Source organism: Diabrotica undecimpunctata, chromosome 3 (genome assembly GCF_040954645.1).
Source record: "Diabrotica undecimpunctata isolate CICGRU chromosome 3, icDiaUnde3, whole genome shotgun sequence".
In the NCBI taxonomy this organism is placed as follows: domain Eukaryota; kingdom Metazoa; phylum Arthropoda; class Insecta; order Coleoptera; family Chrysomelidae; genus Diabrotica; species Diabrotica undecimpunctata.
The window spans coordinates 109597464-110050867 of record NC_092805.1 but is presented as its reverse complement, the minus strand read 5'-3'; the positions used below and the strand labels follow the sequence as shown (position 1 = coordinate 110050867).

The 453404-nt window shown below is 33.1% G+C and overlaps 6 protein-coding genes and 1 pseudogene across 9 annotated transcripts; 6 read left to right on the top strand and 1 right to left on the bottom strand.

Annotated features, from left to right (window-relative positions):
- Positions 1-22329: 22329 nt before the first annotated feature.
- Positions 22330-24510, top strand: LOC140436033 (uncharacterized). Of its 2 annotated transcripts, XM_072524746.1 has the most exons (7): positions 22330-22686; positions 22895-23127; positions 23191-23357; positions 23407-23514; positions 23566-23637; positions 23695-23941; positions 24010-24510. In XM_072524746.1, the coding sequence occupies exons 2-7, from the start codon at positions 22895-22897 to the stop codon at positions 24014-24016; spliced, it is 834 nt and encodes a 277-aa protein (XP_072380847.1). In that variant the 5' UTR covers positions 22330-22686; the 3' UTR covers positions 24017-24510. The 2 variants fall into 2 exon arrangements, with proteins under 2 accessions (XP_072380847.1, XP_072380846.1); XM_072524745.1 differs by having other exon boundaries at positions 23407-23637.
- A 13636-nt stretch (positions 24511-38146) lies between these two features.
- On the top strand, positions 38147-69643 carry LOC140437221 (myrosinase 1-like). The gene is made up of 9 exons (XM_072526598.1): positions 38147-38279; positions 45116-45195; positions 47136-47336; positions 50169-50525; positions 59848-59942; positions 60002-60298; positions 63170-63307; positions 67696-67802; positions 69451-69643. The coding sequence occupies exons 1-9, from the start codon at positions 38233-38235 to the stop codon at positions 69575-69577; spliced, it is 1449 nt and encodes a 482-aa protein (XP_072382699.1). The 5' UTR covers positions 38147-38232; the 3' UTR covers positions 69578-69643.
- A 10883-nt stretch (positions 69644-80526) lies between these two features.
- On the top strand, positions 80527-121827 carry LOC140437222 (myrosinase 1-like). The gene is made up of 9 exons (XM_072526599.1): positions 80527-80682; positions 94896-94975; positions 99400-99600; positions 100977-101333; positions 105177-105271; positions 105331-105627; positions 111826-111963; positions 113363-113469; positions 121627-121827. Exons 1-9 carry the CDS (start codon positions 80636-80638, stop codon positions 121751-121753), a joined length of 1449 nt encoding a protein of 482 aa, XP_072382700.1. The 5' UTR covers positions 80527-80635; the 3' UTR covers positions 121754-121827.
- Positions 121828-155001: 33174 nt separating this feature from the next.
- Positions 155002-450263, top strand: Dhc93AB (Dynein heavy chain at 93AB). The gene is made up of 50 exons (XM_072526597.1): positions 155002-155155; positions 158253-158371; positions 173295-173631; positions 173696-174057; positions 176080-176595; positions 178544-178654; positions 179157-179311; positions 187266-187461; positions 188741-188996; positions 194130-194490; positions 205854-206534; positions 209367-209895; positions 214755-215027; positions 217403-217432; positions 219733-220085; positions 228251-228740; positions 239010-239280; positions 239396-239673; positions 242098-242232; positions 244711-244973; positions 249791-249992; positions 250053-250277; positions 254002-254212; positions 254669-254945; positions 285712-285994; positions 294820-294993; positions 299662-300032; positions 308957-309305; positions 319905-320066; positions 328350-328549; positions 330245-330476; positions 331153-331506; positions 341494-342028; positions 346159-346378; positions 352036-352201; positions 354583-354752; positions 358103-358241; positions 359630-359794; positions 366808-367001; positions 368968-369172; positions 369538-369843; positions 371922-372092; positions 419999-420315; positions 423453-423655; positions 429216-429427; positions 429530-429931; positions 437964-438206; positions 438955-439311; positions 439366-439514; positions 446149-450263. The coding sequence occupies exons 1-50, from the start codon at positions 155014-155016 to the stop codon at positions 446441-446443; spliced, it is 13347 nt and encodes a 4448-aa protein (XP_072382698.1). The 5' UTR covers positions 155002-155013; the 3' UTR covers positions 446444-450263.
- Positions 164989-165107, top strand: LOC140437932 (5S ribosomal RNA; annotated as a pseudogene).
- Positions 261339-278037, top strand: Gas8 (Growth arrest specific protein 8). Its single transcript, XM_072526596.1, has 2 exons — positions 261339-262461; positions 277607-278037. Exons 1-2 carry the CDS (start codon positions 261399-261401, stop codon positions 277954-277956), a joined length of 1413 nt encoding a protein of 470 aa, XP_072382697.1. The 5' UTR covers positions 261339-261398; the 3' UTR covers positions 277957-278037.
- On the bottom strand, positions 379107-414173 carry LOC140437218 (luc7-like protein 3). Of its 3 annotated transcripts, XM_072526594.1 has the most exons (3): positions 412865-414173; positions 408975-409113; positions 379117-379244 (listed from the first exon to the last, which is right to left on the bottom strand). In XM_072526594.1, exon 1 carries the CDS (start codon positions 414010-414012, stop codon positions 412936-412938), a length of 1077 nt encoding a protein of 358 aa, XP_072382695.1. In that variant the 5' UTR covers positions 414013-414173; the 3' UTR covers positions 379117-379244; positions 408975-409113; positions 412865-412935. The 3 variants fall into 3 exon arrangements, with proteins under 3 accessions (XP_072382696.1, XP_072382695.1, XP_072382694.1); XM_072526595.1 differs by lacking the exon at positions 408975-409113 and having other exon boundaries at positions 379107-379244; XM_072526593.1 differs by lacking the exon at positions 379117-379244 and having other exon boundaries at positions 402214-409113.
- Positions 450264-453404: the final 3141 nt, after the last annotated feature.

Below are 453404 nucleotides of genomic sequence, written 5' to 3'. Positions count from 1 at the left end.
ACTTCATTACTGTAATGCGGTGGAGCGCCATCTTGTAGAAACCACATATTTTACCTTATTTCAATATTCACTTCTTCCGAATACTCTTGTAAATCGTTTGCCAAGAACTGCAAATAATTATCACCATTTAAATTGTTGGGAAGAAATACTGGGCCTATTAGATTGTTATCCACAATTCCTGCCCAAACATTAACTTTGAAAGTCCTTTGGTGATGAGTCGTTTTTTTGGCGTGAGGATTTTCGTTGGCCCAAATGTGCTCTTTATGATGGTTTGTTATTCCATTTCTACTGAAAGTTTTAAACAAAATATTTCTAATAAAATTAACATTTCTTTAACCTTCTATAATAATAACCAATCTTTAATCAATAACTCTTGAACCGTTGTTGAGTGATAGGGTTTAGGCAGCTGATCCTTCAAACGCCTTCAAACCCTTACGTGAGGAACATTTAGTTGAGCAGCTATTGCCCTTGTACTTGTTCCAGGGACTTCTTCAATGATTTTTAAAATGTCTTCATCAGTTGCATCCATTATTGGACGACCACTATTGCCAGCAACTTGCGGTTGGAATGTACCCGTTTCCCGTAAACGACGATCAATGGTCAGAAATAATCGTCTATCGGGTGTATTTCGATTGGGGTATTTTACTGCATAACGTCTTGTGGCTGCTGCACTATTTCCTTGACATTCGCCTACGATATTCCCGATAGTTTATTCCAGAAGTTAAATGCATATTAAATAATAAATATATTAAAATTTTTAATATTAATCTTATTCACACGATAAATGATAGCTTTAAATTATTGACTATTATTGATGGAACTGTTTGTAATTATTGTATCCGTAGAAACTAATTGTAATTTTATGGCCAACTAGGAAAAAACTAGTTTTTCAAAAAAGTGATGAGGCAAAAAAGTTTTAAAAATAATGTGTTAAACTAATGATGCCACAAAATTCATTTGATTTGAACGTACTCAAAAGTTTGGAGGGATTTAGGGCTGTACACCCCGTTAAAATTTTTCTGTGCGCTTAGATTTTATTGTTTCTTTTGTATGAAAAATGCTTTCAGAACAAGGAAGTACTGTGTCAATTTTTATTACAAAATGTCAAGTAGTTTAGGAGATAATGCAAAAAAAACAATTTTTATTTTGTAAATTCAAAGGGCTGTAACTTTTTTTGTCTACACTTTTGTACTAAGGTAAGTTGGATTATATCAATTTATTTTTGTCTCCGGAATGCGTGATTTAATTTATATACCTTTTTGAAACACCCTGTATATTGGGGTCAATATGATTTTATTCATTTGTAATAAAGAAACTACAATAGAGTCTCTAGTTAGACAAATATGAGGACTGATTTTTTGATTATATAGGTTTAAAGTCTAAAAATTACGCAGACTAATAAATCATCGTTCACTATTCACATGTCCAAGTGTATCACGAAATTTAAAGGTAAAACTTGAATGCTAATTATCACATCTGTCCTGTTTCTCCACTATACAGATACTTCTACCTCGTAACAGATGTATTGAAAGAGTCGTTTCATTGTTTTTAAGTAAGGTAGATTCCTAACGCACAAGTGGTACGCATTTGGGAATAAATAAAATTGAGATTTAGCGGTTTGATGATTTATTATATTTACCATATTTTAATTTAGACCAGACTTAGAACAATTGCCGTTTATGGTTACAATCGAGTCAATAACATGCTCAATACATTTCTTCCAGTTCTCTTTACCCATGTGAGCTCTGGCACTTTGGTTAGTTAATATGATCATTTTGAAACTAGTATTTTTTTGGGTAACTTCCATCTTAACTTGATCCCAAACTAATTCTGTTGGATTTGAAGTCGGGGTACAATATACAACGTTTCTTTTAATATATTTTTGTACCTCTTTTCATAAAGAATCTTTTGCTATGTTTATATTTTGGAAATAAAGCCAAAATTTACTCCTACTATAAGTGTTGGCAATGTTTTTTGTAACCTAGAATGCTAACTTTTATTGTTCATAACAGTGATGTCATTATCATATCTAACATTTTAACAAACCATTCTTTATAAACATTTCCATTCATGTCTTCCTAATAGCCACTCGTACTTTTTGAACCAGAAGTTAATAATCCATCTTCCACAAAACCTTCAGAACTTCCAATACGCACAAATAATAAAGTCTTTTTCCTTTATCCGGATTCAGACCTGTCGACATCCTTCCAAGAATGACTGCCTTTCTCATTTAATCTTTACGTCTTGACGGTGTTTAGAAACTATTCTTCATTTATTCATCTTTCGTCTAGGTAACAGATTTGCCAATTTACTCCCTGGCTTCTCTAATCTATTATTTTTATAATCAAAAGATATTTTTTATTAATGAAATTCCGTTCTTTTAAAAGTTTCTATATCATTCTAAATAATTTGGGAACTTTGTATCTTCTTCAACACATTTAATCAATTTTATCATTAATAGGGGATTGAACGGGTCAAGATTTGCGTTCTTTATTAATCTATAAATTGTGGCAATACACATCATACTACTAGTTAATGTTAAAGTATCATCAACATTTGCACTGGATGCTTGTTTTTAAGTGTTAAAATTCATTGGAGGGGGGGGGGGTTGCAATGTCAGATAATTCACCCATCAGATTCTTCTTGTTCAGTCTCCATATTCTTTATTGTATTTACAATTATTAATCTAATAAAGTAATGAGAGAACTTTACTCACAATAAATTTCGGTACTACTGATGAGATTTATTTTAAAATAATATTTCCTACACAAGTTCTACGAACAATGAGCTGGTTTGAATGATTAAACAAGAAATATTTTGTGCACGAAACGATCTATACAATATATAATATAGGTACCTAAAATGTACATATTTTGGTACGGCTATGTGATTGATTTATTACTCTGCATATTTCTTTTAGACACGAGATAATATTTTTCAAATAGTCATAAATATTCTGACACGTAACAGCAAATCTCAAAACTATCACGACCAATCATCATATGCCTCTCCAACACAAGGTTTTACAGCTCTCGGAAACCATTTACAGCAATTCATAACTCATATTTTATGAACATCCTAGAATTTAGACCATATAATCATGGACAAGACATAATTGTGCGTACATAAGAGATTTTTCTTTTAGGAGGTTCTATTTTGTGAAAAGCGTTTTGATTGTCTACAATCTGCCTTCTTTGTCTTTCATATTTGCAATTTTGTTAATTTTGTTTATATGAATTCACTTCTTCAAACTAATGAGACACGTTTTCTAATGTTTTGATTGATTATAAACACGTAAGTTTAAAAATGATTAAATCCTAGTATTTTAATTAAGATTAAATCATTTTTCCAATGTATGCAACCTTCTGGTACTTACGTCATGGTTTTGATCAAAATCTGTGTATATAAAACTCTTTCCTAAAGTAGCATTTAAAGCAAAATGTATATTGCTCTCGTATAGGAATCAAGCTAATTTCGAACTTTACCGCCTGTCTGACAAACCTGATATTATTAGGTCCATCAAAATAAACCGGCTACGGTGGTTAGGTCACATAGAGAGAATGAATGAGATGGAGCCGCCAAAACATATTTATAACCAAAGAATAGATGGAGTGAGAAGGAGAGGCAGACCTAGAGCGCGATTTAAGGATCAGGTGGAAGAAGAATGTTGGGAGTACGAAACTGGAAAGCCAAGGCGAAGAATAGGAGAGAATGGATACTTATCCTTGAGCAGGCCAAGACCCACCATGGGTTGTGGAGCCAATGATGATGATGATAGGAATCAAGCAAACAAAACTTCTTGATTTAAATGTTTATTATGGGTGTTTATCACATCTTTGTCGCTGCTCAAATTATACAAAATACGCTACAAAATATGTTTTCTAACCTCCTTGTATAAATGATTGACTGTTTCAGGTTATTTTCTACAAAGTCTTCCCCTTTTGCATGTGCATGTCCAGTAAGGAAACCTCTTATGATTATGAGCTGGTTACTGCGTCTTTTCCGTAGTACGTCAGTCATTCTAGCGCATGTCCGTCCAATATGCATTTTATCATGTGCTTGACTAGGTATACTTTCTAGGTCTAAATAGTCCTAGAATCTGTTGAGAAAAAACCCTGTCCTTTTATTAAACTCCATAAAGTCAGCAGCTTTCTTATGAAGACTTTAAGAATTCTTTTAGCTTTATACTATGGTCCATTTATTTGACTTTGCTGTATAGGTTTTTCTCATGTAGTAATCCAGTCATAAGCTTTGTAACTGTCTTCAGTTTCAGATTTCCATTTTTCCTTTTGAATTTTGTTTCTTACATCCACTGTAGTGCCACAGTACATGGTTGGGCCAAAGTGGCTCTTCTCTAGAGCCTTGCTTTTCCAACGAGTCCGCTAGTTTGTTCCTTTGGGCTCCTTCAATCACCGTCACCCATACATGGAGCTAAATTTAAGATCACTAATTGTATTGAATAATATTATAAACAATATGATGCTGTTGTTTATTTAATCATTTTATTAATCGTTGTATATGTCGGCTGAACTTATTTGGTTTGTAAATTGTCAAATAACAGAGATTCTCTTGTGAGTACCGTTTAAAATTTAAAACACGGTGATAATCGTTTTATACCATATATATTTTATACAGAAAATATTCCTCTTTATCGGGTTTATATAATTTAAAAAAAATTATGCATTTCTGCATTTGTAAATTGTCTTTAAATATCATAAAAATTGATAGGAAGTCTTACATAAAATAACAGTTACGCTAACTAAAAATAAATTTAACATTCGATGTTTTAATCGATCTAGCGTTCTTTGTGTTGATATTTTTATAAAATGTGGACATTTCATTTCCGAATAAAAAAGCAAGTTGTATACTTTGCTATAACAATTTTAAACTTTGACATAATTCTTACTAGGTGACTCGAGTAAGTAGTTTAATATTGATGTGTAACTGTGTAGTTCGCTAAACTATGTAAAAATGTATAAAGTTGTCAATTTAAAAAAAATTAGTGAGAGTAATGTTGAAAATAAATATTTTAAGCAATCTAAAACAAAATCTCTAATATCATTTTGTTGATATGGCTCTTTTTAAAATATGTTTTAAGATATTTTTATCTCTACTTTTTTGACACTCAAAAGTAGTTCCAATGTCCACGTACATTATTAACTTTTGACAAAGTTCAAAATTTGTAACCAATCAGATAGTTTAATTACATCTACCGAATATTACATAGTTGCAGAGTGTTTAAGTTTGGTTTTTTTTAACCTTTACCATAATAATTTGTGCACCTACCTTTATTTGCATTTGCATAAAAGTCAATGTCTGAATGTAATTATAGACTAAAACGCATATATTTATTTTAAACGGTCTAAATAAATAAACAACAAAAAAACTGTTTTATAATATCGATTGGCCTACCGTCGTAAATAATCAGTGATATGAAAAGGAAGGCTAGCAGGCATTGCATTAGTCAGAAGTACAAAATATATCAACTTGATATATTTGATTCAGAAGAAGACATCAATAAAATATGTGTTATTAAGTATATCTTACAATGCAAGGTGGAAATTCGGCCGTTCAAATCATTTAAAATGTTACCCCAATGTAAAAAATTTTACTCTTATGGACACACACACAAAAATATTGTTCCAAAGAAGCCAGGTGTGTAAAATGCACATACTAAAGACTTCATTAAACCGAATAATGCTAAACCAAAAGGTGTACATTGCGGAAAAGAGCATCCTGCAAATTATCGAGGTTGTAAGAGCTATAGAGCTACCAAAAACTAATAAACAACTCACCAAATAAAATCAAATCAGCTAGAAATCACACTTCCATTAATAAACAAAATTAATGATGATTTAACATTTTTCAACGCTGTATAAAATGAAATAAGGGCTGAAACGAGAGATACTTAGCATACTAGCATTGAACACACACAAAAACTCATTCCAACTAAACTGGAGAACCAAGGAAAATTTATATCCTCTTATAACCTATGACGATAGTGGAATACATCGATCGGGGAGCGACATACAAAATCGAGACAATTCAACACCATTAAGGACTCCTTACTTACCAACAGGAGCTTCACTTATTACTTCAAACAGAAAATATTGATATGTCTTATCTCAGAGGCACCTTTTATGAAATATTCATTTATTAAATTGCATCGCTACAAAGTATATCATGCTATCCATCCTGACAATGAAACGAAAGGAGGAAAGCCGCTGATAATGAAAGAGAATCTGTAGCGCCACGAAGAAGGTCCAGTTATCATCAGTGTCAATCAAAACAAACAGATATTCGCTGGTGGAAAAGCTACTGGAAACGGCAGAGATGAGAGTACTGAGAAGAATTACAGGAAATACGCTGAGAGATCGAAAGAGAAGTGAAGACGTTAGAAGATAATGTAACGTACAGTGTAATAAACGAATGGAAACTAAACAGCAAGACCCGCTTTCATCCATGACATTTAAAAATTTTAAAAATAAATAAAATAGGCGAGGCCTGGATGTGGAGGTCCCTTAAGTGGGCTGTCTCTTAAGGTAAGTATCTGTACTAATATGTTTGTATCAAATACATATAATATATACTAATATCAATATACTAATGTATAGGATATTCCACGAATATACGACTGTTTGGGATTATTGCGACAACGAATATTTTACTGTGCAAGTAGAAGTATGAAAGTAAATTGGTCTAATTATTATTCCAATAAAAAGGGTCTACTGTTGGTATGACATCTGAACTAAAATTATTTCAGTTAATAGATGTTCAGATAGGCGCAAAATTTATTGTGAAATTTAATCCGAAAATAACAAAAATTTTTACGCAAACGCTCATTTTTACGCAAATGTGTTCATCAGTCATTTGGGTTGGATTTCGGTGAAATGTATACACCAAAGAGGCGTGCCGGGTTTCTTTGATATTACACTATTTTATTACTTTGTTAGGTACTACAACTGTAATAAAAATAAATGTACTATTTTTAATATAAATGAAAAGAAATTGGCAGAACGATGGTTCAGAAACCAGAAAAAGAATTTATATAATATTTCACTTTATTAGTTTTAAATATTTGTTTGCTTTGAGTGGATGTACTCTTAAAAGTTCCGAAAGTAACGGGTATAACAACCGGCTATTGATAGTTAAAGTACCGAGTCGTTACAGATATTAAAAAGTAACGAAAATTTACATACAGTTTCATATATCGCCGACTGATTTTAGTTTTAAAAACCGTCCGTATAGAGGTTTCCGGTGAAGAGAGGTGTCCGTTAAGAGAGAGTTTAGTGTAGTGTATTTGTTTATTGAAGCCAAAAATGCCGAGACGTGTTTTAGATGTAGACAACTTTATATTTAATGTACTTTCTTATTTTACTGCTGAGAAAACAAACGGGGGCCCTTTGCGACCTGTTCAGTCCGTACATAACCGACTGTGTGATGCACTCTGTATTAGTGAAACAAAAATAAAGTCGGTTTTGCAAAAAGCAAAAAAAAGTGGACAAAGTGAACAAAATGTCGCACAATATAAATCTCGCCGACAACCAAAGACTATAGATCTTCCCGAAGGCTGCAAATTTGAAATCCGTGAGACAATATATAAAATGCGCGAAAAGAAAGAACATGTTTCTTTAGATTCAGTGCTACAAAAATTAAAAAACAGAAATATATTTGAAATTTCCAGAACAAGTCTCTAAAGAGTTTTAAGACAGATTGGCTTTAAGTTCCAAAAGGAAGACAATAGAAAGGTTTTGTGTGAAAGAGCTAGTGTCGTTCACAAAAGAATAGAATTTTTAAGAAATTATAACAAATTTAAAAAAGAATGTTCTTCCTTCGTTTATTTATATGTAACATGGATTTTTGCTAAAGGCGGTATCAAACGAATTTGGCAGGACGAGAGCATAAAATCCATAAAACACATCGATAACGAGGGAAAGAGATATATTATAATGCATGCAGGTGGAAAACATGGTTTTATTGAGGGAGCAGATCTTGTATTTTCATCAAAATCAAAATCAGCCGATTATCATGACAATATGAATACGGAGATGTTTGTGAAATGGTTGAAAGAAAAACTGTTGCCAAGTTTACATGTCCGTTATAGTACTGGATAATGCTGCGTACCATTCGGAAATTTTAAATAAGCAACCAACAAACACCTGGACCGTAGATAAAATAAACGAATGGTTAACGAATAAAAATATTACATTTCCTCAATACTGTTTTAAGCCTCAATTACTAACGTTAGCTAAAAGTCATGCACAACCAAACATATATATAGTAGACGAAATTATACATAGCTTTGTACATAGCTTTATTTATAGCTTTGGACATCGTGTGTTAAGACTACCGCCCTATCATTGCCAATTCAATCCAATTGAATATATTTGGGGGATATGGAAAACATATTATGATAACCATATTGGATACAAGGGTTACAGTGACGAGGCAGTCTTGGAAACATGGCAACAAGCATTGGATATTGCCACTCCTGAAATTTGGGGAAAAAGTGTAAAAAAATGTGAAGACTTAATTGAAGGATGGTGGATCCGTGAAGGTCGCATTGAAGCAGTTAATCCTGTTATAATTTACCATCCCAATGAGGATAGCGACGAAAGTCATTATGGCTGTGAATCTGATGGTTGATGATAGTTTTAGGAGATTGGGAGAATAAGAGAATAAGTAAGTTTTTTTGTTTTTTTTTAATACTAATTGAATATTCGACTAAATAAAGTTCACTATTTAATCACTTAAGTATTGTTACACTTCGTTTAAATCATTTAATTCAAAAACTAACTTGTTTACAATACTAAACTCAATGATAGTAATTATATAATTCAAAATCTGAATTACAACTATTCTATAAACTAACAACTCTATATTTATATCATGACTTCATATTTAAACCTAAGGTTTATATCTGCCATAACAGTATTTTAAAAATGGGGAGAATTTACTATTGTACAATTCAGCACATTGGACCATTTAAGTCGATACCTTAAACCGAATTTAAAACAGTCGTATATTCGTGGAATGGAGTATATCATACCTGACACAAAATTACTTTGGTCCATTCATATACGTTACCTAATAAGCAAACGCGAGAAAGGTTTTAATTTACTTAGGTGCATAACAAATCGGATTTGGGGCGCAACCCTTAGTATAGCTTTAATCTTCTATAGAGCCTATATACGATTCATAATTGACTACGGATGTTGTTGATACGGATCTTCAAGTAATACCAACCTTTAAAAAATAGATGTCTTAGAACTTGCATCGGTGGGATGATATCCTCGCCGGTGAATGCAATACTGGCAGAATGTAATCAATTTCTTTTGGATTTACCCCGTCAGTTATTATCGCAGAAATATTTGTTAAAATTAAAAACCCGGAGTCAAAAAAAATTCTTCCTTGCTCGCAGAACCATTTACTGAGACCAATGGAGTCCAAAATTTGTTTGGAAGTAACAAATTACAATACATGTACACCATACCTTTTAAATCTTTAATAAAAACACAAAATTATAATTAACTATACTGAATCTCATCAAATAAATCACATCCTCCTAAAATCCATACTATGTGATTTCTATAACAAAACTCTTATATTTACAGATGGATCTAAGACGAAGGAAGGTGTTGCATGTGGTGTATTTATACAAAATACAAACCAATCATTAATATATAAATACCACCTGTTTGTAGCATTTATGTTGCCGAGATTTTTGCAATTATAAAAGTTGTTACCTGGTTAACATCCAATCACATACTCTAAGGAGTAATATTAACAGATTTTAAATCTGCATTAGACTCTATAAAAAATACAAAATTTGAAGGAATGAAGTGTCCTATGTTATGTTGTTTAAGCAGATTTAAATATAACATTTGTTTGGCTGAGAGGGTATGTAGGTATGCCAGGGAATGAAAAAGCTGATACTCTAGCTAAGGAAGCAGTAGAGAATGGAGTCTTTTGCAATATTTATACAGTAAGGGATATATTTAACCCAATAAAAAAATAAAATAAGGCTAAAATGGAAACAGCAATATGAGAATATTGTTGAAAACTCACAAAATACGTATTTCCCGATACACCCCACTTTACCACTCCCACTCCAATACATATTCAATTACTCGACTACCATATTTTCTTGGGCAAGTGTATTTCACCTAAAAACGAATCATGGTCGATTCCAGGCGCATTTATTTTAGCTTGGCATATTACCTGCACCATCCTGTAGTTACGATATAAGTTCTTACGGAGATCTTAACCATATTTTCTTTGGATGCAACAAATATTTAGATAAATCTAATAAATTAATTCAAACTCATATTGAAATGAAATATTTGCTTCCGTTAAGCCTATCACACATTTTGTCAACTGCTAATAGAGAAACCTTAGAATTGCTAATACATTTTATTAAAGATGTACAATTAGAAATGTAAATTAGTATAACTTCAGTGATTTATTTAAAAAATAAAAACAAACAAGAACAAAAAATATCTTTAAACATAAATAAAACATTATGTGGTCGATGGACTCGTTTCCGTGCCATATCTTTCACACACACAATATATTTGTCTAATCTGACCAGACCACGATAGATCCTTTTTGTCAGTTCCAAAAACCGCCCAGACCCTTATCCACTACACAACATGCTGTTTATGGTGAATCGACCCAACCTTGACAAAGGCCATAGCACCTTATCACGATGGATCCTCCGGTTTAAGCTAATCCTCGATTTTTTAAAGCTTATTCTTCTATTCAGTCTTATTTCTTGCAGCTTGATGCCAGTTGGCAACACTCATCCTCCTGTCATCGCTATCTACACCAGTCCTCCATCTCAACCTAGATAAACCTCTTTCTTCAGTTTGCCTGGGTTTCGCAGTCTATGTTTATGTGAGTTAAACAACACTCACGTCTCACTCCCGTACATCAGAACTGTAAGTAATAACGTTCTGTATAGCATAAGCTTTGCTTTTCTTTTTAGACAGTGGTTTCTAAGGTAATAATTTTCATAATTCATTTTCATAATTTTCTATTTACAAGCATAAATTTAAATGAAATCGTAGGCTTCCACGGCCAGAGTCAGATATAGTTTATTCGTCTTCCGGGTTTGGACCGTGTCATTTGTGAGTGACCCAAAAGTGGGTTCATCTCACCAAACCAACCAACCAACCAAACCCGGAAGACGAATAAACTATAAAGCATAAATTTTTTTATATGCCGTGACGGGTAGCTCTTTTAGACCACAGACTCAGTAAAACACAGGTTTAAATTAAATAAAAATATATTCGAAATAAATAAATAAAATAAAATTAGATCCTAGGGATCTCATTTTATTTTGAACCTAATATATACAATAAATAAAAATTAAAACGTCAATCCTGGCGATGACGGCATCCACGGCGGATTGACCCATTGTTTAATATCTGCGAAAAATAATTATTTACAATTACGCTGTAATTAATACACAAGACACAGACGGTAGGAAATGGGTCAAAGGAATAGAGATAGTATGGGCCAATCAACACTCGACCCGGAGAGAAATGGACGGTGTCCAATCAGTACTTGGATACAGGAGAGAATAGGTATGTCTCAGATTAATAGACCGGGTACGGAACTGCCACTAGATCAATACTCCAGCAGAAGCGGTTGGAGTTCACTCAATACCCTTGAGCCAGTGGAGTTGTTATCAGATCAATATTCCGAGAGAACTCTGATTTCCCTTGCGGCGGCTGCTCTTTTATACAGTCAAAGGCCTTCCATCTCCTCTAGCGCACATGGATAGAGGGACTTCTGGTAGGGAAGCGTGACTACGAAGCGCTGACGGTATTGAGGCTATGCAAATCGTTACAATGCATGTTTTAATATCGTCATCTTTTACAATGTGATTAGTTTACCGAGGATATATCTTGTTTCGTATGATACTGTTTTGAAATCTACAAAGAAGTGAAAGGTGTCTATAACAAAAAAAACCAAATAATTTGCTAATTATTTCTAACAAAAATTATTCCATTCTTCCTCCTTAAAATATCTTGGTCTCCAAATATAACTTGAATTTTCTAAAAAGTTCAACCTTGCCAAGAAAGTGCAAACCAGAGTCCCCAACAGAGATAACTAAGCCAAATAAGACACATACCTTTTTCCATATAGCGTGCGTACCTTACTTTGATTTTTTCTACTGTACTTTGCATTCTTTCAGGCTACCCAAATAGTCCAATCACTGGTTCTGGTCCCACAAGCGCTAGACACATTGATTGCTGAAAACCTCTCTTTACCCAGAATTCTTTTATGACTATGTCATTCTTAAATTTCTCAGCTTTTGTCGTACCCAAGGACATCGTTATAGAGCTCCTTTTTGGGACTCCACAGACATCTCAATTTTCATGCCTAGATTCTATTTGAAAACCATATACACCGAGGTACAGATTCCCGTAATTGGTTATACAAAAATTTTGACGCAGTATGGAATCTCTATGAAGTTAAATAACCATTTATAAAAAGACTCACGATTCCACATCTAAAAAATATAAATCATTCTATATTGTCCTCTTCGAAGTACTCCAGTTAGCAACGTTGCCCGCAACTCGTTTTCAGTGTTGGAAGAATCCTGAAAACTGTTTTTGTGAAATACTGATGCTCTTCCAGCATATTAAAATATGCCCCTAAAACTTTCGGAAAATTTTAGCCGTTGGAAACCAAAGGTAGTAAACAACTTAAACCATAGATAATTAAACGATATAAACAATGTCAGTTTTGGCAAATACAAATAGTTAAGATGTAATACAAACTTAATATTCGTCAAAGTACGAGTATTTATCGTTTAGTTGGACATGTGCCAAAACGCGATATTGTAAGAATTTTTAGTGCTCAAAATATTTCTGTGCCAACGATTTACCAGTCAATTTAAGAGTGGGAAAATGGTATACCATTCCTTAACTTGTCCAAAAGTGGAAGACCAAGAGTTTTAACTCCTGCTCGGGAACAGAGATTAATTCAGTGTATGGAGAACCAATTAGGAAAGTCTTTGCGAAATGTTGGCCTAAGATAATTATAATGTTTCACAAATGACTAAGTAGAACAATTTCTAGAAATAATTTAAAACGATATAAAAGAAAAAAAGCTAAGTAGATACCAGCCCAGTTAGAAAACGTTCTTAGATGTTTCCGTGCATTGAGACGTATTCATTTTCCCGGTAAAATTCTCAGTATTGATGATGAAAAGTATTTTACTTTATCCAATTCCGAAATGAAGGACAACGACGGACTTTATACATTCAATGTACAAGATGCACCGGACGAAGTTGGGTTTAAAGGAAAAGTAAAATGTGCCTATAAAATTTTGGTATGGTGTGCCATCTCAGAAGCTGGTGTTTCACAGTCGTTTGTTGGGCGTGTTCGCGGTGAAGCTCTCAATGCTGACAATGACGTTGACAGGTGTCTTACAAAGCTTGTTCAATTTATAAGTTTTTATCAACCCCAATGATGAAATCATATTTTGGCCCGATCTAGCGTCGTGCCACTACGCCAGGAGAACGACAGATTGGTTAACCGCTCAAAATATAAATTTTGTTCCCAAATAATGGCTGGGAAACCCAAAATGAAGATCAGATAAGGCGAAGAAATTTGCAAAAATTTCGTGAGATCGACTTAGAAACAGTCCAAAGGCTTATTGCACATGCAAGACCAAATTTACGTGTCATCGAAGATCGCGAACCTCTTTTTGTTCTATAAAAATACATTATAAACCTTTAAATAAAAACCTTTTAAAATCATAATGATAGTGTTCAGGGATATTTATACATTTTTGAGGGTGATAATTATCAGTTGCAATAAGATCAACAATTGATTTTGAGACAGCGAGAATATTTTAAGAAAATAGCAAATTCAAGAGAACACCTCTCGCGTTAACTTTTTGATAACACATCAATTGCATCAGTTTTAAGAGTATTAGCTTGTCCATTAGATGTTTCTTCAGATACTAGATTATTCCTTTGCCACTTAAAATTAGGTATATTAAAATCACCAAATATATGAAAACAAGCTTTGGGATATGCTTCGCAAGAGTATCTACATCTTGACTAAATATTTCGTATATTATCTAATTATGCCTTTGGTTACCTATAATTTGAGGACAATTTTTACAAACTACAGCAAACAAGTTTGCAATAATCGGGGAAGTATTTAACTGAAGACTAGAGAGGGGTTTATGAACTGCAATTAAAATTCCACCCCCTGTTTAGAAAGCGCTTGTATCTGCAGAGCGATCTCTTCGATATACATTATAGTTATTAAAACCTAACTCACAGTATTGAGCATAACTGTGAATGTTTCTGAAGCACTTAAATTATATGGCTTTAAACTCAGAAATAGCCGAAATCTTTTCTTCTTCTTCACGTGTTCAGAGTTATCCGAAGTTGGCGATCACCATTGCGAAGGCTTCATGGTCTCTACGGCCTTCTATTTTGCCTTTAACGATCAGTTGTCATATTCTATATCGATTTTTCCTCACTATATATCCCAGATAAGACATTTTACGAAATCTTACTAACATAAAACTGTTGTCATCCCTCCACACATATTTTTCTCTCAGTATTTTATTTATCATTCCTTTTCATATTTAGTCTTACTTAACCTATGTGTGTGTCTTTACGTAGAGATACTTAGGAATCTATTCACTTTCCACAGCCACAACAGTAATTCGTATAACCAAAGTCAGAGTAACACTATATAATCCGCCATCCGCAATCCGCCGCCACACTGCAACACAATGGTAGCTTAACACATAATTTTCATATGTGCACACAATTCAAATAATTGATTTTACATTTGATTTTATTCCGTCATAAAGTCTACAACTGGCACCTTTAAATAAATATTTGACAGGTGTAAATCCTATTGTTGATTAAATACATTTGTACAACTATCAAATTGCTTTATGTCTTTTATGTAGGTACGTTGCAAGGTACAATATGTTGCCATAATTTGATTTCCGTTTTATGAAGCTCCTATTCAGTTTATTGAAAAAGATTTAAGTCTGGGATCGCAGGCCTATTTTCACCATTTATTACTAACAAGCTAACTTTTCGTGAGTAGCTTCATTTTGATGAGACGCCTAAGGTCGCCTTTTGGTCCTTACAACAATTTTCGTTTGTGGTAGCTAACGGGGGTAGCAGTAATGAAATATTAGGATTTGACGATTCTTAAAAATTGATTGCTAACTGGAGTTTCTATTTATTTATAATAACTTTATTTATAGCTAATATTTATATAATTTAACACTCACATTATCCTACAAATTGCGTGGTACGTTATCCTGGTCCTACGTTGAGACGTTGTAGTAAAAATATCTGATAAAAAATAATTACTATCAAGCTGAATCTTCCCCTGACCCTTAACATCTACTATTCTTCTTCTTATCCTTCCTCAGATTTTCCCTTTTCAGGGGTCGATATTTCTAACTCTTTTTCGCCACTCATTTCTATCCATCCTGTCTTCCTCACATAAACATTTCTCTCTCAAGACCTCTGCCAAACAGTCCTTTCATCTTCTTCTCGATTTTCCTCTACCTTCCTTTTGAACTTATAACAGCTCTATCTTTCATCTAATCTAATTCAATCTAATCAATTCTATCCTGATCCCGTCCCTTCTAGTCTTACCCAACATCTACCGTATTATAATAACATTTTCATTTCAGCTACCTTCATCTTATTTTATCATTAAGGGCATATACAGTGCGGTTGTCAGACATAATAATAAATAAAATAGAAATATGCTTCATTGTCATAGAAAATTGTACAATTTTATGGACAAAACTTACAAAAAATTCAGACAATAACAATAATTAAAATTTACTGAAATTACAAAAATCGCCAATATCACAAAATAAAAGATAATAAAATAAACAATTAATTGCAACATTTAAATAAATTGCAAATTGTAAAACTAAAAACTTTTAGTTTTACAAAAAAAACTACTATACAGTATAATAAACTAAACAGTAACTAAACACCACAGGTACTTTTTAAGACACTATAATGCTTTAACTGAAGAAAAAACGCGGTAAATTGATACAATCTCAAAAAAGCTCATTAACTATCATTACAAATAATGGGTTCGAGCGTTCTTGACTACGTCACACGCCTGGATGAGCTGTCAAATGTCATGCGCAATATCATACCTTGTGTTCTCAAGTTCTCTGGTACCATGGTGATGGTGTTTGCTCTCGGACCAGTCGCCACCCTCCCCTAATCTATGCCAGTCGCCAACGATCGACGCTAGCGGCTCCAGCGATAGACGCTTCAGTCAAAACGGCGCCGTAACAGATCACACGATCGCTCAGCGATGATCGCAACCATGGACGTATATCGCAACAGACGTTCCAGTAAACGTACTTATCAGTAAGTCTGAGAATATGCCGTAATATATTTTTCATACACCTATGGGGTAAGACAGGTTCACCCCAAAGATTTTTCTTTTATGTTTTGGACATTTTTTATTTTTATTTTTTTATGATGTGGCATTAAAAATTCATACATCCCTTAGTTTCCACCGCTCTATTAGACAGTGGCGGATCCAGACATTTTTGTCAGGGGGGGGGTCATGGGTCTTAAGGGTGATTTTGATATAGGATTTAGATTTTTGCACCTTTACGATTGATATGATTTGTGCTTCATCTAAGGGAATCATTTTCTCAATAATTATTTTATGCGATATATTAAATCAATGAGAAGTTATTAAAACACAAATACCTTACGGGTGCAAAGAAGGGTACAACATTAAGGGGTCTTAAATTTAACAAAAAAAAAATAATTTAAACCCACATACTCTATGACAGTAAAATCAAGTGCACAAGACTATTAAACCAAAGGAAAGTTATTAAAATATAAATACTGAAAAATCAAGGACGGTCAATTTAAACTAGGTATTTTAAAGAGAATTAATTTAAACCCACCTATCCTATAGCTACAAAATTAAGAACAAACCAAGGATAAATAAGTATAAACCAAAGTTAAGTAATTTAAATGCAATAATTCAATGTAAGTGTAAACATTAATGAATGTATTTAACATTCCTAATAAACTCTATCTTATCGTTGGATATCCGATATCAATTTGTAAAAACATTCATTTATTTCTTATTGTTATAAGAAGTGGAAACATGGACTCTCGGAATTACAAGTATGAGGACTATAGAAGACTTTGAAATGTGTGTTTTTCGAAGAATGCTGAAGATTTCGGAAACAGAGCACGTGACCAGTAACGAAGTGCTGAGAAGAATGAGGACTGAGACAGAACTCCTAAATATTGTAAACAACAGAAAAACGAGTTATCTAGGACATATTTACAGAGAAGAAAAATATAACTTTCTATGACTCATAATGGAAGGGAAAGTAGAAGAAAGAGGAAAGGAAAATTCAGGAAAAAAATTCTCCTGGCCGAAGAATGTAAGAGACTGGACAGGCATGGACACACATTCGACACTAAGAACAGCTCAAGATAGAGAGCAATTTGCTGTAGTTATAGCCACCCTTTAGCCATTTCTACTTGGTTTTTTGGTTTTATATTCTGTTAATTTTTCAGACACATTATTTAATAACAGGCGGTACGAAGTTCGCTGGGTCAGCTAGTGTAATATATAAAAACACCACGCCATGAGTTTAATACAAGCACGTGCACGTTAAGTGGATTGAAGATTTTTATCTTTATTTGGTGATTTTGATTTCAATTTTATTATACTCTCAAAATATTTCCATATTTTGAGAGTCGAAATATTTTGAGAGTCGTTATAAAGTCCTCCAAACAAAAATGTTAGACATCTGTTACTACGAGAAAAAATCGCTTACATTAAATCATATAGTCAGAAAAAAAGAAATAAATTTTTATAGAGAGTGTATCGGGAGATTTTTGTCTGAAATTCAAAGATTCAAAGATTTTAGATTCATTCTCTTAAATCTACCCAAGAATATTACGAGGCGTTCCGGATGGATAGGCAGAACTTAACAAAATTACACGGCAAAAGAAATAAAGCGGCCGGTGAGGACAAAATACTGGCGGAACTGCTAAAAGAAGGAGACACGATAAAAAAATGCTAAAAATACTGTTCAACAAATGTCTGTTTGAAGGTAAAATACCTAAACAATGGAGAAATGCCAACACAATCTTAATACATAAGAAAGGCGACCAAACAGACCTAAACAACTACCGTCCTATTTCCCTTTTGTCACAACTATATAAAACCTTCACAAGAATAATAAACAACCGACTAACCTATAAACTTGATAACTACCAACCAGTGGAACAGGCCGGATTCAGGAAAGGATACAGTACAATCGACCATCTACATGCGCTTAAAATCTTAATTAAGAAAACCAATGAATACAACCTTCCGCTGTACTTAGCATTCGTAGATTATGAAAAGGCTTTCGACAGCATTGAACACTGGGCGGTGGAAGAAGCTCTGGTCAATAGTAGCATAGATTCAAGATACCGACAATTGATACATGATATTTACCAAAACGCAACCATGACCGCATGGGCGCCCATATATCAAAATCCAGGGGGGGGCAAGTTAACTTAAATTTTTATTTTGATCCATACAACTTAATAAAAACTAAAATAGCCGATTGCAAAAATGCAAAAATATAAACATGATTTACAAACAGTAAAGAAATACCAGAAAAGTAAAAGTAATCTTAAACAAAAAATTATTAACAACATATTTTATGGTATGACTTTATACATACAAATTTTATTATACAAAATTTTTTATGTAGGAATAAAAAAATCAATTTTAAGCAAGGATGTTAAAAAATAGTAATAAAAAAAGCAGGTACTCTGAGATACGAAATGCAACACAAGCAATAGTGTAGTTTAAATAATATGTAAGTAACATAATATATAATATCTGAATTGAAAAATTTCTTTTACTATGAAATTAAAACAAATATTCAAAACTGTACTACGTTGAAAGGGTTAGGGTAGGGTGTACAGTACACCCTTCTACTACCATGCTTAGCCGAAATTGCATAAATAGTCAAATGTGTGCAATCTTCAAATACTTCTCTGGGTGCCAACTTATTTATATTTGACATTAAAAATTTGTACTATGTTGTAAACAATTGAAGAAATTTAATTAAAAATTTATTTGTTATAATTTATTATAAAAAAATTAACATTTTTTTTCAGTTAGTATTGTATGTATTATAATTTATTGAAACGAATAATCTCCCAATAGAATCTAAAATGGTAAAATGTTAAACCCAACAAAACGTAAAAAGTAAACTTGATATTGAAGGCTAGTGCTCTGTATCTTGTGAAAATAAAAACTGAAGGTTTCTGGGCTTTTGTCCAAACTCATCTATTACTTTTTTAATAAAATTATTTCGATTGTTTTCTATTTTATTTCTATGAACGCTCATCATACATAGTCCATCTAATTTTTGTTCACTTATAGTGGACCTAATCCAGGTTTTAACCCTTCGAAGAGTTGAAAATGATCTTTCAATCGTGCATGTAGTGGGAGGAAGGCACAGAGAAATTTCTATAGCTTGGGCTATAGCTGGGTAAAATAAGCAATGGTCTAGTAGCTCTATCATTGAAATATCTTTTACATCTAAAGTGGTTTGATTTTTCCAATAATAGAGCCACAATGATGCTTGTTCTTTTAGATTAGTAATTTTGTATAAATTATTTATGATTTCTATTATTTTGGCGAGGTCTTCTTCAGTTAATTTTATTATGTTTTTGGGATGCAAGTTATACAATAACATACCAGGATCATTGTCTTCTGAAAATATGACACCAAGAGAACTAATTAAAGAGTCTAGGTACGGAATAAATAATGACACTCTAAAAAAGTCTTCAGCGGAATTAACCGCATGGTTTGACCGTTGTGTTTGCTTTCTAGGAGCAATTCGTGGTTTTTCAAGGGTAATACTTAGAGATTCGGCATCATTTGTACTCTTTTCAAAAATTGTTTTAAAAGTTGTTTCCGCTTCTTGTCTGTGCTTTGTTATTATATCAAGAAATAACTGTATATGATTTTTAACTGCCAGCATATCTATTGATTTAGTTTGTAAAATGTTTACTATGGGTTCTAAGAAAGAAGAATATTGGGAAATCAAATTTAGGGAAATTATAAAAGTGGAATCAGATGTAGCACATGAAAGCTGCTGTGCTCTTGATCTTGTTGAGCAATTAAATTTGTTATCTGCTATTATTGTTTCTAAAACATTTTTGATTTCAATAAAATTTACTAGGCCACTATACCAAATATTTAAGTCAAACAAGTAAAAACGTGTAGCATTTATTAAGCGGATATTTTTTTGTGAGAGTAAATTTTGCATTTGACATGGGACGAAATAAAGTTTAAAATTGTTGGTACAGGTACACTTTCTACCAATTAAGGCTTAATACCTACGACATCTCAAAATCCCTCTTTGTATTGTACAATATTATTATGGTAGGTAGCTACATTCGAGGCATTGTTAAGGAAGTACCTACCGCATTTCTCGGTATTTCGCTAGATTAGTTTCCGGTTGTTTGCTGTTTTGAGGTATTGTTGCAAGTTTCTCGCCACAATATGCGTAAATAATGTATTTTTTTTAAATATACTTACATACATACTGATTTTTTAAATAATATTACTAATGATAGGGGGGGGGGGCAACTGCCCCGTCTTGCCCCCCCCCCTATGGGCGCCCATGCATGACCGTAATTTTGGACGACAAATTAATAACGGATCATATAAAAGTTAAACGAGGAGTTCGACAAGGAAAACAGAGGAATATGTATTAACGGAAAGTACCTAAATCACCTTAGATATGCGGATGATATACTCCTGATCTCCTCGGAACGACAAGAACTAGAATTAATGCTGAATGAACTTCATGAAAAATCACTGCAAAAAGGCCTAAAAATTAACTCCAACAAAACAAAAGTAATGACAAACACGGAAGACCAAGAGGCAATAAAAATACAAACAGAAAAAATAGAACAGGTAAATGAGTATATCTATCTAGGACAAGCAATCAGAGCTAACAGAGAAAATCAAACAGCCGAAATATCGAGACGAGTAAGAATGGGATGGGCAGCGTTCGGCAAACTTTCTTACGTTCTAAAAAATCAAACAATTCCTCTATACTTACAAAGCAAGGTATATAACTCCTATATAATACCGGTGCTCACCTACGGAGCACAGACATGGACATTTACACAGGCCAAATTTGATAGGACAAGGAAGGCACAAAGAGCGATGGAGAGACAAAACGTAACCAGTGGATCAGAACCAGAACAATGAACGTCTCCAAGACGGACGATGGAACAATGACATCGGAAAGTGGCGTCCATACAATGCAAAGAGATCAAGAGGCAGACCACAGATGAGGTGGAAAGATGACATCAGGAAACAAGGAGGTCCCACATGGCAGAGAACAGCTCAAGATAGGGAAAGATGGAGAGAACTGGGGGAGACCTACATCCAACAATGGAAGGATAGAGAATAGGTTAAAAAAAAAATCTATAACAAACCTAAACATAACTACAAAATACATCCTACTGATTAATACTAACAGATGTAAAGACACACACATCGGTTTTAACCGAAGCGTTAAACGCATCGGTGCCCGAGTCGTTGCATCATGCATTGAATTATAATGGTGTAAAACATACACAGCGATTCTGACTGCATCTTTTTCCAAAGCGGTTTTAAAACAGGGTCGGTTGGTGCTACATGTCTAGAATCGCATCTGTTTTAAAAACGGGAGGCTTGGGGTGTTTATTGTGTTTTGATGAAGCTACCGACGCGTTAAACGCTTCGGTTAAAACAGCTGTGTGTGTCTTTACCCTTAATAACAACTCAACTTAACTTAGATGACGATTTAAAATCTATTGGAGTTATAGCATTTAGAAGAGTTGCCAGAGACAGGGGTGAATGAAGGATTGTTCTGAAGAAGGTTTTGGCTCATAACGAGCTGTGATGCCACTGATGATGACGACATACCATCTGCACAATTTACACGAACTATCTCGCAGTTCTAGACTCTCAAAATTATTACATTTTACGTATATTTTTCTTTTCTTTGTAATCGAAAAATCGGAGAAGGGCTGAAAGGAAAGATATACAAGAGTGTGGTGAGACCTGCGTTGGTATACGGCGGTGAAGTGTGGGCTGTAAAGAAGATCCAGGAAAAGAAAAAATTGAGGTAGCTGAAATAAAAATGTTACGGTGGATGATGGGTAAGACTAAAATGAAAAGGATGAGAAACGGGTTGATTAGGGAAGAACAAAGACTGCAATGTTTTGGTTATGTCAGACGTAGAGATTAAGCCCCGTATTTATAGTCGGTACTCAAGCCCGTGCTTGAGCATGTGCTCCGCCAAGTCGAACTTACGTCAAAGTCATGCTCAAGTATTTGTTGTGTTCTATAAACGATACTTCGGGTATTCTCGTACAAGGTTGATCTCAAGCACGAAAAATTAGTACAGTAAAAGTAAGTTTCGAATAAATATCGAATAAAAAGAAGATTCTGTCAATTATATCATAATTGTGACTAAACTTTTAGCGCCAAATTTAGTTTATGCTTTAGCCCGCGCAAAGTTGGTTTATAGTATAGTATACTTACTGAAATTTTGTGTTTGGTATTAATATTTTGTGTTTGAAATTAATATTGGATTAACTATTTTAAGGTATGTAATATATTATAAAAAATATTTATTCTAGAGAATTAATTTCCATTTTGTTACTGTGTCTGAGGCATAATTTTAGATGTTCAATATATGCTTACATGTATATTTGTTTTTGGATATATTTATATGTGTGTAATGCGTTACAATCATTATAATTATATTGTCTGTATAAGCCGTACGCTAAATAAATTGGTTATCTAAATTTTAGATGAGTGGAAATGGCATGAAATATGCACCTTACTCAACAAAGGAAAAAGTTCTCCTAATCCAGCTGGTAACTGAAAACGGTGTGGTAGAGAATAAAAGGACAGACGGTGCTTCGACAATGGAGAAAAAGATGGCTTGGGAGTTAATAACAAGAAATTATAACTGCCAGCCTGAGATCAACAACATCAGGACCAGCGACCAGCTTCGAAAATTGTGGAACAACCTAAAACAAAGGTAGAATACTTTTATTAGTTTAAGCAAATGCTTAAGTATTGACCAATAATTTTTTTATCATAGGAAACGCAAAGAAACAACAGCACTGCGTCACAGCATGTTAGCTACAGGTGGTGGTCCCCCGATGAAGCCAGAGTGTGATGCAGTGCTGGAGTTAGTTGAAGAGGCTGGTCTCAATATAGACGTCAGCATCGACTGTTCTTTTGATAGCACAGCAGTCTTTGAAAAAGGTAAATGTACTAAATTTGTAACTGTGCTTTACTCATAGTATAATTGTAGGCCAAAAACAGTTCAACCAGCTAGGAAGCTCAATAGCAGGACCATCAGTAGCCTCTGACCCCCCTCACTTCTTTCCCACTACAGAGTACAAAGAAATGGACTTGTTATGTAAGTATGATGTAATAATTTTGAGCAGTCTTCCTGTACACTTAATAATAGTTTCAGGTAATACTTGTAGTGTGACACCTGCTGTTCATACAGAAGAGGATGATGATGATGTGCTTCAAAGTGGTAAGTGTTTTAAATGTAGTTAAAGCCATATGTACTTAACAATAATATCAATTTTAGCAAACACTCCTACTTCTAGTAGGGCACTGGGTGCTATACCACAAATATTGTCTGAAAATAAACAACGGTCCAAGAAAATGAGGGATACCATCAGACAGCAAGACGAGATTCACAGGATGAAAATGAAGATTTTGGAAGAAGATATGCTGAGGGCAAAAGCCTTAAGAGAAGCAGCTGAGAAGGAGAGGCAGAGAGCTACTGATGAAGCTGAATTAGCTTCATTGAAGTTAATAGACTATAAAAAAGGGTAATTATAGATTTTATCATGTTTGACTTGTTACTAGAATTTGGCTATAATTAATTGTATATTTTCAGGCGCTAGAAGATCTTTTTCCTTTGTTGGGTACTCTGCATTTTTAGAGAGAATGTTAGGAATAAGCCACAATATATTTATTTACATATTTTATTTACTGATTTTTTTCAATCTATATGACCAGAGGGCTGTTATCATAGATACAAAATTGTGATTTATTTTCAGAAAATAAATCACAATTTTGTATTTTTGGTAACAATATCTGGTCATAGACATCAAAACATCAGTAACTATAACATATAAATAAACATTGTGGCTTATTCCCAACTGAAGATAGTGTTAACTCAGTCCTACAGTGGCCTTTTCACTTTCGGAGCACTGAATGTCAGAGGAGGGTCTGTTTTAGCAGGTAGGCATTTGACGTAGAATCAGCGACGAGAGGGCGTTTTAAAGTACCTCGGGAACTATCGCTGGGACTACGAAGAATGAATCCTGCACTAAGGTCAGTCAGGCGGCGTCCTGGACTGAGATGTCTTTTGAAGATTTCAGACCCCCCCTCTATAAAGACGAAAATAAAATAAAAAAAAAAAAATATACTTTGTGTTGTAAAATCATGGTTATTTTCTTTCTATTATCCTTCCTGTTTATTTTATTTCTAGATAGTATTTAATGTAGATTTAAGGTTCTTAATATTTTAATTTCAGCTGGTAAGATATGGTTTTACCTTTTTATTTGTTGTATAGTCTTTTGTTTTTAGAATATGTATGTTTCTCTTTCAGTTTTTTTAAGTATTGATTGCTACATAGATCATATTTTTATGTTGTTTACTGAAAATTATTAAAATACTGAGTTTGCATAATTTTTAGTAAATTGCTGCCACTGCAATATATACATGTATATATACATATGTATATATACATATGTATATATATATATATATATATATATATATATATATATATATAAGAAATACTGGATATTATTGACTGTCTATATAAACAAAGAAAGCAGTTTATTAGGGAAATTATTTATATGTGTGTTTTCAATGTTGAGTGTCGTAGCTTTACACAGATAATCTCAACGACTAGTAAGTTGTAATGATAATTTGAGATATGTTGTAAATATTTACACTTTCTTCTAATTACAGTGTCCTGAAGAAGGAATAAAGTAATTCCGAAAGCTCGACCAAAAGTCAAAAGAGTGTTTCTATAACATCCTGGCCAAACCTACTGACTGCATCCCTAATAAACTGTTTTCTTTGTTTATATATATATATATATATATATATATATATATACATATATATATATATATATATATATATATATATATATATATATATATATATATATATATATATATATATATATATATATATATAATTACATCATTTTTTTGTAATGTTCTAATTGTTTTACAGTTTACTCCTGATGAAGCTATAAAATAAAATAAAATAATCTATTTTATATTGTATTTAATTATAACTGTATAATTTTTTAAATAAAGAATATTAATATTCTAAATTTGTATAATTTTTATTTGGTAAGGAAAGGTTTTATGAAAGGAATAAACACTTAATTAAAAGGAGGGAAACTCCTTGTACTCAGTAAAGACATACTTGCTTAAGTTGTCTGAGCATAGTGAGTGAAAAACCCTCATTTATTTTAAATTAAAACATAAAAAAATACATTTTTATAAATAAGACAAAAACATACTATATTTAACATAATATAAGTATTCAATAATGTATTCTTAAAATAAACAACTTTGAATTGAACTGAACAAAGATTAGATATAAGAAAGAAATAAAATAAAATATTGAAATTTTAAATGATAATCATTCTGACATTTTGAGAAATAAGATAAAACATACTACATCTAACATAATACAACTATTCAATAATGTATTATCAAACTAAACAAACAAATGCCAATTGAAAAAAGCTTGTGTATAAGGAAGCAATGAAATAAACTATTGAAATTTTAAAAATAAAAAATTGGAAGAACAAATCATGAACAAGAAGTGTAATCAAGCTAATTATAATGATGCTGATATTTTGAGAAATAAGATAAAACATACTACAGCTAACATAATGCAAGTATTCAATAATGTATTCTCAAACTAAACAAACAAATGCCAATTGAACAAAGGTTAGATATAAGGAATACAATTAAATATTGAAATTTTAAAAATTAAAAGAACAAATCATGAATAAAAAGTGTTATCAAGCTAATGATGATGCTAACATATATCTACCTATAATAAGATAAGTATTCAATAATGTATTTTAATTCTTATGCAAAATATTGGTGAATAAAATGTCTCCTAAAATTTAAACCTCGTTCCACATCATTAACATTTCTATTTACTGGCACATCAATATTTTCTACAAAATCATCATCATCATTATTATTTTCTCGTAAACCTATATTATAAAGTACTGCTGTAGCACATATTATTGCAAGAGATGTATTTAATTTAGTTTGTAGACCTCGTTGAAGACAAGGAAACCGTCTTTTCCAGGTTCCAAATAGCCTTTCAACAACATTTCTTGTTCTTATATGTGCACTATTATACCTATTTTCTTGATCATTACCTAAAAAGAGATATCCATCAAATAACCTATTTTTTAGCCAATTATCAATAAATACCTGGCTGTAATACTGGAGTAAGTAGATAGTGTCTGCATGCATATCCACTGTCACCTATTAATAATCCTGGAATTTCACCTCTTTCCATTCTAACTCGTAATGCACTTCGATCAAATATCAAGCTGTCATGACTTGATCCGGGATGTCGAACAACAATATCCATAATCTCTCTTCTAGGACCTGAAACAACCTGCAATTTATTTATATAATGAGGGCCTGGATAAGAAAGATCAATCTATACCTGCACATTTAATGAAAAAAAGCCTTTTCTATTACGAAATACTTCCCCATTATTACCACCTGGATTAGATATCTTGATGTGGGTGCAATCAATACACCCAGAAACATTTGGAAAATAGGCAACCTCATAAAAACTTGTTATATTCCTCCTAAATCCTTGTCCAGTACGGGGAAACCCTACAAAATCATTTAAACGTTGAGCTATTAATATTGATACCTTTTTAATGGTGTTGCTTATTGTCGATTGACTAATACCCCGCAAATCACCAGATACAACCTGAAAATTAGATGTAGCATAAAATCTTAAACAAATTAACAATTGTAATATTGGAGGTATTGGTAAACCACGATTGTCTGCTTTTCGTAGACCTTCAAATACCAGAGGCAGAATGGTATCTGCAACGGTATCTTTGTTGAAACGATACCGTTGACGAAATTCAACATCGCGGTAAAACTCCATGGGATTTTCCATATCACGAATATATCGTTTTGGTATACGTTCCGGCTGATTTCCTTCTTCAATATGATCAATAAACTCTAAAAATTCTTCAACTTCGTCATACATTTTTTATTGTAATGAGAAAAACAAAAAAAATATATTGGAAGCGAATCGGAAAACAAATTTAACAAATATAAACAACAAAAGTTAGGTTAGGATCCCGTGCTCAAGGCAGGTCGATCCGATGCTTGAGTACGAGCTGTCATTTCTGCGTACTCAAGCTCGATTTCGTACTTGAGAACGGTTTATAGAACACAAATTTCATTCAAGGTCGACCTCAAGCATCGACCGATACTTGAGCATCGACTATAAATATGGGCCTTAAACAAATTAACAATTGTAATATTGGAGGTATTGGTAAACCACGATTGTCTGCTTTTCGTAGACCTTCAAATACCAGAGGCAGAATGGTATCTGCAACGGTATCTTTGTTGAAACGATACCGTTGACGAAATTCAACATCGCGGTAAAACTCCATGGGATTTTCCATATCACGAATATATCGTTTTGGTATACGTTCCGGCTGATTTCCTTCTTCAATATGATCAATAAACTCTAAAAATTCTTCAACTTCGTCATACATTTTTTATTGTAATGAGAAAAACAAAAAAAATATATTGGAAGCGAATCGGAAAACAAATTTAACAAATATAAACAACAAAAGTTAGGTTAGGATCCCGTGCTCAAGGCAGGTCGATCCGATGCTTGAGTACGAGCTGTCATTTCTGCGTACTCAAGCTCGATTTCGTACTTGAGAACGGTTTATAGAACACAAATTTCATTCAAGGTCGACCTCAAGCATCGACCGATACTTGAGCATCGACTATAAATATGGGCCTAAAACTATGTAGGACGAAGGATAGAAATGTTAGAAGTTGATTAAAAAAGAGGTAGAGGAAAACCGAGGAGAAGATGGAAGGACTGTGTGAAAGAGGACTTAAGAGAGAACGATTTAGGTGAAGAAGACCCGATAAACAGAAATGAGTAACGACGAAGAGTAAGGAACAGCTACCCCTGAAAAGGGAAACTCTGAGGAAGAAAAAAAAATATTTAAAAATTCTGAGATCACGCCTGTTATATGACGTTTTTTATTCTTTGGAAAATATTTATTATTATAATGGCTGAATGTATTTTTTTATAAGTTCATCATCATCATCACGTAGCGCTACAACCCTGGGTGGGTCTTGGCTGACTGTACAACTTTTTTCCAATTTGTTCGGTCTTCCATCAACCTAGGGTCTAATGGAATGTTCATTTTCCGGAGATCTGCTTGGATGTTATCTCTCCATCGCATTCTGGGACGTCTGAGTGGTCTTTTGCCTGTGGGAATCTCTTCCCATACCAGTTTTACAAGTCTATCGTTATGCAGTCTGTGCACGTGGCCTGCCCATTTTAGCCTCTGTGATTTAATCTCTTGGACAATATCGGCGTCATTGTAGAGTGCTTTTAATTCGATATTCGTTCTGATCTTATATTGGTTTGTGGTGATGTCATGGCGAGGTCCGAAAATTTTTCTAAGTATTTTTCGTTCAAAGCGTCTGAGCTTTTCTTCGTTTGCTTTGGTCATGGTCCACGTTTCGCATCCGTATGTTATTACAGTTCTGACGATGGATTTATAGATTTTGATCTTTGAATTTCTTGTAAGATTTTTTGATTTTATGAGCTTATCCAGTGCGAATAGACAGCGGTTTGCAGATTGGATCCTGTCTTTTATTTCCTCAGTAACATCTGTCTCTTCGTGTCGTTCTATTTATACACATATATTTCGTCTTCTCTTCATTAATCTTCAGCCCTACTTCACTTGTTGCTCCTTCCACCTTGTTGAAGATGTCTTTCGTGGATAGGATGGAGTCTCCAAGAGATCTATGTCATCTGCATATGCGAGTAATAGCTTGGGACCTTGAACCGGTAGCAATTCTGTTTTTATTTCGGCCGACCTCATGGCTTTCTCTAATACAAGGTTAAAAAGTAGTGAAGATAACGCATATTTTTTTTTATAAGTTCCTTGGATATTTACAAAATAAACATTTTAATCTTATTGATAGTTTTTTTCTAACCAGATCATCTGAGTAGCCATATCGATAAGATTAGAGAATGAGAGAATATCAATATTGTACAGCGGTTTGAAGTTTTTTATACCTTATATTCTTTAGCGAGTTTATATGCTGTATTCACAACTTCTTTTGCTTTGTTATAAGGAAGAATAATTTTAGGTTTATAGGCTCTTTTTCGTCAAATTGACCAGCCACTTTTTCGTCAATTTTTTTCGGATTAAATATTTTTATCTTTTTTCAGCACCTTTGTATCTTTCTTAGGATCCTTCTGAATCTGTTGTAGATTTCCTTCCTCTTTATTTCTTTTATCTTTTTCGTCTTCTGAGACGTCTTCATCGAATTCAATGGGCATGGTTAGTATATACTTTCTAATTTCTTGATCTAGATCTTCTTCTTTGTTTTCTTTAGAGTCATCACAGTATCTTCACTCTCCAAAAAATGTGCAATTATATCTTGTAGTTCTTTGTGGTCGGGAAACATCCTAGATAATTTATTACTTGCGTTCGATATAATTTCATCCTCATTTTCAATGACGATAATTCTTCCTAAAAATTTTTTAAAAAACTATTGTTACCCTGGAGACATAATAATCTCGGTATTATACCAGTCACATACACACGTACTCTTACTAAAAGGTATGCGCAAACGCTTCGCTGCAAAATTCAACTGTATCTACTGTGTATATAGAGGTGTATCACATTGTCTACAAAGGTTACAAATGGCAACTTACTTTACACTCTCTGTATTTAAGTTTAACGTTTAAAGGTAGATGTATGCAGGGTGTCACAAAAGATTGGTCATAAATTATACCACAATTTTTAGGGATGAAAATAAGTCGAAAATAAGTAGCGAAAACATTTTTTCTCGATTTTTCTAGATTTTAAGGGGTCTCCAAACCTTTCCCCCCCCCCCCCCCAACTTTTTTGTACTATAATTGTGGATTAAAAATGCGAATTATAGACGTCAATAGAATAAAATACCTATTTTACAACTTTTTTTATCTCTTGGTATTTGTTTGTAAAATCAATAATTTAGAAGATACAGACATCATCTCTCCAAAAATAAAACTCAAGTGGTTTATACTTAGATTTTTGGTGGCGCTTCTAAATCACTTTATCTGACAATCTATCGTTGAGGAAATGTGCCAGGAAACCAGATTTCTAATAGTTAATAAGGTGTAATAATATAACTCCAACTAACGTTGGGAGCCAAATGTTTTGAGCTTCGACTAGCTCTAATCTCTCAAGTGTAAGTCTGAACAAAGAAAAAAGGTAGGGACAAATAAAAGATGATATTAACTAACTACATTTATTATACATTAAAAATGAAATAACATCTTGTTATAGTCATAAAAAAATAAATCCTGCCTAAAACTGTACAAAATATGTAAATGATACTTATGGCAATAATGCTTATGGCTTTATGTAATTATTTAATGTAGGCTTCATGCAGTTGAAAAAAAAAATAGCTTGTTGCTGTAGTTGTAGTGTGGTTGTAGATGAATGTTGGATATGTTTCAGGTAGGTCTTGAGTCCTCCATAATATCAGACATTTTATTACCTCCTAAAGTCCTACCTAAAAAACAGACACGAAAAAGTTTAAATAATACAAAAAAACTAAAATAAGAAACCCTGTGTTAGCAACAGCATACATTTAAAATATTTAACACTTTATAAAAGCGTTATCAAAAACTGATAACGATGTCCGAAGTGGAAATTGATACGCCAATAAACTTTTTTTTTAATTTCAATTGTGGCTTATTCCCATTAAAATAGTAATTACTTTAAGATGTCACAAAAAATAGCTTTAGAACAGTAGATTTTAAGTAACCAACACAGAGCCTCAAACATTTATTCTTTTATTACAATTTTATTAAGATATTCTGTTGACGCGGGCCCATATAAATGACAGCTATAGTCGAAAATTGGTCGAATCATTGAGCTGTAGAATAGCAATGCAATATTCGGGGCAGCTCCCCAACCATTTCTACAAAATACTCTAAGGATATGGAGTTTTCCGATTTTTTTATAATATAATAAATTTGATTCTTCCATAACAGTTTATGATACAAATATGTGCTAAAATATTTTACACAATTTTTGATTGGAAATTCTATTTTTCCTAATTTGAAGTTTCCTTAAGTTTGGTAATAATTTTTTATAAAATCGAGTGTAAATTCGATTAGACTTCTACAAATATCTAGGGCAGCATGGGAGGTATACAACCGAACATCATCTGCAAACTGTAATATATTAGAGTGTGGAGGTACTATCTACTCTAGGTCTACATTATACAATGAAAAGAGAAGTGGTATCAAAATCCTACCCTGTGGTATACTATATTCGTTAGCCTTGGTAGTAAGAGATGGCAGCCTCGGTAAGGCAGAGGGTTGAAAGTCTTTGGTGGTTCGTGTGGCTGTGATTTTCCCGATGAATTTGTGGGAGAAAGAATGGGAATCGAGTGATAGCAGGGCATCAGGAGAGATGTTTTGCCTTAACTAGCCCTTCCATCCTGATGTTTGGAGCGACAGAGGAGATATTTTTAGTTAGACGCTGACCGTCTCGGAGTGTGACGGGACGAAGTGTTAAAGGTCTAACTCTCTCGGGCATCTCGGCACAACCTGGGTGAGTCACAGGTGTCTATGTAGATTTTCCTTCTTATCTTTAAAGATGTAAAAAAAGTCTTGGTGGTAAAAGCTTCTCATTTATTTTTAAGTAACTCCATCTCTTCGTCTACAAGAATATACTGAAATTTGACATTTTAACTGACATTCCCAGATATTTATAACAATTTCTTGTAAAGAATATCTAAATTTATGTTATTAAACAAACGCAGAGCTATGAATGCTTCAGCTATTGACGATTGATTTGTGAAATTGACTCGACAGAAGAAACTAGTGAAGTGAGAGCATCTTGTGTAGACGTAAATTTCTTGAAGCTGTATTGAGATTTGGGTAGGATATATTCAGACTCGGTAAGACTAAACGTCCAAGACCAAGAGATCCGGGTACGAATAGAAATGGCAAGGGCAGCGTTCTTAAAATTCAAGCAATTGTTCTGTGACAAAAATCTGAATACTGCACTGAGACTGAGGTTTGTTGAATGTTACGTCTGGTCGCAACTATTGTACGGGGTAGAAACATGGACACTAAAAGCGCAAAGAGTTAAGAAGATTGAAGCCTTTGAACTTTGGATATACCGGAGAATGTTGAGAATTCCATGGACTGCCAGGGTCACCAATGAGGAAGTGCTGAGAAGGATGGGTCGAGACAAAAAATTGTTGAGAACGATAAAAGTACGCAAGACTGCATACCTTGGACACATACTGAGAAATAATAAATATAGTCTTCTGCAGGTCATCATGCAGGGTAGAGTCAAAAAGGGAATAGGTAGAAAGAGGAAGTCATGGCTGCGAAATATTCGAGACTGAACAAACATGACTGTAGACGAATTATTCCACGTTGCAAAAGACAGAGAAGCTTTTAAAAATGTGGTCGCCAACCTCCGTTAATGGGGACGGCATAGGAAGAAGAAGAAGACTAAACGTTGTTTTCTGGTTTTCCTGACTTCTTTATAGGCAATACAATATAGTCCTTCTATGTTTTAGGAATTAAATTATCATTTTGCCATATATTGTTAAAAATTTGTAATAATAATGATTTGTATTCTGTAGGCAAAAAATATAGCATAGAGTATGGTGTACAGTCCATCCCTGGAGATGAATTATTATTTTGTTGGATTCCATGATTTAATTCCCACAAATGGGTTTTCTAGATTGAAGTATTCATATACATTAGACAATATAAATTATGTGTTGTCTATTTGGCCTCATAGACCAGAAACGATAAAAAATACCTTTTCTGGATGTCGTAATCACAAATGTAGATACAGAGTATGCAACCAAAGTATACAGGAAACCTCCAACAGATATTTAAATTATCACTCTAACCACAACATAAATATCAAAAAGGGAATGATCAAATAATGATGATACATTATAAAGGCTTAAACCCCTTCTATAATGAAAATACATTTCAGGAAGAAAAATACCTGCTAACAAAGGTTTTAACAACAAAAAAGGTGGAATTTTACATCATTGAAGAAAGGAAACAACAATACCATAAGCAATCTAGAAATGCTCACAAGAAGGGGATTTAAAGATGACAACAATACTATATGTAAAGGGTTTATTAGAAAACACTGTGAGGATTAACGAGTATGAATCATGCACTTACAATAGAGACTTCGACAGATCCCAGATATGCCAACATACCTAAGACAATGAGCCCAGAGTAGAATGGAAAAATGCATCAATAGTCATGAAAGAAACAGACAGTAAAGAGATAAAATCAAAGAAGCAGCCTTCATCTTACTCATACACAAACATCAGAAGATGATATCATTCTCAGAATTTTCAACTCAAAGCATGGCTATTTGCTTACAAGATCGAGGCCAAGTATAATAATCTTGTATATTCGTATAATTTTTATGGGATTGCTTTCATCAAGAGTTCCAGATAGTAGAACTCTAGGGGTAGTTTATCTCCTGCATGGGGTTGATTAACTCGAACTCACTGGATACTCGTAATTACTTTATTGGTTCTCTAAGTACAATAAGAGGGAGAGTACCATCGAGTTAGAATCTATGGAGAGGGCATCACGTGACTAAAAACGACCTCACTTCGGCCATATTGTTTTGCCACTTTTGACAGATCGTATATATTTATTTACGTTTGTTGTTTTTCGAATATTTTTAGTTTTATAATACTTTTATAGAAACTGTAATAATATATTGTGATAGTGCATAATAATGGTTTCTTGTTCTCAACGTAGTTGCAGTGACAGAAGCAATGTTAATAAAAAATCTTCAGGAATAACGTTCTACAGGTTAGTATACAAATATGTAAACAAAGTAATGGCCCGTACTTCAGAGAATAAATTAATAGTATTTGACTGTATTAATTTATCTTTATGTATAATATATCGTGCTTTTAGTGTTTACCGCGGGATAAATAAATCATAGTTTATTAAAAATGTATTGCACTTTTTTAGATTATGATTAAATCTTCTGAATAACTAGTCATATTTTTATAGTAGTTTTAATATTATTGAGTCCGGCCATGATCCCACCGCCATATTGATATCACAGTTAGCCACGCCTACCTACGCCGTTTTTAGTACATACGTTAATATGCTCATAGCTTCTCTATAGATTCTAACTCGATGGAGAGTACCCAGTTGACGGATGACAACACTAGCTTCGACTGTTCACTCTTGATTCTTAATTCTGAATGATAATGATCTACCCCTGTTATTTTTGTGCTATTTAACTCACGTGTGTTTGTTTATATAATAATATGTTACTAATATAATTTGTACACATTATTTAATAAAATTTTAATTACATTGCACATTTCATTAGGTCAGCACGTGTTCTAGTTACACCGATATTTTCAATGTCATAAACAAACAATCGCATTTAGCAATAAGCAATGAATAATATTATTGAAAGGATTTTAAATTTTAAACTGAATTGAGTTACTGAACTATTTCTGGATGTTTAATTAAATCCCGCTACATCCCTATCCCTCAGAAGAAAAATTTTCTGAGTACTATTCGTTTTCAATCAATTTACATAAACTGTTTTTACTGTTCCCTTCCTAAAAGAAGAAAATTTTTCGTGTTATTATCAACGGATTACTGTAGATATATACATTATTTACATTCACTATTTACATATATATATATATATATATATATATATATATATATATATATATATATATATATATATATATATATATATATATATATATTTATAGAATTATGTACAATTTTTTGGTACATATTTCCTTATATTTAGTAACAAAAAAAAATTTCAATATCAATATTATTGTTCCCGTTTTCACATATCACTAATTCACTGTGTATCTAGGCTGTAAGCGTATAGCCTATTTTTATGCACCTCCTTGATGTTACCGTTATCTATCTTAATTTTACAGTTAACGTTATTTACCTCTGTTATTATGAAAGGACCTGCATAAAGACTGTCAAACTTACAATTCTATTCTCTTTTGACCAGGACTAGGTCTCCTATCTCGAAGTGTTGTGGCGCCGCTTTTGACTTATTTCTTTCCTGTCGCCCTTTATTACTTTCATTACTTCTAGGGAATTCACATATCGTGTCTATGTACACTATGACCCATGGTTTTGAAGAAGTGTCCGATATCACGAATTCCTCGACATATAGTCTTTTCGGTTTGTTAATTTGACATTTATGACATTGTTTAATGTATTTTCTTACCTCTTTTGAAGTTATACTTCTACACGCGCACTCCACGTTGGAAATTTGTATGGGAGTGAATCTATGAAATCATTACATATGTAAGATAATGTCACGCGGAAGACCAGGGTTCGATTCCCAGTCGGGGAGGACTTTTTTATTAATATTATTACATTATTGTCATTTTTAAATACTTATGGAGATTGCATTTTTATTTGTATTGTATTATTATATGGAATTATGTTGCATTGTATTGTAGTGTATTTTTTATGTACATTATTGTCATTTTTAAATACTTACGAATATTGCAGTTTAATTTGTATTGTATTATTATATTAATAACAAAATAAACAATGAATTTTACTGCAGAGTATGTGTAAAAAAATTGCATTCAACTCCTTTCATACATATATGAAAATAAAAATATATATTTTCATCAAAATATTGATTCAATCCTTCATTGTTAGTAAGTTGTTATTAATTATGTTTCTCTTTCTGCTATGTCTTACCTATAGAATTACATATGTAATGATTGTGCAGATTGACTCCCAAATAAATTTGTAACGGCGAATGCGTGTATAGAAATGTAACTTCCACCGGCAGTCCCACTGGACTGTCACACCCGTTTTTTTCATGTTTCTCCATTTAAATCTTGCCTTTAGTTTCTTTATTAACCTATTATTTTCTACATGACCCCCAAACATCGGGTGGCTATGATATTCCTTCTACGTTTTTCTTTGTCGTCCTCTATCGTTTCTGGTACTTCGCATATGTATATTTCTATATTTTTTAATAATTTGTTTCCTTCTTTTATAAATTCGTCAATTGTGCACAATTCAAAAATAATATCATTTACGTATATCTTTTTTTTACGTACTGCATTCTCTACCAGCCAATCAAGCTGTGCCAAGATCTAGTTTGATGCTCGTAAGTTTTGAAGTAGGTTCCTTTATTGAAAATAGGTGTGTTAAGGATTTATGATCCGTTTTTACCAAAAATATTGGTGCTCCGTATAAATAACATTTGAAATGGTTGATTCCCCAATGAATTGCTAGTAATTCCTTGATGATTATAGCTTTATTACATTCTCCTTTACTAAAACTTCTTGATGCGTATGCTATCGGTAGGTCTATTCCGTTATAGTTTTGACTTAAAATTGCTGACCAACTCTCGTTGGATGCGTCTGTTGTCAAAATGAATTGTTTACTGAAATCCGGATATTTTAAGATTGGTAGTTTCATCATAGATGATTTGAGCTTATTGAATGATTATTCACATTCCTTAGACCAAAAAAATTTTACTCCTTTCCTCGATAATCTGTGGTATGCATATTTCAGCAAAATTTTGATTTCAAACGTCTATATTAGTTACAAAATGCTACGAATCTTTTTGTCTCTTCTACTGTCTTAGGATATTCTTGGGATTCTATCCTCTGTAGTTATAAGGTTTCTGGCCTTATTGGTTAATCTTGTTTTGATTAATGTTATCGCTGTTTAGATAAATAAATAGATTAAAACCATGTCAATAACATGAATATCCTGAGGTAAATATATATAAAATGGAGGTCATATAGTCTTATTAAAAATTAGTGACCTAATCGTATTAAAAAAAATATGTATTATATTATTCATTCATAAAAATGTGCAATAAATCGTGCAAGGAAGTATCATAAAAACAGATAATACAGACTTACTACTTTAAACGTCTGGATTTGCCGTTGATCTTGCTACTATGCCTCGATGGATGTCCCTTTTCAAATTCCTCCTGTGTGCCTTCCATAATGACCAATTCAACTTTAATATTACAACTGCCGTGATTATGTATAGCAGTACTTTCAGCTCCATATCTGGTTTGACATCTTTGTTCTTTATTCTCTATTCTTTATTCTTACTATGTTCTTTGTTCTGTTCCATTTCCGTCTGGTCTAGGATCGCCATATAATAATGTATATTCTTATAATGTTTATGGGATTGCTTCCATCAAGAGTTCCATATACTAGAACTCTAGGGGTAGTTAACCTCATACATGGGGTTGATTAACTCGAACTCACTGGATACTCATAATTACTTTATTGGTTCTCTAAGTACAATAAAAGAGAGAGTACCCAGTTGCCAGATGACAATACTAGCTTCGGCTGTTTACTCTTAATTCTTAATAATAATGATCTACTCCCGTTATTTTGTTTGTCCCGTGTTTGTTTATATAATAATATTTTACTAATATAATTTGTACACATTATTTAATAAACTTTTAAGTACATTGCAAATTTCACTAGGTCAGCGCGTGTTCTAGTTACACCCATATTTTCAATGTCATAAAAAACAATCGCATTTAGCAATAAGCAATGAATACTATTATTTTATTATTAAATAACAAATACTTCAAAAAATAAATTTATCAGGAATATTTAAGCAAAATTAAGATAATCAAGTACCCTTTTTTATTTATTAATCTAGATCATAAGAGTTTTACCAATTGTATATAAATATGATAATCTTATAATTATGCTCTTATAAATTGTGTGAATTAATATTATTATAATTTAGATGAAAACTAGATATGTTGTGTATAAAAATTATTGCGACGATATTTATCCTTAATTTAGGGTGAGTTATAAATAAAACCTAATACAAATGTTTAAAAAATAAATTCAAATAGGATAAATAATTATGTTTCGGATAAACAAGATTATAGGTTCGATTAGTTTTTCAGATGCAAATATTATAATCTCTCTCTTAATAGAATTACTCATTCTACATTTTTTGCTATTAGACCACGTCATTTTTAAATAAACTAAGTATACTGTTTATTCTACTTCAAATTATATTTCTATTTCTTTGTTTGTTTCTGTTTTAATTAAAATTTAATTTGTTTAAATTTAAACATTCTATATTGACCACTTTGATATTTCCAATTTTACATATGCGATTCTCCATTTTTTATGTTTAGTATCCACTAGTTTATACCTTGTACCCCATTGCCTCCTGACGTTTTCACTTTTTTTCTCAATTTTCTGTAATTCTTCTCAGTGTTATCATCTCCGCCGTTTCTAAAAGCCTTTGTGTTATGGCACGCGAGCAATTTGATTAAACTCAGCCTGTGAGACTTATTCACCCCTTAGAATAACGTTCGGGTGTAACAATTCATTGGAGCAGGTGTATTAGTTCGTGTTTAAGACAGGAATCACTTCACCGTGCTTCAATTCTTCAGACCATCCCTTTCCCCCCTATAGCATCTGATGTGCGATAGGGGCACACTATCAGCGAAATGCTCTTCATGTGGGACTCCTGGGTAATATAACTTTATCATCTATCGTTATCCTTTACTATTTGTAACATCTTGTACATAAATTATTATTGATTTTATGTGTTAATATGTTGGTTTCGCAATATAGTGTTATAAAGTCATCCTGTCAGTTTATTTGTATTTGGTATTTAATATCTCTCTTCTCTCTCCAGCTTTCCATGGTTGGAAAATGTAGTCCCAGAATATTACGGATTACTATTGTTTTGGTTTTCTGAGATCGTCGTAATAGATTATTTTGCTCTTGTGTGTTGAATCTGTAGATAACACTTTATAGATCTTCATCTTGGACTATCAATATTGCGATATCGGCCTAACGGAGTATGTTGACTTCTTTATTTACCATTCTGTATCCGCTTCCTTTGTTGGGAGTTCTGATGACTTTATCCATGATTAAATTGAAGAGCAGAGGGGCCAATGAGTTCCGATGTCCATTTCTATAGATTCTGTAAGTTATTCATCTATTCTGACGTTTATCTAGTTTTGGTATTTGGTGTTTTCAATCTCCTCCTTATTTCTTGAGCCCTCGTCAGGGCGTGGTGACATTCTTAATATTGTTAGATTGCTGTCTCCATTGGCTGCGATCCTATGCCAGGAGGACGGCTTCATGTAGGGATTTTTCCATCAGAGTTTTCATCTGGTCTGCCCATTGTATTGAAGATCTTTTTTTTGGTCTTCCGTCTTCTACCTTTCCCCTCCTACTACCAATAGATCTATGGTCCTCGTTCCTCTAGCTATGTATTCTTGTATATTAAACTCTTCCAGAATTGATAGGTTGGTTCTGTTCCAGGACACGCGTAGAATTCTTTTATATACGCATATTTCGAAGGCTTCATTCTTACTTTTATCGATTTTTTTGAGAGTCCAAGTTTCAGCTGCGTCTGTAGAAATGAGAATAAGTTGAGCTTAGTATTCCTTTATCGTTAAATCTTTCCGACAAACTTAGACTAGCCATTGATAGTCTACGCTTGATTTCCGAGGAACAATCGCCATCGTTAGTTATGAGGGAGCTTAAGTATACAAATATGTCTACTACTTCGAAATTTGGCACTTGGTGTATGTGCGGAAGATTATTATTTGTTCTGTCTACGAATTATTATTGTTTCTCCAGTGTTGATCTGAAGTCTGAATTCTTTGCTTATCCGGGTTTGCCGTTCGGTGATGATGAACATTTCGACTTCATTAAGCTAGTATAAGTTTGTCATCTGCGTATCGCAGGTTACTGATCTTTCTGCCTTCTATAGTGATTCCTCCATCCCATTCGTCTAGTACTTTTCTCATTATATATTTAGAATATATTTTGTACAATAATGGTGATAGTATGCAGCCCGATCTAGTTCGTTTCTTTGTTTTGAACGCATTTGAATATACTCCGTGTATTTTAACTTTGGCTAACTTTTTATTATACAGATTTCTAATTAGGGTAACTAGGTGGTATTTCCATATTTTTCATTATACTTCAGAGGGGATCCCATTTTACTGAATCGAAAGCCTTTATATAGTCTACGAAACAGAGCAGCATTGGTATATGGTGTTCAATATCTGCTCACGCTTGCCTTTTCATGGCATTAGTCCGCATTGTTCTTTCACTATCCTAGCATGAGGAATATAGTCCAGGATAATAAGGTAAAAAATATACCATGTTCGTGACACTCAAAAAGCCAGGGTATTGAAAGGGTTTTTTATGTATAATACTTACATAAATATATTCTAACCATTTCCTATGTGAGATTTGTTGATAATTTTTATTTATAAACAAATTAGTGTAAAAAATGTAATTTTTGGCGTTTTTATTTTATCATTGAAAAACAAGGTTTTGAAGGTTGATTTGCATAACCATCTTTTAGAACATACAAAAGTCTTAAAAATGATGATTTGCAAAAAAATATATACGTATTTGTTGTTTAAATAAATGCAAAAAGAGCAAAATTTGAAAAAAAATAATTTATCTATATCTCTTGAAAAAATTGTTTAATGCTTTAAAATTTTCCTCAAAGTTGAAAATTGTTTAAATTTTATACTATTTGTTTGTTTTAGAAAGTTGTTTTTTACAATAACATAAGTCAGAAAAAAATGCAGTTAGAACAATTTTTCAATTTTTAAATTAAACAGTGGGTCTTCGTCTTTAAAAATATTAAAAAAAATTTGAAAAAATTTATTTATTATCGAAAAATAATTCTACAAAAATATGCTATTTTTTTACTTATAAACAAATCGAATAACTTTTTTGTTATTGCTCGTAAAATAAATATTTTTACATATTTAGAAAGCGTATGAATATATTTTCACAATTATATAAAGAAAAAAATTTACCCTAGGTCAATTCGGGCCAAAGTTAGCCAAATTTTTTGATAAATTCACAGCTTATTTGTTTATAACAACTAATGGTTGAAATTTACGCCATTTTAATTATGAAATATTAAAGTTTATGTAACAAAAATTTTGGATTCAGGAGAGTCGTCGGTAAAGCTTTAAAAATGAAGTACAGCTGACCTCTTTTAGTCCAGTCATCAGAGATTTGACCTCTAAAAATCATACAAACAAGCTGAATTTTGTGAGAATGTCAGTTTTGGGGCCACAAAAAAGAAGCAAACAAGTTTACCACTTTTACCGCAAGGCTTCTTCCTAATACCCCCTCGTAGGTGGGGAAAAACGAAAAAAATCGATTTTCCAAGAATCTTTACTCCGTAGAAAAAAGTGTTTCAGATAAACAATGTAGCCGAGATAATTTTAAACAAAAATGTTTATTGGCATTTTTTTTGTAGAATGAATTGTTCTCCCAGAAACAACGCTTGAAGCGACTGGTGATTTTCAATGTCAGGTACGGGCGCCAAATTAATTTTAAATAAAATATGTATCAACTTGACAGTAAAAATTCGATATCTTTTGATAATCTTGTTCTATCGGCAAAAATCAAAATGAGTTTTAAAGTCGAAAACTGCAATTTTTTTATAAAATTTTTATATATTACTGCTAATGAAGTCAGTTCCTAGAAAGGTGTTAAATAAATAAACATTTAGCGATTTTTACCATTATTTACGATTCTCATGAGATCAATAATATTTATCAGTTCCATTGAACTGTCATTATAGAGTTTTCATTATTAGAGTTGAGTCTTCAAAACCTCTGAAATTTCGAATTTGAGTTTTGGCAACAAATGTGAGACATTTGAAATATGCCGAAAAAAAACGCTAAATTTAAACATTCACGTCACAAACGATCGCACGTCACGGGAAATGCTTCCTCGAAAAGGGTATTAGGTGGAAGTTGTGTCGTTTCAAAAAATGTACTTGTGTAATCAAAAGAAGCAGTTTTAAACGTTTTAGATTGTTTGTAATGTGAAAGTTTAAATTAAGCGTTTTTAGGCATATTTCAAATGCCTCATATTTGTTGCCAAAAGTCAAAGCCTAATTTTCGGGCTACATGTTTTGAAGAATGGCATCTAATATTGAAAATTCCATAGTGACTGATCAATAGAAGTAATAAATATTATTAATCTCGTGGGAATCGTAAAAAATGGTTTCATCTTTAAAATGGAATTTAATTTTTGTCAATAAGACACTCTGATCAAAAGATATTGAATTTTTACCGTCGAGTTGATATAAATTTGATTTAAAATTAATTTCGCCCCCGTACCTGACATTGAAATCACCTGTAGATTCAAGCGCTGTTTCTAAGAGAACAGTTCATTCTACAGAAAAAGTGCTTGTAAACATTTTTGTTTAAAAATGTTTTTTTTTATTTTTTCCCTAGTTGATGTTAGTGTTGCTATAACAACTGTTTTGAGTAGATAAAGTATCACTTTAAGCGCAAGGGTAGATAAAGTGACACTTTAACAGCAAGAGTAGATAAAATGTTTTAACTTTTTTTTATTCAATAAAATTTACAAATTCAAACATATTAAGTATTAAAAACAACTGAAATTTTACAATTAACATTATTAGAAATATCTATTTTTGGAGCATCACAACTTGTACTCGTTTGCTTAAACACTTGATTCGAGGTACTGGATTGATTTTCTGGTCCGCCAATACACTTGGATACAGCAATCTTATTGTTTATTGACTCTTCAATGTAAGATTCTGCAACAGATGACGATTTCCACCCACCTAAATGTTTAACTTTTACTAGATCAGCTCCAGAATTTGCGAACATAGTAGCTGAAGAACGACGGAAACAATGCCCCGTGTACATTTCTGAATTTGCAAGTTTCAAAAAATCTGCAATCTTCTTGGGGATATTATTATATAGTATTAATACCCACTGGTTGAGTAGTACACTTTTGCTGTCGGTAATTTACAAAAAACTTACTGTGAGGTACGTTTTTGGGGCGCAAGGCAATATACTTTCTCACAATTTCCAAGAAACTCAGTCCACTTTTCTTGTCAGTAATACAAAACGACCTTTCCAGCTTGGTTTTAGTATCAGATAATGAAACGATTATCACCGATTTTCTGTCGTCCACGGTAAACACTTCTAACTTGCACAATTTATCGGACCTAGTCGCTCCATGCACACCAAAAATAGCAATAACCTTCATCAACAAATAGACGTCATCAGAAGCTTCTGTCAGAAATTTAATAATGTTATCTGACTCCAGGATTTTGGACTTTTTAGCTTTGTATCCTCCACTCAGGTTTTTTAGTAAGGTGGTTAACTTGCTGAATTTAGAAATGTCACAATTTTCATTCACCCACAACGTACGCTTCAGCATTAAATAATACGACCATAATGACGATGGTATCTCTTTCTTCGACTTTTCAGAAAAATACGCCAGAAGTATTTTTTCACTCACGTCATTGATATTCATAATGCTGTTCCACTTTTTAAAAGACTGGTATTCTTTCTCATACATCATCCTAGATTTTTGTGGCAACAATAAATTTTCTGCTTCCAACGCTGCATTTTCTACATCTGATGACAGGTTTTCCTTTTCTTGTGTCAATTCTTTTCCGTCCATTTCGTATTTATTCACTTTGTACACAAAACGCAACAATATTCTCCGCAAAAACCAAAACGTAACATTTGTTTGACATTTGTTGACAGAGTAATTCATATCCCTAGCAACGGAGCAACACAATTGCGATTTTTGTGCTAAAAATTACAATTTTCTTTGAAATTCTATTTTTCACCTCAACTTGAAGTCTTGCTATAGAAAAAAATGTTGTATTGCACACGACGATAAAATCGCATTATCTTCTCGAGCATAATTAGCGTCTCGACTGACGTCTCGACGCTAAAAAACGCTCTCGAAGATAAAGTACAATTTTATCGTCTTGTACAATAAATAACTATTAATTCATTTTTTATTTAAACCATTTTTCTCTACGGCATACAGATTCTTGGTAAAAAGATTTTTTCCGTTTCTCCTCCCCTACGGAGGGGGTTTTTAAGGGAAGCCGTTTAGGGGGAAGCCGGGGGGTAAAAGTGGTAAACTTTTTGCGTTTTTTTTGGATTCCCAAAATTGACATTTTCAGCAAAATTGCTTCAAAAAATACAGATCGTTTGTATTTTGAGAACGATTGCCGAAGTGGAAATTGAAACGTCAATAAACTTACTTTAACCTTTAATTGTGGCCTATTCCCATTTAAATAGTAATTACTTTAAAATGCCACAAGAAAAAAGCTTTAGAACAATATCAGTGAACTTGATTTATTTTATAAATACAATTTTTTGTTCCTTCGAGTTCCAGGTTCGATGTTTAATCATTTACACCATTCAATTTAGAGCACAAGTTGCCTGGCAAAAAATTGATCTTGCTGTATTGTTTCCTCAAATACCCTAGCAATGTTGTTTTCTTTTAGTACTTTTTTTTTAGTTTTTCTGGCAATCGCTTTACTATGCGAATCATTTCTTAAAATTTTTCTGGATCTTGTTTTTAGTTTCCTATTATTTTTTTCTCTTTCGCTAATATTTTAATAAATCTTTTTTAAAAAAGGCACGTAATTTTGGCTCTGTTATTTCTAGCAATATTATTAGGCTCTATTATTTTATATGTAATGATTTAATAATCCGCTTTTTAATTGTAATTTAAATATTTGTTGACGTATTCTACCATTTTAATAAGAATTAAGAATTTTTTAATGTTTTAAATTTATTGTGCATTCCGAGAGATTACTATCTATTATGTTGTTTTCAGATTTTTAGATGCACTTAATAACAAAAGTTTTCCACCCGATTTTATGTTTGGATGTGCAACTGCTGCATTTCAAATAGAAGGTAAGATACACACAGATTTATACACACACACACACACACACAACACACACACACACACACACACACGCACGCGCACACACAAAGCAAGAAATCTAATGCGTGGAGACAAAGTGTTATTAAAGGTCATGGCAACGCTAGACGTCGTCTTGCTTAACAGTGGTGATGCACCTACATTTACTAGAGGAGAAGCTAGTTCCATTGTGGATCTTACTTTCATCAGCATCTGCCTCGTTAAGTGAACAGTTCTTGGAAGGTAGTGGATACTTACACAGCCAGTGACCATAATGCGTTATATGGGAAGTATTTATTGAAAGGAGTATCGGAAGGAGATATACTCGAATTTATGCAGTTGGTTGGAGGGTAAAATCTTTAGATTCAATTGCTTTCACACTAGTTCTAGATGGTGACCCAATCGTCGCTGGAGACGCTGAAAATAAGACCGAGGGGCTAATGAAAAGAATCGTAAAGGCTGGCGACGGAAGTATGCCTCGAAAACGCGACACAAACTAATGTTTACCGGTACGCTAGTGAAATGATTACAGAAGTACTCTACGTGAAGAGTACCCGAAAACGAAAACAGCATCTTAGCGTGGCTGGAGATGGCAAAACTCTGCAGATCTGGTGACAGAGTACAATAGCGCACGCAGAAGACTAAATAAGGCAATCAAAAACAGCAAAAGACAATGTTGGATGGAGCTTATCAATGAGATGGAGAATGATCCATGGGGCAGGCGATATAAGGTAGTCATGATTCACCTGTAAAATCATCCAATGTCGACGCCTACATGCTCTCAGACCCTAGAGAAGATCGTTACCAGGCTATTCCCCCAACAAAACTTTTCTCATTCAATCAAGAAGTCTGAAGATCCACTGATCTTGTAGTAACTTGTGACTAAGGCATGTAATAGAGTGGGAAATAATAAAGCAATTATTTGTAAACAGGTTTATGTATTTTACAATAAATATTTAATATCTCTCTCTTTTATTCTAATTTGCATTATTAAAATTGAAATGAAAGGAAGTTGTTTTACTGTCAATAGAACTCTGACGTCAAGATCTTTCTACGATTCTGTACATGTCTACTATTTTGACTTGTTTGTGCTGCCAAGCACATGGCGTAAAATCCAGCGAATGGGCATTCCTATTTTAACCGTACTGCACTCTCAGTGTAAATTTCAGTATAATTCAGACAACAACTTGTCAGAATCTTCTCTCTATTTACTTGCCCTATTTATTCTCTTAAATTCCCGATATTTATGAATAATGCGACGTATTATAGTTAGCTTCGTTTGTAGTCTATATGATTTCTGTTGCAATTTTTTTATTGTCTTGTGGCGATATCCGCGTGCTACAAGCTGGTAGTTTAAACCATGTATTCATAACAACCATGTTCTGTTCTTGGCAGAATTGAAGTAGTCTGTCGCCTCTTTCATTCTGTAGTTCCAGTTCATTTTCACCAATGATGTTTTTAACTCTACCTTTTTAAACTTTTGCATTAAGATCTCCGATTACCATCATTATTTCTTGTTTTTTTGGTGCACTGAATTAAAACTTTTACATCTCCATAGAACTGTTCAATTGCAGTATCGGTTTATTGGTTTTTGGAGCATATACTTGTATAATATTGATGTTGATTGGGTTTCCTTGCAATTGTAGAACTAGAATACGTAAAAATAAGTAAAAAGTAAAATAAGCATAAAACCACTGCCTCTTTGGTATATTTTGGTTTTGATTTAAATCAATATTTTGGTTATTTACTATTTAATATTTAGAAAAAGCATAATGACTGAAAATCCGCAATCTAGTTATATATTAACGATGGTTAGATATAAATTTTTACTAATTCTAATTAGTTTTTTATTACTATTTCTGTTTATTAATAATTACTCTTTAAATAAATTGTATATTACAATTATATTTTAATCTACAAATAATTATAGGAGCATGGAACGAAGATGGAAAGACTCCCAGTGTATGGGATACGAACAACCACAAAATCCCATCTGTAATAGCAGATAATAGCACAGCAGATGTGGCTTGTGATTCCTACCATAAATACAAAGAAGACGTCGCTCTCCTTAAGGAACTTGGCGCTTCCCATTATCGATTTTCTATATCATGGCCAAGGATTTTACCAAATGGTAACTATTTCTTCAATATTTTTTCTTTTTCCATTTTATAATACAGGGTGGCTGGACGAAAACGAAATAGAGGCATTATTAGGAACTGTGACAACATTTTTGAGAAAACTAGCCGGACGTCGATTTTTAATTAAGGGGGACGCACTTTTCCGATACTATCGATGATTTTATTTTAACACCTAAGTTGCAATAAGAATCACCCAAACATTTTTTAATGGTAAAGGGGATCAAATTAGATCCCCTTTACCTTTAATCGTTTTAAAGGCCTTGCAATTCACTATATATTAGTCTTTAAATTTTTAAATCTTGTCCAATACTTGACTAAATTTATTTAAAAAAAGCATACAGTTTAAAATTAATATTTTTAGCTGCATATCTGTTCCTTCTTCTTCGTTTTCTTCTTCTTCTTCTTCTTCCTCTTTATAAGCAATTCTATTTGTTCATTGGCAAATAAATACATCTATAGAAGGTTGTGATTCCATCTTTTGCGCGGTCGTCCGGTACTTCTTCTGCCGATTGCTGACTTATCTCTTGTTATTTTGACGACACGGCTTTCCTTCCTTCTGCTTATCTGGTTATTCCATTCTTTTTTTCTATTTATTTTGTGTCTATTCATTTATATATTGTACGTTGCATTATCTTCTAATGTCTTCACTTCTCTTTCGATCTCTTAGCGTATTTCCTGTAATTCTTCTCAGTACTCTAATCTCTGCCGTTTTCAGTAGCCTTTGCGTTATGGCTGTGTCGGGTCTTGTTTCTAAGGCATATACCATTATTGGTCTTATACTGGCTTTAAAATTCTTGATTTCATCTCAGTGTTAATGTGTCTGTTTCGCCATATAGTGTTATTAAGACATCCTGCCAGTATATTTGCTTTTTGTAATTGATCTATCACTTCGTTGTGCAGGTCTCCATAGCTAGACTGTAATTTCCAGGTATTTTATTTCCATTAGTTGTTCAACACTGATGCAATCAATTTCTATTTTACATCTGGTTGGTTCTTTGTTGACTACTATTGTTTTAGTTTTTTGAGATGAGATTGTCATATTAAATTCTTCTGCTCTTATGTTAAATCTGTGGACCAGTCTTTGTAGACTATCTTCATCTTGGTCTATCAATATTGCGTCGTCTACGTAACAGAGAATTTTTATTTCTTTGTTTCCCATTCTGTATCCTCTTCCTTTGTTAACACTTTTGATGATTTCATCTATGATCAAATTGAAGAGCATGGGGTTCAATGAATCTCCTTGTCTTATTCCGTTGCCTATTTCTATAGGATCTGTAAGAACCCTGTTGTTCATCTGCTAAACATATTATCTGATTTATTAGAACTTTTATTACATTTTGGGTGAGGAACTGCGGAGTAATTCGTCGACATTCGTTGACAATAAATTACGTCGTTGACGTAAATCTACTTAAGATGCGGATGGTGTTCTATAAACTTTACTTTTTACGTGTCCCTACAAAAAGAAGTTCAGTGGAGTTAAATCTGGTAATCGAGAATAAAGAAGGCCATTCGATGCTATCTTTTTCCCCAATCCAATGCCGTGGAAAATGTTGGTCTAAATATTGATGAACAATTAAAGCATAATGTGGATGAGTACCGTCATTTTGAACAGTCAAATGATCTTAATAATATTGTTAATCATTTTTAACATTCTGAGTGAAGGTAGGATTAATCAGGTTTTCAAGTATTCTTAAATACATTTCGCCAGTCAAATTAATAAGTAAAAAGATGGTCCCACTACTTGGTTACCATGGTTTTTGGAAGTGAAAATCAAAACGTTTTTATAATTATTTCCCATTAATATAGTAGGTAAAACAGCTCTTATTGTTGCAAAATTTATGATTTGAACGTTTCATTGGTTTTCAAGCTTCTCATCGTCTTACAGTAGTAATGAGTAATATTGAGCCGTAAGTTTAAATCTCTTACCGTAATACTCATCCTTCTGTCGACATGATCCGCAGGGGTACTACAATTCTAGTCAAAGATCCATTTTATATTTTAACCCTTTATAGGGCAGAATTATATTGCGGTGTTCCATTTTACTGCAAAAGATACGTACATTGTTGTATACAAATACTTGAAAAATTTAATTACTTGATCTACCGCACAGCAATTTAATTCTTGGAAATATTATTCAAGTAAGTCAGATTTACGTAAAAAAAGAATATAATTGTATAGATTTAAAATAAACAAGAGTGAAAATACATTTCAATAGAACAATTGTAAAATCAGCATGTGCTACTTTGAGGTTATGTTTAGTAAATCAAGATATATCATCTTAGCGCCAATAAAATCTGAATAGATAATAAAAGACCATAATACTGTGATGTGTTACCTTGAATTTGATGTATAAATCTTTTGTAAATTATTTTTCTAACTTTTACAAACGGCAAAAACCTGTGATCACGTTCAACGGTAACTTACAGAGTATGATGGGTTGTGGTTGGCGAATCGACCACATTGCTGCCACGTTGCCGTATTTTGTTCTGTGGTGTTCATTTTGGGTACAATTCATTTACAAACACTGAATTTGCACTTCGCTAACTTTTCATGTCAATTACTAGCTCATAAGTATTAATAAGAGCAGTAGTCGAAATATCGACCACAGACCTATAAAGGGTTAAACTACATATTATTATTTTAAACTTTTTGTTTTTGTGGCCTATGTCGAGATTTGAACCAAGAATCCTTTACACCACTTACATTCAAAGTGAGTACGTTGACCGACCTGGCCATTTGATTTATACATTTAAGATTAGGTTTATATTTAAGATGTATATAAACATTCTTGGACAAAAAATAAAATAAATAAACTTTTATTTAAGGTTTCAATGATTACATCAATCCCCTTGGAGTAGCTTATTACAAGAACCTTATAGCTGAACTGAGGGCTAACAATATTCAACCTCTCGTAACAATTGCTCATGGAGATCTTCCTCAAGTACTTGGTGATCTAGGTGGGTATTACAGTGTCTCTTTTCCTGATTGGATTAGGGATTTTGCGAGAGTTCTTTTTGATGAATTTGGAGACGATGTGAAATACTGGTTTACTATAAATGAACCATACGAAGTTTGTATATATGACGGTGCAGAAAAGGCGTACGATTGTGCTGCAAACTTACTTAAAGCTCATGCTAAAATTTGGCATTTGTATGATGAGGAATATAGATCTAGACAACATGGTAAGTACTAAAATGTTTTGTTTATGTTTATATTTAAATTATCTGTAGAGGGAATCTGTCATACGTAACAATTAAAGTGCGGAAGCTGTATAAAATTTTCATTACATTTAGAATGTAAGATTCTCTGGTTTGAGACCATAACGTAGTTAATACAGTTCGATTTTAACGTTATAAGCGAGCAGTTCTCCGAGTATTGTGAGACCTTGTGTTAATTAGTGTACTTATTTGATAATTTGCTTCTATGTTTAAATATAAATACATACATACAGTGTGTAAAAGCCAAATGGAATAAATTCATTATTTAGGTTATTGTACATATTTATAAAAAATCCCGAAACACGTCAAATTTAAATTATAACTTGACATTCTTTAACGTGAAAATGCAACCCCTACCTTCACCCCCTTAGAATGACAGGTACAACCCCCAATTTTTAAAATAGGAAGTATAGGCTTGTGATATATCGTTTGAAAGGTCTTTTCATTCTCCATTCAAAAATGTTGTCGCTTTCAAGTTTATTAAGATTAATTAAGATAAAATAAATTAAAATCATGTGGTTACATGTGGGTAATCATTAAAAATCTTTAAAGAATTTCCGTGGCAACGTTATTTTAACACGCATTAGTAAATTGTTTTATGTAAGTTGTCAGTATTTTAATTTAAGTAAAAAGTTCGTTCAATTCAATTCTGAAAAATGGTTAGATTAACGGAAATGCATAAAATAACAGTTTTACAAATGATTGGTTACGAAGATAACACCAGAACACAACAGGAAGTAACTCGCCTATTTCATAAGAAATTTCCTAATTTACCGCCTATATCCCAAGGAACGATAAGTAAAATAGAGAAGCAGTTTCGCGAGTTTGGTCATGTAAGGCAGATAAAAAAAGCAGCTGCCAATGCACTGAGTGATGAACTCAAATTAGATGTGTTGCTTGAGTTTCAGGAAAATCCACATACATCGAGTAGACAGGCATCCACTACATTCAATGCTAGCCATACATCGATAGTAAACATATTAAAAGAAAATAAATTGCATCCCTATAAGATGATACCTACTCAGGAGCTCATAGAAGACGATTTTGATAGGAGAACTTTTTTTTGTGAGCAAATGATGGACATGTTGGATAACAATATTATCCAATTAGAACACGTTATGTTTTCTGATGAGTGTACTTTTTCACTTAACGGTTATGCTGATCGGCAAAATTGCCGCTACTGGGCCACGGAAAATCCTCACTGGATGAGAGAAGAACACACTCAATGCCCTCAAAAGGTTAATGTTTGGGCAGGGATTGTAGGAAACAATATCATTGGTCCCTTTTTCATTGAGGGCAACTTGAATGGCAACAATTATTTGGCACTACTTCAAAATGATGTCATTCCAACGTTGGCTAATTTATATCCTGATCCAGGAAACCCTTAAGTTCCAGCGAATACGATATGGTTTCAGCAGGATGGAGCACCACCACATTAGCAACTTAATGTCCGGCAGTACCTCGATACAATATTTCCCAATCGGTGGATAGGGAGGCGAGGATCGATTGAATGGCCAGCGCGATCACCTGATCTTACATTATTAGATTTCTTTTTATGGGGATATGTGAAGACCCATGTGTACAAAACTAAACCTTCTGATTTAAATGACTTAAAAGAACGATTAACGCTTGCGATTAGGTCGATCACGCCTGTTATGTTAAATAATGTTAGAAGACAGTTTTATTTGAGATTAAGATTTTGCCAAGACGTTCGCGGTGAACATTTTGAACATCTACTTCATTAACATTCATAGTTCTTTTTCGTGTTCTACATTTTATTACGTTTTGCATTACATTTTAGTTTTTGATTCTATTGTAGCGAATTTCGGTAACCACATGATTTTAATTTATTTTATCTTAATTAATCTTAATAAATTTGGTTTTACACACTGTATATTTGTAAGTTTAAAAAATTAGCATGGATGATACCTACCTCAGGTGGCAGTGTGTCATCCGAAAATACGGACGTAGGTAGGGAAGAATAGGTATGCAAATAATTTGATAGATTTGAATAAAAGGTATAGATTTGATTATAACGGCCTATATTATGTATACATAGAATATACTGATAAGAACTTTTTGCACTCAGAATTGGTCATATCTTGTTATCAGACAACAATATAAAAACCGATGTTATTGAAATAAAATCAGTTGGTTTAAATCGCCAATCACCTTAAAGATATTTTTAAATCATACGATAAAGCTAATTATCTAGTTAATAATAAAAAAATTATTTCCGATAACAATTTAAAAGCGTATACCGAAATTTTTTACTCACAAAAAAGGTGTATTATGGAATGTAGATACATATTTTTTGAAGAATATTTAAAAAAACCTATATTTTCTAAGAAAGAGATTATTAAACTGCAACATTATGACACGAAAATTAATAGATAAAGACAGTCATATTTAATAATAATCAAAACAAAGTCAAATAAAGTAAAACAAAATCCTCCCATTGTCTAAATTACTGAAAAACCAATAAACACAGCTCTACATCTAGAGATTGTCCAATATATAAGAAACAACAAAATATTAAACAAATCATGGTCAGAGAAAACATTACATTTAGAGAAGCTGAAATAGTTCATGATAATCCATCTTACGCAAAGGCTTCTACAAATAAATAGGTTCTCAGTTCTTTAATTTTTAAAAAACTTCTTTAACTTTTAAAAAACTAAAGCATTCTTTTAAACTTAAAGGGTATACGATTATCCGACAGGACCGCGCAGATGGCTTAGGAGGAGTAGCCATTGCAGCTCGCCGAGGCATTAAATCTATAAATTTTCCAATTACTTTTGCATATAAAAAAGGTTAGAACTTTGCGCAGTTAAATTTCCATCCATAAATATCATATTAGTTTTAGTGTATAACCTACACACATTAAATGTTTCTAAATTAGATTGGCTAAATATCTTTCGGCAATTTAACTCTTCTGCGATTTTGCGGCGATTTCAATAGTCACCACACAATTTGGGGATCTCATATTAATAAAGCCTGTGGAAATAAATGAGTGGAAGCCTTAGATGATAGTAATTATGTTGTTCTCAATAATGGTAAACCAACTAGAATTTCTCGCCCAGGACTTCGGCGGTAGTTGTTAAATTTTGCTCTGTCAGTTTGGCTAATGACTGTTGTGTATGGGGTATCCTACCAGAGGCATTAGGTTTAGATCAATATTTAATTTTGGTCTTCAATAAGTCACAACTACTGCACGTATCTTTTCGTGGAAATCCAAAAGGGATATTGAAATTTCCTTGACAGATGTCATGAAACGTTGAATAGCTTACTTTGTTCGTATTATTGGAATCGATAATGTATGTATGTACATTCGATGGAGCTTGGCAATATCGAGTTCTGCCGGAAAATACATTTTGGATGTATCTTTGAAGGAACAATGAGACTTTCTACCCCTAAGTGCTTGTATAAAAGCTATCACTTTTGATTTTGTTTTAGGAAACAAGTTATGCGGTCGACTGCAATACTGTCCTCTGCCATCCACCTTAGAAGTACCAAGTTCACATAGATTTTACTTTATAGTTTTCACATGACGGTTTGTGATGCGGTGCAAAGACAAAAAAGCCTTAAAGCAAACAGCTACATTTTCCATTTGTTCATTATTTTTAGGGCGAATTCGGTAACGATAAGATGAAGTATGATATTTTGCCTCTTCATCTTTGCCTTTGATGTTCATCTTTCCGGCTGCGCCGTTGCAGTACAGGTATTACACTTACAAGTCCGCTGAGGTATTCACTTTATGCGTTATAGACTCGCAATTAATTCAAATGCGAAATTATGCGTCGTCGCTGGTAGACCTTAGTATTCCTTTTTTTAATAGTCTTATGCATCATCAAGAAGCCCCATGTTGGGGAAGCATATAATAGTGAAATTTTTAGTATTAAATGTTTATTGATGATGTAATTTTTTAGGAAATACTAAAAAAAAAAGAAAATAAAAAATGAAACAGCGAAGACAAGTTCTCGAACAAATAGGCTTAAAACTTAGTAGGATAAAAATAGAGTATTTAGAATGATGGAGCTCCACTATAAATAAAATGATGTATCTGAATAGGAAAATGATTATAAACAGTGATCATTTCATAAATTAAAACTGGAATATTCATTTCCTCTTTTTCGTAATGAAATATAGTGAGATGTAAGCCGTAAAATTAGAGCTTGGTGTGTCAAAAACAAGAAAGCAAGCAAATTCTGAAAAAACTGTTATAGAGTCAGCTATTATATATGACCACCAAACGAAGAGAGTGGATGAATAGAGTGACAAAAAAAAAAATAAAAATAAGAATGAATGGGTATATAGGGGGAAGGTTAGGTAGGACAACTAATGCCAAAATGCGAGAGCGCTTAAGCCATATTATACGAAAAAAGGATGATCACTTAATAAAAAAATCTGTGTGTTTACATCTTAACATACCATTCTTTCTGGTACAATTAATAACTTAACATACGCCTTCATATCATGTTTGTGTCCGATGTACTTCGTCCTCAAATAAAACCAGTCAAAAATTTCCGTTATCCTCGTTTATTCTTGTTTGTAACCTAAAACCTGGTCGCAAAGTTTTATTTCTCGGATTTGACCCAGTGTATAAAACACTGGAAAGAACTGAGTGAGACCTATGTCCAGTAGTAGACGCGATTGGCTGATTAATGATGACGGATGAACTGACAGAGAAGGTAAGAGAGGGGGCGTCTTGGTCAATGCTCTTTGCGGATGATATCGTGTTTGTGGAGGAGAGCAAAGAAATGTTAGAGAAGAAGTTCTAAGGTTAGAGAAGGGATATTAAAAAGGGAGGACTTAAGAACAGCTGGTCAAAAACGGAGTGTATGCGGTTGGGAGGAACATGATCTGGGAAATCGAATTACTTGGGGAAACACTAGGACGGGTAGGAGAATTTAAATACCTTGAGTCCTACATAACGGAAAATGGAACACATTTTGAAAATAATTTAAAAATTAGGACTACAACAGGTCGTTGCTATTTTAAATTTAAAATAAAATATAGAGTGTTACATTAAAAAAACCTGTCTTTAATGCAGTATAGTGTTAAGAAGGACTGTGTATATTTGTAACTAATTTTAAAATGTAAAGCTTACAGCTACCTCCTATTTTTGTAAATAACTTTTTTCAATTTCTTTTGTAATAACATTATCATCATAATCATAATCATCCAGCCTTCTGCGCCCAAAGTTGAACATAGACCTCTCCTAATTTCTTCCCGTTCTGTCAGTCTTGAGCTTCCTGCAACCAATTTACAGCGATTCTTTGGACGTGGTATGTCCATCGTGTAGGTGGTCTACCTTTCCTTCTTCTATCAGCTCGTGGTCCCCACACTGTAATTTTTGGGGTCCACATCCCGTCATTCATTCTGGCCACATGGTCCCCCATTTCCATTTTATCCATGCTATGTGCTCTACGACATCTCTGACGGCTGTCTTTCTTCATATTTTTTTGTTTCTAACTCTGTCTCTGAGAATCAGTCCAAGTAACGAGAGTTTCATTCGTCTTTGGGCTACTCTGAGTTTGGTTGCTGTAGTCTGAATTAAGGAAAGGGTTTCCGCACCGTAAGCTATGACTGGAAGCACACATTAGCAGAACGTCTTCTTTTTTCAATAATTTGGCACGTTGCTCTTGAAGATGTCTGATAGAGCTCCATATGCGGCACATGCTAAAGTGATTCTTCTTTGCAGTTCAGCAGTTTGGATGTCCCTAGTAATTTGTATTTCATGACCTAAGTATTTATATTTATTAACTAATCTTATTTCGTAACAGTCGACTTTTGGATTTTTACTTGGTACCAGATTTATCATGTATTGTGTCTTATCAAAATTGGTGTTCAATCCAACTTCATTACAGGCAGCATCTAAGTCAGTAAGCATAGTTCCAATATCTTTGAAGTTACTTGTTATCAAAACGACGTCATTGGCAAATCGTAGGTGGGAGAGCATTTCGCAGTCGACATTGATTTCTTTGTCCAATTTTTTTGAAAGCATGTTCCAGAACTGCCGTAAAGAGTATGGGAGATAACGTGTCTTCTTACCTGATACCAGTTTGTATCTTTGTGTAGTCTTACGGTCATGCGATATTTTTCCAATGCTTTGTGAAAGTTTACGAAAGCAGGACCAATGTATTTGATGAATTTTTGTATAGTAATTTTTATGTAACGGAGGTGGTCTTTGGTGCCAAAGTTTTTCCTAAAACCTGCCTGTTGCCTAATTGGTAAAAATATACTTTTGTGTCTAGTCTATTTGTTATTATTCTTATGAATAACCTGTAGCGGTGGTTTAAAAGACTTATGGGTCGGTAATTATCGAGGTCTATTGAATCGCCCTTTTTGTGTAATAAAATACTTAGTGCACTGTGCCATCATGTAGGTGTTTCACTTTGATCCAGACATAAGTTGAACAATTTCATTATATTCTCTAAAACTCTGTCTCCTCCAATCGTGACGGCTCCTATAACGATATTATCTTCTCCCGGCGCTTTCTTCTTCTTCTTTAAGTTCCATCTTCTATCGAAGGTTGGAAATCATCATGGCTATGAGGACTCTGTTGACTGCCGCTCTAAAAAGTTCTGCACTACTGCATTCAAACCATTCCCTTAACTTTTTAAGCCAGGATATATTTCTTTTTCCCACATTTCGCTTTCCTCGGATTTTGCCTTGCATAATAAGTTGTAATAATGCGTATTTTTGCCCTCTCATCATATGTCCTAAGTACTCAAGTTTTCGTCTTTTGATAGTTAATATTATTTCCGCCCCATTTCCTATCATTCTAGTTACTTCCACGTTTCACATTCTTTAAATCCATAATGTTCGTAGGATTCTTCTGTAACACCAAAATTCAAAGGCTGCCAACTTACTCAGATGGACTTATTTTAGTGTCCACGCTTCCAAGCCATAAAGAAGAGTAGAGAACACGTAACATAGAAGCATTCTCAGGCGTAGTTCCAACCTTATATCCCGACAACAAAGAAACTTTTTAAGTTTAAAAAATGATGCACGTGCTATTTCAATGCGTGTCCTAATTTCTTTGGTTTGGTCTACATCTGATGTTATCCATGTTCCTAAGTATTTATAGTTATTAACACTCTCAATTGCAGTATCTTCAATAGTCAATTGGATATTTGCATGTGCAGATTTAGTCATGATCATGCATTTATTTTTCTTTAAATTTATCTTCAGTCCGTACTCATGACAGCGTTCATTAAGGCGTTGCATTACGTTCTGTAAATCATTGTTGTTACCCGTCATTATTACTGTATCGTCTGCAAAACGTAAGTTATTCAAAACTTCTCCATTGATAGATATACCTTCTATTGAGTCTGAGAGCGCTTTTTGAAATACCGCTTCACTGTAGACACCTCTTACCTTGGCAGTTTGATTCCAATATAAGTTAGATATAATTTTTATATCACGACTGTCAATATTTTTGCTTTTTAATATATCTACAAGCTTTTTATGTTGAACCTTATCAAATGTCTTTTCAAAGTCTACAAAACATAAGTACATGTCCTGATTCATGTCCATGCATCTCTGAGCCAGCACATTCAAGCCGAACAAAACATCTCTTGTACTCATACCATTTCTAAAGCCAAATTGTGTGTCACTTATTTCATATTCAAGAGTTTTAACAATTCTGCTGTGAATTATTTTCAAAAATGTTTTAAGTGTGTGACTCATTAAAGCTATTGTTCTGCGATCTGAGCAAGTTGTTGCACTTGGCTTTTTGGGAATTGCTACAAAGGTCGATTGCAGCCATTGTCTGGGGATTGTGGCAGTCTGATATATTAGATTAAAGAGTTCAACCATCACATCAATAACATCTTCATCGATGAGTTTTAATAATTTGATTGGCACATCATCTGTTGCAGTAGCTTTACCCTCTTTTGTGTTTTGGATGGCATAGCTGACTTCTTCTCTAAATATTGGTGGTCCGGTATCCTCGGTGATTTCTAATGACAGTTCTTCTCTTTCATCATTAAATAGTTGTTGGATGTAATTGGTCCAGTGACATAATCTCTCCTTCATATCAGTAATAATATCCCCTTTATCATTTTTAAGGATATTCGTTCTTGTACGTTTTCTAGAACCTGTCATTTCTTCGATTTTTTTGTGTAAATTAAAGCTATCATACTTTTTATCCAGATCTTCTATTTCCTTGCATCTGTCGGAGAGAGACCTCTCTTTTGCCTCTCGAATTTTCTTTCTTATGTTTCTCTGAATTTCTTTGTATTTATTCAGGTCTTTTTCTTTATGTTTTCTTCGTTCTTCCATAAGTTCAAGAAGTTCTACTGTCATCCAAGGTTTTGTTTTTTTCTCCAAGTGGTTTGAGGGTTTCTTTTCCAACTGACACAAGGGCATGTTGAATTTTTCCCCATTTTTGGTCAATAGTGAGAGTTTCCGCATTATCTTCTTTGACTTTCCTTAAGTTCTCGTTTATTTTAAATACCCTTTGTAATTCATCTCTGTTGGTGATGATATTTCTATCTTTATTCTTTAATTTCATTATTTCTTTTTTGCCATTTGTCAATTTTCTTCTTAGAACTTGTTATTTTCAATCGTTTGTTGGTATAAATTCAAATATGGTTGTGTAAATTAATCGATACATTTTCTACTTTCCATTTCCTACGATTCCTAAAGCATTGATCAGAGAATGGATCTCGCGATAGATGACGCGAAAGTCGATAAGACGAATAGACGCAACTCGAAAGTCGACCAATACACACATCTTCAAATTAATTATTCGTGGTTTCGTAAAATAGTGTAAAACACCATTGGAGTTACCGATAAGTCTATCGCTAGTTTTACCTTAACCTATACATTGTTTTGATTGTTTACTGCAACCATTTAAACTTTGATGATTGTTTGAATTTACGAGTTAAAGTTCATTTATCTCACCAGGGCTATTGAAGGAAATATAGTTGACATCTATTTAATTAATATTAATTATCTCGTGATAGACCATAGTTTGTTTAATTCGCCACAGTTCGATTTGTTTACTTTTATGCTTTCGGTTGTCTATCCTAATAGATTTTTATATTCTTTTACTTATCTCTCTAAGTTTATGATGTTCTCTACTTCTATTACTTTTCTCCTCTCTTCCATTAATGCTTGTGTTTGTGGACTGATTCTTTCGTTATACGTTTTCTTTATAATAAAATATATAACGTAATTTGTCACAATAGTTGATCACACTTTATATCGCAATTTTGCAAAATTTTGCTTATTTTTAGCACTCTATTTTGAATTCAATATTACAACTGTTTTGTAGGAAAAGTTGCAATGGTGCTTAATTTAAACTGGTACGAACCGGAAACAAATAAAACTGATGATATTATTGCAGCTGAAACAAAGATGCAATTTTCAGTAAGTTTCCAATACATATCCAGTAAAATTTAATTAATGTATTAATTTATATATTTTAGTGGGGATTTTTTGGACATGCTCTCTATCATGGTGACTGGCCAGCAATTATGAAATCTCGTATAGATTTAAGAAGCAAATTAGAAGGTTATGCTAAATCACGTCTTCCTGAATTTACACAAGAAGAAATAAACTATATCAAGGGAACAAATGATTTTTTCGCTTTCAATACATATACGACAAGTGTGGTTAGAGCTATTGACGAACCAGAAATTGGAGATCCTACTCCTGAAAAAGACGTCGGCGTGTATGAGTATCAACCCGATGACTGGATTTCTGGTGCTTCACCTTGGTTAAAGGTTTGTTTTTAATTATATTTTATTTATCATGCGATTCGATCAGTAAAAAAATAAACTTTAAGATATTCATTTAGTATTCAAACAAATACTTACTCGTAAATATGTAACTAATGAAATATTGGAAATATCTACAAAGAATCATTTTTATGTTTTTTTTTGCATTACATTATTTGGAATAGCTTATGAATATTAGCTAGAATATGTTAATCGACAAACGATCTATACTCAAATTGAAACATACCTCAATGTGCGTTATAAATTTTGATGTCGTCAATAATCAATGGTACCAATATGATTTATTTATTCTAAATTACTAGAGATTTGCAGTAAAGGGATGTGGTCAAATTAAAAAGATCTTTAATAAAAAATTTGCATCGTTTCGCTTCGTCTTTTTAAGTGTACAACAAAGACAACTATTAAAGCGGTTCTGGAAGTGTTTTCTTGTAGCCTCTATAAATTATATATTGTATTTTTTGGGATTAAACCACAAGTGATTGTAATGAAAATTACATTTTACATGTATTACAAAAATAGTAACTTTCCATTCAAATGGACCCTGGTCCGATGAAGGTTAGACATATATCTGGAAATCATTATCTTATATTAATAGTTAGTTTTATATATAGTATGCTGAGTTTTAAATTAGATATACCCCCTTTAAATGGCAACACTGCGCGAACCTCTGTTGACCCCTCGCCAATAATTTGTCAATATACCGAGGTTGTATAAAGCAATAACAGCGTAGATTTCAAATTTATTTTTGTACGCAACATGTCTGTTTATATACGCCCGCAGAAAAGGTTAAAATAATAAATTGGTTTTATAGTGGTAATTCTGGACAGCAGTGTGTAGATTTATTTTCTGTGTTTTTTGAGGGGAGACTGTTTCCTTGCGTACAGTCATTTCATAATTAACAAATTTTAAAAGTCGATAAAAACCGATACAAATACACATATTATAAAGGTCAGTGTATTTTTATCGAGTTTATATTATAAGAAATGGACCGGGCATACGTATCTAAACAAAAATCGACGGATGGAGATGTATATCCCATACATTGTTATGTATTACTAAATGGTTTTCGTTTTCTCGCTTTCTGTCTAGGTTGTAACAAAAATGTGGATGTGGGCGTAGGACGCCAATGTATCAAAAAACAAATAACTTAAGGTTGGTTAGCGGAATGTGCCGAAAAGTGACTACTTGACACTCAAAAGAGGATTGGGCCAATTGCCATGCCTTACAGAGACCGTAAAATGAATGATAAAGTAACCAAAAAAGAAATATTTATGAATAATGTAAATGAAAGTGATAAACTATGGAAGTTGCTCTAAGATGTGATTGGACGCCAAGAAAGTATTAACATATACCTTTTAAGGTATCTTGTAAAGCTGTATATCCTTTTTGCTGAAATGAAAAGGAAAACAGGTATTAATTGAAATATTTAGTCTACACAACAAATTTAATACCTATCCAAATATATACAGTAATTTATATGCTACCCACCACTATTTATGTACAGTTAACCTAGTTACTTATATACTGAAAAAAAAATTCCCTGGTTTTACACAATTGGTCCCTGATTATCTGAATTTACAAATAATAAAATATAAAAAAAAGTTAATGACTCTACAAGGTAATTTACTTGCCTACTAGAGATGTAACTCTGTACTTCGGCTTTCAATAAAATGTCCTAATAAAGTAATAAGGACACTATCCTGACGGGATAGATGTCCAATGTTTAAATATATAATAATGAAATATCAATAGCGAACTCTCTGATTAAATGTGTACACATAAAACCGTACAACAGAGTTGATAGGGAGGATTTAAAACCTCAACCTGTAGTTGACAATTAGTTCTTAAATATGATTCAGTATTATTTTGGAAAAAATGACGGGTTTATATTATTAGATAAAATAGTACGATTTATAGTTCAAAAAGATATTAAAAAAAATTAAAATTAATGAATAAACTTAATACAGATTGACAATGTTCCAAACTCTAAATGAGGGAGGTATTTCCGGCTGGTTTCCAGGAATGGTATGATAAGATCTGGACCTCTGAGGGAACAGCTAAGACAGAGGAGAATCAACCCTGGAATCAGCTGTAAATCCGACTAGGGAATAACTTAACCCTTCTTCTTAAAAAAATATCCAAAAAAACAAAATAAAAAATTATTCCCTTGACTCCAGCTTGACTCCTTCAGTAGGTGGCTCATTGTGGCTACAAACCAAACGGGACACTAAAAAAAGCAAACCAAAACTTTCTGCAACTTCTTCTTCCCCAAAAAAACTTTAATATTGCAAAAAACAACTTCTAAGCCATCCCTAGTCACCTACTTTTTAAACCCAACTTTCCTTCTCCGGAGTCAAAACAAGAGTCAGCACTAATTGCTAGTCGTATAAGCATGTTTGCCAAAACTGCCGCTTGGAGTCGCTACTTAATACCAACTTGGAAATTAAAAATTAAGAAATACTAAGAAATAAGGATTTAAAAATTTTATTTAAAAGTGATGAAATAATTATTGAAGTGACGGACTCGTTACAAGGTGTCGGACGGGATCGGAAAATTAACATTAAGTAGATCGGAGAGGCAATGTTGCAAATTTTAGCGCTGTATGTAGTGTGTAATGTCTAATCCAGAACTTAATGTACTGTATCAATTTTTCCTAAATTTTTGAGATAGCAATTCAATAATTATATAGTTTTTTTATTTTAATTATTTTAACTCCAACAAAAGGTTACCTTATTAAATTCTTATCGACAATTTCGAATACTCGATAGTGGTAAGCTTTAAATGAAAACTACAATCATTGCCATTATCCTAAATAAGTTGTTCTAAAAGTTTATTAATCAACCTAAAATATTGTAGGTAGTTCCTTGGGGAATGCGTAAATTGCTAAGATGGTTTAAACAGGAATATTTTAATCCAGAAATATTTATAACGGAAAATGGATATTCTGATTTCACTGGTCAACTAAATGATCCCAACAGAACAGATTATATAAGAGTAAGTAACTTAGTTTATTAATGTCCTAGAAGAAAAACAACATCCTTTAAGAAAAATAAATAAAATTTTGGACAACTGTTTGTGATATTTATAATACGTCTCTTCGTCTTCTTTTCATGTAGACATGAATGTCTGTTTTTCTATGTGCTTTCAATAAGTTGTCGTTCCATCGTTTTCTTGGTCTTCATACTGATCGTCTTGCTATTGAGAAACCGTCCCTTACCGTCTTTACTACTCTATTTGTTGTTATTTGTCTTATATGATCGTTCCATTCCACTTTTCTATTTCTTACCCAGTCCTTGATGTTCTCCACCTTGCATCTATGTTGTATATCTGCACTGTCGTATATCAATTTTTATGTTTTCATCTCTGCTGTTTCTAATATCCTTTTTTTCCTGGCTGTGTCAGGTTGTGTTTCTGCCGAGTATGTCATTATTGGTCTAATAACTGTTTTGTAAATTCTGCCTTTAATTTTTTTCCCGATAGTTTTATTTCTCCATATTTTTTCATTCAGGCAATCTGCGGCTCTGTTTGATCTATTCACTTGATCTTTCACTTTTGTTTCGAGCTTTCCATAGATAGATAATATGATGCCTAGATATTTAAACTCCATCACTTGTTCTATTATCTGACCATCCAGCTCCAATTTACATCGTAGTAAATTTGCTGTTATAACCATGCATTTTGCCTTTTTTTGGGAAAATTAACGTGTTAAATTTTCTAGCGGTTATATTGAGTAGTATTGCGTCGTTTGCATAGCAGATTATTTTCTTCCTCTTTATAAGCAATTCTGCTTGTTCATTGGCGGATTAATGGAAGGTTGTCACTCCATCTTTTGCGGGTTGTCCGATACTTCTTCTGCCGATTGGTGACTTATCTCTTGCTATTTTGATGACACGGGTCTCCTTCATTCTGCTTATGTGGTTATTCCCTTGTTTTTTCTGTACCCATTCATTTATACACTGTATGTTACATTTTCTTATGTCTAATGTCTTCACTTCTCTTTCTTGTAATCATTTTTTTTCCTTTTTTAGTTCTTACTTTTTTTATTATTTTATACATAATCATATTGAACAATAGCGGACTCAGGGAATCTCCCTGTTTTATTCCATTGGCAGCTTCAATAGGGTCAGTTAGTTCTTCTTCTACTTATAATATGTCAATATTATTATTTTCTCTAGGGTGATAGTCTTGTGAAAATAAAACGAAATAATTGCTTGAATTAAAAAATCATTAGTGTGTTTACAACCAATTATGTTGTCAGAGTCCATACTAGTTTGAGTGTATGCCGGGGAGCCGTATAATGAGTTTACTGAAATGCTGAGAGAAAGTGGAAGTGCTTTCTCTATTGGTATGCTCTATAGAATGTGATAACAATGATCTACAGGTTTTACCTATATATGTAGCATCACAACCGTTGAGCTTCTCCGTCGTATAAGACTGACTTTGGCAGCCTTTGGCAAGCTGAACCATATTTTCAAATCGTCTAATATACCAATATGCCTTAAAAGAAAACGTTTAATCAGTGTGTTTTGCCAGTGTTAACTTACGGTGCAGAAACGTTGACCATGACAAGGAGAACAGTTCAAAAGATCCGTGTGTGTCAAAGGGCGATGTGGCGTGCTATGTTGGGCGTTTAACTACGAGATAAGATCCCAAATCGCCAGCTACGACAAAGAACAGGAGTGGCTGATGCAGTAGAGAGAGTAGCAAGACTGAAATGGAACTGGGCAGGTCACGTGGCTCGAATGACAGATAATAGATGGACAAAGCGGATACTGGAATGGAGACCAAGAGATGATGCCTACCGAAGCAGAGGTCGTCCACCAAGAGGCACAAGATCGAAATAGATGGAAAATTATGAGGGAGATCTATGTCCAGCAGTGGATAAGCGAAGATTGAATGATGATGTAGCATCACAGTTAGAATATTTAAGTTTATTAACAATACTACGTTTCATGTAGTCGACGGGGTCTTTCGAGTTAGTAAGACACTGGCCTAAGTTGTAGGGTACTTTGAAATAAATTTGGATGTTATCTAATGATTTTTTGTTAACTGATCTTTTGATGAGATTTCTAATATCTTATGACGATATCGTAAAGAAGTGTAAGTGGGTGTAGTGGTTGGATTTCTGGGGAAGGCAGTCTCTTGTAGTATTTTGAGTTATTTTTTGTGAATCAATTTACTGATGATGTTCGAATCATATCTATTGTTGACTGCTATCTGTCTGAGGATGTTAAATTATTTGGTGTAATTGTATTGAGATAGAGGGGTGTTCTCTGGATAATGAATGTAACTAAGCTGCATGTTTATGTGACATTGGATGATTGAAAGAATAGGGTATGATGTGATCAGTTTGTGTAGGTTTTCTGAAGATACTGAAGTCCAATTGGTCATTTAATCTAGTTATGGTAAGGTCCAGGAAGTTAATTGAATGAAATGATTCAAGTTCCATGGTGAACTTAATGTTGAGGGGAATTTGGTTGATTTTAAAAAGTAATTGATCTGCTGAATTGAAGTTACCTGAAATAAAGACTAAACAGTCGTCAACATATCAAAACCAATTGAGTATTTTAAGATTTTTCGTGATGTATGTGATTTCTAGATGATCCATAAATATATCGGCTAGAAGAGGAGAGAGACAGCTACCCATGGCTAAGTCATCAAGTTGTCTGTAATATTCATTATTAAATACAAAAAAAATATTGAGCTAAGCAAAACTGTAATAATTGGATAATGGAGTTAGTAGTAGATGAGGTTATTGAGTTGACTCTTAAAAGAGATTGAATCAGATTATTCGTTTCTTGTTTGAGGACATAAGTGAAAAGATTGCTGAAATCGAACGAAAGCATTGTAATGTTGGGACGAATATGTACTTTTTGGAGGCTGTTGAGTAGGTGAGCAGTTTTAGACTGAAAAACGAGGGGTAAAATTCGTTATTTTTGTCATGTTGTTAATGAGATTAAGTATAAAATTTGATAGAGTGGAAACAGAGGTGTTGATGAAGCTAACAACTGTAAGAATGGGAATGTCCCCCTTCTGTATCTTACACCAGGTAAACCATACTGGGTGTTAATGGATTACTTGGTAGCTTGTAATATGGGGCAAAATATTGGGAGATAAAATCTGAAAATAGTTTGATTTTATCTTTTAATTTAGTTATGAACTTTTTTGAAGAATCTTTCGGAAGTAGAGTGAAATTATTATTAGAAAGAAAAGTAGTGACTTTTTCATTAAATGAAATTTGGTCTAAAATCACTGGACAGTTTCGTTTATCAGCTTTGCTGATAATTAAGTTGTGAGTTTTAACTTTATGTTTGATGGATTTAAGAGTATTTAGTTGATCATTCTGTTTTTTTTTATATAAGAAAATTGGGGAAAAGAAGGTGTGAATTGTGTGTTTTGTAGAGTAAAAGGTTAATTAAAGGATGATTAGTTGTTGTTGTTATTTAGTTACAAAGAATTGGAAGAAGAAGTATTTTTATTTTGTAATTTATTGATGGTGTTGAAGCATGAGTCCTAATTGAAGTTTTTTGATTTAATGGAAGAGAAAGATTTTGAATGATATTATCTAGCTCAATAGAGAAGCTCTGAAGGTCTTTTTCAGATACTTTTCTCGAGATAAAATATTTAATACCTAGATTTAATAGATCCAGTTAATTTTTAACAAAGATACTGAAGATATATTTTTAAGTCTAGCATTGAATACAAGATTAGAGAATTTAGACTACTTTGATTAAAAGTTTTTGATTTATGTTTAATGAGGTTATTTAGTTTGGATTTAAATCCATTGAATTTAATAGAGGTTATATTGTCAAGTGTGTCCTGAACATCATTCAAAAAGGTTGTTTAAGTTATCAAAGCCTATTAAATTAAGCAGAGAGTCATACGTTACCTTGAGTTTACAAATCTCTTTTTTTAATTTTTATTTGGAAGGCGTTCTTTGGGTTAACTAAAACATTTCCTGGAGTTTTAACCCTACAAGAAGTAGAAAATACATTATTCTTGATACATTGAGAGATAAACCAAATATGCAGCTTCAAAGTGCACCTTTTAGTGACCAAGCGCAGGGAGCCAAGTTGACCATCCCGTCAATTTAAAATCCACTGTTCAAAACAGCAAATTGGTCAAAATTTAATATTTATGTTGGCTTTCATCAAAAGTGTTGACATTTATTTTAGGTAACTGCACTGACGATGAACTTATTAGTCCGAAAAAGTTCTGTGATGTTACCCGAAAGGGCATTTTTAGAATATATACCTTTTATAAAGGTGTTTAAAAAAAAGTTTTTATGATTCATAGTACAGAATCTACAGGAATTTCATTTTCCTTGTGGATTTTGAATCTACTTTTACTTCTTTTTATCTATCAACAGTTTTTCTTTTTAGGAGTATTTAAGTGCTGTTAAAGATGCAATGGATTATGATGGTGTCAATGTCATTGGTTACAATGTTTGGAGTATAATTGATAATTTTGAGTGGAATGCTGGGTATACGTAAGTATAAACTATATATTTTATTGGAAGATCTTAAAATATAAAATTTCATACTATCCATATCCATAAAAGTTTAATATTTTTTCCTAAGACTGTTTAGAAATTTGATATATACCTAGGAATAATAATATATGTAAATAATAAAATTAGATTTTTTAAGGAATTATAAATACATTTATAAAAGTCCAAAGAGTCCACCACATAATATTCTTTCTGTACCACTTCCGTCATGAACTTGCAACTTAACAACTCTTTTTTTTATTGGGTAATTAGCATTTCGACATTAAACCTGCCTTAATTATCTCAATCTATACTTTCCCATATTGGCATCAATGCCTATAGACTTTTTCCAATATAATATCCAATTTGTTTTAATGTTTTTTTGACACTTCACTCATATATCTGTCATTTTTATTTTCTCACATACATTCGCTGTTCTTCTTTCTTTTTAACTGTCCAACACTCAGTCTTGTACATCATAACTAGTTTTAGGACAGTTTTATAGAACTTGTCAGTCATTGGAATCTTCCGTTTAATCCATCTCACCCCAATTCTTCTGCATGAATTTTGACTTACTTACACTTACTACTACTACACTTACACTTAAAACTATTATTTTTCGCAATCATTTTTATCAGAGTTATCCGACGTTGGAGATCACTATTGCGAAGGCTTCTCGATCTTCTGTCACATTGAATAATTGTCCTGCATTAGATATCTGAGTACATTCACGAATGTTGTTTAACCAAGAAACCTGTTTTCTTTCTACACCTCTACGGCCTTTTATTTTGACTTTAAGATCAGTTGGGCCGCGTTATGTAATAGCGGTTTTGAGAAAAATGGGTTTAAAGATTTTAAATTTGTTTTTCGTGCTATTTCTAAGTTATAGTACTGACAAGTTTTATATTTTGATAGAGTATTGCAAATATAAAAAACTCTAACATGTTTTTAAATAAAAAAAAATTGTTATTTTAAAAGTTATTCGATCAAATGTCGCTTAATTCGTTAATCCTTTTTTAAGATATGTATGATTTAAGATCGAAATACCGGATTAAAAGACATATTTGGTGATTAATATGATATTTCAAAATAAAAAGTACGTGTTATAATAACGTTTTATTAAATTCTTAACTTTAATACATATAAAAAGTTATATCGTTTACAGAAAATACTATGATGGGTTTTCAATATCGAAGTCTAATGATCCATTAAAGCTGTCAATATCATCTTGAATGCCTTCATTCCCTACGATATTTTCGTAGAATTGTTTGGCATCCAATGGAATAAGCTCCATTAACGACTTTATATCATTAAGCTTTGGAATAGAGACAGGTTTTCCATTAGGCCACAAAATTCCCAATCCAAAATGACCCAATCGTCTTAATCTAATTTAAATTGAAGCCACAAAGTTGTGTTCATAATACATCACATTAAGCACCGCATATATGTGTGTACGTCATTGCTCTTGCCCTCTTACTGCCCAGAAATTTTTCTTAACATCATTATTTACCTATAAATGATTTTTCACTTCATAAAATATTTTAACATTTTATAATAAAAATTACCTACTATTTATTTACTGCATATAAACACTGCTTTAAACTTGTTTTAATTAAGAATTTTTCATGTTTAATGTGTTTATTTTTAGGGTGAAATTTGGTTTGGTAAATGTAGATATGAACGACCCTAACAGAACAAGAACGAAAAAAGACTCATTTTACTATTATCAAAAAGTATGCCAGACGCATTGTATTGTGGATCAGTGTATCGACTGATATTCAAAACGCTGTCTTAAAACAGTGTATTAATCTGTAATAAATAAAAATAATTAAAATATAAAAGTAGTTTTTATGTTATTGCAAAATTTCATTATGTAATTCAGTAACGGAAGATCAACAAAACAAAAAACAAGAACGTTCAAAGAAATAAATCTTCCTGTACAATATCCTTCCCAATCTCTTAAATTTGACTCTATTGTCTTGAAACACTTCATTTACACTAAGGAACTCTTAAATATTCTTCAAACTAGCAAAAATTCAACTGCAGGTGCCGATAACATCATCTTCATGTTCCTCAAAAATCTTCCCATATCTGCCATACGAAATTGCCTATACTGTACAACATAATCTGAACCAATCAAAAATTTCCAATATTATGGACGTAATCTATTGTTATACCAATCAAGAAGCAGGATAAATCCCCAAATAATCCAAATTCTTACCATCCTATTTCACTGATATTCACCTTCTGTAAGCTGCTAGAAAAACTAATAAACAAAAGATTTATGGGGTATCTAGAAAACACAAAATTTTAGATTCAGCTCAATATGGATTCCGTCCATCCCGAAGCACGGCTAACAAATTAGTAATGTTACAAACAGAAACAACAACCGCCTTTCAAAATAAACAAGATTTAATAGCAACATCATTTGACATCGAGAGACATCGATTCTACTGTATTGAATCAATTAAAATAATACAATATTACAGGAAATACATTATCTTTTATCGAACAGTTTCTTTCTAATCGTCGCTTCAAAAAATTAGTTACCGGAAGCTTTCTCAACCTACGTTCAAAATGGGGTACCCCATCAGTTCTAAGTTCCACTTTATTTATAATAACTATTATTGATATTTGCAAGAATATTCACAACCCAGTGAAGTACAACTTATATGCTGACTACCTGATTTTATATTGCCGCAGTAAAGATACGTTAACAACTACAAACTTAATCCAAAAAGCAGTAAATGAACTAACATCTTGGTCTATAAGCTTTGGTATTAATTTCTCTGCTGAAAAATCAAAAGTACTCAAATTCAGTCGAAGAATACGTAGCATATTATTACCTCAAATTACATTAAATGGTACTCCGCTCAAAGTAACTAATGAACACAAGATACTAGGTTTAATTTTTGATAGTCGACTAACATGAAAACCACAGATTACAAACGTCAAAGCTAATTGCTTAACTGATTAAATCTATTAAAATCTCTAGCAAAACCATCACTGGGGAGCTGATGAAGATATCCTAATTAAGGTATACAGATCTCTCATTCGCTGTCGACTGAATTATGGATGCTTTGTATACATGTCAGCATCAAAGACTTATTCAAGGACTCTTGACATTATTCAGAATACCACATTACGAATATCTCTCGGAGCTTTCAGATCCAGTCCCGCCGAAAGTCTTCGCTGTGAAACAGGTGAACTTTCCCTTTCGCTTCGCAGACAAAAACTTCTTCTGACATACTTTGCTAGAGTGTCTTCGAATCAAAACAACCCTATATCTAAGCTAATATACAAACCTTATAATTGTGAGCCTAACAATAAATACCAGACATCATTTCAAATGTTACTCCCACTTTCACGACTTGTTCATTTTTCAATAATAGATACTCATATACTGTCAACTCCTCATTGGATTAATAACTGTACGCCATCCTACAAGTATTAAAATTATAAGGCTTATGTAATCAAACTAAAGCCAAGAACACTGCAATATGTACAGATTCGATGTCCTCCATCGACTCGATTAAAACTATATATTCCGAACATCCATTAGTTCATGAAACACATGAAGCAACAAACTGTCTCACTTCTTCTGGAATAAACATAACATTAATCTGGATTCCATCATACGTTGGCATTGCAGATAATGAGACTGCTGATACTGCTGCAAAAGAAGCACTTACAATCAAATCAAACATCAAATCTGTTCAACTAACATCAGATCTAAAACCACTTTTCAGATCTCAAATCAAAAAGTCCTGACAAAACCAATACATAATTTACATAATCATTATTTACTATGGAATCACTAACAGGAGTTTACTGTCATCATGACATGTGTTTGTCTTTTTAAAGACGAATTACATTACATTAAAGTTGATTTCATGTAATCGAATGAACTATCTCATAAAAAAAGTCGTCCCAGGAGCGCAACTCAACAATATTGGCTATATCATTTTAAAGTCGTCTACTTTAAAATGTATAATGTATGTCTGAATTGTCAATATAAATGAGTCAGATAAAATTAAATTATTAGAAGAATTTTTCACCAAGTAACAAAAAAACAAAATTTTTTTAATTTACTAATGTTTGTACGAACTATTTCCGAAGTGGAAATTGAAACGTCAATAAACGTACTTTAACCTTTAAAAAAAAAGCCAATATAAGAATTCAACCTCGAAATTACACAAAATACAACCTACCATCGATACCTATCAGCTACCTAACTTAAGTAGAAGAGACAAATTAACCGTTCGCAGGCTAAGAATTGGTCACATACAGCTGACACATGGACACCTGATGTCTTTTAAGAAATCACCTGTTTGTGAAAAGTGTAATGAATCATTAACCGTTCAACATATTCTTACACAGTGTGTCAAATACGAGCAAGAACAAAAAAATACTCTATACAAGGTATAACAAATGTTATCCTAATTTGTTATCCACATTATCACCTATTTGGGCGCCAATGTTAACGATAACTGGCATATAAGCACATAATTAAGAATACGCATTGAAAAAGCCAGAGCCGCCTTCTATAAACTAAAGAAAATTTTCATTAATAGAGGTATAACATTAAACCTTAACATCAGAATATTATACATCCACTAATATGTTTCGAGTTGCCATAAACATAGTTATTATTGCTAATATGATCGCCAACATCCGATAATCGGACAGTGTACTAAAAGAAGAAGAATTAATACAAGTCTTTTGAATGTCTATGTACGCTATTGTCCATTCAAGTAACTATAACGAAGATCCTGAATGTGAAGATGTGGCAACCACGCCAAAGGCTACCGAGAGAACTATGCGAAAACTTATAAAACTTACTAGTTTACACAAAAAAGGGCACTACTCACTTATAATTATTGCTGCTCTTATAGCAAATGCAGGACAAATCTTAGACAGATTTGGAGAGCACTGCTCAGTGCTCTAGCACTGCACTAGCACAATGCTCTCCAAATCTAACTCACATCAACAGATATTTAAATTCTCACTCAAATCGCAACATATATATATATATATATATATATATATATATATATATATATATATATATATAAATCAAAATTATCAAATAATTCTATGATAGAGTCTGAATCACCTGCCTTAATAAACTGCTTTAAGATGTTTAAAAATAATAATTGTATTTTTATAAAATTATTTTAAAACGAAAAGTATCATAAAAATTTAAATAGATGATTCAATATTGATATTATTTGGATGATATTGATGACTTTTAAATTTTGACAATTGTTATGAATCGAATCATTTATTGACAGATATCCTTTTAGTTTTTTACTTCTTATCCTTTGCAGCGCGTCTTTGAAACGAATTCCGATTGGCTAGTCTCTTTGACTGATACGAGGGGTGAGACGCGACAGAGGAAGCCGGTACGACGGAGATCGAGGTCAAGTTTTGTTGCTACACCCAAGCGAGAAAAGTTTTATCCTGTGTTGAATTGTCTTTCCTATACTAACTGTCTGGCCCAAGAAAAAGAAGTTTCAGCATAGTGTTCATTCAATATCAAATAATTTCAATTTAGTTTTATATGGGGACATTCGATTGTCTAGAGCAAGTTGAGAATATCCCCCCTGAATTAGCTGGGCAAATTATCCCCTGGGATATTACCCAATAAAGGAAGAAGAAGAAGAAGAAGTTGGGTTTGAGATCTTGACGCGGAAAGAGGTTATATGTAATCTTCAAAAACAACCGGTAATTTTGTTTGTGAAAAAAGTGAATTATACTCGAATCGTTATGTAATGTGTCGATTTAAATAAGAGTAATCACTGTTTTGTCTGGTGCCGTCTCTCACCTAAGGGATTAGAAGAACAGCGTTTCAAACAACTTTTAAAGTTATCCACATGGTTCCAGGCAAAGACTTGAGTGTTCTAAAAGCCGAGTTGTGAGGTTTGCGTCCCAGTGCCCAGCTTCCACCCTCATATTGTTTGTCCCAGGTCATTTCAGACTATCTTTGCAGTTTGGAGATGCATTTGTTTGTGTTGCAGTGAATCTGAGTCCAGTTCCAACCCCAGAAATTTCAAAGGAAAAAAATAACATTTAGTGAAATTAAGGTAACTTTTTTGTTGAACTTTTAAAGTAACAATAGACATTTTCCATCAATAATTGCTTTCATGACAAGTTGAGAAATTGTAATAAGTGAAATCATAAATATTAGGGAGTGGCTAAGCTATCATATTAATTATTCTCAAAGTTTAGAATTTAGTATTAACATTTGACAGTTATCTTTATTTTTTTGACATGTGGTACATACCCAACCATAAATTTAGAACTTGTTTTCCTTTGTTTTTTTAAAGGTTAACCTTTGCCATCGACATTATTGCAAGAAGAAAGGCGAACGTGGTCGAATCATTCAAGGCGCTTGATGCAGCAACAAAAAGAATGGGACTAGATGTTAACACTAGTAAGACGAAGTATATGAAAGTATCAAATTATATACAAGCAGCACAACCCGAAGATCTAACGATGGAAACATACTTTCGAAGGAGTAATAGAGTTTATATACCTAGGCTCACAAATTAATCAGAATAATGCAGTAAGTGCAGATATTAACAGACGGATATATCTGGCAAATAGAGCCTATTATGGATTAAAAATTTTTTTAACAACAAGCCTAGTTACAAAAAGAACGAAACTAGTGATATATAGAACTCTTATCAAGCCCATCCTCACCTACGCGTCGGAAACATGGCCGATGACAAAGAGCGATGAAGAACGTTTAAGATGCTTTGAACGTAAAATCCTCCGGCATATCTATGAAGGAGTACAGGAGGGCGGATTATGGCGTAGACGCTATAATTTCGAACTTTACCGCCTGTATGACAGACCTGATATTATTAGGCCTATCAAAATAAACCGGCTGCGGTGGTTAGGTTACATAGAGAGAATGAATGATATGGAGCCGCCAAAACATATTTATAACCAAAGAATAGATGGAGTGAGAAGAAGAAGCAGACTCAGAGCACGATTTAAGGATCAGGTGGAGGAAGACTTGAGAATGTTGGGAGTACGAAACTGGAAAGCCAAGGCAGAGAATAGGAGAGAATGGAGACTTATCCTTGAGCAGGCCAAGACCTACCATGGGTTGTGGAGCCAATGATGAGAAACCTTTGTGCATAGTTCCATTTAAAAAGATTTTTTTCATTTTTAATCATTTATTTCTGCTACAAAATATCGCCCATTAACAAATTGTAAGTTATTATAGTATCTCCAACTTCTAGAGTTTGTAAACCGGTAGTAACATAGTAACTTTTTTTTTTGTTATTTTGTATTACTATTTATATTTGTAACTGATTGTGATCAGACAACAATAAATATGTAATCTTTTTTCTCTAAAAACGAGTATTACTTCCTTTAAAAAATCTTTCCACCCAGCAGGAAGATTCTTGTAAACGGCGTCCTTACTTTAAATAGCTTAAGAACCTTCTTGTGTTTTGTTTGTCCAGGAGACTCATGTAAGTGCCCCTTTTGTTTCATTTTTGTAGTTACCCCAGTCCAATGCCGTTGTTTCATTTACTTATCTACGACCCAGCTCTCAAAAAAAACCCTGAGTAGCCGTTCGCAAACGTTTCGGTTTATTTTGCTTACCCTATCTCTAGCTCCGTAATTTCTGTCCCCAATTTTCAACCCTCTATAATGATCCCAATGTGGTACGCAAAAATAATCGTTACAAAGTAATACAACGCCAGTCTAGAAGCTTGGCTTCAAAATATGATTACATACTGCCATTTTTATAAACATATAATTTTCCATTAAAGAAAAGAAACAACATAACCCCATAAGCAATACAGAAATGATCACAAAAATAGATTTAAATATGTCAACAATACCGTATGTAAAGGACTTAACAAAAAAAAAAGAAAGTGTGAGAAATAAGTAAAATTTTTTTTCATCCAAAATTAGACAAAACAACATACAGAAAAATCAAAGAACTGCATCTATAAAACATCTTGTGAATGTCACATTTTTTATGTTGGAGGAAACGCAAGCTCACTGTCAGGATAAACGAGCATGAATCATATATCAAAAACAGAGACTTCTACAAATCCCACATATGTAAACATACCTGGGACAATAAGCACAGAGTAGAATGGAAAACCAATCAACAGAATGTGGCAGGCCCTTGTTATCAATACTAAAACAAGAATTCGACAACAAGAATATACCAATATTAATGGATTAATAGAAAGCCAGATACATATCATCTACAATTATACATATCACATGAGCACATAACACGTAAATACAGAAAAATTAGAATTTGATATCATTCTCAGAATTTTCAACTTAACTAGCTACTCTATAAGATTGATATAAGTAAGTCATCTGCTTCAATATGGTTTTAAAAAGATTTCCGGATGGAAAATGTCAAAAAGAATATAAAAAACGTAATTTTCATTACAATCGATTGTGGTCTAATCCCGTATAAATTTAATTAGTTAGAGTATCCGAGCTCAGAAAATACAAAATAAAACTAGCATCAATGCAAGAAACTAAATAGCTAGGACATGGGATAAAAGCCACAAAAATGCATACAATACTATACAGCGGAAAAAATAGCGGACAAAAAGAGTTCGGAGTAGCCTTCATAGTTGACAATAAGATGAAACATGCCATATTAGATTTTGAAGCAGTGAATGAGACAATATGTAAACTAAGAATAAAAACAAAACTTATTAACCTCTCAATCATACATTGCCCAATACAAGAACATAGCATGGAATTAAAAGAAGATTTTTCATCAAGATCGTAATAGGAGATATGAATAGGCAAAGAAGAACTTTTCTTAGGAACCATTGGTCAATATTCACTTCATCAAAACACCAATGAAAATGGAGAATTACTTATTAATTTGCCAGTAGAAAAAACATGATCATAAACTTGACTTTTTTCCCACACCACGACATATACAAAGCGACATGGATTATGCCTTGTGGAACAACTGCCAACCAAATTGATCATGTCTTGATAGACAAAAGGGCCGCAACAGGCATACAAGATGTAAAGAGCCGAAGAAGATCATGCTGCGGATCTGACCATCTGCTAGTATAGATTAAAATACAGATGCATAATTCAAAGAAACAGTAGAGACAGACAGAAACAAACAGCAGAACAACTAGATATACAAAAATTGAGACAATGAGATATCAAACAGAACTATGAGACAGAAATAACACAAACACTTACAAATCCAGGCAGTCTAGACACCGAAAAACATTGAGATGAAAATAAAACAAAAGTAATTGACGCAGAAAGAAACATCATAGGCAAAAAAAAGAAACAATCAAAAAGAGAATGATTCAATGACGAGTGTAAAAAGGCAATACAAAAAAGAAATGTAGAAAACAAGAAATATATGGATAGAAGAACCAGAGAAAGAAGAGCAAGCTACGAAGATGCAAGAGGGAGGGCCGATAGAATATACAGAACAGAGGAAAGAAAATACGAAAACAGTAATACACAGAAAATGGAAGAAAATCCCCAAAGCAACGATATAAGGGACGCAATTTAAGAGAAGGATATAAACCCCGAACAAATCTATGTAGAAATAAAGAAGCGCAAATAACCAGTGATCCGAAAGAAATAAAATCAGTTTGAAAATCCTATTTCCAATCTCTCCTAGGAACGCAAGAAAATGAAGAGCATATGGACATGCATCACATTGAGGGAGACACAGAAAATATAGAAACCCAACGATGGAAGAGGTAAAACAAGTATTACAAGCACAGAAGAATAACAAGGCTTCAGGTATTATTGACAACGTCCCCTCTGAGCCATGCCATTTGGTGGCGAACACCTAGTAAGACAAATGCATATGCTTATGAACAAGATTTGGAATGATGAAAAGATCCTAGCGACTGGAAAACCGAGATTATATGCCAAATCTATAAAAAAGAGGATACACCGAAATGTGAAAATTATTGCAACATAACCCTCTTGTGCACAAGTTTTTTACTTATATACTAAATAAACGACTCCAACAACTAACTAAAAATATTGTAACTAAAAATATTGTTTGCGACAAGGAAGACCTACCGCTGATCAACTATTTAGAGTGAAACAAATTCTAAACAAATCGTGGGAATACGATATTGATCTTCACAACACATTCATTGATAGATTTCAAACAGGCCTATGGCTCAATTAAAAGACAAAAGTTATATCAAATATTGCATAGTTTAAACATCCCCCAAACATACATCCGATTAGTAAAAGCAACAATGGACTTGCCAACAGCAACTGTCAGAGTACAAAATGAGCTCACTAAAAAAATTTTAATAGTTAAAGGATTAAAATAAGGAGACGGGCTGTCACCGACTCTATTCAACCTGTCTAACAAATAAAATAATACAGATTGCAGCCTATACCGATGACAATAGCATTATTTCTCGCAGAACAGAAGAGGCGACAGAAATATATTCCCAATTAAAAACAAGGGCAGAAGAGACTGGAATAGAAAAAAAAATCAAAAGACAAAAAAACTAACACAGGCAAGAGCTGGGGGACACAGACGCACATTTGAACTAGAGGACGATATTAAAACTGCCGAATGTTTCACATATCTGGGAGTAACATTAAACACACACTAGAGATCGAAAATCAGTGTCTACAAGACTATTATCAGACCAATAGTATGTTATGGATACGAGACATGAGTGATGACAGAAGACACAAAACGAAAGCGGGAAGTCTTTAAACGAAAAGTCCTAAGGAAGATATTTGGACCTATTAACGAAAATGGAGTATGGAGATCCATTTACAACCATGAACTCTACCAATTCTTCAAAGAGGCACCGATCTTAGAATTCGTTAAACTTCACAGACTGCGATGGGCTGGTCATATAGTGAGAATGGAGACCAGAAGATTGCCAAAAAGAACCCTAGATAGTAAAATGCAGGGCGCAAGACCAAAAGGAAGGTCACGGAAAAGGTGAGAGGATAAAGTGGCAGTGGACGTGCAAAATTTACTAGACGTGAGAACCTGGAGAAGAACGGCGAGGGGCCGGCAAGGTTGGAGGCATAGTTTGGAGAAGGCCAAGACTCTATTTGGTCTGTAGCGTCATTGGAGAGAGAGAGTATCTTTTGAAAACTATGTATAAGGACTAATGAAAAATATGTATAATGAAACTTGTATTTGTATGTAACCTAACACCTACTAATAATTTAAATTGCAATTTCTTAAGAAGAATACTTGTGATAGATATTCTCTATAAACTTTGGGTATCACTTCATTCGGTCTAGTCTGACACTATTTCCCTTTACTACTTTTTGAAGTGAAGCTTTTATACTGACGTTGTATTACTTTTTTCTCTGTAGTAAAATGCTGAGACGAGCGTCATGGAACTAGCACCACGAGGAGAATTCACGGGTAGCATAATGGAATACCGGTTCTTGCCATCGATTCACTACTCTCGATCAATTCGTTTCTACATATTATTTAGTTTATATAATAATTATATTTAATATACAATAATATTTATTTATATTTTCCAAATTTTATATAAATATAATTTCATATAATTATACTGTTAGATTTTTGCAATTATCAGTTTGACTCTTATATTAAAGGGCGATAAAAAGAGTATTGAAACATTTTCATATATATACAGTCACAACGGAAGAGTCCATTTATGTACCTAACGAGGGAATGGCCGTTAGGTATACAAAATGTTAAAACTGACCATAATTTGTTATTTTGAGTTTTGAAATGTTTTATATAATTTTTTGATATAACAAATATTACATTAAACCATGGTTTTTGGTGCAGTAAATGTAAGAAGATGCATCGGTACATTGTTTAAAGGACTTCAAATACCCGTGAGAACTGTTTTGTATATAATGTAGTTTTGGGCAGATCGGCCAGTTAACAGTGTCGCAGAAATAATTAAAAATAATAATAAATAAATAATAAAATTATTTTATTTAATTTTAAAAATACTGTTTATACAGAAACCATAGTACGAAGCTTCGCACTAGTCTATGGTAGGTACTGCCTACTGTACCACTTTTTTGGTTCTGGGGCTTTTTCCTTCTAATTTTCCAGAAAATTTTCCCCCATCAGACAGGAAAATTGGAAAACAAGTTCCATCAGACAATATATTCGTTTGATTAAGTAGCTTAAAAATTATAAGAAAAATACGAAAATCAAATTATGACGAAATTAATAGATAACAAAATTTTTTCAGGATACTTTCATCAATAGAAGTAAAAAACTTTTAATATTGTCTGACGGAACTTGTTTCAGATTTTTTTGTCAGACGTGTGAAAATTATTGGGAAAATTAGAGAAAAAACGCCCCAGAACCAAAAAAAGTCGCAGATAGAAACCGTGTCAGAGTCGGCCTAATGAAGCGATACTCAAAGTTTGGAGAGAGTATCTCTCATAACCCTTTTTGCAGACGGACAAAGGACACTCTAACTAAATGTACATTTTTCATAGAATTTGCAATGCAATTTGAATTAGTAGTAAGTGTTAGGTTTTATACAAATACAAGGTTCCTTATACATATTTTTTAAAAGATATTTTAAATATATCGGTATTACCAAAACAAAACACTTATTATTATATTATAACAAATATCGGTTATAATTATTGTTGTAGATTCATCTTCAAACTGACAGTATAAATAAAATTATCAGGCAGATCTTGGCAAAATTAAGATAGACAAGTACCCTTTTCTATTTGTTAATCTGATTATAAGAGTTCTGCCAATGATGTATAAAATATGATAATCGTAATGATTATACTCTTATAAATTGTGTGAATTGATTTATTATAATTTATATAAGAACTAAGTAGATATGTTGTGCATAAAGTTTATTGCGGTTATATTTATCCTTAATTTAGGGTGAGTTATAAACATAACCTAATACAAATTTTTAACAAATAAATTCAAAGAGTCTAAATTATCTTTCGTCAAAGATTTGCAAAAATTAGTTATATATTAATCTTTTCCCTTTTAGTCGCCTTACTGATTCTACATTCTTTTTTATTTTGACCAGGTTATTTTTAAATAAATTATATTATTTATTCCACTTTAAGAAGTTATATTAACTTGAACTTTTTTTCTTTTCTGCTTTAATTTAATTAAAATCTAATTTATTTACCTTTCTCTCAAATGAGTTTCTTCTCTTTCTTTTTCTTCTAATACTTTTCACTTTACCTCGCCTTTTCAATTCTAGATTTAATCTCTGTTATCAGATTCCATTGATTGTGAACGATGACAATCAATAGAACATGATAAACAAATATGCAGACAAAAACTAATAGAACCGGAAACACAGTTAGAAATTATAGTAGAAAAATTAGGAATCATAGTCGTTAAAAAAATCAAGAGAAGCAATAGAGTTATACAAATTTTCGTATAGATAAAGAATGTTTATTTTTTTGGGGATCGTGAAAATGAATTAATTTAAGCAATAACAGAGACACAAAAGTCCAAGGAGAAGCGGGACCAAAGGATAAATGAAAAAGACTAGAGGGTGAAGAAAATAGACTAGAGAACTTGTTTAAAACATAAACAAATAGTCTCAGATTCCACTGCAAGATCACTGTGTTCATTACGTAGTTAATAAAACTCACATTTTTACATACATTTAAAATTAGGAGAATACATTGATAGTAGGTTGCCAGTCAAAAAGTGTCCGGAAATGTTTTTAATTCAATTAATCGTAATTAATTTTTGATCAAAAATTTTATTTATGTATTTATTTTTTAAATAAAATGCATTGCTGATGATGTAAATGCATGTTTTTTATATCAGGTTAAAGCTCATTTTTTTCTTAATGTGATGATATAAGGTAGCCTATGAAAAAATGGTCGCAAATTAGGGTTGCCAGCTGTTAAAAACGCGAATTATCAAAGGGATAGTACAAAACAGCTAGCGTGCAACGTTACTAGTTGTATGAATTTTTAAAGCGTGCGTCGATAGATATCTAATAATAAACATATTATCACTTGTCAAATCAGTGTCGTTGCGCACTAACTCTTTCAAACTAATTGTCTTTAAATATTCTTTTGTTGTTTGAGAGAAAATAGTCTATTTCGTTTTTGGTAGTTTCGTTAGGTGTGATCTATGTCCACTTTCTGTTAGGTTTCTCTCTGTAGAAGGTATTTATTGCATACATTTCTTGTTCCAGCTATTCCGTAAGTTCCTCTCCTCTTGTGTTTCTTAATTATTAAATAATCTAAAATTAAAATTATTATTAATTTTAATAAAAATTATTAAATCTTTCATTATTATTATTTTAGATTCTTTGTTGTCGTCTATAGCATTTTTAAGGTATTAGTAAAAAGTATGTATTTCATCATCATTTGCTTTTTTTAGTTAAAACATGTAAATGTAAAACGGGTAGCTCTTTTATATATATATAATATATATAAATATATTCGAATATATTCGAAATAAATAAATAATAAAATAAAATCAGATCCTAGGTAATATATACAATAAATAAATGACTCACTGTTTAATATCTGTGAACAATAAAATACAATTAATGACATAAAATCTAAATGACATTTACGGTGTGTTAATACACACTCGGCGGAGACGGAAAGGGACGGTTTGAAGGAATAGGAATGGAACGGGCGAATCAATACTCGGTCCGGTGAGGAACTGGCGGTGACTGATCAGTACTGAGTCACAGGAAATAATAGGTCTATCTCAGATCAATACTCCAAGACCGGGTACGAAACTGCTGCTAGATCAATACTCTAGCAGAAGCGGTTGGCCTTTAGTCAATACCCAAGGGTCAGTGTAGTTGTTATTAGATCAATACTCTGACGAAACTCTCTTTTCTGGTGCAGCGGCTGCAGTTTTATACGGTCGAAGGCCTTCCATCTTCTATTGCGCACATCTTTGGAAGAGGAACTTGTGGTGGAAATGCGTGTGAGGCGATGCTTATCGTTACAAGCATAAACCTGCACAATCTTCATTCTGGTTTTTAAATTTATTTTTAAGATCATGCATATAACCCTATCCGAGATGCTATTAATTATCTGAATTTGATATTTCCTCTTTTTATTGATTAAGAAACCTTCTCCACTGTAGTCTTCCTTACCTCTATAGTAGAGCCTATTGCTTGAATGTAAATCCATATACCATTCTCCTCTTCTTTGAATTTCTGATAGCCCCATTATGTCCCAATTCATGTTCCCCAATTTTTCTTCTGGTTCGTAGAAATTTTCTTTTTTTGGCCATGAAACGCATGTTATATGTTGCTATACGGAATTTTGCTGTTTTTTTTCTTCTTCATTATCGATAATATTTTAGCCACATCCCACCACGCTGGCCAGACGGGTTAATGGGGTAGAAGAATATGTTATGTCGACCATTGCAACCAAGGTTAAGCGGCCTACTCAGTTTAGACAACACCCCTAGGAAAGACAGATCGGCACCACTCACTCATAATGGAAACATATTTTCGTAATTCCAGGTGTTACAGTTATTTCACTCATACTCGGTTGTCAAAGCCTCATTTATTTACCTTAAGATTTATCTAAAAATATATATTACTGATTTATGTTTATCACAATGTTAATGATAAACGAACTAGGAGTCTGAGACACAAAATCAGCTTAGTTCGCTACCATATCTTCTCTATATTTGTGGATGGGGTAAAAAACTGGGTGAATCGAATAAGAAACTAGAAAATTAGTTTTGCTCTAAATCAAAATAGCACAGAAATAACTGTAACAATAAAGATTCTGAAGCTGAAATATTTCGAGCAAGTGTTCAGAGGTCCAGAAAAGTATAACCTTCTGTATCTCATAATACAGGACAAGATAGTCGGAAGAAGATTTCAAGGTCGAAAATAGCATCCTTTCTCAGAATTCTCCGAGAGTGGTACCATAAACATCTGTTGATGTATTTTAAGCGGCTGCAAACAAAATCATTATAGCCAATATAATAAACATCTCAAAATTTTCTTATCAGCACTCCACATTTAAGTAGCAGGATGATAAAAATCTGCCTAGATACTAAACTGAATAACTAATATCAAGTCTACTTATTATATTTCTACTCTATAGTGGAAACATTTTTCCCCTGATGTGTTCTTACGTTTGCATTATTGTACATATTAAAGATTATGAATAGCATTTCTATAAATTTGTCTTGATTTATTTTCATCATAATATATATCATTTGTACTAACAATATTCGCGCATAAGACATTTTTGATTTCTCCTTAATATTTTGATTGGAAATCATTTTTAGTAACTATTACATTTCGATCTTATCCTAATAATGATATCTATTTATATATATATATATATATATATATATATATATATATATATATATATATATATATATATATATACATGTCCAAAAGTTTGGAATATGTACAAATAATATATCTACGCCTATGGTGGTTTTAAAACTGTTGTTGATATTCATTCTAGAGGGTTATTAAATGAAAATGATAAAAAATTTGAATCGTTTTTGTATGATTTTGGTCACATTCAACTGATTAGCGTATTTACACATTATTTCAGTCTTTGTTTAAATTTGAATTGAGCCGTTTAAAAATGCCTAAAAACGTGATATCTCATTTTGACAGATCCAGAGTAATTGCTTTTTTACAACAGGACTTTAGTCAAAGTTATATCGCGAATATTGCTAATGTTACTCAGAGTGCTGTATCGAAAATTAAAAAAAAATCCAAGATACAAATGACGTCAAGGATCGTCCCCAAGTGGTAGAAATCGATGTACAACAGCAGCACAAGACCGGTAAATAACATTTATAGCTCGTAAAAATCGTCTGGAATCTACAAGTGGTATATCCAGAGAAATTTCTAGGCTTCAAGGACTGAATATTTCACGGCAAACAATAACACGCAGACTAAATGCGGTAAATTTGTATAGTAGAAGACCGCTACATGTTCCTAAACTAACCTACCAACACAAAATAGTAAGGTTGCAATGGGCTAGAGAAATGGTACATCATGATCCTAACTGGAATAACGTGATGTTCTCTGATGAGTCAAAAATTGCCTTGGTATCTGATTCGCGAAGAACACTGGTTTGGAGGGCCCCAGGACGACAAGCCCCACTAGAAACAGCTAAACTGCGTGTCCCATTTGGAGGTGGCAGTATTATGGTTGGGGGTGGTATTATGAGTGGTACACGGACGTCACTGCTGGTTCTGGAGAGAAGAGTCACTGGTGCTGTATACATCAAGGAAGTTTTAAATCCTGTCGTACGTCTATTCCGAGGGGCAGTAGGTGATAAATTTGTGTTTATGCATGACAACGCACCTCCTCATCGAACATCAGCAGAACAAAATTTTCTTGAAGAAGAAGGAATATCTACATTACAGTAGCCCTCGAATTCCCCCGACATTAACATTATTGAACATGCTTGGGACATTCTCAAAACACGCATCAAGAAGCGAAACAATCCCCCTATTACACTTCGAGAACTTAAAGATGCTGCTCGTGAAGAGTGGGATAGAATTCCCCAAGCCCAGCTCGACCAGTTAATCGGCAGCATTCCAAATCGCCTACAGGCTTGCATACAGGCCAATGGAGGAAATACTTATTATTAGTTTTATTAAAAATTATTTTTTTCTATACTAATTTATTTTTAAATGTAAGTTCTACATTGTAAGTTTTTCACTCCAAGAAAATAAATATTTTTTCGCATATCGTTTATCTGGTTTTGAGATTTATTTAGTATTGTTGAGAATTGAAACAAAATGATGTTTAACTATTCAGAAGATTTTATATATAAAAATCAATAAAAAGATGAAATATTCCAATATTCCAAACTTTTGGACATATGTGTATATATATATATATATATATATGTATATATATATATATATATATATATATATATATATATATATATATATATATATATATATTATTTAGATAAACAGGGTTGGGATAAAGTATGGAACCAAGTAAATAGCTTTGAAACGAGAAAGACGATATTCACAAAACTGTACATGAGAGTATAATGACACATGACGCATCTAATGCCGTATTTGGTTTAACAAAATCTAACGCTAGAGTCAAGATAGTGGAATTTAGTATGGCCTCACACAACCTAAATCTGTTAAACGATGGTAGATGGTAGATGGTAGATTTAGAATTCAAACGGGTAGTCAGTCGGCCATTTATATATCGTTATTCAAATAAAGATTACTATTCACCGGACCGGAGCTTAAGAAACAAAGTTCAGAAAAAACAAAGTTGGAGTAACTCTCACGAGTATAACATGCTGAATGTATCGATTACAATGCAAGACTTTAGAGATGCCCTAATGTCAACTAAAAAATCTGCTCCAGGTCCAGACGGTATACCATTATTTTTTTGTTAAACCTACCACAAAGTAAAATGTCTTGGCTGTTAAAATTGTATAATTATATTTGGACAAATCAGGTCTTTCCATCTGAATGGCCAGACAGCATTATAATTCCTCTGCTCAAACCCAACAAAGACAGAACTAACATCGACTCGTACCATCCTATATCACTCACTAATATATCATGTAAAGTTCTAGAAAAAAATATAAACAAAGGACTATTAATCCTTTCTTCTTAAGGTGCCTTCTCCATTACTGAAGGTTGGCTATAACTACAACAAATTGCTCTCTATCTTCAGCTGTTCTTGGTATCGAATGTGTGTCCATGCCTGTCCAGTCTCTTACATTCTTCAACCAGGAGCATTTTCTTCTTCCTGGACCTCTTCTTCCTTCCACTTTCCCTTCCATTATTAATCCTTTGCAAACAAGAAATATATTTTATTCCCCTCCAAAGTGGGTTCCGTCAAAATAGATCATGCGTAGACAACTTACTAGATTTAGAGTTAGAGATACACGAAGGTTTTGCAACTAATCAAGAGACAACAAAAAAAATGAGAAAAACGGAACACCTCAGAGATCAGTTTTAGCCCAACTCTTTTTCTTGTGGCTATCAACCGATATACTGGATCACTGTTCCCCGCTAGTTAAGGGAAGCCTATTTGCTGACGATTTGGTTCTATTTGCAAAGGACAAGAATGTAAAATGATTCAAACATACTTACAAGAATCTATTTATAAACTAGAGATATGGTCCACACGTCAGCAGGCGTGCAATTCTCTCCACTAAAAACAAGATGTATCCTTTTCTCAAGAAGACACCGGCTCCAAAGAACACCTTTAAAACTGTATGGCGAGCCGCTCACATTTTCAGACAAAATTAATTTTCTCGGAATGATATTCGACCAAAAACTAACATAGAAACAACATATTTCAGAAATTAAAGTCTTGCTAAAATGAATTGAAATGAAATGAAAACATTATTAAATAAAAAATGCGGAACTGACGAAACCACAATAATAAATATTTATAAGTTACTCGTTAGATAAAAAAATAGAGTATGGTATATGCTAAAAAATATGTTACCAAGCAAATTAAAATCATTTAAAACACAGTACTTCGCATTGCTACAGTTTAGAATAACATCAGTTACAAATTTCCAACGCCTTCCAGGAGAACCACCTCTTATCGTGCAAAGGAAGTATTTATGCCTCTTGTTTGCATCACCAGTCGCCAGTACCAAATGCCACCCAGTGCTTCGAAATACACTTACGCACTGTTACCTAGAAACTTATAAAAAAAAGTTAGTTCGATTTACCATTCTATGAAAGAGTGTGAAGAAATTTAAACAATCTGCAACTCCAATTCACAGTGAAACGTGGCGCCTAGTAAATCTAAAAAGAGCTTACCAAGTCAAAATTGCTCGACTTCGATTAGGTCATACCAATATAACGCGTAATCACCTAATGACTAAGGAAGACATTCCAGTGTTTGAATATTGTCAAGAACACATTATTGTTAAACACCTCCTAAAATGTTGTGGAAAATAGTTACAATATTTTCAGTGATTTAAAAACAGTATTAGGTGAACCTTTAAATACCAAAAACTTAATTAGCTTTCTTAAAGATACATCTTTGTATAATTTAATATAATGTAATAACTAATGTCACTAATGACCCAAGTGATTAAAGCGATTATTGTTTGTAAAAAAACATATATCACAAAATTTTTGGTTTCAACCAGACAAAGCACTTCCCACTATTATCGACGGGTTGAAAATTTTTTGTAAGTGAATATTCCAAATTGATGTATTCTACATAGAGGATCTATAGAGTCACCTACTCGTTCTCCGGATCTTAACTAGTTAGATTTTTTTCTTTGGTGTGACGGGGTTCTTTGAGGTGAAATGACGTTTGCAATATTTAAAATAAAGAATTATTGATGAATGTGAACTAATACGTAGATATGTATTGGAACGAGTGACTCACGAATTTAATAATAGGCTTGCACACTGTCAGGAGGTGAACGGCGTGGATTTTATCATTTGAAGCGATTTAAAAAAAAAATTAGGAATAACAAGTTATTTTAAAATATGTAAAAACATACGTTGTGTCTGATTTAAATTAAATAGGTTATATCGGAAGTAGAGTAGTAACCAAAAACATAGTGTCAGATGGGTTATGTATCATCAATAGCGTCTTTCTTGTTTCGAAGATATTTAGTTGCTTCCATACTTTATCCCAATCATATATAGGTATCCATACTTTTTTATTCTAATATAACCATATACACTACTGGTCAAAAAAATGTGTGTATGTTTTTTTAATTTTGTCAGTATAGTGGTTTTATTCGGGAGGAAGAAAACATTAATCATAAAAAAAAGGGCGTGGCAGTCCGGTGGGACTGCCGGTAGAAGTTACACTTCTATACACGCATTCGCCGTTACAAATTTATTCGGTAGTCAATCTGCATCATCATGTTATTTAACACACATTTCATAAATATATCTCCAGAATAAATATAAATAACTTTAAAGAACTTAATGGTATAGAACATTACTTTCATCAAATAAACAATTACATTTCACATATCTCTACTTCATTGGATAAAATCTGTCTCCTCAAGAACTTCCCTGTTTACTGTTAAATAATTACAATAGTTGACTCGAGTTCTCCAATCAACAATACAAGATAGTTTGAACCATGTTCTTTCAACCATCAATTAATAGAGTACCGGCATGTAAGTAATGTTTTATTTATTTGTTTATTTATTAATTCATTACAGTTTAATAGACTATTTTACCAATTTGTGGGTCTTACCTTGTCTGCTTAAACATCTTATTCATTTTGAAAAACCACAGACATGTAATATTGGCATAATTACTGTAATTTATATAATTTATATCATCTATCTTTATTTTATCTTTAATAGACAACACCCTAATATGGGTTTATTATTTTCAGCATTTATTTAACTTTGTATCGTGACCTGAAGATGCTTTGCATATTGTAGAAAGCGAAACCGGTCGTCTGATTAGTTAAATTAAATTGATTGTGAGTAAGTCTAATTTATTATTTCTTTTACCTTATAGATTTTACTATTTAAAAACCCATATGAAAACAGTTTCGGTAAAGTAAAGTCCAAAAATATTATTTTCAAAGTATAGGGTGTCAGAGGCTACATTGTATCACCAGTTCTCAACTTTATTCTCTTTGCCCTCATCTCTATGCGAGGTTGGTTTCCCTAATTACATTTATCCATAAGTTCCTATTTTGGACCATACCAATTTTAGTCCCTTCACGGACATCTCCTGCATAAGCGTCTCCCCCAGATTTCTTTTGTTCATCCTCACCCTCCAGAAACTTGTAATTCAGCAATTTGTTGTTTCGGGCCCGAATTAGATTAGCGTCCCGACTTTGAACATGCCCAAACCATCATAACTTATGCTCTCTCATTTTGTAATTATTTAGTGGCACCCCTAGACTTTTACTACTTAATTTTATCCTCTTTTGTCCTTCCACTTATCTATTTAAGCATTCTCATGCAATCTTTTTCCTCTTTATTTTACCCAACTTTATTTTAACTACCAAACATTCAGTTATATACATCATAGCTGATCTTACGTCAGTGTCATAGAATTTTCCTTTCTGTTTCATTGGGATTCTTCTGTCCCACAACACACTCTCTTCTTTCCACTTCATCCATCCTAGCCTAATTATACTGCATGCATTTCCATCTATGTACCCATTAGTCTTTAATATCGAATATTGAAACAAAAGTTTTCACAATAAATTCACAATCCAAAGTTGTCATTTTATTTAAAGTAACTCTAGCTTTAAACGGACATTCCAAATACTCTGTTTGGTCATACTATCTTTTAAACATTTTTTCGTAATAGCTCGTTTTTAATAGTTCCTAACAAAGGAAAATATTCAATGCTGTAATTCCTTTCAAATACCTTTTTTACAAATTGTATGTCTCAGAGTATTTTTAAATTTATGGAAAAATGTTTTTGTTAATTAAAGATATTATAAGGTCGTAATATTTAAATGTGTTGCACATTATGTTAGCTTGTATAAGTTAAGCGCATTTCATAATTAAATAGAAAAAAAATGTATATTTTTGCATTAAATAAAAATATATATTAAGTATATTAATTACATATTATATCCACTACAATTGCTTACATTAATCATATTGGTTTTATCAATCAATGTCACGGGAACTTGAAATATGGCGTAGTTGTATACTTTGACAGTTACATTACAGAGTCTATCAAAAATAAAAACATTAAATAAAATTAACAACCAAAGAATAGTTTTTATTATAGGGTAGAAGAAATTCTGTAAATCAATATAGATGACCAAATTTGGTCCACAATTGGCACAATGGAATATTATTACCCATCTTCAAGAAAAACATAAAACCTTAGACTTTTAAAAACTTTTACTAGTCGCATGAAGTTCTTCAAGTTATATACTATAGTACCGTTTTTAAATAAAACGAGCGGTTTTTAATTTATATAAATATATTTATTTAGAAATTTACAGCACGAAAATATCTTATCAACTAACTTTAACTCATAAAAGGTCTACTTATACAGTGTGGCGCACCGAAAACGAAACAGAGGCATTTACTGGCAGATAATTCCTTTTTTGAAAAAACGCTCGGACCCGTCGATTTTGTTTTCGAGGGGGACACAAAATTGGCAAAAAATCACTTTAACATTTGCAGCCCCTTAAGCGGGGGTGGCATCATCCCTAAAATCTTAAATGAAAAGGGGGGTCGAATGATCCATTATTTGAAAGGTCTTTCAACTCCCTTTATAATGATGTAAAATTCATGTATTCAATTCAGTAGTTTTGGAGATTTATTGATTTAAAGTTTAAAGTAGACTTTAATAGGTACATCAAATTAGTTTGTACTTATTTCAGAAGAAATTTGAGTAAAAGCATTTTCTTGATAAGTAAATGCTTTTATTTACTACGCCCATGGTTTATTAATAATAAAAATAGCAACTGAAGTGTCCTTTGTGACAAAAAAAGTTGTTTCTTGAAGAAAGATAAGTAGAGAATGCCACGTACTTATTTTAAATAGGAAATAGTACATTAGTTTGCGATTGATTTGACCAATCTTTGTTGTTAAAATATCATTTATTGCTTTATACATAAATTACCCATGGTATATTCCACGGCAGAAAGGGTTGAAATGATTGAAATAAATAGAACAGCACAAATTTTTAATGGGCGACATGAGAACAATAATGTGCACCGAAAATATGTTCTAGAACTTGTAGCTAAATTTCGGGAAACTGAATCAGTCGCCAATAAAAAACGTAATATTGAAAATCCTATAAGGAACGAAGCAACAGAAGTGGGGGTTTTAGGGCAAGTTATTGTAGATCCTACATTAAGTACCGGCAAATTGCAAACTTCGTGTGGTGTTAGTCGACGTACTATCCAACGGATTCTAAAGGCCCATAATTTTCATCCGTATAAAATTCACCTTGTACAAGAACTTAATGAAGACGATTTTGATAAGCGATTAGAATTTTGTGAAGTTATGAGTAAACGAATTACAAACGATGAACAATTTTTATTTAACGTTTGCTTTTTTTTAAATGGCGAGTAAATCGTCATAATTGTCGATATTGGTCGGACTCTAATCCCAGAATTTACCATGAGGTACACACACAGCAACCACAAAAATTAAATGTTTGGGCTGGCATTTTTGGCGATCATTTGGTTGGTACTTTTTTCTTACCTGGAAATTTGACTGGTGAAATGCCATAGATCCTGCGCTAACAGATATAATTGAAAATCAGAATGATGGTCGATACGTTGAGAATATGTTGATGTTCCAACAGGATGGTGCCCCACCACATTACGCATTAAGAGTTCGGCATTATTTAGATCAGACCTTTCCAGGTCAATGGATTGGTAGAAGAGGTGCCGTTGAATGGCCCCCAAGATCGCTAGATTTATCACCTTTGGATTTCTTTTTGTGGGGTTACTTAAAAAGCAAAATCTATGCTACTCAGCCAACATCCTTAGAAGATTTACGACAAAGAATTGTGAATGAGTGCCATCAAATTACTCCTCAAATATTGCAAAATGTCCGGCAACGTTTTCAGCAAAATCTTTATTATTGCATGGAAAGTAATGGTGGTCATTTTCAAAATTTACTCGGCTGACAGGTCAGTTCATTCTTTATTTTTTTACAACTTTGCTGCTATGTATTGATCTCCTCTTACGATGATGTATTTAAACTTTAAATCAATAAATCTCCAAAACTACTGAATTGAAGTACATGAATTTTACATCATTATAAAGGGAGTTGAAAGACCTTTTAAATGATGGATCATTCGACCCCCCTTTCTATTTAAGATTTTAGGGATGGTGCCACCCCCGCTTAGGGGACTGCAAATGTTAATGTGATTTTATGCCAATTTTGTTTCCCCCTCGATAACAAAATCGACGGGTCCAAGCGTTTTTTTTTTAAAGGAATCATCTGCCAGTAAATGCATCTGTTTCGTTTTCGGTGCGCCACCCTGTATATAAAAGTTGTTATTGTCGTCTCCGGTGTAATTAATAAACGTATGAAAAGCTGATTGCAACTTGGTGCAAGTTTCCATGTTTATTAATTTATCCAACTATTGCGCAATATGGTGTTATATTGCGTAGTTGGCCGGTACGCTCTTATTGTGGCATTATCTTGAAGAGACAATGCCATTGTGGTTTTATTAGGTGGTTGAAATAAAACACATTCTTTCTAAGAAGAAAAAAACTCAGCTTCAGAGTCTTAGAAAGAAACAGAGCCCTTCGAGCAAAGTGCTCTAGGGAGCTACCCTACACGGGTAAAACCATGAGTTAGACACTACTATCACAACTGACTTGAGATCCGAAAATGTCCCATATTTAAAGATAAATTAACTTTTATATGAAACTTTTTCATTTCTCAACCAATTAAATTTAATTATATGTTCCAGAAGAAAGGGCGATGAACATCGAAGTGCGTGATTGGTGGCACTTGATGACATTATGTACTAGAATTAGTCCACCTCTTTGACGGGTCGGTCTCTCCCGCGCTCGATACATCCGGAAGCTTCTCGTCGTCCCGAGATGTAACCGTTATATGGGCTACGTCGAATGCATGTTCGTAACACTATGTCTACATGCAACTGAAATAAAAAGAGTAGAACAGATCGCATTTAAAAAATGCCGTTAATTGCGTTTACAACCATAAAAAAGGTAAAAACTCTAGTATTGGACATACGTCTGGTTTGCTGTGAACGAGACTACAATCTTTGTGAAAGGTAAAATTCATAACATGCATTAAGGAATACAGAAAAAATATCGTTGTCATTTTCCCGGGCTTTAACTGCGTTTTTATACAAGAGAAAAAAACAAAAACTCATTGTTGCAACAAAAGAACTGAAAATCTAAATTATTTACCAACGCCTTAGTTCAAAACTTAGTTCAAAACGCACAAAAACCTAAGACTTAAAAATCAAAATGTTTGCCAATAATTTATATCAACGAAAATTGGACGTGCCTACTGCTCCCATAAACATTGAGTGTCTATTTTAAAATTATTATAAAATATTTTTAAGAATTAAAATTGGATCTGACGACAAATTAAGCATGTTACATTCATTGTAAAACACTCCCAAAACCTCGGAAAAAAATTTTGGAGCTCCCAAAAAAAAATTCTATAAAACTTTGACTTCTCTTACTCATTACAATTCCTAAATTTAATAATAGGTTAAAAAATATGGCAATATCCAAGTTACGCAAAACCCAAATTAAAATTTAAAAACAAACCAACATAAATAATAATTCAGTCATGTAAGAGTGGATAAAGTGATCTTTACAGCTTACTCTGCAAACGAACGGCCTACGTCCAAATTTGTCATGACATCACAAGAACAAGAAAATTGATCTTGCTGAGAGAGATTACCGTTATTTAAACCTCGTTTAGGTGGAGCGTCTCTTCAAAGAGAAATTGGCCAAGCGCAGACATCACTCTACGAATGTAATTTTTGTGTTTTTGAAAGGAGTGATTGGGAAGACGAGTGGTTTGCTAAGAAGAAGTAATCAGTAGTCAGAGTGGGCGAGGAAGGTTGTTAGTCATGCCGTATTGAGGAGTACCTTTGCATGTTATCAGCTATACATGTGGGAACGGTTCTTTTGATTGAGTATTTTTGATTTGCAGATGGATAATATCTGCGATATCTTAGTGACGTCACTAGGGTGTTGAAATACTCCGCAGGAAGTTCGTTTCCAGCCAAGTTGAGAAGTTAAGCCGGGTGGAAAGGAACTTTCTTTGCGGGATGCTATATATCATTTTTCTTAAATATTGTAGCAAGGTATTATTTTTCTACGTTTTTTAGCATTTTTTCTGGCAATTGCTTGACTTTTCTATGTTTTATGAACCATGTCTTAAAGGTTCTCTGTATCTAGCTTTTAGTTTTGTTTTATTTTTCCTCTATTTCTTAAAGATTTTATTAAATCTTTTTCAAATGAGGTGCTTAATTTTGGCTCTATTATTGTGAGCTCTATTATTTGGCTCTATTATTTTATATGTATTCATTTAATAATCCCCTTTTAAACGTTCATTTTGTAATTCCAAATATAATTTAATTACTTCTTAGCGTGTTCCCTATATTTTACTACTAATTACATTTAATATTTTACTTTGGTTTGGATTCCGAGTCAGGTAACTAATATCTATTGTCGTTTTTAGATTTTCAGATGCACTGAATAATAAACGTTTTCCACCCGATTTTATGTTTGGATGTGCAACTGCTGCATTTCAAATTGAAGGTAAGATGCATAGGTACATTTATAAATTTACACACACACACACACACATACACACATACATACTTGTACTATACCTCAGTAGAGACAGTAATTCTTTTTATTTGAACATAGTTTTTAGGTTATTATAATTGTTACACTCTCTTCGCCATTTTTCTTATCTGCATATATCATCATCTTACTTACATCACCTACCCAATTGTTTCTTTATATCTCCGGTTTATCTGTAGATCTTTTACTTAGTATCTAGATTGTCATCGCTATTAAGTGATTTCTGTTTTATTCTGTCAATATATACTCACAGCTTCATATACTAAATGTTTTGATTAATACTTCTCGCATTTCATGATTCATCCATATCTTTGTTATCTTAGGTATATATTTAGCTTCAAAGTATTTGTTTAGGTGATTGCTTACAGGTTACAGGGTGGTTGACAGTGAAGCATACTAATGTGTTTCTTGTTGTGCAGTTAAATTTTCATCATGATCAACGTTCTAATAAATTTTAAATACATACACCAATATCTAATAATTTTTCTTTCCAATTTATAAAAATTTTGTTATAATAATGTTGTTGTAAGTCCTCCAATGTAAATATGGGAATATAGAGTCCAACATGGGTCGCATCTTTAGCAAGCTGATCAACCAGTTCATTTCCCTCGATACCTATATGACTTTTAACCCAAATAACTGTAATAAAGATATAACAGTTATTTGGGTTAAAAGTCATATAGGTATCGAGGGAAATGAACTGGTTGATCAGCTTGCTAAAGATGCGACCCATGTTGGACTCTATATTCCCATATTTACATTGGAGGACTTACAACAACATTATTATAACAAAATTTTTATAAATTGGAAAGAAAAATGGAAAAACATAGCAACGAATTCAAATAATCAATATTATACTATCCACCCTACCCTACCACAAGATGTTGACTATATTTTCAAATATGCAATGCCAAAGAAGTTGACAGCCACAATTACTCGACTGAAAACTAATCACGGTGCATTCCCAGCTCACTTGGCTAAGTTAAATATTATCCCTTCTGGGGTATGCTCATGCGATAATATATCACAATGTGACATCAACCATATTCTTTTTAAGTGCGATAAACATAGGTATGAAACAGATCAGCTGTATTCAAAACTATCAGAACTTAAAATTCAGACTCCCATAAACATCACCCATTTACTCTCCTTAGATAGTAGAGAAGTATACGAACTAATATTTAACTTTTTATTTAAAGTTGGTTACATTATTTAAAAACTAATATCTTACATTACAATTCTGTGGCTAAAGGACTAGTTTCCAAGCCAACTCACCAAACACACACACACACACAACATCTAATAATAATATACACCAATATATAATATTATTTTTGTAAACCATTCGTACTGCCTGAGATATGGTTGACCCTATCAAGTCCTTTGTTACAGAGTTTGCAGCTAAGTCTTTATAAGACAGTTACATTATATGCAGGTGTCCATTAACTGGTGCATGTCCAGTAAGGGACTATTATAACTCTAAGCTGATTCCTACTTGTTTTCTGCATGTCCGTTCAATATCCATTTTGCTATGTATTTGACCGGATATGTTTTCCCAGTGAGAGTTATGTTGCCTTCGGATCCAGACTTTTTTTAATCGCGGACGATGCTTATTGAAATTCACACAGCTGGTTCTGGACCAAAGTATTTTGTAGATGATGTTCTTCTAGCAAGTTTATTAGCTCTTGCATTACCGTGTATACTTCGGTGACGTACACCCCATATAAGCTGTACTAATGTTTGATCAGTGACACTGATATTTTTTGGCCAGTTTGTCCAGTTCCTCTCGGCATTTCCACGCTAACTTAAAATCCACCTTAGTTGTCCTATACAGTGCAAGATTGCATTAATATCTTCCTGAAATATAGAGATATATTTTTTCCCAATGAAATAGAAATGAATTTTCTCCACTACTGAATATTCGTGCACCAGACTCTTTTGCACCTGTTTATGCATCAGGTATAATCCAGCAGTTTAGGTCGAGTATTTTCTCTGCTACATCCCTCTCGTGAGCAAATGTCTACTAGAAAGGTACTATAGGCCTATATCTGGGTACTATATGGTTAGGTATTATCATCCATTCGGCACTCTAATTTAATTTATGACGTAACTATGTAATGATTTAACAGTAACGTTGCTCAGATTTCCTCGAAGTCTTATCCCAAAAATTCCATTCTCGCCTACCCGCTTATAACTATGTGTAAAGGTACAGTCGGACCTCTATAGTTACCGTTAGTGTGACCCTTCTCATAGCTCCTGTGATTACAAGACAATAAAGTATTGGTACCTTTCTAAGTTTGAGGACGACACTTTTTTGCTGCACCTTTGGCCCCCATACCACTGATGCATATGTATTTATTGGTTTTAATGCCATGTTATAAATCCAATATAACGTATCTGGTTTTAGATTTCTCGTTCTTCTATGAGTGTATTTGACTATCATTAATGAAGTTACCGCTGTCTTGGTTCTTCGTGTAATCTGCTGATTCCAAGTAAGCCTCAAGTCTAATATCCAAGATACCTTACATCACTCACCACATTTAGATGTGTACCATGAGGACCACTAAGAGGACCCAATGCCTTTAAATACCCACTAGTAAATTTTATGATTTTAAAGTCTATACTGTAACTACAGTCAGAGCTGTAATATTCCAATAAGTATGAGTGGCCCTGATTTTATGTCATACAATATTACGCATAAATTGGTTAAGTTGAACATCACATGGTTGATTATTAGAGCTGTTGATTCACACCGGTGCGTAGTATTGAGCGACGGAGTATATCTGGCCTAGTACTGCCAATTAAAATGTTAAACGCTAAATAACCTAATGTAGTGCTAGATATAGCTTTTGAAAAACGTTAATACAAGTTTTGTGATTTGCAGTTGTCTTCGTAATATGTTTTTTAAATCTAGTTCTGTAGTGTGAGAGTCTTTCTCCAAAGTGTATTTTAACTTGGTAGTTCGTATTGGGACCTATTTTCTGGGATCTAACAGTTTGTCCGAATCGGTTTTTCAATATTTTATGAGTCTGATGAGAGGTGTTGAGATCCATATTCTGTTTAAATACAGACCCTGTTTTTTCCGAGTTAATCAGGTGTTTTTAAATTTCTATAGGTTTTTTAAATATCCTTAGATGGTAGTATGATCAAGTACTAAGTACCTGTATTTCTTCAAATAAAATTTGATAGTTGTCTCATTGCGTTATATATTAACTACAACTGGATTGTAACTAAATTATTAGAAATGTTAATTATTTTTTAGTACTATTGCTGGTTACTACTTGGTACTGTTTAAATAAATTATATATACTGATGGCCAAAAAAATGCAACACTTTCTATACCATTATTTATTTGGATCAAAAGTATTTCTTTGTAAGTCTTATCTAAAAATATATGTGATAAAGTTTTTACCTCGATATCTTGCCTTGGTGGACTTAAGTGGACGAGCAAAACTACAAATTGGAGGCCAAGAGTAGACAAATGTAGTAGAGGAAGACCACCTACACGTTGGGTTGACGACATCAGGCGTATCACTACAAATTGGTAACACAGAGCACAAAATCGCAAAGAATGGAGGAGTTTAAGGGAGGTCTATGTCCAGCAGTGAACGTGATAAATGAAGGCTGGATGATAATGATGATGATGATTTTGTCTTTACATGAAGTTTTTTCTTCTTTTTTTTCTTTTTTTTTTCAAAACCAAAAAAAGAAAGTTTATCTAACTAACTAGCTTATTTGTAATTTTTATTCATTTTGGATTGTTTTTGATTTACTCAAAAAATTTAAAATGCCAAGAGTTCGCGCGCCTGTCGCCAATTTCCATTTAAATGACTTTAAAAAAGGACGCATTGTAGGCATGAAAGTGGTTGGTTTTGGTTTACAGGAAATTTCACGAAGAGTTGAAGCTAATCCATCAACGATGTTAAGACTTTGGAGGAGGTGGATCAATTATGAGACTTATCGGCGTCATGGAGGGTCTAGACGTCCTAGAATATTGCAAGGCTGTGATTTGCGCCATCTTAGACTTCTTCATCTCTCAAAAATAGACAAACAAGAGATGATTTAGTTGCAGCAACAGGAAGGGTAGTCTCAAGAAGAACAGTAAATCAAAGATTTTTTGGAATGGGACAGAGCTTACCGTCCGCTTATGGTGTTACCTTTGACACCACAGCATAAGGCTCGACGCTGAGAATGATGCAAAGCTCGGGAAAACTGGAATGGCCAATGAAATTTTGTCTCTTTCAGTGAAGAATCTAGGTTTTGTTTGGGTGGCTCTAATGGTCGCCTAAGAATAAGAAGTTTGTCCCTCTAGGTGTTACATTTTTATTTGGCCATCAGTGTACTACAATTATACTCTAATCTGCAGATAATTCTAGGAGCATGGAACGAAGATGGAAAAAGTCCCAGTGTATGGGATACGGCCACCCACATGGTACCTTCTATAATAGCAGATAATAGTACAGCAGATGTGTCTTGTGATTCCTATCACAAATACAAAGAAGATGTCGCTCTCCTTAAAGAACTAGGCGCGACTCATTATCGATTTTCAATATCCTGGCCAAGAATTTTACCAAATGGTAAGTATTTCTTTAATGTTCTTTCCTTTCTCATTTTATAATACAGTGAGGCGGCACAAAAACAAAAAAAAGACATTATCAAGACCTGCAAAAACATTTTTGAAAAATTCCAGCTACATGTAGATTTTTGATTAGAGGGACACGTATTTTCTATACATTTTAAATTATGACCCCTAAGCTAGGGTAAGAATGACCGCAACATTTTTTGATGACAATAGGGGTCAAATAGGATATCATTTTAAAGCTCCTGCCATTCTCTATACATTAATCTTTAATATTTTTGAATTTTAAAGATGAATGTTTAGGGAATAAATAAAGATTAATTTTAAAATTTTTAAATACTGTATTAGATTTATTAAAAAAAGTACGTTTTAACTCCTTAACAAACCATTTATTTTTCCAAAAACGGTCCCAAAAAACCGATTTTTTTATTAATGTAGTTACTTCTTCACTTTTTGCAAAATTGAAAAATGTTAAACAATATTTATATTTTTTTTTGAACGGTTGAAGATAAGTGTAATAACTATCCCGAGATATCTCGTTGACGGGTTTTTGGTTGGATAAATAAAACCTGCGAGCAAAAGGTTTTGTTGTATACTTTACCCAGAGCATTGTATGTTCGTTTTTCATCTAAAATTTGGGCTCGCAGGTGGCTCTTACGAAGAAATAGTGGACGGGGCATATCAAATTTAGTGTTTATATTATACGAAATTAAAAATAATTAATAAAGAAACTGAACTAAAATTATGACTAAGAAGACTATAAAACACTATTCTAACAATAAAATAAACTAAATAAATAATAAAAGAAAAATACGACAGCTAATAAACGACATAATATATATATATATATATATATATATATATATATATATATATATATATAATATGTATATATATATATATATATGTATATATGTATATATATATATATATATATATATATATATATATATATATATATATATATATATATATATATATATATATATATATATATATTGCACAGAGTTAGAGCGTTAATTAAATTTAGAATAGATTCAATGGTTGACTTGCAAAGGTTTGATCGGTCAATAATTCAATAATTGGCAAATGAAAGTCGTCAACCACTTTATTGATTTACTAGAATACGTTTCATTCATGACATGATCCCCAAGGGTATTATAATTCAATTAAAAAACCCGTTTTTTATTTTGAACTACATATTACGAGAAACTTTTAGTTTTTGTGGCTCCTTTCAAGATTTGAACCAAGAAATCTCTAGACCACTCATATCAACGTGAGAACGTTGAACAGCCTCGCCATCGAATTGATACATTTAAGAAGGTTTATATAAAAATTTAGCAACAAATAAAACTAACAAAACTTTTATTTAAGGTTTCAATGATTACATCAATCCCCTTGGAGTAGCTTACTACAAGAACCTTATAGCTGAACTAAAAGCTAACAATATCCAACCTCTTGTAACAATTATTCATGGAGATCTGCCTCAAGTACTTTATGATTTAGGTGGGTACTACAATGCTTCCTTTCCTGATTGGCTTAGAGATTTTGCGAGAGTTGCTTTTGATGAGTTTGGAGACGATGTAAAATACTGGTTTACTATAAATGAACCACACGAATCTTGCATATATGACGGTGTAGTGAAGGCATATGACTGTGTTGCAAACTTACTTAGAGCTCATGCTAAAGTCTGGCATTTGTATGATGAGGAATATAGATCTAGACAACATGGTAAGTAATTAAATGTTTAGTTTATCTTTATATGTAAATGATCTTTGATTAATGATGAATTTTAGACTATAACGTAGTTAAGATATTTTATGATAAGCTAAAGAGAAAATAGATAGAGTTAAGGTTTGGCTCAGAGATGAAAGATATGGTTGGATGTTTCAGATTCACTGCTACAGAGTCTGAAGCTTAAGTCCATATAAAACAACTCAACTGATTCCTGGTTATTTTTCGCAGTAGTTCAGTCCTATTAGCAGTATATCCATTAACTGCAATTTACAATTTACCATGTATTTGACTACAAATACAGATACTTAAGTCGCTATGTGACTTTAAGTCCACATAGCGACTTAAGTATCTTTCCATATATTGATCCTCTTTAAGTTCTTAAGCCTTTGTGTTAATTTCTCTTGCACAATGCAACATTGTTTAAATCTCTACATGGAATACAGAGATATATTCTGCTGGTGGAATAAATGTTTACATTTACACCATTACTGTATATTCCTACACCCGACCCTTTTGCAGATTATGAGCCATTTGTATAACAGGTATAATCTTGGATTGTATGGATTTATCCCATTTTTTTTAGTAAGCATACGTCTGGCTGGAAACAAAATAAATTTATCATTCATACGGTATTTCCAATTTAATTTATGATGTCACTGTCTTCTGATTCAACCTTTACGTTGTTCAGGTTTTCTCGTAGTCTATAATATCTTATTTTCGCCTCCCCTTTATAAATCCTTGATGAGGATGAAGGTTAAAAGGACCCCATACCTGCTGTTTGTTTTCTTTTCAGAGCCCATGTAATTCCAAGAAAGTGTTTGTACCTTGCTTAATTTTGAGAATCACACTTTTGGCTGTATCTTTGGTTACTTATGCATATTTTATTACTATTTTGACCCTATATGCTTCCATGAGGCAGCTAATTTTAAACCCGATATGCTTTCATGAGGCATTTTTTCTCTATATATATATACAAGGATTTCCACAGGTTTCACTGTATTCCTTCACTCAACCGTTTTCTCCAATTTTTCCTGTTTAGCCAGTCCCCTTCCTGTAGGGGAAGGGGACTGGGGAACGGGACTGGGGATTTTTTCTCTCTGCTGATTAAAAGTAAGCCTTGAGTCTAATATCGCCTCAGGTACTTTATTTAACTTGAGATTTAGATTTGTTCTATTTAGGTTTAGAGGACTTATTCTCAAATCTTTCGGAACTTTCGTAACACTCTACTAGTCGTATAGTTATTCGCTTGGAATAACTAGTCTATCAGGGAGCGGTTGAAGCCAACAGGGTGGATCAGTTACATGGTATAAGCTAGGGTTTACTATTTTTTACACTATATATTTACCTATACCTATATATAGGGTTTACTTCTATCTGAAAACTGGATGCAGTAGATTAGATCGTTTATTTTTTGCTGGATGGTGTACAAGTCTTAGCAGTTTGGTTGAAGTGTCGGACAAAGTCCTTTCTTACGTGTGAAATTGTATAATTATACTGGGTTACCTCTTGTACCTGTAGTATGCATGTCGAGCCTGACTATGGCTTTATCACGTTGAAGCTTCAAACTTTTACGAGCAAATTCGAAGACTTTTTTGAATGTTTCTTTCAAATTTTAGATTTACGTCAGGGATGAACATTCTTCTTTAAGGGAGGCAGTCGTCCAAAAATAAGATCCTAAGGAAGCTTCATTTCTGTTTCGGTGATCATCATCGATGAAGAATAACTGGTTGCTTTATATTCGGTATTTCTATTTGTAGGCTAACAAAAATAGAGAAAGCTATTGACAAACAGTTCTATTATGTCTTTCGACCATTTAATCTGATTGGATGTGGAGAGGCTTGGTGCGGGTTTTCTTAATAACCAAGATTGTCTTTTACTTCCTGCCATAATTTTAATTCAAAATTTCGTCCTTGATTAGAATGTAACTTCAAACAAACTTCATGTCTTAATACGACGTGTGTGAAGAATGCTTCTACTACAAGGGGTGCAATTTTAGGCATTTTTAAATAATAATCGATTACGACCATTAAGTACTTGGTTTCTCTCTCTGTAACCGAAAGTGGACCGAGAAAGTCCACTGCAAGTGATTCAAAAGGCTCCTTGGAAAGATATTGTGCCATTTTACCATGACTTCTTGTTCTAGGATGTTCTACCGTTACATAAATCGCATTTTTTACACCAATCTTTTACATATAGGCGACAATTGATCCAGTGAAATCTATCTCTAACTGTGACTAGTGTTCTTTTGACACCAAAATGTCCTCCAGAAAGGCTGCTATGAAGTTCTTGCAACACACTTTTAATGTGTGATTTTGTAGTACTTGTTGAACTGTACATAGTCCATCGGGACTTTCCCACTTCTGATATAATAGACCATTGGAAAGATACAGAGATTCCCATTGAGGCCAGTACGCCTTAGTTCCACTATATTTGGGTATTTCCTGCCAAATAGGTCTAACTCCATTTTTAAGCCATTCTAGTATGACTTTTAACTCATTATATTTCTTTTGACTATTTTTAAGGTTTTCTAGGGAAGCTTGATCATTATCTTCTTCCTGTTTAACTGTGGTCAGCCGTACTTCTTCGGTTACATTATTTTTTTTCTTCAAGCTGAAACACGCTTTTTAATCTGTAATTCGTTTAAAAAGCATTTTTGTTTCCATTCTGCAAAATTGACACCTGTTCTCTTAACTTTTCTATTTCATTTTAACTAATCGCTAGTTGCCATAAGTAGCTATAAGCTTTAAATTTTAGATTTAGTTACAAATTCTTCAGTTAGAGTCTAGTTAAGAGTATTGCATCAAAGATATGTTTCTTTACCGAATCAATCTATATTTTACTCCTTTTTTCTCTACAATTTAAAATATATCAAAAACTATTTAATTAATACCTAATATTGAGTATAAGCATAAAAAATACTTGCGACAAATAAAACTACATTTACTTTAGTTTATGATGGTATTATAAAATACAGGGTGATGCATTTAAAAATCCTGAGCAAATAATAAATCTGTAATTTGACTTACCTGATATTAGATTTTAAATGTACCGTAAAATGGGGTGTAGTTCATCTGCCGAAATGCCTGAAGAGAAAAGCATTTGATCAATGCGTTCTCCCAGTGTTCACATATGGAGCAGAAACATTTATGGAAGATAGACGGAGTTGGAAATACGAGGAAGAGGACTATGTTCATAAGTGGACTTTTAAGGCTTCGAGGCTGGATGATTTTTTACTACTAAAATTAAAGTTAAGTACACATATTATGCAAAAATGTATGATACATTTTATTTTGTTATCTAATTAATATCTTTAGTTAAAATTGAAAAACGGTAAACTATACCCCATTTTACTGAATTGCAAAGTCAATAATTTTTATAAATTTTAAAAAGCATTTAAAAACTGTGGCTACAAAACAGGACGTTGCTTTTTTACCTTTGTTCAATTATACAGGGTGTTCAACTTTTTCGATTTTTATTGAAATTTGGTTGTACCGTTTTAAATACCTTATACAACACAAAACAATAATTTTGTATTTCTGTAACGAGGAAGTGAAGCGGATTTTAAATTTAAAATAAAATATGAGTGTTTCGTTTAAAAAACATATCCTTGATCAGGTACACTGTTGTTATGGAAGGCCATGTATATTTGAAACTAATTTTAAAATATAAAGCTTACAGCTACCTACTATTTCTATTAATAACTTTTTTTGGTACCTTTTATAATAACAGATATAACGGACTTTGTCACAAAAGTTGATCACCCGGTACCGCAATTTTTCCAAATTTAGCTAATTTTGAGAACTGTACTTTAAATTTAATATTACAATATTTTTGTAGGTAAAATTTCAATGGTGCTTAATTTAAACTGGTACGAACCGGAAACAAATAAAACTGATGATATTATTGCAGCTGAAACAAAGATGCAATTTTCAGTAAGTTTCTAATTCATGTCTCAGAAAATTTAATTAATGCATTAATTTATGTATTTCAGTGGGGATTATTTGGACACGCTCTATATCACGGTGACTGGCCACCAATTATGAAATCACGTATAGGTTTACGAAGCAAATTAGAAGGTTATGCTAAATCACGTCTTCCTGAATTTACCCAAGAAGAAATAAACTACATTAAGGGAACAAATGATTTTTTCGCTTTCAATTCATATACTACAAGTATAGTTAGAGCTATTGACGAACCAGAAATTGGAGAACCTACATCTGAGACAGACATCGGCGTGTATGAGTATCAACCCGACGAATGGATTTCGTCTGCTTCACCTTGGTTAAAGGTTTGTTTTAAAATTTTATTTATCATTCGATTAAATCAGTTTATCACTAGGTGATAAAGTTTAAGGTAATCATTCCCTATTCAAACAAATATTCGTAAATCTGCAGCTAATGAAATATTGGATATATCTTCTTAAAATTTTTTCATTCACGTTTTCTGTCATGATTTCGAGTTTCCTGGCGACCCCGTATAAAAGAAAGATAAATAAATATTTTTTGATAATTTATTTATTACGTAACAATATTATACTAACGAAAATACAAAGTTTTAGAATTCGTTCAGATACATATAAAAATCTAAACTTAAAAATTGTACAAACAGTAAAAGTATATTTGAACTGCTGACTTCAAAAAGGGGACATCTACGTACAAGTAAATTTTACAGGAGAAGGTAAAAACTAAATAATTATGTAACCAAATCACTTAAAATCGGGAAACTTGGTATACATTTTCAATATAACTTTATATACAATGATGTAAAGAAGTGGTAAATAATTTTAATTATATTTGTATAATCTTCACATTTTATTGTTGTGTAGAAGTCCCGTTTCCGCAGTTAACTGAAATTCAAATAAAAATTATGAGGAATAATTCAATAATATAAACACTACTTGCCAGAAAACACCTTTATTTGGCATAATCAACTAGTAATATAAAGTACCAGTTCTATAAGTAAAAAAACTAGGAGTAGAAAATAGTCGATAGTATTAATTGTCAACTTGGTGGACAGTGTGCCATTCTCCCCCCTCCAAAATGGGATATTGTCATCGTCGATGAGTCTTAGCATGTTTCTAATGTCTTTAACCTTGGATGCCATTAACGGGCGTTTTTCAGAGTAAGCTCGCGTTGAATGCAAAACCACTTTTTATAATAACATGGCCTCTAATTACTGAAGTCGAGAAAAGTATCGTGTCTCAGCAGGTGTACTCGAAATTTTGACGGGTTTTTAGAAGCACTCATTATCACATTAAGAATTTCTTCTATCAGATACAGCCTGTCAATTTTCTTTAGCTTCCTCTTAATCAGGGCAAAATCTCGATCACACAGCATGTATGAGTTGTCAACGCTGTCAAATTTACCTAGTTCAACAAGTGTTATGATAAACCTTGCAATAGGATGGTTTTTATTTTGAACAGCGCAGTTATCATCAAAAATTTTCAACTTTTTTACGTAAGGGTCTCCACAAAATGTATACCTCAATATAATTACTCAAAAGACTTAAAACCTCGTTCGGGTCTTTGCCCCCTCTCCTTCGTGGTAAACATAGCAGACCATCGTTACATCTTTGAAATTATGAATTCCGAAAATACTAACTGACAATATTCTGTAATAGTAGAGATATTGCACAGATATAATAGGTAAAGATATGTTGGCCATGAAATCTATTGCAATTGCGGCAGCTGTTTAATCTTTATCCTCCTGTTCTGCTCTGAGGTAATTATAACATTTTTTGCTCCTTCGCTTATGAACTAGCAACTCAGCAACAGCCACTCTTTTTGCGTTGTCACTTAAAAATTTATTTTTGATTTTTAGTCCTTTAACTCTTTACAAGTTACACATGTGCCTTGCTGAGGTGGGCCGAATTTGAGATCAAAATTTTCTTTAAAGTATCTCCACAGATTCGTAACTAATTTTATGATCAGCGTGTTTAACTTTGTACATTTCGTAAATTTTCTGCACATTAAGTGTGGGGTACGAAGCAATGTGTTTATGTACTTCTGAAAATATTTTAGTTGGTATTTTATTATTACTACTGCTACTTTTCCCGCGTCGATCACGAGGAGTTTGCTGTTTTTGAAGCAGATTGTGATTTCAAAGCTAGCCAAAAATCCTTTTTTATAAATAGCAACTCTACTGTCATTGAGAAGTAAATTGTACGTTACTGTCTTGGATTTAGGTTTTTTGTTTTTATTAGCGGGTAATCGCCGCTTAGGGACAGCGCAAGCCTTGGGGCCTTGCCTAAGGCCTTGCAAGAAAACATTCTGTTCATCTTTATTGGATAAGTTGTTGAATATGGAGAGAAGCGTGGTCTTTTCATCGGCATTCCAGTGAGACAAACCCTTCAACTTGCATCTGACACAAATGAGGCAGATATTAAAACAACTTAAAATAATTGACAGATTAACATAACTTAAATAATCTTAGTAAATTGTATTAGAATATCAGCAAAATGCAATGCGAATGATTATTACATTAAGTTACAAAATAAAAGCACAATAAATTGAAGAGTAATATGGCTAAAACTGCTACTTACCCACATTCTAAGGCGGGAACACGAGCTAGTATCTCTTTTCCTGCTGCATTCACAAAAGAAACGCCGCGAACTCTTGCATCACGATATTTATTCCGTGCATGTTTATAGGAATTCACAACACCCTTTTTTCTTATGCAAGGTGTATCTGCAATGCAAACAAAGAGATGATACAACAAAACCTCTCTTATAAATATTGTTCTGAAGCTATTTTCTTGTGGCATTTTAAATTAATTACTATTTAAATGGGAATAAGCCACAATTAAAGGTTAAAATACGTTTATTGACGTTTCAATTTCCACTTCGGAAATCGTTCTCAAAATACAAACATATTTATTTTGTTATCTAATTAATATCTTTAGTTAAAATTGAAAAACGGTAAACTATACCCCATTTTAAGGAATTGCAAAGTCAATAATTTTTATAAATTTTAACAAGCATTTAAAAATAAATATCAATGTTTATATTTTGAGAACGATTTCTGAAGTGGAAATTGAAACGTCAATAAACCTAATTTAACCTTTAATTGTGGTTTATTCCCATTTAAATAGTAATTAACTCTCTTATAAACAATTCAAGTCGAACTACCGCGGACACCGTTGTTGTCTACTGGTATTCGTGCTGGTATTGAAGAGAAAACATGCGCCCACACGAGCACAGCACTACACTGCCGGCTATGTGTTAACTGCAAAAAGGAAACTTCTGCTGTAAAAGTCCCCTTTTTGCAGTTAGAGAAATTTCAGCAGCCATTTTTAATATACTTAGAATAGACACCTGTTTGAAGACATTAATAGAAGTCCCCTGTTTGTTGAAAACGATGTGTTTACGTGTAAAGAACGCAATAATAACAAAAAGTGAATTTATCAAAATTTGTAGGAAGTCACCTTTTTGCAGTTGGCAGTTCATTTATTACAGTTACAAAAATTATATGCACTAGTTTTAATCAAAATTGCATTTTTTACAATAACATAAATAACAGGGAATTCTGACCACCTTAGATCGCTCGAATATATTTGAACGCAGTCATTGATTTAAAAGGAAAAAGACAGTTAAGATTTGATTTCACGTACAGTGCATCTGTGTATCCGCTTATACGTATTTCACCCTAATAGAGATTATCAGAGACGGATATTCACAGTCGTTTTGAAAGTGAAAATAAATCTTTTCTGTCTTAGGAAGCAACTTTAACATGGCTTCGTACAGACGCAAATAGTGACATCTGATTAAAGCAAAAATCTGAATTTGGTTTTGACGGATTTTAATATCAGATGTCGCTATTTGCGTCTATACGAAGCCATGTTAGAGTTGCTCCCTAAGACAGAAAAGATTTATTTTCACTTTCAGAGCGACTGTGAATATCTGACTCTGATGATCCCTATTAAGGTGAAATACGTATAAGATGATATACAGACGCACTGTACGTGAAATCAAATCTTAACTGTCTTTTTCCTTTTTATTCCGATATACTCTGTACGAGTACTAGAAACCAAATTCGCTAAGGATTTTTACTTAGTTGAGGAGACATGTCGTGGAATGCAATTTTTAGATTCCTCATGTCTCTATTAACATCTTTATTAACGTCTGTTTTGCCTTGAAATTCTTAGAAGGCACAGATTAAAGCAAAAATCTGAATTTGGTTTCGAAAATTAATTTACGGATTTCATTGATTTAAATTTAAATTTAAGGAAATTTAAAAAAAAATTAATGAAATGGATGTCCCTGCTTTTTATTTTTTTATTGCATAATTAATAATTAAATCTTGGTGAAATGTTTGACACTGCTGGACATAAGATCTTCTTTAAGTGCTTTGACGTAATTGGCTTTACTGATCATTGTTCTGAATTTATTTTCCTGCATTAAGCTATAGAGCTCTCTCACCTTTGTTGTTATTAGTCTTTATCTCCAGTATGTGTGTTTACTATTAAAGTCACCAGCTGCGATAAAGTTTGGGCATTGCTTATTAAAGAAAAATCCGAAATCTGTTTTTTTTTAATATTGTGCTTTGGAGGGCAATATACTGCTGCGATTGTTATTTGGTAAGGTAGTGAGCACACTTTAATTACTGTAGCTTGGATATAGTCTTTTACATAACTTTGCGTCATAAAATGTTAATTGATTGTTTGATTAAAACTGCTGTATCTCCATGGGCAGTGTTGTCTTTGTGGTTAGTATGGTACGTTAGATAATGCGATATTTTAAAATACGACTTGCCTGTAAAATGTGTCTCATTTATTAATAATATATCTCTTAAATTTCGTTGTAGAAATATTATTACTTCATCCTTATGATTCATTAGGCTATTGGCGTTCCATTCATCTATTCATAGAAAGAATTTTATTTGCATACGAGTTTGCTTAGCATATTTATTACCATGCTGTTTTGTTGCAAGATTTGAATAAACATGACTTTGAATTCTTCTAAAAACTTTAGAAGTATAGAGTTTGAATCTTGGTTATCTGAAGGAGCAGCAGGAGGTTGTCTATTATTTGCTATGTTAGCATAGCTTATGTAATGTTTTGAATCTGCATAAGTGGGTAATATTTTTTTTGGTTTGGTGGATACTGGATTGGCATTGGCTGGCTGTTATGATTTGGCATTTGTTGGCTAACTAAATAGTCAACTCCTGGTCCGTTCCCCGTTGGAATTCGTTCAATTCGAGAAACCATTCGATAAGGAAACATTTTAATCGTCCACTCGGTTTGGAGTCTCGATATGAACTATAGAATACATATATGACGACTAGAAACGAATTAATCGAGAGCAGTAAATCGATATGAAGAACCGCTACTTCGTGACGCTATCCGTGACGGTTTCTCGACGCTAGTTCCGTGACGTTCGCCCTAGCATTTTACTATAAGTAGAGAAAAAAGTAATACAACGCCAGTATAGAAACTTCACTCATAAAAAAACTGATTAAATTTAATCTTACCGGTAAATATTCTTATATAGGCTGGTTTCATAAATCAAGTTTTCCTAAATTTTTGAGACAGAAATTAAAAAATTGTATAGTCACCATCTAGTAGCTATTTATGTTGAATTTTAATTATTGTTAAAGCGAAGCTTCTATAATGGTGTTGTACTACTTTTTGCTCTATAGTAAAATGATAAGACGAGCGTCACGGAACTAGCACTACGAGAAGAAGGCGTCATGGCTAGAGTCACAAAATCGTGGTTCTTCACATCGATTTACTAGTCTCGATCAATCTGTTTCTACTTATCATATATTTATTCTAAGTAGGTCTAAATTAAAATCTGCATGAAAAATAACTGACAATATACATACATTAAATGAGAAGTAAACAATTAAAACAATATATATCAATGAAATATTCGATTCCTAACGATTTTTAAAATTTAAAAGTCATAAATGTCATCCAATTAATAGCAATATTGAATCATCTGTTTAAATTTTTATGACACTTCTCGTTTTACAATAATTTCATATAAATATAATTATTATTTTTAAACATTTGATTTAGTTTATATATTAATTAAATTTAGTATCAAATTATATTTATTTATATTTTATTATTAATTTAATGTCTCGTCTGAATTTGCCATGCCTGTCGGAGGTAAACAGGGTATGCTTTGTTAATACATTAGCAGGTAGATTTAGGAGCAAACATAATAATTTCTTGAAATATTTTAACACATTTTAATTTGTTTAAAAAATAAATAATTAAATAAATAATAAAGTTACTTTATTTAATTTTAAAAATATTATTTAAATTTTAAAAATACATAAAACATTGTATGAAGCTTAGCGATAGTTTACTGTACCGCCTACTGTATCATATTTTTTTAACTCTAATAAAATATTTACTTATTAAATTCTTATGGACAATTTCGAATAGTCGACAATGGTAAGTTTTAAATGAAAACTACTTTTATTGCATTTATTCTAAATAAGTTGTTCTACAATTTTATTAATCAATCTAAAATCTTATAGGTAGTTCCCTGGGGAATGCGTAAATTGCTAAGATGGTTTAAACAGGAATATTTTAACCCAGAATTGTTAATAACGGAAAATGGATATTCTGATTCAACTGGCCAACTAGATGATCCCATCAGAACTAATTATATAAAGGTAAGCAACTTAGTTTTCGGATGGACATTTACTATCAATATATATCTTCTACTAACTTATAGTGTCAATATTATTTTCTCTATGGTGATAGTTTTCTAAAAATAAAACGAAGTAGTTGGTTTAAAATCATCACTTCTTCCTGATACCATAGATCGTCCTGGTCTGAAAGTATGCGGAGGAGCCCTATATACTTATTGCATTTCTTATCCCCGAGCTCGTCACAATGACTAATATGGAACGTCCTATGGATATACAGGATAATGTGACAGGTGTACATGAGGTATAATCAAATGAATATCTAGGAACAGAACATATTATAGGGAGAACAGCTATATCATTAACTGTAGATTTGTTGATTGTGCATGATACACCTACAAGACACATACACACATATATATATATATATATATATATATATATATATATATATATATATATATATATATATATATATATATATATCAACACCATGCTTAATCCTAAAACACCAGACAGCCGCGGTTCCGAAGTGAATATTATCGTGCCTATGATATTTATAGCACCAGAAGTTTTGGTTTAGAAGAAGGAGAAGTTTTGCGTTTAAAGATGTCCCAGAGAGCTAGCGAACTCTGGGAGTTTATTGCATTGACATAACAATGGCGCGATGCCGTGCTTGACACGTAGACAATGAATAAACCAATAAAAAATGAGCTAATTTTTAAGGCTGGTCCAGATAATTTGACTGAATGTATCTCAATAATCCGGAGCATATTTTCTTTTTTAAGACGTATATTAATAACCTATGGAAAAAAAGTTTAAAAAATTATATGTATGTACACAAAATGATTTAATAATCAACAGAACTTTTTAAACCATATGTCATGATAGGGTCGTATGCAAGTCTTTTGTTAGTAGAACGGTTGGTTGACGAAACTAATGGCATAGAAGTGCGCGAAGAAACTAACAAAACGAAACAGATTTTAAGGGTTGTCGAAATGAAAAACCCTAAGAACAATAGTGGGCAAAACAAGAAGAGACAGGGTGAGAAATACAAACGTCAGAGAGTAGTGCAAAATTCAAGATATTGTAAGATGGGGAAGGCAGCGTAAGAGGAAGTGGTACAATCATGTAAGACGAATGGATTAGAATGGACTCCCAAAAATTGCCCTAGAAATTTTTTCATGTTTACATTTTGAGATTTTTGTTGAGTTTCAATTCCTTTTTTATATTTATATATATATTTATATATATATATATTTTTATATTAGTTTTGGACTACTTTTAGTATATATCATTTCTTTGGTCATGAATATATTATTTGATCAGTTGTTGAGTCACCTTGTTTACATACAATAAGATAATACAGTATCTAGTTATATATATTTTTATATTTTTTTACTATTAACAGTTTTCTTTTTAGGAATATTTAAGTGCTATAAAAGATGCGATGGATTATGATGGTGTCAATGTTATTGGTTATAATGTTTGGAGTTTAATAGACAACTTTGAGTGGGTTTCTGGATATACGTAAGTATAAAGTATAAACTATATATTTTATTGGATGTCTCTAAAATAATAAATATTATCCCTATACCTAAAATATTCAGTTATTGATTATATATATATATATATATATATATATATATATATATATATATATATATATATATATATATATATATATATATATAATATCTACAATCTATATTGATAGATTGTAGATAGAAAGTGTCAGTCAATAATACCCAACTGATGATTCTTGTAAACTAATAACAGGGTGACCGACAGAACACAGGTGTCGGTCACTCTGTTTATAAGTCGTTGCAACTCTTTTTCATTGGAGGCAATATGTACTTTTTCCACGTTTTTCACTTATCGACAACGACAACTAACTGAAGGCATATTGAAAAATAGACAGCTGTGTCTACATAAAAAGAAGAAGAATATATAGCTTCTAAATAAGACAGACCTTTTTTGAGGTTTTTGCGGTTTTAAACAAAAATACACTACAGGTCTATATTGTGAATACACCTACAGAAGGTTGTAAACCACAAAATCATATTTTGGCAGGAAACGTTTTTTTCATTTGTAATCAAATTTAAGATCAATGATTTAATTTTTATTACTGCATAAGGAAAACAAAGAGATTTATGAGAGATAATATAGCATAAACTTTTATACATAAAAAACTTAAGGTTATTACGGCGATAGAAAATCGGTTTAGTTGAACAAGGTTGTAACATCACTGAAATTCATTAAAATGCGTTGGTTACAAAGTTTTAACATATTGTGTGAAAACGTAAGGAAATAAGACAAATATGACTGCTTGTTAAGAACATGATATTTGTTTTTTAAAGAACACCTATACCTATATTTATTTATATAAACCTATATTATTAACAAAGATAAAAAAATATTTTTAATTTTCCGTTAAAGTAAGGTTTAAATAAAATTCCCTATATTCTGGATTAGGAATATAAGCACACATATCCACTAAGTTCTTTTTTTTTTCTTTCTTTACTGGCAAATGATTTTTATACAACACAGGAAGACTTTCAATTGGAATGGCAACTGGTGGCAAAAAACGATTTTTAACTCCTCTGTCTTTTTTAGCTAAGAGATGGGAAGTCCAAGGTTGCAATACATTCTGGCTTTCTTGACATAATAGATTTGTAGGATCATCACTGGTAATTTTGTACTATACCGCTTCAGTTATTTTAGTCTTGTTTTTCAGTAAAGCTGACTCGACTATAGTTAAGTCTTTAAAATCGGTCCTCTCAAGAAAACACACAATAAATGGCTTAGAGGGTCTTGCATTGGCTATAACTTCAATCCAATCTTTTGGATGATACACTATTGCTGATTTTTATGCTTAATAGGAGCGAAATTACCATCGCAGGTCAATAAGCTGTGTCCGCTAATTAAAAACTTTTGCTCCACAGATGTAAAATATCTCATAGTGACCAGGTACTGATATAATGCAATACTACGCCAATTATTATTTTGTCTTATACATCGGTCTGACTAAACAATTAATTTTCTTTCTATTTTTTATATGGGCTTAAAGTTAGTGGTAATATACTTCAGTAGGCAGGATGTTGTTTCAGCTGAACTTTTTTTTTGCTACAATATCATGCCACTGCCACAGACACATAAATCCCTCATTTGTACCCATATTGTGGATTGCTTAATTATAACATGAATATTGACTTTGGTAGAATATGTTAGAATGTTTTAGCGTCGGTCAAAACAGTACCTGCTATAGATCTGTAGATAGAACAATAATATTGGGATTATTTTGTGCTAATTCTATATCCTCGTTTAAGGTAGCATATGCTTGTTCTGCTTTTGCGTGGTGTAGCTTGTTTTCGATTTGAAGTCTATACATTTCGGCCTCAGATTTGGCATATACAAGCTCAACATAAAACTTATCGCATCGAGCGTAGTTGTCCGATCTAGGTGTGCCAAATTTTAAGTTTATTTCGGAATTAAATATGTATCGGTAGAGATTTTCACTGCAACGAAAATTGGAAAATTTTGCCATAAAAAGTAGATCCATTTTGATGGATTCGACCGTTACTTGATGGAAATTCATTTTATGTAACAATAAAACACTGAAAACTTTGTTTTCAAAACTCCCACAACATTTATTTTAAATTCTTATCACTACAGCTGTTTCGGCTGATTGCCTTTCTCAAGTGATCTGTTTTTGGCATGGGTTTACACTTTATAGTCTCTAATGAAATAGGCTGAGGAGGGAAGAACTGTTTGTCTCAAGCTGGTCATTCAGAATTATATCTGTGTTTTTTAATTTGTTGATTTCCATAGATTCTAACATGATAGTTTAAGGCCTTTATTTTGAATGTGAAGAATTTTAAATTCGTCATTAAAAGAATGATTATGATTTAGAAGGTGAAGTGAATTAAACACTATGTTGTTACAAAAGCAGACAAAGGTAACACTACTATTGCTATAGATAAAATAGAATATAATAACAAAACAATAGAATTTTTAAATAATCAAAACATTGAAACGTTACACAAAGATCCAACAGAAAAGTATCAAAAACAAATTAAGCTAGCGTTAGAAAATTTAAAATCAATATTAAATCCAATAGAAGAGAAATACCTTAGTATCATGAACCCACAGCCTCCTAAATTATACTCTTTCATTAAACTACACAAACTGGATCACCCAATAAGACCCGTAGTTTCTTTTTATACAGCCCCGCCATATAAACTTTCAAAAAAACTGTTAGAGATTATTTTAGAACCCACTAAATTTTCACCTAAATTTACCATAAAAAATACAATAGAACTACATAGTTAATAAAATACAACATTTTCAGTTACCTAACAACTCCAGATTAATTTCATTTGACGTAAAAAATCTTTTTCCTAGTATATCTCCTACAGAAACTTTTATTCTAGTAAAAAACCTTTTAGACCAAAATAGTACAAATCCAATCATTACATCTGAAATTTTACATCTTCTTGAAGTTTGCATAAACCAGGACTACTTTGAATTTAATAATGAAATCTATACAAATAACAGTGCAGGACTTATAATGGGCAATCCTCTAAGCCCATTGCTATCAGATATTTTTATGGATCATCTAGAGACAAAGATATCAAAACATCCCATATTCAAACAGTTTTTATATTGGTGGAGATACGTAGACGACGTACTGGTATGTTTCACAGGAACTAACAGGCAACTTGACCAATTTTTATCGTATATTAATTCACTTCATAGTCATATTGAATTTACAATAGAAACAGAACAAAATCAATCCATAAATTTTTTTCAATTTTAAAATTATCAGACTGAAAAACAAACATGACTTCTCCATATTTCATAAACCTACCCATACTGACACGACTATTCACAATTCATCATCCCATCCCACACAACATAAACTGGCAGCTTATCATAGTATGTTACATAGATTAACAGAAATTCCGATGTCAAAATACAATTTTGAGACACAATTAAATATCATTAAGCAAATAGCAGTAAATAATGGATACAACGAACAAACAATTAATAAAACGTTAAATCAAAAACTACACAAGAAAGCCCTGAACTTAGTATTTCCACCACCAGAGAAAAAACCCAGTACCTTCTGCTCGATTACATATACAGGCAAAATATCAACAAAAATAGCCAAACACATAAAAAAGAAAGGAATAACACCAGCTTTCAGAACAAATAACAACCTAGGCAAATATATTAAAAACAACAAGAGCCAACATAAAAAACACTTACACAGTGGTGTATACAAACTTTAATGTGGCGACTGCCCAAAAACTTACATTGGTCAAACTGGTAGAAATTTTAATAAACGAATAGCAGAACATAAAAGGGCTTTTAATAATAGAAAAACAGATTCTACATACGCACTTCACCTTCTAGATCATAATCATTCTTTTAATGACGAATTTAAAATTCTCCACATTCAAAATAAAGGCCTTAAGCTATCTTTGTTAGAATCTATGAAAATCAACAAATTAAAAAACACAGATATAATTCTGAATTACCAGCTTGAGACAAACAGTTCTCCCCTCCTCAATATATTTCATTAGAGACTATAAAGTGTAAACCCATGCCAAAAACAGATCACTTGAGAAAGGCAATCAGCCGAAACAGCTGTAGTGGTAAGAATTTAAAATAAATTTTGTGGAAGTTTTGAAAACAAAGTTTTCAGCGTTTTATTGTTAGATACATTTTGTTTATGGATAGGTCTGAATGCAAAATAAGCTTTTGAGTGTTAATTCTGGACTAAAAAAAAAAAAAAATTGTAGCTCACTTCTTTTGGAAAAGATTTAATGTGCTCTCTTACAGCTACTTTTACTTCATCGGAGATCGCTGTGGTCTATTTTTATGTTTTCATTTTTGATCAGACAATGTTTGATTAAACTAAATTTTTTCTTGCACAATTTGGATATGTATGGACGTAATTTTTAATATAAAGCATAGAGTTTTTTGATATACACGTATATTTGTGCTTGCAACAGTATAAGTAAACGAACAGTTTCGTCACAATTCACCTTCAGGAACATATCGTCTTTTCACATCTACTAAATCCATATATTGTCGTAACAACATTGTTTGTCTATCGTAGCTAGCACTGTAGAATTGTTTAAAAAGCAATTGTTTTTGCTCCAAATTAATTTAGTCACACCCATACCCCATACTTACAGCGAGAAGTTCTAGCCTCCAACAATAAAAAACTCGTTGAAGCAAAACACCGTTGCCAACAAAATTTCAGTTTACTTATTTATTATTATTATTTATTATTATTTACTTATGAAATTATTTTTTTTTATAGTTAATTAAAATTTAAAAGTTGCTTTCAATTAGGATTAAACACATTTTTATACAAGCGTTTTAAAAATGTATAGTTTGACACGCTCCAGTAGTGTTAAACATATTTAAAAAATGACCTACATTAACTTTGCTAACCTAATTTATACAGTGTGTAAAAGCCAAATGGAATAAATTCATTATTTAGGTTATTGTACATATTTATAAAAAATCCCGAAACACGTCAAATTTAAATTATAACTTGACATTCTTTAACGTGAAAATGCAACCCCTACCTTCAACACCCTTAGAATGACAGGTACAACCCCAAATTTTTAAAATAGGAAGTATAGGCTTGTGATATATCGTTTGAAAGGTCTTTTCATTCTCCATTCAAAAATGTTGTCGCTTTCAAGTTTATTAAGATTAATTAAGATAAAATAAATTAAAATCATGTGGTTACCGAAATTCGCTACAATACAATCAAAAATTAAAATGTAATGCAAAACGTAATAAAATGTAGAACACGAAAAAGAACTGTGAATGTTAATGAAGTAGATGTTCAAAATGTTCACCGCGAACGTCTTGGCAAAATCCTAATCTCAAATAAAACTGTCTTCTAACATTATTTAACATAACAGGCGTGATCGACCTAATCGTGTTGCCGAGAGGGGGCATTTGGGCCTGTAGGACCCATCGCCGGCTCTTCGGGCTTCTTCCTATCCCCGGAATTGGATCGGGTATTCACCATCTTTGGTTTGTCGCTGGTAGAAAGGTTAAATACTACCGCTGTTATAAATAACAGTTCCAGTGACAAATATCTGTTATAGGTAACGGTTCCAAGGAACAGTTACAAAGTAACAGAGCAAAAATGGAAAACAGATAGGTAAAATGATCTAAGTATTCCTTGACTTACGGAAGGAATAACTTAGTAAACAATTAAATTAAATGGTATAAAAATATAATGCAAAGAAAAAAATGTTTCTAAGTGTTTCTTGACTTACGGAAGAAACAACTTAGGACAGAAATATAGATAAATGAAATATGTAAATGTGAGAGTAAAATATGGAAATATTTCTAAGTGTTAACTTACGGAAGAAACAACTTAGAGTGGGAAAATAAAATACTCAAAATATAAAACGAGAAATGCAAAAATGAAACAGATTATAGAAATATGTCTAAGTGTTTCTTGACTTACGGAAGAAACAACTTAGAATAGAAAATAAACAAGAGAATCAAATATAGTAAAATAAATGCACAAATATTTATAAGTGTTTCTTGACTTACGGAAGAAACGACTTATAAAAGAAAATAAGAAAAATCAAATATAGAAAAGATGTGAAAATATTGCTAAGTGTTTCTTGACTTACGGAAGAAACAACTTAGCATAAAAATGGAAAATGAAAGAAACAAATGTATTAAGTATTTTCTTAACTTAAGAAAAATATCTTAGATAACATATCGGAAATAATAATGCAACAATGATTATGAAAATATTTCTAAGAGTTCTTTGACTTACCGGAAAAGAACGGCTTAGACAAACAATTAAAATAACAAGTCAAATATTCAGAGAAATATTTCTAAGAGTTCTTTGACTTACCGGAAAGAACTACTTAGACAAAGTACAAATCAAAATATAAAATATAAAAAGCAAGATAAATATTTTTAAGTGTTCTTAACTTACGGAAGAACAACTTAGACACAAAATACAAGAAAAATAAACAATCAAAATAACCAATTAAAATATCAAACAATCAGTATATGAACAAATATAGATCAAAGTAATATTCTAACCTGAAAAGGTCTGAATATACAATAATGCTAAAATAAAAATGGTATATAAGAAATCAGAAATAAAACAATAACTTAGTAGGAACAATAATAGCACCGACTAGGTCTACAGTAGAAGAGGCAAGCTCGACTGACCGATGAGAGAAAATCCACCTGCTTTTATGTAAAACAAATCCTTTGTTTTACGTAGCGAAAGTGGAATTTCCCTGCATCGAATTAATTAGAAATTTGGATTTGGCCAACCTTGGAATTCCCAAGTATTTTAACCGATATCCAAATTCCTTGATGCGTCGAGGACAATCGCAAGCGTTATTCGTTTTTTTAAGTCATTTAAATCAGAAGGTTTAGTTTTGTACACATGGCTCTTCACATATCTCCATAAAAAGAAATCTAATAATGTAAGATCAGGTGATCGCGCTGGCCATTCAATCGATCCTCGCCTCCCTATCCACCGATTGGGAAATATTGTATCAAGGTACTGCCGGACATTAAGTTGGTAATGTGGTGGTGCTTCGGGATTTTTTATAAATATGTACAGTAACCTAAATAATGAATTTATTCCATTTGGCTTTTACACACTGTATATCTAAAGCTATCTAGTTACTTAAACATCAGGAAATAAATACAATTTTCTGTACTTACGTTTACTGGAGGTAATTTTTCAGGAACAAGTACCTTTTCTGGAAACATATTGGTTCCCAGTGTCTAGTAGGGTTTTTTTATTGTCCTTTCACTCACTAAGTCTAATTAGTCTTTTTCGAGACTTATTTAATTGTTTTTCTGCGGCCACACTCATATTAACACATGCTTCATCCGCCATGTCTAATATTTCTAATGATGTTACAACCTTATTCGCCATGGCTCGACTTGAATGCTCTCATAAACATGAAATGAGGTGACTTTCTGCGACCAATTATATACCAGTATAACAGAATTGATGATTATAACCTTATTCCGCTAATAGCTCCGATTCACATATATTGAGGGTTAAAAACTTATTCGGGGCGGACATTCATTTAAAAATTAAGATTTATTACACCCATAGACATATAATACAAGATAAACTGACTGTTGCAATACAGTCGTGTTCCCCCAGTGCGACAGAGAAAACTGTCGTAAAGCAGTCCCTGCATCTGTGGCTAATAGGCCGGGTTTATCGACCACGTAACCTTCTCATTGGTCATTTAGGACACTTGGTCGATAAACTTTTCAAATTAGAAGGAGATGCAGGGATTGCTTTGCGTCAGTTTTCTCTGTCGCACTGGGGGTTGGTATTGCAACAATCAGTCTATCAGTGTTATATGTCTACGATTACACCCAATTCTGTTTAACCTTGTTTATCGAGACTTCTAGAATGACTTACGATTTGAAAAAAATCTTCTGAAAAAGAAGATAACATATTACATATTCGCATACTTCATTACATATTTTTTTTAATATCAGATAAGCGTATATTAAATTGTTTAAACTATTTTTCACTTTAATGGTTAGTTTTTTAAAATAAAAATTATAATTTTTTACTTCGTAAAAACACTACTTTAGACGAATAGATAAGAAAATTTGCATTTTTAATGTTTTTCTTTTTAGGGTGAAATTTGGTTTAGTAAATGTGGATTTCAATGACCCCAACAGAACAAGAACGAAAAAAGATTCATTCAACTATTATCAAAAAGTATGTAAGACGCGTTGTATTGTGGATGAGTGTATCGACTGATACTTCTTCTATTATGATATAATAATATTAAAACGGTGTATTAATATTTAATAAAATAATAATTAAAACCTAAAGCTGCTTTTTATTTTAGAGCAAAATTTTATTACTAAATACATAAGGTAACTTGTGTTCAGCTCAGTAAATATTAGGGTAGGCCGATTTGTATACGAAATTCAAAAATATTTTAATTTCAGATTTTGCAATCCAAATAAACATGTGGAGTAGGAGAACAATTTTTTTTGTAAAAATAAGTTTTTTTATATTTTGCTGTTTTGAACTGCCACAAGGTCACTAAAATTTTGAATTTGAAATTTTACTAGTGTTACAACTTGCATATCCGAAAATGTTATAATACATAGAATGAAATAAATGCTGTTAATTATGAAATCATTAAAAATAAATTTTATGCTTAAATTAAACAAACAAACAACTGTTCTTACAACTTATCTTTTTTTTTTGACCTAAAAGAAGGCATAATTCGGTGTGATTCCAGTTTGGTTCTGATCAAACCATCAGTACTATCAACACCACAAACTTTTGCTGAATCTTCTGTCACAAGTTTAATCATGCGTTCAACGGCTTGCGTGTGAGATGGATATAACTTAAGCTCCGATAACAGTGCTGATGTCTCCGGATTAACCACAATTTCCTGTAAAGTTTCATTCGAACTTCCAATTGTTAATGGTGGTTCAGTTAAGGGTACTGTACTCCAATTTATGATATCGATATAATCCATAGCGTTCATATTAAGCACAGGTGGTACCTCAAATTTTCGTAGTCGCTGGTTTATATAACTTGTTCGAGCTTTAAAAATACGGCGCACAGCAAGCTCTCTAATATGTTTTCTTGGATCTCCTAACATTCCAAGTAGCATATTTTCTGGATGTGCAAAAAAACTATTTCGCAATAGAACTGGATCCATTACATCCTTTAGGGGTTATGGTAAATACCTAGATAACTGAATCATTTTCCAAAAATTAAAGGCTCCATGTAGGCAGGACGGTCTGGTTTTTATAAGGAACCATACTGAAGCATACACTTTTAAAATAAAGGTTGCTAAGGTAATAAAATTATCTGATGGAACCACAGTGGAACATATAAACGTAATATACGGTTAGCCAATGTTAACCAGTGGGAATGCACTATTTTACCTGGGCACCGTTTAGAAAGTTTGTTGTCAATACTTCCCTCTGAGATTGCAACACACATGTCAAGAAGATATTGTTGATCTGTACTTAAATCACTGAACATAACAACAGGTAGATTTTTACATCCAATGTGTGCTTGTCCTATAGGTCCGTTGAAGACGAGGTCCAGTTGAACTACCATCAAGGAAATTCATAAGGTGTCGCAAAGGTAATTCATTACAGTGCAGCTGGCAAATAAGCCACTGCAACGGGCGATTTAAATCTTTTTCTAATTGCACAATAACACCGTTAAACTTTCCAACATTAACATTCGTCCCATCACACCCTATTACTCTTAAGACATCTGTGGATACGTCAGAGTCATCAAAATATTTTAAAATGCTTTTTAAAATGTTCACAGCAGTACCAGAATCAGGAGTAACATGCGCCAGATAACTCGACTCAGGCATTTTTAAGATTGTAATATGTTCTTCTCGAATTAACTTTCGACGATTATCTTCCATTTTGAACGTATTATCCTTGCGACCATCGAAAAAAAAGCCACGTAAATGTGAAGAATCGTCCATTTGAAGAAGGGCACGTTTTTTTGTTCTAGCACGACGAATTTTGTTCTTATCTATAATGTTGCTATTATCTTCCACATTTATAATACCGACGTCTTGTAGTACTGCTGAAGCGACTGCAGCACGAGCTCGATCAGAAATACCAAAACGATCGAGTGTTCTTGCAAGCACAGGTAATTGTAACACATTATAGGAAGCTAATGATTTTTGCTGAACAGTAGAAGTTTCTGCAGAACTGATCGATTCATGTGTAAGTGTTTCCGTCGCTATTCTTTTCTGCCGAGATCGATTTTTCGGTAAGTGAACAACATTCTCATTTAACTGTTTTTGAATTTGCAATAAATTTCTCTCCTCTCGGTTCTGTAACTTTTTGGTCTTTGGTCTTGGTAAAAAGATCAAGAGATACGACGACTAATACGACTGTATTCCGTGGTTGTTAGTCGAAAACTGATTCATTCCCAAATTAAAGAATACCTCTTTGTCTCAAATCGATAAAACATACGATCGGTCTGAAAACATCGGACAGCCAAGTCAGTGGCGTCGCTTCACGTAATGATCGCCTAATTTAGTTTTAACATAATGTCCTTGTGGCAGTTGAAATATTAAAAATATACAAAAACTTTATTGTAAAAAAACTTTTAGTTTTAATTATTTAACAATGTGGTAAAATGCAAAATTTAATATTTTTAATATAAAAATTTAGATTTTTGACATTTATGTGGCAGTTCAAAATAATTTTTTTTTATTAATATTTAATATCAAAAATTTTGTTTTTATACACTTCAACTTTTTTTTAATTGCATTTTACCATTTTAGTAATTTCGAAAAATCGGCCCAGTCTAGTAAATATTGCAATACGATAATGTTTTTTTCTGTTCTACAAAAAGTTCTTTATTTCTATATTTTACCTACGACTTGGCGTCTGAGGATAATTTATTATGAATGTGGTTAATTAATTACAAATGAAAATTTGAAGTATTTTTAACTAAAGACACTTCTTCTTTGTGTGTCATGAATTTTTTTCAAGTGTTGGCTACCGTCATGTTAACAAGCTGTTGGAATGCTTCTTGGTCGGTAGCTACATAAAACAGTTCCTTGACCGTTTGACCTGTCCATTATCTATTTCTACGTAGCCAGGACAGTTATTTTCTTTCGACCTAGCGTTTTTCTTCTGTTTTACCCTGAATGATCAACCGAAGTCAGCTACATTTAGGTCCCCTGCAGTTTTTAGCACACTTTCGTCGGATAAAACCTGAAATCTGGGCCTGAAAATTGACATTTAGGTAAACACAGTTACCAATGTAAAGGAAACTTTCAATAAATTAGAAATTTCCTCCGATAGTTGCGGTTACAGAGCACTGACTATTACTAGGTATAATCGTCCAAGTTCAGCTCGTGGTGAAACCCTAATTCTTTCTACAAATAATGATTTCTCTCCTATAACCAAATATGATTTTCTGTTGAATGAAGCCTTTTTTGAGTTTTCATTGGTTTATAAATTTTAATCTATACATTCTTTGCATTTATAGATCACCTGATTCTTATACGAAACTATTTTTTCAGAACCTGCTAAGTTTGTTAGCGGAACTGACCAATAAAAGCAGAAAAATTCTATGCGGTGACTTGACTATTATTTACGCTATTGCTTGTGCTACCCAATTATCGTTGGTCAATAACTTCGAATCGTTTGGTTTTACAATGCACGTTAATTCTCCTACGAGAATTACTAAAACAACATCTACCATAATTGATTATATTGTTTCAGATTTCTCACCCCATGATGTACGCTCTATAATTATTAATGCAGGACTATTTGATCATGAAGAACTATATACCAAGTTTAGCACTATACTCTATACTCGAAAACCCAACGTTTAGGTAGGATTTTTTCCGTTCAGAACTTTTATAAATTCCAAAATTTGTGCTTGACTTCTGAATTTCCCCTCTATGAATGTGGACTATAATTTCAATAATTTTTTAGATAGGCTTGTCTGTCTTTTCAATAAGGCATTCCTTTTAATTACAATTAAGTCAAAACATCACAAACCCTGGACTACCAAAGGTATCCGCATATCAGCCAAGAATATGCGTTCAGTACTGTACATCACGAAATTTACTACCAACGTTTTTTTCACTGAATTTATCACCAAGTACAGAGGAACCTATCTAAAACTTATCAAAATAGCTAAAAAATGTATTATCAAAATCGCCGGGGAAGTTCTTAAAATGTTTCAAAAGAAACCTGGTCCATAATAAACGATCTTAGTTATAAAACTAACACAGCTCAAACATTTTCTCTTCCAAACCCTGAAAATCTAAATAAATACTTCGTTAATATGGGTAAAAATATAACAACTATTTTGATACAACAAGATCTTATTTCCTATCTCTCCAATTAAAAAAAGGTTTCGAATTCATTCTTTGTAAGACCAGTTGATAAATCTGAACTGATCCAAACAATCAATAGTATTAACACCAAATTTTTCTGTAGTACTGATGGACTATCCATAAAAAATTTCTTAAATCTCCCAAAAAATTTTTTGGAAGTCCTGGTCTCATTAATTAATGACTTTTTTCAAAAAGATATATTTCCAGAGTACCTTAAGACAGCCATTATTACTTCTCTTCATAAGGGTGGTGAAAAATCGAATGTCTGCGTCCTATTGCCTTACTACCGGTCATTTTCAAAATGATTGAGAGACTTGCCCGACTTATGTCCGTTGAAAACAACATTTTATAACAAAGTCCGTTTGGCTTTTCATCTAATAAAAGTACCAGTGATTCTATGTTTTCTGTACTACATGAGGTCTATCCAGCACTAAACAATAATCTTTACACTGTCACTGTTTTTTGTGACTATGTCAAAGCTTTTGATTATGTAAATTACGAAATTTTGATAAAAAAACTTAATTTTTACGGAATTCGAGGTATTCCTTTGAAGTGGTTCCAATCTTACTTGGAGAATAGGAAACAACGACTAGTCACAAAAGCATTGTATGTGGAGTACTCCAAGGTTCAGTGTCAATAACTTTAAAATTGATAGAAGTTTTTTTCTTTTTGCTGATAATAACAGTATCACCTGGAGGAATTCTAATATTGCAACTCTTCATATAACTATCACTTCTGATCTACTTAAAATAAAAACCTGGTTCGACTCTAATTTACTCTCTTTTAACGTGGATAAGACAGTAGCATTATCCTATAAAGGGGCACTTCAACCCTTGCTTTTTAATAACAGCTAGATTAGTATCGTTGATTCTGTAAAATTTCTTGGTAATTTTATAGACAGCAACCTTAAATCGTAGCTTCATATGGATTTGTTAAGTAAGAAAGTAGCCTCGGCGTGCTATGCAACAAGATGTGTTTCGAAGGAAATCAATTAAGCATCTTCCAAAATAACATATTTTTTTTTTGATACGAGTCTTATCTTCGATATGATCTCCTTTTTGGGGTTCTAGTACAGCTGCCCAACTTAATGTAATTTTTAAATTACAAAAAAGAGCAATACGGTATCTTTATGGCCTCAGTAGAATGACACATTGCAGAAGCTACTTTAAAAATCACGGGATTTGAACACTTCCCTCTTTATATATCTTAGAAACTGTTTGCTTAATTCGTAAACACCTAAATGTTTTTCCAGCAAGACCTAGTCATGAACCACTGAGTTAGTAAAGAAATCTATGTTATATTCGACAAAAAGAAATTATATAACTATCTCCCTTTGCAACTTAAATCTGCAACTTCTTTCCTTAAAATTCGTAAAATGACAAAAGCCTATCTATCTAAAAGGCCATATTATTTAGTAGAAGAGTTTCTTAACACATAACTAAGAAATTACAGAGCCTTTATGTTCTTCTTCTTCTTGTGCCACTCCTATCGGAGATTGGAAATCATCAAGGCTATCCTGATCTTGTTTACAGCTGACCTAAAGAGTTCATTAATGGTACAGCCAAACCACTCTCTCAAATTATGCAACCATGACATTCTTCTACGGTCTGGATTCCGTTTTCCTTCTATTTTTCCTTGCATTATATTTTAAAGGAATACGTATTTATGTCATCTCATCAGGTGACCCAAATATTCGAGTTTTCTTCGTTTGATCGTTGACAAAATTTCTGGGTCTTTTCCTATCCTTAGCATTACTTCAAAGTTTGTGACTCTTTCAACCCAACTTATCTTCAGCATTCGACGGTAGCACCACATCTCGAAACTTTCAATATTTTTTATGTTGTTCTGTTTGAGAGTCCAGACCTCTACACCGTATAATAGCGTGTTAAATACGTAGCCCCTTAGCATTCTAAATTGTAGATTGATACTTATATCTCTGTTGCAGAAGAATTTTCTCATCTTTATGAAGGTGGCCCTGGCAATTCCGATATGTCTTTTTATTTCATTGTTTTGGTCTCCAGTTTCGTTTATTGAAGTCCCCAAGTATTTGTAACTTGATACTTTTTTAATTTGAATGCCATGTTGTGTCATGTTCTTACTGAAGACCATATACTTGGTTTTTTTGATATTGATACTTATGCCATAATTGTTGCAGGCAATATTTATATTTGTAGGTAATCGATGTAATTCTTCTACTGTTCTTGCAACTAGTACAGTGTCGTCTGCGTATCGAATATTATTTACAACCCCTCCATTGATTACGATTCCTTCGTTTGCTTGCAAAAGGGTTTCCTGGCAGATGCTTTCACTATAAACATTAAATAGCAGCGGTGACAAAATGCATCCCTGTCGTACTCCTCTACGTATTTCTATTGCTTGTGATATCTCATTTTGTATTTTGATGTTAGCTTTTTGATTCCATTATAGATTGAGAATTATTCGCATTTATTATCTATGTCCTTTCTTTCAAGAATGTCTCTTAGCTTATCATGGCGTACTTCTTATGAGCTTATCATGGCGTATACATGTACTTCCTGATTAACGTCTAGGCATCTTTGTGTAAGAACATTCAAACCGAAGAGAGCTTCTTGAGTACCCAGTCCCTTTCTGAACCCCATCTGTGTATCACTAATATCTAAATCCAACTTTTGATAAACTCGGTTGTGGATGACTTTTAGAAATATCTTTAGTAGATGGCTCATTAAAGATATTGTTCGATGTTCTCAACATTCTTTTGCATTGGATTTCTTTGGCAGTGTAACGAATGTAGACAACAGCCACTCTTGAGGTATAATACCAGTTTTGTATATTGTGTTAAATAAGTACAATCTTGTACCTATTGAGTCATCATTCAAGAGCTTTAGCAATTTAGTAGGAACCTCATCAGGTCCATTTGCCTTTACAGTTTTGGAATTTCTAAGTGCCACTTCTACTTCACATTTTAGGATTTCAGGTCCCGTTTCACCATTTACCTGAACAATGTTATTTCTGTTGTCCTCAAACAATTCTCTTCTTATGTATTCACTACATCTATTAATTTTCTCTGTTAAATCTATAATAATCTTTCCGTCTTTGTTATACAGCAAACTTATTTGATGTCTTCTTTGTGTTCCTGTAATTTCTTTTACTTTTTTATGTACATTGAATGTGTCATATTTTCTTTCATAGTTCACGGAATATATCTCGGATATCCCGGAAGAGATAAAAGGGAAAATTCAGGCAGAAAATAGATATATGTATAGCCTCCACTTCGTAAACATCAAAAATCAGGATATGTAAAACAGTGATTAGACCGGTGCTTATGTATGGGTGCTAGAAACGACGACAAAAGCAATGGAAGAAAACTCAATGGAATTTTTGAGAGAAAAGTCTTTGCAATCCATCGCGATCCGAATACTAGACAATATCGAACGAGAATAAATATTGCGGTCAAACAGATGTATAGGGCTAGCGATGTAGTCCAAGAGATTAAATCCCAACGTCTAAGATGGGCTGGCCTTGTCTTACACATTTAAGCGCCCATAACTAATGAATGTGTGTCAAAAATAAAAGAAACCAATGAAACTTCATATGTATACAAGGATTTCCACAGTTTTCACTGTATTCCTTCACTCAACCGTTTTCTCCAATTTTTCCTGTTTAACCAGTCCCCTTCCTGTAGGATTCTTCTACTCATTGCTTCGTCCACTTCATCTCTGAAAGATCTTCGGGGTCTGCCTCTCTTTCTTCTTCCTATCGGGCTCCACTCTGTTATTCTATTTATCCACCGATTTTGGTCTGCTCTTCTGACATGTCCGTACCAGGTTAACCTCTTCTGTTCGATATATATATATATACACAAGGATTTCCACAGTTTTCACTGTATTCCTTCACTCAACCGTTTTCTCCAATTTTTCCTGTTTAGTCAGTCCCCTTCCTGTAGGTTTCTTCTACTCATTGCTTCGTCCACTTCATCTCTGAAAGATCTTCGGGGTCTGCCTCTCTTTCTTCTTCCTATCGGGCTCCACTCTGTTATTCTATTTATCCACCGATTTTGGTCTGTTCTTCTGACATGCCCGTACCAGGTTAACCTCTTCTGTTCGATGTAGTCTATTATGTCGAAGTTCATTCCCATTCTCCTCTTAATCTCCATGTTATTTATTCTATCTCTTCTTGTTACTCTGCAGCTTCTCCTTAGAAATTCCATCTCTGTTGCTCTTATTTTGTTTTTGGTTTTCTTATTTATTGTCCAATTTTCACACCCATAAGTGAGGATACTTCTTGTCATGGTATTATATATTTTTTTCTTTGTTTTCATGCTGATGTTCTTATCCCATAGTACCGGGTTCGATTTTCGTATGCACTCTCTTGTTTGTCCTAGTCTATTTTTTATATCTTCCTCCGTTGTTCCTTTATTTGATATTATGAAGCCTAAATACTTATACTTGTCTGTTCCTTTAATTTGTTTACCTTCGTCTATTTCCAGCTGTTTTATTTCTGTATTTTTCGTGTTCGTATGTTTGTTCTAATGATTCATACCGAAACTCTTCTAGCTTTTGGTCCAATCTTCGCTTATATAGGTCTTTTATTGAGTCTTCTTCTAATAAATTGATTTTGAATTTCTTTTCTTGTGTTGAGCACGTATGGACAGGTGTAGCCGGAGCCGTTACTTGGTCAAACTCTCCCTGGGTCGGTTTCTGTTGGGTCCATATGAAGGGGAATTCCATCCAAGCGATTACTAGTTTGTGATCTGTGCCGCATTCTGCGCCTCGCTTTACTCTCACGTCTTTTATTTTTATCGAGCTTTCGTGGTTTACTATAACATAATCAATAATAGACTTCAATTTTCTTGTTTCTTGTGTCCAAGTGTATTTGTGTATGTCTTTATGTTTGTAGAAGCCGTTTGTGATCTTTAAGTGGTTTATTTCGCATAGCTCAATCAATCTCTCCCCGTTATCGTTCATTATATCTTCTCCAAATCTACCAACTGTTCTGTCGTTTTCTTTTCTTCCTGTTTTTCCATTTAGGTCACCGGCGATAATTATTTCTTGGTTCTTCTTTCTCTTTTCGATTTCTTCTTGCAGTTGTTCTATGAATTGTTCTTTTTCTGCAATTGAGCTGTCTTTTGTTGGACCGTATACTGCTAGTAAGATAATTTGTCTTCCGTATACTTTTAAGTTAAGCTTGGCAATTCTTTCGTTTTTGGTTCCCAGTTTTCGATTGCGTGTTCCCATTTCTTTTTCAGTATAATTGCAATTCCTGCTTTTGCCCTTTCTTTCTTATCTATTCCGCTCCAACAGTCAATGACTTCTCCCATTTTTTCGGTACCGTTTCCTTTCTTTTTCGTCTCAGTCATTATCAGTATATCTAGTTTCATTCTTTCGAATTCCGCTATTACCTCTTTGTCCTTTGTTCGCCATCCTTGTACGTTCCATGTGCCGAGTGCGAGTTTTCTCTGGCTTTTCTTTCTTGTTGTTGTTGTTTGGTTGAGTTTTGAAACTGGGCTTCTTTCACTTAAAGCAAAACTGCCCCCCGTATCCGATGGGGCTCCCTCCTTTAGAGGAGTGGGTTACCACCCGGGGATTAATCTTTGTTTTTTTCATTTTGCCCTTTGTTTTTCAGCCCTTGAGGTTTTTTCTATGTGCCAGGTTGCTAACGCCTGACGCCAGGACCCCCTTTTGGAGGACCTAGTATTCAGCCGCCTACTCTGGGTCAGACGCTGTTCGTAGCCGTCCACTCTGGATCAGCCGCTACTGTTGATTTTATACAATCCCTAAAATCCAGGGATGCCACTTCCGCCATCCACGCCGTACCGAAGATCTTCTTCTCCGCCGTGCCTACTGTTGTGGTCTTCACCTGTATCCCTAGGCAGGGGTCCGTGTTATACCCCACAGAACTGGGTCCCAACCTGAACTTAGTCATCTATTCACTCCGGCCTACTGAAGTGATAGATGTCCACCCCCGCGGCTTGGACGCGCCAGGTTGGAGTTACCCACGTTAGCGACAGAGAAGATGACTCTGTGCTTCGTGAGCCGAGTTAGTGGGCATGTATGATTCCATACCCAAAGGCATGAAACTTCAATTATAGATAAAAATGTCAGATATTGGACAGGCATGCATACATATTCACTAATAAGAATCGCACAAGGTAGAGATCAGATTGGGTTAATGGCGAACGTTCAGTAATAGAGAGGGCACCTAAAGAAGAAAAAGAAGCTCTCCGATATTTTCTGTTCAGTATTGAAGGGAAAGACGTACATTTAACTATCCAATTTATTATAATTTTTGAATTGTGATAATATTGTTTTCCACGAAACTATATTCCGTACTATGACTTATTATTGCTGCCACATAAATCAAAATATAATAGCAGAATTAATAGAAAATAATTACCTAAATAACCATTAACGAATTGTATTCGAAACAATGTGTTTTCTGTTGCCTCTAGTATTATTCCTGTGACATCCTTTATAATCTTATTTATACTTTTGTCATTTGATGCAAGGAAGATCGTGTCTTGGTACGGTTCGGCGGATTAGTTAGGGTTATGAATATTTCACGAGCGGATATATGGGGTAAAAGGGGATATTAGATTAATAGCAATATTAAATTACTATTTTAATAATTATTGGCACGTTTCCTTCAAATAGCCATTGATTGCATTAAAAATTAAAATTATATTTGAATGACTCTTCTAGCTATGTAATATTCTTGCTTAGTAAAAAATTCATATGGTTAGATTTATATGTCGATTCCTATATAAAAAAAAGATAATAGTTACAGTGCAGTTATATAAAAAAGATCATAAATATTTAAAGTTAAAGACTCTTTTTTAACGATATGAATAATATTTTGACAATTTTAAGAGAGTAATGAAAAATGAATAAATTAATAAATTTAAGGAATAACCAGAAAGCAATATAAATACTACATAAAATAAAGGAATGGAAAGTAGTCGGAAAATCTAAGATTAAGGAAACGTTTTAATAACATTGGAGACACTAGAAATTTCAATACGTTTAAATTCTATAAAGTTCTATAAATTATAATTCTTATAAATTCTAGTTTTGCTAATTAGAATGGAAGTTGGAAGAATTATAGTTTAACACGGGTATAGAAATATGAAGTATAGATATGAAATCATGATCTGACATTAAAAGAAAAGGAAATACAGAAAGAAATAGTTAAAATTGCAAAAAAAGAAAAGGGTAAATGACAACGGACAAAAATATGCTGTTATAAGAAGTTGATTGTGAACGGAAAGGAATGAATATAGGATGAGTAACAAGAGAAATTAACAGAAAATACCAGAGGAAAGAAACAAAAAACTAATAAAAGAAAAGAAACGAAGAAAATATGATACATAAACGGCAAGAAAAAGGAATACGATCCTGGACAACGAAAAAAAATGCCCACAAAAGTATATTATTATTAATAATATAGGAAATATAGGAAAGATCACCCTGTTCAAGAGAAGGGGGCACCAAGAAATATTTTACAGTGGGATTCGTGGTGTCTGAGAGCAGTTGTAGATTTTCAAGAAATATCAGATCCAATATGTTACTTGAAAGTTAGGGGCAAGAGTAGAAAGATAAGTATGTATCATTAACATACATGTGAACGAGGACTGTATTCGAAATACGACTGTATACGAGGAGTAGAAAGGCGAAGAATTTCCTGGTTGAAAAATATATATACGTGGTTTAACGCAACAACCACAAATCTTTTCAGAACAGCAGTTTGCAAAATACAGATTGCCATGATCCATGCCAACATGCCAACATCCGAAACGGATAGCCACTAAAAGAAGAAGAAGAACGTACATGCGCCTACTAAAGATAAAGATTTGGAAACTAACCATACGAAAAGCTATATGATATAATAATAACCATTGGAGATACGAATGTGAAAGTCGGAAAAAAATTTTCTTTTAGAAGAATACGAAGTTTGCATAAAGAATCAAATGAAAATGTGAAAAAACTAATCCAATTCGCTACACAGAACAACACAAAAATAGATATTATGTTTATACGGGATTAAGTCGCAATTTATTGATTGTAATTAAAATTACATTTTCAACTAACTTATGTTTGACATAGGTTATGTTTTTCTAAAATCGATGGTTGACTTACTTGTTCTAGATCTTGTAGATAATAGCATGCTTATGGTTGAAAAAAAATCTGACGGTGGTGTTTTTACCCTGGAAATATCAAATTCTGACTGTTTTGTGTGTTGTTTTGTATTATATGTTTGTATAATGTCTGTTTACAAAACGCACGGAACTCAAGCACTGAGTTATACCAAGCCTTTATAGACTTAGAAAAGGCATTTGATAGTACTCCAAGGAAGGTGATTGACATATGTTTAAAAAATAAAGGTGTGAAAATCAAACACAGGCAAGCTATTATGAGTATATATAGACATACAAGGAATAGAATCAGAACCGATTATATGGAATCCGAAGAAAATGAGGGTCTACGTCAAGGAGGAGTCCTAGACCCCATACTGTTTAACATTGTCTTGGATGACATAATTAAAGAAACTAGAGCAGAAATATTGAAATTATATGCCGGACATAGAAATCAGAAGCAGTGTGGATCTCAGAGTGTGCGTACGCACAATCAGAAGCAGTGTGGATCTCAGAGTGTGCGTACGCAGACGATCTAGTGATATTTGGGATAAATGAAGAAGCACTTAATCGAAATTTACAAGTATGGAACGCTGCACTAACTAACGAAATTTGAGGATCAATAGTGAGAAGACGAAAGTAATGGTATTTGGAAAAAATAGAAAACAAACGAAGATAACACATAACGAAAATACAGTTGAATAAGTCGATACTTACAAATACTTGGGAGTACAAATAGAGAACAGAGGAACTGAAGAAACTGAAATAAGTTCCAGAATAGAAAGTGCTGCTCGGATGTACCACGCAATTAAAAGTACGTTTTTGTTGAAAAAAGAAGTATCCCAAAAAGCCAAAGTGACCATATAGAAGACGGTGTTTGTGCCGATTTTAACTTTTGGTAGTGACAGTGGGACGTTTACTTATAAATTAAAATCAAATCGAAAATACAGAGCATAGAAATGAAGTTTCTTAGAAGAATGGGTACAACCAGGTTATACAGGATTAGAAATGAGGCAGTCAAAAAACATCTTAAGGTCCAACCAATTATTAAGAAAATTGAAGAGGCCCAACTGAGATGGTATGGACACATGGTTAGAATGAATCTAGAAAGACTAGTTAAAAAAGTATGGAAAGCCAGAAGACAAACCAAAGAACCAAGGGGCAGGCCAATAAAGACATGGGATGGTAATGTAACCTCAATCCTAGAGACACGAGGAATCAGCAAAGAACAAGCAAGAAACCAAGCAAAGAATAAGAAGCAATGGAGAAAAATTGTACATGCAACTAACTAAAGACATTACACCCGACATTTTAAGGTAAAAGGGTTTAGGATTATATATATATATATATATATATATATATATATATATATATATATATATATATATATATATATATATATATATATATATATATAGGTAGGATATATATATATATATATATATATATATATATATATATATAATGTCTGTTTACGTAGATTATATGTTTGTGTATTGTGTGTTGCATATGTATTGTGCATGTCTCCGACTTCCTATTAATTCGCTATTGTAGGAATATTGTTGATATTGACTTCTTTTAATATTGGCAACCAGAGCCTGCTATATTCTGCTGATGGGTTTGCTAAACATTTTTCTTCATTAAGTAGGATAAGAGCTGCTTCTTGGTCTTTTCTCTTTTCGTGTATGTTTCATAATTATTGATGCATCTTTTCATTGCACTCTGTGCTCGTTGTCCCAGGCATATTTACATATCTGAGATTTGTCCTAGTTTCTTTTTTTGATATATATTTATCTGGTTTATATGCTCATTTATGCTGGTCTTAGTGGTCTTGCTCTTTCTCCCACATAGAAATTGCATTAACAGGCTATTTTATAGATGCATTTGATCTTTCTTGTATGTTGTTGAGTTTGGTTTTGGACAGGATAGATTTCAATGTATTAGTTGTTTTGAATATTGTTGTCATGTTGGAACTTAACGCCAGCTTTCAGAACAAACAACAACTTAAGCAAATATATTAAGAACAACAAAAGAATAAAGAAAATGCACTTACAGAGTGGTGTATACAAACTTACATGTGGTGACTGCTCAAAAACTTACATCGGTCAAACGGGTAGAACCTTTAATAAACGTATAGCAGATCACAAAAGGCTTTCAATACAAGAAAAACAGATTCTACGTACGCACTTCACCTTCTAGATCATAATCATTTTTTTAATAACCAATTTTAAATTCTTCACATTAAAAATACAGGCATTAGTCTATCATTATTAAAATATATGGAAATTAACAAATTAAAAAATAAAGATACATAACTCTGAATGATGAACTTGAGACAAACAGTTCTCCCCTCCTCAACTTATCAACACATAACAAAAATAGCCCACTTTAGAAAAACACTGCCGAAACAGCTGTAGCGATAATAAATTATAATAAATTTTTGGAAGTGTTGACAACAAAAGTTTTCAGTGTTTTACTGCTTGATAAAATTGAATTGAATGAACTTCTTACTTGTACTTACTTTCTATCCTTTTAAATATTTCTAAAAAGCCATTTACATTTGGTATTGTTGTCATCTTTGAATCATTTCTTGTGTGTGTTTCTGGAATGCTTGTGGTGTTTTGTTATTTCTTGTCTTCAATCTTGTGAAATTTCTTATTCATAAATGACAATTGGTAGTTTTTTTTTATCAAAACAATGTTTTGATAACAAATACATTCATAAGGTCATACGTGGACCTCTCCCTATGAAAAGTAAAAAAACAGATGGCCATCTCCTATAGAAAGCAGAGATGATAAGGTAATAGTCTGCCAATAATTCCAAAACCTGTTAGAGACGGACTAAATTTTACCAATTAGAGCGCCTTCAAGAGCTACAGGAAAAATCTATAGGAAGAGTACATCTTACGAGACGTCAAGACTGATACGACGAAGAATGTAGAAATGCCTGGGCAATAAGGAACATGGCAAAAGTAGAAAGATTCAGAAGAAATACCCAAAATACAATCGAAAACTATGTGACTTGAGGAAAAAAAGTTAAAACAATTTGCAGAATGAAAAAAAGAGGACAGCTAGACAAAGCAATTTAAAAACATAGAAGAAGCCTAAACATACACAAAGAGGTTAAATATTTTCACCAAGAAGTCAAGAAGTCCAGAGAAACTAAAAAGAGTAATACAAAGCATTAAGTATTGCAGAAACAAAGGAGGTTTACTTCTAGGAGAAACTACAGAAAACTTAAACAGATGGGCGAAATATTTCGAATATCTCTTATATACAGACCCACAAGAGGAACTAGAGGGAAATGAAAATTGGTAAGAAGATGAGGAGACAGGTGTGAATGCAGTTAAAGAGGTAATAAGAAACTTAAAAAATAAGAGGGCAGGAGAAAGTGGGATCCCAGATGAGATTTTTAAGGAAGGTGACGAAAGACTGCAAGAAATAATCTTCCCCTCAACATTAACAGTTTGACAAAACAAGAAAATGCCGAAACAATGGAACTGCAGTTTTATTTGTCGCATCTAGAAAAATGGCGACAAAACAGAGTGCGAAAACTATACAGAAAACTATAGCACGGTTAGAAGTGATCTATAAAATACTTGTTAAAAGTATTAGGAAAATATCAATGAAATATACAAACAAAGTTGCCGGAGAAGAACAGGGAGGGTTTAGACAAGAATTAACAACTAGTGATAAAAAGTATGTTAAAATTAATTCAAAAAAATAGCTACGAACAAAACATAGGAGTTCATATGTTCATATACAAAACCCATAATTACGGCAAAAATATCAGCCCTAAAAGAAGAAATAGGGAAAAAAGAAAAAGACGTCCACAGAAGAAATGGTTGGAAGCAATAAAGCAAGATTTGGCAGAATTTGGCTTTAAGAGATTGGAGATTGGAGTTAAATAACCAATGTTTCGTAGCGTCTATGGTAAAATGCTTTACTTTAAGGTACCTCTAAACGAGCAATATTTTTACTGCAATATGCCACTGCAACACAATAGCTGGTAATATTGCCAACAATAACAGCCAGACTATGCAATATAGGGGAATGTTTTTGATATGTCTTGGCCATATAGCTAGTAATAGGAAAGAAAAAAAAAAGAATAAAAGTGGTAGTGCCAGTGGTAACCAGTGAAATGGTTTGCTTTGGATGCAATATCGTTTATTTTTTATTTGGCATTCTTGAAAAGTTTTTAAATAAGTGATTATCAAGATTTATTTCTAGAGTTTCACGTCAAGGTCGATCAATTTTGTCATAAATGGCTGAGCCATCGTTGCTAGTATTGGAGCCACCTATTGCAGTAAAAATTATGCTCGCTTAGAAGCACTTTTAATTTATGTTCGGAGGAAGCTCATTTTACAGTTAAAAACAAGTTGACAATATTCTAAGAATATTAAAAAAAAGTATTATGTTTTTATATTTTGTTTTAATCTTTAACGTTGGACATGTAATTCGGGTGGGCAAAGATAACCAGACATGTGAGCTCCCACGTCGCATAGGATTAGCCTGGGCAGCGTTTGGTAAATTAAATTATGTATTTAAATCGGATCTACCCATATGTCTCAAAAGAAAAATCTTTGACCAATGTGTGTTACCTGTACTCACTTATGGAGCAAAAACAATAACACTCACACAAAAGGTAGTTAATAAGATTCGCGTGACTTAGATGGCTATGGAGCGCCAGATGTTGGGTGTCTCTCTGAGAGACCGAATCCCAAACGAAGAAATAAGTCGTAGAACGTAAACAAGAGACACCATCGAAAAAATCGCGTCGTTAAAGTGGAATTGGGCAGAACACGTCGCTAGATTATCAGATTATATCAGACATCCGATGGACAAAATGTATTTTAGAGTGCAGATTAAGGCAAGAAGCAATGCGGAGCAGAGAACGCCCACCAACTAGATAGACTAACCTGAAGCGTGTTAGCAATAACTGGATGCAAGCCGCACAAGACAGAGACAGATAGAAAGAGCTGAGGGAGACCTATGTCCAGCAGTGGACGCATACAAGTTAATGATGATGATGATAATTCTATGGTTTAATTCGAGTCCTGACCTATCTCAGCAAACTTCTCCATTCGTTACTGCCTGTAGCCATTCTTCTTCTCAATCGACTGCCAAGGAAATTTCTTGCGTCCTTATCTCTACATCATCGTCCCATCGCTTTCTCAGTCTATCAATAGGTCACTTTTATCAACAAGCCTATTCTTTTTCATTCTAAATACATGGCCTGCCCATTGAAGACGCCGTAGGTGAACATACTGAGATAAATGTGGATAACACCTACATAAGAACAACGTGAAACATATTATTTCATATAATATTATTATTTTCGTGTTTCATATTATGCACAATATATAGTAAATATTACTGATATTCTTCAGCGCAATCATGATAATTCGCACTTTCAATACCGCTGATCTAAAGAGATCAGCAGACAACAGAAGTGTATTTAAACAAAGCTTTCAAATTGTTTAACTAGGAAATGCGTTTTCTTCCATGACTTCTACTTAATATTACACTTATCCAAGAAATTAACCCACCACTTCAATAAATTAATTTGATTTGTAAACTGCCAAAGAATAAAAAATAAAACTTCACCAGATTTATTCTACATTTTATTAGTAATTATAACAATTTGTCTAATCATCAGAAAATGTTGAAGTACAGGAGAAAAAAAAATAAAACGGAAAATTCTAAAAGAATAATGATAAGAAAAGTAAACTAAAATGTGAAAAAAGTCTTAATAACGAGTGTTTCTAACTGTATAACAGCCTCATATCGTTGACCCATTCTTAAAATTAATTGCCTTATTTCATTTTGGTCTAGTTCTCTGGATCCAAATCTGGATTTCTGAATCAGCCTCTCTTCCACTTCCTGTAAGTTGTTTCGTTGGATCGGTGTCGCTCTTAATCGCCTACCAAGAATATCCCAGAGATTTTCAATCGGATTTAAATCCGGGCTATCTGCTGGCCATTCCATAGTGTTAATTTCTACCTCTTCTAGATAATTTCTGACGATCTGTACAGCGTGAAGTCTGGCATTATCTTGCATTAGTAAAACATTTTCACCGATATAAGGAGCGAATAGTACTATTTACATATTGTTCCAGGATCTCCAATATGTACCTTTCAGCTGTAACAGTTCCATTTTGTATGACGACTAGATCCGTACATGCGGTCAAAGAAATACCACCTCAGACCATAACGGATCCTCCACCAAAAAATGTGGTGTGTGAGAAGTTACATTGAGCATATCGTTCATTGGGTCATCGCAACACACGAACACGTCTGTCGTTATTGTACAAACAAAATCGGGATTCATCAGTAAATAGCACTCGTTCCCAGTCAGCCTCTAACCAATTAACGTGTTCTCTGGCAAAATGTAGCCTCCCCCTTCGATGCTCTGCAGGTAATAGAGGACCTCGGGCGGCAATCCTAGGTATTAAGTTGTATTCCCTAAGTCGCTGGCGAACAGTTTCAGTACTAATTTGTATAGCAAGCACGTCTCGAAGCTGAATTTGTAAACTTCGATGTGTTACAAAACGTTGTCGAAGAGCAGAAATTCTTAAAAATCGATCTTAAATAGGGGTAGTTACACGGTTTCGTCCTTGCCCTGGTCTGCGAGTATGATCTCCTGTTTCGAGGAATCTTTCTAACACCCGTGAGACGGATGTGTGGGACACATTAAACCGACGCGATGACCAATTCTTCGCTAACTCCAATCTTCTTCCGACAGTATCACTGCTTGGGCACATTCATCTCGGGTTAAATTACGTGATTGACGCTCCATAATAAACACAATTAACAATAATCAACAATTAAACAGTAGCGAATAAAATTCGCGAACTCTTGGAAATTAGTATATTTATAGAATTAGTACATTTTTTGCTTCTTTTTCTTTTGTTACAAAAAAAACTATAGCGATAAAACACAGTCAATAAATATAGAGTGTACGAATAGCATATACAAGGGACTTGCAAAATATAACATTACAATGGAAATTTTTATTAACGCTAATAAAATATTTTAATATTTCAAAGTAGTGCGTTAACTTCTTGGAGAAGTCTATTTCTTGTATAATTAATGGCAGCAAGTTACATTGATCGCTTCTTATGACATGTCCTAGATATTACAATTTTCCAATTTTAATAGTATTTATAATCTCTTTTTTGTTTCCCATCCTTCTCAATATCTTGACATTTCACTTGACTTTATTCACTTAACTTATTCGTAATATTTTTCTGTAGGTTCGTAATTCGAAGGATTATAATCTGTCTGAAATGTTTTTCTTTAATTTTTAAGTCTCCAACACATAAAATAGAACCCGGTATATAAAAGGCGTAGCATTTATAGAAGAACAATCTGTGTTCTTTGTAGCCTTTTACCACCCTGTCAATTATTTGTCAATTCACAAGATCTTCCGTTATTTGAATAGTGTCTGCGATCCGTATATTATTGATTGGTCAACCATCTGCTTTTATTCCCGTAGTTAAATCTTCATCTGCTTCCTGGATTATTTCCTCTGAATATACATTAAACAGAGTCGAAGATAGGACATAGCCCTGCCTGACACCCCTTTCAATTACTATTTCTTCTGAAAAAAGGTTGTTTTATTTTACCACAAAAAATTGGTTATAGTAGAAAGCGCTAATGATTCTTATGTCTCTTATGTCTAAGTTTTTGTTTTTAAGTAATTCAATAAGGCAATTATGTCGCATTTGTATGTAGGCAGTATTGATTTTGTTATTGAATATGGACATGGAGGAGAAAGTGCGAAGGAATGGGCATACCAGTAAGAGACGAATACCCATACACCTTAAGTTTTGCCTTCGATCAAGTAGTCATCGCACAAGATGAAGAAGATCTCAGCTTTATGCTCAGAAAACTAGAAGAAAAATATAAAAACAACGGAATGGAAATAAACTTAGAGAAAACCCGAATACCTAACAACAGAAAACAAGGATATGAGAAACCTAGAGATAGACAAGGGAAGACAAATAAATGGAACAGATAAATTCAAGTATTTAGGAACCATAATATTGAACCAGGGAACAACAGAAGAAGATATAAACAACAGACTGAGACAAACAAGAAACTGTATAAGACAACTAAACTCAGTGTTGTGGGATAAGAATATTACGATAAAGACAAAAAAGAGAATATATAATACCCTGACAAGAAGTATCCTGACATATAGGTCCGAAAACTGGACAATAAACAAGAGAAATAGAGGTAGAATAAGAGCAGTAGAAATGGAGTTCCTGAGGAGAAGCTGTAGACTTACAAAAAGAGACAGAATTGAAAACGCAGAGATTAAGCGGAGAATGGGAGTGCAATCAGACATAATCGACTATATAGAGGAGAAGAGACTTTCCTGGTACGGCCACGTCAGAAGAGCGGACAGAGGACGCTGGATAAATAAAATCACAGAATGGAGCCCGATTGGAAAAAGAAAGAGAGGAAGACCCCGAAGGTCATTCAGAGATGAAATCGACGAGGCTATGGAGAAAAGAACCCTGCGAGATGGAGACTGGAATGACAGGGAAAATTGGAGAAAACGGTTGAGTGAAGGAAGACAGTGAAAACTGTGGAAATCCTTAGTAGTAGTAATATGGACATAACCAATAACAAAATCTTTGGTTATACAGATTTTTGCATAATTTGTACAAAAAACATTTTTTAAAACGATTTCTTTAGTGGAAATCGAAACGTCAAATAAAGTCAATTAAAAATGTGATTTGCATCACAATCAAACCAATAATTGTGGCTTAATCCCATAAAAACATAATATTAAACTTAACAATACCACAAGAAATTAATTTTAGAACCTTGCTATACAAATCCAAACAACAATGTTAAAAAATCGAAAAATTTCGAAAGTTTTTTAAAGGACCAGACACTTTTCTTGCTACCAGCATTGGTCATGCTAATCAAAAGTTATCATTGCGCCAAGACTCATAAATCAAATATTTCTGAGTTACAGAGAGTTCAAAGTGTCGGTTTGTAGTCCTTTTAAATAATTCATATTTCTTTTTGTAAAATATAGAGAGTTATAGTAAATATGTGCAATTAACTTCAGGAAGTGATTCTGCATGAAAAATAATGACAGTTTTCTATATAAACATATATCCGAGATACGGGTTGTTGAATTTTTTCTTACAACCTAAAGATTTATTTATTACCTTAAAATCGGTTAAGATATGCAAATAAAATGTTGTGGATAAAATTATGTTAATTAATCAATTATGTTATTATTAACACGTAAGTTTTAACCCGTTACCCGTAAGGTGCAATTTCAGTTATATTGAGCGTGATGTGAAGTCCCACGGACTCCTTTTTAAAAAATAAAAAAAAAGATTTAGGTATTTGAAAAAATTTCACTGGAATAAGTTACAATTGGATGAACTTTATTCGTTCATAAGTATATAAATATTATATAAAATATGTTATTAAAATACCTTTATTTTACAATAGTACTACTGAAATTTCTCCTTATTATAACAAGCCTCCACAGTTTCATCAATTAAAAAAAGTGTTTTTTTGCTTTTTGCAAAGTTTAGAATATATATATATATATATATATATATATATATATATATATATATATATATATATATATATATATATATATATATATATATATATATATATATATATATATATTTATGGGGTTTAAGGAAATACTAATCATTAATTTTTATGCTAAAAATAAATAAATTTATTCAATAAAAAATTCATCAACGACATTTTGTATTTTGAAGCACATTTTGTGCATATTTTTTCACTACATGATAAACATAGAGAGGCTTTTTACAATAATATCAGGTATAGTAATTAAGAAAATTGCGTCTCAGATTGCACTCAGACACCACTTGCTCACATTGTAAATGCTTCTTTCAATATTGGTGTTTTCCCAGTATGCTGAAAACTTCTATCATTTCACCGGTATTAAAACAAGGTGATCCTGAATTAATGTCAAATTTTTGTCTGTTCCATCTGTGATATCTAAGATTATTGAATATGCAATGCTAAAACAACTTTTATTATTTTTAGATATCAACCACATTATCACAAAGCATTAACATGGATTTTGAAATAAATTTTATACTTCCAGCCATTAACAGTTTTTATGAGGAAGTCTTAATCTTAATTGAAAACAGTGAAAATTCAACTGCCATTTTTTGTGACCTCAGTCGTGCTTTTGATCGTGTGCAGCACAATGTACTTCTCGATAGATTGTACAGATATGGTGTAAGAGGAGTTGCCCATAGTGGGATTGGTTTCTATCTGAAAGACCGGCACCAAATAGAGTGAAAAATAACTTCAAGATTTTAATGTCTGATCCAATTGTTAATAAGAATGGAGTACCACAGGGCTCCATATTGGACCCGATATGATTTATTTTGTACATTAATGAACTACCATATGTAATGTCTGATGCATTTGTAGCAGTTTATGCGGATGACTGAACAATGCTATATCGCGATAAAAACATAATTTTTTTACAAAATAAAATAACAAACTCACTGAAGACCTTCTCGGATTTGTCCAGTAATCAGTCGCTCTTGTTTAAAATTCACAAAACTAAATTTTTATCATTTACATCCCGTTCAAATTCTACTAAACCTGATTTAAGTATTTCCATCAATGGTGAGGGTATTTTGAGTTGTAGTGATGTGAAGTTTTTAGGAGTGACTTTCGACTCTTATTTATCTTTTAAGACTCATTGTTGGAATGTATGTAAAAAACTCAATTCTAAATGTTATCATTTGAGAAATGTGGGTAGAATACTTAGTCTGCAAAACCTTCGTCTTTTTTATTTTGCTGAGGTACAATCGACAATGAGTTACGGTATAACTGTCTGGGGTGGCTCTTCTAGTATAAAGGACGTTTTCAAGGCCCAAAAGCGTATTATCAGATGAATTGCAGGTGTTCCGTATGGTTGGTCTTGTAAATACCTATTTAGAGATTTAGATATATATATTAACAGTGTATGGAACTTACACTTTGGAATTAAAGATACTAATTCATAGAAATAAAAGAACTTTTTTATGTAACAGTAATATTCACTCACACAACACAAGAAATAGACAGTCTGTAGTACCCTATCGACATTTAGAAATACTGTCTGTGGTTTACTACTGTATAATCAACTTCCTCAAAAATTTAAAAACATTAATTCAACTACAGCTTTTAAAAACCAAGTAAAAGAGTACCTAGTGACCATGTGTCCTTATACATTAGGTGAATATTACGAGAGTGTATCTGTGAATATGGGTGTATAGAAGAATCCTGAAGATATCATGGACCGAGCATGTAACAAACAACGAAGTCATGAGAAGAATCAACAAAAGAATGGAAGTATTGGAAACCATCAAGACACGAAAGCTGCAATACCTGGGGCATGTTATGCGTAATGAGAGATACAACCTACTTCAATTGATTATACAAGGGAAAATCCAGGGCAAGAGAAGTGTAGGAAGAAGAAGAATCTCATGGTTGCGTAACTTGAGGGAATGGTATGGATGCACATCAATTGAACTATTCAGAGCAGCAGCATCTAAGATCAGAATAGCCATGATGATTGCCAACCTCCGTCGCGGAGATGGCACGTGAAGAAGAAGATCTGTGAATGCCCAAGCTGCACCATAACCAAATTTAATATTATTTTAATTATATGTCTATATTGTACGTTTTTATGTATTTTAATGTTTTAAATATTTTTAATGTATTGTTTCCATTTTTTTTGTAATGTTTAATATTTATAATTTTAGTTTTGACTTACTGTAAACCTTGTTGTAAACATCTCATCAATGCATGCATTTTTCTTAATGGTAAAAACATATTGAAAATTTTCAAAAATGCCAATTAAATGAACCGCTGGTGTTTCTTTCAGTCTTTCTTTTCTAGATGTGGCATCATCAAACCTCAAGCAATTTATCAAATCACTAAATTGTTTTCCGCTCATAACAGTCCTAAAAATCTCTCTTCCTATTCCATCTGCAGTAAACATGGTGATACTATCTTCATCATTAAATTTATAGATCGCGGTATATATTAGTATGCCCATCAAAGCTCGTATTTCAGTACTATCCGTATCTTTTCAGAGATAAGAAGATTCCATATATCTTCTAGAGTGGCTTCATCTCCTAGAGTACGAGCAGGACCTTTTAATATTGGTAGGGTTATGACTATATTATGTTGTGGAGTTCGCACATTCTTTATAAGTTCATTTATCGCCCACTTTTGTCGATCTTTTCCATAATAGTACTTTTTTCCAATCTCATTCTCATTCTCTTGGTCTAATTCTTCATCAATCTTTTCATAATTTGAAAAAGATTGTTCGTTATCATTACTTTCACTTGAAGGTCGATATTCATGTTGTTTTTCGATATCATATCCATCTTCTATATCAGACAAGTCAGATTCTTCCATATTATACCATCTTAAAACATCTTAAAACAGTACTTTCAAACTTATTGTCTAATGGATTAACTTTTTTTGATGTACCTACTAGGAACCAAATCCATCTAAAAATACCAGGTTTTAGACAAAAATCTTAAATTTTATAACAATTACAAAACTTACTTTAACGGTGAGGTGGAGTCACTGAGACTCTGATTTCTAATTTGAATGTGTTCAAAAGGTTAGAAAGATTCAAGGTCCCCGGAAAAACATTACAATAACTTTTAAATTACTAGGAATCTGCGTGACTCCAGCTCACCGGTTACAGATTAATTTTATTAATGTCTTGTTTAGCAATTTTTATGCATTCAAGAACTTAAATATCCTTGGCAAGCTGCCCCAAATAAGAATTTCAAAGTTCGACCACCTCCTTTTAATTACGTTTTTTTGCGTAATGCATAATATTGATGTGCTAGTGCTAGTTTGCATGGCATGTTAAAATTGTGAGGCGCTATTTTTATATTTTTAGCTGTTAGTTTGATTTTGAAAAATAGTATATATCTACACCTATTTGTTCCATCCCTGCCTTTTTAGCGGTATTGCAGTGTTTCTTATAAAATAAATAAGCAACAAGGTAATAAAAGTAAAAAAACATCCACCGCCTATGGAACGTCTGGAAGAGACCACGCGAATATTATAACGTGATTGTGGCATGATATATGTCACTGTTCCATAAATTCCAAAGACGTTGAATCGTTAGTTGTTAACCTACTTTATTAAGGAAGATGAGATAATTTTTGGCAGTTGTTTGATGTGATTTTACAACTAAAAAAAAACAATCATAATCTTTACTGTAAATGCACTTTAAAAATGTAATGCAATTTACGCAATATTAGGTGGTAAGTGAGACAATATATATTTTATTATTGTTTGTTATTTACGAAAATCATTAATAAAGCCTCTCCTTATTAAATTTAATAAATTTATTACCTTATTGCTTTTTAATCTATAATACTTAATAATAAGAATTTCCGCAAACCAATAAATTATTAAATTAAAGACTAAATTGGATAAATAGCTTCCTAGCTTTAATTTTATATTACTCTAGTAAAACAAAGTATTTAAATCATTTACTGATCACATAATTAAAACGATTAATATATAGGGTAGACTGGGGCTAGTTGTGCCACTTTAGACAAAATAATTTTTAACATTTTTTTCGTAATTTTTAGGGCTGTTAGATTACTTTAATGAGGTACTATTTTTAATTGGGAATCATTATTTAGGAACATCAGCAATTTTTAAGCAATACCTTACAGTATGTAAATAGTTTTACAAAATGCACATATTGTCACAATTTGCCCCAATATGGGGTAAGTTGTGACGAACTTGGGACAGGTTGTGACAGTAAATATTTTTAAATATAATAAACTTTAGTTGGAGAATAATAACAAAGTTTCCATAATAAATTTAGTTTATAGTTAAGTATAGATACATAAATGTTTGATAAATGTTTATGTAAGAAACAAATGTGTAGAAAAACATCTAGTGAATTTAAAGTAAAATAAAAAACTTAATCGCTATCGTCAATTTGTGCTGATTCTACTTGTAGTTCTGAAGAGTGGCAGTTTATACAAACATAATAAAGATCATCTTTTGTGCACTTTACATGAGCCCACCTCTTGCATTCCATACATTGCACCCAGTCTTCTCCTAACCTAGACTTTTTATATGGTCCCATACAAACTAAGCAAAAGTAATCTTCTTCCTCTTCTTCTGAGCTGTCTTCTCTTTTTCTTGTTGCGGTCTCTTTCTTTGGCGCTGCTTTTTTCTTAGGCAACAGTTGTTTTGAGTCAAATAATTTTTTCTTTATTTTATCCTCTTTGCACTTTATTGTTTCCTTCCTCTTTAACTCTTCACTGCGAATTGTCTCCTTGACAGGTGTGCTAGTCAAAATTGCAGATGTTAAGCTCTTGCGTTTTTTATTTTTTCGAGGACCAGCTTTTGGCAGAGGTCTTATATCCATAGGGCTGACAGGCAGAACTTCGGCATGGAATGATCCTGGTAGGTTGGCCTGCGATGATCCTTGTTGATATGGTCCTGGTTGATAGGTATGGGAGGGTCCTGGCTGGTTAGCATAATATGACGACGGTTCAGGTTCATCGAGATGCTGAAACTCTTTAAGCTGCCCAGCACTGGCTTCCTCATTACCATCTACGATGTCAATAGGCCTATTCAAAGGTCGGTCGGTCACCGAAGAACACAGAAAGTCTTCTTCATTAAAAATGTTTCTATTGAATTCCCATATTCCTGTAGAACGAAATCCTGCCTGAACATTTGTTGGTGTTACAGCTTTAGGTAATGCTGTTTTCACTATACTTGGGATGTCATAAATTGAGACTGTGTTTCCAGGATGAGATTTCATCCATCCACACATGGCGTCGTTTAAAAACTTCTTAAATGGACCAAAAACGGAAACATCCAGTGGTTGAAGTCTATTTGTTGTATGGAGAGGGAACGATAAGAGAGTAATACCGTGCTCTGTACAATAGTCAAGGACTTCGATATATAGGTGAGCACTGTGGTTGTCTAACAGAACTAAAACCGGTGATTTCTTTGAGCACCTTACTTTTTTTACAAAATGCTTCATAAAAAACAAAAAGTCCGGGCCTGTTATCCAGCCACTTGGGTTAGCAGTACCACAACAACCTACTGGCCCATCACGTACAAAATGCTCCTTGTAAAACTTGGAAAAACGAACATAGGAGGAACTGAGTTACCCTCTGCGTTAATAGCAAGAACCATAGTAACATTGGTCCCCCTCTCAGCTGAAGTGACACCACCAACTCTTTTCTCGCCTTTCTTCGCTATGATTTTTACCGGTTTTTGGACAGTCCCAGTCCCTGTCTCGTCTATATTCCAAATATCATTAGCTGTAAAATGGTTTTGACTTAATACTAATTCGAGGTTATCAAAAAAGAGTCCGACATTGTGCTTGTTGAAACTTGTACTCCGACTTAAGCTGGCAGCCTCAGGAACACGAATAGACACATTATTGTTACGTTGCATGAACTTTGTAAACCAATCATTACTGGCGTGTTTTGTTGCTACCCAATTCTCAGGCACAAGAACTTTGTTCGCTATAGCAAATTCAAAAGCTAAACTTTTCATTTCTTTTGGGCTAATACCATAAAATATTTTCGCTGCCTGAACAGCATATTCACAGAGCTCTTCTTCTTGTTGTTGTGAAAATATCATTCGAGGTCTTTTGTAACCCATTTCTACCACTCCATCTGGATTGGTTTGTTGTTTTTTTATATATCTAAGTAAGGACATCCGGTTAACGCCATATTTTTCAGCTGCTTGCCTTAAACTACACGATCCAGACTTAAAATCTAACGAAGCCGACTCGTAACTGTTTATATTACTCCGACCACGTTCCGTTTTCCTTTTATAATTTCTCACCATTATCTGTAACAAACCCATAAACATGCATTAAAATTAGTAGGGGCATGTTGTGACACTGTCACAATCTGCCCCAAGCCTTTCGTCACAACTAGCCCCACCGTACGCCATTTTACATAAAGCCACTTGCACAGACCTTGACACGTCGTATAGAAACCAAACTGTGTCTTACTAGAGAGAAATAAACAAACTATCTACTACAACTAGAATAAGTTTCTTACCTTGTGGTTTGAAAGTGAAATAACAATTCAAAGACAACAGCAAAATTTTACTTCGTTACAACGAAATGACATATAATTTTATAAAGCGACAGAAACGCATAGCATCACAACCAAACTACACAAACAGACTGAGGACATGCGGACGTGGAATTCTGGGTAACCGGGCGACGCTGCTACCTATGGTTAGTCTATAAAACTATTTGTCACAACATGCCCCTGTCACAACTAGCCCCGATCTACCCTACTAATTTTTCTCTGATCTTTATAAGTGTCCAAATGACTTTGTTTTGATAATTATTTGCTTCTCACTAGGTATACTCTAGGAGCCAGGGGAGTGTTGATTATGCACTTTTATGTCCCCTCGTTACGTTGACGTTTTTGTATGTTTTTTAGTGCGTAAAATCGATTTTTTGAAGTTGCCAGGCTGAAAACTCGTCAGATAATTTGTTATTAACAATTTAATTGTTAAAATAATTGTATCTCCTAAACTATTAAAGATATATAATTTTACCAAAATGACAGTTGTTTCTTAAAAAAATGAACAAAACGGCGTTTGGTAAACTAAGATCCCATTTTTAGAACCGGAGTTATAACAAATTTCGTAAAAAACAATTGCAAAATAGGCATTCAATGGTGCTTTTCCAAATATAACTCAGCTTTACTACGTGCGAATAACTTTCGCACGGAAATTTTGGAAAACTATTTTATCTTTATTAATAAAAAGGTTTTAACATTAAAAATATCACTAGAAAGTTGCAAACTAATTTGTTTATAACAGATTTAAACAAAATTAAGCTCAAAATTCTGAAAATTTGACTAATGGAAGTTATAGAACAACCCAAAACGAACATTTTAAGCTTTGTTTAGCGTTTCTATGTTAATTTTTGACAAAGATATGTAACTTTTACTAACTCGGTTAGTTCACAGCGAATAAAACCAATACATACGTAGAATCCATGTGGATTTAGAGATTCATATTACTTTAACATTATAAGTAAGAAAGTTATAGCAATTTATAGTTAAAATTTTCGTTAAAAAGTGGTGAAATAATTTGTTAACTGGTGAATAAAGAGATTGAAACACAATTGAGCCATAAACGTTGGCAGTTTGGTTAATTGAAATTATGGAACAGCTCAAAACAAAAATTTTAAGCTGTGGTAAATTTTTCTGTGTTAATTTTTTGCCGAGATATTCAAAATTGATTTACGTGAGGGGTTTACGCGCACCCGCTTCACCGCAAGCTGACCGTCCGCCTCAGAGCTCGTGAATAAAAGCTCCATATCTTGGTCAAAAATTTACATTTATCAAATCTTAAACTATTTGTTTTGAGTTGTTCTATAATTCCATTACCCAAATTTTCAAAGTTTATAGCTTAATTTTATTTAAATCTCTTATAAACAAAATAATTAGCAACCTTTTAGTGCAATTTTTAATGTTAAATTGTTTTAATTTTTTTATTAATAAAGATATAGTAATTTTACAAAGTTTAATTTAAAGATGAAACAATTATTGATTAACCCATTTAAGGCTGAAACTTTTAACTTTCTTATATTCGAGATATTTAATTTTTAGGCTTATTAAGGTTGACAAAAGTAAAGTATGGAAGAACTTTTGCAAAAAATATGGTATATTTTTCAAAAAGGGTGTCCTTTTAAAAATCTGGTAGCATAATCAATGATTGTGAATAACAAATAATTAAAAGTACCAACATTTTAAAACCTACAGATTTTTATTCTAATTATTCCAACAAATTAAAATAAAAAAATCTTAAATATCTAGTTTCTATGATATTTATAAAAACATTGTTTTGGATGTAGTGCTACATTACATTTATTGCAGCAAAAATTACATTTTTTGTGACAAGCACCACAACAAGTTTGAGTGTCCTTATAGACAATAAGGTGGTCCATCCGATCGTATCTTGAGTGACTTGGCTGAACAAATTGGCTGAATGTTTGCTGGATCCTCTTTTTGTTGTCTTTTTAAACGATTCAAGAATGCCAACTGTAATTGTGCGGCGGTGTTCCATGATAAATCATCCATTTTACCACCACTAATTCTATGCAGTTGCCAGGCATTTTATTCCGCTAGATGCACTATGTGGCTTATTATGGGGAAAATACCATTTCTTGCCACGGATGGCTACTCTGTAGTAGCTGATATTTTAATTTGCCCGATTGATGCCACCCATGTTTTTATTATATTGTTTTATAATATAATGTTAATCAACAAGCACTTTCTTTTGAAAATATCGTTGTACTTGCTTTGTTGGATAAATCTGATTGTGATTGAATATTATGGAAACAACATTATTTTCATTCCATTTGCCATTGTTCTGAAGCTATTTTCTTATGGCATGTTAAAGTAATTACTATTTAAATGGGAATAAGCCACAATTAAAGGTTAAAGTACGTTTATTGACGTTTCAATTTCCACTTCAGAAATCGTTCTCAAAATACAAACATTAGTAAATTAAACAAATTTTGTTTTTTTGTTACTTGGCAAAAAATCCTTCTAATCATTTAATTTTGTCTGACATAAATTATACATTTTAAAGTAGACGACTTTAAAATGATATTGCCAATATTGTTGAGTTGCGTTCCTGGGACGACTTTACTTGTAAGATAGTTCATTCGATTACATGAAATCAACTTTAACTTGAGAATATCCGTCAGAAAAAATCATAGCATGTAATTCGTCTTTAAAAAGACAAACACATGTCACGATGACAGTAAAAATCTCCTGTTAGTGATTCCATAGTAAATTATGAGGGAAAAAAACCAGGAAAAAAACCTCATAATACTATCCCGACACGGTAAGTATTTGGTCATGCATTTAGTTTACTTTTAATAAACATCAAATTCTGATTTTATATGTTTGTTATTTACAAAACATAAATGATGTATCCTCTATATGTTACTGACTTACTAATACTGGTATTTTCCTTTTAATAACTTTGAATATGGGTAACCAGATCCTACTACATTCTGCCGAGGAATTTGCGCCACAATTGGTCTCATTTAGCATAATTAGAGCCGCTTCTTTGATTTTTCTCTTTTTACCATCCGTTTCTTTAAGGACTATATTTAAGTCATTCCATTGAATCCTATGTTTATTATCCCATGTGTGTTTACATATTTGGCATCTATCAAATTCTCTATTTTTAATATAAGATTGATGTTCACTTATTCTAACATTTAATGGCCTTGATGTTTTATCTAAATAAAACTGATCGCATTCACAAGGTATTTTATAAATGCAATTCTTTGTCCCTTCTTGTTCATTGTTAGGTTTGGTTTTAGACAAAATAGATCTTAATGTGTTTGTTGTTTTGAATGTTGTTGAAATGTTGAATTTATTTCCTATCCTTTCAAGTTTTTCTGATAATCCTTTTATGTATGGTATTGTTATTTTCCTTGTATTATTCCTTGTTTATGCTGTGGGATCTCGTTCTAAGTTGTTCTGTTCTATTCGGTCGATTGTTGAAAATTCCTTATTTATAAACGACAAAGGATAATCATTTTTTAATAAAACAGATATTAACAAATGTTTTTCCTCCAAGAACGAATTTTCATTAGAACAAGTAACTTTGGCTCTATCGTATAAGTCTTATACTCAATACTGAATTAGGGGACTTCGTAGGGACTATTTTAAAACATTTACCAAAAAAAGACATTCGACTTCTAACTTTCAAACTTAATACACACACATATTAAGTTAATTTATAGTTAATAAAAAACGGTTAAATTCCAAAATATTTAACAATGTTTGTAGTGATTAGATAAACCTCATATCTGTAATACATCTAGTGCTACAAAACACAAACAACGGTTTATTAAAATTACACCTGTGCACAAGCCGTTGATGATTTCTAAGTAAAATGTTTGGGTTTCGCCTTCTTATTCCAACAGTCAGTTTCAGACAATCACTATTTAATTGCATTAAATCTGTGGAAGAACTTAATTCTTTCAGGTAACTCAAAAGCCGACTGCCCCTACCATTTTTAAACCAAATATATAGGCTTCCAATTTATTAATACATTCTACTATTTAGCGCACACTTTGTTCAGAAAGTGTTTATAACGATTCACAACTTTTTTAAATATTTGTTCTTTATTTTTATCTTGTGTCCTGAGTGTTTTTTGAGATTAATATTTCTTGGGATACTTATCCCTAAGACAATTTCGCCTGCAACTACTCAATGCGACTACAATTTTGCACTGATTTGGTAACTTGATCTATCCATTTTTGTGTATCACTTCTAATAATAATATTTAAAATTTATAATAAAGGTATTTAAGTTATCCTAAAATAACGCAATGATATTGTTACGAACATGCCTTCAGCGTGGCCCGTGTAACGGTTGCATCTCGAAAGCGACTAGAAGTTTCCGGCGATATCGAATACGAAAGAGAACAATCCGTCACGTAGGTGAATTAGAGGTGGGACTACTTTAGATTATTCTAGAATAATATTTTTGGTATATATACGTAACGATGTTATGAGTTAGTTTAGTTGATAAGAGATAATCGTGCTGTAAACTTATAAATAAATATATTTATATAAATTCGAACCGCTCGTTTTATTTAAAAACGCTACAATATTTTATATATTAAGCATGTCATTTTATTAGAAAACGTTTGTTATTTTTTTACAATTTATTAGTTCTCCTAAACTTAGATTTTTTGAACTGCACTAAATGAAATTAAGAGAAATGGTGAGGCCAAAAATATTTTTTGTCTGAAAGTAGAAAGAAGGTCGATATATATCATTTTATCCGAGTATGAAATTTTAAACCAGCTTCTCCTATATCTAATGTTGTATATTTATTCTAGAACGAAGTAAAAAATAACAACAAGAAATGGAAGCACAACCCCCTCAAATAGACAATAGATTAGAATATTTAGGTAGTTACGTACAAAAAACATTAAAATTAAAGCCTGAAAAATGGAGTCGAATGATGAATACTGAAGATCACAAAGCTGTAGTCAAAAAATTTTTAGAAAGACCTCATCCAGTACTCCTGGTCATTGTATTGACACCAACAGCACAGCTTGTAGCTGCAAATGGATTTCCTTTAGCTCAACTAAAAAGCAAGGGTACGTTACCGTTACATTTTTTCATTATATTGTTCATCTTCCATGCTTAAATATCTAGTAATTTCATGGAATGTTCAAGAATGCAAAAATTGATAAAACATCACAAAAATGGTAATGAATGATACAAATTGATAAACAATGATTAAGCATGATAAATTTATTATTTATTTAATATTGATAAGTACACAAAATTTGCTACGGTTTATATTTATTATACTTTTTTTGATGATAGAAGAATGATAAAGAATAATAAAACATGAAAAATAGTTAAAGTGAGTATAGTACAGTAGTGGAACTATAACAGCTTTGTTTCTGTGGTTTGAAATGTTAATTGTCACTACTAGTTTTCAAGCTAACCATAATTAGTTCTTGCCTAATAGCTGTAAAGTAGGTTCATAGTTTGAGGTGTGAAATTGTAGTATAATTCTACTTTGTCATTTCTGTTTTTTATAGTGTAACAATTTGGTAAGTAGTACAATTTTATTTTTTGTTGTTAATTCTAGCATCAAATTTGAAATTACTTACTGTTTGAAGTAAATAAGCATGTTGGTTACACTTGCAGAAATAATTTGTGGGAAAGTGTAACCAGTAGCATAGGGGAAAGCGTAAACCTACACGTTATATGTTTGAGGAAGTAGGTACTGTTTAATAATATTAAATAAGTATTTAAGGTAAATCATCAGAAACAATTTTAGGCCGTACAATTTGTTTCTAATAATTTACTTATTTTCAGATCATTGTTGCTGTGCTTCAAAATGGTTCGCAATTATGCAAAGAAAGAGTAAAAGCCATAACATATGGACTGAAACCGATCCCACTATCATACGAAATGGTTTTAAAAAGACTGGTATATTCCGTTCAATGACCAAATTGACCGAAGACAATCAATCAGACACGGTGAACATTCCTATTCAAACTACCAGTACCTCAACTACAATTGACGATAAAACGAAAAGCTTAACAAAGATACCTAAATACGCAAAACAATGTTCACATCAGGTAAATATAAGAAATAATTGAGTCATCAGTATTAGTTAACAGCACACAAAATGATGTTGAACCACAAAATACACAAGAAAGTTCGTTCGGCTTCAGAAATTCATGTCTGTTTTGGAGCAGAAGTAATTATGGCAGTTGGGGTAATAACCAGATTAAAACAAATTGTAAAGACTAAAAAAAGAAAACATCAAACTAGTCAATACATCCAAAAATAGAAAAAAGCCAAATAATGTCGAATCAGAAGAAAAGTCATATAAAATATTTGATTCCGGTGAGTGATCTTGAAAACGAACTTAAGTTATAAGAACAAGAGAACGATTTCATGGAGTCCATAAATAGAAAAATTTCAACAATCAAGGCTGGACACTGGGTGCTTGTTATGATTACCAATAAAAAAACTATCATATACTGTGTTGGTTAGGCTGTAGATGGGATGGTAGGAATAATCGTTTAAAGTTTGCAGTAGGTTTTGATACCTATGAACTGTTAGAATAATTTCTCGTTAAGTTTTTTTCTATGCTTGTTTTTTTTTCAATTAAAGTTATTTGTTCATGTTATGTAATAATTATTTAGTAGTTAGTAGCTTTTGATTCAATAAAATCTTCGATAAACGTATTTACGAGTTTGATTTATCTAGAGAAATTTTAAGGACCGCCTCAATTAACTTCATCACAGCAAAAAAGCTCACGTTAAAATTGCATTGTAATTTTTTAATTGTTAGAAGACACTTACGGTTTATTTGCACTTACCCTGATTATTATATTGCATTCTATAATCTAGAAAACGTTAGTAGTTTACGTTTGCCCCTGAATACAGGGAAGTGTAAACCAATAGATCATTTGTTTACAAAAATAATAGGACTAATATTGTTTTTGTAATTTACATATGTATTGTGATTCTGTTTGTAAAAAATGAAATCGATTCTTTTAAAATTTTAGTCTAAACGCCTACAGCCTCTGGCGCTTCTCGCATTTCGACCGCCATCGTTTTCTGTCCATCCATTTGTCTTCTTTGATGGCTCTATCTCTCATTATGTGCCGTACATTTTCTTCCCAGGCAACTGAAGGCCTTCCATTTCTTCTTCCTTGTTGTGGTATGTAACTTAAAGCTTTCTTTTGCCATCTATCTTCATTTATTCGCTTCACGTGATCATACCACACTAGTTGTCTCGTTTCAATTCTGTCTACACTGGAATATACATTATTTGTCCTCCTTCTAATATCTTCATTCCTGAAGTTCCAAACTTCTGCCCCATAAGTCATAATAGGCTCTTCCAAGTTTCGATAGATTGTCAATTTCGTTTCTTGTCTAATATCTTTAGACCATAGTAGATAGTTTAGAATGTTTACCGCTTTTTTTTCCTGCTGCGTTCTGTTTTCGATTTCAAATTCTTCACATCCAAAATAAAGGCCTTAAGCTATCTTTTTAGAATCTATGAAAATTAACAAATTAAAAAACACCGACATAATTCTGAATGAACAACTTGAGACAAACAGTTCTCCCCTCCTTAACTTATTTCGTTAAAGACTATAAAGTGTAAACACATACCAAAAATAAATCACTTGAGAAAGGTATTCTGCCGAAACAGCTGAAGTGATAAGATTTTATAATAAATTTTGTGGAAGTTTTGAAAACAAAGTTTTCAGTGTTTTATTGTTATATAAAATGAATTTTCATGAAATTAATCAAGTAACGGTCGAACCCATCACTTATTTAAATTATGTTGTTTAATGTTAATTGACATTCACTCACTTCATTAAAAGATGATTTGAATCAATTACCATCTTTAATTTACAGTTATACAATTTTTTTCTAAAAGGGGTAGTACTCGCCCCTTTTAGAAAAAAATTGAAAAAAAAATAATAAGCAACCAACGGCAACCAAGAGAAATAAAGGGTAAGTAGAACATAAATCCAAATTTTTAATGCAATTCAATGGTTACACTGAGAATTATACAGTTTCGCCGCATTTCACGTTCATTTACGGAGTAATAATTGTGACGATGGGGTTGACGCTGTAATCAACTTTTTGTACATCTCTATTTAGGGTATAAATCACAGTTGTGAGATATTATAACAACTTTAATTATTTGTTACAGGAGTTTATTTCATCAAAAAGGCACCGATTCCTGTATGTAAAATAACGCCATCCGAAACCGTAATACCAGGAGATCTTTCACCTAAAATAATTGATCAGCTAGCATCACTTGTAGACGAGGTAAATAATTTAGTTCTATTTGTTGTTTAATCACTATAAATTTATTATCCCATTAAAGTATCCTCTAAAAATTAAATATTATATTTTGTATAGCTCCTAGGCAGCAAAATTTCTGTAGTTCCTTTTTAACAGTTAATAAATGAATTGAATGAATTTATATGTATACAATTTACTAATTAGTGAATGTAGTGACTCGCGGAAAGCTTGTAGACCAGACGAAATAGAAATAGATGTAATTGTCATCGCGTACCTTGGCCTGTGGACCAATGCCCCGCATTTCTACCTCATATTTAATTTACGATTGGCCTATGGACTTGAAAATGCGCATATCGATACGAAATAAAGTGTATAAAAAGGGTGCATTTTCCAAGCCATGGGTGGTCAAGCCCAGTCTTACTTTGGCTGCCATGTAGGGTCTCCTACACCCTGGGGGCCTCCTTTACGGAGATCTGCTACCTATTTGTCCTTAGACTATTTTGCTAGAACGTTTTCAACACCAAACTGAGTTTTATTTGTAAGAAATTAACCAACCCAACAAACTGAGATGGAAACGCAGAGGAAACTTTGGATTGACTGGCCGAAGGTCTCTGTAGAGCACCTAGGGAGCCGATATGGAGTTGTTTCTTTATGAAGACCCTAACCTCCCTATGGTGACCTAATAAAACTAATAGATGATACCAACATAAAACTAAAGCTACTAACACATCTTTTTAACAACATATATGCAAGTGGCATAATACCAAAGCAATGGCTTTACTAAGTGCTAAACAGAAAGTGCTAATAGAATCGAACTTATAAAAAATGTGAAATAGACATAAGTGACTCTGAGTTCGGATTTTGAAAGGCACTGGGAACAAGAAAGGCGTTGTTTGCGACTTATTTAAAAATTCCTCGATTAGCAGAAAAAAGTATATCTCTGTTTCATCAACCTACCAGAAGGCGTTTGATAGAGTCCAGCATGAAAAATTGTGGAATAAACTACAGAAAATGAAGCTAGACGGAAAAGATCTCCACATAATTCAAAACCTTTATTAGAACCAAGAAGCAATTTTAAAATGTTCCAACCACAATACTAAAAGCGTCCGTATACAAAAGTGTCCGACCAGGCTGTGTCATGTATTTATTGCTCTTTAACTTGTACTCGGAATGAATATTCAAACAAGCACTAGATAGCACCGAAATTAAAAAAAAAATAAACGGTAAATATATTACCAAAATCAGGTATGCAGACGATACCGTTCTGATAGCAGAAAACATGGAAGACTTACAAAATATTTTAGACAAAGTTAATAATGCAAGTGAAGCAATGGGATAATAAATCTTTAAAAAACTAACGTAATGGTGATTAGCAAAACCGATGAAAATTGTCGCATTGATCTAAATAACACACAATTTTAACAAATTCGTAAATTAAGACTTATTTAGAACTAATACTAAATAATAAGTAGGATCCAGAAATAAAAATAAAAATACGAATAAAACAGGCTAGGAATATGTACAATAAATTAAAGTAAACTATCTATAACCAAAAACTAAACTTAGACATCCGAATTAGAGTTCTTAATTGCTACGTTTGGTCAGTTCTTCAGTATGGGGGTGAAGCTTGACCAATAAAATTAAATAGCATGAGGCTGCTAGAATCCTTTGAAACGTGGCTTTAGCGCAAAATGATTAGAATATCATGGACATATTACATTAAGAATCGAACAGAACTTATAACAACAATTAATAAAACAAAGACCTCGTACCTAAGCCACGTAATGAGAAATGACACTTATAACCTGCTACGAATAATAATTAAAGGAAAGATAGAGAGTCAAAGAGGACAGAAGAGCTATGTTATGGCTTTGTAATATCTAAACTTTCACGGGCACGAAAGTTCAACAATTATTATGAGTGGCACAGAATAGAGAACATTTTGATATAGTGCATGAAGAGCATGAAGATAATCCCCTTCAAACTACGCGTTACCAAGAAGGGACGCGACTAGCCAGGACAATTCAATTGCTTATAGTCCGAGAGCAAATGGCGGCTTACTAAACAGTATGTACTAAACAATTGATAAATTTAAGTAAATGTACCTGGTAAACCTACAAGTATGCGCTTTTTTTATCATAGTTAACTTTAGTTTTATCGGTTCCATTTTAATACAAGTACTTTTTATTATGGCTACTGGCGGAGTCCTACCGGAGGCTTTGGGGAGTATCAGGTCTCTGCGGAACATACTTTGGAGTAACGCTGCTTTAGATGTACAAAGACATTAACAGTCAAAGTTTCCTTCCGAAGCTGTAAACAGAGCCGTTTAGTTCTTGTTTCAATTGCTACCCATATAATTTCTATGAGATTTTAATCTGGGACAACATAGGATCAAGGGTCATTATTCTTTGGATGGGGGCAAGAGCAATTTCTATTTTAAGGAATATCTTGCAGATAATTTTAACTGATGTTACGTTATATTACTACTTAAGCAAATTTGTGCTTTGGTTTGAACATTTTGATTCTATACAGTTTTCTAAGGGTTGTCTCGCCATTTTATATTAATCTTTTTCCTAGCATACAAGTTTTTCAGATGATAAGCGCATACTCGAGTTTTCTTAGGGTTTGGTTTTAGATAAAAGTCTTGTTCCGGAGTGATGTTGCATTTTAGCTGCAACGTATCTACTATAGATATCATATTAGTCTTATTCTGCAGTTAAACAACCATTTCAGGATACACAGTGTTGCAATGTTCGTATTTTGCGTATGACCCGATTACAATTGGAAATCGTTTCTTTAAATATTTTAACTTCTTTTGTTTTTTAATATTGATTTTGCATATGGCATATGATAGATCAATAACAAAAGTAGTTTGTGAGACATGAGTCTTTGTAAAAGGAAATACTTTGTACCATTAATTTTCTAACTTTAATTCTAAAACGATTTTGTTCTATTTGTTTTAGTTTAGTCATATTCTCCGAGAAAATATCAAATTCAGTAACTTTATTACCTTTTAATCAAATTGCAAACTGCAATATACTTGAAAAATGAAGTTTTGTATTTTAGAATTTTCTTTTCGGATAGTTTCTTAAAAGTTGCATGTTGTGTCATCATAAACAGTGTTTATTTTTAGAAATACTAATCAATATTTATTCTCGTTACCATATCCAATTTATTTGCTTATTATCATGAGAAAAGACACAGTTTGTCTAAAAGATACGGTAAAACTAGTAATAACTAATGATTAAGTAGTAATTACAATAAGCCGATCGACTTTTTTAAGTCAATTTAGGTAATGAAAATTTGTTTTAAATATTTAAAAGAATCTGATCACCTGACTAATATTCCACAGTAATTCGAATCTCCGAAAAGACTTTGATTATCCGAGCAATTTGTTTTAGACGGGTAGCCGATGTTCATAGATGAATATGAAACACATCTCTCTCACAAAGTATATTTTTTTAATAAAAAAATCGTATGTACATGATTTCTCCTTGTTATTTCCTTGTGGTAATGTTTGCTAAGTTTGCAAAAACCAAATTTAAAATTTTATAGTGACTAGGCGCCGTAACAAAAAACACAAAGTTCTTCGTTTCGGAAGACTCCTTTGTATATCAATTTGTATTAAATTGTACAAAAACCGGGATATGCATAATATTCTGCAATAGGATCTGCAAGTTCTAGAGATTTCAAATTAATAATTGCAATGTTGCCAGATTTACAATTTTTCTGATATCATTAGTCATTTTGGTTTTTTAAGTAAATACTCTATATATTGTATTATTATTGGAATCCTCACTGCAATGCAAGTTCAACAATATGTGTATCACTTGGTATTTAATCTAGTAGCTAAGGTCTTAAATAAATAAATCTTTTCAATTCAATAGTTTTAAAGTACTTAATTCAGTAAATATAGAATGCTTTTGATTTTAATTCATAAAACTAACAATAACGACGTTTATTGAAAAGTTTTGTAAAATATATTGTATTTACATCGATAAAAAAAGATCTAATAGTGAGGTAGCTAACTCGTTCAACGTTTTTCCAAACCATTCTCCTATCCACAAGGCAATGGTACAAAAAATTCTAAAGCGCTTTGAGGAAACTGGTAAAGTAAAAGATGATATTCAGGTAGTAACCAAGAAATGTTACAATAAAAACTTTAGATTTAATGCAGAGTTTGGTTGAATATCCACATACATCCTCGCGCAGAGCTGCACAAATACATGATGTAGGTCATTCTTCAGTCATATCAATCATAAATTGGTATTGTGCAAAATCCGAATATAATAACAAAACACCCGAATACACCACAAAGATAAAAATCAAAAGCTTACAGGATGACTCCACAAGATACCTATTCGAAAAAAAAAATAACCGACAAAAGCAAAAACACATATATCACAGAAAGTAATCAAGTCGAAGAAAGCTGGGCAAAAATTAAATCTAATATCTTAGGCTTGACCAAGAAAGTTCTTGGTGAAAGAAATATTCTTCTTCTGCTAGTGCCTATCCTCTATGGATGTTGGCTACCACAATGGCCCATCGTATTTTATTAGCAGCTGTTCGAAATAGGTCTGTGGTGGTCATACCTATCCACTGTTTCAAATTCTTAAGCCAGGATATTCGACGGCGTCCTGGTCCTCTATTTCCTTCTATTTCCTTCCAATATCAATATTAGGATTCTGTATTTATTTTCATTTCTCACTATATGTCCGAAGTATGCAAACTTTCTTTCTTTAATGGATTTCAAGACTTCAGGTTCTTTTTGTAAACGTTGCATTACTGCGTCTGCAGAAATATAAATAACAATAAATCGTTCCCAAGGCATGGGGTACTCCATGATTTTGTACATAAGTGAAGGAAAAATGTAAAGAAAAGAAAAAATCTTACCTGAAATACAGGTCAACCAAAACACAAGAGGCATACCATAATTACAAGAAAATTAGAAACGAAACACATGCACTTATAAAAAAAATAAAAAATGATCACTAGAAAAGCTTTTGAAAGAATTGGAACATAATTTTTACGGTCTGCAAAAGGAAACATGGCGCTTTATAAGAGGTCAAAGAACGGGGGTAATGGAACTAATAGAACCTAAACACATAGAAAAGGATACGTGGATTGACTACGTTTGGCAGGGTAAGACTCAAAGATGTAATACATCCCCTATATAATAGAGAAGTTACCCAAAATATTATAAAATCTATCGAAAGCATTTACCAAAACAACAAAATGGAAGTCAGAATATATCGACAACTTACAGAACCTATAGAAATAGGCAGCGGAATAAAACAAGGGGATTCATTGAGCCCCATGCTCTTCAATTTGATCATGGATGAAATCATCAAAACCGTTAACAAAGGAAGAAGATACAGAATCCTCAGAAAACTAAAACAATAGTAGTCAGCAAAGAACCAACCAGATGTAAAATAGAAATTGATGGCATCAGTATTGATCAAGTAATGGAAATAAAATACCTGCGAATTACACTGTCTAGCTATGGAGATCTGGACAAAAAAGTAAGAGATCAAGTACAAAAAGCAAATAGACTGGCAGGAGGCCTTAATAACACTATATGGCGAAACAGACACATTTACACTGAGATAAAGTCAAGAATTTATAAAGCCACTGTAAGATCAATAATGACATATGTCTCAGAAGCAAGACCCGACACAGCCACAATGTAAAGGCTACTGAAATCTGCAGAGATGAGAGTACTGAGAAGAATTACAGGAAATACGCCGAGAGATCGAAAGAGAAATGAACACATTAGAAGAAAATGTAACGTACGGTGTATAAATGAATGGACACAAAATAGAAAAAAAGAATGGAATAACCACATAAGCAGAATGGAGGAGACCCGTGTCATCAAAATAGCAAGAGATAAGTCACCAATCGGCAGAAAAAGTATCGGACGACCGCGCAAAAGATGGAGTGACAACCTTCCATACAGCTATTAATTCCCCAATGACCAAGCAGAACTGCTTATAAAAAAGAAGAAGAGAAAGAAGAAATTTAGTTGTAGAAAAAAGTCTGGCAGCGTTATACACATAAAATGTCCAATCATCTTGTTACAAAATAGGTGTAGGTATCCCTGTTTTTGTATAATTCGGAACATCCATTTAAGAAATAGTTAGACTTTTGCAATTTAAGAGATAGTTAGGTGTTTCCAAATTTTTATTCCCCTCTGTATACAGTTGAAAACATAAACAGTTGAATTTATGTTTAATTCGAGTCTCAACATTCTCCTGGACGTATTTCGAGATTAACCTCTCATCATGGAGACTTATGAAAAGTAAACTGAGCTGAAACGCAGTGTCTAGTTGTACTCTATTCGTAGAGTTAAAACGTTAAGCTGTATTAATAAAAATGAATCGTCGAAATGTTTGAAAGGGCATCACTTACGAAATTAAATAATTCAATGAATTAGATAATTTAGTAAAAGGTTTGCGTAAAAGAAATTTTTCGAAAAATTTTACAATATATTTTAATAACAGTTTTCCTCTCATTTTAAATCGCAATAGAACTAATAGATGGCGTCATACGATGACTAACAAAGAAAGCTAGGCTTAACAAAATAAATTTCAGTATTGATGGATAGGGTACCAGCCATAATACTATAACAATATAGTATCATGGGCACCAGCCATACCGCACTGAATATACCGGTTCTCGTTCGAGCACTGACGTCAAGCGGTGTCGGTTGCGGTTAATACTTGGATGGGTGACCGCTTGGGAACACCGCATGTTGTTGCCATGTGATACCTTCCTTTTCCGAAACGGCTAGACCGATTTTTATGAAATTTTACATGTGTATTTTGTAGGTCTGAAAATAGGTTGCTATCTATTTTTCATACCTCTAAGGTGTATGGGTGGTTCACCCCAATTTTTTTTATTTTTTAAACAAAAGTTTTTATTAATATGATTTTATGATGTGGAATCAAAAAATATACACAAATCTTAATTTTTACCCCTCTATTACTAACCCCTATTTATTAATAGCCATATTAGTGTCACAGTGTTAGTTGCCATACTCCTTTAAAATCGCTGTAGCGATTTTTACTAAATTAAAGTCAGTTTCTGATTATTAGATCAATTTTATAACTTACCAACTATATACTAAGTTCATGTTTGCGTTGGGCTAAGCCATTTGCATTCCAGATCACAAATTTTAGTTTGTCGTCCATCAGTTTATCTTTGCTACGACGGCGTTAAGAAGGTTGAGCATGGTGCTCATCTGCTCCATGAGACCCTTCATCATTTGTTTTAATTCTTGTATGTCGGTTAGTTGTGTAGTAATTTGGTTCAGTTGTTGATTAGTATTTGCGGCTATATGTAACACCTGGCACTATGTAATTTTGGGATGCTCTTCTTGCACTTTGTTCGTACTCCTTCTTGCTGAGCGGTGGGTATCTTTCTTTCTGCAATTGCTGTATACAGTGCATCCTCTGTAGTTGGTAGGATGATTACCATTACATAAGACACATATGACTTTTTCTGTTTGAGTTCTCTGTGTGCATTCTTTTCTTGGCTGGTTTAACGCACATTTTACATATTTGGGATGCCTGACGCAGAAGTTCTTCGTATGCTCATATCTTTGAGATCAATGACATTGTGCTAGATCCCTTACTGACCTTGGTCGTTTTTTCTTGCATTTTGTAGTGAGTCTATGTAATATACAGATTGAACGAATTTAAAACGGAACATACGAAATCAATGTATTTCGGCTCAACTCCGCTCTAGGTGGTTGGCCAACAAAAGGTTATCAAATAATTATATTATAAAAATCCAATACTTCAGCGGGCTGCTGGATTCTGAATTCATTCAAGAACAAATCAAAACTCCACCCAAATAGGTTGCCTAGAATCACTGAAAAAACTAGACTACACAAGCAGTTATTATGCTGTCAAACCACTTATCGCTTCCTTATAGTCCAAGAGATAGAGCCGAAATTTTGAACTGATCAGTAATATGACATTTCTCTATTGGAATATATTCATTGTAACTGAGTTAAGACTTTGCCTTACAGGCGGACCCCCTCGTGGTCCAGGGGGTGGCTATACAGGGATGAAGTTGTCATTTTTTTCGGAAAAATTAACGATCGATAATATGGCTGAAAATTTGCCCAGAGTAAGATCTTGGTATAACTAGACGAAATCCCAAAGGGCGGACGCGAGAGTGGATACATAAGGGGTGGCGTACAGGGGTGAAGTTGCAATTTTTTGGGGAAAAATTAACGATAAGTAATATGTCCGCCATTTTCATGGCTCATTATTTAGCCCCTAAAAACTCCAAATCCAAAAGGGCGGACAGCTGGGTCGGTACATAGAGCCATAAAACGGGGTCAAATGTACCACTTGCCTGCGCATTTTAGGCCTATTCTGAGAAGCGTCAAGTAGAGTTTTCCTCAAAATTTTCCAAAAAAATTTCCGTAAATGAAAATTTTCGTAATTTTTAAAGGTAAAATCTAATTTGTAGAATCCTTTCGATTTTCTGTAAGTTATACCATGATTTTTTTCCAAAAATTTTCAAACGATTTTTCCGATAAGAAAAAAAAATTTAGAAAAACTTTTCTAAAACATTTGATAAAACTCTACGTCATCGTCTGAATCTTTTATAGAATATTTTGTAGTTTTAAAATGATATTATGATAATGTTTTTTTTTTCAAACTAGTCATACTTATTTACTTTACAAATCACATTTTTTTCTTCAATATAAATATTTTACGAATTAATTTTTAATTGAATAAATGTTTGATATTTGATATTTTATTAAATAAAAGTAATTTTATAATGTTAACTATTAAATATTTTTTGTATAACAAATAGTAATTTTACTTATTTTTTATTACAATAAAAAAGTTTTTAAATTTATATTGCATAAATAATGGTTGTTCAGATATAAGAAAAATTTAATTTATTATTACATTAATAATCAAATACAAAATATATTATTTCTATTTATCAATAGGTAAAATTCCTTTAACATTTTACAAATAATTATTAATAAAAATCAATTTAATAGTGGAATTATCAATTTTTTAAGTTTTGAAATTTACTTTGTAGATATTTTCAATATTTTTTTTAACTTTTACATTGATTGAATTTTTTTTCATTAGTTAATTATAATTTTACAAATTCTGTTTGGACATTAATTTTGCATCATTATTATTTTAAAATATTAAAATAATAATGATGCGCGTTCCATTTAGACCAGTAATTCTAGACGCATGCGTAAGAATAAGTATCAAGATGCTTTTATCCAACTTGGTGAAACTGACTTCGATTGTAATGAAGTTTTTGAAACCTTAGAAACTTTCATATGTCACTTATATGGAACAGGACCGACGAGAACAATTCCAAAAAGAAAAGTAAACGATGCCAGATTTTCACTATTTAACCGGCAGTATAAGTTGCATGATGTAAACGAGCCTTTAAAAAAAAAACTAAAAAATTTCGATTTCAAATATTTGGACAAATGCTCATAAAAAAGTACCAACAGAATTGATTGTTGAAGAACATGGTTGGGAGTTTTAAAAAAAGCATGGTATAACTGACAGAAAATCGACAGGATTCTACAAATTAGATTTTACCACAAAAATTTTCATTTACGGAAATTTTTTTGGAAAATTTTGAGGAAAACTCTACTTGACGCTTTTAAGAATAGTAACAGAAGTGAGCATACAAATTTTCAAATCAATCGGTATAAAAATATCATAATAAAATCAGTTTGAAAATTGTTACCGAGACCTAAAATGCGCAGGCAAGTGGTACATTTGACCCCGTTTTATGGCTCTCTGTACCAACCCAGCTGCCGCTCTTTTGGATTTAGAGATTTTAGGGGCTAAATAATGAGCCATGAAAATGGCGGCATATTACTTATCGTTAATTTTTCCCCAAAAAATTTGCAATTTCACCCCTGTTCGCCACCCCTTATGTATCCACTCTCGCGTCCGCCCTTTAGGATTTCGTCTACTTATACCAAGATCTTACTCTGGGCAAATTTTCGGCCATATTATCGATCGTTATTTTTTCCGAAAAAAATTACAACTTCATCCCTGTATAGCCACCCCCTGTACCACGAGGGGCGTCCGCCTGTAAGGCAAAGTCTTAACCCAGTTACAATGAATATATTCCAATAGAGAAATGTCATATTACTGATCATTCCAAAATTTCGGCTCTATCTCTCCGACTATTAGGCAAGCTCCTCTTTCCTTTAAAGGAGACAGATAGTTGAACGATATTTTATACAATGTCTATCACTGGGTATGGATTTATTTTTGTCCAAGTTTTATATTGGTCCACTATTTCAAATGCAGTTCAAACAGACATATATTAAATTGTATGTTCCGTTTTAAATTCGTTCAATCTGTATATCTTTGTTAGAGTTATATACTTATAAAGTTGTTAGAGCTTGATTTTAGATTTACAAAAAATAATGGAAGTGGGTTTTTTGTTATTCTATGTCGTATATTAGTGATCTGGTTCACAATATACACTTGACTCTTAATTCCGCCTTCTACTCTTCTAGGTTGGTTGTTGGATGTAGATGTCTTAGAATGACTCTGAAGGATCTATCTCCTTTTTTTTTGTATGTGTGGTACTCAGTTTTCTTTTTATCTAATGCTTTTATAATGACATTATACATTTCAATTGTTTTGGCTTCACTTGGTCATCGTTCAGAACCCTAATTGTGTGATTTTCTTTCGCTATGCTGTTAAGTAGGAGGTTTAATTGTTTTATATCTTTGACGCCTGCAATAAATATTAGAGGAGGTTTTGGTATTTTAACCTCTTCTGGTGTCTCTTTATCGCCATCATTGAATTTTTCTTCTTCTTTTTCATGTGCCTCTTTCTTTAAAGGCGTTGGCGATCATCATGGCCTATTTTACTATTTACTACTGTTTCTACTCCACTGCTTTAAATTATTTAACAAGGACGTGCGACGTCTCTTCGGTCAACTTTTTCCTTCCACTTCCCTTGTATAACCAATCGCATCAACTAATATTTTTCATTTCTTAGTATGTGACCAAAGCAGCTTATTTTTATCTCCTTTATAGTGTTCAGTATTTCTTGATATTCTTCACATTCTTTGATAACACCACATCTCAAAGCTGGCATGTCTCCTTTCAGGTGCGTCCGTATCTGTCCAGACTTTTTTCAGACAGTTTTCCATTGTATAATACTGCTTTCATTTTATTAAAAGTGCTTCTTGCTCCAATGCGTCGTTTTATTTCAAGGCTACGGTCGCAGTGTTCGTCCCAAGTGGCCCTCGATAACATCCCAAGTAGTTGTATCTGGGTACTTTCTCTAAAGCTTTTTCTTTAATGTAGATTGTTTCGTCAAGATTATTGGATTCTTCATTTAAAGAATTAAACTGGTTTGACAATGAGGTAGGAGGATTGAGCCAGTAGTTGTCCATTTTTATCTATTTTAATTTGTTTTGATAATTTTCGGGACTATTTCTGCTACGTTTTCTATTTTCTACAGTTTGCCATTCTTCATTTTGTTGTCTGCAAGTGCTCGGTAATGTTTGGTAATTTAATGTATAGTTTTGTTGATTTCCCTCTGGTTGTAGTTGTTGGGCAGTATTGTGGATATTGTATAACTGGTGATGGTATTTGATGTATTTTTTGCGGTATCATAAATGAATTAATTTATGCTGTTTGTACGTAGTGGGTGTTTTGGTCGACTCAATTTATTTGACTTCCTTCCGGCATGTGCATGTTAGAGGATTTAAATTCACTTGCTATTTTCTGTTTATTTGTGTGGATATACAGAACTTTTAACTCTTCTGTATATCCATATATTCATATCATATATTGTTCATGAGTAAACTACCATGAAAATGAAGACATAGTGTTTATAGAAGATGTAGAAGAAAGTTTCGAAGATATAAGAACCCATGCCGAATATTATATAAATCCAAAATACATCTTTAGAAACCAAATAATTCATTCGACACACTTCTGCAAAGAAGGCACCATGAACGGATGCTAAATCAAATCCCTGTAGAACCTACCAAGAAAAGCAATAATATTCTTCATACTGCTTATAAGCAGCACACTAAGATTTAGACATTTCCCATCCCGATATAAAGAAATACATGTTATCAAAAAAAAAAAACTTAAAAAAAATGGTCTATTTTTTTGTTGGCTCAATAATACAAAGAAAATTAATATATGGCACAAGATTCCTAGACATCAGTAAGATTTACAATAGAATATGGATAAAATATGGTATGAAGGACTGCTATACAAAATGAAACATTTTGGTGACGGTAAGCCATGATATGCATGATCGCTTTATACTTGGGGAACAGGAAATTTAGGTTTTGGATACGACAAGACCTGTATGAAGCCAGAAAATCAGAAGTCTCAATACCCCTTTTATATACTATATATACAGCCGTACCTCCAAATAAACCGGATAGGCTACTAAGACTATATGCTGACGACACAGCCATATCTGTAAACAGTCTAAGATCAGGTTAATTCCGAGTAGATTTAAACTGTTATGTTCAAAAAACGAACACAAAACTCAAATGATCTAGCTGAAATAGTTGGTATTGACATGGAATGATCAAATAAAGCTCACTATTTAACAGTGGCACATGACAAGAGCCGGACGTTTACCTAATATTTAAAAGACACACTAAATAAGAAAAAACTAATTCAGACCAAGTTAGTTGGACGAATAAGAAAAAAAGTAATCTCAGTTTTAAGATAAAGATGGGACTAGTCAATAGCATTGTTCATCATCATCATTCTCTTTGTATTTATCCCTAGGCGTGGTTGGCTTCTATAATTTCATTTCGCCATAAGTTTCTATCTTAAATCGTAACAATATCAATCCCCTTTACCGACATACGCCTTACCTTAGCGTCCATCTAGGTCCTTTCTAGTCTTTCTCCCTTACTCCTACCAGAAACTTGCAAATCAGCAATACTTCGTATTAAGTAATTTATACGTCTCGACTTTGAACACGTCCGAACTGTCTTAACCCCGATTATTAGTGCTACCAGTAGACTTCCAGTAATATCATTCATTATCATCCAGCCTCAAAAGTCTATCTTGGGTCACTCTTATCCAGTTTTTATTTTGTCTTCTTAAATCATCAACCCATGGTGTAGGTGGTTGAGAGATGCTTTTCTTGTCTTCCCTTGATCTTCATTCCAATAATCTCTTTGTCCATCTCCTATCCGTCATTTTAGCTATGTGTCCTACCCATCTTCATTTTAGTCTGGTATCCTTTCGATGACGTCATCACCTTAGTTCTTCTCCTGACCTCTTCGTCTTTTATTCTGTCTCGCAGAGTTATTCTTAACAATGCTCGTTTCATTCTTTTTTGTGTGACTTCCAGTTTAGTAGCCAAGGCTTTTATTAAAGTAAGTGTTTCTGTGCAGTATGTCAGCACTGGAAGGACGCATTGATCAAATACTTCTTCAGGCATGTGAGCAGCTCACTTTTAAAAGTTTCTCTCAGTTTTCCATATGCTGTCCACCCAAGACCGATTCTTCTCTTCAGTTTATGGGTTTGATTATCCCAGCCAATCAGAATTTAATATACTCATTCTTAATTTTCTTAATACCACTATACCTACTTTAATGTATGCCTCCAAAACATGAGATATATAAGAAACATAAAAAAACAGAAAAAGAATACAGGCTATGCAAAACAAGATCATAAGAAGGGCAGCCTCAAGGGTTCCCTACTACGTCGTCATCAGGTATATGCATAGGGAAACTAAAAACAGCAGAGATTACAAATGAAAAACTAATGGACGCAGAAGGTGGGTATACCCTGTACTAAGATATGACTCTAACTTTATCCCGAGTGATTTAATAAGCTATAGCAAAAACATCTTAGACCTAAAATACAACTGGGGGAATACCAGAAATAAGTCTTTAAGAGATGAAGTTATAATGCTCTAGGTCAACACATATACCAGCCATATTCAGGATCAGTTTTAGATATAATCTGATATAAATATGTTATTTATAGCCAACCTCCACAAAAAATATTAAAGTATTAACAGAAAAAATAAAAAAATACCTAAAAAATTACAAACGTTTATTTGAAGAACATATTATGAAAGTAAACAAATAGAGACTAATGGAAGTAAAGCGTTTAACACTATTATCAAATAAAAGTGGCCTAACCGCAACGAAAAAATAAGGAGAAATTTGTCCTTTTCCTGAGGCAATCTCAAAAGTTAAAACCGCCGACAGCAGCCTCGCCCCAAGTATTAATAATAATATGAGCGATAACTGTTGGAGTACTTGGGGGTTAGAGTGGACTGTTTCTGTAGTACGAGACCTGGTTCTGGAGCTGTTGCGCAAGGTATCCTGTACGAATTAAACTAATTTTATTTGTTAATCCTAGTAATTAAGTCGCATATGTACCTTATACTAGCATACTAGGTATTCCAGGGCACTGAAGCACCATTAGAGCCCTAAGCCCTGCTTTGGTATTCCGAATAGCTATTGATAGTGAATGATGGATAAATGCAGCAGGACATAGACAGACTAAAGAGTTCTTTAAGGTACAGTCAGTCAAAGTTACAGCCGACTTACTGACCTACAATCTAAAGACTGTCAGAGTGATATTGGGACTGCTACTCGACACTGTAGACTCAACAATCATTTGAGTCACATGAGCTTGACGAAAGAGAATACTTGTTGGTTCTATCTAGAAGAAGAAACCACTATGCACGTCTTATGTTACAAGTCTGTAGTATCTAGTACTCGGAGAGTAAATACCAAGAGCATCAGTCTATATGAAAGGATCCCTCTCAAAGCTGTGTAAGCTCGTTAAGAGGATGGTACTGGATGGGAAGCTTTAAGGGAAATAATTATGTAAAGGTCACAGTTGGTCAGGTCGAAAGCCATTCTAGTTTGTAATCTGTAATTTGTAAAAGTAAAATATATAAATTTATATTTTCAGATATTGGTTCCTCTGCTGTCAAATCCACAAAACCACGTAGGATGGCCAGCTGTAATAGCTAAGGATGTCCACAAGCACGTTCATAGTTTAAAAAGCACAGTTTATCAAGTAAAAGGACAAGTTAATGGCCAAACAGTTCTACCAATGCCTGTAGGGGTCGATAGAGTATTTGAAGTTGAAAAACTTCTTATAGAGAGTAACGGTGAAATTTGTGACTTATATTTAAAAAGTGCTATAGAAGGAGTTGTAATCAAATGGTCTGCCCAAATTAACGATGTGTTGGCAAACGATTCTTCTGAAAAATGTCCATCTGTTGTTAATCCTGTACCCACAGTAGGTAAGTTATCAGGTTAACATATATTATTTCATATTTTACTTATATTTCAATAATTATTTTTTAGAATTGCAATTTTGGAATAAGAGACTAAAAAATCTCGAATACATCTATCAACAACTTAGAGAACCTAAAGTAAAAAGTATGGCTGTAATACTTGAAAAAACAAATAGTGCTTACTTCAGCTGTTTTAAACTATTATTTAAGAACACCGTCATTGCCCTTTCTGAAGCTAAAGATATGAATCTTTATTTGACACCTCTAAAAAAGCACGTGCAGTCAATTGAAGAAACAGATTTTAGTGAAAACATTCCATTGCTGGCGCCAATAGTTCACGTTATTTGTCTAATTTGGTCCAACTGTAAGTCGATTGATCAGACAAAGTTAATAACGCTATTAAAACAAATCTGTAATTTGCTTATACAAGAGGTAAGCCAAACAAATAGGGCATAATAATTCCGTAGTCAGGTTTAAAATTACTTAAGTTGGCATTATCGTGATAAAAGTACGTTGTTGTTCAAAAACAAAATTTCTTGAAGAGGGTGACTCATTATCAAAAATGAATTCTAACACCGTGAACTGTTGGGCAATTCCGCAATTCCAGCCGTGCCGTTATCTCATTATTTTTTTAGGACTGAATTATTTATTTAGAAATTTATTTCATCGTGATATCTCTCGAGGTACCTTTGTCATTCCGTGAATTTTTTACCTCCCCAGGTTTAAATATTGTATTTATATGGGATTAAACCACAATTCTTTGTAATGATAGTTATATTTAACATTATTTGACGTCTACAAAATGATGTTAGAGGATCTCTGGGGTAGAGATGGACACGGCGTGGGAATATTTCGACTGGTTATGAGTCTCAGAAGGTTCAAGTTTGCCAGTAGATCTGCTGAATGTAAAACGGCGACCACCACAGTCAACTATGTTTGATTTTGGAGAACACTTTACTATTGTTTCCTACGTACCAAAAAAGAATCGAAATGTTCTTGTTATATTTTCTCAGCATTACGATGATTTCATAGATCAGACGCCAGAACAAGCTACGAAACCAGACATGATCACATATTATTTTAAAACTAATTCAGGTGTCGACGTTGTCGATAACCTTTGCGCTTCCTACAACGTTGCTAGAAATACACGTCGTTGGCCCATGGTCGTCTTTTTTTTCCATGCTGAACGTTGCAGCTATTAATGTCCAAGTGATTTCAGTCGGAAATGGACAGGAGAATATACGACGTCACCTTTTTCTTCGGAAACTAGGCCATGAGTTAGCCTTACAAAAATTACAAAAAAGAAGTCTTATGGCACAAGGTATACCACGTTCTTTTTCTGAAGCACTCAGCAGATTTAGACCAACGGAAAAGTCCGATAAAGAAGCTGGACTAGTGCCTGCAGAAGATGTAGCTTAAACGAAGCGTTGTCGCTGTGCCTTATGTTACACATCACTTAGGACCAGGTTGACCAAAACCATTTGCAAGAATTGTAAACGATATATTTGTGGCCAGCATACAACCCCAGTGTGCACATCATGGCACTCAAGGTTACAAGAACGAGAAGACTCAAGTGACACATAAGTGACAGATCGCCACCGCATTGAACTGAAATAAAGGTTTTTTTTGGTTGGAAATGTTTATAAGAAAATAATATATTTTATGTTTGCATCATATAGGAAGGCAACATTTTATTTTTACCAATTTATAATGTAAGAAATCGAATCATTCTATACGAGTACTTAGGTTATATTTCTGTGCAAGTTACCGTTTTTTAGTAATATATAAATATTTTAAATTCTACTAAAAGAATAAATTATAAAAAATAATAAAAAACACAACCAAAACACCACATACCTATATCTGACTGCGAGTTAGTAAATTTTATAATCACGTATCAAACAGATACAGTGCGACCGTTGCTGTCAATAGCTTTTTACCCGTAAGTCACGTCTTCGGATTTACACACACAAACAGTTTTTTTGCTATCATAATTTATTTACACAAACAAAAAAGAAGGAACATAATGAATTATTGGATGTAATCTACAACTAGGCTTGATCCAAAAACTATTGCTGTTACTCTAATAATTGTAAGTCAAAGTTAGAGTTATCATTTTGATACATTGCGACAGCTTTTATACAGGAGTAAGTTGCGACCGACGCGACGGAAGGTTAATTGGCGCATAATTTCTACACATCTTATTAAAAAATGATTCATGTCATTTTACGTCGTATCCATCTCATATACATAATAATCAGCTAATCTCTACTAACGACAAGGAAATATTTTCGGAAATTATATTCTTCCAAATTGCATTGTTTTTGTTCAAAAATATTTTGGTTTTTCGGTTACTTTATAGAAATATTACACATACCATGCAGTATAAGTAAAGTAACTAATTTAATGCTTAATAGGTTATTTCTTTTATCTTAAATGTTAACACATTTTTAGGCAAAAAAATTTTTGGATCCAACTACACTTTTTCATAGTGACATAGACGAAGCAATGCAAAGAGTAAGTTACTGTGTTAAAGCTTTAAAGCAGTTTATATCTATTTTTAAAAGATACAAACGCAATTTGACGACATACTTTCCTAATGGAAGACAAGAACCATGGAATTTTCATCCGAATTTGGTGTTTGAAAGATTTTATGCGTTTCTAGAAAGACTAAAAACCATTCAATGGTTCTTTAATACTGTATTGGAATTTAATAAACTGGAGAAGGTTGAAATTGGTGGAATTAAGGGAAGAATATTAAGTTCAAGAGTAACGGAAGTTTTCCATGAATTTCAACAAAGTTTTATGATTTTTTCCGGAAAATCCTATGATGTACTTGATCCAGACGATCCATCGTTTATAGCTGATTTCGAAGATTTTACACATAGAATATTTGAAATGGATATGAAATTGGTGGCAATTCTTTGTCAAGCATTTGATGACTGTTCTAATTTGGAAAGTATATTCAAGGTAAGATATTCTTTATAAAGTAATGGTAATTCCCTCTTTGGTATTTTTCTGATAATCTTCCTCTCAAAAACTTTCAATTATTGCTCTTCTTCTCTTGCTGTTAATGTAAATGTTTCTGCAGCATATACTAATATTGGTCTCATGATTGTTTTGTAGATTTTCATTTTTGTGTTCGGCTTATCTTCTTATCTCACACACACACACACACACACACACACACACACACACACACACACACACACACACATGAGTTCATCCCAACCCCTAGGAACATGAGTGTACCACTGCTAGTCAGTGGGACCCCCATGTCTAAAGATCAGACCGGTCACGTTCCAAAAGAGCTAATCGTTTTGGCTCGGTACCTATCTGACCCCCAGGTTTTTCCTCCACCCCTCCTTTTGTTTTAACTGGTTAGTGAAAATAAAGTAAATAACTAAAATAAGACAAATCATAATAAAAATGGAGTGGTGGTTGGGAGTTAAGGGTATTTTTTTTTTGGTGAGGATACGCTCATTTATTGGTTTTTTGATTTTTTTTTTGGATTTAATTCTTCCTATTTCTAAACATTTTTTTATTTCTATGAAACGCTGTGTTTCCCGTTTGAATTCATCTCTTTATATCTACACTTTCATTTCTTCTGTTGACTAGTACTTCCAAATATTTGTGAACGTTTCAACCTCTTCGAAACTGTGTGCGTTTATTGTCAGTTCTGTCATTTGTGTCTTCTTTTTCTTACGTTAACGTATTTTGTTTTCTTTTCATTTATTTCCAGTCCTCTCAGTTTGGCTTCGTTTTCTATTTCTTGGAAGGTTTTCTTTAATGCCCTTTTATCTGTTGCTACTATGATTATATCGTTCACATATCCTATTATTTGTACTGCATTCTTGTTTATAGTTCATGCGTTTGACAGCTTTTTTATTATCTCGTCTAGTGACAGAATAAATAGTACCGTTGACAGCGCATCTCCTTGTCTTACTCCTTTTTTTTTCTTTCTCTTCCGGTGTCTATTGTTGCTTCGGAATCTCATTTATAACATTCTTATAATTTTATCTGGTACATTACTTTCTTGTAAGTCTTGGATCATTTTTCTTCTGTTTAGTTTATCAAACGTCTGTTTTAAGTCTAGGAATAGTATAGGAAAAGTATATGTGTTTCTCCGTCGTACTCGTATGTTTTCTCTATCAGTGGTTTTAGCGTATGTATAGCTTCTATCGTGGATCTTCCTTTTCTAGTGATAATCTTCTGGTAATCTCCTATGCTTTGTTCCTTATATGTTGTTAGTATGTCTCTAATCATACCAGTTATTACTTTCTATGTTACATTCAGTAAATTAATTGCTGTGTAGTTTTTGCATATTTATGGTCTCCTTGTTTTGGGATTGCCACTATAATTTCCTTATTCCAATCTTCGGGCATTATTTCTTTGCTCCATATATTCTGTATTAGTTCATAGATCTGTCTGTATAGTGCCTCCTCACCGTATTTTATAAGTTCTGTACATATTCCGTCTTCTCTGGCTGTTTTCCGGTTTTAAAGATTGCATATTTTGTCTTTCACTTCTGTAGATCAATTCTTCTTCTTCATCTTGTTCCGTGTTCGTTATTGTTTCTCTTTGTTCTTCTCTATCCATTTCTTGATATATTTCTTCGAAATGCTTCTGCCATTTTTCTGCTCCTATAGCTATATTAGCTGTCTGTTTTCGGTTTCCTAGTTTTAAGTATTGGTACAATGGTTTTGAATTGTGTCTTTTATTTTCTGTTCATATCTCGTTAATAATTTCTTTTACTTTTTAATTTTTTTTATTTAAATAATTTCTTTGTCTTCTGTCTTTGATCTTTGTATTTTTCTCGTTCCTCTTTTTTACTTGTGCTTAACCATTTCAATCTTGTTTTATTCTGAATAAATAATAATTCTTTAAAATTTATATTAATTTATTATTTATTTTCAAGTTAATTAACATTGCTGGATCAGTTCTGGAAAGACCAATAATAAAAGAAGAATTTACAAATCAATATGAAAAAATTTTGGACATGCTAGAAAGTGAAATCAAAATGGTAGAGGTAAGGATTTGACAATCAATATTCTTTTAGACACTGAATCTACTATGTATGGAGGAAGGTAAGATCGCTGGTTCAGATGTTTTAAAAGGAATGTTTGTAAAATTGTATCTTCCTACATTTAGTAGATATAAAATAAATACACATCTCGAGGGACCAGAGACTAAGGTTTGCAAAATTGAAGCTGAATAACAGTGTAGGGAATTTCTAATAGGTAATAAACAGTGACTTCCGGTAGCAATTTTTTTATTTTATACATTACATAATTAAATAAAAGTATGGGAATTGCCAACAAATCACCTTTTTATATTTTCTTAATAAATGCTCTTAAACTAAATAAATACGATAGATAGAACGATAAAGTTAATAAAAAATGTCAAATAACAATAATACAATTTTGAAGTACCTTTTCGGTTTTTATCCTTACTGCTTCTTTAGAAATTTAAATATATAGATAACATGTAGGTGAATAATTTAATTTATTAATAATTTTATTGACTTTTAGATAATTTTTGATGAACAGATGCAAACAAAGCAGAAAACTGGCCATTTTGTTTTAGACAAATACATGCCTCCAGTTGCTGGTATTTTAAGGTGGACAAGAAATTTATGTTTACGACTTACAGGTCCTCTGAATAATTTCAAGACCTTGCAACATCCGTAAGATATATTTGTTTTATTAATAAATTACAAAAGCAAATGGTAAAATTAATGAAATTTACGTTAAAATTAATGACATTTATATTTCACTAATCTTGGTTTGGTAGTCTTCTTTAGAGTATTTTAAGCAATAAATATTTCATACTGTAGTTTAATTAATGAGACATTAGAACATTATATTGTAAAATCTCAATATCTAGAAAATCTGGTTTGGATATTTTGATGTTTAATCGTTTATTTGGTCTTCCCATACATTTGTGTTCTTGAATGAAAACTATTTCTTGTCCGTCTCTCCTTTTTCTGTCATAGTACGTACCCTACTTACTTCTATTTCATTTGTGCGATTTTATCAATTAAATATTGTTTGTTTTACTCCTCACTTGAGATATCGTCTCTTAGGAGAAATTACAAACTAAAATGTAACTTATTCCACAGCCTTTTGAGTTATACATAATCTATTTGTTGATGACTAAGTCTCTAACAACTGATTTTGTATTATTTGTTAGCACTTTTTATATAATATATAATATTTCAAAGTCTTTTTGGTATCATTAGTTTATTGCTCTCTAATTTTATATTTGCAACAACCATCGTACAATAAATATATAGAGGAAAGTAACCAAATATGGAATACTATGTTTGTTTTTAGAATATCAGCACGATCATAGCTGCCCGTCCGGATCAGTTGGAGTTGCACATCCATCAGGTTGGATTCAAAAGAACATCTATCTTCACAGAGGGGTTCAAGTACTTCATTGAACACATCAACCCTATTCCTGAATCGAAGGTTTTATTGATTCTGAATGGACACTATAGTCACATTCGTAATATCGATATAGTAGATATCGCTAGAGAAAAAAAAGTGTACATCGTTTCTTTACCTCCACATATAACTCACAAGCTGCAGCCGTTAAACGAAATTTTTATGGGGCCGTTAAAAATATACTACGGTAAGGAAATACGCATGTGGATTAGAAATAATAACAGACCCTTATCTCCATATGATATTGTGGAGCTGTTTGGAAAATCCTATTTGAAAGTACAATCAGACGACATTGTGGCAATCGGTTTTAAGGTCACCAGATTATGGCCTTTAAATAAAAATGAGGTTAGTAATACGGACTTCATTACTGCGCAACATAATGCTACAAGAGAGGTTTGTACAACCAACATCACTATACGGGAATCAAGATCTGATCCTGCTCAAGCCCTGACACAAATACCTTTACCAGAAACAAGTGCTAATGTACAATTGGAACCTGTACCTTCGACTTCCTAGCTTAATCAGAGCACTCTAGGACTGGTGTCTCCGTATGCTATAAATCCAGTCCTAGAGAAACAAAGAAGTTTATCTAAAAATATGTTTAGTGATGTGGACTTTATTACTGCGCAATACAACGCTGTAAGAAACGATTGGACAACCAACATCACTACACTGAAATCAAGATCTGAACCTGATCAAGCCCTGACAGAAATCCCTGTAGCAGAAACAAGTGCTAATGTACAACCTGAACCTGTACCTTCGACTTCATGGATTAATCTTAGCACTCTAGGTCTGGTGTCTCCGTATGCTATAAGTCCAGTGCCAGAGAAACGAAAAAAAGTATCTAACAGAGGAAGAAAAGCTACTGTAGCAGCTGTCATAACATCTTCACCCTACAAGAATTACACCTACAATTACACCCTACATTTAGTAAATCAAAATGTGAAGACACAAGAAAAAGAAAATAAATTAGCCAAGACAAAAAATAAAAAGAAAACTGCGTAGACAAATGAAATTATGCTGAAGAAGACTGAAAAACAGAACGTTATGCAGTTTGATGCAGATAGTGAGCCTGATGAGTTATTGGGCTAAGAATGTCCTGACTTTGCTGATGATGAATGTATGTTTTGCCAAAGACTTTTTCTACAAGTAGCAGTAGAGTAATCTGGATTAAGTGGATAATCTGTGGGCTCTGGGCTCATTATGATTGTGCTGGTTAAGAATTTGATACATGGATCTGTGACTTCTGCAAGTGAATTAGGCTACTTCTTTCATTTTTCACACTGTTTTTATTTAAATTTATTTGATCCCATAGATGTTTATGTCTATCTTAGTTATTGATATGTTGGTTTATGCTTATATTTGATATATGGGTAGCTATTCCATATTTGGTTACTAATTTGTAATTTTATTTTTTGTGTTCGATTTAATTTTTTTAATTATTGGACGGATAAAGATATTTAATGGAAGGCTGGTAATTACGATGTAAAAATATATGACTGATTTGTAGTAACATTAAATTGCTTTCATTTCTATAAAGTTATTTTTTTATAAAACAAAAAGAGAAATCAAACGATTTCTAATTAGCGAAACCGAATTCAAATCTTAACCACTGTGTTTCCTAAAATTTGCGAAACAAACAGCTGGATAAATTACTCGGCAAGGGAATCTAAAATTGCATTCCACAAGCCGTTCATCCTGGTCAAAATTCGTAGTGAAGTCAGTTTCTGGTACTTCAAACGAAGTAAATAATCTAATCTAATACCGTCATTCTATTATTTTTTTATATTCACGAAATAAAATGGTGAAATTATTCATAATTGGTGACTTTCCTCTACTTCAAGGTAAATCTTTTTTATCTTTTATAAGGTAAGGGATATATGTACCTACGTTTAAAGCATACCATCCTAAGTCACATTCTCATTATTTTACAGGAAGAGTACTTAAACGTTATAAGTTCGGAAAACGATAAGTAATTAATAATGATAGCGGAAACTACTGTTGATATTTAAAAATAGTATTATATATATAGTTTGCTGTAGTATTATGAAAGTAAAATATGGCTTTAAAGATAGTAAAAGAATGGATTTAGGATATATTACTTCTAAATAATGGAACTAGTTATATTTATAATACACGTATACTAAGTCCGCATAAATTGGTTATCAATTTAAAAAAATTATCAATATTTTCTTATTTATTTTAGTTAGTTATAACTAACCCGCAGTTTGAAAATTACGTCTCTGCATTATCGTTAGGTTAGGTTAGGTTATGCTTCATCATTATCGTTAGGATACTCGGATTCTGTGTTTGAATGACGTAGATTCTTATAAAAATCATGGCAATACGATAACAAGTATAAAAGTAAGTCCACAAAATTACTGTATTTTTTTGTTGATATAGGAACCAACTGATATTCATTTGTGGTAAAGTTTCTGGCAAAATGATCTCCTCTTTTATTTTCTTCTTAAGTCAACATTTGAAAGGTGTCACTGTTGAATGAAGTTTATATTGAAGATATCCAAAATTTTCTTTGGTAACTTGTAAGATCACTGATTTTGAAATTTGAAATGACTCTCTATCAGTATTTGCTTTCCGTTTTATCTCTTACGGACCTGTTGAAGAATATAAGGGTCCAAATTTTTAAAATCATTGAGTTCCATGTTCACAACTTTGTATTTACTACACTGACATTGACGAATAAATTTTTGCCAGTCCCAGGGTGTAAATTTAATTAGGCTGTGTAGTTTTTTCCGTTTTCTTTCAATATTAGCGTGTACTGAATCGGATTCCATATGCGTGTGCATCTTTATAAGAAATTTACAATCTATTTTTTGTAGTTTGGGATATTTTAAATGAGGTAAAGTGCATACATAACTACACATACTATTTTGGTCTGGTCCCAATAGTTGTCTACCTATATGGTGATGCATTCAACGTCACATGAAGGAATATTTAGATCAGCCCACTTTAGAACTCCCTTAAGCAATATCATTTTCTCCTCCATTTTCTTTGGTTTCATCCCACATTACATAATATGCAGCACTGTTATATCCATCATATAAACTGTAATTCAAAGTTCATAATTTTCGCTTATAAAAATTTACACAATTGGTCAAAAATGGCGTTGGAAGGCACTTTTGTAAATCACCAGTCAATACTTGATATTTGCTTTTGCTTCAGTCATATCGACAGCTTAAAATTTATATCTACATTCTGCTTCTTTTAAAAGCGTATCTTTCTGATTTCAATTAGTTTTTTGTCAAAATCATTATTAGTTGCTCGTATTTTAGCTGCAAATATATCGCAATCGTCGCAAGTGACTAGTTCTGGGGGTTTAAATATTAAATTGAATTGCTTATTAGATGTATCGCGATACAGCCAGTTTATTATTCTCTATTTTTTTCCTGTTTGTATAATTTATACATTTTTTTAATATTTAAATCAGGCTCCAAATAATTCTTTTGGAACCTTTCCCGATTGTAGTGACACTCGTATTTCGGAAAAGATGAAATATGTGATTCCACAAAATCAATAATTGTTTGTGTTGTCTTATTACTTGGCTCATGAGTGCCCCTAAGATATCGTTGAACCACGCCTCCATCCAGTTGCTTTGATAAAGCAGTCTTCACTACTTGTTGTGAAATACTTAACGTATTAAGAAACATGGTTTTACATACTACAGTTCTAAAACCCTTAATTACAAAATAGTAAACTAAAGTATTTTATCTTAGTTTAGATTCATCTCCTGAGTGCAACCTATGTCATTCTATAGGTTTCGTTCGGACACAAGATAATATAATTTGTCTTTTGATATTAGGGTCTGCTGTTTCATTTCAATATTTTTTGAAAATATCTTCCCTCTAAAATTCAGATAAGTTTGAACTATATTTTATGCGGCAAGAGATTCCGCACGATACTTTTAAGGTTTTACAAGGAACATTCTTACCTTTCTTACTAACATAGGCCTTTCCACAAACATAGTTTCTTTTTCTGTCATTCGCTTTCCAGTGAAGAACATTTCGTGTCCTTTTCTTTCCTGTCTGCTTTATTTTTATTTGATTGACAACTTTTCTCTTGGACACTAGATAATTGGGGTTTATAGTCTCTTATAACACCTTCTAGATGTACTTGTAACACCTTCTAGCAATGTCGGTTAAATTGCAGGAAGTCTACTTCCACTTTTATCTGAATCAGTATCTATGGATGCTAGAAGTGCGGCATTTTTTCTTTTTTATTCCTTTTTTCCGGATTTAAAGCTTATGTACTTCCACTATCTTTACAATGGTTATTTAATATCCAAGTTAATTAACCGTGACAACTAACTTGGTACAAGTACACTTGTACAAGTCAACTTGGTCCAAGTTAAAATCCAAGCATTCTTGGATTGTGTCAACCCGCCTTAAATCATCGCTGTCACTATCCACAAGAAGGGAACAAATATGTCGGAACTGTAGAGGAATATCGTTAAGAAATGAATTAACGTTTGGAATATCGTTTGGACAACGTACACAATTATATCCATAATACTGTCTAGAAGGCTAACTTCATACGCAGAGGTAATCATAGGCGACTACCAAAGCGTATTCAGACCGGAAAGATCGACCATAGATCAGATATTCGTCCCACGCCAGGTGTTGAAAAAAAAACTGGAAATTCAACCGCGATGTACACCAAATCTTCGTGGACTTTAAGCAAGCTTACGATTCTGTTACCAGAGAAGCATTGTGGGAGACCATGGTAGAAATGGGAGTACCTGGAAAGCTGGTACGATTAGCACAGGTGAGCACAGAGAATGCTTCCGCACGGATCAGAATTGGCAGCACCACGTCGGAGGAATTCCTCATTGACACCAAGCTTAGACAAGGAGATGCTCTCGCCCCCCTGCTATTTAATTTTGCACTGAAATATGCGGTAAGGAAAGCTCAACCACAACTGACAAACGGATTTGCCTCCCAAGGATCACAAATACTATTCGCGTTTGCGGATGACGTGGACACAATTGTACAATACATCAGAGATGCAAAGGCAGTTTTCACCCTATTCGAAAACGAAGCAAAGCAAGTTGGTCTGAAGGTCAACGAGGACAAGACCAAGTAGATGGTGGTTACGAAGAACTCAAGACCAAGGGTTAGACCAAACCTAACAATCAATGAATACAACTTTGAAGTCGTTAAAGAATTCAAGTACCTGGGAGCGATCATAACATCTGAAAAAAATATGAAAAGGACGTGGCAGCCAGGATCATTGCAGGAAACAGGGCATATTACGCAATAATGACCGTACTTAAATAAAAAATACTTACAATACCAGCAAAAATAAGAGTGTAAAATAAGACAATAATTCGTCCCACAATAAGGTATGAAAGACAGACATGGACTCTGAACCAGCAGGAAAGGACAAAATTACTGGCACTGAAAAGATAACAAGAGAATCTAGAAGATACAATTATGAACTCCAGATAGTATATGGAGATGAAAACATAGTACGCTACATTAAAGCAAACCAAATAAGATGGGCGGGCCACGTACTAAGATCGAGTGACGAAAGACTTCTGAACGCCACCTTCTGGGAAAGACCCGATGGCAGAAGGTCAGTTGGTCGCCCAAGAAAGAGATGAAAGGACGCAGTAGCCAGTGATCTATGCAAAATGGGAATACCGCAATGGGAAATAGCTGCTCAGGACCGACAACAATGAAGGAAAATAGTAAACGCGGCTAAGACTCACATAGAGTTGTAGAACTAAATGATGATGATGATGTCACTTAAATAAAGGTCGGCACTTACCACAGAATTTTGTTTATAGTGCTTTTCTTCTGTAACACTAGCTAGTTTGACGATTGCATCTTCGCCATATCTATCCCTAAGTTCTTGATGTGGTAGGATTTCTTTATCTGTACCTGCAAGATATTTTTGTTACAACGGAGGCAGACATTAACTAAAATAATTATCAATAAAAATATTTTTTACCAAAATTTAGAAAGGCAGTTAATATTGCATTTATATTTTCTCGATTGACTCAAAAAATAATAATAATTTAGTGATAAAAACGTACCTTTTTGTAGTTTAGAGTCTTTGTTTAAAAACTAAAACGTATCGGAGAGCGACAAATCTAAAATTCTTAAAGTTCTTTTACAAAGAGCCATTGTTAAATCAATAAAACAATGTAGACTCACTAAATACCTTCTCTAAATTTTTTGGTTCGAATTTAAAACATTTCTGACTTTTAATCTTTTTGCTGTGCTGGTAGGTTAAAATCTAAATATTATATTACACAATGCGCCTCCTGTCATTAAGTAATGACCCTTTTCGCTTAGATACTGCTTAGTACAATCTAATAAATAAAGCAAAATTTTATATTCAATCTCCAAAAGTCGTAAACGCAGTCGTATACCATAAAATTAATATGTACATAAATTGTAAATGAAAGTCACCACTTGATGTGCACTGAAAGGAATTCAAGGAATTTGAAGGAATATAAGTTTAAGTCCAGATAAGATTATATATTTCTAAAGTAAACTAAACGTAGTATACATAGTTTCTTCTTTAATTTCGTTTCTAAAAGCATTTGGACGTAATATAGTATTTTCCTAAATAAATTAGGATATTCCGATGCCGCTCATGTAATAATATATTTTTCTAAAATTTAAATATATATATATATATATATATATATATATATATATATATATATATATATATATATATATATATATATTTATATACTTCCCATATACAGTAAAAAATACAAAAAAAAAGCTCATAGGCAGGTACTATTCAATTATGTTCCATTCGATTCCAATACCACAGTAGGTACTTTCTTTTGCTAGTATGTCATGCTTTTATCATTATAAGTATATTTTAAATAGTGTTGGAGACTTGTAGCCATCCTGACGTAGTCCTTTCGTCGCAGTAAATCCAGATGATAGGTTGTTGCCTATTTTAATTCGATATGTTGACATACGCATATAGATAATTAAAAATTGAAAAGAACATCAAATATATTTTTAGTTATTAGAGGTCACCTTTGTTAATATTTTATTTAATTTTTGAACAGCCTCGATTTGAATGAAATCTCTTATTTTAATTAATTCTGCATTTACTGTCTATGAAAGTTTGTAAATTTATTATTTATTTTATTCTACATACTCAATTTTGTAGATTATTTTAATTATTTCTACTATTTTTCAGTATCGTCCAAAGTGAAAGATCATTGGCGCTTATAACAAGAGCTGAGAGGTTTTTAGAAATAGCTGGACAGTTTACAAAAGAAACCTTTATAAGTTGGGTGGAGGTTGTTCCAACACAAATCGAAATAAATTTAAAAGAAAATTTGTTACGAAGAGATTCGAGAACAAAGGAGTTGTATTTAAATTTTAGTCCTGAGGTGAATATATTTTAAGTATTTTTTAAATAAAACAAAGCCTCATCAACTGCCGAGAGTAATAATTAACAGGCAATCGTATAAAAACACCAAGCTAGGTTTTAGTTATTTTGGTATATTAAGCATCTTGGTATAAAGTTTATTGAACAAAACAAAAAGTAGAAATCCGAAAATTTTTAGGTGTTCAGAAACAAAATTCAGATTTTTGCTTAAATCTGCGCCTTCTACAATTTTCAAAGCATGCAGACGATGAATGGCCGACATGGGGAACCTAAAATTGTATTCCACGACACATCGATTCATCTACACAAAAACCTTTTGTAAACTGGTTTCTTATACTCAAAATACGAGTAAATAAAGATATAGATAAGTTAAGATTTGATTTCACGTATAGTGAAACGTCTCTATAATTCGTTTATATGTAATTTATTCTAGCAGGATTCATCAGACCGACTGAGTAGAAGCCCTGAACGTGAAACCAAATCTTTTCCGTCAGAGGAAGTTGTTGCGAATTGTCTCCTTTTTACAACACATGTAGCGAGTCAGACTTTGGAACTGGCTAATTATATAGCCTTGGATTAAATATTCCTTCGTTGAAACAATTTTTTTTTAAGTCGAAGTGGTAATAACTGTTTGATGAATTTAAAAGCACTTTATTTTACGTTGCAATGTTGCAAAAAAATATACTCATTACAAACTTATATAACCAAAACTAACTTCTTACTTTTCTGAATTTAAAGAATTTCAACGTTCTATACAGAAACTATTTGACCGATCGGGGGGAAATTTCGCACAAATTTAAAAGATGATAATTCCTCGATGTTCAAATGTATTAATAACATTTTAATTTGTTAATAAAAAAATTAATAAAATTTATAAATTAGTGCAAAAAACTGCTTTTTGCAAATATCTCCGTAAATTATTTATCAATTTTAATTTAAAAAACGGGAAAATAAAGATATTCTTGATATGAAAAAATGATATAAATATTGTTTATGTAAAATATAAGGCAAAAAACTTATAGACAAAAAATCAAATTGTAACCATAAATTATTGTAAAAAAAAACGCAAGGTAAAAATACAAGTAATTTTTTATCTATTCGTCATCTAGTAACCCCCACCTATGTCTTAAAAGCTTCAGCTATCTGCCAAAAATTTTTCGACTTTTTTTTTAACCAGACTGGGCTATATTTCGATAAGATAACTGAGTATTTTTATCAAATATTTTTGTAATTTTAGTAAGTTTTATGTTCAAATAGTTACTTTAAAAACATAATTTCAGTTGAGCGCAATATTAAGAGAAGTTCATTATTTGAAACTTATGGAAGAGCCGGACATTCCAGAGGTAGTTTTAAAATTGGACGAAAAAAATGAACTGTATCAGCAATATATTACTAATCTTAATTCCACTGTTACTTGGTACAATAAAATAAAAAAGACGGCTAAAGACGTAGAATTTAATTTAATTGCAAATGAAGTAAAAGATATTGACAAAATGATAACTGTGGGTGAAGAAAATCTAAATTGGGAATCTGAAGGTAAATATTAATAATATTTTTATATATTGTGTAATTGTTAAAATATTTAAGTGAGTATAGTCTATTTGGTTAACTTACACAGGTTTTGCATTAAGTAAATACGAAACGATTCAACTAACCAACTAAAAAACAATATTTAGGTTGATGTTTTGGGTGGGTAGCGACAACTTAAACGTCCCGGCTGGCCTGGACGAAATACGAACAGAACAAAATAATAAAGAACTGTGGTTTGTACTAATGATGAATTGCTACAAAACCTGGAGAAAAGCCAGAGTGGTGGCCCTCTTAAAACCAGGTAAGGATTCGACGGATACAAAAGAAATTAAGACATGTAATTAAATGTCATGTGCATCATTTATTAAACTTACAAAATTTCTTTGTTGTCGGAATCTAACGTTTGAACGACACCTAAAGATGCTTAGGTGATACGTGTTCTCTACTTTTCCTTATGGCTTGGAAGCGTGGACACTAAAACAAGTGCATGTACATAATTTGGCCGTCTTTGAATTTGGTTGTTACAGAAGAATCATATGAATATATAGGATTTAAAGAATTTCCAACGTATGTTATTATTATAACCTATTATGAAATGCAAAATTTGAGGAAATCGAAATGTGAAAAATATCCTGAGTTAAGAACTTGAGGGAATAGTTTGAATTCAGTAGTACAGATTTATTGAGAGCGGTCATCAACAGGATCCTCATAACTATGATGATTTCCTATCTTCAATAGAACATGGAACTTGAAGGAGAAAAACAAGCATGCTCGAATGACGCTGGAGGTGTAATGGTGTAGGCAATAGGCATCTGTTTACGTTCGAAATACAATGACACGCCAAAATACCTTGTCATACGTCTAGATAGAACTATGTGTTATCAATACTATAATCACCATAAATTATCAAGAGGCTAAAAAAAAAGTAATCGCTATGACGGGTAGCTCTTTTAGACAGCAGACTTAGTAAAACTTTAAATATTATAAATATGTACAAAATTTAAATATTAATCCTAGCGACCGTATCGACGATGGTATGCGATGATCCCCTGTTTAATATATATATATATATATATATATATATAGTAAACTCTTAAATATTGGGGAAATCTGCAAGAAAGACTCTAATGTGTATCAATTGTTTCGCCGAACGTTTTCGCCAAAGAGAATTACTGCTGAAAGAGAATAAATTATAATTACCATATATTATCTATTGAAACATTATTGATCTTACCGTAACTTAATATTATACCGTACCGTAATATTAAAAAACTTAGCTAGTAACATAGTGGTGTTTTTTGTTACTATGTGCAAAAAAAAAAAAAAAAAAAAAGTAAAAAAGTTAACAAAACTTAATCCGATCAAGAACCACTAACATTATCACTAATCACATTTTGAATACTTCTAAATCATCCAATACTTTTTTTCATAACTTATATACTAAAACTAAAAAATTTCTTAAATATAATCCTGAGCTCTTAGTGACAAAAGCAGACAAAGGTAATGTTACAGTCATCTTAGAAAGAACTCACTACTTACAACTGTGTTCTTCTCTTATAGATAATGATAGATCTTATGTTTCACTTACATCCAATCCCACTTCTTCTCTGCAAAGGAAATGCAATACATTAATCGCATCCTTAGCCTCTTCCAATGAGATTGACCGTAACACAAAGAAAAAAACTAACAACATATAATGGGAACATTGCAAAGTTTTATGCTTTGCCAAAAATCCACAAACCAACACTATCGGTTCGTCCCATAGTAGCTTCCATTGGAACACCCACTGAAAATATCTCAGCTTTTGTTACAGACATACTTACTAATGCATATAATTATGAAAGTCAATATTACAGTAAAGATTCCTTTGAGATGGTAAATAAATATAATGGCTACATACTACCATCAAATTATGTCCTCGTTAGCCTTGACGTTGTATCCTTATTCAGCAATGTTCATCTAGGAATATGTTTGACATCAATAGAGATCAACTGGGACCGTATTAGAGGTTGTTGTTCCATGTCTTACGACAGATTCATCAGCATCGTCGAATTTCTCTTTAACAACACTTACTTCTCATTTAATGATAAATTCTATCAACAAACTTTCGGTACCCCTATGGGAGCTAAGATTTCTCCTATCATTGCAACTTACGTTATGGATTATGTATTAGACTCAGTCATTCCTTTACTATCCTTTAATATTCCATTTATTAAAAAATATGTTGATGACATTATTTTGGCTATACCCAACGACAAGGTAGATGAACTACTGGATACTTTTAATGGTTATGACCCCTACATCCAGTTCACTATAGAGAGGGAAGATGGTAATTGGTCCGTCCCCTTTCTCGACATAAGGATGATCAGGGAAACCAACAACATCAAAATAGATTGGTATCAAAAACCGACCCATTCTGGTAGATACCTTAACTACAACTCATACCATAACAATTCTACCAAAGTCAACTTAATCAAACAGATGAAAAATAGAGTAACAAAACTATCAGATCCTTCATTTCATACAAAAAACCTACAAATCCTACAGAAACTTTTTATTTCAAATGCTTATCCAACACCATTAGTTAATAAGATTTTGTTTAATACTATCCATGACGAAGATATTACACCTTCCTTCGCGACTAACAATGCTGATCCTGATGTCTTAAGTGGGAACCCAGTCTCGGATACTCCTATAAACAAATATTTTTCATTACCATATTTCAGAGATATCACTCCGGGGTTAACAAGGATTCTGAAAAGTGTTGAAAATAGCTTTGGCAATAATAATAACAACATTAAACTTAATGTGGCTTGTAGATCAGCCCTAACAATTAATAATCTTTATTCTAAGATAAAAGATAAGACTCCCATAGATAGGCTTAGTAATATTGTCTACAACATTCCATGTCTCTCTTGCAACAATTCCTACATCGGTCAAACATCTCAATTATTGAAATCACGTATTACACTACACAAAAGTGATTCTCGACTTCACCCTGACCGTTGTGCATTAGCCAAACATGTCCATTCCACTGGTCATCTCATGGACTATACTAACACCACAATTCTCCACCGTGAGAACAATAAATCTAAAAGAGAGTTCATTGAAATGTCTTATATTTTCCTTAACGATTTCTCCATTAATGTTAAGAGTGACATCAAGAATCTAAGCGATATATACCACTTGTTACTTAAATCAGATACCAAGAACAATACTATATCACAGATAACTAACTTGACTGATATATCCATTAACAACTAAAATACCTTTATAATTAATTTTCATTAACAAAAAAAATATATAACATTCCCTTGCTTTTCTTAGATACATCTCAATAAGTTACAATAATACATGAACAATATAATATAATTAAATAAAGTAAATCAAAATAATATTTCCCTATACTGGGATTTAAATTCATTCGTTTTTTACCAATGAACCTTAACGACATAAAGATTCATAAGAACAATGAAGTTGTCAGCGCTTGCGTTCTGGCTAAAACAGAACCTCACTTTTAAACTATCTAAAAATCAAAAATTTAGTTATTGCCGACAATTCAAAGAATTACCTCCTTTTAAATGTAGTTACATTGGGTTTTTCGATTCACCTTGGGTAAGCCTTTACGTGTCAAGTTCAAAGCTACCATACATTTCAAACCTTAAAAAAACTTTTTTTGCACATAGTAACAAAAAACACCACTATGTTACTAGCTAAGTTTTTTAATATTCTAACTCTACAATTCTAAGTTACGGTAAGATCAATAATGTTTGAATAGATAATATATGGTAGCTAATTATAATTTATTCTCTTTCAGCCCTGAAGAAGCCAAATTAATTCTCTTTGGCAAAAACGTTCGGCGAAACAATTGATACACATTAGAGTCTTTCTTGCAGATTTCCCCAATATTTAAGAGTTTACTATTTAACTAATCTGCAAAGATTAAATTTCTTTTCTATATATATATATATATATATATATATATATATATATATATATATATATATATATATATATACATATATATATATATATATATATATATATATATATATATATATATATATATATATACCGGTATTTAGGCGCCACGCCCTTCCGGTAGGGATCTATAGAGGAGTATCACCGAGCTGCAAGCTCTTATCTCTTGCCGTACTGCTCCACCATAGACCGATCAGACACCAGCATATTCTAGTCTAAGCCGCAGATTCATCTAGAATTTTAAACTGCTGCGTTAGCCTTTTTTATTTTTCTCTACACCGTGCTGGGGCACGAACTCACATCTACTGATCCATTCGACAGTGAAGCTAATAAGAATCGGCCGCCTAGCCCGCTTGGCTATCTGAACGACCCACTATTTAATACCTGCGAAAAATAAAATATAATTAATGTCATACAAATCAAATCACTTTCCTTCAATCTCCGTTACAGAATGGTTAAGTGCTATGTATGGTCCATATTGTTATACGGCATGGAGACATGGACGTTGAAAATATCTTCCATTAACAAGTTGGAAGCCTTCGAAATGTGGACCTTGCGAGGAATGTTCCGCATACCATGGACAGATAGGGTGAGAAACGAGGAAGTCCTAAAAAGAGCAAATACTGAGAGAGAATTGCTCAGCTTGATCAAGGCACGAAAGATTGGATACCTGGGCCACATCCTGAGAGGGGAAAAATACGCAATCCCTCAACTAATTATCCAAGGAAAGATTGAGGGCAAGAGAGGAGTAGGTCGCAAACAAATGTCGTGGCTGCGAAATATAAAGAACTGGACAGGCGTAACTAACACTGGCGAACTTTTGCATGCCGAAAAAGGCAGACGTCTGACCTTAAGATAATTCGCCAACGCACTATAGGTGCACGGCACCATAAGAAGAAGAAATCAAATTAAAAATACGGTGTGTTAATATACACACGCTGAAGAGAAGGAATGGTTGGTGGGTTAGAGGTGGACGGATCGATCAACACTTGATCCTGTAAGAAGCGGGAAGTGACTAATCAACACTTATGTACAGAATAGGTCTATCTCTGATCAACAATCTAGCATAAGCGAGTAACTTTGTTGTATTACTATTATGACTATTATTCTATTTGAATTATATTTTATATTTTATTACATAAATTTAATTCATTTTAGCTTTATGGGAATACATGATAAAGTTACACACTCTTGTGGGAAATCTACAAGGACACCTCCAGAAATGTCAAAACAACCTAAACGAGATCAAAAATATTCTTGTGCCGTTTGCTCGACAACCTCTTTTCGAAAGAAAAGACGGTCGGAAGGATACATTCCTGGCTATAGATGAGAGAACAGAAAAATTAGAAAAAAGAAAAACAGATATTAAGGTTGCGACTGATAGAATTCTTCAATTGTTAGAAGAAAATATGAATTTGTTCCAAATGACGGACAAACAGGAAAATGAAAAATGGATTCAATATATTGATCATATTGACGTTGTTGTAGAAAGTTATTTATACCAGTCAGTAGGATGCAGGTAAAATAAATTTGTTAAATTAAATAAGTAATGAAATTTTGTTTTAAAATACTTAGTTAAATTTAAAATTAAACCATTTAAATTTGTGATGAAGTGATCCATCAAAGAATAATGAAAATAATGAATGTATTGCACGTATGAGCCCATTTCAATTTATCTAAAAATAAATAAATATAAGACTTACAATCAATTTATTCTAAGTCGGACGACCGGTTTCGCATGCTACAATTTTCTAGGAATGGTCAGGTCTCCGGAAAAGTAACTTAAATGCAAAAATATAAATTGTTATTATTAGGGTCAGGTCAAAAGATAATAAATTATGCCAATATTATATGTGCACAGTTATAAAGGTGCACAATTTTTGAATATTTTATCATTATTACTTGCATGCATATACAAGTAATGTAGTTTTATTTACGTGAAAGCATACTTAAAGCTCCGTTCTGGTGGGATATTGTCTGGTGGTCATTGGCTTTACTGCAATTTGACAAACATAGGAAAGTTCTTAAGGAAAACGTTAGGATACCAACCAGAAAGAAAGAGGAATACTATTGATATATTTGTTTGCGAAAAATTTTTTAGTAATGTTATATTATTTAATATTATTTAATTTAAATTAAAGATGGATCCTAAAAACTATAGAGGGATCGCAGTGATTGCTACTATAGGCCGACTATACTCAAAAGTACTACGAAACCTGATAGAAAATGATACTAAAGACAAACAACCCGAAGAACAAGCGGGATTTAGGGCCGGACGCTCCACTATGGATAATATCTTCACATTAAAAATTGCAATGGAAAAACGAGTGCAGAGAAAAAGAGAAACTCATATAGCTTTAATAGATTTGGAAAAAGCATATGACAGTGTACAGATCTCCCAACTATGGATAGAAATGGGTAACTTGAAAATAAACCCAATTCTTATTAACGCAACTCAAAAATATTACGAACAAAACTTTGCAAGAATTAAAATGGGACAAGAAATCACCTCTCCTTTTCAAACAACAAAAGGACTAAGACAAGGCTGCTGTCTGTCACCCACCTTATTTAAAATCTATTTGTACAGATCCTTAGTGAAATGGGGTACGATCAGCTACGATCTTAGCTATATGGTAAGAAAACTGCAAGAAGAATATGAGGTGGCAGGTCTAAACATGAATATGACAAAATGTGAATATCTCTCAGTGGGAACAGATGAAATATGTGACCTAGTCTTGGAAGACGACAAAATCAAAGGCGTGCAATCCTGCAAATATTTGGGGGTCATTTTCAACAAGAAGGGAAATAGCGCAGATGAAATCAGGGAAAGAATAAACAAGGGCAGAGCAGCGACCCGTGCCTTAAACTCTCTTCTCTGGCAAAAAACAATTCGACGAGAAACCAAAAAACACATTTACGGTAGTATAGTCCAAAGTAATTCACTTTACGGTTCGGAAGTATGGGACGTCACCAAAGCTAATATAAACAAACTTATGACGACAGAAATGGATTATCTGAGACGAACTGCGGTAGATCAAAACTGGAGAGAGTTAGAAACGAACAAATAAGAAACGAAATGAAAATGGAGAGAAATATCAATGATGACATAGAAAGAAAACAATTAATCTGGTTCGGACATGTTAAAAGAATGCCAGAGTACAGATGGCCTAGGAGAGTACTGGAATGGATCCCTCCTGAAAAAAGAAAGAGAGGACGACCACGGAGAAGTTGGCGCAACGATATTGATGAAGCAATGGCGGCAAGAGACCTAGAAGAGGCAACTGCATATGACAGAAAAAGATGGAAATTGGGGGCGGGGAAGCGGCGACAGCCGTAATAAATCCGTTATTATTATTTATTATATTATTTAATAATCAGTAAGTTTGTTTACTCTACTTGTCATTTGCCATTCATGACTTTACTAGGGGTACTCTATGAGTCTTGTATAAGTGAAAGAGTGCCCTTTCACTTATTAACTCATCCGCCCGCAGCCGTTGGTCATAAGTGGGGGATTGCTTATACCGGCAATCATTCGGTGAATTATCTGTTGGTCCACGGGAGGTATTTTATTTCTCTCATACCCACCGGTAAACCGGGTCGGGCATTCCCCTATCCGTTACCTGGGGACGCTTTCTCTAGAAAATTTACCTTGGTCATTATTATTATATCGTGATATGTATTTTTTTAGTTTTTACAATCTACATACAAAATTAGTGATCGAAAAATAAAAAGAATTATGGAATGTACCCCTTCAACAATCACTAACACCAGACTTAACTGGGCGTATTAGCAGAAAAATAAGAATATTGAGAGATGTTTTTTTAATAACCATAAAACGGAAATATTCAGCGCAGTTATTTAATCTGCTGTTGCTGTATAGTAAAAAACTTACTGCGACTTATGGGATTGTTTAGTTACACCCACTGCAATTAAAGATAATCCATTTTTCACCAAATTAATATTTACCACGTAAAATTTCGTTGACTGCAACCATAACCATATTGTCACTAACACCACTGCTCCAATTATACTTTTGATCACTAAAAAATGCCCAAATAATACTCAAACCATAAAGAAAAGCCAAATGGCACTACAGGTTTATTGTACTCAAAGCGTAAATCTGTCAAATGTTCCAAAATGAAAACATTTCACGCAGAACCGTTTATAGGACAATAGCGAAGTGCAAGCAGGGAATACCATACTAGAATCTCCCAAAAAGTGGAAGTCCACGTGCATTTACTGAACAAAGATCAGAGAAATTGATGGGAAGAGCAAAATACCAGATTGGAATGTCAACGAGGAGACTGACTCTTCAATATAGATAAATTAAAAGGACGATATCGTTGGAATTAAGATGAATTTTATTAAATATCAAAAGAATCGTATGTGTCCCAAATACTCTGGAACGCAACTCCTTCGTATACCAACAAGCTGTCGTCAACTGAGGTGGGTACACTTTGTCAATGAAAATTGAGATGACGAAAAGTATTTTTTCTTCTTCTTCTACTGCTTGGAGATCTTTCGATCTATTTAATTCTGAAGCTGCCTCTGGTTAATTTCTTGGGAGGTAGATTGCCAACTATCCCTCCATCTTTTAGGTGGTCTTCCGGGAGGTCTTGAACCGAGCGGGTTGTTTTCTAGGGCAATTTTTGGGAGTCTATTCTCATCCATTCGTCTTATATGACTGTACCATATCCTTTTACGCTGCCTTCCCCATCTTACAATATCTTGAATTTTGCACTGCTCTCTAACGTTTGTATTTCTCACCCTGTCACCCTGTCTCTTCTTGTTTTGCCCACTATTGTTCTTAGGGTTTTCATCTCGGCAACCCTTAGCATCTGATTTTACTATCTGTGCGCATATACGGATTTGACCAGACTATCTCCCGCAGACATCCCGACAATGAGGATGGTTTGTTGCTCTGACTCCTTAGGTCTTTTTCTGGGTCGTGTCTGCTTAATATATCTATGCCCAGATATCTGAATTGCATCACCTGTTCTATGGGGTTGTTCTCAACCACTAACTTACATCTAAGCGGATCTTTTGCTATTGTCATACATTTAGTTTTGTTGGTAGAAATGGTCATATTTAGTTGGCGGCTTATTTGAAAAAACTGAAAGAGCTGTCTCTGAAAATCATCATCTGATTCGGCAATAATTGCTACATCATCTACGTAACACACCATACCAATTCTTTTGTTGCCCATTCTGTATCCGAGATTGAGAGATGTTACTTTGTTTATAATTTTGCCCATGAGTAGGTTAAACAAGAAGGGGCTTAAACTGTCGCCTTGTCTGATTCCTCCCGGTGTTAGAATATTTTCAGTAAATTGGTCTCCTGCTTTAACTTTGGTTACGTTGTTGTTATTTAGATTATGGACTATCTTTGTTATGTTGGTCGGCGTTTTATTTTCTATTATTATATTTAGAATGTCTCCCAGGCGAACCCTGTCAAACGCCTTCGTCAGATCAATAAAGCAAATATATGCTGGTATTCCGAACTCTATAGCTTTTTCTTTTATTTGTTTTATTATGAATACTGCATCTGTTATAGACTCCCCTCTTGTAAAACAATTTTTGTTCTTCAGCATTAGTGATTTGCCTTTCCAATTTGTCCTTAAGAATACTTGTGAAAAGTTTCATCGTTGTATTTAAGAGGGTTATTCCTCTGTAGTTTTGTGGGCGTTGTTTGTTCTTTTTTAAATATGGAGATTGTGATGCTCTTATGCCATTCCTCTGGTGTTTCTGTGTCGTTTAAGATTTTGTTAAATAGTTGTGACAGTTTACTTGCAAGTTCAGGGCCTCCATATTTTAAGAGTTCATTGTGTATACCATCTGTTTCAGGTAATTTTCTGTTCTTTAGCTTCCTGATCTTTGCTTCTACCTCTTCGTCATTGATTGTAGCACTTATATCTGCTTAGTATTCGTTTATATTCAGCGTTTCTTCAACATCATATATCTCCTTAAAATGCTGTTGCCATGTCTCTATAGGTACTCCCTTGGTCTGCACGAACTCGTTAACTGTTTTTTTCTGTTCCGAAGCATTTTCCATACTTTCTTTTGGGCACCATATATAGGACTGTGTCTACGGCAGCCTTGTGGACCATCACTGGATGTGTGCCGTTGCATGTTTTGGTGGTGGAAAGAAAAGAGCTTTATGAGAGGAAAGGCCCAAACCTTACTGTGGCCGAGAGAAGACAGAAAAGGGAAAGGTCAATTAAAAGATGACAAGAAGAATGGAACAACATGGAGGATGTGGCACAGTAGACGAAAATGCTGATCCCGAACAAAAGAGATTGGGTGGACTGTGAATAGTCGGACACTGTGACACATACGATGTTAGATTGCAGCAGATGGATAGTAGAAAGGAACAGAATGGAGAGAGAGACAGGTGTGAATTTGGTTACAGTGAGAGAAATGATTGAGAGAATGATTGAAAATAAATCAGGTTGGACTTACATACACAGCTATATTTGTGTAGTGATTAAGAAAAAGAAAGAGGAAGAAAGACAGCTGGATCGAAGGCAAAGGTAAGAGTGAAAGATGCTGAAAGTTGAAGCTAGAAAAGTAGGTCAGACTGTATGAGTTAGAATGCGTGGGTCAGACTGTGGGGAAGGAGGAAATGCCCGTCTGAAAATGATACCGTACCAGGAGCGATGAGAGTCTTCTACGTGTTACCTGGAAGGAGACAAGGAGCCCCCTTGCTGATCAATGGAGTATATGAATGAATTAATAAAGGTAGTGCTTCGGAAGTGATGCCGGCCTTACAGCGGTCATTCTGCTTCCGGATCGTTGAGTGACAGAGGAGGGTCTGGTTTAGCAGGTAGGCGGTCGGCGTAAACTCGGCGACGAGAGGGCATTTTCAAGTACCTTGGAAACTATCGCCGAGAGTACGAGGAACGAATCCTGCACTAAGGTCAGTCAGGCGGCGTCCTGGACTGGGATGTCTTTGAAGATTCCAGACCGCCCCTCTATAAAGATTTCTTCTATAATTTCTTCATTAAAAAAAATCCGATAAATATTTTGTTCCAAAACTTTTAGGACATACGGTACATCTGATTGACAACATGCAATTGACGTTTATGCTCATGCATAATGATCAAAGGTGTAAGTCTATTATTAGGATCAAGTTTAATTTGATGTTTGTCTCTGAAAAATCCAGATGATTTTCTGCATAAATCTAGGAATGGAAAGAAAAAGAAACGGACCCACTGGTTGTTGCTTGCTCCTCTTGTTGCTTTCTCTGGCTTTCTCCCTCAGGATTAATTTGTCTGGATTGACCTTGTGCTTCTCTTTAATATGCCGTGAGGCCGAAGGACCATGGAATGAACTGTTTAATGTATCAACAACAAGATACAAATCGCTTTATTTTATCCAAATTATCAACAAACCAAATAACGCAATAATCATTCATTTGTCAAATTGACGTTATAGTTGTATTCGCTTACTTAATTAATCTAATTGTTCTTTCCTGGGAAGTTCGTTCCCAATAATTAACAGTTTATTTAATAGAATTTTGGAAGTAGGACAATTCCAGATGAATAAGAAAGTAGTATATTAATACCGTACAAAACAAGAAAGATATACAACAACGTATAACTTAAGTTGTACAAGTTGTACAACTACAAGACGGGTTAGTCACACTATGAAAATATAGGAGGGAGTAATTGATAGATGGATACGTGGAGACACCGAAATATCCGAAAATCAGTTTGGTTTTATACAAAGCAGGTCAAGAATAAATGTAATTTTCATTATAAGCCAGCTGATGGAAAAATACAAGAACAAAAAAAGAAACGCTCATTGGCTTGGCCTTGAGAAAGTATGTGATAGAGTTCCTCGTGTAATTGTATGGTGGGCGATCAATCAGAATGGAGTCGTGAGAGATACCTATGAGGGAGTAATAACTATTGTTAGGGCAGGTGTGGAAGAGACTGATTAATTCCAAGTAAAAGTAAGATTGTACCAGCGCTTGGAGCTGTCCTTATTTATTCTCATTAATTTTGTTCTTAGTTCTTACACGCTATGTATTGTTTTGATAAATTATCACTTATTATTCTTTTACTGTAAAGTTCACAAAAGTTGTATCGTTTTTGATTAAAAGCTGCTTCAATCGCTCCGAGCTTGAAGCACAGTTGTTTATATGAGTTAACCTTATAATTGTATTTTTGAAAAAATTTCAATTATATTTAAATTTATCACATACGGTAAATTTCACATGCTTAATAATCCTCTAAAATCGTACTTTCTGGAAAAATCAATTTGCTATTCAACTAAAATTCGAGTGCCAATATCAGAGTCCACGCACCAGTGTCACAGTCCAGAGTCATAAAGACTTAGTGCCCTAATTTTTTACACAGCATAATATTTATTTTTAATTAATATTTGAGCAAGTTAAGTAATGTATAGTTAAATATAATTAATGAACAATTTACTTTATTCCTAGACCTTTAATATTTCAAAATATCAATAAGAAAACTAATCCCTGCTAAATTTATTTTACAGTGTGGCGCACCGAAAACGAAACAGAGGCATTTACTGGCAGGTGATTCCTTTTTTGAAAAAACGCTCGGACCCGTCGATTTTGTTTTCGAGGGGGACACAAAATTGGCATAAAACCACTTTAACATTTGCAGCCCCTTAAGCCGGGGTGGCATCATCCCTAAAATCTTAAATGAAAAGGGGGTTCGAATGATCCATTATTTGAAAGGTCTTTCAACTCCCTTTATAATGATGTAAAATTCATGTATTCAATTCAGTAGTTTTGGAGATTTATTGATTTAAAGTTTAAAGTAGACTTTAATAGGTACATCAAATTAGTTTGTACTTCTTTCAGAAGAAATTTGAGTAAAAGCATTTTCTTGATAAGTAAATGCTTTTATTTACTACGCCCATGGTTTATTAATAATAAAAATAGCAATTGAAGTGTCCTTTGTGACAAAAAAAGTTGTTTCTTGAAAAAAGATAAGTAGAGAATGCCACGTACTTATTTTAAATAGGAAATATAGTATATTTGAAGAATAAGCTGGAGTAAATTCTCAGAATACTAATCTTCGCACCTCGAAATACATAGGCGTGCACATCTTCTAACTAAAACGTAATCTTAAAAGAAAAGTTTGCGTTAAATTTAATTGGATATTTAGAACAAAGTAATTAATCCAATCCAATACTGGTTTAAAATAAAAAGATATACATACAAAGAATAAAAATTCTATTATTTGTGAAACATACAGTTAATATAAAATAATAAAATACAATATTATACTGAAACGTAAAATACATACACAAAAACTGTAAGTTTTTATATATTCCTATTAATAAATAATAATATTCTTAATACTAATAATATTGGAAATAAGAATGAAAATTATATTAGCAATAAAAAATAAATAAAAAATAAACAATGAAGTTGTCGGCAATTAGTTCAAATGTAAAATAAATTTCTGAGCTACAGTTTAAAGTTGCTTAAAGTTGTATTATTTCGAGCAACGTTACTTTGAACTTCGGCCCATACTAATTCAATCGGATTTAGCTCGCAATGATACGGTGGCAGGCGAAGTATATCAATTCCTCGTTTTTTGGCTATTTCCTTAATGACATATTTTTTATAATTTTGTTTATTAATTTAGAAAGCTCTAATAATTCTGCTTTTGTCATTGTATCGTCAAAGATTAAATTCTTAGAAGTTAACCACATTGCAATTTCATCTTTTCTCCATTGAGTAGTTGGTAAACGTTCAGCTAATCTAGAGTGGTAACTTGCGTTGTCCATCACAATAAATGAATTTTTAGGTATAAATTCAATCATCTGTTCGAAATATTCTTCAAACACGTCTCCGTTCATCTCTTCGTGATAATCACAGGTCTTTTTTAATTCAAACAAAAGTAAACCCTCCTTAAGAAATCCATTCATACTACCTATATGGGTAATAATTAATCATCGACCTTTATCTGTTGGTTCCTTGAAACCGGTGAATATCCTTCCAGAAATGCTTGTCGGCATGTTTTTATAGTTTTGTCTTTCCAAACTCTCCCTACAGTATCCCCTTCATTAACCCACGTTTCATCTAAATAATAAATGTTCTTATTTTCTGTCCTCATTTTTTTGTATTTTTCTGAGGTACTCTCGTCTCCAACACACAATTTCTTCGGAATCGATAAGCATTGACTGTCTGCCCACTTTTTCATACTTAAAGTTTAACTCATGCAAAACTTTCCAAAGTTTGTCTCTACTTATTGTGGGTAAATCGGGATCGTCGGTAATGGCTTGTAAAACTTGGTAAAATACTTGGTCGGTAAAGGCTTGTCTAAAGTTGGTATTTGTTTGTTAAAAAAAAATGAGTAGACCATTCTATGAATTGCATTTTTAAAAATTCATCCACATTCCCTTTCGACAATTTTGGTCTTCCTGGTCTCGATTTGGGTAGCGTTATACCAGCTGATTTTTCCTCTTTTAAAATATTATATACAGTTGATTTTGAATATCCCATTAATTTAGACGAAATTTCAACTATACTATCAACAGTATTGGAAGGATTGTGTTGCTTAAAATAATTGTAGACGTTAAGGATAACACTCTTTTCGTTAAGTGATAAATGATTCAACTTTAATTTTTTAACTGGTGTATAATCACACGTTAATTCCATATTCTATAAACTCACTATTCACTCTTGCAAAAAACAACTGTGTCAGATCTTTCACTCGCTTATAATCGACTAAACAAAAATTTTCTGATATTAATGAATGACTATTTAAAGACCATTAACCATTTTATTAATCATTGGTTTTCCAAACAAAATCGACATTTATACTATTTAAGATAGCGTTTACATTTATCAGAAACCATCTTTCGCTAATCGACTTTTTCTATCGAAACTATCAAAAGACTAACTAAATACCAAAAGACTAAAAGACATTAACTAAATACCTATGTATTTTAAAAGTTTCTTTATTTCTTGTTATTTAATGAGTCATTATCATAACGACAAAAATAACCATAAATAACGTTACTAAAATAAACATATTTATATAAATATAATATGTTTTGAAAATGGTTTAAATATCTAACAAACCGAAGCAAATAATGTAATACCCTTAAAGTACGTCTATGACCAGCTGAAAAAACCCTAGCCTACACAGTTCTAACAATAGCAGGTATTTAAATTTTACGATAGTCCATGTGACATGGAAAAATTTCTATCTAAATAGTCAAACCCAACGTAAAATAAGCTAAAATATTGACGTTGTACGAAAAGCACACGTACTAAAATATGCTTAACAATTTAGTTTTTTTTTCTGAGAATTTACTCCAGCTTATTCTTCAAATATACTATAGTACATTAGTTTGCGATTGATTTGACCAATCTTTGTTGTTAAAATATCATTTATTGCTTTATACATAAATTAACCATGGTATATTCCACGGCAGAAAGGGTTGAAATTATTGAAATATTTTTCGGAAATAATCAGTGCGCTAATAGAATAGTACAAATTTTTAATGAGCGACATGAGAACAATAATGTGCACCGAAAATATGTTCTAGAACTTGTAGCTAAATTTCGGGAAACTGGATCAGTCGCCAATAAAAAACGTAATATTGAAAATCCTATAAGGAACGAAGCAACAGAAGTGGGGGTTTTAGGGCAAGTTATTGTAGATCCTACATTAAGTACCCGCAAATTGCAAACTTCGTGTGGTGTTAGTCGACGTACTATCCAACGGATTCTAAAGGCCCATAATTTTCATCCGTATAAAATTCACCTTGTACAAGAACTTAATGAAGACGATTTTGATAAGCGATTAGAATTTTGTGAAGTTATGAGTGAACGAATTACAAACGATGAACAATTTTTATTTAACATTTGCTTTTCCGACGAATGTTTCTTTTTTTAAATGGCGAAGTAAATCGTCATAATTGTCGATATTGGTCGGACTCTAATCCCAGAATTTACCATAAGGTACACACACAGCAGCCACAAAAATTAAATGTTTGGGCTGGCATTTTTGGCGATCATTTGGTTGGTCCTTTTTTCTTACCTGGAAATTTGACTGGTGAAATGTATTTGGAATTACTGCAAAATGCCATAGATCCTGCGCTAACAGATATAATTGAAAATCAGAATGATGATCGATACGTTGAGAATATGTTGATGTTCCAACAGGATGGTGCCCCACCACATTACGCATTAAGAGTTCGGCATTATTTAGATCAGACCTTTCCAGGTCAATGGATTGGTAGAAGAGGTGCCGTTGAATGGCCCCCAAGATCGCCAGATTTATCACCTTTAGATTTCTTTTTGTGGGGTTACTTAAAAAGCAAAATCTATGCTACTCAGCCAACATCCTTAGAAGATTTACGACAAAGAATTGTGAATGAGTGCCATCAAATTACTCCTCAAATATTGCAAAATGTCCGGCAACGTTTTCAGCAAAATCTTTATTATTGCATGGAAAGTAATGGTGGTCATTTTCAACATTTACTCGGCTGACAGGTCAGTTCATTCTTTATTTTTTAACAACTTTGCTGCTATGTATTGATCTCCTCTTACGATGATGTATTTAAACTTTAAATCAATAAATCTCCAAAATTACTGAATTGAAGTACATGAATTTTACATCATTGTAAAGGGAGTTGAAAGACCTTTTAAATGATGGATCATTCGACCCCCCTTTCCATTTAAGATTTTAGGGATGGTGCCACCCCCGCTTAGGGGGCTGCAAATGTTAATGTGATTTTATGCCAATTTTGTTTCCCCCTCGATAACAAAATCGACGGGTCAATTTTTTAACTTTAAAAACTTAACTTTTTTAAAGGAATCATCTGCCAGTAAATGCATCTGTTTCGTTTTCGGTGCGCCACCCTGTATATATTATTTTTGTTTCAGTTTGGGCTACATAATTGAACATATGGATCCTGGTAATAATTTACCCCCACTATTTGAGTCACAGTTAAAACTTATGGAACCGGACATAGTATTTATTCCTTCTTTGGACTCATCTGATCCTGAAGGTTTGAAAAGTTTAATTACGGGACTTATGAATGATGCAATTGAAACGTCAGCTATAGTAAAAAGATTTTCAAAAATAAAAACAGTATCATATAAGGAAGAAATAGAAGCAAATCAAGATATAGTCGACATCAAAAATGATATCCTATCGAATATTGATAAGGTTATAGAAGAAAGCTATGAATTTTGTGATAACTATCAAACTTATTCTTATCTATGGTTAGATGACAGAGAGCAATATCTAGACCAATTTTTAACTTATGGAAGACAACTAAATAATGAAGAATTAGATTACCTAGGCATGAATGATCCTCTGGCTCCTAAACCTTCACCTCCAAAAATGGAGCATTTTAGAGAACAAATCGATAATTTTGAAAATTTATCAAATCAAGTCGAAACTATTAAGGAGGCAGAAATATTTAACAATTGGTTTAAAGTGGATGTAAGACCCTTTAAGCAAGCATTACTTAATACCATAAGGAAATGGGGTAATATGTTTAAAGATCACTTAGTTACCACAGTTACTACAAGTTTATGTGACTTAAGTAATTTTATTAGGTAAGAAAAATAAAATTATTTTCCTAATAGCTTTTTATTTTTACTATATTTTTAAATATTAAATATAAATATACACTCTATCCCAAAAGTAACGCATCATCTGTACTGTCTAATAACATCTGGTTTTAACAAGACGGTAATACGCCTCATAAATATTTTCAAATCAATAGATAGGTATGAGGGGGTTTAGTAAATAACCACCTCGTTTTCCCCATTTAATCCGCTTAGACTTTTGATTGTGGGGTTATTTAAAAAGCAGAGTCTATGTAAATAGGCTAGATATCATCAAAGAGCTAAAACAAAACATTAAGAAGAAATTTTAAACATATTATTTACTCCTAATATTATTTAGAATGCCACTGATGAATATGAGGACCGAATTGGCTACTGTAAGTTAGTTAATGGTAGTCATTTTTGAATATTTGATTTAATAAATATATTATTGTTCTTTGATTTTTTTCCATTTTCTTTTTAGAATCGACTTTAAAAAAAGTCGATGACGTCATAACTTCGATAAATATAACAGAAAAAAATTAGATGTGCAACAGCAAAAAATATTTGAAAATAAAAATCGACCTATTTGTTTTGACCAAACAGTATGTCAAAATAATGCATTTTATTGTGCGTTGCTTTTGAGACATACACACACACTATATATATATATATATATATATATATATATATATATATATATATATATATATATATATATATATATATATATATGTATATATATATATATATATATACTTTATATTTATATATTTATATATATATATATATATATATATATATATATATATATATATATATATATATATATATATATTATTATATAGTGAACGGCTAAATTATGGAATTATAAAAAACAAAATTTGTTTAATTTACTAATGTTTGTATTTTGAGAACGATTTCCGAAGTGGAAATTGAAACGCCAATAAACGTATTTTAACCTTTAATTGTGGCTTATTCCCATGTAAATAGTAATTAAATTATGGAATATTATCATTATTTCGAGAACCGTCGAGTTTTGAGGGAAATCACCGAAACAGGTCGATTTTTGTTATAAAATACCCATCTTATAACGTACATGGAGTAGGGATGACATCACCGGTGTAGGTGTAGTGACGTAATCATTAATTTTTGTAAATAGAAATCGGTATAATGCGACACTTCATTTAAACAAGAACTTAATTCTCTATTTAACGACATTACATTTTTAACTAAAATATTTTTTTAAGGGTACAAAAACAATTTTTTTTAATTTAAATTCAACTAAATTACAACTAACGATTTAATTAATAATGTACTTTAAAGTAACCAAATTATGCATAGTAATTATTTTAAATTTAATGTTCGAAATGCCATCCATCGGTTTCTTAACAATATGCAAATCTATGGACACATTCATCAAGTACATTGCGGATGACTTCTGGAGTAATTAGACTCATTTCATGCCCAATTCTATCTTTCAAGTCCTCTAATTTTTGGGGTCTATTGACATAAACTTTTGATTTTATGTAATCCCACAGGAAAAAGTCTAGAGGTGTTAGATCTGGCGACCTTGCTGGCCACTCTATAAAACCTCGTCTTCCGATCCACCTCCTAGGAAAGCAATGATTTAAAAATTGACGGATTATTGGCATTTGGATACATGTTAGCAAGGACAGGTATAAGTTGATTTCTCAAAAAAGTTAAATAACGTTCTCCTGTTAGATTTTTTTCAAATAAAAAAGGGCCAATGATTCTGTCATTAATGATCCCTGCCCATACATTTACTTTCTGAGCATATTGCGTATGTGACTCAGTCATCCAATGTGGGTTTTCTTGACTCTAATATCTGCAATTTTGACGATTCACGGTAGGTACCATGTATAAAAAATGTGGCTTCATCGGAAAAAAGGATTTGATTGATGAAATGTGGATTGCGGATACATAAATCCTGCATTATTTCAGAAAATTGAAGCCGGCGATCGGGATCGTCGTCGTTTAATTCCTGATGTAGTTAAATTTTGTAGGGATGGTATTTTTCTTTTTTTAAAATACGTAATACGGATCATTGGGAAACTCCAGCATATTCACCCATTTGTGTTGAACTACTGTGAGGATTGTCACGTACATTTAATAAAATATCAAGTTTCAAATTGTCTCCAATTTTAGGACGCTCAGCGTTTGGAATATGTTTAACGTGCCCAGTTTCTCCAAATTTTCAGACTATTTTACTTACTGTTGATTGGCTGATGGGTCTGTCTCGATATTTTGCGTTGAATAAATTGCATACCTCGTTCTGTGTTCTTTTTTTTATCTCCTTATCCGCTAAGAATTATTATTTCTATGCGTTGTGTTTAATTTAGGTGAGCCATAATTTAGTATTCAAAAGTAAAAATTACAATTGACAACTGATAACAATTTACAAAATCAAAACATCCGAGCCCCCAGACAGTACACTGATCTAGCACTTTAGATGCTAACTACAGATAAACTTCTTCTTATTATAGGGTCCAATGTCGATTTTATATTGTTCTGAAGCTACTTTCTTGTTGTATTTTAATATGATTATATTAATATGATTATCTTTACCAACTCAAGGTGTTTGTTCTCTTCGATGCTGACTTGTTTGCATTTGAAAAATTTTCTTTTGAGCAACAGCTTTTTTGTAAGTCATATCAAAAGACATAACTATTTTTAGTTGGTAATCTCATATATTTTTAGTATCCGGGTTTCTCTATATCTATGTTTTACATTACCTTAACCCGTTTGCATGATTTGTATCAAATTGTATTGATTTTAAACAAATTTATTGATTTTTTTCTGTGACAACGTTTTTTCTAGGTTGGCCGATGAAGGTCTACAACAAACTGTATCTGAAGGCGACTACCAAGCTTTGGTCAACGTTATGGGTTTCCTTTTACATGTAAAAGAGCGACAAGTAACAACCGATGAAATGTTTGGTCCTCAAAGAGATATAATAGAGCTATTAAAATTCTACGATCAGGATATTCCGGAAGAAGTGAACGTTTATTTGCAAGAGTTGCCAGAACAATGGAACAATACCAAAAAGATAGCTATCACGGTTAAGCAGCAAGTTGCACCCTTACAAGCAGCAGAAGTTGCGTTTATTAGGAAGCGTATAATAGACTTTGATAACAGAGTTACGTATTACAGGGAAGTTTTTAAAAAATATCAATTTTTCCAATACAATTGTGCCGATGCTTACGGCCTTATTGACCATGTCGATAAAGATTTAAAGAAATTTGAAAAAAATATGAGAGATATACAAGATTCTGGATCGTTATTTGAAGTAAATGTTCCCGAGTTCAAGATATTGAAACAGTGCCGTAGAGATTTACGATTGTTAAAGGTAACTAAAATATTAATAGCTTTACAAAATTTCTGATTTGTTTTTAGTAGCAACTGATCAGTCCTATTTAAAATTAGCATAACAATAATTTAATTAATAGTTTTGTATTTTTAATAAATATAACAGTTATATAAGAAATAAATTGATAAAGTAGTATTACAAAATCCAAAAGTGGAGGTAGAAAACATGTGGTATTGACTTAAAATTCGCGAGTAAATCGACTCGGCTGATATTACAGTAAGAGATAGGGTTTTATGGCTGAAAGAAACTTGTTTATTGATATTTACCAGATCTCTGTTTACTTCTTTGCGCATACCTAGATTCATAAATTTAATTAAATTGACATTAACCCTGAATTATTATTTATGTTTCCTCTTCTATTTTCTTAATGTAGCTCTGCTTTTCTCACTTATATTTCTATAGTGTCTTCAATTAAAAGATATTTTAGGATTTTGTGCACAGTATTCATTGTAAATAGGGCAGATTACAATGTTTTCTAATTCATTTTAAATCCAGTTTTTGCTATTTTATTAAAATAAAATATTAATAATTCTTAATATATTCCTAATCTTTTCTACAAATTTATTACGTACTTTTTACCATCTTTCCATCCATCTAATGGCACGATAGCGTAAGCCGCGCCTTGGCCTTCTTTATTAAGCTCCTCCAAAGATCTCGATTTACCGCTGTTCTTTTTCAAGAACGTGTTTTTAGGAGGTTTTTGACATCTCATCTACTTCATGATCCCATCTTTTTTGGGTTTTCCAACAGGTTTTTCCTTGCCTTATTTTTTTCTTAGTTGCTAAGCCCATGAATTCGTTCAGCAACGACTATATTCCATAATGTTGGTGACAATACACTCCCTTGAGACCACCCCTTAATTGCTCTCAAACTGATGTCACCTTCATACGTATCTGTGGATATTATTCTGCTCTGAAGCAACTGAATTATCCACTTCCATGTTGTGATTTTGAGTTGCATTTTGTATTGACTCGATGGACTTATTATCAAACGCACCTTATATGTTTAAATATGCAACAAGGGCGACTTTTTTCTGTTCTGTAAACTTCTCTCAAATTTCTACACCAGATTGTGCAGGGCGGTTTCACCTGATTTCCCTGCTTGATACGCTCATTGTTTCTGGTGCAATGGGTTTTATTAAGATTATTTCTCTTGACGTATTCATTCAAAATGAATTCATTTTACCATGGTTTCCAACATGAATGAACTCAGACATATAGATCTGTATGATTTTGCCAAGGAAAAATCTGTTATATTCGGTTTAGGAATAAACGTCACCCTCGGTCTTCTCCAGGTTTTGGGAGTATATTCCAGAGCATGGCTAGCTCTATTGGAATTACCTGATTTCATTGCCCTATTAAAGAGTTATCTTGTTTTTCTTCTATCAGACAGCTCCTTATTCCATCCAGCTGCTTATCTTGGCCGGCGAACTTCTTTTAACGGTCAGTTTTTATCATACAAGACGACTATTGCATATATTAGGTACTTTTGTTTTATCTATTCAATTATAGGCTTGCTTAAAGTCTACAAAGATATTGTACACGCCTGTGTCATATCCTCATGCTTTGGGTAGTATTTGTTTGACTGTAAAGAGCTGTTCGACGGTAGATCAATTTTGCAGTAAACTTGCTGGATATTAGCCGACGATTTCCTCCTTTATCCTTGGGATGTAGTGACGTTATGGTATTTGACGAATGGTTGCTATCCATTCTTTCCTCTCTCCTGGGCGCGGTGTGCTGCCTCAGACAGAGAGTAACCAGTAGCGCACCTTATTTGGTCTGACCATCGGAGTGGCGATCTTTCTCGGGTTCTTTTACCATCTATCTTACCTTCAACCATCAACCTCTCCATGCCTTCCATTCGTCTGGTAATGTGTCCAAAGTACCTCAATATATTTTGGTTGATGATTGTGGTAAGCCTAGTATTGATGTCGAGTTCTGTCAATATTGAGACATTTGTGCGAAGTGCTGTCCAGGGTGTGAGCAGCATTCTACGATATACCCACATTTCAAAGTCCATTATACGGCGTGAGTTGGACTTTTTAATGGTCCAAGTTTCTGACGCATAGGTAGAGATAGGACAGATTAGCGTCCGAACTAGGCGCAGTTTCGTGTTTCTGGTTATGTCCGTATCTTTCCAGATTTTAGTATATTTGACCGTTGCTGATCTGGCCATTGTAAAGCGTCGACGTTTCTCTTCTTCGCATCCACCATTGTTTGTGATAACAGAACCTAAGTAATTGAAACGGCTTACCACTTCAAACCCCGCTACGTTTCGTATTTCCGGCTGGTTATTTCTAATTCGAGCGATTATCATTCCCTTGGTCTTCTGTACATTAATTTTCAGTCCATATTCACGACTAATAGTATCTAGTCTGTATCATGATGTAGTCAAGGTCATTTGTTGATGATGCTAGAACTCAGTGTCGTCAGCATAGCGGAGATTGCTGATTTTTTGGCCTCCGACTGATATTCCTCCTTGCCATCCGTCGAATACAAGAATACAATGCGCATGATGTGTTCGCTATATATATATATATATATATATATATATATATATATATATATATATATATATATATATATATATTGAATAACGTGGGAGAAATAATACATCCTTGACGAACACCGGCTTTTAGTTTAAAATTATCGGAGTATATGTTGTTGGCTCTTGCGTTTGCTGTGTTGTTGATATACAGTTGTTTCAGTAGGTATATTAGATGTTCAGGGGTACCCATTTCTCTCAGTATTCCCCACATTTTATGCCACTTTACATTATCGAACGCTTTCGAGTAGTCGATGAAGCACAAATATTTTTCTAGATTAAATTCTCTAGATTTTTCTATAATTTGTCTGAGATTGAGAATTTGTTCTCGTGCGCCTCTTCCAGGGACAAATCCACATTGTTCTTGTTATTTCTGTGGTAGAAGTATTGATTTTAATCTCTCGTTAATTATAGTTAGCAGAACTTTACTTGCTTGGGAGATCAGGGCTATAGTGCGGTAGTTATTACAGTCAGTTGGAGAGCCTTTCTTATAAATGGGTATGAAAGTGAGCTTACACTAATCATCTGGCCATTGTCCTATATTCCAGATTTCATTACACAGTTTGAACATTACTTCAATTCCTATGTCTCCCATTTCTTTAAGTGCTTCCGCCGTGATTCCGTCTTCTCCTTGAAATTTTCCAGTTTTTACTTTTTTTATTGCGATTTCTAATTCCGATTTTAAAATATGTGGTTCCTTTTCGTCATTTATTTTTTCTGGATTCACGTCTTCATGGTTACTATGAAACCACATTTCACAATATCGTTTCCATGTTGCTACTATGCCCTCTGGATTGGTGATGATCGTTCCCAAGTTATCTTTAATTATCTGCGTTTGTGGTTTGAACTCTTTAGTTAAGTATTTTACTTTGGGAAACAGTTCTCTAGATTATTGATGGTCGGCGTGTTCTTGTAGTTGTTTGCATATTTCTTTAATATGATTATTTTTGTCACTTCTACTTGATGATTTTATGCAGCTCTTTACATTTGCTATCTTGTTTTCAGTTTCTGTTGCATTTGAAGCATTGTTTCTATTTTTTCTTCGTTCTTCTACTAGTTTCAGTGTATCTATCATCAGTCATCCAGTGTTTTTCTTTCCTTGGGGTTTTCTTGGGATTTGTAATATTTATTGCGTCTATAATCCACGTCTTTGTATGTTCCCATGTTTGATTGGGATCGCCAGTAATGTTTGGTGTGTTACTATGTCTTAGTGGTTCTTTGTATTTTCCAGGCTCTTTAGGTATATATTTAATTGTTTTATTTGTTTCGGTTTTTCTACGAAAATTGATACGGAATTCAGATTGCAACAGTTTATGGTCTGTTCCGCAATCAGCCGCTGGTTTTGTCTTTACGTTGACTACTGAACTTTTCTATCGTTTGCTGACAAGAATATAATCTATTTGGTCTTATTATATCTTCCCCCGGTGAAGTCCAAGTTGATAGTCCTCGCGGATGATGCTTAACCATAGTGTTCATGATACTAAGTACAGTTTCGATGACAAATTATAATAGCCTTTATCCTGTTTCATTTCGTTTACCTATTCCAAACCCACCAACTGTTCCTCTCAGCAGATCTTCTGTTGTTGTTTTGCCTATTTTTGTGTTCCAATCACCCAATATTATGACTGGTTCTTTTTTGGGTATATTAGCGATGTTACTGTTTAATAACTGGTACATCTCTTTCACTTCTTTATCTGTTCCATCGCATGTTGGCATATACACTTGTAGTACATATATCTTTGTTGGCTGTCCATCGAGACTAATTTTAATTAGGCAGTCATTTATTGGAAGGTATTCATATACATATTTTGCCAGGTTCTTCTATACCAGTATTGCTACGCCTTTTTGACGGGTTTTATTGGCTCAAGACATAAATATTTTATAGGAGTTGGATTCCCAGTGACCCTGACCTTCCCAGTGGATTTCTGAAACAAGGTTTTAGGACAAGAGATAAAAGTTTTTGTTGGGGGTGAATATTGTCCTTATTTCTCTTGATTTAAGAATTTTGTTAATTTTGTAAGTGAAATCTTTAATGTAAGTAAGAAAAGCTTTTTATGATGAGAGTAGCGATTGGTATGGTTGGGTTGTCGATAAACAGAGTGATGAAAAAATCTTGGGATTGGTTTTTCTTTTTGACAACGTCGAGAAACGGTAGATTTATATATGTATACATATAGAAATAAAGATACAAATAACCTTTTAAGGCTTATATTTAATATATAGTATTAGTATAACCTGAACATAAAATTTATTGATACATGACATAATATTTTATTTTAATTTTTCATGCGTAGCAACTTTGGGACTACATCAATATAGTGCATACATGTGTAGATGACTGGAAAACTACCCCTTGGCGGAAAATAGATGTAGAAAATATGGACATTGAATGTAAAAAGTTTGCTAAAGAAGTTAAAATGTTAGACAAAGAAATGAGATCTTGGGACACTTACATCGGTTTGGAAGCAACAGTAAAGAATACTCTTACTTCGTTAAAGGCAGTTGGAGAATTACAAAATCCAGCAATTCGAGAACGACATTGGGATCAATTAATGACCAGTACCAAGGTACTCTTTAGAATTCAGTTTTATATGTAAATATGTAAATATTATATAGCTTGCTAGTGTTATTATTAATACATATATTAAAAATCCAAAACATATGTTACCTTCAAGTCAAAATTAAAAAAAAAGTATGTGAAACAGATCTTCATCAGCTTTATGCAATTATGAACTTAAAGTTAACGGTATAATAATGAAAGATTATTGATTGCTTTCAATGAATCAATATCCAAGATAATTTTTATTATATTAGTTTTCCAATTATTATGTTTATGCAATTATCTAAATATTTTGCTTCAACCACTCAATGCTATTAGCATAACAAGATACAAAAAGTAACAAAACAAATATACACTATACATAAACATGTACAAAATTACTAGTACATATAAATAACTATAAGATATACAAAATATTTTTTAACCAGAGACGTTTCATATTAAAATTTATTAAAAAATCTTTCGATTTTAAAAATTCTACAGCGTCATGTATACAGGGATGAGTGCCTTAAGAACCGGCAAAATAACGCAAAAGATAGTATTTTCCAAGTATGCAAAATATCATTAGTTATATTTTCTTTACTAAGTTTTTTTTGGATATGTTGTTAAATACGTTGTGAAATAAAAAGAGATGCAAGTAGTAGAGGTGAGAAATTATCGATATAAACCTATAATTTACTTTACATTACATTAGATCTATCGAAAATTTCCCACCTTTAGACGTTAGGTTATGAGCTGGTTGACTTCAGTCATAGTAATACGTATCACGTAATGTAAGTAAAAACGTAAAGTATTGATCAATAATAAACTGTGATTTGAGACGTCGCATATACTCTTTTCAATACAGAATTATCATAGCTTGTTATTCTGTACTTTATTACTACTAATTAAACTTTTTACTTACATTTACTTTATTGCCTTCAATCAGTTTTTACTTTATGCGAAATTTAAAAAATGTTAATGTTCGACGTCATACCTACTTCTAATATTATGACTGAAGTCAACTAGCTCATAAGCTAACGTCTAAAAGTGGGAAACTGTCGATAGTCCTAATGTAATGTAATGTAAATTAGAGGTTTCTATCGATAATTTCCCACCTCTACTACTTTCATCTGTTTATGTTTTCTATCTTTTGCGTTATTTTGCCGGTTCTTAAGGCACTCATCACTGTATATTTGGATGCTCCTAGTAGTTCTTTTAAGGTTTTTAGAAGGATGTGATGTAGTCTGTACTGCTTTTCTTGACAAGTCAACCAAAATGTGCTTGACTGTCATTTTACTACCACAAACAAAGCAAATTGATTACTCTTCTCTTTTTAGCAGGTATTCATTAGTTGCTGTTGTGTGTTCTAATCTGAGGGTTAATATAATTATAATTGTAATATAATAAGTTAAGTTAAGTTAATATAATTGTGATAATATAATAGGATTTCATCTTGTCACCTTGAAAACTAGAAGTTCCAGAGGACAGAAAATTTTATTTTTAATATCCACAAGGAATCTACGGTCCTGTATTTGGCTGTATACCATATAATAAAAATTTATTAAAATCTTTTGTAAAAGGTATATATTTTTATAAATATATACCCTTTACAAAGGATTTTAATAAATTTTTATTTTTAATAATTTGGGTTGGTTTCTATTCTATTGGTTTTGCCGAACATCTTGAAATTTTGTTTTTAAGTAAGGTGTTCAATCTAAACGCATCGTTAGATATTCCACTGATGCAACTGCACAGGTTATTGCAGACCTAGTTAGACTGTCTGATTTTATATTATGATCTATTCCAACATACGACGTTGGAAATATGCTGCCAAATTGGTTTGGTATATACGGTATGAAATTGACTTAACCTGCTGTAATGTTGAGGGATAAAACTGAGAAATTATTGTCAGATAGCCAAGGGAATCGGCTTTAAATAGAGCTTTAAGTATGGCGAATAGTTCTGCTGAAAAAACACTTTTCTTAGGACACAGTTTATAGATGACTTAATCTGTAGTTAGCTCTTCAATACAATATTGGAAAAACATTTAAATATATTTAGTGTGTTTCATATTAGAAATGTAAAAAAAATATATGAAATACAAAAATGCGGCAGTGGGGAAAAAGGTTTGAGGAGGTCTACGTTTAGCAGTATACGAAAAATACTATGTAATAATTGTATCTGGAGGTCTTATGTAAAAGTAAGTATATATATTTTCGAGTTCTAGATTCCAAGAAATTTTAATACTCGGTCTTATAAAAAGAATTTATTTTTTATTCAATTTTAAGAGAATAGGTAACATGTGTTTTGGGCTATTTTGTAAATATGTACATAAAATCATTTTTGAGCGTTATAAAACCGCTCCATTGTAAATATCACAATGTTTTAATTCTGTTACAGAACCTGGCTGCACTACCAAGAGAATTTACAGTAAGTTTCTGGTATATAGATTGCACTTACGTTGTACCTACACATATTGCTGTTAATCTCATAATCAACAAAATTGTAAAATTTACGCATAAATGTTAAAAGCAAATTTTCCCCGAACTGGTGAGAACTGTATTTTCAGTTTTATTAATTGTTTTATTTTTTTTTTATTACAATTAATCTATAAATGCAAGATGATATCGTGTTGTTACTCGGTGTTATCCAATTAATCACTCTCTCTCTCTCTCTCTCTCTCTCTCTCTCTCTCTCTCTCTCTCTCTCTCTCTCTTTATAATGGCGCTACAGCCCAAACCGAGCCTTGGCCTCCGAACTATGGCTACAACCTGACCTTTCACTGCCATTGCCACTTCATCTCCCACCTTTTCCGTGGCCTTTATTTTGGTCTTGCGCCTTGCCAAACAGCAGGAAAACTGGAGAAGAAGAAGAAGAATTTTGAAAAATGAAACTTAGAAGCAAAAAAATACAACTTAAATCTAAATAAAGAGAAGACATGTAATGAAAATAACTAGGAAAAAAAAACACGAATGGCCAACTGGAAACGGCGATAAATCAACAAAAAATAAAGCAAACAAACATATACAAATACCTGGGAACAGTAATTAATAACAGAGGAAATATCGAGGACCTCTCAACAACAGACTAGAGGGTACAGGAAAAGTATTCCAGGCTCTAAATAGAGTAGGTAGAGTATTTTGTCAAAAACAAAGAAATATATACAAATAATATATTACGTAATATATAAAAACAATATATAGTTCGACGCTAACATACGGAGCAGAAAACTGGATCTTAAACAGAAGACACCAGAATAGGATGCATGCAGCAGAGATGAAATACCTCAGAAAAACGATAGGGACAAGACGGACAGACAGACTCAAAAATGAAGAAATAAGAAATATACTTAAAATTAAACCGTTAGTTGATACAATAAATGGACAATAGCAGACAAGTGAAAAGAGTGTGGGAAGCTAAACCAATAGAAAAAACCGAAGAGGCAGACCAACAAAAGAGAGGAACAGCAACATAGCAGAGATATTACAAAATAAGGGCAAATATTGGCAAGAAGTAACACAAATGGCGAAAAACAAAAAATAATGGATAAAATTCATTAAAAGCTAGAATCACCTCCCTCGACACCTAACAGTAGAAGAGAAACGATTATGTACGTATATATATACTTGTATAATATACTGAGCTTGTTTCCTTGTTTCTTATCGTTTTGTCATCATCTGATGCCCAAAGTCATGCTTAATTGATTTTCTTGCCAATCGGATTTGTTATTTTTCCAAATTTCTCTTTTACTAAACTTCATGCCTGCTATTCTTTTTTTGTTTTTCTGTTCTCTTCTGAACTAGTACATTGGGCGTTGATTGTGTTAGTTTAATTAAAAATTATTTAGCCTGTCCGTCTTTTGTCTTTTGTCTGTCTGGTCCTTCGTTGTGAAAATTGTGAGCATTTGAATTTCTAGAGTACAGAGTATTGAGTCAAAATATTTACAAACGTAAAAGTTATAGCGAAAAATAAAATTTTAAATTTCCACTTTAACACCCTGTATATTTCTTATTATCAACATTTTATTAAAGCAAGTTGGCTTAAATTGTATTATTTTAAAGTGCAGAATCTACGGTTTCTGTTTGTACAATTACTTAAGGAACACCCTGTATAAATAAGATTTTCTTTTAAAACTTTTCAATACTATTTTTTATATCAAAGTTTGAATTTGTATCACTGTTAAACATTATGCAAAACTGAACAACATTTCTTGCCGAATAACGAAGAGAACTTAATGATAATGTGGCTAGACACTTATTTCAGCACACTGTATAATACTAGATCTATTTGTAGTTTTTATAAATTCAGTTCTCTTTATTTTATTATCTGTTCTCCTTTGTGATGTGCACAAATATTTTCTTAAAAAGGACCAGAAGAAGCAAACTCTGGATTGACAAACTAAGTATTACATCAGTAAAAGAACTCAGTAGCATTAAATAATTTTAAGGAGAATAAAATTTGGAAGATAATTATAAATACAGATGTTTGCCTTTTTTAATTTATCAGATATGTGTTTTCTGTTCCTTGTCTCACGCATGTTTATGTTTTCACATATAAATGTTATTAGAATTTATTCTTTTTTTAATAATTCAACTCTTTTTTTATTTTTTTTTAACTAGACAGTAGTACTGGTAGAATTAGAAATAAAAATGGTAGCAGTATATTCATTTGTTTTTTGTTTTTTTATACACCAATTACTTCACATATTCATATTGTTATATATTTTTTAGACACGAATAGTTATGGATCACAATACCACACTCGCCGATTTACTAGAACTTAACTTACACGAATGTGAAGAAGAAGTTAAGAATATAGTAGACAAAGCAGTAAAAGAAATGTCAATGGAGAAAACTCTTCGAGAGCTCAACATAACTTGGTCTGCTATGGAATTTGATCAGGAGACTCATATGAGAACCGGATGCAAACTGTTAAGGGCTAGTGAAGAACTAATTGAAACTTTAGAAGAAAATCAGGTACAACTGCAAAATTTAATTACTTCGAAGTTTATCGCACATTTCTTGGAGGAAGTATCATCTTGGCAAAATAAACTTGGCACAGCTGATCAAGTCATTACAGTATGGTAACTATCAAATCATTTATTATTAAAATAATGAAGGCGTTGACTAATAAAACTTTATGTCGAGCTCCATCTCGAGCTCTTATGTCGAGCTCTTTATATAGTAGAAGAATAAAATCTTACCCTCCTATGTCCATTCGTTTATTTAAACGGTAAAACAAAAATGCTCACATACGTTGATTTTTAAACTTCTAATATCTAGCGATATCAAAGTTTCGATATTTCCATGAACCCCCATCAGGTAATAGCTACACTCTCAACTTTTTTAATACTAAACGCTTTATTTAAAAAGTTATCAAAAACTGATTTCAAAAATATGATACAATAATAATGTCTGCTTATTTATTAACCGATTAAATAGTAAAAATTGTTCAAGTGTTTTTTTAAGTTTCAATAATACCAACTCAAAATTTTAGTTTATTCTTCTTCTTCTTCGTGTGCTTCATCCTTTAAGGACATTGGCGATCATCACGGTCCATTTTACTCTGTCTAGAGCAGTTCTGAAGAGTTCTATTGTTGTTTTTCCACTCCAGTGCTTTAAATTTTTTAACCATGACCAATTTTTTTAGTTTATTAGTTATTTAGAATGTTTACCACTCCCCTGTTGTTAGTAGTATAATCTATTTTTTGTTTTTCTTAAACATTTTATAACATTTCGCTAGTTATGTTGTTAAATTCATGTATAACACTCTGACGTAGATCAGTCATGTTCTGTAGATTTGTCTAGTGTACCTTGAACGTTGGGTAACCTTACAAAAATATGTAATGGGATAAGATCCGGTAATCTCGGTGGCCATTTTATGAATATACGCCTTTCAATCTATCGTCCGGAAAAAAAAATTGTGAACATCCTGTAGATGATTTATTGCAGCTATTATTTCATTCTTCAACATATTAAGCTAGTTTCGCCATTTAAATTTCTGACAATGAATATTGGGTCTACAATTTTCGTTGTGTATCATTTTCTGTGCGAATTTTTATTCTGCAAGCAAAATTATGAATCGGAATGAACTCGGTCGTTTATTGTAAAGTAAGAATTTAACTGTAGAGAAATAATTTAAAAGTTTTAAGTTCTTTCACATGTTTTTATGACCGGAAGTTAATTAAGACATGTTTATAGATGTATTTTTGTGCGTTCGTGGGGTGGGAGCTCATTTGTTCAATAAGAATTTAAACCAGCAAAAATTTGTGCCGTAGATCTTGTTCCTCTGTACGCTGCAGCCCGAGCGCCCGTCCTGTCATATCGCTTCATTAACGATTAAAAAACAATGTTTTAAAATAATTAAGCCCAAAATACTTATAGGGAAATGATAAAATAAGGTTTAAACTTGAATTAAGGTCCTTGGTGAATTCAAAAATAATATTTTTAAGTTGTGTTTTGGTGCCTTGAAAATCGTAATTTTGTGTTTTTGTCAATTATAAGTTGTTTGTAACTCGAAAGCAATTAAGTTTACAGAAAAATTACAGGAAACCTATTTTGTTTCGAATGGTGAAAGAAACTTTAAAGAAAAATTGTTAGTGCCGAAAAAATTCATTTTTACAATTTGTTTAAAAAAATTGTTTAAAAAAATTTTAACAACTTATCCCCTGGATCACCTCTTGAACCTTATTTTGAAGTATCTAATGAAAGTAAATATGCAAAAAATCTCATGGGGATATTTTTCTGAACGAACCCGACCTTTTCTCCTTGTCTCAGTTGAATATTAATCACCTATCCCAAAAAAACTCGTTCGGTGATTATGAACTACAACAAAAAGGCAGAGTTGGCCTTATAAATATGTTTTGGAAACTAATCATATCGATCAAAGTAACTTAACAAATTTTACTACAATGTTATGACAAACGTCTAAAAACCAATCTTCTTCGACCAATATTCACCTTCTTCTTCTTCAAGTTATGCTCCTATCGGAGATTGGAAATCATTCTGGCAATTATAATTTTGTGGGTTACGTGCCTGAATAGTTCAATTGAACTGCATCCAAACCATTCACGGAGATTGCGTAGCCACGAGATTTTACGTCTTCTTACGCTTCTTCTGCCTTTGATTTTACCCTGCATTGTATTCCTTAGTAGTTCGTATTTTTCACCTCTCATGATAAGCCTTAAGTATTCCAATTTCCTAATTTTTATGAAATTTAAAACTTCGCATTGTTTTCCTAGTTGTTCGAGAACCTGTTCGTTTGTTTTGTGATCCATCCATGATATTTTCAAAATACGTCAGTAACACCACATTTCGAATTCTAGGTTTTTAATATTCACCTAGGCGTAGAAAATACTGATAATTCCAATTTGAATAATATGAGTACCTCCAAAGCATCTTATGCAAGCACTGTCTCCCAAACTATCTACAAATATCCAAACAAGGATCAAGCCAATATTCCAATTAAGACCTCTGGTAAAATCAAAAAATATTATTTTCTGTAGCAGAACTTCACACAATAAAATATGTATTTATTTAACAAATACTCGTAAATCACTAGTTGATAAGTTGGTGGTCAAATTGTTGTAAATAATGAAATAATGAAATCATCAAAGACAGACGTCTAATTTCACCAACAGATAGACTAGTAATATCAAATGTAGGCCCAACTATCCCACATATTAGTCTCTTTATATTTTTATTTTAGTTGCATCAAATTAGAAATACCAACACTTACTATACTTAGCTTCAGAAGATAGGTGTATATCGCTCCTTCCCCAGATATTATCATATCCAAATCCTTGGAAATACCCTATGAAAATCGCTCATATCGATTTTTTTTTAGTTCTGGACAGTCAACGTTGTTTCGCATGCACTATGTAGACATGTTGCCTCCAAACACCCAACAATTACAACAACCCATACATAATATTCAGATTTCGCCAATATCTCAACCCGCCATACCATCTTCTAATAACTTATACTCTGAGACAATAAATAATACTCTACCCAAAACTTTTTCATTAATATAAAAGTGTTTAAAAGACGCTAATATTACTTTAAACACACCCAATCTGGCATCAAATCAAGATTGTACTGCTCAATCTGCAAATATCCCACAACCACGAAGGAAACTTTTAATTCAACAACCTTCTCAACAAAACGAACAGCTAAAAATATGTCTTCAGCTATTCTAGAAGAATAAGCGCCACCTAATACTTCTACCTTTTCTTTTACCCAAAAAGTTCATCGGAAAAACAAAAAATCCAAAACAAATGACACCCTCTCTCCTCCCTTCATAAGCAATATCCAGCAGTTTAAACAGCCCCTAGAAAATACACAGGGATCAAGAGATGTTCTTAGCATTGCTGAAGACTTCACACAACTTAATAAAAATGTTAGAAGAAGTCCATCATCACGTAAACACTAAGATGCTAAAAACTCGTTGCACAAACCTAAAAAACAAATTATTACGGCAATCTGAAGAAATAAGTGATACCCAATCTGACATCTCAAATCTATCGCAAGACACAAAATAAATACTTCAAAACAATTATGAACTTCTGCTTTTCTCACTCATTTGGTAACATTCGAGTCTTTACTCCAGTGAAACTTAAACGGGAAATATGCTCATCTAAATATGCTACATCTCATAACCCTTAACTCTCTGGAGATACTGTGTTTACAAGAAATTTACTTCCGAAACAAAAATGTCCACATAATAAAAGGCTATAATGAATTCTTTCATTATACCATGTCATTAAAGCATTAGATTATGGGGTCAAACGAATAATATAAACTTAACAAAAGAACTGAAGCATTTGAAGACTATTATCATAAGCTTTCCATACACAGGAATATAATCAGTGATGATATTGCTCCTCTTACGAAATTCAAATACCTAAAAAACCTTGATCCCTTAAACAAGCCACTGCCAAAAGAAGAAATAATGGGCTCTGTCTTATCCCTAAAAGACAGTTTTTCTGGCCCCAATGATATCCCACCTATTTTCCTAAAAAATCTTCCAGAATCGGCAAAACAAACCCTACTTGACATTTTTTATTACGTGTGGAACAATAGTGACTTCCGGTCAATCTGGAAGAAAGTAACAATCATTGCCATACTCAATATAATAAATCTTTACTTTTACCTGAATCTTAAAGGCCAATCTCCCCAACCTGCTCTATGAGCAAACTATTAGAAAAAATAATCAATAAGAGACTAATGGTTTTTGAAAGCTCACTAATTATTGATTCCCGAACAATCTGGATTTCGTCCATCCAGAAGCACAGTTGATAACATTATTGACTAAATAGTCATATTAACGAAGCATTTGCTACTAAAAATAAATGTTTAGCAAATTATTTTGATATAAATAAAGCATTTGATTCTACATCTCACAAAATCATCCTAAATAAACTACAGCACTGAGGATTGAAAGGCAATATAATAACTTTTATACGCAATTTTTTATCTCTAAGAGAATTTCAGGTTCGCATTTTCGGTACAATATCTTTATCCAAAAAACAATTAAATGGCACCCCACAAGGATCCATTCCAAGTCCAACGTTATTTTTAATTGGTATGAACGATTGGTAAGAACAAACAGAAATACGAAAAGTTTTTACAAAAAGATTAACGAACAAAACAAAAAATACAAGGGCAAAACAAACGGAATAAAAAATAGATAGGGAATAGTAATAATAGAGGACCAAGAATACAAGCAAGTATGGAGAGATTACTAAAGAGAGCTCTTGACGGAGGAAACAACAGAAGAAGAAATGCATAACGAGGAGGAGAGGGTGCACGAAGAAGAAGCAGATGAAGTAGATGAAGTAGACATCGAAATTTTAAACGAACCAACATTAGAGGAATTGGATGAAGTAATACAGAGAAGCAAAAATGGAAAAGCCCCTGGTAAAGATGGAATTAATATGGAACTAATAAAATACGGGGGAAGGGAACTAAGAGGAAAAATACTGGCACTATTAAAAAATATATGGAAAGAAGAGAAAATGCCAGGGGACTGGGAGGTAGGGCAGATCATAACAGTACATAAAAAGGGAGACCAACAAATCTGTGAAAATTATAGAGGAATAACGTTACTAAATACAACATATAAAATATTGACATCAATAATAAAAAAGAGGTTATCAAAGATCACAAAGAAGACAGTAGGACAGTACCAATGTGGATTCACAGAAGGAAGATCCACAATAGATGCAATACACACAATAAAACAAATAATGGAAAAAGCAAACGATTATAAATTAGAATTGGAAATGTTATTCATAGACTTCAAACAGGCATTTGATTCAATTAAAAGGAACGGATTAATGATAGCACTTAAAAAATTAAAAATTCCACATAAACTTAGAAAATTAATAGAAATGACAATAAGAAATACAAAAATAAGCATAAAGACACAAAGAGGAGAGACAGAGGAATTCAGTATAAATAAAGGGATGAAACAAGAAGATGCCTTATCAACAACGCTATTTAATCTAGCATTAGAATATGTACTACGAAATATAAATAAAGGAAATCTCAGAACAAGAGGTGGTCAAATAATTGCATATGCAGACTATATTGCTATTATTGCAAAAAAGAGAAAAATAATGAAAGAAATACTAGCAGAAATCAGAGAGAAAGGGAAGGTAATGGGGCTAAGATTTAATCAAGAAAAGACAAAAATATTAAGATTAGGGAAAAAACCAATGAAAGAAAAAATCAAAATAGGAAGTTCTGAGTTTGAAGAAGTAGAATACTTCAAATACCTAGGAGTTACAATAAGTAAATCCGGAGAAAGGAAATCCGAAATAAAAGAAAAAATATTAGCAGCGAATAAAGCTTATTTTGCAAACAAAAGATTACTTAAAAGCAAAACACTGACTAAAAAAAGTAAGATGAGCATTTATAACAACATAATTAGGTTAATATTATTATATGCAGGAGAAACAATGACGATGGTTAAAAAAGATGAAGAAGACTTAAGAATAGCAGAGAGAAAGATTATATACTAGGACCATACTAGGACCAATCAGAACAGAGTAAAATGAATATAGAAGCAGAACAAATGCAGAAATTAAGGAAAAACTTAAGGAAGACATCGTAACTAAAATGAAGCAATGCAGAGTTAGATGGTTAGGTCACATTTGGCGAGCAGGCGATGAGGCAGTGACATACGCAATGATAGAATGGAATCCAGGAGGAAGAAAGAGAAGGGGAAGACCGAGATCAAAGTGGCTGCAAGAAGTTGAAGAAGACCTCCAAAGGGCAGGTGTCAGAGAATGAAGAGGAAGAACTAGAGACAGGAAAAAATGGAGAGATATTGTCAAGAAGATAAGATAAACAAAAATACTGATCCACTTAAGAAATAGGATCTAGAAAGCATTTGCGGTTTAACCCCACACTGGGGTGTATAGCCATTAAATATATATATATATATATATATATATATATATATATATATATATATATATATATATGAACGACGTCTTAAAAGACTTAAAGAAATCAGTTGTAGCTAGACTTTACGCAGATGACATGATCGTTTTTATCAAAGGAAAATATCTTAGAAGTATAGGTCAAAGTATTCATCAAGACATAACATCCTTTGAACGTTGGTCTATAATGTCTGGATACAATTTTTCCCAAACAAAACAAACTGCATATTATTCTCAAAAATATATCTAAAAATCATATCAAAAGTCTTTTTGTATCAAAACTTTTTTATACCAAAGAGCGCATAAATTTATTAAGATGCTTAGGAAATAAGTCTTGGGGATTGGGGGTCTGATACTACTAAAAGTATGCAGAAGTCTTATTCGTTTAAAAATTGATTACGGATGTATTGCATATACATTTGCTAGCCCTTTAATATTAATAGGCCTAGATACTATGCACAACACCACATTAAGAGTAATTCTAGGAACTTACAGAACAACGTCTGTAGAAAGCATATACTGCGAACTGGACAACTCATCACTATCTTTTAGACGACAACTTCTCAGTTTATCCTATGCCTTAAGAGTAACATCGCTTTCATCAATTTCTGCTCACAAAAACACTTTTTGCTATCGTTTTAAATCAACTTTTCAAAATATCAACTCCCCACCACCTTTTTATATTAGAATTCGCCGTAACATATCCACAAAATTTTCCCAGAACATGGTTAATAAATGGACACGGCATTCCTTCGTAGATTATCAAAACCCCACATGTAAACATTCAATTAACGCAATATAATAAATATGTCCACATCTTATTTATCAAAATTATAAGTAAATAGTCTCGATTTACAAAAATTACGTCCACATCTTCACTGTTTCAGCTAAGTCTTCCTTAGGCGGTAGTATTCATAAACAGAATAAATAGAATAACGTAAAACCATGCTCTAACACCTCAAGAATCTACAAAATGAAACTGTTACTCCAAACTGTAATGTGGAAAATATTTTAGAGATTTACTGTCCCATTTCACTTAAACGAATTCATTTTCTCTGAAAACGTGGAAATCTAGAAATTGTATTTTTAGATTAATTAGAAAATGTAAATATAAGCTTTAAACGTAATATTGTACTAACCATAGAATTACGACGAAACTTGTAAGCAATTTGCAAACTACAAAATAGTGTAATGAACCATATGATACGAAAAAAATTATAAAACAACCAAAATAAATAAATCAATGAATAAAAAACAAAAAATAAAAAAGTATATAAAACAAAATTAAGATTTAAAAACATCTAGATAATATTTATATCAAAAAAAGTACTATAACATAATTAAAAACACCAAAACAAAAAAAAAACGATTAGAAATAAAAAAAAACAGGGAAAAAATCAATAATTTTTTTTAAATTTATTCACTACTTACTAATGCGAACTCTGACTGTAAATCTGTCAGTACAAATTTCAAAATAGTCTGGTCAATTGGATAGGCCAAGGGCATAAAAAAAATTTACTACCATTTTTGAAATTTAATTTGTATGAAAGATAGTATTTATTGTCCATATCCTGGTGCACAGGGAGCCTGAAATCAAAAGACTCATTATGACTCTTCATAAATAGACAATGGCCACAATATGTATTTTTTTCACTCTATAGTCTTACTTGGCCACTTTATAAAAATTGATAGTATCCAATGTAGAAATCCCCTTTACTATTACATTTTAAATTTATAATTTTTATATTTGTTTATAATATAACTTTTTAAATATGGTAAAAAACCTTCCATAAATTCGATAGGTTTGAGGTGCAAAGAACATGGACCCACTTGGAGTCAATTTTCATGAGCTCCGAAGATATAAGGAATCAGTTACCCGAGGATTCAGCCCGCTTTGATAAAATAGATACTAATTTCAAGAAACTAATGATTGAAATGGCAAAAGTTCCGAACGTCATCGAATCTACAAATCGACAAGGACTTTTAGAAATTTTGGAAGAGCATCAAAAAAACCTTACGTTGTGCGAAAAAGCTTTAGCTGTATACCTAGAAACAAAAAGATTAGCATTTCCAAGGTTTTACTTTGTTTCCTCAGCTGACCTGCTAGATATTCTCTCTAATGGAAATCAGCCCGAATTGGTAGCGAAACATTTAACCAAATTGTTTGATTCTATTGCCAAATTAAATTTTGGGAGAAATGAAGATAATACATTGGATAAACAAATTCATGGAATGATTGCCAAGGATGGGGAATATGTCAACTTTAATACCTCAACTTCCTGTGATGGAGCCGTAAGTCTTTTCAAATGTAATATTTTATTATAAGTTACATTTAGATCATTATTAATGAAATTGTTGTCTATATTTAGTTTTGATAAAGAAAAAGTGTCAAACGTATTTAAAATTAAACAAATAACGAAAATATTTCAATTTTAAGCCTCTTTCCTAAAACAAAAATATTATCACCAATTAAGAAACCCATATTTTTTAATACTGAAATTAGCAGAAATGTAAACTACGCGTGTACCATTAATAATACAAGAGATTTAAAATACTAGAGTATGGAATATATTTTGTTTCACAATTTTAGGTCAAAAATATTACCAAATATTATACACAGCTCAAAATTTGAAATGAATATTTTTATTTTTGGTGTCATGAGATACACATTAAAGTCGACTTTACACTACATGATTTATCATGTGATTTGTCGTATGATTTTGTCAAAGCACTGTCATGCGGCTCGTCATAGCTTGTCACAGGAGACTAGGACGGTACCTATTCCGCATGATAAAATCATATTTATGATTTTCTGTAGTAATACCGGTAACACCAACATATTTAAATATCGCGCCTTATTTTTATATCAATTCAGCGACATTTCCTTACCGAGAGACAACATCCTTTATTTATTTATTTATTTTTGAAGTTATACTTCTATACGCGCGCTCCACGTTGGAAATTTGTACGGGAGTGAATCGGTGAAATCATTACATATGTAAGATAATGAGTAAGAGAGAGACAGAAGATATATTTTCTCTCTCTTCATCTCTCGAGAATAAAAATGTTCCTTATATATATATATATATATATATATATATATATATATATATATATATATATTTAATATTACATATTATATATTTATATATATATATATATAATATAATATTTATTAATATTATTATTTATGTGACATGTTTTGTATTATTTATTAAATGTTCATAATTATTTTAATCTTTTGTATTTCAAAATAATAATCTCAATAAATCACTGTATGACCGAGAGCTGTCAATTTTGAAATACGTTTGTGTCATGTCTAATTGGCAAATATTTTACGTGTTTGGTTCATACGCTGGTGTATGTGAGTTCGAATCCCAATATGAATTCCTTTTTCTATTTATTATTTTTTATTTATCCCTTTTAAAAAAACTTACGTTATTTTTATTAAATATATGTAATATACGCAAAAATGCTAAATTTTAAAATAAAATGAAAATTTACAACATAATCCGAGTACTTCTATACGCGCGTTCGACGTTGGAAATTTGTGTGTATTCGTATATATTGAGTGAATCGGCAAAATCATTACATATATGTAAGATATAGGTAAGAGAGAGGCAGAAGATATATTTTCTCTCTCTTTCTCTTTCGAGAATAAAAATGTTCCTTTTGTAAACATATTTAATATTTATTAATATTAATATTTTTTTATTAATATTATTATCATGGTAAATTAAACATATGCGTAAGTTATGTATATTGTCATTTTTAAATGCTTATGAATATTGCATTTTAATTTGTATTGTATTATAATATTGACTTATGTGGCAGTATATTGTATTGTATTATTATATTAATAACAAAATTAACAATGAATTTTACTGCAGAGTATGTGTAAAAAATTTTTTTTGCATTTAACTCCTTTTATACATATATGAAAATAAAAATATATATTTTCATTAAAATATTGATTCAATCCTTCATTTACTTAAATACTCCTATTGCAGGCCAAATGTTTATATACAGCAAACGATGCGCCATATACCTGTATACCTAAGTCTTTTTCTCTTTCTGCTCTCTCTTACCTATAGCATTACATATGTAATGATTGTGACTCCCATATAAATTTGTAACGACGAACGCGTGTATAGAAGTATAACTTCTACCGGCAGTCCCACTGGACTGCCACACCCGTTTTTGTTTGTTGCATTGGTATTGAGCCTATTGTCTAATCTATGCTATTGTGTCGTATTTTTCTTTTATTATTTATTTAGTTTATTTTATTCTTAGTTTAGTGTTTTATAGTCTTCTTAGTCATAATTTTAGTTTAGTTACATAGTTATTAATTATTTTAAATTTGGTATAATATAAACACTAAATTTGATCTACCCCGTCCACTATTTCTTCGTAAGAGCCACCTGCCAGCCCAAAGGCGTCTGATCTTTTTCTTCTTACTATTAGCTGTACGCCGTTGTTACCGGCGTATTATTATTAAAAGTCGGGAAGCCAATGCAAGCAAAGATGTATTTTCCAACCTAATAGTTATTACCTATACTGTGTCTTATATCTCTATGACATTAAGCAAAAAGAAAAATCAATAAAACCTCATTGTCACCCATTATCATTCAGTGTAAATAAGATTTTTTAAAACATCATAGAAACGAGGAATCATAACAAATCTCATATGATATTGTCATATAATAAAATCATGTAGTGTTAAGTCGACTTAAGTATTTAAATATTTTACAAAAAATGAAAACAATCAATTTTTTGTGACAAAATTGTTATTGTCTACCTTCTTTTATAACATAAAACATATTTAATCAACATAGACAAACAACAATTCTTTATTTTAACTGATACAAGCAAAACTTAAAAAAAGACAAAAATGGTAAATTTTTGGATATGTCTTTCAATCTTTAAAATTTTGTCTTGACACATGGGCTATACCTACATGTTATAGGCAAAGCCATTTTCTACATTTTTTGCAACAATATCTTGTTTTTAGATTTCGACAGTAGTAGCATCTTCCATGTTGTACACCGTTAGTTGATTGTCGTATGGCCAGTTCTAAAGTCGTTAGACGGTGTGCAATAGCACGCGATTCGTTAACTATATGTTTTTCGCTCGAGAATTAATTCTTTGTTTAACTAAATCAAGACCAACATTTTTGAGATAATGTTCCGTGCCAAATTTTTGTCGGGATTGTTAGCACAATATATACCACCTTTTCTGATGTTGTAAAATGTGATAACATTGGAAATATTTTTTACACCAGTTTCGGAATCAATTCCGTCATCTGTATGTATGAAAGGGACAGTAAGAACCACTTTGCCACTTTTTGGAATATGTGATACCAAGGTAATATTTTTCCCAAAACCAAATATTGAAGAAATTACTGGTCGTAATTGACGGTTTAAAAATTCCGGTAGAATTTCTTTTCTGTTTTTTCTTATGGTAGTAACTTCAGTTATGTTATGGTCTTCTAAACGTTTATAACCAAAAGGTATGTAGTAAACCAATTATCAAATGTAAAATTGCGACCTGATCCCATTGAAGCACAAACCCTAATTACCAAGTTTTCAGCTTTATTACTAATTGCGAAAGGTCCATCTAGCTGCTTTACTGCGTACATTTCTAAACTTGACACATAAGGTGTTCTTGAGTCTACCATTGAAACTACCTTAATCCCATGCATAAATGCATAAATGCATAGGGCTTTCATCTACCGTGATATACTCTACTAAGCTGTAATTATGTATACACTTTCCAACAAACGTTTTCCACAGTTCTCGAATCGATGTCAAGTTATCAATATTTCCACTCTCTTTCCGTCAGTTGACCAAAACTCCTTTAGATATAATCTACCGCCTTCTAAAACTCCGGCTAAAAGCAGCAACCCAAAGACAGCTTTCATTTCTGTTATGCTCGTCAATTTTACGTCATAAGAGTCTTTAAACAATGAAAAGACTGATATATTGTTATACACACTTATGACAAATCAAAATATGGAAAAGGGAAGTATTTTGTGTAAAGTACATAAAGTAAGTAGGGAAGTGTGTAATTTTTTGATACCTAGCTGAACGCTTTCGGCTTACAAAACCATCTTCAGAGCCTACAATAGGACAATGATGTAAATAACTAATTTTAATTTAAGAATGATTCACTTACGTCAAATATTAAAGTATCCTACTAGGGGAGATCATATGGTAAGAAAATTATAGAAAAATGCTGGTTCCATTTTATTTTTTCTAATTCAATGGCATATGGAGGACTTTTTATTTCACCAGGTGTATTCGAGAATTATTTTTTGTACTTGTACTACAATAAGTGTAAATAATTTTCAAATTGATTTTTAACCTCTAAAACCTTAATATTTCTCTCACTTGCTAAAATGTCAGTCAATTTTAATAACATTAAGTCAATCCCTTTCTAAACGTGGTTTCCTGTTATCCTTTTCTACAATAACTAAAGGTGCTAAATAACTTTTATCTAAAGACTTAACATTAACCTCTGTTTTACCTAGTACTTCAATAGGTTTTCCTTCATATGCCTTAAGTTTTAAATTAAGATTTTTCTAACTTTAATTCAGGCAAATATATTTTAACATACCTTTCACACCTCAAAACTGCACTTTACTGTACTCACTAAAAATGTCAAACAAACCACCAAAGATGTTTTCACTTTCTAGAAAAACATCTACTTCTTCAGAGCACACTTGTAGCACTAAATAGCCTTCTTCCTCTTCTGAACTGTGTACCTACCTCTCTGCACTGACTTCCGTCACTTTGCGGTAATTATTAAAACTTTGTCCTTGACTTTGCCTTACAAATAGCTTCTTATTATTCTTGGTGACACTTTTACTATTACAAAACAAAGCTAGGTGTCCCTTTTTTTTACATTTACGACACTCATGATCTGTAAACCTGCAATTTCTCTTTATATACTTCTTTTTACCACAACAATGGTAAACCATGCTGGCATACTCATTTTGATTAGCTCGAAATTTAACTTTGTTAACTTATCTATACTCCTCTTTTCGTGCTACTATCTGAGATTCACTTTCTGCTAGTTCCATGGTTTTGTCAATGGTAACAGCTTGCTGAAAGGTAAGATTTACTTCAGTGAATAACTTCGTAATAATTGATTAATTTCTCAACCCGTGGATAAATTTATCTCTGAGGGCTCTGTATAGATAATTATTTAAATTGCACGGTCTTAACAAAGATTTTAGAACAGCCACGTATTCCGTGATACTCTCTGATTTTTCTGGACCCTTAACATGAATTTATAGGTCTCTGCCATTTTCCAGAATGTCCGGTTTAAGATGATCTTGCACATTTTCACCAATTCCCCATAGGTTTTATTCTCCAGCTCTTCTGGAAAGCATAACTCTGTTAATAATGACACAAATTCAAACCCTACATAGGGTAAGTCCGGGAGAGTTGGAACACATTTCTTTGTACGCTCACTAAAATTATATTTGTCAACTTCTTAACATTATTATTTAAGCATTTGGTAAATAATTTAGTTTTATACTCTTAAGAGTTTACTTTTTAATTGAATATTATTAATAAAGGCTATATTGCATTTTTTCCAAAACTTTGCATGGTCCATCTCACCCGGACGTGTCTGGGTGAGATAGACCAGCATCTTGGGAGAGATGCACTAGGGGTAAAAAGTAGGATCAATGACTACAAACCAAGTATACAGTAAAAATATGTATATTTTACATAATAATAAATGTTACCAAATAAAAAAACAAACAAGTCTATTATTTTGCTTTCTTGACCACAATCTTCCTATTAACGGGAAACTTCCCTTTTTATGACATTATTTCCTTGGTACCTCAAAAGTTACATTTTACTTCAAATCTAGAGCAACCTTCTTGAAACCACCAAGAACACTGTACACACTTTACCCAGTCTTATTTTTTTTTTGTAGTTTTATTGTAAGTCTCTCCACATCCCACACATTCATCTTCATTCCATTCTTCTACTGATATACCGTAATCTTGGACTAGATCTGCAGAATCACAGCTTTCTGAGTTTGAACTTTTAAACTGTGTCACTTTGCCAGATGGTTCCTTTTTGGCTTGAGAAACTTCTTTTTTGATTTAATTTTTTTTTCTCAGTTGATTTTGTTTCTTTTTCTTTTTTTGTTTATATTTCATTGCTTGTTTAACTGCCTCCCTTTTTACAACAGCAATGTTCTGAGCTGAATTTAATACTTGTGAAACAGTCGTCAAACATCTATTAACGGTTACTTTCTGCGTGAGAGAAGGGACGGGTGATATATGTTCTAGAGGTTTAGTGGGAGTCATTTTTGACCGTGTAAGGCTACTAGAAATACTGGGGATACTAGCAAGATCAAATTGAGTTCTTGGTACTGCACAGGAGATAGAAGAATCAACAGTGTCACTTGTTGGCACACTAGTTACAGCATTGACGTGTTGGCCGATAAGTTCCGTATTGGAGGCAACAGGATCAACCTCGCCGGTTGGTGCACTAGCGAGAGTGTGCGATAATACTTGGACAATGGGCACTGCACCGGAGGAATCAGGCTCTAGGTAGGCGTAAGCTGGTATTACAGACATATCTAGAGAGACTATGCCACAAGCTTGAAATCCACTCACAACGTTTTGTACACCTGTAGCTTTGGTCCATGCAGAGTTGAGAATTTTTCCAAACTGCAGACGATTGATCTTTCTGGATGGATTGTTTGTGATGAAATAATTACAAGCACTATAAAAGTAGGACTTAAGTGATTTGAAAAAGGATCGGTCCAAAGCTTGTAGCCAGTGCGAAGTATGGGGTGGAATGCTCACCAAAATGATTCCTTCTTGCTTCGTGTACACTAGGACTTCCAAGGAACTGGTGTGTGAAGTGTAACTATCAAGTAAGAGAAGTACTTTCCCGGCTGGTTTTTTAGGTTGGAAATGACTTTTTAACCAGTACAGAAAAATTTCACTAGTGACATAAGAAGATTTTTGTGACTTTTTACAACTGAGCCAGGAGGCATCCCGTCCATGAACTTAACTTTCAAGTTCTTGCCCTTCATTATGCAGTATGGGGGAAGAAATGTACCTTCAGCGCTAGCACAAGCTAAAACAGAAACGGTTTCACCCTTTTTCCCCTGACGTAATGGAAGTTACATTTTTGGAACCTTTAATATCAACAACATTTCCTGGTGTGTTGTTCAGTTGAAGCCCGGTTTCGTCCATGCTAAAAATGTGCCTAGGCTTTTCAACCAAATTGTTTTCCAAAATAACACTTTCGAGTAACTAAAAGTACTTTTCCACACACCTCGTGTTCATTCTCTTAGCTCGGAATACACCTTCTGATTTTCTAATAGTAAGAGTAAAATTTCTTAAAAGAAAAGAGTTTAGCTAATCATAACCAGCTTTTCTAGTTTCCTTGTTGAATTTGTGAGGTAGTTTTAGCTCTTCAGCAAGTTCAAACGCCATGCTTCTCACTGAATTCCTGCAAGGAGTAAACTCATGAGCTTGTAACTTTTTTATGTGGCCTACAATCTTCTGTTTATTTACTCTACTATTCCTAAAATGGAGGAAAACCCTAAGCTGTGCTTCGTAAACTTTTGTTTTTTAATCCTTCTTTTAAGAGTGGTCTTACTAATTTGATAAGCTTTATGTAGCAGCATTGACACCCATTTCTTTATTTTTCACCGCATTAACCGCTTGTATTAATGCATCTTCCGTCCACGCCCCTCTGCTGGTATCTTTTCTTACGCAGTTAGTTGGCATTTTTCTGGAACACAAAAATACCAGCTACTTAGTAATTACACTATAAGTCATTTTAATAAAAGTAATATTTAAAAACGTTGGTACTGGTCCATCTCTCCCGTATTGAAATACGTGGCCCATCTCTACCAAAACGTAATGGTCCATCTCTCCCAAAAGTCCGGGTGAGATGGACGACCTCATAATTCGCATTTTTAACGTACACATGGCGGCCTTTTTAGGTTAGGTTACTACCTACATGTTTATTGACATAGCTACAAGAATCCTACGTCGATATCACGTAAACTTAAACTGAAAACTAAAACTATGTTACGACGGTAAAAAACTTTTGGACTTACCAAAACAGACAATGGCGTTTTTCTTGACAAATATTAACAACAACACCACACAACTAATAGCATGTCTTCAATGTAACTGAAGCATACTCACAACAAACGATGGTAGCTCTCGAGCGTAACAGTTCGGAAATATTGGACTGGTCCATCTCTTCCGGTGGTCCATCTCTGCCGGACTTACCCTAGGTTAACTATTACTGGAGCCATTTATCTTCCTCAATATTATGCACTTTCATTTTGTTCTTGAAAACCTGAGTATAAACTTTCCACGTTGACTTAGTACTATCGAACGCTGGCATATGTAAGTTTCCTACGGAATTTAGTAATTGGTATACCTGGGTCGTCTATGGGGCCAAAGACTCCTCTTCTCCGTGTTCGTGCTATGTAAAACATACTTCACTGCACATGGATACTTAATACGGACGTAACTCGTAATATCCCATCCTCGTCGCCAATTATTACATCTTATTATGTAATTTAAGTAAATAATAATTCAGAAATACTTGAATATTTCTTTACTAACTAATTAATGCAATTCCTACATTATAGCGGGAAAACTCACATTAAACGAGTGTAATCTAAACATAGCCACAATTAACCAGGAGTGTCTTCTGTTAGCACTCTGACGTGTAAGACTACACCATAGGTAAAAATTAAGGGTAGGATTATCTTCTACTACCTTCTCGGGGTACCTTCTCTCTTACCAAATCTTCGTGGACTTTAAACAAGCTTATGATTCTGTTAGGAGAGAAGCATTGTGGGAGACCATGGTAGAAATGATAGTACTTGGAAAGCTGGTACGATCAGCACTGGTGAGCACAGAGAACGCTTCCGCACGGATCAGAATTGGCAGCACCACGTTGGAGGAATTTCTCATTGACACCAGGCTTAGACAAGGAGATCCTCTCGCCCCTTTGCTATTTAATTTTGCACTTGAACATGCGGTAAGGAAAGCTCAACCACAACTGACAAACGGATTTGCCGCACAAGGATCAAAAATACCATTGGCTTTTACGGATAACGTGGACACAATTGCACAATCCACCAGAGATGCAAAAAAAGTTTTCACCCTATTCGAAAACGGAGCCAAGGAAGTTGGTCTGAAGGTCAACGAGGACAATACCAAGTACATGGTGGTTACGAAAAATCCAAGACCAAGGGTTAGACAAAACTAAACAATCAATGAATACAACTTTGAAGTCGTCCAAGAATTCAAGTACCTGGGAGCGATCATAATATCTGAAAATAAATATGAAAAGGACGTGGCAGCCAGGATCATTGTATGAATAGGTACTTAAATCAAAAATACTCTGAATACCAGCAAAAATAAGAGTGTACAAGACAATAATTCGTCCCACAATAACGTATGGAAAGCCAGACATGGACTCTGAACTAGCGGGAAACGACAAAATTACTGCTACTGGAAAGAAAGATACTGCGGACTATCTACGGACCTTGCAGAGAAGAGACAACAGGAGAATGGAGAAGAAGACACAATGATAAACTCCAGACAGTGTATGGGGATGAAAACATAGTACACTACATTAAAGCAAACCGAATAAGATGGGCGGGCCACGTACTAAGATCGAGTGACGAAAGACTCCTGAACGCCACATTCTGAGAAAGGCCCGATGGCACAAGGTCAGTTGGTCGCCCAAGAAAGAGATGGAACGACGCAGTAGCCAGTGATCTAAGCAAAATGGGAATACAGCAATGGGAAATAGCTGCTCAGGACCAACAACAATATGGAGGGAAATAGTAAACGCGGCCAAGACTCACATAGAGTTGTAGAGCCAAATGATGATGATGACCTTCTCGGGGATGAATTGAGGTTCGACCCTTTGAAAGCCGTCATATTGTTCTGGTTAACTCTTGTCTTCTGGAATCTGTTTTGGTTAACTCTTCTTTTGTTTAAAATTTTGTTTTACAAAAGTTTTTTTCGATAAATATGTATACACATTTTTGTGTTAACATAAACAAAATGTCTTAGTTATTATTTAACAGAACTGTAGCGTTTTTAAATAAAACGAGCGGTTCTAATTTATGTAAATATATTTATTTATAAGTTTACAGTACGATTATATTTTATCAACTAACTTAGCTAATATCAGCGCTACTTATATATACAAGTTATTATGTACTAGAATATTCTGGAATAGTCCACCTCTATTCACTTGCATAAGCGCGTCAATCTCAATTTCGGTCGATATATCCGGAAGGTTTCCGAACACAGATCATCGTCGTCTCGAGATGCAACCGTTATATGGGCTACGTCGAAATAAGCATGTTCGGTACAGAACAATATAATGAATAATCGAACTATTTTAATTTAAAAATCTGGATGTATACAAAAAAACATACTTAATCTATTATTTAGTGATAATAACAATTTATACTATAGTGAATGAATTTTTTGAGACAGGATTTTTGTTAATGATTTTAATTCAAGTTATGCTTTATCAGGTCGAGGTGTGGTTAAATAGAGTACAATCTTGTATGCGGTCTACAATAAGAATTTTAATTGGTGAAGGGGTTACAACGTATGAAGAAAAACCTAGAGATCAATGGTTGTTTGACTTTCCTGCCCAGGTTTCTCTTACTGGTACACAGATATGGTGGACTACTGAAGTTAACATTGCATTTTCTAGATTAGAAGAAGGTTATGATAATTCTATTAGAGATTATTACAAGAAACAAGTTTCCCAACTTAGCACATTAATTTCATTATTGTTAGGTACGTATATTGATTTTAAAAAAAGTTATTGGTTATCCCTGTAACCCAATATTAAATAACCGTCTTATTATAATAAATAAGTTATTTATTTATTAACCTACAAAATGTCTTGCAGGAGATTTATCCAAACAAGACAGACAAAAAATCATGACAATTTGCACAATCGACGTGCATTCTAGAGATGTTGTAGGCAAATTAATACAATCAAAAGTTGAAAGCGCCTTAGCTTTTCAATGGGTTTCCCAATTACGACACAGATGGTGCGAGAAAGATAAAGAATGCTATGCAAATATATGTGATGCCCAATTTAGATACAGTTACGAGTACTTAGGAAATACTCCAAGACTTGTTATAACTCCGCTTACAGATCGTTGTTATATAACATTAACCCAGGTAAGTTATAAAAAACATTAATTAATAATAAATAACACATGCACTGTAACATTTTTACACCAAAAGTTTTATTAATCAAATTTAAAAATTATACGTCCTGAACAATTTTAAGAAGTCTTTTATGCAACATCTGGAAACAATGGAAAAGAAATATTGTAAATTTTGTATTACTTTCATTATGATTATATAAAAGTAATTTTTCACCGTGAAATTATCATTCATAAAAATGGTCGCATTTGCTTAAACCACCGTCGTAACGTATAGACTGCTAATGGTTTTAATTTATATGTATTTGTACAAGAGAAATTTATTAAGATGGACTATAATTTTTTAAACCCCTGTTATCTCTTGTCAAGCTCAATAATACTCTATTAAATTGATCTAGCGTATTGATCCAAACCATTACGATCATATACACCAGAAAAATGATTCATTTAAGTAATCACATATGTGCAAGTCTAGTAAAAGGTTTGAGTACTTCAAACCTTTAATTTGAAATAAGGAAAAAACCATGTGTGGCTGACCATTAGACCGGTCTTTCGCTAGAGAATTTAGGCATTCATGATATTTTATTTGATATTAACTCTTGTTCTTGTGAAAAGTATAAATTATTTAAAAATGTTACACCTTTAAACTAAACGTAAGGCCCTGTACACATAAGGGCGGTAGATGCTGCGTTGAGCGCACGTTAGAAAAAAAGTGGTACTGTACACATGACAGCGCTTAGCGCCACGGTTTACCAGCTTAGTCGACAGCCAGTACAGTTATATAGTACTATTTTCACTAGCAAATATGTCCAGCAGCTCTTGCCCGGCAGATTTTTTAAAACTCTGTTCTTGTACTCATCATATTCCATGTCACAAATCAATCTTCTCATTTGCACTTTATCAATGAACAGTTCAGTATCAAAATTTTCAACTTCCATTCTAGACAGATTACTTTTCAAGGCATTACAGCAATGTCACATGTAGGATAAGGTCCTGTACACATGAAGGTTTAGACGCCACGTTTGCCTAACACCGCGTTTCAAGTACCAAGGAATAAATGGTATCGTTCACGTGCAAGCGCGCGTTTAGAACCAACGTCGGCAAAACGTGGCGCTCGTAGAATACACTTCAAACGCTGATTGATTGATTAATTGCAAAAACATGATTTTTCCTCGCACTACTGATACTTCCCACAGAATACTGAGTAATTATACATGTCATCCCTCAAAATATACTCGGTACAGGAAATAAGTCGAGATGATCCAGAAAGGCGACTACAATTTTGTGAGATTAGGACAGAAAATAAATAATCATCCAACTTTTCTATTTAAGATTTGCTTTTCGTATAATAAATGGTATTTATTATAAATTGACACAACTGCCGTTATTTAAAATTATTTGTCGAGAAGCATATTTAGAATTATTAGAGGACACAGTAGATCACATTTTGAGAAATAAAATCGAAAATGATACCAGATACTCAGAAAATGATTTGTTTATTCAACAAGGCAGCGTACCTCCGCATTATAGCATAAACATAAGGTGATACCTAGTCTACTAAGTGGGTTTGTTTCATTAAACTCTTGTACAGTACGTGTCATTTCGCTTACCAGACTACTGTGCAAAGTTGTTATTCTACTCTCTACTATCAGGTTCAGTTTCTTGTATGGCAAGCTTAGGAATCTGCTTATTTATTACATTAGGGACTTGATTTGCAACGACTTCTTGGTTATAAATCTCTTAGTTGACTTCGCTTCTGATGATATCGTATCTATTCTCTGGAATAAGATTGTTTCTTATAGTTACCCGATATTAATCTGCTACTCTTTGTTCAGATACTTGAATTTCTGGGTACGGCCTTAAAAATTCGGTTGTTGTCGATAGCCGATCGATTCTCGACCGTTGTTTCAGCGCAGTACCTTCAGCGAGTAAAGCTTTTGGTACCGTTTGGCTCGTTTGTGGTCTTGCTTGTTGTTGGGCTGTATGCTCTTGATTGTATGAAAGAGGCTTGCCTCCTCAACACCTTGCCACCGATATCTTGCATACTGTTACGTCCAGCGCGCCGGCTTTAGAGTCCAGATGTGTCCTAGCGATCTCCAGGCAGAGATCCTAACATTAGTTATTTAGCACCATTTTCATGGCTGTGCATTTTATACTTACTGTCAGGTGTCAGCTTTTGTTCTACGGCAGGTGTCCCTGATATCCTCTGGGCATTGGCGCTACGAATACCCAGAGAACATCGCCAATTCGCAGGTGGCGGCGCCTAATAGAAAAACTGACAAAAACGTTCACATGGTATGTTATTGTTGTTATTTTTATTTATACATTTTCGCATCACCTCAAATGAATGAATCTCTCTCGTATACTTTCTTGATGTGACTAAGTAGTTTTATGACCCTTTAAAGGTAATAGATAATATTGCTAATTTTTGTTACAGTCACTTCATCTAATTATGGGAGGAGGGCCTGCAGGACCTGCAGGTACAGGAAAAACCGAAACTACTAAAGATCTTGGGCGGGCCCTAGGAATTATGGTTTATGTATTTAATTGTTCGGAACAAATGGACTACAAGGTGAATAACGTATCTTAAGTTAACCCATTTGGTCCCACTGTACTCGTCTAAGTACAGCAGCAAAAATGGTCTAGTAGTGACACATCTGGTAAAAAAGTGGTACTCCATGTGTATGTCCGATTCTATTAGGAAGTGTTTTACTAGATTTTCACAGTTATACCCTAGGAAGCGCCCTTCTTCCTAATTTTTGCTGCAGTAATTATAAGCTAACCTCCATATTTCTGTTGGATCATTAAAGTGTTTGTTATTTTGTGATTTGGATACTATTTATCATTTTTTTAACTTTTATTGTAAGGGTAAGCACTAGTAATGTTTATTTATTCAGTATAAGATTTTTTTTATTATTTTTGTTTTTATGTTACAAAATAGACCTGTACTCATCTGAGTACAATGGGTTTGTATGAGATCAAATTGGAATGGATATTCAAGAATTGCCGCCTATTAGTCCCATTGAGTTTTATGGAAAACGTTATAGAACCCTTGCTTTAGCTTTAGATGACCTAGCGAGTTCCACTCATAAAGATGTATTGGTTATTATTTTATTATTATTATTATTAGTTCTTCCTCCTGAGACTGACTATCAAACTGACAATGAGGACATAGATGAAGATAATCTTCAGACTTAAAGCTTTCCGAATGACGTTCCCGGAGAAAAAGAGGTTCATTACATGAGTGATGACTCTGATAACGACAAAGAAGACAATCTTTCTCTTGCCATTAGAAGAGAAAATTTACTGAAGGGTCAAAATAAAACCAAGGAATCTGACTGGACGGAAGAAATTACTGATATTAGTATCACATCTACAACAGGTTATGAGGGTCGTCTGAATAATATGAAAGAACAAATCCGAGGTAAATCTCCTATAGAAATATTTGAGAAATTTTTCGACAATGACATTATTGAATATATTACACAGCAATAATCATTAATTTTATGTAGCGCAGGAAGAGATAAAGATATTTCTGGCTATTTTACTTTTTACTGGATACCATAGATTGCCACGAGAGCGCAACTATTGGTGTTTAAATGAGGATCTTCAGGTTCCCCTCGTGACTAATGCAATTTCAAGGAACCGTTTCCAAGATATTAAAAAATACCTACATTTGGCAGATAATTCGCAAATTGATACGCAATTGATGAAGCGATGATAAAGTATTTTGGGCATCACTCATCTAAACAGTTCATAAGGGGAAAGCCAGTAAAATTTGGGTACAAGAGATGCTTTGTAGTTCAACTGGTTGTTGCTACAATTTTGATACATATTGTGGTGCATTAGTGGATAAATCAAAAGTTGCGGCGTTGCCTTTAGGAACACAAGTTGTTCTAAAAATGCTTGATATCGTTGATGTACCTACTGACCACGAATTATTTTTTGACAATTATTTTACTAGTTACAATTTGATGGAAACTTTAAAAGAGAAGGGCTTTAGGGCAACAGGCACAGTAAGAGAAAATCGTATAAAAAAATGTCCTTTGTTACCTTCCGCTGCAATGAAAAAGAAGAATCGTGGATATTTCGAATATTACTTTGACAAAACAAGTCTACTACTTTTTGTAAAATGGAAGGACAACAATGTGGTCACAATGGCATCAAATTACGATAGTATTGAACCACTTTCAAAAGTGAATCGTTGGTGTGTGCTGCTGACAAACGAAAAATTGATGTACCCCAACCAAAACTTTTCTCATCATACAATGCTTCAATGGGCGGTATTGATCTCTTTGACCAATCGGTTAATAACTACCGAGTTGGTATACAAGGTAAAAAATGGTGGTTGCCAATTTTTACCCACATGCTTAACTCAGCTCTTGCTAACTCGTGGAGGTTACAAATATTTGCTGAAAATAAAGAAACGGATCCTTTGGATTTTCAACGAGATATAGCACGTCATTAATTAAGAAGTTTTGGGAAATCTACTTATTCTAGAAAACGACTAGCAGGATCTGTACCAATTAGTCTAAAATGGATGGAAGCGTTCATTTTCCAAAGAAAATAGACAAACAACTTCGATGTCACTTATGCCATCAAAGAGTACGTTGGATTTGTATAAAGTGTGAAGTTACTCTCTGTATTGAATGTAGTTGTTTTGTACAATTTCATACTACTCAGATTATAATACAGGATATACCCAAGTATCTACCTACATTGTAAGAAAATAAAATATTTTCATTTTTACACAACGTTTTATATTTTTGACTCCCGATCAGCCCATTGTACTCGTATGAGTACACCTACTTTTTGCTAAAAATTTAATTTTTTTATATCAAATAACAATGAATTGTTACTATTTAACCCAGATCCAACAAGGACATTCAAAAAAATCTTGTATTATCAAAAAAAATCATGGGATCAAATGGGTTAAACGATGATATATATATATATATATATATATATATATATATATATATATATATATATATATATATATATATATATATATATATATATTATATTTATTCATAATTACTATTTTTAGTCTTGTGGTAATATTTACAAAGGTTTAGCTCAAACCGGAGCTTGGGGATGCTTCGACGAGTTCAATAGAATATCTGTAGAAGTTTTATCGGTCGTAGCTGTCCAAGTCAAGTCTGTTTTGGACGCCATTAAAAATAAAAAGATTACTTTCGATTTTATGGGAGATCCTATTCAGTTGGTACCTACAGTTGGAATATTTATAACTATGAATCCGGGCTATGCTGGAAGAACTGAATTGCCTGAAAATTTAAAAGCTCTATTTAGGTATGTCTTTTGACTACATTTAATATTTCTGAATCTAATTTATATTTAATAATACAGATGTTTTTAGTATATTTTCTGTTCAATGTGTGTATTAATATTATAAGTATGTTTTGTTAATTAAAACACGCAATTTATTAGAGTTCACCAGGGAGTGAACAATAATATCCTGACAAGATTAAGATTAATGTTAAATATTTAGATATCTGTATATTCCTAATTGGATGGTGTTATACAATATGCAATTATGCAATAACAACTAACATTATCCAGGTATATGTCCCTACAGCTGACAAACCAGAATACATAAGTGAAGCATTTTAAAATGAACACCTTCCCAAAAAGGATCTAACCTTGATAATGGGGGATTTAAATGCCAAGATTGGTAGGGGACAATGTGGAGAATTCACAAGATAGTTTAAGCTTGGAGAAAGAAATAAGCGATGAGACCGATTGGATGAATTTGTATCAGAAGAAGAGTTTGTAATTACTAACACTTACTTCAAACTCCCATACAGAAGATTATACACGTGTAAATTACCTCAAAATTCTTCAGGCCACATAGTCAGAAATCAAATAGATTACATTATGAATAATAAAATATTCCGTAACAGCATTACATCAGTCAAGACATAGGAGCCGATATCAAGTCAGACCATAACCCACTGATTTGCAATATGAGGGTCAGGCTAAAGAAGATTCGACGTAATGTCAACCCAAAATACGACATCAGGCTACTGAAAGACCACAGAACAGAGTGTAAAACAGTATATAAGAGCAATTTGAATACCGTTATTTACACGAATTTAATAGACCAGGAGCTTGAAAAATTGCATAGAGTCTCACAAGACATACAAGAAAAAATCCTCAAACCACCAAAAATTAAGAAAAAAGCATGCGAAGACTACAGAATAATTAGCCTAATGAGTCACTCTTACTTAAAACGTTTTTAAAAGTGATACATGACAGAAACAGAATATACGAGTATTAAAAAAAATGTGAAGAACAAGTGTCCTGGACACAATTTGGATTTCGCGATACCTTAGGCACCCGAGAAGCTCTATTCGCTATACAAGTGCTTATCCAGAGGTGCCGAGATGTCAACAGTGATGTATATATTTGTTTTATCTACTACAAAAAGGCATTTGATAAAGTAAAACATGACAAGCTAATGTACATCTTAAAATAAGCGGGCTTGAATGATAGAGATTTGCGAATTATATATAATTTATATTACAACCAAACTGACAACATTAAAGTGGATGACCAGACAGAGACAATCTTCATAGATAGAGGAGTGAGACAAGGATGCATTCTGTCTCCAGTGGTATTTAACATGTACTCGGAGCGTATCTTGGAACAAGAACTGGGACAACTACAGGAAGGCGTCTTAGTTAACGGAGTGCGTCTAAACAACATTAGATATGCTGACAACGCAATAGTTTTTGCAGATAACCTAGTTGGTTGACAAGCAATAATGTCGCTCATATCAGATATAAGTCGAGAATATGGGCTGGATCTCAATACCAACAAAACAAATTACATGGTAGTTAGTAAGCGCGAAATATTAAATACACATCTTTTGGTAAACCAACAGCCAATTGACAGGGTAGACAGCTACACATATCTTGGTACTAACATAAACAGTCAATGAGACCACTCTACTGAAATAAAAAAAACGCATAGGGAAAGCAATATCAGTGTTCGTAAAGATAAAGTCTCTTGTCAGAAGTCACGATTTACCACTTAGTACCAAAATCTCTATCATCAGATGCTATGTATTTTCTAGAGGCATGGACGCTCTCTGAAGCTTCTTTGCAAAAGCTCGAGGCCTTTGAGTTGTGGTATTACAGGCTCATCTTACGAATTTCATAGGTGGAGCGTGTGACTAATATTGAGGTCCTACGTAAAATAGGCAAGGAATGCGAGATCACTAACACAATCAAAGGCATATGGCTTATTGCAAGTTATTCTTCAGTGCAAGGTATTTGGAAAGAGAGGACCAGGGAGAAGACGAATATCTTGCCTTCAAAACCTGGTTCAATACGTCTATAACACGACTATTTCGAATAGCTGCAAGTAAAGTTGGGATAGCTATGCTGATCGCCAATAACCGGAAAGGATAGGCACCATAAGAAGAAGATGCAATAATGAGACAACCCACATTTTTACAAAAATTGAGTTACCTACTCCATTTTTTAAACTCACAAAACCGTTCTACAATTAGCAAAAATTATTTAAAGGGCGTTCGCAATAACTACTAACTGAAATATCACATCACGCACAACTCGAATTTTTAGTTCTGTCGAACTCAAGTACTCATTATCTTCAAATACTGAATTAAAAAGTGTTAAGCATAAATATTTATTCGCATTCTAAAAAATCTTTGTTGATCTTTTCTAGATACGTTTTATTTAATGCTTTTTGGATAATTAATAATTTATCTAAAAAGATCTATAAAATATTTTATAATTATAATAAGTGGAAAAGATTGGCAAATAATATTGTTTTTTTTTTTGTAACTTTAATTTGGAAACAAGGAAAATGTTGCTTTAATGCTGAGTGTTGTGGGTTTACTCATTATTACAAAATTTGAAAACAGGATAACGTTTTTTCAGAATGAATCGAAGAAAAATTCTTGTCGAAATGGGGAGAAAAATTGCTTAAGCTACTCATCCATTGGAAGGGAAAGAACTAATCCAATCAGAAGAACCATTCCAGTCTTCGAGTAGTGAATACGTTCCATCAGCTATCGAAAAATATATTGATCACGTCATAGAATAAGAAATAATTGGATGTGACGAAAACAATGAGATCTGTAATGAAAATGGTGCTGACGTCCTTTAGTCTATGGTGCTACCTCGATAGGTAAAGTAAAAAGCAGAAGAAAAGGAAAGTATGAGAACCAAAATTGGGAAACGAGAAAAAAATTTACAATACCAATAAACCGAATATTTCGGCCAAAGGGAATGAAATAGTTTCAAAGAATTTTGGCAATGATTTTAAATGCCAGTATAAGAAAAAATGTACAGATATTGTTGCAAATGAAGAAAGTGCAAAACTATTCAACCAATTTTAGACAATGGGGTCTTTTTCTGCAAGATAATGTGCTGATAACAAGTTGTGTTAAGGAGATAGAAAACAACGCAGTTACACAAATATGAATCAAAACGTAAATATACCAGAAAATACTAAATTGGCGAAAAAGAAATATGTAAAAAAGCCCTCCTTAAAACGCTCCAAATAAATCAAAACCGAATAAACGTTTCTTTAAAAAAATCTTCTAAAAATGTGGAAATTGTTGACGATAGAGAAACGAAAAGTGGTGGGAAAAATAAATGTACAGATGACCAGATTGCGAAAATCACAGAGCAAATACATTTTTTCCAAAAATATGTTTCCCATTATTGTAGAAAGGAGACACATTGGAATTTTCTAAATTCGGAATTAAATTAAAACAAAATGTACTACCTTTATAAATCGTATTGCAAAAATTCTAAACCTGTTAGTCTGGTAACTTACCAGAACACTTTTTATAAAAAATTTGGCCTTAATGTTTAAACCGCCCAAAAAAGACTTCTGTGTTATTTGTGATACTTTTAAAATAAATCTTAAATGGATTAAACTACGAAAAAGAGAATTTGCAAGCTGCTTAAGATATTCATATACAAGAAGCTAAAAATTTATGAGAATTTAATTTAAGATAAATGAAGATCTGCTGGAATCTAAGAATAATATAGAAATAGAAACTCTAACTTTTGATATACATGAAACTCACATATCCCAATATGTAAAATTCCTAGTGAAATAGCATATTACTAGAGATAGCTTAATTTTTATAATTTAAAAATTCATAAAAAGAAAATGATACGGGAATATGGAAAAATGCACTAAGGAAGTGGAATCGTGTCTTTTAAAACATATAAGAGAACATATTCGTGCTCCAGTAAAGGAATTAAGGCTTTGGTCAGACTCATATGAAACAATCATCATAAGATTTTTTTATCCGGACACAGCTTCTTATCTAACGACTGTAAGTTCCGTGACGTTAAGTCAGTGTTGAGAGTTCAGGAATAATTATACACTGATAATGACTATATGGCTATAATGGCAAAAGGTCTCAGAAAGCATATATTCTAAATAGCACGTCTTGGAAAAAGTGATTTTATTTTAGACATCAAAAAACAAAGTGTCTTGGTTAAGTTGTCATGAGAGACTACTGAACAAAGACAAACCAACTACCTTATTCATGAGATCTAATTTAAGTCAAGCACACCAATTGCTTAGCATCGAAAAACAAGAAAGGGTCGAAAGCCATCCATAAAAGGTTTGAAGGAAATATAATTTAAATTATAAACCAATTTCCAAATATGTTCAACAGTTTTACAAAGGCAATCGTCAAACGCATCAGACTCTTAAGATGATGTCGATGGTTTTGGTGCTTCTATTAACGTTGATGTTGATACAGGTTTAGAGAACAACAACTCACAACAGGAAGAAGAAACCTAGAGACGTGACAAATACTTAAATAATTAGGTCAAAGTTAAAATACTGTTTATGTCATTTAGATTTTTGTGAATAAAATGTGAAGTAAAAATGAGTAAACCAACATTTTTTCCATGATTGTAGATAGAAAAAGATATGGAAATATACTTTTTTATAAAGAAATTGATACAGATTGCTCTTTATTACAAACAGTTTTCAGTAATTTTTATTTTTTCATTTTCGGTAACTTGCTAAACTTATTTGCTGTTTTTTTAAGAATAAGCCTAATGCGGCTTGATCTAATATTGCATAACGCCATCCAATTACTCTTCTAGGCCATGTGCTATGGTAGTTCCAGATTTTGAACTAATATGTGAAATCATGTTAGTTGCTGAAGGTTTTCAAGAGGCAAAAATTTTAGCAAGAAAATTCATAACACTGTACACTTTATGTAAAGAATTACTATCTAAACAAGATCACTATGATTGGGGATTAAGAGCTATAAAATCGGTACTTGTGGTTGCTGGATCTCTGAAGGTATAGTATATAAATTTAAGTTATTTTTGTAACTATTATTAAAAAATATATCCGTTTTAGAGAGGCGATCCAGGTAGACCAGAGGAGGAAGTGTTAATGAGGGCACTACGAGATTTTAATATTCCAAAAATTGTTACAGACGACACTCCTGTGTTTATGGGCTTAATTGGGGACTTGTTTCCCGCTTTAGAAGTTCCTAGAAAAAGAGATGCGGAATTTGAACGAACAGTGAAACAAGCTGCAATTGATTTAAAACTACAGCCCGAAGACAATTTTATATTGAAGGTGCATTTTAATTTTATAATATTATGTAGGTTTTTTCATAGAGCATGTTTCTATATTTATTAAGTTTTGTTTGGGTAATCACTAGAGCATGAAATTTTTAAATAATAAACCAAAAAAAATATAAATTTATAAGGAAACTTTAAAACTCCACCAGATGAAAAATAACATAAAAGAAAAAACCGATAAATGAACTGCCATAAATTAAATACATATCTAAATAGGAAGTCCAGAAAGAACTCCAAGTTGAGTACTATTAAAACATTCTCGATAAAATAATAAAAAGAGTGTGAGGCGTATACAAAAAAATTGAAGACCAATGAGAACGTAAGCTACGCTCGCTCACGTTACAAAAACCGTCTCTTCTTCTTTTTGGTCTGTCAATTCTACTTGTAATTCGTAGCCGTCAGCTAGTATTTCAACTGTCAACTCTTGTTCTTTTCGGCATGTCAAATCTTTTAGTTTTTTCTTAGCTAGTTTCTATTTGGAGAAGATAGTCTCTTGTTGAGATCTATTACGTGATGTGAAAACGACTGACTTATCCCCCTCATATTCAGTCGGTCATGTTCGTCAAGGATATTCGTCAAGGATGTATTATCTCTCCCACGTTATTCAATATATATAACAAACACATCATGCGCATTGTATTCGACAGATGGCAAAGAGGAATATGCTGACGACACTTTAGTACTAGCATCAACAACAAATGACCTTGAATACATCATGAATAGACTAGATACTATTAGTCGTGAATATGGACTTAAAATTAATGTACAGAAGAGCAAGGTAATGATAATCGATCGAATTAGAAATAACCAGCCGGAAATACGAAACGTAGCTGGGTTTGAAGTGGTAAGCCGTTTCAATTACTTAGGTTCTGTTATCACAACCAATGGTGGATGCAAAGAAAAGATACGTCGACGCCTTAAAATGGCCAGATCAGCAACGGCCAAACTTACTAAAATCTGGAAAGATACGGACATCACCAGGAACACGAAACTGCGCCTAGTACGGACGCTTATCTTTCCTATTGCTACCTATGCGTCAGAGACTTGGACCATTAAAAAGTCTGACTCACGACGTATAATGGCCTTTGAAATGTGGGTATATCGTAGAATGATGCGCATACCCTGGACAGCACATCGCACAAATGTCTCAATATTGACAGAAGTCGACATCAATGCTAGGCTTACCAAAATCATAAACCAAAATATATTGGGGCACTTTGGACACATTACCAGACAAATCGAAGGCATGGGGAGGTTGGTGGTTGAAGGCAAGGCCGAGGAAGATAGCCACACCGACGGTCAGACCCAATAAAGTGCGCTACCGGTTACTCTCTGTCTGCGGCAGCACACCGCGCCCAGGAGAGAAAAGAATGGATAGCAATCATTCGTCAAATACCATACCGTCACCACATTTTTACGAAAGATAAAGGATAGAGGAGTAAGAGTCAGTCAGATACTGAAGCTCTCCAGAGGATACTTGACCCTAAGCGATTTATTACAAGATTCCATCGAGTTTATGGAAGTTGCGCCATCTTTTGCAGGAATTGGGGCGGTTTGGCCTGGGAAAATTTTGTATCTCCATAGCATTGTAAGCCACACCCACTCCGCATGCGCAGTAGTAATTGTCAAGCCCCGCCTACCGACAGTTGAGAACGAAGATCGGCCCACCGACCGATGATTGCGAAAGCTACATCGAGTTAGAATCTATGGAGAGGGCATCACGTGTCTAAAAACGATCTCACTTCGACCATATTGTTATGATCGTTTTGACAGATCGTGTATGATTGTTTACGTTTGCTGTTTTTCGAATATTTTTAGTTTTATAATACTTTTATAAAAACTGTAATATATTGTGATAGTGCATAATAATGGTTTCTTGTTCTCAACGTAGTTGCAGTAGCAGAAGCAATGTTAATAAAAACTCTTTAGGAATAACGTTTCACAGGTTAGTATACAAATATGTAAACAAAGTAATGACCCGTACTTCAGAGAATAAATTAATAGTATTCATAAAAAATCTTATACGTAAGATAGATAGAACATATTTATTTTTATTTACTACTACTACTAAGGATTTCCACAGTTTTCACTGTCTTCCTTCACTTAACCGTTTTCTCCAATTTTCCCTGTCATTCCAGTCTCTATCTCGCAGGGTTCTTTTCTCCATAGCCTCGTCGATTTCATCTCTGAATGACCTTCGGGGTCTTCCTCTCTTTCTTCTTCCAATCGGGCTCCATTCTGTGATTTTGTTTATCCAGCGTCCTCTGTCTGCTCTTCTGACGTGGCCGTACCAGGATAGTCTCTTCTCCTCTATATAGTCGATTATGTCTGATTGCACTCCCATTCTCCGCTTAATCTCTGCGTTTTCAATTCTGTCTCTTTTTGTAAGTCTACAGCTTCTCCTCAGGAACTCCATTTCTACTGCTCTTATTCTACCTCTATTTCTCTTGTTTATTGTCCAGTTTTCGGACCCATATGTCAGGATACTTCTTGTCAGGGTATTATATATTCTCTTTTTTGTCTTTATCGTAATGTTCTTATCCCACAACACTGAGTTTAGTTGTCTTATACAGTTTCTTGTTTGTCTCAGTCTGTTGTTTATATCTTCTTCTGTTGTTCCCTGGTTCGATATTATGGTTCCTAAATACTTGACTTTATCTGTTCCATTTATTTGTCTTCCCTCGTCTATCTCTAGGTTTCTCATATCCTTGTTTTCTGTTGTTAGGTATTCGGTTTTCTCTAAGTTTATTTCCATTCCGTTGTTTTTATATTCTTCTTCTAGTTTTCTGAGCATAAAGCTGAGATCTTCTTCATCTTGTGCGATGACTACTTGATCGTCGGCAAAACTTAAGGTGTATAGGTATTCGTCTCTTACTGGTATGCCCATTCCTTCGCACTTTCTCCTCCATGGTTTGAGTGTCTTTTCCAAGAATATTTTAAACAGAGTAGGGGACGTAGCACAGCCTTGTGCTACGTCCCCTACTCTGTTTTTATTTCTACACAGTATTTCCATTGTGATATTCGGCAGATATTCATTTTTATTTTTTTTAAACTTTTCTAACTTTGTTAATTGAACTTTTTTAAGTGTCAGTTGTAGTTATCAAATATATAAGTTGTAAAACAAACGTATTTCTTTTATTTCATATCGTATATTCATTTTACCCTTTACAGAATATTTATATTATTTAGATACAATTTGTTATTTGACTGTATTAATTTATCTTTATGTATAATATGTCGTGTTTTTAGTGTTTACCGAGGGACAAATAAATCATAGTTTATTAAAAATGTATTGCACTTTCTTAGATTATGATTAAATCTTCTGAATAACTAGTCACATTTGTATAGTAGTTATTATTAAGTCCGGCCCTAATCCTACCGCCATATTGGTATGATCGTTAGCCACACCTACTGGCGCCGTTTTTAATACACACGTTAATATGCGCATAGCTTCTCCATAGATTCTAACTCGATGGAAAGCTACAACTACTGACGTTACAGAGACTGTCTCTTTTTTCGGTCCATTAATGCTTCTTCTTATTCGTAGCCACCGGCTATCATTTCACCTGTCAAATCTACTTCTTTTCGGTTTGTCAAAAATACATACTGTTAATGCAGTCAAATGCTTGTCGATAATCTATACAACATGCATATTAAGCCAATTTTTCGTTTATAGTCTTTTTATACACAAAAATAATATTTGCTGATTATAAAATTAGGTTGTCCAATTGGAAGAACTTCTGGAAGTAAGGCATTCAGTATTTATTGTTGGTAATGCAGGCACTGGAAAAACGGAAGTCTGGAAATCTCTTTTTAAAACTTATTCAAACATGAAAAGAAAACCTGTATATAATGATTTAAACCCCAAGGCCGTTACTAATGACGAACTTTTTGGTATTATTAATCCTGCTACGAGAGAATGGAAAGATGGTAAGTGCTACAACTAAAATGTTTAAAATTAATTTAACATTCGTTTAGCAAATTCCCATCTGTAAATATGAGCACGTGTTGATATTCGCCGTCTCATTCGTCAAGAGGCTATTAAACATAATTTATTATCTTAAGCCACACAGATTCTCATGTTACAGATCCAAACTTGCCAGCATTTTAAATTCAAATTGTATCGTGTTGATTTTTGAGTTAATATATTGTGTCATATTTATGTTATAGTTATTGTTAAGTTATTTACTGGTCGTGTTATTTTTTAGAGTTTAGTTTAATTGTGATATAATGATTAAATTTCAAGAAATTCTTACACTAACAGTTTCAAAAGTAAATATTTTTAAAAATCATATGATACACATCAGTACGACCCTGTTTGGCTTTCACGTGCTTCTATTGACAATTGGGAATTTGTAAAATGAATACGGTTTATATGTATTTTAGGTCTATTATCTGTACTAATGCGTGATCAAGCAAACTTATCTGGTGACAATCCTAAATGGATAATCCTTGATGGTGATATAGACCCTATGTGGATTGAATCACTAAATACTGTGATGGACGATAACAAAGTATTAACATTAGCCAGCAACGAGCGCATAGCTTTAACTCCGGTTATGAGACTACTCTTTGAAATATCTAATTTAAGAACTGCTACCCCAGCTACAGTATCACGTGCTGGAATTCTTTATATTAATCCTCAGGATTTGGGCTGGAATCCGTAAGTATTAATATCTAAAATATATTGTAATTCTATTGCCTAATCTTAACTGGTTAACAAAAATGTAAATAAAAACTCTAAAAAAATATATATTTTTAACAATAGAATAACATAGAGTTCGGTTACGTTAGATACCAAAAAGCTTTATAGACTACAAGCCCATGGGACATTTTTAAGAAGTCATTTGACCCAGCATAAATCACATATAAATCAATACTGCAATATGTAATAACAACTTTGGAAACTATGCCGTCAATGCACTGGGAAGGTAAACTTACCATTCAAGGAGGAGGGGAGCATTTTGGTCAAACATATTTGTACATCATTTATAACTTAGGTAATACAAAAATAATGACCTGCGACCTAATGCCGCACAAAATATTGGTACCAGTAGCTGGGACACAATTTGATTTTCGGAGAATTTTGACCCCATTTTTGGCAATTTGATAAAGTACGGCATTTAAATTCATAGTTTCGGATCGTTATTTATATCAGTGCCGTACATATCGGCTAATACAGGGGTGAGAAATCTAGGGCGCAACCCTTGATTTGAATCCCTTTTCTATGAGGTTATTGAAAAATGTACGGCATCAATTCCAAATGATTACTCGATGCGTAAAAGAATTTTTGGCAACTATGCCGTCTAAAATTTATGGTTCTTGCAAATTTTTTAAACAGTTATCTATATTGGGGAATAGAATTGTTGTTTTTTTGGTAAGATAATTATTTTTTGTACGGTAGGCACTTGACTGACGTAACAATTAAAAAAAATGCCGTACATTTTTAACTGATGGATTTTGCACAGCTGGTATAGTCTATTGAAATGTTACATTTTTTAAGGCGTAGCATGCATTTCTTAGAGGACGCAATTTTATTCTTTTGATGTAATGAAAAGGTAAGTATTAGCTAAGTTCAAGTTTTTGGGGCCGCCATCTTGGAAAAAGGGTGCAAAGGATTTTCGCGCCGTATCTCGTAAACTAACAATCCTACAGAAAATGATATTCAATATTATTTTTAGGAGACATATATCGACCTCTGAAGTAGAACGAGGTTTAAAACAAGCTCCACATAAAACCAATTTTTAGGTGTTAAAAAGCAACAAAATAATTAGGTACAGTTTTACTTACAAAGTGAATCTAAGTAATTTTTCTCACCGCAAGAATAGAATCTGTGAGTACAAATATTTAGTTAATCTAAATAATTAACATTTAAGTTAAATCCACGTAAACAAGAATCAATTTTTAGTTATAAAGCAACAGCTTTTTACTGCTAGCGTTTATCAGTTCTGATATCGAGAGGACAGGACCTGACTAGGTTTTTGAAGTTATACTTCTATACGCGCGCTCCACGTTGGAAATTTGTATGGGAGTGAATCTGTGAAATCATTACATATGTAAGATAATGAGTAAGAGAGAGACAGAAGATATATTTTCTCTCTCTTACTCTCTCGAATATAAAAATGTTCCTTTTGTATATATAATTTAATATTATATATATATTAGGTATATAAAGATATATACATATAAAAACATATATAATAATATTATTATTTATGTGATATGTTTTGTATTATTTATTAAATGTTCAAAATTTTATTAGTCTTTTGTATTTCAAAATAATAATCTCAATAAATCACTGTACGATCCAGAACTGTCAATTTTGAAATACGTTTGTGTCATGTCCTCGGTAGTATAGTAGTCAGTATCCCCGCCTGTCACGCGGGAGACCGGGGTTCGATTCCCAGTCGGGGAGGACTTTTTTATTAATATTATTACATTATTGTCATTTTTAAATACTTACGAATATTGCATTTTAATTTGTATTGTATTATTATATGTAATTATGTTGCACTGTATTGTAGTGTATTTTTTTATGTATATTATTATCATTTTTAAATACTTATGAATATTGCAGTTTAATTTGTATTGTATTATTATATTAATAACAAAATAAACAATAAATTTTACTGCAGAGTATGTGTAAAAAAATTTTTGCATTCAACTCCTTTCATACATATATGAAAATAAAAATATACATTTACATCAAAATATTGATTCAATCCTTCATTGTTAGTAAGTTGTTATTAATTCTGTTTCTCTTTCTGTTATGTCTTACCTATAGTACTACATATGTAATGATTGTGCAGATTGACTCCCAAATAAATTTGTAACGGCGAATGCGTGTATAGAAGTGTAACTTTCACCGGCAGTCCCACTGGACTGCCACACCCGTTTTTTTAGAGTTATCGATGATAATAATTAAAAATGAACAATTTTCCCCCTCTTGGGGCCTTTGAACAAGAACTGGAGCAACGTTCATCAAATACAAATATGAAAAAATCTTTTGCAACTGTCACAAATCAAAATGTACCTAAATTTCCATCCAAAACACAAGGAATAGTTTTTCCTGCCCTGAAAAATACAAAGTTGGAAGACTATCTATTTGCAGTTGGTGATTTAATGCATCCAAAAAATATTCTATTCTCCTCTAGAATATCAAATGGTCGAATTTGCATTTATCTAACAAGCGAAACTTTAGTTAACAATTTTCTACAAATTAACAAAGGGATAATAACTGTAAACCACCAAAAAATTTAGGCTCGTAAATTAATGTCACCAAATGAAAGATTATTGATATCAAATGTTTGTCCTTTAATCTCATATTCAATTATTGAAAATGCACTTGATAATTTGGGATTAACTTTGGTAACTCCAATAAATTTTTTAAAAATTGGTACATCAAATCCTAATTACAAACACATTTTCAGTTTCAGAAGGCATACTTTTATTTCTCCCCCAGTCTCATCAATATCCGACTCAATAATTGTGAATTACGAAATGACATCATTATCGTATATTTTTTGTAACGGAGAAGGATCTATATACTAATTGCAGGCAAGCGGGACATTCAGCTGAAAATTTTCCAACTACTAAGGAAACTCAAACATCTCAAACATAAAATGCTGCTCCAACTACTTCAACTGATCCAATAGACAATGAATATATTCCCCTAACGCAAAACATATCTTCCTCGGCTCCTACACTATCGACTAAACCGGATATCCATATTTTACCATCTACTCATGTTACAGAAAGCACTGATTTTCAACAAATATCCCACGATCCTCCCTCAAACAAACGAAATCGCTCTGAAATATAACCCCTCCACCAAATGATCCTCCAGTAAATAACACCTTTCCAGACCCTAAATTAAAAAAACCAAAGTCTTCAATCACATACATAGGAACCATTAAAGTAACTGACAATATAAAAAATTCAGCTAGACGAATATATGAAAATACTTCAGTAAACCATTCAATATCATACGAAACATTAGTAGAAACCTGCTTAAACCTATATTTTATTAAGACTAATTATTAATATCTACTTACAGGTTACTTATTTCACAACAATATACAGAATGTATGACGGATTAATACAAAATTTGTTCAATGTTGATCAAGAAACAAACTTTTTCTTACAAACAAAGTGTCAACACCGCAACTGTCAAATAAGTATTACCAATTTATGCCAAAATATCAACTTCGTTCAATTACAGTTACAGTGTGATCCGAACAAATGTTCTTCATAAAAACGCTTTATAATGCATTTATACAAATGAAATGAACCATATTGTGTATTACTTTAAGTTAACATTAATATAAATCTTTAAAAATATTATTTCTACGCGTATATAATAAAATATTTAGTGGCTGTAATGCCAGTGAACTCGGCAAAATGATTCTAAAAAATAACACACCTACCGCCTAAATATTTTGTGTTGGTATCACGTGACCTCACGGGCTATGATGCGGATGACGTGCAACGGTAAGTAAATTAGATGAAGTATAAATATAAAGTATGATATGGTGCACTTCTAACCTGACATCATGTTTTTTTTACTATACCCTGTATATATATATATATATATATATATATATATATATATATATATATATATATATATATATAGAAAAGAAAAGAAATTTAATCTTTGCTGATTAGTTAAATAGTAAACTCTTAAATATTGGGGAAATCTGCAAGAAAGACTCTAATGTGTATCAATTGTTTCGCCGAACGTTTTCGCCAAAGAGAATTAATTTGGCTTCTTCAGGGCTGAAAGAGAATAAATTATAATTAGCTACCATATATTATCTATTAAAACATTATTGATCTTACCGTAACTTAGAATTGTAGAGTTAGAATATTAAAAAACTTTGCTAGTAACATAGTGGTGTTTTTTCTTACTATGTGCAAAAAAAGTTTTTTTTTTTATAAGGTTCGAAATGTATGGTAGCTTTGAACTTGACACGTAAAGGCTTACCCAAGGTTAATCGAAAAACCCAATGTAACTACATTTAAAAGGAGGTAATTCTTTGAATTGTCGGCAATAACTAAATTTTTGATTTTCAGACAGTTAAAAGTGAGGTTCTGTTTGAGCCAGAACGCAAGCGCTGATAACTTCATTAGTTCGTATGAATATATATATATATATATATATATATATATATATATATATATATATATATATATATATATAAATATATATATTTATATAAAAAGCAAATATGTCTATCTATAGTGTCATGTGATATGTCGTATGTCGCTATATGTTCAATAATAACGAAGACGATGTGTAGTGCCCTTTTGGTAGTGTCTTTGTTTGTTTTTTCTATCTAAATATATTTGTTATAACCTCCCCTTTTATTTGCTATGTCGCATGTTAGGATTCGATCAGTTGTTTATTTTGTACTCAGAATGAGGCCTTCTGTAAGTCAATAAATTAAAATGTGTCTTATGGTAAATCTATTTTTATCTATAGTGCCCTATGATATCTCATATATTGCTATACTTTCATTAATAATGAAAATACTTTGTATTCCACTTTTGGTAGTCGCCTTGTTTGTTTTTTGTATCTGAATATATTCATTATATATCATCTTCTTTTGTTTGCTATGTGGCATGTTAAGATTCGTTCAGTTGTTTATTTTATATTCAGCTAGAGTCCTTCTTTAACTCAATAAGTCAAAATTTGTCTTAAAGTAAATCTATTTTTATCTATAGTGCCCTATGATACCTCGTATGTCGCTATACGTTCATTAATAATGAATATATTTTGTAGTGCCCTTTTGGTAGTCGCCTTCTTTGTTTTGTCTATCTGAATATATTCGTTATATCCTCCCCTTTCATTTGCTTTGTCGTATGTTAGAATTCGTTCAGTTGTTTATTTTGTACTCAGTCAGAGGCCTTATTTAAGTCAATAAATTTAAATTTGTCTTTTGGTTAAACTATTTTTATGCATAGTGCCCTATAACATCTCGTATGTAAATATACGTTCATTGATAATGAAGACACTGTGTAGTGTCCTTTTGGTAGTCGCTTTGTTTATTTTTTTGTCTTATTATATTCGTGATATCCTTTCCTTTCATTTAACGTATCACACGCTCCAATCGGACCAAACACAAAGAAGACATAATGTAATACCCTCTTAGCAATGCCGCAATGTGTGTTTTTTCTGTCTTAACATATTCGCTACCGCCTCTCCTTATCATACGTCACGATCCCACGAACTATTCTACCCCCACTACCAAACGCTCAAAAAATTATTAAATTCTACATAATTCTGTTTAACTTGATTTATTTTTATTTAATTTTATTTAATTTTTATTTTATTTTATTTTGGTAAAGCGTTGACTTTTGCTAAACGTCATTTTATTTTTATAGTAAGTGTATGTTTATCTTACACAGTGTTTATCTTACCTTAAAATTACAGTATCCTATATTTTTATCAGATTTCTTTGTTCAGATGGTGTTAGGATTTTATATCTATCTAAATTAACATTGTATTAAATTCTACCTTAAAAATATTATTAAAATTAATTATTAACACTTTAATATGTAATTAATACATAACTATTAGTTAAACGTATCGTTTCAAGAACAAAATAAGATTGAATAATGGTAGTTCGTATTTCTTTCCTAGATGGCGTCGTTATATTACTGGACAAACAGTGTGACCTGTCATCGTAGCCTTTTACATAGTATACTATACCTAGTTTACTGTCAATAATGATTGACAGGTTTAAAAATTAATATAAAAAATATCTATGAAGCTCCTCGTATATACATATGTATAACCATTTATCCTAAGTTTTGTAAAAAAGCAAAATTGTGGGAGTTCCAAACAAAACCACACAAAATAATGTCTACTATTCTCCTTAATATTAACAAAGTAAATTGAAACTCGACATTTTCCTGCGAATGCTATTACTGCGATTACACTGTATTAAAATGTATATTTAAAAACGCCGCTCTTTCATCAGTTTAATTTCGATCAAACATTACCTACACACCGGTGACCGTTGCTATGCAATAGACAATGTCATTTAATCTATATTTCAGTTCATATTTTAATGTTTATGTTATTGTGGCAATTTAAAAGACTATTTTAAAAATGCCTCCGAAAAAAGGCGGTGGGCCCAAAATTATTGATGGGGTTGATACAGCATCTATGACCAGAGAACAATTAGAAGCTTTTGCGCTGAGAATAAAAGAAGAAAATGATAGAGAAAGGGAAGAAAGAAATTTTTTCCAGATGGAAAGGGACAAAATCCGAACATTTTGGGAGATTACCCGAAACGAACTTGAAGAAGCTCGAGCACAAGTAAGAAATAAAGACAGGGCGTTAGAAGAAGGAGTCGAAAAGAATGAAGAAGAGTTAAAATTTTTTAAACAAAAAGTGAAACATCTTCAATACGAGCATCAAAATAATTTAACGGAATGCAAAGCTGAATCGCTGGTAGCATTAAAGCAAGCACAAGATGAACATGCAGTTCAAGAACGAGAACTTCTGGAAGATAAAAAAAGTTTAAAGGCCCTTATGAGAGAACAGGAACTTAGTAACCAAGAGCAAATCAAATCTCTAAAAATTCAAAACAGTGAAGAAATTAGTAAAGCTAGAAGCGAGTTTGAAACTAGAGCCAAAGAAATGGAAATGAAATATGAAAAAAAGTACGCGGATTTAAGATCACACCTAAATAATAAACATGATATGGAAATATCAGAAGTGGAAGAAAGAAAGAACGAACACATTTCTAACCTAATTAAACACCATGAAAAAGCTTTTAACGAAATGAAAAACTACTACAACGACATTACTTTAAACAATCTTGCCCTTATTAGTAGTCTTAAGGATCAAATGGAAATTTTAAGAAAGCAGAACGAAAGAATGACCAAACAAGTTGCCGATTTAACTGCAGAGAACAAACGACTGACTAACCCACTCAAAGCAGCACTTGATCAAATTAAAGAATATAAAAGACAATTAGAAAATTATGAGAGGGATAAACAAGCTTTAGCTAATACTAAATTAATGTTGTCACAAAAGGTGAAAAGTTTGGAAGACCTCCGATGGTCTTATGATGCATTGGAGTTAAGATTTGAAACACTTCAGAAAGAAAGAGATGAACTTCATAATAGATTTGTTCAAGCGGTATTGGAGGTGCAACAGAAAACAAGTAAGTAACTATTTTTTATTTATAACTGATAATATTATACACTGCAGGGCATAAAGTTAGGACACTCCTTAATTGGACGTAGTTTTAGAAATTTTTATATTTTTCGTATTTTTTTGGTTTTTAACAGTTCTCTTCTTATTCTTCTCTTTTAGCCTGTTCATATCCACTACTGGACAAAGACCTCTTCATAAGTTTTCCACTCTTATCTGTTTTGTACTATTTAGTGCCAGTTTCTCAGTAGGGGAGACGGGGTTTGTTGACTTATTTTTTCAATAATTAATCTTTGCTGATTTATTATTTGCATACTGTTAAATTCAAGTATGTCAGCTGGTTCTATAGTTCTTCATGTACTGCAGGTATATTTTTAATTTATTCTAATTCTCCATAGAAAAAAGTTTCAAGCAAATTTTGACTGCCTGGCAAAGTAAGTCAACTAGCCCCGGGTGCCGGTTTAGTTGACTAATGGCCTGGGGTTAGTTGACTCAATATTTTCTTAGTGATATCGTAAGGGGAATAATAAAGACACAATCCAAAAACAAATGCAGATTTAATTTTTCACTTTTATTTTGACCGTTGACATTAATAAAATCTAACGATTAAAAATGGAACTCAAATCATCACCTGAATTACAATTGATACAAAGGAAGAAAGTGATATTACTTTTGTTCGTGCATTTGATGTGAGCTCATCTGCTGCAATGGGTGTATTGCACCCAATCATCGCCTCTAGTGCTATTTCGATAGGATTCTTCACATACAGTTTACCCTTAGATTCCGAGGATGTAGGATAATGATAAGCTGCACACGTAGATGGAATTAAGCTTTCTTCCCAGAAAAGAAATTTTGAACCTTGTCTAATTTTCGTGTTCTTGATGTCTTTCTTTTGGTTGCATGTTTTTCTTTTGAGTGGGCCTTTCTTTTATTTCGCATTCTGTCTTTCTTCCGCTACAGCATCTTTTATCGGAGTATCGGTTAAAATAGCAGTTTGTCTCTTCTTCCTTGATTCTCTCAGATTTTGTCGAAGACCTGCTTTTGGAAACAGCCTTGAAACAGCCTAACTTCTTCAGGGGAGAGCAGTATCAAACTTGGAGGTTCTATTATTGCCGATGCGACTGTGTTGCAGAGAAATTGTCGTTGACGCCTGGGAAATTTTCTAGAATTTTTGTTGGATTCTCCATAATTTTAGCTTGCTCCACTATTAAAATATTTCTATTGTTTTCGGAAGCTTTCCTCCTTCATTTGTTGGTATAACCCTGTCTGTCACATTTGATGGTAAGAAGTCACTCTCTGATACCCTCATTCAGAGGACATGTCCCATTATATTGGTTGGCGTAGCAGCTAGAGGCAGACTAAATTTTACAATGCCAGGAACAACATATATGGAAAATGTCTTACCTGGATTGTTCACTATCCAGTTATCTATAGCTGAATTTCAGTATTTTTTTAGGGGTCCATAAACACTCCTATCTAGAGATAGGAGGCTGCAATTTATGAGAGCAGTTCGGAGGGAAAGATAAAACTGTTACTCCGTTTTTCTTACAAATATCTAACGCTTCGATAGAAAGGTGGGATTCATGATTGTCAACAAAAGTATGGGGCGCTCCTTAGAACATCTTTTGTAAAACACAAAATGCTTGACAAATTTCACAAAATGTTGTTCTTTCATCCATACTGATAGATTTGCATCTCCATACTTCCGACAAGTGCATCCCTAATAAAGTGGTCCCTGTAGTTTTCCCTCGGAAAAATAAAGAACGGGGGAACAGTATTGCCACTTACTGAAAGTGCAACAGTGAGGGTACAAGGTACCGTTTTCAAATTATTGAAAAACATGTCTACATTTGATTTGTTGAATGAAGTGGCTCTTGATAAACTGGTGACTTACGGTGTCCTCAAGGATAATGTTCTATTTCTCTTTATATAAGACGTATACCAATCTGGACCTGCTATTTTATTGTTTGTCCAGCTATCTGGAACTCTTAGATGGTTTGCACTGGCATACTGGAATTCAAATTTTCTAAGCTCCTTGGAGTTAAACCTTAATAAATATATGAAGCTTGTTTCAGGTAAATAGCTAGAAGTTTCTCTTGTTCCTTAGAAAAAATATTACTCCCATTGAAATAACCTACACGTTCTAGCTTTACATTTTTACCATCTGATCTGACCTTAACTATATAGCGCTGAAGTGTTTTTAAGGTATTGAGAAGTCTTTTGCGACATTATTAACACTTTTACCATCATTTAAAACTGTTATAAGTGCCTGTTGAACGATATCGGGTGCTATCTTGTCCTTATCATTTTATCTCTTGTAGGTTCTCATAGTTCTGCTGTAACAAAAATAAAGACGATTGACGCTTCAGATATATTTTCATTTAGAGAAACATATGCAAAATAACAGTTGCTAATAGTTTCCAAATGCCTCGATATCACTATCAACTTATTAATCCATTGTACTTACTTTACTTTATCGTGTCCGGACATGTCATTCATAAAATTTCGGCCCAGTATCGGGCTACGTCGGTTCCATCTTTGTTGGCGAGCCACAAATCTTCGAGGGTACATAGATGAGGACAGTTTCTGCATGTAAGAAGATGTTCCATATTCTGTGTTTCTCCACAGTCACAGTTCACATCATCTTGGTCGATTTTTCCCCCTTTTGCCATGTTTGATTTTACTGGAGCGACCCCCGTTCTTATCCGATTCATAGTTTTCCACGTTTTAAAGTCTAGGGACTGGCCGGTCCATTGAACCTGGGGAAGAGGAAAATACTCAGGCGGTTCATCCTGCACTGTTCCAAGGAAGCTTTTCCTAGATTTTAGTCGCTTTCGTGGTGTTCGAGCTTTGTATAGGGCATGCCGCTCGTCCGCGATCTGTTTAATTTTCTCTATGTGCTCTGCAACGCCTCTGCGTGTTGAGGGTTCTGCAAAACCCGCTGCTTTATATAGATTTGAGAGTGGCGTCGGTTTCATGCACCCCGTTACTATCCTGCATGTATCATTTAGCGCAGTATCAACTTGTTTGGTGTGGGCAGATCTTCCCCAAACGGGGCACGCATATTCAGCAGTTGAGAAACACAGTGCCTGTGCCGTTGTTCTTAAAACGCCAGGACGTGCGCCCCATTTACTTCCCGTTAGCTTTCTGAGTATGCTGTTCCTAGTTGTTACTTTCCCTTTCGTTTTTATGCAATGTTGTCTGTAGGTGAGGGACCGGTCCAGAGTTACTCCAAGATATATAGGTTGGCTTGTGTGTTCTAATGTATTACCATTCCACACAATTTGGAGTTTTCGCTGGGCTTCCTTTGCGCGAAGGTGGAAAGCGCAGACTTGGGTTTTAGAGGGATTGGGTCTCAGGGAATTCTGCAGGTAGTACGCTGTCATTGTTTTTAATGCAGTTTCGAGTTTCTTCTCCACTTCTTCAAAACTATTTCCTTGAGCACATATTGCAAGATCGTCAGCATAGAGGAAGTGCTTGGTTTCGGTCGGCGTAGGTTGGTCGTTTGTATATATATTGAAGAGCATCGGTGCTAAAACACTTCCCTGTGGAAGGCCATTTTTTTGAACTCTCCACCTACTTACTTTACCCTCCAGCATAACGAAAAAACGTCTGTTTTGCAGTAAGGAATATACGACCTTACCCAGATGGTGGTCATTTAGAGTGTCGTATAATTTGTGGAGCAATGTTTTGTGCCTTACTGTGTCATAGGCTGCTGTCAAATCTACGAAAGCAGCCCCTGTTATAAGTTTTTCTTCAAATCCCTCTTCAATGTGTTCTGTTAGTGTGAGGACTTGGCCGGTGCAAGATTTGCCGGGTCTGAATCCTCCTTGTTGTGGGATGAGGTGCTTGTCGACATTTTTTTCTATTCTGGCGAGTATGAGTCTCTCGTATAGTTTAAAAAAGTGACACAACAGCGAGATAGGTCTGTAGCTACTGGGGTTTTCTGGGTCCTTTCCTGGTTTTAGCAAGGCTATTACTTTAGATTTCCTCCATGATTTTGGAATTTCGCAGGTTTTGCAGCACGTGTTATAAAATTGCAAGATCCAGTTTTTTGCTCCTTGGCCTAAATGTTTTATTTGTCCACTGCATATATTATCCACACCTGCAGCTTTCCCGTTTTTTAACCTGTTCATACCGTCGTGGAGTTCTTTTAGTGTAAAAGGAGTACCTAGGTGGTTTGTCTCCGAGTCCAATCTTCTTCTAGTGTTTGGGCTCTTATATCGGTTCGTAGTTCTTCCATTCATAAGGAGTTGAGCAGCGACTTGGTTTGCTGTAACCTTGCAAGGTGGTTTATGTTCTTTTGGATCACCGCTAAGTTTTTTTACAAGGTTCCATGCTATTTTGCTACTATGTGTCATGTCCATTTTTTCCAGGGTCTCAATCCACTTTTCCTGTCTGGCTTGACTTAGCTGTTGGAGTAGTACTGCTCCGCAGTCAACCGTTTCTTGGCTAAAAGGGTCAGTGGAATAGAGGGTTTCGTATGTTCTCATCAGTTCTTTGGACTCGCTGGACATCCCGGGAACATATTGTTGTCTACATCCTTTGGAGATAGCTTTTCTAGACACATTTTTGAGTACCTCTACAAATTTTTCATAGTTCTTTACTTTTGGTTCAAGACTTAACAGCTCAGAATCTAGCATGTCTGCATACTTTTGCCATTTTGCCTTTTTGAAGTTAAATCTCCTTCTGAATGGAATAGTTTGTGGTCTGACAATTGGAAAGATATTTATACCAATAGGTCTATGCTGAGTTTTTGGTATGGGGCCATATACTACTTTGGTACATCGGTCTTCGAGGTTGTTACTTGAAAAACAGATATCCGGGTTATATCCTCTTTTTCAGACTTTACTCTGAAAAGATGGTGGAAGCTTAGGATCATGGATTAACGTGAGGCCACTCGTTTCGGCCCATGCTTCTACCGCGTCTCCATTTGCGTCCGAATTTGCATAGCCCCAGAGTAAACTGTGACTGTTAAAGTCTCCCAGTATAAGCTGATTGGGTTGTGATTGGAAGTTAGTTGGGGGTGAAAATATAAAAGGCTGGTTTGGTGGCTTGTATACCGACGTTATTGTGCATTTTCCTATCTCAGTGGTTATTATCTCTATACCGCGTACATTTGTTGTTCCCACAGATGAGACTATGGTTTGAGTTCTCACAAATTAATCCATTGTGAAATACCAACGTTCACACATTCTGAAATTTGAGTACATAATAAGGTTTGTTGACTAAGTCAACAGACCCCGGCACAGCTTAGTCGACAAGCACCATGCGTCACACTGTCATTCCTAGGTCCGTATGATAGACATGTGTTACGGTAGATACAAATAAACCACGTCAAATCAGTTCAGGTATCGTCTCTAGAGGCGACATATGTTACACATTAGAGGAAGGAGAGACAATTAGTCAACTAACCCCTTTAGTGAACTAGCCCCAGTCTCCCCTACTTTTGCAACGAACGGCAATGTCGTTCTTCGTACTGCCATTGTCCGGTTGGGCCGACGCTGATGCGGCGCTAAGCACGAGCCTTGTGTTCTGTTCTGACATCACTTACTTCAGCCTCTTTGGAAACTACAATAATCTCACTTTTGTTTAGGTTGGTTTTCATTTTGTATTTATTAAAATATTTGCAAACTTTTTATATGTGTTTTTGGCTATTTGCCACAATAACTAAATTATCAGCATATATTAATTCTGACATGAATATTTGTCGTAATTTTCTCACTAAAACTCTTACGTGTTTCACTTTCACACTTCTTCGTGCTTCTTTATCTGTTTTATCCATTAGTTTAACAAACAAGAGAGGACTTAGTAGCCCTCCTTGTCTAACACTCATTTTCGTAACAAATTCTTTTGAGTTATGGTTGTTCATTCTAATCACATTTCTTGTACAGCTGCATATATACTTTTGAGATCTAGGGGTAGCTTGTTAACAATCACTCCATCTTCAATAGTTTTCCACATTTCCTTCCATGATACTAAGTTAAAGGCTTTTTCAAGATCGACAAAATCGAACTATAGTTTTTGTAACGTAGTGCTTTCTCCACTAGATGTCACACTATGAATATTAAATAAGTTGTACCCCTTCCTGGTCTGAATATTTATTCAACAACATTTCTTAATATCTTTTCTAGAATTAGCTCGTATACTTGTTACTACGCTCAGACTAGTTATGCCTCTGTAATTTGAGAATTTATTATAATTCCTTTTTTTATATATTGGGAGAATGTTTGCAAGTTTCCAGTCTGTAGGAATACGGTTGTTTTTCCAAGCTAAATTTATAATTTAATACAATATTGTTACTTCGACGCCTGGAATTTTTTTATCATTTCCAGGTTAATATTATCTTATCGACTCTGTGACATCTTTTAATGTTATTTCATCTTTTGAACCTTTTTAATATTTTTAGTGGTCTCGAGATTGGTTTGCTCTTGCTTTTCAATACATTTGTCTGTATTTAATAAAAAATCAAATAAATTATACGTCAACGTAAAGACAACACCAGCGGCTGATTGCAGAACAGACCATAAACTGTTACAATCCGAATTCCGTATCAAATTTCGTAAAAAAAACCGAAACAAATAAAACAATTAAATATATACCTAAAGAGCCTGGAAAATACAAAGAAACACTAAGACATAGTAACAGACCAAACATTACTGGCGATCCCAATCAAACATGGAAACATACAAAGACGTGGATTATAGACGAAATAAATATTACAAACCCCAAGGAAACCCCAAGGAAAGAAAAACACTGGATGACTGATGAGACACTGAACCTAGTAGAAGAAAGAAGAAAAATTAGAAACAATGCTTTAAATCCAACAGAAACTTGAAACAAACACAAACGCAGATAATTAAAGATAACTTGGGAACGATCATCACCACTCCAGAGGGCATAGCAGCGACATGGAAACAATATTGTGAAATGTTGTTTCATAGTGACCATGAAGACGTGAATCCAGAAGAAATAAATGACAAAAAGGAACCACATATTTTTAAATCGGAAATAGAAACCGTAATAAAAAAATTAAAAACTGGAAAATCTCAAGGAGAAGACGGAATCACGGCGGAGCACTTAAAGAAATGGGAGATATAGGAATTGAAGTAATGTTCAAACTGTGTAATGAAATCTGGAACACAGGACAATGGCCAAATGATTGGTGTAAGCTCACTTTCATACCTATTTATAAGAAAGGCTCACCAACTGACTGTAATAACTACCGCACTATAGCCCTAATCTCCCACACAAGTAAAGTTCTGCTAACTATAATTAACGAGAGATTAAAATCCATACTTCTACCACATATCCCACAAGACAAATTATAGAAAAATTTAGAGAATTTAATCTAGAAACATATTTGTGCTTCGTCGACTACTCGAAAGCGTTCGATAATGTAAAATTGCATAAAATATGAGGAATACTGAGAGAAATGGGTACCCCCGAACATCTAATATACCTACTGAAACAACTGTATATCAACAACACAGCAAACTATAATACTCCGACAATTTTAAACTAAAAGCCGGTGTTTGTCAAGGATGTATTATCTCTCCCACGTTATTCAATATATACAGCGAACACATCATGCGCATTGTATTCGACGGATGGCAAGGAGAAATATCAATCGGAGGCCGAAAAATCAGCAATCTCCGACACTTTAGTACTAGCATCATCAACAAATGACCTTGAATACATCATGAACAGACTAGACACTATTAGTCGTGAATATGGACTTAAAATTAATGTATAGAAGACCAAGGTAATGATAATCGATCGAATTAGAAATAACCAGCCGAAAATATGAAGCGTAGCGGGGTTTCAAGTCGTAAGCCGTTTCAATTACTTAGGTTCTGTTATCACAAACAACCGTGGATGCGAAAAAGAGATACGTCGACGCCTTACAATGAGCAGATCGGCAACGGTCAAACTTATTAAAATCTGTAAAGATGAGGACATAACCAGGAAAACGAAACTGCGCCTAGTACGGACGCTTATCTTTCCTATCGCTACCTATGCGTCAGAAACTTGGACCATTAAAAAGTCCGACTCCACAATCATCAACCAAAATATATTGAGGTACTTTAGACACATTACCAGACGAATGGAAGGCATGGGGTTGGTGGTTGAAGGCAAGGTAGGTGGTAAAAGAACTCGAGGAAGATCGCCACTCCGGTCGATGGTAAAAGAACTCGAGAAGATCGCCACTCCGATGGTCAGACCAAATAAAGTGCGCTACCGGTTACTTTCTGTCTGAGACAGCACACCGCGCCCAGGAGAGAGAAGAATGGATAGCAACCATTCGTCAGATACCATAACGTCACCACATCCTTGCGAAGGATAAAGTATAGAGAAGGAGGAGGTCTGTATTTCTTCTTCTTGCAGTTGCTTCTCCTATCGGAGGTTGGCTATCATCACAGCTATCCGTACCTTATTGGCGGCTGCTCTAAAAAGATCTACTGAGCTGCAACTATACCACTCTCTTAGGTTTCTCAGCCAGGAAATTCTTCGTCTTCCTATGGATCTTTTACCCTTGATTTTACCCTTGATTTTACCTTGCATTATGAGCCTTAATATCTCATACTTCGCACCTGTGGTAATGTGGCCTAAATATTCCAGCTTTCTTGTTTTGATGTGCTTTATGACCTCGCAATCCTTTTGTAGCCTTCTTAACACTTCTGCGTTTGTAACTCGTTGGGTCCATGCTATTTTCAAAATCCTTCTATAGCATCACATCTCAAATGATTCCAACTTCTTTATATTATCCACTTTTAGTGTCCAGCTTTCCATTCCATATAACAAAGTCGAGAACACGTAGCATCTTAAGGCTCTTATCCTCAGATCCAGAGGAAGGTCTCGATTGACAAATATTGTTTTCATTTTTATAAATGCTTGTCTTGCAATTTCAATGCGTGTCCTTATTTCTCTACCTTGGTCATTGTTTTCATTTACCCAGGTTCCCAGATATTTGTAGTTATTCACTCTTTCTACTTGTTTTCACTCGATATCTAGCCTTCCTATTGTATGTATGTTGCTTAGAAATAATCATGAACTTGGTTTTCTTAACGTTCATTTGTAGTCCATAAGGTCTGTATTTAGCACTCCTTTATACCTTAACACTTTCCATTATATGGCTCTTCTTTGACTAGTAAATTACTAGTTTCATTTACGATAAATCTTGTGATATCTTCTTTTCTTAAATGTTTGAGTGTTCTATATAGTAGCTTACCATTTGCTATGCTGTCGGTCTCCATTTAATGTGCAAACTCTTACCACTCTTGTTTTTTAGCATTTTTATTGTCTCTTTTACTACTCTTGTTTGCTTTTTATACTTTTTATTATTATCAATATTTCTTTGTTCCAGATGTTTTTCAGAACCTCTTCTTTAATTGTACTTCCATTTTTATTTGGTTATTCCACCTTGCTTTATATTTATTTTTATTAGTGACGGTGTCTCCACAAATGTCTCTAGCTACTTGGTACACTCTTTTTTTGAACAGTTTACATATACTTTCGATATCTGTATTTCGTTCCAGCTCTAGCTTCTCTATAAGTCCATCTTCATGGTTTTTCCTAAGATCCAAGTTTAACAAGTTGTACGCTTTTATACTAGAAACTTTATATCTATTTTCTGTTTGTATGTCTCCTAAAGAAGTGTTGTTTTATCTTAAGTTTTGCATCTACTAACTATTGATCAGAGCCGATTTTATATCCTCTCTTGACACGTACATCATGTACCATCTCGATAGACCCTTTTGTAACAGAATTAAATCGATTATAGATCTTTTCACTCTGGTCTCCATAATCCTGACGTATTTATGTATATATTTGTGTTTAAACAGACAGTAGGTTGTTATTCAGGCAGAAATCTATGATAGCTCAGGGAAATAAGCTTTTTTTTCATGACACTGATCCGGCCAGACAAACAATAGTTGTTTTGAATAGTGTGGACCTCTATAACGAGAACTTATACATTTCCTGAAGTCGATTTTTTTGACTTAATTAGTTATTAACAAATTAAGGTAAAAAAACGGTAAATTTTCGCTTTTTTGCTCTATCAGCAAAAAGTGAAGCATTTGAAACAAATTTGAGAGTAAGAAAGTTATGTCATATAAAAACCTTCAAAATGGCGTTCTTTAAATGTTTCCGTCCTTATTTTTTGCTTAGGAAGTTGCAAAATAAGTCAAAAATTTCATTATCATTAATATTTTTTTTTTTAAATAATTTTAAATATTGCAAAAAGTTTTGCAAAAACATCGATTTTTTGCTTATAAAAAAGTATGCTTATAATAAATAAGATTTATTCAATCATTATTAAAAAAAATAATTTTAATTTGCAAAATATGTCGATTTATTGTTTATAAACAAATAGAATAACTTTTTAACCATTGCTTGCAAGAAAATTATTTTTTCATGTTTACCATGCCAATATATATAAATTCGGCCTTTTTGGACAAAAGCCACCCGCCTAGCATGATCAGCAAGAAATAAAATCTATTAATAAACCAATACTAGGTATTTTTAGAAATAATTGAATAGGATAATTTTTTTTTTTTCATAAAATCAATTTTTTTTAATTTTGCACAATAAAACTTTCAATTATGTTCTTTCAAATGACGATAATAGGATCTTTTAATTGTTATAAACAAAGAGGTTAGTAATTTAAAAAAAAAAGGAACTAACTTCGTTCCAAATTATTTTAGGATAACTTTTTCTTATTTTAAATTTGTAGAAAAATGCAGGCTTTCCAAATATTAAAAAATAATTTTTCATGCATAGTTAAAAAGTTATTTGAATTATTTATAATTAAAAATAGACATGTTTTTGCCACCTTATTTTGCAATATTTAAAATCCTTTTTCTTCGTTTTTTTAAATATTATAGATAGAACAATTTTTCTTCCTTAAATTATCCTTAGAATTACAGTAACTTTAATATTTTCTGACTTACATCATTGCAAAAAAAATTGAGATAAACAAATAAAATAACTTTTAAACATTCCGTATAATATAAATTGTGTAGGTTAATTTTTAAAAAAGTTGTTAACATTTATAAAAAACCTATATTTTTGAATTATTTTGCAACTTTATATAAGCAACAAATAAGGACAAAAACATGTGGAAAACGCCATTTTAAACGTTTTTATATGACTTATAAATGTATTACTATTAAATTAGTTTCAAATGATACAATTTTTGCTGATAGATCAAAAGAGTGAAAATTTAATTTATTAATAACTAATTCAGTCCAAAAAATCGACTGCAGGAAACGTATAAGTTTTACAGAGGTCCATATGGCCTATGACTATTTCAGTTATTGCGTTTCATTATTTCTCCATGTTTTCCGACTGGATAGTCCTTTTGATCACTTATTAAAATTCTATTCCCCTCTATCAAAATCTTCGGTTAGTATGACTTTGTTGTTCAGAATGTCCATCTCATCCTGCGAATCGTCCCAAAAGATTTCCTTTTCCAAAAGAAACATTTCTTTTCCTTAGCTTCGTTTTAGGATGATCCGTACCCTACAATAATACATAGTTATCTTATCATTTTTTCCAGTGCCGTTATCTAATCTTAGTAATATTTCAGAAATAAACTTCCATCAAAAACACGAACGAAAAGTAATAAGACATGTGATTTGAAACTATGTGCTAGTCTAAAAAGTTTTTCGAAGTTGAAAAACGTACCGAAAAAAATACCATACGATGTATATTTATGGCATTAATATAATTATGATGTCGCACCCAGATGGTTAAATTAGCCGTTCGATTAAACAGAACGTAATTCAATCACACGACTAGTTATTTTGTCGAATTTTTAAGCAATTAAAAAGTTGTGTGTGTGTGTTTTGTTTTATGGCACTGGAACTAAGCCAATTAGCCAATTAAAAAGTTAAACGACATGGTTGATTGAAAAGCCGTCATATCATTGACGTAATTTTTTTCTTGACCAACGCGCCGCTAGCAGCACCAGTTAACTGGTTGAAAAATAGTCGTTTGATTGGAACGACGCCATTCAACCGAACGACTAGCTATTAAATCGAATCTTTATGACAACATTCAAAAGTGATTCAACACATTGTTTACAATATGGTGGCAACCACTGTTGTTCTTGTTTAACGGTTGTAAGTTAAAATAATAAAGAAGGAATCAAAATAAGTCCTGTTGTCCACGACCTTTTGTTTCTCAAGATTTTAATATTCGAGGACAGGTTGACTTGATTTTCAATCTTGTCCTGATGGCGAATATAAGTGGCTGCTCAATTACCAAAATAATGCTTCAAAATTTTTGAACCTCCGTCAACTGAAAACGAAAATGGCGAGTGAGGTAGCAATGAAGCTTATGAAAATATTTTTGATTTTTGATGCTCCATATATTTTACAATCTGACAATGGACGAGAGTTTACGGCAAAAGTGATGGAAGAACTGGTTGCACTCTGGCCTGATTGCAAAATTGTACAAGGTAGCCCAAGGAGTCCTTAAACTTAGGGCAGCATTGAACGTAGCAACCAGAACGTGGAAAATGTGACACGTTCTTGAATGAAAAATTCGACCAAGTGGTCTATTGGTTGTTTTTTTGTCGGTAACAAAAAAAATCTTTATTTCATCGAATCATCGGGAGGTCTCCTTATAAAGCATTGTTTGGTAGTAATTCTAAAGCTAGTGTGAAAGATACTAATATACCCTCCTAACTGTTGATGAACATTGAAACAGAAGAACAGTTACCAAAAAATAAAAATATGGGAAATGCGACGATAGTACTGAGATACAAAATCAGAGTTTAAACACCGAGAGGTCGAATGTAGCATAGAATGATGGAACTCAAATTACAGAGAATTTCTCGAACAACTTGAAAATATTGAGAATTGTGAAGTCATTATACTGATAAAAATCTAATAATGTTCATTTAGAAATTATATTGGCTGAACCTAGTTCCTCAAATCTAGGTGACAATTACTCTACAAGTGTTAATACTAATAACATTGACGAAAAATCTAGTCAGTTAAAGAGGACTAAGTACTTTGAACTAATTTGTGTCATATGTCAGAATCCTACCACTAATACCCATAACTGCAAGACTTGCAATAATCCTGTTCATGTCACATGTGGGTTGTCTGTAGTAGGAGAGGAAGGTTTTGGTTCAAAAGTGGTATGTTTTAGATGCAAAATGTAAAAAAACATACTATTTCAGAGCAATGAGGCCCACAAAAGTTTAAAACGTGCAGCTGAAAAATAGTTAAGAACTAAAAAAAACTGATACCTCTACTTATTGGCAGTAGTGTCCTAATAGGTCTACCGAAAGTGGATCGTGGACCTTTGGACACAAAAAATTGTGGATTTTAGAAATGAAGTTTATAGAATCGGCACAGAAACAGGAACTATTAAAAATTGGTTTGTGAGACAAGAATTGCACTCAACGAAAAGCTATGATGATGAAATTTTAGGTACTCCGATATCTTTAAAAGAAGCTTCGACTACAGAATCAAAGTTTGGGAGGCAAGGTTTTCTAAAATGCTCGTGTAAACCAGCATAAAAACAATGCCGTACCATGAAAAGTGCTTGCTTTAAGAAAAAAGTTCTTTTCGGATCTAAATGTCAAAGCAGTTTAAGTTATGTCAATAAATGGTTTAAATGTAATAAGAAAATTAATAATAACCTTATCTGTGAAGTAAATAACATCATTTCATAGGTAAGAAATCATAACGCGTTTTTCAATTACATGAAAGGATTAGGTGTGCAACTAGATAATTATTTTAATTAGCTGTTTGATTAAAAGACTGATCGTCGTCTAGTTAACCTGAAACATTTTTGAATTAAAGTAATTTTGTAAAAATAAATGTTTAATTTGAAAGTGTACTTCTTGTTTGATAATAAAAATAAATTTAAAGGATAGAAATTTTACTTGTGGATGGAAGTTTCATTTTAGGGGAAAAATTATGTATATATTATCTTTATTAGATTTTTCTATTATTTCCTTTAGATGTTCTAGTAAAGATTTTAAGGTATTAACTTTTTTAACAAGCCTTCTATTTTGTTGTTGCAACATTTTGATTTGTTTGTTTTTCTTTTGAAATAATTTGTTTACTATCTCTTTATATTCCTGATATCTGTTAGATGATTCTTGTTCAACAAATTCACCAAGATAATGTCTTCGCTTTTCCAATAAAGGATCTTTCCAAGGTAGTTTCCTCTAGAATTTCTACTGGAGTCTTTATGGTAGTAGATTAACTCGTTGTTATATTTATATTTTCACTTTTAGAGCCTGTTGTTTTGTCTGAGACAGTTTCCTTTTTTACTGAAAATTTTCCATTTTTAACTTGCTTAATTAAACGGTTTGCAAAATCGAAAATGCTGGGTACAGCATTTTTTTTGGTTTGTTTTTTTAAACTCCATCCGCTAGAAATAAACGAATCCGCCGTGAAATGCTTGGAGCAAATTTTAGAACTATTTGATGGTTTAAAATTTTCATTTCGCTATAATCCATTTTTTTGTATTCCATGATGAATCTTTAGGAAATCTAAAACAATTTATTTACTTTATCCTTCAGTTTTCAAAGTAATCATAAAATAAAAATTATATAAGACTCTCATATGTGTATATTTTAAACACTTTGGATGCTACATTTCTGGTAGGTTTTCCAAGTTAAATTTATGATTTTTTTTTACCCATTAAATGATATATCTGTCCTTTTTTTGTGTCGCTGCGTACAATTAAATGCACTGAAAGGTAATATGATAATTTAAAAAAAATAATGTATTGAAAAAGTTTTAAATTGGAACTTAACACTTATAAATTTATGTTTGCTTCACTCTTCGAAACGGGGGGTATAACGGCGTGTCTACAAACTTTAATGGTCTAAGGTTTAATCAAAGGGCTAGCTGTTCTATCGAACGGCTAATTTAACCATCTGGCTGCGACATATAGATATAATCCACCACTTTCCATAGTGTACAAAACTTTTCTTTTATTTTACATATTTTTTTATGTAGATTTGAATCTGTTTTCTTAGGGCTAAGTTTTTTTAAGACAATTTTTAGAAAACAATTTCCGAGCTTGCTAATATTGTAATTTGGATAATTTTCTGAATATAATTAATTATATTACTAGATTTAATTTTGTACCTATAATAATGGTTTATATTATTTGCTTTTCAGGTGTTAAAAATTTGCTTTTAAACAAACGTATTCACACTCTGACTCAGGTAGCAGAACACCGAGAAATTGTAATAGCCGAACTACAAGCGTCAACAAAAACTCCTCCTCAACGAACAAACCAAAAGCTAGAAGAAATTTTAGCAAAAAAGAATGCCACAATAAGCGATTTACAATACGAGTTAGCTAGAGTTTGTAAAGCTCACGACGATCTTCTCGAAACATTTGAAGAGAAACTACAGCAGTATGGAATTCCTAAGCAAGAACTAGGTTTTATTCCTTTAAGAATTATACCAGAAGGGCAAGGAGGACTTGCTACAGGGCCAGCTGGATTAGTCACAGAAAACCGTTAATTTACATTACATGATATACTTCAAATATTCTATAATAATATGTTCACCTAAAATATATTATATTAATAAATAAATATATAATCTTTTACAAACATGTTCTTCATACGGCCTAAATTCTTATAAACGGCCTAAACTATGATACGTAAATAATTTATTTATGTACAGGTAACTTACAAGAAAGTATCCAAGATAATTTTCTATTGTTTTATAATTTTAACAAAAATTATTTGTGGACTTGAAAAAATATTCACTTGGCGATGCTAAAATTTACGGATACACGCATACACAAACATGACGTATATTACGAGTATATACGTATTCATATAATGTTCTATGGTTCCATGAGTCGAATATTTAAATGCATGCGTGTATATAAGTTTCTAACGTACAGAATACAAAAAAACACCGCTAACCTACATAACTATGCTTCCAATTGAATTTCTACATTTTTTCCAAAAAAAATGATTGGTTTTTTCTGTAAAGTTCTGTAAAAAAGTAGGTTGTGTCAATAGCTACAAGTTCATTAATATTAAATCGTTTTAAAATCTTTAATTTCTTAAAGGGTTGCTATAGTTAGTTTTTGCATATTAGTACAAGTTTTAATTGTCAATATCTTACTCAACTTTTGCCGTAGAAAAATTGTTTACAAATCAAATTCTTGGGAAACAAAAAGCTACAATTTCATAAGAAATTTCTTTCTTTATAGAAAATACTCTAAATTAAATAACTTTCTGATTATTAAAAATAAATCTCAGTCAGATAGTTATATTAATGTCTTTATTAATTAATAACATAAATTTATATATTTAGATGAAAATTAACAAATTCCTAGTCTGTTAGAGAGTTGTTTTTTATAGTATAAATGAATATTTTATTGGCAATTTTAATTAATAATAATAAAACCTTCTTTCTTCTTTGTCCAAAATCCAAAATTAAACGTCAAGTGTTTGTTGTTTCTGACTGTTAAAGATGTCCCGATAATATTTTTTAGCAATCTAATCAATTTAATTCTCGTGATGACCATGCAAAAAAAAGTACTTGAGATTTTGAAAGTAATGATGATGCGGTAAAACCACATAGTCATTATTATCTTTTTGATCTTTGAAAAAATTAACAATTTCATGTTTGGACAACCGTTTAACGCAGAGATAAAAAATTTACGAACTTAAAATTTGTACATTTTGTATAGTAGCCTCCATCTATCTATCGTCCGTCGGTAAATTTAAATAAATACATAATACCTTTAGTCCAAAAAAATTAAGATATTATTTCCCAGCAAAAATGAGACGTTTTAACCAAATAATGCTTCAAGTATAATGCGCAGAATAATTTTAAATTCGGTTTCGCTAATGACCTTGCTTTGTAATAATGTAATAATGTTAACTCTACTCTTCTTTATGGCTTGGAAGCGTGGACACTAAAACAAGTCCATCTGAATAAGTTGGTCGCCTTTGAATTTTGGTGTTACAGAAGAATCCTACGAATATCATGGATTCAAAGAATGCGTGGAAGTAACTAGAAGGATAGGAAATGAGGCGGAAATAATATTAACTATCAAAAGACGAAAACTTGAGTACTTAGGACATGTGATGAGAGGGTAAAAATACGCATTATTACAACTTATTATGCAAGGCAAAATCCGAAGAAAGCGAAATGTGGGAAGACGAAGAATATCCTGGCTTAAGAACTTAAGGAAATGGTTTGAATGCAGTAGTGCAGCACTTTTTAGAGCGACAGTCAACAGAGTCCGCATAGTCATGATCATTTCCAACCTTCGATAGAAGATGGAACTTAAAGAAGAAGAATAATGTTAACTGTACTGAATGGTACTGATATGGAAATATTTACTTCAAGTTCTAAAATGACTAATTTACAATGTGTAATGCGATTGTTAAAATACTGGCAATTTCTTATCTTTAAAGGAACTGGACTAAGAAATTTTTCGTTTAGTTCTCGTTATAATCTGGTTATAATTCTACTATTTTTTGTTGTTTGTTTTTTGAAACTGTCTCTCAGTGTATAAAGAAAACGTTTACACCATGGGAGAGGATTTTCAGTATAGAGGATTTCTATACTGTATAGAGTATAAAAATTTTTCTATTTGAAGAAAAGGGAATTTTTTACCAAACTATAAAAATTCGATATTCGCTTTTAAATCGTTTTTTTAACTACTTATTTTCGATAAGTCGATCAAACTTTTAGAATGTCATAATAGAACATAAATAAAGAAGACTACATAAGGCCAACTAATCTTAATTAGGGTGGTAATTAGGGGGTTGTTTCCTCTCACTTTCTCGCTGAAAAAAATGAAGACTGAGTTTCTTTTCATCATAAGTCACTCAGTTTTACTGCTAGAGACATTTTTTTTAAAGATGGGTCTTTTTAAATACTTTAAATCAGTTTTTATAAGTTATCCTCGAAAAATGCACAGTTTTCCCGTCATTTGACTTTGAAACTCCAAAATTTAGCATTCGACGAAGAAGATCTAATTTATAATAAAGTATAGCTCGGTTAATATTAGTCTTAGATTAAAAATATTGATTTTTTTATATAAAACTAACACTTTGGATACCGAATAAATCGAAAACTATTAATAATTGCGAGGTAAAAACTTTCTTTTATGGGCTAAAAACTCAAAATCGAAATTTACTGTTATATGTTGTAAATGTTAGGCTCTAACAAATGGATGTTCTTCTTTTCACTCTCAAAATATTCAATGAAATTTGAAATTAATTGCTTGCAATGGCTGCTCAAATACGACGGCATTTTTGTTTTAATACAATTCAATTAAAATATCCAACAATTTGAATTAAATAATCGAGAATAATATATATATATATATATATATATATATATATATATATATATATATATATATACATACACTTCTCCAAGAAATTAACGCACCACTTTGAAATATATATTTTATTAGCGTTAATAAAAATTTCCATTGTAATGTTATATTTTGAAAGCCCCTTGTATATGCTATTTCTACACTCTATATTTATTGACTGTGTTTTATCGCTATAGATTTTTTTGCAACAAAACAAAAAGAAGCAAAAAATGTACTAATTCTATAAATATACTCATTTCGAAGTGTTCACGAATTTTATTCGGCTACTGTTTAATTGTTGATTATTGTTAATTATGTTTATTATGGAGCGTCAATCACGTAATTTAACCCGAGATGAATGTGCCCAAGCAGTGATACTGTCGGAAGAAGGTTGGAGTTACCGAAGAATTGGTCGTCGATTTAATATGTCCCACACATCCGTCGCACGGGTGTTAGAAAGATTCCTCGAAACAGGGGATCATACTCGCAGACCAGGGCAAGGACGAAACCGGGTAACTACCCCTATTCAAGATCGATTTTTAAGAATTTCTGCTCTTCGACAACGTTTTGTAACACATCGAAGTCTACAAATTCAGCTTCGAGACGTGCATGCTATACAATTTAGTACTGAAACTGTTCGCCAACGACTTAGGGAATACAACTTAACACCTAAGATTGCCGCCCGAGGTCCTCTATTAACTGCAGAGCATCGAAGGGGGAGACTACATTTTGCCAGAGAACACGTTAATTGGTTAGGCGCTGACTGGGAACGAGTGCTATTTACTGATGAATCCCGATTTTGTTTGTACAATATCGACAGACGTGTTCGTGTGTTGCCACGACCCAACGAACGATATGCTTAGTGTGACTTCTCAAACACCACATTTTTTGGTGGAGGATCCGTTATGGTGTGGGGTGGTATTTCTTTGACCGCACGTACGGACCTAGTGGTCATACAAAATGGAACTGTTACAGCTGAAAGGTACATATTGGAGATCCTGGAGCAACATGTAGTACCATTCGCTCCTTATATCGGTGAACACTTCTTACTAATGCAAGATAATGCCAGACCTCACGCTGCACAGATCGTCAGAAATTATCTAGAAGAGGTAGAAATTAACACTATGGAATGGCCAGCACATAGTTCGGATTTAAACCCGATTGAAAATCTCTGGGATATCCTTTGTAGGCGATTAAGAGCGACACCGATCCAACCAAACAACTTACAGGAAGTGGGAGAGAGGCTGATCCAGATTTGGAGAGAACTAGACCTAATTGAAATACGGCAATTAATTTTAAGTATGGGCCAACGATGTGAGGCTGTTATACGTAGTAGAGGTGGAAACACTCCTTATTAAGACTTATTTTAATATTTCAGTTTACTTTTCTTATCATTTTTTTTTGAATTTTCCGTTTTATTTTTTTTTTCTCCTGTACTTTAACATTTTCTGATGATTAGACAAATTGTTATAATTACTAATAAAATGTAGAATAAATCTGGTGAAGTTTTATTTTTTATTCTTTGCCTATTTACAAATAAAATTGATTTATTGAAGTGGTGCGTTAATTTAAGTGGTACGGCAAATAAAAAAAAGAAGTCAACTACGTCATAAGTTTATCGAAGAGGTTTCGCTTTATATTTCTAAAGTTTCATCAGTTCTCTAAAACACAACAGATGACATAGAGTTTATAAGAAATACAGATGTTAATATTTTATAACTTACAACTCAATATGTAGTATATTATCGATGTTATTGTATATGTACTGTGAACTTTACTCATTATTTAAAACTAACTTAACAAAAAAAAAAACAAAAAACACACAAACTCTGCAGAAAATAATGTTCATATTCGTAGATACGAAGATTTAAAAAATTTTAAACGGACATTTGGCTTTATTTAGAGATGGTTCTCCACTGAAGACAAACAAAGCACTGATTTATTGCAATCCATTACAATCTATGCAAACGACGTGACGCGATACCGAAAATTTTTAAGGGCCATATATGTCTTCAAATTCCAAGGTTTGAGACAATTATGAACTTCTACGGGAGTCATTTATACAAATAATCTTACATAACCTTCTATTGGAGACAAGATGGGTTTGACCCTTATAATACAGATAGTTATCTTTGTTTCACACTCTTAAAGAGAATGAGAAAGGTAGCCGGTAGCTGATATGGTAAATACATTTGAGGAGGTGGCGTTCAAAAAAAGATTTGGCAGAACTAGAAAAACGTTCAGAAAATTAAAAAAAAATATATATTTCTTTATTTTCCATGTTTGTGGTTATTACAATTTTTTTTCTAATGATAGACTGATGGTTCTGGACACTAAAAATAAATATAAAAGTAAAATATTATGTGTTTATTTTATAAAAAATAGGTTTATTCAATGGACTGAACGCGTTTTGATCGACCGGTATGGACCAAACTTCTTTTGAATAAACTCTATGAGGACCAATCCTCTTTTGATTGATCATGTAAATAGGTATAGGTCAAAAAATGAACTTACAAAACAATAAATTTGATATAAACAACCATACCTTCATGACTTATGAGTATAAAATCAAAAGTTAACATCTTCCCAACATCTTCCATTAGACAGTCACAGTTTTCATCATCATGCTCAGCTTCTTCTGTTCCAGGGACGCTGTTAGAAATGATACAAAGATATTACGAATACCAATATAGGTTTTGATCGCCCTTATATTCTTCCCCAAAGATCTGCGTCAAAAGCTTGTCAACATCTTTCTTTTTGGCTGGACGTATGCTGTGACCGAGTGGCAACTCATCTATCTCCAATAAGGCGCATTTTTAGCAGGTCAACCTTTATTTTGAAGACATTTTCATGCCTCCGTCTCACATTCAAATACAAAGCTCATTAGGCCTCTGACCAAGAGTGTAGTTTGTAGATTAACAACTTCTCTTTTATGAAAATTCTCTTGCAGTTTGAGATACCGTCCAGACGCCTAAAGCAGCCTTTTTCTGTTGATGAAAGACTTTTAACGTCAAACAGTTTCCAATCTTCTCCCAGTAGTTTTACTGTTCCAACTGATTTGTATACATAGATGTAGGTTTCCTTGTGGATGATAGTTGGCTGTTTACGCAACAATTTTTCCACTCCGTCCAAACACTTGATCGGCAGGAAGAAAGCTGTGTCTCTAACCGGAAATGTAATTGTGATGTCTGTTACTTTGGACTTAGTTTTGATCAAAAAAGTGTATGCAAAACGAAATTATTTTTATTTTGAGCATCACACCCATCACAAAAAAGTCTGACTGATGTAACATTTTCAGGTAGATCAAGGCTTTGCAGGTATTGAAAAAGAGCTGAAGAGACCTCAGTAGAAACCATTACAGCTTCATCTTCTGTCCACATATAAAATGTCGGGTTCTTTCCGTCAATTCCAACAACACAGAAACAGTATAATCCAATTTGCCTAGAGTAATATGCTTCTTGAACCGGTGATTTTGGTAACGGTTGAATCTGCTGTAAGTCGAAGCACATAGTGAGTGAACCAGACTCCTCTTTTTTCATAGCCTTATAAAATGCTGCTACACGAATCGCGTGAACTCGCTTGTTGGTCATGTACTCAATCTTCTTTTGTGGTTTTGATGACATGTTTTATTTTGTAGCAGTAACTACACACATCAAACGCTGGGGAGCGAAATTAAATATTAAAGGTTTGAAAAATTCTTCGAAACATCGTTTTTGATACTTTGTTCGAGATTTCATCTTGTAAATTATTATACATTTTTCATACTTTTGTGATGTTCATGTCCTGATCCAAATATTGTCCTGTGATTGGCTGGTTGTGACTAAACATTTTCTGATTAACTACTTATGGTAGACCAAACTTGTTTTGTTTCGCTACCTATATTTCATATGTGAAAAACTATACCACAAAATTCGTTTTGATCAAACTTTTATTTACTAACATGTGGGGTTCAAAATAAGTTTTCAAATGACACCAAAATCTTAACATGTGATTTATTGTGACAAATCCTTTTTTGAACGCTAACTCCTCATTTATGCTTTTAATTTGACAACAGCACTTTCCTGCGAAACTTGACAGTATCGAAGAAACTAATATATGAGGAAAAATTTGTTGAATTTGTTTGCCGTCAAGTTTGTACTGGTGGGTTATGATGTCATTAAATCTATGACATGTACGTCTAATTGTTTGAATTGTACTTTAACTTACTTCTACTGATTTAATAAGAATCGGAAAAAATGGCAAAAATCGCGCAAGGTTTATTTATTTAACAGCTTTGTAGAAACTGACTTCATTTGCGGCAAAAAGTAAAAAATGCATAGAAAATTCGATCGATTTTTTGTCGATAAGACACTCATCGAAAGATATCAAATTTTTACCATCGAGTTGATACAAATTTTATTTAAATATTTATTTCGCGCGCGTAACTGACATTCAAAATCGCAGATCTCTTTAAGCGTTGTTTCTGAGAGAACTGTTCATTCTAAAAAAAATTGACAATGGAAATTTTTGTTCAAAATTATTACAGTTACATTTCTTGTTTAAAACATTTTTCTCTACAGCGTACAGATTATTAGTAAATCGACGTTTTCCGTTTTCCTCCCTACGAGGGGCTTTAGGGGAAAGTCTGGGGGTAGGAGTGGTAAACTTTTTTACATCTTTTTAGGGTCCCAAAACTGACATTCTCCGCAAAATTCAGCTTGTTTGTATGATTTTTAGAGATTCAGTGGCATTTTCGTCTCTGACGACTAGAGTAACAGGGGTTTACATAAAATTGACTATTATATAAAGCAAGTTATGAAAAGTTAGAGATATGAAAAAACTTAAATTTTGTTGCATTTTATGGGGTTTTAAAGTAATCAAAAATTTTCTTACGAATTAAAATTTTCGCTGAAAATTAACATAAAAAAATAATTTACTTTTAGGTACGTGACCAGCTGGATAGAAACCAGAGAAATCGTTGCAGAGAAGTCAAACTTAATAATGCTTTTTGATAAATATATTCCGGCTTGTTTGGAAAACGTTAGAACGAGATTTAAGAAAATTACGCCGATAGTTGAAACGTCTCATCTTGCAATGTTATGTCATCTTTTAGACTGTATTTTAACACCACAAAATACACCTGTAGATTGTCCAAAAGAATGGTATGAATTATATTTTGTATTCTGTTGCGTTTGGGCGTTCGGATCAGCAATGTTTCAGGAGCAGGTAGTATTAAAAATTAAATTTCAATACAATTCATTATACGAGCTCTAACAATTAAATTAACAGAGACAAAAATGTATTAAAAATAATTTGCATCCATCCAATGGCACTAAAGCTTACGTAAGGCTTTGGCCTCGTGTAAACTTCTCCAAAAATCTCGACCTACTGTTGGTCCTTTCCACGAACGTATTTTTAGAAGGTTTTTATTCTCGTCCACTTCGTCCTCCTATATCTTTTTAGTCTTTTAACAGGTCTTCTTCTTGCATTCTTGCGTTTAGTAATTTTCAGTGATTCTGTTCTCATATGCATCCAGACCAGACCACTTGTCTTGAAGACCCTAATCGCTGCAGTCTAGTGTATTGTGCTAGCGTTAGTTCTCCATATTGTTCGTTTATTTCTTTATTATATCTAATTCGACAGTAAGTTGTTATTTTCACTAATTGGGCCCAGTATCCTCCGAAATATTTTTTCTTTGTACAAGTCGAATGCATTGGCAGTTATATTTATTATGAGCCATATTTCATATACTTCATACCCATAACTTACTATAAACCTAATTATTTTTTTATACAGTCGGAGTTTTTTTTCCAGTGTATATTTCGCGATTTAAAATATGTGACTTGTGTCTATTTGATCTAGTTTGTACGAATAATTTTTCCTTATTTGTATTTATTGCTAGACCTACAACTTCTGCACTTTGCTTCAATTGGACCCCGTTATGAAACAAGGAACCAACTGACATTAACTTAGTTTTGAGAAAATCAAGAAAAATGTTTTATTTATTTGAGAAAATTACTTGGATATAAAAATAATAAAAAAACGACTCAAAAGTAAACACGTTTATTATAACTTATGGATATTAATGCTATAATCAAATTAACAATTAAAAAATTAACTCCTAAGTAAGACAAAAATTACGTGGTTCATTGTTGTTAAATATAACATTAACAATCCATCTGGTTCGAAATCTGGATTTCCGTTATATCCGTCTATATCTTTGATTATAGTATTATCTGCTATAAGATTTGTATAGAAATCGTGGTAATTTAAGGGTATTAAGTGAAGATAACTTTGTATATCTTTAAGTTTTGCTTCTGAAACTGGCTTTCCTTTAGGCCACAATGGTTCCAAATACGTAGCAAACTGTGACCCAGTTGAAGGTTCTCTTTCTGTTCCCTTTTTTATGCTTACTTCTGTATAATCCTCAGTGTCTTGATAAGTCGTTTTAAAAAAATATGCTATAAGGCTTATCTTTACACAATTTAATTTCTTTGGTTTGTAACCAACTTATTGTCTCGTTGGTTTTACTTTTTTTTCTGTTGGTGATTTGTTTTTCTAATTTTGCGGTACTCAAAAAATCTTCTTGTGTTATATTATTTACATTAATGGGTCGTTTTTGTCTACAAGTTTTCATTATATTGCTATATTCCCCAGGTGAAAATATATTATGTTGCCTTTTAAGTACACATTCCACATATCCAAAATCACTATCATTTGGAAGAAACGTATGACCTGGAACTAAAAATCTCAACCTGATAGTCTTTAAATGCTGTGATTCCTCTAGAAGATATTTTAACAGAAGTACTATTTTGATGTTCCCGTTTTGACCCCCGCAAGAGTCGCTCCACAAAATAATGTGCTCAACTTTATCGCTGTCATTACTGCAAATATATTTTCTTAGACAAGATCCCACTTCTTGAGCTCCACGGCCTGTCTGTCCTTCGAGCCATAAATGCAAAGTGGATTTTGTTTTGCTTACCTGCATAAATTCCACAATTATATACCCATGCCCATAACTGTCGTTTATAAAATATAATATTTGAACATATGCGAGGTAAAGGTAGCGTTTTTTCTAAATCAAAGGTCAGAGTTTCTATTTGTTCATCTTCTATTGCTTTGGTTAAGTCAAGGTTCATTTGTTTTCTTCCTAATTCAGCTTGTTTCATCATTCAAAAAAACTCTTTTAAAAGTTGAGAAACGAGCAGGATTTTCATTTTTTGGTTTGTAAAGATTATACATTATTGATAAAGTAGTTCCTTCTTGCAAAAATTCTTGGTCTATTTTACATGCTCTGTAGTAATGGGATACATACCGTGGAAACTGGTTTATACGGTTAACTATAATATTTCTTTCATCTGCTGACATTTTGTTGTGCCCACCGCGGACTCCTCGCTTATCAATTGTAGTCAAAGTTCTTACTTTTTGAAGAGCAGTATTTATGCGTTTAGTTGACACTTGCAATGTATTGGTATACATATTTCTACAAACTACTACTTTATTTGTAAAGTATTTTCTTGAGAATTGTCGTGTTGCAGGATTTGTGGCCTGCAAATTTTTTCTTTGTGCAGGATGTTCTCTAATGGATGTTGATATAAATGTAGTTTGTAGATTATAATCAGCTAAGAGTAAATAGTGTTCAAAAAACTGTTGAAGGGTTTGAACAGAAAATGTTTCATGGCATTTAGCGGCACATGAACCCATGTATCTGATAAAATCTCTCTAGAGAGATTTTACTAGTTTTCCTCTTGATGAGTAGTATTTCATTTTACTGTTAGTTTTTATTTTTCTTTCTTTTCTGTCTTGTTGTGCAAATTTTCTCTTTCTTCCTTTTCTTGGACGACCCGAGAAAGATATTTCTGTATTCAAAGTAGACTGTTCACTTAGATTTTTTCTTTTATCTCAACTTTCATCTGAAGATATGTCACTGAAGGTAGGTTCGAAATTTTTATCCTTAACAGAATCATCAGAATCTTCTTTATTACCCACATCGTTAGTAATCGATATACCCTGTTCATTAAAATTACTGATTTCTAATTCTGCACATGAACTACTGCTGGTACTTGGTCCCTGCTTTTCCTTGCTGTTAATTGGCTGGACCTAAAAAATAATTTTGCAATAAGGAACCAACTTACATAGGTATTACAAAAAAATCAAAGTGGAATTAAAAAATTATAAACAAAAAGAGCTTATTTTTAAAAATTTTTTAACTAACATACTATTAAATACTAGCAACATTCACTATGTTTTTAAGGTTAGAAGTTAAAAAATTATAATTCAATACACACACCTATCGCAAATTGCAAATATAAGCTTCAGTGGAAGTTGATGGCATCAACGTTACATTTCTCATATTTTTTTGCACTCTTTGCGATAAAAATTTATTTTGGTAAGGTAACATTTGCACAATTATTGATTGCCAATGGTAATCAGAAACCCAATAAAATAAATCTACAACATGGAACCAACTATCGGATGTTACAGATACCTGCAACAAGGAACCAAAGTTACTTGGTTCGAAATTGAAAACCTATACCACCGAATTTATTATTCTGCAATATGGTTCTATCGTCCACTAGATGGTGCTGAGGTGCCAGAACATTTGGCTTATTATTGCAGAACATGAATAATATTTACAGTCTATTCGAACCAAGAACCTCATTTTCGAAAAAATGTTAGTTGGTTCCTTGTTGCATAACGGGGTCCAATTCAACTTAAGTTTCTTCCGCCGCATTACTTAAGTTTCGATCATGTTCATTTGCACCAATCTTATTAATTTTACTGGTATGCCGAGTTCTAGCCTAAGTAGTTTTGTTCTATCTATATCTTACAGTCTACAAAGATATTGTAAACGTCTATGTCATATCCTCATTCTTTGGCTAGTATTTGTTTGACTGTAAACAGTTGGTCGAAGGTAGATCTGTTTTGTCTAAACACTGCTTGATATTCCCGATTCCCCGATGATTTTTCAGCGAGAGGTTGAAGTCATAGATTAAGAATATTTGTGAGTATTTTGCATCCCAAACAAAATAGACAGATGCCTCTATGAATAAGAAACACAAACTAAAATAATTAAAATAAAAAAATACATTACTTAACAAAAAAAATATGTCATTTATAATATATATATAGAAATATTATGGATGGTTATGGTTTATATAAACATTATAATATATACCCTGGCTGTTTGTAAATAAATAAACAGAAACACTCACTAATATAGTGACAACTGTTATAGTGAAATTTGTTAAGTTCGGCGTATAAAAATCGCTTTATCGTTTACTTATGGTTAATTATTTTATAGTAAGGTTAGCTGCTACTATAAGCTATATAAAAAATTGTTCATAGAGCCGATCCATTTGCAATAGGATGGAGAATAAGTTAACACAGGCGTGGATATGTCCTGAATACAAGAAATTAAGGGAAACCAAAAAGAATCAGAGGAAAGGTTTCAAAAAGATTACTAGCAGTACACCTGTAAGCTAAAAAAATCCAAAAGTAGTAAGAGTATATGGAATTTGTAAACCTAAATGTCAATCTAAATGCCATAATTATTTTCAAAAAGCATAGGATGGAATGCCGAAAAAAGATACAATGATCATTAAAGGAGACTATAAGAATTAGCAAAGTTATTTTACTATCCTTATTGATGTGAAGGCTTGTCTTAATTTGCCAACCAAGTAAATCAAAACCAAATGAAAATCTTCCTGCAGTGGTAAAACAACGTGGTCAAATGCTTGACGCAGCGTAATAATTACGTTGTAGCGCTAAGAAGTTGTTTACCACTACTATTTTGTAACTACTACGCTAATTTGTAACAAGAATTACATATTACGCGGACTACTTACAGGCATCAGGCGATACCCAAGTTTTTTAGCCTTATTTCATCATACGGAGCTCCACCGGAAATGACCGCCCATTTTAGCGTTTCATCTGAAACAAAAATGAACTAGGAACAAATAAGCAAAACAAAGAATAAAAGAAACAGCTTAGTTACAGTCATTCGGAAATTATGAAAGTGGATCCCGTTTTAGGCCATTTGCCGCGAGTCATAAAAACCTTGATGAACATCATCAAGGACCGAAAAAGGTCCATCGTGCGAATGTGAGTGGCAGCGTTGAAGTATCTGCATGTAGGATACATCCATGGGATCCCTCAGTGCGAATTGTGGAAAAATCTACGAAACCAAATGATCATTTAGAATCTGCAAATATACTAATGTACTAACAACATACTAATGTACTATGTACATAATATATGCAAGTATACAATGAGTTTAAAATTGTAAGCTTAAAAAGACATATCGAAATTCCATAATCACCGAAAATCAGTGAATATATTACCGAAAAAGATGCCATAATCATTATAGAAGACTTAAATTCAAATTGACAAAAATAGTTTGTCGGGTATCAAACATTGATTGATTAAAAAAGATTATAAAATAAAAATGCAGAAATGGAAAAGTTCTAATAAATTTCTATGCAAAAAACAATATGCAAAAAACCACAAATGTTTCAACCACAAAGATCAACAAAAGTTAACTTTCCAAGAGAATAATCTAATAGATCAATCATAGACTATGATAGGGCATAGGGCAGAAGTAGCAAGTTTAGGTTAGGATAATTTAGAACCTACGTCAAGTACTAAAAAAATAACTCAATAATCTGCTTTTTGCGCTCTTCTGTTCGCAGAGTACTTACGTTACAAATTTCATTCCTACAAAACAGTTGACACAGAAAATAAATAAAGATGATCGAGGCAGGCGATTACCTTTTTGGTGACATTATGACTAAGAACATAAATGAAATGGTAATCCAAACTTTTTATTGAATATTTGTTTTTTGGATAAATGTTCTTTTTTTTTAATGGTACCAAATGGTACGGTAAATCGACATAATTGTCATTATTGAACTGATGAAAATCCTAGAGTTTTCCACGAACCATACCCAACAGTCATTGAAATTAAACGTATATGGGGAAATGACCGCCCATTTTAGCGTTTCATCTGAAACAAAAATGAACTAGGAACAAATAAGCAAAACAAAGAATAAAAGAAACAGCTTAGTTACAGTCATTCGGAAATTATGAAAGTGGATCCCGTTTTATGCCATTTGCCGCGAGTCATAAAAACCTTGATGAACATCATCAAGGACCGAAAAAGGTCCATCGTGCGAATGTGAGTGGCAGCGTTGAAGTATCTGCATGTAGGATACATCCATGGGATCCCTCAGTGCGAATTGTGGAAAAATCTACGAAACCAAATGATCATTTAGAATCTGCAAATATACTAATGTACTAATAATATACTAATGTACTAATAACATACTAATGTACTATGTACATAATATATGCAAGTGTACAATGAGTTTAAAATTGTAAGCTTAAAAAGACATATCGAAATTCCATAATCACCGAAAATCAGTGAATATATTACCGAAAAAGATGCCATAATCATTATAGAAGACTTAAATTCAAATTGACAAAAATAGTTTGTCGGGTATCAAACATTGATTGATTAAAAAAGATTATAAAATAAAAATGCAGAAATGGAAAAGTTCTAATAAATTTCTATGCAAAAAACAATATGCAAAAAACCACAAATGTTTCAACCACAAAGATCAACAAAAGTTAACTTTCCAAGAGAATAATCTAATAGATCAATCATAGACTATGATAGGGCATAGGGCAGAAGTAGCAAGTTTAGGTTAGGATAATTTAGAACCTACGTCAAGTACTAAAAAAATAACTCAATAATCTGCTTTTTGCGCTCTTCTGTTCGCAGAGTACTTACGTTACAAATTTCATTCCTACAAAACAGTTGACACAGAAAATAAATGAAGATGATCGAGGCAGGCGATTACCTTTTTGGTGACATTATGACTAAGAACATAAATGAAATGGTAATCCAAACTTTTTATTGAATATTTGTTTTTTGGATAAATGTTCTTTTTTTTAATGGTACCAAATGGTACGGTAAATCGACATAATTGTCATTATTGAACTGATGAAAATCCTAGAGTTTTCCACGAACCATACCCAACAGTCATTGAAATTAAACGTATAGACTGGAATTTATGGAGATCTTGTTGTAGTCTTGATTGTTGGGCCATTATTTGAACGAAGAAGCATATCTAGAATTATTAGAGGACACAGTTAATCCTATTTTGACAGATATAATCAAAAATGATAACAGGCACTCAGAAGATGTTTTATTTTTCTAAAAAGACGGCACACCTCCGAATTATACCGATAAACCTAAGACGATACTATAAAGGACGGTTTTCTAAACAATAGACTGGACGAAGGGCTTTTATTGAATGGCTAATAAGATTCCTCGATTTAACCCTCCTAGATTTCTTCTTACGGCTTTATTTAAACAGCAATGTTTATATACTCATGGACAAAAATATCGAATATTTTGGAATTTTCAATTTTTTTTTGTAGTCACTATTATTTCAAAATAATTTTAGATTACTGATAATACTCATATAGTAGGCTGATGTACTCAACTGGTTTAGAATATTTTGACGTTTAAAACAAGTATCCCACCAATTCGGTACTGCGATGAAGTCTAAGTAGCACATATTGTATATTTTTACGAGGAAGGATATGCACAAAAAGGTATCGCACGACGTCTCAGCAGAACTGAATCTATAGTTTCAAATACTCTAAAATTGCACAACTGCAATTGATGACCGTTTTTTGGTTCTTAATTCTACACGAAATCGTTCATTGACATCGATGCACCTCATAAATGAGCTATTAAATGTTAGACAAGTTAATGTGAGTTCACAAACAGTTAGTCGAAGATCAAAAGAAGCAAACTTAAAGCCCAGACGCCCCGCCAAAGTTCCACGTCTTCTCCAAAATCATAAAGCTCGTCGTTTGGAATTTGCAAGAACACTTATTTAGTGGGATATCGATAACTGGAAAAACGTTTTTTCACTGATGAGACCAGAATCCTATTATGGTCAAAACTACGTCTACAGAAAAGTTGGAGAACGATTCGACAGCTGCAGTCTCGCCCAGACCGTTAGGTTTGGAGTTGATGGCATAATTCTTTGGGAAGGTATTAGTTGGGAGGTTGGATAGTCCAAAATTATGGGAAGGATATGTCCAAAATTTACTTGCAAGCATGCTGAGAAAGGTGTTTAGTTTAAACCAAATGTTTAAGCAATTTAAATTATCATTTAAGTTTAGAGTAAAATAACCTTATTTACCTAATATTAAACATTTATTTTTTTTTCACAATTGTCTCCGCATAAATCCTAAAATTGTGCATTAAACATTGTTAAAATAAACGCTATTTTACAACAAACGACTTGCTTGAACAGAATTTATTTTGAAAAAACAAAAATTTGAAAATTCTAAAATATTCGATATTTTTGTCCATGAGTGTAATACAATTACTGCCTCATTGGAAGAACAAATGGTGCAATAATGTAGTCTAGTAACCCCCGAAATTATTTAAAATTTTGTCGTAATTTCGTAATTTCGTATTTTATATTATATATTATATTTATTCATTTAAAATGTAGTTCATTTTATTTATGACAATTAATAAAGTTTTTTATTAACTTTGCAAATTTTGTTTTAATGTAGTTTTCGGCAAGACGGGAAAAAAATTGCAATTGACACTAGTAAAACATAGGCATTACGTTTAGTTTTTAAGTGGTACTTTCGATAAATTGATAGTTTTTCACAAGAATAGAGTTAATATGGAAAAAATCATGGATACCTGAATTCTCCAGAAAAATACTTATCTAATGATGTATCACACATTATCTATTCAAAATTAAAACATTGTGGTATCGGAAGGGAGGGGGTTAACAAATGACAGATATCTATATCGTTAAAAGGTGACCCTTTTAACGATACAGTTAGGTAATTAAAATTAACCTGTTTCAGCATTTTCACAAGGGCCAATAAATATTGCCAAATATCAGCCAAGTATAGATTTTTTTGCGTGGCCAATCCTGTATTGCTAACTTAATAATTGAGTTTGTATAAATTAACGTTTTTAATGAATTTTGTTTATCCAAACATTTTAGGCAACCGATTATAGAGTGGAATTTACTAAATGGTGGGGCAATGAATTTAAAACTGTAAAATTTCCTCCAGGTGGAACCATTTTTGACTATTTTATAGACCACGAAACTAAACAATTTGTTCCATGGACAGAAAGTCTTGGCAGATTTGAATTAGATCCAGATGTACCATTACAGGTAACTACGAATAACAGATTGTCTTCGAATTAATTTTTATTTCGGTGCGTTGGCGAATTTTGAAAAAATCTCTATATTGATATAAGGTTGAATGCTCGAATAAATGAACTTTGAAAAATTAAAGGCAAATATCGAGCACAATTCTCTCTCCTGTTGCCGACAAGAATGTAGCGTAGAATATTTTTTAAATAATTTTAAACTGTTTTTCCTTGTTCTAGTGTAGTGTTATGTACAATTTATGTTTCAATTTCATGTTTATTACATTCTACGCTTGCTGGATAGCCCAAATTTGACGAAATGCCCCTGATGATTCTGTAGAAAGCGAAAGTACTTGGGCAAGATTTGATTATTAAAATTGTGCTCGATATTTGCCTTTAATTTTTCAAAGTTAAATGTCTATATGTATAAAATAAAACAAAATCATAAATTGTATTTGTTACAGCATTTACAGCTCAAGAACAGCCGGTCCGATTTTAATGATATTTGATTTTTTTGATTTGTCTCAGCGCCGAATAAGAGAATAACCATTAAAATATAGTAAACGTTTAAGAAAATAAATAAATCTTGAGAAAAGGGGTATTTTTTTATAAAGTTGGTAATAGTTTAACAGCTCAATATCGAAGAAACCTCAATGTAGTAAACAAGGCGAAGCGGTTCATGATCATCTGGATGTGATTTTTACTAAAAATTTTGGTTGCATTTATACAATTCATCCGATGTGTGGTAAATGCTACTTGGTTGCTATTAATTGTTTGATGGGAGATATTATTTCAATTACGTCACACTGTCAAATGTACAGTGTTCCCATTATTTAGTGCAGCATGTCAACATCTCCATTTGTTTGAAAACGATAATCATTGGGACATGACAATCGCTGAAGCAATTGTTTTTACTTCTTCAAACCAGATACGCTCATTATTTTAGCATACTTCCCATTTAATCCACACGAACTGTGGAACAAGTGCAAGGATCACATGTCAGAGGACATTTTACATATAATTCTTATCAATTCAAGGAATCCAAATCTAGAGGTGAATAAGGAGATAGATAATCAGGCTTTGGTTTTGATCGAAGACATGTGTCGCACATCATGTGCGGTAGTTTGTTAGTCAAGTTGTGAGTATCATCGATCATTCCGTCACAGACAATGCCGAAAAAGTGGCCAATTTTTGTTTTGGGTAGTACAATTGTCTGAAAAAGTCTGAAATTGTCGCAAGCAAAATAACTTTTTTTAAGCCTACTGAGAAAAACTTTACATGCTGTGCTGGTAAGGCTTTTTCAATAACAACATAGGATTGACAGAATTCGATAACCTTTTTTGCTTTATCAATGTGATATTTATAATGGTCTAGACTTTCTAGGGCTATGTCTTTAGTTTCCTTATCTGCTTTTTTTTCTGTCTAGAGTGTGAAGTTTTTAAAAACTTCACACTCTACACGTTTGTCTGATTTTGCCATTTTTAAATAAATGTGAATTTTCTTAATGGGAGACCTATATATTTCTATCAAACAATAGCTAGGACGTTTTTCTAATAAGTTTGAAAACATTACACTAATTGATATGTCTCTGGACGAATACCTTATGTTCGGTGCGTTATGTCGTCTACACTACAATGACTTACAATTGGATGAAAGCTTTAAATGTGTACTTTAATTATATCTCGGTCCAATATCTTTTTTTGGTACTTGCCTCTATTTTCTTTTACTAATGCACCCAAAGGATCGCGTTCCATTATATTGAACAAATCGGTAATAACTGAATAATTTGTATAACCATATAAAGTGTGTAATAAATAAATGCGACAAACTTTAACACTGTTTTCATCGGCTTTGGCCAAATAAAACTGGCGTGTTTTATTTTGTTTGCATATATTTCCTGTAGAAGTGACTGTGCGTCTATTAACCGTTTTTGATACAAACATGTTTCGAGAGCAACATTTGTCGCTGGTTATAGTCAGTATGCCAATAATTTTTCCATATTTTTTTTTTCAAACTTCATCAAAAAAGTCTTTACATTGAGTATTTTTACATTTCTGTGAATTAAGGGAAAAAATTGGATGTATTCTTGTATCTCACCAAAATTTATTTTCGTCTGTTAAACTAGCTCTCTTAAGGTTTTCTTTGTTCTCTCTTTTAACTACTGGTCCATGCTCTTCTTCAGGATGTGCCAAAACTATTTCAGTTTTTGTATGGCTCCTTCGTCTTTTTCCATCCCCGACTCGTTAATATTTTCATTAGTCACGTTAGGTTCTTGAGTTTCCATTTCCGAGATGTCAATATCAGTATATCTTAAGAATCCTCCTTAAGAATATATGTGTATACATAACAAAATTTAAAAAACTAAATTGGGCCGAAAAGGGATTAAAAATAGATGGAGTATATCTTAACCATTTGCTTTTCGCAGACGACATAGTACCTACTAATAAGCACAGATATCCATGAACTAAAATCAATGCTACACGATTTAAATCACAAATCGAACAAATCGACAAAACATAGATACTAAGCAACACCCTAGAAAACATCACGATAGATAACATCAATATAGAAAAGGTAGTAGAAAAAACAATATATATATATATATATATATATATATATATATATATATATATATATATATATATATATATATATATATATATATATATATATATATATATATATATATATATATATAATCTAGGACATGCAATTAAAAACGAAAAGGAAAATCAAACCCTTAAGTTGAGCTTCATTTTAAAAGACAGAAAAATCTCAATACACTTAAAACGAAAAACCTATGACACTTGTATACTACCAGTTGCAACTTATGGATTGGAAACTATGGCAATAACAAGAAAAATGGCAGAACAATTAAGAGTAACTCAACGGGCCATGAAGAGGACCATGTTAAATATAAGCCTCAGAGACAAAATTCCTAACACCGTTATACGTCGAAGAACTAAAGTAACCGACATCATGGAAAAAATAGCGACATTGATATGGCAATGGGTAGCACATGTAGCAAGACAAGAACGAACAGATGGTCTCATAAAGTGACATTCTGGAGACCTCGAGAAACAAAAAGAAGCTTGGGAAGACCCAAAAAGAGATGGATAGACGATATAACAGCTGTAGCTGGAAAGCAGTGGATGAGAATTGCAAAAGATAGGAAAGTGTGGAAGCAATTGGAGGAGGCCTATGTCCAGCAATAGATAAATGAAGGCTGAAAAAGAAGAAGAAGAATATCAGTATATTCATTGTCCATGTCAAGTTTTTGAAAAACAGGTACAGTAAAACTCTTCTGTGCAGCCTTAGTTTCGTCATCTATTTCCGATTCGTTAGTTTCAATATTTTTGTTCACGTTAGTTTCTGTAAAATTTTGCCTTGGAAACTTAGTTTCATTGGACAGAAAATCGGGATCAGCAATGTTGTCATCATCATTCTCATCACTTTCAGATTCATAAGTGAATTCTTGTATTAAATTCTTTTGAATCCTAAAACAAAAAAATTGTAGGTACCTAGTTTGTTTTATAAATGCGAAAGTTGCTACTTTTCATGAAATTGCAATGTAAACAAAGTGAGTGCGGAAAAAGTGCCAATATTTGCATTCAAATCTGTTCTGACTATGTAGGTATATGATCCTGTTTTTGACTCGAGTTTATGGCTTATAGCTAGTGAAAAAATGAAATTTTTATATAGCATTTAGCTATGAGTTACCAAAAGGTTTGAGGTTTTTTAATATATTCTAGTAAAAGTAGATAAAATTTCAGCAGGGTATTCATTTTAACTAACTTCTAATAGTCAGGTTACTGTTAACGGAACTAATTGACTGGAGAATATATGACAATAAAACTAAGAGTGAAAGTACATAAAGGTGAAAAAGTCAATTATGAAGAAAATAATACAGCAAAAATAATTGAGCACAGTTTTTTATTAAATCTTGCCCAAGTAGATATGAAGAAATTGTTGTATACTGTGTTTTTCATATGTGCAGCCGAATGGTCACGATAAACAAATCATAAGGCCAACCCTCCAATATCTGTGGACTAAATATAGAAAATAATTGTTTCTGTCATGGTAAGTTGTACGTAGTATGTTGACTTGTAGGCCAACTATTTCTTTGTTCATTCTAGCGCTCGGAACCGTAAAGAAAAATATAGTATATCATAAGGTCCTTCAATGAAAATAAACGACACTAGTGCAACCCATTCATCAAATGGTTACTTTGTTGCCCCGTGAATTAGCTCCTTTTTGAACTTTTATTGAACCTAATTAATTTGATCTTAATAAAAAAAGTTAATATAATTAACCTAATAATTTAACACACTTATTAACTCTAAGGCGGTATGAAATTTGCCAGGTCAGTTAGTTTTATATAAACTACAAACCTATAAATACACAGGAAAAAACGAAATAATAATTAGTAATTTAGAACGAAATGTTTATTACATGTTAACTTTACTGTATTTTGACAGACCGTTTAAAAAAACACACACAAAATTGATATATTGTTGTTATAAAGTTATTTTTGTTTATAAAATTAGTACTATTTTGTCATAGTAAATTTTATAGGTCAGACCGGAGCTGATGGAAGCGCTCTCTATAAGATCAACGGCGTATGTTATACTTTTTTATTATTTCATATATTTATGCATATTGAATTATTAGTATTTTATTGTGATTACAGGCAGTTTTAGTACACACTGCAGAATCTATAAGAGTTAGATACTTCTTAGATCTTCTACTCAAAAAACGGACACCAGTGATGTTAGTGGGAAACGCAGGTTGTGGCAAGACGGTTTTGGTCAATGAAAAATTAGCCTCACTTTCCGAAAACTATGCAATTACTAATATTCCTTTTAACTTTTACACTACATCTGAAATGCTGCAAAAAATATTAGAGAAGCCTCTAGAGAAAAAAGCAGGAAGAAATTATGGCCCCCCAGGAAGTAAGACTATGATTTATTTTATTGATGACATGAATATGCCTGAAGTGGATGGATATGGAACTGTACAACCACATACGTTAATCAGACAGCATTTGGACTACAGGCATTGGTAACGATTATTTTATTTTATTTGATAATTAATTACTAATTTATTGTATTTTATTAAAATTATAAACAAGTGGCTCTGAGATAAAAATTTAAAATAATTTCTCTGTGACCAGTTGGTTCTTTTAATCACCTTATACACTTAATCACCAATTAAAACAGTGTTAAACTAGATTTATTACTATGTTAATTATATTATATTTGAATGGATTTATGAGTATTAATACTAGGTTCGTAATTTTAAAGTTTACTCAGGACCCTATCTCATTTTAGTATCTTATTCTTCTAGTGCCGTCTCCACTAATAAAGGTTGGTTATTACCACTGCAAATTCATCTCTATCTTCTGCTTTTCTTAAGAGCGTCTGTGTGTTTAACCCGGTCCAGTCGCGAATGTTTTTCAGGCAGGATATTTGTCGTCTACTAGGACCGCTTTTACCCTTCATAATCAGCTGCAACATCTCGTACTTATCATTTTTAAGTATGTGCCCCAAATATGCTGTATTTCGCCTTTTAATGGTGGTCAAAAGTTCTCTGTCTCTTATCATTCTGTGCAACACCATTTCGTTCGTAGATCGGTCCATGGTATCTTCAACATTCTCCTAAAAAGCCACATCTCAAAAGCTTCCAGTTTTCGCATTAAGTCAACAGTCCAGACTTCGATACCATAGAGTGGATATAACATTTTACCATCCGATATCGGATTTGCAGATTGCGTCTTTGGTTACTCAGAAATTTCCTCATTTTCAAAAAGGCTACCATTGATTGCTCTATTCTTGAAGGAATTTTTGATTTCGGATTCAGATCTTCCGTAATCCAGACACCTAAGTATTTCATTTTGTCTACTTGCTCAATATCTTCATTTTTTATCTGAATCCTTATAATGACTTTGCCCCTCTTACTGATAACCATGGTTTTTATTTTCTTTATGTTTATTGTTAAACTACATTTTAGTATAGGTAATAAATTTTTGGGGTATCTAAGATTTGCTGTATATGTATGTTTTATTGATTATCGAAAAGCATTTAACTGCGTTAACCATCAAAAGATGATCAAAATTCTGAGATTAACTGGAATTAATGAACAAGACTTAGCAAATTATTTCAGATTTATATTGACACCAAACATAAACAATTGAAATAGAGCATACAACGGCCGAAGATAAACGAATTTGACGAGAAGTTTGACAAGGTTGAGTTATATCACCGCTATTATTTAATATGTATTTGGCATCTATATTCAGAAAAGCATTAAACGAGGTCCAAGGTGGAATCAAAATTAATGGAACCACCATGTACAACGTCAAGGATGCTGATGATACCGTCCTAATAGCAAGCAACGCACAAGAACTACAAAATTTAATACATGCGGTAGTTCGTCATAACGAAATGTTCGGATTACATCTAAACGTTTCCAAAACTAAAATTTTAGTATTTTTATAGACAGCAATAAACGTACATTTGACCAAGTACAAATAATAGAACAGGTAACTTCCATAAAATATTTGAGAGCAAATATCAACAGTCAGTGTAACCCAAAAAAATCCTATCAAGAATCGAACAAGTAATTACTATTTAAATGGGAATAAGCCACAATTAAAGATTAAATTAATTTTATTGACGTTTCAATTTCCACTTTGGAAATCATTAATTACATTAATGTTTATATTTTGGGAACGATTTCCGAAGTATAAATTGAAACGTCAATAAAATTAATTTAACCTTTAATTGCGGCTTATTCCCATTTAAATAGTAATTACTTTAACATGCCACAAGAAAATAGCTTCAGAACAATATTAAGAATCGAACAAGCGAGGAAAGCACTCATGAACATGAAAATATTTTTTACAAGATCAGACCTTAGTCTAGTATGGCTGTGAAAGTTGGACAATAAATTCTAAAACAGAAAAAAAAATAGATGCCTTTGAAATGTATATATAGAAACGGATGCTGAGAATTTCATGGGTACAAAAAGTTACCGACAGTGAGGTACTTCGACTCATGAGTAAACAAAAAGACTTACTCAGCATAACCAAAGAAAGTAAAATACAATACTTGGGTCATGTGTTGAGAGGTGAAAGATATGGATTACTTTAAATCATATTGGAAGGTAAAGTTTGGGGCAAAAAATCAGTTGAAAGACGCCAGAACTCGTTGCTAAAAGGACTAAGGAGGTGGTTTGACCGCCCAACCACAGAAATCTTTCGTGCAGCAGTTTCCAAAGCCAAAATTTTCATTTGGATCGCGAACCTTCGAAAGGAGACGGTGCAATAAGGAGAAGATTTGCTGCTTATACAAAACAAATTATTCCTGTTTCTGATTACTTACACTTCATATTTCTAATTAAAAAAATTAATTTTATAGAGTTCACAGAGATTAAAAAACCACATCGGTAGAACTAATTAGGGAAAACAAGAGCTTAAGGAGACAAGAACAGAGCAAACGGACTAAATATGCAGATCAAAGATGAGTTCATAACACTATATGGCGAAACAGACACATTAACACTGAGCTATTGTCCAGTAAAACCAGTGTAAGACCAATAATGATAAACGCCTCCGAAATATGACCTGGCACAACCACAACACAAAGGCTACTGGAAACAGCAGAGATGAGAGTACTGAGAAGAATTACAGTAAATACGAAAGATCTAAAGTGAAGTAAAGATATTAGAAGAAATTGTAACGCACAGTGTATAAACGAATAGACTCTAAATAAATAAAAATAATAAAATAACCACATAACCTGAATGGGAGAGACCCATTGGCAGAAGAAGTATCCGAAGACCGCGCAAAAGATGTAGTGACAACCTTCCATAGAGATGTTAATCGGCCAATGAACAAGCAGAATTGCTTGTAAAGAGGAAGAATCAGAAGAAAGACGAGCTCCAAAAACACGCAAGCGAGAAATGGTACAACCATGTGAAGCAAAATGAAGAACACAGCAAAAACATTAACTATATGTGAAAACTACAGAAAATCGTAAGAAACGACAGAAAACCATGGAGGAAGACATAAAGGCACCTGTACATGGATGAAACGGCATAGTATATACCACCGAAGATCAGGCCGAAGTCATGGGGACCACCCTAAAAAGACAGTGTTCTATGAACCTCCACCAACCGGAAGACTCTGAATTTAAAGAGGAAGTCGAAGAAGACTATTACCTTCTTTTTCCTGTTCTTCTTTTTATGTAGACATAACTCTATCTGTTATTAAATGTACCTCCAGTAAGTTGTCGTTTCATCGTTTACGTGGTTTTCCTACTGATTGCCTTCCTATTGGGGAACCATCTCTTGCCGTCTTTACTACTCTATTTGTTATCAATCGGCTTATATGATCTTTTCATTCTATTCTTTTATTTCTTACCCAGTTCTTGATGTTCTCCACCTTGCATCTACGTCGTATATCTGTACTTCTCGCTCTTTCCCACATAGTGTTTTACGATCAATTACAAATTGATTGTACAAAGTACAAATTGAAGTTTTTTCATCTCTGCTGTTCGTAACATCCTTTTTGTTCTATCTGTGTCAGGTCGTGTTTCTGTCGCGTATGTCATTATTGGTCTGATGACTGTTTTGTAAGTTCTGCCTTTCATTTTTTTTTTTGATGTTTTATTATGGATACTCCATATTGTATTATTCAGAAAACCTGCGGCTCTGTTTGCTTTATTAACTTGATCTTCTACTTCTGTTTCGAGCTTTTCGTAGCTAGATAATGTGATGCCTAAATATTTAAACTCCATCACTTGTTCTATTATCTGACCTTCCAGCTCCCATTTACATCTTAGTAAATTTGGTGTTAATAATCATGCATTTTGCCGTTGTAGGAGTATGTTAAATTTTCTGGCGGTTATATTTAATTGATGCAGCTTATGTTATAACTCATCTTCACTCTGAAAAAGTAGTATTGCGTCGTCAGCATAACAGATTATTTTAAGCTGTTTTTCTTCCATTTGATATCCCTTTTTAGTTCTTAATTTTTTATTATTTTATCTATAATTACGTTAAACAATAGAGGAAAATAACGTTGTTTAGTTTGACCCGATTAAATGCCTTCTTAATGTCCACGAAACATAGATATGCTGGTGTTTTGTATTTTAATAATTTTTCTCGTACTTGTCTCATTATAAATATAGCATCAGTACATGATCTTCCTGGCCCAAAACCTTGTTGTTCTTCTGCTAGTGATATAATTTCATTTAATTGATTTGTTATTATGGTCAGATCTGGTAATCCGTACTTTAGGAGTTCGTTAGGTATTCTGTCCTCTTCTCGTGATTTTCTATTTTTTAATTTCCTTGATGCTTGCTTTACCTTTTCCTCCTTAATATTTATTTCTTCGTTTGTCGTTACCTCTGGTGTTGGTGGTTCATTATCATTAACTTTGGCAAATATGGATCGAAAGTAGTCTGCCCATGTTTCTTTCTAAATGTGTTTCGTTTTTATAAGTTCGTTCATTTCTTTTCTTTGTCTTCTGATTATTCTCCATATTTCTTTTTGTGTTCCGTAGAAGTCGTGTTTCATCTATTTTGAGAAACTCTACCAGTGTTCCCTTTTTATTTGTCTAACTAACGTGTTCATTTCATTTCTGATTCGTTTATATGACTACTACCTGATCCGGAAAATCTCACCAAAGAAAGTACCTGGACCGGACGAAATATCCAACAGGGCTCTAAAATACCTCCTAGCGAACGCACTCATTTATCCAAGCAATATAATAAACGTACTAATGAGTTTAAGAGGATTCCCTACTCGATGGAAAAGAGCCCATGTGTTCACAATGTATAAAAGTATAAAGCAGGATAAAACATATTTTTTCTATAGAACTATAGGCCAATCAGCCAGCAGTCAGTAAAATTGCTGAAAGAGTGATACTCTCAATGCTCGAAGAGGGGACAAAAAGACTACATCTGTTACCAAAAGCCCAATTCGGATTTAGAACCAGAAACACATCGTAGCAAGCTTCGGCGATAGACGGTAAACCAGAGCAGCCTTCCTAGACATAAGCACAGCATTCGATACAGTTTGGTACAATGGACTGATCTACAAAATGAAGAACCGTAGATACAGTAATGTCATGACAGAACTGCTGTCCTCGTATCGCACCAATCGAAACTTTTAAGATAACTAGCGAATCGCGAATTTATGTGGCTTAAACTTGTAATTATCTATTTAAAAAAAGTCTGCTAATATATCAGAAGTTATTCGTCCTACCGTACATTTTCTGATTCTATATGCAATTTTATAGAAAGCCAATAATGATTTTTCTGGTACCGATTAAACTTTCTTAGAACTACTTTTTTTATTTTCATATGTGCACTTAATTTTTTTTGAAAAAACTTAATATTCTTATTGTTAAATTCTAAATGGTTTCGAGATGTAAAATTATATTTTCTTGTGTTGTTTACTTTTTGTAGTAATTCTAACTGATACCGACACTGGAATCTTCTTCAGTTTTGTACTGTTTGTAGTCGACATTACTCATATAATGAATTAATATATACTGAACTCAGTTAAAGATGGAAAAATTCACTAGTTCAACGACGAACTCATATTCTTGGCATAGAATAAATAACAATCAGAATGCCCACTCTCAGATGCCGCCTGTGAAGTTTGTCAGCACGCGATCGCCATATTTTAAACGGAAACATAGACTCGAATTGAGAAATTTGTGACAAGCTACAACAGAACTATAATTTAAATTTTTAGAAATTAATAATTTAGTATATTTGAAATAATTTAATCTATTCTTCAACTAAAAGTACGAATAAAATAGTACATATTATATCTATAGTTGCCGTAAATAAGTTAAACCGGGTTAATTTTTCTATGCACACCAGATAAAATGTTACTGAACAGCACTGGTTCCGTTTAAAACATGGCTGATTCTGTCTGTGCGAACGAGATGCGCATACTTATTTTTTCAAGCAGAGTGGGCATCCTGATTGTTATTCTTATTCCGTGTTCTTGGCAGACTAGAGGTCAACATGACACATGACCATGCATGGAGAGCAAACATTTGATTCGACACCTATTATATACTTACGCGCGAATATGAGTCTTAGAACGATTGCGAATTATTATTGTTAAAATATTACGTCTTAATAGACATTTAAAAATGTAAATTTAAACTGTACGTGCTATCAAAACAATAGGATGGAAGTCAGAATAGATGGACATCTTACGGATTCTGTAGATACAGGCAATGGAATAAGACAAGGGATTCACCAAGCTCTATACTATTTGTAATGTAGTCATAAAGAGCGTCATAAAGAGAATACAGAAATGGAAATAATGAAATTAAAATTTTCTATTACGCAGAAAATAGATTAGTAGAAAGAGCAAATAGATTAGCAAAATGCCTTAATGACACTATATGACGTGACCGACACATTAACTGTGAGATAAAATCAACAATCTATAAGACCATCATAAGACTAATAATGAGATATGCATCTCAAAAAAAGACCCGACACAGCCAAAATAGAAAGAATGCTAAAATGATGCAGAAATAAGAATACTCAGAAGAATTTCAAGGAACACGCTGAAATACCAAATAGGAATTGACGAGATACAATGACAGGATACAAACAAGTGGACACTCAATAGAAAAAGGAATGAAACAACAACATAACTAGAATGGCAGACACGAGGTTTGTTAACTGCATGTACTATTTTATTAAAATATTAAAACGGAAACTTGTTGAACTGCACTGATTGGCATAACAGAGCAATAAAATGGTACCTATACATAAAGATCTTGTAAAAGATATCTTATCTGGTCTACTAGTAATAAAGTTATCAGAATTTATTTCTAAAGCGGCCATCATCTATGGTTATGACTATAACGACTTTTTTATTATACACTTTATATAATAAAGAATAAGATTAGAAGTACCTTTTCATGTAGCTAAATTGTTTTGTGATATACTTAACCCTGTATTGCCCAATATTTTTAATGCAAAAAAATTTCTACTGTTCTATAATTCCAGGATAGAATCAAATTATAACATTTTTGAAGATTTTTTTTTAATTCTGTATTTTTCCTTTGTTTTAAAAGGGTTTGTGACTCTCAAGTTACAATGGGAAAAAAGTTAATTTTTATGAAGTCCACAAAGCATTACATTTTTCACATATTACTTTTGGCACGCCTAGGCATCCCGGTTCCTTGCAACGAGCGCGCTTTCCTGGAAATTTAGATTTTCTATTTAGGTCTATTTAGATTTAGAAAATTTTTCTAAAAAAGACAAGCGGCAATAGGTGCTTTGAAATCTAAAACACTTAGATCATCGTTTTTTCTTATATCAAGTAACTGGGTGTCTCTTTTATAAAATAACTAAGCATTCACAAATGCTAAATTAAATATATGGAACACAATGCAGAGGTACCACTTTTTAGAACAATCATAGTTCTATATAGCCATCAACGAGTCCATTAAGTCCACTCCGCTTGTCCAGTTCAATTTGCAATTGCATACTTGTAAACCAGTTATCAAAATATATCATATGGTAAGCATTTCTTTTAATTATTGTGGCCAATCAAAGAATCACATTTCCGCTGACTCCAACATTTGGTAAATATTCTAGATGCTCTTCTTTGCCAGTATACAGTGCAAAATTATATACAATTCCGTTGGTATCGTATAGGAGAAACGCTTTATAGCTCCATTTTTTTAGTTTGTTTGTTTTTTATATACATTTTTAGACTATGTTTTCCTTTAAAAGGAATATGTTCATCGACTAATAGTTTTTCTGTCATTGGAATTTTCCGAAAATTTGCTATAACTGGTTCTAAGTGCAGTTTGATTTTGTATAACTGATCTCTGGGAATTATCTGACTATTGTCATTAAATGGATATTGTTTTTTATTTGTTCCCAGCCATTCCGTCTGATAGTTTCTGCAACAGCTGAAATTCGAGTAGACGCTTTCCAGTACATTCTAGTTAAGGAGAAACCATACACTGACATGAACAAACATAAGCCGAAAAACGGTTCTATTTTGTTCTTGTCCACATTTAAAGATTTTCGATGTTCTTTTGGGTAGAATACAGATTTGTTTGATAAACGATATTGTCCAAAATATTGTCATCTATCAGCATTCTAAAATACTTGATTGGAGTATACGGGTTGTCAGGTCCTGGCGGTAAACTACCTATCCAAGGTTAAATTGGCTATGCCGAACGACTAGTAACTCGTTTCTGTTTTCGTCGTCTGTGTCCTCCTCTTTTTTATTATCATCTTCCTGGTTCTCATTATTTTCTTCCTTATCTCCCACGCTCACTTCTTCCGAACAAACATTTTCTGAAATATGAACCACTTCATCATCGTCACTGTCAGATTCTAGAATGGAATCTTCAGACTCATATTCACAAATGTCTCTAATTTGAACATTATTTAGTTCTTTCTTGGCATAAAATGATTTTACACAAATAGGTTCCATTTCTGTTACCACCTGCAAAAAAATATTATGTTATGCATTATGGACCATTGTAACTTTAAAGTTACACAACATTCTTTACTCACAAAGTACCTAATATTTTATTATCAGAGCATATATTGGCAACAATAAGAATCAGAATGTAATTACATACTCTTATTTTTATTTTTTTATTTCGTCAGTTAGTATAGAAAGTACTTAAAATTGTGATCAAAGTCACATCTTATAAGGCTGCAACACTACTAACGACAACATATGTACAACTGCTAGAACCTATGCATAAAATATGACCTTGTGTATGATTGAAATGTTCTCTGATAGACAGCTGTCTGTAATCTTATAGAAACAACGGATGTTTACGGAAATATCAGGTTTATAAAGTATTTTATGAATCTTATTCAATATATAACTTAAGAGTTGTAAGGGACAATACAGGGTTAAATAAATTTAAATTTAAGTTAACTGTAAAAACTGCAATTCATTAATTATTCTAGGTATGACCGGAACAAGCTAAGTCTCAAAGAAATCCATAATTGTCAGTACGTCTCGTGTATGAATCCAACTGCTGGAAGTTTTACTATTAATCCCCGACTCCAGCGCCATTTCTGTGTATTTGCAATTTCTTTTCCTGGTACGGAGGCACTGACAACTATTTACAAGACTATATTAAGCCAACATTTTAGTAATCCAGAACTCAAATTTCCTTCGTATATTGCAAAAATGTGTGACAACGTTGTTGCTGCTACAGTCGTTTTACATCACAAAGCATCTCAAATATTCCTTCCAACTGCTGTCAAATTCCATTATATTTTTAATTTAAGAGATATATCCAATGTTTTTCAGGTAAGTTTAAAAAAAACATAGTTACTTTGAATTTTTTATTTATATTAACGGATTTTAACAACCTTGTGTATAGTTTTACGTTAGATCCAATAAATCTGTTTATACTAACACAAACATATTATAAAACAATATAAAATTTATACTACAAATTTGGTCCGATAAGTACTTAGCCTTACCGCCCGATGGCGCCACTATCACAAGAGAAATTTACTATCGTGTAGTGTAAAATAGAAAGGTTCAAAAACGGCTGTATGTGTGCTTTGTCGATGTGTGCTTTGTCGAAAGACCTTCGACCGCATCAAACACGGAAAATTGATTGAGGTGCTAAAAGAAGTAGGGTTGGACGGACACGAGATAGCTATCATAAGTAATACATACTGGAACCACACAGGATGCGTTCGCACAGAGAACGGAAACACCAAGTACATCAACATAGAACGAGAAGTGTGTCAAGGGTGCATTTTATCCCCCCTATTATTTAATGTATATGCCAACCATATAATTAGAGCTTCTCTTGAAGATCGCCCTGAAGGTACCAGAGCCAATGGAATCATTATTAACAATATAAGATATACCGATGACACCGTAGTATTAGCAGAAACAGAAGACCAACTAAAAATATTGATGAACATATTATCAGAAGAAAGTCACAGGCTGGGCTTGGACATTAACTTTTCCAAAACCAAAATTCTGGTATTCCACAAAAACCCCCATGAACAAGTTACAACAGCATACAAATAAATGGTATCACCCTTCAGAGTTCCCAAAGCTTCATATACCTGGGCAGAGAACTAAATAGTCAACTAGACCACTCAAAAGAAATTTGAAGACGCATTGAAATAGCGAGATCTGGTTTTATGAATATGCGTAAAATGCTCTGTAACCCCACGCTGTCAGTCTCAATAAGATTGAGAACACTAAAGTGTTATGTGTGGTCTCTATTACTATGTGGCTGTGAGACCTGGACATTAACAAATGTCAATGAACAGTATGACGTCAACAAATTAAATTCATTTGAAATGTGGATGTAGGGCCGAATGCTAAGAATAAGCTGGATCAGCAGAACTACGAATGGACATATCTAGGACACACAATGCGCCATAGGGAATTTGGGCAGCTCCAGGTAATATTAGAAGGCAAGATTGAACATAAAAGGGGCATAGGATGAAAGAAAAATTCTTGGCTACGAAACATCAGAGATTGGACCCACACAAGAGGAAATGAATTAATTCATCAAGCCCAGAACAGAGAGAAATTTGCCATATTAATCGCCATCCTCAACAGAGAAGGCACTTAGGAGGAGGAGGAGTGTAAAATAGTGCATTGTTGTAGACGGCCAATGTCAAAATTTCAGGGAAATTGGCCATTTGACGAAGTGTGAAAGCGGACTTGTCCGCAGATTTTTGGGAAAATGAAAAAAGAGCAATATTGCTCAGTGGTTTGATTCTTGTTTTTGGAAGGAAAATCGTACAGCGAAATAAAAAACCGCTTGGATGCTGTATACGGTGAATCTTTTCCTTCGATGGCAACCGTTAAAAATTGGTTTAACGAGTTTCATGTGGTCACACATCGGTTTATTTATTTAGAAATGATATATATTATGACAAGACTAACTTATACATACTAATTTCTATACAATTAAAGCGGAGTTACATATTCGGCCAGGTTTTACCTCAGTAGAAAGCTACTAAGAAAAAAAAATTGAAAGTCAGGGTGGATCAATAGGACCTGGTGGACTTTTGGAAAAAGGAGGAAATGGCTCAGATACCTTCAAATAGACTATGAGAAAATGTGAGTCGTACCTATTTTGTGTGAAAATGCTATTTATATTTATAGATTTATTAGATTCTTTACATCAATGTGTCTATTCTTAATATACTGAGAGCTCTTCAGATACGGTAATAGCAATTAGCAAGTCATATTGACAGCTATTCCCTAAAATCCGCGACATCAACTGGTGAGCACTCCTTCCACATCTGATTTCGACCATCCTTGGTGTTTTTAATTGGCCCTATACAGGGTGTCCCATAATTAATTGGACATTAGCTAATGGGTGATAACTGATATCAAAATAAAGCGTTTGAGCTCAAATTGCTTAGGCAAAATGTTGCTAGTTTTTGTTCTACAGGGTGATTCATTAATATTTTTTTTTATATTATTTTTAGGGATATATTGAAAATTATTCCACCGATTTAAGTGAAATTTGGTATCTTGCTATTATTAAGTATGCTTAATATGAAAATGATATTAGTTTTGCCATTGACATTAGGCGGCGCCACTTACTATAACATTGGTTATTATTGTGGCCATAATTTTTTTGTCCACCCTGCATAAACATTCTAGGAAAAAAAAACATGAAAGAACATTCAATTCTACACACAAAAGGTATTCTTGTTTCAAATCAAAAAAGTACACCATTTTCGAAATAAACGTATTTTTTGGAGACGTGCATAAAATGAAAAAATTTTACAAAAACATGTAAATTCAAACATTATTCAAAAGGTCTTAAATACCAGTGAATATTAATGTATTAATAGTAGATAATTTTTGCAAACAAAGTACATATGATTGAAACAATCATTTTTATTAAACCTTTTACACAGTAACGAATTTAAAAAAATCAGAAATTAAATTAAACAATGAGGTGAATATAAAACAATTGACAAAGTGAATAATTGAAAACGAAACGAAAAAAAAAAAATTACAATAAGTGTTGAAAATGTTCACCATTGGATAAATTACATAATCTAAATCTTTTGTGTGAGTTTTGTCTTATTTTAAACAATAAGTTTCTTTGGGCTCTAATTACGTTAACTCCCTTTACAATATTTTGCCATAACTCTTGACAGTTATTAATTTTTTATAAACAAGTGACTTAAGGTAGATCCACAAGTGAAAGTCTACGGGATTTAGTTCGGGTCTGCGTGTTGGCCATAGGTATACACTACCTCTACCAATCCACCTGTAAAAGGTGGATTGGTAGTGGTAGAGGATAAATTTAATCTAGATAATTTCTAACTTCTAGGCTATAATGATGGTGCACCATCATGCATGTACTAAGAGTTATGTCTCACATTTAGACGTATGTCTTCTAAAAGAGTTGGTAAATATTCTCTAAAAAAATTTAGATACGTTACTCCGTCAAGCCTAGTTGGTAATTCGAATGGTCGAATTCAAATATGCCACACCAGATATTAATGGAAAACTCATGTTGAAAATGTTGCATGAGGATTTTCTGTCGCATATGTATGGCTATTGCGCCAGTTAAACACACCTCTTCTAGTAAACGTGGCTTCATCGGTAAATAAAAAGTTATTATAAAACATTGGATCGTCTAAATGCTGTCCTATCATAAACTGACTAAATCGGAGCCTTGCTGGAAAATCCTGTGGTGAAAGATTCTGGAGTAAAACGATACGGATACAGATTTTCTGTCCGTATTATTCTTGACACCGTAGATTTGATTATACCAGTGGCCGCAGAAACAAGTCTTGTACTGGTGTCTGGATCTTTTTCAACATACAATTTCTTCCCCCATATCCGCATTAATTACTCTCGGTCTTCCAGCATTCCTGTTTTTGGGATGAAATGACCCTGTTTCGCCTAATCTGTCGAACAATGATCTAATAGTTTTATGGTTTGGTTGCCTTCTATTGGGATAAAGTTAGAAATAGCGTTGAGCTGCTTTACGAGAACAAAAATTTTCCTGGGCATACAAACAGATCATATCGCGCATTTCTACATTAGAAAATTCACTATGACGTGGCATTTTACTTTTATCTTAAGTGGTTTATAAAAAACTTAATAGCATTGTTTTGAAGCTATTTTCTTGTGGAATTTTAAAGTAATTACTATTTAAATGGGAATGAGCCACAATTAAAGGTTAAAGTACGTTTATTGACGTTTCAATTTCCACTTCGGAAATCGAAAAGAACAATTTCCGAAGTGGAAATTGAAACGTCAATAAACGTACTTTAACCTTTAATTGTGGCTTATTTATATTATGTGGCTATTATATTATAAAATAAGATTATTTCGAAAACGGTGTACTTTTTTTATGTAAAAGAAGACTAGGTACCTTTTCTGTGTAGAATTGAAAGTTAGTTCATGTTTTTGAAGTTATAGTTCTTTAGGTGCAATTGGGAAAAATGTTGAGAGTGAATTTTTATAAAAACGACAGTACGAAGTACCTACGCGTTCACTGGCGGTATAAAGTTAGTTACTAAATATTTGAAGTTACGTATGTATCAGTGCAAATAAAGTGTGAAAAGTTTTATAATTTTTGTGTCTTTGAATTTGTCTTCATCGGAAATAGGATAACAGATATAAAAATATGATGAAAAGACGATTAAAAGGCGATCTTAATATTATTTGTAGATATAATCTGTCAAAATAATTTATTTTAGTATGAATTTTACGGCCATAGCACACTGGCTTACACCAGTTGTCGCTCGAAAACAGGAGATAAGCAGTGTCGACCGGGGTCAAACGTTGGATGGGTGCCCGCTTAGGAACATGTGATGTTATTGCCTTGCTTACTTTTTTTTCGGTATTATTTAAGAAAATTTTTAGGAAACTTAAGTAAGTATTAAAATTAGTTTAATATTAAAAAAAAAACATAAATAAACTGTTGAAATCATAAACATTGAAATCATATAATAGAGGTATAACTTCTTACCTGCGTACAAAGTACACACATATTCTTTTTTGTTTTATATAATAATAGACTCGCACTGCACTTTGACAACAAATAGTAAACAAATTCGTACTTACGCCTTGACTTTGCTATTAAGTTCACAGCATACCCAGGTACCTGCTTGTTTTGCGAAAAATTAAATACAGACATGCATATCATTAACAAAATACGTTTATTTCGAAAACGTACTTTTTTGGTTTGAAACAAGAAAACCTTTTTTGTGTAGAATTAAATGTTATTTCATGTTTTTTTTCCTAGAATGTTTATACAGGGCGGACGAAAAAATTATGGCCACATTAATGAACCAATGTTATAGTAGGTCATGCCACCTAGTGTCAATGGTAACACTAATATCATTTTTATATTAAGCATACTTAATAATTGCAAGATTTCAAATTTCACCTAAATCGGTTGAATAGTTTTTAATATATCCCTAAAAATAATATAAAAAAATATTAATGAATCACCCTGTAGAACGAGAACTAGCAACATTTTGCCTAATCAATTTGAGCTCAAACGCTTTGTTTTGATGTCAGCTATCACCCATTCTAATGTCCAATTAATTATGGGACACCCTGTATATTAACAAAGATTCATTTTATGAAATTTTCGAGAAATTAGGTTTCTACTGCATTTCTTTCAATGAATAATTAATTATTTTCTATTGATAAAGTTTAAGGATGCACCACTTACTCTGAGTGACCTTAAAAAAGTTTCATTATAATTGAGGAGTTTATTTTAGAAACAACATAGACCAAAATTTTGATTTTGTAGAAAATGAAAAAAACGCTCTCTCGAGTTTATTACCATATTTCGAAAAATTTTAAATTGTACAGTGACGAATATAAGTTAAATATAGGTTTTCTGACTATTACTTCTTAGACAAAATCTTATGATGTTAATAAAAAAAACAAAAATCTTGGACTTATGTTGTTTTTAAAAGAAAGAAAAAATAAAATAAAAGTAATGTTACAAACTTAAGTTAAATTTTTCAGTTTAGCAGACGAAATTGGCACAGCTTGCAAATAACTTGGTGTGAGTTTTATTAAACTAGTTGATGCTACTTTACTTCTGACAATAGAGGATCTCCATGGACCATTGTAGGTATCCTTCAACTTCACTACAGCAGTCCCTGCAGCAATTTCGAATATGCGAACTAGTTTTAGAGAAATTGGCGGTTTAGCTGTTTTCAGAAAATATTGATCGGTGGCTAGCTTTATGGCAAAAAACTTTGAGGGATACATTTTGACTAAGGAAAATTTGGAGGGTTTACTTCGTGCTGACAATATCACTTTGTCCCACTCTTCAGGTGTCTCTACTCTTTCCAAATGGCGTTTCTTTTTTTCGATCAGTGCGAAGTCCTGGTCGTTTGGGAGATAGGAATGGCCCCGAACCGGAAACAGGTACTTAATTGTGTCAAAAAGTTTAAGTACATGAACAAAAATATAAAAAGTGCAACATAACATAATTCTTGTTTTGCCCAGGACATCCATCACTTATTAGTACAAGATTCCTGGTCGTAAAGTTATTATTATTAATAAAATGTAACAACATGGAACACACATCGTTGGCACCTTTTTTCGCTTGTCCTTCAGTGTAGGTGTAAATAAATGCCTCATCTGTACCAAGATTGTGTATACCGAATACGTGGTACCACAACTCACGTGAATAAAAAACTGGATTTGATGGAATATAGGGAAGAGGTAGATTCTGCATGAAATCAAAGCTAATACAATCGATTTCTCCAGCCATAGCCTGTGTCTTGTATCGTCTTTTCCTTGTAAAAAATGCATCAGCCTTTCTTAAATGAATCTCCTTTTCCACTGTTATTTGGACTTTTTCTGCATCGTTGATTCCTTCGGAAGTAAGTTTTTGTTGGAACGAATCACACTGAGCACATGTAGCGGATCGTGGGAAGCCAAACTTTATATTAAACTTTTCAAGTAGATTTTATAAGGGATATTGATCAGGTATTCAGATCGAAACATGAAATGCATGTCTTTTATGGTTAAACCTTCCGGCAGGTAAAAACGAAGTGGGTTTTTGCGTCGTGAGTAATGGGATTGCCTTCGTTTAAAAGACTTAATATGTTCCTTTATTAAATGCATTACGGTATCTAAATAATCAGTTGACCTTTTCTTATCTTTTCCTCTTAAATCTCTTGGCGCCATACCTCGTGTGACCAAATGGTTTTGTATGCGTCTAAGTCTACCAACAGTTATGCCATGAATGCCCAAAAATGCCTCTTTACAGACTTCTATTTCCTTTACTTCATATCTTATTTTGAATGCATATCCTGCAGCATGTGGTTTTTTAGTACCTACATTTCTATTTCTCGGCCGGCGTCTATTTACTGGTTTTATAGTTATTAGACCAGACAAATGAGAGTCTTGCTCATTTTTATTCCTTTATGATTAATATGCTTCTCGCCTTTTACTTTGGCTATTTTTATTAAACTGGCCTTCGGTGTTTTTTTAACTTTACGCTCAGGCGCCTGCTGTACTCCACTACCACTTGCTACTGCATTCTCCATATTCATAACTTATAGTGCAAAACTGAAAAAACTACTTAAAATATAACACCAGACTAACAACACAACCGTTCCGTAATAAGACAACAACGCTACTAAATTTGACAAGTCTCTGCCTGTCTACACCGGGAGAACAGACCGATGAGAATGAGAACTCGCCAGCCGGAAATGCGTGCCGAAGTCGTTCGGTATTTACCAGTGGGCTGTTCTCTCGGCGTAGTTTCTTTTAACACTAGAAAGTCGGAGGGGCCAATTTGGCCCCTGTTGCGATTTGAAGTTATTGTAGTTCTTTTATTTGACACAATAATAATTTCATATTTTTGACTTTTAATATTTTGATACAAAGTCTTATTTAACGCAAAAAAATATTGTTTACTAAATTTATTAAATGGATTTTCTAACAAACCTACCGTAGAAGTCTGAAGGGGCCAAACTGGCCCTGTATTAATTATTATCATTTTCTCGGAAATTTGACGATTTCTTTTAACTTTCTGTCGGATAGATAAAATTATGTTTATGTACGTTTATGTCTAGAAGGTATTTTGTTACATACTGTTTGTTCCTTGAAAGTATTTTGTTTATTGAGCGGTTTATTAGGTTCTGCTGACTCTCGTTTCTAGAATATTGAAACATTCGTTCAATTGTGAAAATTCAAGACGACTGTAAAGATGTCTCGTCGTGGACTATCAGAGCTTGAACTTCTTGAAGAAATATGAAAAATACAAGAAGATGTTTCGGGAGGTGAATCTGAATTTGCAGAAAATAATGAGTCAGACGATGAACAATACGTACCACCACAAAATAATGATTCAAGTGACTCTGATGCTTCAGAGCAGTTAGAAAGTTTTATTGTACAAGACTCACCAATTTATGTAAACACTGCTTCTACAACTCAACAGCACGAGTCAGCTAATTTTATCGTGAATACAAGTGCATCTAAGCCAAGTCACAAGAGAAAAAGAGGTCAACAAGGAAAAACTATTTTAATCGGAGACACCGAACAATCGAAAGACGGAACAACGTGGAAAGTTATTGATTCTGGATCAGTACCTGGTAAGATTATGATTTTTAGTATCTTCATATTCATTAAATGTTTGCTCATTACAGGACGCCGCGCTCAGCACAACATTTATCGAGAGAAATCAGGTCCTACGTCGTATGCAAAAAGGAACGTGAGGAACAATTGTGTGGTAAGTGCTTGGCATCTAATAATCAACGACAGCATGTTACATCATATAAAAGAATGCACTATTGCAGAAGCACATCGATGTTTGAAAAATGACACATGGACTATAACTTTGGAAGAACTGGAGGCTGCCCTTACTATTATGTACGCAAGAGGAGTCTACGGCGCCAAAAATTTCCCAACCAACAGCTTGTGGTCAACAGTATGGGGTCCTCAGTTTTTTAGACAAACTATGCCACGAGACAGATTCAAGGATATTATAAAATATCTCAGATTTGACATAAACAAACGAGATCTGAACGATTGAAAACCGACAAATTTGCTCTAGTCTCTGCGGTTTGGAATGGATTTATAGAAAATAGTGGTGCATGTTACAAACCGGGAATAAACCTTACTGTGGACGAACAACTACTGCCTTCTAAAGCCAGATGCCCGTTCACACAGTACATATCAAATAAGCCGGATAAGTTTGGCATAAAATTTTGGCTTTTGACATGTGTGGAATCAAAATATATTGTAAATGGTTACCCTTATACTGGCACTGATCATCTACGCAAGAAAGATACAAGTGTTGGTGAACATGTTATTTTGCGGTTAATGGAAAATCAACTGGGAAAGGGCAAAAATGTTACGATAGATAACTACTTTACATCGTTAAAATTGGCCAAGGCATTGCAAAAAAAATCAACAAGTCTTGTGGGTACTTTGAATCGCAACAGAAAGGAAGTTCCTCTAAGCGTAAAGAGTAAAAATGGAGAATTATATGTTACCCATATATTCCAGAGCGACGAAAAGATAACACTTACTGCATACCAAGGAAAGAGTCACAAAAATGTGCTTTTGTTGAGCTCATTACATCAATCAGTGGATGTTGCTGTCGATGGAAAAAAACTTCCTCAAACAGTAAGTTTTTATAATAAAACAAAATACGGGGTTGATGTAGTGGACCAAATGGCGCGTCTTTATACTACAAAAGTTACTTCAAGACGATGGCTAATGCACGTGTTTTATAACATTCTTGACTTAGGAGCAATAAATGCATGGATTATTTATAAAGAAGTTATTGGAAGTAAAATCAGTCGTCGTAAGTTTATTCTTCAGCTGTGTGAAGAATTACGGGTTCCATACCTTGCCTCCCGAAATCTGGTACTATACCCAGCACCACCGGATTTACCAACCACCAGCACTGTTACTAGCCAAAAAAGAAAAAAATGTCAATTAAAAATGTTTTGTAAAGGAAATCATACTTCCAATGAGTGCCACGGCTGTAACAAGGCAATGTGTGGCAAATGCCAAAAAACTGCAAACTGTATGGTGTTCCAAATGTTTAAAATGAAACTAAAAAATTAAATCAAATTCTATCGTCAAGAGTTTATATAATTTCTTAAAACTGTTTATTTTTATTTTTTGTTTATTCCCAAATAAATAGTTAATTCTAAACTTGGTTTTTATTGATTTAGGAACTTGGGGCCAAAATGATCCCTTCGGGCTTTCCAGGTAGGTATGCTAAGCCCGACTTTCTATTGTTAAAAACAACATTAGTACATGGACCTATATAGTTTTTAAAAGAAACTAATAGGACATATGTCGTTTTTACAGAAATACCGATATTTTAGTGCCACATATCGGAGATATGTGATGTTTTTGGGAGAAACGAATCTTTGGGGTGATAGGTTCAGTGTCTTTTACATGATGACGCCACAATCGCCTTTTCGTAAATTTTGGACTTATGTTGTTTCTAAAATAAACGCCTCAATTGTTATATATTATTTTTTTATACAAACTGTATTAACAAATATAGTCTGTATGAGTTTGTAAGTATTAAGTTTTGGTTCTAGAGATAACAGTGCCCTTATTTAACGAGACAGGACTTTCACGACTAGAGTTTTGTAATACTGCATTGTTTTTCGCATTTAGAAACCATGGATTTGCCTTTTGTGTCCTTTAGACTTCTGTCCGTTGGTCTGTCGGTACCATATAATCAGTACCGATATTGTAAGATATATAGTTTCATATAATGGTTTTTTCAAATGATTGTGTCCATTAAATTTTTATTATAATTAAGTTTAATTCTATTATGCTTACTATATTTAATTTTAATAGCTAATGCGTTAATTTTCTTCAGATGATTAAAAATAATTATATAGTGTTAATTATGAACATATTTTTCATAAAAAATATTTCTAGGGTCTTTTATTTAGTACCAATGAATGTCTAAGTCAACCAACAGATGTTGTAAGATTGTGGTTGCATGAATGTCAACGAGTTTATGGGGATAAATTAACTGAAGAGAAGGATATAGATGCTTTCTCAAAATTACAGCTAGATATTTTTAAGAAAAACTATGAGGTAATATATCTAATTTCTAATTATTTTACTTAATTTCTTCAAACAGGTTATATATACCTGCTTAGCAAAAGTTCCTATATGTATTGACATTTGTTTGTATGTATAGAAATGTTTACATGAATCACGTGCAAATCATGCCTGTATCACGAATTTGTAAATTTTAATTGGATATTTAACAATTTTATTTAATGATAAAGTTTTCACTGTCTGTCGTACATAATATTCATAAAAAAGAATTTAATTCGGAATTAAATTAAATCCTCGTCGCTGTCATTAGTGTCTGTGTCTGAGTTTGAGAATATAATATCTTCGATATCATAATCTGCACCTAGGTAATACATGGTTCTATGATAGCATGAAATAATGGCTGCTTTGAAATGAACTATTCCTCAATAATTTATTTTTACTTTGACCACAATTTTTATCATTCTTCTATGGAAATTTTCCAAACTCAAAAAAAATAACTTAGCCGATAAATTTCGAAAACAATTAAAAGTGAAATATACATTTCGTAAAGCAGAAAGACAAGGATAGAACTTCTACTTTGGAGTAGGTTTTATGGTAAACCATAAATGCCGCAGGTCGATATTGGGTTTCACTTCAGTCATTGAAATAATATGTATTATAAAATACGCTTAACAGGTTGGCTGCCAGTGTTTCCTATAGGACACATGCTAGACTTCCGCGAGAGGCCAGTGTTTCTTATAGGACACACCAGTCGACCATATATTGTTAGCCGGTGTTTCCTCTAGAATACACAGTTTGATGCATTTTACATTGTAGACGTGAAGTAGTGGCCCCAACGGATATCTCATGCGAATGGGTTGTGGATACTATGGGTTTTTTGGTGAATATTAAAAAAATAAAATATTAAATGAAAAAACATTTTATTTTCAAAAAATAACTAACCAATGATATTTATTAAAACACGTTAAACAAAACATTTTATTGCATCCGGTGTACATTGTTTGTACTTGAGTTGCAAATTTGATTTTTCCGTCAACCACAGTTCCTTTTTTGCCATTTTTTTTGTAGAATTCCGAACACCTTCCTTTAGTTTTTCGTGGTGGATCTCCAATCATTTTTTGAATTAATTTGTGTCCAGGCTTACGCGGATTTGGCGGTGGTAGTACATCAGTTGCGTATTTTTGCAATATAGAACGGATTACCTGTTCCCTAAGTCAGTAATTTTAAGGGACTTCTGCATTCTCAAATCATTATTGTTGTATAAAAAATGAGCAATAACGATGCTAATCCCCCATATAATTTCAAATAACAATTTTCTTGCCACAAATGAGCTGGTCAGATGACTTGAAGAAACACACAGGCCCGAAGTGGATACAAACTGCCTACAATAGTGAGACGTGGAAAAGGAAAAGGAGGTCTATGTCCAAAATTGGACAGCAAGGGCTGTATAGATAGATAGATAGAACAATTTTCTGTACCACTTGGTACAGCATCTCCATGCTGTACTATATGATGCCATTTGGTCGCTCAAATCGATGGAAGACTTTCCTGTGTTATAGTCAACTATACACTTGGGTTTGGTGATGTTACTTCCAGAACGTGTAGTCTTTTCTACAGTCTGTAATTCATAATCTTTTGTAGTAAGAACAGAAACAATTCTCTTATTCCTCCATTTCAAAATACTAATACCATCTTTACTCGTGCTGGCAGCAAATTCTCCCTTTTTTAGTTTTGCAGTAACAACATGGAGTGGCAGATATTTCCAATCGGGTCTAAGTGTACCAACTAAGTGGGTATTTCGGTTCAGCAGACGATATGCCAATGAAAGGCTAGTAAAGTAATTGTCCGTTTATAAAACTCTGCCTTCATCCAGAAGATCTTCAATGAGCTTCATTACTACACTCTCAGCAACGCCAACCTCTCCATTTTTTGACCTTCCACAGTATATTAACATATTCCAGGTGTATCCTTTGTCACAACACAACTTAAAAATTTTTATGCCATATTTGTGCCGTTTATTGGGTATATACTGTCGGAAGAGCAATCGTCCTTTCCATGGAATCAGACTTTCATCGATACAAATTTTTATTCCAGGCGTATAATTTTTTTGGAAACTGTTAATAAACATATTGTTAACGTTTCGTATTTTATATAGGCGGTCATTTTCTGGGGCTTTCGTGTTGTCCGATAAATGAAGCATTTTCAAAACGATTTTGAATCTGTTTCTGGACATAACAGACCTAGCTAGTGGGAAATTATATAAATTATCTGTTCGCCAATAGTCACGAAGAACTGGTACTTTCACCAATCCCATCCATCCAACAAGAGCAAGGAATCGATATATTTCCGCTTTATCAACTGGTCGCCATTCATGAAGTCTGGATCGCTGAGAGATATCTTGACCAGTCGTAAGTATTTGTGTGGCGTAAAGATTTGTTTATAAACTATTACACTAATTATGTCGTCAGTTAAGAATAGTTCGAAATATTCCAATGGTTCAACGTTTGCAAACATTGCTTTGTATATTTCTTTCAGACCACTTTTGTACTCTGCAATAAATTCAAACTGATTTGGATTATCTTCTTGACACATCTCCCAGACTATATTCTTTAGCTGATTTTCAACTAACTCTCTTTCGGTTAAAGCTGTTGATGTACATGGTTGATGGTTGTCATCCCTGAAGATTGGACTAGAAGCTAATGGAGGTACTTGTAGAGTCAATTCATGATCAGAATTTTCGTCGGAATACCCAATCGAATCTGAATCTGATTCGTCTGTCACACTTGGCATAAAATCAGGATCGTCATACGAATCGTCACTTGAAAATACCATTATTATTATTATTTGTTCACTACTATAGGTATAACTGTTTTTCTAAATAGGTAACTAAAGTTTCTTCTATCAGTATTTTTCTTCTTCTATCAGTATTTTCAATATGTTTCGCCATCTGAAACAAACAAAAAAGTTAGTGCACAATAATGGCATGTATCCTATAGGACACATTGGCCCCTACACCTATTGTTTTGAAAAAACTATCTGTATCCTATAATATACACGCTAAAAATGTCAATCAAAATAAAAAATAATCAAATTTCCAAATTCACGTTGACTTTATAAACACATAAGGTAATGTTTTCAAAAAAAACCAGTCCGTAAACATTAAAGTTTCATCATGTATTAGCTCTGGCAGTCAACCTGTTAAGGGGTAAATTTCATAATATTGTAATTATTAATATGCATGCCAAAACAGAAACAGCAGATTAACTATCCGATCAATTCTACGACCAACTACAACTATAAGAAAACGTTTCAAAGGGAGATGAAGTTATAGTCCTGGATGATATGAACGCCAAGTTGGGAAAAGAGCCAATATATGTAGAATTCTTTGGTAAGCATAGCTTACATGATATTAGCAGCAACAACGGTATAAGAGTGGTACAGTTGGCAATGGCAAATAACGCGAAATGGTTTGACCAAGATTTCCAACAATTAATAAATAGCAAAAATACAGCTAGACAGAAATGTCTACTTTGTAGATTCCCCCGATTGAATCCCCAGATTCCCCCGATTGAATAAAAGGGCGTATGAAGAACTAAAAAAGGATGCAAGGAGAATATGTAGAAAGAAAAAGAGAGAAATATTAAATAGAAAAATACAACCAATTTTAGGCTATAACAACAGAAAAGAGACTAGGAAATTTTACAAAAATACCAAGCGATACACTCAATGACATATGATAAGAACAAGAGTGTGCAAGAACAAAAACAGGGCAATTATCAGCGAGAAAGAAGAACTGATGAAAAGGTGGAAGGAGTATTTTCAAGAGCTCTTAAACCCAGAAAAAGACCAAAACAAAAATGAGAAATAATTCATCACACAGCAGAACAACACTACTTAGTTGAGGAGCCAACATTAAAAGAAACTATATACGTCATAAAACATCTGAAAAATAGCGCCTGGTACAGATGAAATAACTGCAGAACTGATAAAAAATGGTGGACATGTACTATGGAAGCGTATCCATAAACTAATTTACCGCATATGGACTCTAGAAGTCATCCCAGAAAATTTAAAGTAGAAATTATATTGGTAAAATAATTGGTAAATACCAATGTGGTTTTAGACCAAAGAGTTCAACGATATACGAAATATATATGTTAAGAGGTAAAATGTGCTGAATATAACATACCAATTTACAACTTCTATATTGAATTCAAACAGGCGTTTGATGGAGTAGATAGACAAAAAACAACTATCCATGTTAGGAATACCGAAAGAGTTAGTTTAAAGCAGGATCCAGACACGTTTAACATTTGATGTAATCTATCGTGTAATGTACTGTACTGTATACACGAATTCTGCATTTGGACGGCACTACAAGCATTACATGTAAAGGCGCGTACACATATGCGAGCAGAACTGTTCGCGAACCGTTTGTGAACGCTATATTCGGTAATTTGTACGACGGGACGGACCGCTTGCGATCTGTTCGTTCGTTGCTCGTCAGGAACCACGGCCTGTCGGTTTTTGAAACGAACACAAAGAATGTTCGCAGTTAAATTTCTACGGTGTTCGAGACTATAAATTGTTTCTGCTAAGTGTGCGATGAGATCATTCGGTTAAACAAAATTGCTGAACGAGCGCGGCTTATTCAAAAGTAACTAGAGAAATTAATAACAGATTTGATAATCTAAACAAAATACCGAAATATTTAGAATAACGAAGTAAATTAATTCTATGTTTGTTATTAGATACTTAGGGTATTGGATAGTCGAACATAAACATATTTTCAACGAACAGTTCTGCTCGCATATGTGTACCCACCTTAAAGCTCGCTGTGGGCGCTGTGGCGCTCGCCGTGATCCATCGGCTGTCGGTAAAAAACGTGAACACAAAGGCGCTCGCAGTACTCGTTTGGACGGTGTTCGCGACAATTGTATCGTGTGTATGTTCATGATGTGGAGTGAAGAACAATCACTTAAACTTATTAGTTTATATCAAGAAAACCCCGGTATTTGTGATCCAAAAAACGAGAATTATGTACTTTAAAAAAAATCTAAAAAAGATGCTTGAAGTGATATCACTTTTTATTTGGGAAGAGATGTAGAAGAATGAAAGAACAAAATAATCAGTTTACTTTCCTCACGTCGAAGGGAAAATGGAAAACTAAAAAAGAGTCAAAACAAAGTGTATTAAAGGCTAGTAAATGAATCTCCTTTTACCAAAAATCTTAATGTTAGTGCCAGTCTATCTTGCGGTGAAATTGCAGATCTATTGACAGTATCTTGTCTTGATATTTTAGATGCAATCTTTGTTCAGTTGCAATCAGTAGGCGACATCCGGATAAAGTTTTTATATTGGTCACTTATTTGCTGAGATTTTAGTTCCACAAGTAAAGTAGATCTTTTCTGATACAACTCAGTTTTCCATTATCGATGCATCGAACGTTTCTCCTGGTCTTCAGTTAATAAATACATACAAATAAAAGCAGCACCTGCTATCACGACCTCCCTATTCGGCATGTTCGTTGCAACTGAGTGGAAACCAAGATTCGTTACACGATTCGTGTGGACGTTCGTGTGACGTCCACAGTGTTAATGATAAATTACACGTAATCTTACATTATACGTTACACTCGTCTGGATCCGCTTTAACTAAAATGACTTTGGAAAATTCCAAAGCCATGGTGAGAATAGATGAAGATATGACAAAGGCATTTGATATTAAAAATAGACTTAGGCAAAGTGATGCCTTATCAACACTTTTTAATCTAACTTTGGGAGCTATTACCAGAAAACTAGATATGATCTGCTGTATTAATACAAGATCCACTCAAATATGCGCATATGTTGCCGTAATAAGTCGCAATAGAAGGGTATTAAGTGAAAAAGCTATAGATTTGAAATGAAAGGAAAACAAAATATATGTAGTGCACAAAGTGGAATCGATATGAGAATCTACAGGTAGAAAACCATACCTACGATTATGCCTCCACCTTTCCCTACCTAGGCTCAATAATAAATGACAGCAACAACGCCAGTCAAAAAATATAAGCACGGATTCTTAACGGTAATAAGTGCTTTTATGCATACAAAGACTTAATGAAAAGTAAGTTACTGAATCGTGAATCTAAGCTTATAATCTACAAAACAGTAATTGTAATACTGTAGACAGTAATAATCTACAAACCATTGTAGCGATGGTTCGTGGAGAGTAGAAATGAACTATGAGGATAAATTAATGCAGAGCGCAGATATCGTTAGATTTGTAAAGTCACAAAGACTAAATTGGCTTGATTTGATCACTTAATAAAAATGCCAGATCATTAAACTGTAAAAGTCCAGAGATGGAAACCCCAAGGAAATAGGACAAGAAGAGGTCCTGTAAAAGGTGGAAGACGATGTAGAGGAAGATCTTAAAACCATGAATATCAGGCATTGGCGTAGAAAAGTATACGACAGGGGAGAATGAAAGAACATTGTTTCAACATATTTTTTTATATATAATTTCGGTTTACAACGTTCTTCGACGTCTTCCGATTTCCAATCTCCATCTCATTCTATCGTTCCATAGATCGTCTTCCAGTTCTCTTTCTCTGATTTCTTTATCAACTCCTTCTCTCCAACTTCTTCTAGGCCTTCCTGGTCTTCGCCTACCTCTTGGTTGCCATTCAAGAATTTGTCTTGGTATTCTATTCTCCGGCATTCTTCTTACGTGTCCGTACCATCTGAGTTGTGTCGTTTTGATGTCATCAACAATATTATGTGTAACCTCCATGATTTCTCGGACTCTCTCGTTTGTTATTCTGTCGCGTCTGGAGATTCCCGCCGAGCGGCGCCAGAAGTCCATTTCTGTTGCTCTAAGCATTTTCTCTGTTCTGTCTTTTAGGGGCCACACTTCGCATCCATATGTTGTGATACTTTTTATTATGGTGTTGTATATTCTTCTTTTGTTGTCTTTAGAGATGTTTTTATCCCACAGTACGCTGTTTAGTAAGGCTATGCCTTTCCTTCCCTGTGTATTTCGTTCCTTAATGGCTGCATCTAATGTTCCGTCTTGAGTGATTTTTACTCCTAGGTATTTGTAGTTATCACATAGTTTGATCTCTTGATTTTCCTCTACGAGAAGGTTATGTTGATCTCCTCCGATACTCATGTACTCAGTTTTTTCCATATTCTCTTCCAAACCCCACTCTGTAAACTCTTCTAATAGTTTTCGCATCATGTAACTAAGGTCTTCAGAGTCCTGTGCGATGATGACCTGGTCATCTGCAAAGCACAGAGTGTACAAAGTTAAGTCTATTAGTGGTATGCCCATATTCGTACATTTTTTCTTCCATTTGTTGAGTGCTGCTTCGAGGTATATTTTGAATAATGTTGGGGATATACAGCATCCTTGTCTTAGTCCTTTAGTCACTTTGAATCCCGGTGTTATCAGATTTCCTGTTTTAATTCTTGTTGTTTGTTGGTAGTACAACGTTTTTACTGCTTCAATCAATTCTATATTTATATTTGTTTTCCCCAGTGCCTCCCATAATTTATCAAGCGGGATACTATCATATGCTTTCCTAAGGTCTACGAACGTCAGATGGACTTCTTGGCCACGATATTTTTTTAATCTGCATAATATAGTGGGAGTCTTAACACGTAATGTCCGTTATGTCTAATTATGGAATCATTAGCAAAATTTACATATTTGGGTTTATAAAATTCTATAATGGCACAAAGTTAAGGTCTAAGTATGATGGCAAAATAAGGAATATTTCTAGCTTTTAGCTAATGTATCATTTTACTGTTTCTAAAAGTACACTTTCATCACTATGATACTGTTGGGAGACAAAATTCGTATCATCATGGTAATCATCCGAATTTGTTTGGGACTTCCATCTCACATAAAATCCACCGACAAAACCTAAACAGTTACTACATTGGACACCACTACGTAAAAGGGAGAGAAGAAGACATAGACTAAGTTGAAGAAAAGGCATTGACAGAGAGATCATAGAAGCGGAAATAGACGTCAACTTGTGGGAAGACATATAAGAATTAAAATAGGAAATCGGAAGAAGTCGGAAAACATATTAACTCGATTGTATATATAGATAATTTTTTTCGATAAGATTAATCATTCGATTTCCATGTTAGTTTCTCAATATCGTTTTATAATTTTATAGTAAATACTTTTACAGAAAATGACAGTTCTTATTTTTTATATCTCTTATCTCTACCTCTTACCAAGATTAAGTGGTATGAACTAGAGTCACTTATATGCCGTCATTGCATGAAAAAAATATTTTATTAAAATGAATTATTGCAGGAAATTGACGAATCAATTGTTCTGGAAAAACCAAATATTTATTGTCATTTTGCTGGAGGAATTGGTGAACCTAAATACATGCCAGTAAAAAAGTGGATAAATTTAACAAAATTGCTAAACGAGGCTATGGCTAGCTATAACGATTTGGTAGCAGCAATGAATTTGGTTCTTTTCGAAGACGCAATGATGCACATATGCAGGTAAGGAAAATTCAATTTAACGTAAATGTCAAAATTTATATTTAACACTTTCACTGGTGATGTCACGCATGCGTGACCTTAAGTTATTTTGTCAGGTGCTGACGACATACTTGCGTGATATCTGCCCAGAAAAAATATAACATTTTAAATACAGCGTATGCAGCAGATGATTCAGATCTTGTTAGCGTGTTACTAAGGCACAAAGACTTTAAAATATAGAACAGAATGACGGTATTAGATGAATTATCGGTATTAGATACTAAGGTATTAGATAGACGGTATTAGATGAGTTATATATTACATGAATTCGGTTTCGCTAAGTAGAAATCGTTTGATTTCTCTTTTTGTTTTTACTTTAAAATATGTTTGTCGTTTTCAAAATTTCCCAATGAGGCGGCATTCAGCATTCGGGCATTCATTCGAGTAGGGGATGCAAATTAGCGCGGTCAAGTCGGACACGCGGTCAAATTTCAAATAATTTGAGAGGTGTGAGAAGGAAGCATAATTCCAAAGACGTTATTGAAAAAAAAAAACTAAAAAAAGTTGAGCGAATGTATTGTTACAGTGAAAGGTTGTTTGTTGGCATATTTATTTTGTTACGTTGCGTATATTTGGTTTATTAAAATGGCGGACTCGTACCAGGACCTTCGAAATGTAAAAAACGTCAACTACGGGTGAAAAATCCTAATAAGCTAAGTGAAAATGATGTTAGCTTTGTTATATGAATCTAGTGACGAGGAGGACTTAGTAATCTTTTTATTGGCAGTAACACTGATTCAGATTTAGAGGGCGTTTCTTCTAAATCCTAGGAGTATTCAGACGATGATAGAGAAAGTTTTTATGTTTTATGTGATAACAATATAATTTTTTTATTGGTACAGCAGATGACATGCAGATTCAAACCCAAGATGACGTTCCCAACGAAAACGAAACTGAGTTAGACCACTCATTTCCTGGCTGGACAAATATTCCTATGAATATGAAAGATTTTATATTTTAGAAAACAAATAAACTTTTGGTTCAACCAGGTGGCAATGAGCCAATCGATTATTTTAAAATGATATTTGATAACGACATTTTGGATTTAATCGTTAGTGATTCCAACTTGTATGCAGAAGAAGTATTTCTTTCTAAAATATACGAGAAAAATCAAGAATTACAAACTGGAAGCTACTTTCACGAGAAGAAATGTTACAATTTGTTGCACTATTGATTCACACTGAAACCATAAAATTAAATAGACTCAATGATTACTGGAAATCTCATCCATTATTTAGTTTGAAATGTTTTTCAGAGCATATAAGTAGGGATCATTATCATAATGAGGTGCTTACATTTTACTAGAAACCCGGTGCGCCCGACACGCATGCGTGACTTGATAATTCAATTTAGTACTAAAGCAATTATAAAGCTCAAAAAATTAAAATTTTTCAATAAAACTTCAATAAACTAAAGGAGTAAACAATATATCGACACGCATGCGTGTCAGCACCTGGCAAAAAAATTATACCTAGGTGCTAAAAATTAAATATATATATATATATATATATATATATATATATATATATATATATATATATATGCATAAAGTTGCTGCCTAAAATTGCAACTTCAAAAAAATTAAAAATAAGTAATCTAATTAAAATATTTAATTAGATTACTTATAATATTTTTTTATCTATTATTTGTTTTTAGAATTAACAGAATATTAGAATCTCCACGTGGAAGCGCATTACTAGTTGGAGTCGGAGGGAGCGGAAAACAATCTTTATCAAGATTGGCAGCATTTATATCATCTCTAGAAGTTGCTCAGATACAACTTAAAAAAGGATATGGAGTGCTGGACCTTAAAAAGGAACTATCCTCTTTATACCTGAAAAGTGGTTTAAAAAATGTTGGAATAATGTTTTTAATGACGGACGCGCAGGTAGATTAACCTGTAATAATAATAATTTTTTAGTATACTTGAATAATTTTTCAAAGCTATTTACATTTTAAATTTTTTGTTGGATATAAGCAACACTGTACACGGCTTTCCGTTTAAAACGTGTTCTAGGGTTTGCTTCCCGTTTCCTGCTGTTTTAACTTTTTTATGATCTCATCTATCACGAAATTGAAGGGAATTTGATTGTAGCTGTCTCCCTGTCTTATCTTTATCTATACAGATATCTTCTTAGTTAGCTGGTCTTCCGCTCTACAAATGTATGGTTTTTCCTGTTTATTTCTTTGATGACAGCTCGAATCCCGGGGTTCTATATTACTAGATCTTAATAGTTTAAGGACGTCTGCAAGTCTAATTATATCAAACGCCTTCGTAAGGTCCACGAAGCAGTCGAAGCACATGGAAGCAGTATTATTAATTACAATTGCCATTTCCTCTATCTGGCAGATAATGAATATGGCATCAACCGTTGACCTGTTTCGTCGGAAACCCTGTTTCATTACGTTTTTGTTTCGTGACGTTTATATCTTAGTCTTTTTATTGTTTCTGAAGAACTATATAAAGTTATAACAATTAAAAAAATATAATAATAAGACACAATTTTTAAAAATATTTAGTGCTTATCAGATATTTGATTTTTGATCATTTATGTATATTCTAGGTTCCCAACGAACAGTTTCTTGTATTAATTAATGATATGCTAGCCTCCGGAGAAATTCCAGACATGTTTCCAGATGATGAAATCGAAAATATCATAGCCGGCGTTCGTAATGAAGTAAAAGGAGCTGGAATGTTGGATACACGAGAAAATTGCTGGAAATTTTTCATAGATCGTGTAAGAAGACAATTAAAAGTGGTACTTTGTTTCTCTCCAGTAGGTTCTACTCTTCGAATTAGAGCCAGAAAGTTTCCGTCATTAATTAATTGTACACAAGTCAACTGGTTTCATGAATGGCCACAAGAAGCGTTGGTATCTGTTGCTTTACGATTCTTGGAGGATATTGATGTTTTACCAGTAAGTTTCATAAATTTTATTTATTGTCTTTATATCTAACTATTATCCATATAATTTGTAGCCTATGTAATATAAGATAGTTCGCTGCGTAAGTAGGTAATAATAAAATACATCACAGTTATCAAGGTAGGTATCATTCTAAACCTGCTGCAACGGTAACTGTAAATTATTGAACTGTCAACAATCACACCACAATAATTAAGTTTTGAAGATATACTTCTATACGCGCGCTCCACGTTGGAAATTTGTATGGGAGTGAATCTGTGAAATAATTACATATGTAAGATAATGAGTAAGAGAGAGACAGAAGATATATTTTCTCTCTCTTCCTCTCTCGAATATAAAAGTGTTCCTTTTGTATATATAATTTAATATTATAGATATTATATAAAGATATATATACATATAATTATACATATAATAAAATATTTATTAATATTATTATTTATGTGATATGTTTTGTATTATTTATTAAATGTTCATAATCATATTAGTCTTTTGTATTTCAAAATAATAATCTCAATAAATCACTGTATGATCCAGAACTGTCAATTTTGAAATACGTTTGTGTCATTTCCTCGGTAGTATAGTATTATACCACCTGTCACGCGGGAGACCGGGGTTCGATTCCCAGTCGGGGAGGACTTTTTTATTAATTATTACATTATTGTCATTTTTAAATACTTATGGATATTGCATTTTAATTTGTAATGTATTATTATATGAAATTATGTTGCACTGTATTGTAGTGTATTTTTTTATGTATATTATTGTCATTTTTAAATACTTATGAATATTGCATTTTAATTTGTATTGTATTATTATAATAATAAAATAAACAATAAATTTTACTGCAGAGTATGTGTAAAAAAAATTTTGCATTCAACCCCTTTCATACATATATGAAAATAAAAATATACATTTTCATCAAAATATTGATTCAATCCTTCATTGTGAGTAAGTTGTTATTAATTTTGTTTCTCTTTCTGCTATGTCTTACCTATAGAATTACATATGTAATGATTGTGCAGATTGACTCCCAAATAAATTTGTAAGGGCGAATGCGTGTATAGAAGTGTAACTTCCACCGGCAGTCCCACTGGACTGCCACACCTGTTTTTTTTTCTGCCAAATGTTATTTAAATAACAATATCCAACCCAGAAAAATATATTAAATAACATGTTAAAAAAAAACGAATCATCATCAAAGCAAAAAAGACAAGGCAAAATAATAATCCTTTGAAGCATAGATATCGTAAACAAAACTTAAAAAATAAGAAAAATGTGGACAATGAGTTTTACTTTTATTAAATACATAGCAACAAATTTCGAAGAAGCCACTTCCACTGTACTTTGTTAACAACATATTTATGGAGTTATAAAAAATGCACAGAACAGTAGATGTAAAATATACTCAAAACTTCTAAAGTTCGTAAAATACGCGATATAATCAAATAAAATGCAATATTCCTATAGATAAAGTCACGTTGAGATGGCAGTGTACGGATATAGGATAACAGCGTTGCCAATTCTACTGCCATTGTAAGTTTTGCTACTTTTGTAAAATAAGCAGGGCCAAACTCACGGTAAACCAAGATATGTTTAGGTAAGTTAAAGTTGTTAATAGAAAATTCGTGAATGAAATAAATGGTAATAATTCCTAAAATGCTTTTATACATAATACCGCAGTTAATAGGGAAAAAAATATGAAAAATATTCTACAGGTTTTTTAATGTTCTAAACGGTAGATAAGGGATAACTGATGATAATTCCTTGAAGAATTACAGCCAATTTTGCTTTGTTTATTTTTTAAAGAAAGATGAAGTTTGGAAAAAATCATTTTTTTGCCTATTTTGTTCCTCGTGCATTTTAGGGAAAAATGTTTCAAATAAATGTTGCAGATCTTAAACAGTTTTTTAATTTTTTAGTTTGTAAATTAAAATACATAAACAAATGACTGAGATAATTGCAAAAAACCCCTAATTGAGGCCCCTAGAACACAAGGGTGTAAGTGCAGTTGCTTATCACTTAGCAACTGATATCTAACAACAGGCACGTACTTTTGGCTTCAAACTTTCTACATTAACAACAATAACACCATCAAAAATAACATGTCATTGAAAACATGCTGAAAACTGAAAAAGTGCTACCTAGGTTTTTAAATTTATATCGAACTTTGAACAAAGATTTTTCAAAACTTTGTTTTTGGCACTTACACCCCTTGTGTTCTAGGGGCCTCAATTGTGCACTAATTTATTAAATGTTCATAACTTTATTTTTTGCATAATGACGTCTAATATAACTACTTGAAATTATGTCGATTAATGAGTTATTTAAGTGTGCTACATTTCAACCAGATCAACTAAATATTTTATTACCTTTACTGAGAAAAGAATACCCCCGAAAAACAATTTTCAATCATCTTCATTTTCATAATCTAGTTCATCTTCAGAGTCATCGTTTAATGAAATTCTAATAGGTTCAATGTCATCTTGAATGTTGTCTACTGTCCAAAAATTATTCTCCAATTTTATAACATGGTTGACGTAATTTTTCTAATGTCCATTGTTCTGTACTTTATCATAACCTTCATAAATCAATGTTTTAACGTCGTTTTGTTTGAAACTTGAATTCTTAGAGGACACGTACCGTTTCACTTCACTCCACACCATTTCTATTGGGTTCAGTTCACAGTGATAAGGCGGAAGTCTTAAGATATGTACATCTACGCGGCATTGTTCGTCACTGTGATTCCTGTATTTTTCACCAATACAATCAATTTTGTATTTGTCATAAATATTTTTAAATACATTAGCAGTTTCCAGAAGTTCATTTTTTAAGTAATCTTCTTCAAAATAAATGTTCTTTTCATAGAGCCACTCCTTAATTTGACGTTTCACCCAATATTGTTTGGGAAAATTTAATTTCCTAGAGTGATAAGATGCATTGTCCAAGATAATGACATTCTTTTTATTTTTTGGGAGATTCGGTATTAACATCTCCTCAAACCATTTTTCAAATAGATCTCCGTCCATCTCTTCATGGTAATCTTCAGCACCTTTTTTGGCAAGAAAAGTGATGTCAGCACCTTCAACAAATCCGTCTTTGTTTCCTGCATGAACTAAAACAAATCTTGGTCCTTTTCCGGTCGGAGTTTTTAAACCTGTGGTAAGTCCATTTACGAAAGCCTGTCGGCTATTTTTTATTGTTGTATCTTGCCATACTTGCCCATTGGTTATTCCATTATTAACCCATGATTCGTCCATATAAATGATATTGGCTCCTTCGTTCCTCAGTTTCTTTATTTCCCGGAGATAGTGACGCCTCCAAGCGACTATTTCTTGTTTTTCTATTAATATTGAATTTCTACCTTTTTTGCCATATATAAAACCCATGTCGTGCAATAGTCTTCTCAACGTACTCTTGGAAAAATTCGGAAGATGCTCCATTTGCTTAATTTTTTCTAGTACTACGTCAAGGGTTGGAGGAATATTGTCCATAAAAAAACCGTGCACTACTTGTCTTATTCTAGACCGAGTTGCTTCATCATATCTATTCTCACGACTATTCAAATAACCGGTTCTTTTTTTTCTTATAGGAGTTACGAGTGGACCATTTTTACTTTCACTTCTATATCGGAATATCGTTCGCTCAGAGACTCCAGTCATAGCAGAAACTTCCCGCACTATTGTTGATACACTTTTATCATTATTACTGTTTGATAAATAGTTAAAAACATTTAACACTATTTTTTTGCATTCACTATTTAACAAATTACCGTTTTTGAATTTTATTACACTCGCGGCCATTTTGACACTGACACGACACAAACGTCTGATATCAACTGAAAATTCTTTTAATGACTCTCAAGTATTTACCTGAATTTATAATTGCTGGCATTAGACAATAATTTTGAATTTATAAATAGGTATATTTTTTTAATTCTAAATTATTTTTTAATGTCTGTAACTGTAAATGCAGGTAGAGAAAGTGTGTCATTAAAAGGACATTAAGATCAAAAACGGATTATCCAAATAATTATTTCATTTCCACGAATTGTAAACAATTTTGAACAGAAGATATAATTCCGAAAAGACCAGATTTCCGAAATATAACTTTCTATTTTTAAAATACCAACAGAAAAATTATATAATTAAAAAAATGTAGTATTTTTCCGTTTCACATTCATAAATATTTCCGAAATTATAATTCTTTTATAGGAGCCGGCCCATAACGTACGATTGTAGGTACGATTAAAAACTGACAACAATGTAGTTATTTCTGGCATATAGAAAGTACAGGCCTATCTCTGGAACGCTGCCATCTGAATGTGAATTTATCTATAGAGGAAAACATCTTTTAAACTATAAAGGATGTAAAATTTCTAAAAATCTGCAATAAACTTGATATAAAGCATTAATAAAACAGATAAATGAGCTACGAAAGCAGCAACAAACAATTCTAACTGAATAATGTCAAATAACGTAGGACAAGATATCACATGCGCTTAAGAGACGAATAAAAATTTAAAAAAAAACAAGCTATTGTTATATATATATAAACAACAAAGATTGACGTAACGACTGGTGTCCCATAGAAATCGGTCTTGGGCCCAACGCTATGGAACCTGGAATATGACGGGGGTCATAAACTGCAAATACAGATGGTATAACCCACTTCGCCATGCGGATTATTTCACTGTATTGGTAGCAGCGCGGGACGAGGCGGATCTTCGATTTCGTCTAAGGCATACTGGCAGCTTCGTAAACGACTAGAGGACAGATCACGGACTGGAACACACAGCACAGAAGACCGAAGCCATCATTCTGAAGGGTAAACAAAAAAGAGAAGGGATGGAACTCCAATCTGCAGGGGCACATCTATCAACAAAGAAATGCATCAAATACCTGCAATTAAAGCTACACCAATATGGCGGATGGGGGAGCATATAGGGGTGGTAGCCCAGAAGGCAGCGAAGAGTACGGCTCCGCTAGGGAGGGTTATGCCCAACATTGTAGGCCCCAAATCCGAAAGGAAGAGGGCCCTACACAGTGTTGTGCAGCCAGTCGTCCTTTACCCGACACCAGTCTGGAGTGGAGCGATAGAGATACCGATCTACAAGGGGCTCATGATAATAGTGGGCAGAACGAGTCTGTTGCAAGTAGCATGCGCCTACAGGACTGCATTTGTGGCGGCCTTATGGACTATCACGGGTTGTGTTCCTCTGCATATGAGTAGTAGACAGCAGAGAGCTCTATGAGAGAAGTGAGCATTTAACTATAGCAATAAGAAAAGAATAAAGGGAAAGATCAAAGGAAAGATGGCAGGAAGAGTGGAACAAATACATGTACTGCGAATACTCTGACACTGTTACTCACACAATGCTTGAGTGTATTAATGGACAGTTGAGAGAAGCAAAATGCTTAAAGAAACAGATATGAACCCTGTAACTGTGAGAAAGTGTGATATATGGACAGTTGAGAGACGCAAAATGCTTAAAGAAACAGGTATGAACCCTGTAACTGTGAGAAAGATGATCGTGAAGATGACTCGAAATAAGGACGGACGTAATAGTGTGCGCAATTACAGCCGTGTAGTCATTAAGATGGAAGAAGAAGAAGAGAGGCAACAGCCAGACCAGCGACAGAGATGAGATCTAGATAAGACAAAGGAGTGCTCTGAAAGTGTCATTAGTCTTACAGCGATCGTCCTGCTGTAAGGCGATTCTCGCGATTTTAGTTGGTATGCAGGATAACAGGAGGACATCCGTTTGCAAGACCTCTTTCTAGGGAGAAATGGGCTCGGATATACTCCTCCACTCTGAATCCAAGACCCCCCAGCCATCACTTGGGATGGGTCAACCTGGTAGTGTTTAGAAAATTTCCACCCTCGGCAGAAAAAAAAGTATTTCACATATAGATAAGCCTGCTGATATAGAACCTATTGCAAATGATGTAGACTAAAATGTTTTATAAAAATATTTTAATGAAAAGATTTAATATTCGAACAGGTATTGGTATTTAAGCATACATGTGTTATTGTATCACAAAAATTATAGTGGTAATGATGCTTGATATAAGAGTGTTTTATTTGTTGAGATGTACAATTGCTTGGGTCTTTTAGGCAAATTTGCTAATTCCATGCCAAAATCAGTTTTATATTTTTTTTCTTTCTTTATAGTTTTATATTATTTCTGAAGTTTAATATCTAAGATAAACAACGGTATAGGGTTCTAGGATCTATCTAGTGGATGTTATAAAATTAATATAATCTTCAGGTATAAAAATATCTCAACCGTGGTTAGTTAATTTCCGTAAACTGTTAGTTTCTATGCAACTGTGAATATAGTTAACTTCCATTTTCATATAACCGACCTCCAGATACTTTAGTTGTATTTTAAGCTGCTTGTCAATTGTCGTTTGTAAAAGAGCGTTTGATGTGTACATATCGACTCTGATACCCATATCCATCGTTCTATACATTTCTTTGCTTCAGCTTCAAGATGGTGAACCCAAAATGGATACAAAAGCATTACTAAAATCTAATTCATTTATTCTAAAATATAATCGTTACTGACTAAACCAGTAATCGTTACTCTCGTGCGAAATATAATAATGTGGCTTTTTTGTTTCAACATTATACATAATTATAACCCTTTAATTTGTTCTATAATATGTAATAAAGCTTGTAATGTTGGTGATAAAAAAAACAGCTTAGACGTCTACTTTAAAGCCTAAGGTAGTATCGTCATACTCATTTTTACTATCATCTTTCTCTGTTCGGGCTCTATTGTTTTATTGGTATCAATATCATAGACTAGATGTGGAAGGCCGTCATATTTAAATAAACTGCATTGGTTACATTGGTCAGTCGTGGAGAAAACAGTATAACATTTAGTTTATGGCAAAACCTTCACATTATGGTACTCTAAATCATTTATGACAAAACTTTCACATTATGGTACTCTAAAATCAAATATTCTTTAAATAGATGAATCTGACTTTACCACACTGGTTCCAAATAGAGTTTTTCTGACGAAACTCTGCAGTGATGTGAACTTTAACCAAGCTATCAGCTTTTTCGTATAATTTTTAAAGGTTCAGTGTCATTTTCGTCTCTGACGACTGGAGTATTAGCAGAATTGTAAAAAACCAATCGAAATGTTGTCCCTTGATAATCCGACAGGTGTGGGACCAAAGGGTGTTGGATTACCAAAAGTGTCCGGATTACCGAAACTGATTATATATTTAGCATTGTTTTGCTAGCAGTGGCCTACAATATTCTTAAATTCCATGAGTAAAGTGCTACCCAGATTAATATGCAAATGAACCCATTTCAGCAAAGTAAATTATTAAAAGAAATATGGAAGCTAATAAACTTAATGTACATACAGTGTGTAAATAATAACTTAATAATAACATTATATGTACTAATACCTAATGCTATTAAATGTAAATCTTATATTAAGTGAAGACAATATAAAAAAAAATTTTAAATCATTATGATGTTTCTTGTAAAAATTAAATTAAAGGTATGAGTGTAACATTGATCGTATGCATGAACATTTCCTTTGTATGTTTACCATATATATTGCCCACCTACCTAACCGTGGTTTATGTCTTGTTTGTTAAAATAAAGCCGCTCTGATGAATCCCTGAGCGTGAAAAGTGTCCTCCTTGTACAATCCTGTATGAATAAATACTAATATTCATATGTAATTATGTGGCTGAAGGTTTCAAGCAAAAGCCAAAAACCAAAAATAATAACTAATTGCCGCAACTAAGGTAGATTAATTATGGACGTATATAAAAACATATGTAATGTGCTCACACTTTAAAGAAATCTTTGATTGTCTTTTGCCTTTTCTTGTTTAGACAGTCTGTCATTGCTTGTTCTTGTATCTCCTTTAACATCAAAAATTTGTTTTAAGTCATACGCTCTCTCCTCGCGCCAGCGCATCAAAGTGTTTAAAGCCAATATAGCATCATCACAGTTGACGGTGAAGGATTTTTCATCCTGTGCTTCCTGAGTCACGTGTTCATCAGATTCTGTCATTTCTTTAATTTGTCTTTTTATATTTAATATTTATTATATTATTTATTTTATATTTATAATTAGTCTTTTTAAGATTGTCATCTAAAATTCACTCTTGTATTCTTCTTGCTTCTCTTGATTCTGATGAATTAGTTATGTCAATGCAAATTGGAAGGGCAGCATTTAGTAGGTACAACTTGCGCAAGTTGGTCATTTGATTCTTTGTTAACTTCTATTGAAAGGAGTGGGTTATTGGGCCAAATATTTTTTCACGATTTAATCAGTGTAGTAGGCTTAACTTGCTGTCAGGAAAACGAAGCATTGATAATCGCAGCTTTGATGTTAAAGTTTTTTATACTTAATTGAACTTTAGAAATTGACTTACAATATCCATAAGGAGTTATTTCTTTAAGTGTGCCTTGAGAGTTTTAGTAACGTTTAATCCATGGGCTGAATCAATACAGTATTATTTTTCGGTAAGTACATTGCGTCGATATATCCATTGGCAGTTTCGATTTTTAATTCGTCCTTATCAGGATGTCCTAGAGCATTGTCTAACAAGAGGAGGGCATTCACTGGCAGTTTCTTTTTTCTTAGCTCATCGTTAACTTGTGGGACAAATTTATTCTTGTACCAATTCAGAGAAGCTTCTTTTGTCACCCAGGCATATCTTTGCCACATGTACGTAATTGGTAGCTTCTCAGTTTTAACATTTTTGAACGCACGAGGTTTTTTGGACTTACCCACGATTAGCAATTTTAATTTATGGGATTCTGATACATTCGCGCATACCATGAGAGCAAGACGTTTTTTTTTTAAGTTTTCTACCCAAAATTTTTTTTTCGTCTGAAGTGACAAATGTTTTTATTGGAAGTTGCCGCCAGTTTGGACCGGTTTCATCGGCGTTATAAAGTTGTTTAGGAATAAGGTCTAATTCGGTAATCCTTTTGCTCAAATTCTAAATAAATTCAGCTATCTCAGACTCACCTGCACTCAACTTCTTTCCACTCATTTGCAAAAATCGTTTTTTTTTTTGCAAATAGTTTTCAAAAGTTTTCGAACCAATTTTGACTAGCACCAAAATCCGTTTTCTTTGTTAATTTCTGATAAAAAAACTGAGCTTTATTTTTTAAAATGTCACCTGAAATAGGAGTTTGTCTGCTTCGTTGTTGCTTAAACTTGATGTGCAGAGCTTCTTCAACATAAGGAAATTCACTCATTTTATGGATTTTTGTGGCCTTAGAATTATCTACAGATTTCATAATTTTTTCGATTTTGTCTTTGTTTTTTATAATATCGTACACTGTAGCTCGTCCAATATAATAGAATCTAGATGTCGCAGATGGAATTTCACCACACTCGCATCTCTTAATAATATCCCATTTATCTTTTAAAGTCAGCGTTTTGTGCTTTCGTTTTGAACTTGTGCTCGCCATTAAACTCAACTTTTTGAACGAATTAAATAAAAGTTTGGCTCTACGTATTGCTCTATCTAAAAACCCTATCGAACCAAACTACTCACGAAAAACACACGAAATCATCACACAAACATTCGGTAAAAATGAGATTCATGCCGCGACAGGTTTCAGTACAAGCAGACACGACGGCGACCTTGATGGGAGGTATGTCGGACTACCGAGCATGTCGGATTACAAAACGTTGGAGTACCAAGGGAATACTTATGTGTTAAAAACAAACTATGGTAATATATAAGGTTATTTAAAATATCGTATGAAGTAGGGAGCCTAGTGTTGTAGGGAACAGCAGCAAATTGAAATGATTTAAAGATTTAAATTAAAACACTCAGGTATATTAAAACTACTATTCTCTATAGTTATTTTTATCATTTCGTTACATTAGTTATTAAACCTTGATTTGAAATTATATATGTGTACCTATATAATACGATTTAATTTTACTATTTATTAATTTTACACCAATCTTTACTTTTAGGTCGATTTGCATGACTCTTCAGCCCGTTTCATGGCCTATGCGCATACGTCTGTAAATGCAATTTCAAAAGTGTTTCTACAAAACGAAAGAAGATACAATTATACAACACCTAAATCTTATTTAGAACAAATCAACCTATATTCTAAATTATTACGTCAAAAATCAGAAGAACTTAGACAAAAAGTACTAAGATTGGAAAATGGTTTAGATAAGCTTAGAAGCACATCTGTTCAAGTTGACGAATTAAAGAAAAAACTAGCAATACAGGAGATCGAACTCAAAGAAAAAAATGAAGCTGCAGATAGATTAATTGAAATAGTTGGTGTTGAAACAGAGAAGGTTTCCATAGAAAAGAATTTGGCAGACGAAGAAGAAGAAAGGGTTGCAGTTATAGCGGAAGAAGTTAGTAAAAAACAAAAAGACTGCGAGGAAGATCTACTAAAAGCAGAACCAGCTTTACTGGCTGCCCAAGAGGCTTTAAATACGTTGAATAAAGCAAATTTAACTGAGTTAAAGTCATTTGGTTCTCCTCCAGGTATGTTTTTTGTAATAAAATACAAAGTAAGTTAAAAAACGATTTAGTAATGACTACATAACATAACATAAACTAAGTGGAGTAGTCAGTGTAATAAAAATGACGTGGTTTTGAATTTAAGCCACTTACACAGTATGGCATATACATAACCTCACTAATGATTATAAAATAATCATAATCAACTGATAGCCTTTTCCTCTCATATGTCTTCTTCTACTCTATTGCATAATTGTCCCCAATGTATTTTATTACTTTCATATATTAGCTTCTTAAGAGCTTTTTTCTCGGCTTTGCACGACTTTTCCTTGACTTTGTGCATTTATTTCTTGCTTGCTTACTTAATTTACGCTAAACCTAAGTAGCTTCGGACCATCAATATGCTAATAGGTTTTTGAATGTGTTGAAATCCAGAAACCGCTTCTTTTATGAGATTTCCATACATATTTTAGTCAAACAAAGATTTTTGTCTACAGCTACCTTTGTCATGGTAGCTCTTTCCAACCTACACTTCAAATAAAATTATATTATAGTAGTTATAGTAAAGAAAGTTTTTAAGTAGTAACAAGTTTAATATATAGACAAGGCAAAAAGCTCGAGTTCGTTCGGAAAAATATTCCTGTGAGATTTTTTTGCATAATCACTTTCAAGAGATACCTCAAAATAAAGTTTAATAGGTCGCCCAGGCGAAGAGTTGTTCAAATTTTTTTAAGCAATTTTTTTAACCAAATTGTAGTAATAATTTTTTTTTTGGCTTGGATAAATTGTTTTTATATTTTTTGGATCATTATGAAAGGAAAAGTCTTGTGTAAGTTTTCTCTAAAGTTGATCGTTTATGAGTTATAAATAATTTAAAACTAAAAAAAAAGGAAAATGACGATCAAGGCTCAAAAACACGAGTAAAAAAATTTTATTTTTTAAATCATATACACATCGGTTTAGAACGTCTTTCGACGTTGTCCGATACCTAAACACCATCTCTTCCTATCTTCGCAGTCGTTTGTTGTTAAATTTCTTTCGCTCATGGACTTGTTTACGCCGTGTTGCCATTCTAATCTGGGTCTTCCTCTTTTCCGTCGACCTATCGGTTGCCATTCTATTACTTTTTTGGGGAGTCTTGATGCTGGCATCCGTTGAACATGCCCATACCACCTTAATTGTTTCTTCTCTATATCTTGAGTTATATTTCCTTCTATTCTCATACGTTGTTTTATTACATCATTTCTGATTCTGTCTCGTCTGGAAATACCTAAAGATCTTCTCATTGCATCCATCTCTACTGCTTCTATTCGCTTTTTGTTCTTTTCACTAATTCTCCATGTTTCAGCGCCATAAAGAAGAGTAGTTTTAATCATGGTCTCATATATATTAAATTTCCTTCCTTTCGTTATCTCTTTACTCCACAGTATACCCTCGCCTAGCCTTTTTTAAATCATCAAGTGCCTAAATTCAAGTCCAAGCATTCTTCCTTCTTCTGTCAGCATCTCATGAACATTATGTTCTTATTGTATTTTAAAATTTTGTTTTTTAATTGGTAATGAAGCGCGTATGGCAGGGCGGGCACTCATTTGTACAATGAGAATTCTAACCAGCAATCATTTATGCCATATATCTTGTTTATCCCTCTTTTACACGCCGCATCCCGAGCGCCCGTCCTGTCATAAGCGCTTTATTACCGATTGAAAAACAATATTTTAAAGTGAAATAAGCCCAAAATACTTATCGGGAAATGATAGAACAAGGTTTATACGTGAATTTAGGTCTTTGGTGAATTCAAAAATAATATTCTTTATTTGTGTTTTTTAGCCTTGAAAATCTTATTTTGCGAAAAATTAAAAGAGACCTATTTTGTTCAGAATGATCCAAAAAATTTTAAAAAAAGTTTGCCTGGGCCAAAAAAATTGATTGTTACAATTTGTTTAAAAAAATTGTTTAAAAAAATTTGAACATCTTTTCGCCTGGGCGACCTCTTGAATATTATTTTAAGGTATCTCGTGAAGGTGATTGTGTAAAAAAATCTCATTAGGAAATTTTTTCGAACGAACCCAAGCTTTTCGTCTTGTCTAGTTTTTGCCTAAAAAGTTATAATTTTTACCAAATTATAGTTAGTTTTTGTAATCAAATAATTATATAGTGATAAAGTGAGTGTAATTTCCATGCATCTTTCCAACTAAAGTAAAATACACAATATTTTATTTTAAAGTAAATAAATAATCTACTAGTAAGAAATACAAACAAAAGACTGTTTCAATACTGCGATTATCTCTTGATTAATTGCAAAACCTTCGTTCTGTGACTCTAAATCTAGTAAGTTGTCTACGCATAATCTATTTTGAAGGAAGCCACTTTTCCGAGGAATTAAATGTTTTTCTTGTTCTGAGTACCACAATAGTCTTTTGTTTATATTTTTTTTTCTAAAACTTTGCATGATACTTTAGTGAGTGATATAGGATAATACAAGTCTATGTTTGTTCGGTCTTTGTTGGGTTTGAGCAGAGGAATTATAATGCTGTCTGACCATACTGGCTGTCTGAAAGAACTGATTTGTCCAATTGCCTCTTATCGGTTCGATCTGCTTTAAGGCAGGTCCGACCTGAGGGGGTACATATAGTTATTGGAAAATAATGGAACTACAATATAATTCTTCTATTATTACTGTCACCAACTCTAACATGTGTTTTTTTTTAAACAAAGCATGACTTTTCTGGCGGGTATTGTTAAGTTAAAGTTGATTTCATGTAATCTAATGAACTATCTTACAATAAAATCGACCCTTAAACGCAACTCAAATATATTAGCAATATCATTTTAAAGTCATCTACCTAAAAATGTCCAATTTGTGTCTGAATTGTCAATATAAATGAGTCAGATAAAATTAAGTTTTAAGTTTTAAGTTTAAAATTAGAAGAAATTTTAACCAAGCAACAAAAAAAATGTGTTTAATTTATTAATGTTTGTATTTTAAAAACGATTTCAGAAGTGGAAATCGAAATACCAAAATAAACTTATATTAAAGTAAAATTGTGGCTTATTCACAATAAAAATAGTAAATTGTAAACAATAAATAAGACAAATCACACTGTAGCAAATAAAGCAATGTACATAAAATTAGTATCTACACAATAGGACAAACATGAAGAATGTCCTAAAATGAGATAGAGAGTATAACATAGATTGCTGGTTACAAAATATGAGAGCTCTTACCTGTAATATAAGAATGTCTTAAACACTAACGGTTCAAAAAGCTATCCAAAGGTACAAAAACGATTTATTAAAGAGAAAAACAAATAGCATAAATAAAATCAGTACAAATAAGTACAAGGAACTAAAACAAAATTCCTACTACTAAATACTACTTACTAGTTAACAAGTCTTTCGAAAGTGTATGTGCACTATTGTTTATCCAAGTTGTTATCACGAAGATCCTGTATCAAGAGATGCGGAGATGTGGTAACCATGTGTCAAAGGCCACCCAGAGAACCATGCGAAAAAAAACTTCTAACACTTCTAGTGTATACAAAAAACGGGCACTACTGTATTATAATCAATATGTTAATATCTGTGATTATAATTGATTGCTGTTATACCAACAGCGGGACAAATGTTGCTGTATACTTTTTGAGGATTAAATCCTTGACGGATTTTTAAGGATTTCTGCCAAACAGAGATGTTGCTTCGTCCACGTTTGAGGCGGGGGTTGTAGGCGGGGTGCCTGATTTTTCGGGGAGTCTTTTTATTGAAGAGTTTTAAGTGCACAAGAAAACTATATTACTAAAAAACTGTTGACAAATGTTTTACAATCGTTTGACATTTATGACATTTATAGAGTGGGTGGATTTTTGTCAAAAGTGGAGTTAAATACTAAATTAAAAATATTAATAAAGAGTTTTACATGTTCGAATAGATTTATTAGAACAAGCAATATGCAATTTTAATGTTCAACAATCTATATAAAATTCGTGGTAAATTCGGAAAAATGTTTATAATTCTTTTTAAGTGTATATTTAGACATATTTCTTCATTTTTTTTTCTTTAACCATATAACCATTGAATTAGCTGAATATTTATAACAGCTTACATAATATTTAAAATTAAAGAAACGATAAATATTTAATTAAATATTAATATTCTAGGAGCTGTAACCAACGTTACTGCTGCTGTAATGGTACTTTTGTCACCTGGTGGTAAAGTTCCTAAGGATAGAAGTTGGAAGTCTGCTAAACTGATGATGGCGAAAGTAGATACTTTTCTTGATTCTCTTATTAATTATGACAAAGAGAATATTCACCCTGAGGTTACAAAAGCAATTGAGCCATATCTTAAAGATGCAGAATTCGAACCAGAATTTGTGAGGTGATTACTTACTATAATTTTGTTTTTGTTCAATACCAGATTAGTAACGCAAATTTTACACACATTTTAAAAAAACAAAAAAGCGTAAATATCAATAAAAGAAAAACGTCAGGTAATAATCTTTAGGGTGATATAGTAATCTAAGTAATCTATAAGTAATATAAGCCGGTCAGACACCAGCGTATTTTACCTTAAGCTGCAGATTCATGTAGAATTTTAAACTACTAGTTACGTTATCCTTATTATTTTTCTGTACTCCGGGTCAGGATTCGAACGTACTCCCACTAGAGAATTTGGATGCACATTAAAAATAATACGTTTTGTCAGAGAATATTTAATTTTGACGGGTTGAATAGAACTATCTAATAGTAGCTAATCTTAATTTTTGCAGTGTTGATTTTTTTGTTAACTAAAAAAGGTTGTTTAACAACACAAAATTTGGGACAACTCAAAAGGAAGTGGTGTAGAATTATGTTATTTGGCCATGAGTGAAAAACGTTTCAGATTTCTTTTGAGGTGTCTACGTTTCGACGACATTAAAGACAGAGTTCAAAGAAGAGAAATTGATAAACTGGCTCCTATTAGGGAGATTTTTGAACAATTTTTAGCCAATTTTCAAAGATATTTTATAGCAAGTGAATATTTGACTGTGAATGAGCAACTATTGGCGTTCCGTTTGAATGTTGCGCATTCAAACAATATATACCGAGCAAACTGGCTCGATATGGAGTCAAAGTTTTTGCTTTGGTGGATGTTAAAACTGGTTATACATTCAATCTGGATACCTATGTAGGTACTCAGCCTGAAGAGCCATATAACTATATAAATTCCTGAGAAGAAATTATTCTTAGATTAGCAGAACCAGTAGCAAATACTAACCGCAATATAACAGGCGCTAACTGGTTCACTAGTGTGAAATTGCTTAAAAAATTACTTAGTGATAAAAAGATAAAAAGAGCCGAATCCACGTCTACTGAAAAAAGCCCAGAAACCAACACTGTACCTTTCATACCAACACAGATATCTCCTCCAGTCAATGATGTACCACTTACATCGTCAAATAACAACTCCTCAATAGAAAAACCAAGTCAACATATGACAGATACACAAACACACTATAAACGCACACACTCAGAACTTTCTTCTCCTAGCGACAGAACTAGCATAACTGAAGAATCTACTCCACCACTAACCATAAAGCCAGAAAAAACTTAAACGGTCAAATTGTGACTCAACCCTATCCGAAATGTCAAAAACAATCGTACGCGAACTTTAAAAAGAAACTCCACAGATATTCATAATCAAAGCAGATAACATAATTGCTCTTCTTGAAAACTGTTACGGTAGTAGCGATCCATACGCAGAAGCATTAAAATTCACACCAGACATCAAATCACTTATTTCTATGTTATAACAAATCTATCCCAACCTTAATGAGAAATCAGCCAAAAATAGATTACCTCGTCTTATAAAAAAATTTAAGGACAAAACCGAACTCTTTATGGATGATTCTACAAAATTCCCCAATCTTGACTTCTTACACGAAACAACTGATGATGAGTACATCTCTGACACATCTTAAAACTCACAGATATCTCAAAAATCCTCTTATTAACAAATTCATAATTATTCAATGGAATTGCGATGGATTCTATCCTCGCCTGGCACGCATACAACAATTTATTTCCGAAACCAATCCTGACCTTATTTGTTTACAAGACCACACACTTTACAGAAACACACAACCCTCATCTAAAAAACTTTGTCAGTTATCACCATATAAGAACTACACACCGACGCACTAGCGGAGGAACATCAATTTTCGTATCACGTGAAATTTTTCACCGTAAACTTCACCTAAACACTGCATTAGAAGCTGTTGCTATAACAGCATGGTGTCCAGAATAAATCACAATATGTAGCTTATATATTCCTCCTAATTATATATTGACAAGCACTGAATTAGAAAACCTAATATCTCAAATTTCTGGCCCATTTATTATGGTTGGAGATTTTAATGCACACAACACTATGTGGGGCTCCAAAAATACATATGGTAGAGGTAAAATAATCGAAAATGTCATTAACAATACTAATATTAACTTATTAAATACAGGAAATAGTACATACTTTCATATTCAGTCAGGAAGCTTCTCATAAATATACTTAAGCTTTTGTGATCCTAAAATACACCCGTTACTAACTTGGCATGCTCTAAAGAGCCTATTCGATAGCAATCATTTTCCCATTATCATTACTAAAAATGCAGTCAAATCGGAATATACAAAAACGAGATGGAAAATCTCAGATGCTAATTGGGAACTCTTCAAACTAACTGTAAAAGGACGCACAGATGTACTAAAATATCAAAATAACATAGACGAAGACCTAAAACAACTAAACCATTGCATAGTTTCATCCGCAGAGGAGTGTATAGGCAAATACAAAATTAACCCAATAAAAAAACACGTTCTCTGGTGGAATGACTCATGTAAAACAGCAATTCAAGAATGCAAAAGAACTTTAAAGAGATTCCGAAAATCGCGCACTCTAGCTGACTTAATAGATTTCAAAAGGCTTAGAGCAAAAACAAAACGCATAATAAAAAACAGTAAACAAATGATTTATGGTAAAAGCTGGTAAAATGATTCATGGAATCATTTTACCAGCTCTATTACAAAAGATACCCCACCGACTCAAGTATGGTCAAAAAAAAAAGAGAATGCAAGGACATTACACATCATACAAAATTCCAGCTCTCATAATTCAAGACAAAATAATTACAGATGACCAACAAATAAGTGATATGCTTTTCCAACACTTTTTTAATAAATCAAATAATCCTACTAATCCACATAACGAAATTGATGCTACTTACAAAACTTGCAATACTAATCATCCCATTAATATACCTTTCAGTTTCCAAGAACTAAACGATGCCATTTTTTCGACAAAAAGCTCAGCTGTAGGCCCTGACGATATTCCCCCTATCTTTTTAAAAAACCTTCACCAAAATACATACGAGAAAATACTCCAACTGTTCAACAACATTTGGTCTTCCCAAAAATTCCCATCACTATGAAAACAATCCATAACGATTCCTATCAAAAAAGTCGATCAATCCCTGGACACGCTAAACTCATACAGGCCAATCTCTCTCACATGTACATTATGTAAACTTCTAGAAAAAATGGTTAATAAAACATTACTTTGGTACCTTGAACAAAATAAAATCCTCGACCAATTTCAATCAAGCTTCAGACCAAATCGATGCACCATGGACAATCTCATACTTCTGCAATCAACAATTGCGACTGCACTATCTAACAAAAAACAAACTAAACCAGAACAAGCTATCCGGTAATATATATTCGTTTATAAAAAATTTTCTCATTATTTTCGACACCACACATTCGAGAACTTAAGGGTAGCTGCCTTCAAAGAATGAATCTTCTTAAATCACTAGCTCATTATATGTGGGAAGCCGATGAGGAAACAATACTGAAAATATAACGAGCTCTTATTCGCTCCAAGCTTGACTATGGTAGTGTTCTCTACATGTCATCAAGTGAATCACTACTATGTTCACTAAATGTAGTCCAAAATACTTCCCCTTCTACTCTGTTTAGGAGCATTCCGATGCAGTCCGGTGGAAAGCATTCATGTAGAATGTTTCGAACTTTCGCTTCATCTTCATCTAACTTCTACTGCTCTATTTCGCTAGAGTTTCAGCAAATCCCACAAATCCTACAAGAAACCTCATCTGTAATAGATAATTACCAGTTACTAATAATCCTAGAATGGTACCGTCCACTATACAGATCTTAATTCCTTATTTAGATATCAATCTGTTGTTGACCAGCCCTTTGACGGTCCCTCAAACTCCTTCATGGATATGTAACTTTCCAAATTTCAATATCGAATTATCCAAATATAATAAGAATGAAATATCACCTTCCGTTATCAAACAAATGTTCTATGAAATACTACATCAATTCAACTTCGATAAGATCCTTTACTCAGACGCATCTAAGACTGAAGAAGGTGTTGGCTGTGCTGTTACAACGACTACAACCACTGTCAACTTGTTTCGACTCTCTCTCAATTGCAGTATTTATACTGCTGAACTATATGGAATACTACAAGCGGTGAAAACTCCACTCAACGATGATAAAACTATAGCAATCTGTACTGACTCTCTGTCCTCCATGCAGTTCATAAGAAACGTACATTCTATCCACCCAATAGTTAAAGAAATCCAGAGTATATATAATCGCCTTCAAACTAATGGAATTACAGTAACAATATTGCGGGTCCCATCACACGTTGGTATTCCAGGTAACGAAAAAGCCGATCAAGCAGCAAAACAAGCATGTTCTCTTAACGTAACAACAGACATTTAAACGTCATCAGATCTAAAAAGAACACTCAAACATAAAATATTGGACCTTTGGAATGATCATTGGAAAAGAAGCAATACCAAGTTAAGCGTTCTACAACCAAACATTTTCTACCACCAGCTCCCACCAATGAAGAGAAAGGACAAATTTATCATTCGAAGATTAAGAATAGGGCACACACGCCTCACACATGGACACCTAATGAATTCCAGTAATCAGATTTTGTGCCAGTACTTCCACCACCACGACTTCCGTAACACATGTACTTCTTGACTGTCAACACTACCTAGCGGCCAGAAAAAAATACAATCTTGGTAACAACCTAAAAGACATACATATCTCAAACAGCAGCAACTATGAAAATGTATTAAACTTTTTAAAAAACACAAAGCTATAGAATTTAATATAAAACAAAAATGTATTGTAACTAATTTGTACCCAATGTAAAGTATTAACCATGTAAACATGAATGTAAATTGTACCTGTGTCAATGACCATTAGCTGTCGAGACACATATCTTCGAAATAAAAAAAAAATATAGCAAAAGCACTCTTGAATTCAATGTACTTTGTCATGTTAGCACTCCTAAAGTAAATGCCATGGAAATCATAGGCATCACCCTATAACTCCTGTTACCCTAGAATGAAGTTTCTTGTGAAAGTTGAATTTTCGAACTGGAATCGTTTGGGTTTTATCTATTTCACATTCTTATGTCTTCTTTTCTTTTTTTTTACTTTTCTTGTTCTATCTACTTGTCCTTCTTTTTTTATAGATAATATAGATAATTATTAATACGATGCAAGATAGTACGATGATATAAATGCTGGGAATGTGATAATTTTCTCTTTGCTCTATGATAGATGTGATTCTGTTTGTGTGAGTTGTTTTTTCAAATTTTAAACTCTTTACTTCAAATGTTTAACTGTCTGAAGTTTAATTTCGGTTCAGTAATTAATATTGGCTATCCAAAAATTCGGTCTTGAAACAACGGTCCTATCACAGTTTTTCTTGAATAATGTTAATTAAACTAAATATTATACTCAATTAAATTTAGTCCAAAATAGTCGATATTTTACTTTTAAATATTTAGTTATTTTAGACTTTAGAAGATCTCGGTTCGCTCGGTACTTTAACAACAAATTACTGAAGCATACTGAACTGACAGATATTTATTGAAAAAAGAAAATAAAATTGATTTCGAATTAATATTTAATACTTGATTTTTCTATTGTTTATTCTGTTTATTTTTATACATAGGTCTAAGTCAGCAGCAGCTGCGGGTTTGTGTGCTTGGGTAATAAATATAATAAAGTTCTTTGAAGTATTTTGCGATGTTGAACCCAAAAGGAAAGCTCTGGCTGCTGCCAATCTCGAACTTGCAGCTGCCCAGGACAAACTCAATTCTATTAAAAAGAAAGTCGCAGTAAGTATTACACCAACTTGAACAATCCAACATATCTTTGTATTCACAAAACATTAAAGACTATTAAAGTGTTAAATATTTAAAATCCACAAGGAAACTAAATTCCTGTAGTTGGCTGTATACCATGTATCACAAAAATTTTATTTTAAAAATTTTAAAGATTTATTATTCAGAGATAGACATACCCTATAACTGCTTTAAAGAGCTTGGATGGCATCGTGCCCCATTATTTAATACATTTCTCCAATGGGAACTCGTTAGTTTCTTTATGGAGCACATCTGACCTTGATATTTTATAGATGTTATAAAATAAGCGGGTATATCTGTAATCCACCCAACACTGGTTTAGAGCTCTGATTTTATTCCGATCGATTCTAGCGTATCAAAAACTTTTTGGAAATCAACAAAAACTAGTACTAGTAGACCGTAAATGATTATTGGTAGCGAAACCTGAGCGAAAATCAGCTTGTTCTACTGGTTGATAGAAGTTTAGTTTTTTTTCTACTCTGCGGGTAACAACAACAGAGGCAGCAGCAGGCACGGTAGGGGATACAACAGCAAGAACTGGGAGAAGATGGAGAAGAAAATGAATTAACTAGACTCCCAACGCTAGAGAAGGTCCAAACGGCAATCCACATACAAAAAATCCATAAAGCACCAGGAATAGATAAAATACCGGCAGAACTACTCAAGCAAGGAGAAAGGAATTTGACACAACAGATGAACCAGCTAATACGAGAGATATTGATAGAAGAAGAAATCCCCCAACAATGGAAGAAAAGTATAATCTGCCCTATTCATAAAAAAGGAGACAAACTGTTGTGTCGGAATTATAGAGGCATCTCTTTACTTTGTTCGGGATACAAAATACTCACAAACATCATTAATCGAAGACTCCAACCTCTGACGAAAAAAATCAATGGGGAATATCAAGCAGGGTTTATATAGAATAGATCTACCATTGACCAACTATTTACAGTTAAACAAATACTAGCCAAAGCATGGGAATATGATATGGACGTTTACAATCTCTTTGTAGATTTTAAACAAGCCTATGATTCAATAGATAGAACAATTCTACCTAATATATTGGAAGAATTTGTCATACCATCAAAATTAATACAACTAGTGCAAATGACAATGACAGAAATAGAAGCACAGGTATGTATTCAGGGATAGATCACTGATGCGTTTACGATAACGCAAGGACTGAAACAAGGCGACGGACTGGCTCCAACGCTCTTTAATCTTGTTCTTGAATATGTAATTAGACGGTTGACGGTGAGCGGAAATAACATACTTACAAACAAATCTACCCAATTAGCAGCATACGCAGATGATATATACATAATGAGCAGAACAGCCAATGCAGCGGAAGAAACTTATGTTGAGTTGAAACAGAGTGCAGAAGCAGTAATAAATACAAGTAAAACAAAACTACTCATACAAACCAGATCAAATAGACTGGCGCAACAACACTTTATTGACGATATAGAATATGTGAATAGATTCACATACATAGGAATGGATCTGGTCTCAAGCAATGAAGAAGAACCGGAAATAAATAGAAGGCTTATGCTGGCAAATAAAGCCTATTTCGCGATGGGCCACATATTCATATCGCGAGACGTACACTGGAAAACAAAACTCCGGGTCTATAAAACAATAATTAGGCCCATAGTAAGTTATGGTTGTGAAACATGGGTGGTGATACAGAAATCTGCCAATGCATTAGATGTGTTTGAAAGAAAAATATTACGTAGGATACTGGGCCCAATAAGTGAAAACAACAACTGGCGAATTAGGTATAATTATGCCAATATTATATGTGTGTGATTATTAAATATGACTTTAAAATTGATTAAATAAAACGAAATAAAAATTAAGTGTAAAAGCAATCTAGTAAAATTAAAATTAAATAAATAAATATTATTTACATGCCGATACAAGGATTATTATTAAATGTTATAATGTGTTATTATGTTATTATATATGTTAGATATGTTTGATATTATCACTGCCTTTGACGAAAAATATTTGATTTTACGTTTGGGATTTCCTGCTGAGGCGTTCTGATGCATCCTAAAAAGGATACTAGATACTTGGTTCACTACTGAGACGTCGTTGATAGTCGATTTTTTGTCGGCGATGATAAAGTCTGTTTCATTTTTTGTTTTGCTATCCGAGCTTATCTATTTGTTTTTTGCGAAAGACGCTGTTCAGTAGATAAAATTAATTCTTCAAAAGGAAATTTATTAGGATTTTCCTCGTTAGTTTCTACTTCCAAGTCTGAATTCGCCGAATTCATATTATATTGTCTTGTCATAAGTATATCGTTTGGTTTCATAGTTTCAAATTTACTTATGTTTATCCTCTTTCAGTCACTAGAAGAACAACTTGCTAAGTTAACAGCAGATTTTGAAACGGCTACTCGAGAAAAACTACTTTGTCAACAAGAAGCTGACGCTACTAATGCTACTATTCAATTAGCTAACAGATTAGTAGGTGGACTGGCGAGTGAAAATGTCCGTTGGGCCGAAGCAGTTAACAGGTATTTATTATATGTATGCAGTTTAATGAGTTTATTTAAAACAATTTTTTAAAGAGAAAATATTTATTATTATAATTAACATTCGACTGTATTGCTTATTTAGAACTAATTTTTATTAGTTTTAGTAATTGTGCTGAATTACAGCTGAATTTGTTATACAATATGGAATATTCATTTTATTAATCTTTTTTCTTTTTCTTTTTATATAGACATGTCTCTGTCTGTTTTTCAATGTGCCTCCAGTAGGTTGTCGTTCCATCGTTTTCGTGGTTTTCCTACTGATCGTTTTCCTATTGGGGAACCGTCTCTTGTCGTCTTTACTACTGTATTTGTTGTCATTCGGCTTATATGATCGTTCGATTCTACTCTTTTATTTCTTACCCAGTTCTTGATGTTCTCCACCTTGCATCTACGTCGTATATCTGTACTTCTAGCTCTGTCCCATAGTGTCTTACCATCAATTTTTGAAGTTATACTTCTATACGCGCGCTCCACGTTGGAAATTTGTACGGGAGTGAATCGGTGAAATCATTACATATGTAAGATAATGAGTAAGAGAGAGACAGAAGATATATTTTCTCTCTCTTCCTCTCTCGAGAATAAAAATGTTCCTTTTGTATATATATTTAATATTATATGTATTCTATATATAATATTATATATTTATATATATAATATATATATATATATATATATATATATATATATATATATATGTATATATATATATATATAATATTTATTAATATTATTATTTATGTGATATGTTTTGTATTATTTATTAAATGTTCATAATTATTTTAGTCTTTTGTATTTCAAAATAATAATCTCAATAAATCACTGTGTGACCGAGAACTGTCAATTTTGAAATACGTTTATGTCATGTCTAATTGGCAAATATTTTACGTGTTTGGTTCATACGCTGGTGGATGTGAGTTCGAATCCCAATATGAATTTCCTTTTTTATTTTTGAAATATTTAAAAACCCCACGTTAATTTTATTAAATATATGTAATATACGCAAAAATGCTAAATTTTAAAATAAAATGAAAATTTACAACATAATCCGAGTTGTTGGTTTTTGAGGTTATACTTCTACAAGCCTCGTTAGGCATGTTAAATTATAAATTAAAACTTGTAAATATCTCAAGAAAGTTCAAATGTGTACTTATATATACAACAAACAACAATTAAATATTGTATTTGTCATGACAGTTGTATCACCAAACAATATTTTTTTTAATAATATTTTAATCATGGTAAATTAAACATATGCGTAAGTAAGTTACGTATATTGTCATTTTTAAATACTTATGAATATTGCATTTTAATTTGTATTGTATTATTATATTGAATTAAGTTGCAGTTTATTGTATTGTATTTTTATATTAATAACAAAATTAACAATGAATTTTACTGCAGAGTATGTGTAAAAAAAATTTTTGCTTTCAAGTCCTTTTATACATATATGAAAATAAAAATACATATTTTCATTAAAATATTGATTTAATCCTTCATTTACTTACTATACTCCTATTACAGGTCAAATGTTTATATACAGCAAACGATGCACCATATACCTGTATACCTAATTCTTTTTCGCTTTCTGCTCTCTCTTACCTATAGCATTACATATGTAATGATTGTGCAGATTGACTCCCATATAAATTTGTTACGGCGAACACGTGTATAGAAGTATAACTTCTACCGGCAGTCCCACTGGACTGCCACACCCGTTTTTTTAAGTGTTTTCATCTCTACTCTTTCTAACATCCTTTTTGTCCTCTCTGTGTCAGGTCTTGTTTCTGCCGCGTATGTCGTTATTGGTCTGATGACTGTTTTGTAAATTTTGCTTTTCGTTTCTTTCCCGATATTTTTATTTCTCCATATTGTTTCATTCAGGCAGCCTGCGGCTCAGTTTGCTCTATTCACTTGATCTTCCACTTCAGTTTCGAGCTTTCCGTAGCTAGATAATGTGATGCCTAGATATTTAAACTCTATCACTTGTTCTATTATCTGACCCTCCAGCTCCAATTTACATATTAGTAATTTGTTGTTGTAACCATGCATTTTTTTGGGAAATTAACATGTTAAATTTATATTTAGTGGGTGCCGCATACTTTGTAAATCATCTTTACTTTGAGAGAGTAGTATGATGACGTTGCCATAGCAGATTATGTTTTAAGTTGTTTTTCTCCCATTTGGTATCCTTTTTTAGTTCTTCCTTTTTTTATTATTTCATCCATAATCAGATTAAATAATAGAGGATTCAGGGAATCTCCCTGTCTTATCTCATTGCCAACTTCAATAGGGTCGCTTAATTCTTCTTCTACTTTTACTTTTATTTTGTTGTTTTGGTATATATTTTCGATCGTTTTGATTATTCCTAGAGGTATCTCTCTTGCTTATAGTAAGTGGATAACGTCTTTTAATTTGACTTGATCAAATACCTTCTTAAGGTCCACGAAACATAGATATGCCGGTTTGTTGTATTCTAATGATTTCTCTTGCACTTGCCTCATTATAAATATAGCGTTGGTACATGATCTTCCCGACCTAAAACTTTCTTGTTCTTGTGCTAGTGTTACAATTTCATTCAGTTTATTTGTTATCACTTCGGTTGTTAATTTTGGTGTTGTGTTTAATAAATTAATTCCTCTCTAATTTTCCGGGTCCGATTTGTCTCCCTTTTTGAAGAGAGGTATTAGTATGCTTGATCTCCATTCTTAAGAAATTCTGTTTTATTCTATTACTTTTTTAGTTCGTTTTAATAGTTGTTTGGTCAGATCTGGTCCTCCGTACTTCAGGAGTTCATTCGGTATTCACACAACACACCACTCGCTTCCTTTATCCATCGCCCCCTAATTCTACTACAACATCTCCATATATTTCCCCATGACTCTGTAATACCGATCTAAGTACTTAAAACTATTACTTCACCATCCAAAAGTATCATTTTATTTTGTTTTCGTCCCACTAAGTTTTAAATCTTAAACTGTTTTAAACTAATCGCTGGATATTTCGATCTCTTTACGTATCGGTCTATCAATTACTCCCTCCTTCTTCTTCTCCTCTCCCTTCGACTGATATTTGTAAAAATTATTTTCTATTCTATTAAACAAGCCTATAAAACATCCTGTTCCTGTGTTTTCTAAAGCGGCCCACACTTTCCCAGGAATATCACCTGATCCAACTTTCCATTTTTCTTTATTTTTTAAAGTGCTTGAACAACTTCCTTATTTGTCAGTTTATATTATTATTATTTAATACAGGAAGAGCAAATTTGCTGTTCTGTGCAAAAGAGAAGGCAATAACGACGAAAACTGTATTTCAATATTTAATTTTTTTAGTTTCATAGAAAGTGGTAAAATGATGCCTGGAGATGTGCTACTAACAACAGCTTTTATATCCTACGTAGGTTGTTTTACTAAACAATACAGATTGGATTTAGTACATAAAATGTGGCTTCCTTTTCTCCGAAACTCTGATGTGAGTACCAATTACTATTTAATATAAAGTTATGTCATATTTTTAATGATGTTTTTCTAGGACGGTCCGATAAGTACTTAGTCTACAAAAGAAAAACGAAGATTAAAAAAATGGCGATTTATTTCTCAACATATTTTACTTTTAGCTCAATACACTTGACCCAGCGATGCTCCTACTTCTTTAACCGGTCTAAAAAATACGTTTTCTCAAGGTTTGCAAAGTAGGCTTCTGTGGCGGCGATGACCTCCTGTTTTGACTTAAATTTTTCCCGAAGAGTACTTTTTTCAAGTTTAGAAACAAAAAGAAGTCACACGCGGCCAAATTTAGAAAAAAAATGGTGGGTGGTCAAACAGTTAGTAGCCCAATTCGACCAATTTCGACGGCAAGATATGAGAGGCTTTGTTGTCATGGTGGAAGAGCGCTTTTTTCTTCGCTAAATGAGATCATTTTTTCTGCAATTTGGCGTCGAATCGGCTCAATAATTTGGTATAGTAGAGCCCTGTGACCGTTTTTCCATTCTTCAGGTAGTCCACGTAGATCACTCCTTGTAAATACCAGAAAATTGTGGCCATCACCTCTCCGGCCGATAGGACAGTCTTCGCCTCTTTTGGAGCACGTTCGCCGGGTGCCGCCACTGTTTCGACTGTTTTTTGGTCCCTGGTGTATACCAATGGGTTCATGTTTCGTCAATGGTTACGAAACGACGTAGAAACTCCTTCGAATTATGCTTAAATAGCGCCAAACACTGCTCGGAAGTGATCTCACGGTTAAGCTTGTTGTTCGGAGTGAGCAAATGCGGAAATCATCCCGCCAACAGCTTTTTTATATCCAAAATTTCACGCAGGATATGACATACTCAGTCCTTTGAGATGTTTACTGTTTCGACTATCTCGCGTACCTTCTATCGGCGGTCTGCCAATACGAGATCGTGGATTTGTCACGGTTTGTCACGTTATCCTACGTTGTAGTCAAGTTCAGAGCACCTGGGCACGGCTCATCAAAACCCGACGTGCGACCCCGTTGAAACTCGTTAAACCAATTTTTGAGGGTTGCCTCGAAGGAGAATAGTTACCGTACATAGTATAGGCTCTTTGATTTCGCTGCGCGATTTTCCTTGCAAAAACAAGAATCGAATCATCTACCGATATAACTCTTTTTCCATTTTTGTACAATCCGCGGAAAAGTCCGCTTTCACACGTGGTCAAAACAAAACTAAGAGTTCAATTCGGCTAAAATTTTGACATTAGTTGTCTACGATAATGTATTACACGATAGTAGATTTCTCTTGAGATAGTGGCGCCATCGGGCGGTGAGGCTAAGTACTCGGAGCGCCTACGTATAAAATAAACGTATAATTATTAGATAATCAGATTTAAATTTCATTTCAGCCTAAAGTTCCTCTTACAGAAGATCTAGATCCTCTTTCTTTATTGACCGATGATACCATCGTAGCAAAATGGCAAAATGAGGGATTACCAAGTGATCGCATGTCGATAGAAAATGCAACGATCTTGTCTAATTCCGAGAGGTGGCCGCTGATGATCGATCCGCAGGTGAATAATAGCTATAGATATTTTATTTTAAAAATAGTAACTTAAAACTTTTAACCTTTTTTCTCTTCCATCCTCTTTTACTATCGGTATACTCGTAGTAACAAAGTGATGGTTACATTGGTGTATTATTCGTATCATATTGTTGTGTCTTTGTTCATCATTTTCCATCATAGCTTTTATTTTGGCTTCTAGGTTCGTTTCCTTTCCAAATTTTAGCTATTATAATATTGGTGCATATTTTTCTTTGGCTCTTTTTCGTTATTTACGCACTTATGTTTCCCACGCTATTTTTGTCATCATCCAGTCCATCATTCCAACATTCTTATACATACTTCGATTATTGCATTAGTGTACTTTAATTTTACAATATATAGCTGGTTTCAAATGCAGTGGCAGGCATAGAAAATAGCCACAGTTATGCACCAGCGTTGCAATATTAAACATTTTAAAAAGAATTTTTGTCAAAATTTTTTGGTGGTTTATTATCGTCACCTTTAGCAAATAGGGATCGAAAGTAGTCTGCCCATGTTTTCTTCTGAATGTGTTTCATTTTTATTAGTTCGTTTATCTCTTTTCTTTGTCCTCTGAATATTCTCCATATTTCTTTCTATATTTCGTGTCGGAAGTCGTGTTCCATATGTTTTGAGAAGCGCTTCCAGTGTTCCCTTTTTATTTATCTAATTAAATATTCGTTTCATTTCTGACTTGTTTATAGTGGTTGTATGCCTGTTGTGTGTTCTATATTGTAAAAAGGCTACTTAGAGAAAGCCTTGACTACATGGAAAAGAAAATGCGAAGGCATGGGAGTACCGGTACGAAACGAATACCTATACACGCTAAGCTTTGCAGACGATCAAGTAGTGATTGCCCAAGATCAAGAAGACCTCAGTTACATGATGAAGAAATTACAAGAAGAATATACCAAGGCTGGCCTAGATATTAACCTCGCGAAAACAGAGTACCTATCTACAAGTGAAGAAGACATAGAATATCTACAGATTGACGACAACTTAACAATCAAAGAAAAGGATAAATTCAAATACTTGGGGTTTATAATTACAAAGAAGGCAACAACAGAAGAAGAAATAAAGCAAAGATTAGGACAAACAAGAACAGAAATCGGACAACTTAAGTCAGTATGGTGGGATAGACACCTAAATATGAAGACAAAAACACAGATTTATAAAACATTAGTGAGAAGTATTATGACCTATGGGGCTGAAAATTGAATTATAAACAAGAAAAACAGCAGTAAGATAGTAGAAACAGAGATGGAATGCCTGCGAAGATGCTGCAGAGTAACAAGAGGAAAAGGGGACGACCCCGAAGATCCTGGAGGAACGAAGTAGACGACGCCATGAGTAAGAGAGGCCTAAACGATGGAGAATGGGACAACAGAGAGAGAGATGGAAACGGTTGAGCGAGGGAAGGCAGTGAATACTGTAGAATCGTTGAATATATATATAGGTATTTAAGCCAGTATATGGCGTAGAAGCATAATTCTTTAATTTTGCACCTTCGTACGCTAACCACTTAAATGGGAAACAATTAGCAGACATTCGTTGGTCTTCCGTGCAGAAATGACGTAATTACACTGTGTTGATTAACAATTTAAAAAACACGAAGGATTACCAATTTTTGCTCCTAGGCTATATATATATATATATATATATATATATATATATATATATATATATATATATATATATATATATATATATATATATATATATATATATATATATATATATATATATATACTGTGTGTACTGATAAAATATTTGTAACCATATTTTAGCATATCCTGAAGAAGCAAATAAATTTTGCGAAAGCTTGATAAAAGAACAAAGAGTTTTACTTATCCTGCCCTAATAATGCCCTATATATATATATATATATATATATATATATATATATATATATATATGTATATATATAGTAAACTCTTAAATATTGGGGAAATCTGCAAGAAATACTCTAATGTGTATCAATTGTTTCGCCGAACGTTTTCGCCAAAGAGAATTAATTTGGCTTCTTCAGGGCTGAAAGAGAATAAATTATAATTAGCTACCATATATTATCTATTAAAACATTATTGATCTTACCGTAACTTAGAATTGTAGAGTTAGAATATTAAAAAACTTTGCTAGTAACATAGTGGTGTTTTTTGTTACTATGTGCAAAAAAAGTTTTTTATAAGGATTGAAATGTATGGTAGCTTCGAACTTGACACGTAAAGGCTTACCCAAGTTTAATCGAAAAACCCAATGCAACTACATTTAAACGGAGGTAATTCTTTGAAATGTCGGCAATAATTTCAAAGAATTACCTCCTTTTAAATGTAGTTGCATTGGGTTTTTCGATTAACCTTGGGTAAGCCTTTACGTGTCAAGTTCGAAGCTACCATACATTTCAATCCTTATAAAAAACTTTTTTTGCACATAGTAACAAAAAACACCACTATGTTACTAGCAAAGTTTTTTAATATTCTAACTCTACAATTCTAAGTTACGGTAAGATCAATAATGTTTTAATAGATAATATATGGTAGCTAATTATAATTTATTCTCTTTCAGCCCTGAAGAAGCCAAATTAATTCTCTTTGGCGAAAACGTTCGGCGAAACAATTGATACACATTAGAGTATTTCTTGCAGATTTCCCCAATATTTAAGAGTTTACTATTTAACTAATCTGCAAAGATTAAATTTCTTTTCTATATATATATTTTCAACAAGAGCAAGAAACTTACCAGAACACCAACCAAACAACAGAAAGATGAAAACAAAATAGATCAGCTTTTAAAAATGATGCAAAATTTAACAGATCAAACAAAACATCTAACAACGGAGGTAAAAGGAATAAAAGAAGAACAACGAGAATATAGAAATGACCTCAGAGAATTAAAAAAAGAAATAAATGAATTCAAACAAAGTAACCAACAACTAAAAAAGGAAAATGATGAAATGAAGCAGGAACTAAAGATAGTGAAAATGAAGGTAGAACAGCTCGAGAAAGAGAGAAAGGCTAACAATGTTATTGTCCAGGGTCTACCGATGGATACAAATAACCCAAATGTAGTCAACGAGATTATGGCAAATTTCGTGGAAAAAGAATTAGGCATTAAAGTAGAAATAGAAGATGCTTATAAAATAGGCGACAAAACATGTCTTGTAAAACTAAAAAACAGAAATGAAAAAATTAAAATCATGAAGAACAAAAACAAACTAAGGGCATCAAAGCCAGAAATATACATCAATAACGATCTAACGCAAGAAGAGATGAAGATCCAACAAGAAATACGGAAAATTGCAAAATTTCAACAAGAAAAAGGTATGAACACCAGAGTAGGTTATCAAAAATTAAATATTGACGGGGCTATATGGAAATGGAACAAAGAGAAGAATGAACTGGAAAAGGCAAACCAAGACACGCCAAAAAACCGATAAAACAACAAATATCGTACACACAACAAAAAACGGAAACGAAAATGACAAAGGAAAAGGACATGAATAGATTAGATAAGATAAAACAGACGAGCAGGAAAAAATATAATAGAAAAATGAAAAAACGCGATGAACTAAAAATAAGTACGTGGAACATCAGAACAATGCTTGAACCAGGAAAAATGCAGGAGATTGTCTCAGAACTAGAAAGATACCAAATTGATATTGCAGTGATTCAAGAAATTAGATGGGCAGGTCAAGGAGAAATAAATAAAAAAAACTACACACTACAGTATTCGGGACATGGAAAACAAGGTCAATATGGAGTTGCTTTCATAATTATGGGAAAAATAAAAAATAACATTATGCAATTTAAACCAATAAATGAACGTATGGCTTACCTGAGAATTAACGCCAAACCATTTAATATATCAATCATAAACGTATATGCTCCAACTGAAAGTGCTGCTGCGGAGGAAAAAGACAAAATGTATGAGGAACTTGAACGAGAAATGGAGAATTTACCTAGAGAAGACACAATACTGGTAATGGGAGATTTTAACGCCCAAGTAGGTAAGGAAGACTACATTAACCAAGTAGCAGGTAAACACACATTACACGAAAAAACAAATGACAATGGTCAAAGATTATGTAACCTAGCAGCTAGTACCAATATGATTATCATTAGTACAAATTTCGAACATCCTAAATACCATAAAGTAACATGGATTTCCCCAGACCAAAAAACATGGTCCCAAATAGACCATATTCTGATTACAAGAAGGAAACAAACATCGGTTACGGACGTGAGAACTTACAGAGGTGCGCATGCAGACACAGATCATTTTATGGTGACTGCAAAGGTAAAACAAAAAGTCAAAAGAACTCTAAAAAACACGACAATGAAAGACAAATGGTACGTAGAAAAACTGAATGCTCCAGACATAAGGATTAAGTATGCTGATGACATGAACAAAAAACTAAAGGAACAGTGTAAATATACAAAGGATATAGAAACAGAATGGAGAAATTTAAAAAAAATGTATAAATGAAACAGCGGATGTACACATAGGAATAAAAAGAAACAAAAAAAAACAAGAATGGTATAATGAAGAATGCCATAACATGCTAAAAAAGAAGATAGAAATTAGACAAATGTGGATAAGAACAAATAGACAGGATTATAGGGAAGAATACAATAGAATAAGGAATGAATGTAAGAAAAAAATAAGGAAAATTAAACGTGCCTGGTTAGATGATAAGATAAAAGAAATAGAAAAAGAAAGTAAGAACAGAAACACAAAAGCATTTTATAAGAAAATTAGCGAGCAAAACAAAACTTTTAAAGGAAAGATAAAAGGCATAAAAGATAAAAATGGAAAAGTATCAGAAAATGATGAAGAGTATAAAGAAATTTGGACTCACTATTTTAAAGAATTATTAACAGAGCAAGAAGATCAAGACCTAAATGAAAACGTAGAAGAAGAGACAATGATGTTAGGAAACCAGCTAGAAAGACCAACAAAAGAGGAAGTTGAGGAAATTATAAATAGCAGCCGTAATGGTAAATCTTCAGGATCAGACGGGATCAATATGGAACTTATAAAATATGGTGGTGAAGAATTAAAAGAAAAACTGTACAATTTAATAAAAGACATATGGGACGAAGAAAAAATGCCGGAAGAATGGAACAAAGGACAAATTATCACGATTCATAAAAAAGGAGACCAACAAATGTGTAATAACTACAGAGGACTGACGCTATTAAACACAGCATATAAAATTATGTCGACCTTAATACATCGAAGACTGACCAACGCTATGACGAATATCATAGGACACTATCAATGCGGATTTATTAAGGGAAAGTCTACAACAGATGCCATACATACAGTTAAACAAATTATGGAAAAAGCTCATGGATATAAAATAGAAATTGAACTGCTTTTTATAGATTTTCAGCAAGCATTTGATACAATAAAAAGATCAAAATTAATGGTAGCTCTGAAAGAAATGGGAATACAAAACAAATTAAGACGATTAATAAAAATGACAATGAGTAGAACTGTAGTGAGTATAAAAACTCAAGTAGGAGACACAGAAGAATTTGTCATAAATAAAGGGGTTAGACAAGGAGATTCGTTATCAGCAACCCTGTTTAATCTTGCCCTGGAATACATCGTCAGGAAAATAAACAAAGGTACCCTTAGAACTAGAGAAGGACAAATAATAGCATACGCTGACGATATTGTGCTAATAACAAAAAATAGAAAAACAATGGAAAAAATGTTAAATGAAATGGTAACAGAAGGAAAAGTAATGGGATTAAAAATAAACCAAGAAAAAACAAAAATAATGAGATTTGATAAAAACTTCGAAAACAAAAAGGTTAGACTAGGCGAATACATTTTTGAAGAAGTCGAAAAATTTAAGTACTTGGGAATATTAATAACAAACAATGGAGAAAGAGAAACAGAAATCAAAGAAAGGATTATTACAGCAAATAAGACCTTCCATGCAAATAAGAAATTACTAAAAAATAAACTATTGAGTAAGAAATCGAAAATGAAGGTATACAAAACAATAATTCGACCGACGATGATGTATGCAGCCGAAACCCTCAGCATGACAAAAAAACAAGAGGAAAACCTTAGAATACAAGAAAGAAAAATACTAAGAGCAATACTGGGACCAATAAAAATAAATGAAAATGAATTTAGACAAAGAACGAACCTTGAGCTACTGGAAGAAATTAAGGAAGATATAGTGTGTAAAATAAAACAACAAAGAGCAAAATGGCTAGGACACGTATGGAGATCAGGATCAACTACGACGATATTCTCAATATTGGAATGGACACCAGCTGGCAAAAGAAGACGTGGAAGACCAAGATCTACATGGTTACAAGAAGTTGTAAATGATCTCAACAAGGCGGGCATACGACAGTGGAAAGGAAAAACCAGAGATAGGACACAATGGAGAAAAATAACTGAGAAAATTAAATAAGGAACATGAGGACTGATCTACCTCAAAACATAGATCTAGAGAGCGTAAGCGGCGTAACCCCTAAAGGGGTGTTTAGCCACGTATATATATATATATATATATATATATATATATATATATATATATATATATATATATATATATATATATATATATAGGGCATTATTAGGGCAGGATAAGTAAATATATATATATATATATATACATATATATATATATATATATATATATATATATATATATATATATATATATATATATATATATATAGTATCGATAAAGTTATGCAGTATTTGTCTTTTTTGAAGGAGGTATTTCAGTTGAACACCGTCAAACATTTTTTACTGAATACGCTTTTATAACTTAGTTATGTTTTAAAATATAATAGTTTTCAGAAGCATGTTTTTAATATCTTATTTTTCAAAGAGCTTTTTATAAAAGATGGTATTTAAAATTGATTTTTGTTTTGTTTTATTCAAACAGTCTTAATGTTTTATGATTAATTACAGTTAAACATCTAAAAACATTGTCCTCTAAAAAACATAAACCAATTTCTGTTATAGTTGCAAGGTATAAAATGGATAAAACAAAGATACGGAGACGATCTAAGAGTTATTCGATTAGGACAAAAGAGCTACTTAGACGTTATTGAAAGATGTATAACAGAAGGAGCAATAGTGTTATTGGAAAATATTGAAGAAAATTTAGATCCGGTCTTAGATACTTTGCTTGGAAGATATCTTATTAAAAAAGGAAAGTAAGTATTTTTTGTGATCGCAGTAAAAAGAACATTTTCTTGATCTCTAGTATTTATTATAAATAGTTATTTATCATAATTTAAAAATGTTTGGTTTGTATTTTCTTCTATTATTTACAGTTCAATATTTACAGTTCAATCTAATAAATATAAAATAGTTGCTGGTTTACAATATATCGTCGAACAGCCTTATAAGTAAAGCAGGAGAGTAAACATATACCAGATACGGAATCCAAAAGGCTGAAGGACCAAAGAAATACAAGAAGAGCAGAGCAAGATGGAGTGATAACCTTTTTTTGAAGGGAGGTGGTAAATCTTTACAAAGACCCTCAGAGGAGTCGTACTCACAGATACACCCATAGCTCCCTGCCTACCAACTAAAGTCCGTCCACTTAACCAGACTACTCATACCGTGTCTTATGACTAGCCTGTCTTCTCTTTCTCTCTCTCTTTCTCGTATCTTTATTGCAAATCCCTCTCTACTATTTCGTTCTTTCTGACAATTCGACTTACTTAGTATTGCCTTGTATTCAGTCTTTTTCCTCTTTGCTACCTCCATTATGGTATTTTCACTTACCCTACCTACCTTCCTATGTAATTCGTTTATCTCCTCCTCTAACATTCTATACTCGAATACTCAATACTCGGGCGTATCAGCCACTCCACAGTCTGTGCAGTTTCCATCCTTAACCTTCCCTATTTTCCAGGTAGGTTCTGAAGAAGCCGTGCTCTGCTAGGAACTGGGTGAAGAAGTAATTGCTGTCTCTGTCACCGCACTTCATCCATGCTGCGATATTTGGAATTATTACCCTAGTCCAGGCTTATGCTCATTTGTCCATTTTGACAACCGTTGATGTTGTCTGTATGCACACCTTAGTAGTGCTTTTCTTTGAGTTTCCCTAGCATCCTCCTATATTTCTTGATGTTAAGCACTTGTTCGATACCGGTTCCGCGTAGAGTACAGTAGAGTGGACCACTTAAAATACAATTCTTCTTTTGGTAGTCCCTGGTCCTCTCACGTTGAGCATAATCCTTGTCAGCTCCGCAGTTCTTCCCTCTGCCCTGCAAATGACGTATAAGTACTTGGGGTTTTTAGCATCTAAGACCCTTTCTTCCTCCAAGACAAAAATTACATAGTCTCTGGCCCTTGGACCCTTGAGGTCCCTGCTTTCCATCTACATCTTCACTTTGTTGGTGGGTTTGGTTCTCTGTATGCATGATTGACCAGTGGTCATCCGCATATGCTATTACTTGTACACCAATGATCAGGTGTGTCTCCAAAATCTGTACAGAACATTCCAAAATAATGGCCCCAGGACGGAGCCATGCGGCACTTTCTCCGTGGACTTCATAGAGTTACCCTTCGCAATATTGATGTATCTATCTGTGAAGAAGACCCCGACCAAAGATCTGCAGATACGGAGATATCCCCAAGTTTCCCAGTAGTCTGACAATAATTTTTCAACAAGCACTATTAAAAGCATTCCTTATTTCGAGTAAGAAAGCCACCATCCATCTGCTCGTATATGCCAGCTTTCCCTATTATCTTCCACTCCAACCTGGTCGTTTCAAGAATCTCAAAGACCTTGCCTAAGATATTTAACAGGCACATAGGCCTGTACGCCCCAGGCTCCTCTAATTCTTTTCCCGGTTCCTCACCCGAAGTGATCTGAACATGTAATGAAAAGGCATCCAAAGATGCTTATGAAGAAAGTGGAAAAGCAGAAAAAGGACAATGATAAATATTTTTACTGTAACGTAATGCCAACCTAACAATTAATGACAATTAAACTAAATATACTAAACCCCACTTGCTTGGGCAATTCTTCGCTGTTCTAGATTTTGGCACTGTTTACTTAGGCAGATACCATATTTCATTTTACTCAATCTGATACCGCATTTCGTTTCTTTATAAAAAAGCACTAAAATTAATACATGAATTACATAACTTTTTATTTGTTTTTAGAGCTATTAAAATAGGAGACAAAGAAATAGAATACAACCAAAGCTTTCGATTAATTCTGCATACAAAATTGGCAAACCCGCATTATAAACCGGAAATGCAAGCACAGGCGACTTTGATTAATTTTACGGTAACCAGAGATGGGCTAGAAGATCAACTGCTCGCTGAAGTTGTTAAAGCCGAAAGACCAGATTTGGAGGAATTAAAGGTAGGAAAATTGTTATCATTTGATTTATATAAAATTCTAAAATCTAGTTACATTTATTTTATTTTTTTTCCATTTTTATATCTGTTCTATTCGTCTTAACTCTCAAATCGTACAATTTGAACATATTCTGCATTACATAAAAATAGTTAAAAAGGCAATTAAACAATTAAAAATATACACAGAAACTTTAAAACTCTTGAATGAAAACTTGTATATTTAGTAATATGCATTATCTGATAGACTGTAGATACATATATTGAAATATGTTTTAATATACTTAAAATTATATTTTTTACTATTGCATTAATTTTATTTCAAAGACTTACTTTTAAGCATATTAATAAAAAAGGTTTATATTATTGTAGGCTGATCTTACTAAACAACAAAACGATTTTAAAATCATTCTGAAGTCATTAGAAGATGATCTACTTTCGAGATTATCATCTGCTGGGAGTAACATCTTAGGTGACACCACTTTGGTTGAAAATTTAGAAACTACAAAACGTACAGCTGCTGAAATAGAACAAAAAGTAGCAGAAGCGAAAATTACATCTGTGCAGATAGATCAAGCTCGAGAACATTACAGACCAGCTGCTGCTAGAGCTAGCTTGCTATACTTTATACTTAACGAATTGAATACTATAAACCCAATTTACCAATTCTCGTTAAAGGTGAGTATTATACGTTAAAATAGTGCATACTCATATCCCGAACCATTCTGTGCTAATTACAAAGTTTTTACATACATAAGAACAGTGTTACAAAATTGTGTTTTTATTGACCCCAAAAAAACTTATTTCCGATATCGAGATAATTGGATTCAAATGAGAATTAAAAAAGTCAATCCTTTAGTTTTGTGAGGTCCGTCTGTTTGTTCAATGATTAGTGCAGCCAGAAAACTGCAACTGATAATAGATTAAGATTCATCATTAAAAGTTACGTAGTGAAAAAACTATAAAACCAAAATTTTTATTTTTGGTTTCCAGCAAACTACAAAAATAAATATTTAGTTATAAACTACGAGAGCTGGAGCAATTATGAAAACGGATTTAATATCTATATGAAAAAAGTGGCCAGAATTACTTAAATATCAAGAAATCTTAAAATTTCCTTCCGATTTTTAGTTTACAAGAAATAACTTTTCTGCAAAAAAGCATACTTCTTTTTCTTTTTATGTAGACATGACTATGTCTGTTTTTAAATGTGCCTCCAGTAAGTTGTCGTTGCATCGTTTTCGTGGTCTTCAGACTGATCGTCTTCCTATTGGGGAATCGTCTCGTGCTGTCTTTACTACACTATTTGTTGTCACTCGGTTTATATGATCGTTCCATTCTACTCTTCTATTTCGTAAACAGTCCTTGATGTTCTCCACCCTTCATCTACGTCTTATGTTGATACTTTTAGCTATGTCCCATAGTATTTTACCATCAATTTTCCAAGTGTTTTCATCTCTGCTGTTTTTAACAACCTTTTTGTCTTCTCTGTGTTAGGTCGTGTTTCTGGTGCTGATGTCATTATTCGTCTGATTACTGTTTTGTAAATTCTATCTTTCATTTCTTTCCTGATATTTTTATTTCTCCATATTGTTTCATTTAGACAAACTGCGGCTCTGTTTGCTCTATTCACTTGATCTTCCACTTATGTTTTGAGCTTTCCATAGCTAGATAATGTGATGCCTAGATATTTAAACTCCATCACTTGTTCTATTATCTGACCTTCCAGTTCCAATTTACATCTTAGTAAATTTGCTGTTATAACCATGCATTTTGTCTTTTTTGGGGAAACTAACATGTTAAACTTTCTGGTGGTAATATTAAATTGATGCAGCATACTTTGTACTAACAATATTCAACAGAAAAATACTCAGAAAAATATTAATTCCAATAAATGATAATGAATGATAATATCGTCGATATCATTTCGATCTATTCAATAAATACCACCAAATAGTCGAAGTCAAATATGTAGTTGATGAGATGTAGAGAAGACGATGATAGCATCAACCAACTAATTTTTTCCTTAGTAAACGTCTAAAGCTGTAAACTTGCATTAAGAGTATTCAGGGTGTATGTATGTTCAGTATAACATGGTAGAGATAGTGCAAACAGTCCTGACCACGGCGCAGTAGACGAAATTTGGTTTACAATAAAACTTTTCTGCCTTTACTTGAATTTTGACTCCACCTTCGCGCAGCTCCATGATCAGGAGTGTTTGCACTATCTCTAATATCCGTGTTATTTTATTTATTAATGGAGAAATGGTTTTCATTCACATAATTTGAATAGATTTACCTATAAAAATCATAATGCTTAATGATTTTAGTGGTTACATTTTTTGTACAGACTAAAATAGTTATCTATCTTGTAAAGACTGCACGGATGACCATTTTATTTGGTACTTTACATATTTCAGTCAAAATAAGTCACTCAGGGTGGTTTATATTCTTCCAAAATATTATCCAAGCTCGAGAAGCAATATATTGTAACATATTATGAATTTTACCATAAACAATGAAGATAACAGGGTTAAAGCTACGTTTTAAGAACCTATTATTACCCGAAAAAGGTCGCAGCATAAGGATGTAACGATGACAAGCTATTTTTAAAACCATCCAGGAATCCATTTTCCTCTCTGGGAATCAAACTGAGAATTTGAACTGATATTCAAACTGTTAACTTTTCCTTAATCCTTTCCTATAAATGTACTCGTATATAATGTATTTTTTGTTACTTATCTAGATCTTTTGTAGGCCTTCAGTGTAGTATTTCAAAAAGCAATCTCGAGAGCAGATCAAGCCGAAGATGTCACGACAAGAGTAAACAATTTGATATCTTGCATTACTTTTTCCGTCTTTCAATATACTACGAGAGGACTATTTGAATGTGATAAACTAATTTTTGCTTCCCAAATGACTTTTCAGGTCAGTACAAATATTACTAATATTAATAATAATAATTGCAATTTATTTGAAATATTTGTTAATCTCCATAACATAGTCATATTTTAAATAACGTTTAACGAATTTTATTATTTCCGAATGTGGTGGAGTATCTAATCAATGATTTGCATGCGGCAGTAAAAAACAATGCATTTGTTTTCAGCAGGTCAATAGAGTGCAATAAAAATTCAAAGGGTATCCGGCAAATGTCGGAATAAATGACAAAAAGAATAAAATTTAAAGATTTAATATATTCAATGTAATAACAAAAGTATCTGTTCAGTCTTCAGCATTATTTGCAAACAATTTTGACACAAACAACAAAAAGTTCTTACGTTACTAGATATTTCAAGATTACGTCAGGTTCTAAATATGTTCGGTGGTTTCTTCTGTATTTTCGTAAAATCTGCATGTTCCTCTGTTTGTCTTGTTGTTTTTCCAGTAAGCAACACTTTTTTCTTCTTATTTTTGGACATTATTTATTACGCGGGTTTTTGGTACACCACAAGATGGCTCTGGTCCCTTAAAAAGAGTGAACTTTGCTTAGCGCTAGTGCACATGTAGAACTTAATATACCGTTACTTTGTTCTGTGGATTTAGAGATTAAGTGAAGCTCAACTTGGTATAACTAACTTTATTGGGCTCAAAAACTCACTTGCAATTACTAATTACATTAATAATTATCGCTCGAAAAACAACTCACACTAATACGTAGAATCGCTAATACTAATAATCAAAGGCCGTCTAGGCTGGCTTATATCTTCTTCAAGTGCCATCTCTGCGGCGGAGGTCGGCAATCATCATAGCTATTCGGACTTTTGAGACGGCTGCTCTGAAAAGTTTATTTGATGTACATCCGTACCACTCTCTCAGGTTGCGCAGCCATAACATTCTACGCCTCCCTAGGCCGCCTTCCAATTTTCTTGTTTTAATTATACGAGTATTTAAAATTTCTATTTCTTTATTCATCCTTTTCAGAACCTCTTTGTTTGTGACTTGTTCTGTCCACGATATTTTCAGAATTCTTCTATACACCCACAGCTTGAATGATTATAGTTTTTTCATTGATGTCGCATTCAAGGTCCAAGATTCCATTCCATAAAATAAAGTCGAAAAAACATAGCACCTCGCCAACCTAACTCTTAGTTCCAATTTTAAATTCCTTGCACATAGCACTCTTCTCATTTTGTTGAAATTTGCTCTAGCCTTTTCTATTCTGATTTTGATCTCCTGAATGTAATCATTTGTGTAGTTAATCATTGTTCCCAGATATGCATATTTGTCCACTTGTTCGACGTTGGTTCCGTTTATTAAAAGATTCTCGTTATTTCTCTGAGTTTTCGATATTCTTATAAATTTCGTCTTCTTGACATTCATTGTTAGACCATACTCTTTTCCATACTCCGCTATTCTGGTCACGACTCTCTGACTTATATAAGAAGAACGAAATGCTCTGGAAAGCAGCTTAGCTTAGAAAATAGAAATGGTTCGTGGAATATTTCAGCGCTGCAGACAGATTTCTGGATTTTGCTGAAGCACAGTGTCACAGTGAGGGGTATATTACACAACAATATAATACAGTTTAACACTTTGGCAACTGGCTATAAATTTGAAGTTTTTTGTCAGAAAATGAAACCAAACATTTAGGTATTAAAAAAAATGATGTGTAAAGGCCGTGTCAAAAGTGGTATACTGAGTGTGTGACAGAAATAAACGCCTAATTATCTCCTTAGAAACTTTGTGTACCATTTTTGGACACAATATTCATTTTTTTGCTTGACAGTGATAAGTGTCAAAAGAGCAGTTGGTACATAAGAACTTCTCACAGCATGCTAGACACGATGTTTTAACACGTTTTGTTTCTTTTATAGCAAAATTACGTCCATTTCTATCACTATTAATTTTACAACATATTGTACAACGACCTCTCTGTTCCACTTCGGAAAGTTTGTGATTTCTTTCTTGGTTAACACGACGATCATCCAAATTTTCAATCTGAAGATTTTGGCTACAACAAATTTCTAAGGCGATGTCTTCTCTAAATTTAGTGACACTTATTTTTTGTTTATGATAGCCTCGTATGCAGTATGTGTATTTATAACAGACGTATTAATCAAAAGTTCTATTGAGACTTTCTTATGCCATTTAATACCCCTACACACTGCTGATGAATATGATGCTTTTTGATCAGAGACGTCTATAAATGATTTCACATTATTATACCGCACGATGGTGAAAGGCTTTCTCGCCACACTACTTTTTGTTGGCACATCCACTATGTCAGGCACAGACTCCGTAGTGAGAAACATGGCATCTCTTTTGTCTTTTTATTTTCCAATTATGACTTTACTATTGCTCTGTCTCATGACTAATGCACCCCTTTTCAATTTAGCCTCACTACTTTCGGATTATGCTTCCTGTTTTTTCTCAGTGTGCCTATTAATTGTGTATCTTTGTTCAAAAATTCGTGTGCTAAATTCACGCTAGTGTAATAATCTGTGCACAGAACGCGACCTGAATATAAAAATGGTTCCATAAACTGTAGCACCACTTTTGTACCAATTGGCTTTTCATTCGATGTTTGCTCTTTTCCTTAATAAATTTTAAAATTGTATGTATAACCATTCCTCGGCAATAAGTGATAAGATTTCGTTGTCAATAAATAATTTATAAAAATAAATCGGATGATCTCCTTCCCTCTACAAAATTGTAAACAAAACTCAAAACTATAAAAGTGAATACTAATTTATATATTACCTGCACAATTATTCCAAATGACATTAGGATTATTATTAGTATTATTTAAAAATTATCAGCTTCCGAATCATTTTTGAGAGATTCTAGATAAGATTCGAATTCTAACTCTTGTCCATCACTGTTAATTTCTGAATTGATAGGAAGAAGAATACGAATCTTGATAATTTGGATCATCTATCAAATCATCATCATCTTCACTAATAAAGTCATACTCCATTTCACTCAAATTCTCCGCTATTTCAAGTAGTTCCGCATCACTTAATTTTTTATTTGCCATTTTACTAATTTTAGAAACGTAAACACACAAGAGTAATGTTGTACAAACTAATACAGTGAATCACGCCTGCAAGTCAGTAATATGCCATCTGCTGAAGGAGTCTCAAACTGCTCCGCCAGAATTTAAAAAAATCGGTCATAGGACGGCCATCTGTTGAATAAGTATCAAACTGTACACACCAAACCGTAGCTGTGTTCACCAAACGTACACACAGCTTGAAACATTACCACTTCATGTGACCAAATTTGGTACACGCAGTTTCTGGTAAACATCAACTGTGTACCAGAACAGAGAAACTTTTAAAGCCTACCTGACTGATAGATTTAACTAGGCTTCTAATACGACGTATGCGTAATAAAACGGTGGTAAAACTTTTAAAAACTACAGCGATGCCAAACCGGTGAAATATTTGAGATCTCCTGTTAGCACCTTAACTCTTCAGAGAATTTTTAAAATAGACGAGCCAGATGTTTTCTTACCATGATTTACATAATTCCCCACCAAGTAACACTATTCAAGCAATTTTGGTACGATTTGGAAAGATTCAAAACAAAAATTTAGAAAATTTGAATTTGTGCCAATAGGCTTGATATAAATTATTTATTTTTTTAATAAGCCAGTTTTGTAACGTTATATTTTGATGTAAAAGCCAATTTACGAGATTTTTTAAGAAAAAAGCATAAGCAAACTCTTATTAAATCAAAAATACATATTTTTATATTTTTTTTTTTTTTCGCAAAAAAGCATAAAATAAGAAATACTAATCTTTTGAAACTAGTAAGACTTTTATAAAAAGTTACTGATTTTTTGAATTGACTTTTATTTGAAGGATCAGTTGTTTGAAAAGGATCCTTTGTTGGATTACCCACACTACTTCCTAATTTTTTATAAAATTCTTTGTAATTCAAATCACCGTATGCGGCTTATGAAAAAATTACAGCAAATAGATAAACAAGTATTATAATTTTAAAAGTAAAGCCGAATTTATCTTTGTTAAAACCAAAAGAGTTTTGTTTCCAATAATTTTCTTTAAGTATAATATAAAAAGGTTCTAAAACTAGTTCTAATGATTCTAATTTATCGTGGCATATCTAAGTTAAATAATATGTTTATATGGAACTAAGCCACAATTGATTGTAATGAAAATCTAAGGAAGGGAAGACAAAAACACTGGAGAAAAAGCTGGTAGCAACTCGCTCCAGTGAGGCAGTGGAGACTTCCCTACATATTTTCTTTTTCTCTAGGAAGGGGAACAACATTCTTCAAGTGAAACCAGTCCATTCGTAGGGACTACTACCCAAGAGCGTGTTGGACCCACAGAAGAAAAAGAAAAGTCCAAGGAATCAGAACCAAACACCGAACTGTGTTACAAGAAAGTGGGTAGCTCACAAATTTCTATAATGGTGAATAAATTTACCAGGAACAAGACAGGCGAAACAGTTCATTACAGAACATTCGCCAAAATTTACGGCAAACCTAATAATCAAAGACAGGAAAACAGTCAAAACCATAGTAGGTCTGTTAACAGGGCACTGTAAGCTGACTAGGCAGTTAAAGCTGATGGGATTGGCAGATGATGACCTATGCAGATTTTGTCACCTATAATAAGAAAAAGCACAGCATATTTTAGCCAGTATGACGGCCTAACAAATCTGGTTTGCATTAGGTGGATTTTCATTTCTAAAATATATAACCTTAAAGTAACAAACCGTCCCAAACGTTAATTGCTTGAACCATATAGAAAACAAGTAATAACCCACTTGAATATAAGTAAATGTAAATTTTTTTATGATGACCTTAAAAATTAAGCTTTCTTTAAACGTAATGACTTAATTTTAATAAATAATTTATAAATATATCACTTTGCTCCATTTAAATCTCCAGGGCAGGATGGAATATTTCCTACTAACCTAATTCCTCTAATAAAAACCTTTAGGACTATCATAGAACTAGATTATATACCAAAGACTTAACAAATGTAAGTGCAGAGTACATATTCGTACACAAAATAGGACAACAAGACAACGCCCTACCTAAATTCTACAGCCTGATCAGTCTTACATAATTTCTGTTGAAGGCAATAGAAAAAAACTGGATGTACATGTTAAGGAGGGTCCATTGAGGGATCATTCTCTCAATGGCAACCAGCATGTACATCAAGAAGGAAAATCAACAGAAACAGCACTGGACGACTTAGTTTAGTAAATCAGTCACTCCATTAATAATAGAGATATTGCATTCGCCCTTCTAGATATAAAAGGCGCATTTAATCATGCACTACCAAATTCTCTTTATGATGCAGTTACATCAAAAGGGGTTTCCGCTATCTTATGCAACTGGATCGAGGCAACGCTGGAAAATAGTCTGATTCTAACCGACCTGCAAGGAGACGATTTTGGTCAAAACAGCTAAGAAGTATCCACGAATGCTATCTCCCCTCCTGTGGTCACTCATGTTGGATGACTTGACCTCGCTCCTTGACGCTCGGGTGGTAGAAGTGCAGGCCTATGCGGCTGATCTAGTAATTATGATAAGAGGAAAACATGAAAATTGTCTATCCAGTACACTCCAAAGAACATTAAATATCCTTACTAGGTGGTACGACAGGGAAAAACTCTGTCAATCCTCGTAAAACAGTAGTAGTCAGTTTCACAAGGAGACAGAACCTAGATAACATGTGGATGTCCGCTCTGTATGGACAAAGATACGAATGAGGTCAAATATCTAGGAGTAATACTAGATAAGCGTCCTGCATGGAACGCCCATTTGGTAAGAATAACCAACAAAGCAAAGCTTTCATTTTTGGCGTGTCTAAGTATATGTGAGAACACATGGATATGAATCCCAAACGTATGTACTGGCTACATTATGACAGCAGTCAGAACTATGATTTTGTATGGCGCACTAATATGGTTGTCTAAATGCCAACAAAGAGAAGATGAATAAGCTTCAACTGCCTCCATAGTTGCCACGCTTGACCTCCCTTCATTAAGTATATGGATGGAGGCGATTGTAGGAGCAACAGAAGGCGGATAAGACGCTAAGAAGCAGGGCAAAAGGATACCGGGATTAAATCTGGAGATAATTAAAAATCACCCAGAGTTGGAAATGACACAAGATGCAACGCAACTTAAATATAATTAGAGCGGACTTACTTGGCAGGGAAGTGTTAAAAGAAACATTCATATGCCCAGAACCTGTCGTTGGCATAGCAAGAAGCACAGCCAAAAGGACAATATTGGACTGAGTGGAACGAATGAAACCTAACTACTGGTGCGATGATCTGAGAATCATCGTAGGTCTCCTACAGAACGATGTTGCTTCAATGGACACATATAGAAAATCGGACTGACAGAAACTGCAAATGGCAGATTCCATCAGACTGATGACAAGACGGCGGAACACGTTCTGTGCAGGTGCACAGAAGGCCATATTAAAGTTTTTTAAAACGACTGAGCTGAAGAGACAATTTTAACCTAGTAATGAGCCACAATAGACCTCTTAAATCGAGTGGAAGTGTATTTAAGCGCTCACACATATTGAACCTAACGTAAGATGTAATTTATATTAATAAAATGTGTAAAAATTAATTAAATCGTTTAGTAACCACAAACTTCACAAATATAAGCTTTTAGATAGGATAATATCAGGCCTACTGCCTAATATAAGAATAATATTGTTTATTTTAATTGGTTTATATATATAAGGGTCCAACAGAACCAAATTTACACATGTACTATCAGTTAAAACAAATTTACATATACCTAGTCTTTGTTTTTAGTTATCGGCCTAGATTCGTAGTAGCTTATTTATTTTAGAAAAGGAACCGTATTTAATACCTAAGGAAAGCAATTAATTAAACTATATATTATATTATATTTATTTATATCTATTGAGTACAACTACTAATAGATAGATTAGAAATAAATTTTAAAGTATAATAAATTACACAATAATTTTATATCCTAATTATTAAACAATTGTTTTATGAAATTTTTTTTGCCTATTTAGAACTCTTGAGCTTTGAAATAATAGACCATACATTTTCCAAATATTCCTTTTTATGATGGCGTTTATTCGAGTGTTCTTGAAACAATTGCCTAAAATAATAAAAAAAAACCTTTAACTAAATATAATCGTTAACACAAAAAATATAAACTAAAAGAAGATAAGCTTTAACGATGGTTAAACAGGAGCCACTTTATATGAAGATCAATATGATCAATCTTTTAAATTGTATCCCGAATAAAGTAAGGGCCTCCTAGCGGCGGGATACGGGCAACAATACATTGGCTTATAGGGCGGTCGTTACAGTAGGAATCCTGGCCTATGCAGAAAAATGCAAGCGGGTATGGGGAAATACTGCAGGTATGGGGTAATACTTTGGTTGCATTGGTGGTGTGTTGGCTAAATCGTGCAGGATATGATCCTGATAGAAAAGGCATTCAGGCATCAAACGTCTGAAAATATTTTCAGGCCATAATAATGAAAAGACCTTCTCCAATGTAATAAATATTATACTGAAATGATGGCATCTCCTGAGGTAAAATATTCCGGAAGCAAAATGGACCTCCGTTCCGATTTCTGGGTGAAGAACAGGGGGAACACCATTACAGGTTAGAAAATTTAGGATAGGGTCTTGGAATCATGGAAGTCTTACAGGTAAGCATGCGGAGTTAGCAGATGCGCTTAAAAGAAGGAGAGTATAAATTGCTTGTATTCAAAAGACTAGGTAAAAAAGGACAAAGGGCGAAAGAACTAGGTGAAGGCTACAAGTTGTGGTATGTAGGAAAAAGTAACACTAGAAATGGAGTTGGTATAATTGTTGATAGTGAAATGAAAGCTAACGTACTTAGTAGAAGTTGTAATAACGAGTAATAGAATAATGTCAGCGAAATTTGTACTTAAAAAAGAAGTATTGAATGTTGTGTGTGTATGCTCCTCAAACAGGACTGGGTGAGAATGAAAGAAAAACTTTCTATGGTCAATTAGGAGATATATTGAGTGATATTCCATCAGAGGAGAAAGTTCTAATAGGAGGTGATTTTAATTCACATGTGGGCTAATACAAGGCAAGATATGAATCAATACAAGGAGGACTAGGAGTTGGACTAGAAATGAAGCTGGAGATGACATGCTTTAATTAGCAACGGCATTAGGCCATTGGTCAATGGCCATTGTTAACACATTCTTTCAAAAGAGAGAAACTCAACTTATTACATACAAAAGTGGTCAAAATCAATCCCAAATAGAGTTTTTCATGACAAGAAAAGAAGATATATATGAATGTAAGGACTGCAAGGTAATAGTGAGATAGTAAGCCAACAACATAAGTTGCTTGTACTAGACATCGAAGTAAAAAAGCGAAACTAAACCAAAATATCGGAGAGGGCCACAAAAAATCAAGTGGTGGATGTTAAAAGATGAGAAAGAAGGTCTATTAAGGGCAAAAATAGTAGAAAATATGTGTTAAAACTTTAAAGTAAGTCCTAATACAATTTGGAAGAATATGGCCAGTATCGTTAGAGATCCTGCTATTGAAATACTTGGAAAAAGGTCAGAAAAGAAGTTTGAGAACATTGAGACCTGGTGGTGCTCTAAGGAAGTTCAAGAAAAAATAAGAGAGAAGATTATATAAACAGTGGCAAGAAAATAGGTCGGACACAGATCTTCAAAACAATACGGTCGCCAAAAAGAAAGCAAAAGTGGCAGTAGCAAAAGCTAAAGCAGAAGCGTATAATAATCTATACGATCAACTTCATACCAAGAAAGGAGAAGCCAATATTTATAAAATAGCCAAAGAAAGCAAACGATTTTTAATCAGATTAGATGTATCCGGGATGAAAATTCTAAAATACTAATTCACGAAGTTTTAAATGAAGAAGAAGAAGAAATGAAGAATTCAAAAAATAAAGAAAGAAAAAAGCAGTTGGTCCAAATAATATTCCTGGGAAAGTATGGAAAGCATTAGGAAAGACAGGGACAATATTTAATAGAATTATGGAAGTTTAACAAATGCCAGACGAACGGGAAAGCAATGTATTAGTACATGTCTACAAAATAAAGGGAGATGTACTACAATGTACAAACTACAGGGTCATAAAACTACTTAGTCACACTATGAAAATATGGGAGAGAGTAATTGATAGACGGATACGTGAAGAAATCGAAATATCCGATAATCAGTTTTGTTTTATGCAAGGCAGATCAACAACAGACGCAATTTTCATTATAAGGCAGTTGATGGAAAAATACAGGAATTAGTGTTGCCCAAAATCGGTCTTGGTCTTGTTCTTGCGTTTTCGCAAGGCCAAGACCAAGACCAAGACCGCCTAATTTTAGCAAGACCAAGACTGACCGTGCTGCAAGATTTACGCAAGAACGAGACTAGGCCTGCGAGACTCTTGCGTCTTGCAGTTAGGACGGAGTGTCGTTTTAGCGAGTATTGTAGTTCGGGTATATGCATAAAGACTCTATGAGACGTAAAAAAATATGTAATAAAAATTTGAAAAACTAGACATTGACGCGCATTACGAACAATACCATAAACATACATCAAAATCATTAATCAAAATATTCATTAAAAACAACACATTTGACACGTGTTCAAAGGTCATAATTACAATTTAAAAATAAAATATTTTGTACATTCTTTTCCAGCATACGACTTCTTCGCTCTGAAATTAATTATCCAGATTTTGAGAATAGCCGCCCTCTAATCATAAAATAATCTTGCATTGCTACGCCGACAGTAATATCGTTTCGAAATATTTCTAAAAATTTGTCACCCTAGCTAATAAAAAATATAACTTATTATTACGGACACCCACTTAATAATTCAATTTTTTTCCCATTATAATTTAGTTAGGAGGAATCTAAATAAACAAATCTTATCGGCCTCAGACTAAACATTGTTTCTGCTGAGTGTGCGATGAGATCATTCGGTTAAACCAAATTTGCTGAAAGAGCGCGACTAAAAGTTTATTAATAACAGATAAGTAATGTCGCTTACCGTGTAAACACAATACCGAAATATTTAGAATAACGAAGTAACGATATATAATTCTCGGTTTGTTATTAGATACTTAGGGTATTGAATAGTAACGGACATTATTTCTGTCACTCCAGTGAATAAGTGGTTAAGTCAATTTTGCATAGTTTTCAGGAGATGAGTTACAAGTTTTGACAACATGTTATAAATCGATTTTATACGATAGAATGCTAAAACATTTACAAAAAAATTAGATAGAATACAAATGTATTATTGGTCTCATTCTGTAACTACTAAGTGATTAGGATACTGAGATATGAGACTTAACCATTTATTCACCGTCGACTTACCCAGTTATTCACATCAATATATTAATAAAAATAAGCCAATCTGTGTATTTTATTTCTTGGTTTAATGACTTAAAACATAAAAAAAGGATATCTCTTTATTTTAAATTTAACAAAAACAGTTTAACAGTTTAAAAAACATTTATAATGAATTATTTGGTGTATCTTCGTCAGGATCCAATTCTTCCAGGTCAGGATCATTGGCGACATCGTTTTTCGTTTTCAGGTTTTGATAAAATAAATGGAATGAAGGATCTATTAAAGGCAATAAAGACAATAAGTCTTTTTTCTTTTCTTCTGCTATCGGTACTGATTCGTTGTTAATATTGGGTAAACTAAATAATATAGTTGGACGTCCTCTACGAGCAAAATTTATTGTTTTGAAATGATCTTCTTCTTTTCATGAGCACTTAAATGAAATTTGGCCGCCGCTTTGAGCATATTGAAGCCATTGGACAGGTTTCCACAGAAACCGTTCGCCATCATTATCAATTTTTTTAATAATGTAAGGGCCATGTTTCTTCACAAGCGAATTAAAATCTAAGAAATTCTTTTTCAACATCATAACAATTTCAAAAGGATTTTTTTGTTTAGCAATTCTGATTAACTGTGCCCAGTCGTTAAGATGATTTATTTTTAAATTAGTTTTTTTCTTGGCCCTTTCAATAACGGAGTGGTCAGTATCACACTCCATATGGGTATGACCACTAACCAAAAATTTGTGGTTGATCTTCAGGTTTGCCTTTTGATTCACAAAATTAAGAAACATTAATGCAACGACGTTATTTTTATTTTGACCGCCACACGTATCGGAATAAAATGTTACTTCTGTTTTTTCAGAAGACAAGTGTGTTAAAAAATGATTAAGGTATGAGGCGATTTCATTAGCTCCCCTGCCAGATATGGTTTCATCCCACAAGTAGCAAGTTGCTTTGTCTGTTACCATGTCATGCACCGTGAGGTTAAAGCTCCACAGCTGCCTCTTGTAGAAAGAAACTGAGGTTGTAAGGTAAGGGGTAGGCAGGCACTGTTGCAAGTCAAATGCATAAACTCCTTTCGATTCATTTTCTTTAGCAATTGCCTTGTCTCGACTTTTCTGCTCATAAGCAAATTGAGCCATGTTATGATGTTCGTCTCTTTCGGCTATTAATTGGGTTTTATATTCTCCTGAGGATAATTTAATTTGTACATTAAAATTGTCACATTTGTGACATGTATCTTGCTTTGGTTTTTTAAAAGCTAAACCTAAATCACGAAAGATTTTAGTGTAAATAGTTAGGCAAACAGAAGATGCTCGTCCTTCCTTATACAAATCAAACATTTTTGAAATAGTCAAATTGGATGGTAAAAATTTCTTATTAGTTCGATTTCGACAATAGTGGCTCTCGTAATTGGAGAATGACAAAATATGGGACTTGACATCCTGCAAATCTTTTAAGCTCCATTTACTTTGAGGCGAGGCTAACCCTCGTTGGTCTTTTTGTATTATACCACTTGCAGAATTGGTCTTTTTTTCTATTACTAATTGGACAAAACCTTTTGTTTCGCCCAATATTTTTTGGAAACAATCTCGGCATACTTTTACTTTTTGTTTATCAATTATTAAATGGTACGAGCAACTGCATGACCTGTCTTTTTTTGGATTAATAATATTTTTTTTAGTCTTTTTATCATTTATTTCTATTAAAGAACCAACGTAACTGGCCCTCTTGTTTCTACTTCCTAAATTCCAATAGTTTTCGAAGCAAATTTTTTTATCATTTTCTGTTATCCTGTCATTGCATTTCATTCTACATGATTTTAAAGTACCCATTGTTCATTCAGAAATTATTTTTCCTTTTTCGGTTATATATGATTTTCCTAAATTTCTCAATTTTTTGCATTCGGCTCTCTGACGTCTGGATCTCTCTCTTTTAATATCTTTTTTATTATTATTAGTTCTTACCTCAACAACTTCAGTGTTACATGAATTACTTCCATTGTTGTCTTCTTGGCACATATTTGTTTTTTTCGTCCGCTTAGTGTTGGAGTTTCCTTCATCTGACGAGCTTGAATATCCAGGCTGTGGTAAATAAATCGGATTAGCAATGCTATCATCTGAACTGAAATCTTCCAGCACGTCAACTGCAACGATATTACTAGCTGATGATGTATTTGCGACATCCACATCTGAAACAAAGAACTGTTCTAGAAAGGTTTTGCACAAATCTAAGTAAGTAACCTTTCATTAAATCGCTATCATTATTGTCCTTTAGTTTGTTGTCTTCTTGGCACATATTTGTTTTTTTCGTCCGCTTAATGTTGGAGTTTCCTTCATCTGACGAGCTTGAATATCCAGGCTGTGGTAAATAAATCGGATCAGCAATGCTATCATCTGAACTGAAATCTTCCAGCACGCCAACTGCAACGATATTACTAGCTGATGATGTATTTGCGACATCCACATCTGAAACAAAGAACTGTTCTAGAAAGGTTTTGCACAAATCTAAGTAAGTACCTTACCTTTCATTAAATCGCTATCATTATTGTCCTTTAGTTTGTTTGAATCAAAAGCAGGCAGCACAATCTTTTTTGACAAAGCTTTTTCTTTTAATTCTCTCAAAAATATTGACCGGGAATGCATATTTTAAACAGAATGCAGAAATAGTACGAAGAAATAATGTTATCAGTCACAGAGTAAAAATAAAATGAATGTAAATTTTTAATTTATCCTCGATAATAATATCGTTATATGCGCGTGTACTTCCCCGAATAGTGTTAATTAATAATTCAATAAATGTACATACAACGCTATCTAACGACTAGTGTATAACTACGCTGTAGCTCATCCAAAGGTATCTGCTTTGGATCGTAAATTAGCCAGAAAATGTCGTGATGTAATAACTTATATTATAGTTAACCAGTTGTGCACACTGGTCCAAAAAAGGTCAACTCGACTTAACCTGTTAAGCACAGAAAACGATTATTGGTCATAACTGGGCAGGTTAATTTAACCATTTATTTCCTAAGACATTATTTTATATGTTATTAGGTAAGTCGAGTTAATCTAAATAGTACATAAATTTTAAAGATGGCCAAAAATATACATACGTATAACTTTGGCTAGAGTCAGCTTACAACTTATTCGACTTAACCACTTATTCACTGGAGTGACAGATTTATAGTAGTAAAATAGTTACTTTTTCGACATCACTAAACTTCATTTGACTTCATGCATCCCAAATTGCTTTGTTTAAATTGTGCCTACATAGAAAGGTTAAAATGAAAATGAAAAACAGAAACACTTCAGGTTTAAGGAAGCATCTAATATCTTTTCACAAAAAAGAATTACAAATATTTATTCCTAAAAAACCAAAATTCTGGTTCCTAAAAAATGTTCCTACTACTTTATTTTGGTAAATTAATGTATTTAAGTAGATATCTCCTTAATTTAAAATAACTTCTTTTGATTATCATTGCTTTCTTACCTATTCTTTATTTTTTCAAGTTAGTTTTTTATATAAAAGTAGAGCTAAGATTGTTAATAACATTTATGTTGCTTTAATAAGTGGATTATAGTTTGTTATCTTATCACCTAAATAATATGTGCCCTTGATACCTGTATGTGGATTTTTGCCACGTACCAATCTTTTTTAAGATTTCCATTTCATATATGGTGGAGGTCCATAAATGAAAATGTTCTTTAAAATACAGTCAAGTTTATGTCATTAATTTGGTTTTTTGTGTTTTAACCATGTTTGATTGACTTTCGTGGGGCACGGTAGATAGCTGGGTTAGTTAGAGCATAGGCACGGATCGCTTAGATCGTGGCTTCAAACTCCCCTAGTAACGTTTAATAAATAGCAATAGGCGAATGGGTAACTGCAAGACTTGCAAGACTCTTGCTGCAAGACCAAGACCAAGACCGGGAGTGCAATACCAAGACCAAGACCAGGTGTATTGGCGCAAGACCAAGACCAAGACTGTCTAAGTCTCGTCTTGTTCTTGCATTTGGGCAACACTAACAGGAATACAGAAACAAACGCTCATATGGTATTCATTGATCTTGACAAAGCATATGATAGAGTTTCTCGGGAGATTCTGTGATGGGCACTCAATAAGAAAGGAGTCCCTGGTGAATATGTAAAGATTGTGAGAGACATGTATGAAGGAATAACAACTAGTGTTAGGACATGTGTTGCAGAGACTGATAGATTTCATGTGAAAGTGTGATTGTACCAAGGTAAACCCTATTCATTCTACAAATTCCCAATCGTCAATAGAACCACGTGTAAGCCAAACAGGGTTGTACTGATGTACGACCTATGTATCATATGATTTTTAAAAATATTTAGGTACTTTTGAAACTGTTAGTGTAAGAATTTCTTGAAATTTAATCATTATATCACAATTAAACTAAACTCTAAAAAATAACACGACCAGTAAATAACTTAACAATAACTATAACATAAATATAACACAATATATTAACTTAAAAATCAACACGATACAATTAGAATTTAACATGATCACAAGTTGGGATCTGTAACATGAGAATCTGTCTCGCTTACGGTAATAAATTATATTTTATAGCCTCTTGACGAATGAGACGGCGAATATCAACACGTGCTCATGTTTACTGATGGGAATTTGGTAAACGAATAAACTTTAGTGGCGCTTATTGTATGATGATGATGTAGAGTTAGTAGGAAATAGTGAAAGCGACTTAGAACAAAAACTGAAACAGTTGAGACAAGCTCTTGAGAAAGAAAGTTTTAAAACTTAGTAGGACAAAAATAGAGTATTTGGAATGTTCATTTTAAGGTGGAATTAGTACAAATAGAATGATATATTTGGATAGTGAAATGATTGTGAAAAGTAACAGTTTTAAGTACCTATCATCGGTGTTACAGAGTAATGGGGGAATAGATGGAGATGCATGCAGTAAAATTAGGGTTGAATGGATGAATTGGAACAAAGCGAGTGGTGTGTTGTGTGATAGAAAAATTCCAATGAAGCTGAAGGGAAAATTCTATAAAAAAGCCATAAGACCAGCTATGATGAAAGGACTCCAACAATTAACTGAACATTTTGTCGGGGAATATCAAACCGGTTTTCGACAAGGAAGATCTACAACTGACCAGCTATTCACAGTGAAACAAATTGTAAACAAATCGTGGGAATACGTTATTGACGACCACAGAATATTAGTATGTTGTGGTCGTCAAAAGACAGGGAGATTCTCTTAGTTCTCTATTGTTTAACATGATCATGGATGATATAATAAAAATAAGTAAGAATTAAAACAGGATACCAAATGGGAGAAAAACAACTTAAAATAATCTGCTATGCAGACGACGCAATACTACTCTCTCACAATCAAGATGATTTACAACGTATGCTGCATCAATTTAATATAACCGTCAGAAAATTTAACATGTTAATTTCCCCAAAAAAGAATGCATGGTTATAACAGAAAATTTACTAACATGTAAATTTGTAACGTGTAAACTGGACCGTCAGATAGTAGAACAAGTGATGGAGTCTAAAAATCTAGGCATCACACTATCTAGCTACGGAAAGCTCGAAACAGAAGTGAATAGAGCAAACAGAGCCGCAGGTTGCCTAAATGAAACAATATGGAGAAATAAAAATATCAAGAAAGAAATAAAAAGCAGAATTTACAAAACAGTATCAGACCAATAATGACATATGCGGTAGAAACACAACCTGATACAGAGGAAAAAAAGAATGTTAGAAACGGCAGAGATGAAAACTCAGAAAAATTTATGGTACGACACAATGGGACAGAGCTATAAGTACAGATGTACGACGCAGAGTGGAGAACATCAAGGACTGGGTAAGAAATACAAGAGTAGAATGGAATGATCATATAAGCCGACTAACAACAAATAGTGTAGTAAAGTCGGCGAGGAACGGTACCCCAATCAGAAAGACGATCAGTAGGAATACCACGAAAACGACAACGTACTAGAAGCACATTGAAAAACAGACAGCCATGTCTATATAAAAACAAGAAGAAAAAATTATATCAAATATTGCATAGCTTTAACATCCTCCAAAAATATATTCGACTAGTAAAAGCAACAATGGACTCGTCAACAGCAAGTGTCAGAATACAAAATGAGCTCACTAAGAACTTCTTAATAGTTAAAGGATTAACGCAAGGAGACGGGCTGGAACCGACACTATTAAACCTTACTCGAATATATGAGTTGAATATAGGAAGAGCTAACCTCCTAACAAACAAATCAATACAGATTACCGCCTATGCCGATGACATCAGCATTATATCTCGCAGAACGGAGGAGACAGCAGATATATATTCACAATTAAAAACAGGGTCAAAAGAGACCGTACTAGAAATAAATATTCAAAACACAAAAAGTCAACACAAGCAAGAGCTAGGGGAAATAGACGCAGTTGAATTAGAAGACGATATTGAAACTAAAAAGTTTGACATATTTGGGAGTTGCATTAAGCACGGATGTAACAAAAGAACCAGAAATTCGAAGAAGATTAGTAAAAGAAAACAAAGCTTATTTTTCGCTCGCCCATGTGTTCCACTCCAAAAAACAGACTGGAGATCGAAAATGAGGATCTACAACATTAATATCCAACAATAGTATGTTATGGATGCTGGAAGTATTAGAAAGAAAAGTTCTGAGGAAGATATTTGGACTTATTAACAAAAACGGAGTATGGATATACAGGTACAACCATGAACTCTACCAACTGTTCAAAGAGACACCGATCTCAGAATTCGTTAAACAGAGACATCAATGGGCTGGAACAGTGAAGGCCAAAAGATTGCCAACAACAGCCTTAGATAGTAAAATGCAGGGCATAAGATCAAAAGGAAGGCTACGGAAAAGGTGGGAGGATGAAGTGGCAGCGGACGCGCAAATTTTGCTAGACGTAACAACCTCAAGAAAATCGGCAAGGTTTTCAACCGGCAAGGTTGAAAGCATAGTTTGGAGGAGGCCAAGGCTCGATTTGGGTTGTAGCGTTATTAGAGAAAGATCCTTGTTTAGAGAAAAAGTTAAAATATCGAACTTGAAGTTCTGAAAGAAAGATTTTTTTATGCAGAGATAGATTATTTGAAATAATCGTACTGCTTTTAATTGGAAAGATTTCTTTATAACGTTATATTCTAAATTAATATAAAAGCAAAATAATTATTGCAAATTACACTCTATGAAAAATTTAAGAAATATATCTGAACAACTTCAAAATTGACATTTTAATTCTGTTTTAAAAAAGTTGGCTCTAAAGGAATTCCCATGTTATGGAATTGGCAGGTATATACAGATGTACATGTATTGTATTAATTTTTTTAAAGTTATTGAACTAAGGGATTTTTAAGTTATTGACCTAAGCCGGTTGTTATACAGTAGTCGCGATGTAGACAAGTGGCTTATTGTATATCTTCCATTAACTATTATACAAGTCGTCCGGACTTCGGCAAATCTGACAGATATACGATCTTCGTCAACACCCATATAGCCTTTAATTTGGCCCTTGTATACACTTTAATATGTGTAGGTGGGCATTTTTTTGTGTTTGTGTGGATGTGTATGTGTGAGCGTGTTACGTCAATAAGTCTTTAGTTAATGATATAGCTGCAATCTCTATTTTGTCCCTATTTCACAGATGGAAATCGAAAAGTCAAATATAAAGTATTTTTAATAAAAATTATAGTTTATTCCCGTTAAACAAAGTAATTAATAAAAACTTTTAACTAATATAATAACCAAAAGATTAACAGATAAATTCGAAATGTACCCTTCACTAAAATAAGAAGGATTTCCGAAAAATTACAATACACTAGATCATATTTATTCAAACAATCAGGAACATTATTGAGGAGAAAATGTTTTGAAGATTACATCAATGCATATGAAATCTAAAAATCTAAAATAAATAGAATCATCTTAATACTAGAGAGTAGACTAAAGATCCGACCGGTGTACAACAGACGATTTTCATAAAAAAAAAAACAAATATACACTGTTTGTAGGAAATATCTAATCTCATGCTAAAAGTCTAAAAGTACAGCGAGGTCCTACACAGGCGTCGACAGTATAAAAAAGAAAGAAAGGGCAATACTCTACCGGTATTTACGATTACGATGGAAGATATGTATAAGCAACTAAACAGAGGAATCACTAAAGAAACTATGGGATACCACAATAAAAGATCTTTATGAGAAAGGATTTAAAGAAAAAATTGAAGCAATGCTAATATCGGAGGAAAACGGAATTGATCTCAGTTGAAAAAAAAAAATAGAGAGAAACATTAAAGATGCGGCATGTGAAACTCTTAGCATTAGAACATGCCACAGCAACAGCAGTAGAACACTAAAGAATCCCTGATGGTTACGTCCATTAAAAAAAAATAAAATAAAATAATAATAAACAAAAAATACTGAAAAAAAGAAACAAAACGTTGACTTTTATGAGACAAACCAACCATACTGAGAAACCTTTTCCAAAAGGATGGAAGATGTCTTCTATGGTCTATAGAAACAGATGCAGAGGTGAATTAGATCATAAAGAAAAGAAGTTAATGAACTAGTTGACACGAATCAAATACCTAAGGAAGACTGGATTAATTATCTCAATAAACTGTGTAGAAGACACGGAAGAATTTCTGAACACTCCTCCTCCTCAATCTTTTCTCCTTCGTAAGGATGTAGTGGCGTCATGTAATTTGTTTGACTATTCCTGTCCAATTATCTTTCTCCTGTGCACGTTGTTTTGCTTCGGAGAATGAGTAACGAGTTATATGTCCAAAATATCTCAGTATATTTTGGTTTATAGTTGTGATGAGTCTAGTTTTTATGTTAAGTTCTGCTAAAATTGAGTTATTTGTGCGATGCTATTAAACGCTTTGAATCGATTTTTTGTTTATTGTCCAAGTTTCTGAAGCGTAGGTGGCGATAGGAAATATCAATGCTCGAAAAAGGCGTAATTTTGTGTTTTTTGTGATGTCAGTGTTCTTCCAAATTTTTGTGAGTTTGGCTGTTGCCGATCTGGCCATTGTGATGCGTCGACGGATCTCGTCTTCGCATCCTCAACTTTTAGTAATAACGGAGCCTAAGTAATTAAATTGCCTGACCACTTCATAACCTGCCATGATTCTTATCTCTGCCTGGTTGTTTCTGATTCTATCGATGATCATCACTTTGGTTTTCTGCAAAACTGTTATTTTCAAACCATATTCCGTACTCACCGTGCCTAGCCTATTCATAATTTGTTTCAGTTCTTCTGGTGATGACGCCAATATAACAGTGTCATCAGCATAACGTAGGTTTTTGATTTTTCTTCCTCCTATCGTTGCTCCACCTTGCCATTCCTCAAAAACTTGATGCATAATATGTTCACTATATACACTTCTCCAAGAAATTAACGCACCACTTTGAAATATTAAAATATTTTATTAGCGTTAATAAAAATTTTTAAATAATGTTATATTTTGCAAGCCCCTTGTATATGCTATTCGTACACTGTATATTTACTGACTGTTTTATCGCTATAGTTTTTTTTGTAACAAAACAAAAAGAAGCAAAAAATGTACTAATTCTATAAATATACTAATTTCCAAGTGTTCACGAATTTAATTCGGCTACTGTTTAATTGTTGATTATTGTTAATTGTGTTTATTATAGAGCGTCAATCACGTAATTTAACCCGAGATGAATGTGCCCAAGCAGTGATACTGTAGGTGTCGGAAGAAGGTTGGAGTTACCGAAGAATTGGTCGTCGGTTTAATGTGTCCCACACATCCGTCTCACGGGTGTTAGAAAGATTCCTCGAAACTGGGGATCATACTAGCAGACCAGGGCAAGGACGAAACCGGGTAACTACCCCTATTCAAGATCGATTTTTAAGAATTTCTGCTCTTCGACAACGTTTTGTAACACATCGAAGTCTACAAATTCAGCTTCGAGACGTGCATGCTATACAAATTAGTACTGAAACTGTTCGCCAGCGACTGAGGGAATACAACTTAACACCTAGGATTACCGCCCGAGGTCCTCTATTAACTGCAGAGCATCGAAGGGGGAGACTACATTTTGCCACAGAACACGTTAATTGGTTAGAGGCTGACTGGGAACAAGTGCTATTTACTGATGAATTCCGATTTTTTGGTGGAAGATCCATTATGGTGTGGGGTGGTATTTCTTTGACCGCACGTACGGACCTAGTGGTCATACAAAATGGAACTGTTACAGCTGAAATGTACATATTGGAGATCCTGGGGCAACATGTAGTACCATTGGCACCTTATACCGGTGAAAATTTCTTACTAACGCAAGATAATGCCAGACCTCACGCTGCACAGATCGTCAGAAATTATCTAGAAGAGGTAGAAATTAACACTATGGAATGGCCAGCACATAGTCCGGATTTAAATCCGATTGAAAATCTCTGGGATATCCTTGGTAGGCGATTAAGAGTGACACCGATCCAACCAAAAACCGATAGAACTTACAGGAAGTGGGAGAGAGGCTGATCCAGATTTGGAGAGAACTAGACCAAAATGAAATACGGCAATTAATTTTAAGTATGGGCCAACGGTGTGAGGCTATTATAAGTAGTAGAGGTGGAAATACTCGTTATTAAGACTTTTTTCATATTTTAGTTTACTTTTCTTATCATTATTTTTTTAGAATTTTCCTTTTTATTTATTTTTCTTCTGTACTTCAACATTTTCTGATGATTAGACAAATTGTTATAATTACTAATAAAATGTAGAATAAATCTGGTGAATTTCTATTTTTTATTCTTTGCCTGTTTACAAATAAAATTGATTTATTGAAGTGGTGCGTTAATTTCTTGGAGAAGTGTATATTGAATAGTATAGGGGATATTATGCATCCCTGTCGAACTCCAGATTTTAATTTGAAGTTTTTCAAAATCACATTATTAACTCTTACATTAGCAGTATTATTTACATATTGTTCTTGTAATAAATAGATTAATGTTCTGGCGTTACCATTTCTCTAAGTATATGCCACATTTTATCCCATTTTACGGCATCGAAGGTCTTGGAATAGTCAACAAAGCATAAATATGTTTATATGTTTCTGAACACACCGGAGATAATAATAAATGGGAACATCGAAATCGAACCGCAGAACATACAATCAGCAATCAGCCCTCCAGAAGTTAAATGATATAAAAAGTCCCGGACAGGACGGAATACCACATGAACTGCTAAAATATGGAAAGGAGAATCTATTACAACTGACAATTGAGCCTCTGATAGCAAAAGTGGCGTAAGTCATATTTTTGAATAATTTGCACTTACATCACTATGCAATAGCTTTAACCTCATACAGTTACCTGTAAAAGTGGTGTACGTCTAACTTCCACTACTTCCTACTAGATAACAGAAAGAAACTGAACTTAGGTATAAAATGTTGATAGCGTGGTGTACAAACGTGGTGTAAGTCACTTAAAAACACGGTTAGGTTCTCGTTAACAGCTGTATTATTGTTTAAAGCATTTTTCTTGTATTTCCTGTTGCAAATAAGTTTTAAATATCAGTTTACATTTGATTTTCTAGTAATTATATCATTAAATTTCCGCTTTGATTCAGATGATGACATAATAGACTTGGATTATGTTAAACCAAACAAATCAAGAAGTAGTAATAGTAGTGATGGTAAGTATTTGTCATTATTTAGATAATAATAGCTTTTTTATTTGTTACACCGGTTCTTTTAGTCGGATACATGGGTATACATAAATTGATAATTTAGTAATATAAATGTGTATCATTTCTGGTAAAATAAGTATTACTTTTTGTTGTTCCAGATGATAACGAGCTCAACTTGTAAGTGAATGCTGCGGTTTGTTCTAGCCACTGTAGAATCTTCTGTATGTGAAAAGGATCAAGATACTGTTGTCAAAAGTACAAAACATTTTTCTTTGTCGAAAAGGGATTTTAAAAGGTAAAAAGAAATGCTGATAAGAATAAAATATTTCAAAATAAAGACTGTAAGTGCAATAAAAAATGCTGCGAGAAGGTTACTGAGGCGGAAAATTTTCTTTGGCTCATTTTGGGCTAAGGGTGACTATAAAAGACAAAATTGTAATATATGTGGCCTAGTACGAAGACTTGCAGTTACGACTAGATGAAGGCGTAATGGAAGTATGTATAAAGTATTTTTTGACCATTGAGGGCTTCAGTCACATTATTTGTAAGCGGTATTTTTTGCAAACATTTGAAATTTCTAATAGTAGAATGACAAGAGCCTTGCAGAATGAAAACTCTGGTAAAGTAGGGAAGATTTAAGAGGGAAAATTGCAAGTTCCAATAAAACTGATGAAGCGCGTGTTGGGTTTGTAAAAAATCATATTAACAGTTTTCCTGTTTACAACAGCCATTATACGAGAACCATTCAGTCAAAACATGTACAGAAAAATATTTTCTGAACAAAACCATACTAGAAAGGACACTTGTCAACAATGTGATAGATTCAAGTTACGCATAGACGCAGCTGACGAATCTGATAAAACAACCTTGAGAGCCAATCATGAACTACATGTAAGAAAAGCTGAAAAGGCCAGAGCTGCAATGAAAAACGATGCATGTTTGGCTCAGTCTGATAATAATTATCATGTAATTTCGTTTAACTTAGATTGACAACATCAATTTACTACTACAACTGAAATTTATATTGCTACAATTTAGGTGTACATGACATACATACCCATAAAGCGTGGATGTATGTATGGGACGAAACTACGGCCTCTAGAGGATCCCAGAAAATTGCATCCTGCTTAATAAAACATTTGAAATGTAAGGCAGACGGTAAACAGACATGATAGCGTTTAGCAATGCTTCCATGTGGTAAAACTGTAAACTTATCGTAAAATGGTAATGGATCCTAATAACACCATTGAAATAATAGATCACAAATTTCTAGTGTTTGGTCACTCATTTATGAGGACCGATTCTGACTTTAAAAATATTGAATCTGCCGCAAAAAATCAATTACATTATACTCCATATGACTAGTATGAAACCATCCATAATGCTAGGAGAAAAAATAAGTTTAACTTTCAGTAATGAAACAAGAAGATTTTAAAGGTACAGTACAATTGAAAAAATCGGTACGAAGAAATAAACTAAATACAGACGGAAAGTTAATTAACTGGCTACAAATTCAATGGATGCGTTTAAAAAAAAAATCGGTTGCCTGTAAAGTCGGTTTTAAGGGCGAAGATTTTACGTGACAACGTCTTTTTCTCGGTAGAATATTTATTGATATGAATATTATTAAATTGCACAATATGAACAAGGAATTGAACGAAAATAAGAATTGCACAAATTTTAACTATAGAAATATATTTTGTTTACTAAAACATTGTACATATAAACTTAAACTTAACTAATTTCTATTTGAGTGATTTTGTTGAGGATAGGACGATGATAGGAGAAATAGCATCGCACCAGCGGACCGATCATGTTTGAGTGGGAGAGAGACGCAAGGCATTCGCCGGTCCGGCGGGCCTCTCTCTCGTTCGGTGACTCATCGTAACAGACGTGAGCGGGCGTTACACTTTTTCATGAGTGACTCCGAGCCACAACCTAATTTAAGACGTTGTCACGTCAAAACTGTCCTCATACAATGTTTTATAAGGAAACATTAAGTAACATACAAGACTTTTCTGAGCTACAGTTTCCGAAAACGTAAGGCTCTACACAACCTTCTTATGAAATTCAACAGCGCCGTTTGTTTAATTGCCCTAGGATTGTTACACCAGCAAAAAAATAATATGAAAGATTTATTACCCTATATTCCCCCGATTCACCATTTTAAAAACGTCAACAGATAACGTGGGTGACGTGGGACCACTAGAACGTATAGACGCATTCGATGATAGAACGGAGGCACCAGTTCTTAACCTTAATATTGCTTTTCCTTTATAATGGTTTCTCTTATATACTTTTTAATTTTCTAGCAATAAAAACATATTTTGTATTACTTCACATTTTTAATAAAGAATTTCAAAACCAGTGTATAATTTTTTCCATCTAAATTTAGTCTGACATCACTTCAATGCAAATCATAAACGGCAAATAATAATTAAACACGTTTGTTGTAAAACTGGCTTAAGACATTTGAGAGGCTAATAAAATCTCCATTATGAAGATTATTACGTAAAAATACATACTATAAGCATGAGCATTATATTATACACCCATTTGTCCAAACAACAAATTCCATAAAAACCTTCGTGGGTACAGAGTTTCTAGTAAAGCACTAATTTATTGAGAACTTGATTTTTGGACTTACACCACTTTTGCTCTTATCAGCTCAATTAATTCAGAAAATCCTCTATCAACATAGAATCCCAAATGGAGGGAGAACTAGCACCACAACAGTCATTTTTAAAAAGGGGATAAACAGCTTTCCTCGAATTATAGAAAGATTAACATACTAAGCACAATATTAAAACATACGACAAGGATTATAACAAAATTAATGGCCTTATATCTATAGAAGATGAACAACAAGGATTTCAATCGGGCAGATCTTGCACAGATGTCGTCTTTAGCTTAAGACAAAAATCTATATGTTTCATTGATCTTATATGATGGACAAATTCCACATAATCTAACTCAAAACTCTGGAAAACATATACAAATAAAATCAATTCAAGCTTAAATAAACGGAGAACTTACCAATCCATAACCAACTGGGAACGGCATTCGTCAGGGTGAGTCACTGAGCTCTTTGCTCTTAAACATTATTATGGATGAGATGATACAAGACAGCGACAATAAAGAAAAATTAAAAATTTATATCGCGTTTCATCATTAAATGTCACCTTTTTCCAATCGTCTACTGTCCAATTTAAATGCTGACATGTAATTGCAATTCGCATTGCTGTACCAAACAACTTTATTTCTATCCATTTTCTCTGAGCTGTCTTCTTTGTCTTGGTCTTTCCGAATTTGGTAGGTTTTCCAATTTGCCATTTAATTATACACTTTATAATGACATTATTGTAGACACACTTTAACTGAGTTACTTAAATTATATTAAAATTTCAGCTTGTTTTTACCTTTCATGAATGTACAACTCTCTGTTTTAAGTCTTTCGAAATTGGAATATCTCTTTTCATGGTTAATTCAGCACAGAAATTTGCTTTGAGTTTTACTGCAAATTTCTTTTATTTGAAGAAATTGATTAAAACATCGCTGTACTTTTGACGCTTTAATTTGCATTTATGTCATAATGAGTTTATAAATTCATACTATTTGAACGCCAAATTCACCAATGCTAGTAGCCTAAATTGATGGTTTAAAATTCAACGCAATTAAGTGCTTTATCATGCATACAGTACTGGAAAATCGGGATTTGTACATTTATCAATATTTCTCCACTTTTATCCGATAGTGTATGTTATCTATTTCCTAGTTTTGGAAACCGAGGGGGGGTTTTGGGGGTTAAACCCCCCCCAGACACTATTCCGACACTGTTACTCACAAATTTTCAGGACTCAAAATGGAGGTAGCATAAAAAAAATTTCGGTGCCCAACCAAACCCCCTCTCACAGGAATATTCTAGGTGCGCCACTGGATAAAGGACAAAATATTGAAGCTGTGAACATTATATTAAATGAAAACAAATAATTTACAGTAAAATTAGAACAGAACCGGAAAATTTAAAAGATGTCAATGAATTAGCTGATTTTCAGAAAGATCGTAGACTAGTACTATAACTTTCATTAATGCATACCGACACCTGATTTGTAAAATACTTTGCAAAAATATTAGAAATTGAATCCCTACTTTTTTCCTAGTTCCTATATAAGTGGAACTTTAAATTTATACTTAACAAAAAGCTACATGAATATATATTGACAATACCCATTGATTATAAACCACCCATGGGTGGTTTATAATCAATGCTATACCCACGGTTCCTAGACTTACAACGGTTGCCTACTCCGACTAACCAATGAACATTAAGCCCGCAAATACGTCACGAAAGTACAGTAATTTGAATCGTAACATGGTTAATCTGCGTTTTTATGTCTTTGATGTATGGAAAATAGTAGTTATGAAATAAAGATTTTTAGTGGATTATAATACCTAATTATGAAAAAATTGTTGATATGTACGTAGTTTGGTACTTAAAATTAATCAGAACCGGTTGTTCACATTTATCCAACGGTTAATGCAGGATTTACGTAAATCTAGGACTTCAATCTCCATTTTACACTGAAAATTTGTCGCGTATACTGAATTTCCATCAATACTGGATCAACGGTTGAATGAATTACCGGCCCTTAGAGGTCAGTTAGGATTATACGAATTAGAATTATTTGTATAATTTAAATATTAGGCAAAAATTTTAATTGGTAAAAAACGTAGCTAGTTTATTGTATTTCCAATAGATATAAATATACACTACATAATCATTTTTTTAATATAATATAGACAAAGGGGTATATCCGAACAATGACTGGAAATATACTCTGCAGTTCGATGTATAATTTTCTTATCCCGACTAAGGTTTTCACCATGAAAATTTTGGAAATATTTTTCCATCGTCATTACTTGGTCTACCCATTCCGATGATGCATTACTGAGTCCACCAAACGATAAATGTTGTACCCAAGATGGTACAGAATAATTGTGAACATTTATATTTTGTTCCCCATAGGTATGCTTTCTTAAATCTGGCAATTGATTTTTATATTTAAATGCAATGAAACCAGCAATATATATTAACCCATCTGTTTCGGTTTCTTTTGTTATATTAGCTATTTGTGATACGTCTGAACTACTGCTACTTTGACTTTACAGATCCACGAACATATCTACACTTGTGGGTACTTCAGGTGGCATCTTATTTATCTTTGCTTGTTGAAAAGCTTTTGCAACGATATATTCTTCTTTTTCTTGATTACCATAATGAGAAACGTTAGTAGTTCTTTGCACCATACCTGGATTTTTTCCTAGTATTTTTCTTGTTTCTAGTTTCCAAATATTGCCTCCCCCGCAATCAGACACACATGCAATTACATTATATTTTACATTGTGCAACTCAGTAATTATGATAGACAAAATATGGTCAGTCATACTTGTATCAAAGTCAATGTAGACTGGTTACTTCCATTTATCAAAAAGTCCTCTTGCCATCACTAAAATGTCGTCCAAAATGCTCTCTTTTTCTTTTTCACAATTTCAATTTCGTTTTTACTAAACATGTGACCAATGTATTTCAAAATCTTTTGCTTACTATCAATGTCTTTTTCTTTGATTATTTTATTTATTTCTACAATCCTCGTTCTGGTAGTACAAAAATCTTGTTCATTTTCTCCTAATTTCCCTTTTAGTTTTTGGTTTTCTTCAAGCAACTCCTCGTACTTATTTTCATTTTAAAATATATTCCTCCGATTCTTTACTTGTACCGGATACATCAGACAAATCAATGGTTACAAGATTAGTTTTTTCCCTTTTGTGTTTGCACCTCTAATAAGTCTTCAATGATAGCTGTTTATGTTTTCATTGCTACTCTTTTATCTCTTCTTGCTGTAGGTTCACATTGTGTTTGTTTTGAAATATCTTGAGAGTTAAAGTTATTACTTTAACATTAAGTCAACAACACTTACCTCCATCCTTTAATTTCAACTTAGGCCTAGTTCCCATTATTCGAGCGTACATGTCATCCACAAAATCATCCTTGAAATGATTACTACATACTCTAGCAGTTTTTATATTTATTTTATCTTTTCTGCAACAGCGCATAATCCATATTTTTTTTAATTTTGTATTTTTGAGAAACGTGAAAAATGCTATTTGTTGATCAGAATCAGCAAAATTCTTGTTTTTATAAAAATTATTTTTACAAGTGGCCACACTACAACCTGTGCCTGACATTCTAAAATTTTATCAACATTATTATTACGTTAATACACAATGAAATTTTAAAGTTTTAACCTACCTGATAAAAAAATATGCTCATGTAAAAATAGGTACGATGTACAACTACAATAAATAACTTTTCTTCGATAATTTAAAATAAGTTTTTACAGGAAACAACACCAAAATTTCAAATACAAAAATATAAAGTAAACTAAGATATCTTAGAAACGATAAATAATAAAGCAAATAATAAACTCAAAGATCATTACCACGAACAAACTGTGATAATAAATGGGCTTGTATTCTTATGTACTCTGGTGACATAAATCATGCATTTAACTCTCCCCACTCCAGTCGGAGTAGGCAACGGTAGTAAGTCTACGAACCGTGGACCATACCTGGATTTGCAAGACCCCAGCTAGCATCAGTGACATTTCATCGCGCAAGCGTATAAGCCAGATGCCCATCAGTGCTAAAATTAACACGAAAGAGCAAAGGTGTGATTAAATATTCGCTGAAAAAGCAGTTATCCCCATAAGAAATCCACGCCGATTTAACAGTGATATTAGGGAACTGTGTTGTGTCTTACGACGTAGTGGAAAGAAGTATGGAAGAGAAATATGTGAAGATGAACATGGCGGAGTTACCTCAATCAGCGTCACAATCGAAAAAAAATGTCAGAAAAGTCAACGACGTCATCCTAAAATATCAAAGGTCCCTTTGAATTAAATTGTGGAGAAAACAAGCTTTTTATTTCATGTACTTCAAAACATTACATTTAAAGGTTTAGCTATGAAGAAACTAACTGCAAGGTGGGTTCCTCGAATGCTTACAGCTGATCAGAAGCATGACGCAAAGGACATTTCTCAACGGCGTTTACACTTTTAGCAGAAAAACTTTGGTACGTGACTCTGGATTCAATGGAATGTACGGAATATGGATACATTATCACCCAAAGATAAAAATTCAGAGGAAGCAGTGGAAGCATAAGGGTTCACTTCCACCTCAAAAGTTGAGAGCTAAGGAGTCAGTCAACAAAATTATGGCCTCAGTATTCGGAGATGCGCAAGGTGTATTGTTGATTGATTGTTTAGCAAAAAGATCTACTTATTATAACATGCTCTTACCTGCATAATACCAAAATTACATGAAGCCAAAAAGGAAAAGAGACGGGAAAAATTAAGGAAATGGGTGCTCTTCCACCAGCAAAACACAGTAGATGCAGAATTTTTAATTTGTATGGATGAAATTTGTTTTTAGCCAACACTCGGTGTACTGATTTGTTGACTGATTCCACAATGACGCAACTCGGGCTGTAGAAGAAGTAGGGTTCACTACCATATGCAATTATGTCAATTTTTAATTATTGTACGTACCATTCTGCCTATGTAAAAATTACAGATAAAAACAAATAGAGAATTGAAAAACGTCAACTTTTTCGACAAATAACTAGAAGCGGATGTTAAATTTACATCGCTGAATAGATATGTTCAATACCTTTCAAACGAGATATCACTTGCCATAAGGTCCCATTTAAAATTATCTACGGAAGCCTACGTCCGTTAATTTCCCCCCTTCAAACTTCACTATTATAAGTATAACCGTTCAAAAAATACGAGGAGAAAGGGACCTTTTGGCTAGCAATGTATAAGTGTTTTGTATAGTCATGGGAAATTTAATTTTTAAAGACCCAGATGAACGGAGTCAGGATAAATAAAGAGATCAGTATAAGGATGCAGCTCTTTGAATGAATAAGTGATGAATGTCCCATCTCTGGTTTACTGCATTGGTAGTATTTTAATAGTAATAAATATTTTAAATGAAAAATTAAACTTATATGAAGAGCAGTTTATTTTTTATAGTAATATTCAACTACATATTATAGCTATAAAAGCAGCAAACCATTTTTTAACATTAATCTTTTGAATTGTATACAAAAGTTGTAGAATTTTACCAATTACATACAGAATTTAATGTTATAGTTCTTTTATTAATTATTAATAACTGCAACAACTTTTGTTTACATAACACATATTTTATATATAAAATAGTAATTAATTAGTATGATGGATACCATAACATGGCCTGACAATCCATAAAAATGGTACATTTATCCTCATAATTTAATAATAATAACCACTCAGAATTATGCATTCAAAAATAAATTATTCCATCAAAATGACGATGGTTGAAATGTTTTATTTCTCTATTTCGACTAAAACTTTCATATAAATTTTATAGATACCGTCTCTTTACCTACAAAATATAACAAATACTTTTTAAAAATATTAAATTTAGCTCAAAATTTAATAGTTTTTCCGAATTCGAACATGCCTAATAGTCTTCCAATATGGATGTAACATGAAACAATTAGGACATAACTAATTACAGTATTTTTTTCTCATTTTGATTTGTTCGTTTCTGCAGGTGCAACCACTATAAGGTTTATGGCAACATTGTATATCTAACAATAAAACACTGAAAAAAAATTTATTTCAAATTTTTAGTAAAAGGTATAAATAAAACGCCCAAACGGGCTAAATCACAAGTACAGAACGTTTTCGGAATGTAAATTCCATCATCGTTGGAATTGGTAATATGGCAACGGTAACTTAAACATCATAATTTTAAATAACATATAATGTAACATATTTGTAAATTTATAACATTTAAAGGGGTTTCACCCATATATTTTAGTGACTCATAGCATGTACACTTTGTTACACTGATGATGGAATTTACATTCCGAAAACGTTCTGTATTTGTGATTTAGCCCGTTTGGGTGTTTTATTTATACCTTTAAAAATTTGAAATAAAATTTTTTTGTGATACATGGTATACAGCCAGCTACAGGAACTTAGTTTCCTTGTGGAAAACACTGAAAACTTTTATTTTCAACACTGCCAAAAAAATGATTATAATTTATTATCACTACAGCTGTGTCGACAGAGTGCCTTACGTAAGTGATCTATTTTTGGTATGCATATACACTTTATAGTCTTCTGTACATATTTACACTCCAGGTAAATCCCTTTCTTTAGATGAATCCATGATGTCTTGGAGAGGAAGACATATTCCGGCAATATATACAAAATAACGTCATAAGTATGGTATTAAAATGTACATGTTGACAGAAAATATGGATTGGTTCACAATTTTATCGCTTACAGTGGAGCAGGAGATGAAACCAGCGGTACTGGTCACACAGAAAAAGTGGTATTGAAGTTGTTAGAGGCGAAATACAATCTTGAACATTTGGTATTTATGGACAGGTTTAATAATATGTTTATTTATAATATGGTATTTATAATTGGGACGAAAACTGCTTACAAAAGGAACCTATTGTACAGGAACATTACACAGAAAGAGAAAAAGTAATCCAGTGTAGAATTTGTACAAAAAAGATTACAAAAAGGAGAGAATAAATCCGTATTTCGCAACGAAGTTCACGTGGGCAAGTGGAAGGACAAAAGAGAGATATTATACTTAACTACGGAATTTGGTAATACAGTGACGAAAACCACCAATAAACGAGGTCAAGCAAAGTTGAAACCTACAGCCAATTATGAATATAACAAACATATGTCCGGCATTGACCATCAAGACCAAATGCTCGCATATTATCCGTGCTCTCGGAAAACTTTGCGTTGGTATAAGAAATTGTTTATTCATATACTGCAAATATTGTTACGAAATTCACTAATTATATACAATAATTATTCAGGACAACCAAGAAAGTCGCTATATAATTTCTTACTATTAATTTTGGAGACTTACAAATTGGAAAAAATAGAGAAAACAATTGAAGCAAATTACGGTACAGGAGATACTTCAAAAAAGATAAAACGAGTCCTAAGGAAGGAGTGCCTATTATGCAGGAGGCAAAATAAAAGAAAAGCAACTATTTATGTTTGCAACGCTTGCACTGGATCACCTGGTTTTTGTGTCAAGTGTTTTTTTAAATACCATCCGCCCTAAGTGATTTTAAGTGTTGTATTTTTTGTTTTTTAAAGCCATATCGCCAAAAATTACTGTAAATTTGACTTACACCCATGGGTGTAATCGGCATTTCTAATGAAAGTTTCATTAGATTGCCGGTTACACCCATTGGTGTATTTTTCTTAATGATCAAGTGTTTTTTTTTTAATAAAATCACATTTAATTTTGTAATACCGTTTTTTATTCATTATAAACATTCAATATAAAAATCAGAAAAAAAAGGTGGGCGGCACAGTCGATGCACAACTAATTAACTGGTGGCAATGAACGTGTTAATGCCTTTATTTTGAAGGTGAAGAATTTAAAATTGGTCATTAAAAGAATGATTATGGTCAAGAAAGTGAAGTGCGCAAGTAGAATCTGTTTTTCTGTTATTGCAAGCCTTTTTGTGTTCTGCTATACGTTTGTTAAAAGTTCTACCAGTTTGACCGATGTAAGTTTTTGGGCGGTCGCCAGATTTAAGTTTGTATACACCACTGTAAGTGCTTTTTCTTTTGGCTCTTGTTCTTAATATATTTGCTTAAGTTGTTGTTTGTTCTGAAAGCTGGTGTTATTCCTTTCTGTGTTTGGCTATTTTTGTTGATATCTTGCCTGTATATATAATCGATCAGAAGGTACTGGATTTTTCCCTGGTAGTGGAAATACTAATTTCAAGGTTTTCTTATGTAGTTTTTGTTTTAAAATATTCGAAAATGGTTGCGTTTCGATTTAATTTGAGTTTCTTACCACTCCCTGACACGTGTTTCTGGGTCTTCCCGTCATCAGAGAGAGCTTGTAAGAAAACTCAAACTAAACCAAAACGCACCGACTACTCTAGCAATTATAGAAAAAATAATTACCAGAGTATGCTACTAGAGACATCTACTGATGAAAGTTGCTATCGACACATTTAACTTCATTTTAAAATATTGTTTATTGTTTGTTCGTTGTAGCCATTGTTCACTGCTATTTGCTTAATGATATTCAATTCTATCTCGAAATTGTTTTTTGAGATGGGAATTTCTATTAATCTATGTAGCATGCTATGGTAGGCTGCCAATTTATGTTGTGTAGGATGGGATGATAAATTGTGTACAGTCGTTTCAGTATAGGTAGGTTTATGCAATACGGAGAACTTATGTTAGTTTCTAAGTCTGGTAATGTTTAAATCTAGAAAATTTATGGATTGATTCTGTTCTGTTTTTACTGTAAATTCAATATGCCTATGGAGTGAATTAATATACGATAAGAATTGGTCAAGTGTCCTGTTAGTTCCTATACACTTTAGTAACTAGTTCTATTATGTTCTTACGGTAAATTTAGGTAAAAATTTAATGTTCTAAAATAATCTCCAACGGTTTTTTGAAATTTTATATGACGGAGCTGTATAAAAAAAAAATTACAGGTTTTATTAGGCGATCAGGTTTGTGTAGTTTAATAAAAGAGTATAATTTAAGGGCTATGGGTATTCTACGCCAGTTTAATTTGTTTTTTCCGTCGGATCTTTGTTTATTGTTTTAATATTTTAATTATTTAAAAATTCTACTGTTTTGTTATTATATTCTAACATTGTATATTTCTCTTTCACACCAACAATAAGCTGTTATATATATATACAGTTTTCCAACAACGTTGGCCACTAGCGATATCCTTAGAACTACAACAAAAGTAATGACGGGAAAAAATTTCATAAGTAAGTTGACCAAGAAATTATTTTGTAGTTCCAAATATGACTGTTGAGCGAACGCAATTTCCAGGATAAGGGACAATATAAAAGAATTTTTTGGAGAAACATGTCAATATTTGCTGTAACTTTGAATATATATTTTAAAGGCTTAATTGATGATAAAAACTATGAATTTTTCCCTATTGTATTAAAAAAATTTCAGTGAAAGAATGGATGTTTCTATCATTTACTTTTGAACAGCTAAGATAGCTTAAGATTAAAATGGAAATGTGTATAATCTAAAATATATAATCTACATGTCTGAATAGAGGCTCTGGGGAGATTTAGTTAGAAAATGTTAAATAGCATTGACATAAATAGCATTGTCAAAAGGGTCATCTTATAACGTACGTTAATGTTAAATAGCATTGACATAAATAGCATTGTCAAAAGGGTCATCTTATAACGTACGTTAATGACCTTTATTCTGGGTAATTTATGTAAATCAAAAAAAGGAATTTGGCATTTAGTTACCTGTGGTATACTAAAGGTGAAGCTGTATTGTATTCTGCATAACTTTAGAGGCAAATATTTTTATATTTTGATTCTTGTTTTTATTATGGATCTGGTACATTTCTATGGAAAACAAAATAAAGCAAATTTTATTTTACCAAATATTGAAAATGATGATGATTTTAGTAGCGATGGTAAATAAATAAAATTGCTCCGTACATTTTCCAGTGTTTGTCCTGAAATTAATATCAGAGCAAGCATTGGACTATTTGTGCTATCTATCATCTTACTTGATGGTAACATATTCCAAAAAAGGAATATGTTACCATCAAATGTCCCAATATCATTATTTTTTAAATTAAATTTATGGTTGATTTGATTGATTTCCTTTTAGCACTTAATCAGACAAAAATTTGATCACAAAAATACTACCTAATAAAATAACCCATGGAGAGCATGTAGTATTATTCGAGTCTTCTATGTCATCTAAATTATTAGTATCGGTTTTCTAAGCTGAATCGATAATTTCAGATAATGTCCCACCAGTGAAAACTCCATCGTTGTATGTAACAAAGTCCACAAAGTATATTCCTGATTCAGATACCACTATATTCCATTCTGCAATAAGTAAATTATAAATATATTAAATTTCAGCTTCTTCTGTTAACAACAATGGAAAACCACAATGTACATAACTTTATATAATATTAGCCTAATTAGCCCTTCTCATGCAATATATACAATACATTGCAAGATATCTATATAGAATTCTTTTTTCTTCCATATTATCCTACATGTTCCTGACAACTTCTTTTTGATATAATGACTTGAAGTTTTTAATGATACATTGATCCATAGGCTGTAATTTTGATGTGGTATTAGAAGGCAGATATTGAAGTTTCATTACTTTCATTTGTGGAATATCATTATGGGCTGTATAATTATCAACGAATAACAAGATTTTTCTTTTTTCTTTGAACATTTTCTTATCAATATTTATGAGCCAGTTTTTGAAAATTGCACAAGTCATGCATGCTTTTGCATTTGCTTCATGTTTCAATGGTAGTGATTGAAATCTTGTAAACAACGAGGTTTTTTAGATTTACTGATGACTAATGGTGAGAGTTTTTCCGTGCCTGATATGTTTGCTGCTTACAGAATAGTCAACCGTTCCTTGCTATGTTTTCCACCATGGCATTTACCATTTTCAAAAGTTAAAGTTGTATCGGAAAGACATTTAAAAAACAGTCCCGTTTCGTCAGTACTGAAGATATTGTCAGGTTCGTAACTATGTAATAAACAATGCAATTCACTTTTCCATTTGTTACAGGTTTCAATGTTCACACTTACACTTTCCCCACAAACTTTTATAAAGGCAAGTTCATGTCTTCTTGTGAACTTTTCTAGCCATTTATTACTGACCCTGAAATTAGTCACTCCCAATAATTTAGAGTATATTTCGGCTTTTTCTTGTAACAGTGGTCCACTAACACCAAACCATTTAAGTAAGCACTCCTCCAAGCCAGGAAATTCTACAATTTGTCGTCTTCTGCAGAACAAATTTTAACGATTTTGAATTTTTTTCATGATGTCTGATTCATTTTTTATTATTTTTGATACAGTACTCATTGATAAGTCCAAATTGTTCAGCAACATCTTTCATCTTTTGACAGCTCTTACAGCTTCGAGCACTTTTAACTTTTCAGTGAGACTCAAGTTTTCAGTTTATGTTTCACAGCACTCATGTTTTAACAATTTTCTTGGTAAACTGTTGTGCAAATTGATGTATATTGCGGTAAAACCAATCTGCTTCTGAGAATTTTTCAATCGAGAACAAATGACTTGCTTCGATAAATTTCAAATGAAATCAAAGATAATGAAATTAAATGTATGACACCAAGCAAGGAAGCACATATAAATGTGAGTCATGAATTCCTTAAGCGGTATTAATTTTTCAAGTTATAGAGGGAAAATGTGTATTAAAATGGATTGCAGAGACTCTCTGATTATTTGGACTAACAGAGGGTTGATATTTTCAGTAATCGAAAATTTGAGGCTTGAAGTAAAGGGAACAAAACATTTTTTTGAGTTATGGATATTTTTAACATTACGAGGTTCAACCTAAATAATTAAATAATTTTAGAATCAACTTATCCCATAAATATTTCTTTTTAGAATGTTATTCTGAAGATATGGCCCATGTTTAAACAATAAAAACAATTACTGAAATGTTTATGTTACATCAAGAGTGAAAAAAAATTTTGGAAAAGGAAACATGAAAGGAAATGTTATTGCTGGTGTAAATTTGGTAATTAATCATCTTCTGAACATCTTAAATAATAAAAATGAAATTACACACAAAGACATATATAATTAAATAATTAATTAGCTGATTTTATTTAGTATTTGCTATTACTTAATTTCAAATTTAATGTACCTGAATATGTCTATATTTGGAGAGGTGGAATCTAGCTCCATACCTTCCATTATAACTGGATTCAATTTATTTCTATTCGGTTTATGTCACATTTTTAAGAAGAGAAACTCTTGAATAAACGAAGTGTGTTCTGGTTGTGCTACAAGGAAAAAATTAAATTCATCATTACTTATACAGTTCTCCAATGACTAAATTTTGTAGATCTGAAGTACTGAAAATTTCATATGACTAGACAAAAAAAATATTAACAATGCCATAATACATAAGTTTTTGTTAAGCAAAATATTACTCTACAAAATTTTAAATATCGCCTGTTTAATTTAATATTTAACTTTAATTGGGATTATATATATATATATATATATATATATATATATATATATATATATATATATATATATATATATATATATATATCGAGAAAAGGAGTACGACTGTCAATCCAATATAAACTAAGGTACACTCGAAGAGTGGTGGGTTTTTCGGTCAAAGTGGAGAAATAAAAGACAAAGACGATCGTCTTTGTCTTTTATTTCTCCACTTTGACCGAAAAACCCACCACTCTTCGAGTGTACCTTAGTTTATATATATATATATATATATATATATATATATATATATATATATATATATATATATATATATATAAATTCATAATAATATTTCATAATAAATAAATAATTATTCATTTTTGTTGGAATTGGTAATAGTGGTGACAAATCCTAAAACAGGTCTATTTTTATTTTTAAATTATGATTTTTTGGCATAATAATATAGCTACAGAATAGCAGAAATAGCAGAATTTATTAGTGACGTTTCTATCTGGGCGTGATGATTTAATCAATGACTTTTATAAAATGAGAATAGGGGTTGTGTGCTAGGTTATTTGAAACAATATTCAATTCTCTATTCAGTAATATAAAAACATTAATATAATTTAAAAAAATTTAGAAAACCGAAGATTTCTAAGTGTTCAAAAACAAATTCAGATTAATACCTAAATCTGTGCCTTCTACAATTTTCAAGGCAAACAGACAATGAATGTACCGGCATGGGAAATCTAAAATTGTATTCCACAACATATTGATTCACCTAGGTAAGAACCTTTCATGAATTGGTTTCTTATACTCAAAATAAATGAGTAAATAAAGATATAGAAAAGACAGTTAAGATATGATTTTATGTATAGTCCCTCTACTATTCGCTTATATGTGTTTAGTCTTAGTAACTGATTAGAACAACTGGTATAGAAGCCTTTCTACACCAGTATACATATAAGTGAATAGTAGAGGCACTATATGTGCATCAAATCTTAACTGTCTTTTCTACATTAATACAATTATTTATACAGGGTGGCCAAAAAATATTTAATTTTTGAATTATGTATATAATTTGTTTAATAAAAAGTACATTTTACAGCTGTTAGGAGTTCAAATTGCCTCCCACTTGCCTGTTAGCAGTAATTGAACCAAGGATGACAATCTTTTTGAACATTATGGAGCTTTTCTGGAGTTATATATTACGAATTTTCAATCTAATTATATTTTTAAATGGATTTCATGGTTAATGGGGCCATTATTTATTTATTTCATGTAATAAACCAGTCATTATAAAAAATTGTAAAGAACTGACTTAAATTTGCCTCAAGCCAACTTAATTTTTAAAAACTAGACTTTTTGCTATAGTTCCTTTTAGTTCTCATTATTTAGATAGCTAACATAGGAATTTATTTTTGTCTCTTCATACTAGTAGAAAGTAAATCAGTACTAAACATTTATTAATAAACATTTTTTTAAAAGTGTTTTAATAATAGACAGAATTTACTTCCCATTTAATTCAATATATTTTTTGAAATCAATGAGGATGATCTACATTATCGATTGACCAAAAAATTTACAAGATTTAAAAAATAGATTTAGGTTGTAAATTTGTAATATAACTTCAGAAATTATCTGCAATATTTAAGAAGATTGTCGTCATTATTTGAATTATTGTTAAGAGGCAGATTAAACATGTAATTTAAGTGAAAAGCAATGTTTATTTGATAAAATTAACATTTTTTTTACTTTCTGCCAGCTGTAAAATTTATTTTGAATTAAATAAATTACATACATACATATTTAATATTGAATCAATTAATTTAATTCAAACATTTGTTTTGCCACTATGTATAAATAATTATGTTAATGTTTATATTAATAAATAGAGAATTGAGTAACCTTTCAAATGAGCTAGCACACAACCCTTATTCTCATTTAACAAATCATCAATTACGTCATCACACCCAGATGGACTAGTATGATATAAAAGCCAAAAAATCATTATTTTGAAATATATATATATATATATATATATATATATATATATATATATATATATATATATATATATATATATATATATACTAATACACTGTGCATAACTTGACACTGAGGAGTAAGCAGATTAACACCTCAGTGCCATTTGACAGTTCTTGTATTTGTGGAGAACAAGATACTGGTACATCACTAGTGAGGGGAGTAGGCAGATTGAGACCCCAAACTCAAACAGAACCATATCCCTCTTAATAATGGCTCCAAAATGGGTGCCAAAACATAAATTTTAAATTCAATAATTCAAAGTCAATTTAAAAATAAAAATTTATATATATTATGAAATTAGAGCAAAAATTAGCCAAACTTTTCATGTCTGAATCTGAATGAATAAAACAATATATAAGTTATTTCAGTATCTCTACTTTGTCAGCTGTTCAAACTGACTCCTATTCAAATCAAATAGTACAACTAATGTCTACGAAATCTTCCCACTTTTAATGATTCGAGCCCAGAGGTGCCTCCTGCTTTGCTGGTAAAAAACTAAAAAATTAAATAAATTGTTTTCTGTCCTCGGCCTGTCAAAATTTGCAAATATTGGTCACTTTTAGCAAAAGCTTGCTATTGCTCTGATGAAATAAAAGCCATATATATGGAATTGGAGCACAAATTAGTCAAACTTTTCACATCTGAACATCAGCTCAAACAGCTGACGAATTAGAGATACTCATGGGTTGGTAAGAACAGCTAATGAAAGAAAACCAAACATTTAAAGAAGTGGACATAGAATAAAAGAGAACATAGAAAAGGAAAAAAGTAGACCAGGGAAAAGGGATAGAAAAAATGAATGAAATTGGTCAGAATAAGAAAAAAACAATTGAAGAAATATGAACAATGAGCACAGACAATTAGCTAACTCTGGGCTTAAAAAATCAGTGATTATTTTAATGAGGGTAAGTTTTTATGTTTCAAATTCAATGTTTAGAAGCAACTACTAGTAGCTTCAAGCAGTACAAACTCGTTAGCATTTAACTATAGCTCTTGTCATATTTTATATAAGTAGTTGGTGGATAAGCATTATTTACACAAAAATATAATTCTTCAAAAAGGTTTTATTTTTGAATATTAAGATTTACAATCGAAAACAACTTAATAATTAATAAGTTAAACCCATACAAGTTACATCAATTGAAAATAAAACAAAATAGTTTTAAGATGACAACTTATATTATTAAATTTAATTTAAACTAATATTATTAAAAAGGCTAGTGTTATTAGTATACCATAAAAATGTGTTTATAAATGAAGACATTATTTTATCCACTTATGTATTCATTTATAATCACATTTTTAAGGTAAACTCTATACTCTTATTTTATGAGTTCATAATCATGAGTAAGATGAGCCAATGTATGTGTATTTATCTACGAATTTTCTTAAACAATACATCTATAATTGAATGCACAATTCTAAATATTTCTTATTCTATTACATACATTTTAATGACATACAAATGTTGAGTAGTTTTGAAATTATATACATTCGATCTTCATTAACAAATCTATAATATGTACTAACCTGTATTTTGCAGAATACACATATTATATCCTTCACACAATTTATAGTGAAGAATTATCTATATCAGGATTTTATTTTTTATGTCTGCGATGGCTACAACTATGATGATGACTAGAATCTCGATGTTTTCTCTTTTCCCTGTCTCTATTTCTATGCCTATCTTCATATCTCTCTTTATCTCTATGTTCTCGATCTCTGTGAGAATCTCTTCTATGGCTTCTATCATCTAACCTAGACTTGTCTTTTGGTCTTCTATCCCTTTCACTATCATCATCTTTTTCCGTTTTTGTTTTTGATTGTTCATAATCCATATCATATTTTCTATCCTTCTTTTTACCTCTATCCCTACTTCTTTCCTTTCTTGAATCCTTTTCTCTGCTTCTTTTTTCTGATATTCTGGGCCCATAAAGTAGTTCTCTGGTATCCTTCACTAACTGAGATATCTCATCAATAATTTCTTTTAATTTTGAATACCCCATATGTTGTTTTCCCATAAGATGGTCTTCTAAACGCTGTTGTGCATCCCCCACAATAAGAAGAGCTCCACAGACTTCACACACCTCCATTTGTTTTTCTTGTGTAAGGTCAGAGTTGTTATTTTGAGTTCTATCTGCTGGTTTTAAAAGAGCATCTTTTTCTTCTTTGAGTTGGTCACAAAGCTTTAAAATACCCTGAGCATGTTCCACATTGCCTGCTATACCAGCTTGTTCGGCCTGGGTTTCTAGTTCTTCAATTTTTTGGCTAAGGATATTTATCTGCTCTTGATTGTTTTTTGCAACTTTTGGTACAGTTTCAGTAGAACTTGACATAAGAGCTAATCTTTGTTTACCCTTATCAATTCTTCTTTCGAGATCATTCATTATAGAAGCACAAAAACGCAGGAACTCTACATGATATTGCAATTTCTTCTGATCTGTATTTTTCACTTCCTGGAACAATTGTCGAGCATCTTCATCATGAATTTTCGGGCAAGTACCAAGGTCGTTTTTGGTATTTACAAACAAATCATGAGGACACAATTTCACCAAGTAATACTTGCAGTAAATCGCATCCCTCCAGTCAGTTGGTTTAACTTTTTCATCAGGAGCTACATTTCTATTTTTACCCATTAATTCGTCTAAAAGTTGGGCAGCTGCGGTGACGGCCATAATTAAATGGTGTTTAAACACGTCACTAATAACAAAAAATATCTCACGACCAATTACTATTTTATGATGTATGTATAAAATGCATAAGTCTTGTAACGGGCAAAAGCCAAAACACAGCCATACTTTTGTATAAAATGCTGTTTTCCTTATCCGGATGAACTTAGCAACAGTTCTAGGATATGTGGCCTACGTCGACTGTAGTAATACGTTTACAGCCATTCTTGCGTAAAAATAGAATGTTCGAATAGAAGATATTATAATCTAATAATAATATTACACATATTTACTTAATCTAATTACAAATATAATTGTAACAAAAGACCAATTTTACCCAAAAATCTCGATCATATAGCAATTTTCAAATATTAATCGCCAGCATAGCTTTCGCCCCTGCAAAGTATGTGATCAACAAGTCATGAAGGTGCTCTAAAGAAAGAAATGTGACAACCGGAAATATATGACCGGTTCAATATAATATGACAAATTATTCAAGATTCTTGAAAATAAAAATAAAAGAACTATTATCTTTTCTCAAAAGTAAATTTCACAAAAACGTCTTTTTCTAATCAAAGACTTACACAAAAGTTTATTAATACAATGTAAACAATTTTTAAATATAAGTACAAGGGAAATTTATCTGTTTATATAAAATTTTTTTAATATTTTTACAGATCGTTTATTTAAAAAGAATACTCCACATATAATACGAAACTTATTCCAATATATGGAGAAATTTATTAAAAATTAAAATTTGTGTTAAATAGGATGTGACGTCACAATCACATTTTTAAATCTGTTTTATGGTTACAACGTGGATAACGTTGACCGTTACTCCAAAGAATATAGACGCATGGTTGGTTACTCTGTGTATTTTGGCAAGTGGATTGCATAAAAATCCATTAAAAAAAAAACAAAATTGGCTGGGAGCTTATCAGATATGACAAAATTATATGATGCGAATCATATAATTTTGTGCGGGTGTTCACATTTGTATAAAATAGCATTAATCTCATAATAATTAAGATAAGGTCCTACACATTAATTTTTTTTCTAAAATAAAACTAGTAAATTTAGTAATTGTACTTTATAAAAAAAAATAGTGCTTTAATATATTATAATACAAAAGAGGTATTGCCAAAATAAATAAACTATCTAATTATTAATAATTTTAAGTTTATCATTGTACTTTAGGTATTAGGTACCTACTTAACTTATATCGCTGTTGTTGAAAAAACAATAAGTAATAAATAATGTTTTTCTATTAAGAACTTGTCTGTAAAAAAATGTCCTCAAACTAAGTACTTTTACTTGTAAAAAGAAAAGCTGCAATCTACTTCAAGATATGTAATTGGAGCATTATTTTTAGTGTTGCCCAAAATCGGTGTTGGTCTTGCAGTCTTGGTCTTGTTCTTGCGTTTTCGCAAGACCAAGACCAAGACCGCCTAATTTTAACAAGACCAACACCAAGACTGACCGTGCAAGATTTACTCAAGAACAAGACTAAGCCTGCGAGACTCTTGCGTCTTGCAGTTAGGACGGAGTGTCGTTTTAGCGAGTAATTGTAGTTCGGGTATATGTTTAAAGACTCTATGAGACGCAAAAAAATATGTAATAAAAATTTGAAAAACTGGACTTTGACGCGCATTACGAACAATACCATAAACATACATCAAAATCATCAATCAAAATATTCATTAAAAACAACACATTTGACACGTACTCAGAGGTAATAATTACAATGTAAAAATAAAATATTTTGTACATTCTTTTCCGGCATACGACTTCTTCGCTCTGAAATTAATTGTCCAGATTTTGAGAATAGCCGCCCTCTAATCATAAAATAATCTTGCATTGCTACGCCGACAATAATATCGTATCAAAATATTTCTAAAAATTTGTCACCTTAGCTAATAAAAAATATAACACTTATTATTACGGACACCCACTTAATTCAATTTTTTTTCCATTATAATTTAGTTAGAAGGAATCTAAATAAACAAATCTTATCAGCCTAAGACTAAACATTGTTTCTGCTGAGTGTGCGATGAGATCATTCGGTTAAACCAAATTTGCTGAAAGAGCGCGACTAAAAGTTTATTAATAACAGATAAGTAATGTCGCTTACGATGTAAACAAAATACCGAAATATTTAGAATAACGAAGTAACGATATATAATTCTCGGTTTGTTATTAGATACTTAGGGTATTGAATAGTAACGGACATTTATAGTAGTAAAATAGTTACTTTTTCGAGATCACTAAACTTCATTTGACAATTCATGCAACCCAAATTGCTTTGTTTAAATTGTGCCTACATAGAAAGGTTAAAATGAAAATGAAAAACAGAAACACTTCAGGTTTAAGGAAGCATCTAATATCTTTTCACAAAAAAGAATTACAAATATTTATTCCTGAAAAACCAAAATTCTGGTTCCTAAAAAAATGTTCCTACTACTTTATTTTGGTAAAATAATGTATTTATTAAGTAGATATCTCCTTAATTTAAAATAACTTCTTTTGATTATCATTGCTTTCTTACCTATTCTTTATTTTTTCAAGTTAGTTTTTTATATAAAAGTAGAGCTAAGATTGTTAATAACATTTATGTTGCTTTAATAAGTGGATTATAGTTTGTTATCTTATCACCTAAATAATATGTGCCCTTGATACCTGTATGTGGATTTTTGACACGTAGGTACCAATATTTTTTAAGATTTCCATTTCATATATGGTGGAGGTCCATCAATGAAAATGTTGTTTAAAATACAGTCAAGTTTATGTCATTAATTTGGTTTTTTGTGTTTTAACCATGTTTGATTGACTTTCGTGGGGCATGGTAGATAGCTGGGTTAGTTAGAGCATAGGCACGGATCGCTTAGATCGTGGCTTCAAACTCCCCTAGTAACGTTTAATAAATAGCAATAGGCTAATGGGTAACTGCAAGACTTGCAAGACTCTTGCTGCAAGACCAAGACCAAGACTAAGACCGGGAGTGCAATACCAAGACCAAGACCAGGTGTATTGGCGCAAGACCAAGACCAAGACTGTCTAAGTCTAGTCTTGTTCTTGCATTTGGGCAACACTAATTATTTTAAACTAGTTAGTGATCGGGTATCTATATTAACATTTTTTGCAGTCTCCAGAAAGAATTTTACCCACATTTGTTTCATATATTCTGAAAATTCTTAATTTTTCTTTAATACGTTTTGATTTTTTTTTTATTTTATCCCTTTTTCCCCGGCAGGGCTATTAACATTATTAAGAGATATTCTAAAGCTATTAATTATTAAACTCACAGTGTTGTGTGTAATACACAAGTTAATTCCCCGTACAAGGATTTTTTAAACACTTATATCTTTGGTTTATCAAGTTATTACTTTGTATTGTGTTACTTTATCTAATAACAAACCGAGAATTAATTTACTTCGTTAATCTAAACATTTCGGTATTTTGTTTAGATTATCTGTGATTAATTTCTCTAATTACTTTTAAATAAGCCGCGCTCGTTCAGCAATTTTGTTTAACCGAATGATCTCATCGCACACTTAGCAGAAACAATTTATAGACACAATTTATAGTTCTGCGAACATTCTTTGTGTTCGTCCCAAAAACCGACAGGCGGTGGTTCCTGACGAGCAACGAACGAACAGCTCGCAAGCGGTTCGTCCCGTCGTACAAATTAACGAATATAGCGTTCACAAACGGTTCGCGAACAGTTCTGCTCGCATATGTGTACCCGCCTTTAGAATCTATGTAATTAACCTTCCATCGGTGCAACTTACTCTTCTATAAAAGCTGTCGCAATGTATCAAAATGATACATCTAACTTTGACTTAAAATTACAGTAACAGCAATAGTTTTTGTATCAAGCGTAGTTGTAGATTACATCCAATAATTCATTTTGTTCCTCCTTTTTTGTTTGTGTAAATACATTGTGATAACAAAAAAACTATTTGTGTATGTAAATCCGAAGACGTGACTTACGGGTAAAAAGCTATGGACAGCAACGGTTGCAATGTATCTGTTTGGTACGTGATTATAAAATTTACTAACACGTAGTCAGATATTTGTGGTATTTTAGTTGTGTTTTTTATTATTTTTATATTTTAATCTTTTAGTAGGATTTAAAACATTTATATATTATCAAAAAACGGTAACTTATACAGAAATATAACCCAAGTACTCGTATAAAATGATTTGATTTCTTACATTATAAATTGATAAAAATAAAATGTTGCCTTCATATATGATGCAAACATAAAATATATTATTTTCTTATAAACATTTCAAACCAAACCAAAAAAAATCTTTATTTCAGTTCATTGCGGTGGCGATCTGTCACTTATATGTCACTTGAGTCTTCTTGTTCTTGTAACCTTGAGTGACATGATGTGCACACTGAAGTTGTATGCTCGCCACAAACATATCGTTTACAATTCTTGCAAAGTATTTTGGTCAATCTGGTCGTTCGTGATGTGTAACATAAAGCACAGCGACGACGCTTTGTTTGAGCTACATCTTCTGCAACCACTAGTCCAGCTTCTTCATTGGGCTCTTCCGTTGGTCTAAATCTGCTGAGCGCTTCAGAAAGAGAACGTGGTATACCTTGTGTCATAAGACTTCTTTTTTGTAATTGTGGTAAGGCTAACTCATGGCCTAGTTTCCGAAGAAAAAGGCGACGCCGTATATCCTCCTGTCCATTTCGGATTGAAATCACTTGGGCACTAATGCCTGCAACGTTCAGCATGGAAAAAAAGACGACCATAGGCCAACGACGTGTGCTTCTAGCAACGTTGTAAGAAGCGCAAAGCTTATCGACAACGTCGACACGTGACTTGGTTTTATTATAATATGTGATCGTGTCTAGTTTTGTAGTTTGTCCTGACGTCTGTATCTTTTCCAAAGTAAAATAAATTGTCGTGTAAATCTGGTTCTTCCTCTGTCCCACTCTCTTCAGTGTCAGAGTCACCAACTCTTTCATTAGTTGGCTGATCTTCCGCATCTGTGTCCGATTTATCCTCGAAATCTTCCACTTGGTTAGGGGCATCTTCATTTTCGTCCTCGTCTAACATAAATTTTTGAAGATATTCTACATCATTCGGATTATTTAGGTTGTAAATGCGCTTTGCAGCCATTATACTGAAAATAAAAATATAAAATAACACTTACCTATAATAATTAGGTCGAAAATAGCCTAAAATACGACCAAAGTAAAACAACTTACACGTTATGTCGCAATGTATCAATATGATACAAAACGCTTGTATGTAAACACACTCAATCACTAGGACGTTACGAATACAATTGAGCGGTAGACTAAACCGGTATAGGAAAGTACTATGAAGGTGGGTTCTCCTTACTTTAGGGTTCAATAATAGCATTGAAAATCGGCGAGCTTGTATTATTTTGATACACATGCGACCGACGGAGGGTGAAAGCTGCAAAGTGGTATTAAAAACGAAAAATGTTAAAAATTGGGCTTATCAAGTTCTTTCCCTGTGCTCTTCATTATATTTTAGACTTACTCTACAAGTAACGGTAACATTTAACTTACATTAAATTATTCTGTATTTATATCGTTCGCTTCAATGCCTGGAGATTTCTCGATAGCGCTACGTTATGATTCGAATGTTCAAATTATTCCACGGCCCCCTAGAATGGTAAGTCATCGAAGCTAGAGTAAGGTATGGGTTAATTTGACAAATCCACCTTACATTTGTTTTACAAATTAGAAAAAAAACATATACTTCGATTAGTAGAGATTCGTTCTCTTATTCTCACTTATCTACTTAACATTAAAAAGAATCTACCTCCGGCAGCTCTACAAGTAGTAAGTTATTTTGGGTTGTTGTATGACTTTTGAATCTGTAGTTCATCTTCTGTTTGAACGTATTATTTTATATGCTTAGTCAAAATTTTTTCCCCTTTTAAATTATAATAACCTAATTGATATGTGAAAGTTATTTTAAATTATTTTTAATTTTAGATTCTGTTAATGAGTGAAGAAATCCTCTCAACAGATCTAGATTTTCTTTTAAGATTCCCTATCAAACCGCATGTGACAAGTCCTGTAGATTTCCTTTCTAACACGAGTTGGGGAGGAATTTGCAGCCTTGCCACAAAAGACGAGTTCAGAAACCTTGACAGAGATATTGAGATGTCCCCAAAGCGATGGAAAAAACTGGTAGAATGTGAAAGTCCAGAAAGAGAAAAATTTCCCCAAGAATGGAAAAGTAAAACAGCCTTGCAGAGATTATGTATGATGAGAGCTTTACGGCCTGATAGAATGATATATGCAATGATGTAAGCGGTGATATTTAACATATAATATTGCTAATTTTTTTCCATCAATTGGTAAAATATTTAAAAATGTTGTGGCATAGGATATAAGTGGTGAAAATATACGAAAATATACAGAGTGACCAAACTTAGAGTAATGATATACGGTTAAATATTGTTTAATGGAACTTTATTCGACTTTATTTTTAGAATCTACTAAAAAATTTATTATATCCGTAGGACGTTCTCTATTAGCCACTGGGATGCGTCGTATCGACAACTAGAACTTCCCCACAAAGTCCGTTCTGCATAGAGTCCTATTCAGGATAGAGCTCCTCTGTACAGTCTTAGATCAGGACAGCTAGTACTTCTACCTTAGTATTAAATTACTTTTTCTTTATATGTAGACATGACTCTGTCTATTATTCATTGTGCCCCCAGTAAGTTGTCGTTCCATCGTTTTCGTGGTCTTCCTATTGATCGTCTTCCTATTGGGGAACCGTCTCCCGTCTTTATTACTCTATTGTTGTTATTCGGCTTATATGATCGTTCCATTCTACTCTTCTATTTTTTACCCAGTTCTTGATGTTCTTCACTTTGTATCTACTTCGTACATACGGTCTTCTCGCTCTGTCCAAAAGTGTCTTGCAATAAATTTTTCTAAGTGTTTTCATCTCTGGTGTTTCTCACATCATCTTTGACCTTTTTATTTTCGATCGTGTTTCTGCCGCGTATGTCATTATTGGTCTGATGACTGTTTTGTAAATTCTGACTTTTATTTCTTTCCCGATATTTTTATTTCCCCATGTTTCATTCAGGCAGCCTGGGGCCCTGTTTGCTCTATTCACTTGATCTTCCACTTCAGTTTCGAGCTTTCCGTAGCTAGATAATGTGATGCCTAGATATTTAAACTCCATCACTTGTTCTATTATCTGACCTTTCAGCTTCAATTTACATCTTAGTAAATTTGCTGTTGTAACCATGCATTTTGTCTTTTTTTGGGAAAGTTAACCTGTTAAATTTTCTGGCAATTATATTAAATTGGTGCAGCATACGTTGTAAATCGTCTTCACTTTGAGAGAGTAGTATTACGTCGTCTGCGTAGCAGATTATTTTAAGTTGTTTTTCTCCCAGTTGGTATCCCTTTTTAGTTCTTACTTTTTTTATTATTTCATCCATAATCAGGTTAAACAATGGAAGACTCAGGGAATCTCCCTGTCTTATCCCATTGCCAGCTTCAATAGGGTCAGTTAGTTCTTCTTCCACTTTTACTTTTATTGTGTTGTTTTCATAGATATTTTCGATCGTTTTGATAATTCCTACAGGTATCTCTCTTGCGTACAATAAGGGGATAGCGTCCTTTATTTTGACCCGGTCAAATGCCTTCTTAAGGTGCACGAAACATAGATATGCCGGTTTGTTATATTCTAATAATTTCTCTTGCGCTTGCCGCATTATAAATATAGCGTCGGTGCATGATCTTCCCGAACTAAATAAAACCTTGTTGTTCTTCTGCTGGTGTTATAATTTCATTCAGTTTATTTGTTATCACTTTGATTGTCAATTTTAGTGTTGTGTTTAATAAATTAATTCCTCTAAAATTTTCCGGGTCCGATTTGTCTCTCTTTTTGAAGAGAGGTATTAGGATGCTTGATCTCCATTCTTGAGGAATTCTGTTTTATTCTATTATTTTTTGGATTAGTTTTAATAGTTGTTTGGTCAGATCTGGTCCTCCGTACTTTAGGAGTTCGTTCGGTATTCTGTCCTCTCCTGGTAATTTTCTATTTTTTAATTTCCTTAATGCTTCCTTTACCTCTTCCTCCTCAATATTTATTTCTTCGTTTGTCGCCACCTCTGGTGTTTGATGGTTCATTATCGCCACCTTTAGCAAATAGGGATCGAAAGTAGTCTACCCATGGTTCCTTCTGAATCTGTTTCGTTTTTATTAGTTCGTTCATCTCTTTTCTTTGTCCTTTGATCATTCTCCATATTTCTTTTTGTGTTCCGAAGAAGTCGTGTTCCATCTGTTTTGAAAAGCTCTGCCAGTGTTCCCTTTTTATTTGTCTTACAATTACAACAGTAAAATTTAATATAATTTTATCGGACTCAAATCGTCTTCTATTTTGAAGTGTCTCTCTCTATTACCCCCTTTCATTGTGGGACATTGGGAGCTTCAGCGTTTTTAGACGGTGAATGACTGACTGGCCATATCAGCGAATCTTCTTTCTCGATTATTTTCTGGAACATCTTTACAAGTTCTACTCTATTTTTCGCTTCGTTTTTTTACTTTCTCCTATCCTAATTTGATTTTTTTATCTCTCTAGTTATTTTCTTTTAGATAATATACAAGATCATATACAGATAAACGGCCAATAAAAAATATCTCGAGAGCTAAATTTAACTGAATCCTGAAAATTGGAATGAAGGGGTTTGAAGAGTGAACTAAATATTTTCATCAATTTGCTACTTCCGGTTATACGGAATTAAATTATACCGAGTTATACCAGAAGTTGCTTATAACTTCCATTTTTTTTTAATGGGGCACCCTATATATTTTTTAATTTTAGAAATATTTACGTTATTCTGAACATTTTTTGTTAATACTTCTCTATACATATAGTGAACCGTTTTTTTGTTTATAAACATTTTTTAATTTAAAAAATCTCATTTTAAAGAGAAAGTATTTTCAAGAAAGTCGTCTGTTTAACGTTTTTAACTGGAATGCGTAGTTTTTTTACAATATTGAAATGAATGAAAAAAGTCCCATTTTTTTTTGCTGAAATGTCATGACGCAGTAGAAGTTTCGATAACCACGAGATAATACGCCGTTTCTATAGACACCCCCCAGATATTCCAGTTAAAAAATAGCGCCCAGTAATTTTTTGATTTTTCAAGTGATTTTTCGGCTTCGTTTCATGGGATAATAAACTATAAACAGCTTATAAATTTAATTTAATTTAAATATTTATTTCCTTGAATAACAAAAAATAAAAAAGTAGTGTTAGTTTTTGGTAAAGATAAGTGAATTAGTTGATTTATACAGTTGTACAATTGTATTATTGTTTATTTAATTTAGCTATATCCGTAACTTATGTCTTGCAGTTTAATTTTTAAAATTAATAAACAATTCATAATAATATACAAATATTTTTTTAATTTAGGGCATTTATAGAGGAAAAATTGGGTACAAAATATGTAGAAAACAAGACGGTAGAATTTGAGAAGTCATATGAGGAAACTAGTCCGTCTACGCCGATATTTTTTATATTATCTCCCGGAGTAAATCCTTTAAAGGACGTTGAAAACTTGGGAGAGAAAATGGGATTTACAGCAGAGAAACAAAATTTTCACAACGTCAGTTTAGGTCTGTATTTCAGTGTATGTGATATATTTCAATATACATCCTAACATATTTATTTTGTTTGTACCTATTTTGTATAAAGTTTTATTAATATTTAAAAAAATATACGGTAACACACCCAGTTATTGGCACTTTAGAGAAATGTCCCGAGAAAAATTTTTTCGAATTCCACAAGAAAAAAATCCCAATTTCGAGAACTTTTATCTTTGGCATACTTTTCATAAATAATGAGATGTGTATAAATCTTTTTTTAGCAGGCATTTGTAGGTAATGGTACCTTTTCATACAGTTCTGGCACTTAATTCCAACATTTGCTATGCTACTGTTGCATTTTTCGTACATAATATAAAACACAATCCCTTATTACGAATGATATTATCCTTAGGGAAGCGCATTGATATTGTGCCCATCTCCTCGTTGCTTAGATTACTTGAACTTGGAGAACTCCGCTGGGTTGATATAATGGATTTTTTGGTCATTGGAGCTTCGTTTTTCGTCAAAAATGCTGTTAAGTTGCTGACGTTTTTTGTTTTTTCTGCCATATTTGTTACTTTGGTCATTTTGTTCATTTCACGCTTTTTCCTATTTTCTTCCTTCTTCATGACTTTTATTTTCTACCAACTAGACTTTCGCTCTGGTGTCAGTTGCCATAGCAAAGTGTCGCGAAACCCGTGATCAGCAGCTTCCACGATAGAATCACAATTGTTTGGCGTGTTACATTGAATGTGGCACTCTCTTTCTTGACTTTTTTTACCTCCTACATACGATAGTTCTCGATCAATTCCCATTTCGAACAGCTATATATCTGATCCTGTTGTCTTGTTTCCAAAAGTCATTGGATTCGACATTCCAGGGACACAATCCGCAAGCTTAAAAACCATTACAAATTGAAGAACTCTTGAGTGACCTTAAGGAATCTTCTAATATTGATGCAAAATAAGTTTTGGTCAATCCAATGAAGCGATTATTTCTTCGCCATTTCAGAACCGAACGTTTCCAACAAGGCATTTCTCAGATGTTTAAAGCAGCTAGCATCTGCTGGTTAAAGGATTCTGGTAGCATTTGTATATAATGCAATAAGTATTATTTAAAGCCTCGTACAAAGGATACTTAGTTCATAGCTTATGTGAGTTTGATTTGTGACCCTCCACAAAAAGAATGACGGGAAAGTGTATTTTGTTTTCGTTCCCAAAGATTGGGATGGGGTATACTTGAAATATAGTCTACAAATAATTCAGATTTCATCCAGCTATTGTCACTTGTTTCTATTCCTTACGCATCAGGAACACTTTTACCAACAGCAGCAGGAAGCCTCTTATAGGAATAAATGATCATCGGAGGAGTTACTGAGTCAGCAGCTGAGAAGGTGAACACATCACAGTAATGTTAGCCTTTGCTGTTCCTTGATTCATCTGGTAAACATTTTTAGCACCGCGAGGAGCAACAACTTTATTTTCCTTAGGACAAAAGAGGAAACAAGTTTCATCCCCGTTGAATACTCTTTTTGGATCTTGCAATATATTGAAATAATTTTTCTCCTTTAAATAATTTTCGATGTTGGAAAACCAGTTTTTTATGTCCTAAGAAACGCAGCTGCTTGCTTTAGTCACCGCTTCTGGAGTTCTCAGGGTCAAGTTTGGATGACTCTTAAAGAAGGCTTCATACCAGTGTCTTCCAAGTTGGTCGTCTTTGAATGGAGTCTTACGTGGATCGGCGTCCAAGAAAGTTTTCACTGAAGACTGAATATCGTCCCTTTTTCTGAGGAAATCTTTCCTGTGGCAGTCAGTAATCCACTTATCCAACACATCTTCCTCATGTTTTGTTAAGTACGTTGCAGGCCGTGGCCAATTTTTTTGAATTTGTCACTCAGCCTATGTTGAAGGGTTTGTCTGGGAATACCATATTTCCTTGCTGCCAGTTTCTTGGGCATTCCATTTCCAATATCTGTTAATGCACTCTGGAGGACTTGCTCGGTATATCTTTTTTGATATTTAGTATCTCTTTTGACTTTTGGCATTTTAAACAATCTGTGGAGTGTTCACTTTACAAAAAAAAATTATTTTTTCATATCTATATGTAATCATCTTAAAAGTTTAATAATTAATAATGGAAAAGTCAATTAATATTTCTGATGCCGATAACTACATCTCACCAGTAATTCCGGAGTTTCAGTTATTATTTCCTCAAAACCTATAGTAATCGGCACTCTTTTATTTTTAATAACCACTTAAAAAATACGCAAAAAGAAACACAAAATTTCAGTAAAAATACTATTCTTAAAAGTGGCCTTACTTAATACTGCACTTATAATGGATAGGGGCTAATAATAGCAAATCACAAACCTACTGCATTCTTAAGAAAATTGTTAAGAAACTTACATTGTACGATGGTGTCAATAATCGCAAGCCAACGTCTGCAGCTTAGAGTAGGGAATGTGGACGAGTAAAATTTCCTACTCTAAGGTCTGCAGCAAATACAAAACCAATACCTACATTACCCACAAACAAGAATGCGCCATCTATCAAATAGCGTACTGATTAGTATTTACGGATTCCTTCTTTTCTTATAAAACAGCAAAAATATTCGAAGTGTCAATAACTGGGCCCGTGCTGACTACTAAAAATGAAAGCATTACATAAATGTTCTATTTGTTATCAACATACTTAGTATATATATATATATATATATATATATATATATATATAATTATATATATCATCATCATCATCATCATCATCATTCTCAGCATATTCTATCAATTATGGTGTAGCCTCTCTTACATATTCATTCTGCATATCTGCCCATGGTTGTCTAAAATTCTTTTTTCTGTGCCATGTTGTACCGGCTTGTTTCCTTATGTCATAGTCCCATCTTAAATTTTGACGCCTTCTTGGTCTCTTAACGCCTCTTGGATACCACAGTGTAATTTTAGTGGATCACCTATTGTCAGTTTTTCTCGCTAAATGTGACGCCCACTGCCATTTTTAAGATTTAATTCTATGAATTACATCAGTAACCTTGGTTTTCTGTCTGACCCATTCTATTCTTTTTCGATCTCTCCTTTAATCTTCTCCTTAGGTTTTCTCTACTTTTCCTTCTATTAACATCTAACAGCTCTATTCTCCGTCCCACATACTTTTCGTCTCTGCGTCTGACATGACCAAACCATTTCAGTCTTTGTTCTTGAATCTTTTTTGAGACTGTAGTCACAACGGCTATTTCCTTAATCAAGTCGTTTCTGATCCTGTTCCTTCTATTCTCATCCAACATCCACCGTAACATTTACATTTCAGCCACCTCCATCTTCTTTTCCTAAATCTTCTTTACAGGCCACACTTTACTGCCCTACAGAAACGCAGATCTCACCAAACTCTTGTATATCTTTCGTTTTAACTCTTCCCCGATTTTTTGAACGCAAAGTACCCCGCTCATTCGCTTCCAGTTAAATCAACCAGCCTATATCCTGTGGGCAATTTCTATATCTAGGGTCCCATTTTTCGTTATGATTAAGCCAATGTATTTAAATTTTCCTACTCGTCCTAGTTTTTCTTCAAGCAATTCTATGTTTTAACCATTCCTCTTTCTTTCAACCACGTATACTCCATTTTTGACTTGCTAACCTTAAGTCCTACCTCTTCAATAGCCCTTCTCCAACACTTCAACTTCTCCTCCAACATTTCTTTGCTCTCCTCTATTAACACGATATCATCAGCAAAGAGCATTGACCACCCTCCCTTATTTTCACTGTCAGTACATCCATAACAAGAACAGGTAAGGACACAGTGAAGAGCCTTGATGCACACCAACCGTCACTGGATCTTTCTGTCGATCCGAAAGCAGTCCTTACTTTGGAAACTCATTTCCCTCTCATACATCTCCATAGCTCTTGTCTAGGAACTATGTCGTACGCCTTCTTAAGATCTATAAATACCAAATGTAGCTTTTTTCTCGCTGAATTTCTCTGTCTGAATCAACTGTCTCAAAGCAAACAAGGCATCCGTTGTCCTCTTTCATGGCATAAACCCAAACTATTCTTCTCCTATCGATGTCTCTCTCCTTAACCTTCGTTCTGCAGCTCTCTACCAAATTTTCATTGTGTGCGACATTAATTTTACCCTTCTATAGTTTTTACAGTCCTGAATGTCCCCTTTATCTTTTTTCAATGATAACATTACACACACTCTATCTCTCCATGCATTGGGAATCCTTTCTTCCTCATATATCTTACTCATTATTCGCCACAAAATATCAACCGCTTACTCTCCTAGAGCCTTCCAAACCTCCACAGGTATTCTATCAGGTTCCACTGCCTTACCATTCTTCATCATATTTAACGCCTCGATAACTTCGTCTCTCGCTATCCCCAGTACTAACATTATCAATTTGGATCCCGCATCCTCTGTCTCTCCTCTGGTGTTCTTTAGTTAGCAACTGTTCAAAGTGCGTATACCATCTTTGCTTTATTTTAACATCGGTTCTTACCACTATTCCATCCGCACTCTTAATCTGCAGCACGTGGGTCAAGTTCTTTGATGACTTAGCAATACTGTATAACCCTTTCATCCTCTCGGGTGTTTTCAACTCTTAATACAGCTATACAGATGATCGTTGTTAGTAGTAGCTACAGAGTGCTTTAGACACTGTATACATAATATACTATCGGTCTGGTAATAGTTTTGTAGACCCTGATTTTCGATCTCCAGTGTTTGTTTTTGGAACGGAGCACATGGGCGAGTGAAAAATTCCTCTAATTCATCTGTATTAGAGTCCCCTAGTTCTTGTCTATGTGTCTCTTGTTTGTATTAGCTTTTTTGTCTTTTGGCAAATTTTTTGGCTGCATATGATAAAAAATGATAAAAGTAAGACGAAATTGTCTTGAATTGTGAAAAATTTGGTGTCTAGGTATAGTACCGTTTAATGCCAAAATATGAACATATTTTAAGATATTTAGAGCATGTTCGCCTTCTTCTTTTTTTTCTTCTTCTTTATTTAGATACAATATCTGTTTGACTTCAATATTATCTCGTATTTTGTTGAAATATTATCAATTCATCTGTATCTACGTCCACTTATACTTCTTCCAGTTGATGATTTGTCTTCGGGTAATTTAATTATTCTGTTTTCTGCTATACTAATATTTATGTTTCATTATTCTTTTCCACTTCTCAAGTTTCAGATGAGTTGGGCTTGACATATCTGTAAAGGAGTTTAAAATTCATATGATCAAAGATTTATGTAAAAATGTAATTAGTGAAGCTCACATTGGTCTTAAGGTCTATATTGCAGAATAGTGCTTTCATTTTGAAGAACGTACTTCTTGCTATTTAGATTCTAATTTTAACTTCATTATCAGGATCCTATTTATCATTAAGCCAGCATCCTAAGTACTTAAATCTCTTTACTCTTTCTATGTCCTGATTTACTATCCGTATTCTGACACTCAGTTTCACAGTTACACATATTAAATGAATAAGAAGCGAACATTTGCTCATCATATTACTAATTCCTTTGATTTTAGGTATGTTTTGTTAATTATAATATCTACTTAGTTCATTATTTACAGGTCAAGGCCAAGAAGTAATTGCTGAAAATGCAATGGAAGTCGCAGCTAAAAGCGGACATTGGGTAGTCTTGCAAAATATCCATCTCGTCAAAAAATGGTTGCCAGCTTTGGAAAAAAAACTTGAGCAATATGCTGAAGGATCTCATCCTGATTATAGAGTATTCGTGAGTGCTGAACCTGCAGCTAGTGCAAGTGCACATATAATCCCACAGGTATAATATCCTTAAACAATAAAAACAGTATCACTTATATATTTTATTTGTATGTATTGTAGATTTTTATATATTGTATATTTTTCAATAAATATTTTTCAGGGCATACTAGAATCTTCAATTAAAATCACTAACGAACCACCTACAGGCATGCAGGCAAACATTCACAAAGCACTTTCAAACTTTAATCAGGAGACCCTCGAACAGTGTGGAAAGGAAGCCGAATTTAAAGTTATATTATTTTCATTGTGTTACTTTCACGCTGTGGTGGCTGAGCGAAGGAAGTTTGGTCCACAAGGATGGAACAAAATATATCCGTTTAATGTCGGTGATCTTACTATTAGTGTGTTTGTGCTCTATAATTACTTAGAGGCTAATTCCAAAGTTCCATGGGAGGACCTTAGGTATTTATTCGGGGAAATTATGTACGGAGGACATATAACGGATGACTGGGATAGACGACTGTGTATTACATATTTGGAAGAGCTTATGCAACCTGACTTGGTAAGTTGTTTCTACCATTATATATTTTTATTATGACATACGACGCCTATTGTATTCTAGATATTGTGTAACTTCAAATTAACTTTACTTGTGTAACTTCAAGTTGTATTTTTGTGTACTGTGTACGCTGTTTAGTGCGATTCTTGGAAGCTTAACAGTTTTAGTACAAGTATAATGTTCTTAGTATTTTTGAAACGTATCAAAATATTCGCATTTTTAACTGAAACTGTGGTTAATGTTCATTCTTCGTCGTCATCATTAGCCTTTTTGAGTCCACTGCTAAATATAAGGCCTCCCGCAAATAATTATATTGCATCCAATCTTGAAGCAAATTGAATGCACTTGTTCTGGATGCGCTTGATGTCGTCCGACCACCTTGTTGGAGGACGTCTATGAATACGATAAGCATCGTGTCTAGGTCTCCATTCGAAAATGTTCTTGGCCCACCTTGGTAACACTAGTTTTTCTCCTAACTATTTAATTTGAAACTCAATTAGACAGGGATATATTCAACATTGATCTCTCCATTGCTCTTTGTGCCACTTGAATCTTATTGATTACTTTTGTGGTACGAGTCAATGTTTCTGCTCCATACGTTAGAACTGGGAGTATACATTGATCAAAGACCTTTCTTTTCAAGTACATGAGAATATCTGATATAAAGACTTCTCCCACTTTTCCGTAAGCTGTCCACGTTAGTTCTATTCTTCTATTCAACTCTGTTGGTTGATTGCCTCTTTTCTCATTAAATCTCTTCTCCCATTTAAGTTGGTAAATAAATATTTAAAATGTTTGTTTTTTTTTATCGTTTTATATATATTTTTTTGTATATATTTTTTGGTAGGGTAAGGATAAGATTATTATCTTGTGTTTTTGATACCTACTGTATAGTGTTGTTTAATGTGATTTTTTAAAGATTAATAGTTTTAACACAGCTATAAATGAAGTTTCATAATCTTTCGGGTTCTTAATTAGTGGTAATATTGTGAAAAGAATACTATACATTTTTTTAAATAAATCTGTAAAATATTGTTCACTGGCTATTTTCTTATGGCATTTTAAAATTATTTACTATTTTTAATAGCAATCAACTACAATTTTAGTTGAAAATACTTCCACTTCGGACTTATCTGTAAGGTAACTTAAAGATCACCGGATGGACGAAATGAGAACCAGGTAGATCATGAATTACTACAGAGAAAACGGAAGACATAAAGTCTGAAAAACGTAGGTAAAGCCGAAAAACAATTAAAAATGACCAGATGACGTTGAAAGACAGTAACACCATGCCCTTCTGGGTAAAAAAACTGTCGAAAGTATGAATACTTGGAGAAACTTTTCCACATTAGAACAATACAAGAACCCACCATTGAAGAAAATTCGAAATCTTACCAGAAGAAATAACGGCAGCCGTCAGACAAATGAAGGATGGAAAGGCACCGAGACTTAATGAAATTCCTACAGAACTGCTGAAGCTATTAGATGCAGAATAAATAAAAACAATAACTGAAATATTTAATGAAATATTTTCTTCTTATGGTGCCGTGCACCTATAGTGCGTTGGCGAATTATCTTAAGGTCAGACGTCTGTCTTTTGTGGCATGCAAAAGTTCGCCAGTGTTAGTTACGCCTGTCCAGTTCTTTATATTTCGCAGCCACGACATTTGTTTGCGACCTACTCCTCTCTTGCCCTCAATCTTTCCTTGGATAATTAGTTGAGGGATTGCGTATTTTTCCCCTCTCAGGATGTGGCCCAGGTATCCAATCTTTCGTGCCCTGATCAAGCTGAGCAATTTTCTCTCAGTATTTGCTCTTCTTAGGACTTCCTCGTTTCTCACCCTATCTGTCCATGGTATGCGGAACATTCTTCGCAAGGTCCACATTTCGAAGGCTTCCAACTTGTTAATGGAAGATATTTTCAACGTCCATGTCTCCATGCCGTATAACAATATGGACCATACATAGCACTTAACCATTCTGTAACGGAGATTGAAGGAAAGATTGCGGTTACAAAGTAGCGGTTTAAATTTAAGAAAAGCTTGTCTTGCTTGTTCGGTACGGCATTTTATTTCTTGTTGAGGATCCCATTGGTCATTCACCATCATTCCCAAGAATTTGAACGTTTTCACTTGCTCGATTGGAGCATTATCTACGTGCAGTTGTACTCTGAAAAATGCGCCCTTTCTTATTGTCATGCATTTTGTTTTTCCAGCATTTATCTTCAGGCCATATGTTTTTCCTGTGGTGTTTATTTTATTTAGTATCAACTGCATATCATGTTCGTTATCTGTGATTATTGCGGTGTCGTCAGCGTAACGAATGTTATTTATCGGGTACCCGTTGACCTTTATACCACAATCAGTGCCTTCAAGTGCCTCTGCAAAAACATTCTCCACATAGAGGTTGAACAGCATAGGAGACAAAATACACCCCTGTCGCACCCCTCGTAAAATTTCGAATTCCTCTGTGTTTGTTGATTTGTTCAGCCTCACACGTGCCTTTTGATTCCAATAGAGATTCTGGATAACTCTTATATCTTTCTCATCAATATCAGCATTGTGTAGCATTTTTATTATTTCATCGTGTTTTACGGTGTCAAAAGCTTTTTCGTAGTCGAGGAATGTGATGACTATATCTTTTCGTTGGTCCATACCGTTTTGTACCAGGGTATTCAAGCAGAATGATGCTTCGCGCGTCCCGAGTCCCTTCTTGAAACCAAATTGTGTCTCGCCGCTCAGCTCTTCTAGTTTTCTGAACATTCTTGTGTGGAGTATGCGAAGAAATATTTTAAGTAAATGACTCATCAAGCTAATCAGTCTGTGGTCCTTGCACCTTGTCGCTCTTTGTGATTTAGGGATCATTATGAAGGTTGAACAAAGCCAATCCGTTGGAATGTGGCCGGTGTCATATATGGCATTGAAGATTGTTACCAGAGTGTCGATGTTGTCATCATCCAACAGTTTTAGGGCTTCCGTAGTAATGCCATCCGGTCCAGGGGCCTTGCCCAGTTTTGCTATTTTTATAGCGTACTCCACCTCGGCGCGAATAATCGGAGGACCGGACGAATAATGAAATATAGAAAGCAGAAAAAATACCAGTAGAGTGGCTCAAATCGGAGTTGGTACCATTGCCCAAAAGCCATAAGCATAATGAGCCATCTGCTGAACTGTTTTTAAAAGTCATTCACAAAAGAATTTACCGGAAATGCGAGGAACAGATTGCGCCCAATCAGTTTGGATTTGTGAATGCCGTTGGTACGAGGGAAGCTTTAAATTAGCGTGAAGGTATTGTTTCGGAAATATAGAGATGTCAGCTGTGATGTTTTTGCATGCCTGATTGACTCCAAGAAGGCTTTCGATAGAGTAAGGCATGAACAAATTATAGAAGTGCTGAAGAGGACAGTTATAAACAGAAGAGACCTAAAAATAATGGCTAACCTGTATTGGAATTAATCAGCGGTGCTCTGAATAGACGGAGAATATACAGATCAGATCAAAATGTTAAGTGGAGTGAGATAGGGGTTCATAATTTCACCACTGATATTCAATCTGCACTCGGATGACATTTTTGAAGAGGCTCTAAAGAGCCATGACCTCACCCTAGAAACAACAATAAGGTTCCTTAAATGTTACGTGTACTCAGTGGTTCTGTACGGAGTAGAAACGTGGACATTACAGGCGGAAACACTATCAAAACTTCAGACTTTTAAGCTATAGTTATACAGAAGAATCCTAAAGATACCATGAACAGACAAAATCACCAATGAAAAAGTACTACGTAGGATGAACATAACCGCTGATTTGGTCAACATCGTGAAGGGCCTCAAGTTGCAGTACTTGGGACATATAATGAGAAATTAAGATAGATATGAGCTACTCCAATGCATTTTGCAAGGTAAAATTGAAGTAAAAAGGGCCCCAGGACGAAGAAGAGTATCCTGACTTGCTATAGCATAGTAACCAACAAAGTCATCATAGCCAGAATGATCGCCAACGTTCGGAACGGACAGGCACCCTAAGAAGAAGAAACAAGCAAAAAGTGAAAGCATTATGCAGACAGAAAGAAAGAATTTATTTACAACATATAAAAAAAAATGAAGATAATTTTAATAAAAAACTTATGAGGAATTTCTACCAAGTAACAAAAAAAAAGAAGCAGTCATTACCAACAGAAAATGATTTTCTATAAAAATAAAGAAGGAATTCTTGTGGGGGAGTGGCAGCACGGACGAGCAGATGAGAACCTAATAGAAAATTTTAATTTAGAGATGGTCGAAAGCCAATACAACGATGAGGAACTAAAATAAATTATTAAACAAACATCTTAAAAGTAGCAAGAGTGGCGGTTCAAACGGAAGTGTCGACGATTGTTAAGGAGGTACGTCCAGAACAAGCTATTATATTTATAGTGTATATAATATTGGTCAAAGAAAAAAAGAGATCATAGTTGGAAAGTAAGTTGGATCATAGTTGTTAAGAACAGACCGATAGAAGAACTTTAAGAGAATATATTATTATACTACCTGTACTACATAGATAAGGACAATGCAATAAGACTAAACCCTAAGCTATTGAATTTAATCATGGATGAAGTATGAAATCATAAAGAATGTCAACAAAATAAGAGGATGCAAAATAAGGAACAATGGAATTAAAATTCTCTGTTTCGCAGACGATGCAATATTAATAGTCCAAAATTAAGATGCTTTCAATAACTAGTTTACAGATTTGACATAAAAGCAAAACAATTTGACATGACGATTTCAACTCAGAAAACTAGAACAATGGTAATCAGTAAAGAACCGATAAGATGTAAACTGGAAGTCGATAGAATTAGTATTGAAAAAGTAATAGAAATATCATACCTACAAATTACAACGTTAAGCTATGAAGTCATTGGAAAAGAAGTAAGCAAGTATAAAGTGCAAATAGATTAGCAGGATGGATTGAGATGAAATTAAAATTCCAATCACAAAAAAATATAATACCAATAATGACGTACTCATCAGAAACAAGACACGACACAGCCAAAACATAGAGGATGAAAACAGCAGAAATAAGAATATTCAGAAGAGTTACACGCTTAGAGACCGAATAAGGAGTGACCAGAACAAAATATAATGTACAGGGTATAAACTAGTGGACACCAAACAGAAAAAGAAAAAGAGATTGAGTGATAACCTTCCGTAAAGGCAACAATCCACCAATGAACAGCAAAATTGCTTGTATAAAGGAACAAGAAGAAAAAAATGCCCGAAGAATGGGGGACTAACTAACAGAAGAAAAAGATTTTCGTACTAAAAGACTATACACAGATGCAGTATTTGCCACACAGCAAATTACGAGGAAATTATTAGAGTATAATAAACCAGTGTTTCTATATTTTATAGAGTTCAGTATAAGAAAACATTCAACAGAGTAAGAATTCCATCTGTTGTAAAATAGAGAAGTTCGCTTTGATACATTAAAAACTATTCAAAACATCTACCGAAATAAAAGATGGATATAAGAATAGATGGAAAACTTACGGAAATTATAGACGTAACGAATGAGACGAACGCCTTAGTGGTGCAGTAGTAAGAGCATCAGGTTACTGAAGATAAAATCTCAATGGTAGTGTGTTCAGTCCTTGATGGTATCAAATCCCGATAGGGTGGGAATTTTTGTTTAAAAACAAATCCTCTCAATAATCAATCTGATATAATAAGCGATTCTTTGTATATACAAGGAAGCCAAATTTATGTAGTAATAAAACAGTTACTCAATACAGTAGAACATACACAATGTATAATAAGCCAATTGACTGTGAAGCGACAAAAAAAGGAATACGACTCATTAAACCATATAATCATCAAGATATTCATGAATAAAGACATCACAAGCGTTAACAAAAAAAAAATTTATTTGTTCTGTGCTCTCGTATGCACATGACGCAATATTTATAGACCAAGATGAAGACAGTGTACACTACAAGAATACTCCACAAATTCAATATAAAAGCAAATGAATTTAATGTTTTAATATCACGATCTCAACTCAAAGAGCTAAAACAATAGTAATCAGTAAAGAATTAAAACCAGATGTAAATTTGAAATTGATGGCGATAGAAATAGAAATAAAAAATCTTGGGATGACTCTGTTTAGCTATGAAGACCTGAACATAGAAGTGAGAAGTTTTAATACAAGCAAATAGATTAGCAGGTTTCTCAAATATACTATATATCGAAATCGTCATATTAACACTGAGATGTAATCAAGTGTTTATAAAGCTAGTATAAAACCAATTGATTATGGGATGTACAAATGACATTATGTATCAGAAACAAGATCCAACATAGCCACAAGACAAGCAGTAGAGGTGCGAATACTGAATACTGAATAACGGAAAAAATAAATTGAATAATTGTAACTTGGCCTGGTAGGCTAATGAGGATACCCAGAAGTTGAATATAACTTTGGGTAGCATAAAAGTTTACCAAAGGGGACGTTTAGTCTTGAAACTAAAAGAGAAATGAAGAATTCCAGGTGCAAGTATGTTCACTGAACAAACCGGTACTCAGGTGTTTTGAAGGACACAACGGCGAGCTTTGGGACGTTGGTCTATAAATCTAGCATTGGGGAACTGGAGATCGAAAGAAATTGAGAGATAAAACGTATTAACTAAAAGACAAGTAAACAAAATTTGGTATTTAAAGGAAAGAAAAAATAAAGGGGTAAATAAATAAATTATCTTTTTTGGAGAGACAAAACTCGATATCTTACATTGTAGCGATAAGACCAAAGAGAATTGAAGTATTATTATAAAAATAATACCTCAATCAAGCATGGGAGCTTATCGTCTATGCTTCGCCTAGCTCAGTATCTCAAGTGTGAGTTCGTCTTGTCTTAAACTAGGATTCAAACCTGAACCCTTAGCTGATAGCAAATAAAACAATTTTTAACTAATCAATGGCATCAATGGGCTGATTGTATGTTCTCCCAATTAGACGTTTAGGTCATCCTGAGAGCTGCAGTTATTCCATGTGTGTGTAGGACATGGAAATTAGGGACATACCATATAAAAAAAACGAAGCACTGCATTGTACTAAATACATATGAAAAAAAGTTAAAATAAAACAAGGTATTTATTCATTTCCTTCATTTACCATCGAAAAATATTCAGCATTATATTTAAATCTGTTTTAACAGGTTTTAATAAATTTAAAAACTTACGAGGAATTCTGCTCTTAACACCATTGAAGATGAAACCAGTCAGCACTATTTTAACCACTTATTTAGATTTCTATTTAGCTGCTAATTACATTACTGTAAGTGAGACTATTTAACTGCATAGTAAAATAACTCTTATTATTAGAATTCTGATAATATGGTTTTCATCTTGTACCGAAAAAGTACAAATGCCTTGATCTACGAACATTTCTGCTTTCTCTCCCAAACCAGAAAGTAACCTTCCTCTTTACCGCACAAAGGAAAAGTGACGCGATTTAAAAAAATCATTCTTTTCATTATTTATATTCTGCGTAGTAGAAAAAACAGCCAAATATTTTTAAAATTTCTATAAGCGGAACAGAGAAAATACGAAATGAAGAGCGAGACAGCAATCAAAACATCTTGAAAGCGAAACTTGGCTAATAAACAGACTCCCGTTTGTTGTTTAGTCTAATATTTTTTAAAAATGAAGAAGATATGAATTATTTGAGATTTTTATGATTGACAGGGTGAAAAGTAAATGCTACAAGGTAAAATAGAGAAGCCCAGAGTTGTCAAAAAATTAAGAGATAAATCAACAAACGGTAGAAAAAGAGTGACCGACCGCGCAAAAGATGGAGTGTTAACCTTGAAGATGTAGTTAAGCGTGGAGGTCATTTTATGACAATTTTTACACGAGCTACGGTGAACATAACTTGACCGGCTACGTTTTTTGTTTCCTTATATTCTTGCATAATTATATTACCCTATCGTCTGAGTAAATCTGCAAGAGAAAATTATAGTATATAGTATATCCAAGTATTAATTTGTTTGTATTATTTAAGGTTGATGGAGAACTAATGTTAGCTCCAGGTTTTGCTGCACCTCCAAATACTGATTATGTTGGTTACCATGCCTATATCGACGATATGATGCCACCAGAATCTCCTTATTTGTACGGGCTACATCCAAATGCAGAAATAGGCTTCCTAACAACAACCGCCGAAAATTTATTTAAAACGGTATTTGAGATGCAGCCTAGAGATGGAGGCGCTACAGGTGGTGCTACAATCACCCGAGAAGATAAGGTATTATAACTGTAATAAGCACCGAAATTATTTAAAATATCCTTGCAACTAATTTAATCAAAGAAGGAAAAGTATTTGGGAAAATTAGACAAATCAACGTTCTTCTTCTTCACTTCAAGGAAAAGGTTTCAAACCTGTTCCGTCCTCAGTCTTGCCAATCTTCAACGGGGTTGTCCCACGTCTCTTCTACGGCGTGCTTTATATTTTACAACCTGTCTTATCAATCTATCTTAGTTAACGTGTTTTGTTGTGTACCGTTATTCACCGAGAATAATTGAATTCGGCCCTTATCCTTATGTCTTCGTTTCTGAATTTGTCCCTCAATGTGGATCCCTTTGTATTCCTTAAAAATTTCATTTCAGCTGATTGTATTTTTTGGCTTTTTTAATTTCGCATCATCCATGTTTCAATACATTATTTCATAAATTATTTATAATTATGAATACACTAGGATAAATAAGTAAAGGACTTTTCATATAATGTGTTGCCTGGCCAACGCATTCGTATTAAAAAAAAAAACATCGATGATGTTTTCCTCACGCTCAGATATATTACATAATGAATAAAAAGAAAACATTACAGAAGAGACGTGAAAACCGCCAAGTTTTCCCACTTATTCTTTAATTCAACGTAACAGGATTTTATTAATATATTAATTTTATTTACACCATACTATGTAATAAAACCAAGTAATATAAAAGCCAAACTGTATCCATATCATCATGTACATCATCTAAAAAAATTTTAGGTTAAACAAATGGTAGATGAGATGCTAGAAAAATTACCAGAAGATTTTAACATGGCGGAAATTATGGGAAAGGTGGAGGAACGTACTCCATATGTGATAGTAGCTTTTCAAGAATGCGAAAGAATGAATTATCTCACAGCGGAAATAAAAAGATCGTTAAAAGAATTGGAGTTGGGGATAAAAGGTGAACTTACAATAACTTCAGATATGGAAGATTTAGAAAATGCTCTGTTTTTGGATCAAGTACCACCCGTTTGGGCTCTCAGAGCATATCCATCTTTACTTGGGTTGAGTTCTTGGTTTGTTGATTTGTTGCTAAGAATAAGGGAACTGGAGACATGGTCGACAGATTTTGTGGTAATTATATTGACATAAAACGGTTTAAAATGTCTTTTAATTGTTTTTTTTTAGCTTCCAGCTTCAGTTTGGCTTGGGGGATTTTTCAATCCTCAATCTCTTCTTACAGCAATAATGCAAAGTACAGCACGAAGAAATGAATTGCCATTAGATAAGATGTGCCTTCAATGTGATGTAACTAAAAAACAAAAGGAAGAATTTACGTAAGTTTTTAGATGACGTATAGATGATTAGAAAATATTAGAAAAAGTTTACTAATTTTTTTTTATCCTCTCCATTTTTATAAGAAATACTAATTTAAATTTTAAAAATAAGTTACCACGTGTTAAGAATAAAACATTATTACAGGTTTTGTTTTGTTTATATACCATTTTTTTTTTGTTTGTTTCCTGGCGTTTTCTATCTGGCGTTTATAGTTAGTAAGATATCAGGTCTATTATGTATCACTGATTGGTCTGTAATCACAGTTAGTCTCAATATAGCTTGTAAGTGTCATTTCCAAGCATACTCTCAGGCATTTATTGATAATATGGAGGTAGGTTGTTTTAACGAAGACCCAATTTGTTGGCTAGATCTTGGTAAATAGTATTTCTTACTGAGTCATGTCGTTCTTTATAATCAGTTCCGACAAAGACCTGGCAGCCCCCGGTAAGATGGTAGATGATTTCTTCATGACCGAATGGCCAGTAGGAAACCCTTTGTTTTGGCAAACATCTTTCTTGCTGTTAGTCAGTAGTTCGACGCTGTATTGTATGCAGAGGTTGACCAATCCAGGTGTAATTTTTTCTTGCTTAGATGTAGTAGTAGCCTGTCTCAGCCTGCTTCTGAAAATAAGTCCTTAAATTGGCAACCTGCTTTTCCAATTGCTCACCTATGTCCATAAGCCTCCTTTCCCTGGACACCGCGGTAATATTGTTCTCTCTAGTGAAATACGTGGATGATGTTTTCGTGCCTTTGTGAAAAGTGTTTTTATTTTCCGCTGAAGACTTTCTATATCCCTTTTAGATCACTTTACAATATCAAATGAGTAGCTAAGCGCTTATTATTATTACTTTGGATCTTGTGTTGGTCAGTTAATATTTTTGTCTGAAATATAACTTTTTTTTTTTATATTTTCGTTCGTCATCATTAGCCTCAACATAGCTTAGTTTGTCCCCTATTTCTCCTTCCGATCAGCTTGTTAAGCCTAATTCTTTGAAACGCCTCATTTATATGTATATATTTTTTAATATATTGTTTTTGCAGTTCACCTGTCAGAGTGGAGCCATATCTTTTGTTAGTTTGTAGGCCGGGCGATGCCGGCTGGATGGCTACGTTTATCATGTAACCAAACCCCCGCCATCCGAAAACCGGCCTTCTTTCATCAGATTCTACCATTTGGAAAAATGGACATTCACAGATATAAACAGACAAAACAAATATCTACGCAGGTCAATATAAGATAAAATACTAACTAGACAAGCGTAGATCCCTCGATAGGAAGAAGCCGGTACTTACATTAAAAGTAAAATGTCATAAGTCACTTATGCTAAGACCTCATAAAATGACTATGAATATGGATACTACCCTGAATGACCTTTGTAATAAAATTGCGGACGTCGAACCTTGATAAGTTAAAAATTCTCAGGACATGAGAATTCGACTGACACCATGTTCCGCGAACTCCAACGATTAGAGGTGCCGTGCAAATGGTTTTCCCAGGATATCGGGTTTGCATGGTCTGAAGGAATCGAGGCTCAGTGTACAACGCCATTTTATTGGCAGCGGCTGTACTTAGGGGTTCAGGACCCTCCCAGCTGACGGCAATGTCCACGACAATTACCCGCTTATCTGTTGCGCGACAAAGGTCAGGTATCTTAAGAGTCCCGTCGGCGCATCTTATTTTTGGCCCCTGTCTCGCAAATTCACCCTTTCTTTTCAACTACTTGCAAAGATACGTAACAAGCTGACCATGTCTCTTTATTCGATGCCAGTATGCTGCGGGGCACTTTTGAAGAACGTGACTAAGGCTCTCGTTACGTTCGCATCCCTTTCGGCACCTACGCTCATGTGGTGGATTTGAAAGGATGCCTCTAGTTGGAAGTAGATTTCCTCGCAGTTGTATTGCCTTAATAAAATCTCTTCCCGACCAGTAGGGCGATGGATTGCTTATCCAGGCAGAGCTTTCGGAGTGTGAAGAGCCCTGACGAAGTCCGTTTCCACTATAGCCATCCTCAAGCTTCTGGCTCAACTCACGTGCTATCGATGCTGAACTGCCAGACGATGTTTGTGTCCATTTTAGAACCTTCTCCCAGAGACGTGACATATATGGTAGACTGAGGGTTAACGTTACGGTTAACGGTTACGTTGTATCAGTTGCTGATCTGATCAATTTTGTCAGTCTCCTTCTCATGATAGCCGGGTCGTGCATGGCCATGGCCATAACGCCCAGACCACCGTCTTTTGTGGGAGCGTGGATGTAGGCATCGGCACACGTTCGATTGAGGGACGGAAACTTCCGAACGGTTATACGTACGGACCTGTCAACGCCCTTCAGCGTTTTCATCGTGATGGTGGGACTCTGCAGCTTGTCAATGTATGGCGGTAGCAGGTATGTTTTCAGTACCAGCAGTTTTTGTGCTGGTTTGAGCCACGCTCGATGAATACGATCGAGCTGTGTCTGCAGCTCGTTGAAGGCTACCTTAATCTGTCCCAGTGCATTATACCTTCAACCTAGGTATCCAACCAGCTCACTCTGTTGCAGCTGCCGAATCCTGTCGTTGCCGACAGAGAAGAGCGAATGCGTCACGTTCGAACGAGTGCTTATTACCACGGTTAACATTAACCCTAATAGCTGCACTTTTATCAGCGTTAATCGTCATGTCTCTCTTCTCGAAAAATTCGATGGCTGTCCGGAGCCGGTACCATCTTTGGCCGATTCGGATAACGGGATTAAATCGTCAGCGTAACCCAACACTGAGATTTTCCTGTCATCGACCACCATATTAAAGAGGTATGGCGACAAGGGATCTCCCTGTTTGACGCCTCTACACATCTCGATGTTGGTTTTTGACCTGCTACCGGCAGCGACACTCATACGACAGTTCTTGTACGAGTCCACCATATACCGCTTAAATGTTGCGTCGACTCCGAAGCGATTCATGGCCCGTTCAATTGATCGCTGAGAGACTATTTCGAAATCTTTTTGTAAATCGATGGGAATAATATTATATGGACAAAGGCCTCTTCTTCTTTCTTTAATAACCATCTGAAGCGTCAGATCGTTCTGTAGAACGCCATCTACCTGCCGAAAGCCTCTCTGGTTCTCGTGATAATCTAGCACCGCAAGCCGCTTCCCTAGCACAGATTAGCACCCTTATCATCACTGAAGAAATTGTTATTGGACGCCAATTACCTACCTCCTGTGGATCGCGACCCTTTGGTATCAAAGTAGTCCTGCAATCCTTTAACACCTAAGGAGTAACACCAAACTGGAGCATGGTATTGTACACTAGAACCAATTTCTGAACAGATACTTTACGCAGCTCTTTGTTCTTAATGAAATCAGGACCGGCTGCTTGAGATTTCATGGTTTGTAGAGCCCCGAGGATTTTCGCATCTGTTACAGCATGGCTGATCAGTAGCGGTTCCTTCTGATCTGAAATCGGTTCGTTGTCTAAAGACGATTTTGATGAAAAGATCATCCGATATTCCTTTTCAACAGCTCTGATGTCGGGGTGTACATCGTTGTCAAAGAGAGGCTTGCCATCTATGATTGCACGAGTAGGAGCGGTCCTGTTGGTATGGTATCGACATTTGGTCAAACGGTATCTTTGAGCCCTTTCATGCCGTCTATTCTCTATAGCCGGGGCCTTATCAGCTTTCAATTTTCTCGATGACTTTTGTGCTTGTGGCTGTTGTTTTCACTTTCCGGCACTCACAGTATTCTTCTGTGATATACTCGTTTAACATAGACCTGACGCCCTCACGATGTCGCTCAGCATTCGTGTATTGAGTATATCTATATATTTGCTGTTTAGTTTTCGACCATCCGTTCTTACTCGTAACATAATCATTCATGTACTCGTATTATGTATCTCATAGTCTCTCACCGAAACGGGCTCATCAACTTCGGGGTTCTGCACATCAGCGGACTGTGTGTAATCACCGTGCGGACCCGCTGTGTTGAGCTTGGGGGACGAGAGGGTGTCCGATTCACTCTGAGCCGATGTTCTCACCGGCGAGGTTCCTCCTTCCGAAGAGGCATAGTTCACGAAATTCTCGGGGTTAGAAGGTCTAGCGACGGGACTCGGAGACCGATTCCTACGTCGCTCTTCCTCCTTGAGACTTTCGAGGAATTCCTTGTATTCAGGCTTGGCCCGAGCACGCCGAATTTGCTCCTTAGTATTATCAGGAAATAACTCCATCAAATGCTTAAGGATAAATCGGCCTTCGTACCGAAATTCCTCCTGTCCCATCAGATCCTCGTCGGTTAATCTCACCAGCGCGGCTCATGTGTTGACACACTCCAGTGTAAGACTTGAATGCGCGTTCACATATGCCGCAGATGTTGTCATCATCTCGTCTGGATCCTCGGCCGCGAAGCCTCTGTATGTGAGTGTCCATACCGGCCTGCATGGCAAAGTTAGTACCCCAGACGCAGATGACTATCTCGTTAGATGGTTTGAAAAATAGCTGGATGAGTAGAAAATATAGTCTGGAAGGGTGTACAGCCTTAAAGGAGTTCGAATACCCGACTGGATAGTAACTGTACTAATGCAAGGATCCCACAGGGACCGATCAGAGTTTGAATATGGCGCACACGACCAATCGGGTACACATATAATCAACAATCACTATTCGCCAAATCAGAGTACGTACTCTAAAAAGCGCTCGTATTTCTAATCCAACGAATATGGATTCCCAGCTCTACCAACGTGGAGGTTTGTACTAGGACGGTTTTTGTGGTAAAGGTGAAACACGATGTTCACCCAAACGCAACTATAACTGAAAGTAGCACACTAGAGGTTTGGATAACTCAAGCTCGCACACTCTTCAGCCAATTACGTCTGGCGAACGACGGGCCAAGCAAAACCACAATTGCAGAGCCATTAATTGGCGAAATTTTTTCACCGCTATGTGCATGTGGTATCTGTTATTTTGTTGCACTCTTGACGTTGCTGGAATTTATTTAGTTTTACATGTATTGTCCATAAGTCCAATGGTTTTTGTGGCATGTTTTATTCATAGGAAGACATAATTTTCCCAAGATATTTCGCTTTCGCTCCATTAGTCAACTGGCGTGATCATTGTAGTTTTAAATATAATTTGACAAAACTTTGCTTTTACTTTATAATCTATCTATCTAAGGTAGATGACCCAAATAATAGGTCACGTGAAGGTTTGAAACTTTTTTTAAAAGGAGGTATTGACTTAAGAAAATAACAAATTAGCTTTAAATGTTAGTAAACTTACTGACAACCTATACTATTTTCGTTTTTGCTGATATATTGTTATAAATATTAATTGTTTTTAATTTTACTTTGCAAATTGGCCTTATTAGGGCCAGGTGTTCCGAATAAAGCCAATAAAAATAAACCATTTTGTGTTCATTTAGGTTAAAAAGAAATACAACTGTCTGCAAATGAAAGTCAAATTTATTTTACATACGTTAAAAATGAAACAATATGAAACAAATGAAACAACTTATTTACAAAGTAAATATTTTTCAAAATGTACATTTTGAACAAATAAATGTCTTTGTCGGATGGTATAAGTCCTAAGCATTCTTCGTACACATACCGTCCACAGGCTGAGCATATTCTCATATCTCTGATCTGGTCCTTGTCACAAACGAAGCAGTAGCATGATTCCTTATGGGACAAGCCTCGCTGTGAAGACTTTGTTGATGGCTTCTTCATTGTACGACTTATAGACAGATAACAATTTTACTCCTTGAAGATTCTTTTACTATTTTCATTTAGAAGCGTTTGGCCTGTTCATTTTTCTTTTTAATAGTTTTCGGTGCAGCGTCGCCTTTATCAAAAGGGACATTAAACAAGTTAACCACTAGTTTTTCGGCTTGTGAATTAATAGATTTTTTCTTTGAATCCTTTTAGTTTTAATATTGGGAGTGGAAACATTTTTGTGAAGGACGTGTTTAGATTAGATGTGGTGTCTTCAAAGGTAACAGTTGGTACAAGTTTCATATCTTCATTGTCTAATGTGTCATGAACCGAGTAATTTGAAGAATCATCACTTGTAGAGCTGACATCTTGGTATTTGAAAGAACGTTCGGGAAGTAAAGTTTTGATCTTTTTAGTAGAAGATTGATTCATCGGTTCTGGACAATTACTTTGTTTACTTTCCGCACTTTTCTTTTGATTTGTGGAAGTGTATAAGTCTTGCTTATTTCCATTTTTATCATTGGGATTTTCAAGCTCGATCCCAAGCTCGATCCCAAATCGATTCGACAGATTTGAAAACAGACTTATCCATAGGCTTTAGCTCATGGGCTATATTGCTTTGCAGACAAACAGACTAATGTCGTACTTTTTAGCAGCTTTAAGGATGTTTGCATCTAAATGAGACTTAACATTATCAAAAATCAACAGAGTATTTTTACCTCCAACTCGAAACTGTTGAAAATGTTCAATCAAAGTAAGAGTTTTAATTAATACTTAATTACTAACGAAGTATTTTGGTTGGACCACATCCCAGTTGCAGCCAAATACGTCGTCAAACGATAAATGTTTGAAATTATATTTTAGACACTTGCGAATAGATAAATTTTTTATTGAGTACAGTATTATTAAAAAAAAAATTAATATTATTCTTATTTTTTAAATTTAATTGTAGGAGTGCTCCTAGAGATGGTGCTTATATTCATGGTTTACACATGGAAGGAGCTAGATGGGACATTCAAACGGGAATTATAGTAGATTCTCGCTTAAAAGAACTGTTTCCGTCTATGCCAGTCATCAACGTTAGAGCCATTACTCAAGATAAACAAGATCTAAGAAATATGTACGAATGTCCTGTATATAAGACGAGAACAAGAGGACCTACTTATGTTTGGACGTTTAATTTGAAAATTAAAGATAAACCGGCGAAGTGGACTTTGGCTGGTGTAGCACTACTATTACAGATATAAATTATGGAAAGTACTATAAAGATGTCTGTATTCCATATAATTTAGCACAGAACATCCGTCACTCCCACCTTGGTAACTTTTTTACTAGGCCAAATCTAACTAAGCTTTCAGCTTTAAATAATTTCTGCCATTATAGTATTTAGTACTAAATCTGCAATAGAGACTTTCCAGTCTGATGTAATGGCAATATAATTTATTGATTCACGAAAATTTGTCAAATGACTGAATTATTAATGAAAAATAAAACTTTGAGATCGTTAAGTATAGTTGCGGTAAGGCATATAGTAGAACGCTTAGATTTGTATGTTTCGATAGTTCTGCTTTAACATATAATGCGGCTGCTGGTGCCTTACAAGGACCTTCTCTCTTCCGAATTATTGCATTGATAACTGATGTAGAATGTCTTTTGTAAATTACTCTTGTTATTGTTAGAATTATTGATACTATAAAAACTTTATAAAAACACTAATGATTTTGCCCGTCACCATGCAACGAGGGATCCAATAAATCGACATCTACAGTCACTCCACTCAATTGTTTCTCACTTCCTCCTATTTAAGCTTTCTCCTCCTAAAATAATAAACTTATTGCATAAAAGGGCCGGTCTTTTCACCTCCAGATAAATATTGTCCTATATGGAGGTATAGTTATTCATAGAATAAAATGTACCCGTCTTTTCACGTAAAATTACGTTGCGATGACTTATCTGTAAAATAAACGCAAATTTTATTTCGGAACACACCAATATTTAATTAGTTGTCAAAGAAATCACACTAATGTATTAATTAATATCTCTGTTGATTGCGACCAGCCGTGCTGCCAGCAATATGTATCGTGTATTAAAATAGTGTGACTGCATATGCTACTTCTACGTTGGCCGCATTTCCGGCTAGACTTTCTACATTAATTTTTCTTTTCAATTACGAGATGGATGTCACGGGTGTAGCCATTGTTGTGTATATGCGTAGTCGTATAATAAAACGAAATGAAAAAATATGGGGAAAATCCCATTTTTAAATAGTCCTATACAACACAAACTATACAATACATGTACAGATCACTGTCTGGCCGCATTCTGGCTCGTGCGCGTTGTTTCATCAGACTACATACTAACTTTGGTCACAACGATCAGCTGGCCGGAAGCTGGTCGTATCGACGAAATGTGGCCAGTGTGGCCGGCTGGCTGCAACGGCAACGTGCGCGTTGGCTTATTACAACCTATGTAAAATTGACCGAATCCGACCAGCCGCAATCATGACTGGTCGGAGTCGCAGTAGTGCGCGTTAGCTCTTACAATCTTTAAAAATATCAGCTTCCATACTCTTGTAGTATTCAACGTTACAATCCTCTATTTCCTTCCCACATAATTTTAAAGCATTCGGAACCCATCCCTCACTTCCTCCGCAATGTACAATAATTAGCCGCGATCCTTTATTAGCAGGCATTTTTGATATTCACATGTTTGAACCATCTGTCCAAGTTTCGTGTAAGTAGTAAATTCGCCAACTTTCTTGCCTATATTAAGTAATTTGTTCTAGGTATATATTAAGTCAGTTGACTATTCTTTGGCTTAATATATCTGCTCGACGTTTATTTTTTAAATTTAAAGCACATTTTCTTGATATAATTTTCAAAAGTTTTCTCACAGCAGTTCATGTCCCGACCAGTTGTTTCCAATATCATTCTTATTATTACTATAGTAAGTATTTCATTGCTTCTGTAGCAATCGTATATTGTGGTTTTCAATAGTTTTATAAGTGAAGCACCTATAGCTCTTAAAAATTTGTAGTCACATCGCTTCTTGCGGTAATATGGATCATTTTAAACAATTTTATATATAGTTGAAAGTAGAATTTCTGTTAAATCAGTTACTTGTACCTACCAACAGTTTTTCCTAGAAACCGAATTCCTTATGTAGTTTTTGTATACATTGAAACATACTTGGTGTGTTTCAGCATTTAAATGCATTCGAATCTTGTTTACGTTGCTTTTTTTTCAGAAGTTACATTCACACCGACATTGGCACTGACACTTTGCACTTTCTACAAAATCAGTGTTGTTATAGTAAAATAATTAAATTGCAGCAAACAACACTATACACTCTACTAATGAACTGCTTCCCAATTAAAACGCTTCTGGTCATAGACATCCGGTCGGATGTAAAAAGAGAAGCGATCAAACCTCGCCACATTTGCAACATTCTACAATATATGTTACCGCTACTATACAATGTTCGACTAAAATAAGTACTTGATATATCAAAGTGTTGATTAAATTACCTTGCTCTTAGTTTGCTGACTTAAACTTTTTTTATTGCAAGTAGCTCTAAGTTTTGTCGCAAATATTGTCTAATATATTTTACCAAATGTAATTTGGATCATAATTTATCTTTAAACTAAGATCAATGTGTGTCTCTAATAAAAAATTGTATTATCATTCTGCATATTATGAACTGTAGGCATTTTATCTATAATTTTTATATTTGCCCCATATATCACAAATGCAATTTGTGAACCAAATTTTTTGGCCAAAACCTTGAAAAACAATCCTTCTGGGGCTGAAGACATAATCATTAGTAAAAACGTAACATATAAAACATGAAAAAAGGGCTAAAACTTAAGCAAATTTATCGGATGGAACAAAATAATAATTCTTAGCTAAAAACTACGGAGAAACTAGAATAAATAATGAAGTAGAACTGGGATGCACCTACTTATGAAATTAAAGTAAAATGCTTCTAGCATTAATAATAATTTTAATATCCGGTATACAAAAACTACAAACTCCGTGATTTGCAATCTTTAGCCAAAATATATTATTGTTTTGCCCAAACACGAGGGTTAATAAAAAAAACTAACTGAAAAAGGATCATAATGCACCAATTATACAGGGTCTCCCCGAAAATAGTGCGTTCCTTAAAGGTATAGGTAGAAGGTACCAAGAGTAAAAAATGTTTTTTTTTTAGTTCAACCGTTTGACCAAAAAACGATTGGTATGCAAATTTAAATCTGTCAACTACGTGCAGTACGAAAATCTAAACGTAGGCAGTCACAACTTTAGTAAACAGATAATTTAGAACAATCATGTTTAGTGTAACCGCGAAAATGTTTTCCATTCGTGAGTATCATGGTATGTTCATTATTTTTATAGAGAATTGCAGTGTAACAGTAATTTAGCTTTCGGTAATTCGGTAAAGGCGAATTATTAATGCTCGAACTTTTGTGAATGTTTCTCAAAGATTAGTAGAATCGGGTTCTGTTGTACCGAAAAAAAAAGCGGAAGAACAAGAAGTATTCGTCGATTAAATGTATAACACGATATTTTATATGCTGTGGAGAATAATCCAAATGTAAGTACACGAGCGATGGCTAAAATGGTTGGCACGTTGAAAAACGTTATTCATAGAACATTTCGGGAACAACTTCTACATCCATACCATTTCAAGATATACTCGTCAGAGAATCTGAATTTCTATCTAAAGTCTTATGTGCGGATGAAGCATGTTTCACGAGAAATGGTGTGTATAATTTTCATAATTGCCACATATTTAGCGAAGAGAACCCTTATTTAATACGCAGGACAAATTTCCACCGAGAATTTAGCATATATTTATGGGCTGTAATTTGGAATAATTAACAATTCTTTGATAGGACCTTATGAATTACTCAGAACACGAAATGGAGAGGAACACTATAATTCCTTGCAAAATGTTTTGTCGGTACTTCTTGAAGACGTACCTTTGCAAACATGCCATGAAATGTGATTTCTTTACGACGGAGCCTCAGCATATTTTACCAGAGCTGTTAAAAATCTTTTTGATACCACTTATTCTCGTCGTTGTATTGGTACGAATGGACCCATTCTGTGGTCACCACTAAGTCCCGACTGCAAGGTACTGGATTTTTATTTTTGGGGACATCTGAAATCGTTAGTTTATAATAACCGAGATGAAATCGAAACAGAAGCTGAATTACGGGAACGAACTTTCGCTGCTGCAGAAACTATTCGACATAATTTAGTTAACTATGCCATTACTAACAATTTGGAATCATCGTATCAATGCCTCTGTTCGCGCAGGTAGAGGTCACTTTGAACATTTATTATAATAATTATTAAGTACAAGTATCTAATTTAATTTTAGTTCACAAGTAAACAAATTACTGATAGTCCGAGCATCGTGTAAAAAATAAATTAGAATTATTGTTGTCTGTTGTATTTAATTTCCGCTGTAAACTATGAAATTCATTTAAAACCCTGGGCATATAACACATTTAAAACTTAATAAGTACATAATACTAGTTCAGTTAAAGATAAAGATAAAGTGTTTTTTATTGTAAATAATTGACATTTTAAATTCGTTTAAAATTATGCCATATTTTAATATATTTCAGAAAAACATTACAGATAAGTTTTCTTAGCCGCATTAATTACTTTTTAGGAATTAGACCATAGTACTTACTTAAGTAAAAATAATAATTTATTTCAAAACTTTGAGCTTTAATCCAAAACCTTAATTAATTCAGATAATAGCAAATGGCACATTATTAAAGCAAGAAATAATTATTTTGCAATTATTAGGTACATTTCCTAAGATGTTAACAACCTTGAAATATTGCAAATAAATAAGCACAAAGGTTGGATTATGTTAAATACCCGAAAGTCACAAACGAGTTCTTATTCACAAGTGCTTTCACTGCGTACGATGTTGCCAGATTATTTAATTTTCTGAAAGTAAAAATTCACGTATATGGAAAACATGCAATTTTTTTTTTTGGAAACGGTTAACTTCAAAAATATATACAGTGTGACCCATTTAGATTGGAAACACCTCTATAAAATTTGAAGTTGTTAACCGATTTTAACCAAATTTTTTTTTAATGTCATGTAATAAAAGGTCTATTGGGGGGCAAAATATAAAATATTTAGTTAAATTTTCAGGGCAGTCTACGATACTTTTTCTTCGTCGAAAATGGAGAAATTGTATTAGCGATTTTTTTATTAAAAAAATTTCTACGCCACTGGATTTAGAGTGGCTTCAAATAGCTATGACAAAAATTTCATTAAAATATATTTATTAATAACGAAGTTATGACAACTTAAAATTTTAAAACTCACTAAGCTACGAATCAAAAAAGAACACCCTGTATCAACAGATAACCATAAAACTAATTATTTTTCAAATAATTTTAATAATAAACCACTACTAGACAAAAAAATGTTTAAAATAGCATAAAAAATTAATGCAAGTAACGCACTTACATTATTATTAACTTTACATGCTACAACTTAAATCTCAGTTGCCATGACAACGATATTACTGTTTGACATTATTTGTGCATAAAAATTTCACTGCTAGCATAAATGTATGCATAATATCTGCAACAATATTTACTTCAAATTCTTTTAATAATATTTTGTGTCATGGTTGCAAGATTAAGTTTGAGAGAAAAAATTGAAATTATACGTCTTTTGGGAGATAACGATAGACGTGCCAGGGAAGTTTGTACAGTATTTCTGACAGACATGTGAATCGTCCTAATATTAGCTGCGGTACGGTAAACAAAATTAATAGAATATTTAATGAATATGGTGCAGTATCAGAACTAATTTTAAAAAATAACCCGTTACAAAGAAGAAGAGGAAATGATCAAATCATTTTAGATCATTTCAGAAATAACCTTAATGACAGTTTAAGGAATGCCAGTTTATATTTGAATGTGCCTCGAGAGAGTATTCGGCGATGTCTTAAAAACGTGTTGTTTACCGACGAAGCCACAGAAGCCACGATCATCACAGAATTGTCGCTATTGGACAGCAGATAATCCCCATTGGGTAATAAACTGTAAAAGCCAGTATTATCAAAAAATCAATGTCTGGTGTGGTATACTGAACGAGCGAGTTATTGGTCCTTTCTTTTTTGAAGAAAACTTGAACTCACAGAACTTTTTATAATTTTTAAACACCGACTTGTGGGATGCTATTCATGAGCTCACAATTAATGAACGATTAAATTTGTATATCCAGTTAGATGGGTGTTAAGTTCATTACGCCAGAACCGTGAAGCAATGGCTAAATGAAAATTTTCCGAACCGTTGGATAGGCTGGGGTAGTCCGTTGATAGATTGGCCACCCAGATCTCCAGATCTCACAATTTTAGACTTCTTTCTCTGGGGAGTTACCTAACAAAAAGTTTACCAAACCCGTGCAAGAGACGTAAATGAACGTCGTGCAAGAATTCGACAGTCATGTGCAGTAATTACTCCCTAACAACTAAGAAATGTAATTAGTAATATTCATAAACGCTACGACAAATGTATCCAATTAGATGGTGGATTGGTAGAGGCAACTAGGATTTAAACTAAAATTATGTTTCCATGTTTCTGTTAATACAGAGTGTTTTTTTTTCTTAGTGAGTTTTAAAATTTTAAGTTGTCATAAGTTTGTTATTAATATATCTTAATGAAATTATTGTCATTAATAATGTGGTATAATTACGTTAGTAATGTAATAATTTGACATTAATAATGTCAAACAGTAATATCGTTGTCATGGCAACTGAGATTTAAGTTGTAGCATGTAAAGTTAATAATAATGTAAGTGAGTTACTTGCATTAAATTTTTATGCTATTTTAAACATTTTTTTGTCAAGTAGTGGTTTATTATTAAAATTATTTGAAAAATAATTAGTTTTATGGTTATCTGTTGATACAGGGTGTTCTTTTTTGACTCGTAGCTTAGTGAGTTTTAAAATTTTAAGTTGTCATAACCTCGTTATTAATAAATATATTTTAATGAAATTTTTGTCATAGCTATTTGAAGCCACTTTAAATCCAGTGGCGTAGAAATTTTTTTAATAAAATAATCGCTAATACAAATTCTCTATTTTCGATGAAGAAAAAGTATCGTAGAATGCCCTGAAAATTTAACTAAATATTTCATATTTTGTCCCGCAATAGACCTT

Bases quoted from the DNA above. Each gene is read 5' to 3' on its own strand.
- LOC140437218 (XM_072526595.1), bottom strand. From the start codon at position 414,012: ATGGCCGTCACCGCAGCTGCCCAACTTTTAGACGAATTAATGGGTAAA.
- LOC140436033 (XM_072524745.1), top strand. From the start codon at position 22,895: ATGAGTGGAAATGGCATGAAATATGCACCTTACTCAACAAAGGAAAAA. The intron at 23,358-23,406 runs GTAAATGTACTA...GTATAATTGTAG, and splicing joins CACAGCAGTCTTTGAAAAAG to GCCAAAAACAGTTCAACCAG. The intron at 23,638-23,694 runs GTAAGTGTTTTA...TATCAATTTTAG, and splicing joins TGATGATGTGCTTCAAAGTG to CAAACACTCCTACTTCTAGT.
- Gas8 (XM_072526596.1), top strand. From the start codon at position 261,399: ATGCCTCCGAAAAAAGGCGGTGGGCCCAAAATTATTGATGGGGTTGAT. The intron at 262,462-277,606 runs GTAAGTAACTAT...TTTGCTTTTCAG, and splicing joins GGAGGTGCAACAGAAAACAA to GTGTTAAAAATTTGCTTTTA.
- LOC140437222 (XM_072526599.1), top strand. From the start codon at position 80,636: ATGTTGTGCATAAAGTTTATTGCGGTTATATTTATCCTTAATTTAGG. The intron at 105,272-105,330 runs GTAAGTTTCTAA...TATGTATTTCAG, and splicing joins AAACAAAGATGCAATTTTCA to TGGGGATTATTTGGACACGC. The intron at 105,628-111,825 runs GTTTGTTTTAAA...AAAATCTTATAG, and splicing joins CTGCTTCACCTTGGTTAAAG to GTAGTTCCCTGGGGAATGCG.
- LOC140437221 (XM_072526598.1), top strand. From the start codon at position 38,233: ATGTTGTGTATAAAAATTATTGCGACGATATTTATCCTTAATTTAGG. The intron at 47,337-50,168 runs GTAACTATTTCT...CTTTTATTTAAG, and splicing joins GCCAAGGATTTTACCAAATG to GTTTCAATGATTACATCAAT. The intron at 59,943-60,001 runs GTAAGTTTCCAA...TATATATTTTAG, and splicing joins AAACAAAGATGCAATTTTCA to TGGGGATTTTTTGGACATGC.
- Dhc93AB (XM_072526597.1), top strand. From the start codon at position 155,014: ATGATGAATACTGAAGATCACAAAGCTGTAGTCAAAAAATTTTTAGAA. The intron at 285,995-294,819 runs GTAGTATTAAAA...CAAACATTTTAG, and splicing joins CAGCAATGTTTCAGGAGCAG to GCAACCGATTATAGAGTGGA. The intron at 320,067-328,349 runs GTAATATATCTA...GAATTATTGCAG, and splicing joins TTTTTAAGAAAAACTATGAG to GAAATTGACGAATCAATTGT.